We start from the raw sequence: 462081 nt of genomic DNA on the forward strand, positions 1-462081 counted from the left end.
TTAGTTCCTAACTTTAAGTAGTTCCCACCTTACAGGAAGGGCATCACATACATGACAAATATAAGAAACTTCATTTCTTATAACTTTTATCTCAGGGTATGTTAATTATAATTTGATCATTTAGGTCAAATGATTTAGATACAAATTTACTAGGAGTAGTGTTTAAAACCTTTTCTTATTTCACAGTTAATATTCAAAGTAGATGGCTTCCAGATTTTGGAAACTGAATTCTATTTATACAATTCTTGGTGCAAAAAGAGAGAATTAATATAAAACACTGTTACTCAGGAATGCCCATTTTATTTGTTGCACTTGTTCTCCTTAACTTTTTAAAATGATTTGAGGTGGCTTAGAAATAAAATACAAACAACAGGACAAGAGAATTTAAAAACAGAACTGAATAACAACAGGATAGAGCAAAGTAAAGGTTTCTTATACATTGCTTTCTGACATGTTGCTTTTTTGTTGTACACAAATACAGCTTTCTGTTTCCCGCATTTAAGGTAAGCCTATTGTATTGGGTGAGATGATTCTTACAGTTTTTGCTTAATTTTGTTTATAGTATTTTGAAGAAACTTGTCCTTCTAGTTGTATCTGAAACAAATAAGGAATTTATCATATGGATCCTTTGTATAAAGGATGCAGAGTAAACATAATGTCTTCAGTTACAGGCTCGTGGAAAAGAGGTCAGATAAACAGGTCTTACACTGGATTAAGAAATTGAGGAAAAAACACTAAAGGAAAAATGTTATAAAGCACCCACAGTTCTACTACTCTGAAGGTAACTTCTTCTGAAAATATACCTACATATTTTAAATAGCTATTCTTAGAGTACATTTGAAATACTATACTATTATCACTTAGCATTACAGCACGTACAATTTTTCTATGTTTCTATATAATTCAAACATTATCATTTAATAGCTAAATAATATTCAATTTTATACATACTCTGTCATTCCTATACTTTGAAGACTTGTGGTCTACATTTTTTAGCTAATAATGTGCAGTGACATTCTATGTGAAGGGCTAGATTCTGTCATATGTATGTCAGAATTCTTGTATGGTCAGAATCACCCATGAAAAAGTGGGTGATTACTTACCTAGGAAGTATATTCTCTCTCAGTGAGTCCACCATAGAAATATTTTCTCCATTTGGATCATATTAGTGGTTCTTGAGCTGAGAATCAGATGAAATATTTGGCTTCCCGCTAAGAGCCAGGTTGAATAGATTGTCTTTCTGTCTGAGCTTTGAATAGCTTCAGCCATTTGGTGGTGTATCTGTGCAAGTGAGAAAAATCTTCATTGTAATCATGGAATGAAAACTCCTTTAGACTGGACATACCTATGGACAATGACTCTTGGCCTCCATATTTGTACAGAAGCACCGAGGACAGCCCTCTGCCCATACCTGGCAGTTTGTTAATGTAGTATTTGTTAAAGACATGTAGGAATACCTGAATAATTAGTTACTAGTACCTAACATTATTCAGGGTGCTTTGGATTGGTGAAAACTCCAGCCCACATGGTATGCTTTTTAAGAAATACATTTTCTAAGAAGGCTAACAAAATTATGCTCAAACTTGTATTCAGATCAGATCAGTCGCTCAGTCGTGTCCGACTCTTTGCGACCCCATGAATCGCAGCACTCCAGGCCTCCCTGTCCATCACCAACTCCCGGAGTTCACTCACACTCACATCCATCAAGTCAGTGATGCCATCCAGCCATCTCATCCTCTGTCGTCCCCTTGTCCTCCTGCCCCCAATCCCTCCCAGCATCAGAGTCTTTTCCAGTGAGTCAACTCTTCGCATGAGGTGGCCAAAGTACTGGAGTTTCAGCTTTAGCATCATTCCTTCCAAAGAAATCCCAGGGCTGATCTCCTTCAGAATGGACTGGTTGGATCTCCTTGTAGTCCAAGGGACTCTCTCTCCAACACCACAGTTCAAAGGCATCAATTCTTCGGCGCTCAGCCTTCTTCACAGTCCAAATTTCACATCCATACATGACCACAGGAAAAACCATAGCCTTGAGTAGACGGACCTTTGTTGGCAAAGTAATGTCTCTGCTTTTGAATATGCTATCTAGGTTGGTCATAACTTTCCTTCCAAGGAGTAAGCGTCTTTTAATTTCATGGCTGCAGTCACCATCTGCAGTGATTTTGGAGCCCAGAAAAATAAAGTCTGACACTGTTTCCACTGTTTCCCCATCTATTTCCCATGAAGTGATGGGACCGGATGCCATGATCTTCGTTTTCTGAATGTTGAGCTTTAAGCCAACTTTTTCACTCTCCACTTTCACTTTCATCAAGAGGCTTTTTAGTAAACTTGTATTAGCTGACTGTAAAAACCCGAGTTCAGACCGGATCCTTGCGTGGATATTTTCCCCTAAGACTACCTCATAAACTTTTAAAGGGAAGAATGTATGGCTGAAGCAACTGAAATCCCTCTTTTTGAAGAAAATTAAAAAGAAGCTTATGCTGTTTCATTTTCTAGCATATGCCTATTTGTAGAACACCTAGCATTTATTTGCTGTTGCATATTGATGCATTATTGATGCTGGATGACACACTGACTTAAAGAGTACAATCTCTAGTCTCCTAAAAGAAAATGATACAAACCCTCATATGCAAATCAGCAGTGGTGTGTGTGCGATACAAACCCTCGTATGCGAATCAACAGTGGTGTGTGTGTGTGTGCGCGCGCGGGCGCATGCACATGCAATTCCTGGTATTCTAGAGGAGTAGAAACATCTCTTGTGTAGCGTCGATAATGATTTAATGAGCATTTAGTTATCTCTGTATTAGTTTTGTAGATTTTCCCCATTCAGCTTAAAACTGTGGCCCTTCAAAAATGAATCTGTTGGCAACTCTATACTGACCTATTTCGGTTTTCGTATATACCATCTTCATGTTGTTTAGGGCCCTAATTTTTTCAAAACGACTTTGAAGCTATTGACCTTGCACTTCTTCCCAAAAATCGAACGAAGATAAAAGTTCTGGAAGGATTTGTTGGCTGAATCTTACAGGGTTTAAAAGGTGTTTCCAAAGCTTTGGGCTTAGAGTACAAAAAGGAAAGATCGTGCCCCACCAAAGGGGAAATCTGAGGGAGAAATTGCCGCGTAAGGCCTTCGGTTGACAGCGTGTAGTTTCAATCGCCAGCTGGGGTGGGGGCGGACGCACGCCCCCTCCCCACGCACGCCCCCTCCCCACGCACGCCCCCTCCCCACGCACGCCCCCTCCCCACGCACGCCCCCTCCCCACGCACGCCCCCTCCCCACGCACGCCACCCAGGTGTCGCCCCTCGGTTCCCTTAGAGCCGCGCGCCAACTGCTTCCGGGTCGCCGCAGACGTCGTTTCCGTAGCAGTATGGCGGCCACGCAGGATGAGCGGCCGACGGGGAGCGGAGAGGGAGAGCGGTTGGATTTCCTGCGAGACCGGCACGTGCGGTTCTTCCAGCGCTGCCTCCAGGTTTTGCCTGAGCGCTACTCTTCGCTCGAGACCAGCAGGTAATCGGTAGCTCACAGTCAGCGGGGCCGACACGGGGCCCGGCCCCCCGAAAGACGCTGCGGAGCTTGGCGGCTTAGTGGGCGCCCGCAGGGGGCTGCGCCGCCGCCCACTGGGTACTGCCTCGCCTCCCGGGCCGTGGTGCGGTCCCCGTTGCTCCCGCGAGCTAAGGCGAGAGGGCTGGGACGAGCTGGAAGTCGCGGGCTTTTGGAATCTTCAGGTTCCGCCCTTTTTCACTTCCCAAACATTTTTTCGTATCAACTCTGAGCTGCTTCCCCGAGCCTGTGAGTCACTTGGCCTCACTTCGGAGTATAAAAAGAGTATTTGTTATCGTTATTTTAACTAATAATCTCCAGTGCTTCCTTTGCCTCCGTAAGGTCATTAACTCTTCATTGAATGTCTGTAAGGCGTTCAATGTATAGGAGCGGCAGAGAGCCTCTAAGGTTTCCGTAGATAAGAACTTTCCAGGATTATAAGTCTAAGGATTGGCGTACAAGGTGCAGTATTGGTTGGAGCAGCCTGTTAAAGTTTGATTTGCAGTAGTATTGTGAGTTAGGGTTGTCTGAGGACTGTGATCTGGCAGAGGCTAAGAAACTGAATTAGCCATTCAGAGTATAAATCGGGATGAGAAGAACGAGAGGAGGAGGCGATCTTTGCTCTGCATTCCTGTATTTCAAAGTAAGATTCCAAAGATGCCTTGCACTGGCTTGGAAGAGAAGGCAGATTGGTTTTGCTCTGATCTCTTTCCGTGTTTTCTTAACTGAGCCTGGGGTTAAACGGTTTGACCCTTTCATGACTGGGTCAGTTTGGGAAGTTTTATAGATTACTTCTGCATACACGGTCAAGAAATATTATATAGGTGCTGGAGGACAGCTGAACAAGACACGCAGGCAGTTTCAATAGGGCTTTCAATAGGTTCCTAAACCAGATTTCTTTAGACTTTCCCTAATCACCCTTTCCAAAAGAGACTACTTCCAGTCACCACCTGAAATTATATATTGATTGATTGATTTAATATCTTTCACACAGGATTGTAGACTTCAGGAAGGCACAGTTTTTGTCTTTCTTGTTTACTTCTGTAACACCTGGACTGCTTCATCCAATTTGGTAGCCACATTTGGATATTTAAATTTGAATTAAAGTTAAATAAAACTTAAAAATCACTTCCTCTGTTTGCAGTAGCTACCACACTTCAAGTGCTCAGTCACCACATTGGCATGTGGTTTTTGTGTTTCAACATTTCCGTCATCTCAAAAAGTCCTGCTGGACAGCATTGCACTAGATCCTTGACTAATCTGGCCTAAAGGCAGACAATAAGTACATAATTTTGTTCAGTAGTCATTCTGAGCTTAGCCCTGAAAGATGAGCAGATTTTTGCTAAAGAAGGAGTGAAGCATCATTTATATTCCTTTCTCCATCCCTGTGCATTGACTGACTAGTAGAGCCTATGTTTTGACCTAAATTAAATTAGCATTTCCAAAACTCAATTGATTGGGATGTTTAGAAATATACTGGTAAATCACAGTTTATGATGATTAATTTTATGTGAATTTAAGGCATTTGAATTAAAAAATGTCATCCTGTTTTGACTGTTGAACAGTTGAGCTTTGCTTGTAGCTACCACAGGTCTGTGTTGCTTTTTCAAAATGCCACTGTGTTTGATCTCTTTAAAATTCAGCAAGGACAAAACCATATAGACTAATGTATATTGGCAGTAAACTCTAATCTTGCTCGTAGCATAAGTAAAGCAGCAAAAATTATCTTATTAAACAATTAACTTCAATTGATTTAATAACCATATAATCTTAGAATTTACACCAGGCATTGTGTATTAGATAACAGATATGTAATATAATGTGCTAGTAAAGAAATATTAATTATATTCTTTTTATGCTTCATGTTTGTTACCTAATCACTTTGGATTTTTTTAATGGCTCAGTTAATAACCACATTTAAGATACTCTGCACATACTGGTTTTTGTAGTGATTTTTTAGCAGTTTTTCAGTATTTCTTGATTCAAACTTTTTACTATCCTTAGTTCAGCATTAAATCCTTTTGTGGTGTATGTGATTCATAATTGACTTTAAGATGCTTGTGAAAGAAGCTTCAACTTTTTAAGCAAAGGTGCCCAGTCACAAAATTTTTACTTAAGATAAAACAGCGTGTTAACTAAGTCATAACTGTTAGCTGGTATTGTAGTTAAATTTCACAAGCATTTATTGAGGGGCTGCCATATGCCTGGGTATGAGGATATGGTGTAAAGCAGCAGTACCCGAGCTGTTTGGCACCAGGGACCAGGTTCGTGGAAGACGATTTTCCGTGGACGGAGAGGAGTGGGGAGGGCGGTGCAGGATTCGAGCACATTACATTTATTGTGCAGTTTATTCCCATTATGATATCAGCTTCAACTCACATCATCAGGTGTTAGATCCTAGAGGTTGGGGACCCCTGGAACCTACGATTCAGGTATTCCTGTGTTCACTTCTTTTTACTGATAGATAGGAAGCAGCTGACTCCTGGGAAGGCTACTATTGAACTAGACATTTAGACTCTCATTTTCTGACACATCGTTTTGGTAAAATCATTTCTCTCTCTCTTTTAGCCTGACCAATAGAATACTTTTATTTTTATTTTATTTTTCTAATAGTGGCTTTATGAAAATTAAAAGGTTCACTCAGGTTTTTCTTTTATCTTCTGAAAAGTGGTAGTTACTAGTTAACTCAGGTGAATATAGGCCTTGGATTGTGAGCTTTATCAGTGAGCAGGTTTCTTTTCATGAATGGTTTAGAGAGCTTTTTGGTTATGTGATATTGTTGTCATTTGTATTTGGGCAGTGGGCATTAAAATAGGTCTTTTTAAATTGAGAAGCAAAATATTGACCATAGTCTGTTATTTTTACAGATCCAGCTCTTCTAGAAGGGTTTAGACAATTTGTTTTGTTTCTAAGACATTTACAAAGTCTTTCTATTCTGGTGTCCTCCATATCCCCTGTGTATCCTGTGATGTCACCACTTAGCCACCTACAAACTTCTTTGTCCTTTGGTTCCCTCCCTTATCTGAAGTATATCACAGTCTGACAGTGTGTCTCTCAATCAGTGATAATGGGGTGCTTATAAAAAGACATATACCTGAGGCCCCTCCCCAGATCTGCTTCGTCGGACTTTCTTATGGGCTTGGGAGTCTAGCAGCATAGTAAGCATCCCAGGTGGCTCTCATGCCCACTAAAATTTGAGACAGTTTGCCTAATAGAAGAAAGAAGAGTACAAACAGGTGGTTACAGCAGTGCGCCCCAGCTCTAACGTGCATGTGACTCACCTGGGGGTCTTGTCAAAATGCAGATTCTCAGGGTGTAGGTCTGGGCGGGGTCTAAGATGCTGCGGTTGCAACAGGCTCCCAGGTGAGGCTGAGGCTGCCGACCCCTGCTGCCCCTCTGTGAGTTTGTTCACACAAAGGTTGTGATCGTCACAGGGCATTCTGGAAGCACCTGTGTAATTCCACCCAAAGAGAGGCTCAGAGAAGAGTCTAGTCTGAGGCTTCTTGGAAAAAGGTAACCCTGGAGCTAAATATTAAATGTGTTGAGTTTTCATGTAGGTGGGTGGATAATAGGCAAAAGGACGATAAAGACAATAAAGATAGATAGGCGAGTGTTGACCAGAGTGTCGTCAGTCAGTTCTCTTAATAGTGTTTCAAAATGTTAGGCAGGTATGGTCAGAATTTAGTATGGAGGGGTAGGTATGGACTTTGCCATGTCAAGAAACTGGGAACTAAATATCATGTGAGTGATGGGAAGTTGCCAAGCAGTGGGTCTTCTGGTTAGATAAGCATTTCAGAGTGATCGCTAGACTTTAGATAGGTTATTATATTAAGTGGGACAAGACCAGAACCAGAGTCATCAATAGTGACTGAAGCTGTTGCAGTCATCCAGGAGCCAGGTCCTGGGATAGCAGAAATAGGAATAGAAAGGAGAGGATGAAGAAGGAAGGAGGAATCCCAGAATTCTAGGGTTGAAACTGCCAACTAGAGAACAAGAGGCAGAAGGATATAGGTACTTCGTAATTTTCCCCACAAATTTAACCTGCTTAAGTTTAGGATGTTTGTCTTATTTATTTTTGTCATGACATCTAGTCTGTAGTGGCAAAGAATCTGACTGCAATGCGGGAGACCTGGGTTCAATCCTTGGGTTAGGAATATCCCCCTGGAGAAGGGAATAGCTACCCATTCCAGTATTCTGGCCTGGAGAATTTCATGGACTGTGTATATAGTCCATGGAGTCGCAGAGTCAGACATGAATTTCACTTCTAGTCTGTAGTGGATATTCAGTAAACATTTCTTATTAAAAATTAGTTTGCAGGAGAAATTTTATTTTGCATGTTAATTCCAAAAATGTGTGACTGTTCTTGAAAATATTTATAGGCTGAGCTATTATAGTTATAGGCTATATATTTATAGCTATTATATTTATAGGCTGAGCTATTATAGTTATAGCTAACTATTATAATTTGTAGTTATAAATTGACCAATATTGACTATAAATAGTCAATTTATAGGCCTATATTTCAGCGTAAAATATAGGCTGAAATATTTTAATACCTTGAAAATATTTCAAGATATTTTCAATATCTTGAAAATTACTGTTTCAAGATATTATGAATGAAGAATCAGCTTAAAATTCTGGAAATCACAAATCTTTCTACCATTCATTCATAATTATTTATTGGTGCTTCTATGTACTATGTATTTTAACTTCATGATTGTTTCTAATGTATACTACCAGACTCTCCATTTCCACTGTTAATTTTATCAGCAGTGGTGCTTCTGTTTCTTAATGTAACTGTTCTTTTATAATTAAGAGCTCTTCGGCAGCATGATTTTGGCCATGTTGTTGTCCTCACTAATTTGTGTCTGACTCTTTTGTGACCCCATGGACTCCTGCCTGCCAGGTGCCTCTGTCCATGGGGTTTCCCAGCAAGAGCACTGGAAGGGGTTGCCATTTCCTTCTCCGAGGGATCTTCCCCAACTCAGGGATCGAACCTGAGTCTCCTGCATTGGCAGGCAGGTTCTTTACCACTGAGCCACCAGGAAAGCCCTGGTTTGGCCATAGCCCCACCTTAGATCTAGCCAGGAATGCAGTCTATTGTTGAAGATGCTGGTAGATGTCAGTAAAGAAATTTGTACTATAAAGTAGCAGAGCAAGTGACCCAAAATTTGAGAATCTAGTCAACTCCCGTGAAAAGAAAGTGAAAGTCGCTCGGTCGTGTCCAACTCTTTGTGAACCTGTGGACTATATAGTCCATGAGATTCTCCAGGCCAGAATAATGGAGTAGGTAGCCTTTCCCTCCTCCAGGAGATCTTTCCCAACCCAGGGATCCAATCCAGATCTTCCAACATTGCAGGTGGATTCTTTACCAGCTGAGCCACAAGGGAAGCCCAAGAATACCGGAGTGGGTAGTCGATCCCTTGTCCAGCAGATCTTCCTGACCCAGGAATAGAACCAGGGTCTCCTGCATTGCAGGCGGATTCTTTACCAACTGAGTTATTAGGGAAGCCCTGATCCCTAACTCCCATAAGTGAGTGTTCCTGGTATACCCCAAATGATCGTTCACTTGCTCTGACCTGATGGTACAATACTCAGATAGTAGCATAGGAAAATCATATCACAGCTGATCCTTGAGCAACTTTGGGCTTGGGGCCCAGGGTGTGCAGTGGAATATCAGAGGTCAGGCTCTCCTTACCAGAGGTTCCACAACTTCAGATTGTGTGTAGTACACTGTAGTACGTATTTACTGGGAAAAAAATCAGCATATAAGTGGACCCAGGCAGTTCAAGCTTGTATTCAAGAGTCAAATTATAGTATGGCTAGAATTTTTTCCCCCCACTGCACAGAATGTTTTTCCTTTTTTCTTTTGGTTTTATTTAATTCTTACTTGTTTTGTGCTGTTTTCTAAGCCTGAAAACAGTTGTTCTTAAGTCTAAAAAATGTGAGGCCTTTTGGAAGCATCATTTAGTTCATGTCTCTTACCTGCAAATTGATCTGCTGGTGAAGGAACTTGATCAGGCTCAGGGGGAGTGGGGTGGAGATGTTACTTCTTCATCCATGTAAGATTAAACTTTTTATATGTAATGTTCAGAGTAGGAGAACGGGCAGGAAGACATGGCTTACTTTGATTTTTCAGGCTACAGACTCAGAGTTCAATTCTGGGGGAAAGAAGAAAGGAAGAAAACAGACAGATGCACTCTGAAGAAGTAATAAAGTAAAAAGCACTTTGCTGGCCTCATCTTAGGAGCATGTACTGGCACAGTCACCCCTCTAGATGCCTGCACCAAGACAGGTTGCCTGATGGTCTCTACCCCAGGCACCATAAGACCTCACATTATTTCTCCCAGAGGCCCCCAGCCCAGAATTCCTTGTTATTCCCTAGGAATTATTTAATTATCTCGCTCTCAGAGTTTTAGGACTACTTGAGAACTCTAGTATGGTCCCCAAAAGAATATTTTCTTATTATCTTATCTTAGAGGAAGGCTGGATGTTTGCTCCAAAGGCTTCTTGGTTCTATTCTGCCAGCCACTGCTGGATGCTAAATTTGATAAACAGTCTTTTCACTATAGTGCTGTTAATCCTATAAACCTTAGTCTAAAGTGCTATGGGTTGAAAATGCTGGACTTTAAGAAGCCTTTAATAAGTATACAAGGTTTTAAAATAGTTTACCATCAGATGACTGATTTCCATACCATAGTACAAGTATAATTTTAAAAAAGACTCAGTTAACACTTGCATGCAGATAACCGTAAGACTTGAGGGCAGAGTTTCTAGACCTCAGCACTTTTGACATTTTGGTCCAGATAGTTCTTTTCTGAATGGTCCTGTCTTGTGCATCATAGCAGCGCACCCCACTGTACCAACTGGGTAGCAGGAGCACCCTTCTCTAGTGATGAGAACCAAACTGTCTTCAGAATGGCCGCTGGGGAGCAGTGTTGGCCCAGTGCACATCACTGTGCTTCTGTAAGCCTTGCTGCCCACTAGAGTCACCTGAGAAGCTCACTGCTTCCCATCCCCACTCACCCAAGCCCCAGGTGCCAGACCCTGCCTTCCGTCTAGGATTTCTGATTTCTTTGCTGTGTAGTGAGGTCTCGGCCTCCAGGTTTTGCTGCTGGTGTGGTGTTTGTCTTTACGCCGATTCCAGTTGCGCCATACTTGAGAAACACGCCTTTGACTCAGAGCCCCTCAGCAGTTTCTGTTGGTGATCCAGCACTGAAATCTGAAGTAAGTTACTTGAGTTTTTTGGATTTTATTATCTTGAGCTAGAAAACGAAAGAGATGGACTGGATGACTTCTGCTTTTAATTTAAAAAATAATACCTACTTATTTTTACAGCCCCTTGTTTACATTTTTCTGTAACATATTTTAGTAACGGGAAGATCATTGTTCTCTCAACGTCTTCACGTTGTCTCTCACTTACATCTCTCTTCATTTTGCTTAAAGACTCTGCCAGCAATGCGGGCTAGGCAGGATCAGTTCCTGGGTCAGGAAGATCCCCTGGAGGAGAGTACGGCAGCCCACTCCAGGAGCCTGGTGGGCTAGATAGTCCATGGGGTCACAAAGAGTTGGACACGACTGAAGTGACTGAGCACATAGTAATGATTTAATAAACTAAATTATTAGATGCCTTATTTTACCTGACTGTAGTCATTCACTTTATAGATTTCAGCAAAACTGAACCCAATGATAGCTCTCCAGGAGGGTTAGATGTAATATTGCAGGTCCTTTATTTGTTAGTTAATTCTGTAAATTATTTGACTGCATATCATGCACAAGGCAGACCTTATCTCATGAAACATAACTTTCATCAAGTGAAGTGACTTTCAAATGTGGGTACTGTTAGGTAGAAATTTTCCCCACGTCTAAAGCATTTGGTTTTAGAGAAGAGTGGTTGGGGGTGGGGGTGGTGGAGATTGCCAACCAGTGAAAAGGCCTGTAGTGTTAAGACGGTGAATGTTAGCGCTGTCCCTTCAGATCAGGAAATACCAATAGCAGTAGCTTCCATTTATTTAGTGCTTGCTTGTGAGCAGGTAAGCACAATAACTGTGTGAAGTACAATGATTTACAGGTAAGGAAGCTGACTTAGAAAAGACTTAGAAAGGGTTAGGTAACTTAACCACATTACAGATGGATGGAAATTGGCCAACCGAGGATTTGAAGCTAGCTCATTTGACTGCAGATCTGAGCTCTCAACTACTGCTTCCCACATAAAGGGGTTCTACTCCCCTTCATTTATTCCTGATCTTACTCAGATAAATCACCTCTCTAATTCAAGTGGATCTCAGTGACTTGTTGGAATTAAACTGAGATAATAATGAGAAATTTTCTAGGTCAGTGCCTGCTGCTGCTGCTAAGTCGCTTTAGTTGTGTCCGACTCTGTGGGACCCCATAGACGGCAGCCCACCAGACTCCTCTGTCCCTGGGATTCTCCAGGCAAGAACACTGGAGTGGGTTGCCATTTCCTTCTCCAGGTCAGTGCCTAATACATAATAATAATCTCTCAATGGGCTTCCCTTTTGGCTCAGCTGGTAAAGAATCCACCTGCAATGTGGGAGACCTGGGTTCAAGTCTGGGTTGGGACGATCCCCTGGAGAAGGGATAAACTACCCACTCCAGTAGTCCGGCCTGGAGAAGTCCATGGACTGTATAGTCCATGGGTTCGCAAAGAGTCAGATGCAACTGAGTGGCTTTCACTTTCCACTTTCCAATCTCTAGATAATGTAAGTCTCCCAGAGTGTCTTCTTGAGTATACCAGTATCTCACTAGTTTTAATTTTTTGGTTGGAATTAAAGCTTTGGTTGGAATTAAATTGCTCTCTGATTTCTCCTCCTGTTATCTAATGGATGCCAGCCTTTTCAACCAGGGATTAGAGAGAGAATTATACCCTTTAAAAAAATGAATGACTGTTTTTCCATTTCTCCTAAAATTAATAATACCATTCTAAATGCAGAGGAGAGAAGTTAATTATATATAGTGATTGCCTTAGTGCGTTAAGGCTTAATTTTCCCTTGGAATCTCTATAAAAGGTTATAGAATGCATGGAGTGGCTCTGCGAGAAGACTTTAGACCAGATAATTTGAAGTCCTAGTTTGTCAGTGTTAGTCATAGGAATTATTAGAATGTGGAAATGAGATAACCATGTTCAATCAGACAATACCATAGAATGCATCTCAACAGGAAAGGAACTATATATGTAACAAACTCTTCATGTAAAAAGCAGCCACTGCGGGGACCAGTTTTTATGTGAGAGTACGGGTTTAGCTTTCTGAGTTAGTGCACAATCTTGGAGGGGAAGGATTTTGCTTTAGAGTGTTCCATTTCTCAAAGACTGTTCATTTCTAGGAAATGGGAGTTACAATGCATTTGCATTTTTAGTGTTCCTTGTTCCCCCTTTTTTCGCAAGGGGTCACATTATTTATAAACAAATTTGAATAATGATAGATTTATTCTAACATCCTTAAAAATTAAGCACCAGGTATAAGCATAACTGCAGATGGTGACTGCAGCCATGAAATTAAAAGACGCTTGCTCCTTGGAAGGAAAGTTATGACCAACCTAGACAGCATGTTGAAAAGCAGAGACATTACTTTGCCAACAAAGGTCCATCTAGTCAAAGCTATGGTTTTTCCAGTAGTCATGTATGGATATGAGAGCAGGACTATAAAGAAAGCTGAGCACCGAAGAATTGATGCTTTTGAACTGTGGTGTTGGAGAAAACTCTTGAGAGTCCCTTGGACTTCAAGGAGATCAAACCAGTCAATCCTAAAGGAAATCAGTCCTGAATATTCATTGGAAGGACTGATGCTGAAGCTGAAACTCCAATACTTTGGCCACCTTATGTGAAAAACTGACTCCTTGGCAAAGACCCTGATGCTGGGAAAGATTGAAGGCAGGAGGAGAAGGGGATGACAGAGGATGAAATGGTTGGATGGCATCATCAACTCAATGGACATGAGTTGAGTAAGCTCCGGGAGTGATGGACAGGGAAGCCTGGCGTGCTGCAGCCCATGGGGTGGCGAAGAGTCAGACATGACTGAGCAACTGAACTGATAAATTGCTGTTAGCGAATCAGTGAAAATTGAGATTAGTATATATTTTCCATCCTTTTGGCCTTATATATACTGAGTAGGTGCATGGAATTCTTTCTCAATTCTACTTCTAGCCTTTAGGTTGCTCATAACCTGGCTTCAGTGAATTCATGTATACTTCAGATGAGTAGCATTGAGTTCTTAAGCCTTAAACATCCCTTTATTAGAAATTAAAACAAAGATTTGATTGATATTATTAAATTATAAAACTAAATTGGGTTTTTCTGTTTTCACAAGTTGGGGCTATCATTTAAATTATTGTAAAGTTAGAATGAGTTTATTATTTTTCTGAAACAGAAAGACTTCATTGGTTTGATAAGATGGAATTTTATATTTTTTTCTTTTTAGGTTGACTATTGCATTTTTCGCACTCTCTGGGCTGGATATGTTGGACTCCTTAGATGTGGTGAACAAGGATGATATAATAGAGTGGATTTACTCCCTGCAGGTCCTTCCCACAGAAGACAGTGAGTGAGTTTTTAGCATTTTATTTTTAGTGTGACTAGCTGTACCTAGCGTAACACGTGTGTTGGACTCGAAAATCTTCGTGTATTCACAAACCATTATCATATTGGGTTGGCTGAAAAGTTCGTTCGGGTTTTTCGTGACATCCTACAGAAAAACACGAACAAACTTTTCGGCCAACCCAGTATTTTGTTCATCTGCGTTTTCCTTGTAATACGACACTCCCTTTCTGTTTGAGCAAGGTGCTGACCAAGGTAGGCATCGTGCCTTGCGAAGACTGCTCAGAGATTGAACGGGGATTCGCGGTTGTGCACCATCCTGCTGTGCACGTCCACCCTGACAGCTGCTGCTCGACGACTTGTATTCCACATTTATGTTTGGTTAGTTTTGTAGCATTCACTCTGTTTTTCATTCTCAGCCATTCTTTTTATCTCTTCACTGAAAAAAAACTCGCCATCAAAAGGTTTCATTCCAGCCTCTTAACCATTTCCCGCTAATGCTCCATTAGTGCTTCTTTAATGGTTTCTTAGAACTCCTGGTTACACTTCAGTCGTTTTCATGCTTCTTAAACTTGATGTATTTGATCAATTAGTTATCAGAATTCATAAATTACTGATCAGCTAAATACACACAAGTTTTATAAATTCTGTTGTTCACTCCATTAAGTTTAAAGAATCGAATACTGATTTAACTTACAAATGTTAGAAATGCTAACATTGAGTTGGATTAGATCAAGCCCAAATAAACTCCCAGAAAGTCACGTACTTCTTATGTATGATCACTGCTTACCTTTCTTTTATAAGTCAGCATTTATAATTTAATGATGTGGTTCATTGGTTGGAATAATCTCACCCAGGTAAGCTGTGGGGAAATAATAAACCAAAGCTTTATTTAGAAAGAAAGAGCTTTGATCTATTAGCAGATGCCATTGGACATAGTTTGAGCTTTCTACTTTATTATTCTTGAAGTTTGTAGTATTTGTTTATAATTTTAAAAAGTCTTTGCCTATTAATGAATTCTTGTTAAAAAATGATTAGGCAGTTTTAGATCTTTCAGAATTCTGATATAAATATCTAATCATTTTTCACCAATGACATGAAGCAGCATATGTGATATACTGAAGAGTATAGATTCTAACATCTTGCTGAGTAGTATTTATTGAATGTTCTGCTAAGAATACTCTGCTAAACTTGTACAGAGGGACTGTTGTAAACTATGAGATATGGTTCTCGTTCTCTAGGAGCTTGTGGCTAAGGTGAGGTTAATTTCTAGTCACCTGCAAAATGGAAGTAATTTGTATTTTCCTTTTTAATCAGAATTTTTTTTTTCACTAGTCTGAGTGAAAGTCTGAAATTTTTTAAAAAGTTAGATATTAATATTAAACAGATGTAAGGTAGTTTTGTTACAGATTATGTGTAATTTTTGTTTGTTTATTAACAGTGCATGTCCTAATTATAAATTGGTGTTTCCTAAATATATTTCACATAATACAGATAGGAAATTACACTGTGGTATATAGCAAAGCTATTCTATAGGAAGTTTTTGCTAAAATATATTACTTTTAGACATTACTTATGATACTTAATTTCCTTGGAATAAAATAGCTATGGTTCCTCTAGAAATGTAGGAAACCCATGCTATAGGTTACAATTATCAGAACAGTAGTCTCTTTTTTCATTGTGCTTCCTACTTTCTTTTATATTTTTATCTGCCTTTAAAGACTGTTTGCTGGCTTCATGATTGAGCTAATTAATACTATATTCTTTTTGAAGGCTTCTTACTTTTCTCATTATTTGATCTTCTATTGCAAGAGCCTTGCCAACTGTCATCTGAAACTGTCACGTTATCTCTGATAATTATGTTAGCTGTGCACTCACTAGAATGACCAAAATGAGAGGTGGAAAATAACAAATGTTGATGAGAATGTTGCACAACTGTAACTATTTTATAGTTACTGTTTGGCAGTATTTACTAAAACACAACAAAGTTACTAAATTTACAAATTTACTAAAACGCAACAAATGTGCATTCTGTGACAGCAGTTCTGCTCCCTAGTATGTACCCCAGAGAAGGCAACGGCACCCCACTCCAGTACTCTTGCCTGGAAAATCCCATGGACGGAGGAGCCTGGTGAGCTGCAGTCCATGGGGTCGCTAAGAGTCGGACACGACTGAGCGACTTCACTTTCCTTTTTCACTTTCATGCATTGGAGAAGGAAATGGCAACCCACTCCAGTGTTCTTGCCTGGAGAATCCCAGGGACGGGGGAGCCTGGTGGGCTGCCGTCTGTGGGGTCACACAGAGTTGGACACGACTGAAGTGACTTAGCAGCAATAGCAGCAGTATGTACCCAACCAGAAATGAAAAAATGTGTTCTCCAAAAGATATGTACTAGAATGGTCATTCATAGCAGTATTTTTCACAGGAGCCCAGAGTAGGAATATGCAAACTACCCATCATTGGTGTTGCAGATCAGTGATGTATTGGAATTCACACGCTGGATCACTGTACAGTCATGGGAAAGGGCAGTTTAGACCTACATACAAAAATTTGGATGAATGTCACAAACATATTTTGTGATAAAGAAATATATAGTATATTATTCTATTAATACAAAGTAAAAATGTCAGTAAAGCCAACCTGAGCCTTTGGGGAGTGCCAAGAAGGAAGCAGGATGGGCTTCTTGGTGCTGGTCATGTACTTTTTCCTGAGCAGAGAGCTGGCTATACAGGTAAGTTTACTTTGAAGAAGTTCATTAAACTGTTTATTATACTTTGATGAAAGTTTAAAATTTTTTTGAATTCGGGTGTATTTACCATCTCTTTTGACATCCATCAGAATTCTCTTTCCCATTGTACTTTCAACTCCATGTACTTCATAAATTGAAGCCCATTGCTAATTTTTTACTTTTTCAATCATTGCTGCTTAACTGTTGCTTAAAATATTTTTGCTTATGTCTGAATTGTAGACTTCTGGAGGGCAATGAATGAACCTGTCTTAGATTTTTTTTTCTCTTCTCATGTGTAGTGCATCACTGCATATCAGCAATTGTTGGACTGTAAATGACTTATACCTTTTCCTATTTTTTTTCTTTTCTGTATTTTCACATTTAGCCTACAGCATCCTGTAGCTCCTCAAATATTTTCACATTTATAGGGCATTTGCAAGCTGAATAGAATGCTTTCTATTACTCATAACTCTCTATTTGTTCTACTTTGTGGTATCACATAAAATCCTAGGGGACTCAAAAATCTTAAAAGTGTTAAACAGAACCCAGAGACCATAAAGGAAAATTTTGGCAGATTTGATTAAATAAATATTTTTAAATGTGACATAGGGAAAGATAAAGTTGGATAAATAACAGACTTGGAGGAAATTGTGCCACTGTATATACTAGGCAAAATATTCATACCAAAACTGTAAGAAGTTGTTAAAAGATTGAGGAAAAGATGACACACTGCCACTTAGAAAATGACAAAATTTGTGAATAGGTGCTTCACAAAAGAAGTACATATAGTCATTAAATACATGAAAAGAGGATCGACTGATACTAGAAATTAGGGAGATGCCGTAGAAACAAGAATATTAACATTATTTTTTACCTAACACATCAATTTACTGAAAAGGTTTTAAAAGTTGGTAAGAATGTGGGGAAAGGAGCACTTTAATACTCTGTTGGTGGAAGTAAAAATTGTAACCTTTGGAAGGGCATTTTAGGAGTGTGACTCTTTGCCCTCACCTGTCCTTGTGTGTGTTGTATCTAATTAAATAATGGTCCCCCAAAGGCATATGCACCCAGAACCTCAGAGGGTGACTGCATTTGGAAGCATAATTGGGAAGCATAATTAGGGTAAGGAGCTCAAGAAGAGTGACTGGTGTCCTTCAGAGAGAACGGAAGGGAGCTACTCACGGAGGACAGGCCATGTGAAGACAGACGCAGAGCTCAGGGTGGGTCCACCAGAAACTCAGAGCGGGTATACACCGGGCTTTGCCTCAGAGCCCTCGGAAGGAGCCAACCTGCTGACAACTTGATTTTGAACTCCTGGGCTATACGAGAGAATACATTTCTGTTGTTAATACATTTCTGTTGTTTAAAGCCTCCAGGTTAGTGGTAAGTTGTTGCTAACCTCAGGAACCTAGTACATGTGCACAGAACTCTGTGTAGACGGATGTGTTGGCATTGTTTGTTATAGTAATACGTCAGAAACAGTAAGTATCCGCCGAAAATGAAACAGTTAAATCAGCTGTAGGCCAGTAAAGAGTACTCCCCCGCAGTAAGGTGATTGAGGTAGATCTGTGTATGTACTTACATGACACTGTTCATCAGATGCAGTTAAATGATAAATACCAGCATGTACAGGGGTGTTTTGTTTTAATAATCTGTTAACATCAGTGTATAGGAAAAGCTCCAAAAGCATGCATAGACAGCCTTTGTGGAGGGGGAAGGAGATGAGAACAGAGGTAGGGGATGGCTGGATAAGGTACTTTTGTTGGATTCTATATTTCTGCATTGTTTGAATGCTGACAATAAAAATTCTGTATTTTAAAAATTTGAGTTAAGAAATCTTTATCTCAGCCTCTCTTTAAAACACAACACAAATAAAAACTAAGCCAATTTATATGACTGTACACAAATATTGACATTTTGCTACTGGCAGGAACAATTCAGTGCATTATTTAATACTTTGTAGTTTTCAAATACATCATCACATTGTTCTTCCCTCAGTCTGCCTTTCCCAGAAGTCGGGCAGACATTGAAAGGAAAAGTGAGTGAGAGGCCTGCCCGAGGTCACACACAGATGTCAGTGACAGAGTCAGACTGGAATCCCTGGCTTCTGACTCCAGGTCCCCATGCTGCTATACTGGGAAAATATATAGTCCCTTGTGGAAACTGTCCTGTGTGGCAATTAAGTACCTTGTAAATATTTAATCACAATTACCCCTGGCCTTCCATTTAATCCTAGGAGTGTAAAGATCCCAGTGGTATCCTAGTAATAAGTGTGCGGTCAGACCATTGGAGGGTTGGGGCCCTTCTCATCAATGTCAGCAAGTATTTAGGAAACACCAGGAATCAGCCTGGCGACTTCGTTACCCTCTCTGACCAGGGGCACAACCAGACAATTTTGGAGCTAGAACAAAACAAGGAATATTATAGTCCATCAGTTTACAAGTAGATGTTAAGATCCAGAGAGAGTATCCAGAGAGAGTAGTCATTTGTCCACGGTAATATAACTAGTTAATGTTAGAAACAAAGTTAGAATACAGCTTTCTGTTTCTCATTTTCAGTTTTCCCTATACTGATCCCGTGCGTCGAGTGCTCTTTTTATCATGTGTATTTTTCTGTGAGATAAGAATTTTTTCATGAGAACTCTGAGGCTGTCTTATGTGTTTAAAGGAAAATAAATCTGATACCTCTTCCTTAATAGAGCTCATAAAAATTAGAATTAAGTATTTGGAAATGTAGATAAAGTGGTTTAATATTAAAATGTAAAATGTTCAATGATTTCAATTTTTTAGTAGACTTTCAGTGAGTTTGCTTCCTTTTTTTATTTTAAACAACATGCTGGAAATATAAGTATAGTTTCATGTGGCTAAACTGAGCGTTAGAAATTTTAGAAATTATAGAACACTTGTTTGGGAGGCATTGTAGATCAAGAATTTTATGTAAAGGTAGTGTCCCAGTCATGGGTTGGTTTATGTCCGCAGCGGCCCTTAGTCACTACCTGGTATGCTATGTCACAAGTCTTTTCACAGCCCACCTGCAGTTCCAAATTCTCAGCTTACTGTTTTGTTGGATGAAATGCTATTAAGTTTCAAATCTCTATGAAAGAAAATCCCCCACCTGCCTTCTCTTTAACTGGTCTAGGTCCTATTCTAAAACTAATCTGTGGAATTTAGGAAATAGATACAAAAAAACATTTTTTAAGCTATATAATATTTTATTTACCTTGTGTGGATCTTTCTTGACATCCTGAAACAGGAGTCATATAAGATATGTTCTTTTACTAGGAAATCTTGTGTTTCTTGAGACCTGTGAGAAATTATTTCTATAGCCATACAATGTAAATGTCTACTTTTACGTTAAAAAAATCACCACATTCACTTGAATTCTTTTTGCATAGTGCAATAACATAACTTTGAAAATGAAAATTAGAAAGTTACGAACATAACCAAAACAAGTTTTGGATTATATAAGCAGCGTAACACCACTAGTAATTTGGTGATATTTTAGCTTGAGTTATCTTTTATTGGAAGCATTTAAATATAATATTTTATGTATTTTTATTTTGTCTCAATAAAATTTTCTCTTTAAAAGAGGGCAAATTGCACTTTCTTGTGAAAAGCAAAGTAACTCTCCTGACTAAAATCTTTTTAAACTCTCATTAAAGTTTTACATTCTGTGAGTTTCTTTGCTTTTTAGAGAATATCTAAATACATTGTCTTTATGATGCTTGGCATGGCTGGTGTTTCTTTGAGTTTAGTAGTCAAATCCTAAGTTGTAAGTCAGATATGACCCAGTCATCAAGCAGAAGTCAGCTTTGTAGCTTAATACTTATCTTTAATGTGCAAGCATGCAGATAAAGGGATTGTTTTTCTTTATGGTTGATAGCTAAACATGTTTTATTCTTTAATACATCTCTCTACATACTTGGCCTTCCTTGGTGACCAAGTGGTAAAGAACCTACCTGCCAATGCAGGAGATATGGGTTTGATCCCTGGCTCAGGAAGATTCCCTGAAGGAAGAAATGGCAACCCACTCCAATATTCTCACCTGGAGAATCCCAGGGACGGAGGAGCCTGGTGGGCTACAATCCATGGGGTTGCAAAAGAGGTGGACATGACTTAGTGACTAGACAACAACTACATACTCACACATAAATACCCATGTGTATATTACACCCATTCATATGCCCATTTTTGCTGCTGCTCCTTTTTCTTTCTGTTGACCCAGTTTCATTTGTTAAGTAATCTGGGTTTTTATGATGCATAGCTGTCTAAGCTACTTCCATATAACATGGTAAACTAGTCTGACTTTATGGATGTATTCACCAAATCAGTGGTTCTCAATTCTGACTGTGTAATAAGGCAGGGATTATTTTTCTTTCTTATATGTATTATAATGTTCAGGTCCTACTCTGAGGGTTTTGATGTGGGCCGAGGTTATGACCCAAAAGCATCTACATTTTTCCGAACTAGACTTAATAATGTTCATCCGCCAGACCACATTTTATTTGCTAGTATTGAACAGGAACATTGGAGGGCGCTATCTAAAACCCTCCGAAGAAGTTTAAACTTTATCCTGAATATGCACTCAGTTGTAAATTCGGAATAAATTGCATGTTTGTACTTGAATAGTTATCATAAATAAGTAAGCTTACTAGTATTATAAAAGAATTCACAGTAGCAGACAAATCTTGACAGGAGCCAGACAGAATGGCCTGATGAATTTTTTAAGATGATGATGTGTACTCTCTTTTGAAAATGGAAGAAAAGATATTTTTATTTTAAAGAAACGTTGCTTTATTAAGCCCCTACTATATATCAGCCTCGATATGAAACTGACTTAGTGGGGGCTCCAGAAGGTTTCTTAAGGGAAGTATGAACTCTGACCTGAAACATGGAATCAGCTTTCTTTCATCAAAAGTAGAAATAGGATTTGATTTTCATAGAGAACTGTCAGTGGATCAGTAGCTTGAAAAGATAACTTTTAAAAAGGCAGTCCAAAGGGAAAAAAGGAAAAGCTGATTGAAAAAGTTTAAATAATAATAGTAAAACATTTTAGGGTTCAGATAAAATATAGGACCTAGGAAAATATATCATTTGACATTACCCCTCACCCAATTCAAGATGGATTAAAACAAATGACCCTAAAAAGATAAAGGCACTCGTAGCTTGGTAAGGAAGGGATAATTTATTTTTAATTTAAAAAATACAATGTTATATCCAGTTTGGAGTATGGAAAGAGTATTAGGCAGAATTCTGAAGATGTCACCTCCTCTCCCCCCATAATTCCTGTTCCCTGGTTATTCAGTCAAGCACTAATCTAGGTACTACAGATGCTGCAGATGAAGTTAAGGTTGCTGCTGCCACTGCTGCTAAGTTGCTTCAGTCGTGTCCGACTCTGTGCGACCCCACAGACGGCAGCCCACCAGGCTCCCCCGTCCCTGGGATTCTCCAGGCAAGATTTCTGGAGTGGGTTGCCATTTCCTCCTCAAATGCATGAAAGTGAAAAGTGAAAGTGAAAATGAAGTCGTGTCTGACTTGTAGCGACCCCATGGACTGCAGCCCACCAGGCTCCTCCGTCCATAGGATTTTCCAGGCAAGAGTATTGGAGTGGGGTGCCATTGCCTTCTCCGGAAGTTAAGGTTACTAATTAGCTAATCTTAAAATATGGAGATTGTCTATGGTTGTTATACATACAGTCACAGTATAATCATATAAACCCTTATTACAGAAGACAAAAGAGAAAAATGCAGGAAAGGAGGACAAGAGAGAGATGCTGCAGAAGGGGAAACTAGAGAGATTCTAAGCATGAGAAGGATTTGGGCCCCATTGCTGTATTCTGAGATACAGGGGCCCAGATGCAGGAAATGGCAAGAGTGCCCTCTGGGAGGTAAGGGCATGCCCTAGCTGACATCTGGCAAGGGAATAGAGACCTTAGTCTTACAACTGCAAGGAACTTGGTTCTGCCAAACAACCTTAAATGAACTCAGAGGCAGATTGTTCCCCAGAACCTCCAATAAGGAATGTAGCCCTACAACATAAAACAAGTATTTTAACCTGGTGAAACCTATCTTGGACTTCTGACCTTACAGAACTGTGGGACAATAAATGAGTGTTGGTTTAAGTTACTAAGTTTGTGGTAATTTGTGACAAAGACAAAATTCAACTTTATTCATGTCCCAGAAAATGTTTATTGCCTTTGAAGCTTTGATGATAAGTACACTTCACCTAATTATAAACATAATACACATATATTTTTGTATCCTGCTTTTCTCTTAACTTGATCATGTATATTTCTCTGTGTTACTATTAAGTTTTCCCAAATAATTGCTTTTAATAGAGTAGTAGATGCTTTTAATAGAGTAGAGTAGAGTAGATACATTGCTTTTCTTTGAGTAGATAAAATACATTACACATTTAACACATTGGACTTTTGTGTCACTTCAAAATTTTTATCATCAAAATACTATCCTGAGTGTTTCTGCGCATATAATCATCTCATTTTCGAAGTTACTGGAGTGGATATTCATGTCCATCATTCCCAAGTCAAAGGGTACGAGCCTTTTTATGACTCACAATGTATTCAGTTCAGTTCAGTTCAGTTCAGTCGCTCAGTAGTGTCCGACTCTTTGCGACCCCATGAATCGCAGCACGCCAGGCCTCCCTGTCCATCACCAACTCCCGGAATTCACTCAGACTCAGTCCATCGAGTCAGTGATGCCATCCAGCCATCTCATCCTCTGTTGTCTCCTTGTCCTCCTGCCCCCAATCCCTCCCAGCATCAGAGTCTTTTCCAATGAGTCAACTCTTCGCATGAGGTGGCCAAAGTACTGGAGTTTCAGCTTTAGCATCATTCCTTCCAAAGAAATCCCAGGGCTGATCTCCTTCGGAATGGACTCGTTGGATCTCCTTGCAGTCCCAGGGACTCTCAAGAGTCTTCTCCAACATCACAGTTCAAAAGCATCAGTTCTTCGATGCTCAACCTTCTTCACAGTCCAACTCTCACATCCATACATGACCACAGGAAAAACCATGGCCTTGAGTAGACGGACCTTTGTTGGCAAAGTAACGTCTCTGCTTTTGAATATGCTATCTACGTTGGTCATAACTTTCCTTCCAAGGGGTAAGCGTCTTTTAATTTCATGGCTGCAGTCACCATCTGCAGTGATTTTGGAGCCCAAAAAAATAAAGTCTGACACTGTTTCCCCATGTATTTGCCATGAAGTGATGGGACCAGATGCCGTGATCTTCGTTTTATGAATGTTGAGTTTTAAGCCAACTTTTTCACTCTCCTCTTTCACCTTCATCAAGAGGCTTCTGAGTTCCTCTTCACTTTGTGCCATAAGGGTGGTGTTATCTGCATGTCTGAGGTTATTGATATTTCTCCCGGCAATCTTGATTCCAGCTTGTGCTTCTTCCAGCCCAGCATTTCTCATGATGTACTCTGCATATAAGTTAAATAAGCAGGGTGACAATATACAGCCTTGACGTACTCCTTTTCCTATTTGGAACCAGTCTGTTGTTCCATGTCCAGTTCTAACTGTTGATTCCTGACCTGCATACAAATTTCTCAAGAGGCAGTTCAGGTGGTCTGGTATTCCCATCTTTTTCAGGATTTTCCACAGTTTATTGTGATCCACACAGTCAAAGACTTTGGCATAGTCAATAAAGCAGAAATAGATGTTTTTCTGGAACTCTCTTGATTTTTCCATGATCTAGCAGATGTTGGCAATTTGATATCTGGTTCCTCTGCCTTTTCTAAAACCAGCTTGAACATCAGGAAGTTCATGGTTCACATATTGCTGAAGCCTGGCTTGGAGAATTTTGAGCATTACTTTACTAGCGTGTGAGATGAGTGCAATTGTGCGGTAGTTTGAGCATTCTTTGGCATTGTCTTTCTTTGGGATTGGAATGAAAACTGACCTTTTCCAGTCCTCTGGCCACTGCTGAGTTCTCCAAATTTGCTGGCGTATTGAGGGCTGCACTTTCACAGCATCATCTTTCAGGACTTGAAATCGCTCAACTGGAATTCCATCACCTCCACTAGCTTTGTTCATGGTGATGCTTTCTAAGGCCCACTTGACTTCACATTCCAGGATGTCTGGCTCTAGGTCAGTGATTACACTATCGTGATTATCTGGGTTGTGAAGATCTTTTTTGTACAGTTCTGCTGTGTATTCTTGCCATCTCTTCTTAATATCTTCTGCTTCTGTTAGGTCCATACCATTTCTGTCCTTTATCAACCCATCTTTGCATGAAATGTTCCCTTGGTATCTCTAATTTTCTTGAAGAGATCTCTAGTCTTTCCCATCCTGTTCTTTTCCTCTATTTCTTTGCACTGACCACTGAGGAAGGCTTTCTTATCTCTTCTTGTTATTCTTTGGAACTCTGCATTCAGATGCCTATGTCTTTCCTTTTCTCCTTTGCTTTTCACTTCTCTTCTTTTCAAAGCTATTTGTAAGGCCTCCCCAGACAGCCATTTTGCTTTTTTGCATTTCTTTTCCATGGGGATGGCCTTGTCCCTGTTTCCTATACAGCGTCACGAACTTCATTCCATAGTTCATCAGGCACTCTATCTATCAGATCTAGGCCCTTAAATCTATTTCTCACTTCCACTGTATAATCATAAGGGATTTGATTTAGGTCGTACCTGAATGGTCTAGCAGTTTTCCCTACTTTCTTCGATTTCAGTCACAATGTATTAGCAAGTCTTAAGTGGCTTACCAATTTAAAGTGAAAATGAAAATCGCTCAGTCATGTCCACATGGACTGTCCATAGCATTCTCCAAGGCAGAATACTGGGGTGGGTAGCCTTTCCCTTCTCCAGGGGGTCTTTCCAACCCAGTGATCAAACCCAGGTCTCCCTCATTGCAGGCGGATTCTTTACCAGCTGAGCCACAAGGGAAGCCCTACCAATTTAAAAGTCTTTAGCAAAAGTAAGAGAACCATGGTCATCAAAATCATTATCACCTTTAGATAGTATTCATTTTTAAGTAATTTTTTGTTGTTGTTAATGGGGGAAGATTCTTCATGCAGAGTTTTAAGTTTAGGGAAGAAGTTTCCTAGATTACTCAGAGAATTAATGTATTAGCTACTATTCTAAGAATTTCAGGAGATATAAAACTGAATAGTGTGAAAGGTAGAGTCACTCAGTCGTGTTTGACTCTTTTTGATCCCATGGACTGTGTAGTCCATGGAATTCTCCAGGCCAGAATACTGGAGTGGGTAGCCTTTCCTTTCTCCAGGGTTTCAAACCCAGGTCTCCCACATTGCAGGTGGATTCTTCACCTTCTGAGCCACAAGGGAAGCCCAAGAATACTGGAGTGGGCAGCCTATCCCTTCTCCAGCAGATCTTCCCAACCCAGGAATGGGACCGGGGTCTCCTACACTGTAGGTGGATCCTTTACCAGCTGAGCCACAAGGGAAGCCCTGTTACAGTGTCTAGTGCCTGAAGCCAATTATGATTACTCGTGCACCAGTCAGAAGGGGTGTGAAACTAGGTCCTCACCTCAGAACCAGTTTTTAAGTCAGCTTGATTTTTTTCCCCAAACTTATTTTTTTTTAAACTAACTTATTTTTAATTGAAGGAAAATTGCTTCACAATATTGTGTTGGTTTCTGCCATACATCAGCATGAATCAGCCATAGGTATGCATGTGTCCCCTCCCTCTGGAACCTTCCTCCCACCTCCCCACCCTTTCCCACCAGTGTCACAGAGCCCCGGTTTGAGTTCCCTGAGTCATACAGCACATTCCCTTTGGTTATCTACTTTACACGTGGTACTGTATGTGTTTCCACGTTATTCTCTCCATTCGTTTCTCCCTCTCCTCCTCCCCCCAGCCCATGTCCATGAGTCTCTTCTCTGTGTCTGCATCTCCATTGTTGCCCGGTAAATAGGTTCAGCAGTGCCATCTTTCTAGACTCCATACATATACATTAATACATGATATTTGTTTTTCTCTATAATAGGCTCCAGATTCAGCCACCTCATTAGAACTGACTCAAATGTGTTCCTTTTTATGGCTGAGTAATATTCCATTTTGTATACGTACCACAGCTTCTTTATCCATTCATCTGATGATGGATATCTAGGTTGCTTCCATGTTCCAGCTGTTGTACTAGTGTGTTGGCTTGATTTTTTTTTAAATAGCAATACACATACAGTCTGTTAGTACTACATTCCTGCCTTCTATTTCTATCATGCTGATTTTCTAATAGTTCTTAAAACCACACTTATCTTTTTAATGTGGGTATGACCACTTTTTTCATTTATATTTTTGAATTTCTTTCCAACATTCTGGAGATATTACTGACATGTATGTAAGTTTAAGGTATACAGCATGATTATTTGATGTACATGTATACTGTGAAATGATTACCACAATAAGGTTAGTTAAAAGCTCCATTCCCCTCACAGAATTACATTTTTGTGTGTGTGGTGATAAAATTTAAGTTCTGCTATTTAAGGTCTTATTAACTTGCAAGGATACAATATAATATTGTTCAGTACAGTCACCATGCTGTACATGCATTAGATCCCCAGATCCTATTCACCTTACAGTTCAAAGTTTGTACCCTTTGGCCAGCATCTTCCCTGCCTGCCCTGACAACTCGTATTCTCCTCTCTCTGAGTTCAGCTTGTTTGGATTACGACATGTAAGTAACATGCACTGTGTGTCTTTCTCTGTCTGGTTTATTTCACTTAGTGTGATGCCCTTTTCATGCTGTCCATGGGGTTCTCAAGGCATTACTTTGCCAACAGGGTCCGTCTAGTCAAGGCTATGGTTTTTCCAGTGGTCATGTGTGGATGTGAGAGTTGGACTATAAAGAACACTTGTATACCTGTGGCGGATTCATTTTGATATTTGGCAAAACTAATACAATTTGTAAAGTTTAAAAATAAAATAAAATAAAAAAAAAAAAGAAAGCTGAGCATTGAATGCTTTCGAACTGTGGTGTTGGAGAAACTCTTGAGAGTCCGTTGGACTGCAAGGAGATCCAACCAGTCCATCCTAAAGGAAATCAGTCCTGAATATTCATTGAAAGGACTGATGCTGAAGCTGAAACTCCAATACTTTGGCCACCTGATGTGAAGAGCTGACTCCTTTGAAAAGACTCCGACGCTGGGAAAGATTCAAGGCGGGAGGAGAAGGGGACGACAGAGCATGAGATGGTTGGATGGCATCACCGGCTCAATGGGCGTGAGTTTGAGTAAACTCTGGGAGTTGGTGATGGACAGGGAGGCATGGCATGCTGCAGTCCACAGGGTCGCAAAGAGCCAGACATGACTGAGCAACTGAACTGAATGCCCTTTAGGTTCATCCATATTGTTGCAAGAAGCATAATTTCCATCTTTTGATGGCTGAGTCATCATATCTTGTGTGTGTGTGTGTGAGTGTGTGTGTGAGTGTGTGTGAGACATACATGTTTATCTATAGATACTTCACATGTTTTCTATCCTTTCCTCCATAGTTGGACACTTATGTGGTTTCCATGTCTGGGGTATTGTGAATAGTGCAGTAAACATGGGACTACAGATAATGTTTGATATAATGATGCCATTTTTTTTTAATATATATACCCAAAAGTGAAATTGCTGGATCACATGGTGGTTCTAGTCTTAATTTTTTTGAGTGGCTACAACAGTTTACATTCCCATCAGTAGTGCTCAAGAATTCCTTTTCGTGGGTGTAGCTATTTCCTTTCTTAGGTTCCCAGTTATATTCCATTGATATCTTGAAAAATGAAAAATTTTAGGTAGGAAAAATATCTTGTGATTAAACATGCTATGAATAAGCAGATACCAGGTTCTAACTAAAGTGTTCTTTTGTACAAAGCATTGTACTTAGAAAGAAGGACTATCTAAAACTAAAATATAAAGTACATTTATTTTCTGCAACTGTAGAACAATTTATACCTAAACATTTCTCCTCTGTAAAGAAGCTGTGAGTTAAAGTTAAAAGACACTGGATGGGACTATTTGTGTTGCTAACCAGCTATTACTTTGAACATGTCACTTATTATCAGCGCATCTGCTTTTGGTTCTATAGCAAGAGAGGTTGAATATGTTGATCACATGAAAAATCGTCATTTAGAAAAGGTAGGAAAACATTTTTGACTCAGTGACATAGGCTGAAATTAAAAGTATCTGGTAGGAAGTCATATTTTGGTTTGGACTGGTTTGGAAATTAAATGAAGAATCCGCGTAAAGCTCCTAGAGCAGACATTCAGCATTAGGTAGCATGAAAATGGAGATAGTGACAAAGCTTTGGTACTAAAATACACTTTTTCTGAGAGATTGTATAATTGAACTGCATTAGAATCTGTGTGAAAGTAAGGTACACTTTAAAAGTACATGTTTTTATTTTCCAGGATCAAATCTAAATCGCTGTGGTTTCCGAGGCTCTTCCTACCTGGGTATTCCATTCAATCCATCAAAGGTTAGTTCTGTTTGGATTAGGAGGAAAGAGGAGGGGGAGTGCAGAGCTTTTTAGTAAGAAAGAAAACCAAGAAAGTATATAGAAAGAACCAGGTTTCCAAGTTTTAGTGTAGCTAAATAAAGGTGTTTTATGAACTGTAACTTTTTAAAGGGAAGCTGTATCCACCTTACTTCCTGAAATAATGCACAATATATAAACCCACAGGAATTCCTGTTGTTACAAAAATTATGTTTTTGTTGCTGTTGCACCTGGGGGTGTGTGTGTGTGTGTGTGTGTACAAATTATTGGTGATTTCCTGGAGAAAATGGGAATAAAGTACTCGAGTACATTTGTTCCCTAAGAAACCTTCCATGTGTTCCAGTAGGACTTTATATGTGGTTCACATTTCTTAGGAATGAAAGAAAACGTTCTTGCCAAGGCACTGGTGCGAGGCCAAGTAGTGATGGATTGTGACGACCTTCATGCAAAGGCAGGTTGTCACCAAGGCTCAGGCAGGACTGTGGCGCTAGTGCGTGCAGGTGCCGAAAAGCCGTAGGTCCTGACAGGAGCTTTGTCCTCTTCAAAGAGGCAGGCCCCAAACAACCTTTTGTAGGTGTTTCTTCTGCGTACAAAGTATTTTTCTACAATAGAAAGCAGAGAAAAGTGTCATCATTTTGTGGAAGAAGACCTCACAAAATAGAAACTTTTTCCTAGATGGGATCGGCCTGCGTATATAATGGTTACAAGCCAATATCTGGCTACACTGAGTACATCAAGATTTGTATCTGGTTCCAAACTGAAGGTAAATGGCATGCTACCAGTTTTTCCATACTCTGCTTCAAAATTTTGGAATAAATAGCAGTGATTTTGGAGGAAGTGACATGATTTGACAGAGGCACCACTTCAGCTTTCTTCCTTTGCCTTAAGCTGTAGACAAGCGTGCCTGTGTGAGTCATATGACTTTGCTACAGTATCTCCAATCACGTATGCCCATTGCTTTTATTAGAGAATCTAGAAAAATCCGTAAAAATTGTTCTTTTTATCTGATGCATAAAATACTTTGCAACTTAAGCCAGTGCTAATTAGAGATAGCTCTGCATTTAGTCATAATGGACAGGATATCTATAAGTCATGACCCTGATAATAATGACCGTTATACAGCACTATACCCTGTACAGATGTATACCTACACTTGTTGGAGTAAAACAGTTCTTTGATAACATTACTTTATGGAAACAGCTTCCTTTTTCCCCTCACCCCTCTCCCAAAGCATATTTGAAATAACAAGAATAAAGTTTAGGAAGAAACCTTTTTTGCCTTTGGTTCACAGAGTCTCCTAAAACCCATTTGTGGCCCTAATTCATCGAGACCTAGGCATTTTCTGGGGAAGCTGGGTCCCACTCCATTCTGTGTTGCATTAATCTGAATTTTGAATGATAGAAGGAGCTAGAGGCTCTGGTGGAATCATACGGGCCCACGAGGAGTTGTCTGTTAGGGTGGTGGCTGAGAATCCAGGAGAGGGGTGAAACCACGAGAACCTGAGGGAGCAATAAGACTGTCTAATATAGTATGTAAATAAAATAACATCGTCAGTTTTTCTTCTAAAACCACCTGTAGGCCATTGACTTAACTGAAAAATGCTCAGGGCCGCTAGTGGCCATAGAACACGTTTTGAGAAACACTGATGGATCCTCTCAACCCCCTTTTCTCACTGTTTTTCTTCCAACAAATCCCGTATTCTCTTTGAAACTATGTGCTATCCTTAACACATACTGCATAGCCAGGATTTTTCCTTCTCTGCTTTACTTTTACTTTTCCTCCTACCTAAATCCCCCTCTTCATCTGTACCTAACCAAGCTTCTCTCATCCTTCAGAAAAAAATCTTCATCCATGCATTATTGTATTTCCATCATGACACTTACTGCATCCTGATTTGTACTGTACTTAAATAGACTTCTCTTCTACCTTCACGATTAAGATACACGTTTGATTTATGTTTGGATATGCCACAGTGCTTTTAACGTAGCAGGTACTTAGTTTAAGTAAGCTCCAATACTTTGGCCAACTGATGTGAAGAGCTGGTTCATTGGAAAAGACCCTGATGCTGGGAAAGATTGAGGGCAAGAGGAGAAGGGGGCGACGGGATGAGATGGCATCACTGACTTGTGGGCATGAGTTTGAGCAAACTCCAGGAGATGGTGGCATTCTGCAGTTTGTGGGGTCTCAGAGAGTCAGACATGACTTGGCAGCTGAACAACAGCAACAACCAAAAAAGAATTCTAAGAAGTCAGTTATAAATGTGGAGTCGAGTATCCAGGCATATCAGAGCTTAAGTTCTAAGGAGAAACTCAGAATGAAAGAGATACCACAATGAAGAGTTGCTTGTCATATTTGTGAGACCGTATAAGGAGTTGTATATGTAAGACTGGATAGGTGGGGCGAGTTCATATTTAGAGGAAATTTGAACACCTTACAAACACATTCTGTAAAGAACTACGGAAGGTCAGTGAGCAGGTAAGTGTTCTGATTAAGTCACTGGTGGTTCTAAGACCCTTGGGTCATGACTCCAAAGAAGTAGTGGCCCTTTGGATACTTGCCTTGCACTTGCATTATCATCAGTAAGATAACTAGCATCTGTATAGACAGTAACTTTATTTAATCTTCACAGTAAGCCTGTGAAGTGGACACTAATATCTCCATTTTTCAGAATGAGCAAGCCAATGTGTAATAGAGCCAGGATTTGATGCCTTTCAGTAGTGTAGAGGTTAACATTTATTGTAGAAAGCAATGGAGTCTATTTTAACCAAAATCTTTGTATAAGATTCATTTTAACTTTGTAATATTTTGAGCAGTTATTCAGGTATTGAAGTAGTTATTGATGAGCCCAACTAAAACAGAAGGAAAGCCTGTGAGAAAGATGAATTTAAAATGTGCTCTTAGTCTGTCAAAATCAAAACTTTCTTAACAGATAAATTAGTACAATGTAAAATTTTTTTAAGTGAAATTAGCTTTTTAAAATAACTAGTTAATAGGATTGGCTATTTGAAAATAATTATAAAATTTTAAGTGCTTTGTGTATTGTGCAGTCTTAAGTTACTTGGCTTTACATTTTTACTTTTATTTTAAAAAAGTTTTTAAGTTAATTTTATCTGTGTCTGTGCCAACTGGAGTCTACAGGGTTTCCTACAAGGAGTCACATATTTTATAAACCTTAAGAGATTTTTGATAACTTTTTGTAGTTTTGTTGGAACCGTCAAATCAGTGAAACTAATTCAGTAAGTATTTTGGTAATATGAGTTTCGTAGTTTGACTCCCCAGCTCTGCCTGGTCAATTACTAGTCTAACAGTCTTCACAAAATACTTTACAGTCAGTACTCATTTGGGATCTAAACTTTAAAAGTTAGATTATTTTATTCCAAAGAATTTTTCAATGTTAGTATCTTAAGCCTTTGCATTTTTTTGTTATTTGCTATTCTAAGTGTTAATGTTATTAGAAAGTCAGATAATTCAACTGTATGAGAATAGGAAAAGATTTTTCAACTATATTGTTTTGTATTATTTTTAAATGGTAATTACTACTGTGGTACTTAATTTGAATTTGTATGGCATAAAATAATTATTTCTACATGCTTTTCTAAATAATTGATGTGGTTGATCAAATAGAAAGTTTAAATAATTTGGTTTATTTGAATATCAGATCTACTTCCATAAAACTTGAGGATAAATTTTAAAATTACGTGCCTGGATAGTATGCAGTAATACTTATGTTGAGACATACATGAAACTGAGTTTTATTTTTCTCTACCAGATGTCTATACAAGTCAGTAAAAACAACATTTGATTTTACTGTTTACTGAAACTTCTTGTCAAATTGTATAATGGAGTAAGATTTCATTCAGTTTTCTAATTAACGTTATATTACTTTTGAATCTAGAATCCCGGAACTGCTCATCCTTACGACAGTGGCCACATAGCAATGACCTACACTGGCCTTTCATGCCTAGTTATTCTTGGAGATGACCTAAGTCGGGTAAATAAAGAAGCTTGCTTAGCAGGCTTGAGAGCCCTTCAGCTAGAAGATGGAAGGTAGAGGTCATTTTCTGTTACTTGTCTCTCTCTCTTTTGTTGTTGTTTTTTTTTTTTTTTTTAAAGAAAAATCTTTTGAAACTAAAAATGAATATAGTAGACCTATAGAATTTGTCATAAATTCTTACTCCAACCACCTAAAAGTTCACTGTATAATATGGTTGAAATGCCTAATCAATGAAATATTTCTTATGTGAATGAAAATGAAAGTAATCACAATAATAGAACCCCATTTTTATTTCATTTTTTTTTAAGAGGACAGTAAGTGATCCATAAATAAGTGGTTTAATAGTTTCAGGATTAGAATCTACTTTAATTTACCTTCTGGGTAAAAGATTAACATTTTGAAGTAGACACACAATTAGTCTCAATGTTTTAGAAGTTTATGTAATCTAAACTGTTATGCCTTAAGATAGTTATAGGAGGAAAAAGGGATGAATGTTGAATATTATATTCTAGTTTAGGTAGTTTCTGTGATATTTTTAAAGGCTAGAAAAAGAAGTTAGTTCATTAATATTTGATGATCTGAGTCATGGGTCTAACAAAAAAGAGTTTTAAGGTGAAGCATTTTTTTAAGTCTTGGAAGTAATAAAGCAGTAATGATTCTGTCTCAAGAGGAAACTTGGCAGACAAATCCTGCCATGTTATATCTGTGTTCCGTCTACTCTTGTCTGTGTTTTCCTATCATTATTTTAAAAACACTGCTCTTGATGAGGGGAAAATTAATGGAAACATGCGAGATAAATTGACATTGATTAGAAATACTATAATGGAGAAGGTGATGGCACCCCACTCCAGTACTCTTGCCTGGAAAATCCCATGGATGGAGGAGCCTGGTGGGCTACAGTCCATGGGGTCGCCACGAGTCAGTCGCGACTGAGCGACTTCACTTTCACTTTTCACTTTCATGCAATGGAAAAGGAAATGGCAACCCACTCCAGTGTTGTTGCCTGGAGAATCCCAGGGACAGCAGAGCCTGGTGGGCTGCTGTCTATGGGGTCGCACAGAGTTGGACACAACTGAAGCGACTTAGCAGCAGCAGCAGCAGAAATACTATAAAACTAAATACTTAACGCAGCAAGTACATGTCACTAATTTCTCAGTATTTCACTATAGTCTTTGGTTACTGCTATCTTACCCTTGTTTATAAATAAAAGAAATGAAACACTATTATATACTTCTCTAAAACTGTTGCTAAGTCGCTTCAGTCGTGTCCGACTCTGTGCGACCCCATAGACGGCAGCCAACAGGCTCTGCCCTTCCTGGGATTCTCCAGGCAAGAACACTGGAGTGGGTTGCCATTTCCTTCTCCAATGCATGAAAAATGAAAAGTGAAAGTGAAGTCGCTCAGTTGTGTCTGACTCTATGTGACCCCATAGACAGCAGCCTACCAGGCTCCCCTGTCCATGGGATTTTCCAGGCAAGAGTACTGGAGTGGGTTGCCATTGCCTTCTCTGACTCTAAAACTAATTATGGGTAAAAATTAAAACAATATGATCAGTTATCATATTGGTTATCTATATATACATTGAGAAGAAATTTTACATAGGCAAAACCAACAGTTCCCAGGTTTCACCTGGTCCTGTTTCTCTCATGAATTCTCAGACCACTGTGCCACAGCTTTCCATGGCTGAGAGTAGACGAACTTACTCTGGAGTGTTGGCGTCTTGAGAGGAGTAGCTGCAATCATGGGTTAAGCTACCCAGACACCAGAACTTTGGAGCAGAGTGATGATTTAGGGGTAGTTTTATATCATTCAAGTTAGTAGTCCTATTCTCTACTGAATAATACAAGTAGTATATGATTTTTAAATCCATTATTAGTGATAGGTTCTTCTGTGAGTGAAAACATGAAGTGGCTGTCTCTAAACAACCCCCTGTACAAGTGAATTACAGTACAGTAAATCATATTGTTCTTACTTCCAGTTTTTGTGCAGTACCTGAAGGCAGTGAAAATGACATGCGATTTGTATACTGTGCTTCCTGTATCTGCTATATGCTCAACAACTGGTCTGGCATGGATATGAAAAAGGCTATCAACTATATTAGAAGAAGTATGGTGAGTTATGTTGATAGTGACTCTCTCCTTTAGTTATTATTGCTGAAATAGGAGAGCTGGGAGGAGAATGGGCCAACAGAGGATGAGGTGGTTGGATGGCATCACTGACTCGATGGACATGAGTTTGAACACGCATCAGGAGTTGGTGATGGACAGGGAAGCCTGGCATGCTGCAGTCCATGGGGTCGCAAAGAGTCGGACACGACTGATGAGAGCTGGGGCATGCTTCATCTCTTCTATTAATAGCAGTAATTTGGAAATAGGGTAATAAGATTGCTTTCTAGGTACATCATATATCAGAATAGCCATGTAAAAATAGTCTTCAAGGACAGATTGACTCTTTAGCCATTAAATTTTAAATATAATCGGATTGTATCCAAAGAGACAGTGTCTTTAGTGGAAAGAAATTGGTCAGCCTTGGAAGCAAAAAACAGTAAAATCTCAAAGTAAATGTTGATAGCCTATCGTAGTAAGGCTCCTTGAGAAGTCACAGCCAAACTTAAAGGAGAATTGTGGTGCCCTTGGTGAGGTTATTCCTATATATTGGGTGTGAGATGTTCCTTAAGCCGTTTTAAGTAGCAAGATTGGGCTGACAATAGATTTTTGGATCATTTTTGGTTTCTAAATAGTTTTATGTGTGGGTTGTTTTTTCTTTTTTTTTTTAATCTAAGGTTTAAGGAGAGTATCAAGTAGAAATGTTATTCTTTCACACAATATAGTCTTTTTTATCAACAATAGTAAGGAAATTTTAGTCTCAGCCGGAAATATCATTTGCTCTACTTTTTAGTCTTTTGTATAAAATCAGAGTAATAGAAGTGCTGCTTCCCAGGTTTATTTTACTTACTAAGTATGAAATTTTTATTTTATAGATTAAAATATTTTAGGCTGTTAGTTCAGCTTTTACTAGTCCATATTTCAGAGCAGAAATGTAAGTTCCTAGAGGAATAGAGTTATTTTTAATTAAATATATAAATCAGAATTTACAGAATATCAGATCAGATCAGATCAGATCAGTCGCTGTCCGACTCTTTGTGACCCCATGAATCGCAGCACGACAGGCCTCCCTGTCCATCACCAACTCCCGGAGTTCACTCAGACTCATGTCCATCGAGTCAATGATGCCATCCAGCCACCTCATCCTCTGTCGTCCCCTTCTCCTCCTGCCCCCAATCCCTCCCAGTGTCAGAGTCTTTTCCAATGAGTCAGCTCTTCGCATGAGGTAGCCAAAGTACTGGAGTTTCAGCTTTAGCATCATTCCTTCCAAAGAAATCCCAGGGCTGATCTCCTTCAGAATGGACTGGTTGGATCTCCTTGCAGTCCAAGAGACTCTCAAGAGTCTTCTCCAACACCGCAGTTCAAAAGCATCAATTCTTCGGCATTTAGCCTTCTTCACAGTCCAACTCTCACATCCATACATGACCACAGGAAAAACCATAGCCTTGACTAGATGGACCTTTGTTGGCAAAGTAATGTCTCTGCTATTGAATATGCTATCTAGGTTGGTCATAACTTTCCTTCCAAGGGGTAAGCGTCTTTTAATTTCATGGCTGCAGTCACATCTGTAGTGATTTTGTACAATAGTACAAATTTTTAAAAGCCTCGGGAGGCAGAAAGAACAAACCTTTAAAGAAGTTTTAAGACAAAAGGAGTTTGATGTTATAGACAAAGATGGGTGATTGTTTTGCCAAAAGTTTTACTTTTGTTTTCCATTCAAAGAATTCGTTAGCTAAAGAAACCATTGTTACACACATAAACAATTTCAATTTTTTATAGAAGAAAGATAATTTGAAAAGAAATATAAATATATAAAAAATAGGAGTAACAGTGTATACGTCACCAAATTGGGCTGAGCTACATCCAGACTTTCACAGCGCTAGGAAGTCCCTATTAACAGCAATCTGGAGGCTCAGTTGAGAAGGGTCCAGGGGAGGTGCGTCCACCCACCAGTGAGACTTCGAATCGCAGTTTCGGGGGCTCCTGCTCATAATCCTAGGCCACAAGCTGATATCAGTATCAGTTTGTGTGCAAAAATGCGGGTATGGTTTTACTTTAATCTTTCTACAATGTGGAAAGATTTGTTTCACCTTATGAGTTTCGTTAAACCCTCCGGAGATGGGGCAGGGGTTGCCCAGACCATCAGGGGCTCAAGAATTTCAAGATGAACTCCCTTTGTAATCTGAAGTGCTGCCTGACTTGCTGTGCTCGCCAGCAGGCGTGGAATCCAGGCAGTGTCCACGCAGGTCAGAGCAGGTCAGAGGGCTGCTCTCCTGCTTCTGAAGCCTGAACAAGACTTTCCCCTATTTCCCTAACAGTGATAGGTATTGTGATAGGCATGATTATTGCAGAAATAATATCATGTTCTTCTTAGTGCATTGTATTTGGAGGTACAACTTGTTGATACGCCTTATTGTGATGTTAACTTCGATCACTTGGTTAAGGTGGTGTATGCCAGATGTTTCTCTGTAAAGTTAGCATTTTTTCCCTTTGTGATTATATTTATTATCTCATGGTGAGATACTTGGAGACTATGTAAATTTCCTGTCCCTCATCAAACTTTTATCCTCTAGTGTTAGCATGCATTGATGATTTTCCAGCTCTACCATTCATTCTATAATTATCAGTTAAAATTCTGCTGCTACAAAAAGCTTTTCCTTTTACCTTTATATATTTATTTATTTAATTTCAACAGGAACTCTAGATTCTTGTTTGATTCAATGGGTTATTATCTGTAACTATCACTCATTTAAAAAGACCCTGATGCTGGGAAAGACTGAGGGCAGGAGGAGAAGGGGACGACAGAGGATGAGATGGTTGGATTGCATCATTGACTCAATGGACTTGGGTTTGGACGGACTCCGGGAGTTGGTGATGGACAGGGAGGCCTGGCATGCTTCGGTTCATGGGGTCGCAAAGAGTCGGACACGACTGAGCGACTGAACTGAACTGAACTGATCATTTATTTTGATACTGTCCCAGATTGAGCCAGCAAAAACCCCTTCATGCAGGCTCTTATGCCCTTTTGACGTGTCCCATTCATTTTTGAGCACGTCCTTGCTCTCTGGCACAAAATATTCTGGGTTCATAGTTTAATTTCCCAGCCTCAGTTCTAAAATTGGTCATTTCTTCAAGAAGTTCTGGTTCTTCTTTTTGAAGGCTGGTGTTTAGAAACCAGGATTTGGGCACAAAATGTGCTCATTGGTACTAGGATGTCATTGCTTCTAGCCCCTCTCTTAGAGGTAGGAAATGTATATATGTATACACAGACATTCCCTTATACACATCCACACGTTTATATCTATTTACCAAAAACCATGAATTCATGCTAATGGAACGATGAAAGCGCTTAGTCATGTCTGACTCTTTCTGATCCCATGGGCTGTAGCCTGCCAGGCTCCTCTGTCCATGGAATTCTCCAGGCAAGAATACAGGAGTGGGTACCCATTCCCTTCTCCAGGAGATCTTCCCCACCCAGGACTTGAACCCGGGTCCCCTGCATTGCAGGCAGATTCTTGACCATCTGAGCCACCAAGGAAGCCCGAGTTCATACTAATTTTAATCCAACACCATTTGTTCAGTCTCTGACTCTTTGCAACCCATGAACTGTACGTGCCAGGTTCCTCTGTCCTCCGGTATCACCCAGAGTTTGCTCAAATTCATATCCATTGAGCCACTGATGCTGTCTAACCATCTCATTCTCTGCTGCCCTCTTCTTTTGCCTTCAGTCTTTCCCAGCATCAGAATCTTTTCCAGTGAGTCTGCTTTTCTCATCAGGTGGCCAAAATAATGGAGCTTCAGCTTCAGCATGAGTCCAACAAATATTCAGGGTTGATTTCCTTTAGGATTGACTGGTTTGATCTCCTTGCATTCTGAGGGACTCTCAAGAGTCTTCTCCAGCACCACAGTTCAAAAGCATCAATTCCTTGGCACTCAGCCTTGTTTATGGTCCAACTCTCACATCCTTACATGACTCCTGGAAAAAGCATAGCTTTGATGATACAGACCTTTGTAGGCAAAGTGATGTCTCTGCTTTTTTACATACTTATCTAGGTTTGTCATTAGCTTTTCTTCCAAGGAGCAAGTGTGTTTTAATTTTGTGGCTGCAGTAACCATCCTCAGTGATTCTTGTGGGCCCCCAAAAAAGAAAATCTGTCACAGCTTTCACTTTTCCCCCTTCTATTTGCCATGAAGTAATGGACCGGATGCCATGATCTTTGTTGTTTTAACTCCATTCAGTTCATTTTAATCTTCCTCTTTTCATTTGTAACTTCCTTCTTGGACAGTGACAAACCTGACTCCTATTATCCAGAATGCATTGGTTCTTGTTGCTTAGAGCCCACAGGTATAGTGTCAGAATGTTATATTTAAAAAACACTTGGTTTTTTTTTTTTTATTCCCTCCACCACCACCTTACCCCCAACCTTTAGTGTGTTTATGTCATTTATTTGAAATACAGTTGTTTGTTTGGATTCTACTTTAGGATCACCCCCCAAACTTTGTTGATTTTATTTCCTTAATATGTTATATATTAACTTGCTTCTGAAAGTCAGAATTTTAGGTTCAAAACTGTGTAACTCACAAGGGCCTCCCTTATCTTCGGTCTCCTTCCTCTGCCTAACTCCCGTGTTTGCCGCCATGTTCCCATTCACTCTGTAGGTAAATGTTCTCTTTAGTTTCTGGTTCACCCTCCTCTCTCACTCGAGAGGACTTTTTTGCATTTTGCTTTTTTCACTTAACAGTATAGCTTGAAAACCACCCTGTATCAGGTCAAAAAATTTTCCTCATTCTTTGATTTTCTTTTTTTGCAGTTTTGTAGTACTTCATTATGTGCACATCATGGTTTTTTTCAACTATTCTGTATATAGGGTATGTATTTTCCTAAGGCGAACAGTGTTGAAACTAATCCTTTCTGCATGTATGCTTATGTATTCTTGGGAGTATATTTTCAAAATAAATTCCTAGACGTGGAATTGCTTGATCAAATAGTAAATGCAGACATAAATTTTCATTTTCACTCCAAAAATAAGAACCAGTGTGTATTCCCACCAGTGTGTGAGCGTGCCTCTGTCTACACAGACTCACCAATAGAATGTTGTTGCAGTATTTTTATTTTTACCAGTCTGGTGGGTGAAAAATGATACCTTGGTGTGTTTCCAAATTTGCATTTATTTTATCAGGATTGAGATCGACTGTTTTCTTAACTTCAGGGCTACAGAAAACCAGCCTCAGGCCAGATTTAGCCTGCAGGCTCCAGATTGCTGACCCCTACTTGTAGTCCATTGTTTTTCCTTTTCCTTTAGATATTGCAGTTTTGTGTAATTTTCTTTCTTTGCTCATCTTTCATTTCAACCACTTTCTCTTCAACTCCTTTTACTTACTTCTTTATCTCATTTTTATTCTCTTGGTTGTTTTCAGCCTTTCTTACATGCTCCTTAGTGTCTTTTCCTGAAATCATTTAATTTTCTTTATTTCTTCCTACTGTTTATCCTTTTCATTTTTTAACTTTAAATCTCTTTTCACTTCCCAAGTGCTATTTGAGGGTATACAATTGAGTTTGGGGTGCTTTACTGCAGTTTTCTTTTGCTTTCACCATACTTTGGAGGTGAAGGCAGATTTTCCTATATGGAGATATTTTCATCCTGATCGCCGTGTTTCCATCTCAGAGACTCTGAGTTCCTTTTGTAGATCTGTCTTTTTCTGTTTAGTCATTAGTGGATTTGTTTTTTCTTACAAGAATTCCTAGTTTAGTAAGAGTGCCATCTTTTCAGTGCAGAGAAACAAAGTATGATTTTTTAAATTTAGATTGTGTTTTTGTTTGTGTAGTTAGTGATTGGGGAAGGGTAGTGAGTTCTATGATTTTCTGCTAGGAGAGAGTTCTTTTTTGTTTCCTGGGTTTTTAAAGTTTGCTCCTTGGAGTTTTCCTTTATTATCTGATCTTCAAAGGGCCCTTCTTTATTCCTTTTTCTTCTTCTTCTGTCTTCACCAGAGTTATGCCCTTTGAACGCTGCCACCTTGACTTGCATGCCCTCCTCAGTCCCTTTCCTGTGGTCATTGCTCACTATAGGCATCCTTGCTTTAACTGGTAGCCCCAGACATAATGATGGTTGTGCTGGCTGAAACCATACAAAATGATCTTAATCACCAGTGGGAAAAATGACACTTGTTCTGTGACTTTTATAAATTTTTTGCCAGAACATTTAAAACTATTAATGTTACTGTCAGTTATAAATGTATAGAGAAATTTTAATGGTAAACCAATATTTGTTAGTACACTGTAATTTAAAACATTAGCAATATTGAAAAAGTTTAGAAAATTCATAAGGAGTAGTTTGAACAGCATTCTTTGTCTTCTCATTATATAACTTACAGTATGGAACAGGCATCTTTTCTGTCTTGGTAAATGATTATACTCTTTTCTAAGTTTGTATCAACTTCCATCATTTTGTCCTTTGCATTGTCATTGTTGTGAAATACCTGAGAATTCCTTTTATGTGAAGTTTTTGCCAACATCACTTCTCTAGAACATCTTCCTTTTCATGATAGACACTTTCTTCATTCATGTAGATATTTCACCTTCCCTTAATTTTTCTGACTTCATATCTAGTCTCAAACAGCCATCACTATCATGATAACTATCTCTTCTATTACTCTGTTTGATCTCAGTTTCACTTTCAGTGCTACTGCTTTTCATTTCTTTACTGCACTTTTATCTTTGGTGGCCAGTCTCTTCCTTGGTTTTGGCTTTTTGCAAACATCACGTTGGTTATTCATTAAAATACAAAGAAACAGCACAACCACATAGGTTGCTGTGCTGAATAACGTGCAGTGACCAGTTACAGACAGACTATGAAAAAGGTGATGTGAATGTTCATAGCTCATGATACACATCTGTTACGTATGTAGTCGTTTGTGGACTGAGGAACTAGCAGCAAGTTTGCACTTCTTGCAGTTGCTCATAGTTACTATACTGTTATTACTGAAATGTGAGGCATACTGTGTTATTGGAATTAGTGTATATTGGAAGAGTGCAAAACAAGGATTTCCTATAATTTCACACTTAAGGAGGCCTTTCCTTTTGAGACAGTAATTTTAGGTAATCTTAGACAGCCCCCCTCCTCTCTCTTCCTCACGATTTTTCGTGAATTGCCCTTACTCTCTGCAAAAGTGTATCAGGAGTGTGAGATTTGATGTTTCTTTTTCTGTAGACAGATAACTTGAAGCTTCAGCATGTCTTCTAGCTTTGATAGAGTTTAAGTTCTATGTAGTTGTATTATTCTTTTTTAAAAATACTTATTTATTTTTAATTGAAGGATAATTGCTTAGTTGTATTATTCTTATCCTGTTTTGACTTTGTGGGATATGTGGGGAAATTCAAATTTTAGGTAGGACACCATTATCCTCAGCTAACCACAAGCCTCAAAACAGATTTGTTTTATATTTATAATGTTATATATATGAGTATGAAATCCTTACGTTTTCCTTAAAATCATACCTCTTGCAAGTGGGAGAGGAATAAAGGTTGAGGCTTTTTATTGGGTGAAGATTAAATATGTAAAGTGCCATCTTTGAACAATCTATTCTCAGAATGTGCCTAGTGTATACATTTACTGATTTAGCTTGGTGAATAAGACAAGATGAGGTATTTGAAAATGCCTAGATGTATTTTATTGTGGGAAAAAATACATATTTTGAAAGATAAAAGGGAGAGATAAAATTATATCAAGAAGAAAAATTGCATCATGACACCATATTTATTTATTATTATTTCAGTATTAACTGAATATGTTTTTCTTTTTCAGTCCTATGACAATGGGTTGGCACAGGGAGCAGGACTTGAATCTCATGGTAAGGCATCTTAAATAAGTGGATGTGTGGTTTCTTTTGTCTTTAAATAACATCATGGTATCTTCAACATGTAGAACCTCAGAAGTTTGTCTCAACTCTTGATGCAGCCTGATTATCTTCTTTCCTACTTCTCCCTTTTGACACTGTTGTGCCAACTTGAGCCTCTTCTAGGTCAGTAATCATTCAGAGATTATTCAGACCAGAATGTTCAAACAGTATTTTCTAGTAATCTTTTCAACTGTTAGCTGCATGAAAGCATCTTGGGAGGATTTAAGAAATTGTTAGAAAAGAGCAAGTTTTCTTTTTTGGTGTAATACTAAAAAGCTAGATACAGAATAATGAACATGAATCAATGAATTTGTGAAGAAAAAAATTTTTTTTACCTTCTTTAATGTAATTGTACTAAGTCATAGTGATAAAACATTTTTGTGTATGGCATATGTTCACTACACACACTAATACAAGTCTCTCACATTTTCCCTCAATTTTGGGAGAACCAGAAGAGTGAGCAATAGCCAGTCTGTCAGCGTATCAATAGCCTGAACTCTTCACGTGGAAAATTTTCATGTAGAAGAAAATATACTTCCATGCTCCTTAAAAAAAAAAAAGAGCTCAGATCAGGGAGGCTTTCTGAATGAACCCCGTATTTCCTCTTTCTGACAGCCGTGTTTTTGTGCTCCCTTGGCGTGTCCATCCCCCTGCTAGCACGAGGGAGTGGACGGAACACATTCGTATTCAGGTCTCAGCCCTAACACTCGCTGTGCAGCTTAGGCTCCTCACTGAGTCGCTCAGAGGCGTTCTTCTTTCTTTGTTAGAGATATGAGGGAAACTGGTTTGTAAACTGCAGGACAGGTATGAAAGTTTTTTGAACGTAATGCTTGTGCTTCCCCTAGGGCCCGGCCTCTTCGGTCACTCCTCCTCTCTCATGCTCTCACGCCCTCCTTCAGTGGTGTTCGTAGAGCGTGTGCCACTGAGGGGCATAGAGAACACTGTCTGGGATTTTCCTCTGAAGCCATCCTGTAATGAGGACATCTTAATTCTTGTGTGTGCCTGAGTCTCTATGAGACTGGGGTGGCAATAGCGATCGTGTCACTGGTCATCACCCCTTGGTAAGGAGGAATATGCTCACAGTTGCACAGAGAGGAAATCTGGCATCTGTAAAAATGTCTGAGGAGACGGGGTCTGAGCTCTCTACTAAAGGATGTTAGTAGCACCCTGGCTGAGGAGATACTTAGCAGTGCAGGAGACTTGTGGAACAGACAGCAGAAAATGGTATTACGTTCTCTAGGATGTGAAGCAGAGAGGGCTGCTCAAAGCTGATACTCTCTGATGGGAAAAAAAAAAAGTCTTGCTGAGTCACACAAGTAGTGATTTTGAGTCCATTTGACTCAAGTAGGCTCTTACCCAACAAGACCATCATTGATGGACTGTGGTTCATGCCGAAAAGCTTACATATTCTTTTTACCTCTCTTTTTGGGTTGGTAGGTTTCAGGACTAAAGCTGTAGAGGGGAGGGCTTCCTTCTCAGGGTGCCAAGGTACAGGATACGCTGCAGAAGGGTTATAGGCCTGCCAAGCTATTGCTCACTTGCTCCTTGCTCACTCAGCTTTTGGGGCAGCCAAGACCTGGGTGTCTAGAGCTCCTTGGCACCACTCAGTGTCCTACAAATGTCAGATGTTTTAATGTTCTTGTGTGCTGTGAGGTTAGACAGGCTGAGAAGTACTGTTCTGGAAGGCTTTGGTATAGTCTCCCTTCTTTGTCTTATCCCTGTCTGCACTGGCAAGAGAGACCTCTTTCTAAAAACGAGCACTGCAGTTCGGGCAGTCTGTGAAGTTGTCATGTTTGTTCTCCTTTCTTTCCATCAGCAAGTATCAGATTTGAGCGGCCCTGGGAAATGGCAACCCACTCCAGTGTTCTTGCCTGGAGAATCCCAGAGACGGGGGAGCCTGGTGGGCTGCCATCTATGGGGTCGCACAGAGTCGGACACAACTAAAGCGACTTAGCAGCAGCTCTCCTTCACATCCCAGAGAACATAGTCTCATTTTCTGGTGTCTGTTCCACAAGTCTCCTGCACTGCTCAGTATCTCCTCACCCAGGGTGCCCACTAACATTCTTTACAATAGTGAGCTCAGACCCCATCTTCTCAGACATTCTTACAGGTGCCAGATTTCCTCTTTGTGCAGCTGTAAGTGTATTCCACTTACTAAGTGCTGATGACCAGTGACACGGTTGCTATTGCCACCCAATCTTCACATCCTCCAGGTATTGGCTCAAATGATATTTTTGGATAAGCCCCCTATTTAAAATTGCAAACTAACGACAAACACAGCTCATTTTTAGAATTGGAAACCAACCATATATACATATCCCATTCTCTATCTGGAAATCTTCCTCTTACTTGTATGTGCCTTAATATTCTCTTACTGCCTTCGATAAAGAAGGTCATTTGTTTACATAACCTTCTTCAACTGAGGCATAATGAACAAAGATTAGAATTTGGATCATTATTATGAGAAGCAGTTCTTAAATTGTAATTTAATATAATGATGGGATGTTCTCGAAATTTTTTGATGCTTGTAGAAATCATTGACCTAATCCTATTAATATTTAGCCTTAAAAGCATATTGTAGTTGAGTTCTCGTGCCTGCTCTGTTGGTAATGTTTTTTAATATACTACACTGTCAGAATGTTACCTGTCTTTTGCTGTTTTTATGTCTGCCTCTTACACTCTTCTACCATGCTACTTTTAATCCACATTTTAAGAACTGGTTTTTTAGAATTGTTTAGATAGGAACCTCTTAGGAATAAATGTTGATAAGTGAGTTTTAGCTTAAAGCATAGTCTTTGTAATAACTGTTTGGCTCTTCAGAGTCCAAGCTTACTTCAGAAGTTGTTATTTTCAAAATCTGGTTGTTTGGGCAAAGTAAAGAGTATTTTTATTTTGAATTGTTCTGGCTTGCTTTAAAAAATTCCAACAATAATTTTGGAGAGTAGCAATTAAATACCTCTTTATTTCTTGGTGCAGTTAGTTTTAAAAATTATGTACTTTTTGTTAGAGGCTTTATATTTAATGATCTATAATACTTGAAGTCATGGGCAGCTTCATAAAAGAGAAATTGAAACTAGTAGGTCATTGAAGGAGGAATAAGATTGATAGTTGCTGAATAGAAATTAATCTAAAAGGTTATGATATATTTGTTTTACTTTTGTTTTAATATACTTATTGCTAACATAGATCTTCCTCTTTTTTTTTTCCATTGGGAAAAAAAATCTGAAGACTAAATAGTTCTTACAGTGACCCTTTATTTATTTGTTTGTTTTTATTTTTTGACAGTGACCATTTTAGTGTGATAGCTGCCTTACATTTCCTAGAGCGAATGCTCACTTTTCCTTTGCCAGAGAATATAACCAAGATTTGTAACACCAAAAGGAGAATTGCAAAATGAGGCATATTAGGAACAATCTATTTAAAGAGCTAGAACTAATAAAAATCTGTAATTGAAGTGGTAATAAATTGGAAATATGGAGTATTTTCAGATTGTTTGGAGTTGACAACAGATAGTGCCAATGGAAAGTGGTGGAATTTTTTTGTTTGTTTTTTCCTATGTGGAAAAATACTGACTTTTCATTTCCTGAGGAAAGTAGTTACCTTTGTGACTGTATTGGTTCCTTTGATGCTATAACATTTTAATAAACTTAGGGGTGTAAGACAATGCAAATTTGTTCTCATAGCTCCAGAGGCCAGAAGTCCTGAACTGCATCTTACAGGGCTTCAGATCAAGATGTCAGCAGGGTGGGTTCTTTCTGGAGGTTCCAGGAGGTCTGTCCCTTTGCCTCTTTCAGCTTCTGGGGACTGCTGACGTTCTTTGGTTTGCCGTCACATCACTTGAGTCTCTGCTTCCATTGCCTCCTTTTTGATTGTAGTTTAGTCTCTCTCTGTCCCTCTCTTACAGGGACACTTGAGGTTGCATTTAGGGTGTCTCCCACCCAGGATAATCTCCCCATCTCAAATCCTTAACTTCCATCACGTTTTCATAGTCCATTTTGCCATATAAGAAAACATGCCCATGTTCCAGGGATTAGGACCTGGGTATCACTGGGCAGTGGTGGCAGGTGGGGTGGGGTGGGGCATTTTTCAATCTAGCATAGTGAGCATCGATACGTATTGTGCATCTACTTCCAGATAGTTTTCTTCTCCACCCCCAACACACATATACTCTTTCCCTTTCCTATTCCTTTGTTTAAGGAACTTTTCTTCCTTAAGATAACTTTTGCTAAAGAAAATCCACCTGCAATGTGGGAGACCTGGGTTTGATCCCTGGGTTGGGAAGATCCCCTGGAGAAGGGAAAGGCTACCCACTCTGGTATTCTGGCCTGGGGAATTTCATGAACTATATATAGTCCATGGGGTTGCAGAGTCGAACAGGACTGAGCGACTTTCACTTTCACTTTTTCTTCCTTAAATTTCTGAAGCTGAGTGCATATAAGCCTCTAGTTTATGTTATATGTAAAAATTAGCCTGTAGCTTAGGCAGATGGGACCTTAGTTATAAACAGTACACTGTCATTTTTAAGGGAATTAAAATCAGACTCAGGTGTTTAAGAGTGGTAGACAGGAAACAGTAGTCCTAGACTTTAGTTTCAGCCCTCCCATTAGCCATAAAATTTTGAACTACTTTATAAATCTTATGTTTTTCCTTTAAAAAAATGATTCTTATACTTTTAAATTATTTTAAACTTTTTTCTGTTTCATTAGGTGCATATTGAAGACCTCAGTGCCTAGTGGTTATTTTAAATAGTGAGATTTAAGTAAATAAAATAGTAATATAAAAGTAAAATTATATTTCTTTTAATTTTACCTTTCTTTCACTGCTTTCTAGAATTACTTAACCATTTTTTTTTCTTCAATCATTTCATATTACTTCCCTAGACATCTAATAAGTTTAAAGTACTGTGTGGTTTTAATTAACAGGAGGATCAACTTTTTGTGGCATTGCATCACTGTGCCTGATGGGTAAACTAGAAGAAGTTTTTTCAGAAAAAGAACTGAACCGGATAAAAAGGTGGTGCATAATGAGACAACAGAACGGTTATCATGGAAGGCCTAATAAGCCTGTTGACACCTGTTACTCTTTTTGGGTGGGAGCAACTCTAAAGGTAAGAGAAATAATGAAAATGAGAAACTTTTACTCTTTGTTAATAAAAAACTGTGCTTAAAGGGTTTGGTCTTTTAGTGTTCATTAAATATTGTTAGGTTAAAGCCAAAAAGGTTTTCCTGGCAAAGCTGGTTTCTTGCGGAGGTCCAGCCCGGGCTGATCCAGGGTATTCGAAGGGGAGACGGTGTCGGCGACTATTTACATATTTATCAAAGATATAAAGAGTAATAGAATGAGGATAGCTCAGTAGGAAAATTCAGTGGAGAAAAGAAGCTGAGTAGCTTGGTTTACACGGAAAATCAATATAACCCATGTCACCAGGTTAGTTCTGACCACAGAGGCCGCAGGCGCCCTCTTGAATAGCGGAAGGTGCCCCACCTTAGACACCTTCTTGAGTGGGTCTTAGAAGCCCAGGCAGATAAATGGTTGCAGAGGATATCTGCGCTCCAGATGGAGACTCAGCTGGAAATTGAGGGGAAAAATGACATGGGGAGACCAAGCGTTGGTGAGCAAGGCCCGTAGCTTTATTTTCAACAGGGGCTTTTATACCCTAAGTTACACATAGAGGATAATAGGGGATGCAAAGTCAGCGGTCTTTGATCCTTATCAAAAACCAGGGTTTCTTTCCTGCAAATTTATCGTATACAAATGGTTTAGGTGATTTATTTATCCAGGGGGACTCCTGAGGCTCGATGCCGCCTTTGCATATGCCGAGCCTCCTTCCTCATGACCTTTGTCACGAGTGGAATGTCTCTCGCGGGCTCCCGGCAGTTTCTGTATGGTTTTTCCACAGAATTCAGTTACCTGTTCTACTACTTAAAAATTTTTATTCTTATAGGACTCTAGTGTCCAGAACCTATGTAAGAAACTAGGTGTAGTGCTATAAAAAGCTTGTAACTGAAACTTACCAGTAGTCCACCTAGATGGAACATGTCTGAACATACCAGTAAAGGATTTATGGGAAAATACCTTAAAAGATAAACCACGGGGTAATTCTTTTAAAAACCATTTAAAGTTTTCTGTTTTTTATTCATTTATTTGTGTAAGCCTTCTGAAATGTATTCATTTATATGATCATACATTTTCCCCATCTCTGCTACCTTTTCATTTGTGTAAATCCATAAGATTATTAGCCATTGAGTACCCACAAGTTTTCTATATCCTAAAATTGCAAGTATCACCTAGGCCTGATATTCTGGAATCTAACAAAAGTATATTCATCATCTATATAACATGTTAATTTTTTTCTCTTAAAATTTATACATGTGGTTGAAGTAAATAAAGAAAATAGAATGTTTTTTCTATTCTCACTTCTAGTACCATTTATCTGGTGCACCATTTTAATTTTTTTAATTATGGAAAATTTCAAACATAGTGAAAAGAGAAAATGCTGTATAATGAACACTTAATATGTTCAGTAGCCAATTTCAACAGTTCTCATCTCAAAGCCAGCCTTCATTCATTCATACAGCTGCTCACTTTCCTCCTCACTGTATTATTTTAAAGCAATTCCTAGATAACCCCTTTTTACTTTATCTGGAAATTCTTCAGTACAATCATTAAACAAAGATAGCTTTTTAAAGAATGGAGATGTAATATTCTGTCTTCTAAAAATTCAGCCATAACTCCTTATTATCATTAAATATTAAATCAGGATGATGTATATTTCCTATTGCATCACATCAAGAGGAATATAATATAATCAGTCTCTGGTTGTCTCTGCTTTTTGATCTAAGGGCTCCAGAGTTGTCAAAGCTGATTTATACATTATAAAATTCCCCATCAACCTGTTTTTCTTCACCTTTTTTTATGGTGGTAAAATATATGTAATGTAATATTTATCAGTTTAACTATTTGTGAGTGTATGGATCAGTGTTGTATAATCATTACCATTATCTATACCCCAAACATTTCCATCACCCTAAACATAAATTCTGCTCATTAAACAATAGCACCCTTTCTCCCATTCCTCCAGCCCCTGGTAACCTCTTTCCTGCTTCCTGCCTCTCTGAATTTGCTTATTCTAGGTCCATCATATAAGTAGAATTATGTAATATGTGTCCTGTGTCTGGCTTATATTTCTCAAGATCCATCAATATTGTCATATATATCACAATTTTATTCCTTTTTATGATTGAGTAATATTCTACTGTAGGTATATACCACATTATGTTTATCTGTTCATCTGCTGGTGGACACTTGGATTGGTTCCACCTTTTGGCTATTATGAATAAGGTGGTTATGAGCATTGGTATAAAATATCTGTTCAAGTCCCTGCTTTCATTTTTTCCAGGTAATTAACTAGGAGTGGAATTGCTGGATTATATGATAGTTATGTGTTCAACCTTTTGAGGCACCAACAAACTGTTTTTCACAAAGGCTGCACCATTTTACATCCCCCCTGGTGATGTATAAGGGCTCCAGTTTCTCCACGTCTTCACCAGTGCTTGTTTCTTCCATTTTTTTATAATTGCCATCCTGATGGGTATGGACATGAATTTGAGCAAGTTCTGGGAGATGGTGAAGGGCAGGGAAGCCTGGCACGCTGCAGTCCATGGGGTCGCAAAGAGTCGGACACGACTGAGTGACTGAACTGAACTGAACAATGAGTGATATCAAGCATCTTTTGATGTGCTTATTGACCATCTGTATATCTTCTTTGGAGAAATGTCTGATTTATCTGTTTTTTCTTTTGTTTGGGGCTTTTGGTTGTTGTTCCATGAAATCATTGCCAAATCCAATATTATGAAGATTTTCCCCAGTGTTTTATTACAGCAGTTTTTAGTTTTAACTCTTAAGTTTAGGTCTTTGATCCACTTTGAGTTAATTTTTGTAATGGTGTAAATCAAGGACTTCAGCTTCATCTTTTTACATGTGGATATCCAGCTTTCCTAGTACTATTTATTGTAAAGACAGTTCTTTACCCATTAAGTGGTCTTGGCACCTTTGTTGAAAGTCATCTGATGTTGTATGTGAGAGTTTATTTCTGTGCTCTCCATAGTAAGCATTGGTCCTTACTATTTTAATTATTGTAGCATTGTAAGTATCGTTATCAAGCAGTATGAGTCCTCAGCATTTTCCTTTTTAAAGATTGTTTTTGCAATTTCACACGAATTTTAGGATTGGCTTTCCCATTTCTTAGGAAAAAGGCTGTTCACATTTGTATGTAGATTGCATTGAATTTACAGATTGCTTGGGTAGTGTTGACATCTTAAGTGTCTTCCTATCCCTGATGATGGGATGCTTTTCCATTTATTTAGATCTTTAATCTCATTCACCAGTGTTTTATAGTATTTTGCGTACAAAGCTTTTACCTCCTTGGATAAATGTATTCTCAAGTATTTAGTGGCTTCTTTTAGAAGCCATTATAAGTAGAATTGCTTTCTTAGTTTCCTTTTGGATTGTTTGTTGCTGGTGTGTAAAAGCTTTATCATCTTCTTACAGAATGGTTTTAGCAGCTATTGACGATCATTTCTTAAATCCATTATGTCATTGGGGGTTGTTAAATGGTGATATTCTACCATTCCCTGTAAATTTACTAACTAGTATCCTTTTGTAAAGAAGTTCACTTTAACTTAAGATGTGGTTATACAGAGAAAGACAGATGATTATTTATTTTAACTTTAATAATGTTCATTCCATCCATTGAGTTGGTTCTCTAGCATCCTCTACAGTTTTCCAATAAAATAATTGGATTTTAGGGTTTTTTTTCTTTTTTACCCTTTGAGTGCCATTGTGAACCCATAGATTTTAATGTTTTATCTGTTTTAGTCCATTACATTGTTCTTGTTAATGCTCAGATTGTCCCATCTCTGACCAGTACAAGCCCCTTCAAGTTCGTTCTTGAGTCTCTTTGTATGATTTTGGTGGCCTTTGACAACTTTCTAGAGGCAACTTTTAAAATTTTTAATTCTTATAGATAACTTTAAATAACTTTAAACATGCTGATTGCTTGAGTTGACTCATTTAGACATTATCTTTGATTCCCAGTTGTGAAAAATGAAAATTTGGTCTCCCTTTTTTCCAGCAAATTGTTACTGGGTTTTTTTTTTTTTTTTTTTTTCTTAAGTTCTGAACCTTTTCTCTTCCTCTTCCTTCTAAATCTGTCAGTTTGCCTTTTTTGTATAACGTCAAGTTAGGTAACATTCATATTTTGCTCAGTAACAATGGTCAAATATTTTATGCTTTGCCTATAGGTTGATTTTAAAATTTGAAAACTAATAATCACTTACTAGAATTGTGTAAATATTCTTTATTGCTTAACCAAGTACGATTATAGTTTCTTCTCTATGTAATGACCCATGTGCCACTTGATACTAGAAAGCATTTCTAGTATCAGGAGTCTAAAGAGTCTCTGCTTATATTCTATTAGTTAAATAAAAATGAATGAATAAGTTTGCTTCTTATTAGTACCGTAACTTTCTAATTGGTTTTATTTTGCTTTTTGAGACATGATGCTGCTTTGTTAGTCTTTAATACTTTCTGTGGCTCTCTGATTCATATTATTAGCACACCTTCAGCTGCTTTGTGACACTTGAGCTTTCCACCATCCCCTGACCCTGTTCTCTTCACAATTTGATTTATCCTTTGTTTTTTCTATTTAATAGGATCTTGGGGAAAAGAACAATACATGTCCTGAATCTTTAAGCTACTTAATCTTTTATGCTAAAATTGTATTTGTCTCACCTTTTATCTTTCTTAATTAAAGAGCTTTAATTTTTTACTATTCTCAAAATTGTCTTTAGCGTGTGGTTAATAATTTTTATTGTCCTTTTTTTTGAAGTATTTTTACTTATCATTACTATAGTTCATAACAGTTCAGAAATCTATTATAAGAGTTAGAATATGGGTAAATAAAATTGCCCTTGTAAAAATAACTGGTGAAGTTGAACACATTGGCAAGTTGTGTTTTGAATATGTTGCAGAGAAGTCATTTGGATCTGTTTCAAAAGAAAGAAATAGTGAATGGGTCACGAAAATGAGAGTAGATGATTTTTAAAAAGTTAATGTGGTTGATAATTTTAAATGTTCAAATCCCTTAGGCTTGCTTTGAGAGCCTTAACTAGAGAAAAGCATTTTAAAATTATATATATCTGAAAATTGAGCCACAGGTTGATATGAAAGTTTTATGTCAATAAATTTATATTTGTTACTGTCGTTTCAGCTTCTGAAAATTTTCCAGTATACTAACTTTGAGAAAAATAGAAATTACATCTTATCAACTCAAGATCGCCTCGTTGGGGGATTTGCCAAGTGGCCGGATAGTCATCCAGGTAGTTTATTTTTTGCGTAAATCCAGAGCAACCTTTGTTTTATTTATTGAATAATCTTTAAGCGTTTGTCAGAAAGGGTATGTGATAGAAAATATAGCCACAGTTATAAACTTAACTTTAAGTAAGGTTTTTAAGAAGGTAAATTGTTTCAGTTTACAGTAGATTTAGGATATTCAGGGTATAAAGGAAGGGTTTGATTATCAAGATACTGGTATAGTTTGCCTTTTTTCCCAAATATTTCACTTAGCAATGTATTATGTTATTGCAGACAATAAGACAGGTGGTCTGAATGGTCCCAGTTCAAATGGTCCCAGGTTTTTATAGAATAATTTGGTTCAAATGGTCCCAGGTTTTTATAGAATAATTTGGTTCATCAAAATCTTTAGGAGTATTAGCTGTCACTTGAGCTATGTGTAGAATAAATTACTCTTAAATCCAAAAGAGAACTAATTCTTACTCTTTTCAGAAGTCATTCTCCAAGCTACTTCCTCCTCCCTCTTAGGTTTCACCTCCAGTAAATGATATATTTACAGCCTCCATAATCTCAATTCAAGAGTTTGTTAAAAATAAGTCAGAACTCTGACACTTTTGATAAGCAGAATGACAAAGTATTAGCTATAAATACATGAAACTAGATTCAAGAAATGATTGCTTTTGCAGCATTGCAATAATATCATGGTTTTTATTGTTAGCCTAGAACCTCTTTACCTCATCTCTTGTCATAGAACTGTTACAGTCAGAATATGTACCTGAATTGAAATACAAATAAAGGGCTCATGAAATCATATTTTTGTACCTGAAGAAAGCAGGAATATTTCCTTATATCCATATTTACTTGTTTTTTTCATGCAAAATATGCTTCTTTAAAAAAAAAAAAGTGCAATGCTTTTTATTTCTACGTGTTAGAAAGTGTTAGTTGCTCAGTCACATCCAACTTTTTGTGACCCCATGGACTGTGTAGCCCATCAGGCTTCTCTGTCCATGGGATTTTCCAGGCAAGAATACTGGAGTGGGTTGCCATTTCCTACTCCAGGGGATCGTCTCAAGCCAGGGATCAAACCCATGTCTCTTGCATCTCCTGCGTTGGCAGGTGGATTCTTTACTACTAGCACCATCTGGGAATATTTAGAAATTTTGGCATCTGTAACCCATAGCTGTAAATATGTTTTAAAAGTCCCTCAAGAAAACAATTGTTTTGGTATCAATTCCATTGTTTTCAACCAGTACATGGTACTATTTTTAACAAATAATGAGAATAGGGAAATGACATTCTTGAAAAGCATTTCTTATATAAACATATTGAGATACATTTTGATTTTTTACAATAGCTTTTTTAAAAGAAAATTCTTGGAGCTTTTTTGTAGAGAGGTCAATTGCTAAGTTTAATATTTGTGTAAATGCTTGGTTGTGATATTCTTTATAGAAATGTTGCAGTGTCTTCCGATTCTATACATTACAGAGCATAGAAATCGTTGTATGATAAATTGAATTTATGTGGAAAAGATTTGTTTCCAGAGCTGTTATAAAGATTATTTTAATAGGATTTTTTAAAATTAGCTTATGCTTGGTTCTAATAAATCAATCTTTTGACACAAAGAGATTTTATATACATTAACAGGAAAAATTTATTAAAGGAATTAAGTTTTACTATGAAGAAAATGTATATTTCTACATCTAAAGTGCTCGAATACATCACCACCTACAGATGAGATTATTATTTATTTTTAAGGTTTGAAATGTTTAACTTCTATTTCATTAGCTTTTATAAAAAATCCTTTTGAGGAATAAAAATTTTACATTACCTGGAACGTGTAAGATCCTATTTTACATTATTATGAGTGTATTTTCTGTTGCATTTTTTTCCTAGAAAAGTTTTCTCATTTCTAGACAATAAAATTTAATGTTGCTTTGTGCCTTTTGTAATTTAACATAACTGCAAGAAAAATAAAATAGGAAAAATCAAATTTTTTTTTTTTTGGTGTGAAAATTAGAGGAAAGTGAGCTAGAAGAAGTCATAAGCATTCTCTGAAAAAAACATAAAAGGGGATTAACATGGGCCTAACTGGTGAAATAACTTTTTCACAAATAACACTGAATAAGTACAACTGTCTGTCATTCCTGTTGTGAAAACTAAATGATATTTATTTAAGTCAACCTTTCTCTTTCATTCTTTTGATACACTTTGACTTGGTAAGATGTTTTGAACCTTAATAGCCCATGAAGCTATAAATAATAACCAACTCAAAAATAGAAAAATATTTTGACTAGTACAAAATCTATTTTTTGTAAGTGTTCCCATAACAGCAGAACTCTGAGCACTTTTACGACTCCATATAAGGCTGCCATGCAGGCAACAGCCATGTGATTTCAGTGGTCATTTAATGGAAGAAAGTTACTGCCCCCGAAAGATGGGAAACTATAGTGAGGTCAGTGCAGAATCGTTCTGGTGTGAACAGTCACATTATTACAACCAAACAGAATGTCTGAGTTTGTTTTTACTTTCAGGTTGGATATTTTTAGAGTGACTGACATTACTTCAAATAGGAAAATTAAATATAGTACAGCATTCCAGAATGAGTTATTTTGCTCAGCCTTCTTTCATTTAACACAGAGTTGGCATTGTGTGGTTTAGGAGTTGTCAGAGTTAAAACTTAGCAGGGAATGCAGTGCTACTTAGATTCCGAGGTTTATTTATTTTCATTTTTAAGAAGAAAACTTCCTTTTATAATAGAAACATCTTTGTTTCCATATTCTGTTGTCAGCAAAAGAGAAAACCCATTAAAGTGAGGAGTCTTTGCTAGTACTCTTCCTGTTTATTCTTCAGTCACAGAAGATGTTGGTGGACTCACTTCTTAAGCTAGGAACTGTTTTCCTTGTTAGTGATATTTTCTTGAATATCATCTGATTTTGATCATCTAGTTTTTAAAAATTTGAGGTTTGAGACTCTGAGAAAGCAAATATTTCAACACTAGTATTTTTCTAAATTTATTTTTAATGTAGTGATGGGCTGATAAGTAGCTAAATATTTTGTACAAATAATAATGCCTGTTGTGATGAAAAAATGTCTTATTTTCAGATGCTTTGCATGCATACTTTGGAATTTGTGGCCTGTCACTAATGGAGGAAAGCGGCATTTGTAAGGTTCATCCTGCCCTGAACGTAAGCACACGGACTTCTGAGCGCCTTCGAGATCTCCATCAGAGCTGGAAAACCAAGGACTCTAAACAGTGCTCAGAGAATGTGCACATCTCCACATGACTAACTTTAGCCGGGGGCGGCGGGGAGGGTTTGTAGCCTAACTGTAGCTCAAGGTTAAAAGCCATGGATAACCACATGTGCTCTTTTTTTAAGAGGTAGTCTTACAATCGAATCTTGTGCCGATGTCACTTTGGAATATGGTCTTGAGCCAGTAACCTTTGTACTAGGTTTCAAGAAAATCTTTGTTGAAGTTTGAACCACAGTGGACTTCGTCGTGGTTCTTAAATGTTTATACTGTATTTCTAAGTTCTTTGAGGCAAATTAACTGTATGTATGTAGGTTATCTTTAAAAAAAAAAAAACTTGAGTACCGAATTGTATCATATTATAAAATGGACACGAATCTTCAAAAGAAGTTCACATAGCAGTGGTAATCTTCGGGTGAGCACTTAGTGATCATTTAAAAAGCTTGACTGCTTATGGTGGAACATTGCTTTAATGAATTAAGTATCTGGGGTTATTCTTTGAAAACAGATGATCCCATAATTTTTAAAAGAAGAATGACTTATTTTGTGTTATTTTTAAGTAAAATGTGCCAATTAAACTTTTGTGGCCTATATAAATGAAATTAACTTCATAGCAAGAATGAATAGGCTTAACTAATACAGTAATTTCCTAAAGGGAGATTGTTATACAAAGACTCTTATGTAGCTGAGGAGAAAGTAATTTAACTGTGTGTGATTGTGAATGGGAAAGTTTCGTGCTGTGTGGGTCATCTATTTTAGATGTTGTTGGGGTAAATAACAGTTACGTTTACTTTTAATCTCGAATCATTAGTCATTTTTTTTTTTCTCCTTTCTCCAGGGAAAGCCATCTTACCTAGAGGGAAAAACATTTAGTGGTTTTGTTTCTTTTTCTGAGATAAATTTTAAACTGTATTTTTATAACTGAGTTATTTTTAGCCATTTGGTTTTTTGTTGTTCTTGCTCCCAGTGTTTTAGCTTTTCTGATTTCAAAGTGATGATTTTCTAATTTTTTGAAGTTAAATAAGTAAACATTTAAGTGAAAAAAAATAACACCTCTCAATTAAACTTAATGGTATAGCTCCATACACAGTCATTCATATTTTTGTAATATTTTCAGGTAAGTGGGAAGGTAATGTATCCCTTAGAGGTTAAGGACTGGGGTTTGCTTTTCATTGTTCTGTTTTCTTCATTTTGTTACCTACCTGAATTGTATAAGGAGTGGTGTAAAAACTTCCCTTTATTAGTAATCAGTTTATCAATGAATTACACCCATCACTGTTTGCTCAGTGACAAAGTTACGAGAGTAGTTTTGAAACGGAGAAGGAAATCACTTCACCAGAGGGACTAGGTTTAAGTTAAAATCTTGGTGAAAATAAATGTTGGATTTTTAGGTTTACAAGTATCAGGATGAAAACTAAATTACTGGTATCACTGTTTAGGTATTGTAATATCTAAATTTTTATTTTTTAGTGGTGAAAAAAAAGTACCCTTAAATAATGATCCCAGGGGAAACCTAGTATATACATGACAAAATGATTCATTTATTATTCGCATGCTTAGTTTAAACCTCAATTTGCCAAAGTCAACTCTTTTGTTTTTAATAGAAATAAAATCAGAGAACTGATGGTGGGGAAAAAATAAACCTGACAACAGGTGTCATCCTTCCATGAATTATTCCAGTTTGCACTGGTTTAAATCCTGACACATTAAGATACCTGCATCTCAAACTAAGACATTTCTTAGACATCAGGAGTCAAAATGAGATATATGTAATAGCCTTAGAACTATATGAAAAGCCCCCGATTTTTTTTATTCTGAATTGCCATTAGTGGTTGAAAGTGTAAAAAAGTTAGTATCTGTATTCGTAAGATGTAGAATTCCAAGGTCAAAGTATTTCATAAAACTGCTAAATATTTTCTAACTCCTTGTGTAATTTAATAGCATAAGATTACATATGTCAGTGCGATTCTAATTAGCATGCTCTTGAGAGGCATTCTTAAGAAACTGTTGGCCAGTGAATGTTCAATTCCACAACAGCATATTGACCAAAAAAACCACCAGGCCATTGTGAATTGTGGAGAAGCTATTCCGAACTTTTTCTAAATAGTTACTTACAGGAAAGTATGAATAAAATAAATTATAAGCACTGCTTCATATGTATACTTGATCTTTAGCAGTGGTAATAGAATGAGAAGGGGGATTATGAAGTCTCAATCTGTTCCCTATGCTCTTTCCCCACCTCCAGTGTGGTATTTTTTTAAACTGTGGTAGGAGAATCCTTGTTTTGGACATCTGCATGAAAACAAGGTTGATCAGGTCATTACAACACAATTCAACCTATTTATCATCTACAAGTGCTTTTAGACTTGACCTATGTGTACATTTTAATTAGATCTTTAAATAATCATTTATAAATATTTAAACTCAAATAGAAATTTTTTCCAACAGGGTACATCATTTGAAACTGTGGTTTGTTGGGTCTGATAATATTTCAGTGTCATTATCGTAAAGAGGTACTCTGGAGTCAGATGACTGGGGTTTAAGTCCCACATCTGCCAGTTCACCAGTGTCATACTGGACCCTAGCTCCCCCTTTGATAAAGTGAGATGAGGGGATCTCACAAGGTTTTCTGAAGGTCACATGCATGCATTGCTAAGTCGCTTCAGTCGTGTCCAACTCTGTGACCCTCCTGGACTGTAGCCTGCCAGGCTCCTCTGTCCAGGGGATTCTCCAGGCAAGAATACTGGAGTGGGTTGCCATTTCCTTCTCCAGAAGGTCAGATGAGATAATACATATTAAGTACTTAGCATACTACCTGAATACAGTGAACTCCTAATTATAATTTCTGTTATAACCATAACCATCTTCAAATTGTTTTTAAAACCTCTCTTTTCTATAATAGAGATCCCACAGAATTTAAACTCTAGGAAGATGATGGCAGCAGTGTAGTTTCTGAGTCTTCCCATTCGACCCTAGAGTAACTAGGATCACCACAGACCCCATTCTACAAAACCAGGTGACAGGGTGTCCCCGTGAACTTCAAAATACAGTGTTGGACAACCCACTGACCAGCGTAGTTTCAGCATCTGTGTGGGAGGAAGTGAAAGGCAGGCAGCTGGTTTCTGTTGGCCTTGAGAACAGAGCTATCACACTGCCCACAGTTTTCTCACTAGAAAGTGCAGCGGGCCAGTCTGAGAGCAAAAGCTGGAACTGGAAGGGGTCGCACAGGTCCCCACGTGCACCTAAGTGTTAAATCAGTATAGTGTGGTCTGATCGTTGTGCGGGAGCAGCCTGAGCCCTGTCCTGTTTGCATCTTAAACCTAATGAGACAAAGCCCTGCTCAAGTTAGAATTCAAAGTGGCCCAGATAGGTACCACAGGACCAAGAGAAGAGAGAGGCCAGATATATAGAAAGAAAGGTCAGAATACATAGACACGATACGTGGACATAGGTGATCACTTTGTGAAAGTGAAACAGGAGCTTACAGGGCCAGAGAACAAAGAAGAGGCGTCCTAGGGCACCGCTCCCCCGTAAGAGTACAGGAAAACTCATTTTGCCAGAAACAACCTGAGAAGGATTACTGTCAAGTCCTGTTAAAACTGTCTTAAGGAATAGAAGGAGAGCCCAGCGTCCCTCAGACAGCGAAAGCACACCAGAAGGACATGACCACGAGACTATGAAAAACTATTACGACAGGAAACGTATAGTTTCAGAACAAGATCAATAAAAATGGGAAAAGCTAAGAATTACATAATCAAGTCTTAAAAGCTGGAGGAAAAAGCAAACCCAAAGGAAGTAGAAGGAAGGGATTAATAGAAATGGGGAAGGGGGAAGACGTGATAAGACAAACAGCCAGACTTCCTAACAAAAAGGATAAGTTTCAGTAGCAAGAGAAATAACCATAAGCCAGGAAATTTTTCAAAATTACAACGTAATTTTATGTGATAAATTAGAAAATAATAGCTTTTCTTAGAAAAATGCCAATTGCCAAGATTACCCTAGTTGATACAGAAATTTGAAAACAAATGGGCTTTTTACCAAAACAGTATCAGGCCCAGATTGTTTCAAGGGTATTTCTACCAGACTGTCATGAAATAATCCTAATATTGTTTAAACAATTCCAGGGGCTATTAAGAGACTCTTGAACCCCAAAGGGGTAAGAAAATAGAAACAAAAAAAGACTTCTAAATTCATTTTGTAAAGTGAACATGATGGCGTTGTTTTTTAAAACCTAACAAAGATTGTACCAAAGAGAAAATTACGGATGGCTCTTAACATGAATATATCAGTGCATGTATTGCACTGATAACATTAGCAAATAATTAAAAAGCACTATTAAGTCATGACTAATTTGGGTTCATTATAGGAATGCAAGAATAATATTAGTACATTATGTTAAAGAGTTAAGGAGAAAATAATGATTATCTCCATCTTTGCAGAAAAGATATTTGACAGAATTGAGCATTCATTTATGTTAAGTATACTCAATAAGCAGAACCTGTTGAGTAATTCATTTCACACTGTACTTCTCCATAGAAGCCAGCATGTTGCTGTTGATACAAGAGGCTTTCCAACTAAAGTCAGGGACAAGGCCTACCCCTCCTCTACTACTTCATTTTGTGTTGGGAGGTTTTAGTCTATGAAATTAGATGAAATAAATGTGAACTGAAAAGGTATAGGCACACTATTTGCAAGTTTGATTTTGTATCTGGAAAACCTAAAGGAATTTGTTGGAAAGCCATGAGAACTTAGTAAAGTATCAGTTGCACACAGCTAATAGGTAAATATCAGTAGCTTTCACCAGGCATAGAGTGCATGCTCTGATGCCATTTAGATGAAGTTCAGGATGGGCAGAATTGATCATGAATGGTGTCAGAAATCAGTGCCCTTGTTTAGTCACCGCCTCACTTCTCAAATGTAAGCAGTCATGACTTAAATCACCGTCAGTTTTTGAACTTTCTCTGAGTGGAGTCATAACCAACACGTTAGTTTCCATCTGGTTTCTTTTGCCCCACAGGGCCTGGAAGAGCACACGGCGCGGCAGAGCCTGTGGTGCTGGTGATGTTCTGTGTTCTGGGCGCTGGTCACATCGGTGCATTCACTTTATGAATATCAAGCTGGACACTTAAGACTTGTGCAGTTTTCTGTATGTGTAATTTTAGTTCTAGAAAAATGTCTACTAAAAAGAATAAAAAACTTTACATATAAACCTAAACTAGTTAGAAGGTGTGCTTAAAGAGAAGATTCCTCTTAATGATTGCAGAAAAACAAACAGAAACCACCTATCTGTAAACTTAAAATGCCCAAATCCTGTATGGAGAAAATTGTAGAACTCTTAAAAGCCCTCCAGGTGGCTCTGGTGCACTTAGAAACTTGAGAACCAATCACTGATTTAGAAAAAGTACCTTGGGAGGAGGAAAAAGTAAGAACCCCATAATTATTTGCAAATTTAAATTGTAAAAAGTTTTAGGTGACGAGTGTGATTCAACAATGTGATCTTTGCTCCCACCCTAAAAAGGTTAGTATGACCTTAGTCTGTGGTAGTAGGGTTGAAATGTAATGAAGGCGCAGTGGCGATAAGAAGATGCAAATTTTCTCAAACGGACCCAGGCTTCGTTTGCCCACGTCTTTGGCTATCAAAGGGTAGAGGAGGTTAAGGAGCAGGACCATTTACATTTGTCAGCTACTCTTCTGATACCAGTGTTGTGTTTTGTTTTTTCCTTCTGCTCCTTGTTGTCTGTGTGTATGTGCCCCCTGGCAGTCTGTGGCGGGGAGTGGGGGACTCTTGTAGGTTGCTGGCCTGATGTGGTGCCTACTGGGTGTCTGCCCCTGGTCTAGTATGGCCTTTCCGGGTGGGTTTCTGCCCTTTGCTTCTGATTACACAGTCCCATGGCTATGGCCTTTTTGCTCTAATCCCAGGCCACCACCAGTATCCCTGATTTTAGTGAGATTCTTCTCTGTACCCACAAGTCCCCTACACACACCATCCCATCTCTTTGGCCTATGCAGAAACTCCTGGGTCTTTATTCCAGAAACATGGTCTTCATTTCATATATCTAGTATATATATCCCCTCCCACGTCAGTGTTCCTGAGCCACCCTGGGTGTAGAGGTAAGCGAAAACTGTTTCTCCTGGGACTTCAGGTCACAGGGCCAGCACATAAACTATGTGTGTACATATTTTAAGAGTTGGAATTCATGCGAGGGAATTACATTCTATTGTGGCTCAGCTGGTAAAGAATCTGCCTGCAATGTGGGAGACCTGGGTTTGATCCTTGGGTTGGGAAGATCCTCTGGAGAAGGGAAAGGCTACCGCCTCCAGTATTCTGGCTTGGAGAAGTCCATGGGGTCACAAAGAGTCGGACACAACTGAGCAACTTTAATTTTTCAAACTAACAAATACATCCTGATGACAGATCAGGGGCTGGGCAGCAAGTGATGCAGAATGGTGGTGAATAGCTTAAGAGCACGATTAATTTCACTTTCCACTCCAGGCCATGCCTTGGCAATGACTGTTGCTCGTTTGAAGCAGAACAGGCGGACAAAGGGAAAAGGCATCCCCTGGCTTGCCAGCCCTGGCTCCCTGCCATGGTTAGAAATATCAGCAGAATACGCATCCACTTTCTTTTCTTCTTGGAGGGAGTGTAGGGGGTGACTCTTGCACACACCCACCCCCAGACTTGATCTTTCTCTGCGCCCCTGCGCCTCTTCCATCCCAGCACAGAGTTACTCCACACAGTCTGAGCCAGGTGATCTTTGCCCACATCGTCTGTCCAGACTCCTTACCCACCAACGTCACCCTATCAAGCATCTTGAAACAGGTGCTGAAATCTAGAAATCTTGGCCTCCTCAGGGATCACAGCCCATGGCCAGCCCTCTCCCCAATGTAGGCACCCTCCCACACCTTGAAGGGCTGGCTCCCTTATGCTTGTGACAAAATTCATATCACCTCCAGCTCCCCTAGGCAGCTGCTCCGTCGTCATACCTTGGGCCCCAGGGTGCGCACACACTAGCAGCACAGTCCAGCGAGAGCCACGTGCAGGTCCTGGAAGTGGGCTCCTGTTGGAGTTCATTGTCCCTGGTCCCTGGGGGAATGCTCCAGAAAGGGGGCCCGGCAGTCTCCTACGGGGAGCGCTGCACTGGGGCCTCCTTTCCCAGATCTAAGGGCAGCACTGACAGAGTGCCAGCCTCTGTTCTCTTCCTGCACGCCTGCCTAGACCCTGCTAGGAGGCCGTCCACACACCTCCACTCCATCTCTCTCATCCTCTGCACTTCCCCAGGGCTGAGAGTAACACGATTTCTCATGTGTGTGTGTAGCAGGGACTTCTTTCTTTCCCAACTTCTCTCTACCATCGCCTTGATATGTTAACTGGAGTTTGATTTAGAAAATTCTTTCTCAAGTGACAGAGGCTGGCTTTATGATTTTTATTTTGCTGCAGACTCTAAGGTGGTTTATTGCTTCCCTTTCTCTTTGTTGTAATATGGTAAACCTCTCAAGGTAAACGAGTGCCTCTGGTGGGACAGGAAATGCAAAGGCAAAAACACCGCCAGGTTGCTCAGTTAGCCCCTGCCTATTGAAGCATCCCTTCAGGAGAAGCAGGGCTGCTGAAACGAAGGAGGTGCTGACACCACCGCGCTCTGTTCGGTCAGTTTCACAGGAGCACACAGCAAAACGGTTACAAGTGGGAAGATGAGGCTTTCCAGGGGGACGAGAAATGGGCCATATGTATCCCATGCAAGTACTTGAGAGCCATTCTGTGGAATAAGGTTTAGATTCACTGCCAACTCCAGAATGTGTTTGGTGTGGGCTTAGGGAGTGGCCATCAGGAAGAAGGTGAGGCCTAGAGGACTTCCTTGAAGCTGATTTGCGTGTCGCCAAACACTCTGTTTATCGTGTTTATTTGAGCTGGCTTCAGAGAGCAGGCGGGGATTGGGGGTTAATCCTTGTGTGTACCCCTCGTTTGTCACAGTCTGGCTCCACCAGGAACTGGCACCACTCAAGTCTTTAAACATGTAAAACAAAAATATTTTTTGAATAATGGATTGATAAAGGAGTCTCTACATGAGAAAGATAAAGGACTTTGCAAAGTCAGAGCTGCATGAAGCTGGAATGGAACCAGTTAGCTTCCCGCCCCAGAGAAGGTGAGCTCAGCTGGAAGGCAGGAACTGATTAGAGGACCACAGGCTGGCCATGCGTGGCTAAACTTGCCTTTAGGTTATGGTCAGTTTGGACGGCAAAATGTCAAAGAGGAAAACAAACACTATGATTTTAGAATATGACTCCATTTCTAAAGTCAGCATTCCTATTGCCTGTTCTTGAACAAACTGCATGTTCAGAGTAAACAAATCCTAATTGATGTGGGAAAGTTCCTCTTTTCAGAAAAAGTCTCAGTTTAAAAGGAATGATGGGAGATGGGTGGGGGTTGGGGGGGTGGTTGAAAAGAACTATTTTAAAAATTCTCATGGATTCTAGGTAAAAATCATCAGTGGATACTGAAGCCATTAGGAGAAAAATTGATGGAAACTATAAAATGGAAGGCTCAGAATTCCTGCACTTGAGTCCACTGGTCAGTCCTGCCGTCTCTAAAAGGGTAATCAGTTCAGTTCAGTCGCTCAGTCGAATCCAACTCTTCACGACCTCATGGACCACAGCACACCAGGCCTCCCTGTCCATCACCAACTCCCGGAGTTCACTCAAACTCATCTCATCCTCTGTCGTCCTCTTCTGCTCTTGCCTTCGATCTTTCCCAGCATCAGGTTCTTTTCAAATGATCAGCTCTTCGTATCAGGTGGCCAAATATTGGAGTTTCAGCTTCAACATCAGTCCTTCCAATCAACACCCAGGACTGATCTCCTCTAGGATGGACTGGTTGGATCTTGCAGTCCAAGGGACTCTCACGAGTCTTCAACACCACAGTTCAAAAGCATCAATTCTTCAGTGCTCAGCTTTCTTTATAGTCCAACTCTCACATCCATACATGACTACTGGAAAAACCATAGCCTTAACTAGATGGACCTTTGTTGGCAAAGTAATGTCTCTGCTTTTTAATATGCTGTCTACGTTGGTCATAACTTTTCTTCCAAGGAGCAAGTGTCTCTGAATTTCATGGCTGCAGTCACCATCTGCAGTGATTTTGGAGCCCCCAAAAATAAAAGTCTGACACTGTTTCCATTGTTTCCGCATCTATTTGCCATGAAGTGTTGGGACCGGATGCCATGATCTTGATTTTCTGAATATTGAGCTTTAAGCCAACTTTCTCTCTCCTCTTTCACTTTCATCAAGAGGCTCTTTAGTTCTTCACTTTCTGCCATAAGGGTGGTGTCATCTGCATATCTGAGGTGATTGATATTTCTCTCAGCAGTCTTGATTCCAGCTAGTGCTTCATCCAGCCCAGCATTTCACATGATGTACTCTGCATATAAGTTAAATAAGCAGGATGACGATATACAGCCTTGACATACTCCTTTCCTGATTTGGAACCAGTCTGTTATTCCATGTCTACTTCTAACTGTTGTTTTCTGACCTTCATACAAATTTCTCAAGAGGCAGATCAGGTGGTCTGGTATTCCCATCTCTTTCGGAATTTTCCACAGTTTATTGTGATGGACACAGTAAAGGCTTTGGCATAGTCAGTAAATCAGAAATAGATGTTTTTCTGAAACTCTTACTTTTTTCATGATTCAGTGGGTGTTGGCAATTTAATATCTGGTTCCTCTGCCTTTTCTAAAACCAGCTTGAACATCTGGAAGTTCACGGTTCACATATTGCTGAAGCCTGGCTTGGAGAATTTTGAGAATTACTTTACTAGCATGTGAGATGAGTGAAATTGTGTGGTAGTTTGAACATTCTTTGGCATTGCCTTTCTTTGGGATTGGGATGAAAACTGACCTTTTCCAGTCCTGTGGCCACTGCTGAGTTTTCCAAGTTTGCTGGCATATTGAGTGCAGCACTTTTACAGCATCATCTTTCAGGATTTGAAAGAGCTCAACTGGAATTCCATCACCTCCACTAGCTTTGTTCATAGTGATGCTTCCTAAGGCCCACTTGACTTCACATTCCAGGATGTCTGGCTCTAGGTCAGTGATCACACCATCGTGATTATCCAGGTCGTGAAGACCTTTTTGTACAGTTCTTCTGTGTATTCTTGCCACCTCTTAATATCTTCTGCTTCTGTTAGGTCCATACCATTTCTGTCCTTTATCGAGCCCATCTTTGCATGGAATGTTCCCTTGATATCTCTAATTTTCTTGAAGAGATCTCTAGTCATTCCCATTCTGTTGTTTTCCTCTATTTCTTTGCATTGATCGCTGAAGAAGGCTTTCTTATCTCTCCTTGCTATTCTTTTGAACTCTGCATTCAAACAGGTATATCTTTCCTTTTCTCCTTTGCTTTTCACTTCTCTTCTTTTCACAGCTATTTGTAAGGCCTCCTCAGATAGCCATTTTGTTTTTTTGCTTTTTTTTTTTCTTGGCTATGGTCTTGATCCCTGTTTCCTGTACAAATGTCACGAACCTCCACCCATAGTTCTTCAGGAACTCTGACTATCAGATCTAGTCCCATAAATCTATTTCTCACTTCCACTGTATAATCATAAGGAATTTGATTTAGGTCATACCTGAATGGTCTGGTGATTTTCCCTACTTTCTTCAATTTAAGTCTGAATTTGGCAATAACGAGTTCATGATCTGAGCCACAGTCAGCTCCCAGTCTTGTTTTTGCTGACTGTATAGAGCTTCTCCATCTTTGGCTGCAAAGAATATAATCAATATGATTTTGGTGTTGACCATCTGATGATGTCCATGTGTAGAGTCTTCCCTTGTGTTGTTGGAAGAGGGTGTTTGCATTCTCTTGGCAAAACTCTATTAGCCTTTGCCCTGCTTCTTTCTGTTACTCCAAGGCCAAATTTGCCTGTTACTCCAGGTGTTTCTTGACTTCCTACTTTTGCATTCCAGTCCTCTATAATTGGAGAAGGAAATGGCAACCCGTTCCAGTATTCTTGTCTGGAGAATCCCAGGGACAGAGGAGCCTGGTGGGCTGCTGTCTGTGGGGTCACACAGAGTCGGACACAACTGAAGCGTCTTAGCCCCTATAATGAAAAGGAAATCTTTTTTGGTTATTAGTTCTAGAAGGTCTTTGCGATCCCATGGACTGTAGCCTACCACGCTCCTCCGTCCATGGGATTTTCCAGGCAAGAGTACTGGAGTGGGTTGCCATTTCCTTTTTAGTAGGTCTTCATAGAACCGTTCAACTTCAGCTTCTTCAGCGTTACTGGTTGGGGCATAGACTTGGATTACTGTGATATTGAATGGTTTGCCTTGGAAACGAACAGAGATCATTCTGTCATTTTTGAGATTGCATCCAAGTACTGCATTTCGGACTCTCTTGTTGACCATGATGGCTACTCCATTTCTTCTAAGGGATTCCTGCCCGCAGTAGTAGATATAATGGTCATCTGAGTTAAATTCACCCATTCCAGTCCATTTTAGTTCGCTGATTCCTAGAATGTCAATGTTCACTCTTGTCATCTCTTTGACCACTTCCAGTTTGCCTTGATTTGTGAACCTAATATTCCAGTTTCCTATGCAATATTGCTCTTTACAGCATCGGACCTTGCTTCTATCACCAGTCACACCACAACTGGGCATTGTTTTTGCTTTGGCTCTGTCTCTTCATTCTTTGTGGAGTTATTTCTCCACTGATCTCCAGTAGCATATTGGGCACCTACCGACCTGGGGAGTTCATCTTTCAGTGTCCTATCTTTTTGCCTTTTCATACTGTTCATGGGGTTCTCAAGGCAACAGTACTGAAGTGGTTTGCCATTCCCTTCTCCAATGGACCACATTCTGTCGGACCTCTCCGCCATGACCCGTCTGTCTTGGGTGGCCCCACACGGCATGGCTTAGTTTCATTGAGTTAGACAAGGCTGTGGTCCATGTGATCAGATTGGCTAGTTTTCTGTGATTGTGGTTTCAGTCTGTCTGCCCTCTGATGCCCTCTCTCAGCGCCTACTGCCTTACTGGGGTTTCTCTTACCTTGGACGTGGGATATCTATTCACGGCTGCTCCAGCGAAGTGCAGCCACTGCACCTACCTTGGATGTGAGGTAGCTCCTCTCAGCCACTTGTGGCTCCAGCGCCGCACAGCCGCCGCTATGACCCTGAACATAGGTCCAGGCAGTAGAGCCTCCTGACTGATGCCCTGTGAGGTACTCTGTACTAGCAATAAAGCATCCTTGCCAAAGACGAGGCTGGATCTACTCAATCTGCTAGACCTGAAATGGGGAAAGTAAAATGGCACCATGAGGAAGCAGACAGCCACGTCAGAGGTACTGCATCCTGAGGACGACTCTGGGTTCTTCAGGAAGGCAGTGGCGTGAAGAAATGGAGGGGACGTGATAAGGTAGACCGTTAAGAGAAATGAGAGATAACACATGCACCTAATTTGAGTTTGGGTCCTGATTTGAACAAACTAATTTTCAAAAGACATTTTTGAGAGGACTAGGAAAATTTGATATGAACTAGGTATTTAGTGACACTGCTGCTGCTGCTGCTAAGTCGCTTCAGTCGTGTCCGACTCTGCGACCCCATAGACTGCAGCCTACCAGGCTTCTCCGTCCATGGGATTCTCCAGGCAAGAACACGAGTGGAGTTGCAGTGGGTGGGAGTGGCTTCGTGGGCACCATGGGGCCACGCTCTAGGCTCTTCCTCTGCTTTCTGCTCTGAGGAAGCACGGAGCTCTGCAGCCCAAAGGAAAAACAAACAAACAAACAAACACTGGAGTGGGTTGCCATTTCCTTCTCCAATGCATGAAAGTGGAAAGTGAAAGTGAAGTCGCTCAGTCGTGTTAGTGACACTAAAGTTTTTAATTTTGTTAATTGTGATAATGGTTTATGTTATACAAAATTTTTTTCTCATATTTTAGAGATTCACTGAGAATTTGGATTGATAAATTCAGAGCTGCCCTTTTAAAGAACTAGAGTGAGGCTCACCTCCAAAGCTTTTTCATTCAGAAGGTTATGGTGGACAGGAATCTTTAAATACCACAGGTAATTCTGATGAGAAGGCAGGTTTAGGAGTTTATACTAAGTAATTCCAAGGGCGTTTTAACCTGGATTGTAGATGATATTAAGGTGACTTCAGACTGATAAATGTATGTATCTTGAATAATAGCTCCAAGCAGCGGTCTTTAGGAGGCAGTCAGAACGCACGTGTGTCCCTCTCCTGCCCCGCCCCACACACCCATACCCGAAAGTTCATCAGTATTGAGAAGCCTGAAGATTTGGAAGAGGGAAAAATACAGGTAAAGGATACTCGTAGCTCTTGATTTTCTATGTCAGACCTAGCTGTAGGAGACATGTCCAACACTGGAGACGGAAGATGTTTGTATTGAAAAGACTGAGGAAGTGAGGTTTGGCTCGATATTAGCTATTATATTGAAATGTTTTAGCTCAGTCACTCACAGATGAAACCAAAAAATGCAGGAAGAATTTCTAAGTGGAGGACCTATTAATATGTAAGTAGACAAATGAGTTTTAGGAAGTACTGCCTGGCTAAGTTTTTTTTTTTTTTCAAACATTGTGCTACCTCCTATAAGGAGAAGAAACACAGATTACAGAACACAGTGCTCCAGACCGAATTATCCCAGCTTTTATTTCTACAGCAAGCATGTACCAACTTTACTTTAGTGTCTAAATGGCTTCAGAGAGCTCACTTCAATTCACTAAAAGGAGATTTCATTTAAGTCAGAGATTGCAAACTGGGTTATTATAACTGTTGCATGTTTAATACTCATAGTGTCTATGAATGTTTAATACTCATAGTGTCTATGGAAGTAGCTTCTTCTCTGCTTATAAATATATAATACCATAATGGAAATTATCCATTAAATTTTAACAATGTAGCATCTACCTGGAAAGTGCTTTGCCCCAGAGTTGTGTGATAGTATATGTGGGGGAGACAAAGTGGTAGGAAGGGCATCAATGACGAAGTTAGCCTGTGTTTAAAAAAGAAAACATGCCTTTCCCTCCAGTTCATTTTTTTTTTTTTTTTTTGCAAACTTACGTCTCATTTTGATTTTGTTTCACTGTTGTCTGAAGAGAAGGCAGAAACTGTCAACCAAGGACACAGTTGGAAAAAATTCTGACTTAACAGGGAATTTATTTCAAAGATTTATTTCCTTAATAAATTACTCAGGCCCGGGTAACTTAGCTTCAGGAGACCTGACGACTTTCTTTTTTGCCCCTGAAACACATAGAACAAGAAGAGCTTTAAGACTAGATGATTGTTACTGCCCAAACCAGCAGACTAAAGGGTGTGGCAAATGTCATCATGCGTTCGACCATGGTTACCTCTGTCTTCTCTACTCTTCTTAAAGGCAAGTGATCATATCAGAAAAATTTTAAGCAAGACCACAGTGACACGCTGACCCTGATCCTGCAGCAGCCGTCTGCAGAGGCAACACGTGTGTCCAACTGCTAGAAATGGACCTGCAGATACAGCCACATCCGTGTGAATGTTTATACCCACATGCTTATATACGGTGGCGACCTTGACCAATCTACTCAGCAGAAACCTGAGTTTTCTTTTATTGACAGAGTCTGGTGTATTCATTTTCCATATTTCTATTTCATTCCTGAGAATATTGAGGAAGTGGGGGCTGGCTCAATGTTTGTTACTATATTGAAATATTGATATTTTATAAGAAAAAAATGGTCAGTTTTATCATCTATGTTATATTTTTAGAAAGGACTAAGGGATGACTTAAAATCACTTATAGAAATAATTAAACAATAGTAACTGGGAGGTCATAGAACAAGATCTTGAATTTCTCATTTTCGCTGCTCCTTTGCCACCTCTGTGTAGTGGCAACTTTGAGCTCGGTAAAGTGGGGCTGTTGCAGACACCACCACAGGCTGGATGACCTGTCTGCTGCAGAGGTGGACTGGAAGCAAATTTCAATCTCCTGACACTTAACGCTTGAGGAGAGAAGGCCCTGGGGCCATGCCAACAACCAGTATCAGCCGCTGAGGGTAACTGGGGTTATTTGTTGCAACACTGTGGTTTCTCAATAGAAAACCAGATTGCGGTTCTTACAGCGAGACCTGCTTGTTTGTGCCGGCTCCGTTTCTCCACCTTCCTCACATCATAGAACACATAAGAGATTTTGTTTGTAAGCCACTCAGTCAGCCCAGGAGGCAGCTTTTGGGGGGCATCCAACATCCTAGAGGCTCTGTTGCCCAGTGTTGGTTGCTCAGTCGTGTGCGACTCTTTTCAACCCCGTAGACTGTAACCCACCAGGCTGTTGGCCCAGGTCCTACCCTAGACCCTTCTCAAAGGATTAACAGTAGCATATCTTAGCACACAGGGGATCCATTCCAGCTACTGGAATTGGTGATTATTTGCTACCCAAGTGAGGCCTGAAAAATACTGCAGCGGCAGCATCACCTGGTGCTTGTTGGAAAAGCTGACACTCAAACCCGTTCAGTCAGCATCTGTTTTAACGAGCTCCCCAGTAAGTCTTGTGAACATTAAAGTCTGAGGGCTGGAGTCCATGGAGTAACCACGTACCTCCTTAGCAAGCTGGATAAGGCCCTGGTGAGCTAAGCCCTGCCTCCCTTTGCCGCACTGCCTTTAGTCCTTCCCTTCTCTCCAACCCCTCATACCAGGGGCACTCTGCTCTCTCTGTTCTTTCCTTTGCATAGACTGCCTCTCAGCCTAGAATGCCCTTTATCTGCCCTTCTGAACTCTTCCTCTCCCTTCAACCGTCAACTTAAAAGTCAGGTTTCACCCGCCCAGCTAAATTGGGCAGAGCAAGATGCTGGCCTGTTTCAGACTTTTGCTTCTGCCCTGTTGCTCCCTAGTTCTGATTATGTGCCTCTGCTAAAGAACTTCCCAGGTTGGACAGTAATTACCTGTTTACTCAAGCAGACTGTGAATGCTCGGTGTCAGCAGCTTCGGTTTATTCATCCTTGGGTAGTGGTAGGTGTGACAGTCATGCTCACTGGATAAATCAATCAGGGAATCTTGTTGGCCATTTTTACAAGAAAGCTATTTCCCTAAAGCAGCAATGTATATAATATTTATAAGTCGTTTCAAAATAATTCTGTTTGTATTCCTCTGATTTGTGGCTGGTTTTCATGAAATGCAGGCTAGCACGTACCCCATTTATTATCCTTCAGGCCAGATGTACAATTATGCTCTTTTTATGATTTAATATTATCACTGTAACAAAGTTGTTACAAGAGAAATTAAATCATATCAAATAAGTTATAGATGAACACATCTTCTGATATGACTACTGTCTAGTAAGCCACCATTCGGTGCTTATTTTTCAACAGTGTAACTCTAAATACTGATTACCATCTTTTCTTTAAAGAGCTAAAAAAAAAATCCTGATTCCTAGCTGGTCTGCATTCACTTTAAAAATCACATTCTCAGATTGTATCCTTTTTTTCCCCTGGGTATTGTAAACTTATGTATGTATCCCCACATACATCCTCAGCCAGCCTTTTAAACGCACCATTTTTAAAATCCAGCTCTAGGTGTGAAAGAAATTTTACTGTTAGGAAGACTCATAAAAGGAAGATGTTATAAAAGACCAATTTCCCCCAAAGGCGGAACAATTATTGGGGTAATTTACCGAAGAAGTGCAGCCCGTGAGACCACACCGGTGACAGCGCCAGCAAATAGAGTCTCTTTCCTCTTCTGGATTTAGGGAAATGAGCATGAAGGGAAGGGTATTAACTCTCTCGGGGTAAGATGCGGCATTGTCTTTGAGAGCAGGAACTTCTAGGACATTGAGAGGGGCTGGTGGTGACAGAAGGCTCCAAGGAGGGATGGAAGAGGGGCCCACTTGCTGGCTGCTTGCCATGTTCCGAGAACGAGGAAAAGGAGCAAATAATTTCAAAAATATATAGAATAAAACTAGCAGATAACAACTGATTTGAGACCTCCCATTTAGGGAACTGCTTCTTTAATTCAGAGACTCGCTATTACAAAGAAAACAATCTCTCGCATTTGCAGAATGGGCTTTGTACAGTACCTCAGACCAGGGCCTAGAGGAGCACAGAGTTACCATGACTCCTTGCATCTCCCACAGGGAGGAAACGGACCAAGCAGAGGTTCACAGCCTACGAAGATCTGCCTGTGCCCTGCTAGCAAAGGGTGTAAGAAAATTGCATTAGTCTATGTGGTCCTGACTAGCTAATCACTAAAGGCACAAACAGAAAATTCAGGCTGTCGACACTCTCCTAGGAGTGCCAACATACCTCACAGCCCAGAAAATCCTGCATGATTTCCCTTTTCCATTTACACTTCAGAGACACAGGAGGAAGCCAAGCAAATTGGACAGTAGCTTCTTTTTCTGTTTTGCTATTCGTGTCTGTTGGAGCCCTTCCATGCGCTCACGGGATCTGGGTCACTGACTGTAAGATCACTGCCCTTCCAGAAAGCGGGTTTCAGTGCTGCAGCCTCACCCCTGCCTCCATGTGACCCTAAGAGGAGGCCTGAACGGGCTGAGAGGCCAGACGCAGCAGGACCCCTAACGAACTGGGAAATACATTTTCCCTAAGCAGGCCTCACCTGCACTTCAGGCTGAGATTTTGTTTTCTAGGACTAAATAGCCACCTCCTTCCTGGGGGAGCCTTTCCTCTCAACTCTCTCCATGCTCTTCGCTTGTCTGCCTTGGCACTTAGCTCTTGTGTTGAAAATAACTGTTGATGTATTTCTCTCTCCCCACCTGCACCGTGCAGCCTTTGAGCAGGGAGCACCCCATTCAGCTTAAGGCCAGTACTGGTGGGTGCTAGTTGACATCCATCTCCCCACCTAGCCTGCAGGGGTACCAGGAGAGGTTAGCAGTCAGGGTTCCACACCCAGCTCGGCTCCCATCCCGGTGACCTTTAGCAAGCCATGCCTGTGCAAGATCTCATGATTGCATAACACGGGGATCATAAAATGTGCCTCATGGATAGCTCCAAATAATGAAAACTAAGGTGTCTCTCTTTATAAATTGCCCACAGCTCTTCAGACAACAGGGGTGTTGAGTTCCGTAAATGAAAGAACAGTATGTCAGCCAGCCCAGCAGATTCTCACATGTGTGCTAGGACTTGACAATATTGCCATGTTTGCTCCAAGTTAACAAGCTTTTCATTTTTAGACGTTCTAGATTTACAGAAAAATGCAAAGATGGTCCAGAGAGTCCCCAAACACTCCTCACGCAGTTTTCCATATTATTAACACCTTACGTTAGCAGGGTGTTACTTATATTTACTTATAATTACTTAACCAATACTAATGCATTCTTCTTATTATTAACTCTATTCAGATTTTCCTTAGGTTTTGCTTGGTGTTCTTTTTTTGTCTCAGGATCCCATTCAAGATACCACATTACATTTAGTTTTCAGGTCTTCTCTTGACTGTAACAGTTTTTCAGACTTTTCTTCATAACCTGGACAGTTCTGAGTACTGGTCAGGTATTTTGTAGAATCCATTCAGTTGGGATTTGTCTGATGTTTTTCTCATTATTAGACTGGGGTTATGGGTTTTGGGGGGCTTCCCTGGTGGCTCAGTGGTTAAGAGTCTGCCTGCCAGTACAGGAGACATGAGTTCGATCCTCAAGTTGGGAGGATCCTTTGGAGAAGGAAATGGCAACCCACTCCAGTATTCTTGCCTGGAGAATCCCCATGGACAGAGGAGCCTGGTGGAGTACAGTCTGTGGGGTCGCAAAAGAGTCAGACACGACTCAGCAGCTAAACAACAACAGTAGGTTTTGGGAGGAAGATCACAGAAGTAAAATACATTTTTATAGCTTTCTGCTTTTTAAAAGTTCTTTCACTTCCTCTCTCCCCCTGCCTCTGCCAAAACGCTGTTAATACATTGATGATGCCAGTTAGTATCAAGGAAATGGGCCCTATTCCTGCACGTGTTACAAGACATCATTCTCCTCAATTGGATATCACTAGCAGGAATGGACTCTTTAGGAAAAATGTCCACAGAGAAGTGGCCTTGGAGCCACAGACCAGAAGTTCCTGTGGGCTTTTGATAGTGAACTCAGATAAAGGACCAGCCGAAGACAAGCCCCCAGCACAAAAAACAGTACAGTCCTGGGATTTGATCTTGCCTGAGAGATTTTATCATCCTTTGTGAGTAAAGAAAGAGTGGAATAACAAGTCATAAAAATACAACTACAATTAAAGGCACTAGGTCAAATAGTCACACCTCCGCCCACCTGGGGCTTGAAGAGTTGAGGCAGAAGTGGAGAGTTCGTGACTAAGATACTGTGTGCAGGCTAAGAGTGTGGGCTCTCTCCTCACTCTGCTGCTGCTTCTCCCGGGGATGCTGGGCAAGTCACCCCACTGTTTGTGGCTTAGGGTAACCTTCTCTGGACATAGCGGATATGGTAATAACTGCCTTGTAGAGTTTTGTCGGGATCAAATGGGATGATATGAGTTAGCACTTACAATGGTGCTGACTCAGAGTGAATGCCTCAGTACATATCAACTGTCTTCATTTTTATATTAAAATTGGAGTGAAGCTAATCTGAGAGGCACTCTAAAGTTAAAACCCTAAGGCTCAGAAGCCTAAATAAACCAGATGGAAAAAAAGTCAGATTTCTGAAAAAGATCTCAGAAATCACTTTAAAAAAAAAAAGCCTGTTACAACCCACGTGCACCTGCTGGCAGGTGGAGAAGGCAGACAGTTTCTCCAGCATGGCTGAGTTACACGCCCATATGTCTTCTCCCACACAATTGAAACTTGGAATCCTGTTCAGAGGGCAATTAACCAGGGTTAAGTACACTGCACAGTCTAAAACCATGGAATGGAACCAGCCAGCTGGCCCTCACTGGAACGGCGAACTTGGGCTCCAGCCACTGAGCCCGTCAGCTAGTGACCTGCCAACACAAACGAGCCTCAGCATTCACCTTCATCTCAGCACTCTGGAAAGGCCTAGAGGAACTTGGTTATCTGAAGGTGTTTGCGAATCTCTGAAGTGATTTTAATTGAGAAGCATGCATTATTGTATTATCAGGGTTCTGTTAGGCCCTTTGCCCAGGTCTCTGACTCTGAAGGATGCAGCAAGAAACAAATTCCGCGAATTTGCCTCTTCACACACACTCTCCTTTCACATTTAAACTCCAAGTATGATATTATGGATGGTACAAGTGCAGAATAGTGACAGACAGGATTCATTGAGCATTCAGTCTGCTCTGCTTACAATTATAATCACTGTACGTGTATTAGTTCATTTAATCCTTATAACAATTCTCTGAGCCAGTACTGTTATTTTGCCCATTTTTAAAGATGAGTAAACTGAGATACAGAAAAGTTAAGTGAATAACTAAAGGCCAAATAGGTATGATGTGGTTCTATCAGTTGGGACTATATTTGGTTGCATGTAACAGAAAACTCAAAAGAAAGAAAGGAAGTGAAGTTGCTCAGTCCTGTCTGACTCTTGGCGACCCCATGGACTGTAGCCCACCAGGCTCCTCCATCCATGGAATTTTCCAGGCAAGAGTACTGAGGTGGGTTGCCAATTCCTTCTCCAAAAAACATAGTCTAAACAAGTTAGAGTTTAATTTTCTCTTCAGTAAAAGCAGACGGGGGTCGGGGTGGGGGGGGAGTAGGACGTCTAAGGCTAGAAGGGAAGCCCCAAGATTCCTAGAGAACTGGACTCATCTCTTTTTCTTCTCTAGTCATCCTAATACATGACTTCTACCCTCAGGGTGTCCTCGGGAGTCCGAGCTGGAGGTTGGAGTGCTAGGCATCAGAACTGTGTTTCAGTTAGGAGAGAAGAAAGGAAAGGGCAGAGGGCTTCCCTGGAAGCCGCACGTAACAACTTCCGGTGACATCTCACTGACGACCTCTAGCTGCAAAGACCGCTGGGGTTTTGTTTTTATTTCTCTATGCTGGGCACATTGATCAAGGTTCTATAACAAAGAAGGGGGAGAAAATACATTTGGGACTTAAGTGCCAAAAAATGCGGGCTTCGCAGGTGGCACAGTGGTAAGTCTGCCAAGCAGGAGACGCAGGTTCCATCCCTGGGTTGGGAAGATCCCCTGGAGAATGGCAACCCACTCCAGTATTCTTGCCTGGGAAATCCCATGGACAGAGGAGCCTGGCGGGCTACAGTCCATGGGATGGCAGAAGAGTCAGACATGACTTAGCAACTAAACAGCAAAACAGCCATAAAATACAGCTTTTCAGAGTAGAACTGTGGGGCCAATAGCAGGTAAAGATATGGCTATATTTCTGGTTTTATTTCCCACTTGCAATAGTCATTTGGAAAATACGAATAAGATGGTGTATGCAATTTTTAAAAAGTTATAACTTTACTAAGATTTCCAGCTTTTTCTTATCCACAATTTCAAGTCATAATTGATGAGACTCTGTAAATTCATAGTATTTAAACTATTTTTCCAGACTTTTTTAATTGAAAGAAACACAGAAGTGGTATTTTAGATCAAATAATTTTCTTCCTTATTTTTATTCTGAAATTTTAATCTGAGGCTTTTTATTTGTAAAACATTACTCCCAGGTTTCCCTTTCAAAGAGGAAATGTCCATTATTAGAACTTTCTTTATCCTTTAAGGAAATATAGGAAAAGAATATATGAATCATATTTTCAGAGAATTTCCTGAGTTATACATAATTATAGCTAAAAACCTTTCTTTTGACCTCGGTTTCTCCAGTTATAAAGTAGATATATTTATATATATATATATTCATGAATGAATGAATATATATATTCATGAATGAATGAATATATATATTCATTCATGAATGAATATATATATTCATTCACTCATTGAATATATACTTGTGGGCTTATTAGGTGTTGGATACTTTATATATGATAGTCCTTTTTGTCTGTGTTAACAAAATAATGGGGTAATTATTAATTATGGAGTTTGTTACTCAATCAGTACTTTTACAGTTAAATTTCTTTTCATACAAGTAAACCAAATTTGATATATTGAAAAAAGAAACTTAAAACTCCTTCTGGAATGAGATGCAAATATTTCAACTAGGTACACATTCAGTTCAGTTCAGTTCAGTCGCTCAGTCGTGTCCGACTCTTTGCGACCCCATGAATCACAGCACGCCAGGCCTCCCTGTCCATCACCAACTCCCGGAGTTCACTCAGACTCATGTCCATTGAGTCGGTGATGCCATCCAGCCATCTCATCCTCTGTCGTCCCCTTTTCCTCCTGCCCCCAATCCCTCCCAGCATCAGAGTCTTTTCCAATGAGTCAGCTCTTCGCATGAGGTGGCCAAAGTATTGGAGTTTCAGCTTTAGCATCATTCCTTCCAATGAACACCCAGGACTGATCTCCTTTAGAATGGACTGATGGGGTCTCCCTGCAGTCCAAGGGACTCTCAAGAGTTTTCTCCAACACCACAGTTCAAAAGCATCAATTCTTCGGCGCTCAGCTTTCTTCACAGTCCAACTCTCACATCCATACATGACCACAGGAAAAACCATAGCCTTGACTAGATGGACCTTTGTTGGCAAAGTAATGTCTCTGCTTTTGAATATGCTTTCTAGGTTGGTCATAACTTTCCTTCCAAGTAGTCTTTTAATTTATTGGCTGCAGTCACCATCTGCAGTGATTTTGGAGCCCCCCAAAATAAAGTCTTCTAATTTCATGGCTGCAATCACCATCTGCAGTGATTTTGGAGTCCCCCAAAAATAAAGTCTGACACTGTTTCCACTGTTTCCCCATCTATTTCCCATGAAGTGATGGGACCAGATGCCATGATCTTTGTTTTCTGAATGTTGAGTTTTAAGCCAACTTTTTCACTCACCTCTTTCACTTTCATCAAGAGGCTTTTTAGTTCCTCTTCACTTTCTGCCATAAGGGTGATGTCATCTGCATATCTGAGGTGATTGATATTTCTCCCGGCAATCTTGATTCCAGCTTGTGCTTCTTCCAGCCCAGCGTTTCTCATGATGTACTCTGCATATAAGTTAAATAAGCAGGGTGACAATATACAGGCTTGATGTACTCCTTTTCCTATTTGGAACCAGTCTGTTGTTCCATGTCCAGTTCTAACTGATGTGCTGCAAATGTTGTCTATTTTTTTAGAGTTCCCTCAGCTTGCTAGGGGGAAGTGTTGTATTTCACAAAGCCATTTCATATTATATTGTTTACTCTTAAACAGGAAAATTGTTAATATTTATCTTCTAGTACCCTTATATGTAATGATTCACAATACATGTTTTGCTATATAGCAAAGAAGATAAATATTGTACTAGATAAGTACTAGAAGATAAATATTAACAATTTTCCTATTTAAGAGTAAACAATATAATATGAAATGGATTTATGAAATATAACACTTCCCCCTAGCAAGCTGAGGGAACTCTAAAATAGATAACATTTGCAGCACATATTTTTAAAATTTATATTAATGTAGCTATATTGCTGCATCTCTAAGGAAATACTTACAGTGTCACTGTGTTCCAGATATATGTTAGAAAGAAAATCATAGTAGAATCCTCTGTAACGGGAAGTGTCATAATAATGTTTCCCCTGATAGAATTCAAAATTGTGCCCCTCCGGGTAAATGAAGAGAGAGGTCAGAGTCAGAGCTCAAGGTTGGGGTACTGTGGTTTACTCTCAGTTTGTTACTAATTGTAATTACCTTCTAACACTGGCCAAACCAGCAAAACTCTGGATGTCCTCACTTTCCTCTGCCAGCGTACATGGGGCGGCAGCGGTCAGGGTGGAACCTTGGCAACCCTGGGAGCTTCATGACACAGCTGACGACCTGCGAGCGTTAGGAGAGGGGCAGCAAAAGTTATTTGAGCTCTTAAAAGAGAGTATATCTATTTCACATCACAGAAGACACAGGTCCTTGCATTTCAATTCTGGATTCAAATAAGAAGCAGATGAAGTAGAGTCAGTGAGGAGAGGTGAGGCAGCGAGGATAGCCAAACTTGGAAGGAGAGTGTTCCCCGAGAAGGGAATAAATGCGGGAGTTACCGAAGAGCAGCAAGTAGGTTAATAAATAGAAGTTTCATGCATTTTCCCATGTGCCCTTAATCTTATTCAGACAAAGGTGCTACTTTTAAAATTTTGAATATACTCCATAGCTCACCTCTGCCTTGGCTGGCTAATTGTAAGTGAAAATTCTTGACCAAAAGCTTGTCCTTCTTACTGCTTAAAGTCAATGTTTTTATAGTATGATGTTTAGAGTCTTTTTCTTACCATTTTTTTCTACTCTGTAAATTTCTCCCCAGATACTTCTCCCCTGTATAATAGATCACCACTACTTGAAGCCCTATCAACTATCAGTACTTGGATTAACCAGTAAATTGGTGGCCGATATTGATGTTGACATTTTAAACTTCAAATTAATGGAGATATGAGCTGTGTTCTTTGCTGAGAAACAGTGGCACAAAAAGATTTTTTAAATATGTTTTGTCACAAAAGAAAACAATAGATGCACGTTATCACTTTTACCAAAGCCAATGAACTCTGCTATGTGATAATCTTACACTAATTTCTTCCTTTAAATGCAACCCCATCTCCTCACTCACTGCTGCCAAAACCATACCAGATCTGAATCCTGAAAATGACCCCTTCTCCTTCCTCCCATGTCTTCCCTCCCACAATTCTCACAAAAGAAACAACCCTCTACAATAAACAAGGAATTAGAGGAGAATGGTCTAGAGCCAGCCCATTTATTACAGCACTAAGTAACTTCTTTCATCCCTGGCTTGTAACATCTCAAAGCAGCAATGGACTCAAGATTCTCCAGGATGGTTAAAAAACACTGATGCTAACCTGTGAGGCAGAAGAAATAATACAAAGTGGACCTTTGCCCCCAGAGAATGACTGAGGTCCTGCGGGAAGATTCTTCAGCCCTGCAAAGAGCAAACTTATGTGGCAGTAACACAAGCAAGCGTGATGAGAGAAGGAGATCAAAGAAACTAAAAACGGAGTATGTGGTTAAATTATTTATGATGATGCCACAGCTGTATTGATCAGAGGCAGGTTCCTCTCTTAACCCTACCTTCCCCATACTTATAGAGGGTGTGGATGTCATCCATCCTCCAAAGAATTATGTCCCAATGTGAATGGGTTGGGGACAAGGTGTGGGGTTAGTTTTCAGGACCTTAGTTACAAGAAGCCTGGTTATCTAATATAGTTCTACCATATCTAGTGACAGACAAACCACTGATCTCTTTGCATATCCCATTTCCTAGGAAAGAAATGGTGTATCATTTCACAGTGTACCTTGCAGGAAAAAAAAGTTCTGCCCTCCCTGCCAGATCATATTACCTTCAGCATCAAAAAGTCTAATACAAAATTGAGGTTTTAAAAGCACAGCATGGTATTGAAAGGGCACTTATATTTTAAGAGTCTTGCTTATTTTGCTCACTGCTGAATCTGCACTGCCAGAACATTGCTGGTCGCACAGTAGGTGGTCAGTCATATTTGATGAATGAATGAATGAATGTTGTTGGTATACTTATCGGGACTCAGTGAATGGACATGGAATGCAGGCATTCAAGTCTCTGTGCTCAGCAGCTTGGCTGATGGGACCGCAGGCTCCTAAGATAGCTGGAACTGGCCATTCCAGGCTTCCTTCTGGGCCCAGTCTTACTTGCTTGAGAAACAACAGTGTCCTCTGAGACCATGGATGAATTTAGGATATGTGCACCCAGTTCCAACTTTGTAGTCTGGGAAACTCTGAGACAAGAATTGATCCTCTGTCCTTCAACAAACCGCCCTAAAGCAGTTTGCCACCCTCTTTGGGCCAAAGATTGTCTGTGATAAACTTCTGAAGAAAAGAAGCTGGTAGAAAACACAATATCCTTTTCACTTCAAGGGAAAGGGAACTTAAAAGGAAAGTTCTTCTTAATGTTGCTGAGGTAACTAACATTTCATTTGGGGGGAAAAAAATCCTTATTCTGATGCAGAGGGGAAAAAAAGATTGGTAGCTGATCAAGCTGGTTCATTCTAAGAAAGTCTAAGAATTTGTCCCAATTGAGTGTTGAAAAGTCATTTAGGGAAGGCAAATTGTGACTTATCTCTGTAACAGACAACTTTGGCTAATGTATTACTACCTTTATTCCTAACAGCTACATTTTATGGAATTTAACCAAAAAACCACATTAGAAAGAGAAGAAAATGTTACTAGGTAGATGTGTTTAGCTTCTGGTGATAGTTAAACTGATCAGAGAATACTAGAAATTATCAGGTTCCAGCAAGACAATGGCACCCCACTCCAGTACTCTTGCCTGGAAGATCCCATGGACGGAGGAGCCTGGTGGGCTCCAGTCCATGGGGTCGCTAGGAGTCGGGCACGACTGAGCGACTTCACTTTCACTTTTCACTTTCATGTGTTGGAGAAGGAAATGGCAACCCACTCCAGTGTTCTTGCCTGGAGAATCCCAGGGACGGGGGAGCCTGGTGGGCTGCCGTCTCTGGGGTTGCACGGAGGCGGACACGACTGAGGTGACTTAGCAGCAGCAGCAAGAGTCTAAAATGGCATCAACCTTGGAGTTTGAGGAAGAAGGAAATAGAGCCATGCAAAGACCTCTGTTCCTTCCATGTCAGGCTCCTGGAAATGACAGATCTTTTATGCTTTTTTAAAAAATTCATAGCAGTACTAGGAAACAGGAAGTGATACATTGGGCAGGCCAGAAATTATTATAAGGAATCCTGAAATATATGCAAAGCAGATGGAATAATGTTAACAGAGAAAAGCTACTAAGCTAAAAATGGAAATGACTTCAAATGTGCTACTGACTCAGGGCACATACAAGGAACAGGAGGAATCCTAGGCCCCCAGAAAGTGATCAAATGAGACAAATATGGACATTGAAGCAAAAATGCTGAAGAACATGTTGGTACATCAGTAATGTATTAATAGACTTATATATCATAACCAAGCAGGACTTATTCCAGAAGAGATTCAACACTGGAAAAAACTTAACATAATTCACTCTATTATTACATTAAAAATGGAAATCCTACAGTCATGTAAACAGATGCCTCATGAAAGAATTCAATTAATTTCAACATGTATATCTAATAAAAAATTCTTTTTAGCATAGTAGGAATAGAAAAAACTTTCTTACCCCAATAAAAGATATTATTAACCCCAAATCCTTAACCCCCCAAATCCTCAACTACAAAGATGAACTATTTGGAAGGTTTCCATTAAAATCAGAAATAAGTCCAGAATGACTTATCATTTCTGCTAGCCAACATTATAATGAAAAGTGTAACAAAATGGGCAAAAAATTCTCTAAATATTGGCAAAGAATAGGAAAAGTGAGCTATGTCTATTCAGATAATATAATGTGTGTTCTTTTTTTTTTATTATTCCAGGAGACTTAACTAGCAAACTATTAGAAATAATAACGGAGCTCAACAGTGCGACCAGAAACAAGACAGACAGCCTTCAGCCTTAGATGGAATGTGTGTGTTCCCTCCAGAGCACTTGTGTGGAAATCCCAACCCCTATTGTGATGGTATTAGAAGGTAGGAGCTTTGGGAGGTGATTCAGTTCAGTTCAGTTGCTCAGTCGTGTCCGACTCTTTGCAACCCCATGGACTACAGCATGCCAGGCCTCCCTGTCCATCACCAACTCCTGGAGTCCACCCAAACTCATGTCCATTGAGTCAGTGATGCCATCCAACCGTCTCATCCTCTGTCGTCCCCTTCTCCTCCCTCCCTCAATCTTTCCCAGCATCAGGGTCTTTTCAAATGAGTCAGCTCTTCGCATCAGGTGGCCAAAGTATTGGAGTTTCAGCTTTAGCATCAGTCCCTCCAGTGAACACCCAGGACTGATCTCCTTGGGAGGTGATTAGGTCATAAGGATGGAGCCCTCTAGAATGAGATTAGTGGCTTCTACTAGAGAGATATTTTTCTTTCACAAAAAATGTACCTCAGTTAACATTGATATTACTAATTCTTTGAATTCTTTGCCTGGTAAAGAATGAAATGGTTTATTTCATTTTTTTCCCAAGGAGTTTTCTTTTTCTCTTTCAATTGGGACAGATTCCTCTGTCTTCTCATTCTTTCTGACTTTGTCTCTCTGAAATTCTGTGAGACAGTTACCCATTGTGGTCTTGAAGGAGTATGCTCCTTATGTGGGCACATACTCATTCAGTGAGTGCCCAGTGGCTTTGGCAAGAGAGCTGAATCTGCTGTGGTCCTGAGTCACATCTCCCCCAGGGTGTGCTGGCAGCTACTGGCTTGGTAGGAGGTGCGCTTGAGTTGGAGGGGCTTGGGCTGGAGCCAGGTGTGAGCTAGGTCTTCCTGTCTTTCCCTTGACCATCACCACCCAGTCAGGGGCCGGCTTGGGTCCCAGGTTACTGGAGCGGAAGCCTTGAGGATTGGGTCTGAGCTGTTTCCATTCCCTGTTAGTGAGTTCTCCCGCCCATCCCGGCACCCGTCCCTTCACCCTGTGGGGAGGCAGTGCTGGACAAGGAGGGCTGGTGTGGGCCCTTGGCGTGAGTTGGGGCATGGCCTGTAGCAGTCTGGCTGGGGTCAGAGACCCAGGCTGCTTTCTGACCTGCCGCCTATGGAAGAACCAGTGACAGCTGACCCTGCCCTGCTCGGACGTCACATCAGGCCTGAGTCACATGTGGTCTCTCTACTGAGCCCTCTCCCTGAGCCTTGGCAGCCCCCAGCCCAGTGTAGAGCTGGTTGTGACGCAAGCCGCTGTCTCAGGCTGGGGCAGGCTCGGGAGCAGTGTGCCGTCTCAATCCACCGTCTCTGCCTTGCTTCGGGAGCAGGCTGGTGGCCGTGTCCTCCTCACGAGTGGAGTCCCGGCTTTCTGCAGGCCTCCTGTTAGCCCCACCAGCCCTCCAGCCAGTCACGGGGGCTTGTCCTCCCCATGTTGGACCTCAGGGCTAGGGTGCCGGTTTGTGCCTGAATGACTCACTCCCAGGGCGAATCTCCACCCGTGTAATCCCTGTTTGCCTCTGACACTCTCCCAGGACCACAGGTCCCAACCTGACTGTTCCCCTTCCCTTCCCACCTGATTCTGCTGCATGTATCTTTTGTACCGCCTTGGTTGTATGACAGTCTTCTTGCCAGTCACCAGTTAGTTTCAGTGTGAATTGTCCCACGTGTAATTGTATTTTTGATGTGTCCACAGGGGCAGGTGAGTTCTGCATCCTCCTATTCCATCACCTTGCTCTCCACCCTTTCATCACTGATTTGAAGTATCACCTGTATTACTTAGAAAATAAATATAAATCATGTAAAATCTAATCACAAGTTTTAATCTAGATTTTCTATTCTGTCTTATTGATCTACTTACTATTCTTATACCAATTGTTCTAATTATTATGGCTTCATTTTTGTATTTGCTAGAGCGTTGTTCTTTTATAAATTGTTTTGACTAAAATCTTGTGTATTTCTCTTTTGAATTAATTTTATAATTAACTTGGCAAATTCCTGGAAAATCCTGAGAGTACTTTTATTGTGATTATTTTGGATTTACAGATTAATTAAAAGATTGCAGAAATTTGTTGCTAACACACTGTCTTGCAAATATACTAAAGGAGGTTTTCAGAATGAAAGGAAATGACTACAGATAGCAGAAAATGATGAGTACCAGAAATGATAAATCATGAGTAAATAAATTGTGTACATATGTTTTTAAACTCAATTTCTTTTGCAATCTTAGACTGCAATGTTAGACTGTGTAAAGTGCTAATTGTAAGAATGTATTCTTGGGTTTATAACATACATAGGTGTTATACATACATAATATATATGGCAATTGAGGGGGGAGAATTAAGCTGCTATAATTTACTGGTATTAAGTCACTATTAACCTAAAGTAGATTGTGACAGGTAATATTTATATCATAACTCTTAAAGTAACTATTAAGAAATAGGAATTGTTAAAAATCAACAGAAGAATGAAAGTATGTTTATTAAAAAATATTAAACACAAAAGAATACAGTAAAGGAGGAACAGAGGAAGAACAAAGATCTGAGACATGGAATTCTCTACCCAATAGCAGAATGCACTACATTTTAAGCATACATGGAATATTACCCAAAACATAATATTTTAGGAAATAGTAAACTACTACCCAAGGGCCAGGCACCTAATTTTCCAAAACTATTTTAAGTGTGTAATTCATTGGCATTATTTGCATTCATAATGTTGTACAACCATCACCATTATCTATACCCCAATTTTCATCATCCACAGCATAGTCTCTGGACCGATTAAATGATAATTCTCCATTTTGAATTTATTTATTGTAGACATTTTACATAAGTGAAATTACACAGTATTTGTCCTTCTGTGTCAAGCTTATTTCACTTAGCCTAATGTCTTTAAGGTCTGTCCATATTGTAAACATATATCAGAAGTTCCTTCCATATTATAGACAAATAATATTCCATTATATGTATCTGTTATACTACATTTTGTTTATCCAGTCATATGTTGATCAGCACTTGGGTTGTTTATACCATTTGGTTACTGTAAAAAATGCACCAGTGAATACTTTGTGTGCAAGTAAGTATCTCCTGAGTCCTGATTTCAGTTCTTCTGAGAGGTGGAATTGCTGGTAATTTTATGTTTAACTTTTCAAGGGACCACTGAACTGTTTCTCATTGCGTCATTTTCTACTACCACCAGCTATGTACTAGGCTTCCAATTTCTCCACAGCCTTAATATATTTAAAAAACACTGAAATCATTTTTTAAAATGATTTTTGTTCAAATTAGATGAGAAATCAACAGGAAGAAATAGAAATCTAAATTATTTAGAAATTTGGAATAATTTGGAAATTAAGCAATATATTTCTAAATAGCCTGTGAAAAGGGGAAATTAAAAAACATTTCTCTAAAACATGTATGTATTTTTACTTGTGCCCGTGCTGGGTGTCCATTGCCGTGCACAGGCTTTCTCTAGTCTTGGTGACGGGTGACCCTTTGCTGCAGTGCCCGGGCCTCGCACTGGGGTGCTCCCTCTTCTTGGGGAGCAGGGCTTTAGGGCGAGGGGGCTTCAGCGGTTGTGGCACACAGGCTTAGTGCCCCACGGCATGTGGGATCTTCCAGACCAGGGATCGAACCCATGTCCCCTGCCTTGGCAAGCGAATTCTTAACCACTGACCACCAGGGAAAGCCAAGGTTGTTTCTAAATGAGTAAAACAAACCCACAGTGTACCAAAATTTATGGAATGTAGCTAAACCAATATTTATGGTTAAGATGGAGTGCTTCTCCCCTACCATTAGGAATAGGCAGGGATGTCAACTCTTGCCACATTTATTCAGTATTATAATGGAGGTTCTAACTAGAGCAATAAGACAAGAAAAATCAAGGTATAAAAACTGGAAAGGAAAAAGTAAAACTTTCTCTAATTACGAATTAATGAATTTTACAACATTGTAAAATACAGTCTACCATGCAATTATTAGTTGCATTTCTATGTACAAACAATAAACAACCCCAAATGAAATTAAGAAATCAATTTCTTTCACAATAATAAGATACTTTGCAATGCATTTAACAAAAGCAGTGCAATATATCTGAACACTAAAAGCTATAGCTAGAGCACAGCTGGAGAAATTTAGAGAAAACCTCAATAAATGGAGAGATAGTCCTATGTTTTAGAAATAGATTATGAGATACCTGAATAACTCCATAATCTAATAAAAATTACTAAATTATACCCTTATGATTGGTGGGGTTTATGGTATGTAAATTATACCTCAATAAAGCTGTTAAAAATTGTTTTTTAAATGACCTTTCTGGGTATAGGTGCTGGATGCATTTGTGCCAGAAAGCTCTATTTTATTAATATGTTTGTACTCAAAGACTGCTGAAGTAAATATGCAAGTTAAGATATTTTTATATTCTTAATTCCAGTCTCTAAGTCTTAAACTGCTAAACGTTCATCATCATAGATTTCAGCTTCTAAACTTGTACAATTATTTATTTGTGTCCACAGCCATAAAAAAATTGGAATGTGTATTTTTTGTGTTATTTGTTAAAACTATTGTATTATGTTGTGTACGACAAGGAAGAGAAAATAGGGTGTCTTGGGTGAAAACGAAGCTAAAAGTTGTGGCTCTCTACACGTGCCACATTGCTTCAGGATTCTCCGGGCAAGAATACTGGAGTGGGTTACCATGCCCACCTCCAGGGGATCTTCCCGACCCAAGGACCAAACCCATGTCTCTTATGTCTCCTGAATTGGCAGGCAGGTTCTTTACCACCAGTGCCGCCTGGGAAGCCCATGGCCCTCTATAGGTTACAATTATTTCAGTAATCCACTTGGCAGTCAAGCCGTTATAGTGAAAAGTTATGTCCATTAGATGGAAACTCGAAATTAGATTTCCCTCAGCGAGGGATTCTTCAATATTGCTAGACTTCTCAGTGAGGAAAATTCACACATCATATAATCCCTCTATTAAATATCTTCCTTTTAGGTGGGTAAGTTTCCTGTGAAGCAGCACCTGCCTTGTTACCTTTATTATTTTCGAGAAATGTGAATTCACTTTTTTCTTAATTTTGGTTTCTCTGGGGAATGAAGTTAGATATTACTTTGTATATTAATCTTACTGTCTTCTTAGAAGTAAGAGAAATAATAAAGCAAGTTTTGTTGGGTGCCTGAGCCTGTGTCTTAGAAGTCCATACAGAGAACGTCAGGGGAAGTGTTAATGCTGTTTTCATTTTGTATGCCCCTCATCTTTGAAAGGGCTTCCCTGGTGGCTCAGATGGTAACGAATCCGCCTGCAATGCAGGAGACCTGGGTTCAATCCCTGGGTTGGGAAGATCCCCTGGAGGAGGGCAGGGCAACCCACTCCAGTATTCTTGCCTGGAGAATCCCCAAGGACAGAGGAGCCTAGTAGGCAGCAGTCCATGGGGTCACTCAGAGTCAGACACGACTGAGCAAGTAAGCACAGAGCACATCTTTGAAAAGTTCTTAATGCTCCATAGTGCTGTTCACACGCTGACTAAATGAAGAGCGGTAAATACCACCAGGCATCTGAATACATAAATGCTCAGGGTTCAACTTGTGGACACCTATCTAGACCTCAGGGGCAGTTTCACTCCCTGCCTCTACAGCAGCTGATTCTAAGACCCTTGCCCCCAGCCTTGGGGGCGGAACTCAGGCAACTGTTAGGCATATTGTGCCTGAAGTATTTCCTAGTAGCAAGTGATTGGGTGGACAGATCTTTTATAATAGAAGTTTTTTTGGGGGAAAAGAGGAGCAGCTAGTGCTGTCAGGTGGCAAAGGGATCCTTAAATGGGAGATATTATTAGCACTAAGACCATGAAGAGGTTAGAGACAGTTTAGTTCAACATCAGTCATTTTACAAAAGAAAAAACTGAAACTCGGGAAACTGAGTGGATTTACCCCAGGGGTAGCCAAAACTGACAGTTTCCTACTCAGTATCTGTTTCTTCTTCCTCACTAATGAACCCTGGATTTTGTTTAGAGTGGCAATGTTCCCAGAGTAAAAGAATCACCTTCTCAGCCTTCCTTGTAGCTAGGGATAAAGACATATGTCCCAGTCCTCACAAGGGAGATGTACTCGGAGGTCATTGGATGGGGTTTTGGAGAAAGCTTTCTAAAGGGAGGCGTCAGACTTCTTTTTGTCTCTTCCTTCCTCCTTCCTGTGTGTCACGCAGACACAAGACTAGTTGTTTGGCTTTAACATTGTGATTTTTATTATTTCTGGGTGTGAAAAAAACTTTCTCTTTTAAAGCAATACCTCTTGCAATCTATCAAATATTGGTGGAGAAGGACATGGCAACCCACTCCAGTATTCTTGTTTGGAAAATCCCATGGACAGAGGAGCCTGGCAGGCTACCATCCATGGGGTCGCAAAGAGTCCAACACGACTGAAGCAACTTAGCATCAAGTATTGGAGGAATCTGTTCATGAATGCTACAGCTGCTGCTGCTATTGCTAAGTCACTTCAGTCGTGTCCGACTCTGTGCGGCCCCAGAGATGGCAGCCCACCAGGCTCCCCATCCGTGGGATTCTCCAGGCAAGAACACTGGAGTGGGTTGCCATTTCCTTCTCCAGTGCATGAAAATGAAAAGTGAAAGTGGAGTTGCTTAGTCATGTCCGACTCTTCGAGACCCCATGGACTGCAGCCTACCAGGCTCCTCTGTCCATGGGATTTTCCAGGCAAGAGTACTGGAGTGGGGTGCCATTGCCTTCTCCGTGAATGCTACAGATCTTACTTGAATTCTGTACCTAGCTTTTCTTATGGAAGCAAAGGACATACCAAGGTTCTACAGAACCTGAGGACAAGAAGCTTATCAGCAAGACATATGCTTGTTTCTTAGTTTCTCCTGAGCCCTCACTGTGAACCCCCAGCACATTAATTTTTGCTGCTTGCTGTAGGAGGGGATCAGCAGCAACTCAGAGAGGACAGTAACACCACCAACAAAAAGGCAGAGAGGGAAGTAACTCACTGAAGAAGGAGCAAAGTTCTGGTGGAAGAAAAGCACACGTTGTTAGAGCTTTATGGAGAAGTATGAAGGGAAAAGAGAAATTATTATATACTTTAGGATTTCTGGGCCAGAGAAGAAAGGGGTTTTTTTTGCTTCTTTTTTTAAAGAGAAAAGTTCATGCCCTTATCACTTTTCTCCTTTTCAAGAAAGATAAAGAGTCTGCATATAGTGCAGTAATAGAGTAGACCTGACTTTGTTCCGCCAAGTTTTCTTCTCAAGAGAAGCAAAGATTGTCAGGTTTGAGTGAAGCAGAGAAAAGCCTAAGGGGCCAGTTTCAGCTGCAGCCTGCTAGGGGAGCTGCTATTTTAAAAGAGAAGTATAAAATATGAGAAAAGCGGCATTTAATGTCTAACTCCATGAAATGAAAATAATTGGAAAGTGAGTTAGTAGTAGCTAAAGGGTGAGAATGTTTATCCAGGAAGCACACCTTGATGGCCAGAATCGTCTTTTTTTTTTTTTTTTAATTAAAGGAAAGTTGAGTATCAAGAGGATACAGAGATATAATCGACCTTACACACTTGGTGTGTTTAAAATACAATCCCTGGTGTTTGTTCTCATCTCAGGAGCGCGGGCTTGGTTTTCGTTACCTATCGGATTTCAGGAAGGCTGACTTGAGATGCGGCGTTGCCATTTCCTGGGCCCTCACTTATTCTTTTTTTTCCGGCGCTGTCAGCCAGATCCTTTGTTGTGCCTGCTCTGCATTCATTCTCTCTGCCCTCACACCTCCAGACAGTGGGATGAGGATTTTTCCCGGGCCTTGCAGGAAGAGCTCCGGACGGCCACCGTCTCAGGCATCAGATAAAGGGCAGCTTTAACCAGCCAGTGGGTGTCGGGGCTGGGTCGGCGCCACGCCGGGAGCAGACACGCTTTTGTGTCGGTGTTTGTCTCCGCGGCCGTCCGACCCCCGGGCAGGAGGCGCGGGCCGCGACCCCCAAGGAGGCGGGGCCTCCGAGCCGGGCTCCGCCTGGTGTGGATTTCACGGTCTCCGCCGCCGCCCTCGTTTGTTCCGTTACATCGCCCTGTCCTGAGCTAAGAACGCCAGTCGTGGCTACCCAGGAGCCCTCCATGGCCTTCCTTCCACCCAACTCTGCATTTTGCTTTCCCCCCTCGCTTTCTCGTTTTTCCTCGTTAACAGCATCCTGGCAGGGCGCTTGGCAAAACTCAGGCTAAAAACAGAGAAAAGAGAGGAAAAGGACAAATTCGGTGCACCTGCCTCCTTCCTCCAGAGTTTGCGAAGGATCTTAACCATGTCTGAGTCGGGGGAGGTTAGTGAATTTGGCTACATCATGGAATTGTTAGCCAGAGGCAAGGTAAGTGCCGGGGCGCGCGGAGCTGCGGCCTGGGTTCCGCCCCCAACCCCACCCCGCGCCCCCAGCTCCGGGCACTACTTGGCCTGTGGCTGCAGGTGTCCCGGGCCCTGGCAGCCCCCGGGGAGGGCGGGACTGGAGTCCCAGGTCCGTGTCCTCAGCCAGGACGCCCAGCCGCTGCTGAAAGCAAACCAGACGTCTGACCTCCCACCCTCTCCACCCCCATTAATAGCGCGGCATCTCTGAAATGAGCCAAAAAGGACTTGGCCAGCTGGGTGACGGCGGGGGCTCTGGGGACCGAAAGGGGCAAGGGCTTAGCCTGCGAAGATGGGCAGGAGGGCCGGGCGTTGGCCAGGGGGCGCTCCTCGACGCGCCCAGGGCTCCTAAGCGTGGTTGACATCGTGTGGTTGACCTGGTCTGTCCAGGCGCAGAGTGCGGAGGGAAGGCTGGACCAGACGATGGATAGGCTATGACGGTGGGATCGGGTTCACGCAGTCCGACCTTACGGCGGATAAGTAGGGGCAGAACCCCGGTTCTCCCAGCCCTGGTGTTTTCAGGTCCTCGGCCGTTGCCCTAGGCCCGGAACATTTCAGGCATCCTTCCTTTGGAGGGCAGAGGGAGATGCAAAGGCGCCGGGTTTCAGCCAGGCACCTGTTCCTTTCGGAGTCCTTTGGAAACCCAGGCTGGCGCTGTCGGTGACGCCTGGTGACCCTGCCCTCTGCCGGGCGGAGTGGCGCCTTGCTGAAGCGGAAAGCCTTGCCGGAGTCTGCCTTCCGAGCTACATCTGAGAAAGTGCCTGGAGAGGCTCCTATGTGGTTTACAGGCGGGAAGAACTGGGAAATGTGAAGGTCCCGCGGTCCGCCGGGATTCGTCTGTGCTTAGAAAGCGAGAAACGGCGTCTGCATTTGTCCTCTGCAGCTGGAGTTTCGAGAAAAGGTTATGGCACAGACGAGAAAAAGATGCCCTGCGCAAGGTCATCATGAAAAGAAGGATGATCTGCAGCTATGCTGTGAGCCCCTGGAACATGAGTCTCGTATCTCACCAATCCCGGCAACGTGGATGCTTCAGGCCAGACAGTGCCACGGCTGGGGAGCAGGTTAACGTCCTCCCTGACCAAAGGGTCCCGGGCTAACTGTGGGCCTCCTGAATTCCCTCTCTTGTTGTGCAAACAAGGAATACACGCACCCAAAACAGAATGCCTATTCACTTTTCTTTTAGTAGAGGGAGTGTTTCAGGCCATCCCTGACATTTACACCCTGGACCAGAAGCAGAAACGGAGGACACCAGTTCGACTTTCTTTCATGTCCCGAGGCTCCATCCTACGCTTCGAGGGGCCTCCAGCACACGCGTAGGGACATTCTGGCCAGCATCTCCAAGCTCTTTGTCGCCCCAAACAGCTTCCCCTTGGCCACAAGCACCTCCCTTCGCCACCCCCGGTCTGGAGTGCGTACCACAACCCTCTCCACCCTCTGGAGGATCGACCCTGGGGAGAGAAGTTCAGAAGAAAGTGCTGAGCGAGGAGGCTGGCTTCCAGGGGGCAATCCTGGCCTGTCTAAAGCACACAGCAGGACCCTGGTTGCCCAGGAACCAGACGGGGGAGGAGGATGCCTTTTGTTGGTTACAAAATCAATGGCCCACCCTAGATGGGATCAGGAGCAGAATGGCTGAGAGGTCAGTTTAGGCCCCTGGTGCTCAGGCATTCTTCAGAGTTAGCTGGAATTGTATTCCTTGGCTAATACTGTCCTTCAGTAAGCAGGCAACACTTGATATTAGGAGAGAATAGTTTTGAGGTAGGATCCAGGGATCTGCAAGTTGACATCCCAGGTGATTATGAAGCAGGCAGGTGAACTTCTCATGAACACTAAATGGGCAAGGAGGGCGGAATCATTCATGAACCCTTAAAACGTCTTATAATAAAGTTAGGTGAAGAAAACGAACCTCTTGCAATTAGCATTGTGTTTCACAGTACGCTCACTGTAGTGAAAAAAGACGACTCAGAACCTCCTGGCTTTATCCCCTGAATTTCTCTGCCTCACTCTCCACTAGGTGGACCCTCTTCAGAAAAGGGCCTGTAGCCGATGTGGAGGCGTGAGCTCAGCTGACTTCCAGAGTCAGAGGGGCAGGTGTGCCTGTGAAATCTCTGGGGTGGGAAAGTGGACTCTCACAGTAGGGTCTCTGCCTTTTATCTGGTGGAGTGAGGGGTCAGGAGTAGCCTCTTAACCATTACAACTCAAGCTTCTTCTCTGCCCTCTTTCCTTATAACTCTGCTCCTCCTGGTTCTGCTTAAACCCTCCTCATATACGTGATTATATAGGATTTGAACACTGAATACCTTACTGAGCATTAGCCATGGACTAACAGACCTCTGAGGTTTGACTTGCTTTCTTTTCCTCTGAGAAGTTAGGTTCCACTTTGTAGCTCAAGTTGGTAATGTAAAGAATAATATGAAATGGATCTAATTACACCAGGTTTGTGAAGTTTAAAACAAAAGAGTTGAGGCTCTTGTCTTCTTGCCCCCTCCCCTTTCCTCCCCTTCCTTCAAAGTTGGGACCAGTGGGTTGACCATCATCATAATTTCTTTCACTTTTCTCTGATGGCTTTAAAATTTTAAAACATTTAATATATGGTCATTGCAAAATATCGGAGAAGGCAATGGCATCCCACTCCAGTACTCTTGCCTGTAAAATCCATGGATGGAGGAGCCTGGTAGGCTGCAGTCCATGGGGTCGGGAAGAATCGCACACGACTGAGCGACTTCACTTTCATTTTTCTCTTTTATGCATTGGAGAAGGAAATGGCAACCCACTCCAGTATTCTTGCCTGGAGAATCCCAGGGACGGCGGAGCCTGGTGGGCTGCCGTCTATGGGGTTGCACAGAGTCGGACACGACTGAAGCGACTTAGCTTGCAAAATATTCAAACTTTATCGAAAACTTTACAAAGTCAAAGGTGGAACTTCACTCCCACCTCCAATCCACTGCGTTTCCCAGGGGCAGCAGTTTTCTTTGTGTCTACTTCAAATTAAATTAGCCTGCCGTTGTGTTCTCTGAATGTGGGAGGTGAGCCTTTCATCTCAGGGTAACATAAAACCCACATGATGAACTTGATCAGCTTATTGACTCTACTGTGATGATTACTTTAATATTTAAAGTACACAGTGATCTCTCCCACTGTGGTCTTTCTGTTCATCCAACAATACTCTATGAGTATGGGTGATACCTATGATTTATTCTCAAGAGGTTTAAAAATCAATGTAAATGGACTCCTTATATTTCACTATCACAGAAATTTGTACCATTTCTGGAAGCCACTTTCTGAAGTTTGCGGTTTTGTTTTTTTTTTTTTTTTTCCCAAAAAACTTCATATTTTGTACTGGGGCCTAGCCGATTAACAATGTTGTGATAGTTTCAGGTGAACAGCACAGGGACTCAGTCATACATACACATGTATCTATTCTCCCCCAAACTCCCTTCCTTTTCAGGCTGCCACATAACATTGAGCAGAGTTCCATGTGCTATACAGTAGGACTTTGTTGGTTATCCATTTTAAATATAGCAGTGTGTAAATGCAGAGAAGGCAATGGCAGCCCACTCCAGTACTCTTGCCTGGAAAATCCCATGGACAGAGGAGCCTGGTAGGCTGCAGTCCATGGGGTCGCTAGGAGTCAGACAGGACTGAGTGACTTCACTTTCATGCGTTGGAGAAGGAACTGGCAACCTACTCCAGTGTTCTTGCCTGGAGAATCCCAGGGGCGGGGGAGCCTGGTGGGCTGCCGTCTATGGGGTCGCACAGAGTCAGACACGACTGAAGCGACTTAGCAGCAGCAGCAGCAGCAGTGTGTGGGTGTCCATCCCAAACTCCTTAACTATCCCTTCCCCCCATCCTTCCCCTGTTCAGCCCGCTGGCCTGTCTCACCCAGAAACCACAAGTTCCTTCTCTGAGTCTGTGAGTCTCTTTCTGTTTTGTAAGTTCACTCGTATCATATCTTTTTAGATTCCACAAATAAGGGATGTTATATGATGTTTCTGCTTCTCTGTCTGACTTACTTCACTCAGTATGACAGTCTCTAGGTCCATTCATGTTGCTGCAAATGACTGGGTAATATTCCATTGATACATGTACCACACCTTTCTTGTCCATTCCTCTGTCAACCTGTGAACATTCAGGTTGCTTCCATGTCTTGGCTATTGTACACAGTGCTGCAATGAACATCGGGGTGCATTATCCTTTCAGATCATGTTTTTCTCTGGATGTATGCCCAGGAGCGGGTCATGTGGTAGGTCTATTTTTAGTTTTTTAAGGAACCTCCATAGTGTTTTCCATTGTGGCTGTACCAACTTACATTCCCACCAACAGTGTAAGTGAGTTCCCTTCTCTCCACACACTCTCCAATCTTATCGTTTGTGGATTTTTTTATAATAACCACATGGTTGATATGAAGTGATATCTCATTGTAGTTTTGATTTGCATTTCTCTAATAATTAGCAATGTTGAACACCTTTTCCTGTGCTTCTTGACCACATGTATGTCTTCTTTGGAGAAATGGCTGTTTGGTCTTCTGCCCATTTGTTGATTGGGTTGTTTGTTTTGATGCTGTTAAGTGTCGTGAGCTATTTGGAGACTAATCCCTTGTTGATCAGATCATTTGCAAATATCTTCTCCCAATCTGTGGTTTTGTTTTGTTTTTCTTCTGTAACTCATCTCTTTGGACTAAAAGAGAGCTTTCCAAATCTGTGATCAAAATCTAGCATTACACAATGCAGTGTTTTCAAACTGTTTTGGTCTCTAGAAAGATGTACCTTATTAATTTGTTATCATCTTCACACATTTATTTTTTCTACACCATTGCATACTTTTCTGGAATCATATAATGAAAACTTGATGACAGGAAACCTAGAAGAATTTATATTTAGTGTACGTCTTTATTTAGAGTTTAAACATATTTATATTTATGTAGTCATAGCCAGAAAGCACTTATTTCCTACAGTTCAATAGTTACTGTTAGGGCACATCCAAAGAGGCTTTGAAAAGCTTACATTTAATTTTAATAGAGAAACAGTGATGATTCCATTACTTGGTGAATTATTACTTTTAACTTTGAATATCTTTGTCACACAAAGAATTGAAGAACTTTTATAAACACAAAATTTGCTTTCAAACAAGATGCTTATGCACTGAAAGAAGTACGTTTGGAAAACCCTCAAATCTAGACTAGTGTGAAGTCTTAAACATCTCCTGGGACTAAAATAAAAATACCACCAAATGATCTGTTTCTGAAGACTCAATAGATAGCTGCTTACACAACTGGATCTAAACTGGGTGATAATACTAAGGTTGTACCCACTGCAAAGTGTTCTTTAAAATATTTTTTTATATCTTGGGATTGGGCAAAGTGTGTGTGTGTTGTGGGGAGGAGGGAACGCAAAGAGATTTAGGTGTTGGCAATATCACTTGAAAATGGCTAATTTTGTAAATATTAGAATTTTCCTCTGATGTTTTTACTATATTGCTCAAAGATAATTTGGGAGGGAAGAACTTTCTGTGAAATGACTTTGTCAAATAATGTTTAATCACATTTTCTATGAAATTGTAAATTATATGTTAGATGTTTACCTGTGGGCAGTGCTAAAGTAGGGAGGCTAGAGTGAGTCTCAGGTTTGAATCTTAGCTCTTGGTGTGTAGGCATGTGTCCTTGATGGTATTACTTAATCTCTGGATAAAGCTGGAGAGAAGTTGTCATTGTTACATGTCCCCTCTGAAGGGAAGTATACCTATTTCACAGGGTTATTGCAAGGATTAGATGAATATTTTGTGCAAAGTTCCTAACACTGTTATTAGCACCTAGTAGGCCTTCAATAAGTAAAGCTATTACATCTACTTACTTTGACGATAGGTTTTGGTCTTGAGACACCTTATATGCAAATTATGATTATTTAACAATGGAAGGTAGAGGTGCCAGATAAAATGCCAGATGTAGAGTTAAATTTGAATTTCAGGTAAACAACCAATTTTTTAATCTAAGTATATCCCATTCAATATTTGAGATATACTAAAAAAAAGTTCATTATGTATGTGAAATTCAGATTTATCAGGGTGTCCTATGTTTTTATTTGCTAAAACTGGAAACCCTAAGTATAGGAATAGTGAGACGCAGTTATAGGGACCTGCTAACAGCCTCTAAGTATTATTGATGTTCATCCTAAGTTGGCTAAAGGACCCCTTTGTCTACCAGTTATGCAGCCAATACACTCCTGTCATTAATGGGAACATGTCTACCAGGGCAGCGCTGTGTACCTCCTACCAACTCTGAAATTGTTGGTCTGGTGCTACCAGTTAGCCCATGAATGCCTCCTGGATTTTCTTTTAAACAAACAAAAGCTTGAAATGGATGAGGAGATAAAGTTTATAAAATGTCAGACATGAGTGTATGGAATAAGAGCATGTAATTGTGTTAAACTGAGCAGTAAGGGGAGTACTCCAGCAGCTCAGAGTAAGGGGAACTGATCAGTGAGAACTAGACCCATGAGGATGGAGACTAGATCTGCAGCTTGAAAGGTGAGCAGAAGTTGGCCCATCAAGGGAAATCTGAACTTCCTGGCTGGCTGGACTCCTCTCCTCTGAGGTTGTTCCCATAGAAACTCTTTATGACAGGTGAGCTGGGCCTGCCAGAGACTCAGGTCAGTAACTGGTAAGTGTCATTTATTGTCCCTTTACCTGTAACTTCCTGGTACCCAGCAGCACAGACAGTGCATGTGCCAATCTACTGGAATGCCCTGTGGTTTGACTTCATTGCCACCTTCCTCACCACCTAAGTCCAGGGCTCTCTTAATTGAAAACCCAGATTGTTTCCAAACAGGGGGCAAGGTTTAGGAGTGTGCTGGCCATGTCACCTGATTGCTCATTCTTGCTCAGGATATACTCACAGAATGGTACTCTGGCTGTTTGACCTCAGACTGAACAGATGAAGAGCCAGTGGTGCCTCATGGCACTGACTGAGATACGCACCATGGCCATTAGGACATGACTCAGCCTGGAATTTAATCTCTTGTGTGGTATTAGGAATCAGTGTGGAAAGAGAGCTGGTTAATTTAATGAATACTGTATAGCCTAAAGGGTATCAGGTTTATATTTTAAGTGTGAGCTCATGAACATTTTTTGGGCCTCTATTTTACCAGACCTGAATAATGTGTGTGTGTGAGTGTGTGTGTGTGTGTTTTGGGAGTGGTGGTTGTTAGCAGGTGAAGGAGGAGAAATTGTCCTTTTGGACTTCATGAAACAGATAGATTCGAAACAGTTCATGGCCCTGTGATAGAAGAGCAATTACACAATGCCAACAAGCATAAGATATCATAATGTAGGCAAGAGTATAAAGGTCAAGCGACTGAGTGGGTGACAGATGTGGAATAGGCTTCCTTGTGTTGAATTTTGACCCATGTTTTAAAAGAAACTTGGAAAAGAAGGTACTAGGATACTCCAAACTGAGGGGGAGGAGGCACCAAGGGATAGTGTATGCAGGACAAATTGGGAGAATAGGGATTTATAAAACAAAACACATCTTCTGTGTCATTCCTACTTAAACATCTTCAAAAGCTTCCCAGTACCTACTAAGAAGAAGCATAGTAGTTCTGGGCCCCACATACAATACTGGACTCTTGTGTTTCTGCAAGAGCATTTGAAGGCTGTCAGAGAGAGGGATGGGGAAAGGAGAGAGAAGGATTTTTTAAAATCTCCAAACCCATAGGACTTTCAGTTGAGCAACTGAGAAAGGTATTGGTTCTCTTTGATAGATGGATGGGTGTTGGGAGAAAGTGATAAGATGACCCCAAGCATGGCAGCCATGGGAAGAGCAATGACTAGGTAGGTGGGAGAGTGGCAGTTTAGACTGGTGGTTTTCAAATTTGCTATCTTCTTACCAATATTCACCCTCCCCTGTTTTGCTTTTAAAAGTATATGGATGAGTTTACATAAGTATAAAAACGGTTATGGGTTAAATTACATTAAAAAGTTTCTAGAACTAAAACAAGTACATACTATAAAGTGCAAACAATACAATGTGGAAGGAAAGTGTCTACAATGGAAGGAAAGTGTCTTCCACACCTGCTTCATCCCCTTACTTCTTCACAACACTGTTAGCATTTCTTGTGCTCTATTGCAGACACTTTTATTTGCTTATTTGTGCACATAAACAATATGCCTGCTTGTCTCATCTTTTTTATTTTTGCCAAAATGGCAACATACAGAATCCATATGGTTTTTTTTTTTTTTGGTTTGTTTTTACACTATTTTAGAAGTCCTTTCTCATCAGTGCATTCATTTTAACTGCTAAATAGTATTCCATGGTGTGAATGTGCATTATGAATGGTAGATATTTAATTTCTACAAATAAAGTCCCTCAGAGATCTGTGTACATATTTTTGTGCACACACACACACACACACACGTCTTTCAGTGGGAAAATTATTAGAAGTGGAATTGCTTAAAAGTAGAAGCACTGAAATTTTTTGATAGGATTTGCAAAATTTCCCTTCAAATAAACCAAACCAATCTGCACTATTACAAAAAAGTTTGAAGGTGCCTGTTTCCCCCATTCTCAACCAAGTGCATTGAGGTAACTTTTGAACTTTGAGAATAAGATGGAAAATGGCAACTTACTGGCATTTGATTTGCATAATGGAAGGACTTTCAAGTTTACTTGCAGCCAAATGTTGTCTCTACAGTTTTTTTTTTTAGTTCATGTTAACGAAACCTAATCTCTTTTAGTTTGTACTTTAACTGATTCGTTTTGGACTAACGCACTATTCAAGTGGGGTGGTGTAAGATTAGAGAGACAGGGTAATTATTGAACCCAAAAACCATAATTAAAAACAAAAATTGGTTTATGATGCTTATTAATGGTTGAGCCTTTTAAAATGTATATGAGAACATGGTGTCGGACATCGTACAGGCTACTAAGTTTCGCAGGCATTTATTTGCCTCAGTTCCCCCGGATTAGGACGATTCAGACCCCGTGGGGAGGAAGCAGCCTCAACTCGAGCCTGTAAAGCCAGGCAACCAGGCATTACTCGGTGAGGTGTTCATCCTCTCTGCACCTTATCTGTAAACTGAGGGCATTCCATTAAAGACCATTGCTACGGTCCATTGCTGTTCTCAATTGTACCCTGCCACACTGTCATTTAATTGTCGTCTGGAGAAGAGGCTACCTCTGCTGACAGTGCTGTGGAAAGACGGCGGAACTGGTCACAGCGAGAGACTTGTCCCAAAAGGAAATAAAAGTGGGAAGCGGGTCAAAACCTACTCGGGATTCCGCGCTACAGCTCTGCGGTTCCCTCGCCCAGCTGTTTGTTTAGAGCGCCTGTTTTCTCAGTCTACACATAAGAGAATGGAATTATTTAGCCCGCTGGAAGGGCAGGGGCTTGATCTAACAAGACGGCTTTCAACAAACCCAGGTTCATTTGTTTTCGAATTGTCTTGAAATCTGGAGGAAACGCGCTTGGACTTCAGCAGGTGAATTTTGCGCAGCTAGTCTTCGAGCTCGGAGAAGGCAATGGCACCCCACTCCAGTATTCTTGCCTGGAAAATCCCATGGACGGAGGAGCCTGGTAGGCGGCAGTCCATGGGGTCGCACAGAGTCGGACACGACTGAGCGACTTCACTTTCACTTTTCATTTTTCATGCATTGGAGAAGGAAATGGCAACCCATTCTAGTGTTCTTGCCTGGAGAATCCCAGGGACAGGGAAGCCTGGTGGGCTGCTGTCTATGGGGTCGCACAGAGTCGGACACGACTGAAGTGACTTAGCAGCAGCAGTCTTCGAGCTGGAGAAGCTGGGCCTGACCACTGGCTGGGCGCGCCCACCAGCGGGTGCGTGGGTGTGGGAGCAGTTCAGGACCACCTGTCCCCATTTCCCCGCACCCTCCATGCCGGGGCTGGGTGGCAGGGACCCGCAGAGCAGCGGCGGCATGGACGGGACGCACACCCTAAGTCGGGTAGGAACGCTGCAATTCCTGGCCAGTACCCAGGGAGAGGGACCCCAACCCTGCGGCGTGTCCAAGCGCCACTGGGCAAGAACGTGCCGTGCGTGACGGCGCCGCGCCTTGGTGTGTAAAAGCAGAAGCAGAGCATGAGTGCCTGGCGAGCACCCTTTAGGGAACGTGCAGCTCGCCTTGCGCATCGGGCCGAAGAGGAGGGGTGCGGGGCTGGGGCAGGGACCCGCTCGGGGAAACCCCCGGCCCGGGTAGGGCGGTGTGAGCCGGCTCTTTCCCTGGTCGCCTCCCTGCCGCGCGCGGCACCGGTGCGACAACATGGGGAAGGAGGTCTGGGCTCGGCCTCGCCTCACCGCCCCGTCTAGGGTCAGGAAGTGGTGCTTGTCTGTGATGCTCAAGGCGCGCTTTACCGAAGGCGCGGACGTCCGGAGGCAGAGCCGAGGGATGGCGCGGAGAAGCGGCCCAGGATGCAGGCGGCTGCGGCGCCGCAGGACCGCTCCACCTCGGCCCCGCCCCGGCTCGGCCCTCCGCCGCCGCCGCCCCTTCCCCGCCTTCGCTTCCGCCCCTCCGAGGCTCCCGACCCCGTCAGGGGGCTTCGGCCGCGGCTCGGGCGGGCGCGCCGGGCGGCAGGGAGCGGGCCGAGGCGGCGGCGGCGGAGCACGGGGATCCCGGCGCAGGCCACACCCGCCCGCCGCGCGGCCGCGGGCCTCCCCGCCCCCTTTGTGCGGTGGGCGCTGTCGCCCGGGCGACGCCGCCGCCCCGCCCCGCCCCGCCCGCCGCGGCCCGCGCCTGGGTCTCCGCGCGGCCGCCCGCCCCGCCGCAGTCCGCAGGAGCCGCCGCCGCAGCCGGTCGCGGGCCTCGATTCCCGGGGCCGTCGCAGGAGCAGAGCTCGGCTCTCCGCGCCTGTGCTGTAGTCCGCCCTGGCCGCCTCCTGCCCGCGTCGGTCCGCTGGCCGGGGCCGGCTGACCAGCTTGCCCTCCGGGTCCGAACCGAGGCTCGGCGGCCGCCGCGGGAACCCGCCCGCCAGAGCCTCCCCGGGGCCGCGCGTCTGCCTGCTGGGGCCCTGCCGTTGATGACACCGAGGCTGCGATGGAGGGGGACGGCTCAGACTCGCTGGTGGGTAGGGGCGCGGCGGCTGCCTCAGCCCCGAGGGCGGCGCGCCGGGTACCCGCGCGCTCGGTCTCCGCTGCCCTGAGCCGGGAGCGAGCCTCTCTTCCCGAGGAGCGGGGGCGGGCGTGCGGTGGCCCCGCTTCCTCTTCGCCTTCCGCGCCCCGGGCCGGTTCTGTAACCCCGGGCGCCCCCTGTCTGCCCCTGGGAGGGGAGGGTCGGATTCGAGGTCACCCGGGCCCGGAAGGGGGCGCCCCTCGGGCGCGGCGATGGCCCACCTGAGAGCCTCGGGGAGTTGGGGAGGGGCTCTCCAGTGGCCTTCAGACTGCCGAATTCGCCTTAAGGAGTCGGGGGCCCGCCGCGGCCCCGGGCGCCGGGACCGCCGCCCTTTGTCCCGGAGCACGGCGGGGCTGGCGCTCGAGTCCTCCTCGTACCCCCGCGAGCCCGGCCCGCGGTCGCCGCGAGCGCTGGCTCTTCCCCGGCTTTGCCTGCCCGCGCGGGGCGGACTTGCTCCGGCAGCTGTCGGGGTTCAAGTGCTTTTGTTTCAGGGAGTCGGGTGTGCAGTGCAGTTCTTCTCAACTTGTTGGTTTTCCGTCGAACCTCATTTATTTTGAAATGGCTTAATTGGGGGAGCCACCACACCACATTTCTAGTAATCAGATTGCTTCCCTTCAATGTATGTAAAATGAACACTCGTTTTTCTTTTGCGTAAGAATTGCTTTATATCCATCGTGATTAGAAAGCTTGTACACTGCTCTGTGTACAAGAAAAGTGGAAATGATTTTAGATCTTCCAATGAGAGGTAAACCTCCCATAAAATAGGGCGTGAGAATCTGTTTTGGATTTTGAAAGACAATATTTCCCTTTGAATTAGGTGTCAAATTCTTTATGAAATGAGATAGGATGTGAAGATTCTGTATTCTTTGATGTGAATTGTGAAGTGTGGATATCTTCCAGATTTTCTAAAACTGACGTGATGCGGGCTTTACTAAATAATTTATTGAGTGATGCAGCAAGAACCGCTGCATTGCACGACCCACGGACAGTGATAAAGCCCGTTGGCTGAAGTACTGTCGTCAGGGATTATTAACTCACTTGGTGTCATTTTAAGGGGAATAGACTCGCATACATTTTTATTTAACTAAAAGAAGTGAATTGATTCAGTTTTAATTTTCTGTGTGTAGTTGAAATGGTTGACTAACGTTGTACCATTATTACAATTGCAAGGATGCTAAATATAGATTCATAGCACCTGAAGCTTGGGATCCATGGAGGGAAAACTGCACAGGCAAAGGATGGGAAAGCTGGTATGAGGTCATTAGACCTTTATAGTTGTGATGAGTCTTAAGTGTTTCTCATTGAAAATATTGCAAGCTTGTAGCATTGAGAGCACTTATACTGGTTCTTTGTAATCCTCCCTACCCTTTTAGTATTCATAAAGTGCTTTCAACATAACTGCTTTGGTATTCAGCCTGAGAACCTCAAGTATTTTACATACATTACAGTTTCTGCATGTGGAAAATGATCACGTTTAATGTAGAAAATTGCTGATCATTCAGCTTGTAAGTAGATTTCAAATAGGATCCAGGAACATAATGGCTAGTCTAGTTTTTACCAGCTCCTGTTACTTGTCAGTTACAGAGCTAATGTGCTAAATAGGAATAATCCTGTTCTTAGTGCTGCATTCTTTTTTTTTTTTTTGGTGCTATATTCTTAATTTTTATTAAAGTAATCTACTTTCAGAATTTCACTGAAGGCGAAATATTATGGATGCCAAATATTTTATGCTAATTTTTCTCATATTTCAAATATATATATATATATATATATACTTTTACCATCTCATGTAAAATCTCATGTCCGTTCGTTCACTTCTAGGCCAAGCGATGATGAGGGGGTGGATAAAATAATGGTGTAGACTTTCATAGCCCAAAAAGAAACTTCAGATTTTAAAAAATCTTTAATTCTTTTCGGTAGTAATTATATATGTATTTATACACGGGGTATAAGCAAGTTAATGTATTTACACACTAAAAGCCTTTTGTTCTGATTTCTGCTTCTCATTAAGGTTACCATTAAGAATATCGAAAGAGAGCTCATTTGCCCGGCATGCAAGGAGCTGTTCACCCACCCGTTGATTCTCCCTTGTCAGCATAGCATCTGTCATAAATGCGTGAAGGAGCTCTTACTGATGCTTGATGATTCATTCAATGACGTGGGGTCTGACAACTCCAATCAGAGCAGTCCTCGACTTCGGCTTCCCTCCCCTAGTGTGGATAAAATTGACAGAATTAGCAGACCAGGTATGTGGTAGAACCGGCTGATGAAGCTTGTTTATATGTTCAGAGATAATTGTAGAAGGGAAATTTCATCATTTTGGGGGTTAATCTTTCCAGGTGAATAAATTAAAACTGTACTTATACAAGAATCTCTCTCTCTCTCAAAATGAACTTTTAAAATGTCAGAATGAACTTTTAATTGTCTTTTGATATTCATTTAAAGTGGATATTAGATGTTGAACACCAGCTTTGTGTTAAACCCATTGTTAACTGTGTCTGTATTTTAGGGCATGTTCTATAACCCTGTGATGTCCTTTATAGGAGGGTTGAAATAATGGACTACTGAAGTACTTACTAGGGACTCTTCTATGTTTGGTAATAGGTAAATAAATATGCAAAATTAAAGGGTGAGACTATGTAATGCCTAGTCCCAGAAGCCTTTCAGAGTAATGTTATTTGGTATCATTCTAATACATTTTATTCTTCAGCCATTTTTTTTGATCCAGATTTTAAAATAACAATTTTGAACATCAGCTAAACAGTGGAATTCTGTAATAGTTTATAGAAGTAGATCTCAGTTCAGTTGAGTTGCTCAGTCGTTTCCAACTCTTTTCGACACCATGGACTGCAGCATGCCAGGCTTCCCTGTCCATCACCAACTCCGGGAGTTTACTCAAGCTCATGTCCATTGAGTCGGTGATGCCATCCAACCATCTCATCATCTGTCATTCCCTTCTCCTTCTACCTTCAATCTTTCCCAGCATCAGGATCTTTTCCAAGGGGTCAGTTCTTTGCATCAGGTGGCTGAAATTTTGGAGTTTCAGTTTCAGCATCAGTCCTTCCAATGAATATTCAGGACTAATTTTCTTTAGGATGGACTGGTTTGATCTCCTTGCAGTCCACGGGACTCTCAAGTCTTCTCCAACACTACTGGGATGGTATTTTTTTCTTCTGAACATCTATTGCAGGATTAATGTAGATCAAAATGAATTTGAAATCACTGGGAACAAGGCCATTGGAAAATTAAGGGCCAGAATGAGCAGTGAGAATCAAGGGGAGGCAAAGGTTTGGATAGAAATGTCACAGCCTTACCTTCAGCACTTCCTTCCTGTTGAGGAGAGTCCTCTAGTGGCCATGAGCACCAGATCTCAGGGCTTCAGCTCTGCCTAGTTTGGGCTTTGAAGTTTCCAGTTTCATCCTTTGTCCACTCTATTTCTCTCTCTTTCGTTTAGGAGTAACTTTTTAATATTGTAAAAAAAAAAAACAACAAACAAACCCAAAAACAAAACTTTTTTTTTTTAAATCAGAAAAAGATCTTTTTCTCATTTGCATGCTAGAGAATGCCATCACCTCTGGTTGTGCTATGGTACGGAATCTCCTTGGGCAGTATTTGTGTCTGTGTGTTCCATTAGAGAGTGGATAAGAGGAGATTTGTGCTAAGAGTGGTACTATGGTATTTTAAATCCATGAATTTTTCTTTAAATGGTAATCACTAGTTGCTTGGAGGGTATTTTACGCACATAAAAGTTGTATGTGTATACATAAAAGGGAGCATTGGGTAACTGGGAGGTGCAGGGTGCATGAGGGTGGAGAGGGCTTTGCTCTTTGTGAAGTTATCACTTTCATGTTTTCCTCCTGAGAGGAGACTGGTGTACTGAGGAGGGTAGGAAAGACGGTGATAGCTTGAAACCATTCTACCAGATAAAAGTTCATCTTCTATTAGTAGATTCTTAGAGAATAATTAGGGACCCTGGCTTGATTGATGAACAAGATCCACTTTTTGTATACTAATGTTCAGCCCAGTCCATTAAATGAGATTCTAGTTAAATACTAGTATTTTTACTGATCTTTAGATTGAGCTCACATGTGTATTTCATGAAATTCTTTATTATATTTAGGCTTTTAATGTTAAGACTTGGTTAGTTTTTATAGAATCAGTATAAAATATGAATAAAAAATAGTTAACTGTTTCTGTTTCCAGGAACTTACCTAGCCCAGCAGTTGGTAGCCATTCAATAAATATTTGTCGCATGGATGTTGAATGGCAAACGTCTGCTATGAGATTTGTATAGAGCATGCCATAATGGCTTATCTTCATTGATAATGGCATTGTTTTCCAGGACAAGAGATCAAAAGTAGATTTACTAGATATGTTCTTCCCTCTTCTTTAGGAAGAGCCCTTTTAATCTGAACTGTGTCCTGACAGGGGACAAGTTAGAAAGCTGCTCTGTGGAGAGTGATTAAAGGAAATAAGAATGTTTAGCTGGGAGAAGGGTGTGACTGCAGAATATGATGGCTGTCTCATGGGAGAGTAGTAGTGCTCTAGGTATGTTCGCAGCAGACGTTCCAGATCTGTCCAGTATACTGGCCACATATGGCTGTTGAGCACGTGAAACACGGTAGTCTGAATGGAGGGATACATGTGGAGCTCTTAGAAGGAAAAAATGAACATAAATATGTCTAATAATTTTATGTTACATTTTGAAATGATAGTTTTTGAATATATTACTAAATATGTATTTCTAAAATTAGCTTCACTTGTTTATTTTTACTTTTTTAATGTGGCTATTGGAAAATGGAGGAGGAAATGGCAACCCACTCCAGTATCCTTGCCTGGAAAATCCCATGGACAGAGGAGCCTGGCTGGGTACAGCCCGTGGGGTCGCAGAGAGTCGGACATGCCTGAGTGCACACACACTGGAAAATGTAAAATGATGTGTGGCTTACACTTTCACATGCATTTCTTTCAAATTGCATTGCATGTTTCATTTGACACATTTTAAAATAAAAGGACGCCTTGAAGGGAGAGCAAGATGTGTATCTATAACATTAGCATATTAAGTTGTAAAATCTAAAAGAGCTGTATAACTGTTCGTTTTTGGTCGTATATGTGTGTATATATATACACACAAGATTTTTCTCCCATTTTGTTGTCATGTCCCATTTGTCTGTTGTCATTAAGATACAATCAGTGTTAGTAATATTTATTTATTGTGCTGATTTCGGTCACTTAAAACAAGCAAAGATACTTTACTTTGACTTTGTATTTTCAACAGTTACCATAAGTAATTGTTTAAAAACACAAATATGTGATTGTTTAAAAACACAGATCCACAGGATGAAGTATAGGCTCTTAATTGCTGCACCAACAGTGTTTAATTCTGAACTGTGATAAAATAACCTCGATGAATGCTTTACATTGGTGGCTTTATATAAATACCATGTGTACCAGGAGGAACACATTTTTTACTGTCAATTCAATAATTGTGTTATGTGTAGGACACAGTTACTGCTTTATCTTTTGTTAACATGTTGTGAATCTTCTCTTTGAAATTAAATTCTAAATCCAGCTTTCTGTTCATTGTTCACAGCATCACAACGGAGATCTTTGGGGTGGAGAGGTAGAAAATGCTTTATTGCTTGTGTGGCCGCAGGCAGTATAGTGTTGGATTTAAATTAAATAACTTTATAGAGATAAATTAAAATCATCATCAGTGGTCAAGTCTTCAAAATCATGTAGAAAGTGAACAAATTGGGCTGACATGACTTAAAGGTCAACAGGACTAAATTTTCAAGCAAGTTCTGATGTTTTTAAAGGGAGTTCTGATTATTAGTGCTTGCATTTTGTCATATATGCACACACAGGTATATGTATCCATGATGGGATATTTTTAAAGAAAAAGACATCCCCTTGTTACTATTTTTTTAAATGTTACCTTAAAAATGCTTTACATTTACTTAATGGAGCAAAGCTTAAATTAACAGCCATATTGCTGCCTTGGGGAGGTTAACTAAGCCAGTACCTTAATTTGCCTAAATGTATTGATTATTTCCCTGGTGGCTCAGATGGTAAAACATCTGCCTACAACGTGGGAGACCTGGGTTCGATCCCTGGGTCAGGAAGATCCCCTGGAGAAGGAAATGGCAACCCACTCTAGTACGCTTGCCTGGAAAATCCCAAGGACAGAGGAGCCTGGTAGGCTACGTCCATGGGGTCGCAAGGAGTCGGGCGTGACCGAGCGACTTCACTTTGTTTCACTTTATTGATAATTTTGGTAGTTAATACCATAAATCTTTGCTTGTTTATGCATATGGTATGTTTTTTGTTAATATTTTAAATTATTTGGGATCTGAGTTTTAACATTTGGGTCTTTCTCATTGTGAATAAATAATGTACATTGCTTTTGTGTGAAAGGTGGGCCAACTCATCATATTAAAATAATTTCTTTTTTTATTCCAGTTGACCTTTAAAGTAAAATTGGCTACTTTTTTTTTGAGGGAAAATGCTGGTGATACCTTAAATTTTGGTGGAGAAAATAAACACCTGAAATATTACCCTTTTCTGTTTTCCTCACCTTCTTCTACATGGCTCAATTTAAAAATCTTAAGCCACTTCTAGAAGCCACACGTAATCCATTCTCTTATAGGTTTTAGTGAGACCCTGAGAATTTGAAGTGTTGAAACTTAGTAATTAGGAGGAGAGGTAGGAACAGTTTGCTTAAAAAAATAATTGCTCATTACCCACTTTTGATTCAAAGGGTAGTCGAGAAAGTTTTTGCAGTTTGAAAATCTAATACTCAAAGGGATAATGTAACTCATAGGCATCAGATGGTCAGAATGTGGCTGCATTAAGGTGGTGCGTAAGGCGGCAGCCTTTGCACAGCACCAGGGAGCCAGCATGATGTCAACTGAGGAGATACCGTCTACTGTGTGGCCAGGTAGTAACAGTGGGGAGTAGTTTGCAGCCAGAATATGGCAGAAGATAATGCAGTTGGAATAGGTCTGGGATTGGTGATGAATTTTTGTTTTGAAATACTCGATTTTGAAATGCTTTATTACTATTTTTTATCATTTAAGTGGGAAATTGTGATGGAAAGATGACTTTTGAGGGAGGATTTGCTATAAACCAGTTTGAAATAATTTTGGAGTCTTCATTTTTATGCTTAACTGGTTTAATCTGTCTTTGAAGTTAAAGGTATAGGGGGAAAGTGTTGATTCTGCAAAATGAGAGTGTTCAGATAATTAGCAAATATCATTAACCCAATGAATGGAATTTGACTTGGAAAGTTGTCTCGCTTGGCCTGTTTGCTGCTTTACCTTTCTAAGTGGTCATTACTCCCATCCTGTTATACCGTGCTTTCGGGCAGCACTGTCCACAGACCTTTGTGTGATCATGGAAACGCTTGACCCTGTGCCATACAAGAGGGTAGCCAAAAATGGCTTTTGACAATTTTAAATGTGGGTACTACCAAGGAATTGACTTTTTATATTAAATTTTAAGTAAATTTAAATAGCCGCACTTGGCTAATAGTTACTGGATTAGCAGAGTTATAGAGAAATATTGATTCTGTTATGTTTTATTCTTAGTTCTATTGACTTGATTTTTTTTTTTTCCATCTGGCTTACTTCTCAGAATATCTTTAGATTTGTCTTGTTTTCTTTATTGCCCTGAAGTATATTTTATTGTTTATTTTTATGAAAACGATGGTAGAAGATAAGACAGACAAAATAAAAGTTCTTTAGATTCATAAAAAAATTTTGAGAGCTTTTAAGATCTGTTTAGAAAAATAGCCAAGATATATTGATTTAATAGTTTGTCTGGTTTAAGTAGTTCAGTGTGATGCCTTACATCTTGTTTTTTATTGTAAAAACAAAAGAGGTTTACAGAAAAGGGATAAAACTTGTTTTTGAAATTTCTGAACATGAGGGTCAAAATCTGGGTGTCACCAGTGTACATGTTAAAGCATGATTTTACTGGCATAATTTATTTTTGTTTTTTCCCCATTACTTAATTGAGCACAACCTTCAATTCATAAAACCAATAATTCCTTTTTTTAAAACATTGACTGTTAAGATTAGTTATCCATTTTAATTTTTATCACCTAGTTCATGTGTGGAAGCATGTAACTAAATATGAATTTCCATTTGTTTAAACTTGACCACTGCACTGTATCACTTCCAGAATTATTTGGCTTGTTTTTTCACTAAATGAAATTTTCATTGGCATGTGTTTTAAAACTAGTTCTGCTGCTTATTTTATTATGTGCCTGCTGTGGTGTGAAATATCTCATACTATATTGCATGTTTTTGGAATTGTTACAAGGATATATTTTACATAGGATTTTCACATTTTTATGTGACTGCTTTCTTGGGTATATTTTTAAATGTAAAGTTTAAAAATGTCTAAATTTTTTGAAGATATTTAAAATTTAAAATAATGCAGTTGCATGCTTGTGGCATAAGTAGCTTTGGGGGCCTAATGCTGTTTTGCATGTTGTAAAGTCACTTCAAATGTCTCATACCGTGGACTGATCACTAAATTTTACCTATGTAGTGATATGTCAGACATCTTTTAAGATAGTCTTCAGTAATGATAGTAATGTTGCCTAGGCGATATTAATACAGCTGTTTAAAGATGTTTTCTAAATGTGATTTACTAGATTTAACCGCTCACTTTTGGTATTGGATAGTAGTATGAAAGAAGGCTATAGCCAAAACAGTTTGTGTTTGTACTTAGGGAGTTATTTTGTGGGCAACCAAGACTACCTGTTTGGACTAGATTTATGCAGGAGAGGAGGAAGCAGGATAGGCATGCCCCTGTGTTAAACAGACCACCCCAGACTCCTGCGAACCTGTGGGTAAGGACTGTCATGCCTTGGTTTCTTGATTTGTTAAAATCAGGATACTACTGAGGAAAGGTGTGTTGTAAAGTTACTTGTAGTATTTTTGGTATATCTTTTGGCTTACTGAATTAAACAATCTTAATGATTCTTTTTTTCAGGTCATAAGAAGATAATAAATGGTTGGTTCCTCTTAAAGTCACTACATTCTAGGTCTATGAATAAGCTTTTCACTCTCTTATAGATTGCATTGAATTAACTAATGATTTTGCCAACTGAATTTTCTAGATAAAACAATACTACAGTGGGATACCCTCTATTGCTTCTTAATAATTTTGTTGTCACGTATTTTTCAGAGAATCTGAGCTATGGATTTGATTGTTTTTTTTAATTTTTTAATTTCTTTTTATTTTTTTGTGCTATGGATTGTTTAACCAGAAAGTATGTATGGATACATAGATACAAAATTTTGCATGCAATTTCAAATAGTTTACTAAACTATTTGAATCTTCCTGTAATCAATCCATGGACCCTGCCTGGGTTAAGGGCTCCTGCCCTTTTGTGTATAAAGTCAGTTACTATCAATCAGCCAAGGATATTTTCATTTAAATGCAAGCCACATTCCTTTGGGTATGATGTATAAAAATAACCATGTTTATATAATTGTTTACTTTCAAAAAATCTTGACCCTGTGTAGTATTGTATGCTTCGTCCACATACCTGATTTAATATGGGATTTATATGGGATTTACTCTAGAATAATTTCTTTCATCTTTGATTTGATAACTTAGTAGCTTGGGCTTTTGTATGCCAAGGAAAAACCATTTAAAAAAAAAAGAATTTTCAGTACACGAACTGATTCATATGCAGCCACTTTGAGTATTACGTTCTTGGAATATATATGTAGAAACATACCTTTGCAAAACATGACTCCTTTTTTTTTTTCATTCTATTCATTTTCCTACCTATGTAACTAAACAAGAACTTATTAATTACACAGGCTGGAAGCGCAATTCACTGACCCCTAGGACAACCACTTTTCCTTGTCCTGGCTGTGAGCATGATGTGGATCTTGGAGAGCGGGGTATCAATGGTCTTTTTCGAAATTTCACTTTGGAAACTATTGTTGAAAGATATCGGCAGGCAGCCAGGGCGGCCACAGCCATTATGTGTGACCTTTGTAAGCCACCACCTCAGGAATCCACAAAGAGCTGCATGGACTGCAGCGCAAGCTACTGCAACGAATGCTTCAAAATTTACCATCCATGGGGCACTGTAAAAGCGCAGCATGAGTATGTGGGTCCAACCACGAACTTTAGACCCAAGGTGAGTGACGTTTCTATGAAGTTAGTGTATTAAACTTAATATGATGAGATGAATTATACCAAGTCCAGAACCTGACAGAAGGAAAATAATTTTAAAAGCTGACAGGAGAAATTAAGGCCTTATAGTTGGAGTTGCTGCTGCTGCTGCTAAGTCGCTTCAGTTGTGTCCGACTCTGTGCGACCCCATAAACGGCAGCCCACCAGGCTCCCCCGTCCCTGGGATTCTCCAGGCAAGAATGCTGGAGTGGGTTGCCATCTCCTTCCCCAATGCATGAAAGTGAAAAGTGAAAGTGAAGTCGCTCAGTTGTGTCCGACTCTTAGTGACCCCATGGACTGCAGCCCACCAGGCTCCTCCGTCCATGGGATTTTCCAGGCAAGAGTTAGTGTGTTGCTAAACGTCCCCAGAGCTTAGAAGGCAGTAGTATGGTTCACTCTATTAAAACACAATGATGTACAATACCTGAGTATTTGTAATGATTACTGAGAAATAGAGGAAAAGTTCTGTCAGATATACTCTCTAAAGACTGAGATAGTTAAAGTTAAAAAGCTTTTGTCCTTTAATATGACAAGCCTGTCATTGTCTAAAAGGTGTGGTTGGGCAACATCCTGACATTTTTAGTTACCTAAATTGTACCATGAATAAATAAGAGTAATTACAGCCGAATAGTTTGAAGCTTATGATATAATGGTTATATAGTATCTGAAGTGGAATTTGCATTTTTAAGTATTTGGGTAGTTTCTGTAATAATGTACAAAGGAACTTGATGAATGAAGTTATAGATGAAACAAAGTTGTCTCTGAATGGATATTTGTTGAAGCTAGATAAAGGATACATTGTGATTTATTTTATTATTCTTCCAGGTAAATAAATAAATAAACATTACTCTGTTTTTTGAAAAAGGATTCTATGCATTGTGGTTTGCCCTACTATGTGATTCAAAAGCAGAATGTGTTTTTGACATCTTCACTTAATACTGCTTTCTGATTTTATATAGATTTAAAACATGTAATTGATTCTTTTGATTGCTGTTCTCATTCCCCTAAACCTAGTAACTTGTGTGAATATGAATTCTATTTATGTTCTTAAACATAAGACACTAAGCATAAGACATTTCCATAGAAAAATGGAAAAAAAAACCAGTCTTCAAAGTTATCTTGAAACTGTGAGCTGAATACTTCTCATTTCATATTAAATGGGGTAGGTGTGGTGGATTAAAACAGGAGCAGCCTGCGCCTGTGCTTTTTGGAATGACTTCTTTCTCAAATTGTGCCAGTGTAGCAACAGACTTCGGAGAAGGCAATGGCACCCCACTCCAGTACTCTTGCCTGGAAAATCCCATGGACGGAGGAGCCTGGTGGGCTGCAGTCTATGGGGTCATGAAGAGTCAGGCACGACTGAGTGACTTCACTTTCACTTTTCACTTTCATGCATTGGAGAAGGAAATGGCAACCCACTCCAGTGTTCTTGCCTGGAGAATCCCAGGGACAGAGGAGTCTGGTAGGAGGCCGTCTATGGGGTCACGCAGAGTCGGACACGACTGAAGCGACTTAGCAGCGGCAGCAGCAATAGACTTATTAAATACTTTAAAATTCGCTATTATATTCCTTAGCTCAGCTTAAATGCTTAAGGTCATAGATTTTTAAAAATTTATGACTTCAACCTAGTGTTTGATGTGTCCTTTAAAATATTAATTAAATTGATTAGTACTATTCTATCATGAAGGAACCTATAATTATTAAGTATGTTGGGCTTTAGTTTTTAGGAGTTAATTTCATAAAGTTGACCATTTTTGAGTATAAATTATAGTCTTGTTCTGTTTACAAATGTAAGATTGATAAGAGAATGAAATATGAAGAAGTTATATTGAGAAGTTTTTTCCCTCCAAGTGTTATTCACTGTGGTAAAATTCTAAAAAGGTGTCTCTTATCCTATAGAATATTTACTTGTAATTTTGAGTTCTTGCATTCTTTGCATGAAGCCAAGTTTTATATTCTAATTGTAATGGCTTTGAGAATGTAGGAACCTGGATGTGCCTAAAAATTTGAAATCTTTTCCATTATTTTTCCTGGAGCTACATATTAGTATTAGGACTTTTTGTATTAGAATTAAAAAAAAAATTTCTAAGCTATCAGACCAGTTGTAGCTGCTTAAAATATTATCTTGTGGAATAATTAACAGCTTTTTGATTAAAACAATCCTTTTCTTCCAAATGAAAACAGCTATATTATATAAAATTCAGTTTAACTATGATGATAGTTTATGGAATAAATAAAAAGGTAGAAATGAAAATCAGGAAAGCACAGTCCTAAATTTGTTCATTGTGTGGGTAAACAATATGTAAAACCAAACATTTGGAACCTTGTATGATGAAGTGTTCCAAGTTCCTTAGTGACAGATTTCTTGTGAGGATAATGAAGCAATAGGTTCTCATGGTTGTTTGTTTTAATACTTTATAAACATTGATCATAATCATGAATAATTGCCTAGTCATTGTGGTCAGAGGACCTTTCTAGCTTGTTTAAGCGTTTTACTTAAGTCTGATAGGAAAGAAATTTTCAACTCCTTAGCACTAAGTTTAGGGGAAATAACGTTTACATAATTAATTGACCATTTGAACCCTTAAATTAAAAAACAATAATTCTAATGTAGACAATTTTCATACGATGGACCAAATGCTTTTATTTCTTTTTACTTTTTTATTTCTTTTATTACTTTAGATGGCTTTAGTTAGTGATTTTATAATGCAAATCCTTGTGTTTTGGTACTTTATCCAATTACTTGACATCTTTTGAGTGTATGTAATCTATGAGGACCCTTAATCCCACTTTTATCCTTTGTTCAATAGATTTTGATGTGCCCAGAGCATGAAACAGAGAGGATAAACATGTACTGTGAACTATGCAGGAGGCCAGTGTGTCATCTCTGTAAGTTGGGTGGGAATCATTCCAATCACCGCGTAACCACCATGAGCAGTGCCTACAAAACCTTAAAGGTAGAGCTTATTTTAGAACTAAATTTTGATTCTTTATAACTTTAGACCCTTAACTTTTTTTTCTGTATAAAATCATGGCAGATTGTGTGATCTGTTTTACTGAAATGAGTTAACAGTCTGAAGCATTACTTAATGATCTGCTAATATTAGGTTGTTAGTATATGTGACCAGGCAGCTCTTTGTCCTTGTAATGTGCTAGTTCTAAAGTCTGAGTGCTGAGAGGGACAAAGGACTCTTCATTATGATCCATCCCTGTGTGAGCCCAGCGCCATGACCTTGAGTGTGGTTAGTAGCTTTTTTAAAACGCTTGATTCTTGTTGCTTACCAGTAGAATAAGTATAAACTTTTTTTGTCTATTCTGTGGATACTAGCTAAACCTGAGTTACTTGCTGTCTGTTAACATTATACATGGCCCTCTTAATACTTAAAAAAAATTTTTTTTGTTTCATTTTTTTTTCCTTTTTTAAAAGGAATTCATTCATTTATAAATCTACCACCCATTTAAATTGTTGTCTCCTTTAACAATATATGTATGTGTTTTTGGCATATCTACCTACAGTTTCATGTTTCGTGTTTTGTGGGTCTGTCATGCTCAGCCTGACCTCTTGAACACGTGGGTTACAGGTTTTGTTTATTGTCCACCTTTGTTTACCTAATTCTGTCAACCTGTGTCATTTGTAGGTCAATTTTGACTGATTTTCCTCATCATTTTGAGTTGGATTCCCCTCCTGCCTTGCAAGCCTGGCAACTTTTGATTGGCTGCCAGGTATTGCAAAGCTTACCTTGTTGAGCCCTGGATATTTTTGTATTCCTACAGTTCTTTGGGGGTTTTCTTCTAGTGTATGATTAATTTACTTGGGAGCAGTTTGCTCCTTTTGGGTCTTAGTGTTAAGCTTTCTTAGGCAGGACAGAACAGCATTTCGGTCTGGGACTAATTTTATCTGACTATTAAAGTTGTTTGTTTACTCTTCCCAATGCCCTGTGAATTTTGAGGGTTTTAATGTTTTCTTTTTTAGTCTGACTGGTGGGGAATAGGCACTATTCTCAACTTGTGTGAGCTCTAAAATTGTTCGTTTCAATTCTTGTGGGTGTTATTTTCCCCAGCCTGTGGCAATTTCCTTATACACACGAATTGACCAAAGCTCTTGTGAATAAAGAAGAGAGGCCCTTGGTAAATCTCTGGAGTTCTTCTTTTTGTGGCTATCTGTTCTTAGGTGTCACAGTCTATAAACTCTTGCTTTCCCAGACTCTCAGCTGCATTTCCTCTTCTCACAGGAGATCCTGAGCTTAGTTTGAACTCTCTGCATCAGGTCTGGGAAGTCTTCTCCAGAAAATAAGCCGGGGCCACCATATTCCCTTGTGGCTCTAATGGTAAAGAATCCTCTTGCTGTGCAGGAGACCCAGGTTCCATCCCTGGGTCAGGAAGATCCCCTGGAGAAGGAAATGGCAACCCACTCCAGTGTTCTTGCCTGGAGAATCCTATGGACAGAGGAGCCTGGTGGGCTACAGTCCATGGAGTCGTAAAGTCTCGGACATGACTGAGCGACTAATGCTTTCACCACAGGCTCATCTTGTTTCCCATCCCTCAAGGTCACTGCTTTTTGTTTCTTGATGTCCAGTGTCTTGAGAGCTGTTCCATTTGTTCTGTTAGTTGTTTCAAGTGAGGGAGTAAATCCTGTCTTAGTTTTTCTCTTGTGCCTCACACCGGCAATATACCACTGTTTGCTAATTTTAACTTTGGCTTCTTTTTTGTTTGTTTCTTACTGGTTGAATATTACACAAGTTGTCCAAAAAAATTTTTTTTCTGTTACCTGGAATTAATCTTTGGCAATAATATACACCTAAATTAGCCTTTGTATTCTGTTGTTAATTTCTCTCATTTATGTTTCAGACTTTAGAAAAAATAGACTCCCTATGGAGTTTTCATTTTATTCACTTTTTAGTAAGGATAAAATAATTTGGGTTGGCTAAAAATAACAAGAAGATCTCCTAAGATCATCCTTCTTACTTGGTTTTAGGTTTTACGTCAGAGGGCTTCATGATCTAGGTGACAGGTTTATGATATTTCAGTTTTGCTCACTGGAATGTTGCAGGGGGTGATTACACACTCTGATGGGCCTTAGAGTCTCCTGGGACACTTGGTAAAGTTACAGAGGCCAGTGCTGACCTCCTTCAAAGAGCTTGGGCGTCTGTGTTCTCATGGGCTCTCAGGAGATTGGTACTTACCAACATTTGAGAACCAAGCTAGCTTTGAGCAGCTTTGGGTTCCTTGAGAATTTAGCTTCTCATCATTCCTGGAGAGCTGGGGTCTTAGTAGAACCAAGGGGTTTAAACCTGCTCCCCAGATGAGATGAGCTTCCCAGGTAGAGTGTCTAGTATCTGTGTCTGCTGCATATACTTTTTGGAGGCTTATGAATAAATGGGCCACTGATTCTTGGTTAAAACAGATCTCGTCTTAACACAGACTGCCCAGGTTTAAGGGGACTCGGAAGACTGGAGCTGTCTCAGGTAAAGGCTGCTGTGGGATGTGGACTTGCTCTCAGCATCACAGCTCACTGGAACCGCTCAGACCTTGGACCGTGTTTCTGAATTCTGTCCTCTCTCCTCCTCTAGCCTGTTTAGCCCTGCTAACATCATCTGTTGACTTAGAACTAAGTCCAATTCAGTTTAATTGTCCAAATTCCTTTCTTTGCTGCTGTAGCTAAAAAGAGTGCCAGCACTCACACTCAGTGGGTTTGGTCCTAACCTGGGCCAGACAGGGGTGGGGTCCTGGAGGAACTGGCGTCTTCCTCACGGCCTGGTGCGGAGGCATGGCCTCTGCCTGTGGCAGCGTGGTTAGTGTGCATGAGGAAGTTTCCAGTTCAGCCTCTTACTGTGTCATGTTTGTGTTCCGCTTTGGTTTCTTCGTCTGTAAAATGCTGTATTAAGACACAAGATTTTAATGTCTCTTCTGATCCTTAACATCCTGCAGTTTCCTTCTTGGTCCCGTCCTGCCCTGATTCCTCAGAAATCTTATTCCTCCACCTAACAGGCCTTTCCTCTGTCCCTCTATTGAGTCGTGAGGGAAACTCACTGGGTCTGATCCTGGGTGTCCCAAAGAGTTGTAAAGGTGGGTCCTGCCAGAGAGACCTGTTACTTTGATTTGTGTACACTTTCTCTTACCCTGTAACATGGTCTAAGTAGGGGAAAAAAAAAAGATGATATAGGAAGGAGATTCATTCCTAAAGCTTTAATTCTCTGCCCTGCTTCTTAATAACCCTTTTCAACCCTTGGTCACCAGTTGTGACCAGGAATGCCCAGATCTTCTGTCAGGGCTACAGCTTGCGAGGTGTTTTCTGGATTTTCTTAGTCTTGCTTAGACTCAGAATATGTTGTCTGTCGTAATTTTTTAGCCTGTCTTACTTCAGGGTATGGTTGTTGGTTTTACAATCCATTTTGGGCATACTGTGTTCTGTGGACTGTGCTAGTAATCTCATCGAAACCTGTGACTGTCTCTGTGGTAAACTGTGCCAGTGCCAAATGACTGCTTCATAAACAAGCTATGCAGTAAGCTCTGCAAGTTACCTATTACACGTCTGTGTTTTCGTCACTGCATGTGGTATGGCTGTTGAATGACCATCTAGGCTGGGTGGACCATGCAGATTATTTTGAAAGGCTCTTTGTTTTTTTCCTGTTGTGTGTGTGCTGCGTCAGTGTTCCTGAGTGTGTTGTAAAACCTAATGGAAGAAAACACTATTTGGATTGCTACTCTTCTATTTACTTTGAAGCTTTGTGAGGCATCATTCTGGGAGTAATGATGGGAGACAACAAAAACGTAGTTTGTAGACTCGGAATTTTTGAGTGCTTTACCTTGTTCTTTTTGTTGGTGTGTTTTAGGTAACCTACTTCTGATTGCTCGTATCTGTGGGCCTGTGTGCTTACAGCCAGTGACTGTTTACCCTGGGTTAATAACAGTAATCACTAGAGTTGAGAGAGGAGGATGCTGTGTTAAGAAAATTCTGCAAGCCCTTTGTTCCACTTCTCTTTCTACTTATTTGTGTTTCTAATATGTTCTAACAGGAGAAGCTTTCAAAGGATATCGATTACCTTATTGGCAAGGAGAGCCAGGTGAAGAGTCAAATTTCTGAGCTAAACTTGTTGATGAAAGAAACAGAGGTAAGTGTTATTTTTCTTTTCTTTTATATTTCAGAGGTGAGGTTTGCATATTTTTCATTCATTCATTTAGACATTCATTTATTCATTCATAAAATCCTAAGGGTATATTATGAGCTGGGAGTAGAGTTGTGTTAGATTTCCACCCCTGCTTTTCTGGGACTAGGAAAACAAAGGTAAGGAATGGAATTCTGTGTGATCAGTGCTGATAGAGGTAGTGATTAAATGATACTGAAACACAGATGAAAACATTATTTTCCTTATGTTGCTACTTTTGAGACCTATCTTTTTTTTTTTTTGAGACATGTCTCAAAAGTAGCAACATAAGGAAAATAATAGCTTTCAAAATTATCTATTTTTTTAATAAAACTAACAAATTGCATTTGAAAGATGTATGTTAATAGGACTAGGTTTATTTAAATTTCCCAGATATTCTTAAATATATACCTGTCATATGTTCACCAAAAGACATGTATTAGAATGTTCATAGCTGCAAAAAAAAAAAAATAAGAAAAAGGTTTTTGTAGCTGTGTTATTTGTAATAGCCACAAAATGGAAAGCACTCAAAAGCCCATCAATAGTGGAATGTAAATAGCAATGATGAATGAATATCTACAACTGTGGGCAACGATGTAGATAAATCCTGCACTAATATGAAGGGAAGATGCCAGACACAAAGGAGGACTCGCTGTGTGAGGCTAAGAGGCGAAACTAGGCAGTGCTGCTCAGGAGAGGAGCTGCTGAAGAGGCGGAGGGCCAGTGTCCGGAAAGGCTACATGGGGTAGCTTCTGGGATACTGGTAGTACTTAATCTGAATGCTGGTCACATGGGTGTGTTCACAAAGACTGTAATCCTTACACTTACGTGTACATTTTTGTCTTTGCATATTATATTTCAGTAAAAAATAGGAAAAATTGATAGCATTTTAAAAATATAGCAAAAGAGGATAGAATTAGGTTATTTTAAAATTATAAATATTCTTCACTGACTTTGATCCCTGTTTTCTTTTCTTTATTTGAAATAAATTGAAGGTCATTTACTCTTGATCCCTTTAAAAGTTTTAATTAAATATAAAAATATTCTGACTAGCATGAGACTTACGTCTTAAAACAAATACTTTATAAAAGTGGGTTAAATTATTGAAAAATTGGGTGAATTAGCACATTACCAGTATTGCTTTAGTTTTTAATATTTTGCTGATTGCTTTCACCATCCTAAGTAAGTTGGTTTTATGTGTAATTTAAAAGGTAGGGTTTTGTTTTTCATATTTGTGTCTGACTGACAAACTCTTCACAGTTTACTCTAATCCCTAACACGTGGCACATTATCACCCAGGCAGGTGGCACATACCACCCAGAGATTGTATCTGTCGTCATTTTAAGTTTGTCCTCATAGTTTTCTCAGTCATCTGCCTTTATTCTTTAAAATGTATTTTTGGCTGTGCTGGGTCTCCACTGCTGTGCAGACTTTGTCGCGCTGCGGCGAGCGGGGGCTCCTCTTGGGCGCAGTGCAGGGGCCTCTCATCGCAGCGGCTCCTCTCGTTGTAAGCACAGGCTCGAGGGCGTGCAGGCTTCAGTACTTGTGGCGCACGCGCTTAGTGCCCCCACGGCATATGGACTCTTCCTAGACCAGGGAGCAAACCGCGTCCCCTGCATTGCCAGGAGGACTCTTATCTACTGTACCGCCAGGGAAGTCCTGCCTTTACTTCTGAGATAAGGAAATCCAGTGCTTATTTTTGAGTTTGTCATTCAGTAGCTTGAAAACTGAGCAATTCAGGCATTAAGTATTCATGTAGGCACTGACTCCTTGAGATCCTGGAGACATCATTTAACATTTTTTGTACCTTTGACCTAAGCTGTATTTGTAGGGTTATCAGTAAGAGTCTTCTGTACTAGAAAATTTGTCTCCGTTCTCGGTGAAGATTGCGACACTGTCTTTTATCTATAATTATACTTTGCTGGAAACAGCCTCCTCTTTACCTGTGTATAATGATATTTCTGAATTTAATGTGCTATGTCACTGAAAAACTACCAGAATGTCATCACTTTCTTTCTCTCTTCCCATCCCCCCTTTAAAAGATTGGCTGTTGGGGTTAGAAAACAAGAGAAGGAAATCTGGAAAAACTTTCCTTTCATTATAAATGTTGGCCAGAAGCCACTGAAAAATGTACAGTGCACTTGTGCCATATATTGTCAGCTTTTAAGAATGTTCTCGAAGACTGTACTGTTGGCTGCTGTTATGAGTGTATTATGAGTGCTTGTAAGTGCTTTGCAGTCTTATTTCCAAAGTCAAGTCAATCTCTGATTTTGTGGACATCCAAAATGTTCAATAAGCATCTTATAGAGAGGATCATTTTTTGGCAAAGTAGTGGAACAGCTGTGTATATGGTGAAAATATGTGACATTGAGGTATGCATTTATGTATTAATGAATAATCTTTCTCAATCTTCAGAAAAGCCTACATGGTCTCTCTTATCCCTAGTTTTCAGAACAGAAAAATAAGAATAAAGAAGTTAATTTGCATAACATGTTATTAAATCAGTATTAATTAAATTACAATTTATTTATAGTTACTGGGTTGTCTGAAAAGTTCATTTGGATTTTTGCATAAGATGTTATAGAAAAACCCAAATGAACTTGTTGGGCAACCCAATATATCACTAATACTAATTTGAAGAGAAAAGTTACAATTTTATATCTTAGTAATGTAATTTTTTTCAGTTTTATATCTGTGGGTTACCTTTTTAAAAAATTGGAATATGGTAGAAAGAATAAAATTTCTTGAATTAGAAATGAATAAATAACTGCAGATTTTTTTTTCCTGTGTCCTTAGTTAAATCAGATAATTTCTGCCTATGTTCCTTCATATACAGATTGAACGTTGCTTTTTATTTCATTGAATACATTGTTTATTGCTGGACTTTGGAGATTGAAAGCTTAAGGAAATACAGTTATTATAAAATCACAAACTGTGTCTAAAAGTTGCTCATCATCCCTCATTAAGTGTATTTGATGTCAAGTTATTGTTCTGACAGCTTCAAGGTGCCAGACAAAATCTTCTTCCTTCCAGGATTTGGGTTTGTTGTGCTGAATTTTGACTCCTTATGAAAAGGCATTTGGATTTAGCAGATAAGCTAATGCTTTGCTTCTTTTACAATAGTGTAATGGAGAGCGGGCTAAAGAAGATGCAATTATACATTTTGAAAAGCTCTTTGAAATCCTAGAAGACAGGAAATCATCTGTTTTGAAGGCAATTGATGCTTCTAAGAAACTAAGATTAGACAAATTTCAGACCCAAATGGAAGAGCACCAGGGGCTGCTGGAGAACAGCGGGCTCGTGGGCTACGCTCAGGAAGTGCTGAAGGAGACGGATCAGTCTTGCTTTGTCCAGACGGCAAAGCAGCTCCACGTCAGGTATTTTGATTTGAACTGACAGTCTCTCTAGCCGCGTCATTAAACACTGCTCCGAGTTTCCGCTGTAGCTCTGATGGCTTCGGAATGCTGTGCCGTGTGCAGGACCTCTTGCTTCACTCTTAACCGAGTGCTGAGTGAAGTTTTCTTTAGTTAATCTCATTGCAGATGTTTAGTCTGATTTGCCTTTTTAAAGAATCATTTTTATATAAAACATTTTATATCTGTCTATAGAATACAGAAAGCTACAGAGTCTTTGAAGAGCTTTAGACCTGCGGCTCAAACTTCTTTTGAAGACTATGTTGTTAACACATCTAAACAAACAGAACTTCTTGGAGAATTATCTTTTTTCTCAAGTGGTAAGTTTTAATATCCGCATACCTTCGCTTTTTTGGTTGGAAATCATACTGTGTAGATGACACATGGGCTTTCCTGGTGGCTCAGCGCTAAAGAATCCGCCTGCCAGTATAGGAGATGCAGGTTGGATCTCTGGGTCGGGAAGATCTCCTGGAGAAGGAAATGGCAACCTACTCCAGTATCCTTGCCTGGGAAATCCCGTGGACAAAGGAGCCTGGCGAGCTACAGTTCTGGGGGTTACAACTAGTTGGACTCGACTTGGCAGAATACACAGAAATTCTCTTCAGCTTGACACTATAAAGCAGCAACTCAGTTGCCCAGACCTTCCTATCCTAAAATTGTATGCCATTTATGTTTTTATAACCATGTTTTTATGCCCCAAAGCTAGGTTCTATTGGTTTGTATGTTTTTAAACATTGTGTGAATGGGCATCACACTGTATGTGTCTTTTTTGGTAAATTGCTTTTTTGAAAAATTAAGTTTAGGATAAATATTTGTTAATATATGAAGTTCTGGTTTACAACTGTATTTTAGCTTTACTGTTCCATTATATAAATAACTTTCCTACTGAGCGACAGTCTGTTCCTGTTTTTTATCTGTTGTAAACAGCTCTATCAAACATCTTAGTCAGTGTTTCTCTGTGCCTGTGTATGAGTCTCCCTAGGGCAGAAGCCTGGAAATGGTATATCCAGGTTAAAGGTGACTCTAAGATGTTTAAGCGTTTACAGTGCTGTATGAGTTTGCTAGGGCTGCTGACATGAAACACCACTGATTGGGTGGTTTAAACACCAGAAATGTGTTTTCTCTGATTCGGGAGCTTAGAGGGCTGAGATGAAGCTATTGGCAGGGTCGGTTTCTCCTTGAAGCGCAGGTGGCCGTCTTCTCCTTGTGTTCTCACACAGTCTTCCCTCTGTACGCATCTGCATCCAGATTTCATCTTAGAAGGACTCCAGTCATACTAGTCATTTTGTACTAGGTCCACCTCACTGACCTGATTTTAACTGCGGTACTTGTTTAAAAGCCCTCTCTCCAAATAAAGGCACATTCTGAGGTATTAGTACCAGGGGCCAGAACCTTACCATGTGGATTTTAGGGCGCATGGTTCAGTCCCTAATGATTGCTTGTGTTTGTGTTCTGCTGCTCACCAGTAGGGGGGTAGTCTGTTCCTTTTTCTTCTCGTCTTGTTCATCTCCTTCAGACTTCTCTCCATGGTGAACAGTTACACTCTTTGGAAAAGGATCTGTGTGTGTCCTTAGTTGCTCAGCTGTGTCCGACTCTGCAACCCCGTGGACTGTAGCCCGCCAGGCTCCTCTGTCCAGGGGATTGTCCAGGCAAGAATACTGGTGTGGGTTGCCATGCCATCCTCCAGGGGACTTCCCAACCCAGGTCTCCCGCATTGCAGGCGGATTCTTTACCATCTGAGCCACCAGGGAAGCCCAAGAATACTGGAGTGGGTATCCCTTCTCCAGGGGACCTTCCTGACCCAGTAATCGCCTGCATTGCAGGAGGATTCTCTACCAGCTGAGCTACAAGGGAAACCCTTGGGAAAGTATAAGCTTAATTATTGTGTAGATACAGATGTGTAGATTTGTATTTAGTCAAAGGAAATATGTCTTGTTAAAAAGTTAAATACTGAAGGATTATTACTATGACCATCTTTCTCTTCCAGTCAGTGCCTGAATCTCCTTTTGACTATATACTTTTCTTATCTATTCTCTTTTTCCAAAATGTATACTTGAATTGTTTTTTATATATATGTTATTGTTTGTTTACTTAGGAGTACAAGGTCCTTCCTCCTCTGGGGCAGGGGGTCCCGGAATTGTCTTTCGAAAGAGGAGATTGAGGTTGGGTAATCTCAGGCTATGCCAGTGCATAACGCAGAACCAGTAAAACCTGTGGGTCAGGATGTAAAGTGGTCACCCGTCTTCCGCCTGCTGGGTGCTCTCCTCACTGTTCCCTGCATAACATTTTTTTAGTAAGCTGTGGTTTAAAAAAAAAGAAAAGAAAAGAGGTATAGGGTGAGGCATACCAGTCATGATGGTTGTTTTTTTTTTAACTTTAAAATGTAGTTTGGATGACTTGTTAGATACCTTGACTGCACAGAGACATGCACAGACACACTTACGCTGTCCATTGCTTGTACGCAGCTGGAGGATAAAGGAAGCTTCTACTGTTCATTTCACGTGTTTCTCTGTGATTTGATACAAACGTGTGTCTGTTTCTGTGTGCATGTGCATGTGTAATCCTTACAGCTTATTTTTACCATATGACCAAAGCAGTTAAGCTGTTTGGAATTTATTCTATGGAAAAGATGATGAATACACACAAATATTTAGCTGTGAAATTTTGATCATTGTATTTTTAGTGAAAAATTAGAAACATGTTTCTGAAAATAGTTAAGTGTTGCTATAGTGGGATACCACTGGGAGAAAAATACTGGCAGGAGCTATACAAAATTATTGTAGTGATAATCTTTGAATTACTTAATTTGTGTGTGTGTGTTTTATGTAGTTTCTGATTTTCTTACAAAAATGTGTATCTTGTTAATGCCAAGAAAAAGTCATTTTAAATTGCTTTGCAATTCTGAGAAAGATAATATGAAAAGAAATTATATAACATTTTGACATTTATTATTATACTAACCAAACTTAGATTTTTTACTAAAGTTAGTAACTAAGTTACTAAAATAACTTAAAAGAGGACAGAAATTAGAAATTTCACATCCAGGGTTGTTATTTCAGTAAATGGGCATTGAAAGGTATATGGTTAAAAATTTTGATTTATGACATTAAATGGCAACCCACTCCAGTGTTCTTGCCTGGAGAATCCCAGGGATGGGGGAGCCTGGTGGGCTGCTGTCTATGGGGTCGCATAGAGTTGGACATGACTGAAGCAACTTAGCAGCAGCAGCAGAATTAATATGGAAAGCTAAAATTGTTTTACTAATTTTCTTATTTTTCATTCTTCTTTCCCCTTTCAGTTTTAAACATAAATATACACTTTGAAAATCTCTATTTTATTACTTTTCTTTTAAAATTTTATTGTAACAAAACTTATCCTGAGATCCACCCTCTTAAATTTTTGATACAGAATGTGGTTTTGTTGTCTATCGTCACAGGGTGTACAGCAGATCTCTAGAGCTTATTCATCTTGCTTAACTGAAACTTTATGCCTGTCTATTAATAAGCACACATTTCTCCCTGCCCCCCAGCTCCTGGTAACCACCATTCCAGTCTTTGATTTCATGAATTTGGCCCTTGTAGATACCTCACATAAGTGGGATCATGACATGAGCATTGGTCTTTCTGTGTCCTGTTTGCTTCATTGAGCCTGTCCTCAGAGTCCATCTGTGTTGTTGTATTTGTAGGAATTATTCTTTTACTTATACACCTTATTATAAATACAGAAAGTTCTTGGACAACAGAGAAATCTTTTAGTTTTTGTCAATAAATCATTTTTACTGAGGAAAAAAATAAAGGTTCTGAAATAATAGTTTAATATTGTTTTCTGTTTTATAATTCTTTCAGGTGTAGATGTGCCAGAGATCAATGAGGAACAGAGCAAAGTTTATAACAATGCTTTGATAAATTGGCACCATCCAGAAAAGGATAAAGCTGATAGCTATGTCCTTGAATATCGCAAGATTAATCGAGATGAAGAAATGTTGTCTTGGAATGAGATAGAAGTGTCTGGCACAAGTAAAGTTATTTCCGATCTGGAGAGTAATTGTAACTATGCTTTCAGAGTAAGAGCCTACAAGGGTTCCATCTGCAGTCCTTGCAGCAGAGAACTGATTCTTCATACTCCTCCAGCTCCAGGTAGTGTGAATACTGGGGATAAGAAAAGCGTACAGTTGGAAGAGACCATGATAAAAAATAAACCTGCTGATGTGTCTGTGCAGACCTACATTAAAGCCACCTCTCATTTGTAAAAGATTCTAGAAAAGTAGATTCTATATCCAGCTAGGATTTAGAAATAGAATGAATACTTGAATTTTACCATGCAGGCTGAGAATAGGATTAGACTTCTAACTGATAACAGATACAGAATAACATGACATTTGAATGTGTAGGGTTATTAATTTGGAATTAAAATAATGTAAATGCTACCTTACAAGTTTTATATAGTATAATTCTATTTTTTGATCAGTTTATAGAGATCTCTATTAGCATAGGATCTGGGTAGATATTTTAGAAATTTATTGGTATGATAACATGAAGTATAATTTTAGTTAACCTAATTCTGACTTGTCTGGCTTTTCTAACCCAGTGATTACCAGCCCATGGGGATGGAAGGCACATATTAAAGCCACATGGATAGCCCTCCTTCCCCTTCCCCCCACACTGAGAGCTCCTTCTACCCAGCACTGCCTCTCCTTTCCAACCTGGTAACCACCGATACTACTTAAACAAGGCCTGTACATTTTTATAGAATGAGAATGACTTACAGGTTAGTTGATGTTCACTACAGTGTTTCCACGGATAAGGGACGTATAGAAGCAGAGTTATGCTCATCCTGGTGACCAGGAAATCATTTTGCCCTTAGACGTTTCTTCACTTGGCTTTTAGACCCCATCGCGCCTGCCCATTTTAGTGGCTTATGTACCCATATTTTGTGCACTCTGCCCTTCCTTGCCGTTTTGTCCAGGGTGTGCTATTCACTCTTTGTTTTTCATGTATATTGTAGCTAATTAAGAAAAAACAACAACCAAATGCATAAGGTTGGCTAAAAGTACTTTTCTTGAACTTTAATAATATCCATAAGAGAGTTTTAGGGTGCATTTACAAGTATTAAGTAAATATTTTATGGTTTATGCAGTTTCCACTTTATTTTCTAGTCTGACTGAAAGCGGAAGGAAAAAGAAACCTGAAAGCAGCTGCTGTTTTCAGTGACGAAGTGGAGGGGGGTGGAGGAGGGGGAACATTAAAAGCTGTCTTCCTTTTCTCTGGGAGAAGCCATATGAATAGGCTGACCATCTAAATTTATTTTGCAAACTGGGAGACATTTGAGATTGAAAGCAAGCGTGAGTTGTCATGCCAGGACAAACCGGGAAGACTGGTCAGATCTCATTCACGGAAAATGGTTTTAGCTTGTTAGCAACATGGCAGCCCACTCCACTTTCCTCTCCTGGAGAAGCCCCATGGACAGAGGAGCCTGGCGGGCTACAGTCCATGGGGTCGCAAAGAGTCAGACATGACTGAATGTTAAAATTTGCCATTTTAGCTATTTTTAACTGGATGCATCAGTGGCATTAAGTACATTCTGTGCACCCATCATTATAGTCTCTGGAACTTTTTCATTTTTCCAAATCAATACTGCATCCATTACATGGTAACCCCTCCATCCAGCCTTCCTTCTGCCTCTGCCTCTATGAATCTGCCTCTTCTAAGTACCTCGTGTGTGAATGGATTTGCATAATCCTTTTGTGACTGGCTTTTATTTTCAAGCTTCCTTCATGTTGTGGCACCTATCAGAATTTCCTAACTTTTTTAGGTTGAATGGTATTCCATTGCATGTATATCCCACTGTCAACTTAAAAAAAAAAAAAGCCCAATGTGAGAGTGTTATTGGGGGCAAAATGAGGACTGCAGTCTGGGAAAGCAGCCACTCAGACAGCTCTGAGAAACTGCTCCGAAGAGGCAGAGGGGAAGGTCAACACATGTATGATTTTGGTGAAGGGAGAATCCGTGCAATCAAGCACATATTTTTTTATTTTTCAGAAGGTTTCTGCTAGTTACAAGGAGCAGTCGTCACCATGAAGGATTTTAGTGCTTTTTTAGATAGGAGGCGATAACAAGAACTGGGCTCATAAACTAGGCTCCTGAAAATAGAGCAGTCCTGCCAGTCTGCCCTCCCCGCCCGCCCCCTGCACCGAGGGCCTCATTTCTGCTCTCCACCCTGAACTCATTTCAGGGGTGTTGAAAACCGGCAGCTGCAGCAGCACATGATTTAATCCTTGCAGAGATAGACGGCAAGTGCCAGTGGCAAGTGCCAACTTGAAGTTGACACCACATTTTCTTTGTGCGTTCATCTGTTGACGGGCATTTGGGATGTTTCCACTTTCCGGGCTAGCCGCCAATGAATGTTAGGCTTAATGGGTTTAAGTTGATAGGCTTAGGAGAGTAGTGTTGTCTCCATTCTGCAGTTGAGGAAATTAAAGTTTAGGTTAAGCTCCAGTTAAATGTTTGAGCTAGGAATTCAAACCCAGGTGTCTCTGAACCCAAAGCTTATGCTTTTTTTTTTTTTTAAAGCAAAACACTTTCTTGTGTCTGCTATCTTGATTGGTAAGGAGAAGACCTTATTAAAATTGCTAATATTTTCTGTATTTGTAAAATTTGGGCTTCCCTAGTGTCTTGGTTGGGAAAGAATCTGCCTCCAATGCAGGAGACCTGGGTTTAATCCCCGGGTCAGGAAGATCCCCTGAAGAAGGAAATGGCAACCCACTCTGGTATTCTTGCCTGGAAAATTCCATAGACAGAGGAGCAGGAAAGGCTGCAGTCCATGGAATTGCAAAGAGTCGGACATGACTGTGACTAACTTAAAGATAAAATTTGGAATAAATTTTAAGAAAACATGCAGATATTTTTGAAAATATACAACCCCTTATTTTAGGGATAAAAAAAGAACAGATTCAGTAGTATAAGGTGTTTAGGTTTGCTGTATCTATTCCAAGGAGCTACATTCATAAATTTCTCCTACATTGAAAATGTTTCTTCCACTTTGAAATTACTGAAAATTTTCAGGTACAGAGAATTTGCTGGAAATCGTTTCTGAGTTGGGGTTTTGGTTTGTGAATAGGGTAGGATAATATTCTTCCTCCTATCTCTTTTTAGTAATTTCTGTTTGAAAGCCTGTTAAATTTAACCATAGAGTGTAGAAATGCTAATAAATAATTTGCAGGCTAATTTTAAGCTCTGTTTGCAGTTTTCAGTTTCCTCTTTGATGAAAAATGCGGCTATAATAATGAACACCTCCTGCTGAACTTGAAGAGAGACCGTGTGGAGAGCAGAGCTGGCTTTAACCTTCTGCTTGCTGCGGAGCGGATCCAAGTGGGTTATTACACCAGCTTAGACTACATTATCGGAGATGTTGGGATTACTAAAGGGAAGCATTTCTGGGCCTTCCGTGTGGAGCCGTACTCATACCTGGTGAAAGCGGGCGTCGCTTCCAGTGACAAACTGCAAGAATGGCTCCGGTCTCCCCGGGACGCAGTTAGTCCGAGGTAGAGTCTTTTATTGATCTAGAGCTTGATAATTCTTTAATTCTGTAAAATGTAAACATCCTGGTTTAGCACGGCAAGCCTGAAAGTGGACTTGGATTTACTTCCTGCATTTGGAGTATTTAGTATGTAGAGGATGCCTTTCTTAGATTCAGAGGTTTTGGCTGTGCTTATGTGGCTGGCTAAGAAAAGATGTCACGTCGTCTTGTATCACAGTGACTAATGAGCTTTAGCAGTTAAATTCTAATGCTGTGAGGAAACAAGTCTTTTTTGGGTACACCTCTTGATTATGGTATAGCTTCGCAATTTAGAATATTCAAGGGCTTTCATATCAGTTCTCTTAATTATAAATAAAATTGCATAAATGTTTTTTATTTATTTTAGTTGCTCAGTCGTGTCCGACTCTTTGCGACCCCATGGACTGTAGCCCTCCAGCCTCTTTGTTCCATGGGGTTCTCCAGGCAAGAGTACTGGAGTTGGTTGCCATTCCCTTTGCCTCTAAATGCCATATTTCACAATTGGTGCTAAATGGATACAGTTTCTTTAAACAGTCCTATAAGTACTTTAAAAATTTGGTCACGGTAAACATGCTCCCATGGCAAAGAATTTCAGTTACTTGAGAGTGACTATTTAATGTTCTGTACAGTTTAGTTGTGTTACATGATGTAGTGTGAACTAGTCCAGACAGACAGTTTTTGATCACTTACGTCTACAGAAATCCCAGAGTAACAATCTGAGTGACAGGAAAAACTTGTTGCCCTAAGATGAGAAATTGAAACAATAGTGAAAATTGCAATACGGAAATAGTTTCTTAAACACAGTGGCGTGTCTACTTGGTAAATTATTAACAATGTTAAAAAAGTTTACAACATGAGAAATACTAGAAGTGAAAAGACCTGATGGAAATGGTTGATGTCCTGTGCTCACAAGTGTACTAAGGTAAGAAGCACCCTGCACGGGGAAAAGTGGAAGGAACTTTGTATCAAAATTTTCTTTAAGGTTTTACTGTTTTATAATCAAAGGAGACTAAAACTCTTCATGATGCTTGCTTGCATCATAGAGCCATGTAGAAAATCCCAACCAGGAAATAACAGTTCTTAGCAGCAGAATGAAACATGCTTTTTTCTCCTGCTTTATTTTGTAGTGCCCATTTATTTTACATAGTCTGATAAAGTTTTTGGATTAGGAGATCTGTGTTGGTTTCTGTTTTCTTATATATGATTTTATGCTATAAATATTCAATATTTGTCAAGCCCCTTCCATTTCATCCCCCCCTGCTTTATTTTTGATAGGCCAAAATTACTAATTATTTTTAACTTCTCATCTGTTTGTTTATATATATAGGTAAAAATGGGTGATACTTTATGACAGAATTTGGGTCTGAGTCTGTGGTGTAATTCTAAGTGACACTGTGTAGTCCTTATGTTTCTAACTGATTATGGTTTAGCAGAAAGGTTTTGATGTAAAAGCAGTTACAATTGATTTTAATTGAACTCAGTGTATATCATCTGGTGAAAATGTTCTGAAGCGACTTGCAGGCCTTCGGATGATGATGCAGGTAAGATCCTGCTCTGTCTGTGCTGTGTTTTAGGTACGAGCAGGACAGCGGGCACGACAGCGGCAGTGAGGACGCCTGTGTCGATTCTTCGCAGCCCTTTACGTTGGTTACTATAGGTATGAAGAAAGTCTTTATTCCCAAGTCACCTACTTCTTCTAATGAACCTGAAAATAGAGTTCTTCCCATGCCAACAAGTATAGGAGTTTTCCTCGACTATGATAAAGGCAAAGTGGCCTTCTATGACATGGATCACATGAAATGCCTCTATGAGCGCCAGGTGGACTGCTCGCATACGATGTATCCAGCGTTTGCCCTGATGGGCAGTGGAGGAATCCAGCTCGAAGAATCCATCACAGCGAAGTACCTAGAGTACCAAGAGAACATGTAGTCACACATCTGATGTGATTTAGGATGAAAACTGTGAGCAGAGTAGTGCCTCGGGGTTAGCCTCCGTAACTAATTATATATCATCTGAGCGTTGTGTCACCACACTTATTTTTTGTGTCTGTTTCTTCTTCAAACACAGAAAACCTAAGCAGCCTTTCTGCCTTTCACAAATGCCGGGGAGAGACGTTCTTTCCTAGTTAACACTGAGATGGGTAACTGGACTTTTCTTTTTTATGCACAGGAAATCTAATTTATTTGTATCAGCGTGTGTTGCTGATACTTAGACATTCCTTGTTTTGGGCTGGGGGGAAGGGATCCCAAAGTATTTATTACTCTTCTTTTGTGTTTGGTTTTCATTTTTGTATCATGTTTATGTCCTCACAGAAGATATTTTTTAAATGCCTTATGGATAGAAAGTAGTACTAAGCATGGTGTTGTGCATTTGTTTTTAATAGGAAAACAAAGGTATAGATAGATAAAACGAAAAAGGCCATAGAAATAGTAGTATATTTAAATGGAAAATTATGTATTTAAGAATATACTGCCTAGAAAATGAATACTACTGTTTGTTTTCTTCTGAGACCACAAACTGTAAGGACATCTTAGAGTTTTCTTGGCTGGTAATGCCTGTACTTGCATGTGTAAGAAACATGATTTATTGCAGGAAACACAGAATTCTTGGCTAACACATGAAGCTTTTCACTTCATATGATTTTTTGGGAAACTTTTTTCTTCAATTTTTTTTTTTTTAGTTACTTTGTGAGCATATTTGAGCTTATATCAATATTTATTTTTCATAAATACTAGTGACAATAATGATGCCATTCTTTTGTTTTTTGTGTTTTGTAATTTTCATTTTGGGACACAAATATTACATATCAGATTGTCCTGGTTTATGTTTACATATTTGAAAAGTTCACAATATATTTTCAGTGTCATTAAATATGTTATAAAACATGAAGTAACTATCTGGTCAGTTGTATGGCATTTTCTATGGCTCATTGGTAATAAGTATTTATTATATAAGGAAATAAAAGTATAGATTTGTTTAGAAATAATAACTGAAAGCATAATGACTGTGTATACCCTTCTTAAAAGTCGAAAGTTCTTTGAAGAATTACATTTTATCTAAATTTTATCCTCATTTTTGAAAGATACTCTTTCTTGGGTGGTTTTATTTAAACTGGTTAGTTTTTTTAAAGTTAGCGTATTCAGAAACTAAGACTGTTAAGTATATTTAGCGTTAATCATTTCGGAATTCTTTTCATACATTTTAATTGACTAACCAAAACTCTTAGCTCTGGCTTTTTTGTTGTTGTTATATACATATATTAATGGAAATCTGTTATTCAGGTTGGTAACACTAAATTAGTACCTTTTCCCCCAGACCCAAGAAGGAAATATCATGGAGAGTTTCAGTGTTTAGGAAGCTTTGTTCCTTTCCCACCTATGAATGGCAATCTATGACGTAGGCTGAACTGAACAAATACGCGGTGTTATGCGGGTCGCTGTGCAATAAAGCCGCTAACGTCACATGTACGGTAATGTCTGATAGTCTCCAGCCTGTGACGTGCGTAGCATGTAGACATTTTAAATATAAAGCTTTAATAGGGATAAGAAAGCTGGATTTATAAAGGGATATAAAACATTGTATAGTTGCATATAATTGTTCTCTTGAACTTCTTTCATTTTTAATAAAAATTAAAAGTAAGTCAAATGTCATTATTGAAGTTTGCATTCCAGGAGTTCTCAGTGTGTTTACATGGAGAATAGAAGCAGTGTATGAAAAGATGTTTGACTGAATATATTAACCTAGAGGTAAAGTTCTATTTAAAATTATTTTGGGCTTTTGCTAGCTTTAATTCTTGTGGAAGTGATCATTAGAAAAGCTTAACATCAACAGGGACTCTTGAATAATGCAGAATTAGGGGGGAGTCCACTCTGTATGCAGTTGAAAATCCCAGTATAACTTTATGATCGACCTGTTGCATCCTTGGTTCTACATCTAAGAACCCAACTGACCGGGGATTGTATAGTACCATAGAATGTGTTCACTGAAAAAAAAATCCATTATAAGTGGACCCATGCAGTTTAAACCTGTGTTGTTGAAGGATGAACTGTCTAAACTGATCAGTTTGTCTAATATTTCTATTTTAAAAGTTATCTATTGTTTCTGACTGCTCTGGTTCTTCGGGGTGGCATGTGGGCATTTCTCCTGACGTGGCTCACAGGCCCTGGAGCACACAGGCTTCCACAGCCGTGCCACGTGGGCTTAAGGTCCCTGGCGTCTGGGGTCTGTTCCCTGACCTGGAAGCAAACCCAAGTCCCCGGCACTGGAAGGCACTTTCTTAACCACTGAACCACCAGAGAAGTCCCATTATGTTTCTTCTTTGATCTATACTAGGTCAGATATTTTTCAGATGAGCAGCCCCTCCGTCACATTTATACTCTTCGGTTATGAGGCTCTGGTATAGTTAAGTCTGAATCGCAGTGAATTGTTACTCATGGTTGATGGGTCTTAATTTTAAAATAAATAAGAGTATATTCACAAATAACCCTGTAATAGTGTGTAATAACTTCATTCTCATATTCACAACTGCTTTCTTGAAAGTAGTAGAAATCAGACTATTTCTGGGGGATTGAACACCATCTGAACCTGTTACTCTTCTAATAACCCCCGTCATCTGATAGCCCCTGAGAATGCACACTGTGTGGAAATAGAATCAGTCGTTGGATTGCTACAGGAAGCAGTTGTGAACTAGTGTTGTGGGTAGGAACACTCTTAAGAAATGATGTTCCACCAGACAGATTTGCATTCATTTTAAATGAGTTTTACCTGCTTATGGGAATAACATCGCATAAGAATTGGAGGGTGTCTTGGGACTTGAATTAAACTTGAAGGACTTTTTTTCCAAGTTTGACTTGGAACTACGTCATTTCACAGAAGTCTTGGACTCCTGCTCTTATTAGACGCTGTGCTGTGTAATGGGTAAAAAGTGAACGAGACAGTCTGGTTAGGTTCCTGCCTTTAGGAGCCTACTTTCTAGGAAGGAGAGATGATAAAAATGAAAGGGACCAAGGGGGTGCTGGAGGTGGGAGCTAATACTTGATTTGTGGTCAGGGAAGCCCCTCTGAGGAGGGTGATAGGAGTCTGACACTTGATCTCCAGGAGCTGGTCGGTGTACCAAGGGCTGAGTGCTGAGCATGTTAGGTATAGTGAACGTGAACTGCAAAAAGGCTTTGAGATAATAGAGTCCTGGCTGGTAACAGAATTGCCCTAGCTGGTTCAATTGAAAAGAAGTTAATGCAAGAGTTGCTTAGAGATACGGGCAGCCTTAGAGTCGTGAGATGGCTGGCACGGGCTAGCCACAGCTTAAAGCCATTACCACATCTAGAGCAAGGAGGACAAGGGGAAATAGTGTTCCTAGATTCCAGGGAGAGGGAGACTGGGAAGGGAGGGTTGCCACGGAGGCAGCTGTCAGCACGGGTGGGTGCCAGGCGGGGAGGGGAGGAAGACATACAGTCCTCTGGATCTGCTGGGCTGCCTGCTGACCAGGCCTGACTGGCTGCCGCTGGTGCCCTCTGGAGATGCTCACCGCGGGAGTCTTCCTGGGGCAGAAGTGGGGTGACCGGGTCTGTGGTGGTTGTGGAGGGGGTGGTGTAGGGGGAGAGGAATGGGCAGAGCCGGAAGGAGGTTGTTGTCTTTGGGGGAGAAGAGGGGAGGCTGTAGGCCACTGTGCTGGCTGCTTCAGTGAGGGCATTTATAATCTGAAATGTAAACAAAAGGAGGCATTTTGATCCCTAAAGACTTAGACAGCTAACACACTTTCCCCTCTTAGCTTCCTGGTACTTCTCTTCTTTGCTGCCTGTTCTTTACTGAGATCTGAGTCTAATGATGTTGCTTTTTTTCCCGAGTTTGCTGTCTCTTGTCTGAAATACCTTTGAATAGGGAAGAATAATTAAGTGTCATGGTTAAGAAAAAAAGGTTTCCTTGAAGTCCTGGGCTAGACTGATGCATGCAAGTAAGTTTGTAACATACTGTCAAAATAAAATTGAAGTGTGCCGTAAGTGAATTTTAGACTATAGCCTACCCGTGGATACTAAAAATATTTTTAATAAAATTATTTCCCTTTTTTTAAAGGTGCATTTATTTATCTTATCTGAACACAATGGTTTATTAGGTTTTCAAATGCTATATTGCATATTTTTAGAAGACCTAAAAAGGTTCCTTGGCTTTGTTTATGTTGGGATGTGGTTCAGTTGAGTTTGAATCTCTGCTCACTGGCCAGATTATATATGACTGCTTCCGAAGATCTGCTTGCTTTTCTTCCAAGTCTTGGTCTCATTAAAAGACTATAAATCTTTTAAGTGCAGAGGTAATGTCCTTTGGATTAGTGTACCTGTCATGTGATACTAAAACTGTTGGAGCAACATTGATTTTATTTTCTTAGTAGAGTGGTGAGTAGTCTTAGCTGCTGTAGAAATGTTTTCTCTCTTTTTTTTTTTTATTGGGGGGGTGAAGGGGAATGGGGGCAGAGGCGGCGCCCCACAGATGGCAGCCAGCCCAGAGTGAGGTGCGGGGGCTCCAGAGGAGAGAAGAACCCAGTCCAAGGCCCCCAGAAGGGCGAGGCGTGCACCCCTGCTCCTGGTCGTGGGAATGATCCAGCCAGAAAGCCACCACGCGATCCAACTCGCGCGCCATGCGATCCTTCCAGGCCCGCAGCATCTCTTGTTCCTTCTCCATGTCCTGTGGAGAGAGACTTGGAGACACGGCTCCCCCAGAGGCCATGCCGTCTTCTCGGGTGCCCGTCCCGTCGGTGGACTCCCCGGGGCCGCAAGTCACCCCAGGCTCGAGTAGCCCCCTAGGGCTGCCTGACTCGGAGCCTCGGGAAGCCCCCCCACACCCCCCGGGGCAGGCCTGCCCTCCTGACCAAGATGGGCCCCCGGACTTAACTCCCCGTTCCCGCCCCCCATCCTGGAAGGCCTCCTCCAGGACAACACCGACCATCCCCAGCCCGCACCCCTGCCCGGGCCGCCGAGCACTGGCCTGCCACACTCGGAGACCCCGGCTCATCACTCCCTGTCTTCCAGGAAGCCACATGGAGCAGAGTGCTGTCGCGTGACTGTCACTCAGCTGACCCCTGTTTTCTCTCTCTCTTAAGTAATATCTGTATGTCTCCAAAATAACAAGTACAGGGTTTATAAAGTTAAATAATAGTAAAAAATGCTTAACAAAACCCAGAGACCTCCCAAACCCCCACCTGTACCCCTTCTAGCTCCCTAGAGTCAGTGACATTGACTCTTATTTGTTTCTTCTGTATTTATAGTAATGTTCATTTTCTCCTAATATAAGAGATTACTTACCAACATCCTGTAATATTAAATGAAGGTTTGAACTCTCTAAGTAAACGTTGTTCCGTATTCAGCTAAGTAGGTCTGTTATGTCTGCCTTTCTTGTACAACTTTTGTTTTTCTTTTGGAATTAAAAATTGCCTGTTTTGTTGACTTAATTTTCTTTAGCTGTCTAGCTAAATTGTCCTACCTGTTTCAAAGGTTTGTAAAATGCCTCTAATATGGCAATTCCAGAGGTCAAACATATTTCTATGTTTTTATTTTTCCTGGGGAATCTGCTAGAGCTCTGTCCTCCTGCTCCAATGTGGACTGCTTGGTTCCTGGGCCTGTTACGAATACATAGCTCTCTTGGGGCTTCCCTTTGCCTTTATGCTAGGAATAACCCATCCTTCTAAGTTGAACCCCATTTCCTGGATCCCATGTTTTTCTTGTAATTTATGCCCTCATTTTATAAGTAAGTATAAGTAAGTATCTTGAGAGATGGTTCAGGGGAGGTAGACTTTTTGGAAATCTTGCATTCTAAAGTTTCTTTACTCTAACTTCCCACTTAACCATTAGAAATAATTCTCCTGTTTTTCAAAGAACTTGTATCTGGTGAGTAGATTCAGTATTTGATAAAATTGGGGCATTTTAAGATGCTATATGACACCTTAATTTGTTTTACTCATTTGAAATCTTTGTACCTAAATGCTCCCTCCATTTTTAAGCACATCTGACTTAAGTGGAAATATTTGTATTCCAGAAATTATTTTGCTGGTAAAATTTCTTGGGTTACCCGTTCTGCCCATAACTTTGACATGTAAGCATTTGAATTCCTTCTTGGAGAGTCCTAGTAACTGAGCAACTTTCATTTTCACTTAATACACCCTAAAACTGTTGAGTGACAGAGAACATTTAAAAATGTTGTAAAGGTTAGTACATCATGGTATCTAAAGGGTAATATGTCTAAGAGCAGTTTAAAGGTATGGAGGAAAGGGGAGGACTCCATGAGCAAATAAGTTTGGCTGTTACTCCATAAATTTAAATTAGATACTTGATGTGTTTTTGACTGCAGGAATTTTCACAGCGTTTACTGCCTGTTGATTTGGCTCAGTCTCACAGAGAATTCTGTGTATCACATGGACACAGTAGCAGTGGTTATTGTGAATTTTTGGCTTGGACTTATATCTGAAATTTGTCATTTAATAACTGTATGATCTTAGACAAGTTCATCACCTGTAAGCTTTATCTTATCTGTAAGATAGTTCTAGTGCCATGTACTGAGGCTCGATAATGTACACGAAGTACTTAACACAGGGTCTTGTATACAGTAAGTACTTATATATGGCGGCTTCACATACACATTCTGCTTTTAAATAGCGCTTCTGAAAATAGTATTTAACTTTATAAGATATCTTTTACAAATGATAGAAATATATTTGAATACAGAATTATACTAGGGAAGTCTTAGAGTTTTCAGCTGCTATTATTTGCTTATAAAGTTCAAAATCAAACTGGAGAGGTACAGTGGTCCCCCCCTTATCCACATGGAATGTGTTCCAAGCCCCTCTGGATGCCTGAAGCTGCAGATAGTGTTGAACTCTCTCTCTATATATATTTTTTCCTGTACCTACATACCTACTGTAAAGTTTAATTGATAAATTAGTCTCAGTAAGAGGTTAACAACAACAATAAAATACAACATTTGCAACACTGTGTGTACTTGGTTGCTCAGTTGTGTCCAAACTCTTTGTGACCCTCCTGGACGGAGTCCTGCCAGGCTCCTCGGGATCTCCAGGCACAGAATGCTTGGGTGGGTAGCCACGCCCTTCTCCAGGGGATCTTCCCAACCCAGGGATTGAACCCAGGTCTCCTGAACCGCAGGTGGATTCTTCACCGTCTAAGCCACCAGGGAAGCCCCTTTGTAACACTGTCCTGTAATAAAAGTTACCTGAATGTGGTCTCTCACAGTACCTTATTTTCCTGTACTCATCCTTCTTGTGAGATGTTAAAATGCCTACATGATGAGATGAAGTAATGTCAGTGATGGAGGCACTGTGAATCTCGCTAGGCTGCTGCTGATCTCCTGATTCTGGATGTCTGGTATGGACCCTGTTGGTGGTTGAGGGTTCTGGGCGGGGGGCAGCCAGACAGCGTGAGTACATCCCTGTTACTCAAAGCAGCACAGTTTAAAACTCATGAATTGTTTCTGTCTGGAATTTTCCATTTAATATTTTTGAACTCTGGTTAGCCGTGGGTAACTGAAAAAGCAAAACTGTGGCTGACGGGGGGACTATTGTATATGAATAATTAACTTGAGGAATAATTCAGCCAGTAAGATAATTCAGTTTTCTATGAGATCAAGATAATATGGTCCATGTGTTTCTTTGCTTGTTACTTAACAGGCGAGAGAATGTAAAACACAAAGGGAAAGGACTCATGGCCTGTGTCGCCTCTACAGGGTCTCAGATAAACTCAGTTCACCCTACATCTTTCAGTCGCTCCTGGAACCTTGTGAGGATCATGTTAATTAAAATGCAGCATGCACAGGGCTTCCCAAGTGGCGCTAGTGGTAAAGAACTCATCTGCCGGTGTAAGAACTGTGGGTTTGATCCCTGGGTGGGGAAGATCCCCTGGAGGAGGGCATGGCAACCCGCTCCAGGACTCTTGCCTGGAGAATCCCTTGTAGAGAGGAGCCTGTGGGCTGCAGTCCATGGGGTCACAAAGAGTCGGACACGACTAAAGCGACTTAGCACGGTACAGCACACATGTACTTCGGGGCAGTGCTTTTCCATGTTAACGTGCCTGTGGGTCACCTGGGGGCCTCATTAAAATGCAGATTTTGACTTGGTAAGGCTGAGAGGGAGCTTAAGAGTCTGCATTGCTAGCTGGCTCCAGGTGAAGCCAGCTTCTACAGACCGCAGTGTGAATAGCCGGATGTCGAGAGCAGGACACAACTAAGCGACTAAGCAGAGCCCAGCCCAGCCCACCAAGCAGGATGGCTCCTCTCTGTGAGTACGGCTGGGGAGCCCCGGGGTAGAAGAAATGATAAAACATGAGGCAGTTTGCAGTGAAAGTTTAGCAGTCTCAGCGCAGCTGGACTGGGAAGTATCATCTGAGTTCAGCTTCATGAGATTTACAGGTAAGTCGTTATGTGTTAAAGAAGCTTTGAATCGACTCCACACTTGGGCAAATATTCAATTGAAATTTCCAAGCTACTGAGTTTTACAGTATTAAGACTGAGTTTGGGCTTCCCAGATTAAGTCCATGGGTTCGAGAACCCATCCATTTAAAACAAACCAGCTGAACTCAACACGCGTCTTCGAGAATGTATCTTATGTAAAATTGCTTGATCCTAAACTAAGATCATGGCATCCAGTCCCATCACTTCATGGCAAATAAATGGGAAACAGTGGAAACAGTGGCTGACTTTATTTTTCTGGGCTCCAAAATCACTGTGGATGGTGATTGCAGCCATGAAATTAAAAGACGCTTACTCCTTGGACTGAAAGTTATGACCAACCTAGACAGCATATTAAAAAGCAGAGACATTACTTTGCCAAAAAGGTCCGTCTAGTCAAAGCTGTGGTTTTTCCATAGTCACGTATGGATATGAGAGTTGGACTATAAAAGCTGAGTGCCGAAGGATTGATGCTTTTGAACTGTGGTGTTGGAGAAGACTCTTGAGAGTCCCTTGGACTGCAAGGAGATCCAACCAGTTGAGGTCCTTTAATGGACTGGAACTTGGTGGTCCGGAGTCAACCGATAAGAAAGTAAAGGAGAGAGAAAGAGGCTGATATTCCTTGGTTTACGCAGAAAGCCAATAAAGCCCCTGCATGGGGCTTGCTCTGTTCATGAAGGCCTCAGGCGCCCTCTCGATGGGGTGAAGGTGCAGAGTGCCTTCTCGAGAGGGTCTTAGAAGCCTGGGCAGGAAAGTGAACTCAGCCTCTGCACTCCAGGGGATCAGCCTGAAAAAGAGAGAGAGGGGGAGAGAGAGAAAAAAAGGACATGGGGACCAGAGCTCTGATGGAACAAAGGTGTTTGATTAAAACATGGTGTGGGTGTATATACTGTCTTATAAGGTAATTATTCTCAGCAAAGATAAAAATTCCAGACTTACAAAACATAGGCGATCCATATTAAAGACAGAGTTGTAAACAATCACTTTTACCATGTGGCTCACAAGAAGGAAGAGGGTACTTATCACTGTAGAGAAAAACTAATGAAGGAAATGCCTGGATTCCTCAACCCCCGGGAGAGGCTTGCCTCTCCTCTTAATTCCTGAATGCTCAGGAATTAATAAGGAACAGAGAATTCCTGACAGATCCAAAACAGCACACATGCAGCCTCCTGTTAAATGCTTCCTGACAGTTTTACCTATTTTACAAGTAACCTCCCTAATGTCTCAATGCTAGTTGGTGGCAGAGGGGGATTTGAACTCAAACCTTACTACAAAATCTAAATATTGAACTGTTATCTAACTTTCTTGTTAAACTCACTTAAATATTGAGGAATGTTTGTAAATAAAATGATGACAATAACTGAAAAAAATAAATTCTGCCATCAACTCTTAGAAAAGTTTTAAATGACTCTGCTGCTGCTGCTGCTGCTAAGTCACTTCAGTCGTGTCCGACTCTGTGCGACCCCATAGACAGCAGCCCATGAGACTTCCACGTCCCTGGGATTCTCCAGGCAAGAACACTGGAGTGGGTTGCTATTTCCTTCTCCAATGCATGAAAGTGAAAAGTGAAAGTGCAGTCGCTCAGTCGTGTCCAACTCTAGCGACCCCATGGACTGCAGCGCACCAGGCTCCTCCGTCCATGGGATTTTCCAGGCAAGAGTACTGGAGTGGGGTGCCATTGCCTTCTCCGTTAAATGACTCTATAGCATTTAATTGTTGGATCGTTAGATTTTCTAGTCTTTGCTCTTGTTCATGTTGCTTTGAAGAATGTCCTTGGTAGAGGGGTTTCAAAGTGATGACTCCATGAGGAATATACCTGTATATATTTTCCTCATCTGTAATGGGAAAAATGCCTATCTTGTAAAAAAACAAAACTTGAATTTGAACATTTTTCTGCTTTGGGGCAGGGCATATACTTTGCATTTTAGGGTCACATCTAACCTTTGTAACTTTCCCTGCCTCTGAAAGCCTTTTAGTTTTTCAAGGCTCATATACAATTTTGAAGAGATGTTGTTGTCATCTTGGAAGATGAGAAATAATCTTTTCAGTATCTTTAGTAGACTCAGCTTTTATGTGTTTTTGAAAGAAACCATGCCTAAGTTGGTGTTAACACAAATGGTTTGATAATTCTGCTGATAAGAAATCATGTTCATAGGCAATTTTCAGTTTATCGGTTCTAAAATGGTTGGAGTTACTAGATTCCAGCTAAGGAAAAGCTCATTATCTGCAAAGTGTAGAGATGTGTGTACTTTGGTGACAGTTTATTAATTATTTGCTTTGTCTACAATATCCAATGCCTTTTCCCTTTACCCTGAAATAGAAGTGGTTTCAGAAAAGAATTTAATCTGTGTGTAGTCTTGGTTGAGTTCTTTGAGATAATTTCCCTAACTCCTCCGAAGATCTTTTTGTTTCCTCAGTTTTAATTCAACCATCTGCCACAACCACTTCTCTACAGTTTTTCACCTGTCCGCAGTCCATTTAGATAGTAAATTACTATGTATGTATGTAGTTAGTAAAATTACTTTATACTTCAAAGGGGCATTTGTGAAACTAGAAAAGCTTCCAGTCTGTATTAACTTTATTCTCTCTATATGTTAGCATTCCACTGATGTACAGTTTAATTTAGGGACAACTGAAGTGAAAAAGGCATTGATTAAAACAAAAAAATCACATTGAAGATAGTAAAAAATATTTTGATGGTGGAGATAAATGTTACAATTATTTGAATCAGTTGTGTTGGTTCCTAATCTCGTAATGTAATTGACTCACCTGCACTTACGTCTTTTAATAGTCTTGAATTATGTTGACCCATGAGTTTGAATTTTTTCCCCCAATTGATCAATTTCCTAAGGATATTTCCAAGTCTTTCCCATCCAGACTCCCTGTGAATAGGGACATTAGCCAGCCTTTGCAGTTAGGTGACTGTAGATGGGAATCTAGACATCTGAGAAATCTGTCCTTGTATTAATAGAAGACAGCAGCACGCCACAGAAACGCAGACTGAAGGATAGGTTCCTACAGGTACTGTGAACTGAAGTTAGGCTGCCTCTCCTGGGCTCCTGTCCTAAAAGGATGGATTGCAAATAAGTTAATTTGAAGAGATTAGATCTCTTACAAACAAGTCTTTGGAGGAAAAACAGAGAATCTGGATCAGGGCGTTTTTCTGTTGCTGACATTCTGGGAGAGAATCTTGAGTCATTTTGGACCATCTGTGTTTGCTCTGGGTGTTTAGGACTTTGTAATTCCAAACTCTGAATTGATTAACACTGGAAGCAGAGTGGGGCCCTGACTCACACATCATCTTAATCCCTTAGGTGCTCTCATCTTTGCACCTGGCTTCAGTCATGGTTCCATAGTTTATTACCTCCAGCCTGTATCTCTCCTGTATTTCCCAGACCATTTATATAACCGCCTACTTGCCATGGACAAGTCAGGTATCTCAAGAGTCCCTCAGAACTAAAACTAAGCTGCAGTTTCCCAGGGCTCTTGATCCTTGCTCTCGCCAACCAGGCAATTCATTTTAAAAGGAGAGCTGCTAAGTTTTTTTTTTTTTTTTTTTTTAAAGATAGAATAGTGAGTCAGAGAGATAACTTAGATAGAGGGTCCTTTGGGGATCTTCAACTGCTCATGAAGTGCACCAGAAAATCACGTCAGCAGTTCGCCGTCCCTCCTCTGAAAGCCTACTAGATGGTGAAGAATAATGGCTTCTGTGGTAAATTCTCCTCACCTCCCCAACTCCTGTCAGTGTGACGAAAGTTCTGGCCCAATTGCTTTCCTGTTCTTTAGCAACAGCATCCCCATTTGGCATGCTTACTGGATCCACTGTCTAGGGATTGTGGTGCCATGTAAAGAATTTCAGAGTGAGGTTGTGTGTTGTTTAATCACTCAGTCATGTCTGCCTCTTTTGCGACCCCATGGACTATAGCCTGTGAGGTCCTTCTGTCCATGGAATTCTCCAGGCAAGGATACTGGAGTGGGTTGCCATTTCCTTCTCCAGAAGGTCTTCCCAACCCAGGGATTGAACCCACGTCTCCTATACTGGCAGGTGGATTCTTTACCACTGAGCTATGAGGGAAGCCCTTGGAGCAAGGTAGACAAGTTCAAATCTTAGGTCCACTACTTTTTATGGAATAGCCTTTGCACAGTTTCACAACCTTTCAAAACTACTATAACAGTAGTTATAAAATGAAAAACACCCACATCATAGAATTTGTTGAGTATTAGATGAAGTAAGTATGCCTGGTGTAGAAACACTCAATGAATATGAATTCCCTCCTGCTTTCACAAACTGGGAGCAAAGGTCACAAGCTCCCTGTTTCTAATTCTCCCACACAGTAAAATATACTTGTTGGCTTCTTTTAATAACATGAGCATCTCTCTTGGTAGATTGAGGAAGTAAAATTCTTTCTTCTGTTTTCCATTTTTTTGTTGTTGTTGTTCTGTAAAGTGTCCCATTAAAAGAGTATGTTCAAAGAAAAACAGTTTTTTTCCTGGTAATTTAACAATTTTATATTTTAAGCTAAACCAATATCTTGAATCAGATGATAAAGAGTTGTTTTTAGATTGTTCTTTTGCTTCTATTAACAATTACCTTGAAATTACCTTTTGAGGTGACTTCCTGCTGTAGCTTTCTTGACATAGTGTCTGGCCTATTCAGTTCAGTTGTCCAGTCGCTCAGTCATGTCCGACTCCTTGTGACCCCATGAATTGCAGCACGCCAGGCCTCCCTGTCCTTCACCAACTCCTGGAGTTCACTCAAACTCATGTCCATCAAGTCCGTGATGCCATCCAGCCATCTCATCCTCTGTCATCCCCTTCTCCTGCCCCCAATCCCTCCCAGCATCAGAGTCTTTTCCAATGAGTCAACTCTTCCCATGAGGTGGCCAAAGTACTGGAGTTTCAGCTTTAGCATCATTCCTTCCAAAGAACACCCAGAACTGATCTCCTTTAGAATGGACTGGTTGGATCTCCTTGCAGTCCAAGGGACTCTCAAGAGTCTTCTCCAACACCACAGTTCAAAAGCATCAATTCTCCGGTGTTCAGCTTTCTTTATAGTCCAACTCTCACATCCATACATGCCCACTGGAAAAACCATAGCCTTGACTAGACGGACTTTGTTGGCCAAGTAATAGTAGGTGCTAAGCAAATTCTAGACCTGATTAGCTGGTGGTACAACTGTCATTGTCTCAACAATAACACCTAGGGACCTCCCTGGCCGTCCAGTGGTCAAGCCTCCACACTTCCAATGCATGGGATGCAGGTTTAATCTCTGATTGGGGAACTAAGATTATGTATGTCTTGTGACATGACCAAAAAATAAGCAGTTAAAAAAAGACCAATAACATCTAAATTATGATGACAACCTGTAGACTTGCAGTATCAGACATATGCTCAAGATCAGGTTTGCTCGTGTATTTCACTGTCAGTGAGCAGACTAGACACTTCGGAAAAGAGGAAATCCAAAAGACCAACGCATGTTTAGAGATGCAAGACAAGATGACATCGAGACGTCACTAACACCTCTGATTGTCTGGCAAGTACTTGTAAAATTGTGGATTTTACAGGAACTCAGACATGGCTGGTGAGATGGTAGATAGGTGGAAGCCTTTTTGAATAGTAGTTTTATTTTCTAGTCAATTTGAGGGTTTGCCTATCTTAATTGCCTAGCAAGTCTGCTCATAGATGTATGTCCTAGAGATTTCAATCTCCTGTCCATCTGGATACATACAGGAGAAAAGAGTCTCAAAGTGGATGTAAACCAGATGTCCATCCATAATGGAATGAAGAAATATGAAATATTTGTATGTGGGATACCGTGTAGCCCAATGAAAGTTATCTATAGCTAACACATAATGAAGTGAATATCACAATGTTGTACAGAAGAAATATGATGCTTTATGTCTGCATGATATTTATATCAAGTTCACAAATTTGCTAGAATCTAGGCTTGGTGAGGGGAAGGATCTTACTATTTCACATGCCCCAAACAGAGAGCCTGGCCCACATAAGATAGATGCTCAATGAATATTGAATGAATTGAGCCATATTGTTCAGGGATTTGGATGTGGATATCAAAGTATAAACCTTTAACATTAAAGTCAGGATAAGGTTACCTCTAGGGATAAGGGCAGTGGTTATGACTAGGCAGGGACTAATGGAAAGGTGTCTTAAGTGCTGGTAATTTCTTGACTTCTGTGATTATAGGAGTGTTCACTTTATATGTTTGTTTTATATACTTTCTTATATATGATGTTTCACAGTGAAATAGCTAATGCAGCAGCCTTGCAGTTTATCTGGTTTCATTTTCACATACTTATTTTGGAGCGTAGGTGAGAGGAGGGTGGGGACGATCACGTGGCAGCTCTTCTCCCTGGGACGGCACGTGCACGTTGGGGGCTGGATTGACAATGGCGACCATATAGCTTTTCACTGTCTGCACCAGGATGCGGGGAGCTGCCCGTGAGAACGGGGTCCTTTGTCCGAAGGACACAGCTCTGGGAGCTGCCTCAGTCCTTGAGGGTTTGCTTGCAAACATAGCTCTCTGTCCCGCCACCCCAGAGATTAGGCGCTTATTTACTGCAGGCACCTGGAGTTCTGTGCAAACTTCTCACGCACAGAAAAATGTTATCTGGTGTAAGAAATAATAACAGGGAGCCATTCCCATGCTCTCAAGATTTCTTGTGACTGTTTGTAAGATGTATAGGCTAACCAAGAAAAAAGGGTCAACTGTTTTGTCTCTCTCACGCTTTTCTGTATAAATATGAGATGTTGAATAAAGTTGGTGTCAGACTGCGTCCCTTCGTGGTGACGTGTCTGAACCTCTCGACCCCATCTTTGTAGTCTCTTGCTTTAGTTTCTTTCTTAGCCCCGCCGTGCACGTTCTCGGGACCTGATCGACTTTGCCGGCTGGCTCCGGCAGGTGGCGCCCGAACAGGGACCCGAGAATCGGAGTGCGACGACGGCTGCTGCCCGCCAAGATTGAGGTAAGTAAAGAGGAATTCCTAAGTAATTAAAAGTAAAGGGCAGGGAGGGTGATTGTCGAGAGTAATAAATCATGGGACAAGGCAATAGCCGCCAGTTATTTGTACATATGTTGAAAACTATGTTAAAAGGTAGGGGAATTCATGTAAATAAGTTACAGCTAGAAAAGTTTTTACTTTTTATTGAGGAGGTTTGTCCTTGGTTTCCAGAGGAAGGAACAGTTAGTCTGGAAACTTGGAAAAAAGTAGGAAAACAATTGCAGACATATTATTCCTTACATGGTCCCAATCGTGTTCCTGTGGATGCTTTTTCTTTGTGGACTCTCATAAGAGACTGCCTGGATCCTGAACATGAGGGACATAAAATTCAAACGGCTCTCAGGGATTCCACAGGACCCGAAGTTACAGAGCCTTCTGCCCCATCACCTGAGCCGCTTTATGCTGTGCCTGAGGGAACAGCTTATAAGGCTGGAGGGAATGATGATGTGTTAAGCTCTGATGAACAGAAAGAGTTAAATGAACAAGCGGCTCAGAACCATAGAGAGGATATGCCTTGGGAGATGATGGTTAACATGGAATCCCCCTCAGGAAAAGGGGAATTAAAGCATTCAGGGCTTACTGAAGAACAGCTGGAGAATTTAATTCAGAAGATTGTTATAGCAGTAAAAAAGGATGCACAGGGAGACTCCCACTCCAGCCAGCCTGTGCCTCCAGCATATCCTCCCTCGGTTCTTGCTGGACTCGATCCACCTCCGCCTTTCGTAGAACCGCGAGAGCTTATATCTATCCCTGCTTCTTTGCCCGGTGAAAACATAAAAATTAAAGGTGAGATATTATTATCTCCTCTTCAACAAGCAATTAAGCGAGCTAATGAAGAAGGAGAACATATTCCCGGGTTTTCAGGAATCTATCCAGTGTTTGAAAATGATCAACAGCAGAGGTATTATGAGCCGCTGCCCTTTAAGCAACTGAAAGAGTTAAAAATGGCTTGTGCACAATATGGCCCGACTGCGCCGTTTACTCAGGCTATTATAGAGGCTTTAGGAAATCAAAATCTGCCACCTAATGATTGGAAACAGGTTGCTCGAGCTTGTTTATCTGGAGGAGATTATTTACTATGGAAATCTGAGTTTGCTGAGCAATGTGGGATCACAGCCGATATCAATCGGCGACAGGGACTGAACACCACTTATGAAATGATGGTGGGAGAGGGAGAATATCGAGACACTAAGTCAACTTAATTATTTACCTGGAGCCTACCCTCAGATTAGTGCTGCGGCTCTACAAGCATGGAAAAAGCTTCCAAATTCTGATAAAAAGACTGAAGATTTATCTAAAATTCGCCAGGGGCCAGATGAGCCATATCAGGATTTTGTTGCCCGCCTGCTTGAGACAATTGGTAAAATGATAGAAGATGAGCAGGCGGAGATGGTGTTGACTAAACAGCTTGCTTATGAAAATGCCAATTCGGCTTGTCAAGCTGCCCTGAGACCTTACAAGAAAAAGGGAGGCTTATCCGATTATGTACAAATTTGTGCCGATATCAGCCCTTCGTACATTCAAGGCATAACTTTGGCCACGACATTACAAGGGTTATTGCCTTAGCTGGTTTTAGTGGACGGCTTGATAATCATTATCCCTCAGATAAAATTTTGCAATTTGCTCATTATCACCAATTTCTCTTCCCAAAAATCGTTGTTTCTCAGCCCCTTGCCGACGCCCTAACTGTATTTACTGATGGCTCTTCTAATGGAATAGCTAGTATGATTATACAGGACAATACTACCACCTGGCATACTAATTATAAGTCTGCTCAAGAAGTAGAACTATTTGCCGTTTTTCAGGCTTTGTTACAAATTTCTGCTCCATTTAATTTATATTCTGACAGTCAATATATCATAAGAGCCTTAAACACTATTGAGACTGTTCCATTTATTGGTACCCTGAATTCTACTATCCAAACTCTTTTTCGTGATATACAACATTTAATTTGCTCCAGAGTTAATAAATGCTATTTTGGTCATATTCGTGCTCACTCTGGACTTCCTGGACCTTTAGCACGAGGCAATGCTTTGGCTGATGAAGCTACACGTATGATATTTCCTTCACTGGAACAAATGGCAAAAACTTCCCACAGCTTACACCATCAAAACAGCAATAGCTTAAGACTTCAATTTGGCATTACTCGAGAAGCTGCCAGACAGATTGTTAAGCAATGTCAAACGTGTCCTCAGTTTTTTAGCGTCCCCCACTATGGAGTTAATCCTCGAGGATTGTTGCCAAACGATATATGGCAAATGGATGTTACCCATATTCCTGAATTTGGTAAACAAAAATTTGTTCATGTTACTATTGACACCTTCTCCGGCTTTTTACATGCCTCTCTACAATCCGGAGAAGCTAGCAAACATTGTATAGCTCATTGCATTAAATGTTTTGCTGTTATGGGAACCCCTAAAACCATAAAAACAGACAATGGTCCAGGATACACTGGAAAAAATTTTCAATTATTTTGTACGCAATTGTCTATCTCACATAAAACAGGTATCCCTTATAATCCTCAAGGTCAAGGAATTATTGAACGGGCACATCAAACTCTCAAACATCAATTGCAAAAACTAAAGAAGGGGGAATTGTATCCCAATACCCCCTCCAACTCTCTAAACCATGCTTTATTTGTTCTAAATTTTTTACAATTGGATATAAGTGGCCGTTCAGCAGCACAGCGATTTTGGAACTTTGATGCACAAACAATAAGACCTAAAGTCTTTTGGAAAGACCCACTTGTAGGAAAATGGTATGGACCAGATCCAGTACTAATCTGGGGACGAGGGCATGTTTGTGTTTTCCCACAGGATGCCGAAGCGCCGCGCTGGCTGCCGGAAAGGTTGGTACGCACGGCGGAGACAGTCTCTAGCAAATCAGATGAGGAGATTGACAATTCAAGAGCATGATGAATTACCATCTCGGCAACAACTTCAGGCATTGATGCGAGAGGCACAGAATCGTGTTGCGGTGCAGGGCGATCCGATATCGCCTTTAAGCTTCCTGATAACCTTATTAATTATCTTAAATCAGATTAACACTGCACACTCTGAAAAATATTCAAATGCTTACTGGGCTTATTTTCCCGATCCTCCCCTTCTCCAACCCGTGGACTGGGAGGGTCGGTCTATTCCCATATACACTAATAAAACTGTTTTATTTCTTGCACCTTGTTTAATTAAAAAACTGATTGATGATCTATGGATCATAAAGGCTTCCATCTATGGAAATGGTCTGCGGTTAAAGGAACATAAGCGTGTGCCTATATAAAAAGAAAGGGGGAGTTGCGGGGAGCTGCCCGTGAGAACGGGGTCCTTTGTCCGAAGGACACAGCTCTGGGAGCTGCCTCAGTCCTTGAGGGTTTGCTTGCAAACATAGCTCTCTGTCCCGCCACCCCAGAGATTAGGCGCTTATTTACTGCAGGCACCTGGAGTTCTGTGCAAACTTCTCACGCACAGAAAAATGTTATCTGGTGTAAGAAATAATAACAGGGAGCCATTCCCATGCTCTCAAGATTTCTTGTGACTGTTTGTAAGATGTATAGGCTAACCAAGAAAAAAGGGTCAACTGTTTTGTCTCTCTCACGCTTTTCTGTATAAATATGAGATGTTGAATAAAGTTGGTGTCAGACTGCGTCCCTTCGTGGTGACGTGTCTGAACCTCTCGACCCCATCTTTGTAGTCTCTTGCTTTAGTTTCTTTCTTAGCCCCGCCGTGCACGTTCTCGGGACCTGATCGACTTTGCCGGCTGGCTCCGGCACCAGGACATCTTAGGAGATGCTTAGACACTGGGAACTTGGGTTCAATTCCAGCTTAACCCCCACTGGCTGTGTCACGTGGGGAATGAGGCAGGCTCTTCAGCTGTGAAGTGGGCACAATAGGAGCCACCTCATAGGGGTGTAGTCATTAACTGAGGATTAAACAGGATAAACCACGAAGGCATCTTCACTGGCAGGGTCTCTGCTAGTCCACGGGGTGCTTTGCATGAATTAGAAGAGCACCTTCCCCCTCACAGACACTGCCTTGGGGGTATACAGCTTGGTGAGCAGATGGTACCATTGTATCCGTTAGAGGAAGAGGCAGTGCTGAGTTTGGGCCCCTGAGCCGAGTCCTACTGTGCAGTAAGTAAACTGCAGAACTCTCTGCAGCCGCCTTGGCATTTGGCGTAGAGTAAATGTTTCATGTACCTGCCGTGATACAGATGCAAATTGCTATCCACTCCAAACATGAGCTTGTACAAGGAATCAGCTGAATTAACCGTGGTGGAAATGGAGTCTCAGTTCTTCTGTTGGAGAAGTTTTATTTTACACCCCCTGGAGGAATCGTTTTCTGTCAATTCTATTAGGGTGTTTGTAGACACAACTTCACTGAAAAGAGCAGTGTTTTGGGGTTCCCCAGGCTCTGGTCTCAGAGCTGGATCTGGAAGCTATGAATAGGAACTAAGGTTCTGTTCCCTCATTTCACAATGGGAGTTGCATTGGAAACTGTGGTCCATGTACCTGCTGGGTGAAAGACAGGGATGCTTTGAGGTCAGCGGGGCCAGATGTGATGAGGCTGGGGTCCTACTCTTGGCGCATAAGAACAGAAGTCATTCACACTGGAAATCACAAGTTCTAACTGCCCAAGTAAAAATGACAATTCAGGGGCCACTCTTGGGAGTTTTCACAATAGTTGGAGAGCAAGTCTTTCACAGTCCCTAGGCAAACTCTGAATGGCATTTTTATATTTTACTCTCTGGATTATTCGCTTTAATGGGACAGATACCCTATATGGAGGAATAAAGCCACAACAAAGATGTGTTAGGTGTGTGCAAGTGCGGATCAGATTCTGAATGAGGCTGCTGCCCCCTAGTGCCGAAAGATAGCCCAACAAGGAGCACCCCCTTCCCCAAACCGCAGCTGCACACTTTTGAGGTTTTCATGTTTGCCCCTAGACCCTATCACCCTGATTTTGATTTGATTGTGGGTGCTCAAAAGAACTAATGGTAATCACACAGTGTGAGAGAAATGTGTAACAGTTACTATTGCCGCTTTGGGTGCTGGTTGGAACGCGAACACGGCTATTTTCAGGGACAGGGCTCTCATGTATGAGAGATGGCGGGAGCTATGCAAGCAAGCAGCTCATTTCAGGAATGAATTTCAGCTCACGAGGTCTTCCACATTTGTGGTAAGTGTCCGGGTGCTTTGGGGCATGAATCTGGCCACTAGGATATGGAATTTACTGTCCTTCATGAAAGAAAATCTTCACGTGCCTTTTATGTGCCTTGATATTAGCTATCACTGGTGTCAGATTCTGTGAACAATGTCAGGATATTGGATTCAGTTTTTTCATTTGGAAAACTGGCCGGGCCAAAGGCTTATTTGGGTTTTGTTATCAGGTAGAGCAAGTGTGTGAGAATGGCTCCTCCCTCTGAGCACCTGTGTCGGTCAGGGTCCAAACAGGAGACAAAGACCACATGGTAATATGAAAAGGAAATGTTAAAGTGTAAATATTAACATTTACTGGGGGTTGGAGTAACAGGGAATTGGCTAGTAAGGAGGACAAAACCTTCATGAATGAGAGTAATACCCTCACCAAAGAGGCCCCTGAGCACACCCATTTCCACCAGCAAGACGACACGGTTATGAACCAGGAAGTGGACCCTCATCAGACTCCAAGACTGGCAGCTCCTTGGCCTCTGTGTTTTAATTTCTGATATATATCGGATCTGCCTATGAGATGGTGATCGAAGACGCTCTTTTACTTAAAAAACAAATTCCCTTTTACCATGGCTAAAAGCCCAGTGAAGCCGTGTATCTCAGGTCATTTAAAATCCAACTCCCGCCAAACCTCCCCTTCTCTCTGGCGCCCACGAAGAGTGAGAGTCTGATGGCGGGAGAGACTCTGGAGGCACAGGCACTTCTGTGATGCTCAGATGTGTGCGGTCTCTCTTCCGAGCTCGCAAGTCCCTTGTTATCCATCCTGAAACCTCAGAAGATGCGCTAACCGAGGCTCTCCAGATAACTGACGTGAGACAGCCGGTATCATTTCCCGGGCACGCCTCCCACGGTTTACCTTTTCTTCTGCATTGCCCCTCCTCCACGCTCCTCCCTCCCCGCTACCGCCTGCCATACTCCTCCGAGTCCCTGGAGAGCTTTCATACTGTCTGTCCTTTTCCTATCCCGACTGTTTCTCGTCATCATGCTCCATTCTGGCTTTCATCTCCAATTCAGGGATGGATGCTGGTTTGTGGACCTGAAGCTTCTACAATTTTCTGGGTAGGGAAGCCCCTGTAAGAAAGGATCTAATTATGAATACAAAACTAGGCATGAAAATAAATGTGTGGAGTGAAAAATAAATCACTACAAATTAAGATATTTTTTAAAAAGGATGGTAGAGATCACAAGCATTACAAAATAAAAACAAATTTTTAAATAAGTATCTGATGTACCTGTATATAACTTGTCCCTTACCTTTATTGGTTCTGCATGTTCTTTGTCTCCTCATATGACAAAATTCTGTAATATAATTTTCTACAGAGGGATTATAAAGATAATTTAGTCTTTCCTCTAGCATAACTGACCACACTTTTAAAAATACTTCTTTTCGTTCATTTATTTGGCTGCATTGGGTCTTATCTGGGGCATGCAAAATCTTAGTTGTAGCAAGTGGGATCTAGCTCCCTGATCAGATATTAAACCCAGGGCCCCAGCATTGGGAGCTTGGAGTCTTGGCCAATGGACTACCAGGAAAGGCCCAACATTAGTGTTTTTTTAATTGGTCCTTGGGCTACATAAAACATACAACTTGCAGTATCACATATCATTGCTACAGGTTTATACCCAACAAACACAGGAACTCTGACAAAGTCTTCTTATGTGATTCACAAAGAAAAGGAAATTGCATATTTAATAATTGCCTTCACAGCAATATCAAGTGTATTCTTGGTAGAGAATTTCCATGTTGACAGTGTGTGGGTGATGAGAATGAACACCCTGCTTATAACTGGGGACTTGGCACAGGCTCGTTTCTCGCCCTGTGTACCTCGAGCCTCTTCCCTCCCACCACCCAACTACTCCACGTGCAGGCTGCCAAGCCCAGAGGCCCCTCATCGTCCCTCCTGTGTCACCAGGACCGGTTCACTCCCTTCTCAGTTCAGTCCAGTCAACTCAGTCATGTCCGACTCTTCGTGACCCCATGGAATGCAGCACGCCAGGCTTCCGTGTCCATCACCAACTCCCAGAGCTTGCTCAAACTCATGTCCGTTGAGTCGGTTGATACCATCCAGCCATCTCATCCTCTGTCATCCCCTTCTCCTCCTGCCTTCAATCTTTCCCAGCATCAGGGTCTTTTCAAATGAGTCAGTTCTTCACATCAGGTGGCCAAAGTATTGGAGCTTCAGCATCAGTCTTTCCAATGAATATTCGGGACTGATTTCCTTTAGGATTGACTGGTTTGATCTCCTTGCAGTCCAAGGGACTCTCAAGAGTCTTCTCCAACACCACAGTTCAAAAGCATCAATTCTTTGGTGCTCAGCTTTCTTTATAGTCCAACTCTCACATCCACACATGACCACTGGAAAAACCATAGATTTGACTAGACGGACCTTTGTCGGCAAAGTAATGTCCCTGTTTTTTAATACAGTGTCTAGGTTTGTCATAGCTTTTCTTCCAAGGAGCAAGTGTCTTTTAATTTCATGGCTGCAGTCACCATCTGCAGTGATTTTGGAGCCCAAGAAAATAAAGTCTGTCACGGTTTCCATCACCCCATCTATTTGCCATGAAGTGATGAGACCGGATGCCATGATCTTTGTTTTTTGAAGGTTGAGCTTTAAGCCAACTTTCTCACTCTCCTTTTTCACTTTCATTCAAGAGGCTCTTTAGTTCCTCTTCCCTTTCTGCCATAAGGGCGGTGTCGTCTGCATATCTGAAGTTATTGATATTTCTCCCAGCAATCTTGATTCTAGCCTGTGCTTCATCCAGCCCGGCATTTCACATGATGTACTCAGCATATAAGCATCAATGAACTTCTCGGGGAAAGCTTCCTTCTCAGGAAAACACTTTTTCTCTCGGTTTCCATGACTTTTCCTGGGTTTTTCCTTTTTTATAGGCACTTCCTTCTCTGTCTCTTTTGTGTGTCATGAGGCTCAGTATGGGCTGCTGCTGATTTATATTCACTCTTTAGTGATCACTTCCAGCCACATCATTGCATGTACTGGTTAGAAAATGATGCCTCCCAAATTTACACTTCTGGCCTGGACTTCTCCCAGAGCCTGAGACATATTTACCTACTCACGATCCCGCTTGGATTCAAACGAGCATCTCAGAGAAATCAGTATGTTCAAAATGACCTGCAATCCCAAACCTGTCTTCCCCATTTTAGCAAATGCCTCCATTATGACTCAGCAGGTCAGTCTAAAACCAAGGAGTCACTTGATTTCTCTCTTTCTCTCTCATACGCATTAGTCCATTGGCAAGTGCTGTCTGTCCTACTTTCAAAATAGATTCTGAATCTCACCATTTTCACCCCCTCTACTCCAGCCAGCTAGTTCAAGACCATCACCATCACTCCCTGAGCTAGTGTTGTTGCTCCCCAGCGGGGAGCTTTACCCCATATAGATTTCCTTCATCCCCTGCTTGAAATCCCCCAGTGGCTTCCTGACACATTTAGAACATAATTGGAGGTCTTCTACGATCTGCAAGGCTCCACAGTGGTGATTTTCAGTGTGGTCTCCAGGCCAGCAGCATCAACCTCACCTGGGAACTTGGTAGAAACGCACAATCAGAGGCCCCACCTGTTGAAGCAGTAACCCTGAGGGTGGCCCGCAGTCTGTGCTCCCAGCTGTGCTCCGGGTGGTTCTGAGCGGGCTCCGTGCGTCTGCGTGGGCTGGCCGGTGGGTGGCCGCTCCTCTGCCCTCCTGAGCCCAGCCCCTCGCTGCTCCCGCTCCTGTGCCGGAACATGAGGTATGCAGTCCTCCTGGCTGCGGCTCTCGTGCTTGCCTAGTCCGCACCCTTGTCTCCAGCTGGCGGGTGACTCACTCCCGCTTCAGACGGGGCTGTGCTCAAGAGCCATCTCCTCAGAGGGCTGGTCCTGGCCGCCCTTCCAACGTCACTCGCCCTTTCCCCTTTGCTCACCCTTGCATATTTTTCTTCATTGCCCTTGTCGCCACCCGTCATGGCTTCGTGTTTATCATCTCTCTCCCTGACTATAAGTTCTACAAGGCTAGGGATTTTTTTTCTGCCCCCATCCAGGCTATCTCTAGTACCTAGAACATTCTCTAGTACATTAGATACTCAATAAAGGCTTGTTGAATGAATGAACGAACCGATGGTATTGGATTGGTGCGGGAACCACTTCTCATCTTCCTGTATTTTTTCTGCAGTAAGAATCTTGTGAGTTTATGCAGTCCCCTATTATTAATAGATTGACTTCTGTGGACTTTAGCCCAGTTTAGGTGCATTTTATTTCATATCCTCACACCTAAGAGCGGGGTGATGAAGTGGAAGAGGCCCCAGGTTTAGTGTCAGTTGCCTTGTGTTTTTCTTTGCTCCAGCTGCTGACTGTGGGAAGGAGTTTGAGCCCAACAAGCACTGGATCCTTCTTTGGTGAGATAGGGGCAGTTACACCCACACCCACAACAGGGGTACAGTGAGGGGTAATTGCATTTAAGTCACCTTTTGGGGGCTTCCCAGGTTGGTGCAGTGGTAAAGAATCCACCTGCCAATGCAGGAGACATAAGAGACTTAGATCCCTGAGTTGGGAAGATCCTCTGGAGGAGGAAATGGCAACCCACTCTGGTATTCTTGCCTGGAGAATCCCATGGACAGAGGAGCCTGGCGGGCTACAGTCCATGGGGTTGCAAAGAACTGGACGTGACTGAACACACACAACTCACCTTTAACAGTGCCTGACATAGGTAGGTAGGTTCTAGAGAATATTAGTTTTCTTTCAAATTTAATGCTCTTGGTTTCTGAATAGGAGTGATTTCCTCAGAAGGTGATGAGAATGGCCTGACCATCCCTGGTTTAGAATGAGGAAGATTCGAGCTTGCTTAGAATGCCCAGTGCAAAGCAGTTCTTCTGAGGTGTTCAGCATCTGGAGGTTTTGCCAACTTTTTTTTCAGAAAACCTCTCTTGCCTTTCTTGAGGCGCTAACTCATCTGTGACCAATTGTTTTCCCTGTTAAAACCCAGCGAAGTGTGCAAATAGAGAGAAAGGCACACAGTGGCTGTGGTGAAGTTGGAAAGTTCACCCTCGTGAAGAGGGTGGGTGTGTGGATTTCTGAGGAGGCCCCAAAGACTGAGGGTTAGTGCCAGGAGTGACGACCTCCCAGGCTGGTCAGGGGGGCCTTATCTGAGCCAGCAATCGCACTAGAGCAGTCAACTTCCTCTGGAATCTAGAGGTGTTTTCTTCCGAGCCACACACCTTCCAGGCATGCCTGTGAGTGTGCATGCCCCGGGGCAGGCCAGCTGGCATCATTGGGATGGTTCAACGTGTGTATTTTCCCCCTCCCAGATCTTCCCATTTTAAAGTTCTCACCTCAGTCTCTCCTCCCCACTTCCCTTCCCTCAGAGCCTGACTCTACTTTGAGAAACATCTTCCCCAAAAAGTGACAGTTGGAAATGACTTTCCTTGGATAGCCTTGTTGCTACTTGAGTAAGAAACCAAAGTCTTTTGTGAGCTCGTTGGACTGAATTTCACGGGCGGACACAGAGACACGCTGTCCACCAGCAGCTTCTAGGGCCCCCCCATTACAGCACTGTTGTCTGCCTCTGTGTGGTCAGCAGTCTCTGAGGAGTGCAAGGTGGTGCTTTCCTCTGTGCTCTGAAATCTCGGGCTTTGATGTTGCTTTCATTTTTACCAAAATCAGTATCTCACATTTTTATTTTGTGATTATTTCCAAGCTTGCCAAAACCAACCAACCAACCAACCTATAGAATTGTCGAAACATTGGCTTATTAAAAACAGAGCTATTATTGAATGATCCCCTTATTATTCATTTTCCCAATAGCTTGCCTGCACTTTGTTAACTTTCAGAAAGCCCTCGGTCACAGGGTTAAATGCTGTTTAACAGTTTAAATGTACGACTTCAGCCCTAACATAACACTTCCCTTTCCTTATTTTGCTCTGTGTAAAGCCATGGAAATGAGCCAATGCTTTTCCCAGATTCCTTCACAAAATCTAGCAATTTCACTGCCATTGATAAAAGCTGACTTCTTTTTACCAGTGAAGCATTTAAAGTTTTCTCTTAAGTCAGCATAGAATTCCAAATAATCTGCTGAGAGCTGACATTCTCTTTCAAGGCAAATATGTTGGTAAAGCTTATGAATAAAGATTGTTCACCATCTATCTGTTGTTTTTATTTATTAGAGGTATTAACCCTTTGTCATAGTATATATTACAAGTATTTTTTTCCAGTTTATTGTTTAGCTTTTGACTTTCTTTTTATGGTGTGTTTTGTCCCGCAAATCTTGTATTTTATATGGTAATTTGAAAATGTTACTGTTGGTCTAGCCTGTGACATGTGCTAATTTATTTTCTCTCAATGAAAAGGGAAATTTCAGTGACAGAAGCCACATGAGGTCATCATTTGGTGGCCTAGGTGCTTTCTGCTCCACTGGACTCAGAAGGTGGGTCAGAATGGCTTGATCCTGCGGCCTGGTGAATCTTGCTCCTTGTTTCCCAACATGGAGGTTGGGCTTTTCTCCCATGCTGGAGTTGGTTTCCAGTGGTTGCACATAGGTAGTCTGGCTTCTCCCATCTAGGCCTTCTTGAAACCCTAGCAGAGTCAGCTGAGCCTCCCCAGCCTGCTCTCTGGGAGCACATGAGCATCTTCGGGGAAAAGCACTGGCGGGACCCAGGGTGGTGGCGGCCTTGCCCCTGGCTGTGGTTTGTGAGTCTGCTGAGAACTCTGAGAGCAGTGCTATGCACAAAACCCTCGGCAGTGTGACGCTCTCATTCTCCCTCTTGGAAGGACTTTCTTCCTTCAGCTCCAAAAAAGCAGTGGTCAGTCTCTCTATTTCCTTTTCAAGCATATGCTTTCACATGCTTGTGGTTGTAAACACAATAAACAAAACAATCATTTTCCAGTTGACATTATAACACAGGTCCCTTTTCGTATTCCTATGTATATATCATTTTTAGTGATCACATAATGTTCTATTAATTGGATATACCAAAATTTTTAGAGAAGGAAATGGCAACCCACTCCTGCATTCTTGCTTAGAGAATCCGATGGACAGAGGAGCCTGCAGGCCGTGGTCCATGGGGTCGCAGAGAGTCGGACATGACTGAAGCAACTAAGCACACACATGTCAAAATTCCCCTCACTTTCTGGTCTTAGCCTGAGCTTCCCCTGAAGTAGACGGAGTCAAGGATTTGAGTGTAAGAAGTTCATCTGGGAGGTGATCCCAGGAAATACTCAGAAGGAATGGAAAAGTGAGACAGGAAAAGGAAGAAGCCATTTAGGTGGCATTAAACAAGGGTTTTGTCTGGGGGTAACTGGGACTCAGTCTTGTTGGGATCCCTCTAAGAAACAGTGGGAAACACAACTCAGAGTTGCGCCACCCAAAGGTGAGAAACCTGGGGTCATTATCAACTCCAGAATCAATGTCTTTCATTGTTTGAGATTCACTCGGGGGGTGTGAACTTCCTGGCCCTTCCACCTTTCCCCACAATGGACAGCCAAGCACTCTTTCTGGGTAGAGAATGCTCTCCGGCAGAGAGATGCAGGAAGCCACTGGACCGTTGGGGATGACTATCTTCACATGAACTCCAGGGGTGTCAAGGGGACAAGGGCAGGACATGGATGCATCTTCCCCGGTGCATTCCTTGAACTGCTCATTGCCATGCCCCACAGTAAGTCACTCTGGCCCTGACTCTCTTTCAGGATGGTTTTCAGTCCTATCTCTAATATAGGGATGTAACAGCAGGAGAGTTGGTGGGGCACAGCTGTGGTGTTCCGCGGGCTACAGTGATATTCATCCTTTTCCTCCCAGATAACTCAATCTGGATTCTCCTCGCTTTTGGTTATCATTTTCACTGTGGATTGCTAGCCTGATGCAATGACCCGGACCTTCTACCCTGCTGAGACTCCCTGGTTATCTTGCCCTTGTAAAGCTGTGGAAGCATTAAGAGGCACCCCAGTGAATCACCCACATTCTTAGGCATATTGCTTCCCGCTCCCATTATGTGGCACCCACCTTCTCTTTATAATCACATTTAGTTACCCCTAGTATATATGGGGCTTTCCTGGTAGCTCAGCTGCTAAAGAATTCACCTGCTATGCAGGAGATCCTGGTTTGATTCCTGGGTTGGGAAGTTCCCCTGGCGAGGGGATAGACTACCCACTCCAGTGTTCTTGGGATTCCCTGGTGGCTCAGATAGTAAAGAATCCACCTGCAATGCAGGAGACCTGGGTTCAATGTCTAGGTTGGGAAGATCCCCTGGAGGAGGGCATGGCAACCCACTCCAGTATTGCCTGGAGAGTCCCCATGGACAGAGGAGTCTGGTGGGCTATAGTCCATGGGGTCGCAAAGAGTTGGACACAACTAAGTGACTAAGCACAGCACAGTAGTGTGTGAACTCCTACAGAGGAGCCCCAAGTGATCAGGTGGCGTTGGTAACTAGATTCAGTGGAATTCTGTACTGTACTTGTACTGTACTGCAGATGTCCTTTGTGACTATTTCTGAATATTGCTCTCTTGCTCCTTTTAGGCCTCTGACCAACCTACCGAGTCAGTTGCCACTTCCCAGGAGTTCTTGAATATCCTGACTTCTGATCGCTTCTCCCTCTACACAAAACTAATGACTATGTGTGCTACTTGGAGGATTTTTTCAGGGTACCTTTTATGGTGGTAATAGCACATTTTATGACCCATTCATGAGCCAGGCTTGCTGCTGTTCTTTTTTTTTTTCCTTTTATCATCAACTGGTACTTTGGGACCCTTTCATAAGATCATAGATGAGAACTAAGGGAGGGACATACGTGCTAAGTTGCTTCAGTCTTGTCCAACTCTTTGTGACCCTATAGACTGTATCCTGCAGGCTTCCTCTGTCCATGGGATTCTCCAGGAAGAATACTGCAGTGGGTTGCCGTGCCCTCCTCCAGGGGATCTTCCTGACATGGGGATCAAACTCACATCTCTTACATCTCCTGCATTGGCAAGTGAATTCTTTGCCATTAGTGCTGCTGCTGCTGCTGCTGCTAAGTCGCTTCAGTTGTGTCTGACTCTGTGCGACCCCATAGACAGCAGCCCATCAGGCTCCCCCATCCCTGGGATTCTCCAGGCAAGAACACTGGAATGGGTTGCCATTGCCTTCTCCAATGCATGAAAGTGAAAAGTGAAAGTGAAGTCATTTAGTCGTGTCCAACTCTTAGCAACCCCATGGACTGCAGCCTACTAGGCTCCTCCATTCATGGGATTTTCCAGGCAAGAGTACTGGAGTGGGGTGCCATTGCCTTCTCCTACTAGGCTCCTCCGTCCATGGGATTTTCCAGGCAAGAGTACTGGAGTGGGGTGCCATTGCCATTAGCACTACCTGGTGCTAAATACTGAATGTTGCTCAGCCATGTCCAACTCTTTGTGACCCCATAGCCCACCAGGCTCCTCTGTCCATGGAATTCTCCAGGCAACAATACTAGAGTGGTTAGCCATTTTCTACTCCAGGGGAACTTCCCAACCCAGGGATTGAACCCAAGTGTCCTGCATTGCAGGCAGATTCTTTACTGTCTGAGCTACCAAAGGTTGGCAACTTGGGGTCTAGAATGCCTTTTTGTACAAATTTGTTGTGTCTTAAACCTGTTTGGGCTCAGTCCAAATGTAACCCTTCTCTTGTGCCAGCCACTGATGTTGTGCCTGCCTGACCTTAGACCTTCATGGATCTGACCACACCCAGCTCCTGAATGGCAGCTCTCATCATGTGGTCTCTTGATTATTATTTTTTTTATATAATTAGCCATGCAGCCTCTAGCAACATGTTATAGCTGCTTTCCAAATGGTGAACAGCTATTTGTTTTGCTGCGATTCTTCCATTTGGGCTCTCCCAAAGACTCCATCGGAGAAGGCAATGGCACCCCACTCCAGTACTCTTGCCTGGAAAATCCCATGGATGGAGGAGCCTGGTGGGCTGCAGTCCATGGGGTCGCTAAGAGTTGGACACGACTGAGTGACTTCCCTTTCACTTTTCACTTTCATGCATTGGAGAAGGAAATGGCAACCCGCTCCAGTGTTCTTGCCTGGAGAATCCCAGGGGTGGTGGAGCCTGATGGGCTGCCATCTATGGGATCGCACAGAGTCAGACATGACTGAAGCAACTTAGCAGCAAAGACTCCATATGGGAAGTTTATTTGAGAGGTGGTTGCAGAAATTTCTATGAGGGATTGTGGGAACAAGACAAGGAAAGCCATTAATGAGCTGTGGACAACCATGGACAAATGGATCTTCATTGTGCTGGAGACCACAAGAGAAATTTGTCTGGAACACAGCTCTGAACTGTTCCACTGAGCATTAGGAAACCAGGACATTTACCCACCAATCTTCCCCCCCCATCAGACATTACATCCTCGCCCTTGGTCTTATACAGGTATGTTGACAGACTCCCATGGCCTGATGGAAACTTTGGGGACTAGAGATGCCTGAAACCAGCAGTGGGAATAAGAACCACCTACAAGTGCTCAGTGGATAAAGAATATACCAGCAATGCAGGAGACACAGGAGATGTGAGTTCAATCCCTGGGTCAGGAAGCTCCCCTGGAGGAGAGCATGGCAACCCACTCCAGTATTTTCGCCTGAAAAATCCCATGGACAGAAGAGTCTGACAGTCTACAGACCATGGGGTTGCAAAGAGTTGGACATGACTGAATGACTAAGCATGAACACGCACAACCCCTTCCAGGGTGGGCTGAGCTCGTTAACACAGGGCACCATAGCCTTGGCTTTGTGTGTCTCTATTCTATCAACTCTTATTGCTTTCACAATGAATACAACACAGTCTTTCCTCAGAGGGGTTCATAGTTTGATGGGGAACTAAAGAGGATACAGGTAATGTTACAGTGGAAATGTAAGAGAATTAAAGTGTATGTGGGATCCTCCATCATGGAGAAACTAAACCAGATTCTCAACGTTCCCAAGAATACCTGAAAAGAGATATTATTCAGGTCAGGACCAGAAGAAGTCAGTTGGTAGCATTAATTAGATGATTTGGAGATAAATGCTTCCATAAGCATGTAAAATTCCATAGGAATGAGCTCCATCAGACAATTTGTTTGGTCTTAAGGGTGTGCTTAGTTGCTCAGTATGTCCAACTCCTTGTGTTGGACATGGCTTAAGAAAGGCTTGCCTCTCTTAAGGGTGACATAGTGAAAAGTGAAAGTGTTAGTCAGTCCTGTCTAACTCTTTGCAACACCATAAACTATAGCCTGCCAGGCTCCTCTGTCCATGGGATTCTCCAGGCAAGAAAATAGAATGGTTTGTCATTTCCTTCTCCAGGGGATCTTCCTGACCCAGGGATATAACCTGGGTCTCCTACATTGCAGGTAGATTCTTTACCCTCTGATCCACCAGGGAAGCCTGTGTAGGAGGACATGGAGGCACAACAAAATAAAAATTGAAGACTTGCCTCTAAATAGTGAAAGAAAGTGAAAGTGTTAGTCACTCAGTTGTGTCTGACTCTTTGTGACCCCATGGACTGTAGCCCACCAGGCTCCTCTCTCTATGGAATTCTCCAGGATATTGGATGGGTTGCTGTTCCCTTCTCTAGAGGATCTTCCCGACCCAGGGATCAGACTTGGGTGTCCTGCATTGCAGGCAGATTTTGTTTTTTTTTTTAAACTTGTTTGAGCCACCAGGGAAATCCAAATCATAAGTTAAAGATGAACTCTGAGACCAACAGAGAAGGAGGGGGATGCCACGCACACACCTCTTCTCTAAGCTACTGAGTCTCTGTATGAATTGTCCTGTTTGCTTCTGTTGGGTGGTTTGAAAAATGGGGCAGTTTCCTCAGGTGAAGTTTTTGGTTTGTTTAAGCTAGGGGAAAGTGAGTGAAGTTGAAGGATAATTGACTCTGGATAGTAGAACCAAGAGAATTAATTAGCAAATAACTAGACCACAGATCAACTTCTCTCTCTCCACCTTCCCTGCCCTGCCCTGTCCAAGCCCGTGTCTCCCTGCCCAGCCTCAGACTGTCTGTCTCTCTGTTCAGGGTGACAGATTGTCAGAGAAAGCCTTCTTTTGCCCTGTAACACCATTTCTTGTTGACTTTATTTCAGAGGCCCTGTGGCTGTTGAAGCTTTAAACATCAGCCTCTCCAGGTCCAGTATTTCTGTTGTATTTGGACAGCCTGGACCTCTGGGAGAGGCCACTGGCTTTCCTGGGAATGCTCTCTTCAAAAGGCATCTCCTCTGAAAGTCTTCCCTGGTATTTTGGGTAGAATTATTGGATAAATTATTGTAAAACTTTGTTACTACACACCGACTGTACAGCAATTGTTTCCAGTTTCTGTTCAGCATTGACAAGCACTCATGGAGTGGTTGCTATGAGGTATCATCTAGGTATTTTCACAGACTACCTCTTAGATTCTTAGATATACATTATTGATAACTCTTCTCTCTTTGTTCAGCTTTAAACTGTTTGAGATCAAAATGTGTCTTTCATTGTTCTTATCATTTTTAGTCAAGCGCTTATTGTATTGGGCTTCCCTGGTGGCTCAGATGGTAGAGAATGATAACTGATAACTTTTTTAAAAATATAAATTTATTTATTTTAATTGGAGGCTAATTACTTTACAAATTGTATTGGTTTTGCCATACATCAACATGAATCCGCCACGAGTGTACATGTGTTCCCCATCCTGAACACCCCCCCTCCCCCATACCATCCCTCTGGGTCATTCCAGTGCACCAGCCCCAAGCATCCTGTGTCATGCATCGAACCTGGACTGGCGATTCATTTCACATATGATATTATACATGTTTCAATGCCATTCTCCCAAATCATCCCACTCTCGCCCTCTCCCACAGAGTCCAAAAGACTGTTCTATACATCTGTGTCTCTTTTGCTGTCTCTCATACAGGGTTATCGTTCAGTTCAGTTCAGTCTCTCAGTCGTATCCAACTCTTTGTGACCCCATGAATTGCGCAGCACGCCGGGCCTCCCTGTCCATCACCAACTCCCGGAGTTCACTCAGACTCACATCCATCGAGTCAGTGATGCCAGCCAGCCATCTCATCCTCTGTCGCCCCCTTCTCCTCCTGCCCCCAATCCCTCCCAGCATCAGAGTCTTTTCCAATGAGTCAACTCTTTGCATGAGGTGGCCAAAGTACTGGAGTTTCAGCTTTAGCATCAGTCCTTCCAAAGAAATCCCAGGGCTGATCTCCTTTAGAATGGACTGGTTGGATCTCCTTGCAGTCCAAGGGACTCTCAAGAGTCTCCAACACCACAGTTCAAAAGCATCAATTCTTCGGTGCTCAGCCTTCTTCACAGTCCAACTCTCACATCCATACATGACCACAGGAAAAACCATAGCCTTGACTAGATGGACCTTTGTTGGCAAAGTAATGTCTCTGCTTTTGAATATGCTTTCTAGGTTGGTCCTAACTTTCCTTCCAAGGAGTAAGCGTCTTTTAATTTCATGGCTGCAGTCACCATCTTTCTAAATTTCGTATATATGCAGTGTAAGAGGGTTCCCTTTTCTCCACATCCTCTCCAGCATTTATTGCTTGTAGACTGTTGTATAGCAGCTATTCTGACTGACGTGAAATGGTACCTCATTGTGGTTTTGATTTGCATTTCTCTGATAATGAGTGATGTTAACCATCTTTTCATGTGTTTGTTAGCCATCTGTATGTCTTCTTTGGAGAAATGTCTGTTTAGGTCTTGGCCCATTTTTTGATTGGGTTGTTTATTCTTCTGGAATTGAGCAGCAGGAGTTGCTTGTATATTTTTGAGGTTAATTCTTTGTCAGTCAGTGACTTCATTTGCTATTATTTTCTCCCATCCTGAAGGCTGTCTTTTCACCTTGCTTATAGTTTCCTTTGTTGTGCAGAAGCTTTTAATTTTAATTAGGCCCCATTTGTTTATTTTTGCTTTTATTTCCAGTATTCTGGGAGGTGGGTCATAGAGGATCCTGCTGTGATTTATGTCAGAGGGTGTTTTGCCTATGTTCTCCTCTAGGAGTTTTATAGTTTCTGGTCTTACATTTAGATCTTTAATCCCTTTTGAGTTTTTTTGTGTATGGTGTTAGAAAGTGTTCTAGTTTCATTCTTTTACAAGTGGTTAACCAGTTTTCCCAGCACCACTTGTTAAAGAGATTGTCTTTTCTCCATTGTATATTCTTGCCTCCTTTGTCAAAGATAAGCTGTCCATAGCATGGGTTTATCTCTGGGCTTTCTATTTTGTTCCATTGATCTATATTTCTGTCTTTGTGCCAGTACCATACTGTCTTGATAACTGTGGCTTTGTAGTAGAGCCTGAAGTCAGGCAGGTTGATTCCTCCAGTTCCTTTCTTCTTTCTCAAGATTGCTTTGGCTATTCTAGGTTTTTTGTATTTCAATACAAATTGTGAAATTATTTATTCTAGCTCTGTGAAAAATACCATTGGTAGCCTGATAGGGATTGCATTGAATCTATAGATTGCTTTGGGTAGTATACTCATTTTCACTATATTGATTCTTCCAATCCATGAACACTGTATATTTCTCCATCTATTAGTATCCTCTTTGATTTCTTTCCCTAGTGTTTTATAGTTTTCTGTATATAGGTCTTTAGTTTCTTTAGGTAGATATATTCCTAAGTATTTTATTCTTTTCGTTGCAATGGTGAATGGAATTGTTTCCTTAATTTCTCTTTCTATTTTTTCATTATTAGTGTATAGGAATGCAAGGGATTTCTGTGTGTTGAGTTTACATCCTGCAACTTTACTATATTCATTGATTAGCTGTAGTAATTTTCTGGTGGAATCTTTAGGGTTTTCTATGTAGAGGATCATGTCATCTGCAAACAGTGAGAATTTTACTTCTTCTTTTCCAGGTTGGATTCCTCTTCTTTCTTTTTTTGCTCTGATTGCTGTGGCTAAAACTTCCAAAACTATGTTGAATAGTAGTGAAAGTGGGCATCCTTGTCTTGTTCCTGATGTTAGGGGAAATGCTTTCAGTTTTTCACCATTGAGGATAATGTTTTCTGTGGGTTTGTCATATGTAGCTTTTATTATGTTGAGGTATGTTCCTTCTTTTGCATTCCAGTCCCCTATAATGAAAAGTAATGCTCAAAATTCTCCAAGCCAGGCTTCAGCAATATGTGAACCGTGAACTTCCCAACGTTCAAGCTGGTTTTAGAAAAGGCAGAGGAACCAGAGATCAAATTGCCAACATCCGCTGGATCATCGAAAAAGCAAGAGAGTTCCAGAAAAGCATATATTTCTGCTTTATTGACTATACCAAAGCCTTTAACTGTGTGGATCACAATAAACTGTGGAAAATTCTGAAAGAGATGGGAATACCAGACCACCTGATCTGCCTCTTGAGAAATCTGTATACAGTTCAGGAAGCGACAGTTAGAACTGGACATGAAACAACAGACTGGTTCCAAATAGGAAAAGGAGTTCGTCAAGGCTGTATATTGTCACCCTGTTTATTTAACTTATATGCAGAGTACATCATGAGAAACGCTGGACTGGAAGAAGCACAAGCTGGAATCAAGATTGCCGGGAGAAATATCAATAACCTCAGATATGCAGATGACACCACCCTTATGGCATAAAGTGAAGAGGAACTACAAAGCCTCTTGATGAAAGTGAAAGTGGAGAGTGAAAAAGTTGGCTTAAAGCTCAACATTCAGAAAACGAAGATTATGGCATCCGGTCCCATCACTTCATGGGAATTAGATGGGGAAACAGTGGAAACAGTGTCAGACTTTATTTTTCTGGGCTCCAAAATCACTACAGATGGTGACTGCAGCCATGAAATTAAAAGATGCTTACTCCTTGGAAGGAAAGTTATGACCAACCTAGATAGCATATTCAAAAGCAGAGACATTACTTTGCCAACAAAAGTTTTTCTAGTCAAGGCTATGGTTTTTCCTGTGGTCATGTATGGATGTGAGAGTTGGACTGTGAAGAAGGCTGAGCGCCGAAGAATTGATGCTTTTGAACTGTGGTGTTGGAGAAGACTCTTGCGAGTCTCTTGGACTGCAAGGAGATCCAACCAGTCCATTCTAAAGGAGATCAGCCCTGGGATTTCTTTGGAAGGAATGATGCTAAAGCTGAAACTCCAGTACTTTGGCCACCTCATGCAAAGAGTTGACTCATTGGAAAAGACTCTGATGCTGGGAGGGATTGGGGGCAGGAGGAGAAGGGGACGACAGAGGATGAGATGGTTGGATGGCATCACTGACTTGATGGATGTGAGTCTGAGTGAACTCCAGGAGTTGGTGATGGACAGGGAGGCCTGGCGTGCTGCAATTTATGGGGTCACAAAGAGTCAGACACGACTGAGCGACTGATCTGATCTGATCTGATGTTCCTTCTATTCCTGCTTTCTGGGGAGTTTTTTTTTTTTTTTTTTTCTTAAATGGATGTTGAATTTTGTCAAAGTCTTTCTCTGAATCTATTGAGATAATCATATGGCTTTTATTTTTCAATCTCTTACTGTTGTGTATTACATTGATTGATTTGTGGATATTGAAGAATCCTTGCATCCCTGGGATAAAACCCATTTGGTCATGATGTATGGTCTTTTTAATGGGTTGTTGGACTCTGATTGTGGACTTTTGTAAAGTATTTTTGCATCTATGTTCATCAGTGATATTGGCCTGTAGTTTTTTTTGTGGCATCTTTGTCAGGTTTTGGTATTGGGGTGATGGTGGTCTCATAGAATGAGTTTGGAAGTTTACCTTCCTCTGCAATTTTCTGAAAGAGTTTGAGTAGGATAAGTGTTACGTCTTCTCTAAAGTTTTGGTAGAATTCAGCTGTGAACCTGTCTGGACCTGGGCTTTTGTTTGCTGGAAGATTTCTGATTACAGTTTCAATTTCCATGCCTGTGATGGGTCTGTTAAGATTTTCTATTTCTTCCTGGTTCAGTGTTGGAGAATTTGTCCATTTCTTTCAAGTTGTCCATTTTATTGGCATATAATTGCTGATAGTAGTCTCTTATGATCCTTTGTATTTCTGAGTTGTCTGTTGTGATCTCTCCATTTTCATTTCTAATTTTATTGATTTGATTTTTCTCCCTTTGTTTCTTGATGAGTCTGGCTAATGGTTTGTCAGTTTTATTTATCCTCTCAAAGAACCAGCTTTTTGCTTTGTTGATTTTCGCTATGGTCTCTTTTGTTTCTTTTGCATTTATTTCTGCCCTAATTTTAAAGATTTCTTTCCTTCTACCAACTCTGGGGTTCTTCATTTTTTCCTTTTCTAGTTGCTTTAGGTAGAGTTAGGTTATTTATTTGACTTTTTTCTTGTTTCTTGAGTTATGCCTGTATTGCTATGAACCTTCCCCTTGCACTGCTTTTACAGTGTCCCATAGGTTTTGGGTTGTTGTGTTTTCATTTTCATTCGTTTCTATGCATATTTTGATTTCTTCTGTGATTTGTTGGTTATTCAGCAGCATGTTGTTCAGCCTCCATATGTTGGACTTTTTAATAGTTTTTCTCCTGTAATTGAGATCCAGTCTTACTGCATTGTGGTCAGAAAAGATGCTTGGAATGATTTCAATTTTTTTTTTTGAATTTACCAAGGCTAGATTTATGGCCAGGGTGTGATCTATCCTGGAGAAGGTTCTGTGTGTGCTTGAGAAAAAGGAAATTCATTGTTTTTGGGTGAAATGTCCTATATATATCAATTAGGTCTAACTGGTCTATTGTATCATTTAAAGTTTGTGTTTCCTTGTTAATTTTCTGTTTAGTTGATCTATCCATAGGTATGAGTGGGGTATTAAAGTCTCCCACTATTATTGTGTTATTGTTAATTTCCCCTTTCATACTTGTTAGCATTTGTCTTACATATTGCGGTGCTCCTATGTTGGGTGCATATATATTTATAATTGTTATATCTTCTTCTTGGATTGATCCTTTGATCATTATGTAATGTCCTTCTTTGTCTCTTTTCACAGCCTTTGTTTTAAAGTCTATTTTATCTGATATGAGTATTGCTACTCCTGCTTTCTTTTGGTTTCTATTTGCATGGAATATCTTTTTCCAGCCCTTCACTTTCAGTCTGTATGTGTCCCCTGTTTTGAGGTGGGTCTCTTGTAGACAACATATATAGGGGTCTTGTTTTTGTATCCATTCAGCCAGTCTTTGTCTTTTGGTTGGGGCATTCAACCCATTTACGTTTAAGGTAATTATTGATAAGTATGATCCCGTTGCCATTTACTTTATTGTTTGGGGTTTGAGTTTATACACCCTTTTTGTGTTTCCTGTCTAGAGAAGATCCTTTAGCATTTGTTGGAGAGCTGGTTTGGTGGTGCTGAATTCTCTCAGCTTTTGCTTGTCTGTAAAGCTTTTGATTTCTCCTTCATATTTGAATGAGATCCTTGCTGGGTACAGTAATCTGGGCTGTAGGTTATTTTCTTTCATCACTTTGAGTGTGTTCTGCCATTTCTTCCTGGCCTGAAGAGTTTCTATTGAAAGATCAGCTCTTATCCTTATGGGAATCCCCTTGTGTGTTATTTGTTGTTTTTCCCTTGCTGCTTTTAATATTTGTTCGTTGTGTTTGATCTTTGTTAATTTGATTAATATGTGTCTTGGGGTGTTTTGCCTTGGGTGGGTTTATCTTATTTGGGACTCTCTGGGTTTCTTGGACTTGGGTGATTATTTCCTTCCCCATTTTAGGGAAGTTTTCAACTATTATCTCCTCAAGTATTTTCTCATGGTCTTTCTTTTTGTCTTCTTCTTCTGGGACTCTTATGATTCGAATGTTGGGGCATTTAACATTGTCCCAGAGGTCTCTGAGGTTGTCCTCATTTCTTTTAATTCGTTTTTCTTTCTTCCTCTCTGATTCATTTATTTCTACCACTCTATCTTCTACCTCACTAATCCTGTCTTCTGCCTCTGTTGTTCTACTATTTGTTCCCTCCGCAGTGTTTTTGATCTCATTTATTTCATTATTCGTTATATATTGACTTTTAAAAATTTCTTCTAGGTCCTTGTTAAACCTTTCTTGCATCTTTTCAATCCTTGTCTCCAGGCTATTTATCTGTGATTCCATTTTGAGTTCAAGATTTTGGGTCATTTTCACTATCATTATTCAGAATTCTTTATCAGGTAGATTCCCTATCTCTTCCTCTTTTGTTTGGTTTGGTGGGGATTTATCCTGTTCCTTTGCCTGCTGGGTTTTCCTCTGTGTCTTCATCTTGTTTATATTGCTGTGTTTGGGGTGGCCTTTCTGTATTCTGGCAGTTTGTGGAGTTCTCTTTATTGTGGAGTTTCCTCACTGTGGGTGGGGTTGTACGGGTGGCTTGTCAAGGTTTCCTGTTTAGGGAAGCTTGTGTTGGTGTTCTGGTGGGTGGAGCTGGGTTTCTTCTCTCTGGAGTGCAATGAAGTGTCCAGTAATGAGTTATGAGATGTCAATGGGTTTGGAGTGATGTTGGGCAGCCTGTATATTGAAGCTCAGGGCTGTGTTCCTGTGTTGCTGGAGAATTTGTGTAGTATGTCTTGCTCTGGAACTTGTGGCCCTTGGGTGGTGCTTGGTTTCAGTAGGTATGGAGGCATTTTATGAGCTCCTGTCAATTAACGTTCTCTGGAGTCAGGAGTTCTCTGATGTTCTCAGGATTTGGACTTAAGCCTCCTGCTTCTGGTTTTCAGTCTTATTTTTACAGTAGCCTCAAGACTTTTCCATCTACACAGCACCATTGATAAAACATCTAGGTTAAAGATGAAAAGTTTCTCCACGGTGAGGGACACCCAGAGAGGTTCACAGAGTTACATGGAGAAGAGAAGAGGGAGGAGGGAGATAGAGGTGACCAGGTTGAGATGAGGTGGACTCAAAAGAGGAGAGAGCAAGGTAGCCAGTAATCACTTCCTTATGTGTAGTCCACAGTCTGGACCGCTCAGAGATGTTCATGGAGTTATACAGAGAAGAGAAGAGGGAGGAAGGAGACAGAGGTGGCCAAGAGGATAAAGGGGGGGAAACAAAAGGAGAGAGACAGATCCAGCCAGTAATCAGTTCCCTAAGTGTTCTCCACTGTCTGGAACACACAGAGATTCACAGAGTTGGGTAGAGAAGAGAAGGGGGAGGGAGGAGATAGAGGCGACCTGGTGGAGAAAAAAAGAGTCCAAAGAGGGAGAGAGCAATCAGGCCAGTGATCTTGCTCCCAAATAAAAATGGGTAATGAAGATTGGGTTCTTAAAGGTAAAAAATTGATAACAAATACCAAAAAGCAAAGATTAAAAATCCAGAGAAGTTTGATTTTCAAAAATACAATATTAATGAAAAAAAGTCACAAAAATTATAATATATATATATATATATATATGAAGTTTACTTTAAAAAATAGGTCTCTTTTTTTTGCAAAGTAATAGTAGGTTATAAAAATGAAAATTAAAGGAATAATAGAGGACTTAAAAAAATTAAAGAATGATAGTAAAAATAGTAAAAATATATCTAGAACTTTCTCTGGTGTTGTTGTGGGCAGTGTGAGGTCAGTTCATTTTCAGATAGTTCCTTGATCTGGCTTATGTTTCTCAAGATCTATAGGCCCCTTCCTATGTAGTCGATACTAATTACAGGGTTTTAATCTATTGCACCTGTCACTTCAGCTTCTTCTGTCTGCTGGTCTCTTCAGTGTCTAATTTCTGCCCTGACACAAGGGGGTGGTGGTGAACACTTTTTAGGCTCACTTGTTCAGTCGTGCTGTGGGGAGGGAGGGACGCTGCAAACAACACTGGGGAGTGCTTGCAGTGTCTCAGCCACAGTGGGTTTGCTCCCACTCACGGTGTGTGTGCTTTCCCTGTCTACACTGCTTAGGCTCTAGGTTGCTCTGCCGGGAACTGTCTGAGGCTGGCCCTGGGTTGTATGCACTTCCCAGGTCTAAGCCGCTCAGGTTCAGGCACTCGGGTAGCCCTCAGAGGCGTAGACTCGTTTGGGCCTGCGTTTTGTGCCCTTCCCAGGTCTGAGCAGCTCAGGTGATGAGGTGTTTGGCGAGTGCGGTCGCTGTGACTTATTGCCGCCCCCGTCCCTGCCGCTTGGTTTTCTGGGTGTACAACCGGCGCACCTTCTCAGGCGGATGTTGACCATCCAGAATCCCAAGAAGTCTTGGTTAGCAATGAAGCCTGCTTGGAGTTTGATAGATAATGCCTCTCTGGGGCAGTAATTGCCCCCTTCCGGCTCTGGCTGCCCTTGCCTGCCTGTTACTGGAGGGGGGTGGTCTGCAGCCAGCTAGCTCTGCTCAATCCTTTGTTCTGTGAGTGGGCCTGACGGTGTCTTAGGTTAGGGCTTTTCACGTAGCTCTGCTCAGTTCTTTGTTCTGTGAGCGGGCCTGGCGGTGTCTTAGGTTAGGAGTTTTTGCGTGGTAGTTATCCCACAGTCTGGTTTGCTATCCCAAGTTAGTTCCCTCAGATTGCCCTGGGGGGATTTAGGCCCGGTCCTTACTCTAAGCAATGCAGCCCACGCCTCCCTGCCGAGTCCCCGCTTTTTAGTGGCGGGTGCAGGCATCTGTGCTGCTTCTCTGCTCGGAGAGTTACCGTTGGACATGTAATCTGTGGGTTTTAATTATTTATTTATTTTTCCTCCCGATTATGTTGCCCTCTGTGGTTCCAAGGCTCACCACAGACTCGGCAGTGAGAGTGTTTCCTGGTGTTTGGAAACTTCTCTCTTTTTTAAGACTCCCTTCCCAGGACGGATCTCCATCCCTACCTCTTTTGTCTCTTTTTGTCTTTTATATTTTTTCCTACCTCCTTTTGAAGACAATGGGCTGCTTTTCTGGGTGCCTGATGTCCTCTGTCAGCATTCAGAAGTTGTTTTGTGGAATTTACTCAGCATTCAAATGTTCTTTTGATGAATTTGTAGGGGAGAAAGTGGTCTCCCCTTCCTATTCCTCTGCCATTGTAGGACCGCCCCCTGCCTGATAACTTTTGAGTGAATTTACGATGTAGTAGTAAAGAATCTGCCTGCCATGCAGGAGATGCAGGAGCCTCGGGATCTATCCCTGGGTTGGGAAGATCCCCTGAAGTAGGAAATGGCAACCTACTCCAGTATTCTTGCCTTGAAAATTCTGTGGACAGAGAATTCTGGCGGGCTGTAGTCCATGGGGTTGCAAAAAATCGGACATGACTGAGTTACTAAGCATTCACATACTGAGTAAAAATTAATGACTGCCTGGGACCAAGCAGCTTAAGCCTGTAAGTTTATGGATATAAGAAAAATCACTTAGTCTTGCCACATAATGTGGATGGCAACAAATGGTCGGCTGTTCCATTATCCCTGATTTAATCACCAAATGCTATTTTAATTAACCTTTTTTATGGTAGTAAAAATAGATACATTAAAATTTACCTTTTAAATGGTTTTTAAGTGGTGTTAAGTGCAGTACCATTGTTGTGTGACCATTACCACCACGCATCTTCTGAATTTTTAATCTTCAAAATGAAACTCCTTTGCGATTTTCATTTAAAAAATATTTATCACAGTAACACATGCACCTAATTTAAAAATAATTTTAATACAAGAAGTCTTATAAAAAAGATCAATTCCCCTCTCTTTTCATCTGAGAAGCAATTACTTTCTACTCTTTGAACGGTTTCTTTTGATGTTTATCTGCATATTTACAAGGATTAATTTTTAACCTCTATTTTCAAATATATCAATTTCACATTATTTCTAGACTTCTGTGATAGCAGTTAAGGCTCCAGCCCTCTTCCTTCCTCTCTGCCACCTACACTCTCTGAATCTTCCCTACAGTTATCCCCAAATTTTTGGTTAAATCATTAACGACTGTGACATAACTTTGATTAAATGAATAATCAGTGTTTACACCGTCTGAGTCCACAGTGGTGTGTAAACCTGGATGCTGGTATTCAAGGCTCAAGTGGAGGAGGGATGGGCTAAGTTCACTCTGAATTCTTTTATTTAAGCCTTTTTATTTTTTAAATTTTTTGCCTGGTGCCACATTGAGTCCTTTGCTGTGCTTGGCTTCCCAGAATTCTGAGCCTCTTGCACTTGCTTCCCTTGGAGAATAAACCTCTGTCTCCAGAGCGGGCAGAGAGGGGAGCCCGGTGGTGGGTGAGAACCAGGCCGGTCACCTGGTTCTGTGGGAATGGGGTTGGTGGGGGCAGTGGCGGGAACTGGCTTCTAACTTCTCTCTCTCTAGACTGGATTCCAGCCTGCACACACACGGATCTCCTCAGTGACCCTGCAGACTCAATTCCTGTGCTTCTCTGCAGCACTGATTCACATGGGCAGTTACACGGAAATACCACTCCATACATGTGTCTGGATGTATGGACTGAGGTCCATCAGTGCTCAGGGCTCCACACATGTGCCAGGATCTTTGTTTGCCATTTCCTCCTCTTGAATTCTCTTTGTCCTGGGGGGTGATGTCTTTTTAATTTTGTCTTTGTGGTTTTAGTCGAGTGTTGGGAGGGAAAGGAAGAGAACACGTGCGGTCAATTTGTCGTGATTAACCTGAAATTCATATGTACATTAAATGGAGAGAAGACCCAACATTTAATTTACTTACAGCCCATTAGAGGAGTTTCTAATAAGAGAGAGCAGAGGGCAGTGATGGGCCCATCTTTCTCCCTTATTCTCACCTTTTCTCAGGATGTGGAGAAGATTAGGGAACAAGATCAAATCTTGAAAAAGAAAGTTATTTTTGGAAGGATGCTCTGTTACTGAGATATTCGGGATGTTGCAAGGGTAGGGGTCTGGAAAAAGAAGACCTTGAAATCAAATTTGCATGATATATTTTTGATATGTTTAATGTAGAAATTTCTATTTTTATGTGAGCTTGGCAAGGATATTATTATTTTTCAGAGAATCTTTCCATTGAAGGTCAGTAAGAGAATTAACATTAGGGTTTAGTTTGGTCTGTAGCATGTTACTGGCATTCCTTCAAGTTGGGGCTCACCAGTTCAAGCTCCTGGAAAGAGCAGTGAACTTCTTTCTCAGCCCTTTGCCCACTGGCCCCTCAGCTGCAGGCTTGTGCACTCTTCATGCTGTCAGTTGGCACACTAAGAAGCATGAAACGCCTCCTGGCTTGTCTTCTGGAAAATTCTCTGGGATGTTCACGCTTGCCCCTTCTGTCTGATGCTTTTTCTTAAATGGAAGAAAATTTTCTGCCAAAGAAGGGCGCAAAGGCCATTCACGTGTTCAGAGGGTTTCTTTAGGGGGACACAGATGTCACCAGCAGCTTGGGAGTGAGAATTTGCCTTGCCCCAGCCTTTCTGTGGCCATCTGGAAGATCTGGGCCTTGGAAGATCTCAGGACATGAGTATTTGGCAGAGGGCAGCTGTCTGATTAACTCCTGTCTTTCTTGTCCTGTGTCCTAGCTCCTAGATTCTTGCTCCTGCTTCTTGCCAGTAGGTGGCAAGCTAGGCCTGGGGAAAAATAGCAAGAACCTGATGGTTTTGTGGATTCAGTTTGATCTGGCAAGGCTGTTTTCTGCAGACATGTGGGGCGTGAGGAATTCTCTGAAGGAAGCAAAAGGATTCCTGGAGGTCTATCATCAGGCTAGCTGGCGGGTCATCTTAGTATTAGATTATTATTATTTTTTAAATAAAGTGTATCTGTGTCTAACACACATAAGTTTTTGATAGGAAGACTTTCTTAGCTCACGTGCTGATGGCTTCCAGTTCAGGAGATGGGCTTCCAGACCGACGGACAAAACCACTCTGGAAGGGTTGATTAGAGGTGAGGATTTGGGGTAAATGAGACCAGAAACTAGACACCGAAGTCAGAAACAAAGAGATGAGAGTCAGTGCAGCAAGTCAAAGCCAGGATCCTGGAGGGTAAGGCAGTAGCCAAGCAGGGCAGAGGCGCCAGAGGGGACTACGGCAGCGTGGACTCACCAGCTGGCACAGCTAGGCAGAAACACATGTCTGGGGGTGTCCCTGGCACCAGCTCCTGTAATCCTGTTAACTCTGGGTATGCCGGGCTGCCTCTTGGCAACGTGTCTAGTGTGGTGGTGAAGAGCTTTGGTTTTAGAGACAAAGAGATGTGGGTTGGAATTGCAGCTCTGGCAACTCCTAGGACTGTGAGGTGTGGTGCGTTGTCCGCCTTCTCTGCACCTCTGACACCTCACTGTCCGGATGTGATGGTAATATTCAACTCGAGGCTGTCAAAGTTAAGTGAAAAGTTTTATTACTAATTCTGGAAAGGAATAGGGGCTTTATAAATAGTATCTTTGATTATGCTTATTTGTGGATTAAAGCATGATGAAAAATTAAAAAGAGGCATCTCATAAATACACTCTTTGGTCACCAAGGGAGATAAATATGAGAAAACAGCACTAAGCAACTTTCCTACCCTGAGAGGGTTTTTCCCCTCTTCATGTTTTCCTCAAGAGAGCAGTGTACCTTTCTTTGTGATGGGTGAGAAAATTCTGAGCACATTGCAAAGAGTACCTTGAAGGTGGCAGAAAAACTACTGTTGAGCTTGTCCGGAGGCACATCCCTAATTTCTGTCTTTTTATTCAGGTAGTAATGGTAACAGTATTTTCTAGTCCAGACATGTTTAGCTTCATTTAGGAAGAAGATACAGAAGTATGTTCAGAACATTCACAGATATGCTTTTTTTGGCTGATGATTATTTGTAGATTTCTTTTGATGTGGGCCCCCTTTTCCCTTAAGTCTTTATTGAATTTATTACAACAGTGCTTCTGTTGTCTGTTTGGCCACCAGGAATGTGGGATCTTAACCCCCCGACCAGGGATGGAACTGGCACACCCTGATTGGAAGGCAAAGTCTTAATCTCTGGGTCACCAGGGAAGTCCCCCACATATACTTTTAAATAAAATAAGGAAGCTGCATAATGGAGGGCAGACACAAGGCAGAGGCACGTGACTCCTCTTTTCTTTCCTGGCTTCCTACCCAGTTTTCCACTTCTGGGGTGAACAACATCACTCCTCAGACCCACACACCAGCCTAGGCTGTGGGGAGGTTTTGCTGTCTCAGGGGTAGAGTTTCTTGTGTGTTCAAGTGTGTTGAGTGTGGCAGCTCTTAAATCACCTACTTGAAATAAAGACATTCTAGATTTTATCTTTCCCACCTCTAATTTTATTGTGCTCCAGCCTATTGCTGCTCCTCAGTTAGAGCTGATCATGATTGTCAAAGGGTAAAGAATCCTCCTGCAATACAGGAGACCCAGGTTCAGCCCCTGGGTGGGGAAGATCCCCTGGAGAAGGGAAAGGCAGGCAACACACTCCATTACTCTGGCCTGGAGAATCCTATGGACAGAGGAGCCTGGCAGGCTACAGTCCAGGGGGTCACAGAGTCAGATACAACTGACTGACTAACACACACACACACACACACACACGAGGGAAGACCTTGGAAAAGGTCTTCTTCTCCAAGTGCTGTGTTGAAACTCCTCTGGTGACACCTGGTAGGCATGAAGGGGATGGAGAGGGAGCCTTCCACCCTCAGTTCAGTCCAGTTCAGTTGCTCAGTCATGTCCAACTCTTTGCAACTCATGGACTGTAGCTTGCCAGGCCTCCCTGTCCATCACCAACTCCTGGAGCTTACTCAAACTCACGTCCTTTGAGTCAGTGATGCCATCCAACCATCTCATCCTCTGTCGTCCCCTTCTCCTCCTGCCTTCAATCTTTCCCAGCATCAGGATCTTTTCCAGTGAGTCAGTTCTTCGCATCAGGTGGCCAAAGTATTGGAGTTTCAGCTTCAGCATCAGTCCTTCCAATGAATATTCAGGACTGATTTCCTTTAGGATGGACTGGTTGGATCTCCTTGTAGTCCAAGGGACTCTCAAGAGTCTTCTCCAGCACCATAGTTCAAAAGCATCAATTCTTCAGCGCTCAGCTTTCTGTATGGTCCAACTCTCACATCTATACATGACTAACCCTTCCACCCTATTGCTAGCCAGTTCTGCTCCTTAGAGGTTAACTCTACTCCACAGCCACAGGATCTTCCTGAATCCAGTTAACAGAGCTATGTGGTTTGAGGGAAGCATCAGGATAAAAGCCCAGGAGGAGAACCCAGGCCTCACTGAAAAGTCACTGTTAGAACCACCATCCCATTCAACACACATCAACTTGTTATCCATTAAACAGAGGCCAGCACCCTCACTTAACATACATATTTTTACATTTCCTAGTCATTGTTACAGTGTGATTTTATTGAACCAGTTCTGTGAAAATACCACTTCACATGTAGTTATGGTTTAAAAAGAAGGCAATCACCTATTTGCTCTAAGAGGAGCTGGGGAAGACTCATGAACGTGTCATTTCCTTTGTTCTTTGGATCAAAAACTCAACAGCAAGTAACCTATAGATTGAAACATTCCTAGGTAACTGCCTGTCAAGCTTTGGAGCCCACTCCTCTGGACTGGATCACCAGTTGATCTGAAGTTGGTTCTAAGTTTCTATCATTAAACATCCTTTTTATTACTATCAATAATTTTTTTCCACCAGCACCTCAATAGTAAGCTGGACTTATGAAAGCATTTCTCGGTTCCTTTTCCATTAAAGCATTCAGTGTACTGGTCTAATGTGCTGGTTATATTTTAGCATCTTCGTGGCTGTAAGTAAGATGTCTATTATGACTCTGCACGCATGCTAAGTCACTTGAGAAATGTCTGACTCTTTACAACCCTATGAACTGTAGCCCACCAGGCTCCTCTGGCCATGGGATTTTCCAGGCAAGAATACTGGAGTGGGTTGCCATGCCCTCCTCTAGGGGATCTTCCTGACCCAGGAATTGAACCCACATCTCTTATATCTCCTGCAGTAGCAGGCAGGTTCTTTACCACTAGCACCAACTTAGGAACACACACAGATTCCTCTCATTAATCGCTACGAGGCTCAGGAACCCCAGTTTGGAAACCACCATATTCAATAGATCCTGTATTCTCTTAATTTCTCCTTTCTTTCTTCTTTCTTTCATTGCAAATAACCTACGATATCTACCAGTGAATACCCTAATTAGTTACTAAGACAATAATACTTTGGACATATGACCATAGGATGAGATATTTGAAACTGAAATTGTCCTGGAAATTCTAAGATACATGATCTTTTTAAAAATTAATTTTATTGAAGTAAAGTTGACTTACAATGCTGTATTAATTTCTTCTGTACAAGAGAGACTGTTACATATGTAAGGAAAGATATAAGCATCTGAATGCAGAGTTCCAAAGAATAGCAAGAAGAGATAAGAAAGCCTTCCTCAGCGATCAATGCAAAGAAATAGAGGAAAACATCAGAATGGGAAAGACTAGAGATCTCTTCAAGAAAATTAGAGATACCAAGGGAACATTTCATGCAAAGATGGGCTCGATAAAGGACAGAAATGGTATGGACCTAACAGAAGCAGAAGATATTAAGAAGAGGTGGCAAGAATACACAGAAGAACTGTACAAAAGAGATCTTCACGACCCAGATAATCATGATGGTGTGATCACTGACCTAGAGCCAGACATCCTGGAAGGTGAAGTCAAGTGGGCCTTAGAAAGCATCACTACGAACAAAGCTAGTGGAGGTGATGGAATTCCAGTTGAGCTATTTCAAATCCTGAAAGATGATGCTGTGAAAGTGCTGCATTCAATATGCCAGCAAATTGGAAAACTCAGCAGTGGCCACAGGACTGGAAAAGGTCAGTTTTCATTCCAATCCCAAAGAAAGGCAATGCCAAAGAATGCTCAAACTACCGCACAATTGCACTCATCTCACATGCTAGTAAGGTAATGCTCAAAATTCTCCAAGCCAGGCTTCAGCAATACGTGAACTGTGAACTTCCAGATGTTCAAGCTGGTTTTAGAAAAGGCAGAGGAACCAGAGATCAAATTGCCAACATCCGCTGGATCATGGAAAAAGGAAGAGAGTTCCAGAAAAATATCTATTTCTGCTTTATTGACTATGCCAAAGTCTTTGACTGTGTGGATCACAATAAACTGTGGAAAATTCTGAAAGAGATGGAAATACAGACCACCTAACCTGCCTCTTGAGAAATCTGTATGCAGGTCAGGAAGCAACAGTTAGAACTGGACATGGAACAACAGACTGCTTCCAAATAGGAAAAGGAGTACGTCAAGGCTGTATATTGTCACCCTGCTTATTTTACTTCTATGCAGAGTACATCATGAGAAACGCTGGACTGGTAGCAACACAAGCTGGAATCAAGATTGCTGGGAGGAATATCAATAACCTCAGATATGCAGATGACACCACCCTTATGGCAGAAAGTGAAGAGAAACTAAAAAGCCTCTTGATGAAAGTGAAAGTGGAGAGTGAAAAAGTTGGCTTAAAACTCAACATTCAGAAAATGAAGATCATGGCATCCGGTCCCATGACTTCATGGGAAATAGATGGGGAAACAGTGGAAACAGTGTCAGACTTTATTTTTTTGGGCTCCAAAATCACTGCAAATGGTGACTGTAGCCGTGAAATTAAAAGACGCTTACTCCTTGGAAGGAAAGTTATGACCAACCTAGATAGCATATTCAAAAGCAGAGCCATTACTTTGCTAACAAAGGTCTGTCTAGTCAAGGCTATGGTTTTTCCTGTGGTCATGTATGGATGTGAGAGTTGGACTGTGAAGAAGGCTGAGTGCCAAAGAATTGATGCTTTTGAACTGTGGTGTTGGAGAAGACTCTTTAAGAGTTCCTTGGACTGCAAGGAGATCCAACCAGTCCATTCTGAAGGAGATGAGCCTTGGGATTTCTTTGGAAGGACTGATGCTGAAGCTGAAACTCCAGTATTTTGGCCACCTCATGTGAAGAGTTGACTCATTGGAAAAGACTCTGATGCTGGGAGGAATTGGGGGCAGGAGGAGAAGGGGATGACAGAGGATGAGATGGCTGGATGGCATCACTGACTCGATGGACGTGAGTCTGAGTGAACTCCGGGAGTTGGTGATGGACAGGGAGGCCTGGCATGCTGCGATTCATGGGGTTGCAAAGAGTTGGACATGACTGAGCGACTGAACTGAACTGATACATTTATACATATATTCTTTCTCATATTCTTTCCCATTATGGTTTGTCGCAGGCTATTAAATGTAGTTGTCTGTGCTATATAGTAGGACCTTGTCATTTATTCATCCTATGTATTCTAGTTTATTTCTGCTAATTCCAAGCTCTCAGTACATCCCCCCTTTTCAACCACAAGTTTGTTCTCTCTCTCTGTGATCTATTTCTGTTTCATAGATAGGTTTATTTGTGTTGTAATTTAGATTCCACATATAAGTGATTTTATACAACATTTGCTTTTTTCTTTCTGACTTAGTTCGCTTAGTATGATAATCTCTAGGTCCACCCATGTTGCTGCAAATGGTATTATTTCATTCTTTCTTATGGCTGAGTAGTATTCCATCACATATATATCTTTGTCCACATCGTCTTTATCCTGTCATCTGTGACGGACATTTAGGCAGTTTCCTTGTCTTGGGTATTGTAAATAGTGCTCATATGAACATAGGGGTGCAAGACACATGATCTTTTTACTCAACCTCTTGATTTTCATGACAGTATCAAGATTTATAGAATCTTTAAGTATTGTAATCAATTACTTAATAAAAAGAATAGCTACTGCTAGTATTGTAGAGTATTTGCTGTGTATCATGGGCCAGGTCCTTTACATACATTAATCTTAAATCCATAATAATACAGTGAAGCAGATAACAACTTAAATTGCCTAATGAGGGCACAGACGCTTCCATTCTACTAGTAGGAAGAGGAAGAAGTGGGACTCAAGTTTTCTCAGACTATGGAGGACATGCTTCTCTTGCTCCTGTATAAATGGAACCTGAGAACTCTCAGGTTATGATGGGGAAGCTGGTTTGCTTTTGAGTTTCTTTCTTTCCAGAGAGAAAAAGGAGGGCAAGCACCAACTGTGAGAGGTGGCCTTTGTCTTGGATCCTGAAATATTACAGCATGATCTGCCGAAACAGTGCAGTGAAGACCACAAGCCTTTGAGGGTAACATGGGTTACCATCATGTAACTGACTGTGATCTTCCTTTTGTGACTGTTGGGTTTTCCATCTGACAATATCTGTGAAGAAAAATATTTTTCCATGAAAACCTCTGGGATGCAGCTCTGTTATTTGGTTTGGCTTCGTGTTCTTCACCTGATGATATTTGAGAAGAAAAATGTTTCCTCTTGAAAACCTTTGGGAAGCAGCTTAGTGTTATTTAGGTTTGGCTCCATATGTTCCCGCATTTGTGTAGAAACCTGCAGTACTGTTTTTCAGTTCTGTACTGGTGTCCTAGGAATGGTGAGCAATTGGTCTTTCTATCTGTGTATCTGGGCTTCCCTGATATCTCAGTTGGTAAAGAATCCGCCTGCAATACAGGAGACCCTCGTTCGATTCCTGGGTTGGGAAGATCCACTGGAGGAGGGATAGGCTACCCACTCCAGTGTTCTTGGGCTTCCCTTGTGGCTCAGCTGGTAAAGAATCTGCCTGCAATGTGGAAGACCTGGGTTCAATCTAAATATCGATCACCAACCTCTCTGTTGATCTATCAGTCTATCTCTATGTATCTAGGTCTATCTATGTAGATCTATCTATCCATATCTATCTTTATTTTTGTATCTATCTGTATATTTATAAGGGCTTCCCTAGGGGCTCTAGTGGTAAAGAATCCACCTGCCAATATAGGAGATGCAAGAGACACAGGTTTGATCCCTGGGTTGGGAAGATCCCCTGCAGGAGGAAATGGCAACCCACTCCAGTATTCTTGCTGGAAAATCCCATGGACACTGGATCCTGGTGCGTTACAGTTCATGGGTTGCAGAGTCATACACAATTGAGCTTACACATACACATAAATTTATAAAGTATTAAATATTTATGTAGTATATAATATATACCTAAATATGGCATTAAAATATAATTATATTACATTTAAATATAATTTGTACATAAAATATTAAAATATATTTATATTTTAAAATGTTTATAAATATTAAAATATTAAAAATTGTAGATATGTTTTTTGTTAAGCATGGATATGTTTAACATTAATACTTCCTCACTGGAAAAGTATAACTGACTATTTTCTCTCAGAGAGGATCGATAAAAATCTCATTCCTTTTGAAAAGGATTTCTGAACCCTAGGGTAGTCATAGTTTCTCTGATTTAAATTAAAATGTCTTCTTACTTTCAGCTCCATTCTTCTTGTGTCACCTGTCTGTGTTTGCAAGGTAAAGAATGTAGTTAGGTGACCTTGCTGCCTAGGGAACTGAGTTGCTGCTGTCTGCTTTCCCATAGCCGTTTACTCCTCCTTCAGGAACATTCAGTCTGTTTTCAGGGACTCTGGATCCATTCCTGAAAATGGAAAACTGAAGTTTCAGGGGGGAAATGATGGGAGGAAAAAGAAGTGGGAGAGGAGGATTTACTGGAGTGCGATAAGGAAATGAATGTTGTTTCTTATAACCCAGCATGTCTTCACTTCCTGAGCCATCTGGACTTATTACTTAAATGGGGAATGAAAGAGTTTCTAATGACTTTGAGCTTTTAAGATCTGCATGCTCCCTTTTTACTAAATGAATGAGCTTCATTTTTGGTTCAGGGGCTGTCTGGTTCTGGTAGAATGAATTTGCCAAATGATACCCCAAAAGCCAGTCTCCCCAGCATTGTCCCCAACTAGAGAGAACTGGTGAAAAGATCAGATTCCAGCTGGAGGCAATGCTTTTTTTTTAATTGATTTTTGTTATTTTCCCCTATCATTTTTATCTGTGGAGCTCAGTTATTAAATTTTGGGACCTTGTGTCCAGTTCATGGCTTTAAAATCACATTACAGATTTCACTACCAGGCAAGACAAGAGTATATTAATTGGGATAGAACAGTAAAAATAATGTTTCTAGTCTCAGCATCAAGTGCTCATTTAGTTTTTAGGAAAATGATAGAGAAGTCTTTCTCTATTCTTGGCGAGGTGTTTCTGAGGGGAGTAGAAGGTCCTTTGGTCCAATCCACCCTCACAACAAGACTTTAAACCACGAGAAGCAAAAAGAAGTTACAAAGTCATAAGATAGCTCCAGCTGCAGGAACTGGAGTCTATAGCTTAATTTGTTTGAATAGACATAGAAATAGAAGCTCATGTTCTTTGAGCATAAAACATCCAGTAGGTTGAGGATCTACGAACTTCCTGTGATTTTCTTGCATTTGCAGTACCCAAGCTAATGGCCAAACTTTCTCATCACTGACTTTTTGGGCAGCTTGAGTGGGAATCAAATGCATCACTGGTTATCTGAGAACAGTACAGTAATACTTGATGAAAGTGAAGTGTGCTGTACTTGAAGTCCAAAGATGCTTTTCACCCACCTTGGGCATAACCTGTGCTTTGCTTCTCTAGCCAAGGTGTTGACTTTGTAGAAATCCACTTACAGCCTGTTCTGTCTGCCTCAGGACCGACAGTTCCCAAGGACAGGGCTGTGAGCAGGGCATAGGGTAGAAGGTGCCTTCCCAGAGCAGTGTTAAGACCAGTGGCTCCAAAGAGACTCGCCTTGGTCTCCAATGAGGCTATGCAATTCAGACAACTTCCACGGTAATCTATTCACCACCTTAAGATATCACTGGAAAATATCTATGAATGAAGAGAGAAATATGGGTGAATTTCTACATTTTAGGGGCCTAGGAAAGTTGATGAAAGAAGGCAAATATCAAACTCAACTACAGATTATGATATCAAGTCTAAGTAACAAATATGCCTTAATGAAACTCCCATCACCCAAAGCTTACACTTTTTAAAATTTCTATTTTATTTTTTATGAGTTGCTTTTGAAGTCAGAAAACATAAGCAGAGTAAAAATATGTCTCCATGATGTCAAATCTGGGTAAAAAGTGGAACAAATCAGACAGGCAGGGACACGACAGGATCTGCTTCACGACAGATATTGGTCTTTCGACTTTTGTAGTTTTCTTATCTTTGGTAGCTGGCCAACTACTAAGTTCATTGTTCTTAGGGAATGCTGAAAGTGGTGCTGACTGGAGTCAACTTGGTCTTAACATGTTTTTGTCTTTTTCTGCGGAGGGGAAAGGAAAGGATAAAGAGTGAGATGGGAGGTGGATAAGATTATCAGCAGAATGTTTTTAAGTTTTTAATAAAATAAAATAGAATATGGGACCTCACTGGGAAAATGCAGAAACCATTCTCTGAGGATATTGGTCTCTTTGTACCTTGTCTTTCCTTTATGTTGAGATATCCAGAGAGGAGAATTCTTAGTGGAAATTCTGAGGCCCAGGATGAAATAACTAAGCTTTAGAAGTACATGGACCTAAGCTGCATCAAGTCTTGAGGCAGATCTCAGAGACACAGTGACTTATCTTAAGGTCACACACTTGCTAAGCAAGCCCAAGCTGGCTGGTTGAGCACGGACTCTTCTTTATCTCGAGGGAAATTGTCCCCCATGGATACGGATCTGCATCATGGTCAGTGAGAAACGTTTTCCTGGAAGTCTGCTGAATGGAAAGCACTTGCTGGGCTCTAGGGATTTAGGGAGGAATTCAGCATGGTCTCTAATGGTAAGCTCTCCACAGTTACAATTTAGTGTGGAAAATCCCATGGATGGAGGAGCCTAGTGGACTGACGTCTCTGGGGTCACTAGGAGTCGGACACGACTGAATCGACTTAGCAGCAGAAATAATGTAATAGTAATTACTGACAACAAGAGAGTTCCACATGAAAGCTACAGATGAAGGCATTGTTGCAGATAGTAAGTATTTGGTAAATCTTTGAGTGAGTGAGTAAATGAATGTGAATTTGGGTCATCAGTGAAGTGTCATCCTATCACATCTGTTGGGAAGAAAGACCTCACATAAAAGGTTTTAAAGGAAAAGTAGGACTTGGCTGGATGGTCAATGAGGGAATCCCACCACTAGAAATGTACCTATTATCTGTTAAGATCTGACTCTTTAGCATAGTTAAATGTGGGAAAATCCAGTCCATTCCCCTTCAGCACTTATTTATCATGGGGCAATGCAGAGCAATGTGTTGGTTGGAGAGACAGTTTTAAAAAAGCTGTGATGCTCTTGGGGATGATGCTACTAGATCTGGGTAAAAATTCAAATGCCAGGCATACAAGCAAATTTGGAAGCCAGGAATAGAAAATATTTTTAGCAGCAGGCGACTGACCACATGAAGCCAGTGCTAATTAAGAAGGTGAGTAACACTGCGGCGTCACAACAAACATAGTAATGAAACTGGCTAACACAATACTTGTGGAGCTTTGACTATGTGCAGACACTGTGCTACCTTCCTTCATTTCATACTTAAAACAACCCTGAGAATAAGCGTTCATTATTACACTAATATATAAGCAATGAAGTCAAGACTCAGAGTTTAAATTACTTGCCCAAGGACACATAGTTATGGAGACCGAAAAGAAACCCTCTAATTCTGCCTGTTTTTCTCAAGAACTCCCTCACCCAGCCTCTTGCAGGCCAACGAGGAGACAGAAAGAGTCTTGTATCTACTATCTCATAGGGCCTGAATGATGGAGCCTTTCATGAGGTAGGCTGGGATCAAGACCTTTCTCAGTTACTTTGTCAGAATCAGGCTTCAACAGTACGTGAACTGAGAACTTCCAGATGTTCAAGCTGAATTTAGAAAAGGCAGGGGAACCAGGGATCAAATTGCCAACATCCATTGGATCACGGAAAAAGCAAGAGAGTTCTAGAAAAGCATCTGCTTCATTCACTACGCTAAAGCCTTTCATGGTGTGGATCACAATAAACTGTGGAAAACTCTTAAAGAGATGGGAATACCAGAACACCTTACCTGCCTCCTGAAAAACCTGTATGCAGGTCAAGAAGTAACAGTTAGGACCGGACATGGAACAACAGATTGATTCCAAATTGGGAAAGGAGTACGTCAGGGCTGTATATTGTCCCCCTGCTTATTTAACTTATATGCAGGGTACATCATGAGAAACTCTGGGCTGGATGAAGCACAAGCTGGAATCAAGATTGCTGGGAGAAATATAAATAACTTCAGATATGCAGATGACACCACCTTTACGGCAGAAAGCAAAGAATTAAAGAGCCTCTTGATGAATGTGAAAGAGGAGAGTGAAAAGGCCGGCTTAAATCTCAACATTCAAAAAATGAGGACCATGACATCTGTTCCCATCACTTCATGGCAAATAGATGGGGAAACAATGGAAACAGTGAGAGATTTTATTTTCTTGGGCTCCAAAATCACTGCAGATGGTGACTGCAGATATGAAATTAAAAGACGCTTGTTCCTTAGAAGAAAAGCTATGACCAACCTAGACAATATATTAAAAAACAGAGACGTTATTTGGTCGACAAAAGTCTGTATAGTCAAAGCTATGTTTTTTCCAGTAATGAGAGTTGGACCATAAAGAAGGCTGAACGCCTAAGAATGATGCTTTTGAAATGTGGTGCTAGAGAAGACTCTTGAGAGTCACTTGTACTGCAAGGAGATCAAACCAGTCCATCCTAGAGGAAATCAGTCCTGAATATTCATTGGAAGGACTGATGTTGAAGCTGAAGCTCCAGTACTTTGGCCACCTGATGCGAAGAGCTGACTCATTATAAAAGACCCTAATTCTGGGAAAGACTGAAGGCAGGAGGAGAAGGGGACACCAGAGGATGAGATGAATGGATGGCATCACTGACTTACTGGAAATGAGTTTGAACAAGCTCTGAGAGATGGTGAAGGACAGGGAAGCCTGACCTGCTGCAGTTCACGGGGTTGCAAAGAGTCAGATACAACTGAGTGACTGAACAGTTACTCAGGGGATTCACTGACTTTTCCTAATTTTAGGTCTAAAATTCCTAAGAAAGCAGAATCTCTAAAAATACAGCCAGGTCTCAAGTCAGCTTATTGTTTGACTTTTCTTTGAATTCCAAATAAGTCTTCTTTATTAGCAAATTTATTAGCACAATGGATGCCCTCAGGGTCTGCCGTGCTGGGTGTTTTTTTGAAAATCATCTGGCTTTTGAAAATAATTGCTAAGTGTTCCATTTTCATTTAATTCCATCCTTCTCTCAAAGATGACTTTCCCATTGTATTGTATTTTAAGTTTTTTAAAACCTGAAACCACTCAACGTTCTTTTGAACTAGGAAATAGCTTTCAAAATTGTTACACTGGTTGAGGCTCTCCTGTCAGAAAGGCTGTTGGAAGAAGGTTCTAGACTATTGCTGTGTTTCACAGACATGTCTGCTCTTACAAGGACCTGTACTCCTTATGAAATAAAACACCTATGCCTTGGACCCTAGAGACTCAGGTTCAGTAAATATCCAGTGAGGCTTAAGAATTTGTATGTTTGGGAGAATGGCATTGAAACATGTAAAATATCATGTATGAAACGAGTTGCCAGTCCAGGTTCGATGCACGATACTGGATGCTTGGGGCTAGTGCACTGGGACGACCCAGAGGGATGGTATGGGGAGGGAGGAGGGAGGAGGGTTCAGGATGGGGAACACATGTATACCTGTGACGGATTCATTTTGATATTTGGCAAAACTAATACAATTATGTAAAGTTTAAAAATAAAATAAAATTAAAAAATAAATAAAAAAGCTCAAAAAAAAAAAAAAAAAAAAGAATTTGTATGTTTAAAACAAGTGCCCAGGTGACCCCCGCTCAGGCAAGTGTGGGAACCCTGTTGGGGAGAGGAGGCTATTGGAGGGATACCTGGAGCTTGGGCTTCTGACCTTGTTTCTGTCACAGACCTGTGTGAGCTCGGGTGAGGCCAGTTTAACTTTTTAAAATTTACTATTAAAGTTTAAAAAAATTTATTAGGGTATAGTTGCTTTAGAATGTTGTGTCCGCTCCTGGTGTACAATGAAGTGAATCAGCCCTATGTATACATGTCTACCTGCCTCTGGCTCCTCCCTGCCCCGCTGCTTCTTCCCCAGCTCCCACGGTCAGTTTCAGACGTTATAGTGGATCCACGTCCACTCTAGTCTCCCAGTTTATCCACCTTCCCTCCCTCGCCCCCTGTCCACGTCTGTTCTCTGCGTCTCTGTTTCCTGCCCTGCAAAGAGGTTCATCTGTACTATTTTTCTAGATTCAGTAATTCAAATATTTCATGTGATGTTTTGAGGCAAACACATTGGGGTCTGAGGTCTTGTTTGCAAGTTGTTCAATTCTTTTTTTACAGAATGGATGTTTTGGATTGAGGTCTAGTTGATGTACATACAATATTATGTAACTTTCAGGTATATGGCACAGTGATTCACAATTTTAAAGGCTATAGGTCGTTTGTAAAATATTATTATTTTATAAAATATTGGCTCTGTTCCGCATGCTGCCTCCTTGCAGCTCGTTTTGCATGTAGTCATCTGCACTTCTGAATCCCCTTTGTTCATTTCTTCACGGAGCGTCTGTGGAGCATCTCCGAGGCGGGAGTCTCCGCGGCCAGCAATGGGTCTCCTCGGCCTTTCAGGCCTCTGTCTGCTCCCCGAGGCTGCCTCTACCCAGAGCCCGGGCTGTGAGAAGTCGGGGCCGGAGCCGTGGCCTCCTGTGGCCTGGCCCTGTCAGCTTCCTTAGCACCCAGCCTGCGGTGGAGGGGAAGACTCCTCACAGAGGGACTCTCGATTGTCCCTTCACCAGAGTCACGGCTTCCGCCTGGCCTTAGGGAGTGCCATGCTCTGCTCTGCGGGTGTGATGGCTGGGAGCTGGTCCCTCCTGGGATTCAGGCCTTCTACTTCATCAAAGGGCCTGAGAGCCCCTTGGCCTCGGTCTACTCACTCCTGGAACAAAGGGGTCTTGTCTCACTCCTTGTCCCCCTCCCCCACTCACTCTTCCGACCAGCAGGGCGCGTGGTCAGCTCCCCTGGGGCTCTAGCGCTGTGAGCCGGTGGCAGGTGGGGCTGCGGCGTTTTGGTTCCAGGTAGTTTGCTGACCTTCTGCTGTGGCATCCAGGCTGCAGAGATGGACAAGATGCTGCTTTGCTGGGGGCCGGCAGTCCAGGGTCTGATGGTCTGTGCTCTCTCGCTGTGTGACCTGGAGCAATTTATTTGACCCTTCTGAGCCTCAGATTCCTCATTTGTGATCTAGGGGTAATGAAAGTACCAATCTTGTGGGGTTATGGTGAGAAATAAATGACCACATGCAGATAAAGCATTTTAAATAGTGCTTGGCATACCAGCGGACTATAGCATCCATATGGTGCTCTAGGGGCTTCCCTGGTAGCTCAGCTGGTAAAGAAGCCGCTTGCAATTCAGGAGACCCTGGTTCAATTCCTGGGTCGGGAAGATGTGCTGGAGAAGGGATAGGCTACCCACTCTAGTACTCTGGGGCTTCTCTGGTGGCTCAGCTGGTAAAGAATCCACTGCAATGCAGGAGCCACAGGAGATGTGTGTTTGATTCCTGGGTGGGGAAGATCTGGAGGAGGGCATGGCAATTTTTAATTGGAGAAAAATTGCTTTACAATGTTGTGTTGGTTTCTGCCATATGTCAGCCCACTCCAGTATTGGTGCCTGGAGAATCCCATGGGTAGAGGAGCCTGGTAGGCTACAGTCCAAAGGGTGGCCAAGAGTCAGACACCCCTGGAGCACCTGAGCACGCACGAACCCATGGTGCTCTAGAGCAGTGGTCCCTAGCATTTTGGGCACCAGGGATCAATTTTGTGGAAGACAGTTTTTCCACGGACCCTGGGGATGGTTTGGGGATGATTCAAATGCATTACATTTATTGTGCACTCTATTTCTATTATTATCATATCGGTTCCACCTCAGATCATCAGGCATTAGATCCCAGAGGTTGGGGACCCCTGCTCTAGAGGCTGCCCCTTGTGTGAACTCAACAAGATCAAGCTGGTGCTCAGAGCCTTACTCAGCTCTGGCTACTTTTCCTGTTTTTCAAGCTTTACTTTAAACCATTGATTCCACCCGCAGCTTGCACTGATGTCCTTCAGCAGCTGCTGCTCTCTGACCCCTGTTTGTCATCTTCTTCTTTCTGTTTCCCATCCTCAGGTCAAGAAAGCATATGCTTTCTCCTAAATTTACTTCCTCTGGGGGTACAGAGCCCCAGTCAAGCTCAGAGAGTTTGGAGAAGCATTCAGTTCAGTTCAGTTCAGTTTAGTTGCTCAGTCATGTCGGACTTTTTGCGACCCCATGAATCCCAGCATGCCAGGCCTCCCTGTCCATCACCAAATCCCAGAGTTCACTCAGACTCACGTCCATCGAGTCAGTGATGCCATCCAGCCATCTCATCCTCTGTCGTCCCCTTCTCCTCCTGCCTCCAATCCCTCCCAGCATCAGAGTCTTTTCCAGTGAGTCGGCTCTTCTCATGAGGTGGCCAAAGTACTGGAGTTTCAGCTTCAGCATCATTCCTTCCAAAGAAATCCCAGGGCTGATCTCCTTCAGAATGGACTGGTTGGATCTCCTTGCAGTCCAAGGGACTCTCAAGAGTCTTCTCCAACACCACAGTTCAAAAGTATCAATTCTTTGGCGCTCAGCCTTCTTCACAGTCCAACTCTCACATCCATACATGACCACAGGAAAAACCATAGCCTTGACTAGACGGACCTTTGTTGGCAAAGTCATGTCTCTGCTTTTGAATATGCTATCTAGGTTGGTCCTAACTTTCCTTCCAAGGAGTAAGCGTCTTTTAATTTCATGGCTGCCGTCACCATCTGCAGTGATTTTGGAGCCCCCAAAATAAAGTCTGACACTGTTTCCCCATACTCAATTGTTTTTACTATTTTTTCTAATTTTTAATTGGAGAATAATTGCTTTACAATGCCATACCACAACATGAATCAGCCATAGGTATAACATGTGTTCCCTCACTCTTGAACCTCCCTCCCATTCCCCCCCACTCCCCCCACCTCCATTCCCCCATCCCATCCCACTTCTCCGTGTTGTCACAGATCACTGGGTTGAGCTCCTTGTGTTATATGGCAATTTCCTACTAGCTAGCTATTTTACAAATGGTGATGTATATGTTTCAATGCTCCTCTCTCAATTCATTCCATGCTCTCCTTCTCTCACGTGTCCACAAGTCCATTCTTTATGTCTGCATCTCTTTCCTGTCCTCAAATAGGTTTATCAGTACCATTTTTCTAGATCCCATATATAATAAACATTTTTTTGACCCATTGCCTGATTTTGCTCTGTTTTTTGGTCACCGCAGAGCACTGAGTAGAGTCCCCTGTGCTGTACTTGGTTTTTCTGAAATGCCTGGCATGTGGTACCATGCTTACTTTGGGGGCTGACCCCTTCAGAATCCCGCTGTCACGTGATTCTGGGTTGTGGGCGCGAGTGGCAGGGAAAGCTTCAGTGTGGATGAAAGCACTGGCTTTCCCAGAAGAGCCAGGGGGCCCTCCTGGGCTCACTCTGGCTGGCCGTGGCTGGCCCTTGCTGTGGGGAGTGAGGAGAAGAAGCGACATGACTGAGCACAGAGTTGCCAAGGGGCCTGGAGAATCCCCTGCTGGATAATCCCATCATTGAAGACAGGGTGAGCTGCAGTGTGTGTGTCTCATCACGGGCAAGCCTCGTGAAACACACTATGAATTAGAAATATTTGAGGCTTATCTTTATGAGCTGCTTTTTAAACTGAGAGTGGAAAAGAGAAGCTTTGGTTCAAAATGAAAGTTCAGTGCCATGAGCAGTTGAATCTCTATTGCTTGTCTTTAGGGACTGAAAAAACCTCTGTCCTTCTTTCGTCTTTTTCTTTTTTAAAATTTCTAATGAATCTGACAAAGTGGTATCTTTGTACAGTTACCATTTTTTCTCCTTTCCTTCGTCTCTTTAGCAGCACAGTTATTTATGAAACAGAAGCCTGCAGTGATCTTGACCTTGCCTCCAGTGGCCTGGGCCCAGCTGTGTGCAGTGGTGGGGCTCAGGTAGAAGATGTCAGCCTGATGCAGCCCTGGCTAGGGACAGGGCAACCGCTGGACATGGATAGGGGACTGCCTCGGTCCCATTGGGGGTTTTGTGCTTGCTTCACTGGCTTCATTAATGTCCCTGTCCCTGACACATAACGTGAGGAGTTTAAACTGACTGGAGTGAGTCTTTTGTGGGCGCTGAAACTCAAGTCCGCTCCTCTCCTGGATTCCTTTTCTTCTCTGCTTTCCCTCGAACCTTCTTCATCATCACAGACATTATCTACTGTCAAGAGAGAGTCCTTCACATTTATGTTGGTTATTGTTGGCAAAGTTACATTTTTTTTAACATTTATGCTGAATGCCACTCGTGATAGTAAAAAAAAATATTGGTGCTTGGAGTTCTCTTGATAAGCATTCTGATCTGAATTTATCAGCAAACCAGAGGAATCTTGCAGTGGAGTTTATGTTGTTTACTCTGGGACAAAGTGAAAGTGAGAATGTTAGTCACTAAGTCGTGTCTGACTCTTTGCGACCCCATGCACTGTAGCTGGCCAGGCTCCGCCGTCCACGAGATTCTTCAGGCAAGATTACAGGAGTGGGTTGCCATGCCTTCCTCTAGGAAATTTTACCATCCCAAGGATCGAACCTGTGTCTCCTGCATCTCCTGCATTGCAGGCAGATTCTTTATGGTCTGAGCCACCAGGGAAGCCACTCTAGGAAACGAGGGGGCCTAATTCACAGGTCCTCAACGATGGTTTGACTATAGTGTGCTGTGCTGAAATTCTGTGCCCTCGCTGTTAGGAGCTCCCCTCCACCATCAGAGCCCCACATTCTTTGTATCAACTCACAGTATAATACAGGCTTAGGTAATATCAGAAAATTGGATGTGGGTGAAACCAGGAAGGGCCTGGGAAAGAACTATATTTCAGAGACCAGGCAGACCTATTAGGGAGGGCAGGTCATGCATCCCAGGGGTGGGGGGTACCGTGAGGCAGGAAGGTGCTTGGTGGCCTCTGGTCCTATGCCCCTGGGCTTCATGTGACCTCTCCAGCACTGATTCCCACCGTGTTCATTTGACATTGTGCTCTAACCCCCTCAGCTGTCTTTTACTCTCTCTAATGTGCAGCCCTCTGTTGCCTCGGGACCTTTGCACGTGGTTCCTTCAACACTTGTCTGCCTACCTTCCTCCCATCCCTCTCCAGCTCTCTCAGGGTCGCCTTCCTTCACTCCACTCCCATAGGTCAGATCCCCTATGATGTGCTTTCTGGCACCCTGGGCTTTTTCCTTCTTGGCATCTAGAGTAGTTAGTGTGTTTCTTTGTTGGGTTATCAGCTTTTTGTCTTTAACCACGAGGTCAAAGATGGTCAGTTGTGCTGACTGCTGCAGAGGGCAGGGTGCTTGGTGCACAGAGAGTGTTCAGTAAGCATGAGTCTGGATGGACCAATGGGAAGAAAGAATGGCTCCTTGGTGGTCTCAGTGTCTGTGATGGTGTAGACCTTGGTGGTGTGGTCCCTCTGATGGTGGAGACCCTGTGTATTTTCCATGGCTTGACTGCTTCCACGCTCTAGCTGACCATGTGCTGGTTGGGACTTGTTGCAGCATCTTTCAAGACAGTGGACTAAAGGGGAGAAGGTGATGATACACAAAGACAATACAGTAACTGAAAAATATTTTGTTTAAGATACAAGTACATGCATCCCCATAAAGTCCCTGTGAAACTTCTTTAGTATAAACATTTCACAGACAGAAGCGCTAAGGCTCAGGAAAAAGTTCAAAGGAGAAGAACATCTGCTTCTCAGATTTCCAATTTCAAATGTGATGATTTGAATGGAGTATTCTGACCCACGTCATTTTTGCTCTCTAGTTGTGTTGGTGAAGGACCAGCATTCTGAACCTAGAGAGGCTGAACGCCTGAGCTCCATCTCCTCAAGACTTGCCTCCTGCCTCTTCTGCAGGGTTTAGAGTTGCATCCTTGAAAAGGCTGCGAGTCTTCTTTCTAGTACCAGCAGGATGGCCTATGCTTCCCAGAAGCAGATTCTGAGACCAAGGTCCACGTGCAGGAGATTTATTGAGGAAATGATCCCAGGAAAAACCACTAAGGGGGTGGAGAGGCAAGATGGGGAGGGTGAAAGAGAAAAGCAAGGATGGCATTTCAGCTTGATCCCACCAGGGAACTCAGAGTTTGTCCTCACACAAGGCAAGAGAGCTGGACTTTCGTACTGTACCTGGCATTCTCCAGACTCCAGTAGCCTGAGGTGTCGCCTAAGAGAGGTCCAGGAGCAGGCTGTCAGAGGCCAAAGAACACAGTGGCCAGGAGAAGAGCAGTCAGAAAAGAGAAGGGAGACCGAGGACGTGTAGGGAGCACTGACAATGTCCGGGAGAGATAAGAAATTACGCAACAATGCAGTAAACAGATCTCACATGAAAGTGTGTTCACATGCTCTCTCATTAGTTCTAATAACATACTGTTTATTTAAGCTGACTCTATGGGCTTCCCCAGTGGTGCTAGTGGTGCCTGCCAATGCAGTAGACACAAGAAACACGGGTTTGTCCTGGGTCAGGAGGATCCCCTGGAGGAGGGCATGGCAACCCACTCCAGTATTCTTGCCGAGAGAATCCCATGGACAGAGGAGACTGGAGGGCTATGGTCCATAGAGGTGCCAAGAGTCAGACATGACCAAAGTGACTTCGCACACAGGCATGTGTCAAATATTGTGTAAGTGCTTTACATATATTATCTCTAACTACTATGATATTCCTATAATAATGTTACTATAATTACTCTTCTTATTGTAGGGGTGAGGAAACTGACTTCCTTTTTAGATATTTGAAATAAAACTTTATTCTGCTTCTAAACAAAAAGGAATGGGAATGACAGTAACAAACAAGATTTCACCTCGCAATAATGTCATGTGACTATGCTGCTGCTGCTGAGTCGCTTCAGTCGTGTCCGACTCTGTGCGACCCCATGGACAGCAGCCCACCAGGCTCCCCTGTCCACAGGAGTCTCTAGGCAAGAACACTGGAGTGGGTTGCCATTTCTTTCTCCATGTCATGTGACTATAGCAGTTTGATACTTGAAACTCAAGGAGGAACAATTGTGTTCCAAATCACCTATATACGCAGGTCCAAAAATGAAAGTTTTTTTTTTTTTTTTTTAACTGCCACATTCACTCCAAAGCCCATCCACCTCCTTCAGCACCCAAACATTAAGCACATGTTCTGCTTAGCTATGTAATAAAGTGGCGAACACGCTGCACCGCTGACATCATGGGACACTTGCCTATAAAACTAGACTTCTGACGCTGGGCCCCAGCCTCACCTTCCCACAGGCCAGCATCTTCATCTCTGCAACCTCTAAGCCCTGCTTGTCCCGCACTGCCAAGGCTGGGTCCCTGACCGCCCCTGGCGGGGCAAGAGCAGGCATGGCGACGAGCTCCACGATAGGGTCTCCGATCAGTTTTCTAGCAAGCCAGAGGAAGGGCTCTTCAAAGCTGTAGTTACTTTTGGCAGAAATGTCATTGTACTGAAGAGTCTTCTTTTGGTGGAAGGCAGATGACTTTGCCTCAGCCTTTCTGTCCTTAACGTCCACTTTGTTGCCACATAACACCATCGGGATGTTCTCACACACTCATGCCAGATCTCTATGCCAGTTAGGCACTTTCTTGTAAGTAACTCTCGATGTTACATCAAACATTGTAACGGCACACTGAGTTTGTATATGATAGCCCTCTCTCAGTCCACCCGATTTCTCCTGACCAGCTGTATCCCATACTTTGAACGTAATACGTCCTCTGTTGGTATGGGACACAAGAGGATGGACCTCAACACCCCAGGTAGCTACATACTTCTCAAATTCACCAGTCAGATGATGTTTCACGGACATAGTTTTTCCAGTACCACCATCACCAATACCAGTTTGAACTGAACTTGGGGTTCTCCTTGGGCAGCCATCATGATGTTGCTTCCAGAAGCATCTCTGCACCTGTCTGACTGAGCAAAACTGACTTTAAAGAATTCAAATAGCTTGCCCAAATTCTCACAGATAGAAGTAACTTTCAGGCTTAGGCTGACAGGACCGTAACTCCAAACTTTCAAGCAATACCTTAAAGCCGTCATTACTCTCCCAGGCAAATTCAGAAGGACATGGATGGATGTAAGTACTCCTCCTGAGGTGCAGTGTTAATACAGTATTTTAAATCTTCTGAAGGTTTGACAGGGCCACCTTGCTCTCCATTTGTTGAGGGCTGCCTTCGGATAGAGAGGAAGAGGGCAGGATGGAGGGAGCACGGTGGGGACACAGATCACACAGCTTTCCCATGGAAAGACTCCCCCCATCCCTACCGCCTGCCTCCTCCTTCCATGGCCGCCATGGTGAACCCTTGAGGTGGGTTCCGCCAGCTGGGCTGAGAGCCACTCTTCAGCTCCCACGTGGAAGGGAGACTCAGCTTTTTATAACACTCACACTTTAAGCAATGATCCAGATTATCCCCAAGAATTCCAGAAACACTGGACAAGTTTTTCTCAGGAAGCTGCGGCGTGAGTGTCTGAGCAGAGGCTCTGAGTCCAGGTGCTCCTTGCAGATCCAGGAGCTGCTGAGGTTCCTCCTCATCAGGGAGCAGTGGTTCTCCTTAGAGTAAAAGGAGAGAATGTAACAGAGGGTCAAGGGCAGACCCTGGCCCGGGGCATGTGCTCTGAAACTGATAGCTGTTATTTTTGGATGTGACTTAGGAATTTTGTTTAGGTAAGATGTTTGCTGGGCCACTGTACTGAAATATCCTAGATTGGGTGGCTCACACAACAGTAATTTCTGTCTCACAGTTCTGGAGGTTGGAAGTCAGAGGTCAGGGTGTCAGCAGGGTTGGTTTCTTCTCCTTGCTTATAGATGGCCATCTTCTCTCTCTGTCTTTGCTCAGTCTTTCTTCTGTGTGTGACTGTGTACCAGTTTCCCTTTATTATAATGGTACTGGTCAGGTTGGATTAGAGTTTACCCACATGACTTTACTTATCTTAATTATTTTTTTAAAGCTTGATCTCCAAATACAGCAACGTTCTGAGCTACTGGGGCATCAGGACTTTTAACACTTAAATTTTCAGTAGTTCAGGAGGAGGGGGAGCACAGTTCAGCCCATAACAGAGGAGCATTTCCGATGGGTAGTGAGTGGGAGCTTGATTTCATACTAGACTGGAGAGGGAGGCAGGGGCCCAGCTGTGTCCTGCCTCTCAGGTCATGTTTGACAAGAAGGCAGTGGTGGCAGGATGGGATTTGCTGTTCAAAAGGTTACTCTGGTTGTATTAGGACAGGTGTGTGTGTGTGTGTGTGCACTCATCTGTGGGGTATTTAGCTTAAATGCCCAGAATCTTAGGAGAATGGGAGGGGGGCAGAGTAAACGCAGGTAGAGCAGTTGGGAGGATCACACATTGGTCCAGATAAGAAGTGGCCAGGACTGGGGTGGGTGGCGGGTGTTGGTGGTAGTGGAAGAGATGGACTGGAGCCAGTGAAATTCCTAGAGCCACCTAGCCTGATTTTAGGAGGTAAAATCAGCCGGGCTTGGTTATGGACTTAATAGTGGGATTGAAGAAGAAATAGATGTCAAAGGGAATTAGATTTTTGACCTGAGTGACTGAGTGGGTGGTGGTGTCATTTTCAGGGATTGAAAATGTTAAAAAAAAAACAACAACACTGGATTGTGGGGGAATAATCATGACATGGGTTTTGGACATGTTGAGTTTGAGGTTCTTTTGAGACATCCAAGAAAAGACATGGAAAAGATATTCATAGGTAGGGTCATGGATGAGGAAACAGAGATTGCTATTGCAGGAAACATTAAGTTGCTCAATGTCCTAACTAAATTACATCATCATCAATTGAAAATCCAGTTTCGAGGTCTCAGATCTCCTGATTTACTACTCCAGCACTCATTCCCACATCAGTGCTTCCTTCCCTTACATAATTTTTAAGGATAAAGGACAGTGCGCACACATCCCCGGGACTCTGGGTATCCAGTCCAGCCAGATCAATCTGCTAAAACATCACATTTATTTGAAGTTGTCTGCTTTTTTTTTTTTTTGAAAAGTCATCTGATTTTTTTTTTGTTCTACTGTATAACATATTGTTATTCTATATAGTAATGCCATTAAAAATGACTGATCTTGGAGAGGAATTTCTGCTCCAGGAGGATGCTTTGAATATATTCTGGGATAATGAAATTTTGTGCCAGGGCTATGCAGGTGATACAGATTCATTCTGCGATGTGCCACCTGCACCTACTTTAGAGCAAAGGAAGTGAAGCAATACACCCCTGATCGTAGGCTCCACTGTTCCCACCACATATTGTACCTCCAGCCCTAATGTACCATGCCACCTGGAAGCTGCAGCCAAAGAGAGCAAGAGAATGGCCTTTCAAAGGCATAGCTGTGGCACCAACTTTGAGATGATAGCATGCAAGGATGGGGTCATCCTCCGGGATGCAATAGGCGTTCTATATCAACAGCTAGTACATGGTGCTGTGACCAGAGAAGGCAGAATACTTGAGGGTAGAAGTAGAAGTGATCTTGGCATCACTTCAGTGAACCACTTAGGGAATTTCTGTTTCTCATCCCCGCAACTCTGTTCTCCATAGGTTTAGAAGTCGTGGTTCCCAGAAAGACATGTTTCCATTGGGAAACACAAGAAGAGTCTCTATGAAACTTCAAGCCATCACAGCCATTAGTTACTTCAGGCTCCTCATGCCAGGATAGCATGAGGCAAGGGAAGAAGTCACGGTGTTGGCAGGAGCAACAACCTCTAGTCATCAGGGGGAGATAAACCTGCTGGATATGCATTTTCCCAGCGGTCTGGGAAATTGGCTGCCATGGTTCATGGCTGAATTCCAACGTGGGAATTGCCATAAAGGGACTTGCTTTCACTCAAGATTATGCCCCTTCCCTGGGGGTGACCTACAACCAAGGGCGGGTAGATCTTGGAATATGAAGTCTGAGCCTCCTTGGCCCAATTTGGAACAGATTTGAAGGGTCGTCAGGTTCCCATGGGACTGACTGAGTGTTTGTTGGGGCTGCAACACAGTTCAACCTCTCCTTGTGCAGCCCTGCAGACATCACTCCTTCCCAGGTGGTGTTCCTAAGGGCACCCCCAATGAACCACCACGTGGAGATCTCCACCTCAGATTCTGCTGCCCAGGGAAGCCAAGCTAAGCAAGATGACTCAGGGACATGTCAGATAAATAGCTGAAAATAGAGGCTGGCATTTAGAAGAAAGATCTGTGCTGCAGATACAGACTTGGACATCATCCATCTAAGGACAATAGTGAAACCATGCTTGGATGAGTTTGCTAAGATAGTGATAGATTCTGACAAAGAAAAGGAGGACATCTGCTTTAATAGATTGGAAGTAATAGTAATATATGGCTCTATAAATATTGCTGTTTGGTATTGGGTAAAAGGCCTTGTGAAAAGGAGGGAGGTGATCTTGGAGACCTTAGTATTTGAGGTTTTTTAAGTTAGATTGAAATACTCAGTTCACCAAGATAATGAAGAGGGGGCTAAAGAATATCTGAATTACTGTAACTCTATCTCATAATATCTTGTAATTCTTGTACTCTTGTGACTTAAACAAGGAACACGCTCAAAGTGCAACCAGAGAGGACAGAGGTCTTAATAGACTGTAGATGGTACCTGCTGGGCCCCTGGTTATTGGCATTAGAGGTCTCTTCTTGAAAATGATATTATAATGAGACAAGTCAAATGCAAATAAATCAAACAGTAATGATAAATGGATGGTCTTTGATCAATCTGGCCCCATCCTGGAGAAGGATCTGGAAAGGAATTTGCAAGGGTCACAGGATGGTTAGCGTGTCATAGGGGTGGCAGTCTTGGAGTTGTAAACAAAGGACAGAACGGAGTTTTCACACTTGGAACTTCCTCTGTGCTACAACCTGTCCTGTCTCTTGTTGGCTTGGTGTCATGAAAATAAGAATGTTTTTACGTATCTGTGTTACCATTTTTTTCTTCCTAGTGATCATTGTTGCTTGGAATGAAAGCCCCAGATTGGTAGGGTGTAGAATTCTTTCTCCTGACATGGTAGCTTTTGTGAAGCGATTCGGGTCAGTGGCAGTTGTCATTACTGATTGCTGCCCCTCAGAAAGGTTAAACCTTCCCAGTGGAGCGAGGGTAGGAGGTAAAAGTCAGCAGAGAGTGTGTAGGGTGAAAAGAGAAGGGAGCTGAGGACAGGTTTCAGAGGTTACCTGAGGGATCATTTATAACAGCTAAAGCTTTAAAGGCTTTAATCCAGGATGGGGCCAGCTCTTGCCCTAAACCTGGTTTCCCAAGAAAACACTCTTTTATTTTCAGTTTCTAGAGCATTTCTTGCTAAGCTGTTCACTTCTCTGTCAGTCTTCCTTTCTTTGACCATGTTCAACTTCTACTTCAAATGTGGGAGTCCGTAACTGCTGAGAAACTCCTTGGATGAAAGAAAGTGTGTCACATACCACTCCCACATCTTGGGAGTCAGAAAAAAGAGAAAAAGAAGAAAGAAGGAAGGAAAGGAAGAAAGAAAGAAAGAGAAGCAGACACCTGTCTGCCATTTTCAATCTTACTCTGGATCGTATGGAATTTCATCAGTTTAGTGATGCTTGGATACCCAATCTTCAGTTTCAGTGGAAAACATCTCAGGGACATTTCTGCATCAGATAGGGGCAGGTATAGTGTTTGGGACCTTCCTACTCACAGATTCTGTGGTCCTACCAAACAAAAGCCTGAGATGTAAATTTTCCATAGGGCATCAGACTCAGGGAGTGTTTCTGCCCAGCCGATTCCACGTGGGCATTCTCAATTGTTTCCTGTCCTCCTTTCTTTTCCTGGCCCCTTCAGGCACCAGGATAATGACAGTGCATTTCTTTGTTTATTCACCTTCCCTCATTTTGGTCTTACCCAGTTTCTTCCTTTTCCTCTATTCTTGTGGTTTAATTCTTTTCTCTTTTTGCTTCATATGTTGACTTGCTTTGGTCAGTCTCTGTCTATGTGAATGAAGTCTGTTTGAAAGTTTGTAATGATTATTGAAGTCAAGGGACTTCCCTGGTGGCTCAGCTGGTAAAGAATCCACCTGAAATGTGGGAGACCTGGGTTCAAACCCTGGGTTGGGAAGATCGCCTGGAGAGGGCAAAGGCTACCCACTCCAGTATTCTGGCCTGGAGAATTCTATGGACTGTATAGTCCATGGGGTTGCAAAGAGTAGGACACCATTGAGTGACTTACACTTTCACACTGAAGTTAAAGTGTAATTCAAGTAACATGGGTGTTAAGACTCCAAAGGGCAATCCAAAGAGACGTCATGAAACCACATACCAGCAGAGAAGGGAGTCTCTGCTATTGTAAATTGCGACTGTTGCCTGACACTTTGATCCAAAAATTGCTACCTCAGTGATTCAAGTAACTAGCTTTTGGTTTGATTTTAGTATTTAAACACACCTAACATTGCCCTTTGAGAACAAATCAATGCTGTTTTTCAGGTTGCATTCATCTTTTAGATTAGTAAGTTTTCCTACCTCTCATAATCAGATGTATGTTTTACAAATGTTAAAAAACATCACTTTAAATCAAAAATTAAAGACAACCTAACACGTGGACTAGTCTTCTCTTTTTGGGCTTCTGCTTGTGAGTTTTATAGTTGAGCTGCTTAAAAAAACTTTAACAGCTCAAGCTACTTTTTAACTTTAATATTTTTTAGTAAAAATTTCTGCAGATATTTAAGGGAAAAGGCATTCCCTGTTGTTTTCTTTTGGTGAAGTAAGGAAAAGCTCTAAGCTTGGTGAAATTAATTTTGGGTGAAGAATGGCAATTTTTGGTGATTCAGGTAAAACATTGCAGATGAAAGAACACGTGCTAACTTCTATTAGTAAGAGAACCCTGACACCCTGGGAGAACTCTTCTGAAGGGTGTATGAATTTGGTTAATTTCAACCATGCTGTTTCTTCTGGATTTTTAAAAACATTTATTTATTTATCTGACTGTCCTGGGTCTTAGTTGTGGACTGTGGGCTACAGTTCCCTGACCAAGGATGGAACCTGTGCCCCCTGCTTTGGGAGCATGGAGTCTTAGCTCTAGACTACCAGGGAGGTCCCTCTTTTGGATTTTTTTTTTTTTTTTTTTTACCAAAAGTACAGTTTATGAAACATCTGGTTGGGGATTGTGTAGGGACTACTCAGCACCTACTCTGCTGACCCTGAAATGACAAATGCTAAAAGGAGTTTTTCTCGAGCACAGACTGTACCAACTGGGGTATTTGGGGAGGGGCCCTGTGCCTGGCAGTTGCTCTGAGGCTTGGAGTGACTGCGGCTCCACTGTCTCGGAGCTCAACTGACTGAACAGTCTTAGGTTGCTGCGAACAGTGGAGGGGCACGGAGGATCCTGCAGGAAGCTTTTAAGAGCCAGGCTTGCAAGTGTCCTACCTGACCATTGCAAACATCCTGTTCACGAGAACCCGGTCCTATTGACCCACAAACTGCAAGGGAGGCTACAAAAACTGGCCTCCCTGTGTGCTCAGGAAAAGGGATACGAACTGTGAGTTTGTCAAAACATGGAATTGTCTCTGCTCAGTCTGCTTTGCCAATGATCTTTACACAGTGGATTATAGTCGCCTTCTCTCGAGGGAGTCCAAACTTTAAAATAATATATATATATATATATATATATATATATATATTTAGCAGCTTGAGAGTTTTTTCTTTAAATTTTCAGTAAAAACTTCCTCAGTTATTTAAGGAAAAATGTATTCCCTGCTTTTTTTGGTGAAGTAAGAAAAAGCTTCAAATCCTGAAACATGATGCTGTGAAAGTGCTGCACTCAACATGCCAGCAAATTTGGAAAACTCAGCAGTGGCCACAGGACTGGAAAAGGTCAGTTTTTTTTTTTTTTGAGAGAGAAGGATCCGAAGTTTATTCTTCATGTGTAGTAAAACTTAGGTTTTCTTACTACCAACACCATCCTAACCATTTTACTCTATATCAATCTTTTTTTTTTTTAATAATTTTTACATTTAAAAATAATAATAATTTTACATTTAGATATCTGCCTTAATATTTTTTGAGAGACTTTTAAATACAGCTGATTTACAATGTTGTGTTAGTTTCCACTGTATAGCAAAGTGATTCAGTTATACATATATATTCTTTTTCATTACGGTTTATCACAGGATGTTGAATATAATTCCCTGTGCTCTACAGTAGGATCTTGTTGTTTATCCATTAGGGAGACTTTTACTTTCTTTCTTTTTTTTTTTTTTTTTAATTTTTACTTTATTTTTTTCTAAAACATGTGTTCCCCATCCTGAACCCTCCTCCCTCCCCATACCATCCCTCTGGGTATTCCCAGTGCACCAGCCCCAAGCATCCAGCATTGTGCATTGAACCTGGACTGGCATCTCGTTTCATACATGACATTTCACATGTTTCAATGCCATTCTCCCAAATCTTCCCACCCTCTCCCTCTCCTACAGAGTCCATAAGCCTGTTCTATACATCAGTGTCTCTTTTGCTGTCTCGTATACAGGGTTATCGTTACCATCTTTCTAAATTCCATATATATGCGTTAGTATACTGTATTGGTGTTTTTCCTTCTGGCTTACTTCACTCTGTATAATAGGCTCCAGTTTCATCCACCTCATTAGAACTGATTCAAATGTATTCTTTTTAATGGCTGAGTAATACTCCATTGTGTATATGTACCACTGCTTTCTTATCCATTCATCTGCTGATGGACATCTAGGTTGCTTCCATGTCCTAGCTATTATAAACAGTGCTGCGATGAACATTGGGGTACACGTGTCTCTTTCCCTTCTGGTTTCCTCAGTGTGTATGCCCAGCAGTGGGATTGCTGGATCATAAGGCAGTTCTATTTCCAGTTTTTTAAGGAATCTCCACACTGTTCTCCATAGTGGCTGTACTAGTTTGCATTCCCACCAACAGTGTAAGAGGGTTCCCTTTTCTCCACACCCTCTCCAGCATTTATTATTTGTAGACTTTTGGGTCACAGCCATTCTGAATGGTGTGAAATGATATCTCATAATGGTTTTGATTTGCATTTCTCTGATAATGAGTGATGTTGAGCATCTTTTCATGTGTTTGTTAGCCATCTGTATGTCTTCTTTGGAGAAATGTCTATTTAGATCTTTGGCCCATTTTTTGATTGGGTCATTTATTTTTCTGGTGTTGAGCTGAAGGAGTTGCTTGTATATTTTTGAGATTAGTTGTTTGTCGGTTGCTTCATTTGCTATTATTTTCTCCCATTCTGAAGGCTGTCTTTTCACTTTGCTAATAGTTTCCTTTGATGTGCAGAAGCTTTTAAGTTTAATTAGGTCCCATTTGTTTATTTTTGCTTTTATTTCCAATATTCTGGGAGGTGGGTCATAGAGGATCCTGCTGTGATGTATGTCAGAGAGTGTTTTGCCTATGTTCTCCTCTAGGAGTTTTATAGTTTCTGGTCTTACGTTGAGATCTTTAATCCATTTTGAGTTTATTTTTGTGTATGGTGTTAGAAAGTGGTCCAGTTTCATTCTTTTACAAGTGGTTGACCAGATTTCCCAGCACCACTTGTTAAAGAGATTGTCTTTAATCCATTGTATATTCTTGCCTCCTTTGTCAAAGATAAGGTGTCCATATGTGCGTGGATTTATCTCTGGGCTTTCTATTTTGTTCCATTGGTCTATATTTCTGTCTTTGTGCCAGTACCATACTGTCTTGATAACTGTGGCTTTGTAGTACAGCCTGAAGTCAGGTAGGTTGATTCCTCCAGTTCCATTTTTCTTTCTCAAGATCGCTTTGGCTATTCGAGGTTTTTTGTATTTCCATACAAATTGTGAAATTATTTGTTCTAGCTCTGTGAAGAATACTGTTGGTAGCCTGATAGGGATTGCATTGAATCTATAAATTGCTTTGGGTAGTATACTCATTTTCACTATATTGATTCTTCCAATCCATGAACATGGTATATTTCTCCATCTATTAGTGTCCTCTTTGATTTCTTTCACCAGTGTTTTATAGTTTTCTATATATAGGTCTTTAGTTTCTTTAGGTAGATATATTCCTAAGTATTTTATTCTTTCCGTTGCAATGGTGAATGGAATTGTTTCCTTAATTTCTCTGTTTTCTCATTATTAGTGTATAGGAATGCAAGGGATTTCTGTGTGTTGATTTTATATCCTGCAACTTTACTATAATCATTGATTAGTTCTAGTAATTTTCTGGTGGAGTCTTTAGGGTTTTCTATGTAGAGGATCATGTCATCTGCAAATAGTGAGAGTTTTACTTCTTCTTTTCCAATTTGGATTCCTTTTATTTCTTTTTCTGCTCTGATTGCTGTGGCCAAAACTTCCAAAACTATGTTGAATAGTAATGGTGAAAGTGGGCACCCTTGTCTTGTTCCTGACTTTAGAGGAAATGCTTTCAATTTTTCACCATTGAGGATAATGTTTGCTGTGGGTTTGTCATATATAGCTTTTATTATGTTGAGGTATGTTCCTTCTATTCCTGCTTTCTGGAGAGTTTTTATCATAAATGGGTGTTGAATTTTGTCAAAGGCTTTCTCTGCATCTATTGAGATAATCATATGGTTTTTGTTTTTCAATTTGTTAATGTGGTGTATTACATTGATTGATTTGCGGATATTGAAGAATCCTTGCATCCCTGGGATAAAGCCCACTTGGTCATGGTGTATGATCTTTTTAATGTGTTGTTGGATTCTGATTGCTAGAATTTTGTTTAGGATTTTTGCATCTATGTTCATCAGTGATATTGGCCTGTAGTTTTCTTTTTTTGTGGGATCTTTGTCAGGTTTTGGTATTAGGGTGATGGTGGCCTCATAGAATGAGTTTGGAAGTTTACCTTCCTCTGCAATTTTCTGGAAGAGTTTGAGCAGGATAGGTGTTAGCTCTTCTCTAAATTTTTGGTAGAATTCAGCTGTGAAGCCATCTGGACCTGGGCTTTTGTTTGCTGGAAGATTTTTGATTACAGTTTCAATTTCCGTGCTTGTGATGGGTCTGTTAAGGTTTTCTATTTCTTCCTGGTCGAGTTTTGGAAAGTTGTACTTTTCTAAGAATTTGTCCATTTCTTCCTTGTTGTCCATTTTATTGGCATATAATTGTTGATAATAGTCTCTTATAATCCTTTGTATTTCTGTGTTGTCTGTTGTGATCTCTCCATTTTCGTTTCTAATTTTATTGATTTGATTTTTCTCCCTTTGTTTCTTGATGAGTCTGGCTAATGGTTTATCAATTTTATTTATCCTTTCAAAGAACCAGCTTTTGGCTTTGTTGATTTTTGCTATGGTCTCTTTTGTTTCTTTTGCATTTATTTCTGCTCTAATTTTAAAGATTTCTTTCCTTCTACTAACCCTGGGGTTCTTCATTTCTTCCTTTTCTAGTTGCTTTAGGTGTAGAGTTAGGTTATTTATTTGACTTTTTTCTTGTTTCTTGAGGTATGCCTGTATTGCTATGAACTTTCCCCTTAGGACTGCTTTTACTGTGTCCCACAGGTTTTGGGTTGTTGTGTTTTCATTTTCATTCGTTTCTATGCAAATTTTGATTTCTTTTTTGATTTCTTCTGTGATTTGTTGGTTATTCAGCAGCGTGTTGTTCAGCCTCCATATATTGGAATTTTTAATAGTTTTTCTCCTGTAATTGAGATCTAATCTTACTGCATTGTGGTCAGAAATGATGCTTGGAATGATTTCTATTTTTTTGAATTTACCAAGGCTAGCTTTATGGCCCAGGATGTGATCTATCCTGGAGAAGGTTCCATGTGCACTTGAGAAAAAGGTGAAATTCATTGTTTTGGGATGAAATGTCCTATAGATATCAATTAGGTCTAACTGGTCTATTGTATCGTTTAAAGTTTGTGTTTCCTTGTTAATCTTCTGTTTAGTTGATCTATCCATAGGTGTGAGTGGGGTATTAAAATCTCCCACTATTATTGTGTTATTGTTAATTTCTCCTTTCATACTTGTAAGCATTTGTCTTACATACTGCGGTGCTCCCGTGTTGGGTGCATATATATTTATAATTGTTATATCTTCTTCTTGGATTGATCCTTTGATCATTATGTAGTGACCTTCTTTGTCTCTTTTCACAGCCTTTGTTTTAAAGTCTATTTTATCTGATATGAGTATTGCTACTCCTGCTTTCTTTTGGTCCCTATTTGCATGGAAAATCTTTTTCCAGCCCTTCACTTTCAGTCTGTATGTGTCCCCTGTTTTGAGGTGGGTCTCCTGTAGACAACATATGTAGGGGTCTTGTTTTTGTATCCATTCAGCCAGTCTTTGTCTTTTGGTTGGGGCATTCAACCCATTTACGTTTAGGGTAATTACTGATAAGTATGATCCCGTTGCCATTTGCTTTATTGTTTGGGGTTCGAATTTATACACCATTTTTGTGTTTCCTGTCTAGAGAATATCCTTTAGTATTTGTTGGAGAGCTGGTTTGGTGGTGCAGAATTCTCTCAGCTTTTGCTTGTCTGAGAAGCTTTTGATTTCTCCTTCATACTTGAATGAAATCCTTGCTGGGTACAATAATCTGGGCTGTAGGTTATTTTCTTTCATCATTTTAAGTATGTCTTGCCATTCCCTCCTGGCTTGAAGAGTTTCTATCGAAAGATCAGCTGTTATCCTTATGGGAATCCCCTTGTGTGTTATTTGTTGTTTTTCCCTTGCTGCTTTTAATATTTGTTCTTTGTGTTTGATCTTTGTTAATTTGATTAATATGTGTCTTGGGGTGTTTCGCCTTGGGTTTATCCTGTTTGGGATTCTCTGGGTTTCTTGGACTTGGGTGATTATTTCCTTCCCCAGTTTAGGGAAGTTTTCAACTATTATCTCCTCAAGTATTTTCTCATGGTCTTTCTTTTTGTCTTCTTCTTCTGGAACCCCTATGATTCGAATGTTGTAGCGTTTAATATTGTCCTGGAGGTCTCTGAGATTGTCCTCATTTCTTTTAATTTGTTTTTCTTTTATTCTCTCTGATTCATTTATTTCTACCATTCTATCTTCTAATTCACTAATCCTATCTTCTGCCTCTGTTATTCTACTATTTGTTGCCTCCAGAGTGTTTTTAATTTCATTTATTGCATTATTCATTATATATTGACTCTTTTTTATTTCTTCTAGGTCCTTGTTAAACCTTTTTTGCATCTTCTCAATCCTTGTCTCCAAGCTATTTATCTTTGATTCCATTTTAATTTCAAGATTTTGGATCAATTTCACTATCATTATTCGGAATTCTTTATCAGGTAGATTCCCTATCTCTTCCTCTTTTGTTTGGTTTGGTGGGCATTTATCCTGTTCCTTTATCTGCTGGCTATTCCTCTGTTTCTTCATCTTATTTAAATTGCTGAGTTTGGGGTGTCCTTTCTGTATTCTGGCAGTTTGTGGAGTTCTCTTTATTGTGGCTTTTCCTCGCTGTGTGTGGGTTTGTACAGATGGCTTGTCAAGGTTTCCTGGTTAGGGAAGCTTGTGTCGGTGTTCTGATGGGTGGAGCTGTATTTCTTCTCTTTGTTCAGTCGCGCTGTGGGGAGGGAGGGAGGGATGCTGCAAACAAATAACACTGGCGTGCGCTCGCAGTGCCTCAGCCACACTGGGTCTGCCCCCGCTCACGGCGCGTGTAGCCTCCCTGCCCACACTGCTCAGGCTCTAGGTTGTTCCGCCGGGAACAATCCGAGGCTGGCCCTGGGTTGCATGTACCTCCCAGGTCCAAGCCGCTCAGGTTCAGGCACTCGGGTAGTCCTCAGAGGCGCAGACTCATTTGGGCCTGAGTTTTGTGCTCTTCCCAGGTCCGAGCAGCTCAAGTGATGAGGTGTTTGGCGAGCGCCAATGCTGCGACTTATCGCCTCCCTGTCACTCGGTTATCTGGGTGTAAAACCGCCACACCTTCTCAGGCAGATGTTAACCGTCCAGACTCCCAAAAAGTTTTAGTTAGCAAAGAAGCCTGCTTACAGTTTTATAGATAATGTCTCTCTGGGGCTGCGATTGCCCCCTTCCGGCTCTGGCTGCCTGTCACCGGAGGGGGAAGGTCTGCAGCTGGCTATCTCTGTTCAATTCTTTGTTCCGTGCGCGGGCCTGGCGGTGTCTTAGGTTGGGGCTGGCTTTTCACGTGGTAGATATCCCACAGTCTGGTTTGCTAGCCCAAATTATTTCGCTCAGATAGTGCTCAGGGTATTCAGGCCAGATTCTTACTCTAAGCGATGCAGCTGCGCCTCCCTGCCCAGCCCCTGCTTGCTAATGGCGCGTGCAGGCATCTGCGCTGCTTCTCCGCTGGGGGAGTTACCGTAGTACTCGCAATCTTCGGGTTTTAATTGTTTATTTATTTTTTCTTCCTGTTATGTTGCCCTCTGTGCTTCCAAAGCTCGGCACAGATTCGGCAGTGAGAAGGTTTCCTGGTGTTTGGAAACTTCTCTCTTTTTAAGACTCCCTTCCCGGGACGGAACTCCGTCCCTCCCTCTTTTGTCTCTTTTTTTGTCTTTTATATTTTTTCCTACCTCCTTTCGAAGAGTTGGATTGCTTTTCTGGGTGCCTGATGTCCTCTGCCGGCATTCAGAAGTTGTTTTGTGGAATTTACTCGACGTTTAAATGCTCTTTTGATGAGTTTGTGCGGGAGAAAGTGTTCTTCCCGTCCTACTCCTCCGCCATCTTGGCTCCTCCTCCTCTGGAAAAGGTCAGTTTTTATTCCAATCCCAAAGAAAGGCAATGCCAAAGAATGCTCAAACTACCACACAATTGCACTCATCTCACACGCTAGTAAAGTAATGCTCAAAATTCTCCAAGCCAGGCTTCAGCAATATGTGAACCGTGAACTTCCAGTTGTTCAAGCTGGTTTTAGAAAAGGCGGAGGAACCAGAGACCAAATTGCCAACATCCGCTGGATCATCAAAAAAGCAAGAGAGTTCCAGAAAAACATCTATTCCTGCTTTATTGACTATGCCAAAGCCTTTGACTGTGTGGATCACAATAAACTGTGGAAAATTCTGAAAGAGATGGGAATACCACATTACCTGACCTGCCTCTTGAGAAACTAATATGCAGGTCAGGAAGCAACAGTTAGAACTGGACATGGAACAACAGACTGGTTCCAAATAGGAAAAGGAGTACGTCAAGGCTGTATATTGTCACCCTGCTTATTTTACTTCTATGCAGAGTACATCATGAGAAACGCTGGGCTGGAAGAAACACAAGCTGGAATCAAGATTGCTGGGAGGAATATCAATAACCTCAGATATGCAGATGACACCACCCTTATGGCAGAAAGTGAAGAGAAACTAAAAAGCCTCTTGATGAAGGTGAAAGAGGAGAGTCAAAAAGTTGGCTTAAAGCTCAACATTCAGAAAATGAAGATCATGGCATCCGGTCCCATCACTTCGTGGGAAATAGATGGGGAAACAGTGGAAACAGCGACAGACTTTATTTTTTTGGGCTCCAAAATCACTGCAGATGGTGGCTGCAGCCATGAAATTAAAAGACGCTTACTCCTTGGAAGGAAAGTTATGACCAACCTAGATAGCATATTCAAAAGCAGAGACATTACTTTGCCAACAAAGGTCCATGTAGTCAAGGCTATGGTTTTTCCTGTGGTCATGTATGGATGTGAGAGTTGGGCTGTGAAGAAGGCTGAGTGCCAAAGAATTGATGCTTTTGAACTGTGGTGTTGGAGAAGACTCTTGAAAGTCCCTTGGACTGCAAGGAGATCCAACCAGTCTATTCTAAAAGAGATCAGTCCTGGGTGTTCTTTGGAAGGAGTGATGCTAAAGCTGAAACTGCAGTACTTTGGCCACCTCATGTGAAGAGTTGACTCATTGGAAAAGACTCTGATGCTAGAAGGGATTGGGGGCAGGAGGAGAAGGGGACGACAGAGGATGAGATGGCTGGATGGCATCACTGACTCAATGGATGTGAGTCTGAGTGAACTCTGGGAGATGGTGATGGACAGGGAGGCCTGGTGTGCTGCGATTCAGGGGGTCACAATGAGGGTACACGACTGAGTGACTGAACTGAACAGAAGAAAAAGCTTCAAGATTGGTGAAACTAATTTTGGTCAAGAATGGCAATTTTTGGTGATTAAGGTAAAACATCTGTATGTTTTACCAGTTACCTTCACCCAGCTCTAAGTTTAGGATCTCCAAGTGAATTTCAATAGTTTCTTTTAATTCAGTAGACTCCTCTTTGGTCCTATAAACTAAAGAGATAAGAGTTTTGCCCACTTGTTGTTCAGTCTCCTGGTAAGGACAGCTAAACCTCCAGAGACACACATTATCCAAGAATAGCCAGGTCTAATTAAGGTACAGTCCACCCTTCCAGAATTAAGGGGCCTTCACAATGTCTGCCCAGTGGGATTTCAGAATCCTGTAAACCAGTCACTGTTGTGGGTCTGCCATTCTTCCCCCTTCCAAACGGGAGTAAAAAAAAAAATGGCTTCACAATTATATATGAGGGTAGGGGACAAAAATTTATAATTATTAAAGAATTATATACAAGGGTAGTAGTCATGTACAGATGTGAGCATTGGACCATAAAGAAGGCTGAGCACTGAAGAATTGATGCTTTAAAACTGGTGCTAGAAAACTCTTGAGTCCCTTGAGCAGCAAGGAAATCAAACCAGTCAGTCCTAAAGGAAATCAACCCTGTGTATTCATTAGAAGGTCTGATGCTGAAGCTGAAGCTCCAACACTTTGGCCACCTGATGCGAAGAGCTGACTCACTGGAAAATACCCAGATGCTGGGAAAGACTGAAGGCAGGAGGAGAAGGGGGCCCAGAGGATGAGATGGTTGGATGGCATCAGTGGACATGGACATGACTTTGAGCAAACTCTAGGACATAGTGAAGGACAGGGAGGCCTGGCATGCTCCATCCATGAGGTTATAAGGAGTCAGGAAATTTTTGAGCCGATGAGTGATGTCATTGAAGCTGTACTTTAGGAAGTGCATTTGGGTCAGAGACAGAAGTTAGGAAGCTATTGCATAAATTCAAGGGATAGATTTAGATAATCATCCTCCAAACCAAGAGATCAGTCAGAAAGGGGGGGGGTGGTGACTGTGAGAGGCATGTTGGAGGCCACATTCAAAGGGTTTGCTGGCTTGCAGGTGGGGCGGGGAGGAGAGGAAAGGAGCTCTGACTCCAGGGACTCACTCCTGGGTGACCAGGAGAATGATGATGCGGCTGGAAGTCGAGAGTCAGTGCTGACTTTGGGGAAGATGAGTTCAGTTTTGGCCATTCTTTGTATCTTACCCACTCACACAAGTGGCCTCCCTGATAGCTTGGTAAAGAATCCACCTGCAATGCAGGAGATCCTGGTTCGATTCCTGGGTTGGGAAGATCCCCTGGAGAAGGGAAAGTCTACCCACTCCAGTATTCTGGCCTGGAGAATTCCACAAGCCCATGGGGTTGCAAAGAGTCGGACACGACTGAGTGATTTTCACTTTCACTTCACTTCACTTCACTCACACAGTGGAAATGAACCCATGTCCTAACTTCATCAATGTCCTGGAGCTTCCTGGTTATAAATTTTAGTGGAAAGTCTGTTTTAGGTTTATGAAACTTTATTTGTAAAATTTTTAATTAATTAATTTGTATCACTTTTGACTGTGCCAGCTCTTCACTGCGGTGCGAGGGCTTTCTCTAGCTGCAGTGAGTGGGCATTACTCTCTAGCTGTGGCGCTTCTCATTGCAGTGACTCCTCTCACTGCAGAGCACAGGCTCTAGGCATGCGGGATTCAGTAGTTGCAGCACTTGGGCTCAGTAGTTTTGGCACATGGGCTTAGTTGCTCCTTGGCATGTGGGATCTTCCCGGACTAGGGATTGAACCTGTGTCCCCTGCATTGGCAGGCAGACTCTTATCCACTGAGTCCAGGTTTAAGAAGCTTCAAGCACCTACTTGTTATACACGATGATCAAGTACTCAGTGAGCATTGTAAGTTACCAGCATGATGCTGGTATTAAAATGGGTTGTAATGCCTTGATGGTGTTTTACCTTGGGAAAGGTTTCCTTGGCACGATCTCTACTTTGTGCTCCTTGAGAGAAAATTTCTCTCTGCTTTTGATGGGCATCTCCACTATTGTTCGGCAGTTCTGGTTGTTGATAACCTCTATTTTATATTGAGCTAAAAAGAAGTTTTCCTGAAACTTCTGCTCTGAGTACCCAGTTTTTAACTCCAGAAATCCACAGAACAAGCTAGCATTTTGGAGTCTAGAGGGTAGCAGCTGTGTTCCCTTATCTTCTTTCATTGCGCTCCACAAGGCTTGTCTCTCCATTGCTTTTTAAAAAGTAATTTATCATATTTGGCTGTGCTGGGTCTTTGTCACTGTGCTGAGGCTGCTCTCTGGTTGTGGTGTGTGGGTTTCTAACTGTGGTGGCTCCTCTTGTTGCGGAGCATGGGCTCTCCGGCACGGACTCAGTAGTTGTGTGCGGTACATAGGCTCAGTTCCCCCGTGGCATGTGAAATCTTCCTGGACCAGAGATTGAACCCATGTCCCCTGAGTTGGCGGGTGGATTCTTAAGCCCTGGACCACCAGGGAAGTCCTCGCCATTGCTTTTGTGTGAGTTCCTCTGCAGGAGCCTCCACAGGCTGCTGCTGGAGGCATCTGCAGAAGCTCCTGCGTGCTTCCCAGGAGACCCTGTCCCTGGGGGTCCTGCTGGTGGCAGAGGCTGCATATACTTTACGTGGTCCGAAGGTCTCTCTGCTCTATGATAATCTGGTCAGGAGTCTGATGAAGGGACCCTTAACTTTCAAAGACTTTTCATTTGTAAACCTTCCTTTAGAAGTGGACTCTGAATTCAAGGAGGGATTTTGAACATATTACTATCCCCCTCTCTTGTATGTATTAATAGGATGCTTGATGACTGCCTACAGCAGGCACCACTGGGGACCCACCGGATAGGCCTTTCCTCCTTTCTCCTTTATTAAGGCATCCATCCTTCTTTCACATGTTGTGCTCCAGGAGAAGCTGTCTCTACTTCCAGATCTAGAGGTGGATACTAGTTGATCCCCGACAATACTGGGAACCCCCGTCTTTCTGTGCACTGCCGCTTCAAGGGAAGGCTAGTGACCTGGGTCTGGTAAGAGACGTAAGGGGAGACGCAAGGGGAGAATTCTGAGGATGGGTCTTCTGGGCGAGGCTTCCTCCTTCCTCGGCAGAAGCTGCTGGGAGAAATGACACCCACCATTCTGCCTTCCCTGCATCTGGATGTGAAGCTCAGAGCTCTCCTAGCCATCTGGAGGATGAAGCCAGCACATGGAGAAGAATGAAGCCAAGTGAGTCACAGGAATCGGATGGCCAGATTTTCAAACTTCTTGTATTTAAAGGTAACACATTTCAGTGTCATCTGTGGTGGTTTCGTCTGGAGTTTTCAGTTACCAGCAATGGAAGGCAGCCCAGCTGATAGAATGACTCTTTTAAAATGAGGCCCTGAGAAGACGGTGCCAGGACAGTGGGGACACCGCCTCCCACGTCTCTCCCACTGTACTTCTGGACACGGGCATGCACTCCGAGACTGACTGAGAGATGGAGTAACTCATCACATGTTTATCACACAGGGATCCTGAAGACAATTAAGCCCTTCAGGTTTTTTTTTTTTTTTTTTTTTTTGTCTCCACAAATTCTGTTTGTGTGTAAATAAGATTCCTGAAAACCTTTTTTTCCCTTAGGCTGTGACTCCAGGGAAATGATTGGGACTGGTCAACTTTCTGACTGATGAGGAAATCTGTAAGAGAGCCAGCCTATGGATGGCCTTGCAAGTCCATGCGTGCAAGTCCACCTATGGAGACAGGGGTCACTGATGCCTGGTGGAAATGTCTCCAGATGAATAGGCACCTGCAGAGATGGCAGTGGTTTAGTCGCTAAATCCTGTCTGATTCTTTGTGACCTCATGGACTGTAGACTGCCAGGCTCCTCTGTCCATGGAATTCTCCAGGCAACAATACTAGAGTGGGTTGCCATTTCCTACTCCAGGGGATCTTCCTAAGACAGAGATCAAACCTGTGTCTCGCAATGGCACGCAGATTCTTTACCCCTGAGCGCACCAGGGCAGCCCAGAAATGGCAGTGCCTACCTCTAACACCGCTGGAAGGAGCAGCTCTGTATTTAGCTGACTGTGAACTTGTCAGAGAACTTTGGGCCTTCCTCCTTACCCTACTCCCTCCTCCAACCATGCAGCACCCGGCTTGGACAGATTCCAGCCATTCTGCCCTTGCAAGGGTCCCCTTCTGTTTACATCCCCAAACACACTGTAATGTGAGAACTTTCCCCTTGCCTGCAGTCAGTCTGAGCTCATTTCAGAGGCATGTCCTTTCCAGCCCGCTGGTGTCCCCTCTGAAATGAGCTCAGGTTCATGCGAGCTTGGAGTATAAATCCCTTTCCTGAACTGGCTTCTCCTCTCAGGTTGGTGTCCCGGTGCTCATCCAAAAGGCTGCCAAGGGCATTTGCTCACCTACGAAGTCAGTGAAAGGGATAAGGAAAAGTGTCAAGCTTCTGACACCTTGTCTTTCTTAATAATCAGCTGTCAGCTGCCAAAGACAGAAATTTCAAATCCTCCCAACCCCTCCTCTCTCCCAGCCCAGGAATTGGGCTTTGATGGTTTTGCAGGAAATTCAAGTAATCGCTTATTCGGATGCTTGCTATTATGTAACCTCTGAGGGCAATGAACATCTTGAAAGAATCTTTCTGCAGAATCTCTCAGTTAAAGCAGTGGAGAAACCTAATAGCCGCTGGGGCTGGCAGCCAATTCTTATAAAGTCCATCAGTTATCTCTTCTGTTTCAGAGCCAGTGTCCCCTCCGAGAGAGACAAAAAGGCCTCAGAATGTGAGAAGTGCCTGCAGCAAGGTGGCCACACTCCTGTGGCCAGCTTCTTCTTGTGAGGCATCATTGTGGGCATGGCAGTGGCTAGGTGCGCAGAGAGCCCTCTTTTAGGAAGCCACTCAGTGGAACAGCTGCATATGAATGTTTTCAGTGGCTTTCAAAAGGTGGTTTTGACTCTGTTCATAGTAAGCATTGTGGCTGTTTCTGGCTTAACGGAGCAGCACAGAGAAGTATATGTCCTCTGGGTACTATTCTAAATACCACTATGATAAAGCGCTTTTGTAGGAAGAAGGAATGCATCACTGCTTATTCTTACTGTGAAGAGCAAAATGTGTAGAAGTCACCAGGTCTCCACCTTTGACATTGCGAAAACAGTGCTTTTCAGTATAGGTCATCAGAAGGATGCCTGGGGTTTACGTATATGGATTTCTTCCAAAAGAGTCAAAGTTCTTTTGCATGAATTGTGTCCCATATTATATTGTACTTTTGCTAGATGTAGAGAGCATCAGGTTTACTACTTGCTTCTTGGAAGTGATGAAGGAATTGGAACCATGCAATGGGATTCAAGAATGTTTATAATCGGCTGGTGCTCCCTATTTAATTTTTGTATATAATACACAGGAGACAGTGACCTACAACTAGGAGGCAGAGAATTATCTTATTGTTTGCCATAGTTTTGGACACAAGTCCCTACTTCTGGGAAGCTGAGCAGGACCACCTGGAGTTCCTCTTTCCAAAGCTGCTGCTACTAAGTCGTTTCAGTAGTGTCCGACTCTGTGCGACCCCATAGATGGCAGCCCGCCAGGCCCCGCCATCCCTGGGATTCTCCAGGCAAGAACACTGGAGTGGGTTGCCATTTGCTTCTCCAATGCTTGAAAGTGAAAAGTGAAAGTGAAGTCGCTCAGTCGTGTCTGACTCTTCGAGACCCCATGGACTGCGGCCTACCAGGCTCCTCTGCCCATGGGATTTTCCAGGCAAGAGTGCTGGAGCGGGGTGCCATTGCCTTCTCCGTTTCCAAAGCTAGTGAGCTTTTCATCTCCTGAAGCTGACACCAAATCTTCAATCTTGCCACCAGGAGAGGACTATCTAACACTCACATTACTTGTGCTGGAGGTATCCCTCTGGCACTGAGTGGAATTGGTGGAGGCTGCCTGAGAACCCCAACCTTTTTTTCTGGAGGGCCAGGCTGAGATATGCTTAACTGTGTGCTTACAGCACCTGAAAAGCTGGAAAAAAGAAGTCAGCTGGTTTGCACATTCCTAAAAAAATCTAGAAATAAACTTCTACTATAAACATAATAGATGTGGTTAGATTCGACTCACTCAGATAATGCAGAATAATATCCCCATCTCAATCCTTAATTTAATCACTTATGCAAAGTCCTTTTTGTCATATAAGGTACCTTTTCATAGGTCTGAAGATTAGGGTGTGGGCTTATTTGGGGGGCCTTATTTGGCCTACCATATTTCTTTGATAAGTTGTAACAGTTGAAGATTGAGGCAGGGGAGGAAATTTAGAAGGAAAAGAAATTAGGTGATGAAAGATGGAAGAAACCTCTTCTATATCCTTTCGTGGGTTTAATCAGCTTTTAGCTGATGGTTTCTAAACTTATCTTTAAACAAGTCTTGGTGCTGAGCTCTGGAGTAATATTTCTAGTTGCCCACTGGATGTCTCTACTCTATTCTGCATAGGTTAAGGTCAACAAACACCTGCCCAAATGAACTCATTCTTTCCCACTGTACCCCTGCCCCTCACTCCAAAGCTCTTCCTGCTGTTCCCCTATATCAACTGATTACTTATGGTCCATCTAGGTGCTGAAGTCACCACATTTGGAGTCTCACTTCACACTGGATAGTCACTAAATTCTGCTAAGCCTATTTTTCTTTCCTTAACTTCATCATGGCAGCTTAGAAGTCAACCTGACCCAAATATCTTTCTCTACAATTAGCTATACTCTTTTGTTTTCTTATTTATTTTTTATTTTCATGGAAGCTGTGCTTAAAAATCTACCAGATCCTTATCACATATTTCAAGATGTAAATACTTTAAAATTATTACCCAGTTGTACTTTCATACTGCACAGTAGTTAAAAGTTTTGCAAAATGTTCTGAAAAACAAGCCTGCCTTTCATGAGCGTGGTTCTTCAGTAGCTCCCACCTGCTTAGATGATAAGGAGAACACTGAACATGGCATCTGAGGATCTGTCTTACCTGTCCCCACCCCACTTCCTGCAGCTCCTTCCCAGTCCAGCCGGCAGTTCCAGCACTGGAACCAAATAGACTTCAGATCCAGTTCTGACTCAACCCCTTGAAAGCTGAGTAATCCTGGTTCAGTAATTTAACCTCAATTTACATCAGTTACTTCATCTATAAGTTCAGGAATGGCATTTAGTAAAAAAGAGATTAGAGAATTAAGATAATGTTATAAACATGTCAGCACAGTGTTTAGTAAATATATCTTAAGTGCTCAATGACTATAAATTAATCACATATATTTTAATATCACTTATTTAGGTGCATCATAATTGTGCTCACCTGTCCCTTGTATTAGACTCAATATGCTTTGATATCATTTGTTCAGAATCCCCAGCTCTTAGTCCTGCCCATAGTAGGATGTTTCATAAATGTTTGAAGAGATGAGTGGTGGTCAAGATGTAGCTCATATTATAAAACTGGTTTTTAAAATAAGAGCAAAAATATTTGAAGGTAATTGACTACACATATATTGTCATATTTTGTTGAGGCGGTGTTTTAACTTTTTTTTAAGGTTAGTAACCCCCCATACCAGACCACCTGACCTGCCTCTTGAGAAATCTGTATACAGGTCAGGAAGCAACAGTTAGAACTGGACATGGAATAGCAGACTGGTTCCAAATAGGAAAAGGAGTTCGTCAAAGCTGTATATTGTCACCCTACTTATTTAACTTATATGCAGAGTACATCATGAGAAACGCTGGGCTGGAGGAAGCACAGGCTGGAATCAAGATTGCCAGGAGAAATATCAATAACCTCAGATATGCAGATGACACCACCCTTATGGCAAAAAGTGAAGAAGAACTACAGAGCCTCTTGATGAAAGTAAAAGAGGAGAGTGAAAAAGTTGGCTTAAAGCTCAACATTCAGAAAACAAAGATCATGGCATCTGGTGGCATCACTTCATGGCAAATAGATGGGGAAACAGTGGAAACAGTGGTTGACTTTATTTTTCTGGGTTCCAAAATCACTGCAGATGGTGACAGCAGCCATGAAATTAAAAGACGCTTACTCCTTGGACAGAAAGTATGACCAACCTAGATAGCATATTCAAAAGCAGAGATATTACTTTGGCAACAAAGATCTGTCTAGTCAAGGCTATGGTTTTTCCAGTAGTCATGTATGGATGTGAGAGTTGGACTACAAAGAAAGTTGAGCATGGAAGAATTGATGCTTTTGAACTGTGGTGTTGGAGAAGACTCTTTAGAGTCCCTTGGGCTGCAAGGAGATCCAACCAGTCCATCCTAAAGGAGGTCAGTCCTGGGTGTTCATTGGAAGGACTGATGTTGAAGCTGAAATTCCAATACTTTGGCCACCTGATGTGAAGAGCTGACTCATTGGAAAAGACCCTGATGCTGGGAAAGATTGAGAGCAGGAGGAGAAGGGGACAACAGAGGAAGAGATGGTTGGATGGCATCACCGACTCAATGGACATGGGTTTGGGTGGACTCTGGGAGTTGGTGATGGACAGGAAGGCCTGGTGTGCTGCGGTTCATGGGGTCGCAATGAATCGGACACGACTGAGCAACTGAACTGAACTGAATCCCCCATAGCTTGCCTCCCTAATAAGATGGCAGTGTCTCATTTAATTTTCTATGGATGGGAGAACACTTTCAGACAATAAAAGCACTTCATTTTTTGTCATTTGAGGATAATCTCATTTAAAGATTTTTTAAAGCCAGATAATATTTTTTGCAACCCAGAGCACAAATGTGATCACCTCTTAGGATTTGCCTTCCCATCCAGAAGCAGTTAAGCTGAGAATCGGGGGAAGCTGGAATTTGGAGGCTGTTTTTCTTGTGTCCTGGTAAATGAGAGTAGTTATGATTTACTTTGTGTTTGAGAAAGAATTGCGTTTGTCTTGACTTTGTGCTTAAGGATGACAGTGTCAGGTTGATTCAGTTGATATAGTAGTTTTGTATGATGACAATAATATATATACAACTTTTTCTCTTATTCTACTTATGCTTTCTTATTTATTTATATTGTGGAAATTGTAGTTAAAAAAACCACCAGATCCTTGTAACATTTTTCAGAACTTATATACTTTAAAATTACTTCTCCAGAGGATCTTCCTGACCCAGGGATGGAACTTTTGGGTCTCCTGCATTGCAGGCAGATTCTTTACTGTTTAAGCCATGAGTTCAGTTCAGTTCAGTTCAGTTCAGTCACTCAGTCACATCTGACTCTTTGCAACCCCATGAATTGCAGCACGCCAGGCCTCCCTGTCCATCAACAACTCCGGAGTTCACCCAAACCCACGTCCATTAAGTTGGTGATGCCATCCAGCCATCTCATCCTCTGTCATCCCCTTCTCCTCCTGCCCTCAATACCTCCCAGCATCAGTCTTTTCCAATGAGTCAACTCTTTGCATGAGGTGGCCAAAGTACTGGAGTTTCAGCTTTAGCATCATTCCTTCCAAAGAAATCCCAGGGCTGATCTCCTTCAGAATGGACTGGTTGGATCTCCTTGCAGTTCAAGGGACTCTCAAGAGTCTTCTCCAACACCACAGTTCAAAAGCATCAATTCTTCGGCGCTCAGCTTTCTTCACAGTCCAACTCTCACATCCATACACGAGGGAAGCCCATTAAGATTACCACACAGATGTAATTTCACTACACAGTATGTTATTTAGCTAGCCATTATTAAAATTCATACTATTGGCATCTCTGTCTTGACCATGGAAATGTCCAGACATTTGCCATTATCATATATCCTTTGGTCACTTGCTAATACCTTACACATCAATTCCTATGGGTTTCTAGCTACATTTCATAAAGAAGAGTTTACTTGAGATGGGAAGAGATTCATGTTATTCGTTTCTCAGCAGCACTCACGTGCAATATTATCAGGATGCTTGACTTTACATGATAAAGGTTTGGGATGCACCCACAGACTAGGTGTTTTAGGGCAGCAGGTAGGTAGGGTGAGAGGAATTGACCCATTCCCCCTCCCTCGCTATCATCCTTGCTGTTTAACACACACCGTTTCTCAGGTTAGATGCGCAGAGCAGAGCTGTCAGCGTGCAGAGGGGAGGAGTCTTGCCTTTCTAAGGGCTCAGGAGGCTACACAGACTCAGCCCACCGCTTCCACTCCTCTAGCTCCACTGACCCTTCCTCCCGACTCTACACCGGAACAGACTCTGGTTTTCCTTTCTTGAGGGCTGGAGATGACCATCTTCCTGGGCAGCGGTAAATGCCTTTTCCCCCGGCAAACAGGAGCGCAGTGCTGGCAGCACCTCCTTCTCGTTTGTGACGGGGCTTCATTTTCTCACGCAGCACGTCCGCTTCTGACACTTCGATGGGGGCCGTCGCCTTACAGCTAGCACCCCGTGGGGGCCTCGCTGAAAAGGTGATCCATTTCTTGTTAGTTCACGTTCTCTTACGTCTCCTTAGTGATACTTGTTTCCAAGACAGAGAAACCTTGAAATAAATACTTACTAATCTGAGTACAAAAGTGTTATGAGCACGTTAGAAAGTCCGCCATATGCCGGACATCCGTAATGGAGAAAATGAAAGCTCTTTAGTTGTCACCAGCTGGGTGAAGGTGTCCCCACGTTTGGTTGGTCTTCTCTGCCGATCTTCACACTGGCTCCCAAAGTGTGGAATATGAAACATGAGTGGGACACACAAGAGATGACTTTAGGAGGTACAAGAAAGAACATATTTTAATATTCTGCATTTGTGTTCTAGGTGTATCAGAAAACACTGAACTCAAGGTTTTATGGATGTTATCACTTTTCTAATACATTCATTTATATTAAAAATGGTTGATTTTTAAGAAACAGATAATAGAGTAAGTGGTATAGAACATGGCAACAATTTTGAAGGTACTGCCCTAATACTCACTGGAAAAGACTCTGATGCTGGGAGGGATTGGGGGCAGGAGGAAAAGGGGACGACAGAGGATGAGATGGCTGGATGGCATCACGGACTCGATGGACGTGAGTCTGGGTGAACTCCGGGAGATGGTGATGGACAGGGAGGCCTGGTGTGCTGCGATTCACGGGGTCGCAAAGAGTCGGACACAACTGAGCGACTGTACTGAACTGAACTGACCCTGATACTACCCGGAAGTTAAAAAAATGTTACAAATAATTATTATTTTAAATGAAATCATTTTATGGTATTACTCTTTTATAATAATCATTTAATATTATTCCATAATTTTCATTTAAATAACTATACTGGGCATGTTTCTATCTCAGAACATTTTCATTTTGGTTGTTTTAGTGGGTGTATAGAATTCTATTCACAGATGGGCCAAAAGTCACTGAACTGGCAACATACACAATGGCCATATGGTTATGCCCAATATTTTGCTGTCTTAGTGTTCCTGTAAACATGTGTTTTGCATTCCCACAGGTATATCTATAGGACTAATCCCCAGAAATGTGATAGGTTAAAGGACATAAACATTTATTTTTTGGGATATTGTCAGTTTCCCTCTAAAGATGCTGTCTGACTTAACATTCCTACTGACAGTGCCTGTTTTCCTACCTAATCTATACCAGCCATGATCAGTCTTTTTAATTTTTGTCAGATTGCACTCCTCATGAGCAGTGCTATTTCTTCTGTGAATTACTCGTTTATATCCTTTGCCCATTTTGCTTTTAGGTAGTTTAAGTCTTATATTCCTCAGTAGCGTTTCATAATTTTCTTCTTAAAACCCCATTATATTTTTATACTTAGTCCCAAAGAACTCCTTTACACGTAAACACAATGTAGGTTGTTGTAATTCAGGCAGAAGTAGAGAAGGTGTCTATAGAGACCAGATGGTTCTCACTGGATATATTTATCTTGATGTGGTTATTGTATTTTGAGACAGCAGTCTAGGAATTTCTGCATCTTTTTGAAGTCTGGAATCATTTATTTTATCGATGTACAAAAAGGTGTCAGGTCTCTGAAACTGCTTTACTCAGACCCCATTCACAAAGGCTACTGAATCAACTACAGCATGAGATTTAAAACCTACTCTAATAAATAACAAGTGCTAATACATGAATAATAAAATATAAATGCAAACAAACATTCGCTGGGCACCGACTATGGGCCAGGCCACTGAGGCATTAAACAGGATACAAAGGGGACTAAAAGCGGCTTTACTTTCCAAGAGCTAATACTCTCAGAGGCAGGCGCATTTATACACGTAATTGCAATAAAATACTGTAGGTGTTATGATGTGCAGGGCAGAGTGAAGGAACAACAGAGAGGAGTTCTTTCTACCTATGGCAGTGTGAAACGATGGTTGTCAGGAAGGCCTTGAAGAGGTGGTGTGTCTAAGGGAGCATCCTGGAAGATGAAGTGGGAAGGAAACCCCTTCACAAAGGCAGGGCTGTGTGAAATGGCACGAGGCTCCAGAGAGCCTCAGGGGCTTCGGGATGACTGGGGAATGGATGGACTTAATGGGGACAAGCTGGGGCTGAACTATTATTCCATCAAAGAGTTTGAAATTTTTCCTGCAGCAGTGTGGAGCCACTGGAGGCATTAAACAGGGCAGAGATGTGGGGAATGTTTAGGTGTTAGAGGGCCTGCTGTGACTTTGGCTGGAGAATGGAGTGCTTTTGGGATGTCCCATGATGGGATATGGTGATCTGGGGGTGAGGGAGGGAGCAGATCCCAGAACCTTCACCTGGGTGAGGGATAATGGCATTAACCTCCTTAGGGAAGGGAGCAGGGGGGCAGACTTGGAGGGGAAGATAGTAAGGTCCACTGTATAGATTAAATGTGAGGTGCCTCTAGGAAGGCCAGGTGAAGAAATCCAAGTAAGCCATGTGTGCCCAGCTCTCACATTCACTCATTCATTTGGCAAATATTTATTAAGTGTGTGCTCGTGCCTTATACCTTAAATAAAAGGAGGTGCTTCCAAAACCCCTCAGCCACATCTTTACAGACAAGGCCTTTGCTACTTCTAGCCATTCCTTAGGATGATCACTTCACTGCTCCCATAAACTGACCACATACAGTAACAGAAGAGACAGAATAGTAAATATAGTTATTAAATTACATATTTTTTACTTCAGAGTTTTATATTTTCATTTGTTTGTTTCAGGTATGTCATCTGCATTTTTCACTTAAAGGCTTTCATCCCAGACTAAACTATATTCCAACTTTTTAGAGTTGATCTAACTTTGTTAAGAGGTATTATAAAAAAATGGGCTTCCCAGTGGTTAGTGGTAAAGAATCCGCCTGCCAATGCAGGAGACGTAAGAAATGTGGGTTTGATCCCTGGGTCAGGAAGATCCCCTGGAGGGAGGGCACAGTAACTCATTTCAGTATTCTTGCCTGGGAATCCCATGGACAGAGGAGCCTGGCGGGCTACGGTCCACAGGGCTGCCCAGGGTCAGAAAGAGCCAGATACAACCAAAGCGACTTAGCACACACACGTTCTAAAAAGCAGACAACCACCCAAAGACCTAAGGAGAACTCAACCATTATTTTTATTATAAATAGTAACATTAATAATGAAATTTACCATTTATTGGGTACCTATTATGTATCTGGTCTGTCAGGGACATTATGTTTGTTTTATATACACACATTGTCCAATTCACAAAACAAACCTGTAGGATATATACGTTATTTGCATTTAATGGAGAAAAAATTTTCCTGTTCATTTCTTTCTCAAAGTTCTTTCACAGGATCTTTGGGAGTCTCCTCTGCACATCTCTTACGTACGGATGTTTCCCAGGCCATTGTTCTCTTATCTTCTGTGTATCTTCGCTGAGCTATTGCGCCCGCTACGTGCCTCACTCACCGCCTGTGTGATGATGAGTTTCACGTCTGTATATTCTCTCTTGGGGTTTTGAGCTTCAGTCAAGTGAGCCTGATGCCTGCTGGTCTCCTACAGTTGACTATGTCATTGATACCTGATGATTTAACACATCCAAGCTTGAACTCATTGTCTTTCTAAAATATGCCTGGGCCCCAGGAGTCCCTCGCTGCATGTACCAGAAACCTGGGAGTTACTATTCCCTTCTTTTCTTTTCTTTCTCTTCATATCAACCTGTCTCCAGGTTCTATCAGCTCTGGTTCCTCGCTCACAAACACCCCCTCCTCTAGTTCTTCTAGGCTAGGGCCTTAGTTTGGGTCCTTAACATTTGTCTTACCTCTGGGTTTGGCCATAGATCAAGTATCAGTTCAGTTCAGTTTAGTTGCTCAGTCGTGTCTGACTCTTTGCGACCCCATGAATCCCAGCATGCCAGGCCTCCCTGTTCATCAACAACTCCTGGAGTTCACCCAGACTCATGTCCATTGAGTCAGTGATGCCATCCAGCCATCTCATCCTCTGTCGTCCCCTTCTCCTCCTGCCCCCAATCCCTCCAAGCATCAGAGTCTTTTCCAATGAGTCAACTCTTCGCATGAGGTGGCCAAAATACTGGAGTTTCAGCTTTAGCATCATTCCTTCCAAAGAAATCCCAGGGCTGATCTCCTTTAGAATGGACTGGTTGGATCTCCTTGCAGTCCAAGAGACTCTCAAGAGTCTTCTCCAACACCACAGTTCAAAATCAATTCTTCGGCACTCAGCCTTCTTCACAGTCCAACTCTCACATCCATACATGACCACAGGAAAAACCATAGCCTTGACTAGGTGAACCTTTGTTGGCAAAGTCATGTCTCTGCTTTTGAATATGCTATCTAGGTTGGTCCTAACTTTCCTTCCAAAGAGTAAGCGTCTTTTAATTTCATGGCTGCAGTCACCATCTGTAGTGATTATGGAGCCCAGAAAAATAAAGTCTGACACTGTTTCCACTGTTTCCCCATCTATTTCCCATGAGATGATGGGACTGGATGCCATGATCTTCATTTTCTGAATGTTGAGCTTTAAGCCAACTTTTTCACTCTCCACTTTCACTTTCATCAAGAGGCTTTTGAGTTCCTCTTCACTTTCTGCCATAAGGGTGGTGTCATCTGCATCTCTGAGGTTATTGATATGTCTCCTGGCAATTTTGATTGCAGCTTGTGCTTCTTCCAGCCCAGCGTTTCTCATGATGTACTCTGCATATAAGTTAAATAAGCAGGGTGACAATATACAGCCTTGACGTACTCCTTTTCCTATTTGGAAACAGTCTGTTGTTCCGTGTCCAGTTCTAACTGTCGCTTCCTGACTTGTATACAAATTTCTCAAGAGGCAGATCAGGTGGTCTGGTATTCCCATCTCTTTCAGAATTTTCCACAGTTTATTGTGATCCACACAGTCACAGGCTTTGGCATAGTCAATAAAGCAGAAATAGATGTTTTTCTGGAACTCTCTTGCTTTTTACATGATCCAGCGTATAGAGCCATTTAAATAATTTCAGGGCAATTACTGAAGAACCTGGGATATAAAAATTAATATCTGAAGCTTATTTCATCAAGTAAAAGGGAGTAATGCTTACGAGAAAATGAACGTCACACGAGCAGCTCTGGAGATGGGCTAGGACTTAGCATTGCAGCTGCATCTTGAGCTAGTTATAAGTTAGAAACAGAGAGCAGAGGAGGAGCTGTTGAGGGACTAAAGCAATAATTCAAGCGTGAGTTCCCTAGAGCCTGGGGCCAGTGTTCCAGAGGGAAGGGTAGCTGTTTCTGACGTCAGTACCGTGGATGGTGCTCAGCTTCTGACTGCACCACGTTCTGGGAGGAGCTGGCATCAACCTGTCATCAGTGGTCCTCTTCTACCTCCTTCTGGGACCCTCCACTTTATTTGGTTTCTTTTTGCTCTTTCCTTTTTTCTCTCCTCTCAACCCAATACTTTCTATAGAAAACTTCAGGTACTAATATGTGTTCATCTCCTCTGACTTCGTAAATTGCTTCTGACTTTTGTAGCAGAGCTGGCTTCGGGCAAACTTATTCGGTGGACAACGCTTGTGTGCGGGTATTGGTTTGTCTTTGTCTCACCAGCAGATGCTGTTTTATACTCAGTGCCTAGCCCAGTGTTCAATGGGACTGAAACAAAAAGTTAATCCAGATAGTTTGATGAACAACAGAAGATTAAACTGCTAAGTTAGAATGAAATGAATAATTCTTCCAGTCATAATATTTGGGATTTATACACATAGGCACAACATAAAAATTCTTTAGTGAAGTCCAAACATAGAGAGACACAAATTATATAATAAACAATTTGGAGTTCTTGAAGGTTGTGTCTAAATGTTGCCCGAGAATATAGGGAAATCATTGAGAAAGGAGATGTGATAAGACAAGTACATGGCCAAGTGTCAAGTGAATTATGCAGACAGCAGTTACTTCAGGTTCAGGGATGAGATCATTTTGGACTGCTTTTAAGGGAAAGCATTGAAGCTGGATGAAGAAGCAGAGATAAAATTGGGGTAAGAAATGAGGCTGGTGACAAAAAGCTATCTGAGGCTAGAAGTAAGGAGAAGAGTTTTGTGCCACCTTTCCTTGGTGGCTCAGATGGTAAAGAATCCCCCTGCAATGCGGGAGACCTGGGTTTGATCCCTGGGTTGGGAAGGATTGCCTGGGGAAGGATTGCCTGGAGAAGGAAATGGCAACCCACTCCAGTATTCTGGTCTGGAGAATCCTATGGACTGAAGTGCCTGGTGGGCTGCAGTTTCAGTTCAGTTCAGTCACTCAGTCATGTCTGACTCTTTACGACCCCATGAATTGCAGCACGCCAGGCCTCCCTGTTCATCAACATCTCCCAGAGTTCACTCAAACTCACGTCCATTGAGTCGGTGATGCCATCCAGCCATCTCATCCTCTGTTGTCCCCTTCTCCTCCTGCCCCCAATCCCTCCCAGCATCAGACTCTTTTCCAATGAGTCAACTCTTCGCATGAGGTGGCCAAAGTACTGCAGTTTCAGCTTTAGCATCATTCCTTCCAAAGAAATCCCAGGGCTGATCTCCTTCAGAATGGATTGGTTGGATCTCCTTGCAGTCCAAGGGACTCTCAAGAGTCTTCTGCAACACCACAGTTCAAAAGCATCAATTCTTTGGTGCTCAGCTTTCTTCACAGTCCAACTCTCACATCCATATATGACCACTGGAAAAACCATAGCCTTGACTAGATGGACCTTTGTTGACAAAGTAATGTCTCTGCTTTTGAATATGCTATCTAGGTTGGTCCTAACTTTCCTTCCAAGGAGTAAGCGTCTTTTAATTTCATGGCTGCAATCACCATCTGTAGTGATTTTGGAGCCCCAAAAAATACAGTTTAGAGGGTTGCAAAGAGTCGGACACGACTGAGCGACTAACAACAACAAACCGAGGATAAGAGATCTAAGCAGTTAATACGTTCTCAGGTTAATTCTCTTTTTCTGTCTAGTCAGTGATTCTTTGTTAGGAGCTGAAGTATATTAATTCAGGTGACAATTTTGCTATTTGACAGAAGCAATTCTGTATTTTACGCTGCATGTACTTATTATTTATCGTCTTCATTATACCTTAAATTTTTTTTTTTTTCTGGAAGTAATCTTACTTAGTAGAGAGAAATACCTGTGAGTTCTAAAAGTAAGGGAGTGGATCAGATTTTGTGCGTCAGGGCCTGGTTCTTGTGCCAGTTAGGGTTGGAATGGCAGCGGGGCCTCTTTCTGAGCTGTGAGGATTCAGCTTGTGTACTTGCAGGATTCAACTTGTGCGGTGCAGATGTGATGCAGAAGACCCAGAGAAATAGTTTATTTCTGTCCTTATGGCCCCATGTTGCCCCTTGACACAGCTCCTGTCAACTTAGAGCCAAAAAACACAAGTGTTCTCAATGTCCCTTCAGAAGGGGACAGACAAAGCAAAATTAGCAGTCTCTGCTGTTTCTGAAGTCTTTCCTTTTCACCCTTTATATTTCACATCAACAGTATCAACAGTCATTGATTTTTAAAGCCTCCCCTTTCCAAAAGCAGAGCCATTACTCATTCTTCCCCAGGAACGGAGGTCTGCGAGATGCCTACCATCACAGTGACTGTTTACCTCCTTACCAGAATCCTACATTATCTTTTCTCATGTCCAAAATCTCCACTGGGAAGTCGCCCAGCTCTCTCAACACACAAGTTAACAATAGGCATTCTATCCCTGGTTATAGAATTGTTCTCTGAGAGGAGTTTTCTAAACACCCCCAAGTCAAATTCATAGCATTTGGTTCTGTGATAAGACGAGCCACTTAGCAAAATCGAAGTCTGTTGCTCTCAAGTTTTAGTGAGCATCAAAGTCCGGTGCAAATGGGGTGTGTTAAAAGAGATGGCTGGTTCTACCTCCTTAAAGTGGAATGCAGTGGGTCTGGGGTGGGGCCAGAGAGTCTGCCTTTCTAACTAGTTTCCAGATGCTGCTGCTGTTCTGGGCATCCGACTATGAGACTCAGTGATCTGATACGCAGATCTCTGTCACAGAGACAAGTTCAGAGTGGTTTATGATGTTTCACTAAATTTAAGAATTGACCCATTCCAGGAATGTATGTTGATGTTGTCTTCAAGTTCAAAAGATCCTAAAGTTTTACATCATCTGTGTGAGTGTTCATGGATAAAGACCATGTCTGGGACCCTGCTATAAAATCTTGAACAACTGGAGGAATTCTTGGCAGTATTTCTGAGAGTCTCCCAGAAAAAGGCACCAACACAAGGTTATGTTCCCTGCTAGTCTTGAGTAAAAACTAGAGTCTGTATTTATGTGGGCTCATCAGTAATACGTGGAAGCAAAGCCCTTCCAAAGAATGTGCGAAACCTGCAAAAAAGTAATCTCTGAAAACTGAGGAAAAACAATGTCCAAAGCATGTGGACTTGACTTCCAGGAATGGGCTGCTTCTGGCTTTAGGTCCCCCAGCTGCAACCCGCTGAGGGAGCATTGCGTGTGAATGTGAGGTTTGATCAAGCTAACTTGGTAATGGCAGACAACAGGATGGGACTGCTTAAGCTTACGTGTAACGGTTTGTAGTGACCAAAGGGCCAAAACGGCCAAATATCTACCAGAGTCGTGTTATGTGATGACCGAAGACCTGCAACTTGGAAATTGTTGTGGCTAAAGTGGGATTGGGAAGGGAATTGACTTACAAAACCAAACACAACCGACAAAACTGTAGATCTAGTATTGATTACTAACTCTTTATATTGAAATATTATCTAAAGCAAATAAATGATATTTTAAATATAATTAGAGATGTTTTAAAGCAGTGGTCTCCAACCTTTTTGGACTGGGGACTGGTTTCATGGAAGATGATTTTCCCAGGGACTGGAGTAGAAGGGATGGTTTTGGGATGATTCAAGTACATTACACTTTTTGTGCATTCTATTTCTATTATTATTAGATCAGATCCACCCCAGAACATCAGGCATTAGATCTTGGACGTTGGAGACCTCTGTTTTAAAGGGTCTTGAATAATTTTTTAATTAAAAAAGTAAAATGTATATTCTAATATGTGAAAAATAAAAATGAAGTCCTCAGGCCCTCCTTGGAGAAGGAAATGGCAATCCACTCCAGTATTCTTGCCTGGAGAATCCCATGGACAGAGGAGCCTGGCTGGCAACAGCCCATGGGGTTCCAAAGAATTGGACATGACTGAGCGACGAACACAGACACGTACACACAGCCCCTCCTGATCCCAAATACTATATCTAGGGAAGTAATGTATCTGTTAAAAATTTTTTTTATTGGAGTATATTTGATTTACATTGTTGTCAGTTTCAGGCATACAGCAAAGTGAATCAGTTTATACACATATCCACTTAAAAAAATATATTCTTTTGTTTGGCATCTTTGAAAAGCTGTAATTCCCTGAATGAATGTAAGGAGTCAGGTTTTTCTCTAATGTCAGAGTGAAGATTTATGCAGTCTCATTTCAGGAGTAGCCTCCTGGGAAGGCATTCCCTTCCTAGCAACAGGGCAGGAGACCACGCCCCTGGAGACAGTAAGTAGAGGGGCGGGTGTCCCCAAGTAGACACAAGGGGCCTACTTGTGAGGGACTGCGGACAAGGATTTACCCTACCTTATTATTATGAAGAAAATAGTGTTAACAAGGGCTTCCCTGGTGGCCCAGTGGTAAAGAATCTGCCTGCAATGCAGGAGAGCTGCGTTCGATCCCTGGGTGGGGAAGATCCCCTTGGAGGGAGGGCATGGCAACCCACTTTAGTACTCTTGTTTGGAGAGTCCCATGGACAGAGGAGTCTGGCAGGCCACAGTCCATAAGGTCAGGTAGAATCAGACATGACTGAAGCGACCAAGCAGTAGCAGCAGTGTTAACAAGATGTAAAATGTTACCTGCCTTTGCACCTGTCTTCTTTGCTCTCCTCCTGTCACAAGTCAGCCATGGACTTTTGCCCTACATCCCGGCCCCTCTTCATCTTCAAGGGTTTTGCTGCTTGGGTTGTCCTCGTGGTCCACTGCCGGGTTGCTGCACCATTTCTCTCCTCCCTTCCTCCCGAGCTGGACTTCTCAAGAGAAATGTCTACTTTCTCTGCATTTTCATCTCTCTTGGCACACTGACCCATTTCTAACCTGGCTTCCACCTTTCTGTTTCATATGCAACTCTTTGCAACATTTGACATTATTTATCACTCCTGCCTTCCTGTAGCATCCTTGTGTCTTTAATCTTCTGCTGCATAACCAATTAGCCCAATTTAGTGGTTTCAAATCATAGACACATTTATTGTCTAACATGATTTCTGAGGGTCAGGAGTCTAGGAGTGGCTTTGCTGGTAAATCTGGCTTAGATTCTCTCCCGGGGCTGGAGCCTGTTGACTGGGGTGAGAGGACCCACTTCCAAGATGGCTCACTTACATTGCTGTTGCCTGGAGGCAACAGATTTTTACCATGTAGGTCTCTTCACACTTTGTTATATTATGTTTGAGTGTCATTTTTAGCTTGCTATTAAAAAGCCAACACAGAGTATGTTTTGTTTTATTTGCTTTGCCTAAACTTGTGTTGTTTATTTACTTGATTCTAATTTGCATTATTAATGCAAGGTATATACCATTTTTAACCCTTGGAATCCTTATGAATAGACTTTGATATTGAGGGTACCTGTGAGATGTACTGTTTATTTGTCCTAAAAATTTTTCACTTTTCAGAGGGTGAACTTTTAGAAACTCATTTCATCCATTTTTCCCTAAGGAGCAAGGTATCACCAGAGGATTGCTTTCTTAAAATGTCTGTAAAAAGAATTACTTCCAGGGCTCCATACTTTTCAATAAATCACAGACCTTACTAAGTTTTCCTAATATTAACTTAGTATTTTTTCTGCTGCAATATCACCTCTTAAATGATTATCAGTAAAAATAATCATGTTCATGTCACTCTTATATTAGCCTTTGTCTATTTAAAGGAAATTACTAAGTTTCCCTTGAGCCTTTTCTTTTCTAGGTTAAATAAGTGCCATTTCTTTATATTTTCCTCATGGGTGAATGTTTCCTAATCATTTCACTGTTCTTTCCTGAATCCCCTCCAGATTTTCAGTATCACACTTTAGTTGCTGAGCCCAAAACTGGGCATTTAGTAAAAGCTTGACCAGTGCTGAGTGGGAAGGGAGGCTGATCCATGTTTCTTACATGACTAATTATAGATCCTCTGCTATCAGCCAGAGCCTATCTCCAGTGAGGAGTAACCAGTTCCAAGCATACACAATTTTTTGTTACTTCCTCAATTCAGTTCAGTCGCTCAGTCATATCCAACTCTTTGCCACCCCATAGACTGCAGCACGCCAGGCTTCCCTGTCTATCACCAACTCCCGGAGCTTGCTCAAACTCATGTCCATCACGTCGGTGGTGACATCCAACCATCTCATCCTCTGTGGTCCCCTTCTCCTCCTGCCTTTGATCTTTTCCAGCATCAGGGTCTTTTCAAATGAGTCACCTCTTCGCATCAGGTGGCCAAAGTATTGGAGTTTCAGCTTCAGCATCAGTTCTTCCAAAGAATATTCAGGACTGATTTCCTTTAGGATGGACTTGTTGGATCTCCTTGTTGTCTAAGGGACTCTCTAGAGTCTTCTCCAACATGACAGTTCAAAAGCATTAAGTCTTTGATGCTCAGCTTTCTTTATAGTCCAACTTTCACATCCATACATGACCACTGGAAAAACGATAAGATTTGACAAGATGAAACTTTGTAGGCAAAGTAATGTCTCTGTTTTTTAGTATGCTATCTAGGTTGGTCATAGCTTTTCTTCCAAGGAGTAAGCATCTTTTAATTTCATGGCTGCAGTCACCATCTGCAGTGATTTTGGAGCCCCCCCAAATACAGTCTCTCACTGTTTCCATTGTTTCCCCATCTATTTGCCATGAAGTTATGGGACCGGATGCCATGATCTTAGTTTTCTGAATGTTGAGTTTTAAGCCAACTATTTTACTCTCTCTTTCACTTTCATCAAGAGGCTCTTTAGTTCTTCTTCACTTTTTGCCATAAGGGTGGTGTCGTCTGCATATCTGAAGCCATTGATACGTTTCCCAGCATTCTTGATTCCAGCTTGTGCTTCATCCAGCCCAGCATTTCACATGATGTACTCTGCATATAAGTTAAATAAGCAGGGTGAAAATATACAGCCTTGACGTACTCCTTTCCCTATTTGGAACCAGTCTGTTGTTCCATGTCCAGTTCTAATTGTTGCTTCCTGACCTGCATACAGGTTTCTCAGGAGTCAGGTCAGGTGGTCTGGTATTCCCATCTCTTTCAGAATTTTCCAGTTTGTTGTGATCCACACAGTCAAAGGCTTTGGCATAGTCAATAAAGCAGAAGTAGATGTTTTTCTGGAACTCTCTTCCTTTTTTGATGATCCAATGGATGTTGGCAATTTGATCTCTGGTTCCTCTGGCTTTTCTAAAATAAGCTTGAACATCTGGAAGTTCATGGTTCATATATTGCTGAAGCCTGGCTTAGAGAATTTTGAGCATTACTTTACTAGCATGTGAGATGAGAGCAATTGTGTGGTAGTTTGAACACTCTTTGGCATTGCCTTTCTTTGGGATTGGAATGAAAACTGATCTTTTCCAGTCCTGTGGCCACTGTGGCCACTGTGGCCAATTTGCTGGCATATTGAGTGCAGCACTTTCACAGCATCATCTCTCAGGATTTGAAATAGCTCAACTGGAATTCCATCACCTCCACTAGCTTTGTTCGTAGTGATGCTTTCTAAGGCCCACTTGACTTCACATTCCAGGATGTCTGGCTCTAAGTGAGGAATCACACCATCATGCTTATCTGGGTCATGAAGATCTGTTTTGTATGATTCTTCTGTGTATTCTTGCCACCTCTTCTTAATATCTTCTGCTTCTGTTAGGTCCATATCATTTTTGTACTTTATTGAGCCCATCTTTGCATGAAATGTTCCTTTGGTATCTCTAATTTTCTTGGAGAGATCTCTAGTCTTTCCCATTCTGTTGTTTTTCTCTATTTCTTTGCACTGATCACTGAGGAAGGCTTTCCTATCTCTCCTTGCTATTCTTTGAAACTCTGAATTCAGATGCTTATATTTTCCTTTTTCTCCTTTGCCTTTCGCTTCTCTTCTTTTCTCAACTATTTGTAAGGCCTCCTCAGACAACCATTTTGCCTTTTTGCATTTCTTTTTCTTGGGGATGGTTTTGATCCCTGTCTCCTGTACAATGTCACAAACCTCTGTCCATAGTTCTTCAGGCATGCTATCAGATCTAATCCCTTGAATCTATTTGTCACTTCCACTGTATAATCATAAGGGATTTGATTTAGGTCATACCTGAATGGTCTAGTGGTTTTCCCTAGTTTCTTCAATTTAAGTCTGAATTTGGCAATAAGGAGTTCATGATCTGAGCCATAGTCAGCTCCCAGTCTTGTTTTTGCTGACTGTATAGAGCTTCTCCATCTTTGGCTGCAAAGAAAATGATCAGTCTGATTTCAGTGTTGACCACCTGGTGATGTCCATGTGTTGAGTCGTCTCTTGTGTTGTTGGAAGAGGGTGTTTGCTATGACCAGTGCGTTCTCTTGGCAAAACTCTGTTACCCTTTGACCTGCTTTGTTTTGTACTCCAAGGCCAAATTTACCCATTATTCCAGGTATCTCTTGACTTCCTACTTTTGCATTCCAATTACCTACAATGAAAAGGACATCTTTTTTGGGTAATAGTTCTAGAAGGTCTGGTAGGTCTTCATACAACCATTCAACTTCAGCTTCTTCAGCATTGCTGGTTGGGGCATAGACTTGGATTACTCTGATATTGAATGGTTGCCTTGGAAATGAACAGAGATCGTTCTGTCAATTTTGAGATTGCATCCAAGTGCTGCATTTCAGACTATTTTGTTTACCATGATGGCTACTCCATTTCTTCTAAGGGATTCTTGCTCACAGTAGAAATGGTCATCTGAGTTAAACTCACCCATTTCAGTCCATTTTAGTTCGCCGATTCCTAAAATGTTGATGTTCACTCTTGCCATCTCCTGTTTGATCACTTTCAATTTACCTGATTCATGAAGCTAACATTCCAGGTTCCTATGCAATATTGCTCTTTCTAGCATCAGACTTTACTTCCATCATCAGTCACAACCACAACTGGGCGTTGTTTTTGCTTTGGTTCCATCCCTTCATTCTTTCTGGAGTTATTTCTCCACTGGTCTCCAGTAGCATACTGGGCACCTACCGACCTGGGGAGTTCATCTTTCAGTATCCTATCTTTTTGCCTTTTCACACTATTCATGGGGTTCTCAAGGCAACAATACTGAAGTGGTTTGCTCTTCCCTCCTCCAGTGGACCACGTTTTGTCCAAACTCTCCACCATGACTCGTCTATCTTGGGTTGCCTACATGGCATGGCTTGTAGTTTCATTGAGTTAGACTATGTGATTTCATTGAGTTAGGTCCATGTGATTAAACTGATTAGTTTTCTGTTTCATTGAGGTAGGTCCATGTGATTAAATTGATTAGTTTTCTGTGATTGTGGTTTTCATTCTGTCTTCAGCGTCTTAAAACACCCCTGGTAGATCAGCTCAATAACTCAGCTTTGAAGCAATGACTGTATCTTATAGGAAGACTGAGAGGTTTTTCCAATGCAAGTGAGCACCTTATTTTGGGTTGCTTTTCTAGGTCGTCCTTGCAGTATTGCATTGCTCTAACTGAACTTTTATGTACATCTGAACTACTTAGGTGTGTTTTTGTTTATTTGTTTTAGCTCCTGTGTATCCTGTTTTTGTTTTGATTAAGTCAAAAAAAAGAAAAGGGTATGACCTCCTTTATGCCTTTTGCTTGTCCAGGACTCACAGGGCATCCCCATGGTCTCAGTGACACGCAGGCTACTGGGGGCTTTGCAGAGCATAACATGCCTATGTTTATTTGTAAATTAAAAATGAATGTATTTATGGCTGTGCTGGGTCTTCACTGCTGCATGGCTTTTCTCTAGTGTGGAGAGTGGGGCTGCTCTCTGGTTATGGTGCCTGAGTTTCTCACTGTCGTGGCTTCTCTTGCGTAGGATGGGCATTAGGGCCTAGGCTTCAGTAGTTGTGGCTCCCAGACTCTAGTGCACAGGCTTAGTAGTTGTGGCACAAGGGCGTAGCTGCTCTGAGGCATGTGGGATCTTCCCGGATCAGGGATTGAACCCGTGTCTCCTGCACTGGTAGGTGGATTCTTTCCCACTAAGCTGCCAGGGAAGCCCCTAAATTTTTTATTGATGTATAGTTGATTTGCAGTGCTGTGTTGCAGAGCAGTAGATTATTTCATTGTTGACTAGCCTGATTAATGGATCTGGGGAAACCTGGGGTTTTCCTTGAAGAGGGGGCTCCTGGACAGCCAGGACACTGGAACACTCTGTAGCACCCTTTGCTCAGAAGAGAGTTTTGAAACGGCTGGGTTAATGCTGCTCCCTGTATACTCAGCGTGTTCTCCATGGAACATTAGTCAGTTCAGTTCCTACAGGGTGCTAAGAATTGGACATGGATATAATTTCATTGGCCCTGACTAATCAGTGCAGTCTCTATATTGGTGACTTAAAATAAAACCATATGTTAATCGAAGCAGATGTAAGCACTGGTCACTAGATTTATTAGGAAAAAAATATCCACCCTGTTAGCTGAAGTTTAAAACTGATTTTGCACCCCCTATATCCAGCGGTGGTATAGCCCTTCATGTCCACTAATGGTTAATTTTCTTGCTTTATTCTCTGCTCTGCGTTACTGCTGTTTTAGCATCTTTGTATTTCTGGAACTCCATGTCTGACACTGCTGGTGAGATTATCTGCAAACAGCTGGGAAAGAACATCTGCTTCATAATTTAAATGACTTTCTTTTTTTGATGAGCTAAAGCTCCTCATTTTAGATAAAAAGCGTGGTTATTGATCTTTGGAATAATTCCTCTCTTAGCAAAATTTCATTGTTGTTGAAGGAGAAGCAAGGGACAGTGTATATGCATTATGATAGGATTTAATTTCTTTATCCCTTTTTAAAAAAGATAGACTTGATTTCTTAGAGTAGTTTTAAGTTCACAGCAAAATTGAGGGGAAAGTAGAGAGATTTCTCATAGAGCCCTTTCTCCACACATGCATGTCCTCCTCCACTCTCAGGGTCCCGTATCAGAGTAGCTATTTGTTATAATTGATAAACCTACATCACCATCACCCAAAGTCCATACTTTACATTATGGTTTGCTCTCAGCATTGTATGTCATATGGGTTTGAACAAATATACAATGACATGTTTCTGAAGCTTCTCTGGTGGCTCAGTGGTAAGGAATCTGCCTGCCAATGCAGGAGACATGGGTTCAATTACTGGGTCGGGAAGATCCCCTGGAGAAGGAATTGACAACCTACTTCAGTATTCTTGCTTGGGAAATCCCGTGGACAGGGGAGCCTGACAGGCTATAGTCCATGGGGTGGCAAAAGAGCTGAATATGACTCTAGCAACTAAACAACAACAACATAAGTATCTATCATCATAGTGCCATCCAAGTTATTTTCCCTGTCCTAAAAATCTCGGTGTTCCACCTATCCATCCGTCCTTTCCCCTTAACTCCTGGTCTTTTTACTGTCTCCCTAGTTTTGCTTTTTCCAGAATATCATGAATCCCTCAGTTGGTAAAGAATCTGCCTGCATTGCAGGAGACCTAGGTTCAATCCCTGGGTTGGGAAGATCCTCTGGAGAAGGGAAAAGAGTTACCCACTCCAGTATTCTGGCCTGGAGAATTCCATGGACTGTATAGCCCATGGGGTTGCAAAGAGTCGGACACGACTGAGCGACTTTCCCTTTCAGAATCATACGGTGTGTAGACTTTCCAAATGGACTTCTTTCACTGAGATGCATTTGTTTCTTTTGTGACTTGGTAGCTTATATTTATCCATTCATTTACTAAAGAACATCTTGGTTGCTTTTTAAATTCTGGCAATTATGAATAAAGTTGCTATAAACATTTGTGTGCATTGTTTATATGGACATAAGATTTTTCAACTTCTTTGAGTAAATCCCAAGGAATGTGGATTCCAATTTGATTTATCCCTTTATGTGTTGTATCTTCTTCTATCATAGAGAGCTGGCATGTTTTGAGCACCTACTCAGTGTCAGAATTTTTAATAAATCATATGACTTTAGCCTCATTACTCCTATGAAAACTTTTTTTTTTTAAAAATACACAAAGAAACTGATACTTAGAAAATTTAAGTACTTTGCTCATTTGAACAAATTGAAGATTGAAACAGAGAAACTTCTAGTTCTAGTGTTCATTTATTTTCTCTGAAATAAGTTAGAGCTGGAAGGGACCTTAGGAATGATCTGGACAGGTATACCTTTAACATATGTGGGGCTTACAACAAGAATACAAAGGGAGATCCACATATATTGATTGTTTAAATGTTTAAAGGTAATAAATGAGGCTGAAACACTGTGAGTAAGATGCTCTGTCCTCCCACCTTGATAAGACCACCTTCACAACAACCCGGAAGACCAATTTTGAGTCTGGAATTCACATGCTCAGAGTCTAATAGCGGAATGGGGCAGCACAGGAGACATCCCCACAGCACTGCTGCTCCTCCTCTTCCCCCTTCCTTAGGGGCCTTGCATGGACATCTGTGGATTCACCAATCCACATGTACAAACCCCGTCCATGCTACCTGCCCGCAGCTGTCCCTTGGCCCCACCTCAGGTCGAAGATGTACACAATGGGGTGTGTTCCTTTTTGAGAGGGTAGGCCCAGGGAAGAAGTCTACCCAGAGTTACGGTCCCTGGAAAGGAATTCAGGGATTCCAGGGGTCCAGAGTATGACTAGCTAGTGCAGAATTTAGGCTTCAGGCAGGCAGATTTTTTTGACCCTGTGGTCTCCCCACCCCACTGAAGGCAGGAGAACAGACGGTGTGGCCAATGAGATCCACAGTCAGGCCCAGAGCAAGGCCCTTCTTGCTCAGGTCTGAGGATGGAACTGGATCCAGATACCCCAGTTGATAAATGAGAAAACAGAGGCCAAAGTCACATGGCTGCTTAGTGGCTGCACAGGGATGTCCTGATTTCCAGCATTTTTCGTAAGGCTGCCCCCTTAGGAGCCTGGGTTGTTCTATATGTGTATTTATGTAAACTCATTCCAGGGATCACTTCATAATCACTTTTACCAAAGAACTAAAAAAATCTGCCCAAGGACATCATTTCTACTCATAGTCCCAACTAGGTGCTCTTGAATGAACCAACAGTCAGTTAGATGACATTACAAAGCAATCAATACCTCAGGCGATTTCTAAAGGCTAATTAGAAACCTTTGGGAACATCAATCACAGAACGTTCCCAAATAATTTCCAAATTACTTCCTATATAGGTCAGTTTATTGATGTGCTTGATGAGTCAACCAGCTCACCAAGAAACCACAATTAGAAATGTGATCAACATAAACTTGGTTGAAACCACTGGCAGATGTTTTCAGTGATTTGCATATAAATGAGTCACCAGCTTTAGAAATCTGGCTTATCAAGGGTTGAGATTATTTCATACATTTTTTCTTTTGTTGGAATGTGCTGAAAGAAGATGTGTGTTTATTAAAAGGTCATGTCTTAAGTGTCTTCTAGTGTTTAGGTTTTTCCTCTGCATAGTTAATTCCTAATATAATTTTCTCACACATTGATAAATGTCTTTAAAGATACCTTAACGTTTGAACAGCACTTTATTTCTTATGTATGTTTGAGATGCTATTCTATGTTGATTCTTAGTAATATTCTATGAGATAATTTGGGCAAAGATGCTGTCACTCCAATATTTCTTCAGATGGGGACACTGAGGTGCTTAGGGCTCACGCAGTGGCTCGGGGCAGAGCTGAAGTTTGACTCTTCCACACTTTCCATGATGCCAAGGTGTTCTTTACAAGTGGAGGGCCCTCAGCCTGTCTTAAACTCCCAAGTGGCTTTGCTTTCTAACCATTCTTGTGAATGCCCCTGAACCACCTGGATGCAGAGACCCGTGTTGTACTGGGAGGGCTCCCCATCCCAGTCTCCAATCTGGAACATACTCTTTTCATAACTAAAGAAAGTCCAGGATGCAGGATACTGGATGCTTGGGGCTGGTGCACTGGGACGACCCAGAGGGAGGGTATGGGGAGGGAGGAGGGAGGAGGGTTCAGGATGGGGAACACAGGTATACCTGTGGCGGATTCATGTTGATATTTGGCAAAACTAATACAATATTGCAAAGTTTAAAAATAAATAAAAAAAAAGAATCCAAATGGATTCTGGAAGGTATAAAGATATCACGAGTCATTTAATAATGGAATAAAATGTGACCTATACTAATGATACTTGCTGTTATTTCAAAGAATACGTTTATTATTATACATTTTCTCTCTCACTATATAATCAGTGAATCAAATTTTTATGTTGCCTTTTTAATTTTTTAAATAGAGCAAACTCTATGAACTTATCCAAACTTGATGTGAGATTGGATCCCTTCAATGCTAATCTAATCCACACTGCCCCCAAACTAGTGATAAGGAGCAGCGGGGAAGATGCTCAGAAGCGTCACTCTGTGGGGTATATTCCTCACCAGTTTTCATCATTTCAGGTATTTCTTTCCTTGAAACACACCAAGTTGTTTATACCGTGAGGTTATCACAACACTGTAAAGATAGTAAACAAAGAAAGGGCACAGTTCAAAGCGAGCCCACGTTGAAGGTGTGATCTCTCTTCTTATAGGAAATATTTTCTGATGTACACTTAGGAAAATATTGTGTTAAAAAAAATCCGTTATTTGGCCCCTTATGTCAAAGTATAGGGCAAGATACTAAATAGTTTAAGGCCCGTGGAGCACTCTGTGTCTGTCGTAACTACTCAACTCTGTTGTTGTGGTGCTAAAGTGTGCGTAGACAATGTGAGCAAAAGAGCATGGCTATTTTTCAATAAAACTTTATTTATAGGAAGATGCAACGGGTAATATTTGGCTCACAGGGTATAGTTTGCCACCCGTTAGTTTGTATATATGAACACACTTCAAACATTTAATTAAAAAAACTTTTAATTTTGTATTGGGGTACAGCCGATTATCAATGTTGTGATAGTTTCAGATGAACAGTGAAGGGACTCAGCCATACATGTACATGTATCCATTCTCCCCCAAACTCCCGTCCCCCATCCAGGCTGCCACATAACATTGAGCAGAGTTCCATGTGACATGCACCAGGTCCTTGTTGGTTACCCATATATAGCAGAGTGTACCTGTCCCTCCCAAACTCCCTAACTATCCCTCCCCCTCCTCCTTCTCCCGCAGCAAGCATAAGCTCATTCTTGAAGTTTGTGAGTCTGTTTCTGCTTTGTAAGTAAGTTCATTTGTATAATTTCCTTTAGATTCCGCTTATAAGGAATCTCACAGGATATCTTTCCTTCTCTGTCTGGCTCACTTCACTCAGTATGACAATCTTCCTGTCCATCCATGTTGCTGCAAATGGCATTTAAAATTTATTTTTAATTGGATGATAATTGCTTTACAATGTGGTATTGTAAATTGGTTTCTGCTGTGCAAAAAAGTGAATCAGCCACAAGTATACATACATCCCCTCTTGAGTCACAGAGCACCATGAATCCCCTTCTTGAGCCTATTTGTCAGCAGTCTAAAAGGATGCTGTCCAAGGGTGGAATTCAGGGTCCGACACCCCTGTTCATTACAGTGACTGTCCTAGACACAAACCTTTCTGACTTTACACATGCATTCTAGTGTCAGCATATTTATCTGGCAACCACTCCAAGCCACGTTGTCCTGCATCTTTTTCTCTTAGCTGTCACTATGTCAGTTATCCACAGCATGTTTGTTGTTCTTTAGTCTATCTGACTAAAGTCCTGTTCGACTCTTTGCGACTTCATGGACTGTAGCCAGCCAGGATCCTCTGTCCATGGAATTTTTCCAGGCAAAAATATTGGAGTGGGTTGCCATTTCCTTTTCCAGGGTATCCTCCTGACCCAGGGATCAAAGCCGTGTCTACTGCATTGGCAGCAGGTTCTTTACCCTTGAACCATTGGGGAAGCCCATATCCACAATCAGTTCAGTTCAGCTCAGTCATGTCTGACTCTTTGGAACCCATGAATTGCAGCACACCAGGCCTCCCTGTCCATCACCAACTCCCAGAGTTTACCTAAACTCATGTCCATCGAGTCGGTGATGCCATCCAGCCATCTCTTCCTCTGTCGTCCCCTTCTCCTCCTGCCCCCAATCCCTCCGAGCATCAGGGTCTTTTCCAATGAGTCAGCTCTTTGCATGAGGTGGCCAAAGTACTGGAGTTTCATCTTTAGCATCAGTCCTTCCAATGAACACCCAGGACTGATCTCCTTTAGGATGGACTGGTTGGATCTCCTTGCAGGCCAAGGGACTCTCAAGAGTTTTCTCCAACACCACAGTTCAAAAGCATCAATTCTTGGGCACTCAGCTTTCTTCACAGTCCAACTCTCACATCCATACATGACTACTGGAAAAACCATAGCTTGACTAGATGGACCTTTGTTGGCAAAGTAATGTCTCTGCTTTTGAATATGCTATCTAGGTTGGTCCTAACTTTCCTTCCAAGGAGTAAGCGTCTTTTAATTTCATGGCTGCAATCACCATCTGCAGTGATTTTGGAGCCCCCCAAAATAAAATCTGACACTGTTTCCACTGTTTCCCCATCTATTTTCCATGCAGTGATGGGACTGTATGCCATGATCTTCGTTTTCTGAATATTTAGCTTTAAGCCAACTTTTTCACTCTCCTCTTTCCCTTTCATCAAGAGGCTTTTTAGTTCCTCTTCACTTTCTGCCATAAAGGTGGTGTCATCTGCATATCTGAGGTTATTGATATTCCTCCCAGCAATCTTGATTCCAGCTTGTGCTTCTTCCAGCCCAGCATTTCACATGATGTACTCTGCATATAAGTTAAATAAGCAGGGTGACAATGTACAGCCTTGACGTACTCCTTTCCCTATTTGGAACCAGTCTGTTCCATGTCCAGTTCTAACTGTTGCTTCCTGACCTGCATACAGGTTTCTCAGGAGTCAGGTCAGGTGGTCTGGTATTCCCATCTCTTTCAGAATTTTCCACAGTTTATTGTGATCCACACAGTCACAGGCTTTGGCATAGTCAGTAAAGCAGAAATGGATGTTTTTCTGGAACTCTCTTGCTTTTTTGATGATCCAGCAGATGTTGGCAATTTGGTCTCTGGTTCTTCTGCCTTTTCTAAAACCAGTTTGAATATCAGGAAGTTCACGGTTCACGTATTACTGAAGCCTGGCTTGGAGAATTTTGAGCATTCCTTTACTAGCATGTGAGATGAGAGCAGTTGTGCAGTAGTTTGAACATTCTTTGGCATTCCTTTCTTTGGGATTGGAATGAAAACTGATCTTTTCCAGTCCTGTGGCCACTGCTGAGTTTTGCAAATTTGCTGGCATATTGAATGCAGCACTTTCACAGCATCATCTCTCAGGATTTGAAATAGCTCAATTGGAATTCCATCACCTCCACTAGCTTTGTTCGTAGTGATGCTTTCTAAGGCCCACTTAACTTCATATTCCAGGATGTCTGGCTCTAGGTGAGAGATTACACTATCATGATTATCTGGGTCATGAAGATCTCTTTGGTACAGTTCTTCTGTGTATTCTTGCCACCTCTTCTTAATATCTTCTGCTTCTGTTAGGTCCATACCATTTCTGTCCTTTATCGAGTCCATCTTTGCATGAAATGTCCCCTTGGTATCTCTAATTTTCTTGAAGAGATCTCTAGTCTTTCCCATTCTGTTGTTTTCCTCTATTTCTTTGCACTGATCACTGAGGAAAGCTTTCTTATCTCTTCTTGCTATTCTTTGGAACTCTGCATTCAGATGCTTATATCTTTCCTTTTCTCCTTTGCTTTTTACTTCTCTTCTTTTCACAGCTATTTGTAGGGCCTCCTTAGACAGCCATTTTGCTTTTTTGCATTTCTTTTCCATGGGGATGCTCTTGATCCCTGTCTTCTGTATGATGTCATGAACCTCCATCCATAGTTGATCAGGAACTGTGTCTATCAGATATAGTCCCTTAAATCTATTTCTCACTTCCACTGTATAATCATAAGGGATTTGATTTAGGTCATACCTGAATGGTCTAGTTGTGTTCCCTACTTTCTTCAATTTAAGTCTGAATTTGTCAATAAGGAGTTCATGATCTGAGCCACAGTCAGCTCCCGGTCTTGTTTTTGCTGACTGTATAGAGCTTCTCCATCTTTGGCTGCAAAGAATATAATCAGTCTGATTTCAGTGTTGACCATCTGGTGATGTCCATGTGTAGAGTCTTCTCTTGTGTTGTTGGAAGAGTGTGTTTGCTATGACCAGTGCGTTCTCTTGGCAAGACTCTATTAGCCTTTGCCCTGCTTCATTCCGTATTCCAAGGCCAAATTTGCCTGTTACTCCACGTGTTTCTTGACTTCCTACTTTTGCATTCCAGTCCCCTATAATGAAAAGGACATCTTTTTTTGGGTGTTAGTTCTAAAAGGTCTTGTAGGTCTTCATAGAACCATTCAACTTCAGCTTATTCAGTGTTACTGGTTGGGGCATAGGCTTGGATTACCATGATATTGAATGGTTTGCCTTGGAAACGAACAGAGATCATTCTGTCTTTTTTGAGTTTGCATCCAAGTACTGCATTTTGGATTCTTTTGTTGTCCGTGATGGCTATTCCATTTCTTCTAAGGGATTCCTGCCCCCAGTAGTAGATATAATGGTCATCTGAGTTAAATTCACCCATTCCAGTCCATTTTAGTTCGCTGATTCCTAGAATGTCGACGTTCACTCTAGCCATCTCTTGTTTGACCACTTCCAATTTGCCTTGATTCATGGACCTGACATTCCAGGTTCCTATGCAATATTGCTCTTTTCAGCATCGGACCTTGCTTCTATCACCAGTCACATCCACAGCTGGGTATTGTTTTTGCTTTGGCTCCATCCCTTCATTCTTTCTGGAGTTATTTCTCCACTGATCTCCAGTAGCATATTGTGTACTTACCCACCTGGGGAGTTCCCCTTTCAGTATCCTATCATTTTGCCTTTTCATACTGTTCATGGGATTCTCAAGGCAAGAATACTGAAGCAGTTTGCCATTCCCTTCTCTAGTGAACCACATTTTGTCAGACCTCTCCACCATGACCTGTCCGTCTTGGGTGGCCCCGCATGGCATGGCTTAGTTTCACGGAGTTAGACAAGGCTTTGGTCCATGTGATCAGATTGTATATCCACAATATACAACCACAAAAACTTGGTAGCGTGCAGTCTTTAGTTCCTTGCTCTTAAGTCGAGGGTTAGGTGGGACAGCCTAGAGATGGCTCTACCAATCTTGGTTGGACTCATTTAGCAGCCTGGGGCTGTGCTGACTGAGGGGCCAGGTGGCTCAGCTCCAGCTGACTATGTTTTCAGGACAAAGGCAAAGGTACAAAGCATTCGTAGAAACCTGCATGACTTCTAGGAGCCTGGGATAAAACAAACCTTCACCCCTCTGCCTCCTGCCATTGGATAAGTCCAGATTCAAAAGGTAAGATGACCCCACCTTTTTAGTGGGACTGACTGCAAATCACATGGTTTTTCATGTGGTTACAGGGAGGAGTGAAGAACTGGGCCCGTTGGCCTCAAGTCCAGTAGGTTCTACCTCCTTTCTGCCTCTCCATGTCATCTCCCTGGATTCCTGTTGCCTGTTCTTCGGTTCCACATCTCACTTGAAATGGATGTGTGACAGTTCTCCTTACTTGCCTTCTCTAGCTCTCAAAACCACCACACACTTCTCTCTTAATGGCTGAGCCCCGGTCCCATCAGGTCCACGATTAAGAACGCTTAGTGCCTAGCCACCAAATTCTCTGGGGTTGATTTTCTAAGAGCTTCACCTTTTAGCTCCATTTTACCTGTTATCTGGGTTCCCCTACGGTTAGAGGAGAAGGCAATGGCAACCCACTCCAGTACTCGTACCTGGGAAATCCCATGGACGGAGGAGCCTGGTAGGCTACAGTCCATGGGGTCGAGAAGAGTCAGACTCGACTGAGCGATATCACTTTCACTTTTCACTTTCATGCACTGGAGAAGAAAATGGCAACCCACTCAAGTATTGTTGCTTGGGGAATCCCAGGGATGGGAGCCTGGTGGGCTGCTGTCTATGGGGTCGCACAGAGTTGGACATGACTGACTTGACTTAGCAGCTACGGTTAGAGCAAATTACTCCCCCCTCTAATCACTCCTCAGTTTTTCTCATCTTGAGTCTTTGTTCAGGCCCTGTTTCTTTTCAGGATGCTCTTTGATGCTGTCTTTGTTTGCAGGAATTGTAGTCCTCCTTGAAGATATGACTCAGAAGTCTCTCCCTTTCAGTAACTGGCTCAGGTTCTCCTCCCCCACTGACTGCCTCTCCTCCTTGGCAAGCCGGGATTCTTTCTATTTTTTCATCAGCATTTGGCACATTGCACCTGGAGCTATAGGGCACGTATTTGGATGATGACTCAACACTTCCAGCACATGTAAGTTCCTTCAGGACCAGAGGTGGCTGTTTGATGTCTCTGTGTCTCTGGTGTTGGACCTGTTCCAGGGTAGGCATTCCAAACAGGTCTGTGGCAGAAATTAATGCTGGAATGAATATGACTAAGGAAGAGGCCTTAGGACAACACTTTGAAGTTCTAGAATTGCTGCTGTTTTCATCTTTTCAGAATCCAGTGGAAAAGAAAAACCCAGTTCCATTTATTTCCTAAGGGCTAAAGCAAGCAAACAGCTGAAACTGGCCTGTCCTTCACCTGATGCTAAAAATGCTCTCTTTTCTTTTCAACAACCGCCCCCCCCCCGCCCCCCACTGCCTTTTTTTTTTTTTTTTTTTGCCTAGTTATCATCTTGTCTATTTTATTTTTTGGCCACACATGCAACATGTGGGATCTTAGTTTCCCCATTAGGGATTGAACCCATGACCCCAGCCTTGGAAGCCTGGAGCCTTACCCACTGGAGCTCCAGGGAAGTCCCCTGTCTTCTCTTTTCTAAAAGGACTCCTGGCCTGGGTGAGGAGGACAGGATACCTAGTGGCTGCCTGTACTGTGCTGGAAAGATTTTCATCCTCCCAGGCTTATGATGCAGAACCAAGCTTGGAATCTAGCACGAACCTTCTACCCACCCTGACTTCCTTGCCCATTGGATCTCTGAATATCAGATGGATTCTTCTCTCTACCCAACGCTCTGGCTACTAGTATGCCCCTGTCCTAATTCTTCCTACCCCGTGGCTAAGTGTGGACTTCACCTCTTCTGAGTACATTCACCTCTATGAACCTTCAGACTGAGTTCAGTATTGTTTCAGTGTTTTCTGAGCGTATCCAGTGAGGTTGTGGCAATAGGCCAATTGTACCTGACTATCATCCTTTCCTTTGATTCTGGCCCTGTCTGCTTTCATTGTTGTGTGTGTTACCTCCCTCTGTGTGTTGGACCATGACAGGGCCTGAGGCCCTGGAGCTCTTCAGCCTCTTTCTACCATTTGTTAAGAGTCTTGATTACATGTGCTGATAGCTGATTGGTCTTTGGCCCATTTTCATCTCTTCATGAGTTGGAACCATTGGGCTAATATTTATTTTATGATTAATTTGTCTCTCCATCGACGATGTGAATGCTTTCCAAGACTTGCTATCTCTAATTTGAGCTTGTGGCCTATTTTAGCACTTATTTTTTTCAAGAGCAATTTTAATTCAAATCAGCTAGAAATTATGGCCATCATTTTCTATTTAGTTTTCTTCATTGCCTGCTTTACAAGAAAGATAAGACCAGAGGAGGTGGTCATGTTCGTGCGATGGAAACTTTTGATATTATATTATTCTTTTGAATATATTTTGTGTGCTAAGCTGGAAGAAGCTTTTACTGGTTAGCTCTCAGGGGTTTATGTTTTTGTTTAATTTTGGAGATATTATTTCTAAAGGTAAACCAGTGTTTGTCCGTCAATGAATAGATTTCAAATGGCCACTGAGGATGGTGACCTAGAATTACAGAGTGAAATTAGATTTACTTCCTGGCTAATTTCTCTTATGTTCTTGGGTGGGTGGATTTGTAAGAAGATCAAACATTTGTTTTTCCCAACACCCTCTCTCCTCTCTTTCTTACTAAAATTATTAGGCAGTGTACTATAGAATTAGCAGTGTGCATGCTGAGGCCAGAGTTTCCTCAGTTTAAACCCCAGAGTAATTGTTTACTAAGTGTAAGACCTTGAGGAATATATCTAAACCTATGACTCAGTTTTCTCATCTCTAAAATAGGGGCTGGTATGTGAATCAAGTGTGATAGGATATATGAAGCTGTGGGCATAGTTCATGGACATATTAAAGTAATATGAATACTGTTATTATTATTATTGCCAATATTGTTTGAATCCTTGCTTCAATTTTGCTCAAATTCTCACTTGAGCAAAAATTATAGCTAGAACTTGATCATGTCATAAAATAGGCAAATGGAAGGATAGAGTGGAAATGCTATTGATAAAACTAGGTAGAAGCATCCACAGAAAACTGGTGGTTTACTGGGATAGCACTGTAGAGGGAAGTGGAGTCGCTCAGTCGTGTCCGACTCTTTGCGACCCCATCAACTGTAGCCCACCAAGCTTCTCCATCCGTGGGATTTTCCAGGCAAAAATACTGGAGTGGGGTGTCATTTCCTTCTCCAAGCACTGTATAGTAGTTGGATTTTTTTTTTCTTACACTTACAATTTTATTCACAAAATAATGAGCGGGGGTATAGTAGATATCTATCTTCACAAAGCAAATAATTATTAAATTCTAGGAAGCTATTCATCAGGAATGCACTTTTCAAGGACAACAGAAGGCATGATATGTTTCAAGAATCTTTACAAGGTTTCTGCATGAGTCATTGAGGAATGGCAAACCTATTGTTTTCAAGCTTAAATTATAAGACAAAAATTCAATATACTTATGACTAGAAATTTTTAAAAGTTCCAGTGAGTAGGCTTCCCTGGTGGCTGAAACAGTAAAGAACCTGCCTGCAGGGCAGGAGACCCAGGTTCAATCCCTGGGTTGGGAAGATCCTCTGGAGGAGGGCATGGCTATCCACTCCAGTTTTCTTGCCTGGAGAATTCCATGGACAGAGGAGCCTGGGGGGCTGCAGTCCATGGGGTTGCAGAGAGTTGGACATGCCTGAGCAACTAACACTTCACAATAATTCTTTGGAAATATGATTTTTAAAATGGCCAAATAATTTTCCATTTTACAGAAGAAGCATAATTTTTTCTATAGCTGGCCAATTGCCCAACTTATGCTTTTTCTCCCAACTCAAGTCTCTCTCCCCAAAGAAGATATTATTATCAGTCAGATGCTATTAAGCCATTAGGACAACTGTTCTCCGTACAGGGAAGGAAAAATCAGGTCCTTATCCTTGGTCCTTATCCTTATTCTTGCAGAGCATCCTGGAAAATGGAGCACTCCTGTTCATTCTATTTATGTTTTTTTTTTTTTTAAGGCTACTTCTAATAATTCTGACAGGAAGAGAGAACACTGAGAAATGGAAATAAGCAGAGAGAAAGCCCTTGCATGTCAGGGTTTTGGTCTTAGGGGAGAAACAAAGTGCTTAGGCGGAGTATTTGGATAAAGCATGTACACATCTTGGTGAAACAAACCCGATTTCTTATTAAATGGTAAATTTTTGATGGAGTTCTACTTAGAGAATATTACCGAAGACTCACCTCCCCCAACTTCGATGCTTTAAAACTGATCAAGTGGAAAAATCATCTGATTTGGTTTTCATCTCTAGAGGAGAGTGGATTTTCCAAAAATAACCATTGGCTGCGTGATGCCATTTTTCACTGGCAAGCAGCTGAAATGGGTTTTAAGCCTACTGTCTTCTCTATTTTGGGTGAAGAACTCAGAAAAAGCACAAATGTAAGCACAACTTGGGATGTAGAGGAAGGATTAGGGGCTTTGGGGCTTGAAGTAATGAGTATGGGAGTTGGTTCTGTTTTCTTTAAGGGATTATGTCTATAATAACATGCTGCTTTTCTCTTTTAGATTCTCTGAAACATTTGTCTGGTGTCCCAGCAGTTACCATGCCCCTCCTCACAGCATTTAGAAAAGCCTGCTTTATTTTCAGATTCTCTTCCCTGAGAAATCTCAGCTCTTTCTTAGTCAATACGGTCATCAGTAACTTGTGGTACTGTAGTAAATCTGAAGAAAGCAAGCAAAAAAAAAAAATGTTTGTTGTACTCTCAGTGACCTTTGAAAATAGCCACAAGTAAGGGGAAATCTCCTTACTTGTGGAGCTGAAAGGAAAATACCTGTGCACCAAACCCTGCCTTCCCCTTTTCCATAGCAGGTGGTCTGTGCTGCATAACCCACTGGTCATGTGACCAAGCCCTCATACCGGGGCTGAGAATGAGAGCAGAATGTGATGTGGACCACCTCCAGGCCTGGCCCATGAAACAAACCTGTGACATTGTTAGGATAATCCTCCTTTAAGTAAAAACTACATTCCTATCACAGCTATTTGCTAATCTTTATTTCTTTTATGAAGTACATATGATCAGCCTACCCTTTCTTCCATTTGCCTTTTCTAAGTCTAAGAACCTGTGATTTCATAACTAAGCTCAGCATGCCCTTTCAAAATGACTCAGTGACTAGAATTGAGGGCATCTAGTTGATTTTAGGGACTTCCCTATAGCTCAGATGGTAAAGAATCTGCCTGCAATGCAGGAGACCTGGGTTCAATCCCTGGATCAGGACGATCCCCTGGAGGAGGGCATGGCAGCCCACTCCAGTGTTCTTGCCCAGCCCATGGACAGAGGAGCCTGGTGAGCTACAGTCCGTGGGGTTGAAAGAGTCAGACATGACTAATAAACACACAGGTTGATATTTACAGATAATTGATTATATATCTGTGAGAGGTAGGTGAGTATAGGGGTTAAGAGTTCAGGCTCTGAGGTTTTAATTCTTGCAGAACCAGCATCTGGCTATGTGACATTGGGCAAACTGTTTTAGCTTTTTGAGTCTCAATTTCCACATCAGTAAAATGGGGATAGTAATAGTACTTTATAGGGTTGCTGTGAGGATTCAAAGAATTATTATGTGGAAAGACTTAAGAGAATACCCTCAATAAATGCACCCGATGAATGTTAATTGTGTTCATCACTTAGTCATGAATGGCTCTTTGTGACCCCATGGACTGTAGCCCACCAGGCTCCTTTGTCCATGGGATTCTCCAGGCAAGAATACTGGAGTGGGTTACCATATCCTCCTCCAGGGGATCTTCCCAACCCAGGGATCGAATACAGGTCTCCTACATTGTGGGCAGATTCTTTACTGTCTGAACTACCAGCTATCACTATTAATACTTGTAATAAAACAGGTCAGCAAAGCAGGACGTCAAGTATTAAATCTACCACTGCTCCACATACCTATACTCAGTTTATCACATGTAACGATAGCTTCTCTCTCCCTGCATGTTCCTTTTCTGTCTGGAGAAAAGTCTGTGTCATTTCTGATTGTTTGACTTAACTCATTGCCTGCCAGCTCTGACATGAACAGAATGAAATGATGAAGGAGCACTGGAAGATGATAAATGGATTTCTAGAGAGTGAAATTTGGCCAAAGGAAATCTGCTTCAAAGGAATTATGTTTCTAGCCTCATTAGTGCCCATCAATTGCCAGGCTTTGTCCTTCTGCAGTTTGGGCCTGGGACCTGCTGTCTCTTTGGAGCTCCTCTCCCTCCCTGGCTCATGGCCCCCATGTGTTCTCCACAGGGGGTTATTTGGAAAAGTGTCCCAGTGCACACATTTCCTGGCTACAGGAATTCAGCTGTCCTCAGCCTATTATTTTCAATCCCTCTGGAAAAGGGAAGAATAATTCTAAATAAAGTTCTAAAGATACACATACTAGAGCATCCCTCAGGATTTGTGCAGTGTGAGACATAAGGTTTATATACCAGTGACTGAGGTAAATTGGAAAAAAGTACAGTCATGTCACCACAGAAGGTCCATTTTTGTGAGTAGACAGCATCAGCTCGGGGTTTAAGGCTGAAGTCTGGGGGCCTTTTGCATTCTTTGTGCACTGTCTCCTGTCATTGGAACTGAAGGGAGCCCTAGGGTCTCTCCCTATCTTTGCGTCACCTGCATCTTTGCAGGCCTGAGGAAGACTAGCAGAGAGATGAAGAGTGTGGTTCTACTATTCACGCCCTTTATGGACTTGGATGTGTTGGCCAAGTGCTGAAGTCTTGGTTCCCTCATATATGAATGGAGAACTCTAGGTCCCTGTCCTTGGGTTGCTGTGAGAGCTTGTGAAGGGCTTAGTCTGGTGCCTGGCACAGAGTAAGAGTTTGGGAAATGGTTACTTTTGGTGTATGAGCGAGGAGGTTGTGCTTTTTGTGTCTGGGTGCAGTGCCCTGATTTCCTCAGCATGTTAGTCTCACACTCCGAGAATATTTCACAACTTGGAGACTTGAGAGTGGATTCTGAATGCTCTAATGCTTGCTTACATGTAACAAAATACTAACTGGGGTTTTCATAAGTGATGCTCCGTGTACAATAAAAACAAATTGAAAACTTAGCCACACATCTCAAAGGTTGGGTGAAAAACTCTTCTTATAAAAGAACAGAGAGCAACAGCTAGGATTTGTAAGTTATTGGGCTCCTGCCACATGATGACTTTAATAGTTATGGAAATGGTACATCCACCCTTACAACTTCCTTACTTCATTCACTCATTCTTTTATTAATTCATCCTGCAAATGTCTAATTTAATTTTGAGTTGGTGTCAAGCATTGGTTCAGATGCTAGAAATACCATGATGAACAAGGCAAAAGTATGCCTACTTTCATGGAGTTAGCATTTGAATGGGAAATATAGGCAAACACTGAGAAATATCAATAACCTCAGATACACAGATGACACCACCCTTATGGCAGAAAGCGAAGATGAACTAGAGAGCCTCTTGATGAAAGTGAAAGAGGTAAGTTAAAAAGTTGGCTTAAAACTCAACATTCAAAAAACTAAGATCATGGCATCTGGTCCTGTCACTTCATGGCAAATAGATGGGGAAACAATGGAAACAGTGAGAGACTGTATTTTGGGGGCTCCAAAATCACTGCAGATGGTAACTGCAGCCATGAAATTAAAAGATGCTTACTCCTTGGAAGAAAAGTTATGACCAACCTAGACAGAATATTCAAAAGCAGAGACATTACTTTGCCAACAAGGGTCCGTCTAGTCAAAGCTATGGTTTTCCCAGTCGTCATGTATGGATGTGAAAGTTGGACTATAAAAAAAGCTGAGCACCAAAGACTTAATGCTTTTGAACTGTGGTATTGGAGAAGACTCTTGAGAGTCCCTTGGAATGCAAAGAGATCCAACCAGTCCATCTTAAAGGAGATCAGCTCTGAATATTCATTAGAAGGACTGATGCTGAAGCTGAAACTCCAATACTTTGGCCACCTGGTGCAAAGAGGTGACTCATTTGAAAAGACCCTGATGCTGGGAAAGATTGAGAGCAGGAGGAGAAGGGGACCACAGAGGATGAGATGGTTGGATGTCACCACTAACTCGATGGACCTGAGTTTGAGCAAGCTCTGGGAGTTGGTGATGGACATGGAAGCCTGGTGTGCTGCAGTCCATGGGGTCCTAAAGAGTCAGAAATGACTGAACGACTAAGCTGCTGGCTGAAGAAAACAGGTGCATTATTAAAAATAACTGTAAATTATAATAAGTACTATGAAGGAAACCAACTGGAAGTCATGGCAATAGAGTGGGGGAAAACTGCTTTATACTTGAGAAAGAGTAGAAGGAACTAGGCACGTAAAGAATAGAGGGGAAGGGCATTTCAGCTGGAGGGAAAAGCATATACAAAGACAAGTGATGAAGTTCAAAATGGGTCAGGCCAGGCCATGCAGGGGCCTACAGGCAATGTTAAAGAGTTTAAATTTGTATCCCACAAAAGGGAAGCCATTAAAGGATTTGTTTGAGCAGGAGAAAAAATACATCACTTATATTTTAGGACTGCTCTGGCATCTGAGTGAAGAAAGTGGGGGAAAGGGAGGGTCAAGAATAGCAGCCTGGATGGGACTTCCCTAGTGATCCAGCGGGAAGACTCTGTGCTCCCAATTCAAGGGCCCTGGTCAGGAAACTAGATCCCACATGGCATAACTAAGACCTGGTACAATGAAAAATTTAAAAAGTAAATATTAAAAAAAGAATATAGAATGGAGACAGGAGACTATAGTTGTGGTTTCCTCTTAGCCTTGGTGTGACGGCAGTGGAGATGGAGAAAGAGGAATTGAGTCAAACAATCTGTGTCTCCATCTATGCATCAGAATAGACAGGACTTGTGGAGGGATTAAACGTCCATTGGGCAGTTGGATATGTGAGTCTGGAGAGCAAAGGAGAGGTCGGAGGTAAAAATTTGAGAGTTTCTGAGATATATATATATATATATATATATATATATATATATATGTATATGTATATGTATATGATAGTGTTGTAAGAAGGGAATGGCAACCCCCTCCAGTGTTCTTGCCTGGAGAATTCCATACACAGAGAAGCCTGGTGGTCTACAGTCCATGGGATTGCAAAGAGTTGGACAAGACTGAAGCAACTAACACTTTCATTTTCTTTCAAGCTACATTAAGGAGATCACCTAGGAAATGTGTGGGAAGAGAAGAGCCTGGAGAGAATCAATGCTTTAGAGCTCAGGTAAAGAGCTGCAAAGGAGATTGAAAAGGCGTGATTAACACGGCAAAGGAAATCCTGGCAACCATAGAAACCAGGAGACGAAAGAGTGTTTCAAGGAGGAGAGAATTATCAGTGGAGCTGAATGCTGACATGAGGTCCAGCAGGATGAAGAGGGTTTTGTTGGGCAACATGGAGGAGTTGGTGACTGTGATAAGAGCCATCCAGCAGAATGGTGGGGTTGAATTGGGTGGTGCGATGTTGGAATTATATTAGAATAGATTGAAAAGTGCATGGGAATGAGTAAATTGACATTGTATGTATAGACATCTCTTTGGATAATTAAGTTTTGATGAGGTCATGGAAAAAGGAGGACTTTTAAAAGTTGGATTTCAAGAGGGCATGTTTATGTGTCATGGGACTATTCCTCCAGAGAGTTAATAAGGGAAGAAAAAGCCCTTGATCCAGAGCATAGGGGTAGGGATTGGTTTTGAGAAGAGGAGGAAAACCTCCTTTGTTAACAGAAAGGAAGAGAGACTTCAGTATATGATGAGGCCTGTGGCTGTTAATTTGCCTATTTTTTGTCAGTGAAGAATGACAAGTTCATAAGGTGAGGATATGGATAGAACAGGGAGAATGGGTGGTTTGAAAGAAAGCAGAGGTATAAAATGATCAAATCACACAGTGGGAAAGCAGGCATACAAAAAAGTAATCATACAGTTGCTGACCTTTCATAAGAGCGCATTTGAGCTCATAAACTTCAAGCAAGTCATGTCGATTAGAATATAGGCTCCACGATTATACAGAGTGAAGTAAGCCAGAAAGAAAAACACCAATACAGTATACTAATGCATATATATGGAATTTAGAAAGATGGTAATGATAACCCTGTATGCAAGACAGCAAAAGAGACACAGATGTATAGAACAGTCTTTTGGACTCTGTGGGAGAGGGAGAGGGTGGGATGATTTGGGAGAATGGCATTGAAACATGTATAATATCATACAAGAAACAAATTGCCAGTCCAGGTTCGATGCAGGATACAGAATGCTTGGGGCTGGTGCACTGGGACGACCCAGAGGGATGGTACGGGGAGGGAGGTGGGAGGAGGGTTCTGGATGGGGAACACGTGTATACCTGTGGCAGATTCATGCTGATGTATGGCAAAACCAATACAATATTGTAAAGTAATTAGCCTCCAATTAAAATAAATAAATTAAAAACAAAAAAGAATTTAGGCTCCAGAAAGCAAGTGCCTTGTCTGTCTCCATGTTGTCTGAACAGCCTGGTAAATAGTAGATGCTAGAGAAATATTTAGTAAATGAATGAATGAGTGAATGAACTCAGTTATTAACTTAAGCTGGCACTATACAGCTCCTCAGCTAAAGACACTGAAAAGATAAAAGGTAACTTATAGAGGACTAGGGTTTTCCCAGGCAAGGATGACAGACAGAGAGCAGCCAGGGCGTTGAGGGTATTAGCAAGGAAGGGATTATTATGATGGGCCCTAGAATCAAGGATGGATTAGAACAAAAGGGAAGCTAATGGGTAATTAGCTAATGGACACTGAAAAAGTGGTTTTGAGGTCATTAAGAAATCAGAAGGAGTTCTTGAGAAAATATTCTGGACCAGTAAGGGTCATAGTTAGAGAGTGGCAAGTTTGAAACTGGGATTACAGGGGAAGGGCAGATGCCAGTGATGACATAATTCAGGGCATAACCATGACAGGAGCCCAGATAGAGCAGAGGGAAAGGTCGCCAACGTGGAGGTGGTCAAACAGCTGACTATCTGTAGTCATTTTCTCTTTATTTTTTTTTTTTCTAGTACAAGATCTAGTCCAGGATCAGATATTGCATTTCATTGTCATGTTGATAAAGTCTCTTTTAATCTGGAACACTTTTACAGCCTTTCTTTGTTTTTTATGATATTGTCATTGTTAAAGAATACTGCCCCTACTTTGTTTTTTGTTTTTTTTTTGACAGCTTTAATTTTTCAGCACTTTATTTATTTATTTTTTTATTTGATAAATTTAACACCTTTTATTGCCATACCTCATTTTACTGTGCTTTGCTTTAGTGAGCTTTATAGATACATGTTTTTTTTTTTTTTTTTTTCCTTGTTAATTTTCTGTTTAGTTGATCTATCCATAAGTGTGAGTGGGGTATTAAAGTCTCCCACTATTATTGTGTTATTGTTAATTTCTCCTTTCATACTTGTTAGGATTTGTCTTACATACTGCGGTGCTCCCATGTTGGGTGGATATATATTTATAATTGTTGTATCTTCTTCTTGGATTGATCCTTTGATCATTATGTAGTGACCTTCTTTGTCTCTTTTCACAGCCTTTGTTTTAAAGTCTAATTTATCTGATACGAGTATTGTGACTCCTGCTTTCTTTTGGTCCCAATTTGCATGGAAAATCTTTTTCCAGCCCTTCACTTTCAGTCTGTATGTGTCCCCTGTTTTGAGGTGGGTCTCCTGTAGACAACATATGTAGGGGTCTTGTTTTTGTATCCATTCAGCCAGTCTTTGTCTTTTGGTTGGGGCATTCAACCCATTTACGTTTAAGGTAATTACTAATAAGTATGATCCCGTTGCCATTTACTTTATTGTTTGGGGTTCGAGTTTATACACTATTTTTGTGTTTCCTGTCTAGAGAATATCCTTTAGTATTTGTTGGAGAGCTGGTTTGGTGGTGCAGAATTCTCTCAGCTTTTGCTTGTCTGAAAAGCTTTTGATTTCTCCTTCATACTTGAATGAGATCCTTGCTGGGTACAATAATCTGGGCTGTAGGTTATTTTCTTTCATCATTTTAAGTATGTCTTGCCATTCCCTCCTGGCTTGAAGAGTTTCTATTGAAAGATCAGCTGTTATCCTTATGGGAATCCCCTTGTGTGTTATTTGTTGTTTTTCCCTTGCTGCTTTTAATATTTGTTCTTTGTGTTTGATCTTTGTTAATTTGATTAATATGTGTCTTGGGGTGTTTCTCCTTGGGTTTATCCTGTTTGGGACTCTCTGGGTTTCTTGGACTTGGGTGATTATTTCCTTCCCCATTTTAGGGAAGTTTTCCACTATTATCTCCTCAAGTATTTTCTCATGGTCTTTCTTTTTGTCTTCTTCTTCTGGAACCCCTATGATTCGAATGTTGTAGCGTTTAATATTGTCCTGGAGGTCTCTGAGATTGTCCTCATTTCTTTTAATTTGTTTTTCTTTTATTCTCTCTGATTCATTTATTTCTACCATTCTATCTTCTAATTCACTAATCCTATCTTCTGCCTCTGTTATTCTACTATTTGTTGGCTCCAGAGTGTTTTTAATTTCATTTATTGCATTATTCATTATATATTGACTCTTTTTTATTTCTTCTAGGTCCTTGTTAAACCTTTCTTGCATCTTCTCAATCCTTGTCTCCAGGCTATTTATCTGTGATTCCATTTTAATTTCAAGATTTTGGATCAATTTCACTATCATTATTTGGAATTTTTTATCAGGTAGATTCCCTATCTCTTCCTCTTTTGTTTGGTTTGGTGGGCATTTATCCTGTTCCTTTATCTGCTGGGTATTCCTCTGTCTCTTCATCTTGTTTAAATTGCTGAGTTTGGGACTCCTTTCTGTATTCTGGCAGTTTGTGGAGTTCTCTTTATTGTGGTGTTTCCTCGCTGTGTGTGGGTATGTAGAGGTGGCTTGTCAAGGTTTCCTGGTTAGGGAAGCTTGTGTCGGTGTTCTGGTGGGTGGAGCTGTATTTCTTCTCTTTGTTCAGTCGCGCTATGGGGAGGGAGGGAGGGATGCTGCAAACAAATGACACTGGCGTGCGCTCGCAGTGCTTCAGCCACACTGGGTCTGCCCCCGCTCACGGCGCGTGTAGCCTCCCTGCCCACACTGCTCGGGCTCTAGGTTGTTCCGCTGGGAACAATCCGAGGCTGGCCCTGGGTTGCATGCACCTCCCAGGTCCAAGCCGCTCAGGTTCAGGCACTCAGGTAGTCCTCAGAGGCGCAGACTTAGTTGGGGCTGTGTTTTGTGCTCTTCCCAGGTCCGAGCAGCTCAGGTGATGAGGTGTTTGGCGAGCGCCAATGCTGCGACTTATCGCCTCCCCGCCACTTGGTTATCTGGATGTAAAACCGGCGCACCTTCTCAGGCAGATGTTGACCGTCCAGACCCCCAATAAGTTTTAGTTAGCAAAGAAGCCAGTTTTATAGATAATGTCTCTCTGGGGCTGCGATTGCCCCCTTCCGGCTCTGGCTGCCTGTCACCGGAGGGGGAAGGTTTGCAGCCGGCTACCTCTGTTTAGTCCTTTGTTCCATGCGCGGGCTGGCGGTGTCTTAGGTTAGGGCTGGCTTTTCACATGGTAGATATCCCACAGTCTGGTTTGCTAGCCCAAATTATTTCGCTCAGATAGTGCTCAGGGTATTCAGGCCAGATTCTTACTCTCAGCGATGCAGCCCGCGCCGCGCCTCCCTGCCCAGCCCCCGCTTGCTAATGGCGGATGCAGGCGTCTGCGCTGCTTCTCCGCTGGAGGAGTTACCGTAGGGCTCGCAATCTGCGAGTTTTAATTGTTTATTTATTTTTTCTCCCTGTTATGTTGTCCTCTGTGCTTCCAAAGCTCGGCACGGATTCGGCAGTGAGAAGGTTTCCTGGTGTTTGGAAACTTCTCTCTTTTTAAGACTCCCTTCCCGGGACGGAACTCCGTCCCTCCCTCTTTTGTCTCTTTTATTGTCTTTAATATTTTTTCCTACCTCCTTTCGAGGAGTTGGGTTGCTTTTCTGGGTGCCTGATGTCCTCTGCCGGCATTCAGAAGTTGTTTTGTGGAATTTACTTGACGTTTAAATGCTCTTTTGATGAATTTGTGGGGGAGAAAGTGTTTTCCCCGTCCTACTCCTCCGCCATCTTGGCGCCTTCCCCCTCACATTTTCTCTTTAGTATCACTTAATACATCATGCTTATGATCCTGGCCCATGTGGAAAAACAGATGAAACTTGAGATGAATTCATGGAAATGTAAAGTTCCTACCTTTTAAACCCCTAACAAATACACATAACCAAGCCTGACATTCATGGATATAAGGATATTAACTTGGTATTCAGGGGAGCCAAAAAATATTATGCAGAGATTTGGTCACACATAATTGAATTATACTGAATATAAGATGTCAGAGGAAAGGCTTAACTAAGCATGAATATATTGTTAAGCCCGCTGAACTGTGGTTGGTGAATTGTAAAAGTTGAAAATCTGAATAGGATATTGTTTTGCCAAAAATGCAGTAATAATATTAGGGCTCAATTCCTCTAGGGTGGATTGTCACAGCAGTTATCAAAATTTTTTTTAGAAATTTGAAATATTAAAAATTGTTGGAGAAGGTGGTAAGAAAAAGATTAAGAAAGTTTATGAATTTAAGAATAGAAGGGGCTATGCCCGGCTTCCTTTTTCGTTGCTATTATAGCATGCAAGAGCAGGGATCAGGCATCCACATAGACTGCCGAGGCAGAGGGCCCTGAAGGACAACACTGGATGAGGCACCCTGGATGGGGTGTGGGAACAGTAAGATGTCCTTTTCCCACATGGGTGCCAGTAATCTGCACATAGCTGAGAAAAGGCCAGTATACGTGACAGAGCCTTACATGTATATGAACCTGTAAATAGATGTCCCATGAACTTCAGGACTAGAGAAATCTCAAAATCTAGCCAACCTACAATTTGAAAAATGCCAGCATGTCTTTCTTGTGGCCAAGTTCACAAGTCCCTCTTCATATATAAAGACTCTCAGAGGACCAGGAGTGAAGAAAACCCTAAATTACTGGAGAAAAACTTGATTGGCTGAGAAAATTCTAATTTGATTGAGATGACTTTTTTTCATTATCAAATTAGATTGAGCTTGAAATAGAGGTTAAGTTGCCATAATGACTAATTAACTCACATTTCTTGCACATTTGAGTAAGTGGATTGAAAAATTCAGGCTTATTACATAAAGGATGATATTTTACTTATGATATTGGTACGGCTGCTAACAAAGGCCCGAATAATAGTAGCTTAAAGAAGATATAAATTCACCTTCTCTCATGAAGCCATCTGAATATAAGCAGCACAGGCCTGATAGGGTGGCTTCACACTTTTGGGGATCCAGTCTCCCCCTGTCCTATTGCTCTGCCATCCTCAGTGCACTTTTTCCAAATTACAGTCCAAGATGGATACTGTGGTTCTCATCATTATAACCACATTCTGACCAGTGGAAAGGGGAATAATGTGGAACACACAGCCTGTAAGTTGCAAGTATCACTTTCTTGCTCATCCCATCGATCAGAGCATAATCACTTGGCACAGATAGCTGCAAGAGAAGCTGAGAAATGTACACTTGAGCTGGTCAGCCATTTATTAAGCTAAAATTTGGGGAGAAATATTGAGTAAAGGACAAAAGAGAAAGCATATTTTGGGGAGACAGCTGGCCATGTCTGGCACTCAGTGTTATGATTACCTTGGGCAATTGAGTGAGGTATTGAAAAAGAAGCATAGAGAGCATGAAATACCCCTGGGGAATGAGAGTTGAATTTCTGCTATTAACCCATGGGTGGGCCCTCCATCCCCTGGGCCATTTAATTTCTGACTTCCTGAATGAGCTCATGTCTGGCTCATCCTAATGGTTTCTTTGCGTTAGTGCTAAGTGCTAGAAGCACAACAAAGGCTGCTCTTGAGTTTACCTGCGTAAGCTATGTTTTGGTAGCATTCTGGATAATGGATATACTTTATTCATATTGTTAATAGTATTACAAAACAGTAACTTAAAACTGTAAACCCATGTGTATACCTTTGGTGGCTTGTTTACACCTGTAATCTGATTTGACTGTCACCGAGATGATAAATAAAAGCTAAAATACTAGGTGTTTAACACTCTTCCTGTCTTCTCAGATTTCAAATCTATAAGCACATTCCAGTTTTAGCTATTTCTCTAGTTATGACTTTTGGGGCTTCCTGTAGGTGCCTCTGTTCATTTCATCCGGGACACCTTTCCTTTCCCTACCTTCCAATTTTTCCCTTGGTTCTAGGCTATTTCCTTTGGGTCCCTTCTGTAGTCATAGGAACACATGAAGTTTATTTTCTGTGCTTTTTCCTTTTCTTGGTTTTCCCACCACTCTCTGTTTTCATCCTTTCCACCTTGATGCCTTTCAAACGCGGCCACTTCTCTGAAGCAGTTCCTACGCAAGTCCTTCCCTCTATAGCACATAGCTTCTCTCTTTGGTTCTGTACCTCTTGTTCACTGTGATCATTTTCTCTGTTTTTCTTGGCCTTTTCCCCAACTGTCCAAATCTAGTCTTTATTTATACCCATGTCTCCTTTCTCTTTTTAAATTATTTATTTATTTATTTTATTTTTGTCTGCTCTGAGTCTTCCCTGCTGCGTGGGCTTTTCTTTAGCTGTGGGGCACAGGCATTACTCTCTAGTTGCCGTACGTAGGGTTCTCATTGCAGTGGCTTATCTTATTGCGGAGCATGGGCACTAGAGCACAATGGGTTTCAGTAGTTGCAGCTCCTGGGCTCTGGAGCACAGGCTCAATAGTTGTGGTACACGAGTTTAGTTGCTCCATGGCATGTGGGATCTTCCTGGATCAGGGATCAAACCCATGTCTCCTGCATTGGCAGGAGGATTCTTTACCACTGAGCCACCAGGGAAGCCCTACATCTCCTTTACTGAAGCACAATTAACAGCCACTCTTTCAGTAACTAACTGGGAAGTGTCCCTATACCTTTTGGGGCCATAGAAGTGTCCATAACCAGTTGCAGTTATTTGATTTATTCTTTCTTTCTTCCCTCTTGAGCGTGTCTCAGGGTGTACCTGCTTCTTAGCTGTAATCCGGGCTTGGTTTGGGACTCTGCCTGGCATAGTTTCTTAGCTTTTCTGCCAGAAGCTTTATTTTTCTCCTTTGACTGCCCCATGACTTCTGTTCACAACAGCCACCCACTGCCTTCCGCATCCAGAGCTGCTTTTCAGAGCTGGTGAAACTAAGCTGCCTGCTTCTCCTCTGACAATGCTCCCTCCACTACTATTTCACTTCCAGCCTACTGGTCTGCTCACTGGCTCACCCTTTATCTGATGAGAGCAGCTTTCTTCTTCTTCTGGACCACTGTTTGCTTGGCTGTCTTCCTTCTCTGGGATAGACTATAATTTAAATATTCTGATTTTAGTGAGTCAGAAATTCCAAGCAACTGGGACCTGTACCAAGTGATGTCAAAGTACTCACGGCTCTGCCTCTGCCCACTGTCTGAACTATTCTGGGCCCCAGGACTGCTGGAGAGAGAGTTTGCAATGCTGAATGCTGAAATGTCTGCAGAGCTAACTGGGCTGTTCTTTCACACTGAGGACGGAGTGGGGTCCTGACTTTTTCATTCTTTTCCTCATGGCAGAAATGTGGATCCAGGGCTATCTTCTGTCACTTTGCACTTGAATGTTTTTGGATATTGTAGGACAGGTTTCTATTTATTCTTCTATAGAAATGTAAGAATTCTATACAAAAATTTTAGAAGAAGAAATGAATTTCTTTTAGGAATTCAGAGACAGAGAAAAATGACAAGTAAGCAATATTTAGGCAATACTATTTCCTCCACTTGTTGAATATATGTGGTCCATTTTCTGGGAAAAGTTGTTGTGATTTTACTGACTGCTTAGAGAATAACAGCTAGTGATCAATCTGTTAATCATCTTTGTTTCCTATCAGAAGAAAGAGTGTCAGGATGGGTGGGATTTCTGGTAGGGAACTAACCAGAGAGCTCCCACTGTAGCTGTCATGTCACTTGTTCATATATTTGGCCAATTTTTTAAGTGTATCATCATTATCTGTTTACAACAGTTACCTCCTTCACTAGACTGTGAGTTGTTCAAAGGTAGTGTTATCATTTTATTATTGGTGAATGGCAATTATGGAACTCAGCAAAAGTTTATTTAACAAATAGAAATAAGTAAGTGAGGAAACTGGAATCAAAGGAGATGATAAGTTGTGTGGTCAAGGCCTGTGTGCTAACCTCTCTGGGCCTTGTTTATTTCACCTGTACATTGAAGATGTTGGCAAAGCAGAAGGGAGTAAAGAGGGCTGGATGTGGCATTGGGCGCCTTCCCTGGTGAAGGGCAGAGGTGTGAGAGAATGTGTGATCCAAGGTCTGGGAGGACCTGTCCTTCATACTGAGGGATCAGAAAAGACAACAAGTCAAAGAGTACCCAGCACCCCTCATTGTGTGGCAAGAGCAGGAGAATTGAAATGCTGACAGCTGAATCCAGACAGGCAGGGTCTGACAGAGCTATCAGGCTTCTTACAGTCTGAATTGGCAGAGGAGAACTTCTAGACCTTTCCCACATACTTGCTGACAGGGCCAGAGGAAGGACTGAAGGAGGCCCCAGGATGTGAGGGAGCCTCTCATTGGAATGAGGAGAGTGCAGCCTGGCTGATGTGGCGATGGCGTTGGAGAGCGTGTCTGGCCAGGGACCACACAGGCTGTGTGGGGCTCTGCACACGGCAGTGGGAGACAGGCGCCGATCAGTGACTAGAGTGACCCAGGACGCTTCAGTAGATGTCCATGCAGGCTGATGAGACGATGATGACGGTCATTTCCCAGGCTCTGATGCTAAGTACCACACAGTCTTTGCCCTTTCTTTGTGCTTGGAACTTAACTGCAACCCTGAGGATAAGAGTTACGAAAACCCTGACTTGATTGATTTTTACCCAGAAGTGTCAAATTCAAGTTTCTGCCAAAAGTGGGAATGGAAAGTTTGAGAAAGAAAGTCAGGTCATATATAGAAAATAAAGTTGCCTTTTGGCATAGCTGAGTTTTGTGGATTGAGATTCTGTGCCTCCTACATACATGAGATAATGCAGCCAGGAGCACTGAGCACTAACTGATGGTAGAGACTCCAGGTGGCGACTTAGAAATGCAGGGGCGAGAACGGGGATTTATATTGGCTGTGGTTCTCTAAGCATGGATTTTTGGGTTTCATTTCAGGATTCTGATAGTGTCCTTTCATCCAACCCGTAATCAGGATTTTATTTTTCTTTCTTGTTCTCATTTATAATGTCCATAATTTCCATATATTTGCATTTTAATTTTTCTAACCGAAAGAGTTGAATAAATATGCCATCTCTGCATACCACTGGAGCTGAAACGCATCAAACCCCAGTGATATGAATAAAAGTCCTGTTGATATGCTCCTTACTTTAGCCTCAACTTATTTTCTAAGTTATGGGTGTACTTTTCCTCTTTGGCACCTGAATCAAGCAATACTATTCTATTTTCATTTTTCCTTGCATTGCTGAAAGATTCTAGACTAGCAGCCTAGGCCAGATCCTTCATTTTGCAGATGAAAAAATGAGACTTCAGAAGTGACTTCTCCAGGACTATGAGCAATGGTTAGTTAGAGATAGAGGTGGTTTTAGAACCCAGGTCCTGTGATGCCAGTGCTTTTCCTCTTATGTTCTCATCTTCCCTAATTCTGCAGGCAGCTTCCTATCTTTTAGAAGCTAATTTTTGGAGCATCTCTATGGTGAAAGCATTAAAGCCTTGGCTTTTTATTATATTTCAAAAAATGTAAGAGTTAAACATTTTGATGATATTAAAGTACAAGTGCAGCTATGGAGGCTGGGGTATACCGAGGGTAAGAAAAAGTGGGAAATGGGTAAGAAGGCTCAAAGTGAAGCTCAAAGGCTAATGTCTGAAGTTAATGGAATAATAAGGTTTAAGTAAGATGTGTGATAGACTCTATCTACCTATCTACTGATTTATCAATCTCTATATCTCTATATCTATCTATCTATCTTTCTATCTCTGTCTCTACCTGTATCTATATCTGTATATCCTTGCAGGCTATTTTTAAAAGTAGGAAAAATAATAAATGAGAAAAATTTCATTTTCTAAATTGTGTAGCTAATGAAAGTGAAAGTCACTCAGTCGTGTCTGACTCTATGCGGCCCCATGGACTATACAGTCCATGGAATTCTCCAGGCCAGAATAATGGAGTGGGTAGCCTTTCCCTTCTCTAGGGGATCTTCCCAACCCAGGGATAGAACCCAGGTCTCCCACATTGTAGGCAGATTCTTTACCAGCTGAGCCAAAAGAGAAGCCCAAGGACACTGGAATGGGTAGCTTATCCCTTCTCCAGCCAATCTTCCTGACCTAGGAATGGAACTGGGATCTCCTGCATTGCAGGTGGATTCTTTACCAACTGAACATCAGGAAAGCCAATAGACAGTTTAATAATGTTGATAAATCAAGAAGAGTGGGATAGCTTATTGTCTAGAGTCATGGAAATAAAAATTATATGGGTAATGGAACTAAAAACAGCAACAATTAAGAGCTTGCTTAGGTCAGGATGGGATGTGGATAAAGTTGGGATTAGGATGGTGGGATTTTGGCTTTTCAGCACAAACGCTGCCAAATGATTTTGTAGACTTCCATATGCATGTGTTCCTTTGACAAAAAGTATATGTAGTGTATATTTTGATTGGTATTTGCCAATATACCCTTTGAAAAGACTGAACAGGGGTGGTCCTAAGATGGCAGAGGTATAGGATGGGGAGACCACTTTCTCTCCCACAAAATCCATCAAAAGATCATTTGAATGCTGAGCAAATATCATAAAACAACTTCTGAACGCTGGTGGAGGACACCAGGAACCCAGAAAGGCAGCCCATTGTCTTCAAAAGGAGGTAGGACAATATATAAAAAAATAAAAAGAGAGACAAAAGAGTTAGGGACGGAGACCCATCCTGGGGAGGGAGTCGTAAAAGAGAAGTTTCCAAACACCAGGAAACCCTCTCACTGGCGGGTCTGTAGGGAGTTTTGGAATTTCAGAGGGCAACGTAACTGGGAGGAAAAAATAAGTAAAACCCACAGATTAGGCACCTAACCGTAACTCCCAGCGAAGAAGTAGTCCAGATGCTTGCCTCCACCTCCAGCAAGCAGGGGCTGAACAGGGAGGCACGGGCTGCATTGCTTAGGGTAAGGACCAGGCCTGAATGCCCTGAGGGCAATCTGAGGGAGCTGATGTGAGATAGCAATCCAAATTGCGGGGTAGCCAGAGAGAGAGAGAAAAAAAAAAGAGAGAGAGAGAGAGAGAATTTTCCTACTAAAAACTCTAACCTAAGGCACTGCCGGCCCGCTCACAGAACAAAGAACTGAGCAAATACCAGAGGAGAGCTAGCCGGTTGTGGACCGGCCCATCCCCCGCTGGAGGCAGGGAGGCAGGCGGGCGACAGCCAGAGCCAGAAGGCAAAGGGCAAACTCGGCCCCAGAGACAGCATCCTCTACCAAACTGCCAGCAGGCTCCCAGTTGCTAACAAAGTCTTCCTGGGATCCTGGACAGTTGATAGCCACCAGGAGGGTCACAGCCAGAGATCAGTGCCCCAGAAGAGACACATGGCACACCTGAGACGGCGCTCCCGCTGCGCACCCAGGAAACCAAGCATCCGGGACCAGGGAGGTGATAAGACGCACCGCCCCACCCAGTGAGAGTGTGCTTGCCAAGCACCTGATGACCTGAGCTGCTTGGACCTGGGAAGGGCACAAAACGCAGGCCCAACTGAGTCTGTGCCTTTGTGAGGTACCTGAGAACCTGAACCTGAGTGACTTAGATCTGGGAAGTGCATGCAACCCAGGGCCCACTTTAGACAGTTCCCCTGCAAAGCAGCCTGGAGCATGAGAAGTGTAGACCATGAAAGCACACACACCGTGAGTGGGGGCAAACCCAGTGTGGCCGACACTCCGAGCACTCCTCACACACACCAGTGATATTTGTTTGCAGTGTTCCTCCCTCCCTGCGGCACAGTTGAACAAGTGAGCCTAAATAAATGACCAGCTTCACCCCCTTGTGTCAGGGTGGAAGTTAGATACTGAAGAGACTTGAAAACAGAGGAAGCCAAAATAAATAAAGAGGGAACACTTTGGAAGTGACAGGTACCACATATTAAAACCCTGTAGTTAGCATTGACTACATTGGAAGGGACCTATAGACCTTGAGAAGAAGTATAAGCTTGAACAAGAAACTATCTGAAACTGAAATGACCCCACACTGCCCTCAACAGCTCCAGAGAAATTCCTAGATATATTTTACTATTATCATTTTTTATTTTTTTTAATTTTTAAGTTCTTTATTACTCCTTTAATATTGTATTTTTGAGAGTCTAACCTCTACTCTAGATTTTTAACCTTTGCTTTTTGGTATTTGTTATCAATTTTGTATCTTTAAGAATCCAATCTTCAGAACCCAATTTTACTTAGGAGTGTGATTACTGGCTTGATTGCTCTCTCCCCTTTTGACTCTCCCTTTTCTCTCCCAGGTCACCTGTATCTCCTCCCTCCCCCTTCTCTTCTCTACTTAACCCTGTGAATCTCTTTGGGTATTCCAGGCTGTGGAGAACACTGAGGGAACTGATCACTGGCTAGATTGGTCTCTCTCTTTTGACTTCCTCTCTTCTCCTCCTGGTCACCTCTATCTCTGTCCTCCCTCTTCTCTTCTCTGTGGAACTCCATGAACCTCTCTGAGTGTTCCAGACTGTGGAGAGCAAATAGGGAATTGATTACTGGCTAGATTCTCTCTCCCTTTTTGATTCCCCCTCTTCTCTTCCTGGTCACCTCTTTCTCCTTCCTCCCTCTTCTCTTCTCTGTGGAACTCCATGAACATCTCTGAGGGATCCAGACTGTGGAGAGCACATAGGGAAGGGATTACTGGCTAGCTTGCTCTCACCTCTTTTGATTCCCCCTCTTCTCCTCCTGGTCACCTCTATCTCCCTCCTCCCTCTTCTCTTCTCCATGTAACTCTGTGAACCTCTCTGGGTGTCCCTCACTGTGGAGAATCTTTTCACCATTAACCTAGATGTTTTATCAATGGTGCTGTATGGATGAAGAAGTGTTGAGGCTACTGTAAGAATAAGACTGAAAACCAGAGGCAGGGGGCTTAAGTCCAAAACCTGAGAATACCAAAGAACTCCTGACTCCAGGGAACATTAATCGACAAGAGCTTATCCAAAAGCCTCCATACATACACTGAAACCAAGCTCCACCCAAGAGCCAAGCTAATTCTCCAACAATGCAGGAACATAACCCTGAGTGCAAAAATACAGGTGGCCAAAAGTCACACCAAACCCATAGACACCTCAAAACTCACTACTGGACAATTCATTGCACTCCAGAGAGAAGAGGTCCATCTCCACACACCAGAACACCGATGCAAGCTTCCCTAACCAGGAAACCTTGACAAGCCACTCGTCCAACCCCACTGACAGGGAGGAACCTCCGCAATAAAAAGGAACCACAAACTTCCAGCATACGGAACGGCCACCCCAAACACAGCAACCTAAACAAGATGAAAAGGCAGAGAAATATACAGCAGGTAAAGGAACTTGATAAAAGCCCACCAAACCAAACAAAAGAGGGGGAGATAGGATGTCTACCTGAAAAAGAACTCAGAATAATGATAGTAAAAATGATCCAAAATCTTGAAAACAAAATGGATTTACAGATAACTAGTCTGGAGACAAGGACTGAGAAGATGCAAGAAAAGCTTAATAAGGACCTAGAAGAAATAAAAAAGAGTAAATCAATAATGAATAATGCAATAACTGAGATCAAAAGCACTCTGGAGGGAACCAACAGTAGAATAACTGAGGCAGAAGATAGGATAAGTGAGGTGGAAGATAGAATGGTGGAAATAAATGAAGCAGAGAGGAAAAAAGAAAAAAATATTTAAAAGAAATGAGGACAATCTCAGAGACCTCTGGGACAATGTTACATGCCCCAACATTTGAATCATAGGAATCCCAGAAGAAGAAGACAAAAAGAGAGGCCATGAGAAAATACTTGAGGAGATAATAGTTGAAAACTTCCCTAAAATGGGGAAGGAAGTAGTTGCCCAAGTCCAAGAAAACCAGAGAGTCCTAAACAGGATAAACTTAGTGTGAAACACCCCAAGACACATATTAATCAAATTAACAAAGATCCAGCACAAAGAACAAATATTAAAAGCAGCAAGGGAAAAACAACAAATAACTCACAAGGGGATTCCCATAGGGATAATAGCTGATCTTTCAATAGAAACTCTTCAAGCCAGAAGGGAATGGCAAGACATACTTAAAGTGATGAAAGAGAAAAACCTACAACCCAGATTACTGGACCCAGCAAGGATCTCATTCAAATATGAAGGAGAAATCAGAAGCTTTACAGACAAGCAAAAGCTGAGAGAATTCAGTTCAGTTCAGTTCAGTTGCTCAGTCATGTCCAACTCTTTGCGACCCCATGAACCACAGCATGCCAGGACTCCCTGTACATCACTAACTCCCAGAGTTCCCCCAAATCCATGTCCATTGAGTCGGTGATGCCATCCAACCATCTCATCCTCTGTTGTCCCCTTCTCCTCCTGCCCACAATCTTTCCCAGCATCAGGGTCTTTTCAAATGAGTCACCTCTTTGCATCAGGTGGCCAAAGTATTGGAGTTTCAGCTTCAGCATCAATCCTTCCAATGAATATTCAGGACTGATTTCCTTAGGATGGACTGGTTGGATCTCCTTGCAGTCCAAGGGACTCTCAAGAATCTTCTCCAACACCACAGTTCAAAAGCATCAATTCTTCAGTGCTCAGCTTTCTTTATAGTCCAACTCTCATGTCCATACATGACCACTGGAAAAACCATAGCCTTGACTAGGCGGACCTTTGTTGACAAAGTAACACCTCTCCTTTTCAATATGCTATCTAGGTTGGTCATAACTTTCCTTCCAAGGGGTAAGCCTCTTTTAATTTCATGGCTGCAATCACCATCTGCAGTGATTTTGGAGCCCAGAAAAATAAAGTCAGCCACTGTTTCCACTATTTCCCCATCTACTTGCCATGAAGGGATGGGACCAGATGCCATGATCTTTGTTTTCTGAATGTGGACCTTTAAGCCAACTTTTTCACTCTCCTCTTTCACTTTCATCAAGAGGCTCTTTAGTACTTCTTCATCTTCTGCCACAAGGGTGATGTCATCTGCAAATCTGAGGTTATTGATATTTCTCCTGGCAATCTTGATTCTAGCCTGTGCTTCCTCCAGCCCAGCATTTCTCATGATGTACTCTGCATATAAGTTAAATAAGCAGGATGACAATATACAGCCTTGGCATACTCCTTTTCCTATTTGGAATCAGTCTATTGTTCCATGTCCAGTTCTAACTATAGCTTCCTGACCATACAGGTTTGTCAAGAGGCAGGTCAGGTGGTCTGATATTCCCATCTCTTTCAGAGAATTCAGCCTCACCAAACCAGCTCTTCAACAAATGCTAAAGGATCTTCTCTAGACAGGAAACACAGAAAAGATTTATAAACTCAAACCCAAAACAACAAAGTAAAGGGTAACGGGATCATACTTATCAATAATTACCTTAAATGTAAATGGGTTGAATGCCCCAACCAAAAGACAAAGACTGGCTGAATGGATACAAAAACAAGACCCCTATATATGCTGTCTACAAGAGACCCACCTCAAACCTAGGGACACATATATACTGAAAGTGAAGGGCTGGAGAAAGATATTTCACACAAATGGAGACCAAAAGAAAGCAGGAGTAGCAATACTCATATCAGATAAAATAGCCTTTGAAATAAAGGCCATGAAAAGAGACAAAGAAGGACACTACATAATGATCAAAGGATCAATTCAAGAAGATATAACAATTATAAATATATATGCACCCAACATAGGAGCACCACGATATGTAAGGCAAATGCTAACAAGTAGGAAAAGGGAAATTAACAGTAACACAATAATAGTGGGAAACTTTAATACCCCACTCACACCTACGGATAGATCAACTAAACAGAAAATTAACAAGGAAACACAAACTTTAAATGATACAATGGACCAGTTAGATCTAATTGGTATCTATAGGACATTTCACCCTAAAACAATGAATTTCACCTTTTTCTCAAGTGCACATGGAACCTTCTCCAGGATAGATCACATCCTGGGCTATATTAAATCTAGCCTTGGTAAATTTAAAAAAAAATTGAAATCATCTCAAGCATCTTTTCTGATTACAATGTGGTAAGATTAGATGTCAACTACAGGGGTTCATGGGGTTCTCCAGGCAAGAATACTGAAGTGGTTTGCCATTCCCTTTTCCAGTGGACTACATTCTGTCAGACCTCTCCACCATGACTCATATGTCTTGGGTGGCCCCACACTGCATGGCTTAGTTTCATTGAGTTAGACAAGGCTGTGGTCCATGTGATCAGATTGGCTAGTTCTCTGTGATTATGGTTTCAGTGTGTCTGCCCTCTGATGCCCTCTCGCAATACCTACCGTCTTACTTGGATTTTTCTTACCTTGGTCGTGGGGTATCTCTTCACAGCTGCTCCAGCAAAGCGCAGCCGCTGGTCCTTACCTTGGATGAGGGGTATCACTGTTTCTGCTATTTCCCCATTTATTTCCCATGAAGTGATGGGACCAGATGCCATGATCTTTGTTTTCTGAATGTTGAGCTTTAAGCCAACTTTTTCACTCTCTACTTTCACTTTCATCAAGAGGCTCTTTAGTTCCTCTTCACTTTCTGCATAAGGGTGGTGTCATCTGCGTATCTGAGGTTATTGATATTTCTCCCAGCAATCTTGATTCAAGCTTGTGCTTCTTCCAGTCCAGCGTTTCTCATGATGTACTCTGCATAGAAGTTAAATAAACAGGGTGACAATATTCAGCCTTGACATACTCCTTTTCCTATTTGGAACCAGTCTGTTGTTCCATGTCCAGTTCTAACTGTTGCTTCCTGACCTGCATATAGGTTTCTCAAGAGGCAGGTCAGGTGGTCTGATATTTCCATCTTTTAGAATTTTCCACAGTTTATTGTGATCCACACAGTCAAAGGCTTTGGCATAGTCAATAAAGCAGAAATAGATATTTTTCTGGAACTCTCTTGCTTTTTCCATGATCCAGCAAATGTTGGCAATTTGATCTCTGGTTCCTCTGCCTTTTCTAAAACCAGCTTGAACATCTGGAAGTTCACGGTTCACGTATTGCTGAAGCCTGGCTTGGAGAATTTTGAGCATTACTTTACTAGCATATGAGATGAGTGCAACTGTGCAGTAGTTTGAGCGTTCTTTGGCATTGCCCTTCTTTGGGATTGGAATGAAAACTGACCTTTTCCAGTCCTGTGGCCACTGCTGGGTTTTCCAATTTGCTGGCATATTGAGTGCAGCACTTTCACAGCATCATCTTTCAGGATTTGAAATAGCTCAACTGGAATTCGATCACCTCAACTAGCGTTGTTCATAGTGATGCTTCCTAAGACCCACTTGACTTCACATTCCAGGATGTCTGACTCTTGGTGAGTGATAACACCATCATGATTATCTGGGTCGTGAAGATCTTTTTTTGTACAGTTCTTCTGTGTATTCTTGCCATCTCTTCTTAATATCTTCTGCTTCTGTTAGGTCCATACCATTTCTGTCCTTTATCGAGTCCATCTTTGCATGAAATGTTCCCTTGGTATCCCTAATTTTCTTGAGGAGATCTCTAGTCTTTCCGATTCTGTTGTTTTCCTCTATTTCTTTGCATTGATTGCTGAGGAAGGCTTTCTTATCTCTCCTTGCTATTCTTTGGAACTCTGCATTCAGATGCTTATATCTTTCCTTTTCTCCTTTGCTTTTTGCTTCTCTTCCTTTCACAGCTATTTGTAAGGCCTCCTCAGACAGCCATTTTGCTTTTTTCATTTCTTTTTCTTGGGGATGGTCTTTATCCCTGTCTCCTGTACAATGTCATGAACCTCATTCCATAGTTCATCAGGAACTCTGTCTATCAGACATAGTCCCTTAAATCTATTTCTCACTTCCATTGTTTAATCATAAGGGATTTGATTTAGGTCATACCTGAATGGTCTAGTGGTTTTCCCTACTTTCTTTAATTTAATTCTAAATTTGGCAATAAGAAGTTCATGATCTGAGCCACAGTCAGCTCCTGGTCTTGTTTTTGTTGACTGTATAGAGCTTCTCCATCTTTGGCTGCAAAGAATATAATCAATCTGATTTCGGTATTGACCATCTGGTGATGTCCATGTGTAGAGTCTTCTCTTGTGTTGTTAAAAGAGCGTGTTTGCTATGACTAGTGCGTTATCTTGGCAAAACTCTATTAGCCTTTGCCCTGCTTCATTCCGTATTCCAAGGCAAATTTGCCTGTTACTCCAGCTATTTCTTGACTTCCTCCTTTTGCATTCCAGTCCCCTATAATGAAAAGGACATTTTTTTTTGGGTGTTAGTTCTAAAAGGTCTTGTAGGTCTTCGTAGAACCATTCGACTTCAGTTTTTTCAGCATTACTGTTTGGGGCATAGGCTTAGATTACCGTGATGTTGAATGGTTTGCCTTGGAAATGAACAGAGATCATTCTGTTGTTTTTGAGATTGCATCCAAGTACTGCATTTCAGACTCTTTGTTGACCATGATGGCTACTCCATTTCTTCTAAAGGATTCTTGCCCACAGTAGTAGATATAATGGTCATCTGAGTTAAATTCACCCATTCCAGTCCATTTTAGTTTGCTGATTCCTAGAATGTCGATGTTCACTCTTGCCATTTCCTGTTTGACCACTTCCAATTTGCCTTGATTCATGGACATAACACTCCAGGTTCCTATGCAATATTGCTCTTTACAGTATTGGACTTTGCTTCTATCACCAGTCACATCCACAGCTGGGTATTGTTTTTGCTTTGACTCCATCCCTTCATTCTTTCTGGAGTTATTTCTCCACTGATCTCCAGTAGCATATTGGGCACTTACTGACCTGGGGAGGTCCTCTTTCAGTATCTTTTCATTTTGCCTCTTCATACTGTTCATGGGGTTCTCAAGGACTGATGCTACAGCTGAAACTCCAATACTTTGGCCACCTCATGTGAAGAGTTGACTCATTGGAAAAGACCCTGATGCTGGAAGGGATTGGGGGTAGGAGGAGAAGGGGACGACAGAGGATGTGATGACTGGATGGCATCACTGACTCGATGGACATGAGCTTGAGTAAACTCCAGGAGTTGGTGATGGAGAGGGAGGCCTGGTATGCTGTGATTCATGGGGTTGCAAAGAGTCAGACACGACTGAGTGACTGAATGAACAGGGATTCATGGGGTCGCAAAGAGTCAGATACGACTGAGCAACTGAAGTGAACTGAACAGGAAAAAAGACTATTAAAAATTCAAAAATCTATGAGGGCTAAATAATACACTTCTGAATAACCAAAAAATCACAGAAGAAATTGTAAAAGAAATTAAAATATACATAGAAAAGAATGAAAATGAAAACACAACAACCCAACACCTATGGGATTCAGTAAAGGCAGCGCTAAGGGGAAGGTTCATAGCAATACAAGCCTACCTCAAGAAACAGAAGAAAAACCAAATAACCTAACTTCACACCTAATGCAACTAGAAGAAGAAATGAAGTACCCCAGGGTTAGTAGAAGGAAAGAAATCATAAAAATTAGGGCAAAAATAAATGAAAAAGAAACAAAGCAAAGCATAGCAAAAATGAACAAAGTTAAACCTGGTTCTTTGAGAAGATAAATAAAATAGACAAACAATTAGCCAAACTCATCAAGAAAAAAAGGGAGAAGAATCAAATCAACAAAATTAGAAATGAAAATGGAGAAATCACAGCAGACAACACAGAAATACAAAGGATCATAAGAGACTACTATCAGCAACTATATGCCCATAAATTGGACAACTTGGAAGAAATGGAAAAATTCTTAGAAAAGTATAACTTTCCAAAACTGAACCAGGAATAAATAGAAAATCTTAACAGACCCATCACAAGCACAGAAATCGAAACTGTAATCAGAAATCTTCCAACAAACAAAAGCCCAGGACCAGACGGCTTCACAGCTGAATTCTACCAAAAATTTAGAGAAGAGCTAACACCTATCCTACTCAAACTCTTCCAGAAAATTGCAGAGGAAGGTAAACTTCCAAACTCATTTTATGAGGCCACCATCACCCTAATATCAAAACCAGACAAAGATGCCACACCAAAAAATAAAACTACAGGCCAATATAACTGATGAACATAGATGCAAAACCTTAACAAAATCCTAGCAAACAGAATCCAACAATATATTAAAAATATCATACATCATGACCTACTGGGCTTTATCTCAGGGATGCAAGGATTCTTCAGTATCCACAAATCAATCAACATGATACACCACATTAACAAATTGAAAGATAAAATCCATATGATTATCTCAATAGATGCAGAGAAAGCCTTTGATAAAATTCAACATCCATTTATGATGAAAACCCTCTACAAAGAGGCATAGATGGAACATCAGTTCAGTTCAGTCGCTCAGTCGTGCCTGACTCTTTGTGACCCCATGTATTGCAGCATGCCAGGTCTCCCTGTCCATCACCAACTCCCGGAGTTCACTCAAACTCAGGTCCATTGAGTCAGTGATGCCATCCAGCTATCTCATCCTCTGTCGTCCCCTTCTCCCCCTGCCCCCAATCCCTCCCAGCATCAAAGTCTTTTCCAATGAGTCAACTCTTAGTATGAGGTGGCCAAAGTACTGTAGTTTCAGCTGTAGCATCAGTCCTTCCAAAGAACATCCAGGACTGATCTCCTTTAGGATGGACTGGTTGGATCTCCTTGCAGTCCAAGGAGACTGCAAGTCCAAGACTCTCAAGAGTCTTCTCCAACACCACAGTTCAAAAGCAAGGAACATACCTTCATAGAGGAACATACCTCAATATAATAGAAGCCATATATGATAAACCCACAGCAAACATTATCCTCAATAATGAATAATTGCCCATCAGCAGATGAATGGATAAGAAAGCTGTGGTACATATACACAATGGAGTATTACTCAGCCATTAAAAATAATAGATTTGAATCAGTTCTAATGAGGTGGATGAAACTGGAACCTATTATACAGAGTGAAGTAAGCCAGAAAGAAAAACACCAATACAGTAAACTAACGCATATATATGGAATTTAGAGAGATGGTAACAATAACCCTGTGCACGAGACAGCAAAAGAGACACTGATGTATAGATCAGTCTTGTGGACTCTGTGGGAGAGGGAGAGGGTGGGGAGATTTGGGAGAATGGCATTGAAACATGTGTAATATCATGTATGAGACAAGTCGCCAGTCCAGGTTTGATGCACGATGCTGGATGCTTGGGGCTGGTGCACTGGGACGGCCCAGAGGGAGGGTATGGGGAGGGAGGAGGGAGGAGGGTTCAGGATGGGGAGCATGGGTATACCTGTGGTGGATTCATTTCGATGTTGGGCAAAACTAATACAATATTGTAAAGTTTAAAAATAAAATAAAATTAAAAAAAAAAGAAAAAAAAGAAAAATTGAAAGCATTTCCCCTAGAATCAGGAACAAGACAAGGATGCCCACTCTCACCACTACTATTCAACATAGTTTTGGAAGTTTTAGCCACAGCAATCAGAGAAGAAAAAGAAATAAAAGGAATCCAAATTGGAAACGAAGAAGTATAACTCACTGTTTGCAGATGACATGATCCTCTACATAGAAAACCTTAAAGATTCCACCAGAAAATTACTAGAGCTAATCAACGAATATAGTAAAGTTGCAGGATATAAAATTAACACACAGAAATCCCCTGCATTCCTATACACTCACAATGAGAAAACAAAAAGAGACATTAAAGAAACAATTCCACTCGGAATTGCAACAAAAAGAATAAAATACTTAGGAATAAATCTACCTAAAGAAAAAAAAGACCTATATATAGAAAACTATAAAACACTGATGAAAGAAATCAAAGATGACACAAATAGATGGAGAAATATACCATGTTCATGGATTGGAGGAATCAATATAGTGAAAACGAGTATACTACGCAAAGCAATCTATAGATTCAATGCAATCCCTATCAAGCTACCAACAGTAATTTTCAGAGAACTAGAACAAATAATTTCACACTTTGTATGGAAATACAAAAAACCTCTAGTAGCCAAAGCAATCTTGAGAAAGAAGACTGGAAGTGGAGGAATCAACCTGCCTGACTTCAGGCTATACTACAAAGCAGCAGTCATTAAGACAGTATGGTACTGGTACAAAGACAGAAACATAGATCAATGTAACAAAATAGAAAGCCCAGAGATAAATTCATGCACCAATGGACACCTTATCTTTGACAAAGGAGGCAAGAATTACAATGGAGAAAAGACAATCTCTAACAAGTGGTGCTGGGAAAACTGGTCAACTACTTGTAAAAGAATGAAACTGGAACACTTTCTAACACCATACACAAAAATAAACTCAAAATGGATTAAAAATCTAAATGTAAGACCAGAAACTATAGAACTCCTAGAGGAAAACATAGGCAAAACACTCTCTGATATAAATCACAGCAGGATCCTCTATGACCCCCCCCCCCCCCAGAATAATGGAAATAAAAGCAAAATAAACAAATGGGACCTAATTAAACTTAAAAGCTTTTGCACAACGAAGGAAACTATAAGCAAGGTGAAAAGACAGCCCTTGGAATGGGAGAAAATAATCGCAAATGAAGCAACTGACAAAGAATTAATCTCAAAAATATACAAGCAACTCCTGCTGCTCAATTCCAGAAAAATAAGTGACCCAATCAAAAAATGGGCCAAAGAACTAAACAGACATTTCTCCAAAAAATACATACAGATGGCTAACAAACACATGAAAAGATGCTCAACATCACTCATTATCAGAGTAATGCAAATCAAAATCATGAGGTACCATGTCACACCGGTCAGAATGGCTGCTATCAAAAAGTCTACAAACAATAAATGCTGGAGAGGGTGCGGAGAAAAAGGAACCCTCTTACAGTGTTGGTGGGAATGCAAACTAGTACAGCCACTATGGAGAACAGTGTGGAGATTCCTTAAAAACCTGGAAATAGAACTGCCATACGACCTAACAATCCCACTGCTGGGCATACATACCAAGGAAACCAGAATTGAAAGAGACACGTGTACCCCAATGTTCATCGCAGCACTGTTTACAATAGCCAGGACATGGAAGCAACCTAGATGTCCATCAGGGGACGAATGGATAAGAAAGCAGTGATACATATACACAATGGAATATTACTCAACTATTAAAAAGAATGTGTTTGAATCAGTTCTAATGAGGTGAATGAAACTGGAGCCTATTATACAAAGTGAAGTAAGTCAGAAAGAAAAACACCAATATAGTATAGTAACACATATATATGGAATTTAGAAAAATGGTAACGATGACCTTATATGCGAGACAGCAAAAGAGACACAGATGTAAAGAACAAACTTTGGACTCTGTGGGAGAAAGCGAGGGTTGGATGATTTGAGAGAATATCATTGAAACATGTATATTATCATATGTGAAACAGATCGCCAGCCCAGGTTTGATGCATGAGACATGGTGCTCAGGGCCGGTGCACTGGGGTGACCCTGAGGGATGGGATGGGGAGGGACGTGGGAGGGGGGTTCAGGATGGGGAACACATGTACACCCAGGGCTGATTCATGTGAATGTATGGCAAAAACCATCACAATATTGTGAAGTAATTAGCCTCCATTTAAAATTAAAAAATACATAAAAAAATAATAATTAAAAAAAAGAAAAGACTGAATAAATTACACTATATAAACAGAGTGGAAGAGTAGTCTTTCCCCTACATATTGCGCCAAATACTTGTACCAAAAGTGCACATTGATTATTTGCTATTCATTGATTCTTGCTACTAAACCCTTATTTTTTGTCTTTTCTGTGCACATAAAATAAATGAATCTTTTTTATTGCTTTGAGTTTGTTAATTATGATGTTTAATTTCTCCTATATTTTTACTAATATTATGTTTAATTAAACTATAAATCACTGAAAGAGATGTTAAAACATTGAACTCTCAATGTGAATTCATTAATGTCACCTACATCTGGCAGCATTCCTTTGTATATTTAGATGTCATGCAGTTAGGCAAATGCAAGTTTAAAATTATGATAATCTTCTTGTGACCTGCTCGTTTTATCATTATATGGTGGCTATGAATACTTTATTTGTAGTAAATCAGGATGCCTTTGGCTTAAATAGGAATCTTACTACTTTATGTAGAAAAAACTCCCCAGAAAAGAGGGGTAGAGGAATAAGGAATGATAGCCATAGGAGTGTACCTTGCAGACTTCTAACTATAGAGAGTGTGATCAATCAAGAAACTTAGCTGCTGGTCTCTGAGAACCATTGCTTCATGTTCATGGAAGCCATGCTTCCCACAGGCTGCTCCCCACCAATGACTGAGTGTGGCATTGAGGCTTAGGCAACCCAATTCTGGGAGACACTGGACTCCTCTGATAGCTGGCTTTGGCTTGTGGACCCCCAGACCGCCTTGCACACTTCCATCCAAACCTTCTTCCCTCAGGAGTCAGACTTGTATTGCAATTGGATGGCTCTTCCGGCCTTTCCCACCTCCTCCCTTTTCCTTAATAAAATCTTTGCACATTTAATCCTGTTTGGTATCTCCTTTTCAAGGACATATTTGAACACATTAAGGCTGTTTATTTGTTGAATTAACAGCTTGATGATTTCATCAACTTACCTGATTCCCTTCTTTTCTTGTTCTGTCATCCTCAATGTGTTCTGTTCCCAGGCCAGCTCCAACACTTTTCTGGCCTTTAAGGATAAACTTGTTATCTAAAAAAGAGTCTGCTACTGCTGCTAAGTCGCTTCAGTCGTATCCGACTCTGTGTGACACCATAGACGGCAGCCCACTAGGCTCTTCTGTCCCTGGGATTCTCCAGGCAAGAATACTGGAGTGGGTTGCCATTTCCTTCTCCAAAAAAAAGTCTAGTATATATAAGAGTAGGAAAATAGTATGATAAATTCCTATATATTCTCATACACATGTGGAAATTATCAGTTTTGCCACATATAATTTATTTAACCCTTCTCTCTCTTTTCTGTTTTAGAATTTTAAATGAAATCACAGATATCATGCTATTTCACCTTAAATATTTAAGTGTAACTTATTGAGTTCTCTTTATTTTCCATTTTCTCTGTAATTCTTTGAAATTACATTCATATCATATTTGTCTTAAATATGCATAATTAGTCAATATAGCTACTGTTTTCCCAAACAAAGCACAGGCTTTAGAATTAACTTCCCTCCTTATACATTACCCTTGTCTAGTAGTTTAGTTCCATCTTGATGTATTAGTTAGGCTAGGCTCAGCTGTGTGATAAATAAATCCTGAAATGCCTGTTGTTTAAAGGTGTTTTCTTGCTTACAGCCCAGGCTCATGTGGACTGGGAAACTACTACAGAGAGGACATCAGGGAAGCAGTCTGCTTCCACCTTGCAGCTATGACATCCAAATATGTGACTTCTGAAGTTCTGGTGAGAGAAAAAAGAGCTAAATAGACTCCAGGCTATTTAACATGGTCTCTAGGAAATGCAGTCTCTCTATTTTTAGAAAAAGTCTGTATAGCATATCAATTCTTACTTAAATGTAACTCTTTTTTCTTAAAATTGCTTCATTTTCTCACTACTTGTAATAGAATCTTGAGCTGTCATAAAAATATAACAGGCTGGGTGGCTTAAACAAACATTTATTTCTATTAGTTCTGGAGGCTGGGATGTCCAAGATCAGGGTGCCAATAAGGTAGGTTTTATCGTGATACCTCTTTTCTTGGCTTATAGGTGATTACCATCTGTTCATATGTCCTTTCTTTGGTTTGTGAGTGGAGAGAGAGGCATCCTGGTTTTTCTTCCTCATCTTTGACAGGTACTGGCCCTCTAAGATTGGGGTTCCACCACTAAATGGCCTCATTTAACTTTGATCACCTTCTGTTAGAACCTATCTCCAAATATAATCACATTGCAGGTTTGGACTTTAACATATGAATTTTGGGGTTCACAGTATAGTTCATAGGACCTCTGTTACTTGGGGCAAGAATTTGACCAAAGAAACGATCAGATCCTTTTTTTAAAAAAGAGATTTGTATAGATATTGATGGAGAAAGAGTGGTCTCTGCATCAGACATAAGAAATACATAAAATTAGATCTGCTGGGGGAAGTGGTCATTGTTGTTACTATGTGAGTAAGGCCTGACTGAATGTATTCAACTGAATGGAAAATTGAATGGAAAGAAATGAAAAGATGGACAAAATCCTGACAACATCATTAGAAACTTTGAATTTAGCTGTAACCGAAGTTAAGATCTAATCCCTGTATTTCTCAGTTTTGTTAGCCAATATGTTTCATGTTTTTACTTTGAATTTCTGACACTTGCAATGGCAGAATTCTGAAAAGATGGTGGTGCCAAGTAGAGACCAGTGATACAAGTAAACGTAAGCCCAGAGAGTGAGATAATTTACTGGATGACATTTTGTTGTGTCACATGACATGATGGGGCGTTATTAACATATTGTTTGCTATTTATGCCTCAGAATTTCCTCTACAATAGTAAACCACAACTGAACTTGACTACAGCATTCTAGGCTGCCGTGGATTAGGTCCCTGTTGAAAAAGAGAATTAGAGAACTGGGCTTGGGAGAAAGATTGAAAACACTGTTTTCTTTTTGGCTGGATCCTGCATTCTCTATCTACTATGAGTGAGAAGCCTTTGACTGCTAGAATCAGAAAATCTTGGCTCAAAATGATTAATCAATAAGAAAATGTATTATCTCATATATTTGCTTCAGGTATAATACACATCAGAGGCTCTATAATGCCACTAATATCCCAGGTTCTTCTGTCTCTCCATTTTGCTGGTTATCAGTCAGTCAGTCAGTTCAGTTGCTCAGTCATGTCCGACTCTTTGTGACCCCATGGACTGCAGCATGCCAGGCCTCCCTGTCCATCACCAACTCCCAGAATTTACTCAAACTCATGTCTATCGCATCAGTGGTGCCATCCAACCATCTCATCCTCTGTTGTCCCCTTCTTCTCCCACCTTCAATCTTTCCCAGCATTAGGATCTTTTCCAATGAGTTGATTCTTCGCATCAGGTGGCCAAAGTATTGGAGTTTCAGCTTCAGCGTCAGTCCTTCCAATGAATATTCAGGACTGATTTCCTTTAGGATGGACTGGTTGGATTTCCTTGCAGTTCAAGGGACTCTCAAGAGTCTTTTCCAACACCACAGTTATATTGTTGACTTAATCCAAGACTCATCCTGACATGACCTCAGAGTGGTCTTCTGTATTACTGGGACTAACTACTTGCTTTTCCATGTCCAGCTGCCCACCTCTGGATCATTTAACAGTGGTCAGGGAAATACCGTTCTATTTTTGATTTAGATTAATCAGAAGCTGAATTTAGTATACCTGAGGGTATATCACTATTGGTCTCAGTGTTGGATCTTTGAGTCCCCCAACTCTCCCTTAAGGGACATGGTGGGAAGGAGTGGATAGTTGTATAAAACTGAGGTTCTGTTCTTAAGGAAAAAGAAGGCAATGAATGTTAGATTTGACATCAGCAGTGTCTACTACATACTTTGTTGTAGCCGCGAGAGAGGAGAGTTGTATTTACTTATGAATTTAAAGGAGGAGCTTAATGTTACCTTGCTACCAAGGCCCTTTTCCTTGGTACATCACTCTGATAGTTCCCATGGCAACATGAAACTCATGTGAGTCATCGTAACTTGTATATAGCAGAGGAAGAACATAATGCCAGATTTGTTGTTAGTTAATGAATATCTTAAGTCTCAGATCTTAATCTGGGGACCCAGAATGGATTGCACAAGAGCTAATAATACTTTTCTAAGGGGGAACATTTAAGCCTGTCTTTGAATGACACTGGAAATGTGAGACAGCTTTGGAATTTATGGAATAGTGGGGGAGACATTGCAAGACACCCCGGTTGGATAGGCCTGGATATTAGTGGAGGAAATTTCCGCAAGTCACTGAAGGTAGTATAACAGTTGAACCGTATTTCTATTAATTGCACGAGTGGAAAAGTAAATCAGAAAAAGAAGTGCGGTGTTTACTGGATACCTGAACCACAATGTACTTGCTGTTGTGGGCATCCCGTCCCCCAGATTAGAGACAGTGTAGACTCATAATGAGTCTGAAGCAGCTGTTCCATCAAGCTGTTTTCCAAACGGGCTTTCACCATTATTGTTGTTGTTAGACAGAGAGAGAAGTGATTTCAGTGTGAATGTGAAAATGAATTAATGTTGCCTGTCAGGAAACAAAACCAATGCCAGGAGATCAGCTTCTGCACAGCTGAAATATTGAAAAAGAAAACTCTGGGAAATCAGAGAGCTAAAAAGACAGTGATCCCAAATTCACACTAGTCTTGAAACGTGGAAGGCAGTGCTCTGTTCTGGAGATGAAAGCAGCTTCACAGACGGTGCTTTGGTCACCACACCTGGGCAAGCTGAGAAAGTACTGATGACAGTGATGCTAAGATTGTCTCACTCCCAAGCCGAACAGCACATAAAAATATCAATTCCTTGACCATCTGAGTTACTCTGGGAGAGGGTTGCCATACTTAGCAAATAAAAATGCAGAATATCTACCACAATGTTAATTAATTGGGGATTAAGTATGTCCTGAATATTGCATGGGGCATGGTTGACACTAAAAATTACTCATTGTTTTTCTGAAGTTTAAATTTAACTAGATGCCCTGTGGCAACTCTAATCTGGGATAATTGATAATATCTTGATTCCCAGAATATGATGGTATGGTTGCCTTTGAGTTCTGCCCTGAAATGTCTTTGCTTACTAACCATTCATGGCAGATTTACACTATATATCCCAGCCCACACTGTCTTCTGACAATGTGACACTGACACTCCTCTTTTAAGAGGTGGGGTCTGGGTGGACTTTGTAACTGCCCTGACCAATAGAGTGGGCTGGAACTAATACTATTTGATTCCTAAGCTTGAATTATTAAAGGTAGAATAACTTCCAGTAAGCTCTCTGATCCCTGAGCTGATACGTAAGAGTTTTGGCTAACCTAAAGCCACCGGGCTGCAGAAATCACATGGAGAGACCACACAGAGGCAGGGAAGATGCCTGAGGAGTAAAGGTGTTCAGTCTCCAGCTGTTCACATTTCTGCGCAGATAGCCCCAACTTTGAGCTGACCCCAGTTTCAACCACTATTTGATTGCAACCTCACTTAAGAATGAACTGAACTGCCAAGACAAGCCACTCTGACATTTTTGACCCATGGAAACATGAGGGTTAATAAATAATTGTTTTAATTCACTGTGTTTTGGGTTAAATAGTTACACAGCCATGGATAACTAATAAATTTTGTTTTTTTCAAGGGCAGGGAAGAGGAATGACACCACTTTCTAGGTAAACATCTTTTATAATTGCCTTTTAAAATAAGTTACCTTGTTTTAAGGGATGTGGGCATAAAAATATGCCCAAATCATTATTTAAGTCAGGTTTTTGAAGGTTTTATTGTTACTGTCTCTTCAGCTACCTTTTTTGAAACTTAAATGCAGTTTAGTAAGTGCTACTGGAGAAGGCAATGGCACCCCACTCCAGTACTCTTGCCTGGAAAATCCCATGGACTGAGGAACCTAGTGGGCTGCAGTCCATGGGGTCGCAAAGAGTCGGACACGACTGAGCGACTTCACTTTGACTTTTCACTTTCATGCATTGGAGAAGGAAATGGCAACCCACTCCAGTGTTCTTGCCTGGAGAATCCCAGGGACAGGGGAGCCTGGTGGGCTGCTGTCTGTTGGGTCTCACAGAGTTGGACACGACTGAAGAGACTTAGCAGCAGCAGCAGCAGCAGCAGTAAGTGCTACCGGAAAATCGAATTGTCCATAGTAGGGGGGAAACCTCCAACCAAAAAACTTAGCCCCAGTATTGTAATGAAATAAGTTCCGTACTGATATGGGAGAACTTGTCATGGCTTTGACAATAAGTAGCTCCTGGACTTTGAGCAAATTGCTTATTTTCTAAAACTCAGTTCCTGTATCTGTAGTTGGGTTCAGTTCAGTCACTCAGTTGTGTCCAACTCTTTGCAACCCCATGAATCGCAGCACACCAGGCCTCCCTGTGCTTCACCAACTCCCAGAGTTCACTCAGACTCACGTCCATTGAGTCGGTGATGCCATCCAGCCATCTCATCTTCTGTTTTCTCCTTCTCCTCCTGCCACCAATTCCTCCCAGCATCAGAGTCTTTTCCAGTGAGTCAACTCTTCGCATGAGGTGGCCAAAGTACTGCAGTTTCAGCTTTAGCATCATTCCTTCCAAAGAAATCCCAGGGCTGATCTCCTTCAGAATGGACTGGTTGGATCTCCTTGCAGTCCAAGGGACTAGCAAGAGTCTTCTCCAACACCACAGTTGAAAAGCATCAATTCTTTGGTGCTCAGCCTTCTTCACAGTTCAACTCTCACATCCATACATGACCACTGGAAAAACCATAGCCTTGACTAGACAGACCTTAGTTGGCAAAGTGATGTCTCTAATTTTCAATATGCTATCTAGGTTGGTCATAACTTTCCTTCCAAGAAGTAAGCGTCTTTTAATTTCATGGCTGCAGTCACCATCTGCAGTGATTTTGGAGCCCAGAAAAATCAAGTCTGACACTGTTTCCCCATCTATTTCCCATGAAGTGATGGGACCAGATGCCATGATCTTTGTTTTCTGAATGTTGAGCTTTAAGCCAACTTTTTCACTCTCCACTTTCACTTTCATCAAGAGGTTTGTGAGTTCCTCTTCACTTTCTGCCATAAGGGTGGTGTCATCTCCATGTCTGATGTTATTGATATTTCTCCCGGCAACCTTGATTCCAGCTTGTGCTTTTTCCAGCCCAGTGTTTCTCATGATGTACTCTGCATATAAGTTAAATAAGCAGGGTGACAATATACAGCCTTGACGTACTCCTTTTCCTACTTGGAACCAGTCTGTTGTTCCATGTCCAGTTCTTACTGTTGCTTCCTGACCTGCATATAGGTTTCTCAAGAGGCAGGTCAGGTGCTCTGGTATTCCCATCTCTTTCAGAATTGTCCACAGTTTATTGTGATCCACAGAGTCAAAGGCTTTGGCATAGTCAATAAAGCAGGAATAGATGTTTTTCTGGAACTCTCTTGCTTTATTGATGATCCAGCAGATGTTGGCAATTTGATCTCTGGTTCCTCTGCCTTTTCTAAAGCCAGCTTGAACATCAGGAAGTTCACGGTTCACATATTGCTGAAGCCTGGCTTGGAGAATTTTGAGCATTACTTTACTAGCATGTGAGATGAGTGCAATTGTGCAGTAGTTTGAGCATTCTTTGGCAATGCCTTTCTTTGGGATTGGAATGAAAACTCACCTTTTCCAGTCCTGTGGCCACTGCTGAGTTTTCCAAATTTGCTGGTATATTGAGTGCAGCACTTTCACAGCATCATCTTTCAGGATTTGAAATAGCTCAACTGGAATTCCATCACCTCCACTAGCTTTGTTCATAGTGATGCTTTCTAAGGCCCACTTGACTTCACATTCCAGGATGTCTGGCTCTAGGTCAGTGATCACACCATCGTGATTATATGGGTGGTGAAGATCTTTTTTGTACAGTTCTTCTGTGTATTCTTGCCATCTCTTCTTAATATCTTCTGCTTCTGTTAGGTCCATACCATTTCTGTCCTTTATTGAGCCCATCTTTGCATGAAATGTTCCCTTGGTATCTCTAATTTTCTTGAAGAGATCTCTAGTCTTTCCCATTCTGTTGTTTTCCTCTATTTCTTTGCATTGATCACTGAGGAAGGCTTTCGTATCTCTTCTTGCTATTCTTTGGAACTCTGCATTCGGATGCTTATATCTTTCCTTTTCTCCTTTGCTTTTCACTTCTCTTCTTTTCACAGCTATTTGTAAGGCCTCCCCAGTTATTCTAGATACAAGTGATGGCAAGTAGCTTGCAAGCTAATATTTCCCTATCAGGCATCCCTAATGAATTGTAGCACTTTTCTCCCAGGAAATGACCTGAGAGTTCTTCTCAAAGCAGGACTCCAAGCCGTCAGGAGCAGTTAATCACACTTGGAAATAATGACAAAATCACTTTTTGCCTTCCCAGACCTTGAACATGTCTACTGTTACTTCTAGTGTTAAAATTTAATATCTATGTAATTTAACTCTTTCAGGAGTTCCTAAGTTGATTGCAGAAGTCATGTGGGAAATATCTGAAGACTCAAAGAACAACATTAACTGACTATGCATTGAGTGACATAGCTATGTATGTACTGTGATGGATAGAGCAATGGAAAAGACAGTTTCTCAAAGAAAGAAAAGCAGACACACAAACAACTCTAATTAAGATAGTTTTATCATCCTGATTCAAGTTAGACTGATTTTGCCCAGATGGTTAGGTAAGACTACTCAACGGTGGCCTTGCGGATAATGTAAGAAAAGAGGTAGTTATGTGTCTCAGGAGTCCTTTGTTCACACTTTAAAAAAGAATTGAAATCATGCCATTTGCAGCAACAAATGGACCTAGAGATTTTTCACACTGAGTGAAGTAAATCAGAGAAGGAGAAATATTTTATGTCATCCCTTATATGAGGAGTCTAAAAAGAAATGATACAAACAAATTTATTTACAAAACAGAAAGAGACTCACAGATTTAGAGAATGAACTTATGGTTGCTGGGGGAAGGATAGTTTAGAAATTTGGGATGGACATGTACACACTATTATATTTAAAATGGATAACCAATGCATGGAACATAGAACTCTGTTCTATGTAGTTATGTGGTAGCCTGGATGGGAGGGGCGTTTGGGGGAGAATGGATACATGTTTATGTATGGCAGAGTCACTTGCTGTCCACCTGAAACTATCACAACATTGTTAATTGGCTATCAGTTCAGCTCAGTTCAGTCGCTCAATTGTGTCTGACTCTTGGCAACCCCATGGACTGCAGCATGCCAGGCCTCCTTACTGGTTGGATCTCCTTGAAGTCCAAGGGACTTTGAAGAGTCTTCTCCAACACCACAGTTCAAAAGCATCAATTCTTTGGTGCTCAGCTTTCTTTATAGTCCAAATCTCACATCCATACGTGACTACTGGAAAAACCATAGCCTTGACTAGACGGACCTTTGTTGGCAAAGTAATGTCTCTGATTTTCAATATGCTATCTAGGTTGGTCATAACTTTCCTTCCAAAGAGCAAGCATCTAATTTTGTGGCTGCAGTCACCATCTGCAGTGATTTTGGAGCCCACAAAAGTAAAGTCTGTCACTGTTTCCATTGTTTCCCCATCTATTTGCCATGAAGTGATGGGACCAGGTGCCATCATCTTAGTTTTTTGAATGTTGAATTTTAAGCTGACATTTTCACTCCCCTCTTTCACTTTCATCAAGAAGCTTTTTTAGTTCTTCTTCACTTTCTGCCATAAGCATGGTGTAATCTGCATATCTGAGGTTACTGATATTTCTCCCGACAATCTTGATTCCAGCTTGTGCTTCCTGCAGCCCAGCATTTCTCGTGATGTACTCTGCATATAAGTTAAATAAGCAGGATGACAGTATACAGCCTTGATGTACTCCTTTCCCTATTTGGAACCAGTCTGTTGTTCCATGTCCAGTTCTAACTGTTGCTTCCTGATCTTCATACAGGTTTCTCAAGAGGCAGGTCAGGTGGTCTCGTATTCCCATCACTTTCAGAATTTTCCACAGTTGCTTGGCTATACCCCAACACAAAAGAAAAAGTTGTTTTTTTTTTTTCCTTTTAAAGAACAACATTATGTTCCCCTGTCCCTTCTTTCTAGTGTTTGAGAGGTAAACCTTTATGATCTTGATTTTTAATACAGTAGAAGAAATTTTAATTGACTGATCTATTTTCTGTCTTTTTATTTATTCCAGTTTTTATTGGAGTAGAGTTGATTTACAATGTTGAGTTGGTTTCTGATCTATAACAATGTGAATCAGTCATAGATACATATATCCACTTTTTTGTAGATTCTTTTCCCATAAAGGTCATTATAGAGTATTGAGTAGAGTTCTCTGTGCTATACAGTAGGTCCTTATCCTTTTTTTTTTTTTTTTTTACAAAAAGTTATCCATTTTATGTACTTTGGTAGCTCAGTAAGTAAAGAATCCACCTGCAATGCAGGAGACCCTGCTTCAATTCCTGGGTTGGGAAGATCTGCTGGAGAAGGGATAGGCTACCCAATACAGTATTCTTGGGCTTCCCTTCTGGCTCAGCTGGTAAGGAACCCATCTGCAATGTGGGAGACCTGGGTTTGATCCCTGGGTTGGGAAGATCCCCTGGAGAAGGGAAAGGCTACCCACTCCAGTATTCTGGCCTAGAGAATTCCATGGACTGTATAGTCCAGGAGTTGCAAAGAGTCAGACACAACTGAGTGACTTTCACTTCAGGGTGTATATGTCAGTTTTGATCTAAGTGTATCTAAAAGATCCAGTTGTATAGCATCTCCAAATGCAACTCCAATTCTGGAAGAAGTCAAGAGTTAACTCCTCTCAGCTCCTTACACCCGGGCTTAATACCAAGAATTCATACTTCTCTGTAGCACTGCTGACAGCTCCCATCTCTCACTCTTTCCTTACATGGTTCTCTGCTTTTAATTTAGACCTTCTTTCAACTATATTGTTAGCTGCTTATTTTTCCACCCTGAGCTTGGAAATCTCCCTTAAAGGCTACTGCTGATCCCCCTTTCACGTGCTTCTCATTTGATCATTAGCTGTTTGTTATCTTTTTCTATCCTGTACCAAGTTTTCAAAAATTTTCTCCAAAAATGTGGTTAGAATTTTTTTCTAAATTAGATGAGGTTTCAATTTTTGTTTCTGTGTAACATGTTTATGACCATCATACGCATTTATAAATATATATATTGAGGTGCAAAACTTCAATATAATTTTTTGAACCTATGAACTATGTAATACAAGACTCCAATTTTAATATCATCCACACTGTCACATATTAAATACTGATCTCTTTGCATAGACAACCCCGTATCAGAACCAAGTAATAAAGTAACTGATCTCAGAAGGTGGAAAAGAGAGAGGTGCATTTCCAGCTAGGAGAATTGGAGAAGGAATTCTAGAGGAGGTAGCATCCTTCATCTTGAAGGACAGATGGGAAATCAGAAGGCAGAAGTAGAACGGGATGGGGATAGGGGGACATTTCAGACTGAGGGAAAAGCAGGAGCAAGGCATGAAGATGGAAAGACAGGATAGTGAAGTGTAGATTTGCCTGCGGTATAGTTGTCATTAGAGTAGAAGGGAGACGGTGGAAAGACCATATGGCAGAGGCCCTTGGTATCTCTGGATTGGTTGCTTAAGTACTTGAAAGCTAGTCTTGCTTCACTTAATTTTGGGGGATAGGTGATATATTTGCACATGGTCTCTGGTGCTTAGTCTCTGTTCTATTTTTGAAAATTAAGGTTTGGCAAAGATGGCTCTCTTGTCTATATCTCCAGCCTTTTCTGTGGGGAAGAAATGTGGCAAAGGCAGATATTCAAAGTGGTGAAAATTCACTGTGCATTTAAATGACCATTTTAACAATCTGCTTGGGATTCTTTCTTTTCCCACTATAGACATCCCCTAAGCCTCTAAGAGTTGATTATTCTTGCATACTCTTAAAGACAAATGTATCAGTTGGGCTTCCTAGGAGCCCCCAGAGAAGTAACACAGATTTCTTTCATAAAGGACTTTGTCTAGCAGTCATTCTCCCTTTATCCATCCATTAAGGAAATGTTTAACATCTACTCGGAGAAGGCAATGGCACCCCACTCCGGTACTCTTGCCTGGAAAGTCCTATGGACGGAGGAGCCTGGTGGGCTACAGTCCATGGGGTCGTTAAGAGTCGGGCATGACTGAGCGACTTCCCTTTCACTTTTCAGTTTCCACTTTCATGTATTGGAGAAGGAATTGGCAACCCACTCCAGTATTCTTGCCTGGAGAATCCCAGGGACAGAGGAGTCTAGTGGGCTGCTGTCTATGGGGCCGCACAGAGTCAGACACGACTAAAGCGACTTAGCAGCAGCAGCAGCAGGTATGAGGCAGTGAACTGGATATTGGATATAGAGTAGTATAAAACATAGAATATCCTTCACCTTTAGGGGATGAATTCCTGAGGACCAAGTGTTAGGCATAATGCATCAGAAGAGACTGACAAGCAATAGTACACATCAGATGACAAGGAGGAAACTAATAGATTGTAAATACAAAGACTCATGGGGGGAAGAAATTGGGAGATTCGATCAAACTGATAATGCTGTAGCCAACTCCAACCTCAATCCTTAGAAATAATAAAGAGGCCTTTTTAGTCAATGTATAGGTAACACTAGCTGCCATAACAGATGAACCCCAAACTCTCAATGGTTTCACATAACAGAATTTTATTTATTTTTCATGTAAAATTTAAACCGAATGTTTATGATGAACTGATGGCTCTCCTCTAAGATGTGATGTAGGTGTGACCCCTTTCTTGTGGTTTTGTCCCTTTTGACTTGTAAGGTCATTGTGTTTATCAGCTGAAGTCTTAAAAAAAAGAAGCCCATGGATCAAAAGTAGAAAAGACTTGGAAGTGGACAGTTTACTTCTTCCCTCAGTCTTCGGCCATATCTGCCATGATGGGAGGCTGGGAAATGTAATATGTATAGAAAGAAAAGGAAGCAGTTTTGGTGACCAGCATGTGTATATATATCCTCGCGTAAAACGTTATCAAACAGGTCAAGTGTTAGGCCATGAAAGAAACCTAGATTGATGTAAAAAGGGGGAAAGAATCACACAGTCTGTATTCACTGTTTATAACACAATTCAAGTAGATATTCTCAACAAAAATTAGTTTCTACCTCAAAAAATATGTACAAAAACCTTTTCAAATAATTTTGGCTTATTGAGATTATAAGAATAAAATGATAAAGTAGTTTAAAATGAACAACACTAAAAGCAGTACTTATAAAAATTTGTGCTTTGATATACGGTCAAAATGGTAGAAAAATGTGTAGCTTTAGATGCATATATTAGCAAATGAGAAAAATAGAAATGAATGGAACTGAGTGTTCAGTGTAAGAAGTTAGAAAAAGGACAAGTTAGAGAAAACTATAAAGACTAACAAAGATAAGGACACAAATAGAAGACAAAGACAAAATAGAAAACAAATGCAAAAACAAACTCATGAGAATAGATCAATAACAACAGTTTCTTTCATTAGTTTTTTTTTTTTAAATCTAGAAAACAGAAGACATTAATATAACAACAATAAGAATGTGAAGGGGACATCCTTATAGATATAACAAAAATTAAAACAACATAAATATGTATAAATATTACCAACATATTTGAACATTAAATACATTAACATCAAAAATATAAAATATTAAAATTGGATAAAATATAGAAAAGTAGATTTTAAGCAGGAAACTTAAGGTCTAAAACCATAGAAAACGCTAAACTGTATAATATCTTCTTAAGGCTAAGGAAACTTAATGAGTAAAGTCTTTCAAAATTTCAAGGGTGAGCTAGTCCTCAGGTTCTAGAACAGAGGAAAATACAGCATGATACTCAACTTATTTGAGGAAGTTAATATTTTGTTTTGCATGGGTCCAAAAAATGAATTCTTTGCAAATGTAATTTAGCAGGGGATATAATATGATCAACATATGACTGTGATGGAAGAAGGATCTACTTAAAAAAAAATCCATTGATATAATCACTATTTTAAAGAACTTGTGAAGACATGTCAATTGATTATCTTACTTATCATCTCACTGAATGTGGAAAAGCATTTGGTAAGAATAAATACTGACTTTATACCTGTGGTGGATTCATTTTGATATTTGGCAAAACTAATACAATTATGTAAAGTTTAAAAATAAAATAAAATTAGAGAAAAAAAAAAAAGAAAAAAAAAAAAAGAATAAATACTGACTTTAAAGAAAAACCCTAAGAAACTAGGAATAAATGAAACTTCTTTACACTGATGCAGGCATCAGCATCCCACATCATTCTTGAGGGTAAACTAGGGCTCTGGCAAGTGCTTACATCTGTATCCTGATACCTTCCAAAACCCAGTATAGAACAACCAGAGCACATCATATCATGCTTTCAGTATAAGTAAAGGGCAAAAGGTACCGAATTTCAAATTAACTGTTAATAAAAAATGAAAAGTTACCAAATCTCAGTGCGTGATTGCTTATGCTTCTGATACAAGTTTGGGGCAAGTAAGGGCAGCCACAGTAAGGGCAGAAAAACGGAGTGGAAGAGAGAAGTAGAGAGCCACAGGTACACTTGAAACTGCTTCAAAGCAACCTCTGAAAGAGAAAGTTCATTTGAAATAAAAAAAATGGTAACAAAGTGTCCTGTTGGATTAGAGCACTGGCCATAGAGAGGGTCTTAAAATTATGCATGATATGTAGTGGCAGTCTTTCAAAAGCATACCCTCCGGGTGAAGAAGGCAAAAAAGGCTGATAAAGGGGAGTTAAGGGCAAATTTTAGAATCCTTTGAGACAAAAAAAGAAGGAAAAAAAAACCAAAAACCCAAAGGACCATAATTGCTTCTCCAAAAACAAAACCAAAACCAAAAACAAAAACCTCCCCCCAAAGCAAACAAACACAGTACTAGGAAGTGAAAGGTTTCTCAAAAAGTAAAAGGATGGAGGCGTGTCAAAGGGACACCGGACCCAAACTGAAATAATTACCAGTGGTCAAAGTTGGAATATTTTGAGGAACAAAATACTGAATTATAAGCCAAAATATTAAATAAATATAGACAAGTCCATACTGTTATAAACAAATGATCAAATCAACACATAAATGGGGAGGAATAGACTACTATTTCTATAGAAGAATTCTAAATAATATATATGTTGATATTCCCCTCTCCAGGAGGTAAAGCCTAGCTTTTCTTCTTTTGATTCCAGGCTGGATTCTATAACTTGCTTCCAAAAACTAGAGTGTGGAAAAGAAAAAATAGAAACTTTACAGTGGAGAAAACTGGCAAACACCTTTTACCAAGAAATCAAATTTAACATCACTAGTGAAGACATGAGAATATCCTGTATCCTGTGCTGTGCTGCGTTGTGGTGAGAAAGTCACCTTACCTCTGTGGTGTTCTTTCCAAGCCCTGTAAGTCGTCCAAGCTGAACCTGAGGGACAGTCTATAAGGTATCTGACCAGTACTTCTAAAAGCTGTCAATGTCATGAAAAATTAAGGAAGACTGGAAAGATTTCATAGAGCAGAGGAAAAATGGCACCTAGATACCATGTGTTAAGTTGGATTGGGTCTTGGGACAGAAAAACATATTAGCCAAAAAACTGGTGAAATCCAAATAAAGTTGAGTACAGTTAATAATAATAATATGGCAAAGTTACTTTTTTCTAGTGAACTCTAGGGTAAACTGAAATTGGCTGATGGGTATACACATGTTCTCTATACTTTTTACAACTTTTCTATAAATCTAAAATTATTCCAAAATAAACAGAATGTTTTCTTATTATTATTCTAATTTTAAAAAATCCCAAATATTCACTGAAAGGACTGATGCTAAAGCTGAAGCTCCAATACTCCGGCCACTAATACTCCAGCCACCTGATGTGAAGAGCTGCCTCACTGGAAAAGACCCTAATGCTGGGAAAGATTGAAGGCAAAAGCAGAAGAGGGCAGCAGAAGATGAAATGGTTAGACAGCATCACCGAATCAATGGACATGAACTTGAGCAAACTTTGGGAGATAGTGGAGGACAAGGAAGCGTGACACGCTATAGTCCATGGGATCACAAAGAGTCAGCAAGTGGACAACATCACCAAAAAGAATGTAGAAACAAACATGCAAACAAAAACATTGACCTCATCCACTAAAGAAACTGCACTTTGCTCACTGATAGAGATGGTGCCTTTGAGCTAAGAATCTAGAAACCACTCAGATTTGCAAAATGAATAGAAAAAAAGTCGGATAAATCTATATAAAATTACTGTATTAGAAAATGAGAAGTAGTCTAACTCAGCTGATGACTGTTTCCCTGTTCAAACAAACAAAGCAACCAAGAAGTACTGGAAAACGGTCAGGCATCTCTCCAAACTGATGAAATGTACTTCAGCAGCATTTGGGGATATGATAGCCTATCTTGAGTCACAAATACAAAAATTAAGAACAGAAATAGAGTCAAAGAAAGAAATGAAGAGAGTTGATTAAACTCATGAAAGAAATAGAAAAGAGATCAAATCATCTCACAAATGAAGGCTAAATTACAAGTTGCCAAAGGGAGAAGAGACTCAAAAGGAAATTTAATGAGGAGCATTTGAGAAAGACAGAAAATAACCAAGAGAATAAAAATAGGATGAAGAGAGAAGTAAAAAGAGTCAGGGAGGAAGTGGTTGAAATGGAAGAAAAAGAAGAAATAAATGTTTGATTAAAGCCCTTGAAGAAACAAAATAAAAGCATCATTTAAAACTTTAATTCAAGAAAACTTTTTAGAAATATAAAGGATCTAGATTTATGTATTTAAAAAGCTCAGTGGATGCACGCAGAAATTAACCCAGAAAAATTAACTTTAAGACATATCTGAGAAAAATAATTAGACTTAAAAGACAAAAAATTCTCAAGGCCTCCAGGTGTAAGCATCACATAACAAAAACCAAGGGGTCAGATGGCTATCAGATTTCTCAAAAACATCATATGGAGCTGCATTTTCAACAAAGTGAAAGTGTGAACTAAAAATTTATTTCGAGTCAAGCTCTCCTTCAAGTACCAAACATATCACAGTAAATCACTTTAAACATAGAGTAACTTATGGAAGTGGAAGTCATTATTTCCACTACTATTCAACATTATACTGGAGGTATTGACCAATTCAATTAGACTAGCAAATCAGCTAGGGAATAAGAATTGATAAAGAAGTAAAACTACTTCAGTTTGCAAATGATATTTTCCCATACCCAGAAAACCCTAAAGAGTCAATGATAAAATTAACTCAAACAATAAAAAGTAAAGTACCAGATTATAAAATTAATATACAGAAATAGTTTTCATATCCACACATACAGAAAAATGAGTTACAGATTATAAAGTTAGAGAACACCCAACATGCAATAGGAAAAATGAAGGCTAAATGTGCAGAAATAAACTTAAGAAATGTGCAAACCTTATTTGAGGGAACTGTAACATACTTTTGGAAAGCATAAAAGTTTACTTGAACGTATGGAAAGACACATCCTTCTCTTGGATAGGGTGATTTGCTAAATTCATGTGTGAGTTTAATACAATCCTTATAAAAATATCAGTAAGTTTTTTTTTTTTTTTTTAGCTAGACAGGTTGTTTCTAAATATCATTTGGAAAAACAAACATGTGTGAACACCCAGGAAAGCAGCAAAAAAAAAAAAAGAAAACCACGAGAAAGACTAATCTTATCAGACATTAAAACATAACATGAAGCCTCTATAATTAAGGCAATATGATACTGGCACATGAGTGAACAGAGTAGTGAAATAACGTAAAAAGTTGAGAAAAAACTCAAGGATGTAAGGAAATTAAGCACATGATAAAGTTGTATCTCAAACCACCAAGTCAAAGATCCAGTTTTTAATAGTGCTTAAAAATTTGTTTACTCCTTTGGAAAAAAATAAAATTACGTCACTCACTCACACCACACACAGAAATAAATTCCCAATGCATGCAGATTTTAAACGTAAAATAGAGTAGTAGAAAAAAATTGAGTGAATTCCTCTATAACCTGGATATAAGGGAAGGTTTTTAAACTGTCTCAAAATCAAGAGGCTATAAAGACAAAAATGGACAAATTTCACTAGAGAAAAATAAAAATTTCACGTCAAAAAACACTATAAACAGAGTTAAAAGACAAATGACAAACTGAAAGAAAATATTTCAGTCAAAGGATAATATCTCTATTTTAAAATATAGTATTCTTAAAAATTGAGAAAGTAAAAATCTAAAAGCTTGACAGGAAAGTGAGCCAATGATATAAACTGATTTTTAAAAAGATGAAAATCACCTTTAAATTAATGAAAAGCTCTTCAACCTTACTCATAATTACAGAAATGCAAATTAAAATTGTACTGTGATACCATTTCTCACCTATCCTATTGGTGAAAATTAAAAACCGGATGACTAAAAATGCTGTTGATGAGGCTGGGAAAACAGCCATTTTCATATAACGTTGGTGAAAATGCAAACCAGTACATCCCATTTGGAATGGAATCTGGCAAAATCTAACAAAATTATATATGCAGTTACATTTTGACTCAGCAACCCACTTCCAGAATTCACCTGAAGATATACCTTCCCAAATCTCAAAATACATATATGCCCATGGCTAATTATAGAAGCTTTAAAAATTTTTCAAAATAGAGCTTAAGGAAACAAATACCCATGTATAGGACGGTGATTGAATAAACCAAAAAACACCACCTAATTGAGGGTTAATGGAAAGAATCTCTATGAATAAAAAAAGTATGAATGATTTCTGGGAGTATGTTGTTAAGTGAAAAATATAAAATGCAGGAGAGTATCTGCAACATGCTATCTTTCATGTAAGAAAGAAGAGGAAATAAGACAATGTTGCTCATTTGTGCAACCCCCTCAGCTCTCCAAATAGAAAAACAACTTAGGAAGAACTGGTGAAACAGAATAGTATGGTGGATGGGAATGGGGTGGAAGGGATGGAGAGAGTGACCTTCTCTGAGTATACCTCTTGCTCTATTTCTGACTTTTAGAATCGTGTTAATGTTTCTTGTTGTTGTTCAGCCGCTCAGTCGTGTCTGACTCCTGGCAATCCCATGGACTGCAGCATGTCAGGCTTCCCACTCCTGTCCTTCACCATCTCCTGGAGCTTGCCCAAACTCATGTCCATTGAATCAGTGATGCCATCCAGCCATCTCATCCTCTGTTGTCCCCTTCTCCTCCTGCCTTCAATCTTTCCCAGCATCAGGGTCTCTTCCAATGAGTTGGCTCTTCACATCAGGTGGATAAAGTATTGGAGCTTTAGCATCAAGTCCTTCCAATGAATATTTAAGGTTGATTTTCCTTTAGGATTGACTGGTTTAATCTCCTTGCAGTCCAAGTGACTCTCAAGAGTCTTGTCCAATACCACAGTTCAAAAGCATCAGTTCTTTGGCACTCAGCCTTCCTTATGGCCAACTCTCATATCCATATGTGACTATTGGAAAAACCATAGCTTTGACTAAGTGGACCTTCATTGGCAAAGTAATGTCTCTGCTTTTTAACATGCTCTCTAGGTTTATCATAGCTTTTCTTCCAAGGAGCAAGAATCTTTTAATGTCATGGCTGTGGTCACCATCTGCAGTGATTTTGGAGCCCCCAAAAGTAAAGTCTGTCTCTGTTTCCATTGTTTCCCCATCTATTTGCCATGAAGTGATGGGACCGGATGCCATGATCTTAGTTTTTAGAATGTTGAGTTTTAAGCAAGCTTTTGCACTTTCCTCTTTCACGTTCATCAAGAGGCTCTTTAGTTCCTCTTCACTTTCAACCATTAGAGTGGTGTCATCTGCACATCTGAGGTTATTGATATTTCTCCTGGCAATCTTGATTCCAGGTTGTGCTTCATCCGGCCTGGCATTTGACATGATGTACTCTGCATATGATGTGTCTTACTATATATATACATCTCCACATATGTATTTTTTGTAACTTAAAAAATCTGAAATTATTTCAAAGTAAACATAAAGTTCACACAAGAATCATTTTCTTCCTAGTCAGAAATAAGTTGGTGGTGCTTGCTCTCATTGCTTTCTTTGCTGCCATTCTACTTTGTACTAGGAATCTTAATGAATTCAATATAGAGAGCAAATGCATAATATGCATTAATGTTAGAAGAAAAATCACATATATATTCAGATGTCATGCTGATCTACTTGAAAATGGAAACAGAATCTGGTGACATATGAATTGTATTTCTAAGAGAGTAAATAAAAATGAAGGTATAAAAGTCCACAGCTTTCCTGTGGATCAGTAAACAATTAGAACATAGAAGGCAGATGGTATAAAATGCCAGGTTGAAGGGAATTGAGGAGGGAATGGAAGCAGGTTATAGAGACTGTGTGTGCAGCCAAGTTTTTTGAGAATTTTGTATATGAAGAGAAGCAATGGCTGGCAGGCTATGTGAAAGAGCGTAGCTTTCTTCTTCCTCCTCCTCTTCCTTGTTCTTGAGGAGAAATGTTAGAGCATTTTGGTGTACTATTGGAAATTATCAGTGGAGGGAGAAAGATTGATATTGCTGGACAATGGTGGTGACCAAAGGTCCTGTGAAAACATTGGGATAATATTAAGGAAGAATGGCTTCCCTGGTGGCTCAGACAGTAAAGAATCCACCTACAATACAGGAGACCCAGGAGACACAGGTTCAATCCCTGGGTTGGGAAGATCCCCCGGAGAAGGAAATGGCTAATCACTCCAGTATTCTTGCCTAGAGAATTCCATGGACAGAGGAGCTGGGAGTCAATGGGGTCCCAAAACAGTTGCACACAAGCGAGCAACTAACATAACACTTAGGGAAGACTAGGGCACTTCCTTAATTGAAGCAGAGGAATTTGTAGCCCACATACGCACATGGCCAAGTTGTAGGTCTGGTGATGTAATGATAAGTAAGCATTGTCAAGTCTGAGGCAAGGTCAACATCTGAGACTGAGAGGGAGTGGGAAATTTAGGGAGACAAGCGAACATGTGAAAGAACAATCATAGAGGACCGAAAGTCAAATTTACTATAGAAGGAAGTAGAATTGCTGGGTGGTTGAGGTTCTATTTGCCATGCATAAACATGAACCGAAAGTGAAACTGTTCTTCCTGGTTGTTTCCTTGAATTTCTCTAGCCATATTAAGCTGCTCTGGGTGAAGGCATAGAAAGGCAAATGGTTGCTTTGTATCCAACGTGGGATTTTTTTCAGGTGGGTATGATGGGGGGAGAGAGGGGACAAGGGAATGGATGATGTTTGCCAACACCAGTTATGGCGTGATTATCATGATGGAGCATGTCATCTAAGCTGAACAAGCAGGGAAATAAATGGAAGACCAGGCTTCGGATGGAGAGAAAAATTATTGGGCCAATGAACTGGAAGGTCCTGATGGAGTAGAAGCGTTTTAAAATGTTGGTACTTAAGCAAGTGGGCTTGCAGGGGAGGAGACTGTTCAGAGAGTGAAATGTTTGCATTCAAGATGCCGAAGTTATATAGTTTTTGGTAATGATAAGATCCAATCTTGTTTTGCCCTTGAGAATACAGAGTAAAGTAAAATTACATCACAGAATAATGAGGTCAAGAACTTGAGTTCCGGGTTGTCAGTGAGGTCTTCTATATGTATGTTGGTATTATTAAAAATGATAAAAGGAATTGGGGTACAAGGGAAAGTTATAAGCCAGGTACACGGTAATATAGCCAGATGGCAAGCCTCACAACTGGTGGATTTGTAAGAGAGTGAGGGTGCAATGGAATGGGCATGCCAGTGAGAAAGGGAAGATGACCCACTCACTGCTACATGAGACTGAATACAAAAGTGGCTTGTATAGGGAAGTCTCCCAGGAATGCTTTGTTCTCAGGAGATGACCAGATTTCAATTAAATGAAGAGGTGGAGGAACTATTCCAAGAAGTTGAGTATGTAGGATTGTCTGCTAATCATGGACATGAGTGAAAGGCATTAGGAGAAAAGGGATCAAATAGAGATTGGTTCAGATGGGACAGAGTAGTGTGGGTGTAAGGGTTTCAGCAAAAGTAACCAGGGAGGCTTGTACGATGATTTAAATCATGACAGGATTCATCCTGATCATTTTCTAAAGGGGCAGGAATGTACTTCACTATATTTTGGTTTAAGAAGTGTAATTTATTTTTCCCTGTTAAATCATACTGGGCTCTGAGTCTTTGCCTGTTTGATAAGAAATGAAATGTTTGGCATGTTCGGTGGTTCCTTTCTACTCTCCGGGGTTATATAAGCATGGGAGGTTTCTTACACTGTGCAGAAAGCTGGGGAGGCCCTTCTGGGCTCCATGTTGTGGTTGGTGCTGGTAAACTGCTTATTGTCCGAATTGTGTTTCCCTCGAAGTCAGGCAATTATCCTGCTTAAAAGGGTCTGTTTGTTTCACTCCAGTTTTGCCCATGAGGTTTGACATGGACTACCGGGCTGTGTCTCCAGGTCCGGTCCCTGGGAATGCACATTTATATCAAGGTCTTAGTGTCTCCTGGGACATATGGTGGGATCAGGGCACTGATTTCTGCTTCTGGAGGAATCTGCTTTACTTTCTGTCCTTATCTTCACAAAATCCTCTGTGCCCTGAGGTTGAAGGAAATGGCATTTTAACTGTTTGTTCTCCTGTGCAAAGACTTTTGCAACAAATAGTTCTATTCTTTCCAAGAGGCAGGTCTGGGAGATTAAAAACAAACAGACAAACAACAGTATTTGCCCACAGTGTAGCAGGAAGGGAGAAAGACTGAATTTTATTTTTCATTTTGAGGCTATAAGGGCATTTCTCTTTTCTTTGGGAATGGCAGCCCACTCCAGTATCCTTGCCTGGAGAATCCCATGGACAGAGGAGCCTGGTGGGCCATAGTCCATGGGGTCACAAAGAGTTGGATATGACTGAGCGACTAACATTTCCACTTTTGTTTTAAACAGCACAAGTTTACTATCTTACGGTTCTGGTCAGAAGTCTGAAATGGGTCAAAATCAAAGTGTGGGCAGAACTGCATTTCCTTCTGTATTTGGGTATAAGAAATGGCAATCCATTCTAGTATTCTTGCCTGGAGAATCCCCTGGACAAAGGAGCCTGGAGGGCTGCACTCCATGGGGTCACAAGGAGTTGGATACAACTAAGCGACTAAGACACACACACAATGTAATATTTATTTTAGTTTTCTCTATTAAATAGTACTAGACTCTGTGTCTTTGCAGTTCCCAGAGAGAATCAGTTCCTTGCCTTTTCTGGCTTCTCCAGGCTGCCCCCATCCCTTGGCTCATAGCCCCTTCACCACTCCAACCTCTTTCTGACTGATACTTCTGCTTCCTCACATGAGGACCTTTGTGCTTAGATTGGGCTCACATGGACAACCCAGAATAATGTCCCCATATCAACATCTTCAACTGAATCATATTCGTAAAGTCCCTTTTGCCATACAACATGATGTTCAGAGGTTTGGGGATTAGAACAAAGACATCTTTCTGCCTTTACTCTGCCTACCATCCTGCCACTATGTGGTCAGCTGTATCTCTTCTCTTCTCAAACCAATGGCTCTTTTCAGGTCCTCATTGTGCCTCTTCTGAAGAGTCCATCAGCCACCTGACTGGCCTCCCTTTGCTCATCTGGCACTCTGCAATCCCTGGCCGCTGTGGCCAGGGTGTTTCACCCAGAATATAGGGTCATTTAAAAAAATCATATTATTCTCATCTGCCTCTTAGATTTAAGTGGGCACTCGGATCTTGTCCTGGGGTCTGAATATATTACCCACAGCATGGAAACTTCCAGGGCAGCAAGTTTTTCTGCTTGTAAGGGCTCTTGTGACTAAACTGAGGTGGTTTAGGGTGACAGGAGGCACTGCTTCCTTACACAGGCGGGGTGACAGGGCTTCACTCTCTGGCTCCCCGTCCCGTAGAAACTAGCAGTACATGTGGAGCTGCAGAAACAGGAGAGACTTCCCCAAACAGGACTCCGGGAGTTCTCCACCATTATGCAAATCACTTAACACCAAACAGTTGCTTTCACAGTCACACAGTCATGGTGCCCAGAGTAATCGCTTCCGTTGCCACCATCGGGTGGGTGTGAGAGCTGGGCTCGTGTTAAAGCATATGACTAATGAGCATGCATCCGGTGGTCCATCTGGCATATTGATGGGGCTGATCTGAAATGATGGCAGTGTAGCTGAGACCTGGGAACACAGTTTATGGGTAACTGACTGAGCTCATGGGGGGATTGGTGGTGGGAAGGGAAGAGTTTGTGTCTCCTATTTCACTCAGAATATCTTCTCTTTGAGAGCATTTAGTTGAAAGGGATCCAGACCAATCAATTACTGAATGAATTTGTCACCATTGAAAATACAAATAAGGAAACATTTAAACAGTTTTGTGCAGAATCAGCTTCTGGTCACTTTGATTGGCACTGCTTGCCCTTGGGTTTGATCTCACTTAGGAGGAGCATCCGCTTGTTTTCACAAATTGAGGGCGCCATTCATAGGGAGAAATGTAAGTTCAACCATCCATCTGAATAATTAAGAAGAGGAAACACAGGGTAGATCTGATAAATGCAACATGTAGCACAAATGTATTTTAATTAACCACTACATATTAGTTAAGTAAAAGAGGTTAGTTAAATAAAAGAGATTAGTTAAGTAAAAGAGGATGGATAGAATGTAATATACATAAAGGCAGGAAGCAGAGACAGCTAGAGAATGGAAAAGTGAGAGAAAAAGTAATAAATTATATTTAGCACCAAATACTCATTATCATAGAACTTTATTTTTTTCCATTTTTATCTTTCAGTTGGGTTACAGTTACACTTGCTGCATCAGTTTAAACTGTACAGCAAAATGAATAGCTATACGTATACATATATCTCCCTTTTGGATTTCCTTCCCATTGTGGTCACCATAGAATTCCAAGTGAAGTTCCCTGTGTTATACAGTAGGTTCTCATTAGTTATCTATTTTATACATAGCAGTGCGTATATGTCAATCCCGAATTCCCAATTCATCCACCCTTCCTTCCCCCTTGATATCCATATGTTTGTTCTCTACATCTGTATCTCTATGTCTGCTCTTCAGGTAAGTTCATCTGTACCATTTTTCTAGATTCCACATATATGCGTTCATATGCAATACTTGTTTTTGTCTTTCTAACTTACTGTGTATGATAGTCTCTAAGCCCATCCACATCTCTGCAAATGACACAATTTCATTTCTTTTCATGGCTGAGTAATATTCCATTGTATATATGTACCACATGTTTATACATCATGAAATCTTATTTATGTTTTTCCTTTGATTTTCACTTTCTTTTTGACCTATTTCTTTATTTCTGTTTGACTTAAAGACCTAAATTTGACCAAAATCAAGTTTTTATAGTGTCAATTGAATTGATTATTATCCATTTTATTTACTAGATTTGGGTTTATGTGACTTTTAGTTTATATTCTGATCTCTAGTGTTACCTGGGTGTTTTCTGGTTAAGGGCTAAAACCTGTATCTTATACCTCTATTTTCTGTTGCTACCTTAACAACTTAATACAAACTGATTATACCATCTTATACTTCTGAAGGTCAGAAGTCCAGTACAGGCCTTTTAGGCTAACATCTTGGTACCTGAACTAAAGTCAAGGTGTTAGCAGGTCTGCATTTTTTTCTGGAGTCTGTAAGGAAAAATCCCTTCTTTTGCCTATCCCAGCTTTTAGGGGCCGCTCACATTCCTTTGCACATTCCCCTACACTGCAGAATCTACCTGCAATGCAGAAGACCCTGGTTCGATTTCTGGGTTGAAAATCAAAGGAAAAACCACTGGAGAAGGGATAGGCTCCCCCCTCCAGTATTTTTGGGCTTCCCTGGTGGCTCAGAGGGTAAAGAATCCTCCTGTAATGTGGGAGACCTGGGTTTGATCCCTGGGCTGGGAAGATTCCCTGGAGAAGGGAAAGGCTACCCCTCCAGTATTCTAGCCTGGAGAATTCCATGTACTGTACAGTCCATGGGGTTGCAAAGAGTCGGACATGACTGGGCAACTTTCACTTCACATTCCTTGGCTTGTGGCCCCTTCTTCTATCTTCAAAGCTGCAACACTGCATCTTTCTGACCCTTCTTTCATCCTCACATCTCACTCTCATCACAGCCAGGGAAGGTGCTCCACTTTCAAGGGCTGTGTGATTAGATTGGGCCTGCCTGAATAATTCAGGATAATCTTCCCCTCTCAGGGTCAGCTGATTAGCAACCTTACTTGCTTCTGCAAACTTAATTCCCCTGTCATGTATCAGTAACATAACACCTTCAAGGGTTCCAGGAATTAAGATGTGGATATTTTTTGGAGTTATTATTAAGGGTAGGCCATTGATATGCCTATCACAATTTCTTTTGTTTTATAATAATTAGATAATTTCCCTTTTAGATCTACCAGAAGTTATTTCAGTGTGCCAATAGGATTAATCTGTAAGGAATATTGAATAAGGATACTGTGGTCCTAGAAGTGGTTCATTTTTTAAAATTTTATGGAGAATTCACTTCTCCCAGTCAAATTCCATACATATATTTTAAAGATTGTTCTAGAAATTTTGATCTACTTGAGCCACAGAATATGTGACTTATATTTAATTTTATTGTGTCCCATAATATTGATATTTGTCATCTAATAATATTTGGAATTAGTTTTTATGTGTATAGATAGCAGCAGGGAAAGGGGAAATCCATTATGAGGACATAGATTTAATCTACTTTTCTAACTCTGGACTCCTGAGTGTCCAGTGTCTCATTCCTCTTGGGAGGGAAAAGTCTTGAAGTGCTTACTTTGAATATCAATTGATCTTTCAAAATAAAAATGGCAATATCAGTGATTTTGCTGACATTGTCTCTGGTTCAAATTTTACCTAAAATGTTTGAGTCTTTTGACTGTGGTCATGCCAAAAGGCATGAGTAAATTGAGGTGAATGGAAATCACCTTGTCATTTTTCTCTTTCCCCATTTCCTTCTACATCACATAAATTCCTTCCACCCTCAGAGGATCAGGGGTGGCTGCCATGGGGAAGCCAGTTTTTTTGTAATAAAACTCTGAAAAACTGTTTGGTTTTTGCCCTTTTACTTCCACCTCAGCACTCACAAAGAGCATTCTCCACACAATGGAAATTAGATATCAGAGAGGGTAATTAATTGTGCCCAAGAACTGATGTTAATATTCGTCTCTGGCTCAGCCAACTGTGAAGAGCATAATTATTCTTCCCGCTTCATGCACATTATAACCTGGTCTCTACGATGCTGGAAAATGTACTCCTCTCATCTGTCCTGTAGGAAATGGCCCATGTCAGAGACACACTCTGAGACCGCTGTTTGGCTAGTGTATCAACAAAGAGGTAAAAGACAGTTGATCCTTTTAATGCCAGAATTCTTGCATGACAACTCCTGAAAGTCTTGATGCTCTATAATCAGTTTTTTTTGAAAAGATTGGACACAAAAGAATGCACTTAGGAAATCACTTACTTTTTCTCTCTGATTCCTGCTTTTAAGCCTATCTTCCTTCTGTTCTTAAACAGTATTTTGGGTGCCTTCCAGAGTTTTGAATTTTAAAATAAATTTATTTTTATACAGTTTTAAAGGTTACTTTCTACTTAGTTATTGAAAACTATTGGTTACATTTCCATGTCATATAATACATCCTTGAGCTTATTTTACATCCAGCAGTTTGTACCCCCCACTCCTCGACACTTATATTGCAATATAGCCGCTTTTAAATTGTCTCATAGGAAATGAACATCAGAATGTCACCTGATCAAAAGCTCCTTCCCTCTGTCCAGCATGGACCCTCGACCCAGGCTTTTCCCAACCAGCCCAAGAAAAAGAGCACCTAAAGTGTGTCCATTTTCTCTCTTGACTCTACTTTTCTTGTGTTTGTGGTTGGCAGCTGTAAAGGGAAAATAGAATAGGGGGAGAATGCAGCCTTCATTGTCTTGTCCAAATGCTGGTTCTCCCTGTGGGCGCTTTAGTTGACTATTTTGACACCTTCCTACTGTGGACTCCTATGCTAGTAGCCTCTCTTTAGTAGTTGACAGCTCTTGCTCCCTGGAGAATACTTCTGGCCGTATTGATGTTCAGCCAGTATAGATCTGTACCGGATTATCATCTGCTGGAGTCTATCCTCATTGTTTGGTGCTGGTGTCTTATTGTGATTCCCTCATAGCTCAGTTGGTAAATAATCTGCCTGCAATGCAGGAGACCCAGGTTCTATGCTTGGGGTGGGGAGATTCCCTGGAGAAGGAAATAACAACCCACTCCAGTATTCTTGCCTGGGAAATCCCATGGAAAGAGGAGCCTGATAGTCTACAGTGTCTTACTAGTAGTAGGTATTTAAAATATCATCCCTACTTCTAGTCTTTCTTCTTCTGGGAACACTTTCCAGCATGTGGTCCTCCTGAGTGATCTCCTCTTAAGATGACTCAAGCCCAGTTACATTCTACTTAGTCTAAGGCAATGACGTTAGCAACACAATCAGGCTTTTCAGCAGTCTTTCATGAGCATAGCCAGGCACCAGTCTCCACTGTACCACCCACTCCTCAAATCCAGGCAACAGGTATCAAGTTTCCCAGGGAACTCTACCCTCATCCTTCTCTAGCTGTCTGGCAACATCAGAGCCAGCAAATTTCCTTATTTGAAAGGAAAAGGGAAAGAACCATTTTCTGCTCTTGGGAATTCCTGTAAAGACAATCTTCTGATTTAACAATATTCACTATTAAATTCAAGTCTCAAAGTTTATTGAGTCCCACATTGAGTGCCCACTGTAAACAGGAAGATGCTGGATTAAGTGGTGCTGGAAAAGCCAAGAGGATTTTGTTTTTCAATCATGCAGTCAATGCACTTGGAGGCTAGAAGATAGCAAAGATATAACCTTGACACCAGTAACCCCAAATCTGATCATCATAATAACAAAGGTATAACAAATATGCTATGAAAATTCAGAAAAGAGAAGCTGTTTTTTTTTTGCTCAGAGACCAATGAAAATGTCACAGAGGAGAGAAGATATTTTTATCCAGTAAGACTGGATGAACTAAAATTAAGAACTGGGCTCTTAATCTGAAAATCAGCAGCAAACACTGGCAAAAATTAATTCATTAGTAAAACACTCAACATTTTTGAGTCCTCACTGTGTGTTAGGCTCTGTGTTGTTATTTATAAGCATAGAATTTAATTTGCACAATGACCTTTTGAAAAATTTGCCATGATTATCTCCATTTAACTGTCAGGAAAATTGAGACATTGATTAAATCAACTTGACCAAGGTCACATAGCTAGTAAGTAATGGAGCTGGAATCTGAGTCCAGGGTTTTTCTGACTTTAAAGCCCAGAAGTTAGAATCTCTCTAAAAGGCAAAAATGCACACAAAGGCGTGAGTTTATAAATGAAGGAAAATGCCCACTAATGAAGACCAGACGGATGTATACAAATGTTGTTCAATTGCTAAGTTGTGTCCGACTCTGTAACTCCATGGACTGCAGCACACCAAGCTACTCTGTCTTCCACTGTCTCCTAGAGTTTGCTCAAATTCTTGCCCATTGAGTCAGTGATGCCATCTAACCATCTCATCCTCTGCCACTCCTTTTTCCTTTTGCCTTTGATCTTTCCCAGCATCAGGGTCTTTTCCAATGAATCAGCTTTTCATATCAGGTGGCCAAAATATTGGAGCTTCAGCTTCAGCACCTATCCTTCCAATGAATATTCAGGATTGATTTCCTTTAGGACTGACTGGCTTGATCTTGCTGTCCAAGGGACTCTCAAGAGTCTTCTCCAGTGCCACAATTTGAAAGCATCTATTAATTGGTGCTCAGCCATCTTTATGATCCAACTCTCACATCCGTATATGACTAATGGAAAAATCATAGCTTTGACTCTATGGTCACAAATGTTACAGTACTTAGTTCAGCTGATCTCTTAGTTCTCCCAGGATGATGCCCTGCTTCTGAGTTTCGGTTCTCATAGTCTCAGATGTTCTTCCTATCTTCTTTGTTCAGTCCCTTCCCATGTCTCTTCAAGGCCTAAAAAAGACTTGTTACTATGAAGGCAGTTCTGGTCCAGCATTCCCATAGGCCCAGGATTCTGCACTTTTAATCTGCAGTTATAATCTTAGCTCACATCACTAAATACTAAATGACATATTTTATTATTTCTTATTTACCTCTTCAGATAAACTATAAATTCTTAGAAGATGAAGCTATATGTTCCTTTTGTATTTCTCACAGTGCTTGTGAGTTCTGCTGATTGATTATAGGCTTAGGGACTACTTTTAGAGTAGGATTAATTGCTGGTATATAAGGTTCTGCAGGAAAGATTTGACCTTCCATTTGTCAAAACTCTTTGCAGGATAAAACTACAGGGTTGAGAAACTTTTTGTGAGTTTCCAAGGTGCTGGAGTATAAAGAAATCGAGAGGATGCTTGTAGTGCTGAAGAGTCATTAAAGATGCCTCCATAAGCAAGGGTGTTGGGTTTGATAAGAGCCAAAGCAACAGCAGGGAGAATCCAAAGATTTATAAGATCAGTCTGCACAGAGTAGTGTGTGAAACATGAAGGGCCGTTGTTTTTGTCTCAAGTGTTTCCCTTCACAGCAAACGATCCAAAGGGAATATGTGGTTTCAGAGATTGCCTTCTGTTCTCCAGCTTTTGTGACACCCCAGCAAATGCAAAGTATTGTGCATGCATGAATTTCTTCCTTGAACAGGAAGAACTCGGGAGGCAGTGACAAATATTTCACAGTAACTCCCTGGCATCTGAGATGGTTTTCTGAGAGAACACAAACTCCTATTTAGTGGATTCTCAGGGGACATCTGTGGGAGGAGCTTTCCATAGCAAATATGTACAGTCTCACCATCTCCACAGGGCAAATGCCATGAGACTTCTAAAATCTGGTGCAAACCGAGAACAACTGAGGGAGAGTTAAGGAAATCTTAAGGAAAATGTCCGACCACACACTTTGTCCAGAACACTGCATGGTTATTACGTAAATCATACATGTTGTTTTCAAGAAGTCACAGAGTGGATGCAGTGGCAGGAAGCTTAGGAAGGTAGCAGCTTGGGGTAAAAGAAACCTTTATGAGAAAGAAGCACCTTTTGAGAATTGGTCATCTTGAACAATATGACAATGTCAGTCTTTAGAAAAAAGTGACAATCCAAAATACATCAATCTTCAAGTAGCAGTAGAAACCTGGATATGGCTTTACTGAGAGTCTCCCCACCCCCAAACGAAACCACAGTCACATGTCTTAACAGCTAAAGAGCTATGGCTGCTTATCTTCTTGGCTGATATATTTAGATTTTGTTCAGCACATGCTTGGTGAAGTTATACTTGCCAAATGAATTCAAGTTGGCTTGAATAAGAGCTTAGTCATGTGGATCTCAAACTGGATGAAGCTGATTAATAATAAATGTCAGAATTTTAAATAATGAGTGAAATGCAAGAAATGTAGAAGAGAAGGCAGCCTTTTGACACAACCTCTTTCCTTTCAGAGCAGTGTCTGTTTGCTCCACCCTCACCAAAGGCAGGCTGCCAGGAGAGAGGTAGCTAGAGAATGATAATTACTTTGTGAGTTCACCTTGCCCCTTTGTATGTGTGCGCACGGGTAGGAATCATTTAGTTGCCTTGGGTGCTTTAGTTTCCTGAGTTCTGTGACTGCCCCTGGACTCGTCTGAGTATTGTGTAGTACAGGGCAAGTATCCAAGGTGGGATCCTGCCAAGCTCCTCTTGCCCCAGAACTTGCCAGAGGTCTCCAGGATGCTCTGAAGATGGACTAAAATAAGGCTATGGTTAGCCTGGCATCATGGAACCAGAAAAGGAAAAGCCCCGTTTGTTTGGCTTATTTTGGCCACGCTTGTTCAGCTTCTGAGCTTGTTGCTTCAAGTACAAGAATTTCAATCATAATTTAATGAGTTAGCAAAGATATATTTTTCTGACATCTAGAAGACACAAAGAAAAATGAGACCAGAAGGTCACAGTCTAGAGGAGCAGGACAACAGTTCTGCACAGGATGCCATGGGCACGCAGCGGGGGACTTTCTCCAGCCAGGAGAGCATACAGGAGTCATGATGGCTTTCTCAAGGGGGTGACGCAGGAAGTGGAGGTCTGATGAAAAGCGACAAAAGCGCATTTTATTCATCCATTCATCAAATATCTCCTCAGCACCTACTAAACACCTGGCATTTGACCAGTTGCTGGGGAAATATCAGTAAACAAGAGCAAACGGAGCAGGACCAACCCAGACATGCAAGCAAGCAAACAAACGAGAAAGAAAGTCCTTTAAATTCTAACATGAACCTTGCTCGAAACACCCTATTCTCTACCAACAGGGGTGGAGGGTGGAAGTAGACTTGCCATTTCAAGGTTGCTGTGTCTTTGGGTTCGGAACAGTCTCTTGTGGGTACACTCAGTTTCTTTGGGGCAGCTGGTTGGCCTTTCGGAGCTTTCTTCCTCTCTCTTTTTCTTTCTTATTGTGACGCATCTGGAAACAGGTGGAATTGATTTAACCTACTGGAGTTGGGGTGGGGGTGGAGGGTGGCTAAGTGAGTTTGATCCTAGGGGCATCCTTCTCTGTTGGCACCTACTGACCTCAGCTTGTCTCACCAGTTCCTGGGAACTGACTTCTGTCATCCCTTCATCTGCTCTGTATACTGTAGGTAGTATTTGATCTTGGCACAGGGTATATGAAATGATCATGGCTTAGCAGCTTGAGTATTTCACTCTGCTGTATAGGCACTACCTCAGCTCTTACTTCCCAGGAGGCACTAGTGGTAAAGAACCTGCCTGCCAATGCAGGAGTCATAAGAGATGTGGATTCAGTCCCTGGGTCAGGAAGATCCCCTGGAGGAGGGTGTAGCTACCCCCTCCAGTATTCCTGCCTGGAGAATCCCATGGACAGAGGAGCCTGGCAGGCTATGGTTCATAGTATTGCAGAGTCAGACATGACTGAAGCAACTTAGCACGCATGCAGCTCTTGCTAGGAACATGTAACCTCTAAGGTCTAAATATGACTCCTCCTCCAAACCTTGACTCCTCTAGATTATTACTCCTGTGCCCCTTGGGATGTGGACATTTCAACCTTCACCTCAACAAGCTCTCAGTTTCTACCCTCAGCCTTCTTCCTTACCCTTTTCCGTCTCTTCTTCTGTTTAGTACATAACATGGAAGCCAGGGAAGACTGGGGGCACCATTTCCCTTTCTACTCTGCCGTGCTGCCTTCCCACAATTCCCAGTGGAAATTGGGGCTGAGACTCTTACTGATTTGACTTCTCTTTCAACCTAAGATTTCTATCTTCTTGACCCACTAAAGTTAGAGAATCCAAGCATCATATCTACCCTAGGTCCATCCTGGCTCCTTCCTTCAACAGGAAGAGTATTTCTTCCATGGACAATTAAGAGCTGCCTTTGTGTCATATCCTGAACTCTCTCTATGGCTTGTGGTAAATTCTGTTATATCTCTAAGTTTTGTTCTTGGTATGTAAAATGACACTTCTGAAAATTATAAAAAAATTTTTTTACAGGAGCTAAAGTCTGGCTTTTCAACTCTTTGTGTTATGTTGACCTCAGAAGTTTGTTTTAGGGGAAAAAATCCAAACATTTTTTAATTTGATTGCATTTCTACTCTATCAATTCTAATGATTCCTCAAGTATCATTGGTCTCAGAAGTAACAGAGGTGAGTTTTATATAAGAAAGAACAACAGAGGAGTTAATAAAATACTCTGCGAATTATTTTCCTGCAAACCAGATGAGTTACAATATCTGCTTTCATTGAGTTTATATTTAGCCTCAGGAAACTAAACATATAAGATGTTTCCTGATATTGGTAAAAGCATTTCAGATAAAACAAGAAGTAACATAATGGAGTATGACTTTATGTAGGGTTGGGATGAGTGTTCCCTTTAGGCTGCCCAACCATCACCTTCTAGATAGCATCCATAGGTGATGGTTTCCCAGTGGCTTGTAGACTGGCTTCCTGATGAGTCCACAGTGCAAGTGGCAGGAAGGATGTCTCTCTAATGCTCTATAAGAGTTTTATCTGCCACTCTCCCAATCTTGTTCCTCTCCCCAATTATAGAGAATCTGAGCTGCAGGAGAAAGCTGAGTCTTTGTGCCAGCACTTGGCACAGCTGGGGAAGCCAAGTGCTCACTCACCTGCTCTCCTTTCCTTCCTTGCAGGAGAAATTACAGAGCAAGAAGGTTTTGCTTAGTACTAAGCCATCATGCCTAGGGGGAGGGGTGATACATGCACAGTCAGGCTGTTTCTCTTATCTGCTCTAAACTCGGTATTTCGTTCCTCCAGTGGAGCGCTGGAACTTCTCTGAAAATCTAGACTTGAACAAAGTCTCTCTGGTTTTTGGATGACTATCCAAGTCAATGTTCTCTGCTTCCCATACAGTGGCCAAGAGGGGCTGGAACCAGCTCACAGGCCACTGCAGGGACCCCAGCCATGGAGATCTCTCTGCCTGTTATTTGATATACAAGTGGGTAAGACTCCTCCAGGGTTCCTTGGTGTATGGGGCCACAGTTCCCACACAGACACTTTTACTAATGGATAAATCTCAAATTTTGTCATTGTAGGGGTGAGCAAAAAGAGGGACAGCCTATGTCACCATAATACTGACCTTTGTTCTCTTTCTTCCTTTTTTTTTTTTTTTCTTAATAGTGACCATTTAATAGGTGAAAGGTAATGTCTTATAATTTTAATTTGAGTTTCTCTAATGAATAGTATTGGAGCTTCCTGGGTGGCACAGTAGTAAAGAATCTGCCTGTCAGTGCAGGGGATGTAGGTTTGATCCCTGGGTTGGGAAGATCCACTGGAGGAGGAAATGGCAACCCACTCCAGTAATTTTGCCTGGAAAATTCCAGAATAGAGGAGCCAGGCAGGCTCCAGCCCTTGGGGTCACAAAGAGTCAGATACGACTGAGCAGTTGCGCACACACGCACAATGATTAGTATTGGCAACTTGTATTTCTTTCTTTATTTTAAGAAATGTCCATTCAAATCCTTTGCCTATAGTTTTAATTAGATTATTTTTTTCTTTTTGTTGTTGAATTGTAGGAGTCTTTAAGTATGCTGGATATTAACCCTATATTAGATATATGGTTTACAAATATTTTCTCACACTTCCTAAGTTGCCTTTTAACTGTTGGTTGTTTTCTGGGATATGTAGGAGCTTTAACATCTGACACAGTTCCACTTGGTTGTCTTTACTTTTGTTGCCTGTGCCACTGTAGCCTTTGTGAAGGCCAAGTACACAATTCTCCATTTAGCTACAGTAAAAGAACTGGAACTAAACACACAGACTTCATGTCTGTGCTCCATCTTCTAAAGGGCACCATTTTGTAAGGTCTGGCCAAGGTGATCCTCTTCATCTTCATTTCACTGAAATGCCATTGACTTACTCAGCCGTTTTTATAAGATGAAAATAATTACTTTCAAATCGCAGTGATAGATGTTGGAGCAGTTTTGCTGAAATTCCATGAGAATAGAAAAGTTTTGGAAATGTGTGAAGGATATATAAGCCTTTCTTTCCCTTTCTCCTGGAGAAGGGAAAGGCTACCCACTCCAGTATTCTGGCCTGGAGAATTCCATGGACTGTATAGTCCACGGGGTTGCAAAAAGTCAGACATGACTTTCACACTTTCACTTCTTTTCTAATGTCCTGAAATACTTTCTTTCATTATCTGTAAGTGTGTGTACACATGGTTTGAAAACATGTCTAAACCTTCAGTCAGATGAATTATTGCTGTTTCTCTAAAGTTGCTAATTAAATTGAGGGCTGATTTTCACCTAGCCATAGTTCTTCAAGCTTCATTTGTATCATATTTAGGTACCATATAAGATTTCCCCAATTTAATATTGAATTAAATTTTAAAAATATTTTTAAAATATTTAATTAAAAATTGATTTTAAATGAAGCCATAAAATTCTACTTAACAGTTCTAAAATAGTGTTGCAACACATTAGATTAAACATTCAACAATAGAAATAAAATTATGTATGGTCTAAATTGACCTTATGTGGCATGCACACCAGACTTCTCCATTTGCTCACCATTATCTCCTAGTTGCTGAAAAGGCACCTCAAACTCAGGTTCAAAGTCAGGCTGCACAAATTCTAATCATCCTTATCAAACTCTTCCAGAGTCTTTTAGTGGAAAGGTCCGCCCTCTATCCAGTTGCTTGAGCAGGAAACCCAGGAATCATTCTACCCCTGCCTGAGCCCCCACTATCCACCTTACTCCTGCCTTCCCCACCAATTCACTATATGTAATCTATCATCAAGTCTTGTTAATTTTACCTCCTAAAAATTTGCCTCTTGGATCCATCCTGTTCTGAAACACATTGTCTCAGTCCTAGGCTGCTACAATGCCTCCTGACTGGTGTTGCATGATGCTTCAGTCACCCTTCACTTGGCCCCAAACACTGCAATAGATTGCTCATTTCAAAAAACAAACTTCTTAACAAGGCCCTTCTGCACCTCTAGCCTAATTTCACATGGCATTCCTTCCCAGCCTCTTTCACAACTACTGGCCTCTCTCAACCTCTTTTGTGCCTTACACTCTGGTTATGGGGTGTTTTCACATACGGACTACCCTCCCTTCAAAACCTTTCTCTCTTTTAATATTCTTTAGCCCAGTTTCTTCCTATTCCTCTTTCAGGTTTCAGCTCAATCACTACCTCCTCAGGGAAACTTCTTTTGACTTTAGTTACTAGGTCAAATTCACTTATTTTCAGTCCTCCTGGTTGATCAGTTCAGTTCAGTTCAGTCGCTCAGTCATGTCCAACTCTTTGCGACCCCATGAACCACAGCATGCTAGGCCTCCCTGTCCATCACCAACTCCTAGAGTCCACCCAAACCCATGTCCATTGAGTCGGTGATGCCATCCAGCCATCTTATCCTCTGTTGTCCTCTTCTCCTCCTGCCCTCAATCTTTCCCAGCAGCAGGGTCTTTTCAAGTGAGTCAGCTCTTTGCATCAGGTGGCCAAAGTATTGGAGTTTCAGCGGTAAAGAGTCCATCTGCCAGTGCAGGAGACGTGGGTTTGATTTCTGGGTCGAGAAGATCCCTTGGAGAAGGAATGGCAACCCACTCCAGTATTCTTGCCTGAGAAATCCCATGGACAGAAGAGCCTGGCAGGCTACAGTCAAGAGTCAGACATGACTTAGAGACTAAACAACAACTGCTTCAACTCTACTTCATTCCACTTAGCAAAGTTACAATTTTACATATCACAATTATGTGATAATTTAGTTAAACATTTGACTCCTTCATTAAACTGTGGGGCACCATCTGTGTCTATTTTGCTTTATCTTGTAAAACCATGTGCCTGTCATGGTTTCTGGCACATAGAATGACCTCCGTAAATATTTTCTGAAAAAAGTAAATGGATTCATAAAGGGTTGTTAGACTGGAACATGAGAAAGAGATATAAGCTTCAGGATTTGCCAAGAAGAGAAATGCAGAGAAAACCAAGTTTAAAATTTCCCTCAAGAACAGGTTACACAGGCAAAGACCTGGTTGAAAAGCTTCTCATGGTAACTCTTTAAAGACTGATTAAAACATAATCAAACATTGAATTTGACAGATGTTTCAGAGGGAAGAGGAATGAAAACAGAAATAAAAAGACAAGATATTGTAAAGTAATTATCCTCCAATTAAAAATAAATAAATTAAAAAAAAGGCAGATATTGATCAAAGAGACCAAGGCTGAGAAATTGGAGAGTTGAAAAATAGGTTAGAGGCAGAGTCTGGGAGAAAGAGCTGAAATGCTGGACTTATTTAATCTGAGGAATCAATGACTGAGGTGTCGTTTAACAAATGCCCTTAATATGCTACGATGCGAGCCCGAGCCCGAGACTGTAGGGAGAGACTGCACACACAGAATTGTGTTTGATGAAGGAGGGTCTTCTCGTCTTCATGGGTGACTATACCACAGCACAGATTAATGGGGAGGCCTGATGAATCTTCCTTGGAGATCCTTTAGGAATGAAAGAGACAACCGTTTATCTGGAGTAAATGCTGTTGATAAACTAGTCTCACTCTTCACTCCTTTGTGCTTTCGGAATGGATCTTCCTGAGTAATCTTTTTTCCCCGCCTTTTCTGCTCAGATCTACTCATAGAGGCGAGAGTTTTATCTGAGAATACAGATAAAGTATAAAGTATAAAGTTACAGTGAAGGACAGGCTCAGCTACCTTACAAAGAAAATGAAAGTCTTTCCATCGCCGGGTCCCTTTGAGCTGCCATCCTGTCTTCTCTTTCCAGGCAAAGTTCTTTAAAGACGTGTCTGTATTTGTTGACCTCACTTCCCCATTTATTCTTCTATCGCTGCATCCTGATGTCTTGTCTCCCTTCCTCCCCCCTCAACACTACGAATGCACTCTCGTTGGTGTGCTCTAAGGTGTACTTTTATTCCTTCTCTTGCTAAAACTTTTTTTTTTTTAGTTTTTTTTTTTAATTTTCTTTTTTTTAATTTTATTTTATTTTTAAACTTTACAATATTGGATTAGTTTTGCCAAACATCAAAATGAATCTGCCACAGGTATACCCGTGCTCCCCATCCTGAACCCTCCTCCCTCCTCCCTCCCCATACCCTCCCTCTGGGTCGTCCCAGTGCACCAGCCCCAAGCATCCAGTATCATGCATTGAACCTGGACTGGCGACTTGTTTCATACATGATATTATACATGTTTCAATGCCATTCTCCCAAATCTCCCCACCCTCTCCCTCTCCCACAGAGTCCATAAGACTGATCAATACATCAGTGTAGTAATAACACTTGACCGCTCTCCTTCTTGAAACACTTTTCCTCAGATGTTTCATTTTTTTTTGATTGTAGGAAAATATGTTAAACAGAAAAATTTCCATTTAAACTATTTTCAAGAGTATAATCCCATGACATTAAGTACATTTGCAATGTTATTAAACCATCACCACTGTCTTTTTCCAAATTTTCTCCTCACTACTCACAGAAGCTCTGGGCCCACTGAACAAGAGGTCGCCATCTTTTCTTGGATTCTCTGACACCGTATCTCTTCCAGGTCTCTCTGACTCATTCCCTCCCTTCCTCCCGCCCTCTTTTCCTTTTCGGGCTTCTCTGTCAGTGTCACTTCCTTTATCCATTGCTTAGTCTGCACTTCTTGGATACTCTCCTTGACCCTCGTCTCTTTTTACTATATTCATTTTTTTTTGGAAGGATAAATCTCAATCTATCCTGAAGCTTCAATGAACATCCAAGCTCAGATCTCTTCTTGGGTCCTTTGATTTCATTTCTTACTTATCCCTTGCCACTCACCAGTCCTATCAGCATTTTTGTCCCTGTGTTTTGCATTATTTTTATGTTTTTCCTTTTATTATTCGTTATTTTTTCTTTAGCAGGATCCATGAATAGTGAGTAACTAAACAAATAAAAAATGCTTGGCTTTATTATCAGTCTTTATTACAAAACTGTAAAATATCTGAAGCCCGGGAAGTATGTCCTGTTCAGTGTATTATTGCAGGAGCACCCCCAGTGGGGCCTGTTGAGGCCTTTTATATACCTATGAAAGGAGCTAAGCATGCTGGACCATAAGTACATGAAACAGGAGTTTTAACTCATGTGGTCCAATTCCAAGGTTGTGGTTTCCCTTTATCAAAAATCAATTATTATTAGCTGAATTTGAAAAGCATTGGAATATATGCCATTCATGAAAAACCTTCCTTTTCTTTGAGAGTGTTACATAGATGATGACTTGTGAGTGAATTACTGATTGATATAACTGGATTGCTCATTTTGTTTTTCCAGTGGGACTATAAGCTCCTCGGGGTAAGGAAAGTGACGTTTTTTTTTTCATCTCGTTTTATTGAGATACTATTGAAAAAACTTTAGTTTTTTATTTTCCTCACTTCTGCAGTTGCATTTCCCTATACTTGGAATTTATTTCTCCCTTTGCTTCAGTTCAGTTCAGTTCAGTTCAGTCGCTTAGTCGTGTCCGACTCTTTGCGACCCCATGAATCACAGCACGCCAGGCCTCCCTGTCCATCACCAACTCCCAGAGTTCACTCAGACTTACATCCATCGAGTCAGTGATGCCATCCAGCCATCTCATCCTCTGTCGTCCCCTTCTCCTCCTGCCCCCAATCCCTCTCAGCATCAGGGTCTTTTCCAATGAGTCAACTCTTCGTATGAGGTGGCCAAATACCCAGGACTGATTTCCTTTAGCATGGACTGGTTGGATCTCCTTGCAGTCCAAGGGACTCGCAAGCACCACAGTTCAAAAGCATCAATTCTTCAGCGCTCAGCTTTCTTCACAGTCCAACCCTCACATCCATACATGACCACTGGAAAAACCATAGCCTTGACTAGATGGATCTTTGTTGGCAAAGTAATATCTCTGCTTTTTAATATGCTATCTAGGTTGGTCATAACTTTCCTTCTAAGGAGTAAGTCTCTTTTAATTTCATGGCTGCAGTCACCATCTGCAGTGATTTTGGAGCCCCCCAAAATAAAGTCTGACACTGTTTCCACTGTTTCCCCATCTGTTTCCCATGAAGTGATGGGACCAGATACCATGATCTTCGTTTTCTGAATGTTGAGCTTTAAGCCAACTTTTTCACTCTCCACTTTCACTTTCATCAAGAGGCTTTTTAGTTCCTCTTCACTTTCTGCCATAAGGGTGATGTCATCTGTATATCTGAGGTGATTGATATTTATCCTGGCAATCTTGATTCCAGCTTGTGCTTCTTCCAGCCCAGCGTTTCTCATGATGTACTCTGCATATAAGTTAAATAAGCAGGGTGACAATATACAGCCTTGACGTACTCCTTTTCCTATTTGGAACCAGTCTGTTGTTCCATGTCCAGTTCTAACTGTTGCTTCCTGACCTGCATATAGGTTTCTCAAGAGGCAGGTCAGGTGGTCTGGTATTCCCATCCCTTTGCTTACTTTTCTTCATATTCCTAAGGTTTCAACTTGGAGGTTCTGTCTCCAGGGAGCAGTTTGGAAACTTCTCTTCTCTTACTATGCTGTCATTGCCAGTCTTCCCTGCTAGTCTCTACATTCCATGAATGATATATTTAGATAAGAACTACCATATCTATTGTGTATTTCCAGTCTCAGCATACAGTAGGCAATCATTAAATATCGATTCAAAGTAATGACTTTTATTGAATGAAGTTATAAAGAAGTATGGAGGACATCTAAGTATCTTTATGCTGATAAATCTAGAGGCTGGAAATAATTGATCCTTTCTGACCTTAGATTGTTGTGTGTGTGATGTAAAAACACTTTACGTCTTATTGAGGAACAGTTAAAAGTAACGATAGGGCTTTTATGGACGATTAACTAGAAGCTTCAAAACCTTATTTGAGACTTAGCTTGATGAATACATTAGCTTAATTGATATTTGTTGATTTAAGATAGTCTTATCTATAATTGTTTAAATTAAGGTTCTTTCTTTTTTTAATTAAAAAATAAGGAAACAGCCCCTATGAAGGAGAGATGCCTCTGTTCTGATTTATATAGAGCATGCAAATTTCTGGATGCTCTTGCTCTGTGGACTACCAGAAGGAGTCTGTAATGGCCTGTTTTGATGCTGTCTGTGTTCTAGGCACTTTGGAGGATGTGGATTTGCTTTGAAATAGAAAGCCTTGTGGCATTTCAGGTAGAGAGGGGTCTTGCTGAAGAAGATCCAGTTGCACTGAATGGGGTATGAAAGGACAGTGTGATATCATACATCCTGCAACATCCCGTAATTGTGAAATGCATGTTTCTAAACCCTTGTTGATAGGAGTTCTATAAAAAAGGCTTGGAGGCATTTTCTAACAAAATTTCCATTATATATGTATTTTTTTTTTAGATTTTATTTTATAGTCATAAACTTAGCCTAAAGTTTCATTATGTTTAAAATGACCTTAAGAAGTGTCCAAGTGGGTTGCAAAGACTTGGACATGACTGAGTGACTAACACTTTAAGAAGTAAGTCAGAATGAGAAAGACAGATACCATATGTGGAATCTAAAATATGGCACAAAAGAACCCGTCTATGGAACAGAAACCAACCCACAGACATAGGACTCAGACTTGCGGTTGCCAAGGGGAAAGACAAGAGCGAAAGGGAGGGCCTGGGGATTTGTGGTTGATAGATGGGAACTATGACATCAGGATGGACAACAGCAAGATCTTACTTTGTAGCACAGGGAACTATATTGAGAGGGTAACAGGCAGGAAGGCCAGGGGTCTCCAAATAGAGGAAATAGCCTGCAAGTGTCAGACATTTTTATCTCTCTTAAGCGGCAGGAGGAAACAAACTAGCAATATTTTTTCCTTCTCTATACAAATTTAAAGGGAGGTTTCTCTTAAAATATTGTGTTGCCATAATGACACCCGGTTTCGCCTGAAATTAGCTATTCTCGAGTCTAGAGATAACCAATGCCTTTTTCTTATGGAAATGTTTGTCTTAAGCTATGCTAATGTACTATGCCTTTACCCCAAACTCTGTCTCCAAGTCAGTTCTGCCTCTTGGCCCAGAACCTACTTGACAAACCAGTATGGATATTGTTCCCCTAATCTATGTAAATGAAACTATTTGTATGGTGGTCTGCCCTTCTTCAAGATTCAAGTTAATCATTTTATGGCCCAGGATAAACCATTTATCCCCAAATACATCTTATGGGTGAGGGGCCTGGTGCCATTCTGAATTTTAAGACATTCCTTTCTTTCATTAACAGACTGCTAGTGACTATATAACATCCAGCTAAAGACTAGCAGGGGGGTACTCTTTCTGCCCCCTTCTGATGCCTATGTCAGAAGCTTTCTCTATCTCCTTTATACTTTAATAAAACTTTATTACACAAAAGCTCTGAGCGATCAAGCCTCTTCTCTGGCCCCGGATTGAATTCTTCTCCTCCGGGGGCCAAGAATCCTGGTGTATTCGCGTGATTCAACAACAACCTTTCAATATCTTATCTCCTGCGGTGAACCATAATGGAAAGAATATTTTAAAAAGAATATATTTGTGTAAAGTTGAGTAAATTTGGTGTACATCAGAGGTTGGCACAATACTGTGAATCAACTATACTTCAATGAAAAAAAAAATAGAAAAAAAAAATAAATGGACCTAAAGATCTCAGAGTCTTAAAATAGCTTCAAGTAGCTTTCATGATTGAAAAAAAATGTATTTTTAAAATTCTTTTTCATGAGGTGATACTTTAAAAAATAATTTAAAAAAATCTTAAAAGTCAAGCTTAGGAAAATACATGCAAATCAGTAGTTAAAAAAACACAGCAAGTGAGGAAAATGGACAATGGAAATGAATAGTTCCAAATAGAAAAATAATAAATGGATAATACATATGAAACAATTCAATTATAAAGAAATGCAAATTGACAGTAATAAAGTGAGAAAGCTCAGAGTTGTAAAGATATAAAAATTAAAGATAACTTCTTTTGTTGGCAATGATAGTGATTTTCAGTTATTGAGAGCTTACTTCATGCTAGATATAACACTTAGTTTTTTGCCTTTGCTAATGCACTAAGCCATTATGAAAAATATTTTTGGTAGATGTTATGGTCAACTCATTTTTATAGATGAGGAAACTATGGCAGAATGATGATGAAAAATTGCCGAAGGATATGCAACTAGTAAGGAATGAGTCAGAAAGTTTGAGATGACGACCATTATACCACACTGCTTCATGAACTGTTAGGGGAATTGGTGCTGCCAGGAATGACTAATTGGGATGACTGTTGATAGGAATATTCTGGAAATCAGTGTTGGTCTCATTTGGGCTACAGAATATGTGGTTTAATTCTGCAGTAAACGATCACCTCTGCTTCTCTTTCTGAAGAAATTTCTTTGTATCTTTTTCCAGTATCCTATATGCTTTTGTTCCCATAAATATTATCACTATGATTGCATCTTACAGTTTTATATCCCATGTCAACATTCATCTGCCCAAGAATTCACTTACCTAGGTATTCATCTTTGTTAACTATCATATTTCAAATCAGTTTTATCTTAGAACATCTTCTGTCTTAAGCTGAACCATACATCAGTGCAGGAAGACAAGGCCCCCAGTGGACTGAAATGACCCCTGTTAGAAGAGATGGGTGTGTGAGTGCTCAGTTGTGTCCAACTCTTTTCGGGTCGACCCCACAGACTGTAGCCCTCCAGGCTCCTCTGTCCATGGGATTTCCCAGGCAAGAATACTGGAGTGGGTTGTCATTTTCTCCTCCAGGGGATCTTCCTGACCCAGGGATTGAACCTGCGTCTCCAGTATCTCCTGCATGGGCAGGCAGATTCTTTACCACTGTGCCACCTGGGAAGCATTATGGGATTGTTCAAAAGCCATACTTTACAACTGTGCCCAGAGTCACCTGTGGCCTGGATCATCCCATGGATCTGATAACTCAGAAAAAGGAGATGGCATGGAGATGCTTGAGGATGGCATATTTCCAATCTCTACCTATGTAAACATATTGATCAATCTTAGCCATCAAGAACAGTGGTCCTAAACGTTTTTTGCTCCTCTGCACACTGGCTGCTCCTTAGACAAAGTGTACCTCTCATTAAGAGTCATTCCCTACAGACCTGCCCCCATCTTTTCTACCCAGGGGGGTGTATCTTATGCTTTTTCAAGCTACGTGTTCTCCTCGCCCCATCCTTGCAGCATATACCACCACCCTTAGGAGTGTCTCGCCCACTTGCACCTGGAGAATTACTGTTCTGGATTGAGATAAAGAATTTAGAAAATTCATGACATGATCTATTTTGCCAAATCAGGAACTTCCGAAACTTAAAATGGATTTATCTGGAGTGTGCTCCTCCTTATCAAGCTGCTCAAGGCCTGAAAGACAGATGCGTTCTGATCTGATCGCCTTCTCTCCAGCCTCCCACCCAGCGTCTGGCACTCCCATTCTGAGTGTAATTCCATTGCATTAATAAAAATGTAGCCCCTCAGACTTTATTTCTAGATCTATAAGCAGTACCCAAGAATATTCTCATGGGCTATGCTTGTTTGAATATGGATATGCTTTAATTTATATGTTTAGGTTAAAAGGCTTAATTTGATCTATAATGGGGATAATTCAGGGTGGGAAGAGTTCTGAGTTATTTATCTATGGATATTTAGTTAGCTGTAGCTCAAGGAAGGCACATTGCTGTTTAAAATCCTTTGAGAGATGTTTATCTAAAGAGTCAAAGAGTGGGATGTATTTGAACATTTTGGAAAAAAGCAGCTGCAGTATATTAAAAACAACACAGCAAAAAGATTATTTGGTTTGGAAAGTAAGACATATCAGATTAAGTAAATTCAGAACTTTGTGAGAAAATTAAATAGGGCTCAGTAAGACCAAGAAATAACTAGCAATAATAATCAATAACTAAATTTAAGATATGTGGATTTTAGCAAATTATATAGATGAAATACCAATATACAAAGCTATTATTATAGTAAAATTGATATGATGTTCTCCACTCCTAATCTTTCTTAATTTGACAATCAAAACAACCTCCTGATTTTACATCTCTGATCACTACTTGATCAGGTTTTTCATATATCGATTTTTTCAGGCTATGCCCTCTTTTGGGAATTGTCTGCACCCTTTGCCCATGTATCTATAGAAGTCTTGTTTTTTTAATTGATTTGCCATCTTTGTGGCGAGTATGTTTTGCTCTGTTTTTCAGTCAAGTGTACTACTTAGTACGTTTGTAGGTGTTCAATAAATATTGATTGCATTTAAGAGGTGCATCTGTTTTTGTATTTAGAAGTATTTTTTTCCTTGTGTTATTGATTTATTTTATCTAGCCTATGAATTTACTGGTGTATTTATTGCTTTAAAATACATTTTAGTTTTATTTGTTTTGTTTTAGTTTTATTTGTTTAGTTTTAGTTTTTAGTTTTATTTGTTTAGTTTTATTTCCAGAGCATTTCCTTTGGAGTTCCCCCCCCCCCCCCCTCCCCAGTTCTAAAGCTTTCCATGATTGGTATAAGTACAGGAGCTTTCAAAAGAAAGCAGAAGTATCTGAATTTGGGATTCTCTTCTCTCTGCTAATAATAGCTTTCTGCTTTCCATGAGATGCAAGTTGTTATGGTGCTTAAAGGAGTTGAAATTGGAATAGAATGTAATACATTGATGACAGAAAAGGTTTTTAAAAATGATACATAATTTGTAAGTTTTCTTATTCAAATGGTTTAATTCATTGAGTTGCCTGTTGGTTTTAGAGGGGCAATAAAATTTCCTGTGTAATTGCAAATCAAATTAGTCTTTGTCATCTTTCTGCTTTCCTGGCAGTGTTAGGGGCTATGACTAATGAGGGACATCTCCTTGTAGGAACATATTCCAGCCCATCATGTTAAGCTCATATCTAATACCTTCAAATGATTAGATATCCTGGTGTTGAAATACAGCCAAATCTGTCTAATGGGTCTGGACTTCCATGGTTACTACTGGACAATGACCACCATTGACCTTTCCCACTTTGACCAAATGGTCTTGTGTATCATGCATCTTTTCTTCTACAAGTAAATTTCCTGATTTTGCTTTTAACTTCAGACTCTTGGATTTGAATGCCTGATGAACTAGAAAAGCTGATGGAGGAGGCTGAGAAACTGTCTTCTTTCTTGCATAAGCTGTAACGAACTAGACACACTATACTTTTTATTTTATTTTATTTATTTATTTTTTATTTTAATTTTATTTTACACACTATATTTTTTAAATAAAACCAATCTTTCTATTGATGATTGGGTCATGTATGACAAACAAATCAAACTTAACCAAGATGAGGTTGACTATGAGGGAGGCCAGGAGCCTCTGAGATGATTGGCATTATCTATTTATTCATTCACTTCTCCAATTCAGTAAATATTTGAGGGCTAATCATGGTATGGGCTTCCCTGGTGGCTCAGTGGTAAAGAATCCACCTGTAATGCAAGAGATGCAAGTTTGATTTCTAGGTCAGGAAGATCCCCTGGAGAAGGAAATGGCAACTTGCTCCAGTATTCTTGCCTGGGAAATACCTATGGACAGAGGAGCCTGGTGGGCCACAGTCCATGAGGTCACAAAAGAATCAGATATGACTTAAGGACTAAACAGCAACAACAAATCGTGTTATAGGGCCAGCACCTGTAATTGCGGCATACTTCACAGATTGTATGGGGCTTATGGAGGCTATTGTCAGCACCAGGAAAATGTGTGTAAGTTTTCCTTCTTTCAAAGCAATAGCGAGCAAGTTCAGGCCAGCGCCTGCTTTATAGGATGGCTCTGCTACAGAAACATGAAATGCTACCTCACTTATGCTCACATTTTGGGTAAAGGTTCTACCTCTTTTTAAAGATCTTGGGAGGCTTGACCAAACCAATAACCATAGTTGTCCAGAGACTTTTTTTTTCATGGTGACTAAAAAGCCTGACAGGTTCTCATATATTAGATACATTAGAATAATATGGTTCTTGATGAAGTCTTAATTTTGTAATAAAATTGGCTTAAGTTTAACTTCTGAACATTGTTAGAAAATTTTAGAAGAGCCAAATTTAAAATAAGTTTAAATGTTTTTAACTTAATTAATATTCAGACTTAGAAAAAGTTTTTTTTTTATCAATATATAGGGTTATAAATTTAAAATGGCCAGTCTTTCCCCATCCTTTCTTATCCAAACTTACTCCCTTATGTATAATTTGCTATTGCTGGGATTATGAGTGTTTGCTGTTATTTTTATTACTTTTTCCTATGTAGTCATATATACACATGCATATATACACACAAGCATACACATGTTCAAATACACTCACAAATATGCTTTTAAGCACATAAGGTTACATTGAAAGTGAAAGTGAAGTCTCTCAGTCGTGTCCGACTCTGCGACCCTGTAGACTGTAGCCTATCAGGCTCCTCCATCCGTGGGATTCTCCAGGCAAGAGTACTGGAGTGGGTTGCCATTTCCTTCTCCAGGAAATCTTCCCAACCCAGGGATCGAACCTGGGTCTTTTACGTTACAGGCAGACACTTTACCATCTGTGCTATATATGTTATAATGTATATATATAGCTTACTCACTATATAATGTATACATTAAACATTATATATTAAAATTTTGGTTTTCTTTTTTTTTTTCAGTAATGTACCATGGACATCCTTTCATGTCAGACTATATAAATATAATACATTTTGTTTAATGACTTTATAGTATTCCTAGTTTGAACTGTTCATGATTTATTTAGCCATTCTCAAACTGATGGGCATTTAGGTTGATTTCAAATTTTTGCCTTTACTAAAAGTCCTGCCATGGACATCACTTGTCCACTTACTTTGGGATACTTGTACAAGAATTTCTTTAAGGTGTAGTCTTAGAAGTAGAGTTGCTTGGTCAAAGGCTAAGCATATTTAAAATTTTCAGAGATGCTAAGGAGAGAATATCAGAGATTTGAAAGTACTTCTTGGCCTCTTTCCTCTGCCTCCAGAAATGATCACTTCATGGAAAATAGATAGGGAAACAATTGAAATAGTGACAGACTTTATTTTCTTGGGCTTCAAAATCACTGTAGATGGTGACTGCAGCCATGAAATTAAAAGACGCTTGCTCCTTGGAAGGAAAGCTATGACAAACCTAGACAGTGTATTAAAGAGCAGAGGCATTACTTTGCTTACAAAGGTCCATATAGTCAAAGCTATGGTTTTTCCAGTAGTCATGGATGGATGTGAGAGTTGGACTATAAAGAAGGCTGAGCGCCAAAGAATTGATACTTTTGAACTGTGGCATTGGAGAAGACTCTTGAGAGTCCATTAGACTTCAAAGAGATCAAACCAGTCAGCCCTAAAGGAAATCAATCCTGAATATTCACTGGAAGGTACGGATGCTGAAACTTAAGTGCCAATACTTTGGCCACCTGATGTGAAGAGCTGACTTGTTAGAAAAGACCCTGATGCTGGGGAAGTGTTAAGGCAGGAGAAGGAGACGACAGAGGATGAGATGGTTGGATATCATCACTGACTCAATTGACATGAGTTTGAGCAAGCTTTGGAAGATGGCGAAGGACAAGGAAGCCTAGTGTGCTGCAGTCCATGGAGTCGCAAGGAGTCGGACACAACTGAGCAACTGAATAACAACAATAACACAAAGGAAGGTATCCACCATAGTTTGCCAGAGCTCTGCTCTAAGCCAGGATGTCAGAGGATAAACTACTATATTAAGGAGAGTCAGTCAGCCAGTTCTCCTGCTTGGTGTAAGAGCTTGAATTTATAAATAGAGAAAGGAATACTGATTTTGTTATTACTCAATCTGTTATATCTGTTGCTCCCAGATATTAAAAAAGTAATTTGCTTTGTTTTTGAGCCCAATTTCAAATGGTGTATTCCTTACATACCTTGAGAGGATTGTCTGTGGGCCTTACAAATCTCCTTCTGATTGGTCAAGACTGGAATCATTTTCCTCTTGTTGATTCGCTTGCATTTCATAAGTAATGAATTTGCTGACTCACTGCTCGGTGGCCTAGGCTGCTGTGTATGGTCTCACTCCTACCAACTTTAATGACTTCTTAGAAACACTATGATGGTCAAGGTCAGGTGTTCTTTAGAGTAAAAGAAAGAAAAAAGAAGTTCCCCTTTTTAGGCAATCTATCTTGAGTTTTCTTATCTATAACAATCCAGTGATGTTGGTAACCTTGGTTTATTCCCTCTGCTCCTGATTTTAGTAGGTCTGAGAGTCTTATTAAAACCAGAATGATATTTATGTTTGTATATAAGTACCTTAACCACATATACTAATATTTAGTTACCTCATCAGTTTCAGATTAATGTCCACACTGTTTTTCTCTCTGACCTTTAGCCCTCTGTGAGTATTACTGATTCCTCAGTTTCTGCCTTAAATTGAATATATATTTCTGCTAAGTATATATTCCCTCAGTTGGATAATTTTCCAAGTCTGTTTTACTATAAAAGTAATAAGCACTTATAAGAAACCATTTAGAAAATACACAAATGGGATATTTAGAAAGTAACCAAATCTCTATGCCTTAAGGAGATTGGCTGTTAATATTTTGTGCATTTTCCCCTAGGATTTTAACTTTTTTAATCTACATGATTTAAATCATTGTATATAAAATTTTAATCTTTATACATTTTTATCATTACACACTTTTGAGTATTTTGTATTGTGGTAAAGTATGCATAATATAAAACAGGCCATTTTTACGTGTACTCCTCAGTGGCATTATGAACATTTATATTGTTGTGATCCTATTACCACCATCCATCCATAGAACCCTTTTCATCTTGTAAAACTGAAACTCTATACCTATTAAACAAAAACTCCCCTTCCTCTCTTCCCTCAGCCCCAGGCTGCCACCATTCTGCTTACCATCTGTATGAACTTGACTGTTCTAGGAACTTCATATAAATGGAGTCATGAGTATTTTTATTTTATTCACTTAGCATAATATTGTTAATGGTCATCCCACGTTGTGGCATGTGTCACAGTTTTTCCCTTTTTGAGACTGAATCATAGTCCATTGTACGTGCATACCACATTTCTGATTTATTTATCTGCTGATGGACACTAGGGTTGCTTTCACTTTTTAGCAGTTGTGAATATGGGTGTAAAAATCTGTCTCCTAATCTCTGATTTTACTACATTTGGCACTTACATAAAATTGGAATCAAAGGATTCTTTGGGCATATGTACAAAAGTGGATTTATATGTTTGATTTTTGAAGAATCGCCATACTGTTTTCCATAGTGGCAGCACCATTTTTTGGTGCACCAACAACAGTGCACATGTGTTCAATTTCTTCACATCCTGACCAACACTTTGTTTTTCCTTTTTTCCTTTTAATAATAGTCAGGTGGACAGGGAGGCCTGGCATGCTGTGATTCATGGGGTCGCAAAGAGTTGGACACGACTGAGCGACTGAACTGAACTGAATGAATATGAGGTAGTATCTCATTGTGGTCTGGATTTTCATATCCCTAATGGTTAGTGATGCTGGGCATATTTTTATGTGCTTAATTGACCATTTAGAAATCTTTGGAGAAATGTTTGTTCAAGTCCTTTGCCCATTTTTGTTTCTTTTGTTGTTGTTGAGTTGTGGTTTTTAGATATCTGGATGTTAATCTCTTGTCTTAGTCAGTTGGTGCTGCTATATCAAATTTGTTTTTTTTTTTTGGTCAGAAAAAATCTTTATACCTCCTTAACTTTTCAAGGATAAATTCTCTGCTTACAGAAGTCTAGATTAGTGGGTTTTTAAAAAATCTCAAAAACTTGAATATTTCACTCTACTCTCTTCTTGCTTGCATGATTCCAATGAGAAATTAGATGTAATTCTTATCTTTGCTCCTGTCTAGGTAAAGGTACTTTCAATATATTAAAAAAAAATGTGATATTCTGACATTTGAATATGATTTGCCTAGATGTATTTTTCTTGGAATTTATCCTGTTCGGTGGTCTCTGAGCTTCCTGGATCTATGGTTTGGTGTCTGGCATTAATTATCTCAGGCCTTTGGATCCTTTATTACTCTGTTACATTAATGCTGCCTTCCCTCTGGGTCTCAAGCACACCAAGCTCCTTTCTAACCTTAAGGTCTACATTCTGCTGTTCCTGCTCCTTGATATGCTTCAGCCTTAATTCTTCCTCTAACTTCATTTCATCCTTCAGGTCTGAGATGAACATTTATTTCTGTAGGAATGGAAAAAATAGGAAGTTGACAGGTACTCACTTCTGGCTCAGGCTCTTTTCTACTTCCTGTTGCTTTCTGCAGAGTATCAGGAAGACATGAGTTTTAACAATTTGCAAGGGAAAACTTAAGGGCAGGAACTGGATATTTGGTACAGTTTTGAAAGATTTATTTTCAGAGTGTAAACTTTGTAAGATAGTGTTCTGAAGAGATTTGAAGGACAGAGATCATGTTGTTTAATTCTTTTGTGTTTATCATAGCAATGGATATTCATTATTTGGAAAGTTTGACATTTGCCATTAATACTGTGGTCATTATAAGAAATACTTATTGGTAGGCTGATTTCTAAGTATTTCTGTTTCATTAAGAGAGATTTACTCTTAAGTAGTCTAGTTTCTAGGCTGGTCTACTGTGTTTACGTATTCTTTGGGCCTCTAGAAATGCACTCATATCTGATTCATTGATTTACCTAATCACTCATCCATTCAACACACATTTTTTGAGACTTTTACATGGCAGGTGATATTAAAATCACAAAGAAAAATAAAGAATAATGATTGGCTCTATCCTTAGAGCCAATAGTTTGGTAAGGGAGACCAATTTGTGAAGAAACCTCTGTACTGTGGTATCAAATATGAGAACCAAGAAAGAATATTTATCAGGCTTCACTCTAGAGATAAAATATGAACAAGTTCTTCAGGGAAAAGTGCAAGCCAGGCAGAGTGAGTGGTGTGAACCAGGGCAGGAAGCTATAGAGATGACACACATATCTGGGAACTGAGGATGGTTAAAGTGATTGGAGTGTAAACTGTGTGTACAGAGAAGGAGAATGACAAAGGGGGAAATGAGAAAACTGAATAAGGACATTTGGTAAAGTAAGCCCTTAAATGTGACACAGCTGTGTTTGAATTTTCTCATGGACTTGATGGGATGGTGACAGTGGGAATGCCCTAATCCAATTATTGTTTAGAGACCTAATTCTGGAATCAGTGAGGAGAATTTCCTGCATCTGTTGATACTGCATTGACTCAGTTACCCTGTTTACTTTCTCAGATGGTGAATGTATAAAATCCTTTATTGCTACCTAAAAATAATGCAGCCACCCCCTTTTATGGGGGGGAAAAAAGCTGACTGACTATAAAACAATCACAGCAAAAAATACATAAAGATTAATTCCAACCTTAAAAAAATACATCAACTGAAGTGATTTATTTCCTTCAAATTATTTTTCTTTATATAATTAGGTTTTCATTTTCATTTGAACATGCCACATAGTTTTTAATTAGACCCGTGCCTTATAAAATTGAATGATTATATGCTGATCAAACAGATTTTAAACTTGTAGAGACGCAGAAATTGTTTTGAGAAATTAAGCCAGCACTTAGGTGTTTACAACAGAACACGTCTGTCGAGAGTGAAAAAGTTGAAGCAGACAAGTTTCTGCGAAGGCCTTGTATATCCCGTCACTTATGCTTCACACTTTTTCATTCAGAAGATTCATGAACAAACTAGGGAGATTCACACTCATCCCCTAACAGTCAATGTGTATGTTTATGGGTATAAGTAAAATAAAACTACGAGTGAGAATTGCCCTTCTGTAAGAACTCAGAGTTGTACAGCTGTTTTGTCAGCAGCATTTTACCTCTTTTCTGTATCATTGGCTTTAAGTAGAAGCAAGGAGAAACAAATCATTTTAGTGCTTGGAAGCAATGCCAATCATTTTGAGAGAATGAAAAACATCAGAATTCATCTCACTTTTTATGAAAGGTCATGCTAGACATGTGTTATTTCTGTGAAAAAGGGTTTCCTAACTGAGTAGCTGAAAAATATCCTACAAGTCAACATCACTGATTCAAAAGACATGAGTTTGAGCAAACTCTGGGAGATTGTGAAGGACAGAGAAGCCTGGTATGCTGCAGTCCTTGGGGTCGCGAAGAGGTGGATACGACTGAGCGACTAAACAACAACCTCATGACCACATGTAGAGATCAAAGAGAAATGTTTATTTCCTTTCTACTTTTTCCAGAATAATTTTTGCCTGGGAAAAATGATAATCCAGCCTGAAAAACAACTCATACTGATGTTTGTGTGTGAATGTGTGAACATTTTTCTTTTCTTTCTTTCTTTATTTGTCCAGTAAATATTTATTGTTTTGTTTTGGTTTCTGGGTTCTATGATCCAGCTCACAATTGGGACAAATCACTGGACACTGGGCCATGGAAGATGGCTTTTATTAGGATTAGCAGCCGATATGCCCTGTGCTAAGTCACTTTGGTTGTGTCTGACTTTTTGTGACCCTATGGACTGTAGTCACCCGGGCTCCTCTGTCCACAGGATTCTCAGGCAGGAATACTGGAATACTGGAATTGGATTCTCTCCTCTAAAGGGATCTTCCCAATCCAGGGATCGAACACATGTCTCTTACATCTCTTGCATTGGCAGGTGGGTTCTTCACCACTAGTGCCACCTGGGGAGCCCCAATATGCCCTGTGCCCCCTTGGAAAATCCTGTGTCTGGGCTTCTGCTAAGCTTGCACAAACAGTGCTCACCCTCTCCTCAGGGACGCCTAACTGTGGCCAAAGAAAGTGAAGTTGCTCAGTTGTGTCTGACTCTTTGCGACCCCATGGACTGTAGCCTATCAGGATCCTCCGTCCATGGGATTTTCCAGGCAAGAGTGCTGGAGTGGATTGCCATTTCCTTCTCCAGGGGATCTTCCCAACCCAGGAATTGAACCCGGGTCTCCCACATTGCGGGCAGACGCTTTACCGTCTGAGCCACCAGGGAACTCACTACTGTGGCCAAGGCAGCTGTAAATATCAGGACAGAAAAGTCCTCTCTGCTCCTGGGATATGGGATTAGGAGCTCTACTGTGTTCTCTTTGGGATGGGGAGAGTTACTCTATTCATAGATAATTCAAAGAGAATTAGTCTCTCTAGAAGGATTATATTTTATATCAGAGAGCAACAGATATTTAAAGTGAGTCATGGTTAAAATCTTCAGGGATAGAAGAGACTTTCAAGGTCATCTGATGTTGAATTTCCCTCTCCAGCATTCTAATTGGTTTCTCCAGTAGGGAGCTTCCTGATTCTTTGGGTTACCTGTGACTAAACTTGTTAAAAAAATGCACATAGATATTGTCCCCCTTATTTCTGCCTTAAATCTATTCTTTTAACTTTCATTCTATTTGTCCTATTTATATAGTCTGGAGCCTGGATTAGCATCAGATTGTTTAGACCAGTGCTTCTCTACTTGGGCATACTTAAGAAATTGTTACAGTCCACTTTCCTGGGGTCCATCCCCAGATATTCTGACTCAGTAGGTCTGAGGTTCTGCCAGAGACTCTGCATTTCTAACAAGCTCCCAGGTGCTGCTGCTGGTCTGCGGGTGACCTTTGAACAGCTGATTCAGACTATCAAAGATTCCTTCTCCCTTCCTTTGGGAACTGCACTTGGTTTTTCCTTTGGGGACTAACTTGTCTCCTATGTAGGCAGACTGGTTGGGAGTGGCAGACAAGCCATCCACCAGCTGAGTGTGGGCATGTGACACAAGGTGGGCCAAAGGGATGCTGGTTCTTGAGAATGTGAACGAAGAGGAAGAGAAGTAGGAGCTCTAACACACCGTTGACCACAACTCCTGCCTAGTTCCCTGGGCCTGTCTTGTTTGCCACTGCTTCTGAGTCTAGAATTCAGGTTTTCCTTCTATTCTTTGAACTACCTCATGTATTTTCAATAAATGATGGTTTTTTTCTGAACTAGAAGTTCCCTCCCACCCCCACCCTTCTTTCTCCTCCTTTTCTTCTTCCTCGCCTTTTAAAAAATTAACTGGTTAGTTTCTACCTCTTGCCACCAACAATATGAACAGATAAAGACTACAAAGAATACACCTGCTGTCTTGACTCTAGTCAACCTTCCACGTAAAGACAGTGCCGACTTGCTCCTCCAGATCCAGTTTCCCTGTGCTTTCCATGATTCTCTGTAGAACATGTATTTCAAGTCTCCACATTATCATGTTTATTTTTGGTTCACCTACTAGTCTCCAGACTTCCCTGGTGGCTCAGTTGGTAAAGAATCCACCTGCAATGCAGGACATCCAGGTTTGATCCCTGGGTCGCGAAGATCCCCAGGAGAAGGAAATGGCTACCCACTCCTGTATTCTCGCTTGGGAAATCCCATGGGCAGAGGAGCCTGGAGGGCCACAGTCCATGGGGTCCCAAGTATCAGACATAGCAACTAAACCATTACTGGCTGTCTCCAGCCCTTTACCACTTCAATATGGCCTGATCCAGACTGCAAGGAGGAAGGAGATGTTTACTGCCTCTGCTGTGGTCACTATACTCTGGTGCCACCTAAAGCAGGAAGAAGAAAGAAAAAGGAACAATTACGTAGCAGTTTGTTTGATGAGTGTCAACAGTGAATAGAGATCACCCAGGTTCCTAAGTGAATCTTTCCTACTGAATGGCTCTCGATTCTGCTGAAAAGCAAGAAGGGAAAAGTGCCTGAGATGGCAGAGAAAAGCAAGGATTTCTTTGGACAGCATGTGCTCGGGGTTGGTCTTGTATCTAGAAGGAGACTCAGAGTCATTATCGTGTGCTTGGGGAGTGTGTTGGCAGTTCGGAAAAACAGTAGAAACAAAAGGCTCTCCTGGGATTCTTCTTAAATGCAGACAAGACACTTGTTTATGGGCTCTTTGGCCTTCTTCATTCTGGGAGAATCAGAGAATTCTGAGAAGGAAGCAGGGTAACTCGGGAGCATTAGGAATTAAAAACAGAAAAAACAAGGCATGGTTATTATTGCTATTCCATGTAAATACTCAGAAGTTTAACTTATCGACTTGATATGCATATTCATAACTAGTCATTCCTTGGGCGGGAACTTCTCTGGCAATAACAAATGTTTCTCTTTGTCAAGAGTGATTCTGAATTTAAAGTAGAATGACACAAAGCACTTGGTTTCTTGCCATAACTGTGGTAGGGAACAGAACAACAATACATCTTTGGATTTTTCCCTCTAACTTACTTAAAATTACTGTCATATGTCCCTGAGATTTAGGGTCAGGATGCTTCTGTCCAGCAGAGTGAGGCTGGACAGAGGGAGGGGATGAAGTATGATGCTCTTGCAACAAAGGCCTCCGAGATGCATGGGGAGGCCTACTGTTAGGACGGTCCATCAGAGTTGTCTCAAACTGTAGCAATGGGTCTGAGACATTGTGTTGCCTTATCAGCTGGTCACGGGATGCAGGCTGCCCTTGGCAGGGGATGTTACCTTGGCTGAGGGGGCGTGTTCTCTGTCTGACTGTGGTCTCCACGGATGGCCTCAGCTGAGAGCTGTGAGATGGTCATGATCCAGCAGCTGGCCAATAGGTCCTGACTGGGGGATATAGAAGGGAGCTGGGCGGTGTTCCCACACCTACTACTGGTCCTGGCTGTCCCGGGGGATGCCTGGTGGGAGGTGAGTGACACAGGGGAGTTAACATCTGCAGAGAGGGTTTTGATGGATGATGGGAGATGGAAAGGCACCAACCAATACATTCTCTCCTTTCTTTCCCCTGACGCTGGTTCTGCAACGCTGGTTCTGCTTGATCCTGAGATCAAGCAGGGAGCGCTGCATTGGTTGCAAAGGTGTAACCGGCTTGGTGAGGCCCCCTTGTCTGCACTGTCCCCTATTCTCTACTTCATTCCCTTTCCTTCCTGTTACCCACAAGAGGGTACCTTTGGACCGAAACATCAGCACAGTATCTTTTGCCTTGGCCCCTGTTTCCTAGGGAACCCAGGTTAAAGCCGGATCACCTTCCTGAAATTCCCAGAACTATAGAATTTCAGTTAGCAGGGGCCTTAAAGATCACCTCATCTAATCCTGCCCATTTTATGGGTCAGGAAGCAGAGGCTCAAATGGTTCAGTTATTTGAATGTATCCCAGACCAAGAATCTAGGCTTCCTGACTCCTCATCCCATGCTCTTATCTATGCTAACCTACTTGGAAAGTGATTTTACCCCGGAAAACAGCCCTGTGATGGGATGATAGCAATAGTTGGGGCCCATCCTGGATACACATGCGAGGAGCCTCATGTGAAAGCCTCCCGGAATTTGTCTCACTAGTCTGTTCTCCACACCGTTAAAGCTGGTAGGGAATTGGGGGTCAGCAAGCCCTGTGTTTCCAACCAAATTACCACCATGGATCTCTTCTGTTACTGCCCTTCACCTCTACCCCATGATTCTTTTAAAAAAGATTTCTTCTGAATTGCTTTATTATGACTTAATTTCTTTTCTACTCTTTAACTAAAACCTTATAATACTTCCATTGTATTTAATACATAAGCTTACCATTTCAGCCTTATATAGGGTGGATACATACATGGCTTCTACTTATCTCCTAAAACTAGAGAAGAGAGTAATGTTACCATTACAGAATCCTCCCAAGGAATCCCAGGGATGGAACCACTCATCTGACCTGCCCTCCACACCCACCCTCCACTGCCCCACCCATCAGAGACCCAGCAAATAACAGAGCCTGGGCCAGGATCTGGGTCTCCCGACTTGAAGGAGAGGAGGCTCTTTCCAAATTCCTGGCAGCGTTCCTCCTTAAGAAGCTCCCAACCTCATCCGTCACAGTCAAGATCCTGACAGCAGACAGTGTCACTGACCAGATGCTCGCTGTGCCTGTGTCTCCCTCGGCCTCTCACTCTATTGGGGATTCCTTGGCCTCGTCTTTGGGCAGCCACCCTTCCATCTGGGGAGCCCATATTACAGGGTCTTGTTAAATTCCAGCTGCTATTTATTCCTTTTCTAGCAGCAGTGGCTGGTGAACTCGCCATCCCACACTGCTCAGCTCCCAACCGCATGCACGACCAGCAGGGAGCGGACACGTGCACGTGGCCTCTGTGTGAGTGGTCACCTTCAGGTCTGTCCACATTCAGAGCTCCCTGAGAAGAGAAGCATTGTAGCTCCTGGGGAGAGGAGGTGTGGCATGATTTCATGGGAGACATTGTACTGGAGAGGAGTTCCTTTCTGTAGTTACTGTTGTTTGGTCACTCGGTCGTGGTTGACTCTTTGTGACTCCATGGACCGTAGCCTGCAAGTCTCTTCCGCCTGTGAGATTTCCCAGGCAAGATTACCTGAGTGGGTAGCCATTTCCTTCTCCAGGGCATCTTCCTGGGCCAGGGATGGAACCCATGTCTCCTGCATTGGCAAGCAGATGCTTTCCCACTAAGCCACCAGAGAAGCCCCTGCTTTAGTTACTGGGACTAACTAAATAGATGGATTCTTATTAGCCTCCTACGATCAGGCTGGGAATTGAGAGGACTAGGTTCTGGTCCTTACTCTACCGCTCATTTGCAGTGCTCTCTTGAGAACATCTGAACTTCCGTAGGATTCTGTTTCTTATTTTATGAACAGGGACCATAATAACCATTTTAGCTTCCTGACAGTTGACCACTTTTTCTGCTGCTATATCTTGGTTCAAGCCATAGTCATCTACCCTTGGACAGCTGCAAGATGGCCTCCCAGCTGCTTCTACTCTTCCTTCATAGGAAGTTCGTTCTCCACAGAAAAGTCAGAGTAATTAAAAAAAAAATGGTCGACTATCACTTTCCTGCTTAAATCCCTCCAATAGCTTGTTGTTAGATTTAAAATGACATATGAGTGGTTTGTTATGGCTTTCTGTAGTCTAACCTCTGTTTATCTCTTGGTTCTCACCTCTTCCCATTCTTGTGCTGGCATTCCCTGCTCCTGCCACATAGATGTTCTGCTTGATCTTGCAAAGCACCAAGCTTTCTTCCTGACTCAGGGTCTTTGCATTGCTGTCTCATCTGCCTGGAATGCTTTTCTACCCCTGGCTGCCTCCTCCTTCTCAGCTCATCCTGTTTACCCTGTGAGGTCTTTCCTTCACTCCTACCTTTAGACCTTCTTTATTCCATGATTATTTATCATTCTCTTAGGTTATTTAACATCAGTAAACAAATAGATAAACCAGTTGAACAATCAATTAAGCAAGTGAGCATTTAGTAGGTTTTCTCCCACTAAAATGCCAGCTCCATCAGCCAGGGCCCAGGCTGGCCCCTTCACTACTGTATCTATTTCAGCCACTAGACTCTCAGGGTTGATGTTTGTTACTGAAATGTTGAATGCTTTTATTCATTTCATGATGTTTATTGAGTTTCTACCACATGGTGGGTACTACTTTAGTCATGAGGATTGGTGGTGGTTTAGTTGCTAAGTTGTGTCTTAGCAAATTCATGACTCTTGCAACCTCATGGACTGTAGCCTGCCAGGCTCCTCTGTTCATGGGATTCTCCAGGCAAGAATACTGGAGTGGGTTGCCATTTTCTTTTCCATGGGATCTTCCTGACCCAGGAATCAAACCCGGGTCTCCTGCATTGCAGGTAGGCAGATTCTTTACCAACTGAGCTACAAGGGAAGCCCACTTAGAGTACTTATGGTGGTGGTTGGTGGTTTAACCACGAGGATTATCAGGGAACAAAATAGACAAAGCCCCTGACTTCCTGAAGCTTGTATTCAATGGGGGCTGGTTTGTGGGAGAAATCACAAGTATAAATAAATTAACAAACAAATACATGTCAGGTGGTAGCAAGAGCTGCAGGGTAAGATAAGACAGAGTAATGAGGTTTGGAGTCTCAGGTAAGGATGGAGATCAGGGAATTCTCTCATTTGATGAGAGACTTGCAGAGAATGAGAATGCAATTGGTGAAGGCTGGGGATGGTGATGAAAGAATGTTCTGGGCAAAGGCCTCGAGGTGGGTGTGTGACTGGTGGATTTGGAGGAATAGCAGAAAGGTTGGTGTAGCTGCAACAAGGAGAACAGAGGGAAGCAGGAGGAGTCGGGGGCGGGGGGAGTGGAAGACCAAGTCAGAGCTCATAGACTGTTAGGTCATGAAACATGCAAGGGTATGGGCTTAACTCCGAGTGAGAAGGAAACCTTTAGAGGCACAGGACTGGAAGTGCATATGATTTGTCTTATGTTCTGAAAAACACACTGGTCATGGTGCTGAGGATAAACTCGGTGGATGGTGAAGACAGGGAGATACTGAGGAGACCAAGGCAGGGATGTTCTGAGTCAAGGTCCATTTCATGGTGAAGCAGATAGGACTTGTTGATAGATGGAGTGTGGGATGGGAGAGAAAAGAGTCCAAGTTGGTTTGAAGGTTTTGGCAGGAGCAATCAGAAGGCATGCATGTGTGCTCAGTTGTGTTCAACTTGTTTGCAACCCCATTGACTAGCCCACCAGGCTCCTCTTGTCCATGGAATTTTCCAGGCAAGAGTACTGGAGTGCCATTGCCATTGGGTTGCCATTTCCTACTCCAATCAAAAGAATAGGATTGCTATTTATTGAGATGGAGGAAGTCTGTGGGAAGAGCAGGTTTTGGGGAAAAATTGGACAGCAATTTTGGAGGAAAGAATTACAGTTGCTCCTTGAATGACAGGGTTTGAATGGCACAGTTCTGCTTACATGTTGATTTATTTTGATAGTGAACACTTTAGTAATATACCATCTGGGTTGGTAGGAACTGCAGATATAGGGGACCAACTATAAGTTAATGAAGATTTTTGACTGGGAGGAGGGTTGGTGCCCCCTAAGTCCTGCCTTGTTTGAGTCAACTGTATATCATCTTAAGGTGCCCTTGAGAGTTCTGTTAATTCTAACATCCTCTGCATTCATTTTAAAACCATTTTAATTTAAAAATTTCTTAAAAATATATTTGTGTGCATGTGTTTACACGTGTGTTTGGGACTTCCCTGGTGGCTCAGACAGTAAAGTGCCTGTCTACAATGTGGGAAATCCGGGTTCGATCCCTGGGTTGGGAAGATCCCCTGGAGAAGGAAATGGCAATCCACTCCAGTACTATTGCCTGGAAAATCCCATGGACAGAGGAGCCTGGTAGGCTACAGTCCATGGGGTTGCAAAGAGTCGGACACGACTGTGCGACTTCACTTTGGGGGTATATATAAATGGCTGGAGGGCATGAATAAATCATGCCAGTAATTGACAGAAGCCTAGTTTTGCCATGATGCTAGCTGAGATGGCCCATCCTCCCAACACTCCATGTCATTTGGATACTAGACAAACAGGCCCATAGAGGTGAAGTGCTCTATTTGAGGCCAAGGAGCTACCGAGTAGAGGAACCAGCCCTGGAATAAAGGTCTCTGCTCTGTCTGGCCTCTGCCCCTTCCACAGTATCACACTCACTCTTTACTACTGTTACATCACAATACAGCATCTGGTATCTTTTGCAGAGCAAGGATTAGACATAGCTTGAGTAAACTAGACACACTGTTAAAGATCACTGTGTCCTCACAAATGCTCTGAATCTCCCAAAAGCTAGAGAGAAGAGGAGAGGAGGAAGCATGAATGTTTACAGTCACAGGATGTGAAGCACCAAGCATGTGTCTATAACTTACCCCCAAACTTGAGTATTTATTCCCTCTTTTTTATGCTTGTAAAGCAGCAGGAAGAGACAAGCTGTTCCATTCAGAAACCACCGAGAGAGGCTTCCGTGATCTGAGGCTGCCTGTAGCATATGGGATAAATTCTTTGCATTTAAGATGCAAACATTCAACAGACTACCCTTCCCTCCCCGAGTCTCTGCCTGTGACAGGGGGCCCTCAGAAAGGACTGGCTGACTGTGCTTGCCTTGGGAGGGGGCGCTGAATCTGTACGCCCCCTCCTTTCCCCACTCCAAGAGGGGTCTTTTGCTTGGGAAAGCTGTGAAAGTTCAGTAGAAAAACTGGCATGCTCAGTACTCTCCTTGGATGTTTCTTAAGGTTGGAAAGTGAGTGATATAAATGTCTAATTAGAGAAGAAAGACACTTGCACATTTAATCTTGGTGGGGACTGGGGATCACACTTGATCTCATTATCGCCTCTGCTACGTACCGTCTTCCCTGACACTTCTCCTATTACTTTCCAGCAGCCATGCCAGTCACTGCACTTGAGCAGCTGAGCGGCGGTTTGATGCAGCTGTCGTTGATACAGACAAGATGGGAAGACCAAAGCTTGGGTCAAGTTTCTTTTATACTCCTTGGGGAAAAGCCACCAATTCAAATCCAGTGAAGGATCACAATGAGACTTTTGGCTCTAGATTCATCTGTAGAAAATTTCCTCCCTATAAGACAGACTGAAGTGTTTGGATAGGTTTCTATAGAAAATACCAGGCTGTCATCTTCTGAGGAGGCATGATTTTTAGAGCAAATTGTTATTGAGTCACTAAGTTTTGTCAGACTCTTTTGTGACCCCGTGGACTACAGCCTGCCAGCAGCCTCTGTCCATGGGATTTCCCAGGCAAGAATACTGGAGTGGGTTGCCATTTCCTTCTCCAGGGGATCTTTCCCACCCAGGGATCAAACCTGTGTCTCCTGCATTGGCAGGCAGGTTCTTTATCACCGAGCCACCGTGGTAAAGCAAATTAACCACTGGTATTTTGATGATTTTCGGCTTCTGAGCTTTTTCTATACTGTATGGGAACTTGATAGACTACTACTCTTTAGATTTAAAAGCAAATATATGAATACTCAATGACTGTTTATAATTCCCAGTCTTGTAGCAGTAAAACATTGGGGAAGAGAACACACACACACACACACATATATATATATATACATACACACATGTATACAACAAACATCAAACAGACCCAAGTGGAAATGTTAGGCTATTTGTCAGAGGTTGGGGCAGACGCTTACTCCTTGGAAGAAAAGTTATGACCAACCTAGATAGCATATTGAAAAGCAGAGACATTACTTTGCCAACAAAGGTCCGTCTAGTCAAAGCTATGGTGTTTTCCTGTGGTCATGTATGGATGTGAGACTTGGCTGAGTGCTGAAGAAGGCTGAGTGCTGAAGAAGGCTGAGTGCTGAAGAATTGATGCTTTTGAACTGTGGTGTTGGAGAAGACTCCTGAGAGTCCCTTGGACTGCAAGGAGATCCAACCAGTCCATTCTAAAGGAGATCAGTCCTGGGTGTTCTTTGGAAGGAATGATGCTAAAGCTGAAACTCCAGTACTTTGGCCACCTCATGCGAAGAGTTGACTCATTGGAAAAGACTCTGATGCTGGGAGGGATTGGGGGCAGGAGGAGAAGGGGGCAACAGAGGATGAGATGGCTGGGTGGCATCACTGACTCGATGGACCTGAGTCTGAGTGAACTCCGGGAGTTGGTGATGGACAGGGAGGCCTGGTGTGCTGTGATTCATGGGGTCGCAGAGTCGGACACGACTGAGTGACTGAACTGAACTGAACTGAACTGGGGCGAGTTGATGATATTGTCTAATCACCAACCAGCACATTCCTTTGAGAGAAGAAATCTTAGTTTTCTTATTGCAGGGTGTCAGAAAACATATAGCAGAGTTTAAAAAGAAAAAAAGCACAATTCACAATAGACAGTTTGTGTTTGGTTAAAGGCTTTTCAACCCCAATAGCAGAAATTATCCTTGGAATTCCAAAAGCTTTCCCAGTAATTCAAAGGGATGAGGATACCAACAGGCTGGGTTTCATGCCCAATCAACTCTCAACTCTATGTTGAACTCAGCATGTACTCCAATGGCTGACTTCAAACGTCACGGTGGTATTTTGAATTCAGGCCGTGGAAGATGCTCCCTGCCAGGGGTAGCTCCCAGTGCTGCTGGTGGAAAGCCCCCACACCCACAGCTTTTTTTTTTCACTGCCCTTCTGGCAAATTAGCATACTTCATTTAAAAAAAAAAGACTTATCTTTCAAGGTAAAACCAGAGATCTGTTTCAAGAGTGACACCACATCGTGTCAGAAAGAGAGACCCTGTGGCTGCCAGTGAGGCCCTCTCCGGAGGAGCGCCTGGGAGCCCAGCGCAGGTGTGGGTGGAGGCGCACGCAGCGGGCTGTGGACCGGGGCGGCCACGGGTGCTCTGCACCCAGGCCGCAGGCCTCTGCACCAGGCCGCGGGCGCTCTGCAGCGAGGCCGCGGGCTCTCTGCACCCAGGCCGTAGACCTCGTCGCCCGCCATCATGGCCTGGCGGGAACCGTGGGCGCCCCGCTCCGCCTGCTCCCTGGAAGGGCGCAGGCTGTGCGGGGACTGCGAGGAGGCGGCTAGCGGCTGGCTCTGACATGGCAAGGACTCAGCTCTCCTCTGGAGCAGTGTCTTCTTCGTGTCGGAGGTGGTGACGCTCCCAGGGACTGTGCCGTTCTTCTCAGCTGTTGTGGTTTTATTTTTATTTTTATTTTTTTATTCACAGAGCTTCTTGATCTCATGGAGCAGCAACATTCCTACGCAGAGGCTGAGCTCCCGGCCTCCCTCCTACAGGAGATCAGCCCCGGGAAGCCTTCTCTCTCCCACTGTCTCCTTTTTGGTGTTTCATGCAGATTGTATCTTGATTTAAAACTCATCAGAGGAGTACCAAATGCTGTCAGAACTGTAGCGAGCCAAAGGGAACAGCCTATTAATAAAGGGATATTAATTGGAGTACAGACAAGGATCAAAGCCAGAGGACAGAAATCCAGGAGGGGTGGCTAAGAGCAGTCTGTTGCAAGGCCCACTCTTGGGCGGAGGTTTTGACACCGGTGATATCGTTGGAATAAAGTCCAAAAAGCCAGAAATGCTTCTGCTTTGGCTCCTCAGGATGCATGGCATCCATTTAGGGCTTCCCACTCATAATCTATCTAAACTTCTTGAAATCTCTTTCTGTACTTTTAGGAACCTTTTACGAGCTGGGAAGGATCTAAGCCAGGAATAAGTGGTTTCTTTTTTTAAAGCTCCTAAGTGCTGCCCCAAAGCCATTTAACAATTATCTTATTAATTTGGAGACTTTTGATTTTATTAATTGGGCTCCAGTATTTCTCCATGCCCTTCCCAATTAACCCAGTTTCATTTTGAGACAGGGAAATTCCCCAGTGGAAGTAACCCCTTCTAGTATAGGCTTCTCACAATGCAGAGATTTCCGCCTCCCCCTCCCTATTTTTCTAACAAACAAAGCAAAGCACACAGACCTTAGAACTGGTCATTTGAAATGAAGCCCATGAAAATAGGTGAGCAGAAATGAAATTCTCAGTGTGCTGCGGGGACAAGTGGCTGAGTGAAAAGAACAGAGGTCTCGAGGATGATGGTCCTTTGCTGGAGTGGTTCTTGCAGAGTTGAATTCCCAGTCCTCCTACAAAGATAGCAGGATAAAGAGGGGGAAAAAAATAGGAGAAAGCCACAAATGAAGTCCAAACCAGCTGCAGGCTCAAATGATGCAAAGAGTGAGCAACTGAGTATTCTTATGGATTATGACAAAGTCCCAGGATGGCTTACATAGAGCTGAATTCCTTTTTTCTCCCTCTAATTTTCATTTTTGCCATCTTCAGTTTCTCCTCACATTAAAAAAAATAAAAATTTCTTAGTTCAGTTTTCACTTCCCATATTTGGCTCATGTCCTGTCTGTGAATAGCCCACTGTCTCATGTCCTTTCCTATGTACTTTGTTTTCATTTTCTAGCCTTTTTTCTTCTCCCATCTTCTCTAACCTTCATTAAATATATGTGGGACATAGTAAAATGATTTCCTGAACAACTGATTTTCTGACAATTGAGAAATAAAGCACCTTTCTACAGCAATTTTTTTTTTCTTTTATTTTAGAGGCAAAGCTTGTTTGCTTATTAAAAGACATGAATTCTCATTAAATAGTCATAGCATCTATTAGGTTCCAGCCATGGTTAAAATGCTGGAATACACATTTGAATAAGGTAGTGGAAGCAGCTACTTTAGTGGTAAAGAATCTGACTGCCAGTGCAGGAGACACAAGAGACGTGGGTTTGGTCCGTTGGTCGGGAAGATCCCCTGGAGTAGGAAATGGCTACCCATTCCGGTACTCTTGCCTGGAAAATCCCATGAACAGAGGAGCCTGGTGGGCTACAGTCCGTGGGGCTGCAGAGAGTCGACACGACTGAGCGACTGAGCACAGTAGCACTCTCTTCCATTGTTGCTGTTCAGTTGCTCGGTCATGACGCTCTGTGACCCCATGGACTGCAGCACAGAAGGCCTCCCTCTCCTTCACCATCTCCCGGAGTTTGCTCAAACTTGGGTCCATTGATGCCATACAACCATCTCATCTTCTGTTGTTTCCTTCTCCTCCTGCCTTCAGTATTTCCCAGCATCAGGGTCTTTTCAAATGAATCAACTCTTTGCATCAGATGGCCAAAGGATTGGCGCTTCACCTTCAGCATCACAGTGCTTAATTGTTTGTGTCTTTTTTTTTTTTTTTTTCTGTGCTAACACTTGCAGCCAGCTTTAGGAGAAAAGTTCAATTTCCTGCATTTTCAGATCATTGCCTTTAAGCATTGGGACCACAATATGAATCCAGCAATTTGGTTACGGAGCCCTGCCCTTAACAGCCAGCTCTACTACCTTCCTTAGTCCCTGCCATAGTGTAGCCTGCTGTTCAGTAAACGTGCATGCAAGCCTGCATGCACAATCACTTCAGTCATGTCTGACTCTTTGCGACTCTTTGCCAGACTCCTCTGTCCATGTCGATGAGATTCTCCAGGCGAAAATACTAGAGTGGGTTGCCATGCCCTCCTCCAGGGAATCTTCTCAACCCACGGATCGAACCCACATCTTTTATATCTTCCTGCATTGGCAGGCAGGTTATTTACCTCTAGCGCCACCTGGGAAGCCCTCCGTGAAGGTGGCTGACACATAAAGTGCGGAGCACTGCTTCCCAGGTCGTTCAGTGGTGAAGAACCCACCTGCCAACAGGTTCCATCCCCGGGTCACGAAGATCCCCTGGAGATGGAAACTGCAACTCATGCCAGTATTCTTTCCTGGGGAATTCCATTGACAGAAGAGCCCAGTGGGCTCCAGTTCATGGAGTTGCAAGAGTCAGACGCAATTTAGTGACTAAACAACAACAACTACAATAAAATGTGTGGGTTGCTGTGCTGTGTGTGTATAGTTGAGCAAGTTGTATATTGCACAGCTCTAGGAAGTATCATTCATCTGTCCTTAAGAATATCCAGTGCTCTAACAGGAGACACAAACTATACAAATATTTTGAATAGGGAAAATTTAATAAGAATTTTTGCCTAGTAATGGAGATTACTAAAGGAGGGTAAAGAGATGTTAAAGAATACAGGAACAGCAGATACAAGACTTTAGTATTTGGATTCCTTTCTGAAACCAGAAAGGGCTTAAAGCATGAAAAAATTATTTTCAGCAGTTGTAAAGAATATTTCATTAACATCTCAAATGCAAATTAAGATTTAACTTCACATATCCAAATTAAGAGGTGTGAAGATGAACTAGTGTGTTTGAGAGATTGTGTTTCCCACAAGGAAACTAACTTCAGCGTGCTCATGTGTGCTAGACCTCCAGAGAAGAACTTCCCTCCGGTCACAGTCAATGGCCAAACCCCCACCACAGGCAAAAGGACACAGGGACCAATCATACTTAACATTTGCCTGATGTTGCTTCCAAGAGCTATCAGGTAGCTTGTATTACAATTAGCATTTGCCCTCCACATTATATGGAACCAGTGGCTTATTTAAGAACCAGTGAAATCAATGTGTGGTTACGTTTGATTTTATCATTCTTTTTCTGGGAAGACTTACGGCTCATAGTTCAAGGATGGAAGTAACCAGAGGACCTTGTAGAGGATAAAAGGACAGCCTGGTTTTTGCATCATGGAAACCTGGGCACTTCATTCAGTCTTACTGTAAATGCAGTTTCCACAGAGTAATACTCTAAATCATTCTCCTATGACCAGGATATGCCAAATGCATCCTAGGGACAGGTTGGTTGGATTGCTCAGGTAGGTGTCAAGACCTGAGTCATTCTAGGAGCATGTTTGGTGCCTTCTGTGGGCACCACGTTTAAATGGTAATTTCTTGCTTTAGCTTCTACTCACTTATTTCTCTATGTAAGCCATGAGATTGGGTAAAGTCAGATGGCCAATCAGCTCCTTTCCCCCAAGAAAACCATAAAACAAAGCTCTCCCGCTCATCTTTTCCTATTAATTCAACAAGGTGTCCTGTAACAGCATCACTGGAGCCTTCATCCCTCCCACAGGAAATAGGATTATCGTGTACTATTGGTTTCTTGGCTGGCTGCATACACGTCACTCTGCTTATGGTCGGAAAAGTACAAAAAAGCATTGAGTCAGGACAAAGCAGGCAGAACTCACCCCTGCCTTTTTCTTTTCTTTTTTTCTCTTCTACCAGTGTCGTAAAGACCTCATGAATTGCAGAAGGCTGGAGATTTGTTTGTTTTTATCCAAAGGCAGAGCAGTGTACTTGGTGTTTGTTTTTGTGGAATTAGAAACCATAGCTCAAACCATCAAGAGAAGGTGAGGATAAGGAGTATACGCCCATGCTTTTGCACAGTTTACTTTTCTAGGTCCATGATACATTTGTTCTTTGAAAAATAATAAACGTGATTTCACATAGAAATTCTGAGAGTAGCTTTTTTTTTTTTTTTAAGTAGAGGGTAAAAGGTTTCTGTGATCTAAAGGGAAATCAGAATATAGTCTTGTTTTTTCAGTGTAGTGATGAAATGCCAATTCTAAGAGACCTTGAGGGGACTAAACAAACAAAGCTGACTGAATACAAGTTAATGAAGCCAAAAAGGGAGAAAATTGTGTTTGCATGTTATCTGTGTACATGGGTTTTCACTGGGTAAACATGGCCCAAGAGGGAATGGAAAAGTTCCTGGTGTGGGGCTGGGTCTGGAGGAAAGATCACTCACAGAATAGGACACAGGAAAGGGCTTGTGGAATATTCTGGTAGCTTCCAGTGCTTCTCTGTTTCTACTCTCAGATTTGAATGTTTCTGCCTGATTTCCCTTTGTAAAGCAAGGCTTAAAAAACCCCAGCTTTATTGAAGTGTAATTAACATATTGTAAATTACACATATTTAAGCTCTGTCATTTCATGTGTTTCACATAGGGCTTCCCTGGTGGCTCAGATGGGAGAGAAATCTGCCTGCAATGCAGGAGACCCAGGTTCAATCCCTGGATTGGGAGGATGCCCTGGAGAAAAAATGACAACCATTCCCAGTATTCCTGCATGGAGAATTCCATGGACAGAGGGGCCTAGTGGGCTACAGTCCATGGGGTCACAAAGAGACTGACACAGTTGAGCAGCTAACACTTTTCCACTTCACTTTTACATATGTATACAAACTCACTACAATCAAGATTTGCGATGTTTAAGTGGCTGAAATAAATGTTAAAGGCTCAGCTGATGTATGCCTCAGGGAGCCTCTGGAGACCTGGTAAGTCCCGCTGTAAGCAGGGCTGGGGATGATGGGGTGAGCAGAAGGCAGGGATACATGTCCTTGTGCTGTGGCTCAAATAGACATCTGCTTTTAACTGTTGTGAATCTCACATCTGGCATCACTGGAAATTATCTGCCTTTCTTTTTCTCTTTTTTGGTGCTTCTTGCTCAATATAGTGCAATCTAATCCAGATAACTGTCAGAACAGTTGTCTTCAGAGTTGTTTTTGAAATCCTTGTGCTTTATTGATCAGTCAGTGTTTGGGGGAAGAGAGGAGTAGCAAATAAAAGTGAAGAGGAGGGGAAGGAAAGGAGTTAAGTAAGGGTCAAAGCCAAGGGATCTGGGGTCTTATTGTCATGATTTAAAAAATCCTTTTACAGAGATGGTATCTGTGACTCCTCCCTCCAACTTCTCTCCCTTCAAAGCTACTGCTGGTCTGCTTTCTGTAATGCAGATTTAGTTTGCATTTTGTAGACTTTTATGTAAATGGAATCTAATAGTCTGAATTCTTTTCCTCTGTCTGCTTTCATCAGCATCATTATTTTGAGAGTCAGGCATGGTGTTGCCTGCACCAATAAACCTATTCCTTTTCAGAGCTGAGTGTCATTCCCTTGTATGGTTATATCAGCTCACTTACCAGAATGAACTGGTTATATCAGATCATCGTTCATTTACCTTTTAGTGGACTTGTGGGTTGTTTCTGGGTATTGGCTGTTACAAAAAAAAGTGCTGTAAACATTTACGTGCATGTCTTTGTATCAGTTCATTTGAGTCACTAAGTCGTGTCCGACTCTTTGTGACCCCATGGACTGCAGCATGCCAGGCTTCCCTGTCCATCACTAACTCCCAGAGCTTACACAAACTCATATACATTGAGTCGGTGATGCCATCAACCATCTCACCCTCTGTCATCCCCTTCTCCATCTGCCTTCAATCTTTCCCAGCATTAGGGTCTTTTCCAAAGAGTCAGTTCTTCATGTCAGGTGGCCAAGTATTGGAATTTCAGCTTCAGCATCAGTCCTTCCAATCAATATTCAGAACAGATTTCCTTTAGGATGGACTGGTTGGGTCTCCTTGCAGTCCAAGGGACTCTCAAAGGTCTTCTCCAACACTACAGTTCAAAAGCATCAGTTCTTTGGCACTCAGCTCTTTTTATGGTCCAACTCTCACATCCATACATGACTACTGGAAAAACCACAGCTTTGACTAGATGGACCTTTGTTGGCAAAGTAATGTCTTTGCTTTTTAATATGCTGTCTAGGTTGGTCATAGCTTTTCTTCCAAGGAGCAAGTGTCTTTTAACTTCATGGCTGCAGTCACCATCTGCAGTGATTTTGGAGGCCCCCAAAATAAAGTCTCTCACGGTTTCCACTGTTTCCACATCTATTTGCCATGAAGTGATGGGACCGGATGCCATGATCTTAGTTTTCTGAATATTGAGCTTTAAGCCAACTTTTCCACTCTCCTCTTTCACTTTCGTCAAGAGGCTCTTTAGTTCTTCTTCGCTTTCTGCCATAAGGGTCATGTCATCTGCATATCTAAGGTTATTAATATTTCTCCCGGCAATCTTGATTCCAGCTTGAGCTTTATCCAGCCCAGCATTTCTCATGATGTACTGGAATGGGTGAATTTAACTCAGATGACCATCATATCTACTACTGAGGGCAGGAATCCCTCAGAAGAAATGGAGTAGCCATCATGGTCAACAAGAGAGTCTGAAATACAAAAATGACAGAATGATCTCTGTTCGTTTCCAAGGCAAACCATTCAATATCACAGTAATCCAAGTCTATGCTGCAACTGGTAACGCTGAAGAAGCTGAAGTTGAACGGTTCTATGAAGACCTACAAGACCTTTTAAAACTAACACCCAAAAAGGACGTCCTTTTCATTATGGGGACTGGAATGCAAAAGTAGGAAATCAAGAAACACCTGGAGTAACAGGCAAATTTGGCTTGGAATATGGAATGAAGCAGGGCAAAGACTAATAGAGTTTTGCCAAGAAAATGCACTGGTCATAGCAAACACCCTCTTCCAACAACACAAGAGAAGACTCTACACATGGACATCACCAGGTGGTCAACACTGAAATCAGATTGATTATAATCTTTGCAGCCAAAGATGGAGAAGCTCGATACAGTCAACAAAAAAAAGACCAGGAGCTGACTGTGGCTCAGATCATGAACTCCTTATTGCCAAATTCAGACTTAAATTGAAGACAGTAGGGAAAACCACTAGACCATTCAGGTATGACCTAAATCAAATCCCTTATGATTATACAGTGGAAGTGAGAAATAAATTTAAGGGCCTAGATCTGATAGAGTGCCTGATGAACTATGGAATGAGGTTTATGACATTGTACAGGAGACAGGGATCAAGGCCATCCCCATGGAAAAGAAATGCAAAAAAGCAAAATGGCTGTCTGAGGAGGCCTTACAAATAGCTGTGAAAAGAAGAGAAACAAAAAGCAAAGGAGAAAAGGAAAGATGTAAGCATCTGAATGCAGAGTTCCAAAGAATAGCAAGAAGAGATAAGAAAGCCTTCCTCAGTGATCAATGCAAAGAAATAGAGGAAAACAACAGAATGGGAAAGACTAGAGATCTCTTCAAGAAAATTAGAGATACCAAGGGAACATTTCATGCAAAGATGGGCTCAATAAAGGACAGAAACAGAAGATATTAAGAAGAGGTGGCAAGAATACACAGAAGAACTGTACAAGAAAGATCTTCATGACCCAGATAATCATGATGGTGTGATCACTGACCTAAAGCCAGACATCCTGGAATGTGAAGTCAAGTGGGCCTTAGAAAAAATTACTATGAACAAAGCTAGTGGAGGTGATGGAATTCCAGTTGAGCTATTTCAAATCCTGAAAGATGATGCTGTGAAAGTGCTGCACTCAATATACCAGCAAATTTGGAAAACTCGGCAGTGGCCACAGGACTGGAAAAGGTGAGTTTTCATTCCAATCCCAAAGGAAGGCAATGCCAAAGAATGCTCAAACTACCGTACAATTGCACTCATCTCACATGGTAGTAAAGTAATGCTCAAAATTCTCCAAGCCAGGCTTCAGCAATACATGAACCATGAAGTTCCAGATGTTCAAGCTGGTTTTAGAAAAGGCAGAGGAACCAGAGATCAAATTGCCAATATCTGCTGGATCATGGAAAAAGCAAGAGAGTTCTAGAAAAACATCTATTTCTGCTTTATTGACTATGCCAAAGCCTTTGACTGTGTGGATCACAACAAACTGTGGAAAATTCTGAAGGAGATGGGAATACCAGACTACTTGACCTGCCTCTTGAGAGATCTGTATGCAGGTCAGGAAGCAACAGTTAGAACTGGACATGAAACAACAGACTGGTTCCAAATAGCAACAGGTGTACGTCAAGACTGTGTATTGTCACCTTGCTTATTTAACTTCTATGCAGAATACATCATGAGAAACGCTGGGCTTGAAGAAGCACAAGCTGGAATCAAGATTGCTGGGAGAAATATTAATAACCTCAGATATACAGATGACACCACCCTTATGGCAGAAAATGAAGAGGAATTAAAGAGCCTCTTGATGAAAGTGAAAGTGGAGAGTGAAAAAGTTGGCTTAAAGCTCAACATTCAGAAAACGAAGATCATGGCATCCAGTCCCATCATCTCATGGGAAATAGATGGGGAAATAGTGGAAACAGTGGCTGACTTTATTTTTTTGTGCTCCAAAATCACTGCAGATGGTGACTGCAGCCATAAAATTAAAAGACGCTTACTCCTTGGAAGAAAAGTTATGACCAACCTAGATAGCATATTCAAAAGCAGAGACATTACTTTGTCAACAAAGTTTCGTCTAGTCAAGGCTATGGTTTTTCCTGTGGTCATGTATGGATGTGAGAGTTGGACTGTGAAGAAGGCTGAGTGTCGAAGAATTGATGCTTTTGAACTGTGGTGTTGGAGAAGACTCTTGAGAGTTCTTTGGACTGCAAGGAGATCCAACCAGTCCATTCTGAAGGAGATCAGCCCTGGGATTTCTTTGGAAGGAATGATGCTAAAGCTGAAACTGCAGTACTTTGGCCACCTCATGCGAAGAGTTGACTCATTGGAAAAGACTCTGATGCTGGGAGGGATTGGGGGCAGGAGGAGAAGGGGACGACAGAGGATGAGATGGCTGGATGGCATCACTGACTTGATGGATGTGTGTCTCAGTGAACTCCGGGAGTTGGTGATGGACAGGGAGGCCTGGCGTGCTGTGATTCATGGGGTTGCAAAGAGTCAGACAGGACTGAGTGAACTGAACTGAACTCTACATATAAGTTAAATAAGCAGGGTGACAATATACAGCCTTGACATACTCCTTTCCCGATTTGGAACCAGTCTGTTGTTCCATGTCCAGCTCTAACTGTTGTTTCTTGACCTCCATACAGATTTTCTCAGGAGGCAGGTCAGGTGGTCTGATATTCCCATCTCTTTAAGAATGTTCCACGGTTTGTTGTGATCCACACAGTCAAAGGCTTTGGCATAGTCAATAAAGCAGAAGTAGATGTTTTTCTGGAACTCTCTTGCTTTTTCAATGATTCAACGGATGTTGGCAATTTGATCTCTGGTTCCTCTGCCTTTTCTAAATCCAGCTTGAATATCTGGAAGTTCATGGTTCACATACCATTGAAGCCCGGCTTGGAGAATTTTGAGCATCACTTTGATACAGTGTGAGATGAGTACAATTGTGTGGTAGTTTGAGCATTCTTTGGCATTGCCTTCCTTTGGGATTGAAATGAAAACAGACATTTTCCAGTCCTGTGGCCATTGCTGAGTTTTCCAAATTTGCTGGGATATTGAGTGCAACACTTTGACAGCATCATATTTGAAGATTTGAGCAGCTCACTGGAATTCCATCACCTCCACTAGCTTTGTTTGTAGTGATGTTTCCTAAGGCCCTGGAATGTGACTTCACATTCCAGGATGCCTGGCTCTAGGTGAAGGATCTTCATTACCATCTTTATTACCTCCACCATAGTTTGGCCACAGGTCAAACAACAGGGAGGGAACACAACCCTGCCCATCAACAGTAAATTGGATTAAAGATTTTCTGAGCATGGCCCCACCCATCAGAATAAGGATAAAATTTTTAAGAATAAAACTGGGAGTTTCCCTCTCAATCAGTCTCTCCCATCAGAAGCTTCCATAAGCCTCTTATCCTTGTCCATCAAAGGGCAAACAGAATGAAAACCACAATCACAGAAAACTAACCAGTTTGATGGATCAAAGCCTTGTCTAACTCAATGAAACTCTGAACCATGTCATGTAGGGCCACCAAAGATGGACAGGTCATGGTGGAGAGTTCTTACAAAACGTGGTCCACTGGAGAAAGGGATGGCAAACCAATATTCTTGCCTTACGAACCCCATGAACAGCATGAAAAAGCAAAAAGATAAGACACTGAAAGATGAAATCCCCAGGTTGGTAGGTACCCAATACGCTACTGGAGATCAGTGGAGATCTAACTCCAGAAAGAATGAAGAGATGGAACCAAAGCAAAAACAACACCCAGTTGTGGATGTGACTGGTGATAGAAGTAAAGTCCAATGCTGTAAAGACCAATATTACATAGGAACCTGGAATGTTAGGTCCATGAATCAAGGCAAATTGGAAGTGGTCAGATAGAGGATGGCAAGAGTGAACGTCGACATTCTAGGAATCAGCGAACTAAAATGGACTGGAATGGGTGAATTTAACTCAGATGACCGTTATATCTACTACTGTAGGTGGGAATCCCTTAGAAGAAATGGAGTAGCCATCATAGTCAACAAAAGAGTCCAAAAACAGTACTTGGGTGGAGTCTCAAAAATGACAGAGTGATCTCTGTTCATTTCCAAGGCAAACCATTCAATATTAGAGTAATCCAAGTCTATGCCCTGACCAGCAATGCTGAAGAAGCTGAAGTTGAACAGTTGTATTAAGACCTATAAGACTTTTTAGAACTAACATCCAAAAAAGATGTTCTTTTCATTATAGGGCACTGGAATGCAAAAGTAGGAAGTTAAGACATACCTGGAGTAACAGGTAAATTTGGCCTTGGAGTACAGAATGAAGCAGGGAAAAGGCTAATAGAGTTTTGCCAAGAGAACACCCCGGTCATAGCAAACACTGTCTTCCAACAACACAAGGGAAGGCTCTACACATGGACATCACCAGATGGTCAATACTGAAATCAGATTGATTATATTCTTTGCAGCCAAAGATGGAGAAGCTCTATACAATCAGCAAAAACAAGACCAGGAGCTGACTGTGGCTCAGATCATGAACTGCTTATTGCCAAATTCAGACTTAAATTGAAGAAAGTAGGGAAAACCACTAGACCATTCAGGTATGACCTAAATCAAATCCCTTATGATTATACAGTGGAAGTGACAAATAGTTTCAACGGATTAGATCTGATAGAGTGCCTGAAGAACTATGGGCAGAGGTTCATGACATTGTACAGGAGGCAGTGGTCAAGACCATTTCCAAGAAAAAGAAATGAAAAAAGGAAAATGGTTGTCTAAGGAGGCCTTACAAATAGCTGAGAAAAGAAGAAAAGTCTAGGGCAAAGGAGAAAAGGAAAGATATACCCATTTGAATGCAAAGGTCCAAAGAATAGCAAGAAGAGATAAGAAAACGTTCCTTAGTGATCAGTGCAAAGAAATAGAGGAAAATAATATAACAGGAAAGACTAGAGATCTCTTCAAGAAAATTAGAAATACCAAGGGAATATTTCATCCAAAGATGGGCCCAATGAAGGACAGAAAAAGTATGGACCTAACAGAAGTAGAAGATATTAAGAAGAGGTGGCAAAAATACACAGAAGAACTATACAAAAAACATCTTCATGACTCAGATAAGCACAATGGTGTGATCACTCACTTAGAGCCAGACATGCTGGAATGTGAAGTCATGTGGGCCTTAGGAAGCATCACTACAAACAAAGCTAAGGTGATATAATTCCAGTGAGCTGTTTCAAGTTCTGAAAGATGATGAAGTCAAAGTGTTGCACTCAATATGCCAGCAAATTTGGAAAACTCAGCAATGGCCACAGGACTGGAAAATGTCTGTTTTCATTTCAATCCCAAAGAAAGGCAATGCCAAAGAATGCTCAAACTACCACACAATTGTACTCATCTCACACTGTATCAAAGTGATGCTCAAAATTCTCCAAGCCAGGCTTCAGTGGTATGTGAACTGTGAACTTCCAGATGTTTAAGCTGAATTTAGAAAAGGCAGAGGAACCAGAGATCAAATTGCCAACATCCGTTGAATCATTGAAAAAGCAAGAGAGTTCCAGAAAACATCTACTTCTGCTTTATTGACTATGCCAAAGCCTTTGACTGTGTGGATCACAACAAACCGTGGAACATTCTTAAAGAGATGGGAATATCAGACCACCTGACCTGCCTCCTGAGAAAATCTGTATGGAGGTCAAGAAGCAACAGTTAGAGCTGGACATGGAACAACAGACTGGTTCCAAATCGGGAAAGGAGTATGTCAAGGCTGTATATTGTCACCCTGCTTATTTAATTTGTATGTAAAGTACATCATGAGAAATGCTGGGCTGGATGAAGCACAAGCTGGAATCAAGATTGCCGGGAGAAATATCAATAACCTTAGATATGCAAATGACACCACCCTTATGGCAGAAAGCAAAGAAGAACTAAAGAGCCTCTTGATGAAAGTGAAAGAGGAGAGTGAAAAAGTTGGCTTAAAGCTCAGTATTCAGAAAACTAAGATCATGGCATCTGGTCCCATCACTTCATGGCAAATAGATGGGGAAACAGTGAAAATCATGAGAGACTTTATTTTGGGGGGCTCCAAAATCACTGCAGATGGTGACTGCAGCCATGAAGTTAAAAGACACTTGCTCCTTGGAAGAAAAGCTATGACCAACCTAGACAGCATATTAAAAAGTAGAGACATTACTTTGCCAACAAAGGTTCATCTAGTCAAAGCTGTGGTTTTTCTTGTGGTCATGTATGGATGTGAGATTTGGACTATAAAGAACGCTGAGTGCCGAAGAATTGATGCTTTGAACTGTGGTGTTGGAGAAGATTCTTGAGAGTCCCTTGGACTGTGAGGAGACTGAACCAGTTCATCCTAAAGGAGACCAGTTCTGAATATTGATTGGAAGGACTGATGCTGAAGCTGAAATTCCAATACTTGGCCACCTGATGTGAAGAGCTGACTCATTTGAAAAGACCCTGATGCTGGGAAAGATTGAAGGCAGAAGAGAAGGGGACGGCAGAGGATGAGAGGGTTGGATGGCCTCAATGACTCAATGGACATCAGTTTGTGTAAGCTCTGGGATTTAGTGATGGACAGGGAAGCCCGGCATGCTGCAGACCATGGGATTGCAAAGAGTTGAACAGGACTGAGAGACTGAACTGAACTGAATGAAGATAATGGTGATCTCCTTCAAAAGATCCATGTAGGCACTTGCACTGAGTGCCCCCAACCCTGCAACAACCCACCACCAACCCACGCCTCCCCTGGAAACTCTTGGACACTCATGGGCAAGTCCAGTCCAATCTCTTGTGGCGTCACGGCTCCTTTCTCCTGGGTCCTGGTGCACACAAGATTCTGTTTGTGCCCTCCAAGACTATTTCCTCAGTCCCGTGTAAGTTCTTGCAGCTCTATGTTGGGTTAATGGTGACCTCCTCAAAGAGGGCTTATGCCATAGCGAGGTCCATTGCACTCAGAGCCCCTGCCCCCACGGCAGGCGACTGCAGACTCGTACCTTCAGAGGAGACACTCAAGCACAGTTCTGGCTCAGTTTATGCAGGGTTTCTGGGTCCTGGTGCACACAAGCTTTGTTTAAGCCCTCTGAGCATCTTTGGAGAGGATATGTCTTTGTAAAGACATATACATTTATTTCTCCTAGGTAAATACCTAGAAATGGAATTGAAGGATAGTTTTATGTTTAATTTAAAAAAGAAAACGGTTTTAAGAAACTGCTAAGCTGTTTTTGAAAGTGGTTTAGTCACTTACCACTCCCAGTAGTTGAGTTTGAGGGCTCCAGTTTCTGCACATCCTCTCCAGCACTTGGTATGGTCAAATCTTTTTAATTTTAGAAATCCTAATGTGTGAATAGGCACCAAATTATGGTTTTAACTTGAACTTTTCCTAATTGCCAATGATGATGAGCATTTTTTCAAGTGACTATTTGTCATCTTCTAGGATGGTATGCATGTTCAAATCCTTTTTACCCATTAAAATAAAAAGTGGGTTATTTGCTTTCTTATAATTGCATTTAGGTGGATACTTAATCTATTCTGGATGCAAGGACTTTAGCAGATACATGATTCTCAGTATTCTCTCCCAGTCTGTGGCTTATCTTTTTGGTACTCTGTGTCTTTCAAAGAGCAGATGTTCTTGATTTGATGCAATCCAGTTTACCTTTTTATTTTTTTAATGGAATGTGCTTTTGGTGTTGTTTCTAAGGAATTTCTGATTTTCTCATGTGTTTCCCTCTAGAAGTTTTATTGTCTTATTTGTATTTAGGTCTATAAATATATTTTCAGGTAATTTTTATATATGGTGCAAGTATGTGTCAAAGTTTAGTTTTCTTTAATATGGATATGAAATCATTCAAGCACCATTTGTTGAAATGATTATTCTTTCCCCGTTGAATTACCTTTGCATCTTTGTCTAAAACCAATTGACCATATTCGTGTGGTTCTATTTCTGGAAACTCTATAATGTTCCATTGATCTATTTGTCTATCTCGGCACCAATACTATACTTTCTTGATCTCTGTTGTTTCATAAGTTTAGAAGTAAGGTAGTGAAAGTCTTCATATTTGTTGTTTCTCAAAGTTGCTCTTCTTCTGGTAAATCCTTTGCATTTTCATATGAGTTTTAAGGTCATCTTGTCAATGTCAACAAAAATGCCCATTGGGATTGTGTTGAATCTGCAAATTTATTTGTGGATAGTTATTTTTCCTCGTTAATGTTTTACTCCATTTTTAGTTTATTTATATACTCTATTTTGTGTTATGTATCTGATAATTCCTAGGACTCTAATTCTGCTGACAATTGTCTCTGCTGATTCTCATTCATGACAGTTTAAGTAATTATGAGGCTTTGGAGTTTGAATCCATGTTCTGGGGGCTTTGTCTTTGGGAATTTTTTGAGCTTGAGTTGATGACATTTCTCTCCACAGTTGATCTGAGTTTGCTTCTAACTGGAGGAAGCTACCAATCTTTGTTAAGTTAACATTCTGCCTATTTTTCTTCCCTAAACTACTTTGGTGGTACAAGTTGAAATCTTAAACCCTTGTGAGGGCAAGCATGGGATCACATGTACTTGGAGAGATTTTCCGCCTCCTGAGTACAGACTAAGACAGACAAATTTTCTTATCATCTTTGTCAGCAAGCCAACTTCAGTATTCCATTCCTCCCCTGACTGTATAGTCCTGATGCAACCCGGACTTTACTTGAGGGTCTCAGTTCCAACTTTCACTTTCTCTTCCTGGCTCCTGTGTGGTGGTCAGAAGTGAGGCTCTTTATTATCAAGATGGGCAAAGATAGACACATTGACTGTTGTGGCTACTTATCGCCTAGTTTCCAGCATCTTCTTCCCTTTTGCTCCTGATCTCTCCTGATTGTTTTTTTCCCTTCAAGCTAAGATCTGCATTTCAGTGGGGGGCAGTTGCATCTTAGTCAGTATTTCTTTGGTATTTTATTTTTGTGTTAGAAGGGATTTTACTTTTTTTATGCTATCTAGCAGACGAGAAGGCGATGGCAGCCCACTCCAGTACTCTTGCCTGGAAAATCCCATGGACGGAGGAGCCTGGTGGGCTGCAGTCCATGGGATTGCAAAGAGTTGGACACGACTGAGCGACTTCACTTTCACTTTCCACTTTCCTGCATTGGAGAAGGAAATGGCAACCCACTCCAGTGTTCTTGCCTGGAGAATCCCAGGGATGGGGGAGCCTGGTGGGCTGCCGTCTGTGGGGTTGCACAGAGTCGGACACGACTGAAGTGACTTAGCAGCAGCAGCAGCATATCTTCATATACTAAATAAAGTAGAAAGGAATTAGTTCCCTCATCCCTCACTCCCCCATTTAGTATCCATCTTAATGCTGGATTGATTACCAGATCCACATGAAAGATGGCCATATGTCATACAATCATGAGGTACTGCAAGGGACAAGAGACGCTGCACTACATCGGGGGAGGGTTGTTGACAATGGTGTTCTCGTTTGTTTTCTTGCTTTCAATGTTTTGCAGCATATGGAGGTGTATATGCATGTGGCCACCTGGATTTATGTTTAAATTAACCCCCACAAAATAGACATATGACTTAAAAATGTTCCTGCAAATAAGCCATGGACTGTGACAACATTAACTGTGCAGGCGCATGGAAACAGCAAGAGACAGGCAGAGTGAACCCTCCTGCATCTTGGGTGAGATCTTCATCAGCCTCATTTTTAATCACTACCAGAATTTAAGATCACTTTTTATTTTTTCTGTTTTATTTTCTGTGAAGTTTGGTTTGATATAACTGCTAGGTCTATAAAATCCTATTGTACCTGGTTTTCCATTTACTCTCATCAGCAGTGGTATCATGTAAAGGAGTTAGAATATAGTGAATCAGTCTTCCTGGGTTTGAGTTCTGGGGCCACACCCTTCTAACTCTAAGACTTTAGCATGTTTCTTAACCCTAGTGCCTTAGATTTAACCACCTGTAGTAATATCTACCTCACAGGTCTCTCATGAGGATGAAAGAAGATACATGGAGTGTTACACAAATAAGCTCTTGCAATAACCTAGCATGTAGCAGATTTAAAAAGAGTGACCCTCCCCTCTGTCTTCCTGTTACAGATGAGTTAGGAAGCACAGGTAAGAATTTGTAAGTAAAGTTGCATTGTAAAGGGTGAAGTGATAAAACAAAGAATTATGAAGGTAATTCTGTAAACCAGGACCCTTCCCCTGGAATACAACAGAGTTGTAGAAGGGAGAGGAACTTAGCAGGACAATGTTTAGGAAGTTTGGGGATGGAGTTCATGTCACAATTTGGACTTTTTTCCCCTTTGGGAAAGCCATTTTTAAATTTTTAAAAATTTTTATTGAAGTATAGTTAATTCAGAATGTTTCAGATGAGAAGTGCTCGATTTTAAACTCATGAAATAGGTGGCAAACTCTCCCTATAGTTATCTTCCAAACATTCCAGTATTCTGGCACTTAGGCAGCTGTGTTTTTATTGTTTCCCTGACTCTGACTGCTGTGTGGCCGGGAACAAGCCTCCTACCATCTCTGTGTTTCCCTTCCTTCTCCACACGTGTGGAAAGAAGATCCCAGCGTCTTTCCTGAGTGAATCTCAGAGCCAAGAGTGGATATTTGTTTCGTGCTTTAAGCATCATTTTCCCTTTGGCAATGGCCAGTGACACAAGCTTGTCTGCTGAAAGAGGCAGTCTTCCGTGTGGTGTGTGGCTACGCCGTGTTGGAGGCCTCTTTATGGTACGTCCTTTGCCAGGGTTAGGCACCTCCTGCTATTAGCGGGATGTTATTGCCTATCCAAGGCAAGCCTGGCTCCTGCCTCTTCCCTGTGGAACTCCTCTGCCTGTGGCCGCACATCAAAGAGGCAGGACGTTCTTTTCACTGCTCACTACACTGACCGTCTTTAACAGGGTATCTGCACTTCCATCAGGCTGCTGACAGACACACAGCTGGCTCCTTCTAAGTGTCTGTCTTTTGTTGAAAAAGATCATCATCTACAGTCTTTGATACAAAGAAAAGGAAAAAAAAAAACAAAATACAGGCTAGGGTATTTTAATTATATAGGATTATTCCCAGGTCAAGATTCTGCCCATAAACTCAAAGGAAACTAATTAAAATAATGCCATAGTATCTTTTAATTTACTTATCTGACTATTGTGTCTCTTAATGGTCACTATCTTTATCTTCTGAGAAAATGGTGAAGATGTATTGTGAAGAAAAGGAGAGAAAAGAACTACAGAGCCTTCAGGAGAAAAGAAAGATCAGAAAGTGAGCTTTCCTTGTCTTACAGCCCGTTATAGGCCTGGCAAGTTTCCTGGCTGGCCCTCTGTGTGAGTGTGCGAGGTTCCATTTGGGTGAAGGAAGGAGGCATGCTATTTCTTCTCGTCTTTGCAGGGATTGTAGCAAGCAGTTAGAGCTCTTTCACTTCTAGCTGTGTGATATTAAATAGATGACTCCATTTTTCACTCTTCAGTCTCCTCATCTCTCAAATGGGAGTCATAATGGCATCTTCCTCATGCCACAGAGGTTTCCCAGGTGGCTCTAATGGTAAAGAATAGAACTAATAAAGTGATCATTAATTGTGCAACAGTCACAAAACTAGACACTTTATCCACAAAGTCTAATTTGGACTTCCCACCAACCACGGCATGCATGCATGAGTGCTAGCTGCCAGTGCAGGCGACATCAGAGATTCAAGTTTGATCCCTGGGTGGGAAAGATCCCCTGGAGAAGGAAACAGCAACCCATTCCAGTATTCTTGCCTGGGAAATCCCATGGACAGAGGAGCCTGGCAGGTTATAGTCCACGGGTCACAAAAGCATCGATACAACTTAGCAACTTAGCAATTTAACAACAACAACAATAACTCCACCACCTACTGGTGGTGTCCTCTAATTGCAGGCTAACAGGGTGTTGCCAGGAGAAATTAAATGTCTTCTCAAGGATAGGGTTGGAATCCTGACCTCCAAAGGGGTAATAATGTCTCAGTCACACACTGTTGACTTGCTGTGATGAGTATGGTGTAACTGACTTCAGGATTCTACAATCCATTTACTAGAATGACTTAGGATGATACATTTTGTGCTTAGGTTAAAAAAATCAAAGTGCTCAAAGATAAATAGATTTCCCTTTGCTTCTCAGCCCAAAATAGAGATAGAAATAAAAAATCCTTCAAAGTATCTAGAGATTGCTTTGCTCAGAATGATGAGCACCAGTAAGTATCAAGATGTGCTCAAGGATTCTATTACCAGCATTATAAGGTTTGAATTAACTGAAGAGGCTTTCCAACCTGTTAGAAAGCACTATACCTCTTAAAACAAGAGAACACTCTAAAAGCATTACAACACTATGCAAGAAATTAGAAAAAAATAGTCTGTGGCCCTAGCTGACTTTTGTTTTTTTTCCGATGTTTGCGTTACAATGAAAGCTTTCCTTCCAGATAGGATGAACATGATGGCTGCCAGTTAACTGACCTGATCATTTATCTTTAATGTCTGGATGAGACGTGTCATTGGCTGTGCAATGCAGCCCCTTGGCAGAGCTGCCCAGGCCCCCAGGGAGCACTGTCAGCAGCTGCTATTACTAATTTAGTTGGCATCTTGCATTATGTTTAAAGATCACCAGGACACAGTGCTGTGGGATTATGAAATCCTCAGACAGGAGGGGGCCACTCACAGAGCCTCAGCCATAGTCCGAGCACTCCGTCATATTGAGTTACAAGGATACAAGAGAAACAGTTCTAGCATTTGAAAGTAGGGTGCAGCATAATTACAGGCAATTAACTAAGGACTCCTTGGGCAGCAGCTCAACTTGAGACTGTATCTGACAGGCCTTCAGGGCCAGAGAGATGGGGAGAGACCTTATTTTAGCTGGGTTGGGGAAGAAAATGGCAAAGGTTGCAGCTGATAGGAGTACATCAGTATAATGAGAAATGAAAAGCTTCTACTTCTGTCTTTGAAACTGTATGAAGCAATCACTTTCAACTACTTTGTACAGTACTGTCAGTCTAGGTGGGGTTCCTTTTTCGTGTCCTCTTACAGGACTGGAGACAACGGTAAAGGGAAGACAGAGCAGAAACCATATAGAGGCAAAGTGCATTAGCAACTTTCAGGTACAACCTCTGGTTCTCTACAAAACAAAAAAGAAATGTTTTGAGATGATGATTTGGCATGTTCTTTCTATGACACAAGTCATTGCTAAACTTGGACATACTTCCTAGATATGAATGCACAGTGAATGCCTTTCCAGACCTTTTCTTTCCTCTGCTGCTCAGGGTGAATATTAACTTTATAAAGAAGTCAACACTTGTATTTGTTATGTATGCTGATTCCAGATAAAATGCAAGCAATTCATTCTGGAAATCTAGGATTTGTTTTCTTATATATTTGCTCTAGCTTGATGAAACTGCTTTGCGTGACAACAGAAATGTACTGTTAGGCTGAGGGAAAGCGTTTTTTAATATTAGATAGACTGCTGATCTTCCTGTAACTTTGAGGAGTAAATGTTTGTGCACAGAATGGCTTCTACTAACTAAGGTGGGATTATTTCAGGAAAAACCCTATCTTTCAAAGGAAGAATGAGGGTAAAATTATAAAGAAAGAATTACATAGGAATGAGAAAAAATTATGTAGGCTCATGAGAAATTATACCAGTTCTGTGCAAATGTCAGTGAATACTCAATGAATGTATTTTACAATAGTGAGCAGTGCAGGAAATAGTCCTAGGAGAAATAGAAGACCCTAAGGGATCATTGGAGAAGGCAATGGCACCCCACTCCAGTACTCTTGCCTGGAAAATCCTATGGATGAAGGAGCCTGGTGAGCTGCAGTCCATGGGGTCGCTAGGAGTCAGGCACGACTGAGCGACTTCACTTTCACTTTTCACTTTCATGCCTTGGAGAAGGAAATGGCAACCCACTCCAGTGTTCTTGCCTGGAGAATCCCAGGGATGGAGGAGCTTGGTGGGCTGCCGTGTGTGGGGTCGCACAGAGTCGGACACGACTGAAGTGACTTAGCAGCAGCAGCAGCAGCGGCAGCATGGATGCATATACACTAATATATGTAAATAAATAGCTGATGGGAATTTGCTATATGACTCAAGGAACTCAAACTGGGGCTCTGTAATATACTAACTGTCTTTTCTGGAGTAGGATTGACATATATACACTCATAGTGGTAACGAATCCACCTGCCAGTGCAGGAGACACAAGAGATGCATGTTCCATCCCTGGGTTAGGAAGATCCCCTGGAGAGGGGAATGGCCACCCACTCCAGTATTCTGGCCTGGAGAATTCCATGCACAGGGGAGCCTGGCAGGCTACAGTCCGTGAAGTCTGGTCAGACATGACTGAGTGACTGAATACACACGCACACATGTAGAACAGATAGCTAGTGGCAAGCTGCTCTATAGCATGAGGAGCTCAGCTTGGTGCTCTGTCATGTCCTAGAGGGGTGAGATGGGGAGGGTGAGGAGGGAAGCCGAAGAGGGAAGGGACATACATATATTTACGGCTGAGTCACCTTGTGGTATGGCAGAAACTAACACAACAGGGTAAAGCAATTATCCTCCAATAAAAGAAAGTTTACATCTTATAGGTCAAAATTTGTTGTGGCAACAAACTCCCTAGTTGCGATCTTCTCGCTTAGTAGGAGGACCAGGTTTTGAGGTGTGATTTGGGTTGGATATTGCTTGAAATCAGTTCTGATGCCAAGTTTCTGGAGGAAAGAAAGAGGAGCCGAGTGGTAGAGGGCACACAGACTGGGAGGCAGCAGGCAGGCGATACCCAGTTGGCTCTCCTTCCGTGGAGAGCCGCTGTGCGAAGCTGGGACAGTCATTCCGCCTTGGGCCTGGGCGTTTCGACCTGCAGCACGAGAGCTTGAGATTTCTGGGAACTCTGTACTTTCTCCCCTTTCCTCAAGGCCTACCATTCTCTGTACCGGTTGAAATGGATTTACCTGGACTTCTGAATTTTCAGCTCCCCTGTCCCCATTCCCCTTCCTTTTCATTTTTTGCAAGCACCCATCTCCACCTTTGTTTCTCTGTTTCTTAGGGTCCATTATTTCACAGCAGGGAAAAGGAGAATCAGAAGGGTTAAGTGATTTTCTTAAGGTTGCACAGTTAGTGACTAAGAACCTAAATGCATCTTTAGGGTTGGGCCTCTCTTTCTACTACAGTTCAGTTCAGTTCAGTTGCTGAGTCGTGTCTGACTCTTTGTGACCCCATGGACTGCAGCACACCAGGCCTCCCTGTCCATCACCAACTCCTGGAGCTTACTCAAACCCATGTCCATTGAGTCAGTGGTGCCATCCAACCATCTCATCCTCTCTCGTACCCTTCTCCTCCCACCTTCAATCTTTCCCAGCATCAGGGTCTTTTCCAATGAGTCAGTTCTTTGCAAAAGGTGGCCAAAGGATTGGAGTTTCAGCTTCAGCATCAGTCCTTCCAATGAATATTCAGGACTGATTTCCTTTAGGATGGACTGGTTGGATCTCCTTACATGTCCATAATTTCTCTCTTGTTCTGTCCTTGTGATTCTTCTTATAGATAGGAAGAAGCCTTCAGAAACAAAAGATAGGTTATAGGCAATCAGCTTGTATTTTTATCTCCGAACATGACAAGGACAGGGTCGGCATGGATGGGCCTCGAGGGCTCTGCCAAGGCTCCTCCTGCTGGCAGATGGGAAAGAAGCAGCCTGAGTGGGTCCTGGGAATGTTGCTTGTCTCAGAAACAGGGGTGAGAGTGAGGCTAGCTGTTTAATAAACAGAATTTCATTGGGGAAGGCAGTGGGAAACAGCAATTGTGACCACCACCCAAACCCACATTCTAGGTTCTGCTCCAAATGCGAGCCGGGTGGTATTGAGCATGAGATGACACGAACCTCTTCGGGCCTGAGTTACTTATAAAATAAGCATTTGTTGAGTATCCAGTTGTCAATAACTGGAGAAGGAAATGGCACCCCACTCCAGTATTCTTGCCTGGAAAATGCCATGGATGGAGGAACCTGGCTCTCTGTAGTCCATGGGGTTGCGAAGAGTCGGACACGACTGAGTGACTAACACAACAATGTCAGTGATAATAAAAACTCTGCTTCCGGAAAGGCTGGTTGCAGCATGTGGTTTCAATAGTTGTGGCTCCCGGCTCTGGAGCACAGGCTCAATAGCTGTGGCACACGGGCTTAGTTGCTCCCCAGCACATGGGATCTTCCTGGATCAGGGATTGAACCTGCATCTCCTGCATTGGCAGGAGGATTCTTTACCACTGAGCCACCAGGGAAGCACCCCTCTTCTGGTTCTATATAGAACTGCATTGTATTTATAAGTCAATTACAATAATTAAAAAGTGGATAGACACTTTCCCGGCTCTTACCTGTCCTACTAAGGCAGGCTTCCAGAGACAGAGCTCTGCCAGGCAGCCGCCTAGGAGTCCCAAGTATCGTCCTTTTCCTGCTCTATCACCGACACCGGCACCTTCGCAGGCACCCCTTTCTGGCAGGCATCCCTCTCTCTTAGATGGCTGTTGCTGAGTCTGGCTGTGGTCCCAATGCCACCCTGGCCCTGCTTACTGACCAAGGGCAGACTCCTTTGCAGCACTACACACACACCTGCAGAAGGTCCTAAATGAGGCCGTGAGTGTCTGCACAGCGAGACAGGACTCTGGGTTTTTCCTTAGTGTTTCTAGTTCCCAATAGGGATCCAACTCTGTCTGTTGGGAAGGAAGTAGAAAGGCTGAGCCAGCATGGCAAAGCTGAGGAACACCTCCACATGCTCAGATCCAGGCTGAGGCTTTGTTCTTGGGCCAAGCACGCTGTGCTCCACGGATGACCAGCTTTCCTGATCTCCTGGGATGGAGTTTCTCAGGCAGAGACCCCACCCTGCTAAGACCAGGGAAGTCCCCATTGATCTGAGAAGGTTGATCATCCTCACGACTCCCTTAGCCCGCATCCCTTTCCGCGGAGTCCCTCAGAGGCCTGGGCACTTAGCCATCTTTGAACCTCAGCAGTATATGTAGATTACACTCAGTTTAGGACTGCTGCTTTATATATATATATATATATATATATATATATATATATATATATATAATTTAGCATAAATAAATCAATCCCAATTTCTTCATTTTTTTCCATATCCAAAGAGAACCACTGTACTTGGCACATCACCCAAAAGGGGCAGCCCTTCTCACCTGGGGCATCAATCAGAGGTGATGGAAAATGCTAAGACCTCAGCAACCTCAGCAAGTATTTACTGAATGTCTATCCAGACCTTATGCAGACCTTGGCCTCTTTAGGACAAACCTGAACTCTCTTCCTCCTAACAGACTATTGAAAGTATAGGAGGATTCTTCAACATTTCCACACCTTTTGCTCAGAAAAGTTCCAACCCCAAAGGGGATTTTCTGTTCTTTTGTCGTTACATCAAAAATTAACAATATTATTTTAGGTAATACCACCTGGGAATTAGGACCAACCTGGCAGCTTACAGAGATCAATCAGTTTCTCAGTTTTATTTTTTCTTTTACACCACGCAAAGGTAATTTAGCAAGCTTCTAATTGTAATCTATTTAATTACAATGCATGCAGATGTAAAATCAAGTGCTAACACAGGTTGCGATTAGATCATCATGTCAAAAAACCGTTGTGTGTCCATGATGGTGGAATTAGAGGATGGAGGAACCCTCAGAGATCACTTAGCTTGTTGTCCTGTTGCAGAGCCTTCACACCGCGTTTGCACAATGCTTTGTGTACATCTGCTGTGATTTTTACATCACAAAAAGGGAGAAGGGATTGACACAAATATTTATTCTTTAGCCATCAGCCACCAGACCTGATCTGGGAAGATAACAAAGATGGTTTCACTTTATCTGCCCAGGAGCCCTAGGAGGGAGGTACACACTTTACTCTTACATGTAGATCAGTTTTCAATGCTCAGAGAAATGATGTTTTCCAAGGGGTCACAGCTCATAGGTGGTATAGGGATGAGCTGGTATGGATGGCCACTCTCACCACCCTAGAATGTCAGCTGCTCTTTTTTTATGGGGGGAGAACATAAGATCCAAAAAGTGACTTGGCCAAGGCTCAGTGACAGGATGTGAGATGTGGAAGGGGTATTGGAGGTTATGGAGCTCAGCTTGCTTATTTTCTAAGTGATACAATCAAGGTTTGGAAAAGATGGGTTGAACTTAAGGCCCATTGGTTAAAACTATGAAGCCTGTATCCCTTTCCTCCTTCTTCCTACCCTCTCCCCAACTCTTTCCTTGCTCTCTTTCCCCCTCCACCCCTCTTCCCCTCCCTCCCTCTCTTCCCCTCCCTCTCTCTCTTCCCCTCCCTCTCTCTCTTCCCTCCACTGTCTCTCTTCCCCTCCCTCTCTCTCTTCCCCTCCCTCTCTCTCTTCCCCCCACTGTCTCTCTTCCCTTCCCTCTCTTCCCCTCCCTCCCTCTCTCTTCCCCTCCCTCTCTCTCCCCCCTCTCCCTTCCCCTCCCTTTCTCTTCCCCTCCCTCTCTCTTCCCCCCCCCTCTCTCCCCCCTCTCTCTCTCTTCCTTTCCCTCTCTCTCTTCCCTCTCTCTCTTCCTTTCCCTCTCTCTCTTCCCTCTCTCTCTTCCCTCTCTCTCTCTCCCCCTCTCTCTCTCTTCCTCTCTTTCTTTTCCCCTCCCTCCCTCTCTTTCTTCCCCTCCCTCTCTCTCTTCCCCTCCTTCTCTCTTCCCCTCCCTCCTTCTCTCTTCCCCTCCCTCCCTCTCTCTTCCCCTCCCTTGCCCACTTCCTCTGCCCCTTCCCCTCTCTTTTTCCTTTCCTCCTCCTCCTTTTCTTACCCCATCAAGGCTCCAATGTTCCAGCTCAAACAGCCTCCCCTCTGCTCTCCTGGACAGCCCACATGTCAGAAGTCACCTCTGCGTGATTAGTTATGCTGGCCTGACTGGTGCCTCTAAGGAAGGCAGGGTGGTAAGTGATGGAGACCTGGCTTTCTCTCTCTCTCTCTCTTCTGCTCTTCTGGTGCCTAGGAACTTGTTTCCACAATCTGGGAAAATGTGACTATCCCCTAGGTGCAGAGCTAGAATGACCCTTTAAGCTGTAGCTGCATCCACTATAAGGAGGAACCTCAGGCGCCTGAGCAGAGTTACAAGATGTTTTGCAAAACTGAACGTAATTCCAGTCCTGGGTGAGTAGAAGTTTGTTTGTGAATAATACTTTGTTGCTGTTGGTCCTCAAACTAGCTCACATGTGAATCCAGAGGGCCTGGAAATACTCAAGATACCTTGGCCCTGATCACAGAGATTCTGACTCAGGAGGTCTGGGTTCGGGCTGAGGATTCCCATTTCTCCTTGGTCTCTGGGTGATGCTCAGGCAGTAAGACCAGACGCTGGCTGCTTCCCAGGAGCCCTGCTGCATTCATGCACTTTGCTAAAGCCAGCCGGGCCTGTGTGTGCCGGCGGGCTCAGGACATGACAAATCTGAATATTTGAATGTGGCTGTGCTTTTTAAAAAAGGGTTTTTAGTTTTCAGCAAAATGTAATTTATGAAGAAAGTACTAAGGAGGTCTCCCAGTTTGTCCATCTGTTGCCAATTTATTTTCTTTTCCCTTGTAAACAATTGTAGGTTCTACAATTTGTTATGATGTATAAATCTGGTTTTATGATGGGTGAAATCCTGTCTTCTGAAATATGACAATTACACAACAGCGTAACACTTGAACAATAACATCATTGTTCTACCCAGTGGATGCTACTGGTTTTTATCCCACTTTGAGTGTCTACAGCATTTCTGTTCTTTCTTGTAGACCCCCATGTCTGCATACTAGATTCATCTGTAAACTTGGCTTCTTACTGATGGCCCCAGTCTCTCTGGCCTTCCTTTTCCTTAGAGTAAGGAAGACAAAAAGTCACAGGCAGGACTCTATTTACATGGACGGGTTCCCCTTTTCAGTGGCCGTTCACTGATGAGAAGGTGTGAGATAATCTTGGCAGCAAAACTAAGAAACATACCGTGAAAGAATGACTAACTGATCAAAAGAATTAAAGGCTGAAGTGAGGAAATCGCCTTTTAAACTGCAGCTTCGCCTTGCTTTAATTTGCAGGAGCACCACCAAACATTTACAGCGTAAAAACCGTGGAGGGGAAGGAGGCGGTATGTTGTTTTCCCTACACCTCCAGAGATAATTGTCCATGCTGACTTGTGATTTATTGCTTTCACTGAAAACTTAGAGAGGAGGAAGGTATTCAGGAGAACAGAAAAAGAATTTGAAGCATGTACTTTTTGGCTCAGATGGTAAAGCGTCTGTCTACAATGCGGGAGACCTGGGTTTGATCCCTGGGTTGGGAAGATCCCCTGGAGAAGGAAATGGCAATCCACTCCAGGACTATTGCCTGGAAAATCCCATGGGCAGAGGGGCCTGGTAGGCTACAGGCCATGGGGTTGCAAAGAGTCGGACACTACTGAGCAACTTCAACCATCAACCAACCATAGAATGAAACGGCATAAAAAGGACTCTTGACAGCTTTTATGATTAAATTTGATAAACAATTTGGTAAATCTTAGGATATTTACTTGTGGAATTTACCATAAAAGAGCACACTTCTTCGAGGACTGAAAAGATCTGATTTTCCTGCAGAAAATGACGTGGTTCTTTGAACTGGGGAAGTGGAGAAACCTGTAGAAACTTGAGTTGGGCTGTGAACCCCCCACCGGCTGTCTTGCACCCAGGCCCGCCCAGAGGCTTACTCTGCTTGCTTGAATTACATCACTCAGTTTCTAGTTGTGCTTTTCTCACCCCAAAAGGAAAAAATTGGAAAATGAATGCTTCATGCTTCTTCTTTTATAGTCTGCTATTTTGGGAGGTATTCGAGGCTGTCTTTGAAACTTATTTTATTTAAATTGTTTTTTCATGCAAATGTTTGCTCTCCACCTAATTTTGGTAATTTTTTTGCAATGCCCTTTCCCAGAAGAAAACCAAAAATAAGGGCTGGTGTCACCGTGTAAAAGCTTGTTACTCAAATGCCCTAAGAGTCCTTAATACAGTTCTCTCGTATCAGAGAACTATAGCTGCTACTCTTGTTGAAAAGAGTATTTTCTCTGCTTCTGACAGATTCTTCCCTTATTGCCTTAATCCTAAGCCCTACAATTATGGTTAAGTGTCCTGACTTTATGATGAAAGTGAAAATGAAGTCGCTCAGTCATGTCCGACTCTTTGCAACCCCACGGCCTGTAGCCTACCAGGTTCCTCTGTTCATGGGATTTTCCAGGCAATAGTCCTGGAGTGGATTGCCATTTCCTTCTCCAGGGGATCTTCCTGACCCAGGGATTGAACCCGGGCCTCCTGCATTGTAGACAGATGCTTTACCATCTGAGCCACCAGGGAAGTCTTTATGATACTTGAACATAAATGGTTCTTAAACAACTAGATATTCTTTTGGCAGTTCATTATTTTGTCTTCTTTCTTATGATAGTTATATAAAAAGATTTTCAAATTTTAATGGCTATGACAAAATCCATTCCTCAAGGCTGAATAATTAAAAATTTTTTCTTATGTACATGATGCTTTTCCAGTTGTTCTTCTGTTTAATCAGAAGACATTCCCAAGAGTGAGATTATTTGCTTGAAGGGTGTCATTGTTTTTAGCTCTTGAAACAGTTTGTCAGATCTATTCCAACATGCAACTACCATGTTTCACCATGATTGTGCTGGAATTTGGTGTTATTATTTAAGTTTTCTTGGTGGTCTTAGTAGGAAGAAATGGTGCCTATTATTTTTACATTTTCATATCTTTCATAACCAGGATGGTGATGCATTTTGTAATACATTTATGTGCCATTTGTATCTATCATTAAAAAATGATACTATGTATTGGTAAATACTGGTTAAGTGAATATTAGTTTAATTTACTGAGTTTACCGGAAATATTCTAGACATGGGCAGAATAGGTAGAGGGAGAGAGGAAGAAAAAGAAGGGGCCTGGGGAAGAAGGGAGAGCTTGTGTTCTAACAATAGTCATTGGCAGTGTTTGACCTTGCTCAAATATGAGCCCATCTTATAAAACCTGTCCTGATTTAAAATTAGGCTACCATGAGGGACAGTCCAAATACGCCGGCTTCAGGAACCGAAACCTTCTGTTTAACTATTCTTTGCTTCTTTGTTATGAATGTGTTTAGTGATACCATATGTTCCTCTCCCTTTGAGACGGGCATTTTGCCATGTGTATAATGCTTTGCGACTATTAATTACTCTGTATGAAATAAGTTATTATTACTGTCCTTCTCTTCTGTGGTGATTCCTGTTCTCCAGGAGAGGTGGGTTTTCATCTTGTTTGTTTTTAAACAGGCCGCTTTTTATTTTGAGACTTAGGTGCGGTGGCGGGACACACAGTCATGGTGAGCTTTCGTGATAACTCAGCTTTCTGGGGTCTGAATAGCTCAGAGGAGATATTTGTCGCTGGTGACACTCTCAGAAGACTGAACCTGCTGCATGGCTTCTGCTCTGCTTGGGGACACTGAGTATCTCCTGTGTGCTTTCTTTTTATGGCCACTGCCAGTGAGGATCCACAGACTTAAGAGATGAACACTCTAGTTCTCTGCCTCTTGGCCTTTAAATGCAGGTTCATCTCTATTTTTCCAGGGTCTGATACTGATGGATGATCTTAAGCTATTTCCCAGAGACAGACGGGAACCAAATTAGGAAGGTATCCTGTTTTTTTTTTTTTTTTTTTGCTGTGTGGTTGTTTGTATGTGTGGATGGCTGTGTGTATCCATATGACAAACACAAACACACACAATCACTCACACAGGCATCTAAAACTATGGAATCTGGGCATTGTAAGGGAGCTCAGAGCTCATCTTTTTTTTCAGGAAACCGTTTAAGAGGGTTAGGTGACTTCACAGAACCTGTTGGTAGCGGAGACAGCACTGAAATAGAATTCTCAATTCCTAAATCACCTGTGCTTCTCTCTTTCTTATGTATGCTGTGTCACCTCCATCTGCCTCCAAAGGATGCTCCTTTCCTGATAATTCTGTTTGAGAAGTATAGAGAAAAAGTAACAACTGTAGATGGTCATTCACTTCAAAATTATCACAGATTCTCTGAAATTAGCAATTAAGTTTGCAGAGGGACTGGGAGAAATTCTTTTATGTCGGAAGTTCCTCCTAGAGATCTTCAATTAATTATTTCTACCACTCCCTCTAGGTGGCACTGTTTCCTCGTTAACACTTGTGAGCAAGTTCACACCATACTTTCCCTTTCCTTATACTACAGATTGAAGGCGGGAGGAGAAGGGGAGGACAGAGGATGAGATGGTTGGATGGCATCCCTGACTCGATGGACATGAGTTTGAGCAAGCTCCGGGAATTGGAGATGGACAGGGAAGCCTGGCGTGCTGCAGTCCATGTGGTCGCAAAGAGTCCCACCCGGCGGAGCGACTGAACTGAACTGAGAATGGTGGAGGTGAGGCTGAAGATCGTATTTAAAAATCTTCAATGAAAGGTAGAGGAATAACTAAAAGTGTCTGCAGCCCACAGAGTCAGTCTACCCTGGTTTTCGTCCAGTTGCTGCAACTGGACAAAGGGCTCTAGAACCTGGGAGGTGCTAAATTAGAGAAACTGAGGTAGTAGCACGTGTCCGTCTGGGGAGTGTATGGGGAGACATGGTTAAGTTGAAGGGATCCAGAGAAATCACGTTCGAAGTGTGGGGCATATGGGAATTAAAAGGCAGTATAGCAAATTCATTTCAAGCCCTAAACATGAAAGAGTTAAAGAAAGGGCAAGAAGAAAATAGGAGGCTACATGAAAGCTTCTTGCAAGAAAGACAAGAAATGGCTGGGACCCAATAAATGTGGCTGTGAAGATGAGGAAGAAGGGAGTGTCTTGGGGATGGAGAAGAAAGCTGGGATTTGGGGAGAATCTGGTTATGCAGAGGAAATGGATGTGAAGAACTAACCTGGCTTCTAGTTTTGAGTCTGTGTAAATTGAGAGGAGATGGAGAGTAAGTAGAAACAAATGTCCCTTGGCAGTGGGAGATTTTTTGAGGAAAAAATCTCTTTGGAAGAGTTGTTAACAGTGCATCCTGGAATCAGGAGAACTTAGGGGACCTGGTCCAGGAGAATGTACTAACTACTGGTGTGATTTTTTAGTAAGACAGAAATTAGAATGGTGAATAAGGATAAATGGTTCTTCAGTTTTATCACTGCACATTTAAAGCCTACTCTCTACTTGCCAACATTACCTATAAAGTGACGCATAGTCACTTCTTTAAGTTGCACTTCTTGATATGTGTTTACACATAACACAGAAAGAAAATACTGTATGAGTTCAGCTCCTTATTGCTCTTTTCCCATCAGGAAATGATTCTTCTTACCAGAAGGGACTTTCAGTAAACATCCTTCACTGGGGGATGCTCGCCTATCTATGCTCACAGCAAGGGCCCAGAGGAGAGAGGCAGGGAGCTACAGCATCCCCAGCATGGCCGGCACCTGGCCCAGCGGTGAGTAAACAAAGCCTCCAGCAGAAATCAGTGACGCTGCTGTATGCTGAGCAAATATAATCAAAGACCAAGATTTAGTTACAGTTTTTGAAACAATAAGGAGTTTCCCTGGAGAAATTGAACTTTTCAGAGAGTATGGCACAGAACTTTTCCTTAGGTGAAGGGCAGGCCTGGCAATAGTTCCACAGGGAGGAGGGGCTGAGCACTGTACCTAGAATTACAACTGTGTTCTTTCATGCATATATATTATGGAGAGTTTCGATCCTCTATAGAAACAGACTGGTATGCTCTTAACTTCAACAATGATCAACTCATGGCCAATTTTGTTTCAATTGTCTTCTCTTTGTTCTCATATTATTATTATTTTGAATTGTATTTGTTTCGTCTTGGCCGTGCTGGGTCTTCGGCCCTGCACAGGCTTTCCTCTAGTTGTGGCGAGCAGGAGCTGCTCTCTAGCTGACGATGTGTGGCTTCTTATGGTGGTGGCTTCTCTTGTTGCAGAGCAGGGGCTCTAGGCTGTGCAGGTTCCGTAGCTGTGGCGTGTGGGTGGTAGTTGCGGCTCCCTGGCTCTAGAAGCACAGGCTCAGTAATTGTGGTCCATGGGCTTAGTTGCTCCTCAGCACGTAGGATCTTCCCAGATCAGAGATCAAACACATGTTTCTTCTTTACCACTGAGCCACCAGGGAAGCGCCCTTGTATTATTTTTGAAGCATAACCCAGACAGTGCATTAATTTATCTTTAAACATTTTAATATACATGTATCAAATATATAATCAATATTCAAACTTCTGTCTCGTAATTGCTATATTTTTTTGTTTAAACCAGAATCTGAATAAGGTGTACCATTGTAATTGGCATATGTATCTATCAATCCTTTAAAATTTACAGGAACACTTTACTCTCTTCTTTTGTTTATTCCTTGCAATCAATTTGTGGGAGACAACTATATTCTTAAATATAAGTTGTTCGAATGTAAGAATCTTGGTGGCAGAGTCTGGCTACACATTCGTGAATCCTGCTTCCTTTTCCTTCTAAGCACACAGCTAAACTAGTTTTCCTGCCCTTTTTCTTCAGTTAAATGTGACCAGATGACTTGAGTTTGGGTCAAGGGAATGTGGGTATAAGGGTAGGTGCCACTACCTCTCAGCTCATAAAGACTTCCCATTGCCCTCTCCATGTTCTCTTCCCTAGTAAAGTGGAAGCCACGCATTAATGATGCTGGAGCCACAAGATGCAAAGAGCCTGCCTCCCTGAATCACCACTTGGAGGATAGTTCCTGGCTGTCTGGGAGTAACTTCTATTTTGTTATGGAGATTTTGGGTTTGTTTGTAACATCAGCTGGCATTTCCTTAACACAAAATTTTTTTAAAGGGAATCTCATTCTAGAATGGTGGTTCTCAACCCTGGCTGCATATTACAAACACCATGGAAACTCAAAAAAGACTGATCTTGATCCAGGACAATTCAATCTGAATCATTGGGAGGGGTTCAGTTCAGTTCAGTTCAGTTGCTCAGTCGTGTCTGACTCTTTGCAACCCCATGAATCACAGCACGCCAGGCCTCCCTGTCCATCACCAACTCCCGGAGTTCACTCAGACTCACGTCCATCGAGTCAGTGATGCCATCCAGCCATCTCATCCTCTGTCGTCCCCTTCTCCTCCTGCCCCCAATCGCTCCCAGCATCAGAGTCTTCTCCAATGAGTCAAGTCTTTGTGTGAGGTGGCCAAAGTACTGGAGTTTCAGCTTTAGCATCATTCCTTCCAAAGAAATCCCAGGGCTGATCTCCTTCAGAATGGACTGGTTGGATGTGAGGGGTATAGGGCATTTAAACAGAGCACAGCATGTAATGCTAGTGTCATGGGCCTGAGAACTACTGTTACCAGTTGTGGGGTCAGTAATTCTTAGGGACTCCTTTTCTCATCTTCCTAAAATACTGAGCTGAAAAATACCTCTAGACAGCTTCTGGCAAATTAGGTTTGAAGAGAAAGAACATATAGAAGACAGACCCACAGCATCATTAAAAGCACAAATAAACGTATCATGAAATGTTAGACCTGGCAGGATGCAAGCCCTGATCTAGTCCAGTGATTTTCAAAGTATGGTCCATGGACCACTTGAAGTCCACAGGGCCTTTCAGGTAGTCTTCAAGATCAAAACTATTTTCCCTAGAATATTATACATGATTTGCCTTTTTCATCACGTTGACATTTATGTCAAGGGCACAAAGGAAATGGTGGCTGAAACGGTTGATAGCATGGGTCAAGGCAGTGACACTAAACTGTACTCTTCACCACTGCAAACTCACAGTAAAAATAGTTTTTAAAAATAGTTTTTAAAAAAGCCAGTTTTGCTTAAGAATGTTCTTGATAAAACAGAAATTAATTTTATGAAATGTTGACCCCCAAGTACATAACTTTGTACTCTTCAGTATGACAAAGCAGGAAGCATGCATAAGGCATTTCTGCTGCATATGGAAGTATGGTGACTGCCTTTCAGAAAAGCTCTTGGGTGATTGTTTGAGTTGCAAGTCTAACTAGTCTCTTTTTCATGGTGTACTATTTTTATTCGGAAGAACAGACTATGCTTGTTCGGACCTGGGCAGATGGTGGGCATTTTCTTGAAGATAAAAACCTGCTATCTCAAGAAAAACATCTGAAAGTATTTGTTGGTGATGGAAATTTTAGCTTTTAAGCAAAAAACTAGAATTTTGAAAAACATATATCTACTACATATTTAATACTTTCCCAGTAATTAAAGATTTTCCTATGAGATAGGTGGTAATGTTAATGAATATGACTTTTAAATGTTATACAAAGTAATGTGTCTGTATTTGTAAGATCTGAAATAAGGCAGTAAACCACAGGACCAATGCAGGCTTTCAGAAAATCATGTGTCAGTTAAGATAACATTGAAAGTGCAAGATGGACCATGGCTGTAACAGAATATAAGAAGTTTTTGATATGCCTTCCATTTGCAACTGATCTTTAAGAGACTGCAACTTACAAAGTTTGGTATTAAATCATGGATGACTAATGACAATTATCTGGAAAGGCTGTTAAAATACCCCTCCTTTTTTCCTACTGTGTATTTGTGTCAGGCTGGACCTACTTCACCTATTGGGTTGGCCTAAAAGCTTGTTCGAGTTTTTCTGAACAACTTACAGAAAAACTTGAATGAACTTTTTGACCAACCTGATACTTCAACCTAAACCACATATCATAATAGACTGAATGCAGAATCATATTTGAGAATCCAGTATCTCTTCTCAAGCCAGATATTGAATAGATTTATAAGATTGTAAAACAGTCCTACTCTTCTCATTTTTTTGTTTTGGAAAATAGTTATTTTTCAAAAAAATTGTTTTGTAGGTTAACATATAATGGATTTACTATTATTAAAACACTTTTTAATTTTAATTCCTAATATGTTAAATATTGATGGATGTGGTCTACCTAAATGAAAGATTTTGGGGACCTGCAACAATGCTTGTAAGTAAAGAGGGATCGTGAGACTAAAAAGGTCTGAGGACCACTGCTCTAGCCCATCACCTTATTGTTCTAATGGGGAAACAGAAGCAAGAACTAGATAAAAGATGGTGCATTAAACATCACTAGAATAAGCTGTCAAAATATAGCTGGCAAAGAATGTGCCTGCAATGGAGACCTAGGGTCAATCCCTGGGTTGGGAAGATCCCCTGGAGAAGGAGACGGCTACCCACTCCAGTATTCTGGCCTGGAGAATTCCATGGATTGTATATATATAGTCGAAAAGAATCGGACAGAACTGAGCAACTTTCACTTTCACTCCTTTTGCAGAAGAAACTGCTTTCAGATAGAAAACACACACACAAACAATTCTCTGGTAGAAGTGTTTTGGTTGAGTATTTTTATGACTTGGCAGTGCAGTTGTGATCACTGGAGATCCTAAGCTTGAATAATGTATGACATGGTGCAACTTACCAGAAACAGACAATTTAGTTTATTATTCTCGTATGGATATTAACTCACCTCTGCACTCGTCAGGTTTTTATCTGGTCCAGATAAATACACCATAAGAAAGGGTTCTGAGGGTCTCATCATGGAGAAAAATCCAAACAGGCAGAGGATCACAGTGGGATAAATCCAAGACTGGCTCTCTGAAGTCTGGAAACAACTCATGGCTGATCAAGTGAAAACAAAACCAAAATGAACTGAGGTTTATTCTTTCTGGCATTCTGGATATCATGAAGAGCTGATTTCTAAATGTTTTATGAGAGGACAAAGTTTCCTCTATCTCAAGCTGACCTGAAAAGGTGAGTGGAGGGTTCAGGATAGGGAACACATGTATACTAATTTAAAAAAAAAAAAAAATTAAAAACCTTCAGTGTGCATCTCAGTCCCTTGTCTTTTTGGAAAACTACAAAAGAAAATAGTAGCAACAAAGAAGGAGTAGCAGCCATAGAGAATGGCTTACTGGTGGCAATTAGAGCTGGTTAGCGGCTGCCCCGGGGCCAGAAGTCCGAGGTTGCAGTCGTCAGCTCAGGTGACTATAAACGAGTCCATCAGCAGCCGTGTACTGTTGAGACACATGTGACTGAGGAGCACAGGGTGCTTTAAAACGCAGTTCCTGCAGGCCATGTCCCTGTCAGAGACACAGGAAGGCTCAGAGGATCAAAAATGTTCAAGGACCAGGGGTAGTGAACTTGAAGTCACGTAGAATTGTCAGGGGCTACTGAGGGCTTCCCTGGTGGCTCCGATGGTAAAGAATTTGTCTGCAATGCAGGAGACCTGCGTTCGATCCCTGGGTCAGGAAGATCTCCTGGAGAAGGGAATGGCAACCTACTCCAGTATTCTTGTCTGGAGAATTCCATGGACAGAGGAGCCTGACAGGCTACAGCCCATGGCTTCGCAAAGAGTCAGGCATGACTGAGTGACTTTCACATCACCGAGGAATAGAAGCAGCAGGGTTCTGGGTCTGAGGAGGTGGCGAGAAGAGAATGATTCAGACCCGGAGGCATGAGTAGCTTTAAATGCCAGAGATCAAGCTCTCAGAATATAGATCTGGGTAAGGGGAACCCTATGTATTAGAGGCCCCCAAGTTAGCCAGCTGTAACCATGGAGGGCCCCACACATGGGACCCAAGTCTGCAGGGCCCAGGGGACTTCCACTCACTCATCCCATGCTGTTCACTCGTTGGCCACTTTCTGGGCTCAGGAGGAGCCTGAGTTCAAGGCTCCCAGACTTCACTGCATAAACAACCCCATCCTGTTTCCAGGCTGTCTGTCCTCCTGTGGGTGAGCCAGCCACCAGTGTGTGACCCTAAGTCTGAGGGGAGCTGGGAGTTGTCTATCTGAAGGGCAGGTGGATGGAGCTTGGACGTGTGGTCTGTGGTGTCCATGCTCAAACACATGAGCTTCCTTGTGGTGCCGCTGGAGTCGGAGTCCTGGGTTGGCTCTCCTCACATGACGTTATTCCTGCTGGGTTTAGGTCGGACCTTCTCTACTTCATCACCTCATTGTTGTCAGGGTAGACAGACAGAACCTATTTTTTAACAGTAGGGCTCCATTTGTACTCTTATCTGAGAACCCATAAATGTTAGGGGCCATTTTTCTTCAAAACCGTGTTTGCAGATTTGCTGGTGGACCTTTAGTACTGGCATGTTCCTGGTGAGCCATGGTCTCTATCTTTGATCATTTCTTATCCAGAAACTTCAACACACATTATGAGTTCTTAGCAAAATAAACATGTTTGTGTCTAGGCATTATATCAGAGAATTGTTCAAGTCATTAAAGTTATCGTGAGTTCACTAAGCCTCTCCCTGAGTGGCAGTCAGCTGGGTCAGTGCCCGTGTTCTGAGCTGGCAGGCACATGGTGGTCATCCTTGGGGGAATATCCAGAGTGTGTGTTTGTGTTGTTGCTGGAATCCTCCCACACGTCAGTCCGGAGAGATAGCTGCCCCAGGGCAGGGTCACCATGGTATCTGCAGCTGGTGGGGAAGCTAAGTCTGCTAGTTCAGAGACTATCGGACCCAGAGGAGTGATGCACAGAACCAGAGCTCCTCAATCATGACACCGTCTGGGTGCACGCCATACATTGGAGAAATGCCTGTTGACTCACCATCCTCACGGCAGATGGCTCAATTAACAATCCGAACTGTGGCTACTGTGGGGAGTTAAAGATAGGACATTTGAAATCTTTGCAAGTCAGTCACAAATATAGTTGCCACTGTGGAGAGCTCCCTCCATACCACTAAGCACTTCATCGTCATTGTTGACTTGTTTTAATTTAAATTTGCATAACATGACTCTGAGCCCTTACTGATCTAAGCTTTAAATTATTACTTCATTAATATTAATAGCCTTGTATGGTAAGCACAATGTTAATTTCATTGTACAGTTGAGGAAACCGAGGCGTAGAGCCGTTAGGTAAAGGACCCAAGGTTGTAAACTAGTATGTGGAGGATTGGGGGCGTGCCCTGGGGCAGCCTGCCTCTGGGGTCCAGTTCTATTAATCATATATTTGACTCAGTACAGGCACACACTGTTATCCCATGTCACGGAGAACATGAAGCTGAGCTCTCCAGTTTCTCCAGCTTCCCTGGAAAGGTTGCAGAGCTGGTGAGAGGTACTGGGGCTTGAGCCCTGTCTACTAAATCGGCTGGACTCTGGAGCTCCCCCACCCCCTTTCTGAGCATCCTGGATCCACAGGAGTTTGTCACATACTGAACAACCGACCACTGTCATGTCAAGCCATTGTGTCATTTCCATTCTTCCTAACTAGTGTAGGATAAAGGTCTACAGATGGTCTGGAGGAGGCCCTTTGCATAACACTGGAGATCTGCAGGGAGGAAGGAGGCACACTGCAGTGAATTGCTAGCCCTTGCTATTCTCATGACTTTGGAGACCTTGGTGACTGAGTGCTCAGTTGACCCCTGTACAGTAGTGGCGCTGTGGTAAAGAACCTGCCTGACAATGCAGGAAAAGTGAGTTCGATCCCTGGGTTGGGAAGATCCCCTGCAGAAGGAAACGGCCACCCACCCCGGTATTCTTGCCTGGGAAATCCCAGGGACAGAGGAGCCTGGCGGGCTCCAGTTGGCCATGACTGAGCACACGCACGCACAGTGGAAGGGCCCTGGTTTTGAAGGCTGGCAGACGCGGATTTGCGTTCCACCTCCCTTGGTTACTTGGCCTGCTTGGAGTCTCACTGTTTCCTCCTCAGGCGGTGGGGGTGGTGAAACTGGCTGCAGGGTGCAGGGGAGGGCAGGGCAGAGAGCAGGCAGCCCAGGGCTGTGCTGGTTTCCTTCTCTTTCTTCATTCAGAGCCTCACAGGAGCCCAGCAAAAACCCAGAGAAAGCTCCCTATACTGGGAATCTGGCTAGCAGGGAGAGTGTCATGCCAGCTTACCCGTCCCCTGGACTCCGGAAAGCGGAGACCTCCCTGGCCAGCAGTGTGGCCTGCTGAGCCTGCTGACGCAATGGCTCGGGCAGAAGGCCTGGCGCTGCCTGGCCCTTTGCCGGGGCTGCTTAAGCCAAAGAGGGCAGGAGACAGGAGGCCTGGCTGGGGCGTGCTGCCGTCTTCTCTCTTCAGTCCAGGGTCTGCCTCCCTGGACCCAAAGGGATGCGTGGGGCATTTGCACAATAGAGGGACTGGTGCCAGCTTTCTCCTTTTCATTCCATCCATTCCATCCTGCTGGTTTTATTTTGTGGGGTGGGATCAAGCCAAGTGAGTGGTAAATGTGTTCCTGAGAAGCAATCAGAACTGGCAGTTTGCTGCCCGGGCCGGGACTGCACGGGGTCGGGAAGCTGTGTGGAACCTTATGGATTTTGTCCTCTTGGGTGGAAAGTAAGGAGTCCGGGTCTAGAACTATTTCTAAAGCGTTTCCTCTGCTCCCCTAGGCTGACTTGGAGGGAATACAGGGAGCGGAGCATATGTTCCGTATTGATTTGCATTTGCACATTTTCCTGCATCCATTATCTCACCTCATTAGGGCTTGGAAGGGGAAGCCGCGCAGAGTGTGGCAGCAGCATGCGCTTTCCTGCGCCCTGTGGAGAATTGTCCTGAACGGTAAATGAGACAGTTGCGAGGGCCGGCCAGGTGCCTGCAGGGGGCCTAGTGGAGCCTGGCTGGCTGCAAGGGCCCAGCTGTGTCCGCATCACGTGGCCCAGTGCGGGTGCGTCCTGGCCAGGCCGCTCCGTGAGGGACGATCCCCGCTGGAGCTGCAGAGGCCACAGCAGGCCCCGTGGATCCCACACAGGCCCCTTTCTTGGTTTTGTGTTCCTTGCATGGTAAAATAAATGGCTGAAATGAAGCAACTCCTTCCCTCCTTCCCTGATGGCCACCTTCTAAAAGTGGGCAGTGAACAGAGAACTGTTTAGTTCTTAACGAGAATGACAGTAGGAAAATCGCAAGGTCAGGGCTGATCAAGAGGTGCGAGGAGTGGCGATGGGGTGAGGAGACGACCTCTTCTGTGTCGGTTTCATGTACACCTCAGATTTATAGCCAAATAAGCCCCAATGTTCAGTTGTATTTTGTGCGAGAGTATTAAAATTATATATATGTATGTTTAATATACATGTGCATGTATATGTATGTATACGTGTATCTATATATGTGTTTGGGTGTATATGTATGTATATGCCTATATGCACTGTATATATGTGTACATGTATGTATATGTGTATAATACACATGCATGTATATATGTATGATATGTGTATATGCATGTCTTCTATATCTGCATGTTTATGTATATGTATGTGTGCACATGTATATATGCATATGTGTGTGTATGTATGCACATATATGCATATAGTCAACCAAATCATTAAAAGGCAGATATGGTTGTAGCCCAGGCATCACTAGATCTCTGAATAGCCCTGCTTAGGAGTAACCTTAAATACTTGTGTGATTGTCACCCTTGACCTTTGATGTGTATCTTACAGTTTGTTTCTGAGGCTTTCCTCTCTCGTGGCATAAGAGACGTGTTAGTAGATCTGACTGCGTCTCTTGTGGGTTGTGTGAACATGGACGAACCACTTGACTCTCCTGGGTCTCAGTGTCCTCATCTTCTGAGTAGACTGTGCCACGTTGACTGACCTAGTTACGAGGTTGAGGCCACTGAAAACAGAATGACCCGACAATACCTGCACCCATGTTTTTGTGGTGATGAAATGCTATGTAAAAGTGGAGTGGTATCATTTGGGAATGAATAAAGCCATTTTTCCTTTGCCTGTGAAAAATTGTCTTTATTAATTATCTCTTGATCTTTCCCTTAAAGTAGTCTGGACTAACTCAGGGCCTGCCATAAACAAAGCATCAGAAGACCAAAGTTTGGTCTTTGGAAATAAACAGAGTCCTTCATAAGCCTCCGTAAGTGGTAGGAATTAAGCAAACTCAGGGCTTACTGAAGAAGGACTGTGACACAGAGAGGTGTTTGGTGGTGGTTCTTGCCTCCATCCAGAATGGGAAATGGGTGATGGAGACTTTGCTGCCCTGCCTTGTGGTCTCAGAGAGAAAGCAGTCCAGGCTGGAGTAGTGTCAGGAAGGCCACAGAGAGCCAGTGGCCAGAGAGGAGGCCCAGCCGGCCCTGGGCCATGGCATGAGCCTGGCACTGGGTGGAAGAGCATCATCTCATTGATTGTGGTCTCCACTGAGCAGACACAAGAGCTGTCAGGACTGCTTTCACCCCGTATCCTTGGAGAAAGATTTCTCATGGGTCTGTGTTTTATCATCTCTAAATTAAATGGCTCACAGTGCCATTTACTTTAAGATAACTTGAAAAGAAATCATTAGGCCCCAGAACACACAGTACAGAAAAGTGGGGTGGATTAGAAAGTAAAATCAGGCATCAGGATGACAACAGTTTACCCTCATGGAAAGGAATATTCTGCCAACTGTTCCCATATACTTTTGTTTCAAACATCCCCTCATTACCATTTTAAAACATGTGCTTATTCAGCTGCTCTCCAATTCTGCAGCTTGGCAAAGTAAAGTTGGTAGTATTGGCCCAGGTGGGAGCCTGCTGGGTCCTTGGCACCCCAGGGTGTAGGGGTAGGTAGAGGAGGGGAAAGGTGGGTTCAGTCGCAGAGTCCGGAAGCTGTTAGGCCCAGGTCCCCAGTGGCAAACGGGCACAGCGAGGAGGGGTTGGGATGAGGGCAAACCAAAGGAGCAGGCAGACTGTGGTTGCTGTTCCTAGGCACCAGGATCACCCTGCCTTCAGCCTACGAGCAGGTTCCAGAAGACAGTATAGAAGCAGAGTATACAGACCCAACCAAATGGACTGTGTGCCTGGCTTAGGCATGAGACAGGGCAGCAGGCTGTACAAAGGAGGCAACAGTGCCTGTGGCCCTGTCAGCATAACAGAGCTGGCCTAACAGCTGGCTGAGGGACTCGGCCCTGTCTGCCTGGGCTGGAGGTCTACTTGGCAGGCCAAACAAAAGCCCAGCTGTCTTGATGGGGTTTCTCGTCCCAGTTCAAACCCCTCTTGGCTGGCCAACTATGTGGTGATCGGGTTGGGGATGGAGGCTGCCTGAATCTGAAGCATGGATACTTGAAGAGATGCCGGTACAGGACTTAGAGAAGATAGAGGCTGAACTCTGGGGAGGGATTGTATGGCTCCCTTAGATATCATTTGCATGGACTCAGTTTGGTACCAAATTACAAAACACAGGAAGTTCTCCCTTTGGAGATGACCATCCTTTATCCTTTTCATATTACCTTAGATGAAAATGGAATCCCAGTTGGCTCCAAGGGCACCTCACCCATTCTCCCTACCCCACCCATGATCATTGTTATGGATTTGGTGGACAGATGACTGGAGTCAAAAGCAGTCAGCCAGCGTGACATATAGTGAAGGACCTTTTGCCTTGGCCTCGTGACCTCAGGCTTTCCTCAGTTGAGCTAAACTCTCCATTTGGTTGGAGGTAGTTTTGACAACTGCTGCTGCCTTGAGGGGGCAGGAACAGTGTGCATGGTATCTCATAACCAGAGAAAGGAAGGCTCAGGAGGGGAGCTGGGCTCAGCGCAGGTTGAGCTGTCCATCAGCCTTGTGTAAATAGTAGGACTTCACTTGAAAGTAACACGGAATCTGAAGTAACAAGAACTTTACCCTTGAATTTCCAAAAGGGACAAGTCAGTCCTGTTTGACAGGGTTTTTGGGTTCTGAGCAGCATCCTATCTTTTGAGAATGACAAATGTATCTGGCTCAACAGACTGTGACAGACATTTTTCTTCAGTCCTGCGATTCTTTGGACAGTAGTACCTGAATGTAAGACTTGCACAGGCAACTCAATAATGTGTCCAGGGAACTCTCTGAAAGTGCTTAACATGACCCATAAATAATAAATAATGGTGATCAGGATGATGATAGTAAGAACTGAAGTGTATTTCTTGGGCCTAAACCGATACATTATCTTGCTAAGGGTTCAGCTTCCTGTTGGCTTGCTAAATTACTCTTTTATTATATTTAAGGTACAAAGTTTAGTGATTTACTCCTCCTTGTAATTAGGCTGTGTGATTAGAGAAATCTTGTAGTGACTCTGTTCTTCCCCTTGAGTAATGTGCTCACAGGGAGTCTGAAGGTGACTGCTGCTTGCTGAGCAGAAGAATGTTTAGCATTGGTTCAGAACAGTTTTGCAAAGTGAAAATAAATTTAAATCTTCTCCAGAAATTACCATCAATAATGTCTGTATCAATGTGTGGCAAAATTTCAATGGCTGGTCTATCTACCTTGAAAGATGTTTGGGAAAATAGCTCTTCCAAATGCAGCTACTAAATTAGGTCAGATGTCTCAAATTTTTGAAGTCTTGCTCCAATAGAAGCTTCTAGAGGGTTAAGTAGGCCTTCCCAGGTGTTTCAGTGTAGAGAATCCACCTGCAATGCAGGAGATGCAGATGTGGGTTTGATCCCTGAGTCGGGAAGATCCCTTGGAGAAGGAAATGTCAATCCCTTCTAGTATTTTTGCTTGGAGAATCCCATAGACAGAGGAGTCCATAGGGTTTCAAAGAGTCAGACATGACTGAGCAACAGCACAGAAAGCCAAATATGAGGCTAGAGTGATGTTACCATCTTGGCTTCATTGGTGGAGATTTCATTTTCAGAAGGGATATCTGATTTTTGTCTCTGCTGTTACAGATCATCTATAGCATTTCCTTCGAAGGTGGACTTATTAATGGAGGCTGATTTTGCATGGCAAAGGGGTATCCAGATTCAGTCAAGGCTCTGATGGAAAATGTCATTAACTTCCTATATCTGTTTCCTTTCCCCATGTGTGATGTATCATGGAAGAGTCTCAACCTACAAGATACTTGGCATAGATCAGCTTTCAGGAAGCCAGTTTTCTTAGTGATTATATTTAGCAACTTTGATAGCCTGTGATTTTAGTCTTAAAGAAGCACTGTTGTATTATCCGGGTAGTTTGCTCCTAGGATTAGAAAAGAGGGCACTTTATTGGGCATCAAGTGACATACCTGAGTTAGTGGAGCTGAGGGTTCTTATGAAGTTTTAATAGGAGTCAGCACCAGGTTTGTTCATAAGAAAGATAAGAATACAATAGGGTGAACCCAGATGACAAGATAGTTTCCATTTTAATGTTCCCAGAGACATAACTACAATATTTTTTCATTTTTGTTATTTATAGATCTTACTTTCCCTCGGTGTAGGTTCAGCTTTCCCAAAAAAGTCCCTTATGTTAAAGGTGACATTGCTTTCTCTTTTGGAACATGCACTTGGCAAGGAATTCATTAGCCAGACAGGTGTTTATGTCACTGTCAAATTGCAATTGTTACTTTTTTGGTTTGTTTCTGCCTATGGGAATAACACAGCTATTAGATGTTAATAAGAGGCAAATACCTTTCTATGACCTTTTCTAAGTTTAGGCATGTGAAAGAAAGAGCAGCCATTACTCCAAAGGTTGCTTACTATTATTGTTTTCTCTCAACAAGCTTAAAATGACACAAGCCTGGAGGTAAATGGAGATGTGTATGCTTGGGGACTAGTTGGAAGAGTATAAAATCAATACAGGAGGCAGTTGGGAGCATCTCATGAGAAGTAAAAATATCAGATAATACATGAAAGAGTTGATTGTTTCTGTAAAATTGTATATAGAGGATGCAGAAGGAAAAAAGAGAAAGGAGACTATATTAGTAAGAATGGAGAAGTTTACACTGGAAAAGTTTATGCACAAATAAAAATGACATGGATGGGGGCTGAAACAAAGATTGAAGAATACATTTGAGCACTATCATTCAGCAATATTGGTGTTGGTTATGCTAGTTTTGTAGGCCAAAAAAAAAAAAAAAAAAATCAAGACTATCTCTAAGGTGAAGACATTAGAGAAGAAAGTGGACATGCCAGCCTTTAAGAGTAAGATCAGGAGATAGTAAGCAAACAAGCTGTTACTAACTTCAAATGGTAGTTAAACATTAGAGGGAAAGCTGCAGGAAGCTTAGTAATTATTCAGAATGCTCATCCCAGAGGGGAGACTGGAATACAGCAAAGGTCAATGAGCTGGTTGGCTAGTTAGTGAGACACCTGGGACTACTACCCATGCTTCTTAGTTCGTGTTTTATACCAGAGTGCCCTGTCAATGCCTCATGGAAAATAAACGAGAGCGAAGGCTATCCCAGTGTTTTGGGCACCTATGTCATAGGCTAAAATAGAAGTCAGGACTGCACATGCGAGGTGGATACCAATGGTTTCACCATGAAGCAGTGTCCAGGAATGGCTTCTTTTGAACCAAGTGTATAAGATACAATATATGATGGAGAGGACATTTGAAAGAACTTCAATAGGAGGACTTAGATGTTGGGAGTTCCTGGGAGTACTCTAAATCTGAGGTGGAGCTCGGGGTTTGAAGGGTGTGGTTTGGGGGCTGATACTAAGAGTAGGCAGTGTAGCTGTAACATACCTGAGAATTTGAAAATGGTCCTGTGGGGGTTCTCATCCCCACCCCCCACCTGTCAAGGCTGGTCAATATATTACAGTGTTAGGTCAGAAGTATCTGTTGCCTTGGTTACTCTGACTGGAGATTTATAAATCAGCCTGGTGAACTGGAGGAGTCTTACTGCATCATCAAGTAATACCAGAGAAGACTCTGGGGTCTTAGTTAATTTCTTGAGCTGGTAAGAAGCCAAGTCTGGTTATTTTGAGAGTTTGAGGGCTTCTCAGGGGGACATAGGGATGATGACAATAATTAATAGGCAGTAATTCCAAGGGTTGACCTTGACTCTTCAGGGATGACTTTGAGCAATCCATGTCGACTCTGAGTTACAGAGCATCTCCTCATTTCAGTCACTCAGTCATGTCCTACTCTTTGCAACCCCATGGACTGCAGCATGCCAGGCTCCCCTGTCCATCACCAACTCCTGGAGCTTATTCAAACTCATGTCCATTGAGTCATTGATGCCATCCAACCATCTCATCCTCTGTCCTTCCCTTCTCCTCCCACCTTCAGTCTTTCCCAGCATCAGGGTCTTTTCCAATGAGTCAGTTCTTTGCTTCAGCTGGCCAAAGAATTGGAGTTTCAGCTTCAGCATCAGTCCTTCCAATGAATACTCAGGACTGATTTCCTTTAGGATGGACTGGTTTGATCTCCTTGCAGTCCAAGGGACTCTCAAGAGTCTTCTCCAACACCACAGTTAAAAAGCATCAATTCTTTGGCACTTAGCTTTCTTTATAGTCCAACTCTCACACGCATACATGACTACTGGAAAAACCATAGCTTTGACTAGACAGACCTTTGTCAGCATCTCCTAGGGCCTCAGATAAAACGTTCCCTGGGAGCTGTTGTTAAGGGGAGCTTCCAGCTGTGCTTCACAGTTCTCAACCAGTTCTCTTGACTGGACCCCTGTGCTTCATCTGAGACTAGCTTGTAAGTGCACAGCTCTGCTATGTGTAAGAGGGAACATATTAGAGCTGGTTTCACAGGGATTACTAATGAAATGATTTCAGTGATAGTATGGTGGTTGGTGGTTTAGTTGCTAAGTCGTGTCCAACTATTATGACCCCATGGACTGTAGCCTGCCAGGCTCCTCTGTCCATGGGATTTTCCAGGCAAGAATACTGGAGTGGATTGCCATTTCCTTCTCTAGGAGATCTTCCTGACCCAGGAATTGAAACTGGGTCTCCTGCATTTCAGGCAGATTCTTTATGACTGAGCTATAAGGGAAGTGGTAGTATAGCCTGGTGGATAAGAACATTCAGACATGTCTTTGATACTTTAATTCCATGATCTTGGGCAAGTTGTTTAATCTGACTGAACCTCAGTTTCATCATCTATAAAATGGGCATAATAAAAATACTTGTGTCGTTGGGCTTTAAGGATGATTCAATGAGATAATATGTATGAGGCAAGGCGAAGCATTATGCCTTGCTTATGGGAAGCATTCCTTCAATGTCAGGTATTATTATTGTGATGTCTAGTGAGTGAAGAGTCTGGACTGTAGTTTGAAGACTGCTCTGGAAATCTTAGCCCTGGACTGCTATGCATCTTCAACCAGCAAGCAGTCTGGTCTCTCAGTATATAGTGGGAAAAACTTCCCTGGGCCTAAAGGAAACCCACTAACTCAAGTGTTCATGTATTTGGAAGGAAGGCAGAATGTGGAAGTAAGAGGTGAGTTCAGCACCGCCTCCCATCACCCCTAGGAAAGTGGGATCTATGTATTTTGCAGTTTTGCAAGGGTATGATCCCTGGAGTTAACTGGTCCCCAACATTGAATTACCATGAGCTCTAAGCATGGGGATTTCTGGGTCTGGACCCCAGTAGGAACAAAACTATTTGGATATTTAGGGAAGGGGGAAATTTGGGAAATGGTTCACCTTCAGGAGCACAGAGGCAAGAGTCAGAGTCTGCACGAAGTACTTGTGGTGGTGGAGACAGTGGGCTTCAGAGAGACTAGGAAGAAGAAGACTTGGCCTATCAGGAACTCAAGGCCAAGGGCCTGACATTCTATGAGATGACAGGGAGTGAATTCCCACTACTTCTGGCCAGAGTCTCAGACCACAGGGAGGGTGAAGGGTGGTGTCAGGCCTGGTTGGTGGGGCAGGTGTACAGGCACTCAGGTCCCCTGCAGGATCCAGGGGGCTCTGAACACAGAAAGAGCTCCTGTTGGAGGTGCAAAGAGTAACAGCAGGGACCAGTAATGGTGACTTCCATTTGCCTGATGCTTTGCAAAGTGCTTCATGTTGAAGAATAACAAATCTGATCATTTTACTAAAGGGCATGGGTTTCTTTTACAAAAGGAATTGTATGTATGTATTAAATGCTTTGTTAAGTGCTTAGGGACAGAAGATAAGGGCCTAAGGGTATGCTTTTTAAAAATAGGACAAAGAATTGCACTATTTTACATCAATGGACATAAATTTGGGGGTGGTAGGAGAGAGGAAAGACGTGCTGGGACTGAGGGAGCAGGACCGGAACAAGACTTAAACCACATCAGGGAGCTGAATGCTGTCTTGCTCAACAGGGCCCAGGGGATGCTGGATGCTGCGGAGTCACATATTTAATTTTAACTTGTTTTTCTTATGCTGTCATCCCCCTCCGTTTTCTCAACTTTCAATAATGTCTGCAACTCACCTGACAGCCTTGATGAGCACATATGAGTGTGTGTGCAAGGTGAAGGAAAGGCCCTGGGTCTGGTGGCTGGGTTGAAGTAGAGAGGAACCCACAGCTGGAGTCTCCTCTCAGCTACCCTGTGCCAGCGTGGGTGCCAGTTAGGAGGAGGAGTAAGTCCCAACTTCTTAGGTATTTCATTTGTTCACCAAGTTACGCTGGAGCAAGACATTTTATAAACCCTAAAATAATAAAAATTTCTTTGACAGAATTCTGTATCAGTTTATCAGGGACCTCATAAGACAAAACCCAGGGGAGAGAGGCATTGAGTGATCACTGTCTGTGGTTGGGACAGGCTAACACTTTGTGTCTCTGCTGTTGAGAGGGGCCTGTTCTGATGAGTGGTCTGTGGTGAATCAGTGTCTGCAGGGATCTTGCAACCCCATGAGCATCTTCCTGCCAGAGATCACAATACCCAAATTCTAGCATCATGAGTAGCTGCTAAGTCACTTCAGTCGTGTCCGACTCTGTGCGACCCCACACACGGCAGCCCACCAGGCTCCCCCGTTCCTGGGATTCTCCAGGCAAGAACACTGGAGTGGGTTGCCATTTCCTTCTCCAATGCATGAAAATGAAAAGTGAAAGTGAAGTCACTCAGTCGTGTCCGACTCTTCACGACCCCACGGACTGCAGCCTACCGGGCTCCTTTGTCCATGGGATTTTCCAGGCAAGAGTACTGGAGTGGGGTGCCATTGCCTTCTCCAATCATGAGTAGACTCCAGACACAAATTATTTTACATTCTGGAGTTCCCAGAGATTTAATCACAAGTGGCACCAGGTTCAGTATAACAGTTCCAGCTCCTTCTAGATTCCTTATTTCCTTGCAGGGGATGAAGGAGGTTGGCATTCCACACGTTACTTCTTTATATCCTCCAGCACATTTTATCTAATACTCCTTGGGTTTTAAGTGCCACTGCCAAATGTCAGCCTTTCCAAATTTCTCTGTAGTCAAACTAGGCCTCCTCCGCCTCCCATTTGCAGTCTATTCAGAATCCGTCCCTGTTCTCCACTTACATGAGATCTCTAGTGATTCACAAGCTCAGCTGCAATGAAAAACACTGAGAAATTCCAATGAGTTCATGGATCCTTATGGACTTTTTTCCTAGTAGAAAAAGCTTTTTAATCTACTGTATAAATGAACATGCTTAAAAGTGTAAACTGCAGATAGTTTTAATAAATAACTTCCTTTTAATCTTCATTTTGTTCCTGTTGTTGTCATTTAATTGTGTTCGACTGTTTGCGACCCCATAGACCCCATGGACTGCAGCATGCCAGGCTTCCCTGTCCTTCACCATCTCCCAGAGCTTGCTCAAACTCATGTCTATTGAGTCAGTGATGCCATCCAACCATCTCATCCTCTATCACCCCCTTCTCCTCCTGCTTTCAATCTTTCCCAGAATCAGGGTCTTTTCAAATGAGTGAGTTCTTCGCATCAGGTGGCCAAAGTATTGGAGCTTCAGCTTCAACATCAGTCCTTCCAATGAATATTCAGGACTGATTTCCTTTAGGATGGACTGGTTGGATCTCCTTGCAGTCCAAGGGACTCTCAAGAGTCTTCTCCAATACCACAGTTCAAAAGCATCAATTTTTCGGTGCTCAGCCTTCTTTATGGTCCAACTCTCACATCCACACATGACTACTGGAAAACCCATAGCTATGATGCATTTCTCTTTGATTGGCTGTTTATTCTTCAGTGTTTTAAACTCAGATTCTTCATACAAAGTTTAGAAAGCAGCATGCTGACACATAACAAATTTTAGCTTCTTTTTTCTTTCGACATCTTGGTTCTAATTTTCCTTCGATTAGATATCTTCCCAATAATCATCAGAAGCAACAGTATATCTGGCCTTTAATGTGAATGATCTTTGAACATAAGAGAGATTCAGAGTAACTCTCACTGATAAATCTGCTTCTGAAAAAATTTTTTTAAATTTATTTGTTTTTAATATATTCATATCATTTTGAAAAAGACATGAAAATCCTTATTAATGTACATTACTGATTTTTTTTTTCCTAGAGTTAAGACTAGTAACATGTTTCAATAAGTAGAATGTACAGGAGAACAGTACAGAAGTTGCTATTATTTCTGAGGACAAGATGGCCATCATTTATTTTTATTTTTTGTTAAAAAAATTTTTACAATGTTGTGTTGGTTTCTGCCATAGAACAACATGAATCAGCCATAATTATACATACATCCCCTCCCTTCTTCCCCTCTCTCCCCTTCTCCTCATATCCCTCTGTGTCATCACAGAGCACCAGACTGGACTCCCTGGCCAAAGTATTGGAGTTTCAGCTTCAGTATCAGTCCTTCCAGTGAACACCCAGGACTGATTTCCTTTAGGATGGACTGGTTGGATCTCCTTGCAGTCCAAAGGACTCTCAAGAGTCTTCTCCAACACCACAGTTCAAAAGCATCAATTCTTTGGCGTTCAGCTTTCTTCATAGTCCAACTCCCACATCCATACATGACTACTGGAGAAACCATAGCCTTGACTAGACGGACCTTTGTTGGCAAAGTAATGTCTCTGCTTTTTAATATGCTGTCTAGGTTGGCCATAGCTTTTCTTCCAAGGAGCAAGCGTCTTTTAATTTCATGGCTGCAATCACCATCTGTAGTGATGTTGGAGCCCAGAAAAATAAAGTCAGCCACTGTTTCCACTGTTTCTCCATCTATTTGCCATGAAATGATGAGACCAGATGCCATGATCTTCGTTTTCTTTGTTGAGCTTTAAGCCAACTTTTTCACTCTCCTCTTTCACTTTCATCAAGAGGCTCTTTAGTTCTTTGCTTTCTTCCATGAGGGTGGTATCATCTACGTATCTGAGGTTATTGATATTTCTCTCTGTAATCTTGATTCCAGCTTTTCATCCAGCCCAGCATTTCTCATGATATACTCTGCGTATAAGTTAAATAAGCAAGATGACAATATACAGCCTTGACATACTCCTTTTCCTATTTGGAGCCAGTCTGTTGTTCCATGTCCAGTTCTAACTGTTGTTCCTGACCTGCATACGGATTTCTCAAGAGATAGGTCAGGTAGTCTGTATTTCTATCTCTTCAAGAATTTTCCAGTTTGTTGTGATCCACACAGTCAAAGGCTTTGGCATAGGCAATAAAGCAGAAATAAATGTTTTACTGGAACTCTTTTGCTTTTTCGATGATCCAACGAATGTTGGCAATTTTATCTCTGGTTACTCTGCCTTTTCTAAATCCAGCTTGAACATCTGGAAGTTCACAGTTCATGTACTGTTGAAGCCTGGCTTGGAGATTTTGGGCATTACTTTATTAGTGTATGAGATGAGTGTATTTGTCCGGTAGTTTGAAAATTCTTTGACATTGCCTTTCTTTGGGACTAGAATGAAAACTGACCTTTTCCAGTCCTGTGGCCACTGCTAAGTTTTCCAAATTTGCTGGTACTTTTACAACATCATCTTTTAGGATTTGAAATAGCTCAACTGGAATTCCATCATTTCCACTAGCTTTGTTCATAGTGATGCTTCCTAAGGCCCACTTGATTTCACATTCCAGAATGTCTGGCTCTAGGTGAGTGATCACACCATCTTGATTATCTGGGTTTTGAAGATCTTTTTTGTATAGTTCTTCTGTGTATTCTTGCCACCTCTTCTTAATATCTTCTGCTTCTGTTAGGTCCATACCATTTCTGTCCTTTATTGTGCCCATCTTTGCATGAAATGTTCTCTTGGTATCTCTAATTTTCTTGATGAAATCTCTAGTCTTTCCCATTCTATTGTTTTTTTCTATTTCTTTGCACTGATCCCTGAGGAAGGCTTTCTTATCTCTCTTTGCTATTCTTTAGAACTCTGCATTCACATGAGTATATCTTTCCTTTTCTCCTTTGCCTTTCACTTCTCTTCCTTTCACAACTATTTGTAAGGCCTCCTCAGACCACCATTTTGCCTTTTTGCATTTCTTTTTCTTGGGGATGGTCTTGATCACTGCCTCCTGTACATGTCACGAACCTCTATCCATAGTTCTGCAGGCACTCTCTCTATCAGATCTAATCCCTTGAATCTATTTCTCACTTCCACTGTATAATTGTAAGGGATTTGATTTGGGTCAAATACTATATTTGACCTATTTTAGGTTAATATACTATATTTGTTTTTCTCTTTCTGATTTATTTCACTCCATTTAATAAGCTCTAGGTTCATCTACATCACTAAAACTGACTCAAGTATTCTTTTTATGGCTGAGTAATATTCCATGTTGGAAGCCTGGTGTGCTGCTGTCCATATGGTTGCAAAAAGTCGACACGACTGAGCGACTGAACTGAACTGAACTGAATATTCCATGGTATATACGTACCATATATTCTTTATTCATTGATCTGTCAATGGACATCTAGGTTGCTTCTATGTCCGGAGTGTTGTAAATAGTACTGCTATGAATAGTGGAGTACATGTGTCTTTTTCAGCTATGGTTTTCTCAGGATATATGCCCAGTAGTGAGTTGCTGGATCATATAGTAGATTTATTCCTAGTTTTTTTTTTTTTTTTTTTTTTAAGGAATTTCGTACTGTTCTGCGTAGTGGCTGTATCCGTTTACATTCCCACCAACAGTATAGGAGGGTTCCCTTTTCTCCACACCCTCTGCAGTGTTTATTGTTTGTAGATTTTTTTGATGATGGTTATTCTGACTAGTGGGAGGTGATCTCTCATTATAGTTTTGATTTGTGTTTCTCTAATAATTAGCAGTTTGTTGTTTATTTTTAAAATAGAAAAATTTCCTAGGATATTCTTTCACAGAAACAAATGTTAGATTTTCTGAAATACATAAAATGTGGGCCCTGGTGGACACGTTCCCTTGGCCACAGCTCTTTAGTGAATGGGATGTGTGAAGCCAGGGCAGGACCAGAGCAGGGTTTTCTGAGCAAGGCCCAGCACAAGTGTCTACTTGCACAAAGTTTAAGGGCTGTGCGGTGTCAGAAATAGAGGTTAGGCAGTGATACCTGAGAGACCCAATAAGATATGGGGATAGAACTATCAACCCTATAATGTGGCTAGATTTCAATCTATTAGGACCCCGGGTCCTGATGGATCTTGAGTTTCCTTTCACTACGAAAAAAAAAAAAAATCTGTAAGTAATGTGGTCACACTTTCATGTTCTGGAGTAACTCCCAAGAGGGTCCTCAAAGAGAAAAGATATTTTAAATACATTTTATTTATCTATTTTTATAACGTATTACATGATCCCAGTATAAAACTCAAAGTATACAAAAACTATTCAGTGAAAAATGTCTTTCTTATGCACTTAGCCCAGCTATCCAGTTATTTCCAAAAGCAACCATTGTTACCAGTTTTGTGTATATCTTTACAGGGCAGTTTTATGCATTTACCACCTAAATATACATATATTGTTATGCATTTTATTTTTTCCCCACTTAATATAATTTGGAGATTCCATACCCTATTGGTACATTTAGAGTTGCCATAGAAAAATGACATATTTTGCCTTCGGTCCTCTGTTTTCCCAGTAGTTTAATAACTGTAGTTAAAGATTAAAAAAGAGGATTTTATAGTTTGCCTGGAAATCTATAAAACTTTTGTATTTTTTCCATATTTCTTCTCCAAGCACTATCTTCTGAAGATTTAATGTAAAATTTGAGTGTTAGCAATTCAAGAGCAATTCATCTGTAACCATATTTAGATTCAACTTCTAGTTGTGGTTTTCACAAAGTAGATGAAATGCATAGACAATCAAAGATAAAAACCAGGTAGATTATTCCATTGAGACTTGTGATGGAAGACACTCCATCAGAATTCACTCTCTCTGATGATAAGAGTTTTCTGAGGTTTTTCATAAATCAACAGTTTCCCAGGCTTCTTCTGGCTTAGGAAGTCTCATTGAGTGAGTCTGGAGTGGGAGCTGGAGATTTGTAGCTATAACAAGTATATTTAAAGTTATTGCATTAGTTATGCATTACCCTCAGTTCCCTCACAACTGCCTGGCTTAAAACGATCATCCTCAGGTATTACCTCTTATGGATTGTGTGGTTCAGTTGCTCACTCTGGACATAGTGCAGGTGGCTAGTCTCTTCTTTGGTGTGTGGGGACTCAGATGGAAGACTCAGGTTGGACCAGGAAGTGTCTGAAGCTGCTGTTCATTCACAGGTAGTTGATGCTGGTTGTCAGCTGAACACCTAGGTGGGACTGTCAGCCAGAACACCCACACATGACCTCTCTGTGTGGCCTGGACTTCTTCACAATAAAGTTTGTGTGTCTCAAGGACAATTATCCTCAGAGAAGTGGAAGGAAAGACAATAGAAGCTATATTCTTGATGTGTCTTAGCCTCAGAAATTTAGATAGTATTACTTTGACCAAATCCATGTCCCCACTGATTGGGGCAGTGAACTCCTCCCTTTTCTCTTCCCTCAATTCAAGGGAATAAAACATAGATCCCACCTCCTAGTGAGGGGAGATCTGTCACTTTGTAAGAAGAGTCTGTGGGGTGGGATAAATATATAGATGTGGCCGTCTGCTCTGTTCAGGCCACTCGATGGCCAAAATTCATATTCCTCTATGTGCAGAGTATGCTCTTCTCTTCCCCCAAGACAGCAGCCCCCCAACCCCGCAAGCCTCATCCCATCATAGCCTCTGCCTCAGGATTAAGGGCTAGAGATCATCTGTCCCCATGAGCCTCATGTCATCTGGCATCATGGGATCACCTGCACTGGGTCAGGCTGACCCACATGCTGGAAGGAATACCACAAAATGGACAGCATGTGACTTCTAAGGGCAGGTTGTAAAAGGCATTGCAGCTTCTGCTTGGTCTCTTGCTGCTTTGTCTGGAGGAAGCAAGCCTCCATGCTTTGAGGTCACTCAACAGCCATGGGGCAAGACCACGTGGACAGGAACTGAGGCTTTCTAACAGCACTGACTTGCCAGTCTTGTGAGTAAACCACCTTGGAAGTAGTGCCTCTGTCCCCAGTTGGGCTTTCCAATGACAGCAGCCCCAGTGGACATCTGCCTGAAACCTTTGAGGGACTCTGAGTCAGAATTGCCAGCCAAGCTTCCTCTGAATTCTTGTCCCTAAATCTACTGAGTTTTGAGATGATTTGTTTCACAGCATTAAATAACAAATGTAGGTGTCCAGGTAAATCTCATCTTCACTAAAATTTGAGAACCTCACTGAAGACTTCACTGGTCATGCATAGGGAGGAACACCTTTGATCATTGTAAACAGTCTTGTTAGAAGTAAACTGTCCATCTGAGGTGGAAAGTAAAGGTTCCACTTCTCTTTTCTGAGATATATCATGGAATGGGGTGAAGAAAAGTAGGGAAGACTGAGTCACATTTTCAAGTATTTTGGAAAGAAACAATTCTGGACCACAGTTCCTTTAGGAAGAAGGCTCCACGATGGGCAGTTTTATCCTCAGATTTTGATTTGAGTTTGTATGTGTCTTGGCAGGTATTAGCCCTGGATCCCATTAGGAATAGAACTCTATATCACCATGCTTAACTCTTTCTCCTGAGATTAGGTCCCATGCAAAATAATAGTTTCCATGCCAGTTGTTTTTCCTGCAGGTTGCCTATCAGTTAGTACTTATTCTCCCAGGACAAGTCTACCAAGCTGACTCAGCTCTTCATGTCCTTTAAATCTGCCAGCCAGTTGGGCCCTAAGTGTGTTTTTGGAGTGGAAACCACCTTCCTGTGAGAGTTTATGGTGATATCAGCTACAAAATATGTTGTCAATGTTGTAGGTCAGCAAGGTTTTAATATGGGCTTCCCAGGTGGTACTAGTGGTAAACAACCCACCTTCCAATGCAGGAGACATAAGAAATGCAGGTTCAATCCCTGGGTTGGGAAGATTCCCTGGAGGAGGGCATGGCAACCCACTCCAGTATTCTTGCCTGGAGAATCTTATGGGCAGAGCAGACTGGCTATATCAAATGATTCTTAAATATTCCATGATTTTTTCCCCTTTGGAAAAGGAGAACTGAAATATTGGCCATGATATTTTCCTATGGTAGGGATAATATAAAAAGTTTAAAGAGCTAGAATAAATTAAATTTAAAAGATAGAATAGATAGAAAAAGTTCTCCTAGAGGTAGTGGGAGAACTAAAGAAATAGAATTGAAAACCGAAAAGTAAACTAAATGTAACACTTGCATCAGCCATTGGCTTCATCTTTTTTTATCTGCAGCCTTTGTGCCTTTTACTGATGCCAAATATTCACTCTGTTAGGGATCATGTTAATGAGCACCCAGCCTTGTGATGCTGGAAAGTTCATAGCTCTTTAGGACATACTCTGATGTGAAGTGGCTGAGACTCTTATAGAAAAAATGTAGACATAGACAGAGATGTCTGTGACATTTATGTCCTAGGGGACATAAATGATAAACGAGTGCTTGGATATCCAAAAAGAAGATTACCTGAAGGCAGGCCCTCAAATAATAGCTAAGAGTTCTGCAAGTTGTGAAAATAATACATATTACAGAAAACCAAACCGATACAAATAAGAACATGGAAGAAGAAAACCTGTTGTTTGACCACATAGAAATAACCAATTAACTTTGTGACCCCATGAACTATACAGTCCACGGAATTCTCCAGGCCAGAATACTGGAGTGAGTAGCTGTTCCTTTCTCCAGGGGATCTTCTCAACTCAGGGATTGAACCCAGCTCTCCCGAATTGCAGGCAGATTCCTTACCAGCTGAGTGAGCCACCAGGGAAGCCTAACCAATTAACAGTAAAGTGTATAGTCTCTTGGGATTCCCAGGTGGTGCTACTGGTAAAGAACCTGCCTGCCAATGAAGAAGACAAAAGAGATGGGGGTTCTCTTTTGTTCTTTATTCTGCTTAGTTATCTTGATGTTGTCAAAATCTACTCATTACATTTTAAAATTAAAGTTGGAATTACATTATACACATTCTGTCATTTCTTCTTAATATAGAGAGAGCATATTTCTTTAAAAAAATTTTAATTGGAGGATAATTGTTTTACAAAATTGTGTTAGTTTCTGCCACGCATATGAATCAGCCATATGCCCCTCCCTCTTGAAACTCCCTCACACCTCCCACCCTATCCCACCTCTCTAGGTTGTCACAGAGCACTGGGTTTGCATTCCCTGCTTCATAAAGGAAATTCTCCCTGGTATTCTAGTTTACATATGGTAATGTATATGTTTCCATGTTGCTTTTTCAATTCATCCCTCCCTCTCCTTCCCCTACTGTGTCCACAGCCTGTTCTCTATGTCTGCAGAAAAAGCATATTTCTATATCAACAAATACCTCTCTGTAACATATAAAAATGATGGGCATCTTACTATTAAATATCCTATTGAACATTTAGGTTGTTTCCAATATTTCCCATTATAAATACTGCCTCTTGAGAAACCTGTATGCAGGTCAGGAAGCAACAGTTAAAACTGGACATGGAATAACAGACTGGTTCCAAATAGGAAAAGGAGTACATCAAGGCTGCATATTGTCACCCTGCTTATTTAATTTATATGCAGAGTACATCATGAGAAACTCTGGGCTGGATGAAGCACAAGCTGGAATCAAGATTGCCAGGAGAAATATCAATAACCTCAGATATACAGATGACACCACCCTTATGGCAGAAAGTGAAGAGGAACTAAAGAGCCTCTTGATGAAAGTGAAAGAGGAGAGTGAAAAAGTTGGCATAAAGCTCAACATTCAGAAAACGAAGATGATGGCATCTGGTCCCATCACTTCATGGGAAATAGATGGGGAAACAATGGAAACAGTGGCTGACTTTATTTTTTTGGGCTCCAAAATCACTACAGATGGTGACTGCAGCCATGAAATTAAAAGATGCTTACTCCTTGGAAGGAAAGTTATGACCAACCTAGACAGCACATTAAAAAGCAGAGACATTACTTTGCCAACAAAGGTCTGTCTAGTTAAGGCTATGGTTTTTCCAGTGGTCATGTATGGATGTGAGAGTTGGACTATAAAGAAAGCAGAGGGCCGAAGAATTGATGCTTTTGAACTGTGGTGTTGGAGAAGACTCTTGAGAGTCCCTTGGACTGCAAGGAGATCCAACCAGTCCATTCTAAAGGAGATCAGTCCTGGGTGTTCATTTGTAGGACTGATGTTGAAGCTGAAACTCCAGTACTTTGGCCACCTGATGGGAAGAGCTGACTCATTGGAAAAGACCCTGATGCTGGGAAAGATTGAGGGCAGGAGGAGAAGGGGACGACAGAGGATGAGATGGTTGGATGGCATCGCCAACTCAATGGACACGGATTTGGGTGGACTCTGGGAGTTGGTGATGGACAGGGAGGCCTGTTGTGCTGTGGTTAATGGGTTGAAAAGAGTCAGACACGACTGAGTGACTGAACTGAAATGAACTGAACTTAATACTGGTAATATGAACATTCTTTTAGCCAACTTTTGTGCACATCCATTCCCAGGGGGTGCTAGTGGTAAAGAATCTGCCTGTCAGTTCAGGAGACCTAAAAGATGAGAGTTGGATCCTTACATCAGGAAGAACCCTGGAGGAGGGCGTGGTAACCCACTCTAGTATTCTTGCCTGGAGAATCCCATGGACAGAGGAGCCTGGCAGGCTACAGTTCATGGGGTTGCAAAGAGTTGGATATGACTGAAGCGACTTAGCACAGCATGGCACATCATTTCCTTAGGATAAAGTCCTAAATGTGAAATTCTGAAAAAATGTGTATGTAAAAGTTTAGAGCTTGTTGACAGTTGCTTTTCAGACAGTTTTGTTAGGTAGTTAGAATAGGAAACAGGAGTCCAAAATGGTGGTGTCTAAAAGACAAGGAAGGGAAAAGCCTGGGAAAATAGAACAAAGGAAGGTCAAAGGGAGGTCCAGGGACCTGAGTGAGGACTTCAGGTAGAACAAACAGCACTCCTGGCTAGCCCAATTTGCATAGGGCAGGCCCAGGGGGAGGGAAAACCATAAAAAGAGGAGCCAAAGGGCTCTCTGTCTTTCTCTGTCCCCCGCGCGCTGGCTTGCTCCTCCACTCTCTTCTCTTTGCGTCTTTGGGTTGGCACGCCCTCATGCTTTGAGGGAGGATTTTCCTGCTATCTTCTAAATAAAATGGAGCTATAACACTGATTTGTCTTAAGAGCTATAACACGGTTTGTCCAAGACCTGAGAGCTGTGATGCGTGGAGGGCTTTAATGTCTGTCTCTCCAAATCTTTGTTGTGACAAGACAGAACCGAGAAGCATACACTCGCCTGACATCTATGGTCTCATGACTCGGGTTTAACCTGGCTGAAAAACCTCGGCAAGGCCCCCTCAAGGAGGAGGCCAAGCATAGCGGGAGCCCAACTCAGCAAAAGCTCCTGCGGTAGAAGCAGAACGTGAAGAAAACCCAGTGCAAGGGAACTGACAAGAGGCCCATCCTGCTGGCGATCAGGACAGCGAAAAACAAACTCAGCAGAAAGCTCATGTGGCTCAGCCTCAGATTCCAGAAGACCTCCGGTTAAGGTAGGAGGTCCTCGCTCCTATGGCTGGAGGGACATGCCTAACAAAATCTTAATTCCTTTACAATCTCTCATTTCTTGTTTCCTAGAGCCGCACCCTGCCCCCCCCCCCCCCCCCCTGCAAACAGGTGGGCGGCAGTGGGTGCAATTAAGGGACTCTGGAGAGGCTACTCTTTGGTATGTCCCAAAGGCACTATCTGCTGGGCCCCAGTAGCTTTTACCCAAGCCGGTGGGAGTTCTTCTGTCCTTACTTTTCTCTGTGCCAAGAATCAGGCCAATGAAAACTGTGAGCACAGGTCAGGAATTTAGCAGATTTTCCGGCAGGCTATGAAGGGGATTCCTTGGCACGTTTTCCCACTGCTTTTTCCTCCTGTCCTTCAGCTCTCTCCCAGGACTTGAGCCCAGCCAAAACCCAGGATGCCTGGCTTCAGGACCTAATGAAGCTCAGGCTCTGATGTCTCATTGCAAAAATTCATTGAGAGACAAAGCGATAAATAAGAGGTGGATTTGTTAGGATTCAGAGAGAAACCACTCTTCAGGGTGTGGACCATTGCTGAGGGCAAGAAACGTGGCAAAACCTAGCCAGGCCATGGAATGTGGCCTGGCTAGGTTTTGCCAGTGGGGTGAATTCATATGCTAATGAGTGGGAGGATCATCCCAACCATTGGGGAACCACCCACTCCTCTGTCTTTTGACAGTGCCTTAGAGCTGTCCTGCCACCTCTGAGGATGTCTATTGGCTTATAGATTGGGGATTAAGGTTTACTTGAATTTGACTTGTCATCTTGGACCCAACTGATTTTAATTGGTTTACGTATGCCTTTGTGTGAAAGACTGGTTCCAAATAGAAAAAGGAGTACGTCAAGGCTGTATATTGTCACCCTGCTTATTTAACTTATATGCAGAGTACATCATGAGAAACGCTGGGCTGGAGGAAGCACAAGCTGGAATCAAGGTTGCTGGGAGAAATATCAATAACCTCAGATATGCAGATGACACCACCCTTATGGTAGAAAGTGAAGAGGAATTAAAAAGCCTCTTGAGGAAAGTGAAAGAGGAGAGTGAAAAAGTTGGCTTAAAGCTCAACATTCAGAAAACGAATATCATGGCAGCTGGTCCCATTACTTCATGGCAAATAGATGGGGAAACAGTGGAAAGAGTGTCAGACTTTATTTTTTTGGGCTACAAAATCACTGCAGATGGTGATTGCAGCCATGAAATTAAAAGGCGCTTACTCCTTGGAAGGAAAATTATGACCAACCTAGATAGCATATTAAAAAGCAGAGATATTACTTTGCCAGCAAAGGTCTGTCTAATCAAGGCTATGGTTTTTCCTGTGGTCATGTATGGATGTGAGAGTTGGACTGTGAAGAAGGCTGAGTGCCGAAGAATTGATGCTTTTGAACTGTGGTGTTGGAGAAGACTCTTTTTTTTTTTTTTTAAAATAAATTGCTTTGGGTAGTATACTCATTTTCACTATATTGATTCTTCCAATCCATGAACATGGTATATTTCTCCATCTATTAGTGTCCTCTTTGATTTCTTTCACCAGTGTTTTATAGTTTTCTATATATAGGTCTTTAGTTTCTTTAGGTAGATATATTCCCAAGTATTTTATTCTTTTCGTTGCAATGGTGAATGGAATTGTTTCCTTAATTTCTCTTTCTGTTTTCTCATTATTAGTGTATAGGAATGCAAGGGATTTCTGTGTGTTGATTTTATATCCTGCAACTTTACTATAATCATTGATTAGTTCTAGTAATTTTCTGGTGGAGTCTTTAGGGTTTTCTATGTAGAGGATCATGTCATCTGCAAATAGTGAGAGTTTTACTTCTTATTTTCCAATTTGGATTCCTTTTATTTCTTTTTCTGCTCTGATTGCTGTGGCCAAAACTTCCAAAACTATGTTGAATAGTAATGGTGAAAGTGGGCACCCTTGTCTTGTTCCTGACTTTAGAGGAAATGCTTTCAATTTTTCACCATTGAGGATAATGTTTGCTGTGGGTTTGTCATATATAGCTTTTATTATGTTGAGGTATGTTCCTTCTATACCTGCTTTCTGGAGAGTTTTTATCATAAATGGGTGTTGAATTTTGTCAAAGGCTTTCTCTGCATCTATTGAGATAATCATATGGTTTTTGTTTTTCAATTTGTTAATGTGGTGTATTACATTGATTGATTTGCAGATATTGAAGAATCCTTGCATCCCTGGGATAAAGCCCACTTGGTCATGGTGTATGATCTTTTTAATGTGTTGTTGGATTCTGATTGCTAGAATTTTGTTTAGGAATTTTGCATCTATGTTCATCAGTGATATTGGCCTGTAGTTTTCTTTTTTGGTGGGATCTTTGTCAGGTTTTGGTATTAGGGTGATGGTGGCCTCATAGAATGAGTTTGGAAGTTTACCTTCCTCTGCAATTTTCTGGAAGAGTTTGAGCAGGATAGGTGTTAGCTCTTCTCTAAATTTTTGGTAGAATTCAGCTGTGAAGCCGTCTGGACCTGGGCTTTTGTTTGCTGGAAGATTTTTGATTACAGTTTCAATTTCCGTGCTTGTGATGGGTCTGTTAAGGTTTTCTATTTCTTCCTGGTCGAGTTTTGGAAAGTTGTACTTTTCTAAGAATTTGTCCATTTCTTCCTTGTTGTCCATTTTATTGGCATATAATTGTTGATAATAGTCCCTTGAGAGTCCCTTGGACTGCAAGAAGATCCAACCAGTCCATTGTAAAGGAGATCAGTCCTGGGTGTTCATTGGAAGGACTGATGCTGAAGCTGAAACTCCAATACTTTGGCCACCTCATGCGAAGAATTGACTCATTGGAAAAGACCCTGGGAGGGATTGAGAGCAGGAGGAGAAGGGGATGACAGAGGATGAGATGACTGGATGGCATCACTGACTCGATGGACATGAGTTTGGGTAAACTCCAGGATTTGGTGATGGACAGGGAGGTCTGGCGTGCTGCGATTCATGGGGTCACAAAGAGTTGGACACGACTGAGTGACTGAATTGAACTGAACTGAACTGAATGCCCTTGTGCTATGTCATTCTTTCAAAGGTTGTGCTCTGCCTCCTTCCCTCCTGTTTCATGCTCCTTTCCTCAGCCCCATCTGGGTCCACAATGTTGCCTCTACAGTCTTCTGGAGGGACAACCAGAAAATAGCTGGCCTTGGGAGGGAAATACTGTGTAATATCCAACCCCTTAGTCCTACCCAGCACTGGTCATGTTGGAGATCTTAGGGACGCCCAACTCCAGTCCAGGGGTCCCAGGAGGTCAACCTGCCTTGACCTGCCTAGGGATCTGGTCCTCAAAAGGTTGTCATGCCTCAACCTGCTTGGGGATCCATCAGTCCAGGGGTCCCAGGAGGTTGTCATGCTTCGACCTGCCGAGGGACCCAATTCTCGGGAGGCCGTCACACCTTGACCTGCCTGGGGATTTGATCTAGGAGGCTGTCATGCCTCAGCCTGCCTGGGGATCTGTACCCTGACCCGGGGATGCCTGGCTCTCAGCTTGCAACAGTACTGGGTAGGATAAGCTTCAGAAAGACTCACCCCAAAGGAAGTCCACCCATGAAAATTGAAGGAGGCCTATTAGTTTTCTTCTTTTTCTTTTCCTCCCTGTCACGACTGTCTTTCAGATGGGAAATAACCAATCCACTTCCCGGCAGATGCCTTTGAGATGCATCCTTGGTAACTGGAAGCTGTTCGATCCTCTAACTCTGAGGAGGAGTTGCTTAAAATTCTTTTGTGCCACTGCGTGGCCACAATATCCACTGGGGGATGAGGAACACTGGCCTGAAGATGGGAGTTTAAATTACAATACCATCCTGCAGCTAGAATTATTCTGCAAAAGACAAGGAAAATGGACAGAGATCCCCTACATCCAAATTTTCTTCCAACTAACAGATATGAAGGAACTCTGTCTTAAGTATGGGATTGTTGTATGCCCTAAAAGTGAGCTTACTAGGCAAATGGTATTAGGCACAGGCAACCAAGAGAAGGAACCCCCCCCCCCCCCATGAAGGCTCATCTCCACAGCTCCCGAGTTGTTTGGTGCTTCTTCCTTGTATCCAAACATGCCCCCATATCTGGGAGCAGCCCCTCCACAAAAGCCAACTCGAGTATGTCCCTTAGTTGAGACTGGAGGAGAATTCGGACCAACCCGGGTCCATAAGCCCTTCTCCCTCTTAGAATAAGACTGATCAAACAAGACCTGGGAAGCTATACAGATGACCCAGGCAGATATATAGATACATTTCAACATATTACCTTGGTCTTTGACTTGAAGTGGAAGGACATCATGGTCATATTTAGTCAAATGATATAGGACCCTGAACATACTAGGGTCTTAAAGGAAGCCCGAAGGTATGCAATGGGGCTTCACATGTCCAGTGATTGATACCCAGTAGAGGAAAGTGCAGTCCCCTCCTCTGATCCTAACTGGAATTATAATGACCCTGAGCACATCTGGGAAAGGGATCTTTTCCTAATCTGTGTGAAGGCAGGACTGAAAGCAGCCCAACAAAAAGTAATCAGCTATGCCCGTGTCTCAGCAATAACTCTGGAGCCCAACGAGAAACCCACTGCCTTTCTGGAAAGGCTAGAAGAGGCCCTCCAAAAGTTTACCAATCTGGATTTAGACTCTTACGAGGGACAAGTGATTTTAAAGGACAAATTCCTGTCCCAATGTGCATCAGATATCAGAATTAAGTTACAACAGCTACAGCAGCAGGACCCTGCTGCCTCTTTAGATGAGATGATCCAGACAGCCACCAATACCTTTTATAACAGAGAACAGGAGAAGGAGGCCAAGGCCCAGGAGAGGGAGAGAAGGAAAGAGACAAGGCATGTCCAGATGCTGGCCGCCCTCCAGGAAAGCCCTATGGCAAACCCTTAGTCCTTGAAGGACAAGGAAAATGCCTAATCTGTAGACAGGCAGGGAATTGGGCCAAAGTGTGTCCAAACTGTGACAAGTCTCCTAAAATGGCTTGCTACAAATGCCATCAACTGGGACATTGGGTGGCACTCTGCCCTCGGGACCCAAGAGCCTCAAAGTCAAGCACCAACCCTTCTCTCACGATGGTTCAACAGGACTGAAGCGGCCCGCTCCAGCCAGCCTGCATGTCACAGATAACCATCACGGGGCTGGAGCCAAGGGTGCAACTAGATGTGGCAGGTAGGTCTGAGAACTTCTTTTTTTTTTTTTTTTCTAATTTTATTTTATTTTTAAACTTTACATAATTGTATTAGTTTTGCCAAATATCAAAATGAATCCGCCACAGGTATATATGTGTTCCCCATCCCGAACCCTCCTCCCTCCTCCCTCCCCATACCATCCCTCTGGGCCGTCCAGTGCACCAGCCCCAAGCATCCAGCATCGTGCATCGAACCTGGACTGGCAACTCGTTTCCTACATGATATTTTACATGTTTCAATGCCATTCTCCCAAATCTTCCCACCCTCTCCCTCTCCCACAGAGTCCATAAGACTGTTCTATACATCAGTGTCTCTTTTGCTGTCTCGTATACAGAGTTATTGTTACCATCTTTCTAAATTCCATATATATGCGTTAGTATACTGTATTTATGTTTTTCCTTCTGGCTTACTTCACTCTGTATAATAGGCTCCAGTTTCATCCACCTCATTAGAACTGATTCAAATGTATTCTTTTTAATGGCTGAGTAATACTCCATTGTGTATATGTACCACAGCTTTCTTATCCATTCATCTGCTGATGGGCATCTAGGTTGCTTCCATGTCCTGGCTATTATAAACAGTGCTGCGATGAACATTGGGGTACACATGTCTCTTTCCCTTCTGGTTTCCTCAGTGTGTATGCCTAGCAGTGGGATTGCTGGATCATAAGGCAGTTCTATTTCCAGTTTTTTAAGGAATCTCCACACTGTTCTCCATAGTGGCTGTACTAGGTTGCATTCCCACCAACAGTGTAAGAGGGTTCCCTTTTCTCCACACCCTCTCCAGCATTTATTATTTGTAGACTTTTGGATCGCAGCCATTCTGACTGGTGTGAAATGGTACCTCATAGTGGTTTTGATTTGCATTTCTCTGATAATGAGTGATGTTGAGCATCTTTTCATGTGTTTGTTAGCCATCTGTATGTCTTCTTTGGAGAAATGTCTATTTAGTTCTTTGGCCCATTTTTTGATTGGGTCGTTTATTTTTCTGGAGTTGAGCTGTAGGAGTTGCTTGTATATTTTTGAGATTAGTTGTTTGTCAGTTGCTTCATTTGCTATTATTTTCTCCCATTCTGAAGGCTGTCTTTTCACCTTGCTAATAGTTTCCTTTGATGTGCAGAAGCTTTTAAGGTTAATTAGGTCCCATTTGTTTATTTTTGCTTTTATTTCCAATATTCTGGGAGGTGGGTCATAGAGGATCCTGCTGTGATGTATGTCGGAGAGTGTTTTGCCTATGTTCTCCTCTAGGAGTTTTATAGTTTCTGGTCTTACGTTTAGATCTTTAATCCATTTTGAGTTTGTTTTTGTGTATGGTGTTAGAAAGTGGTCCAGTTTCATTCTTTTACAAGTGGTTGACCAGATTTCCCAGCACCACTTGTTAAAGAGATTGTCTTTAATCCATTGTATATTCTTGCCTCCTTTGTCAAAGATAAGGTGTCCATATGTGCGTGGATTTATCTCTGGGCTTTCTATTTTATTCCATTGATCAATATTTCTGTCTTTGTGCCAGTACCATACTGTCTTGATAACTGTGGCTTTGTAGTAGAGCCTGAAGTCAGGTAGGTTGATTCCTCCAGTTCCATTCTTCTTTCTCAAGATCGCTTTGGCTATTCGAGGTTTTTTGTATTTCCATACAAATTGTGAAATTATTTGTTCTAGCTCTGTGAAGAATACTGTTGGTAGCTTGATAGGGATTGCATTGAATCTATAAATTGCTTTGGGTAGTATACTCATTTTCACTGTATTGATTCTTCCAATCCATGAACATGGTATATTTCTCCATCTATTAGTGTCCTCTTTGATTTCTTTCACCAGTGTTTTATAGTTTTCTATATATAGGTCTTTAGTTTCTTTAGGTAGATATATTCCTAAGTATTTTATTCTTTCCGTTGCAATGGTGAATGGAATTGTTTCCTTAATTTCTCTTTCTGTTTTCTCATTATTAGTGTATAGGAACTTCTTGGTTGACACAGGGGCTACCTATTCTGTCTTGATCTCCTACTTTGGAGCCTTCTTCTCCCAAACCTGTACCATTTTGGGTGCTACAGGAAAAGCAATTACTAAAAGATTCACCCGAGCACTTCTTTGTTGCTGGGATGGACAAATATTTCCCCACCAGTTTCTGGTGGTCCCTGAGTGTCATACTCCCTTATTGGGAAGAGATATACTCACTAAACTGGGGACCACCCTTGTGATGGGAAGCTTTTCAGCCCCTAGAGCCCTACAGCTCCTGGTTACTACTGAAGAACCCATTGCACCCTCTCCAATAGAGAGGGACCAAAAACTATGAGAAGACAAAATAACCCCTAGGTGTGGGACCAGGGAATTCCTGGACGAGCCCACCAAGCTGAACCGGTCATGATTGTCCTCTGAGATCCCACTCGGTTTCCTAACCGGAAACAATATCCCCTCAGAAGAGAGGCTCTGGAGGGACTACAGCCTTTAATAAATAAATTCCTTGCTTGTGGGCTATTGGTCCCCACCAGTTCGCCATGTAATGCCCCAATCCTCTCAGTAAAGAAAAAGGATGGGACCTGGTGAAAGGTTCAAGATCTCTGGATCATAAATGAAGCTGTAGTCCCCCTCCATCTGACAGTACCCAATCCCTATGTAATCTTGGGAGAAATCCCACCCAATGCCAAGTGGTTTATAGTCTTGGATCTCAAAGATGCATTTTTTTTTTTTTTGACATCAGTTCAGTCGCTCAGTCGTGTCTGACTCTTTGCGACCCCATGAATCGCAGCACGCCAGGCCTCTCTGTCCATCACCAACTCCTGGAGTTCACTCAGAATCACATCCATCGAGTCAGTGATGCCATCCAGCCATCTCATCCTCTGTCGTCCCCTTCTCCTCCTGTCCCCCCAATCCCTCCCAGCATCAGAGTCTTTTCCAATGAGTCAACTCTTTGCATGAGGTGGCCAAAGTACTGGAGTTTCAGCTTTAGCATCAGTCCTTCCAAAGAACACCCAGGGCTGATCTTCAGAATGGACTGGTTGGATCTCCTTGCAGTCCAAGGGACTCTCAAGAGTCTTCTCCAACACCACAGTTCAAAAGCATCAATTCTTCGGCGCTCAGCCTTCTTCACAGTCCAACTCTCACATCCATACATGACCACAGGAAAAACCATAGCCTTGACTAGATGGACCTTTGTTGGCAAAGTAATGTCTCTGCTTTTCAATATGCTATCTAGGTTGGTCATAACTTTCCTTCCAAGGAGTAAGCGTCTTTTAATTTCATGGCTGCAGTCACCATCTGCAGTGATTTTGGACCCCCCCAAAATAAAGTCTGACACTGTTTCCACTGTTTCCCCATCTATTTTCCATGAAGTGGTGGGACCGGATGCCATGATCTTCGTTTTCTGAACGTTGAGTTTTAAGCCAACTTTTTCACTCTCCACTTTCACTTTCATCAAGAGGCTTTTTAGTTCCTCTTCACTTTCTGCCATAAGGGTGGTGTCATCTGCATATCTGAGGTTATTGATATTTCTCCTGGCAATCTTGATTCCAGCTTGTGTTTCTTCCAGTCCAGGGTTCTCATGATGTACTCTGCATATAAGTTAAATAAGCAGAGTGACAATATATAGCCTTGACGTACTCCTTTTCCTATTTGGAACCAGTCTGTTGTTCCATGTCCAGTTCTAACTGTTGCTTCCTGACCTGCATACAGATTTCTCAAGAGGCAGATCAGGTGGTCTGGTATTCCCATCTCTTTCAGAATTTTCCACAGTTTATTGTGATCCACACACTCAAAAGCTTTGGTATAGTCAAAAAAGCAGAAATAGATGTTTTTCTGGAACTCTCTTGCTTTTTCCATGATCTAGTGGATGTTGGCAATTTGGTCTCTGGTTCCTCTGCCTTTTCTAAAACCAGCTTGCATACCACTGGCCAAAGAATCCAAATATCGTTTTGCCTTTGAGTAGGAGGCCCCAGGAGAAAAACACCAACAGATGACTTGGACAGTATTACCTCAGGGGTTCAGAGATAACCCTCACCTGTTTGGACAGGCCTTTAGCTGGGATCTCCTAGATCTGGACCTGGGAACTAATGGGAAAATATTACAATATGTAGATGACCTACTAATCTGCTCTTCAAATGAGAAAAACACCCAATAACATGCAATTCAGGTTCTAAACTTTTTGGCAGAAAGGGGATATAAAGTCTCCCGTGCTAAGGCACAGATTGTTGAGATAAAGGTCACTTACCCAGGAGTTCAGATTACACAGGAGTCCAGAAGGCTGCCCTCTGATCGGATACAAGGAATCCTCCAGTTGCCCTCCCCCACGACTCAAAAACAATTGCGAGCTTTCCTGGGACTAACTGGATATTGTAGAATCTGGATACCCAACTATGGTCTAATTGCCCAGCCCTTATGTGAAGGCTCGGAGAAGGCGATGGCACCCCACTCCAGTACTTTTGCCTGGAAAATCCCATGGGCAGAGGAGCCTGGTAGGCTGCAGTCCATGGGGTCGCTAAAAGTCAGACATGACTGAGGGACTTCACTTTCCTGTTTTACTTTCATGCATTGGAGAAGGAAATGGCAACCCACTCCAGTGTTCTTGCCTGGAGAATCCCAGGGACAGGGGGGCCTGTTGGGCTGCCGTCTATGGGGTCGCACAGAGTCGGACATGACTAAAGTGACTTAGCAGTAGCAGTAGCAGTATATGAAAGCTTAAAGGGACAGAATGAGTCAATCCTACTGATGTGGGGAACTCCTCAAAAGAAGGCAGAGGCTACACTAAAACAGGCCTTAACTCAGGCACCTGCCTTGAGGTTGCCAGACCCAGAAAAAGCATTCCAACTTTATGTCCATGAAAGAAAGGGAATAGCCTTGGGAGTGTTAACTCAAAGGTTGGGATCTGAGCCCCAGCCTGTAGCTTATTTATCCAAGAGGCTCGATCTGGATAAATCGCCTGAGACTGGCCCCCCTGCCTTCGAAATCTTGCAGCTATTGCAATCATGATAGAAGATGCTTTAAAACTCTCCTTTGGGGGCAAACTAATTATTTTTACCAGCCACCAAGTAAAACAACTCCTAAATGGGAAAGGCCATTTATGGATGGAACAATAGACTGGTTCCAAATAGGAAAAAGAGTTCGTCAAGGCTGTATATTGTCACTCTGTTTATTTAACTTATATGCAGAGTACATCATGAAAAATGCTGGACTGGAAGAAACACAAGCTGGAATCAAGATTGCCGGGAGAAATATCAATAACCTCAGATATGCAGATGACACTACCCTTATGGCAGAAAGTGAAGAGGAACTCAAAAGCCTCTTGATGAAAGTGAAAGTGGAGAGTGAAAAAGTTGGCTTAAAGCTCAACATTCAGAAAACGAAGATCATGGCAGCTGGTCCCACCACTTCATGGGAAATAGATGGGGAAACAGTGGAAAGAGTGTCAGACTTTATTTTTCTGGGCTCCAAAATCACTGCAGATGGTGACTGCAGCCATGAAATTAAAAGACGCTTACTCCTTGGAAGGAAAGTTATGACCAATCTAGATAGAATATTGAAAAGCAGAGACATTACTTTGCCAACAAAGGTTCATCTAATCAAGGCTATGGTTTTTCCTGTGGTCATGTATGGATGTGAGAGTTGGACTGTGAAGAAGGCTGAGTGCCGAAGAATTGATGCTTTTGAACTGTGGTGTTGGAGAAGACTCTTGAGAGTCCCTTGGACTGCAAGGAGATCCAACCAGTCCATTCTGAAGGAGATCGGCCCTGGGATTTCTTTGGAAGGACTGATGCTAAAGCTGAAACTCCAGTACTTTGGCCACCTCATGCAAAGAGTTGACTCATTGGAAAAGACTCTGATGCTGGGAGGGATTGGGGGCAGGAGGAGAAGGGGACGACAGAGGATGAGATGGCTGGATGGCATCACTGACTCGATGGACGTGAGTCTGAGTGAACTCCGGGAATTCGTGATGGACAGGGAGGCCGTGCTGCGATTCATGGGGTCACAAAGAGTCAGACTCGACTGAGTGACTGATCTGATCTGATCTGATCAAAGAATCCTCAGATATCAAGTAATGCTGACAGAAAATCCAGGCCTCACTATATCCTCTTGTGAGGTTCTTAACCCAGCTACCCTCCTGCCTACCCCCGAGGGCCTCTCCCCTTTCACTCTTGTCTAGAAACCTTGAACCACTGGACAAAACCCTGAGAGGGATTGTCAGAAGATCCTCTGACCAATCCTGTGGAAATCTGAAACACTGATGGAAGCAGCTTTGTCTTAGATGGAAAAAGAAGAGCTGGGTATGCAGTAGTCTCCAATTTTGAGACCAGAGAGGCAAAGCCTCTGCTACCAGGTACTTGAGCCCAATTAGCTGAGCTCATAGCCCTGACTCGAGCTTTAGAGCTGGGAGAAGGAAAAAGAATAGCCATTTACACTGACTCCAAGTATGCAGTTCTGGTGCTACATGCACATGTGACTATTTGGAGACAAAGGGGCCATTTGGCCACTCGAGGGTCCCCAATCAAATATGATGATCAAATTCTTAGACTCTTGGAGACAGTCCATCTGCCTACTGACGTTTCAGTCTCCCACTGTAAAGGACACCAAAAAGGGAGCATGGAAGTGGCACAAGGGAACCAAGCAGCTGATCAGGAAGCTAAGATAGCAGCATTACAGAAGCATGACCTAATAGGGGTTGCCACCCTAGTTCCACAGACTAATTTTCCAGAAACTCCTTCATATACTGAAGGTGAGACTCTTAAAGCTAAGAGTGAGGGCTTTCAAGAAGATCATATGTGATGGTTCCAAAAGGAGGGACTCATTTTGGAGTCCCTGGGAACCTCCAATGGAAGTTGGTTAACTTCTTACGTGCCACCACTCATTTAGGGGAAAAGGCCCTCCAAAAATTACTAGAAAGGTCCTTCAGAGGAACAGGCCTCCAAACAACTATAAGGCAAGTGGTGTCCTCTTGTCCCACTTGCCAATTAAACAACCCACAAGGAGCTCGAAGACCCCAGCTGGCCCAGCCCACCCAACGACATGGGACCTATCCAGGAGAGGACTGGCAGATGGATTTCACCCAGATGCCAGTTTCTCAAGGGTATAAATACCTATTAGTCATGATAAATACATTCACAGGATGGATCGAAGGCTTTCCCACCCAGACTGAGAAGGCTGAAGAGGTAGTAAAAAAACTGCTCCATGAAATCATTCTAAGATTAGGTCTGCCCAGGTCATTACAAAGTGACAATGGAACATCATTTACTTCTAAGGTCACCCAGTTCAGTTCAGTTTAGTCGTTCAGTAGTGTCCGACTCTTTGCGACCCTATGAATCACTGCACGCCAGGCCTCCCTGTCCATCACCAACTCCCAGAGTTCACTCAAACTCATGTCCATTGAGTCAGTGATGCCATCCAGCTGTCTCATCCTCTGTCATCCCCTTCTCCTCCTGCCCCCAATCCCTCCCAGCATCAGGGACTTTTCCAATGAGTCAACTCTTCGCATAAGGTGGCCAAAGTATTGGAGTTTCAGCTTTAGCATCAGTCCTTCCAATGAACACTCAGGACTGATTTTCTTTAGGATGGACTCGTTGGACCTCTTTGCAGTCCAAGGGACTCTCAAGAGTCTTCTCCAACACCACAGTTCAAAAGCATCCATTCTTCAGTGCTCAGGTTTCTTCACAGTCCAACTGTCACATCCATACATGACTACTGGAAAAACCATAGCCTTGACTAGACTCAAAGTAATATCTCTGCTTTTCAATATACTATATAGTTTGGTCATAACTTTCCTTCCAAGGAGCAAGTGTCTTTTAATTTCATGGCTGCAGTCACCATCTGCAGTGATTTTGGGGCCCAAGAAAATAAAGTCAGCCACTGTTTCCCCATCTATTTCCCATGAAGTGATGGGACCGTATGCCATGATCTTAGTTTTCTGAATGTTGAGCTTTAAGCCAACTTATTCCCTCTCCTCTTTCACTTTTCTCAAGAGGCTTTGTAGTTCCTCTTCACTTTCTGCCATAAGGGTAGTGTCATCTGCATATCTGAGGTTATTGATATTTCTCCTGGCAATGTTGATTCCAGGAGAATTCCAGCTTGTGCTTCTTCCAGCCCAGCGTTTCTCATGATGTACTCTGCATATAAGTTAAATAAGCAGGGTGACAATATACAGCCTTAATGTACTCCTTTTCCTATTTGGAACCAGTCTGTTGTTCCATGTCCAGTTCTAACTGTTGCTTCCTGACCTGCATATAGGTTTCTCAAGAGGCAGGTCAGGTGGTCTGGTATTCCATCTCTTTCAGAATTTTCCACAGTTTATTGTAAGCATTGGGCATTACTTATTATCTCAGTTGTGCCTGGAGGCCTCAGTCTTCAAGAAAAGTAGAAAGAGCCAACCAGTTCTTAAAATCAGCAATAAAAAAGATAACCCAGGAGACCTCCCTGGGATGGAAGGAGGCTTTACCTATAGCCCTCGTCCACACCTATATTGCCCGTAAAGAACAGGTTGGTCTTAGTCCTTATGAGATGCTATATGGGAGACCTTTTGTTTATGTCAATGACCTCTTCCTAGATCCAGAGGTTCAGACCCTCCAGTCTTATACCATGGCCATTGGACAATTCCAACAGGATATATGCTTGTGGGATATGAACCAAGACCCAAAAGACTCTAAGGAGTTGCCACTACATGCTCCAGGGACAGAAGTCCTAATTAAAGTCTGTAAAGATGAATCCCCAAAGACTCAACTCCAGCCCATATGGAAGGGCCCCTACCCTGTAATATTTTCTACCCCTACAGGAGTCAAGGTACCAGGACATGACTTTTGGATTCACTACTCATGAGTCAAGCCATGGAAGAAAACAGAAGAGAACACTCAATACACCTGTGAGCCCTGGGAGATCTCAGATACCTATTCAGGACTACCAATGAGTGCCATTCTAATGAACACCCCCAAAATCTGGTTTCTGGGGATAAGGTTTTTCAGGACAGCTCTAAAGAACCAATACAGCTTGGTAGGGACTGTACTCCAAAACAGGAAGGAGATAAATCTTCTGATCCTTGAACAAGGAGGGACTTGAGCCATCCTGCTCATGGGAATTTAGAATTGGCTAATGCCCCTACTAGTCCTTGTTACATCATACTGAGGCTGCTTATGATTGTTCCATGCATTATCAATTGTCTAACCTGTTTTGTCTCTGCTCAGGTCAACAAGCTACAACATGCAGTGCCAGTTCAACCAAGATACAAAACTACAGCCGACGCTATGAGGACTCTGAGGCCTGAGACTAGCAAGAGGAGAGGCCCAATACCCCTCGCCATCCCAATTCAGCAGGAAGTAGCCAGAAAGACGTTGACACCTCTATTCCCAAAGAATTGGGCCTCCCATCTCTTGAGGGGGGAATGTTAGGTAGTTAGAATAGGAAACAGGAGCCCAAAATGGCGGTGGCTAAAAGACAAGGAAGGGAAAAGCCTGGGAAAATAGAACAAAGGAAGGTCAAAGGGAGGTCCGAGGACCAGAGTGAGGACTTCAGGTAGAACAAACAGCACTCCTGGCTAGCCCAATTTGCATAGGGCAGGCCCAGGGGGAGGGAAAAATATAAAAAGAGGAGCCAAAGGGCTCTCTCTCTCTCTGTCCCCCGCGTGCTGTCATGCTCCTCCACTCTCTTCTCTTTGCATCTTTGGGTTGGCATGCCCTCACGCTTTGAGGATGGATTCTTCTGCTATCTTCTAAATAAAATAGAGCTATAACACTGATTTGTCTAAGAGCTATAACACAGTTTGTCCAAGACCAGAGAGCTGTGACGCACTGAGGGCTTTAATGTCCGTCGCTCCAAATCTTTGTTGTGACGAGACAGAACTGAGGAGCATACACTCGTCTGACAGTTTGTACCAATCACACTTCCATTAAGGATAGGTATATAATTTTGATAGCAGTGGTGGAGAAGTAAGACATTTTAGGCACAGAAGTGATATGAGACATGGATTGACAAAAAGTGTTTAGGAAGTTTGGCTGAAGCACAGATTCTGTGAAGCAAAGTGGTAGGGAAAATGAATGGGAAGGGTGCTAGGTTGTAGACGGCCTGAGTCCCAAATTTGGAATTTTTATATTTTTCCAGCAGGCAATTGAGAATCACTGAAGTTTTGAAAGAAGACAATAACATAATTAAAATAAAGCTTTTAGGACATTATTCTTTAAAAATTTGCAGAACAATAATGTCAGAAAGTCCATATAGAAGGTCAAATTGCAGTGGTGGCAGAGAACAGACGTTTTCTCAGAATAGAAAATAGAGGAAATACATGTGAGACATTTGGAGTGTAAGAAAAGAGTTCATGTCAAAGGTCGCTGTGGGGTTGGGGTCTACTTGAAATGATAATGATAACCATTAAATGGGTTAATGGGAGCCCTTGGGTTATAAAAGAAGAAAGAGCTGCTAGAGGAAGGAAAAGATAATAAGTTTTGTTTGGGATATATTTCAAGTGTTGGTGGTCAATTTAGATAGAATTCACTGGAAAACACCAGACTTCAACTTGGGAGAGAGATCTGGCCTGAAAAGGTTTGGGTGTAGTTTTAGGGATTTTGTTTAGGCTATGGGACTGATGAGATCTGAGGAGGAAACAACAAGTCAAAAAGCAATGATTAGAACTGGACATGGAACAACAGACTGGTTCCAAATCAGGAAAGGAGTACGTCAAGGCTGTATATTGTCACCCTGATTATTTAACTTACATGCAGAGTACATCATGAGAAATGCTGGGCTGGATGAAGCACAAGCTGGAATCAAGATTGCCGGGAGAAATATCAATAACCTCAGATATGCAGATGATACCACTCTTATGGCAGAAAGTGAAGAAGAACTAAAGAGCCTTTTGATGAAAATGAAAGAGGAAAGTGAAAAAGTTGGCTTAAAGCTCAACATTCAGAAAACTAAGATCATGGCATCCAGTCCCATCACTTCATGGCAAATAGATGGGGAAACAGTGGAAACGGTGGCTGACTTTATTTTTCTGGGCTCCAAAATCACTGCAGATGGTGACTGCAGCCATGAAATTAAAAGACACTTGCTCCTTGGAAGAAAAGCTATAACCAAACTAGATAGCATATTAAAAAGCAGAGACATTACTTTACCAACAAAGGTCTGTCTAGTCAAGGCTATGGTTTTTCCAGTAGTCATGTATGAATGTGAGAGTTGGACTATGAAGAAAGCTAAGCACCTGATGCTTTTGAACTGTGGTGTTGGAGAAGACTCTTGAGAGTTCTTTGGACTGCAAGGAGATTCAACCAGTCCTTCCTAAACAAAATCAGTCCTGAGTGTTCATTGGAAGGACTGATGTTGAAGCTGATACTCCAATACTTTGGCCACCTGATGTGAAGAACCAACTTATTTGAAAAGACCCTGATGCTGGGAAAGATTGAAGGCGGGAGGAGAAGGGGATGACAGAGGATGAGATGGTTGGATGGCATCACTGATGAAATGGACATGAGTTTGAGTAGGCTCTGGGAGTTGGTGATGGACAGGGAAGCCTGGCGTGCTGCAGTCCATAGTGTCCCAAAGAGTCAGACATGACTGAGCGACTGAACTGAACTGAGGAAGAAAAGATAACAAAGTGTATTTAGTTGCTGCTGCTGCTGCCGAGTTGCTTCAGTCATGTCCGACTCTGTGCTACCCCATAGAAGACAGCCCACCAGGCTCTGCCATCCCTGGGATTCTCTAGGCAAGAACACTGGAGTGGGCTGCCATTTCCCTCTCCGGTGCATGAAAGTGAAAAGTGAACGTGAAGTTGCTCAGTCGTGTCCGACTCTTCGCAACCACATGGACTTGATCCTACCAGGCTCCTCAGTCCATGGGATTTTCCAGGCAAGAGAACTGGATTGGGTTGCCATCGCCTTCTCTGGTATTTAGTTGAATAGCGATGGTTTGTACACATGTGCCACAGAGGCCCGGAGGAAAAGTATATTGTTAAAAGATTCATATACCATATATGATGTGGTATAAAATCACTGGAAGGTATATTCTACAAAACCCTAAAGCAACTACTATAATTAGCGCAGGAGCTGTTTTAGAATCATAAACTAATTAATTAAAAAGAATCAGAAAATGACAAAAAGAAAACACAGCACAGATGAAACAAATGAAAAGGAAGTAGCCAGATAGTAGATTTAAACTTAATCACATCAGTGATCACATTAGGTGTAAATGATCTAAATAACGAATAGGAAAATATTGTCATATTGGATAAAAAAGCATGGAAGCCTATCCTGCCGGAGAGAAACACATTATAGTATATGGACACAAATGGTTTAAAGAATAGAAAAAGATTTCTGTGCTAACACTTATCAAAAGAGAGCTGGAGTGGCTATATTAATATAGGACAGAGTAGATATTTGTGCAAAGATTTTTACTAGGATGATAGAAGGTGATTTCTTAAACTTAGAGGTTGACTCATCAAGGGGATATCCTAACTTCTCTGGCTTAAACAATGAGGACATGTGATCTCATGCGATAGGAATGCTGCGATATCTGCTTCCAGGGTTGGCTAGTTCAACAGCTCAAAGACATCAAAAACTCAGGTTATTTCTGTGTTTTGGCTCTGCTATCCCTAGAACATCAGCTTGGTCCTTAGGCTCTCCTCCCTCATAAATGAAAGATGGCCACCATCATTCTAGAAGTCACAGGAAGTGGATGAAAAGAAACCTCTTTTCTCCCCAATTGCTCTCAGCTGACTTTTCCTCAAGGGTCATTTATCAGCACCATGTCAACCCTTGGGCACCTCTAAACTAAACCAAACTCGGGCAAAGGGAAAGGTATTGCTAACTGGATCAGACGAGCATTCAGCAAATTTTTTCTGTAGAGGGTCAGATGGCAAAAATGATAGTTCTGTAGGCCACATGCAGTTCTGTTATTGTAGCATGAAAGCATTCAGAGACATAAATGATGACATGGCAGTGTATCTTTTTACATATAGAAACAGCCCATGCACTGGATTTGACTCACAAAAGCCGTTGTGTGCTCACCCTTGATACGAATCACCTGGAGTAGAGACAGGACTCCCATTGTCACGGGCTGGGTGCTAAAACAAAATGAATATTCTCTTAGCTAGGAAGTTGGAAGGCAAGGCTGTTGCGTTGGCAGTCAGCAGGATCTGTCACATACAGTGTCTCCTACAGTCCCTGGAGTTGTTTGGTGCTCAGGAAACCCTGGCTGGTTGAGTGGTGAGAGAGAGATGCACTAGGAGAGTGAATGAGCACCTCTGCAGACAGACCTAAGCTCTGATAGGGAATTGTTGCCGCAGTCTCACCTCTGCCCCAGGGCCTTGCACGCCCCTGACCTGAGATTTGCGCTCCTTACAGCTGTTGTGTGATACGATTTGGGTAAGCTGGAGGGCAACCAGGTGAAAGAGAGAGCTCATGGTGCTGAAGCGACACCTTTGCTCCACCAGGATGACTTGCCTCCCTCGGGTCCCTGACATCAAAGCTTCCCTGTGGCAGCAGCACAAATAATAAATTAAAAGGAAAAAGATCAAGCGTGACAGTGCATGGCTGAAAGGCTGAATGATGATGTTATGAAGCCAGAGAAAGATAGCCCTTCACCCCCCTTTAAACCTAGAGTTACACTCCTTCCCTTGGCTAGTGAACTCGGTTCTTTTATGTCTGCAAATGCCTTCTTTCTGTACTGAATGTGTAACATGCTGTGAAAATATGTGGGTGCCTACTAGGATGATTCATTTCCCCCCAAACATCTAGCAATTGGGGGAGTCATATCACCCCATGTAATTACAGGTTTGGGGCACCCCTTCCTGCAGCTAGCCAGGAGCTACCATATTCATGAGCAATTTGCTGTTAATCTAACCAGGATCCTGGGGAATTCTGAATGGGGGAGATACTTAAGAACTGACAAATCGGTAAGTTGGCTTTTAAATGATTTTCTTACTGGGATGAATTCTAGGAAAGGAAACCTCAGGGTTGATTATAAGAATAGTTTGTTTCTAGAACTAAGAGCTTTCAGGAGTGTTGCCTTTAATTTAACAAAAACAGAAAAATTCTGAACATTTAGGCGATGCCAAGTTCAGCTCCTTGCCCCTTTTCTCTCAGTGCAAGGACATTTGTCATAAAATGCAGTTAAGACATGGAGAACACAGCAACCTGTGTGGTGACCCCGGGACGAAAGAGCAGATAAAACCAAGGAGGGTCTCGGAATGCAGGAACAGAAACACCAGACCCTTATTGTCTGTCCCCCACCATGTTGTAACTATGAATGAATTTCAGGTCCTCCTGAGCAGTATGACCTGTCTCCCCTCCTACCCCATAGGGAGAAGGTATTTGCCTTACTCTCCTCCACCCCCATACGTGCCTCCTCCTATCAGCAAATGACCCACAAGACCCCTATTCTGCTCCTTGTGCCCTGGCTATAAAAATGGACCAAGGACCTGTTCAATGTCTGTTCTCCCTTAGGCCAGCCCACTGTTCTAACAGCGTCCCCCACTCTAATAAACTTTATTTTCCTCTCATTCTGTCTCATGTCTGGAAATTCTTTTCCAATCTGCGCATGGACCCCGACACTCTGGACTCAAGCTTCTGGGTTCAAATCTCAGTTCTATAATTCACTAGTCTTCTGAGTTTGGTCAAGTTTCTCAAACTCTCCAAGCCTCTATTTATTTAACTTTAAAAGGGATGTGATAATAGCACCTGTCTCACAGAGGTACAATGGAGAGTCCAGCTACAGAAAATGCAAAGGAAGGGAAAGTGACTGAAAAGTTAGAAAGAAGTACAGGGACCATCTTGTTGCAAAAGGGCATGGAGGGCTGGAAAGGATGCTCTGGGCTTATACCTTCTTGTTCCTGCTCTGTGTGCATCCCAGCTTGGCTTTTCTAAATCATCCTCTGAAGAACATGATATTCTCTCAACAGAGAAAAAAATGTGCAGCATTTCCTGGGCGGTCCAGTTCAGGAAGTAAACAAAGGGGTGAACAATTTGTGTCCACCTGGCCCCTCATTGTATGAGGCTGGTAGAACTGGAATTCCAGGCAGAGCAGAAGTGGATTTCCACTCTGGTTGTCTGAGCTGAGGCCTTCTGTGTCAGACTTCTAAAGATTTTTTGTTTGCTTTTCCATTTTTTCTTCTCAAGTTTGAGCCAGCTCAGAAAAAAAAAATTCCTAAATCTGTTTTTTAACCTAGTGTAAACACTGGTTTTCACAGACAACAATAGGAAACAGGAGCCAGTCTGGGGAAAGGTTTAAAGAATAGCCTAAGCACTATTGTGAAATGTTTTACAGAACGTTAAATTCTTTGAATATGATAATACATATTCATATTCTACTGGAGTCTTTTAATTTCAACAATCTACTTAAACCTCTTAAATTTACATAAATACGTGTTCAGTTTCTTGAATACGTGGTTTTCGTCAATCTGGAATGATTATTTTCACCGCTTTCCCTGTATTAGATATTGGTATTAGATACAAATTAGGTATTTGTGTTGATATACTGATCATGACCCAGGCTTTCAAGGACGTTGCATGTAGTTTTCGTTCTACAATCTTATTCTCATTGCTGCCTGAGTTAGTTTTGCTTCAGTTCATGGCAGTCAAGGGGTGGAATTATAGTCTCCAAATTTTCGAGATAGCGTTCTCTGTCCTTTCAGGAAACAGTAATAACTAAGGAGTTTTGTGTGATTCCTGGTTCCAGCAGATGTCTCCAGTGTTATATCCCATGTTACCTTTAATTCTGTCTTTTCTTTCTTTTTTGTTTACTGATTGAAGATTCAAGTACATTTCATACATGAGTTTCTGTCACTTTAAACATGGTTTAAATACCCAGGACGCGTGACAAAGAAGAGAGACTGAAGCCTTAAGGAAGAGGGCCTGAGGACCAAGGCCAACCCCCACTGTCTATTGATGGTCTGATCTTGAGAAAGTCACTGTGTCTCTCTCAGTTGTATCTATGAGAATCATTTTAACTCCCGTATTGTGAAAAGACCCTGATGCTGGGAAAGATTGAAGGCAAAAGAAGAAGGGGGCAGCAGAGGATGAGATGGTTAGACAGCATCGCCGACTCAACGGACATGAATTTGACAAACTCCAGGAGGTGGTGGAAGACAGAGGAACCTGGTGTGTTGCAGTCCATGGGGTTGCAAAGAGTCAGACACGACCTAGCAACTTAACAACATTGGGTTTAGTTGTTGGATTCGTTGGAGTTATCACCTGTGTGAAACTGCTTGTTAGTATTTGTGGAGCTACATTGGGCTCAGTTTCTTAGTGATCTTTGCTACTGATCGTCAAGTAACCTAAAGTGCTCATTGCTTAACTCAATACTTTCTCACAAGAGAAAGAAAAAGTTTCTACCCAAAGGAGTTGGATTTCCTGAATTCTTACATCACTGCTCAGATTATTAATTTAAATTGTAGGAATTCTACTTAGTCAGATTCTCTCTCTACTCTGCTTCCCCCTGGTTAATCATATCTACATATATAATTTTGCTTTCCCACAACAACTTCAGGATGGCTTTTGCAATCTCACAATTAAAAGAACAATTCCTGTTTTTCATGAAGTCTTTTCCTTGTGGGAAGACTTTAGTTAGCAGCTGACCAAATCCAAGATAAGGCCTTATTTTTATCAACTTCCGCATCTCACTCAGTTCCTGATGTAACAGTGACATCTTGTTCAATCTACATAAGCGGCTGTGCAGAGAGGAAATTGCAAAAGGAACACGAATCACTATTATGCCTTTAACTAATTTATGCATGCGGGGTTCATTTCCTCCAGCAGAGTCCAGGATTAGAAGTGATGGATGCCTCCCAGGGGCCCCCATCCATCATTAGTCAGAATACTCTGCCACCTCCTGAAGGAAGAGCCTGATTCTTTGAGAGCCTTTTTTTTTTTTTCCCTCTCCTTATTTTCTTGACTGTTTCTTGCTTGCAAGGATTATCTTTCTTCAATAACCCAGGCTTTACTTTGACCCTGAATAAGGAAGCCATTCATTCATGAATGGCACTTATCCATTCATTTATTTACTAAAAAAAAAAACCCCTATATTAGAAGTCTACTTGGTGCTAGCCCCTCTACTATGCACTGAAAATAGATATGTGGAGACAAATTAGTTCTAGCCCTCAGGATTTCCAGTTTTGGAGAGGTACTGAAGAGATAAACTAGGCAATGCTTATAAGGGACTGAATTCTTGAAGAGAAGACTGTCTTGCTGTCTTTATACTATTGCTGTGGAGAATTGTGCTAGCTCATCTTTTAGGGCTTCCCTGGTGGCTCAGTTGGTAAAGAATCTGCCTGCAATGTGGAAGATCTGACTGAGTTTGATCCCTGGGTTGGTGAGATCCCCTGGAGGAGGGCATGGCAACCCACTCCAGTATTCTTGCCTGGAGAATCCCATGGACAGAGGAGCCTGGCGGGCTACAGTTCATAGGGTCACAAAGAGTCGGACACGACTGAGCAACTAAGCACAGCACGTCCTTTAGAGTTTTCACCATGTGCCAGGCACTGTTCTACGCTCTTGATATGTATTAACTCATTTAAGCCACACAACAACCTTGTAAGGCAGATACAGTTGTATCTACTTTTATAGTTGAGAAAATAGGTACCCAGAATTTAAGCAATTTGTCCAGGGTCACAGAACTGATGCTTTTTTTTTTAAAGGAAAGAGTAGCTGAGAGACATGGATCTCTGCTACTGGTGTGGGGCTTCCCTGGTGGCTCAGTGGTAAAGAATCCTCCTGCCAAGCAGGAGACGTGGGTTTGATCCTGGGTCGGGAAGATCCCCCAGAGAAGGAAATGGCAACCCTTCCAGTGTTCTTGCCTGGGAAATCCCACGGACAGAGGAGCCTGGTGAGCTACAGTCCATGGTGCTGCAAAGAGTGGGACACGACTTAGTGATGGAGCATGCGTGCACTGCTGGTTCTTAGTGTGTTGTGATTAGACAGATAACACTGTTGTGGTTTCAGCACAGAAAAGTGAAAGTGAAAGTATTAGTCACTCAGTCGTGTTGGACTCTTTGTGGCCCCATGGACTGTAGCCCACCAGGCTCCTTTGTCCATGGGAGTCTCCAGGCAAGAATACTGCAGTGAGTAGTTATTCCTTTCTCCAGAGGATTTTCCCAACCCAGGGATCAGAAGCAGGTCTGCATTGCAGGCAGTTCTTTATGGTCTGAGCCATCAGGGATCAAACCTGATGGGCACAGGCTGCCCTTAAAAAGCATGACTGTTTACACGGTGCTCATCTGGGGAGATGTCAGTGTCTGGAAGGAAGGCCAAACTTGGATCCTGAGGAAGGGATGTTCCTCCTTTCCATGGGTTGCTCTTTTGGGCTTGGATTCATCCATGCTGGGATAAAACTCAGGCTGCTCCTGCATAGGAAAGGATGGGACTGCCACCCAGGGAAGCCCAGAAGGTCATCAGGACTTTGGTCCTAAGAGGAGTCTGGGACCATGGGTCAGGGCCTGTGGGTTCCTGGAAGAGCTGTTCTAAAGAACAATAAAAATAGTGATTGCCCCAACTGGGCCAGTCAAGATCATCATCATCATGATAATAGCTAATATTTATCAGGCACTTCTCCAGCAGACAGTGGTGCTCAACGCATTGACCATACGAGCTCACGTTTTCTGGCTGAGCAACAAGACACGTAGTATTTGCATTTAGAGATAAGAATACTGAGGCATGGAGAAATTCTATCATTTGCTCAGAACTGCACTAGGAAGTGAAGAAGTTGTCCCAAGGAATTGAGGTAAAGGCCTGTGGTCATGTTGGGTCCAGAATCATTAAGGGGAGGGCAGGGCCTTCATGCCAGAGCAGGCACTGCAGCAGAGGCGCAGGCCTGGGGGGCTGATGCAGTGAGGGGCATGGAGGTGGCGGCCGTGACACAGGTGGCACAAGTGGCCCTCATGTGATGAGGGAGACTCTGGAGCAAGACAGAGGTGATGTGCAGCTGTAGCAAGGATGTCCACATGTCAGCTCCTTGCTGGGACCACTTGGATAGATGGCGAGGAAAGGTGAGCTCCTGAAAGAAGAGTGCAGGTGGGGGCCACAAATTCACAAAAGCTGCATACTTATCCGTGTTTTTCCAGTCCACCAAATATTTACTGAGCACCTGTTATGCCTCAGTATTGTTTTAGAAGCTGAGGATTCAACAATGGAACAGAGCACAAAAATATTCCTGTCTTCATAGACCTTATATGCACATAGGGAAGAAATCTGGTAAAGAGGTAGAGGAATGAAATACAATATATGTCTATGTGCTCCAGATAAAGATAAAGCAAGAATAGGGGAAAGGAAGTGAATGTGTGTGTGTGTGTGTGTGTGTGTGTGTGTGTGTATGTGTGTGTGTGTAGGGAGGTGGCTTCAATTTTCAATTAGAAGTCCAGGGAAGATCTCACTAAAAATGTGAAATTTGCAAACTTTCCCAGGTGAAGGAGGAAAGAACCTCAGCTCTGAAAGAACAGGATGAGAGGTAGAGAAGGCAGCAAGTGTAAACCCTTGAGGAATGGCAAGGGGGCGGGGGAGGGCCGAGGCAGGATTGCAGGGGAGGAGGTGAGAAGCAGGAGGAGGAGACAGATAAGGTTATATTGATGGCCATAAGAATCTTTCCTTTTGTTCTGAGGGATGGAAGTTAATGCAAGACCTTAAGAGTTCATCATCTGATCTACACTGTTACAGAATCTGTCTCTTGCATTGAAAGTAGGGGATCCAGAGAGGAAGCAGGGGGTTATACAGTCTATGTAATCATCAGGTGAGAGATGATGGTGGACTGGCCCAAGCTGGTAGTGGTGAAGGTGGTGATTGTGTAATTTGAAGGTAGAGACTTCATATTTTGCTGCTGGATTAGAGGTGGGGTATGAGCTGAAGGGGGGAGTTTGGGATGAATTCTGTGTCTTTGTTTTGAGCCTTTGAGAGAGTGACCTTGCCATAGTCTGCAGTGGGGGAAGCCTGGGAAGAATAGGTTTGTGGAGTGTAGGATCAGGGCTCAGACTTGAACTGTTAATTTGGGAGCCTATTAGACATCTGAGTGTTGATGTGTGCTCATATGCGCCCAAGACTTGTAGAGACTGGAGAGTACTCTGAATTGAATCAAGTTGAAGAAAAGAATGTGTTGAAAATTCTCAGATGTGACAGACAAAGCAAATTCTTGCAATTTCATGTCACTGTATACTGTCACCCTGCTTATTTAACTTATATGCAGAATACATCATGAGAAACGCTGGGCTGGATGAAGCACAAGCTGGAATCAAGATTGCTGGGAGAAATATCAATAACCTCAGATATGCAGATGACACCACCCTTATGGCAGAAAGTGAAGAAGAACTAAAGAGTCTCTTGATGAAAGTGAAAGAGGTAAGTTAAAAAGTTGGCTTAAAGCTCAACATTCAGAAAACTAAGATCATTGCATCTTGTTCCATCATCACATGGGGAAACAGTGGAAACAGTGGCAGATTTAATTTTTTTGGGCTCCAAATTCACTGCAGATGCTGACTGTGGCCATGAAATAAAAAGATGCTTACTCCTAGGAAGAAAAGTTATGACCAACAGAGACAGCATATTAAAAAGAAGAGGCATTACTTTGCCAACAAAGGTCCGTCTAGTCGAAGCTATGGTTTTTTTCAGTAGTCATGTGAGGATGTGAGAGTTGGACTATAAAGAAAGCTGAGTGCATAAGAATTGATACTTTTGAACTATGGTGTTGGAGAAGACTCTTGAGAGTCCCTTGGACAGCAAGGAGATCCAACCAGTCCATCCTAAAGGAGATATTCAGTCTTGAATATTCATTGGAAGGACTGATGTTGAAGCTGAAACTCCAATACTTTGGCCACCTGATGTGAAGAACTGACTCATTTGAAAAGACCCTGATGCTGGGAAAGATTGAAGGTGGGAGGAGAAGGGGACGACAAAGGATGAGATGGTTGGATGGCATCACCGACTCAACAGGCATGGGTTTGAGTAAACTCTGGGAGTTGGTGATGGACAGGGAGGCCTGGCGTACTATAGTCCATGGGGTCGCAAAGAGTCAGCCTTAATCCACGACTGAACGACTGAACTGACTGAACTGATGTTGTTCACAAGTGCTTGTTTTGATGGATCCATGGTGGGGAAGGCCTTTGTGGGGAAGTCCTTAGCAGAGTTGTGAGTGGGGTATACTTCCAGAAACATGCTTTTGAGAAGTGATGTCTGAGACTCATAGATCTAGCAAAAGAATTATTAGTATTATAATGTGGATAATCTTTGGTCTCCTTTCACTATGGTACCAGTAACCCTTCTGAAGATTGAAACCAGTTAATGTATTTTAGAGAATATCCTTGATTTTCATCGTTTGAAATCCCAAGTTGAGTCATAGTCTATTATGCATGTTGCTCAGGTTGAGATGGTCTGTGGATTAGGACATCTGATAGAACTGGCTCTACTGTTTACCCTCCTTTCTACGTTTAAATAGATTGTCATCTACTCAATAGATGAACTGAATGATTTGGTGCTATACTTTGTATAGTAATTTGAAGCCACTGAATCTGGCTGGATTAATGGTAAAGGGGTATAAGACAGAACAAGGCTAAGTTTTAGAAATGTCTTGCCTAAAACATGTTTCTAACTTGAATCAGTTAAGTTTAGGAAACCCAGAAGACTTTGCCTTAAACCAGCCTTGATCAACATGCATGGCTTGCTCTAGAGGTAGTCCTCTTAGATCATGGGTCCCAGTGAACATCTAGGGAGTAGAGGAGGTTGGGGCACTCAGTTGGAAAGCATGGTTCCTGACTTAGGAAACCCAGAAGACTTCATGCAACATTACCCAGCAGAATTACTATTTACTCCACAGCAGATATGTATCAATTATTTGGATTTTTGAGGCAGTGAAGTTTGATGTATTAATGATATCTCTGTAGCTATAGAAAGTCTCTTTTTATATGACCAAAGAGTTCCCAAATATTTGCAAGTCAAAACATATCTTCTATAAGGCACAAAATATTTAACAATAAAATGACTTAAGGCATTATTTCTATGAGGCCATTGTATCTAGGTACAAGTTTATTTTTGTTAGATTCATAGCTTGGGTATGTTACTTTATTGAGTACTTTATCTAGTAAGGTCCTAAATATTGCACCTGGAGTAAGTAAGTTTTAAGAACAAGAGATTGGGGAGAGGTTCTTGATGGTGATCTGCCCACTGAAAGTAGAGTGTTACATCTGGGCTGTTGCATCTCAGAAGAGAACCTGGGTGGTAGGAAGGGACTGGGGACTTGGAGAACAACTTTTAATGGGACTGAGGGTGACACTAGAGGAGATAAATGTAGATGAGTTTCGCTTGCTTGCAACTTTGCCTTAAACCAGCTTTGATCAACATGCATGGCTTGCTCTAGAGGTAGTCCTCTTAGATCATGGGTCCCAGTGAACATCTAGGGAGTAGAGGAGGTTGGGGCACTCAGTTGTAAGGCATGGTTCCTGCACTTGCTGTGAAATGCAAAAACCACTGAACTTTCAATGCTGTGCCAGCTAGCAGAGGGTGAAGTCATGGTGCAGACACACCTGGCCACCTTGAAATCAGAGCTCCAGTTGTCGAAGCCATTTATAAAAGCCGACATCAGAACACATGCCACTATTAAGAGATCAAAGGGAAATTTCCCTTGTAGAAATTCCAGGGAGGACAAGTCTTTGTTGAACATTACCATTCTGTAGCAGATGTGTACTGTACAAGCTGCTGAAAGGAGCAAACAAGGTGAATGGTAATGCTTGTGGATCAGCTCTCATGGCAGGGCTGTTTCCTTTGGTCTCTTCTGGCAGGATCACAGGTGGGGATAATTCAAATGCCCCCAGGGCACTCAACTAGTGTGAGAATCAAGCAGAGCAGGCAAACCTCCATGGGCAGGACACATGCCAAACGGGGCATATTTCCTATGATTTAGCTAAATCTGCTCACTGTGTAGAACAAATTGGTAGAAAAGGCACGTCCTTTGATCGTGGAAGAAATCTCTATAATCCCTAAGTGAAATGATTTTGAATCCTAAAGAAACATTTTTGGTTGCTAGGTTTCTAGGAGGGCAGAAAGTTCAATATTAATTTGTCTGGCAAAAATCTTCACTGTAGAGATGTGATGAATACTTACGGACAATCTATGTCTGCTCTGTCTGCTGTGGGAGCCCCTAGACTCAAGTGTCTACTTAAAAATAAATTAGGCAAAATAGAAATCTAGCTTCTCAGTCACACTTGGCACCTTTTGAGTGATCAATAGTCACTTGAGGCTAATGATACTGTCCTGGACAGCACAGATATGGGACATTTCCACCCTCACTGAAGGTCCTATTGGTCAGACTTGATCTGGATCATGACAGTGGCTTAAAGTTTGCTGTTTCACTAAAGAAAGACACAGGTGGAGATTATACACCTGACACAGATTAGGTACTAAAACACACGTCCTGTGTGGGGAGGAAGGGGTGGTTCTTGGAGCCTGAGCTGCATGAAAATGTTGAAACATGTATACTATCATATGTGAAATAGACCACCAGTCCAGGTTCAATGCATGAGGCAGGGTGCTCAAGGCTGGTGCACTGGGATGACCCAGAGGGATGGGATGGGGAGGGAGGTGGGAGGGGGATTCAGGATGGGGGACATATGTACACCCATGGCTGATTCAAGTCCATGTACGCAAAAACCACCACAATATTGTAAAGTAATTAGCCTCCAATTAAAACAAAACAAAAAAAGAAAATGGTGCAAATAGTTTTTCTCATCCCCTTCTGTCTCTAAAAACTTGAGGGAAGAATAACCTGGGCTATTTCTTTTGAGATGTTTTGCATGGATTTTATATATATCCTAGAACAGATATCGTTTGAACTATGGGCTGTGACCCATTAGGTTGTAAAATAAATTTAGTGGGTTCCACTGGCATTGAAAACAAAGGAAATGGAATGAAAATACCATCATGTTTCATGTGTGGTGGGAGTGAATATTATTTTGTAAAATTTTGTTTGAGATATGTACCTATTTGGGTATACTGGTTAACTGTAAAAATGTGTATTTTATTCTGAATCATGTTTACAGCATGTTTAAAAGCCAACTCTGAAGCTATGAAACTGTGAAATGAGCTCTTCGGCTCTAAAGCAATGGCAAAAGGCAAGTAAATGTGCTAAGAAGCTCATTTAGTTATTTATACCAGTTATTTATACCAAAGTCCATTTATTAAGTCTTCTTTTAATGCTGTTTGTAGATGTAAAAGGGAACAGGGCATTTAGAGATCTTTAAGACAATCCTGTAGTGATCCATGGGGGCACGATAGGTGGGGTGGGATGATCTCTGTTGTCTAAGGTCTTTTAATCCCTAACTACAAATGAGTTTGAAAAGAACGCATTTTGTAAATGTCAAGTAGATAGCATGATATTTAATTCACTTAAGTATTTCATTTCCATTTTGTTGGAAGCAGTTTTAGCGCAAGAGTTGCTGGTAGCATTTCCATTGATTCTGCTAAGTCAGGTGGTTTGTATATATAACTTGCATGTGTAACTTCGTTTTATACCTCGATATAGTCTCTTTATGTATAATTAGGCCTTGAGTAAGAGTGGCAGTGAGAATTCAGTTTTTTGATACAAAAGTGCTTTCCAGAACTGTGAACAGAAGATGGATTCTTGCCTTTGTTCTTCAACAGTGGGTTGTTTTTTTTGTTTTTTTTTTGCCTAGGGGTGGTCTTTTTGTCTTTTTGCCTAGTTTGAGTAGGAATTTGCTAAAACATAAACAGTAGTTTGATCGGTTCTGCTGACTTAGACTCTATAGCAGCCAGAGAGAAAGGACACAGATGGCAATAGGTACCAGGACTTTGCTTTTGGAGGTGTCGATTCTTGCCTTAGAGAGTCTCTAAGAAGATTTAACATGGCACTGTCAGAAAATTCTGCTCATTTTCATACTTGCTTTTTGCCTAATGTCTGTTTATTAGGTGATAAGCTTTGTGAGAACATTAAACTTGCCTGTTTACAGCTGTCTCTGTGCACCTGGGTCGTACTCAGGACATGGCAGGCACTTAACATAACAATTCAGTGCAATGATTCTCTAAGTGGTTCCCAGATCAGCCACAGGGAGGTGGTAGTCACAGGAACTGTAGGGATCCTCCCACCTACTGAAAGGCTGGAGGTGGGGCCCAGCTGTCTGTGTTTAACAAGACCCCACTCCCCACCCAGGTGATTCTGATCTACAGTAAGTTTAGAATGACTTTGCTACATCCTTCACTTCAGGAGAACTGAGGGCCTTCTGGGGGATTTTTATATGCTCTTCTCAAGTGTAGGTATTTTTGTTTAGGTTTTCACCTAAGGTCCCATAGAATGAGTTAGAAGATGTGAGAATCCAAGTTTTTAGGAATAAGCCAGTGAACTGGTCTCTTGAAATCCTCATTTATCAGTTTTTGAAGACTTGGCTAAGATGGCCTACCCTGTCATACGCGTGAAGAAGGAATACCAAAGATGAGAATTGTGTTTGATAGTGCATGGCTAATGTTAATCAATAAAATCATTGAAACCAACTTTTTAATATAAATATCCAGATAGAAAATCTTAATTTGAGCTAGCAGATTTTTACACATGGAATTATCTAAATAAATTGTCAGACATGCTATTATTGCTATTACAGCATTTGTCTAAAATCTTTTGCTATTATAACCTCCAAATGTCCAACTACAGCGGAATGTGCATGCATGCTCTGTCTCTCAGTTGTGTCGACTCTGACTCTTTGTGACCCCCTGACCTGTAGCCCACCAGTCTCCTCTGTCCATGGAATTTTCCAGGCAAGAATACCAGAAATGATTAGCGCTTCCTATTCCAGGGGATCTCCCCGACCCAGGGATTGAACTTGCGTCAGCAGGCAGGTTCTTTACCACTGAGGCATCTGGAAAGCCAAAGTCATCAGCACCTATCACAGTGGAATAAGTAAGCAAAATTATGATACAGTCTTTCTTTGGATTATCATGTAACTAGTAAAATATTCTTAAAGATTTTAAGTGATATGGAATGCTTAATATCTAAAGCTAAATTAGCAAAGCAGTTTACAGAACATTTTTTTATAAAGTGTGTATGTGAGTAAAGTGGTTAAGAACAGACAGGAAATATAATAGTGAATCCTTTTGGTTTGTTTTATTTGTTTATGGAGATATTTTAAAAATGGAAAAACTTATATTTCTATTTATGTTGCAAAATACTAAAAAAGTTAAAAGGAAGAAACTTAACCAACCTTCTACTGTGCTAGCATAACTATGTCGCTGTGTTCATTTTCCTTCTAGTTTTAGTCCTTATGTGTGCACGTAGTTTTTGATATGTTGATCAATCACATTTTGGCATTTTATAACTGGCCCTAAACACAACCGATTGTCAATTCCTGATGTTTTCTTTTTCAGACTGATGTTTTAGGGTTGCATATTTCTTGGTGTAGTTCAAACAGTTTCAGAATATTTAGTGCCCTGAAATTCATTTGAAGAAAGAACACATTGCACAGAACACACCGTCAGTTCAAGAGGTGCTTCTGGGGAGTATTTGAAGCATAGAAAACAGGGATCTGAAACGGTGAAGTCAACTTTTCCAGATAGAGATAAGAAGATAAGGACGGTGCGCGGGAAGGAAGTATGGAAGGAAGGGTGGGCAAAGGTCTAGAGAGCGTCCTGAAGCATCAGATTGCTGTCCATGAGGGTGGGCTTGGGGTTCAGACCTGAAAATGAGGAATATCCATTGTGTTCCAAGAACTAGGAAAATCATGGTCTCTATCTTTAGGAAAGTTATTCTAGTGCTTATTTTATTACCTATTTTGAGTGAACTGTAACTTGGAAGAAAATAAAAGAAAATGCCGTTGGAACCCATGGTTCTGAGTAGTGGAGGAAGCAGACTTGGGACCATTGCAAATCAGTGCCTACAGCAGCAGTTACAGGGAGGTTTTTCTTAGCACCAGCTGAGACCTTGACATTCCCTCTTGCAAAGGAGACACATTTCTGGTATCACACAGCACAATGGGCCTATTACTTTGTAGTTTTACTATAGGTTTACTACAAAAACAAAGATTTAAATATTTAATCATTTTGGAATTTACCCTAGTATAGAAAGTATCTAGTATAATGTTGGGGTCCTTTAATGGACTGAAACCTGGTGGTCTGGAGTCGATGATAAGAAAGTAAAAGAGAGAGAGAAAGAGGCTGATATTCACTGGTTTATGCAGAAAACTGATAAAAAGCCCTTGACACAGGGCTCGGACTGCTTCACGTAGGCACAGGGCACCCTCTCGAGGGGGTCTTGCAAGCCTGGGCAAGAAAGTGAGTGCGGCGGGCTTCTGTGTGCCAAAGAATTAGCCTGAGAGAGAGAGAGAGAGAGAGAGAGAAAGAGAGTAAGAGAAAGAGAGAAAGAAAGAAAGACACGGGGACCCAAGCTCTGATGGAACAAGGGTGTTTTATTCAACATAGTGTGGGTATATATACTGTTTTACAAGGTAGCTTTTTTCAGCAAAGATAAAGATCAAAAGTCCAGACTTACAAAAGGAAACATAAGACGATCCATATCAAAGAGAGAGGGTGGTAAATAATCACTTTTACCGTATGGCCCATAAAAAGGAAGAGAGTTGTAAATAGATACTTCTCACAGTATGGAAAAGCTGACGGAGGAAATGCATGCATTCCTCAGCCCCAGGAGTGGTTTGCCACTCCTCTTAATTCCTGAATATTCAGGAATTAATAAGGAACAGAGGATTCGTGACAGATCCAAAACAGCACACAAGAAGCCTCCTGTTAAATGCTTCCTGACAGTATAATATGATCTTATAAGAAAAAAAAGTTTTTCCAGAACAGCGGGTAGTTATCTCAATATCATGAATTGGTTTGGAATGCCAAATTTATTCTACAAGTTTCTTATGTATTTAGGCCTGTTTCTGAATGCTATACTCTGCTGTTTTTGCAGACATTGGTACCATTCCATTTGTGATATGTTTGTAATATTTTATTATCTGGTTAGGCTAGTCCCCATGACTCTTTTGTTTTAATGGAAAATTTTGATTATATATGATCTTAAGAATCAACTTATTCAACTTCAAAATTAATGAGAAAATTTATCTTTACAACTTGAATCTTGGAACCCAAGAATAAGGCTAATCTTCCTATTTATCCACCATCCTGTGTATTCATCTTCAGTGTTTCAAACATTTCTTTATCTATAATGAGGTCATCTCTTGCAAATTTCACATCCACATATTTTATCCTTTTGTTTATGTTGTAAATGAGTTTTTCTCTTACATTTTGTAATTGGTTATTGTTGTCATATAAAAAATCTATTGATTCTGATATATTAATATAATAACCACATACATCACTGGATTCTATTACCATTTCTATTCTTTCACTTGAATTGCTGGGGGTTTACAGGTATGAAATTGTATATTCTAAAATGTTGAGTGTTCAACTTTGTTCTAAGATTTGTCTTTTATTTCTCTTAGCTAATTTAATTGAATACTTTCAAAACAGTGTTAAATAGTGACAATAATGTGTTTTTATTACTTTTTTGGGAAATGTTTCCAGTAATGGCTATGATAATTATAAGTAGTAGTAGTTAACACATGTATGGTACTAAATATCTCCCAAAAAACTCTCCTAAGTATTTGATATGTATTTAGCATGCAGAATGGTTGGCATTTGACATGAGGTATATATATATATTTTATCAGGCAATGGAGTTTCTATATATTTATCATTTATTAAAAATTAAAATTCTTCTTCCATACCATGTTATAAAGATGAAATGCAATTTCAGCATCTGTATAGCTGATAATATACATGCTTTTTTCCTTTTAACTTGTTGAGAGAGTGAATTATATTAGTATGTGCCTTAATATTGAATCATCCTTGGCATGGTTAATGATACATCATTCTTTAAGGGTAATTCTGGCTTCTATCTGCTTATCTCTTTATATAGAATTTTTTTATTAATATTCATGAATTGGATTAGACTATAGTGTTTTTTTTTTCCTGCTATATTTATCAGATTTCTGTTTCACTATCATGTAGGCTTTTGAAAAAAATCAGCAATTTGTGTTCTCTCCATCTGTGTTGGAAAATTTTAAACAATTGAAATTGTTCTTTGAAGGTTTTTTAGAACTCACCTGTGACATTATCTGTATAGGTGCTTTTTGTGAGGAAAGTTTTGGATAACATTGTGGTTTTTTCCTACTTCTTAGTTTTAGTGTCAGTTTTGAAAGTGAAAGTAGCTCAGTCGTGTCCAACTTTTTGTGACCCCATGGACTATACAGTCCACGGAATTCTCCAGTCCAGAATAATGGAGTGAGTAGCCTTTCCCGTCTCCAGGTGATCTTCCCAACCCAGGAATTGAACCAGGGTTTCCTGCGTTGCAAGCAGATTCTTTACCAACCGAGCTATTTAGTAATGTATATTGTCTTTCTCATTTTTGGATTTTATTTGCATAGACTTTGAAACTTTGTAAGCATTCTCTTACAATTAGTATTTTAATTTTCTCTATCTCATATTTGTGTTTATATATTTTTCTTTGCTCTTCACCTCCCTCCTTCCCCATGCTTCTAAATGAGGTTTGTTAGTGGTTTGTATTTCTCTCTCCGCTTCTGAAACCAATTTTACCTTTAGATTTAACCTCGAGGTTGTACCTATCTGAGAAATATTACTAAGTGGCTTTTATTAGCTCACTTTTACCCAAGTCTTTGCAAAATATTGACTTTGTTCTTGTCAAGGATCCATGATCTTTAAAATAGCTTTGTTTTTTTTAGATTAAAAAGGTAACAGAAGAGTAGGTAAGATCATCAACCTCATTGCAGCTCAGTGGAGAGTTTGGAAGTGATGCAAGCTCTCAGCAGGGGAAAGAGGGTGGCCTTCAAGAGTCACCATTGTTCTTGTGACTATATGCTTTCAGGCTTTAGTGGAGAGTGAATTCTTCCTAACTAGTCACACCTCAGACCTAAAAGATCAGATAGTGCTTGTGATTTCATGTTGATCTTGAGCAATTTTCCCTTTTATTTCCCAATTTACCTCTCTATCCCATTAAAATCAATAGTGTTTGGTGACCAATTGGAGAGGAGGGGCAGGAGGGGAGAAGAATGTTAGAGTTTTCATTTGTTTCTAGGCTGGCAGACTGGATGGATGCAGAACCACTAAGCAAGATAGGAAAACAGAAGGAATATATTTGGTTGGAAATGTAATGAATTTCACTCTGTATATGTCATGTTTGCAAAGTCGACAAGATACCAAAAGTGAAATGTCCAGTATGTATTTAGATATGTGAAGACTCAAGTATTTCCCTATCTCTATCTGCAACCTCTGCCTTATTCTTGTAATTTCATACATAATTATTGGAATAGCTTTGGTATTCCTTGTTTGCAGTCTTGAGTTTCAATCATTAAATCCAGATGAAGTTCTTTCAAACTCTTTATGGAGTTTGGCAAGGTTCTTCACAGTTTGCTTTCTCTACTTTTTTCTCTCAAGCTTAACTTCCACAGCATTACTGTGGCCCTGACCCTGAAACAGACACCCCAGGGTCAGTTAGGCTGAACTATTTTATTCTCTGAACACTTTCTCTCATGACTCAAATGAATTTCACACATTTGCTTTTGTTAATTGCTCTACTGCTTGAAGTTCAACTTCCCTAAAACTTGTACAACTGAATTCCTAATTCTTTGCAAAACATCCTAAATGCTGTCTCCTCTGTGAAATGTTCCAGACATCCCCCTGTAGGGTTGGCTCATAGTATGTTCACTGATCACCTCATAATAATTTGTTTTCTTATCTAATTTATTAAAGAACAGACTTGATAGCAGAGACTCACTTTTATGTTGGTCTTGGTTTATATAGAGTGCTCTGGAGTGTTGGCTAAATGAATGGATTGGCCTTTTAATCAGAATGATGATATAGTGAGAATTTCAGGTTGAATGATCAGTGGAGGTGAATTTTGAAATAAGCAGCTGAGATGTTTGGAGCCATAATGGTTATACCTAGCTTTGGGATTTATGAAACAGCCAGATTCACCCATGTGCTATGATAAAGGTGATACTTAAATTCATTGGACTACAGCAGTCACTGTGACTCCATCTGCTTACTTGTCTCTGCCCTCTTTGTGCTCTAATTCTCTCCTCTAAATTTGAACTCTTTGCAGTACCTTCCCAACCAAAAGCCTCCCTTCAACACCCTGGGACATAAGATATGCTCTTGTTGTTTTAGTTGCTAAGTCATGCCCAACTCTTTGTGACCTCATGGACTATAGCCCACCAGGCTCTTATGTTGAGGGGATTTTCCAGGGAAGAATTCTGGAGTTGGTTGCCATTTCCTTCTCCTGAGAATCTTGCCGACCCAGGGATCAAACCTGCGTCTCCTGCATTGGCAGGCAGATTCTTTACCACTAAGTCACCCAGGAAGCCCACAAGACATGCTTTTAATCTCACTTAATTTGATTCTTTTCATTGTCTTACTCGTCTGAAGTACCTTATAATAATTGTTCTCAATATATCGATACTTTGTCTGAGGCAGGAATTCCTGCCGCTCCCAAAATTGAAGAACTCACCTGCTGGATGAGAAACTAGATTTCTCATAAAGCAGGCTTGGTCTACTTTGAGGGGGAAATTGAGGTGAGCAATACTTTAAATGATTGCATTTTACCTAAAACTTTTATTTATTTATTTATTTTTTACCATAATTGGCCATAGATACATACAAAACATGGAGAAGGGAATGGCAACCTACTCCAGTATTCTTGCCAGTCCACTCCCATGGACTGAAGAGCCTGGAGGGCTACAGTCCATGGGGTCACAAAGTGTCAGATGTGACTAAGCAACTCACACACACACACACACACACACATAATGATTTTAAGGTTTTGAGGAAATAACTAGTTAGTTTGAAGTATCACAAAGACAAATCTTGACTTTTTGCAAGAGGGTATGATGACACATCATTAAGCAACATCAGCCTATCCTGTTGAGAACTCTTTGGAGAGCTGAGGATAAGGCTGGGAGACAAAATCAAGACCTGTTCCTATGTGATGAGCTCTAAGACGGACCTGGCTTCCCCAGTATTTAACAACATATGAGTAATGTTAATGGCCATACTTAACTAATAGCTCAACAAGGAAAATCAAAAGCCTCTGTGAAGAGTTGAATAAAAATCCCTCAACTGGCTTTTGTTGAGTCTTGTCTCATGGTTATAAATGTCTTGCCTCTTTTTCTTTGTGCTTTGATTTCTGCCATTAAGTATAAAGTCATTTAGGAAGAGTAATATGCTAACAATTGCTGAGAATTTATTGTATAAAGTCACCATATGGATGAACTCATTTATCTTACAATAACCCTGTAAAGTAGGCAACATTATTTTCTCCCTTTCATAGGCAAATAAACTGCAAGTCAAAGAGGCTTAGTGACTTGTGTAAGTGACATGCTCAATGGGTGACAAAGCCCAGCATTGACTGATGGAAGCCTAACTCCAAGATCTGCACTTGGTTCTATTCTAACACTCCAACCTGAATCCATGTTTAAAGATGGTCTGTTGGATTTGTACACCACAGAACTGATTCTGGGGGGATCATCTCCCCAGTGCCCTGTATCAAAGAGCACAACAAGATAAACTGTGCGTGTAGACTGTGTTGGTGATGGGGAGAGTGATTAAAAAACCCAGACAAGGAGAAAAAGCAAGGGGAGAGGTAGGAGAGTTGTGAAAGGACTAGATGTTCAGCCAAGAGGTGCAGAAATAGAAAAGTCTATGGCTTCCTGGAAACATCTTGACGAGATCAAAGGAGACAGAGAATTCCCTACAGGGGAGGCTGGCACAAGCCCATATGTTGAACTCAAAGCAACAGGACTGGCATCTCCCAGCAGACAGGAGGGGGCCACCAGGAAAGGAGAGCTTACAATAGATTTGCACCTATTCTGTTGTAAAACTTTTCTTTGGCTTCCAAAGTCAAACTTGAGCAAGTCATTTTGAAGTAGAATCATAGTCCTGAACCTCTTTGTCTACCAGAATTTTGCAATATTACTCACTTTAGGGGCTCTCGTTTCCTCTGATGTCGAGACCCTGTAGTTTTACAACTAGCGATTGGCATTAGGTACACAGGGACTTATCTAGGTCATGTTTCATGATTAATATATTCTACCCTCAGGATTTTAAGAGCTTCTTTTTACTTATAATCAGATTTTTTAAAAAACTGATAATGACCTTTTAACCTATATTCAGGTAAAGTAAAACTCCTCTTTTGGGAATGGCAATTCCTTAATAGACTTATGAATTAAAGATCTCTTTAGAGAAAAATATTTTTTCTGGGGATTTGGGGAGAGCATCTTATACCAAATTTCCTTACTTTTTGAAAAAAAAAAAAAGTGTAGTTTGGCCCATTTTCAAGTAATGAGAGCTCTAAATAGAAGCATGCTTAAGAAAAAAAAATACTGTTTAAAAAAATTAGAAAGTTTGCTCAGATATTAAAAAAAATGTAAATGGAAATAAAAATAGGAACGCAAATGAGTCCCAGATTTAGCATAGATGACAGCCCTCTTTAACGTCACCATCCTAAGACACCCTTTGTACACTCTTTTCTGTTACAAGGTTTTAATGGAAAGCAGCTGCCTTGGAAGGCATTGTTTACAATGGATCTCTGTCATTGCTCTGCATTGTAGCTATAAATAATGTCAACATGTTCTCCTATCCAGCAGCCTAGATGCTGATGCCACCCATCCATACCAGATGAGGTTATATTATTCTCCTCAAACATATTCATTATCATCTTAGGCTGTCCCCATCCCTGAGGGTAATGATGACCCTGTGCAAGACCATTCATCACTCCCCGTGATTGTTTGCAGCTGAGGCTGTTGGCCTGAGGGTCCTCTCCCACCCAGCTGCTTTGTTGCCTGGCAGTATCGTGTCTGCCTTGCTTTCTTTTGGATCTTTCTTGAAGACATTTTCATCTTTTTCAGTTTAGACCTGTGGCTATAAAAGCAATGCAAAGCCAAGGTATTGATACATCTGTGTTAGCATCTGACATACTCCTGTAGTGGTCTTGGCAGTTTAACCAGGTAAGGGATGAGCCACTGACAGAAAGTCTAGGAGACCTTGAAAAGTGGATGGAAGGTCAGGGGAAAGCTGTGAAGTGGGGATTCAGATATATTTTCTTGGAAAAGCTGGAGTGAATGAAGGCCAGTGAGTCAGTGACATTTTCTTGTGTCCACTCTCCCCGGCAGGTTGGTCAGTGTCAGGGGGCCCTGAAGTGTCAGTATATACGTGTTATTCTGGGTAGAAGATTACTTCATCTTATTGGATTCATGGTTGTAAACCACAGATACAAAATATAATGAATAAAAATGCAGCAGTGCTAAGATATAGGGAGAGGAGCCATCAGTGAACTAGAATTTGAAGAGTACTTGAAAGACAGATGGCAGATTGGTGGGGAAACTAAGCTCAAAACAGGTAGAGGAGAAGATGGCTGCAGACTGTGAGATAAATATAGGGAGTCTCTAAAATCAGGTTTGGGTATCAAGTGCAGAAAGTGGTTCCAAGAGTATCGTCAGAAAACTGGTTTATGGATCAGAAAGTGGACCCGCCTCCACCTACCACACTGGCCAGTGGGAAGAGTGAAAGGTTCTTTCACCTAGAAAATTATTTACTTGTGGATCATGACCTTCACCCTACTAACTGGAGAAAGGCTGTTGTAAAAATAATACCCACAAACAAGCTAATGGTGAATCAAGCAGAAAAACAAGCCAGCAACTCCAATCTCCAAATGTTTGTAGAACAAGCACCACCAACTCAACAGAGGACCTGATGTCTCAGGTTACAATGGAGTTTAACAATTAAATAGCATGAAATCAAAAAGAGATAAACAAGCACTATATATTAATGCATATATATGGAATATAGAAAAATAATACTGATGAACCTATTTGCAGGGAAGGAATGGAGATGCAGATGTAGAGACTGGACTTATGGACACAGCAGGGGAGTAGAGGGTAGGATGAATTGAGAAAGTAGCACTGACATACATTATCAGTATGTATTAACACTGTATTAACACTGACATACACGTATATTCATACATTACAATGTGTGAAATAAATAACTAGTGGGAAGCTGCTATGTAACACAGGGAGCCCAGCCTGGTATTTTGTGATGGGGATGGGAGGGGGGAGGGATGCTCAAGAGGAAGGGGATGTATATATATATATATAAAGTATTATATATTATTATGTTATAATTATATTGATATTATAATATCAATATAATTATATATATTATATAATGTAATTCTCATTGTTGTATGGCAGAAACCAGAAGAATGTTGTAAAGGAATTATCCTCCAATTAAAAAATAAACTTTAAAAATAAAAGGAGTTTATCTGTTGGCTTCCATGAGATGATAGGATGTCATGTTTACAAAGCAAGAACATTCAATTATATAGTACAGCAAAATCCTTAGAGGTTTTAGGAATAGGAAATAAGATGACCCAGATTGAAAACCAAATGCTCTGTTAACCTGAATAAAAAAAGAAACACAATTTATGCACCAAAATATTGACCCAAGATACTGAGCAGAGCCCCTTCATGGATCCTTTGGGCTGCAAGGAGATCAAACCTGTCAATCCTATAGGAAATCAACCCAGAATATTGATTGGAAGGACTGATGCTGAAGCTCCAGTGTTCTGGCCACCTGATGCGAAGAGCTGACTCATTGGAAAAGGCCCTGATGCTGGGAAAGATTGAAGTCAAAAGGAGAAGGGGGCAATGGAGGATGAGATAGTTAGATAGCATCACCTACTCAATGGACACGAATTTGAGCAAACTCTGGGAGGTAGTGAAGACAGGGAAGCCTGGAGTGCTGCAGTCCATGGGGTTGCAAAGAATCAGACACAGCCAACTGACTGAACAGCAACAATGAGCAGAAGATTATCCCAGAACCACCACAAAAAGGCATGGAAGCAAAAAAGCTTGAAAAAAAAATAGCTGAAAGGAAAAAAACCTAGAAATTTCAAAGTTTATCAATAGGAGCACCCAAAGAAGGAAATAGAAGAGAGAATATACTTAAAGAAATATTAGAAGATAATTTTCCCACAACTTAGAGGTTGAATGGGTACCTGATTTTGAATGGGCACACTGAGGCCTGGCGGAAGGAAGATGATGACATATCTTTCTCGATTTACTAGGAAGGAATTCTCAGAACACCAAGTGTAAGCAGACACTTCTGAAGAAAGAAATCCAAAAAGACACACACATGGAAAAAGAGTTGGATTGCCATCATGTTTCTCAATGGTAACATTAGATAGAGGAAGGCAAAAGATTTGAACCCTGATTTATTAATAAATGTTTAGTCAAATTCTCATTTATCTGTAAGAGAAAATATATGTGTCTTTTAGATTTAAAGAAGATAAATTCCACACAACCCCCAGTTAAAGAATAACCAGGTGTATTCTAGCAAAAAGAGCAATATATGTAACCGTCCCCCCCCCCCCCCCAAAAAAAATGTATTACAAGAAATCATGGTGAGGAAGAATCTGAGAAAATAATGCTGCTGTTAAGTCTGAATAATTGTTCATTTCTAGACAAAAATTTGTATACTTTAATGTGGAATTAAAAAATATAAGAAGTATGAGCTAACCTGCCTTCCTCGCTCAATGAGATAGATGTAACTAAATATATGTGGTAGGAAAATAAAAATAAATATTAATATACAAATAGGATGTTTGAATTCCAGATCACAAAGGAGAAAAAAAAATCTAAATTTTTCACTCCAACTAAATACCAGAGAGGAAAGGAAATAAGAAAATATGTTAAATAAAAAAATAAGGTGGCTAACAAAAATTTAAATATACTGGTAATTCTAATAAATGGGAACTGATTGAATTCCCCAATTTGGGGTAGAAATTCTGAGATTGGGTTAAAAAAATTAAGCTCCAAGATATTTCAGGAAACTTGTAAAACAAAAGGAAGCCAGAAGTTCAGAAATCAAATCAGGAAAGAGATCCTAACATTTGCCTTTCAAAAGAAAGCAAATAATACAAAACACCAAGCAAAAATGGCATTCAAGGCAGGAGGCACTAAATGACATTTTAACTACATAAATCAGTTAAGAAACATGAAGGACAAACCTTCATTAACCTAGTAACATAGATTTATGATGTATAAAGCAAAACATTGAAACAGCATAAGAAGAACAAATTCACAATCAAAGTGGAAGACTTAAAAAAAAAAATCCAAAAACTTCACTCAGAAATTGATCAAATAGATAAAATGAATTAGAATATGGGGTGATACAATCTACAGATTTGACCAAATATGATCATCTATATATAAGTTTATAAAGTACGGAGTACAGTCTTCTCAGATATACAAGTTATATTCACAGAACTGGGATTAAAAGAAAATCAAAACTAAATTGAAAAATCATCAATGAATTAAATTGGAGTGAAAGAATTCTGATAAATTTATACATTTAAGGACATTTATTGGACAGCTAGAAACTTAATGTAAAAATAAATATTTTTAAGAAGAGATGTATAAAGATAAAATCATGTTAATTAAAAAAAAAGCAGAGATAGTCAGTTAAGGTATAAGTTTTTTCCCCCCTTTAACTAGAATCTAGAAGATTCTTGGAGAAATCTAAATAGAAAAACAACAAAAAACCTAAACCTTTTCAAGAGTTAAAAATGGGGTAGAGTTAAAGATGCTAGGAAATTTTATATAAAAGATGTATAACATTATATTACTAAACTTGAGAGTCTAGAAAAAATGGATGAATTTCTAAAAATTAAAATCATGAACCTTGGCTCATAAGGCAGCTTATTTGAATAGAGCTGTTATATAATAAAATTCAACTGAGTAAATTTAAAAGTTTTTGGCTTTATTTCAACCATTCTTGAATCAGGCAGCATCCCATCTAGCAGACAGAAGGATGCTCCAAGGAGCTTTATAAGATGAAAGCCTTTCACAGGCAAAGAGAGCTGGAAAAGGAAGCTGAACTAGCAAAATGTGAATTCATTGTGGTAAGGTCACCTTCCTATAGGAAAGGGTAAGGTTTATTGGGCAGATGACCTCAAAAGTGCTGACCAGGTAATTCCAGAGTGACTGGTTTAAGATTCCATTCTTAGGAGATGGTGAAATTGTAAATAAGTGTTAAGTATTGGTTTGGTGATGTGTGCAGGCATAACTGTCTTGCTTTTAACAAAGCAAAAAGCATGAAAGTGAAAATACAATTTAAAAGAAAAAAAATTCTCCAAAAGGTGAGCTCCGTGTCTATGAGTCAAAAAATAGAAGGAAAGACTAATAAGCAAATAATTACAAACGTCATGAGTGTCACATAAGCAGAAGAAAGAATGCCTCCTTTTTATGTGGTTTTGCTAAAAATCCTTGAGGAAAAAGGGAAAAGGGCCTATTTTCCCATCTTTTTCCAGAAAACTCTTGCTGTTTTTAAAGAATTTTGCCAGTTTTCCACCCATTTACTCCAGGATACAGGAAAGGAAGAAGCTCAGTTATCATAAAACAAGCGAGCGAGAGAGAACTTTTCTTTTTTTTTTCAGTAATATTTTATCTCTGAAGGCAAAGATTAAAGCAGTGGCAATTATATGAGAAAGAAACCCTGTTATCTTGACAGACACAGAAAATGGAAAGGAAGCGTTTCTAATTTACAGTTCCACGTATATCACAGAATGGAAAACATATTATAACATTTAATGAGTAAATTAATTTTTATGGTGTTCAGTTGACTTGAAAACAATGCTGGAATACTAAGGAATGCTGGCGGTGTAAGATGGGCCTCTAAGCATAAGCGATGAAGTGTCAGGTGGAAGTTACATTAAGTTTGGCACACATCATTAAACAGTGTCTCATATGAGCAGATGTTCAATTTTTCACACTGAAGAGGTGGTGCAGGAGATTCTGTTGTAACATAACGTGATGTAGCGGCATAATATGCCATGAAAGTAAAATAAGCCATCTATCTTGGATGTGGCAGTTGGTGTCTGTTTGTGATGTGTGCTAATAATCTCAGTGTTTCTATCTGCAGTGGAAACTGTTCTGAAGGTCCTAAATACCCCTCTATCTACAATTGTTTGTATTCATATTGTACTGAAACAGTACTACGGGTGCCATACTCGAGTAGTTTCTTTAAATATCTGATAATATTATTAGTGGTGTCTGTTAAGACTACTATCTCCCTAAATTTGCCATTATATCCTTTAATACTATCTCAGACTGCCCACTTCCTATGTCCTAGAAGTCATGGGAAAGTTGCCAAAAATGAGTGTAGTAAATCTCTTAGAGGTTCAGTTTCCTAAAAGATCTCTTCTTGATACATTTTTCTACCTAAAGCCTGAGTTCTCTAGTTAGCTGGGGTTATTTAAAACTTTATTTCATACTGGAGTATAGGAGAAGGCAATGGCACCCCACTCCAATACTCTTGCCTGGAAAATCCCATGGATGGAGGAGCCTGGTAGGCTGCAGTCCATGGGGTCGTGAAGAGTCGGACACGACTGAGCAACTTCACTTTCACTTTTTACTTTCATGCATTGGAGAAGGAAATGGCAACCCACTCCAGTGTTCTTGCCTGGAGAATCCCAGGGACGGGGGAGCCTGGTGGGCTGCCGTCTATGGGGTCGCACAGAGTCAGACACTACTGAAATGACTTAGCAGCAGCAGCTAGCTTAAGGTGAACAGTAAAGAGACTCAGCCATATGTATACATATATCCATTCTCCCTGAAACTCTCATCCCATCCAGGCTGCCATATAACATTGAGCAGAGTTCCCCTGTGCTGTTAATATATAGTAGGTCCTTGTTAATTATCCATTTTAAATTTAACAGTGCGTGCTAGTCAGCTATTTTGAATGGTGATGTTTATTGTCATTCCTGTTTCTCAATTTTTTATGTGTCAGTATCTCAAAAAAAGCTGAGCCAAGGGTGGATGTATAGATTCAATTCTCCCAACTTCTCAAAAAAACAAAAAACAAAAAAAAACATCAAACAAACAATAAAAACAACACAACTGCACAAACCCTTTTCCATCACCATAACTAGGAGTCCAACTTCTAGTTACCAAACCTCAAGTTACCACTAACAGGAAGAATAAACATGAAATCCCAGCATACTGTCTCTCATATTCCCTGCCGCAAGCCTTTGCGGCTTGTATGGGCACTTTAGCAAAAGACTGCTGCTGCTAAGTCGCTTCAGTCGTGGCCAACTCTGTGCCACCCCATAGACAGAAGCCCACCAGGCTCCTCCGTCCATGGAATTCTCCAGGCAAGAACACTGGAGTGGGTTGCCATTTCCTTCTCCAATGCATGAAAGTGAAAAGTGAAAGTGAAGTCGCTCAGTCGTGTTCGACTCTTAGCAACCCCATGGACTACAGCCTACCAGGCTCCTCCATCCATAGGATTTTCCAGGCAAGAGTACTGGTAGCAAAAGACTACATAGAAGTAAATGGGGAGATAGCAGTGGGGAAAATTAATCCAATAGAAACCATCCGCAGAAAGAAAAAGTTAGAAAATATAGAAAAAGCATAGTGGTGTTAGGTCAGACCTCTAACTGTAGGGGACGAACTCAAAGGTATTTGTGGGACATAAGTAAATATATAATAACTGAGAATTAACACTGCAGGCAAAGAGGAAGGTTAAGGTAATAGAGAGCCATCCTTGGAAAGTAGCTGGTGGAGGAGAAAGGAAACAAGACAGGGAAGTTTGGACAGAGAGAATCAAAATAGGAAATGACACACCACGCCCCTTCCTCATTGCCCCAACCTCCAAAATATAATACTTGAGTAAAAAAAAAAACCAAATCACTCCTTGTTACACTGCTATAAGAAGCTATTTGTTCTTTCTCACAAACACCCCAAACTTCTGGCTCTGTCCACAAAAATGCAGAAGAATGTTTCCATCTTCTTTTTAAGACTGTTACAAAAATAAAACAGAATGAGAATAATCCAGACATTCAGGTGATTAAAGACTCATCATCACCAGAACAAATGGCCAAACAGAAAGAAAATGAAATGCAACAATTCAGACTGGATTTAATATCCCCAAACAAGATGTTGTGGTTTCTAGAGAATGCTTTGAATTGTAAGACCAAAATCTGAGAACAAAATGGACTAAAATGCAAAAGAAACAACTTCATTAAAGAAAGAAATAGAAGAAAAAGTTAAAATCATATTGGAAATGTAGACTAGCATATAAGTTAGCCAAAGAATAAGAGACAAAAAACCTAAAGAACATAGAAAAAAAATTAGAAAGCCTCCAGGAAAATGTGATAAATGTAGAAGTAAAAAGACACAGGGAGATAGTGGTTGGTTTGAAAGACACACAGAAGGAATAACATTTAGATGGTTGAAGTCCTAAGGGACAAAAACAAAAAGTTGAACAGAACTAATATTTACCACTATTAAAAGGAAAAAAAGAAAACCTTTGTGTGTGTAAAGGACTTTTTGAAAGTGCTCACTGGCACTATTGTAAACTAACCCTTAATAATCGACTCAAAGTCATACTTTAATAAAGCTACTAAACAAAGATAGAGAGTCCTTAGCACCAGCAGGGGAAAAGATTAAGTTACAAGAAAAGATAACTAGACTGACATGAGACTCCTCAAATACAGCAGATAAAGCAAGGCAACAGTAGAGCATCAGTTTCCAGAAAAGAATGTGTGAAACAGAAAGTTTTCCCTCCAGCCAAGCTGTCCTTCAAGTATCAAGGCATAGAAAAACAATTTTCAAACCAGAAAGCTCAAGCAATTATGTATCCTTGAGGTTTCTTTGAAGAAACTAGAACTCCATTTAACCAAGAGATTACCAGGGAAACTTTAGTAAAAGAAGTGATGGACATCATTTAATGAGTTAGGATGAAAAATATACTTAATCATCATAACCAAAAGATAAATTTTATGATATACTGAACTTCATACCTTGAAATAGATGATACATGTTTCTCCAGGACAGGTGAAACAAAAAAATCATATTAGATAACAAAGAAAACAGAGGTCAAAATATTAAATATTAAAAATAATGCTATTAGATTACAAATAGCACTATTGGATTACAATGGACTAAAACTAGAAATTATTATTTAAAAAAAATCCAAAGTTTCTTACATGTGGATATTTGACTTTTTATTATACAACAGTTGAAAGAAAAATGCAATATAAAATTTTATGCCTTCCAATTATTGTATGATTATAAAATTTTGTAGTTTCTGCATCTATATTCAGTTCATTTGATCAGTGTCCAACTCTTTGCGATCCCATGGACTGCAGCATGCCAGGCTTCACTGTCCATCACCAACTCCCAGAGCTTGCTCAAACTCATGTCCATCACATTGATGATGCCATTCAACCATCTTATCCCCTGTCATCCCCTTCTCCCGTCTTCAATCTTTCTCAGCATCAGGGTCTTTTCCAATGAGTCAGTTCTGCACATCAGGTGGACAAAGTATTGGAGTTTCAGCTTCAGCATCAGTCCTTCCAATGTATATTCAGGACTGATTTCCTTTAGGACTGACTGGTTGGATCTCCTTGCAGTCCAAGGGACTCTCAAGAGTCTTCTCCAACACTGCAGTTCAAAAACATCAATTCTTTGGTGCTCAGCTTTCTTCATAGTCCAACTCTCACATCCATACATGACTACTGGAAAAACCATAACCTTGACTAGATGGACCTTTGTTGGCAAAGTAATGTCTCTGCTTTTTAATATGCTGTCTAGGTTGGTCATAGCTTTTCTTCCAAAGAGCAAGTGTCTTTTAATTTCATGGCTGCAGTCACCACCTTCAGTGATTTTGGAGCCCCCCAAAATAAAGTCTGATACTGTTTCCACTGTTTCCCCATCTATTTGCCATGAAGTGATGGGACCAGATGCCATGATCTTTGTTTTCTGAATGCTGAGTTTTAAGCCAACTTTTTCACTCTCCTCTTTCACTTTCCTCAAGAGGCTCTTTAGTTCTTCTTTGCTTTCTGCCATAAGGGTGATGGTATCTTCTGCATATCTGAGATTATTGATATTTCTCCCAGCAATCTTGATTCCAGCTTGTGCTTCTTCCAGCCTAGAGTTTCTCATGATGTACTCTGCATATAAGTTAAATAAGCAGGGTGACAATATACAGCCTTGACGTACTCTTTTCCTGATTTTGAACCAGTCTGTTTTTCCATGTCCAGTTCTGACTGTTGCTTCCTGACCTGCATACAGTTTTCTCAGGAGGCAGGTCAGGTGGTCTGGTATTCCTATCTCTTTCAGAATTTTCCACAGTTTGTCGTGATCCACACAGTCAAAAGCTTTGGCATAGTCAATAATGCAGAGGCAGATATTTTTCTGAAACTCTCTTGCTTTTTTGATGATCCAGAGGATGTTGGCAATTTGATCTCTGATTCCTCTGCCTTTTCAGCTTGAAAATCTGGAATTTCACGTACTGTTCACATACTGTTGAAGCCTTGCTTGGAGAATTTTTGAGCATTATTTTGCTAGCTTGTGAGATGAGTGTAGTTGTGTGGTAGTTTGAACATTCTTTGGCATTTCCTTTCTTTGGGATTGGAATGAAAACTGACATTTTCCAGTCCTGTGGCCACTGCTGAGTTTTCTAAATTTGTTGGCATATTGAGTGAAGCACTTTCACAGCATCATCTTTGAGGATTTGAAATAGCTCAACTGGAATTCCATCACCTCCACTAGCTTTGTTCGTAGTGATGCTTCCTAAGGCCCATTTGACTTTGCATTCCAGGATGTCTGGCTCTCAGTGAGTGATCACACCATCATGATTATCTGGGTCATGAAGATCTTTTTTGTACAGTTCTTCTGTGTATTCTTGCCACCTCTTAATATCTTCTGCTTCTGTTAGGTCCATACATTTCTTTTCTTTACTGAGCCCATCTTTGCATGAAATGTTTCCTTGGTATCTCTAATTTTCTTGAAGAGATCTCTAGTCTTTCCTATTCTATTGTTTTCCTCTATTTCTTTGCATTGATCACTGAGGAAAGCTTTCTTATCTCTCCTTGCTATTCTTTGGAATTCTGCATTCAAATGGGTATATCTTTCCTTTTCTCCTTTGCCTTTAGCTTTTCTTCTTTTCACAGCTATTTGTAAGGCCTCCTCAGACAACCATTTTGCTTTTTTGCATTTCTTTTTCTTGGGGGTGGTCAATAAAGTTGTATATTACATTACATTTATGTTACCATATGTAAAATAGATGACCAATACAAGTTTGATTCATGAAGCAGGGCACTCAAAGATGGTGTTCTTGGCCAACCAGAGGAAAGGGGTGGCTAGGGATGTGGGAGGGGAGTTCAGGATGGGGGGACACATGTGCACCTGTGGCTGATTCATGTCAATGTGTGGTAAAAACCACCACAATATTGTAAAGTAATTAGTAATTAAAATAAATTAAAAAAGAAATGTTAAAAAAACTATGTTTTCTAAAAAATGAAAACATTCAAACAGTGATATATGTCTAAATCAGTGATAATAGGGAAATAGTAGAACAAAATTTGTAGCATCTTTATCATAAAAGTGAAAGAATAGAAAAATTGCAAAGACAAAAGTTCGTAGATACCCCAGTGTAAACCAAAAGAGAACACAAGGAAAGAGATACTGCTGATGAAAGGAGCAATTAAAGAGAGTGATAGAAAACTAGACCTAATAAATTTGTGGTAATTTGAAAACATTAACAAAGTAGACAAACCTATGGATACCATTGGACTTTCCTGGTGGCTCAGATGGGAAAGAACCCACCTGCAATGTGGGAGACCTTGGTTCAATCCCTGGGTCAGGAAGATCCCCTGGAGGAGGGCATGGCAACCCATTCCAGTATTCTTGCCTGGAGAATCCCCATGGACAGAGGAGCCTGGTAGCTATAGTCTATGGAGTTGCAAAGAGTCGGGCATGACTGAGCAACTTAAGCACATGGATACCATGATCAAGAAAAAAAATAACAAATCACAAATATATAAAATAAGAAATAGCCAGAGTGAGTTGGACAAAATTTTAAAATATCATCAGCCTATTTTGTAAATCTCTAAGCAATAAATTTGAAAATGGAGATGAAATAGTTGATTTCCTAGGGCCATAAAAATTTACCAGATTAACCCAATTAAAGATAAAGTGTTTCCTCAAACAAATTTCTCTAGAAGAAACTGAAAAAGTTATCAGGATACCCCTAGAAAGTACCATGTTCAGGTGAGAATTCACAGGGGAATTCTAGTAAATGTCAAAGAGCAGATGGTCCCAATGCTTTATGTATTATTCCAGAGCATTGAAAATGAAGGAAAACTTGCTAATATTTTTATGAAGCAAGTATAACACTGACATATAAATTTGATAAAGATAGTAAAAAATTTTATGAGCCATTATTATCAATGAATATTGATGCAAGAGTTCAAAATAAAGTGTGGTGAACAGAATCCAGTGCTACTATAAGAAAGCAATATACAATGACTTGAGCTTATTTTAGGAATGTGAGGTTAGTTTAACGTTTGGAAGCCTGTTAACATATAACTAACTCATGTATCTAAGTGATACGTCTAAGGGAAAAACAATCAAAGTTTTGTCTCCACTGATACTGAAAAAGCTTTCAGCAAATTTCAAAAGGTATTCCTGATAAAATGCACTCAAGCAAATAGGAATTGATGGATGCTTTCTTGGGGGGTACAGATTCAAATTTTAAAAAATGATATATATAAAATTAGGCTCACACCCTCCTGAATTGGGATGGATTTCCAGTAACATGTGAGAGCAACAACTATAGTAGGGAATCTGGGTGAAGGTATCTGGGAATTCTTTTTACTAGTCTTGTAAATTTTGTCAAAGTCTGAACTTCTGTCAAAATAAAATATTTTAAACTGTGTAGAATGAGGTTACTAATGCCTCTTTTCTTTATTAGGACCCAGAACAGATATCTCTAGCTCTCTACTCAATGCCTAGTTCCCCTTTCTTCCAAATTACTTTTCAGGGAGATCTGAGGTTAAATACTTTGTAGCCCAATTCTGTCCCCTAACATAAACTTGCAAGGGCAGGGCTCCTGGGAAAAATTTCAGAAAATGACAGGTTTGGCTGACAATACCTTCAGGCCTTTTGCCCTTCCATCCTTTCCTCCAGGGAGGAAGCAGTCCCCTTGTCTCCACAAGGAGGAAAGTCACAGGCTGAAGGTGAAGGAACAGGTACAGAAGAAGCCTGAGTCCCTAGTGGAGTCAAGGAGTCATTATGGCAGCCAAATTCTGGACGTTTTGCATAATAGTTCATCTTACTTACTTAGGCCATAGTTGATTGGGTTTACCATTTCTTGCATGAATTAAAAATTTTTTTTCATGTAGGTATGACATGGACTTTAAATGAGAAAATTAACATAGTTGAGAACCACCACATGATCTAGAATTAAATCTCAAACTGCATTTCCAAGAGAAGGGAGTTCACACTATGTCGAGAACCAATCCAATGCCTTGAGAAGAGCAGCACAAGGCAATAAACAGAGGGTATGCTTTCATCATTTTTTATCAGTTCAACATGATTTGCTGAGAAACTACTGTCAAAAGTGCTGGAAAACAGTGGTGTGCTTCAGTAGTTCACAAGGACTTTATGATACCTACTAGCAAGTGAATAGGGATATATGTGCTTTAAGAAATAAAACCCACACATATTATTGGGCTTCCCAGGTGGCACAGTGATAAAGAATCCGCCTGCCAATGCAGGAGATGCAAGAGATGTGGGATAGAAAGATCCCCTGGAGAAGAAAATGGCAACTCCAGTATTCTTGCCTGGACAGTTCTACGGACAGAGGATCCTGCATGCTATCGTTCATAGGATCACAGAGTCAGACACGACTGAGCACTCACACACACATGCCATTATGTTAAAGATGTCAATAAGCAGTATGGATGGTATAAATCCTAGATGAATTCAAAGACTTGTACTGGATTAAGTGGAGAATTCATGGAGGAGGTGGTATCTGAATAAGTCTTGGCAAAACAATAAAACTTGGATCATTGGAATGGATAGCGGGAAGGCATTTTTGGCAAAATGCCATCTACTGATGGGTGGAAATTATAAAGAAAGTGACATTTAGGGACAGTAAGACAGCCAGTTCTTTTTGAATAGAAGGTTTTAGACATAATTCTTCAGGAGGATTACAGTCTGATTGAAGTAGAATTTTAAAGTTATCTAATATGTAGGATGAACAGAGGAAGCTTAGAATCGAACAGGATGAAGAATTTAGTAACTTTAATCATAGTTGGAGGAGTAAGAATGGGAAAGACAAATTCAAGAGCTCTTTCTAAGGAAAAATTCACATGCTTCCGTACCTTATCAGATTTATGGGTGGATCAGAAATCATCCTAAAGTTTCTAATGTAATTGCATATAAAAAATACTAGTGTCATTGACAGAAATTGATAGAAATGGGCCTCTTTCCTTGCAGAGAGGAGTGGAGAAGAGTAAGAAGATACTAATTTACACTATTACACTTACTGTCAAAACTAATATTCGGTCTTTTTCCATGAGAACATTTACAAATTTGGTTTAAACTCATTGTTCTAATTTTCAGTTATTTGAAAGCTATGACTCTACTCTAAAATACAAATTCTGGTTTCAAAAAATACACTATAATGTCTCCCTTTGTTGCTATTGACAATGAAATAATAACCATTAAAGCTATGAAAATATTTTCCACCATGTTATAGGTTGAAGCAATTTTTGCATTTTTATCTAAGTCCATTTATCTTATTATCATCTGTACTTTTAGACTTAAAATATTGTTTTCAACCTATCTTTCTGTAGACATCTTTTAATTATTTTCCATATATTCTTTACTAATCTAACCATAAAGAAATAATTGTATTCAATGCTGTTATAAAGCGGCATTTAAAACAATACTTCTTAAGGTTTTTATTTAAAATTTTTACTCTCATACCATTTAATTGAGTATCCTTGTGTGTGTGTGTGTAAGGATGAGAAAGATTTATTATTGCTTTATTGCTTTCTTCCCTTGAGTAGCTTACCTACGCAGAATTATTAGGAATTATTAGGGTAAGAATTGCTTTTAGATAAATATTTCTTTATTGTCTCTGTCCTTCGTAGTATATAAGAAAATGCAATTTTTGGAGAAACTTCTTCCATCAAAAATGTGTTCTTTCATGCTTTGCTACTTCTTTTTCTTGGTGCTTGACATACGGATATTGTATGTAGGCATGCTTATATCCTGGTTAATTTTAATAAACAATATTGCATGGTTCTGATAGAACTCTTCCAAACTGTTGTTTGTCCTTTTTAGCTCAAGCAAGTGTTCTTGCACTTTGACTATTACTTTAATTTTTCCCCCCAGATGTTATCTGTTAACAGAAATAGCAACAAAACTCTAAAAAACATTGAGAACTCTACTGGAGTTGACGTATTTCATCTTACCTTTTGCATAACATATTTGCAGTTTACATTTGAGGTAGTAGAGATTTTACTATTAATATTATTATCTAGGCATGGTCACTGGTAAACAATAAGGTTAATCATAATTGTAGACATTTCAGAGGTTTAAAGTAGTTGCTCTCTCTTTGATGGCAATTGTATCTGAATTCTAGGTGTTTCATAAGACTATTTTTGCAAAGAGAGTTTATGATATGGAGTAATTTATTTTTTCTGTTGCAGCAAAAAATAAGATATATTTTCTTATCATGCAGATACCATGTTTAATAGTAGTTAGAAGAACACATGGCTTTAGAATAAGTGCTAAATGCAATAGCTTTAGAAAAAAGGACATATCTGAGGAACTAAAAACATTAAAAAAACAGAGGTCAAAATAAGATGATTAACAAAGGGAATATGTGGCATGTAATGCTTTGCAGATATATTTAAAAAATACCAGTAATATCTACGCTGACTCTTGATTCTCTCTT

General features: G+C 41.5%; 3 protein-coding genes, 2 long non-coding RNA genes and 1 pseudogene across 11 annotated transcripts; 5 read left to right on the top strand and 1 right to left on the bottom strand.

The window, feature by feature from the left end:
- The first annotated feature begins 3357 nt into the window (after positions 1-3357).
- PGGT1B (protein geranylgeranyltransferase type I subunit beta) lies at positions 3358-57918 on the top strand. 4 transcript variants are annotated; one of them, XM_086323276.1, is made up of 10 exons: positions 3358-3505; positions 13978-14100; positions 14337-14474; positions 29189-29256; positions 33170-33321; positions 35247-35379; positions 43176-43221; positions 48192-48376; positions 53540-53648; positions 56725-57918. In XM_086323276.1, the coding sequence occupies exons 3-10, from the start codon at positions 14468-14470 to the stop codon at positions 56904-56906; spliced, it is 882 nt and encodes a 293-aa protein (XP_086179402.1). In that variant the 5' UTR covers positions 3358-3505; positions 13978-14100; positions 14337-14467; the 3' UTR covers positions 56907-57918. The 4 variants fall into 4 exon arrangements, with proteins under 4 accessions (XP_086179402.1, XP_086179403.1, XP_086179404.1 ...); XM_086323277.1 differs by having other exon boundaries at positions 13978-14096; XM_086323278.1 differs by lacking the exon at positions 14337-14474.
- A 45520-nt stretch (positions 57919-103438) lies between these two features.
- TRIM36 (tripartite motif containing 36) lies at positions 103439-134130 on the top strand. The gene is made up of 10 exons (XM_086323282.1): positions 103439-103735; positions 105795-106029; positions 113626-113951; positions 116797-116943; positions 121003-121098; positions 124255-124508; positions 124740-124864; positions 128390-128680; positions 131787-132084; positions 133673-134130. The coding sequence occupies exons 1-10, from the start codon at positions 103709-103711 to the stop codon at positions 134025-134027; spliced, it is 2154 nt and encodes a 717-aa protein (XP_086179408.1). The 5' UTR covers positions 103439-103708; the 3' UTR covers positions 134028-134130.
- Positions 134131-141586: 7456 nt separating this feature from the next.
- On the top strand, positions 141587-349271 carry LOC147365478 (uncharacterized). 4 transcript variants are annotated; one of them, XR_015135577.1, is made up of 5 exons: positions 141587-142499; positions 285736-285841; positions 286145-286229; positions 289724-289754; positions 299271-299707. It is a non-coding gene; the product is annotated as an uncharacterized LOC147365478 (long non-coding RNA). The 4 variants fall into 4 exon arrangements; XR_015135578.1 differs by lacking the exon at positions 299271-299707 and adding an exon at positions 348911-349271 and having other exon boundaries at positions 141591-142368; XR_015135576.1 differs by having other exon boundaries at positions 141592-142368.
- On the top strand, positions 149288-153235 carry LOC147365479 (uncharacterized). Its single transcript, XR_015133773.1, has 2 exons — positions 149288-149521; positions 152374-153235. It is a non-coding gene; the product is annotated as an uncharacterized LOC147365479 (long non-coding RNA).
- On the top strand, positions 149531-153235 carry LOC147365480 (endogenous retrovirus group K member 7 Gag polyprotein-like). The gene is given in 2 exon segments (XM_086319032.1): positions 149531-150746; positions 150748-153235. Coding segments are annotated over 2 exon segments (1530 nt in total). The 5' UTR covers positions 149531-149592; the 3' UTR covers positions 151124-153235.
- Positions 199725-200401, bottom strand: LOC147365481 (GTP-binding nuclear protein Ran pseudogene; annotated as a pseudogene).
- Positions 349272-462081: the final 112810 nt, after the last annotated feature.

The sequence above is a fragment of the Bos grunniens genome, chromosome 10 (genome assembly GCF_055505025.1).
Source record: "Bos grunniens cultivar Pamir isolate PY7600 chromosome 10, Bosgru_T2T1.0, whole genome shotgun sequence".
NCBI classification, from domain to species: Eukaryota; Metazoa; Chordata; class Mammalia; order Artiodactyla; family Bovidae; genus Bos; species Bos grunniens.

Coding starts and splice junctions, on each gene's coding strand:
- TRIM36 (XM_086323282.1), top strand. CDS start 103,709: ATGGAGGGGGACGGCTCAGACTCGCTG. Junction 103,736..105,794: donor GGGACGGCTCAGACTCGCTG/GTGGGTAGGGGC, acceptor CTTCTCATTAAG/GTTACCATTAAGAATATCGA. Junction 121,099..124,254: donor TGTTGATGAAAGAAACAGAG/GTAAGTGTTATT, acceptor CTTTTACAATAG/TGTAATGGAGAGCGGGCTAA.
- PGGT1B (XM_086323275.1), top strand. CDS start 3,366: ATGGCGGCCACGCAGGATGAGCGGCCGACGGGGAGCGGAGAGGGAGAG. Junction 14,097..29,188: donor GGTCCTTCCCACAGAAGACA/GTGAGTGAGTTT, acceptor TTTATTTTCCAG/GATCAAATCTAAATCGCTGT. Junction 35,380..43,175: donor ACTATATTAGAAGAAGTATG/GTGAGTTATGTT, acceptor TTTCTTTTTCAG/TCCTATGACAATGGGTTGGC.